At 38.2% G+C, this 576,716-nt stretch overlaps 5 protein-coding genes and 1 pseudogene across 8 annotated transcripts; 3 read left to right on the forward strand and 3 right to left on the reverse strand.

The window, feature by feature from the left end:
- KLF5 (Kruppel like factor 5) lies at positions 39,820-58,793 on the reverse strand. The gene is made up of 4 exons (XM_018056510.1): positions 58,433-58,793; positions 55,274-56,147; positions 54,203-54,262; positions 39,820-41,630 (listed from the first exon to the last, which is right to left on the reverse strand). Exons 1-4 carry the CDS (start codon positions 58,682-58,684, stop codon positions 41,452-41,454), a joined length of 1,365 nt encoding a protein of 454 aa, XP_017911999.1. The 5' UTR covers positions 58,685-58,793; the 3' UTR covers positions 39,820-41,451.
- On the reverse strand, positions 94,233-323,696 carry PIBF1 (progesterone immunomodulatory binding factor 1). Of its 2 annotated transcripts, XM_005687655.3 has the most exons (18): positions 323,459-323,696; positions 322,049-322,348; positions 307,136-307,236; positions 301,905-302,103; positions 296,578-296,697; positions 275,019-275,152; positions 271,065-271,173; positions 270,410-270,591; positions 269,100-269,225; positions 243,620-243,718; positions 193,801-193,966; positions 188,152-188,302; positions 179,946-180,036; positions 165,683-165,785; positions 135,142-135,272; positions 128,657-128,741; positions 106,737-106,910; positions 94,233-95,029 (listed from the first exon to the last, which is right to left on the reverse strand). In XM_005687655.3, exons 2-18 carry the CDS (start codon positions 322,298-322,300, stop codon positions 94,979-94,981), a joined length of 2,274 nt encoding a protein of 757 aa, XP_005687712.1. In that variant the 5' UTR covers positions 322,301-322,348; positions 323,459-323,696; the 3' UTR covers positions 94,233-94,978. The 2 variants fall into 2 exon arrangements, with proteins under 2 accessions (XP_005687712.1, XP_017912000.1); XM_018056511.1 differs by lacking the exons at positions 307,136-307,236; positions 323,459-323,696 and having other exon boundaries at positions 94,235-95,029; positions 322,049-322,138.
- LOC102179862 lies at positions 317,399-319,220 on the forward strand (annotated as a pseudogene).
- DIS3 (DIS3 homolog, exosome endoribonuclease and 3'-5' exoribonuclease) lies at positions 323,855-348,729 on the forward strand. 2 transcript variants are annotated; one of them, XM_018056513.1, is made up of 22 exons: positions 324,098-324,209; positions 324,480-324,546; positions 324,802-324,959; positions 327,189-327,382; positions 327,796-327,869; positions 331,756-331,923; positions 332,675-332,839; positions 334,019-334,132; positions 334,255-334,392; positions 334,954-335,100; positions 335,477-335,593; positions 335,851-335,952; positions 337,501-337,565; positions 337,654-337,738; positions 339,203-339,330; positions 342,149-342,235; positions 344,444-344,600; positions 346,111-346,325; positions 346,436-346,604; positions 346,738-346,896; positions 347,607-347,729; positions 348,384-348,729. In XM_018056513.1, the coding sequence occupies exons 3-22, from the start codon at positions 324,907-324,909 to the stop codon at positions 348,465-348,467; spliced, it is 2,544 nt and encodes an 847-aa protein (XP_017912002.1). In that variant the 5' UTR covers positions 324,098-324,209; positions 324,480-324,546; positions 324,802-324,906; the 3' UTR covers positions 348,468-348,729. The 2 variants fall into 2 exon arrangements, with proteins under 2 accessions (XP_017912001.1, XP_017912002.1); XM_018056512.1 differs by lacking the exon at positions 324,480-324,546 and having other exon boundaries at positions 323,855-324,209.
- BORA (bora, aurora kinase A activator) lies at positions 351,141-378,617 on the reverse strand. Of its 2 annotated transcripts, XM_018056514.1 has the most exons (13): positions 378,492-378,617; positions 377,860-378,001; positions 377,053-377,217; positions 375,201-375,307; positions 372,867-372,912; positions 369,319-369,400; positions 362,601-362,666; positions 361,791-361,847; positions 361,158-361,384; positions 360,124-360,256; positions 357,276-357,886; positions 353,100-353,231; positions 351,547-351,863 (listed from the first exon to the last, which is right to left on the reverse strand). In XM_018056514.1, the coding sequence occupies exons 3-13, from the start codon at positions 377,200-377,202 to the stop codon at positions 351,798-351,800; spliced, it is 1,677 nt and encodes a 558-aa protein (XP_017912003.1). In that variant the 5' UTR covers positions 377,203-377,217; positions 377,860-378,001; positions 378,492-378,617; the 3' UTR covers positions 351,547-351,797. The 2 variants fall into 2 exon arrangements, with proteins under 2 accessions (XP_005687708.2, XP_017912003.1); XM_005687651.3 differs by lacking the exon at positions 377,860-378,001 and having other exon boundaries at positions 351,141-351,863; positions 378,492-378,608.
- MZT1 (mitotic spindle organizing protein 1) lies at positions 378,792-393,458 on the forward strand. The gene is made up of 3 exons (XM_005687650.3): positions 378,792-378,978; positions 384,131-384,276; positions 391,662-393,458. The coding sequence occupies exons 1-3, from the start codon at positions 378,906-378,908 to the stop codon at positions 391,683-391,685; spliced, it is 243 nt and encodes an 80-aa protein (XP_005687707.1). The 5' UTR covers positions 378,792-378,905; the 3' UTR covers positions 391,686-393,458.

Here is a 576,716-nt window from a genome sequence, read left to right on the forward strand (position 1 = left end):
TCTCAGCCCTGCCCAAGACCTCCTGAATCAGAATCTGCATTTCAACAGTTCCTTGGGTGACCTGTATACACATTGAAGTTTGCACGACACTGCTCTGACAGGAGATTGAACTCTTTGCTTTGGAAAATTTTGAGGAAAAATCTAAGGAAATAGACATCAGGGATATTACCCCCCCCCACACACACACACACACAACAACAACAACAAAAAAACCAAGCAGACCATTTTGTGATGAAGCCCATAGTCAAAAAGCTCACCCACATGTGTAGTGTTTCCAGTCCCGCTTTTTAGTATCCAGTGTTAAATTGATCATCAAGGTGTGAGCAAAATCTCTACTGTGAGAAAGAACAAATAATCAGAAGAAACAAAGACTGGGCAGAAAAAATAAACAAAACACAGCCAAAGAAAGACTATTATCAATCTCCTCAGAGAAACAGGAGAATATACTACCTTCATGAAACAAGAGTAGAATAACTTATTTTTCAAAAGATAAACAGAACAAAGAGAGTCTAGAGAAATTAAATGTAACAGCAAAACCTGAAAAACTCAATTAAGGTTAGAAAATACAGTTGCAAAAAGATCCCCCAAAGAAGTAAAGCAAAAGACTAAAGGATGGAAAATGGAAAATGTTTTCAATTATAAAAGTTGGAGATCAATACACATTGTACTACATCCAAATAATAGGCATTCCAGAAAGAGAGAATAAAACAAATGGAGAGAAAGTAATCAAACAGTAATTCATAAAATTCCCAAACAATTGTGTTTCTAAATTGAAAAAAAAAAATTGAGCACCTAACATAATATATAAAAACAGAGCTATTGTAAGAGATATCCTCATGAAATTTCAGAAAAGTGGTATAAAGAGAAAATTCTGGAAGCATTGGGAGAAAATATATATGTAGTGAGACAGTTCAGTTCAGTCACTCAATAATGTCCAACTCTTTGCAACCCCACAGACTGCAGCACGCCAGAACTCCCTGTCCATCGACAACTCCCAGAGTTTATTCAAACTCATGTCCGTTGAGTCGGTGATGCCATCCAAGCATCTCATCCTCTGTTGTCCCCTTCTCTTCCTGCCCTCAATTTTTCCCAGCATCAGGGTCTTTTCAAATGAGCCAGGTCTTTACATCAGAAGGCCAAAGTATTGGATTTCAGCTTCAACATCAGTCCTTCCAATGAATATTCAGGACTTATTTGCTTGAGGATGGACTGGTTGGATCCCCTTGCATTCCAAGGGACTCTCAGGAGTCTTCTCCAACACCACAGTTCAAAAGCATCAATTCTTCGGTGGTCAGCCTTCTTCACAGTCCAACTCTTACATACATACATGACTACTGGAAAAACCATAGGCTTGGCTCGACGGACCTTTGTTGGCAAAGTAATGTCTCTCCTTTTAATATGCTAAGTTGGTCATGACTTTCCTTCTAAGGAGTAAGCATCTTTTAATTTCATGGCTGCAATCACCATCTCCAGTGATTTTGGAGCCCCCCATAATAAATTCTGCCACTGCTTCCACTGTTTCTCCATCTATTTGCCATGAAGTGATGGGACCAGATGCCATGATCTTAGTTTTCTGAACATTGAGCTTTAAGCCAACTTTTTCACTCTCCTCTTTCACTTTTATCAAGAGGCTCTTTAGTTCTTCACTTTCTGCCATAAGGGTGGTGTCATCTGCGTATCTGAAGTTATTGATATTTCTCCTGGCAATCTTGATTCTAGCTTGTGTTTCATCCAGCCAAGCATTTCTCATGATGTACTCTGCATATAAGTTAAATAAGAAGGGTGACAATATACAGCCTTGATGTACTCCTTTCCCTATTTGGAACAAGTCTGTTGTTCCATATCCAGATCCAACTGTTGCTTCCTGATCTGCATATAGGTTTCTCAAGAGGCAGGTCAGGTGGTCTGGTATTCCCATCTCTTTCAGAATTTTCCACAGTTTATTGTGATCCACATAGTCAAAGGCTTTGGCATACTCAATAAAGCAGAAATAGATGTTTTTCTGGAACTCTCTTGCTTTTTCAATGACCCAGCGGATGTTGGCAATTTGATCTCTGGTTCCTCTGCCTTTTCTAAAATCAGCTTGAACATCTGGAAATTCACTGTTCACATATTGTTGTAGCCTGGCTTGGAGAATTTTGAGCATTACTTTACTAGTGTGTGAGATGAGTGCAACTGTGCAGTAGTTTGAGCATTCCTTGGCATTGCCTTTCTTTGGGATTGGAATGAAAAGTGACATTTTCCAGTCTTGTGGCCACTGCTGAGTTTTCCAAAAATGTTAGCATATTGAGTGTGGCACTTTCACAGCATCATCTTCTAGGATTTGAATTAGCTTAGCTGGAATTCCATCACATCCACTAGCTTTGTTTGCAGTGATGCTTCCTAAGGCCCACTTGACTTCACATTCCAGGATGTCTGGTTCTAGGTGAGTGATCGCATCATCATGATTATCTTGGTCATGGAGATCTTTTTTGTACAGTTCTTCTGTGTATTCTTGCCACCTCTTTTTAATATCTTCTGCTTCTGTTAGGTCCATATATTCTGTCCTTTATTGAGTCCATCTTTGATTGAAATGTTCCCTTGGTATCCAATTTTCTTGAAGAGATCCCTAGTCTTTCCCATTCTATTGTTTTCCTCTATTTCTTTACACTGATCACTGAGGAAGGCTTTCTTATCTCTCTTTGCTATTCGTTGGAACTTTGCATTAGAATGGATATATCTTTCCTTTTCTCCTTTGCTTTTCGCGTATCTTCTTTTCACAGCTATTTGTAAGGCCTCCTCAGACAGCCATTTTGCTTTTTTTGCATTTCTTTTTCTTGGGGATGGTCTTGATCCCTGTCTCCTGTATAATAAGTCCCTCAGGCTCACATGCTGGAAGCATCAGGTAATGAAGATGGAGAAAGTGGGGAGTTGAGAAAAAAGAGGGCTTGACTAAAAGTCTGCACAAAGAGCATTGGACCCCAGACCCCTACCCTACTCTGTACCATCAGAGAACTACCCCCTGTCAACCCTCAAAAGATGTGAAAGCTTTATTTTCTGCCACAGAACCAGGCTTTCAATGTATGCTTTTTAAGCAGTAGCCATGGTGTAGGGCAGATATAGGTGGGTTTCCAAGGTGGCTCAGTGGGTAAAGAATCTTCCTGCAATTCAGGAGACGTGGGTTCGATCCCTGGGTCAGAAAGATCTCCTGGGGGAGAGCATGGCAATCCACTCTAGTAGTCTTGCCTGGAGAAACCCATGGACAGAGGATCCTGGTGGGCTACAGTCCATAGAGTTGCAAAAAGTCGGGCACAGCTAAAGTGAGTGTGCATGTGTGCATGCGCAGGGAAGAGATAAGATGCCAGATGGAAAAACGGGCATTAAATAAAACTGCATACAGAGCGATGTAATCCCAGGCCACCTCCCAGAAAAACTGCAAGCCCCTGTGAAAACCCTTACTCTCTTGGAGATAAGCTCTGGGGGACAGCAGGTAATGTGAGTTCCCTTCATATAGACTCAGGGGGCTTGAACCATGAACATTTCAGTGGTCACTGTGATGCCCCAACACTAGAGGCCCATGTCCAAAGTGTTTATAACTGTGTACACTACCCACTGGTGTCCCCATCCCCAAAAACATGACACACTATACTTCTTGACAAAGGAGGTGTGGCGATCCTGAACCAGGTTTTATTTTATTTAGAAAAAACAAATATGTTATTTCTTGTAACCAAATATTGTGATAGCCACAGCTGTTTTTTTCCAAGCAATTTCTTCGGCCACAAATGCCTTCAAACCTCACCTTCCTAGTAAAATCCTCATCTAAGCGCAGCCAGGTTACCCTCTTTCTCTAGTTTTCTCTTATTCTCTTCCATTGGGCAGAACTAATTACTCTTGCATTTTTATTCCCATAGCTCTTTATATTTACCTCCAAGACACACTTTGTTCTATGGTACTCTTGCCATTGCCTTAGTGTCTCTATCTTTTCTAGATTACAAACTCCTGGATGGGAAAATCAATGTCATATTCATCCTTGACATGCCAATAACTTCCATTTCTTGGATCTACGTCTAGTGTAAGAACCCACTGTCACTATCAAGGGACTACTCACCATCATCATGTAGTAGCTCCACAAAGTCTGAAGAGGTATTTATGTGTTGGAAAAATAACAGCACAGTATACTATAACTCTACACATATTTATTATTTCTGTCCAATAAAGACTATAAAACTTGCTTCAAACCATTAAATAATAAAACTCTAAAAAGAAAATCCAGAGAAAATTAGCAAGGAGGGTGGCCATTGGAGAAGCTGAAAAACCTTATATGCACAAGAAACACCCAGACTTTCTGAATTAAATATTGATTTTACAAGTGTAAGAGTGAAACCAGATTCTCCTAGAATATTTGACATGTGTGTGTGTGCTCAGTCATGTCTGACTCTTTGCGACTCCATGGACTGTAGCCCTCCAGGCTCCTCTGTCCATGGAATTTTCCAGGCAAGGATACTGGAACAGGTTGGCATTTCCTACTCCAGGAGATCTTCCCAACACAGGGATCAAACCTGCATCCTGCGTTGACAGGCAAATTCTTACCATGTGCCACCTACAAAGCGCCATTTGACATGTATCATTCCCTAATTCTATGAAATCTTAGTGGGATATTAGACAGATATTATGACCCATGAAGAAAAAACCCTAGTAACTGTGTTTGGGAAATCTTGAGGAAGTTGAAAAGTAGACTGATGATTTGAGAAATCTAAGAACACTGAAACTGAAGAGAGGTGTTTAAAATTACTTTTTTATTGAAAGCATTTATTGTTGAAAATTTGAAAAATATAAAATGTATAATGAAAATGATAAAGTGTCTGTAATCACCCTTGACCCCCAAAAAAGACTTTAGAAATATATTCACCCATCAGTTTCACTTTTGTACAGGAGGGGGAAAAAAACACCGCTCAGTCAACTTAGTGAACGTGTTAAAAAAATTTGGTACTTAATAAAAATAACCAGAATCCTGTCAGGATCATCGAGTTGCCACATCAGAGCAACATTTCTGAATAATAGGAGGAAGATGGACTTTTACAAGATCTTTATCAATATCTTGGAAAGTATGGGGTACATGCTGGTTGTCACAGTCAAGTGGGAAGGCACAAAAGAAGGGATCCGTAGGGCTCTCCTGTGGGCCTATACTCTATGCCTTGTTAGCGACAGAAGCTGTACTAGCTCTCCTTACCCCTTTCTGGGTCATAAAAGAGGCAAATGGAAACCATCTCACTGGATATTGCCACAATCTAGGGATTAGTTGGACCCTTCAGACAGCTCACAGTGAAGATGAGTTCATGGTCAAAAATTATAACTCCTGTATACGTATAGCTGGGTCCCTTTGCTGTCTGCCTGAAACTATCAAAACATTATTAATCAACTATACTCCAATATAAGATAAAAAGTTTAAAAAACAAGAAATATTCTAAAATTGACTTTGGTAATTGTTGCACATATCTATGAATATAGGAAAAAAACTTTGAATTGTACACTTAAGAGGGATAGTATGTAAACTATATCTCAATTAAGCTGTTTTAAAATAATAAAATAGTAATGATAGAATATGAAAAAAATTTTTAATAAATAAAATTTTTTAATTTTTGTAAAAAAAAAAAAAAAGGAAGTCAACTGCCATGAAAGAGATGCAACATGAAAGAAAGAATTACAGTTACTATATATAAAATGGAAAGGGTTCCCAGGTGATTAGATGGTTAGGACCAGGCGCTTTCACTGCTTAGGCCTGTGTTCCGTCCCTGGTTGGAGAACTAAGATCCTAAAAGCTGCAAGATGTAGCCAAAAAATAAAATGAAATAGATAAACAATAAGGACCTACTGTATAGCACAGAGAACTATATTCAGTATCTTGTAATAAGCTATAATGGAAAAAATCTGAAAAAGAATATATGTGTGTGTGTGTGTGTGTATACTTAACTGAGTCACTTTGCTGTACAACTGAAACATTCTAAATCAACTATATTTCAACTAAGAAAACTTACAGTACTGGAACTAGGAGCAATAGGACAATCTGAAAGGAACTGTGAATCTGTTTCAAATGTGTAAAAAGCTAAAGGAAAAATAGATTCCATAAAACGAGGACAGGACATTATTAAAAAAAAAATTCCATATTTGAAAATGAGCTACAAGATATACTAGAAAACATAGGGCTTCCCTGGTGGCCCAGTGATTACGAATCCACTTTGCAATGCAAAGTACACCAGTTCCTTCCCTGGTCTGGGAAGATCCCACATGCTGGGGAGCAGCAGCCCGCGTGCCAAAGCTACTGAGCCAACGCTGCAGCTTCTGAAGCTTGCATGCCTAGAGTCTGTGCTCTGCAACAAGAGAAGTCCCTGCAACAAAGAACAACCTCCGCTATCTGCAACCAGAGAAACCCCGTGCACAGCAATGAAGACCCTCCACAGCCAAAAAAATAAAAATAAATAAATTTTAAGAAAAAGAAAACATAGTCACTGGGATAAATTCAAGTTAAGTACTTAATTAAGCACCATTTTTGTGTGTAGGTCTCACGTTGCAATGAGGTACAAAGTTCAGTTGACAGACCTAGTGTTAAGCTTTAACGACTCTTTTGCAGAATCTTCCAACCTGGACTCTTCACTAGAGTTCCTTCTCATACAGTCTCATTTAAAAAAAAAATTGTCGAATGCTCCTACTATATGACAGCACTGAGATTGGTGGGACAGATAATAAAATTGAAGGGCAGTCTTTGCCCTTGAGGATTTACAATCCAGTAGAGAGTGATTTCTATGAGAGAGATACAAGAATAGAATATTGTCTAAATTATAAAAGCTGTGGTTGTAACAGGTACCATGTACTCAGCTTTACAAAACACCCACTTAATTGCATTCTCTAATCTTCACAGCAACTCAATAAGATTAATATTATCATCGTCAGCTCAGTTCAGTGGCTCAGTCATGTCCGACTCTTTGTGACCCCATGGACTGCAGCATGCCAGGCTTCCCTGTCCACCACCAACTCCTGGAGCTTACTCAAACTCATGTCCATCTCATCTGTGGTGCCATCCAACCATCTCAAGCTCTATTGTCCCCTTCTCCTACCACCTTCAATCTTCCCCAGCATCAGGGTCTTTTCCAAGGAGTCTGTTCTTCACATCAGGTGGCCAAAGTATTAGAGTTTCAGCTTCATCATCACTCTCATTTTATAAGGAGTAAATGGATCCTTAGAAAGCTATAGTATCTTTCTCAAAGTTAAACAGGTAGAAGATTTTAGAGTTAGAATTTCAACCCAAGCCCTCTGACCCCCAACATCCACCTTCTTTTTTAGTACACTTGACTTGTACTGATACAAAATGCTTTCAGGGGAAGGAGGAATGGTCTAGCCTCATAAAAGTGTATCTTCCTCTCAATTTGATCTCAGTTTTTTACATTCCACAATAAGACAATTACCACTTAAAGAACAATTTTTGATTCTGAAGTCAATGAATCTCAAGGTATGATTCAAACTTGCAAGGAATTTCAGGTAGACAGAATGAGAGGAAAAAACTAAATAATGCAAAAATATTATAAAATATATAAATATTTGTATGTGTAATATATCTTTTAAATGACAAGTAAAAGAGAAACAGTGAGGCCTCAAATAGAAAGAGAGCATGGAGAAGAGGGAAGGAGCTGGAAGAACCAGTCCTTAAAGAAAAGAAATCAAAGGAAAAATAAGGAAGATCGTTACAGGGGAGTTGACTCAAAGGGTTGGAAAATTCAGCCTATGAGTTTTCATAAGAGTGGCAGTTTTTCAATCCTGGCTGTTCCATTTTCCAACTGTTTGAAAGGTATTATTTCCTGTCCTCCAGACCTCAAGTGTCAATTTCTTCATCTTTTAAATGGGAATAAAAAAGTCTGATTCACAGGATTTTGTTGGAAGTAAATGAGAGCCTTTAAGTGACTTGCTCTCTGCCCTGCACATCTCCAGGAGGAGTCAACAAATGTCAGACATACACATGTCTATTATTCCACGTAGAGCTGAAAAAATTGAGGGAAATGTAATTATAGCCTTCTAGAATATGAAGGGTTTTGAAAGAAAAGATGATAACTGTTTTCAATGTTCACAGAAGAGATCACCCCCACTCTATCCCCCCAAAAAAGAATTTAAACTGATTGTGGCTATATCTGACAATGGCAGTATTGGAAGCCAGAATCCATTTCAGAGAGTTGGAAGTCAGTGGGGGCTATTGGCAGGGAGACGGGGGTCCATAAAAAGAGGAAAGATTTGTTATCTCTTTGGACGTATTCTGAAACCAGGAGTAGTCTCTTCTCGGACTAAGAGGATAGGATTCTGTAAATATATAAGCTGGTGTTTGCCAATAAAAATTTCCTCTTGTGTGGCCCTTTTTTATCCAATAATGATTTCCTGCTCTACACTGGCTGCCAAATGTACCCAAAATGTAATCAGTAGATTCGTAAGTCAAATTGCAAGCTTTAGAAATAATGGCTAATGCTCTGACCATTGGCAGTAGTATTTTAAAGCCAGCCAATGTTTAAGGGTCCTTGGGGCTTCAGACTCAGCTGTAGCTTTGTTTTAACCTTTTCCCCTTTCAACACCTCAGAAAAGATCAGGGAAAATCCTCTTTGCCAATCTTTTCTCATTAGAATTATTCTTAGTTTCATCTGGAGTCAAAATCAAATTTTATAATCCTCAGCTTCCAAGTTATCAACCAAATCTTCTGCCTGAAACCAAACTGTTGAACATTTTTCCTACCAGGAAAACCTACTTACCTCTCTTTACCACACTGAGAGCACCAGCTGCCCAGAAATGGCAATACGGAATCAGGGTAGACAGGCAGAATATGCCCTGGAGAGGCAAGGAAGGAAACAGCATCAGACACAGTAGTCACTGAACTCCCTCCCATAGCTCAGTTCTCTTTGTAGCTAATTTGCCTGTGAGCTAAATCTTCCCTCTTTGAATTCTTGGGTCCCTAAACCTAACTGGGCATCCTGAAGGCAGCCTCCCCTGTCTGCCCTCTTCCTACTTCCTGCTTCTCTTAACCCACAACCTAACTTGAGGCTCTCTCTGTTAACGATTGCAATCCACCTCCCACTTCCATTTTGATGGCCCCCTAGCCTTATGATCCTGGAGCTTGCCGTGGCTATGAAGGACGGTACCAAGGCAGCATTTTCCAAGCATTTTCTGCACTGTGCCACAGTGGGGACGTGCTCCTTAGACTAAATTCTCCTGCAGATTCACAATGTACAATAAGTAGCACAATAGAGGTTCTAAGACATCCTGCAGGAATAAAGAAGGGTAGGGGGTTAACTTTGTTTAACCCAGCATCTTCCTGTCTAGATTAGATGACTATTTTTTCATCAAAATGCCTACCTCTCCCATTTTAATTTCCTAAAGCTAAATAGTGTTTTAGGATTCATACTGGGTGCAAACACTGGCTCCAACTCATTCTGAGTCTGTGATTCTGGACAAGTTCTTTAGCTTCTCTCAACCACAGTTTCCGTATCAGGAAATCAATGCTAACATGAGTTAATATTAGTATCACCTTGGGTTTTTGTAAGACTAAGACACATTTCCAGCACATGCTAAGCTCTCATTAAAAGCTCTATTTTTAATTAATTCTTCTTGAATAATGCCTACCTCCCCCTGCAGGATTACTGTATCTGATTTCAGCCAGCCTCCCAGCTTTAAGTCTCTTTCCTGCTCCAGTGATTCCTGCAGATTGTTGCCAAAGAATTATTCTAAAGTACTGCTTTTTTCAGTTCCCTGAGTTCTGAAGTCTTTTTTTTTTTTTTTAATTTCTTTAGGGTGAATTAAATTAAGTCCAAACTCCTCTGCCTGCCTGTGAAAGTTCCTCATACCCTGGGAGCTTCCCCTACCCCCACACCCCGCCCTATGCAGCCCCACCCCATCCCACCCCCGCTTGCCACCAAAGTCCCAGGTTTCCTGGGAAGAGCAAAGAATCTCCCCATCAACCCTGTGTCTTAACACAGGCACCTGCTGTCCATACACACACTACATACACTGCTTCTGTGATTCTGGCCCTGGGGAAAACACTCCTTTAAATTCCCCTCTTGGTAAATTTTCCCTGAATTATGCTGGTCTATATTGGTGACTTCCTTCTCTCTACTTTCTGTGGTCTGTTCCACACAATTTGACCTTTAATTATATGCTGTCTTTCATGGTCCACTAATTGTTTCCTGTATCTTCATTTCATCTTCTCAAACAAGGTGTAAACAACTTGAGAGCAGGGACCGCATCGTACACTTTCCTTCTTAATAACCCCAGATGCACTTGAGTTAGGCACATCATTCTTCCCTGTCAAGTACCTGAAGTCAGCCTAACCAGACAGCCCAGGAGAGATCACAGGACTCGTCCGTAATTGGCACACACAACTGGAAAGACCTCCAGGTAACCTGGGCCACATTTCTATTTTTGTTCAACTGAATTTAACTGCTGTCTAAATATTCCCATGCTTCACCAAATTCTCAACGTATAGATGCAGGAGTTGAAAACATTGAGATTCCAAATTCCAAATCCCTTGTGATTTGTTTGTAAAAAGTGATGAGGGATGAGGCGTTTGACTATGCTGTCTTTAGGGAGCTGCTTTTCTGTCTTGAGAAGTTTATGCAAATGACGCAGGAGTTGGTGGGAGACTTAATTACTCTCTAGTGAAAACCCAGACTGCTTGTTACCATCTGTCTCTTCAAGGAGAGCCAGCAACCACACAGTAACCTTCTGTAAAGTTACAATCCCAGCGGTAAAGTACTCTGGGATCCTTGGATGAAAGAAAGCCTACAGGTCCAAGACACTATTATTATTGTCATAAAATAATGGAGCTTTGTATTTTATCAAAGGAGCTCAGAGTGGTTTGCAAACATTAACTAATTAATCCTCAAAAAAAAAAAAAAAAACACCCTATGAAATGAGTGGAAAGGAGATATTATTATCCCCATTATACAGACAGAGAGACTGAAACATGTCTAAATTCATTGATTTACCCAAAGTCATATGGAGAGCTGGAAATAGAACCCAGGTCTCCTGATGCCCAGCTTGAACAGACCACACTGCTTCTTGTGATGTATTAAAAAAAATTTTTTTAAGTATGATTTATGATGTGAAAATAAACCTTGGGAAAGTAAATGACATCTAACCTTTCAATAACTGTCATGTAATAAAACAGCAGACGTGGGAAAAACAACATCTTGAAGGAAAGATGTGTGGGTAGAAGAGTTTAATAAATACAATGCTTTCATCAAAACTTTCCAAAAGCAGTGAGTGACTCTTTAAGGAATCTGATATTTAATCATTGCTGTTGTAATGGTCTAAAACAAAGAGGTATAATCCACCAAGTTTTAAACAGGAACTAGTCTAACAAGTTCTATACTTTATTTTTGAACTCTATTTCCTTATTTTTTCAGTGTTCTCAAGAACATTTTCAACGTTTATCCATGTGATGCAAATGTCACATGGAAGATATAAATACTGCTCTTCAGATACCTCATATTCTTCCTGATTCAAAGTCGTAGTTTAATATTAATGCAATTCAGAAAATTGACAAGGAACAGTGTCTCCAAGGAAACGAGTGGAAGAGAGGGAGGGAGATATGAACCTGTGATTTGTTTAATAATTAGACCCTTTCCACATCATCTGTGAATACACCAATAGATAAAACACTCTCCCGTCCTACAGCAGAGACCCCCAGCAGATCCCCACCAGGCAAATCCTGACCAGATGACCCCAGGACAGTTTGCACTTCAGAAACTATATCCAAAGCCACCATGAGAAATTGAGGTCACTTTTTTGAAGCTGAGGCATTATACAACAGAATGTTCTTGCAACATCGTTCATTCATCTTCCATTCAAGAAGAAATATTCAGTCTTTCATTTTGATTTACCCATTATGCCCATATTTAGACCTTTCTCTGGTACTCATCACCCAACGCCTGAGTCCTTAAGAAGAGATATTATGAGGAGACAAAATGATGGCCAGTATGATCGAGAAGCCACACTGTTCACCGAAGACTAAAGATGAATACCTACAAACTTGAACCTCATTGCTCACCTATCAGATAGCCAAGGGCAATTGACCTAACTCTGTCATGCTTATGTTTCCATTTTAAAGAGAATCAAAACAATACTTTTACCAACAGCAAAAAAATGTTAGGCATTTGTGATCCTCACTCATTTTAAGTGCTTGAAAGTCTCCACAAAACAAAGGCTTTATGGAATGACTAAACAAAACAGAATAATCCTTTTTAAAAAACAGAAAAATATTCAGATAATTAGCATCAACAGATCCTTTATCACTGCTTGACAATTCATTGCTTGACAATTTTCCTCGTAACACACATTTTCCAGGCTACATGAAAAAAACTACTTATTTCTGAATTTTATACATTTAAATCTATAAAAAGGACTGACAGCAACTATTCCTTAAAATAATCAAAATTTTTAAATGATAACATTCCCCTTGGAAAACAAAATTGTTGTTACCATGGGTTGATCTGTGCTAATTCTTACTCTTCCCTGATTAAAAAAAAAAAAAGTAACTTATCAGGATTTAAGCATTTCTTCAAACTAAGCAACCTGTTGAACAACTTCTTAATGTGTCTATCAATCATCTGATGATAAGAAGAGTTTGCATTCATAATAGCTAGTTGCTAAAATAAATATGAGTTCCTATACCTAATTCAATCAACAATGGGACCTCAGAGGTCAGCAAAGAAATAATCAAACAGTTAGTATGAATAGGTTGTAATTTTTCTGATTAACAAATGTTCTCCTTGTCATATGATGTTAAGAGCTGCTCCAAGTGCTCGGGTAAATTTAGAATGTATGTATTTACTTTGGAGGGGTATGTGTGCACGCTCCCCATCAGAAACCCATGAGTCTATACGTTTTGCAAACATCGAGTTTTGCTTTCGGAAAACAACGCTTTAAATGGAATTTATGTTAAACAGGGCCACAATTCAAGGAATCTAACAAGAGATCAAATAAAATCTCATTTCTACTTTATTTTAAGTACATTCATACTTGACCCATCCAAGATTATCTTAGAGAGCAGTTCAGGTAATGAAACTCAATAATTTCATCTTCTTTTCCCAATCAGAATTATATTTTCCATGGAGGGAAAGATAGAAACTTGGATCCTGAGCCAGCCATTCCTGCAACCACTCTCCCAAATAGCCAATGTCAACTACAGAGTGAAGGGGTCACAGTGAAAATCTTGTCATCCATTGCCTTTATCACAACTTATAAGAGGACCAAACTGTGCTGTCTAGGTCTCTATTACTTCTTGTTCCTCTTCTCACCATTTTGAGAGGGATGGCAGCAGTAGTAAGTAGAATTCAGGTGCTAAATTCAACTCTTAAGGTACTTCCCTGGTGGTCCAGCGGCTGAGACCCTGTCCTCCCAATGCAGGAGGCCTCAGTTCGATCCCTGGTAAGGGAACTAGACCCCACAGAGCACAGCTAAAGTTTCTGTATGCCACAACAAAGATCCAGCACAGCCAAATGAATACATAAATAAATATTTTTTTAAACAATTGAACTGTTAGGCTGAAAATCTTGCCAGTGGGAGAGTGCAGTGACTTTTTAACAAAACAAAACATTAAGGAGGCAAACAAGAATGCAAACCAAATGTATCACCAATACAAACAACAAGTATCATCGAGAGAGAATGATTTTTTCTTTAGACTCTGCTTAGTTGTTCAGTCGTGTCTGGCTCTTTGTGACTCCGCAGACTGGGATTCCTCTGTCCACAGGGATTCTCCAGGCAAGAATACTGGAATGGATCACCATGCCCTTCTCCAGGAGAACTTCCCAACCCAGGGATCAAACCCAGCTCTCCCGAATTGCAAGTGGATTCTTTACTGTCTGAGCCACCAGGGAAGTTCTTAGTTTAGACACATGATTCTAAAATCTAAGGTCTTTAAACATCTAGCTAGCCGTTTTTGTTGTGTGTGTGTGGGTTTTTTTTTAAGCCATACTAATTTAACTTAGATTTTGAAGACTGAATGAAAGGAAAAAAGTGATTGGAATGAACAGGTTGGATGAGTGATGGATCTCATATACTGGTGCTTAAGGGTTCCTTATTGGTTGCTGTAGAGAAATCCAGAAGCACAGAGAATCTCATCTCAAAGCCATCAGCTCATTTCAAGCATGTTAAGAGTCATTGGGATTAGAGTCTTAGAAACAGAGAACTGAAAAATTTGTCACATGGCATTTTTAAAGGAAGCAACTGACACAAAATGACTGTTAAATACCTAACTATGAAAGCATAAATGTCATTAGACAAAGTCTTCTCTGGAAACTAAATTTTAATAGGTTTTTTAATGTCAGTTTTATTTCTTCATTACTCACACCCTTGGAGGGGTTCGCCTTTAAAAGGATTTGCTTAAACTTCCCCCTCAAAATCCAATTTGCAAATACACCTGCAACTGAATTTTCAGTATGTACCATCACAGGTGCTTTTCTTTGCATGCAACAGAGTCCCAGCTCACAAGTCTGCCCATGGCAATGAGGCCACACCACCGAGTCCAGGTGACAGATTCCCGCAGCACAGAAAGGGGTGCAAGAACTGACGCCATTATTCAGCAACTCAGGCTGAAAGTCCACTTGGAGTGAATTCTAAATTCTAGACCAGCACTCCAGTCATTGAAGTTTTGGGTCTGAGTGCTGAATAAGCAGAGTGAATTTAGATCACAAATTTTATTGAAAGAAATCTGTCCAGAAAGTACAAATGTTTTCCTGATTCTTAAGAAAAAGATGGGTTTAAATGAATATGGATTATGGAGTTCATGTTTTGTTTATTTCATAACAGAACAAAATTATGAACTCCAAGTCTGTGCATACCCACTCAAGGTTTTCACCTGTCAACAGCCATTTTGTGAATGCCTAGTGGGTGCTTGTCTTGCGTTAGGAGTATAAAGAAATAAAAAGGAAACACTAACTTTAGTTGTGAGGCCAAAATTATAAGATATCTATTAATAACTAAATCTGTGTAGCACAGATTCAGTCTAGTTGTTAAAAATGAAAACATACATAAAACAACTTAGGATTCCATTTCAACAAGAACCTTATTAATAATCTTGCACCATCTTTTAAATTCTTTATTATTTAAGTTGTATTTGAAGTTAGCATTAACTAACAATTATAGTAACACAGTAATTTTAAGATCAGATGTCATTCGGAGTAACTTTACTACTAACTATACGGATTTGATCATTAATTTTCAATTAAGCTAACAATTGTAACAGTAGATTATAAGAGTAAAACGTCTTCCCTGGTATATCTGAAATTTCCTGCAGCACTTCTGATTCGTGTGGTTCTTTTTTTTTTTTTTTCATGTGGTTCTTTATTAAAAGTTTAGGATACATTTCCCCCTTTGCTAATCAATAACATAATACTGAAATCAGTCTTGAATATACTTTGGAAGGACTGATGAAGCTGAAACTCCAATACTTTGGCCACCTGATGTGAAGAACTGACTCATTTGAAAAGATCCTGATGCTGGGAAAGATTGAAGGCGGGAGGAGAAGGGGACGATAGAGGTTGAGATGGTTGGATGGCATCACCGATGCTATGGACATAAGTTTGAGTAAGCTCCAGGAGTTGGTGATGGACAGGGAAGCCTGGTGTGCTGCAGTCCATGGGGTCGCAAAGAGTCGGACACGATTGAGTGACTGAACTGAACTGCAAATAATACAGTTTGAATGATTATTGTCCACTATACAGGTCAAAATTATACCACCTGATATTTTCTAATTACAGCCATTTCTATATTTGAAATATTTTTTCCTACTCAGACTCCAATTTAATTCCTCTTCCTTTGCCTGCACCTCCCTAACTCCACATTAATCTGGGGTACCTTCTATCTGTTTCTTCATTTTTCTGTACCTATCGAATCCATTCCTGAAACATCTTAAAATCTACACTCACACAGTTGCCGTTTTAATTTTTTTTTTTTAACTTTTTTACTTTGTCTTGGGGTATAGCTGATTAACAAAGTTGTGATAGATTCAGGTGAACAGCAAAGGGACTCAGCCATATATATACATGTATCCATTCTCCTCCAAACCCTCCTCTTATCTAGACTGCCATGTACATAGTGGCTATTTTATACCACAGCAGTAAATTAGCTTTGGTCTGCAGCACAGCAAAAGTTTTGTAATTATAGGAGAAGAGAGAGATGAGATGAAATATATTCATGCGTCACATCCCTAGAGAAAAATATAAAGAAGAAAAGCTGGCAGTTTAAAAAAGAGCAGGAAAGAGGAATGTGGGCTGTAGTATATTAGCATATTCTTACATCACTTGTAGTATCTGCCTCCATTGTCGGATTTATCACCCTCCATTGTAATATGTATCTGTCTGTCCCACTAGATTGAGAGCCCTTTGAGGGCAGGAACTCTGGCTAGTATCAGATCAGCCTCCTAGTAGATAACTAATAAATGTTTGGGGAGTGAGTAAATAAATTCCTTTCTGTTGGAAGGCGCTGACACATTGCTCCTGCGCAGACTTCTCCACCCACTCCACTCCTATACAATCCTATCTCACTTCATTTTCCAGTACGCAGCCCTCCAGGTCTTTCTCCCTTGAGCCTTTCCTCTGGACAGACACCTGATCTCTCCACTGGCAATGCTGGCGGCAGGAAGCCTCTGGTAAGGCTTGACCAGGGCCACTCGCCAGTGTGTGAATCGCTAATCTTGATGTCATTGCCTGTCCTTTGGATATCTAAGGCCGTCTTCAAAATATGCACGTCCCACTCAATGACCTTTAAGGTTCCTAGCAATTCTGGGATTGTGAAATAGAAGAATCACGGTCTGTTAGTCTTCATGGAAATTCCTGCTTCTAATAGAAATATAGTAGCGAGTTCTGGAACCTCTAGATTCCGTCTACCTGTTAATCTTGAAAAGCATGAAAGAAAACAGACTATAGATACAAAACTAGAAATGGAAACCTTTGAGAGCAGAGTCAAACCTAGACAGAGTCATTCCTCCCCTCCCCCAACCCCCACCGTGTCCTTTTCCCCAACCCCTTTGCCTACCTGAGAAGAGAGTTACACCGAGGGTTTCGACTACCTCTCTGAATATCACAATCACCTGGACACTTCAAATTCAGATCCCTCAGTGTCCTGTTGTCCTCAGCCACCTGCCGCTTCAAATTCTGAGTCAGTGACATTGAAATGGTATCAGGAATGTTGATGTTTAACTAGTTTCCCTGATCATGACATTCTTCCAGATAGAGGAACCAGGGACCTAGAAGGAAATTTACTAAGAAAGTCAAGACTTTACCTCCTCCAAGGACCCACAACCTGCCAGGAATGGTTTTCAAGCACCTCATTTAACTCTTGGCCACTGAATCAAAGTGGTTCTCAGCAGGGCAGTCGAAAGTGGGCAGAAAAAGACAAGGAGTTGAACTCAGCTGGAAAAGCTAATGGGCTTTCTTGGTTTAAAGAAATAAATATAATATTTGGTATGAGTTTCCCAGGTGCTTCATTGGTAAAGAATCCGCCTGCTAATGCAGGAGAAGCAGGAGACGCGGGTTCCCTCCCTGAGTCAGGAAGAGCTCCTGGAGGAGGAAATGGAAACCCACTCCAGTATTCTTGCTAGGAAAATTTCATGGACAAAAACTGGTGAGCTATAGTCCATGGGGTCTCAAAGAGTCAAACACGACTGAGCAAGAATACAGATTGGTAAAACAAATAGACCTAAAGAGGCTGTAGAAAGGGCACTATTAAAGCATCAGAAAGAAAGGTTTTGTTTGTCTGAATGGAGAAGACCAGAGAAGTTTTAAGAATGTGGAAATAGCGACAGAGTCATTAACCTAAACGTGGCAATATTGGGAGGATTTTTTTCTTTTTTTTCAACAAACAGGCATTGAACACCCATCTGCCAAGTTCTGTGCAAGATGCCAGGGATTCAAGGATCTCCCTGTGTGCTCTAGTCCCTGTCCTGAAGGAGCACAACAAAGTGAAAACCTCTAATAACAGCCACAGGAATTAACACTTGTTCATTGCAATCTCATTTCACAGAAAAACATGAATAATGGAGCACATGAAGAAAGAAAGTGAAAGACACTCAGTTGTGTCCAACTGCTTGCGACCCCCCATCTAGATCCCTAAACTTACCATCTAGATCCCTAAAGATCTAGCCTCAGTATTCCTTACTAATGTAGTCCCAGTATTCACGCATGCATTCATTCATTCATTTAAGGGGTATAAAATAAATGCAAATTCTTGCTACTTACTGAACTTTGAGAATGCGAAAGAGAAAATAAGACACAGCGTTTGCTGTGTCTTTAAATGTAAAAAATGGAAAAACATCTAAGTAACATAATCCCCATAATAAAATAATCATTTGATGATCATACGCCCAATGCAATGGGTGCTTAAAAAGATGGGCCAAGTCTGCCTGGTGGAGGAGATGGAGGATAATCTGGAAAGACTTCAGGGGAGGCATTTTAAGAGCTGAAACCAAAGAATGAAAGTAGAATTTTCCAGGTGGATAAGAAAGGAAAAGAAAAACTGCACATGTGAAGACCAGGATGGTGTTAGGGAATGCAGCAGTTTCTACCGGTTGGGGTTCAGTATTGCAGGTGATCCCGCAATGTGGGGAAATATAAGCCAGTATGACTAGGCAGTGGGCTTTCCAGGTGGCGCAGTGATAGGGAATCTGCCTGCAATGCAGGAGCCACAGGAGATGCAGGTTCAATCCCTGGGTCGGAAAGATCCCCTGGAGGAGGGCATGGCAACCCCCTCCAGTATTCTTGCCTGGAGAATCCCATGGACAGAGGAGCCTGGCGGGCAGAGTTGAACAGGATTGGAGTGACTTAGCATGCACGCACACATAACTAGGCAGTAAGTAAGAGACACAGCATGATGGTTCTGAAGTTTAGCTATCTCTCCTGTTGGTGGTAGGGAGACAGAAAACTTCATGCAGCGGAGTCACATGATCAGATTTAGAAATGTCGTCCATCACCCAGTAATGTGGAGAAGATCGGGGGGACCAAGTCCACCGAAAGATGAGGCCGACAGCAAGTTAGGGGCAGAACAAAGGGGCAGTAGTTCAAGCCGGAGCTGATGAGGGCTTCCCACATCATTCTAGTCAAACTAAACACCCTCTTGTTCCTCATTTAAAAACCACAGTTTCCTGTTGTATGGTTTTGTTCTTATATCCAAGAATGTTGCCATCCCCCAGCCCTGCCAATTCCACCCAGGCCGATTCAGCCCAAATGATATCTCTCCTGTGGGTTTTCCCTAAAACCCGGAAGGGAAATCTCTCCTGCTGTTCGAATGCCTACAACAATCAATATCTCTCCTAAGGCTCATGGCATTTTTTTCCCCTGTAGTATATATATTTCCTGATGCATGTGCAATGTGTCTCCGGGGACCACAAACTCACAGAAAAGGGAACAGAACTTGGGCATCAGACAGGCTGGGGTAAAGCTGACATCCACAACTAAATAGCTGACCTATGGGACTTTGGTTACCTCAAGGAGTTTTAGTTTCCATACCTATAAAGTGGGACAAGTATGACTTATTTTGCAAGATATTTTTGGAAAATAAGTGAAATAATCAATGTACATCACCTAGCATAGGAGTTGATCCTCAGCAGTCCCTTAGTAACTGAAAGTTAATATTTATTTATTATTTATTTTGACTGCACTGGTTTTAGTTGTGGCTTGTGGAATATTTAGTCCCAGTATGTGGGATCAGGTTCCCCAGCCAGGGATCAAACCCTGGTCCCCTGCATTGGGAGCACAGAACCTTAGCCCCTGCACCACAGGGGAAGTCCAATAACTGGTAGTTATTGATACTACAAATAGATTCATCATTTACTTGGTACTGTACCTGTGACTGATTTATCTTTGCCTCTGCCACATCATCATGCCCGATGCTTAATGTGAAGGCAGAATTTAGCATGTATATGATGAATAAATAATAGCAGCTAACATTTTAAACCCTAAGTGCTAGGCACTATTCTAATGGCTTTATGTAAATTGTCTCTTTGAATCCTCACAGTAACCTTATAAGGCAAATACTGCTATTATCTCCATTTTACACCTGAAAAGGTGTTGCTTCACCTCTTTCAGAGCTCAGCAGCTAACAAAAGGAGAGAATGACTCATGATTCACAGAGGTTTTTTCAGGGAAAATCTCACTCATTGGTGAGGTAGTTATGGCCAACATCACGTAATTGGAACTGCTAGAGAGAATCCATGTTCCGTAAATAATATATCAGTATTTGAAATTCACCTGAAGAATCTTCCATTGAGTTACCAGTGTTGAATGGATTTGAAATAGAGTCCTGAATTCTGAATAGTTCCGCTGTTCAATTAGGTGGTTGTTTTGAGATAAATTGTGTCCCTCCAAAATTCATATGCTGACGTCCTAACTCCCAGTACCTCAGACCATGACTATATTTGGAGACAAAGTCTAAAAAGATGTAATTAAGGTTAGCTGAAGTCATTCAGGTGACCCCCTAATCCAACATGATTCATGTTCTTATAAGATTAGGACACAGACTTACACAGACCCTGTGGCCAGAGCAGACACTGAATGAGAGAAAAATTTGTAAAGCATAAATCTGAGAAAAGATTTGCATTAGGCTGTATTAAGACCTCAACACAATAATAAGAAAACAGTATTTTTTTCTTCCAGTTTTATTGAGCTATAATTGACATACAGCATTGTAACCACCAAATGTCTTTCAACAAAGAGCGGACAATCAAACCATGTTTGAGCCACAAGATGATCTACTACTTGGCATTAAAAGGACTGAAGCATTCACTCTTATGCCACGTGACTGTATTTCAAATTCTATAATATATATATTAAAAATACTTAAAAGAAGCTGGACAAAAACTAGTATGTACAGTATGGTTTAGTTTATATAAAACTCTTAAAAATGCAAAGAGGGACTTCCCTGCTGGTCCAGTGGCTAAGATTCTGGGCTCCCAATGCAGGGGGTCTGGGTTTGATCCCTGGTCAGGGAACTAGATCCCACATGCCATAAGTAAGATCCCAGTACAGTCAAATAAATAAATAAAAATAAGTAAATATATATATATATATTTTTTAATGTGAAGAAGAATGTACTGACAGAAAACAAATCTATGATTGCCTGGGAGAGGGAAGGAGGCAGGAGGGGCAGAGACAAGAACTTTAATGGGGCATGAAAAGACTGGGTGATGGATATCTTCACTACTTTGATTTGGAGATGGTTTCAAAGATGTGTGTGTGTATATATATATATATATATATTTGAAAAGCATAAATTTGAGAAAGGACTTGCATTAGGCTATATTAAGGCTACATATATATGTGTGTGTGTGTGTGTGTGTGTGTGTCAACACTTCAAATTGTATGCTTTAAGTATGTGCAGTTTATTGTCTATCAGTTATACCTCAATGCTGCCGCTGCTGCTGCTAAGTCGCTTCACTCATGTCTGACTCTATGCGACCCCATAGACAGCAGCCCACCAGGCTCCCCTGTCCCTGGGATTCTCCAGGCAAGAACACTGGAGTGAGTTGCCATTTCCTTCTCCAGTGCATGAAATTGAAAAGTGAAAGTGAAGTCGCTCAGTTGTGTCCAACTCCTTGCGATCTCATGAACTGCAGCCTACCAGGCTCCTCCATCCATGGGATTTTCCAGGCAAGAGTACTGGAGTGGGTTGCCATTGCCTTCTCCATTACACCTCAGTAAAGCTGCTTAAAAGGATCAATCATATTAAAAGCAAGAGCTATGTGGGCCATTTCTTTGGTTGGCTTATCCAGAGAACAGTCTGGAATCAGTCTCAAAGGATAGTGTGGTAGAGGAAAGATAGAAAGATAGGTTTCTTGCACACTCTGTGTTTCATGGGTGTGGGGCCAAGACTGTGTGTAGGGGAAGCCCAAGGAATGACACTCCCGTGACCATTCACTAAAACACCCCAAGGTCCCTTCTGGCCTTCCTGTGTGTGGAATATGGGAGAGAGTTGAAGATTGTTGGCTCTACTCTCCAATAGCAAATTAAAATGATGATTTAACTTTTCTACCCTTGATTATTGATAAAGAGAACCATTTACTTAACGTTCTTCTTGTTGTTCAGTCGCTCAGTCATGTCCGACTGTTTGCGACCCTATGGACTACAGCACACCAGGCTTTCCTGTCCTTCACTATCTCCCGGAGTTTGCTCAAACTCATGTCTGTTGAATCGGTGATGCCATGCAACCATCTCATCCGTTGCCCCCTTCTCATCCTATCCTCAATTTTTCCCAGCATCAGGAGCTTTTCCAGTGAGTCAGCTCTTTGCATCAGGTGGTCAAAGTATTGTAGCTTCATTTTCAGCATCAGTCCTTCCAAGGAATATTCAGGGTTGATCTTAATAACCAGGATAGCCATGGTGGTGTGGTCATGTTCTTAGGAAGGTCTAAAGCAATGTAATCAAAATGGAGACAATGGAACTGCCACTAGTCTGTGATAATATCAACAAAAATATTGAGAATAAACACTCTGAAATTTGTATGACCATTTCACAAAGTAATATTTGTCACATCTAATATTAAAAAGTTTGAACTGGATCTTTTATACTTTGATTTTATTTTTCTTTTAAATATTTAATATTTTCTTGAAAATGGTTTTTTAAATTCATATTTCATTTCTCTTACTTTACCATATTTTTTAAAGTATCAATCTCACAATAGATTGGAAATTTGAAAAACTGTCCTTTATCACACATAATTTGAAAAGCATTGGTCTCCAGTCAGTTTCCTCTTCTCTGCTTCTAAAGAACCTCACACCCAAAATACACTCACAGGGAGAAAAAGATTAAAAACACTTTTGTGGAACTTTGTAAATTACATCATGAAAATAATTAATGACATGGAAAAATTGCCATAACACAAGTAGAAAACAAAGCAGATTACCGACGAGAATCGATGATATAACCCTTTAAGTTTGGAAATGGGTTTATGAATGGCAGGATGTGACAATGACTAGCATGGATACCATGTTATCTCTGAAGAATAAATAGTGCAACCATAGATATGTTTAGTTTCTTCTTTCAGCTTGATCATATTTCTACTATCAGCATGTCATATTTTGTAATGCAAAATTTAATGAAAGGTATCACCTATTTGGGGGGTGGGGGGATGATTATAGGCTTATTCTGGCAGGCTACAGCTCATGGAGTCGAAAAGAGTCAGACACTACTGACCAACTGATACTTTCACTTTTTTCAGGCTTATTGTTAGGAAGAATTGAGACGGTGTTTTGTTCTTTGCCCGTATTGTTCCGTTTAGTTTAGACTGTAAGATAATAATTAACTTTTCTATAAAGGAAATAAATAATCCCTTTTTTAAAATGAAGTTTAAGCTGTTTCAATTCCATGAAATTTTTTCATATTTTTTACAAATAACATAAACATTTGCATTTGAGCTTCCACTTCTGGATCATAAATAGTGGTCACTGTACACAGGCAAATTCTAAATAATTAAGTAGTATTGAATAATGAAAACAACAGAGAGGGTCTAAGTTTATGTGTGACAATGTTATCAGTCAAATTTCCATAATAACTATGGAAGTACTGTAGGCTGTGTGCACACATGATTTGAACATAACATTTATGTCTGAAATACAACTCTTCAATTGTTTCTTTCTAGAAAAAAAAAAAGGCAGAGAAAAGAAAACATCTAATTTTAATGTAACACTAAATCCAAAGGCAGTACAGCTGTTTGGTTTTGGTTGTTTAGTTCAGCTGTTTTATTCTGAGAAAAGCACAGCTGCCTTTTGATGTTGTCTGCTATTCAAGACCGTCCTTTAAGGCAGTGAAATGTATGAAGAGAGCTCAGAGACCACTGGTGGGTTCAACTTCCGCTCTTACCACAGTGCCATTTCTTGGTGTCGCTCTTCACATTTCAACATTGGCTAATGCAAGTTCCTTCCTTGTACCCTGCCTGTCCTCCCAGAATTCTGCAGCACTGATGGTGGAAGGGTCAACGAGGAATTTTTTTGTTTGTTTTTTGAAGGACAATTTTTGAGAACCTATTCAGATTTAAAATGACATATCTGGATGATGTTAAAGAATTATTCATTTTTGAGATGCTAAGATCATGTTGTGGTTATGTTTTTCTTAAATAATAATCAGCTTTTGATTCCACTTGTTTGACTTAGTATGACTAGAATGCTAGATTTCTAATTTAAAAAAAATAGGCAACAAGCAACAAAGGTCTACTGCATAGCACAGGGATCTATAGTCAACATCTCGTAATAAGCTATAATGGAAAATAATCTCAAAAATAATATATGTATAGCTGAATCATCTTGCTGTGCACCTGAAACACTGTAAATCAACTATACTTCTACAAAATATACATATTAAGAAAAAACACACACAAAAATCAACTTGAAGTGAGCATACTGAAATAGTTACAAATGAAATGATACAATGCCTGAAATTTGCTTTAAAATAATCTAAAGGCAATAATTCCCTGGCAGTCCAGTGTTTAGGACCTTGCACTTTCACTGCCAAGGGCATGGGTTCTGTTCCTGGGCGGGGAACTAATATTTCATGAGCCTGGAGTATGGCCAAAAAATAATAAGGAGAGAGAAAGCAAGGGAAAAAGTAAATTAAGAGTTTCTGAATTGATCATTGTGAAACCTAGATGAATGAGGAATGGATGTTCATTATACTTTTCTCTCTACTTTTATATTTATTTGCAAATTTCCTTGACAAAAGGCTTTAAATGGGATAAATTAAAGCAACACAAATGCTCGTGTTTGTGTTGTTTTTACTTGCCCTATTTAAATTAAATGACCCCTCCAATCCACATCTAGAGATCTGTCCTACAGAAACAATCATCCGGGGCACCCATTTATATAGAAAGATATTTTCCTACACATTGGTTAAAATAATAATTATTGGAACGCATGTTCATGTTCCACATGGGGAAATGGCTAAAATTCACTGTAATTCATTCCATTGTCTATTTTGATGACTAACAACCCCCACTTCCAGTTAGTTACTATGGGATGATGTGAAGTAAAAGTTTGGAGATGCTCTTTGTAAGGACCCTGAGTGGCATTCCAAGGAGGAAACCCCACTTGGGAATGGAAGTCTGGCAGCTCACAGAACGATTTGTTGCTCAGCACGTTGCCAAGGCCCTACAAGGGGAGCAAATTATCTGCTTGGAGATCTCCTGGAGAACTATGCCAGCAATCCTGATGACTCAGAGCAGGAGGCTGCTGACAAACCAGGGTGATGTCACCACTTCCTGCCTCAGGAAGTCTCTCGGAGGGGGAGGAGAGGCCTGTGGCAGGTAGACAAGATCAAAGGCCTGGGAACATCCCCACTTTCCTTTCTTCTTGTCTTCCCTTTAGGTATAATCTCAAGGAATGTACTTGTCCTTCTGTTTCAACAGTGGCTTGTGTTCTTTGGCTTGGATAGTTTGTTTAAGTCGGTGGACAAAACACTCCCTAAAGGCGCATCCAAGCTCTGGGGTCTGTTTCTGTATACAGCAGCTCTGGGCCACCGCGATTCCGCCTCAAGGCACGGTCAGTATCTCTAAGCAGATGAATCTACTTGCTTCCTCTTATCAGGACTCACCTACTATTCTTCATAGGCCAGGCACGCAGAACCCCAGAACCAACCCTTGCCCCACAGGAAGACTGAGAAGCCCTCTAGATGAACTGGAATTAACTTCAAGTCCAGTTTCCCTAATCCCTTGACTCTAATGAGCTGCCCTAAACTTAAGTCTCCTGACTCTTGAGACAGGTATGCTATTTCATAAAGAGTGAAGGAGTTGAAGTCAGAACACCCAGCTCAGTCTCTTAGCAGCTATGTTTCCATGAAGAAAAGCAAATCTCTTACTCTTCCTGAACATTATTTCCCTCATTTATTAGATCAGTGTAATAATAAGTTCATTATAGGATTATAGTAAGGTGCTCAGTTGCTCAGTCGTATCCGACCCTCTGCGATCCCATGGGCTGTATCCTCTATGCATGGAATTTTCTAGGCAAGAATACTGGAGTGAGTTGCCACCTCCTTCTCCAATAGTAGGACTTCCCTAGTGGCTCAGATGGTTAAGCGTCCGTCTACAATGCGGGAGACCCGGGTTCGATCCCTGGGTTGGGAAGATCCCCTGGAGAAGGAAATGGCAATCCACTCCAGTACTATTGCCTGGAAAATCCCTTGGACAGAGGAGCCTGGTAGGCTACAGTCCATGGAGTTGCAAAGAGTCGGACATGACTAAGCGACTTCACTTTCACTTTCTCCAATAGTAAGGGAGGTAATGTGTATAAAAAAAGACCCAAGACAGTATCATGGCACATATTATGTGTCGGTTATGTCTGACACACTCCCTGGTTATCAACACACTATTTGGTTGTGACCACCCAATTTATAAGATTAAGCCTGATACCTGACCCCAGGTTTATTTGAACTACCCCTTTTCAAAAATCAACCCTTCTCTGTTTCAACAATTCTGTTTTCCTGCTCACTGTTTAGTGTGTCTCTTTGATTCTCTCTTGCCTATAATCATGGCATGATGGGTATACCATATAAAGTACTTATAGAGATGGATTTCTAGGAAACAAACTGGTGCTTTTTTAAAAACGGAAGGCAGTGTCACTTTCTTCTTGGTTAGTACTCTGTCCAGGGAGACCTGAGACCAAGATGCTGGCTACCCATGTGGCCCACCTCTTCTTGGCCCAGCTCTTGCTGGTTGCTGACCACAGAAGTTTACCCAGGATGTAAACCTGTGATCGAGGGCTAGTTGTTATTGGGCTGGGATCAGAGTGTTAATAATGGCACAATGGGTAGATCCTTCCTTACTCTATATCTGTGTACTAAAGGAGCAATCCAAAGAAGTTTTTTTCAAAAATATGAATCAAACAACTCCAAAAATGAACTTACACCTTTAACCCTTAAGTGTGGGGGGTGGGGGGAGGTATGTATATAGCGTGTTAGTTCACTAATATTTGATGTAATAGTTGAACAGTAGGATTTAGGTCCACTATTTCTTTATTTGTTTTTTGTTTGTCCCTGCTGGGTTTTTTGTTGGGTTTGTTTTGTTTTGTTCTGTTTTTTGTCCTGTTTCTACTTTCCTGCCTTCTTTTTAGTTATTTCAAAAAAAAAAAAAAGTTTTTTTAGAACTCTATATTCATTTATCTCTTGGCTTTTTTCCTCCCCTTGGCTTCGAAATCACTGCAGATGGTGACTACAGCCTTGAAATTAAAAGACACTTGCTCCTTGGAAGGAAAGCTATGACAAACCTAGACAACATATTCAAAAGCAGAGACATCACTCTGCCAACAAAGGTCTGTATAATCAAAGCTACGATTTTTCCAGTAGTCATGTACAGATATGAAAGTTGAACCATAAAGAAGGCTGAGCACTGAAGAATTGCTGCTTTTGAATTGTGATGGCTAAGAACTCTTGAGAATCCCCTGGACTTCAAGGAGATCAAACCAGTCAATCCTAAAGGAAATCAGTCCTGAATATTCTTTGTAAGGACTGGTGCTGAAGCTGGAGCTCTAATACTTTGGCCACCTGATATGAAGAGCCAACTCATTGGAAAAGACTCTGATGTTGGGAAAGATTAAAGGCAGGAGGAATAGGGGCTGGCAGAAGATGAGATGGTTGGACAGCATCACTAACTCCATGGACATGAGTTTGAGCAAAGTCCAGGAGACAGTGAAGGACTAGAGAGCCTGGTATGTTGCAATCCATGGGGTAGCAGAGTTGGACATGACTTAGCAATGGAACAAAACACTGGCTTTTTTAAAGAATATTTATTTATGTATTTCTTTAATTGGCTGAACCAGGTCTTAGCTGTGGCAGGCAAACTCTTAGTTGAGGCATGTGCTATCTATTTTCCTGACCAGGAATCGAACTTGGGCCCACTGCATTGGGAGTACAGAGTCTTAACAACTGCACCACCAGGGAAGTTCTGGTTTTTATTTTTTTCTTTCTTTATTTTTGGTTCTTCTGGGTCCTCATTGCTGCACACAGACCTTGTGGCTAGTTGGTGGGGTGGTGGGGAGGGTTACTCTTTCTTGCGGTGCATGGGCTTCTTATTGCAGTGGGTTCCCTTGTTGCAGAACACACGCTGTAGGCTCATGGGCTTCAGTAGTCACAGCTCGGATGCTCAGTAATTGTGGCTCATGGGCTCTAGAGCACTGGCTCTGTCACTGTGGCACATGTGGCTTAGTTCCTCTGCAACATGTGGGAATTTCCCAGACCAGGGATCAGACTCATGACCCCTGCATCAGCAGGCAGATTCTCAACCACTAGACCATCAGGGAAGCTCCTAAATTGGCTTTTCAGTTATATCTCTGTATTTTCTTACTGGGTACTCAACGATTATAGTATACATCCTTAACTTTTCGCAATCTAGAGTTAATATTGTACTAGTTCATATAAAATGCAGAAACCTTGCAACCATATTAAGTCCATTTGCAACCTCCCTGCTTTTCCTATAGCTCAAATATACTACATCTATGTTCACATATATTACATCTAGCCCCACAAGACCATGTGATCATTTTTGCCTTAAATATTTATAACACGTAAAGAAATTAGCAGGAAAGCAATAACATTTGTTAAAACCTCTAAATATTTTTGTCATTTTGGTGTTAGTTCTAGAAGGCCTTGTAGGTCTTCATAGAACTGATGAATTTCTCCATTGATTCTTCAGCTTCTTCAACCATTTTTCTCAGTGGTTGAGGCATAGACTTGGATTACTGTGATGTGGAATGGTTTGCCTTCAAAACGAACCAAGATCATTCTGTCATTTTTGAGGATGCACCCAAGTACTGTATTTCAGGCTGTTTTCTTCTAAGGGATTCTTGCCAACAGTAGTCAATATAATGGTCATCTGAACTAAATTTACCCATTCCCAGCCACCTTAGTTCACTGATTCCTAATATGTCGATACTCAATATTTCCATTCCCTACTTGACCACATCCAATTTACCAAACTTGATTCAAGGACCTAACATTCCAGGTTCCTATGCAATATTGTTATTTATAGCATTGAACTTTACTTTCACCACCAGACACATCCACAACCGATCGACATTTCCACTTTGGCCCAGTCTCTTTATTCTTTCTGGAGCTATTAGTAATTGCCCTCCACTCTTCCCCAGTAGCATATTGGATACCTTCTGGCCTTGGAACTCATCTTCCAGTGTCATCTATTTTTTCCTTTTCATACTGTTCATGAGGTTCTCAAGGAAAGAATACTGGAGTGGGTTGTCATTTTCTTCTCCAGTAGGCCACATTTTGTCAGAATTCTTCACTATGACCCATCCATGTTGGGTGGCCCCATATGGCATGACTTAACAGCTTCATTGGGTTATGCAAGCCCCTTTGCCACAACAAAGCTGTGATCCACGAAGGGGATAGATACATTAAAGAAATTTAAAAAATATTTTTCCCTATGATAATTCAAGATTTACTGTCTTAACAGCTTTCATATATATAATGTAGAGCAGTGTTATTTATCATGCTGACACCCTTAGTACTTATTTATCTTATAACTAGAATTTATAAGATAACTTTTGATCACATTTATCCAATTTCTGCCCCACTCCTCCCACCCTGCCCCACTCAATACTCTAATTTTCTTGAAGGAAAATTGTCTTAGTAAGTTGCCTGGAAGATCTAAGCACTTTGTATCTAATATATCATAATATGAGCTCTTCTCATTAGCCCCAAGTAACTGGCTTTATTTTTTGTTTTTTTAGACAGTTTATCTGATGTTATTCCAAGATTATAAGCGGTTTAAAAAAAACAAACAAGACAAAACATTAAACAAACCTGTTTCACTTTTGGCTAAAACATTAGCATTGTTGGAAATTCATAACAATCACATTGTCAAGGGAAGAAACAACACATCTTTCAACAAATAAATATCTCACATTCTGATGCGGAAGACTTAAGACAAAAAGATCATCCTTGAAGTTCTATTGGCCATTTCTATTTTTTAATAATCTTCTTTTTTGGCAGATATTTTTACAATAACTGAAACAGCATTCAAGACACTCAGAATGTATCTTTGAAGACCCTACAGCTATAAATGTAGCCAATCAAAACTTCCATTTATATTTCTATAAAATTTATGAATTATTGTGGGGAGCTATTACAATGACAACCTTAATTTGGTTCTACAATCATATAAAACCTCTAGTTTTCCACTATCTTCTCTATGCCTGATAAAAGGTGAAACAGGAAAAGCAGCTGCAAACTTCTGGCTAATTCACCTGGAGTAGTGTAAGTGGGAGTGAAGTCAAAACCTAGAACCAATTAAAATTCAAGAGGAATTAGTAACATATTCACCAAAACTTATGTTTGCACAGCTTTTTTTCTTTTGACAGAAAATGACTGCTTTTGTTTGTACCATCTTTAAATCAATTTATTTTTTATTGAAGTATAGTTGATTTACAATGTTGTATTAGTTTCAGGTATACAGCAAAGTGATTCACACACACACATATGTTCTTTTTCAGATTTTTTTATATTATCAGTTCAGTTCAGTTCAGTCGCTCAGTCGTGTCCGACTCTTTGCGACCCCATGAATCGCAGCACGCCAGGCCTCCCTGTCCATCACCATCTCCTGGAGTTCACTCAGACTCACATCCATCGAGTCAGTGATGCCATGCAGCCATCACATCCTCTGTCGTCCCTTCCTCCTCCTGCCCCCAATCCCTCCCAGCATCAGAGTCTTTTCCAATGAGTCAACTCTTCACATGAGGTGGCCAAAGTACTGGAGTTTCAGCTTTAGCATCATTCCTTCCAAAGAAATCCCAGGGTTGATCTCCTTCAGAATGGACTGGTTGGATCTCCTTGCAGTCCAAGGGACTGTCAAGAGTCTTCTCCAACACCACAGTTCAAAAGCATCAATTCTTCGGTGCTCAACCTTCTTCACAGTCCAACTCTCACATCCATACATGACCACTGGAAAAACCATAGCCTTGACTAGATGGACCTTAGTCGGCAAAGTAATGTCTCTGCTTTTGAATATGCTCTCTAGGTTGGTCATAACTTTAGGTTATTACAAAATAATTGAGTATAGTTCCCTGTGCTATACAGTAGGTCCTTGCTGTTTATGTATTTTATATGTAATAGTGTGTATATGTTATGTTTTTGTACCATTTCTAAGACAAATATCACTGGAGAAATACAGAAATTATTATCCTCTGGTAAATAAATGCACATGGACCCTAGTTTTCCTCTTCAAACAAGTATCCTAAGGTTGAGACTAGATGGCCCTGCCTCCTTCACTCCCTACTCAGTCTTAGAAAATAAAACAAAGACAGGCTATCCCTCTAAGAATTTAGAGTATTAATTATCATGGTCTTATTTTTATGAAAGTCATCTCTTTATTTTATACCTTTAGGGTTCAAACAGTGTTTTGTTTTGCATTTTGTAGTTGCTGTTGCTGTTTTTGGCCACAAGGCATGCAGGATCTTGGTTCCCCAACCAGGGATCAAGCCAATATAGAGAATCCTACTAAGATTCATGGGGCTTCCAAGGTGGCTCAGTGGTAAAGAATCCACCTGCCAATGTAGGAGATGTGAGTTCTATCCCTGGGTGGCGAAGATCCCCTGGGGAATGAAATGGCAACCCACTCCAATATTCTTGCCTGGGAAATCCCATGAACAGAGGAGTCTGGCAGGCTACAGTCAGTCCATGGGGTTACAAAAGAGTCAGATTTGACTTAGTGATTAAACATATGTATATATATTTGTGTGTGTGTGTGTAAAACTGAATCACTTTGCTATATACCTGAAACACTGTGAATCAACTGTAGTTTGGGAATTCCCTGGCAGTCTAGTAGTTAGAACTTGGTGCTTTCTTGGCTGCGGCCCAAGCTGAATCCCTGGTTGGGGAACTAAGATCCTACAAGTCGTGCTGCATGGCCAAAAACAAAACCCACTGTAGTTCAGTTCTTTACAAAAGAAGAAATTAGTGTACTCAGCAAAGCAAGTTCAATTAAGTTCCAAAGACTTCAAAGGTGGCCTTAAATCTTATTATGTAGTAAAAGGATTTTTCAAAACAGTTGCTACTAGAACAAGGAACAATAGCTTTTTAATAATTTCTGATGAGATTTCATGACCACTCTCTACATTTTTAACTCAGATTTAAATCACTTTAATTTCCTTGGTCTAATGTACCTCAGATTTCTCTCATGTTTATGAGGTATTTTAACCTTTATGAGGTATTTTTACAGTTTCTTTATTTAGTCAACACATATTTATTGAGAACTGACTATGTCCTAATCCCAGTGTGGAAAATTCAGAAAACAGAAAAAATTATTTTTCCCTGTGGCATAGTTTATCAAGATAACAATATCTTCCTGTACAACTCTATAATTGTAGGCCCCAGTATTAGTACCTCAATGCAAATTGCCTTTAACTATTTTGCAATAAATAATCTCCAAATATTTGAATACATGCCTTCATCTAAGCCTACAGTTCTTTAATTTTCTTAGGTCTTTCAGTGACCTTCATGTGAGAAACAGAGCCTCCCCTCATCAAACTACCAAAGGTTGCTTCAGTTTCAGTGAAAAGACAGAATAAACCATTCAGAATTATCCAGTAGTTTCCAAAGGGCCATGGGTACACAGTTCATGTTTTATTCTGTACTTACTGTCCTCCTTAAAGCCCCTTCCTCCTTCTGCCCCTGTTAATTTTTATCAAAATTATCTGTGCTTGTTGTAGTAAAAATATAAATACTTCTACAAGGGTTTGTTTTTTTTTAATGAAACACCAATAATCCCACCTTACCTTTTCCTGCCATTACTTCATCCCTAAAGATACCCACATTCAACACATCCAATCTGCGATGTTTTCCTCCATTTTTCTACATAATATGTGTAAGTGACCATCTCTTTGGTGGCACAAATTTTCTTTTATGTGGAATTAATAATATGTGTGTATGTGTGTGTAAGTTTTTATGTGTTTAGTTTTCTGTATACAGATTTCTACTTCAGTTCAGTTCAGTTCAGTCACTCAGTCGTGTCCGACTCTTTGTGACCCCGTGAATCACAGCACCCACGGCCTCCCTGTCTATCACCAACTCCCGGAGTACACCCAAACCCATATCCATCCAGTCGGTGATGTCATCCAGCCATCTCATCCTCTGTTGTCCCCTTCTCCTCCTGCCCCCAATCCCTCCCAGCATCAGTATTTTCCAATGAGTCAACTCTTCACATGAGGTGGCCAAAGTATTTGAGTTTCAGCTTCAGCATCAGTCCTTACAATGAACACCCAGGACTGATCTCCTTTAGGATGGACTGGTTGGATCTCCTTGCAGTCCAAGGGACTCTCAAGAGTCTTCTCCAACACCACAGTTCAAAAGCATCAATTCTTCAGCACTCAGCTTTCTTCACAGTCCAACTCTCACATCCATACATGACCACTGGAAAAACCATAGCCTTAACTAGATGGACTTTTGTTGGCAGAGTAATATCTCTGCTTTTTAATATACTATCTAGGTTGGTCATAACTTTCCTTCCAAGGAGTAAACGTCTTTTAATTTCATGGCTGCAGTCACCATCTACTGTTATTTCAGAGCCCCCAAAAATAGTCTGACACTGCTTCCACTGTTTCTCCATCTATTTCCCATGAAGTGATGGGACTGGATGCCACGATCTTAGTTTTCTGAATATTGAGCTTTAGGCCAACTTTTTCGCTCTCCTCTTTCACTTTCATCAAGAGACTTTTTAGCTCCTCTTCACTTTCTACCATAAGGGTGGTGTCATCTGCATATCTGAGGTCATTGATATTTCTCCCAGCAATCCTGATTCCAGCTTGTGCTTCTTCCAGCCCAGCATTTCTCATGATGTACTCTGCATATAAGTTAAATAAGCAGGGTGACAATATACAGTCTTGATGTACTCCTTTTCCTATTTGGAACCAGTATGCTGTTCCATGTCCAGTTCTAACTGTTGCTTCCTGACCTGCATACAGATTTCTCAAGAGGCAGGTCAGGTGGTCTGGTATTCCTATCTCTCTCAGAATTTTCCACAGTTTATTGTGATCCACACAGTCAAAGGCTTTGGCACAGTCAATAAAGCAGAAATAGATGTTTTTCTGGAACTCTCTTGCTTTTTCCATGATCCAGCGGATGTTGGCAATTTGATCTCTGGTTCCTCTGCCTTTCCTAAAACCAGCTTGAACATCTGGAAGTTCCCAGTTCATATTTTGTTGAAGCCTGGCTTGGAGAATTTTGAGCATTACTTTACTAGTGTGTGAGATGAGTGCAATTGTGTGGTAGTTTGAGCATTCTTTGGCATTGCCTTTCTTTGGGAATGGAATGACAACTGACTTTTTCCAGTCCTGTGGCCACTGCTGAGTGTTCCAAATTTGCTGGCATATTGAATGCAGCATTTTCACAGCATCATCTTTCAGGATTTGAAATAGCTTAACTGGAATTCTATCACCTCCACTAGCTTTGTTGATAGTGATGCTTCCTAAGGCCCACTTGACTTCTCATTCCAGGATGTCTGGCTCTAGGTGAGTGATCACACCATCGTGATTATCTGGGTCATGAAGATCTTTTTTGTACAGTTCTTCTGTGTATTCTTGCCACCTCTTCTTAATACCTTCTGCTTCTGTTAGGTCCATACCATTTCTATCCCTTATTTAACCCATCTTTGCATGAAATCTTCCCTTGGTATCTCTAATTTTCTTGAAGAGATCTCTAGTCTTTCCCATTCTACTGTCTTCCTCGATTTCTTTGCACTGATCACTGAGGAAGGCTTTCTTATCTCTCCTTGCTCTTCTTTGGAACTCTGCATTCAAACAGGTATATCTTTCCTTTTTTCCTTTCCTTTTTGCTTCTCTTCTTTTCACAGCTCCTCCTCAGACAGCCATTTTGCTTTTTTGAATTTCTTTTTCTTGGCAATGGTCTTGATCCCTGTCTCCTGTACAATGTCACAAACCTCCGTCCATAGCTCATCAGGCACTCTATCAGATCTAGTTCCTTAAATCTATTTTTCACTTCCATTGTATAATCGTAAGGGATTTGATTTAGGTCATACCTGAATGGTCTAGTGGTTTTCCCTACTTTCTTCAATTTCAGTCTGAATTTGGCAATAAGGAGTTCATGATCTGACACACAGTCAGCTCCTGGTCTTATTTTTGCTGACTGTATAGAGCTTCTCCATCTTTGGCTGCAAAGAATATGATCAATCTGATTTCAGTGTTGACCATCTGGTGATGTCCATGTGTAGAGTCTTCTCTTGTGTTGTTGGAAAAAGGTGTTTGCTATGCCCAGTGGGTTCTCTTGGCAAAACTCTATTAGCCTTTGCCCTGCTTCATTCCATACTCCAAGGCCAAATTTGTCTATTTCTCCAGGTGTTTCTTGACTTCCTGCTTTTGCTTTCCAGTCCCCTATAATGAAAAGGTCATTTTTTGGGGTCATCTTTTTTCCCTATCTTACATGGTGGAAAGGAAATGGCAACCCACTCCAGTATTCCTGCCTTAGAGAATCCCAAGGACAGACAAGGCTGGCAGTTGTGGTTTGTGGGGTCGCAAATTGTCAGACATGACTGAGTGCACATCAAGTCCCTCAAGTATCTTACATAGTGTTTTATTTTTCCTTCAAGTTGTCTTCTCTTTTACATTAAATGTTTTCCTCAGCTATCTGGTTAACTCTTGGTTGTTTATTAGTAGTGAGGGAGCAAATGATCTGGTTGGGCCATATTGTTGGAGAACTTGGGAGTTTCAGTACATCTAGATCGTTCTTCCTGGGCTGGACGACTTTTCCAGCCTCCTGCCTGGAAGATAAAGGCTTGACTCCAGTATTCTAGGAATCAAATAAGGAAAGGGTTCCAGCAACAAACATGCATGCTTATTTAATTCTCCTACTTTCTATTTGGCACCTCTCCCCTCAACTGGACCTGTAGTCCACTGATTTAGAGATCCTCTGTCTTTACCCTCTCCAGAGAATTCTCCAGAGAATAAGCAGATAAATCGCCTAGCTGGTTATTTCCTATTCACAGTGTTGATGTTATAGCAGGAGTCGGGGGAGGGGAAGAAGTGAACTAGGTAATTAACAACTTCTTAGACAAACTTGTAACAAGTGCATATTGGCTCTGCTTTAGAACTATTTGAGACCACAGATTCCTGAGATCTTTGGGGATTTTTGTTGGGATTAGAATTAGGTTTGTTTCTAGTTTTCTCCACCACTACTTTAGGATTTAGCTTTTTCAGTTCTGCTCAGCTTGTTGCCTCATCTATCCAGCTTTTCCCAGCTATCACAAGCTTGTTAGTATTTCTATTTTCCTTTTTTACTCATAGGGTTATTCCTTAAAGGAAAAAAACTGTTCACTTTAGTGGGTTTTTTAAGGAAGTTGCAAAATCAGATGTGTCTAATCTACCATTTGTTTTTCCTAGAAGTCTGTATAGTGTCTTAGTTTCCTGTTCAAATGCTTTCAAATATACATCATCATTCAAATGTCTTTGTATCCCAAATAGCATTAAGCTTTTACATTTATGTTCAAGAATATTACCATTTCTATCACCCCAAATGCTTTCATGGGGTGGTAATCACTGAAAGTGGTAAGTAAAATAAAGATTGCTGGTTTACAAAGAAAAAAGGACACTCTGAGTTTCCCTGTAGCAAACTCTTCTAATTATACATAGCTCTCATGTGATTTATTATGCTTCTTTTTGCCTTCATTTTATATAAATACTAAATATAAATAATTGCCAGGTTTTGTCACTGATACCTCTGGTATGAGTAAAAAGGGTCGGGGAGTGAGGGTGGGGAGTATCTCCTATTGATTACTTTGAGACTACAGTAAAGAATCTAACCAAAGATGGAATTTGGTTAACTTCAAAGTAGAGACCAGATTTAGTAATGGAGAATAAAGCTCTGTTTTGTTATGTTACAGTCCACGAGTTAATCCAAGGAGCTCTGGTGGGCTTAGTTGCAGATAGGAAAAGGAATCTAGCTAGATTTTGAAGAAATTTTTATGTAGGCAGGCCAAGTCATGCTTATCTAAGGATTCTCTAATTGGATGCCATGAAGTGATGCATTTAACACAAGCTGCAACGTAAGAATGAAATAACATAATGAAGCAAAACAGAAAATGAGATAACTTGGGCAGGGGGTGGAAGGGAGAATGACAACTAACTGAAGATGGTTAAAACTCAGAGCATTACTAACTGATGTCAAGTAACATCATTATGTTCTGGCTAACTGGAATCTTGCGTCTTAATCAATTTTCATCTAGTTGGTGTAGCTTGTTTATCAAGAGACTGGTCAGAGTATATTTGAATGCAGCTATTTATTTAGTGGATATGCTAATGATCAGAAATTAAATTGTCTGCAGCTTTGGAAGTGTGTTAGGCACAACTGTCTAAAATAATTCTCTCTTTGAAAATTCACTCACAATGTTTGAAAATTCACAAGACATTACCTGTTTGCTCACCTTGTAATCAGTTTTAGTCCCACACCTCATCAAGAATCCAGCACCAACGCTACATCAACAGGGCAATGTGAAGGGGAAATCTGTTGAACATCAGACAGATTCAACCCCTTCAGGGCTTAAACCAATTCACACAGCACTGTAAAACTATTTTTGACATCTGCTTTATCAATCACTAAGAGCAGGAATACAAAAGCAATCTGAGAAGTGGTGTTTCTTCCAAGGAGTTGACAATCTGATGAGGAAAAACATACACGAAAAGAAGTTGGAAAATATTCAAACGCTGAAGTGTCATCATGTCTCCAAATGCAAAAGAGGTTCCACTGAGTGTGACCAAGAAAGACAGCATCTGAACTGTGCTCTGGCACACAAGGATGTGAACTGGTAGCTGGCAAGAGAAGAGAAAGGGCAGCTTTCTACAAAAGGGAGAAAAGGAGAATAAAGAAAGGGAGAGAGGGACTTCCCCGGTGGTCCAGCAGTTAAAACTGCGTGCTTCCAATGAACCAGGCGGTGGTTTGATTTCTGGTCGGAGAACTAAGACCCCAGATGCTGCCCAGTCCAAAAAAAAGAGACTAGAAACAGTTGTGATCTGTAATCTGGAGTAAATTGGTACTGAAGCGTGAGGAAGCCAAATACAATTAAGTGCTGGAACCAAAGCAAGCAGGATGTTTCTACCCACAAGAAAACTTAATTCTTACAATTATCAACTGAATACTTACCCATCTCTGATGCATCATTAGACATCTCTGTCTTTGCTTCAGAAACCTGGTAGCCTCACTTTCTATCTCAATTCTAGAAATAAACTTAAGCCAAAGAAATTATGTTTTTCACCCATGAAAGAGTGAGGTTCCGGCTGGGGAATGAACATGCCCTCTTCTTGAGCTAGCTGGGTTGAGTGACAGGGAGAATGAGGGGTCCAGTAATGAGGAAGGCTGGACGATGCCAAATTATGTAACTGCAATTTTACCTTATTTTCCCATCAGGATTTTTCCACTTCTTGAAAATATATGACAGTGATACTGAATTATTTTCCTTTACTCCAAACTTTATCCTCAACTTTCACTCTAACTTCTGCTCGAAACTTTATTCTAGAAGTTTGACTTATTGCAAATACAGAATTCCTATATACCCCACCCTCAGCTTCCTCTATTTCAAACTTTATTCAAATTGCCTCAGTTTTCCCCCATGTCCTTTCTCTGTTCCAGAATCCTTTTGTTTTGTCTCATTTACGTTTCTCTTGGCTGTGACAGCTTCTCAGTTTTCCTGTTTTCAAAACCTTAAGTTTTGACTACTGGTTGGATAGTTTGCAGGATGTCCGTCATATGGGACGTCCAATGTCTTTCTCATGCTTACACGGGGCTTACGGTGTTTTAGGAGGAAGACCACAGAGGCAAAGTCCCATTTTCATCACATCAAACCAAGAGTATATACTTTGAGAGCATCTGTTGACAAGGACCTTGATCACCAGCTGAGTGTCTGGCAGGTTTTTGTAACTGTAAAGTGACCCTCCCCTTCCCTCTTGGCTATATTGTACCCTTTGTAATATAGTCACTTTATGCAGCCTGAACTTATAGAGAGTTACATTCTACCAGAGACTGGATCTACAAAAACTGGAGATTTTTTCAGATCTTTTTCCTATTTTTTCAATCATTTATATTAGCACGGACTCATGGGTCCACGCTAATAAAAAAACAGGATTGGTTACAATTCAATCATGTTTTATATTGTTGCTCTGACATTCCTGCATCACTGTGGGAATTATGATTGCTCACAGTCTTAGGCTGTAAGATACTACAGGCTTATTTTGTACATCTACTCCCAGAATCAGCCATGTCTCCAAGGAGCCCCAGTTCTTTTCACTGGAGGTGGCACTAGAAGCCAAGGTGTAGGCTCCCAGGTGTATATTACTAGTGGTTAAAATCAGTTTTGTTCTTTTTTAAAAAGGAAAAAAAGTTAAAAACCCCTATTCTTGTTTTACCTCTGACCATACAACTAGGATATACAAGGAATTCTCTGACAGTCCAGTGGTTAGAACTCAGCTCTTCAACTGCTGGGGCCAGGGTTCAATCCCTGGTCAGGCAACTAAGCTCCCACAAGCCAAGAGGCACGACCAAAAAAAAAAAAAAATTTAAACTAGATATACAAGTTACCTCCAGTGTCTACAAGTAATGATTTTGAAAACATAAAATCAGTAATGTATTTGTGTACTGACCAGAATAGGGGAAAAGAAATCAACATTCATGAAGCATGCCTCCCTTTATACTTTTGATATTGTAAAAACAAATTCCTCTCTGCCATGGGAATTACTTTTTTATTAACTGTCTGCATTAAACAGACCCTTTTAAATAGTTACAAAAGGAATTTGCTCATTGTTTTTGCTATGGTAGGGGAAGAAGGCACAATGTGAATCTTTTAGGCACTTTTTATTTTCAAAAAAAAAATTGTCGTTTATATATATAAACATTTCATTCTCTCAAAAAATTCTACAACTATACAGCTGTTTGCTCCATTATTTGCATAGGAAATGACCACAATACAAAAATAAGAGGGAAAAAGAAGCAAAACAGCAACCAATTTATGCTTTTCCTGTAAGTATGTTTCCACGTATAAACATTTTGAAGCCTCTTACAAAATATTTACACCATTTGTCATCTATGTACACGTTTTTAAGAGAAACTTTTCTAACAAACAAAACTATAATTTATCAAGTTATGAAAATTTTCTAAAAAAATTTACTATATTACCACAAAATAAATAAAGATAAACAATATTTTAAAAACAAAATTAAATTTTCATCTCAATTAAGACCCCTTTTGGCATTTTGCTTATTTATTCTGCCCTTTGGTTAACAGCATCAGTGTCACATTACTATTTTATATTGCATATATGTAGCACTTACTTCCTTAAGTTTTCAACATGTCATTTATAATTAAAGGCAGACACTGAGTCAGTGTTAACAATAGATTAACTAAACTGCACTGTAATTTAGGTAAAATTACTGTGTCTCACTGTATATTACATGCAAAGTCCACATAAATTGGCATTTAACCAATTGTACTGCACAAGCAAACATCTCAGTATATGAAAACTGAATCATAAATTCAACGTTTCCGTATATGAAAACTGCATCATAAATTCAACATTCCCAAGTGAAAACTACGTATGTCTTTCTTTTCAAAAATGGTACTGTTTAGCTTATTGTAAGATGTTTTGACTTTTGAATATTCCATCTTTAAGCTCTTGAGTTCACAATTCATATAAAATGTAGCTTGTATTTAAAATAAACAATCCGATTTTAATCAGTGCATGAAATCTGCTTTTGAAGTTTATTTGAGTGATTTATTTCTACCTACCACAGAAATGAATTTGGTAAGGTTTTAAGAGGTATCTTACCACAAGTTCTAACTGTAAATGTATTCATGGTTATTTTCAAAAGAATTATTTATGATTTTTTTCCCCAAAAGAATCTTAGAAAACGTGTAATAAACTATAAAGCTGATTTGCATATTTACAAAATTTTGAATAGCAAATATAGGCAACTCATATAAAAAACAAAACAAAACAACACATTTGTTCAATGGCTATTTGTGAATTGCCAGGTATGCTGCGTACCTCTAGAGAATTATCTTGTATTGAAAAAAAAACTCCTCTGATGTCAAGCAAAATCTTGACACACAATCCAGCTGTCTTCTTGTGCCCAACGGACTTGTTTGCTAAACACTGTCACATTAAATGGTGGTGCTTTGGGAAGAACACTGCAAATACACCCTGCACGCCCAGCCCGCGCTGAGATGGGGCTACCTGTCTGAGATGACGGGTCAACCCAGCATACAGCAAGCATTCCAGATTCGGACAAGGACCAAACACTTTGGTATTAACACAATGTATTCCCTGTTTTCTCAAATATACAAAATATACATTTCCAGTTTTGCGTTTTCGTTTTCTTTTATATATATAGAATTAATTGTGTAGCTTAAAATTTTGCCAAGTGAGCGGTGTGGGGCAGGCGGCGGAGGATGCACGGGCGGCGCTGGCAGCTCAGTTCTGGTGCCTCTTCATGTGCAGCGCCAGGTGGTCGGAGCGCGAGAAGCTGCGGTTGCACACGCCGCACTGGAAGGGCTTGGCCCCTGTGTGCTTGCGGTAGTGGCGGGTCAGCTCGTCCGAGCGCGCGAACCTCCAGTCGCAGCCTTCCCAGGTGCATTTGTACGGCTTCTCACCTGCGCAACAGACCAAGAGGGGAAGGTGAGCGGGCAGTTGGCAACCCTGGACAAGCCAGGTAGTGTTGTCTGCCAAGGGGTTTCTTTCAAACTCAGGCTCTACGGAGGAAGGTGTGTGGATTCCTGACGAACTAGAAACTGCTCAGGGCATCTAGTGCAGAGAGTCACTGTTTTGCAGAATAGTCCTTAATTAAGTACTCTGTGTACTTTTGAAGAATGGAAAATGGAAATTTTACAGTGTGGGGGCAGAGGAGGATGATAAATTAGGAGTTTGGGTTTAACCCATACACGAAACTATAAAAAAGGTAACGAACAAGGATAGCACAAGGAACTGTACTCAATATTCTGCAATAACCTATAAGGGACAAGAAGCTGAAAAATAGATACACGTGTAAGTGAATCACTTTGCTATACACCTAAAACATTTGCTAAAACGAAATACTGCAAATCAACTGCACTTCAGTTTTTAAATTGTCTAAAAATTCTCTTTAAACAATTTTTAAAAATACATGTGCAGGATGAATCAGTGCTCATATTTTTATGAGCACTGAACTGTTCCTGCACATGTAAATCCATGAGATGACTAGATGAGCTTGAGCGGCTTTATTACTACTGTGCCAATATAATTTCTATACCAACCAACCCCAACTGAATTAGTGCAGGACTGATGGCTCTAAGGTGGCCCAGGGAGGAAGAAACTCAGGAGCTACAAGAAGGAGCTGCTCACATCACCAACTTAATGGACCACAACTGAGCCTTTACTGCAACAAAGTGGTCCTAAAAGTTTCTACACTAGCCTCTGTGAAATGCCCGCACATAAGCCAGTTCACTTAACACATGGCTTTCCAAAATGGACTAGCTCTTTGAAATTCCCTCCAGTGTGCATATATTCACATCTTCCCATTTTTCAGACTGAAGCAAAACAACTAGATAAAGATTAAAGCTGAATGGTGTTAAAGCTTTATGCATTTTAACAATTTCTCAAGCAGATCAGGAAGTCTGGTACCAATAACTTAACTGTGGTGTCATGCACATTTAATTTCCCTTTGCAATGCACTGCATCAGAAAGACTATCAAAATTCATTGCATCAATGACTTGTCAAATGCATATTATATGCCAGGGACTATCCTGAATGCTTAGGATAAAACAAAAATGCCTGAACTCATGGAACTTACATATATATCATTTATAAAAGCCTCTAATTCAATCTTCCTCTCTCTTCCCTTAAACAGTGAATTGACATCTGAGCCACCGCCCTACCCCTCTATCTGAGCCACTTCCCCACACCTCTGCAATCTGTATTCTTCTTAATGTTGTTTGTTCTTAAGGTTTGCTAGTTGCTGGTAACCTTTCAAAACTACTCAATACTGGCAGCCCAAAAGGATTCTGCCCACAATGACATGCAAAGAAACTCCCAGGTTTGCCAAAGGCCTTTGCTGTTCCTCATCACAGACCAGCTTCTGACTTCATGTAATTGCCCCACATCATTGTATATTTTTGATATATGAATAAAATTAATGTCACCTTTAAAAAAAATATGACTTATGATCCCTTCTCCAGGGAATCTTCCCAACCCAGATCTGCTGCCCTGCAAGAAGGTTCTTTACCATCTGAGCCACCAGGAAAACCCATACTATTTATAAGGCAGCCTTAATTCCCAGTTTTAGAATCAATTAATCCTATTTAAGATCGTGTATTCCTCTAAATAAACCCCCAGATCAAAGAATCTCTCACTAAGCAATCACTAGTAGTTCTTTTATTGATGCTTAACTTGGTTATAATTTTCTACGAATTTAAGATGAGAATTTGTGAGGTAAATTTGCATCTTAAAGTACCGCTGGCTTACTGATGAGGTTTTTTTTAATTGAAGGATAATTGCTTTACAGAATTTTGCTGTTTTCTGTCAAACCTCAACATGAATCAGCCATAGGTATACATATATCCCCTCCCTTTTGAATCTCCCTCCCAACTTCCTACCCATCCCACCCCTCCAGGCTGACACCAGAGCCCCTGTTTCAGTTTCCTGAGCCATACAGCAAATACCCATTGGCTATCTATTTTACATATGGTAGTGTTAAGTTTCCATGTTACTCTTTCCATACATCTCACCCTCTCCTCCCCTCTCCCCATGTCCATAAGTTTATTCTCAATGTATGTTTCTCCATTGCTGCCCTGTAAATACATTCTTTAGGCCCATTTTTCTAGATTCCCTATCTATGCGTTAGAATACGGTATTTATCTTTCTCTTCCTGATTCCACTCTGTATAACCGCTGAGTTTTATTTGAATAGCATTTGAAAACTCTGAATAGCCAAACTTCTAAATTCTTTAAAATGTTTACTTCTGCTGGAGAAAACCCAGCATTGCTTTGAACACTGGTTACTTAGTACCACAGTGAAATTCAACTACCTTTCTCTGCCTGATTTAACAGGATCATATTCAGGAAGTTCTAAGATTATTCAGCTGAGGCCAAATTTTAAAAGACATTGTCCACATCAACCGAGATTTCCGCAGCTTGTGGTTAATATATTTTTGCTGTCCTGATAACCACTGTGACTCCATAAGGGTCACATAATTCATAACATGACTCCACAACAAAACCCCATAAGGACAAACACAGAAGGCCCAGAGTAGCCCTCTGAATTTTGTACCAATTATTTCCCAGGGGGTTTCTCTTTCAACTCCTGGAGTGAGTATCCCTGAGCCACCCTTCCCTTCTCCCTCTCCTCTGGCTCCAAACCAACACACAAATAAATACTTTTTATGTTTTTAATTCCCTTTTTGGTTCCTATTGCTCCATTTTAAAAATGCACACCTCAACTTCCTGAAGTATTTCTCTTCCCCCTCTTAAGAGTAAATTCAAAGAATTTAAGCTAATACACTTAAACCTTTTAAGTAACCAGAAATAAACCACTTTTCTTTTGCTTATATTCAGTATGTTTAATACACAGAAATGTCTTAATGCCAGTAGTAAATGTAGCTATCACTCTTGTCGATGTAAATCAAACAGAAAAAGTTTTTTTGCACACCAAGTGTTTGTTCTTGTTCCCTGTGAAAAATAAATCACCAAAACAAACAGGTTGGCTAAATACTTCACTGTCATTTAACAGTGAAGAGAAAGTTATTTCTGATGTCTGAGGCAAGGGAAAAAAAAGTGCCTGATTTAAAAAGGAGTCATTCTAGTCTTTTGAATTGAATAATTAAATGGCAGGAGAACTGAATTTTCAAAGTTTATTTAAGAAACAAGGGACACTAGACTCTTTTTGTTCACTATTTTTATTGGCTAGGAAGCAATAAACTGCATCAGTATTTTTAAAAGTTTACTTTACTGATTGGTTGAAAAACGGTAGCCATGAAAGTTCCTAAAACAGTTGGGGTTTTGCTCTCAATTTATACGTATCTATAGAGCATTCAGCCAAGAATTCTACCAGTTTCTGGATGTTAGTCATGGGGCCGGAGCTTTACCACAGAAGGACGGACAACTGTTCCCCACTTGGGGCAGTTTGTACGGGATTTGTTCAAGTGTCAACACTGCTCAAGTAAAACATTGTAGAGGAAGCTGGTACCCAATTTCTGGCCAAATAAATAGCAGATTCAGGTCTTTCTTCCTCAGCCAGAAACACTATGCATAGTACTTCTGGGAAACCAAACTAACTTCCTTTAAGTTATTTCAACAGGATAGAGCTTTCAAAAGTTTAATTGGATTTTTACAGAATCTCCTTCCAATACCACCAATTTAAAATATTTAGTTAAGCTCTTTCAACATCAACTGTATTCTTAAGTTCTCATGCTGTTGTTAATGTGAAACTTTCCAAAGACAAGAAGAAAAAAAAAAGTGACAAATATGTACAGCACGAAAAACAAGCTTCGGCTTTATCTCAAAGTGGATATTTTCTCATCGTCTTATAAAATTACCAGGACTCTTTTACTAGAAATCCTTAATCCTTTTTTTAAAAAAAGAAACAATGGTTAAATATACATATTGTCCATACTGATGAAGTCAATTAATGTTAAGCAAAACCATTACCAGGAGAAAAAGGGAACAGGCAGAAGCAGACACTGAGCACGTACTCTGACTCAGGTGCTCGTATTTCATTTATCCTCAACAACTCCAAGAGTTAGAAGCAGAACAATGAGGTCGTGTTGGGAAGCCTGGCCTGCCACTTTTCCTCAATGTCCCAGTTATACCCTCCACTGGCAAACACTGATACAGGCTCTATATGAATGATGTAAGGAATACACAGATATTGTTCACATTTAAACATTCTAAAGCTGTGTGTCCAGGTCAGTTAACAACTAGCCTAATGGACTCAAACCAGGCCTTAAATCTCAGACTGTCTGAAGCATAGGACACATCCCAGCTAAGCCAGCCCCCAAGGACACCCACCTTTCAGGACGTGTGGACTTCTGACGGTGGTCCTGTTCTGGGACTGATAATCCCAGAATACCACCTAATGATGGCTCTCCTTTAACCCTAGGCTAAAGGAACCCTAGGCAAAAGGAGAAGGGGACGACAGAGGATGAGATGGTTGGATGGCATCACCGACTCAATGGACATGAGTTTGAGTAGGCTCTGGGAGTTGGTGATGGACAGGGAAGTCTGGCATGGTGCAGTCCATGGGGTGGCAAAGAGTCGGACATGACTGAGCAACTGAACTGAACTGAAAGGAACATCAGTGAGTTAGCAGAACATGTTTGCTAAGACTCTGAAAAGTCTTTAGTGATGAACTTAAAAATCAGCTATTTTTTTTTTTCTGTTGAATAGACTAAAAAATGACTTATGAATCTACCACACTAGAATGGGAAGTTTCTCTGCTTGGCTGAACATGTTCAATTGATTTACACTAAGGCCTTTTCCTAGAATGTTCTGCATAGATTCTTCTAACAAAAGAAAAGTATCATAGATGGAAATTATCTTATTTTAGGTAACCTTTTTGTTACAGCAAATTTGTATATCTGGTTTCCTTCCTGATGCTAAAACTAAATCCAGAATTATATTTGATAGAGGTCAAAAATCAGAATTAAAGTCAATGTTTAGTAAACGAGAGTAATATGTACTAACAATCACAACCTGTACCAGGTGACTTGCAAAATGCAACGAATAAGGCTTGGTCTCTGGCCTCAAATAGTTTAACATCCATATTCTATTCTGACTGTTAAAGTGAAATAAATTATTTCAATAGTCAATAGTGTGTTAGTCACTCAGTAGTGTCTGACTCTTTTGTGACCTCATGGCTCCTCTGTTCGTGGAATTCTTCAGGCAAGAATACTGGAGTGGATTCCCCTTCCCTTCTCCAAGGGATGTTCCCAACCCAGGGATGGAACCTGGGTCTTCTGCATTGCAGGCAGATTCTTTACCACCTGAGCCACCAGGGAATCCCCCCTTAAGCTTAATTCTTAGAATTTGGGTCCTTGATGCACAAAATGAACTCTTATTTCAGGTGGAAAATATTTTCATGCAATTCAATAATCATCAGATCTTTTCCCATCACTAGAGATTTAAGGAATTTAGATTCTAAAACAGTATGCTGCTGCTGCTAAGCCGCTTCAGTCCTGTCTGACTCTGCACGACCCTATATAGACGGCAGCCCACCAGGCTCCCCTATCCCTGGGATTCTCCAGGCAAGAACACTGGAGTGGGTTGCCACTGCCTTCTCCAATGCATGAAAGTGAAAAGTGAAAGAGAATTCGCTCAGTCGTGTCCGACTCTTTGTGTCCCCATAGATTGTAGCCTACCAGGCTCCTCTGTCCATGGGATTTTCCAGGCAAAAGTACTGGAGTGGGTTGCCATTGCCTTCTCCGTCTAAAACAGTATACATTCTAATGAAAGGTTTTAAAAAAGAAGCATTAATACCAAGATTAAAGAAACTCATAGGAAAATATCAGATATCTTTAAAAGCACATAAAGTAAGGTGATTTTGGCTCATTAGTTCATATTTTTATATATCTATATCAGTAATTTTCTATTAAAATTTTTTACTAAAGGTCACTGCAGTATATCTCCTATACTTGGGAACAAAAGGGCAGGCATTTCATTTCAAAGATTTTTATTGCTAGTATTTGCAAAGGTACCTAATGTACATCCTGGGCTTCCCTGGTGGCTGAGATGGTGAAGAACCTGCCTGCAATGCGGGAGATCTGGATACGATCCCTGGGTTGGGAAGATCCCCAGGAGAAGGGAATGGCAACCCACTCCAGTATTCTGGCCTGGAGAATTTCATGGACAGAGGAGCCTGGCAGGCTAGAGCCATGGGGTCGCAAAGAGCCGGACATGACTGAGTGACTTTCACTTCACTTCACCTAATGTTTACTTGATAGAGTATCCCTGTCAATAATGTGCTCAGTTTAAGGAAACGAATTAAAAGGCTATATTAAAAAATTCCCTTCTTTCTTCTTTTGTGCTTATCTTTAAAACATGACTCACCGGGTTCCTTCCAAAAAACCTATGAAGTATCCAAGAGAAATCATTACACTTCTCTGTATCCCCATCATTACTTAAATTTGATCTACATGATTGATCTGTACTGGCACAGATACTGCTGAATGAAGGCTTCAAACAACTGTATTCTGCCTCCTTAACTAGCCATAAAAGTTCTCAAACACAGAGACTGTCTTCTATTGCCATACCTCCTTATGCACCTTTGGTTAATCACAGTGTGTCCTGAGGCTGACCAGCTTGGGAATTTTCACTCATGAAAAGGCGTGAAGGTAAAAGAGACAGGAAGCCATCTAGTTAACCACGGCCTCACCTGTGGCAGGGTTTTGCCTGGTTCCTTCTGCCAAGGACCACTGAGTGTTATCTGACTAAACGTGCATTTAGGCGAGAATCGTACTTTTAAACTCTTCAGAAGGACATGTTCCGAATCAGTTTATTATCCATCCTGCAGTTGTACAAGGGTAAATCAACTCTATGTAAACAAGTTTTCTTTTCCAGGACTGGACTGGATTTGAGGAAAACCAAGGACTGTGGAGCCCCTCGTGCTGGTCAAAGATAGACACAGAGCAGGGGGGGAGCATGCCACCCCCAAGGTGGCAGTCTCTACCCCAGCAGGACCAATCTCTAGGCACCTAAGCACCTCCGCTACTTCTCCTAAGTGTCAGTCGCTCAGTTGTGTCTGACTCTTTTCGATCCTGGCCTGGAGCCCGCCAGGCTCCTCTGTCCAGGGAATTCTCCAGGCAAGAACACTGGAGCAGGTAGCCACTCCTTTCTCCAGGGGATCTTCTCAATCCAGGGATCCAACCAGAGTCTCCCGCGTTGCAGGCAGATTCTTTACCATCTGAGCCCCAAGGGTTCTGGACAAAAACATCCTCTATCATTGATAGTGTTAATGAAATACCAGTTCCTGAGTCTCCTGACAAAAATGACATTCAGATTCACTTTCTTGTAATAAGAACCCAAAATAAAATTTTTAAACAGTAAAGTCTCGGTGAAATATTTTACCTTTTTAGCCAAAACAGAAAAATCCTATATTTTCATTTTTCTAGTACTGAATGAGTCCTAATTATCCTTTCCTTAAATTTGCACTTAACGTGGTTATCTTTACCTGGAGATTCTTCCCAGCTCTAAACAGTGTGCATTTATAAAGTAGTCACAGGTATATTCTTCTGCCTGAATGTTTTTTAGAAAGTTACCTATGGGGCACTTCTAAAACAGCAACTCACCTTAATCCGAGTTGTAAGAGATTCTTGGATATAAATAATACAGGCTGACAGAATAGGAATGCTGCTACAGAGATACTTGCTAAACTAGGACATTACTTTGTTTCTAATCTTTCACCTGAAAAGATGTGGGTCATCAAGTAAACAACTACCACATTCTATAAAACTAACAATATCTGCCAAAGTAAAAACCTTTGGTGATTAAAATATTTTACTTTTAAAAACATTACCGCCCTCACTATCTTCACAGCTAATTGTTTCTATCTCGACTTCAGCAATTCTATTTAGTCCATTTACGAACTATCTTTTCCCCCTAATCTATAAAAACAACAAGGAAGAAGAGATTCTCTTTGGATTCTCGAAAAATCAGTCAAAAACGTTTGCTTAATCAAATTATACTTCTAAAAGTTCCATATACTTTATCATCTCAAAATAATATTTAATCAATTTCCTATGTAAATGTAAATGTTTTTCAGATGAAAGAGCAAGTCCCAGAAGCAAAGTTAAACCTTTCCCGTGAGTCATTAAAAAGAAATTGTTTCTAAGCTTCTATGCTCATAAATACCTTTTCAGGCATCTAAATGAGTGACTCTCTTATAGCTACTTTTTCTTTTTTTTATGTTAACTTGAACTTGTCAATATAGAAAAATAAATTTCAAAGCTGCAAACAAAAATAATTTAAGAATGTCTAACTGGTAACACGTAACAGGCTAAATGGGATATTTTTCCTGCCGTTTTCAAATATAAACTCAGAAAAATCAGTAGAGTACTAATTTCATCCTGCAAAATTTTTTCACCTCTACCAACATTGATCTCTAGATCCAAGCTGCATGATCTCCACTAAGGCTATATACATATATATGGAGACATATGTATGCACACACATATATAAAATCTTATTCTGATTTTAACTCTAAATCATTTTTTAAGGAAATGAATTCCTTTCTCTATTTTTTAAAATGTTTTACCGCTTCCCACAGTTTCACAAAAAAAGGAATAATTCATGTTCAGAACATTTTGAATGTTATCTATTTGTGGGGAAGTGCTGCAAATGAAAATACCTTTATTATCAACATGGCCAGTATTTTAAAACAAAAATCTATACCTAAGACATTCAATGGATAGTAAGTGTAGAGCAAAGAACTAAATAGGGATTTATACCTAGGGATTTTTTAGTACACAAACTGAAACTAAAATCAACTGAGCAATAAATCTCTAGCAGAGATTATGTGTTTTGAAGTACACACAGTACCATCTTAATATAAATGTCATTAGAAAAGTGTTCTACACGGGAAGTGAGGCAGCAGGTGGGAATTTAGCCCCTTTACAAGTAGTCTTGGGCTAGAAATCTTTCCAAGGCTTACTGCGAAATTCTTTCTTAAACAAGGAATCCCGAATACAGCTGTGAGATTCTAACAGGACAGTGCTTCACCCACAGTCCACTTCGTGTTATGTTATTTGTATGTTTCCATTTTCTTTTTGGGGGGTGTTTCCAATTGCCCTCTTGTCAATCGGTGGCAGTCATTCTGGGATCATGTAGTCCACATGCAGCAACCTGGGCAGAGTCTGGATCTAAGGGCTACTGACACTGACGCCCAGTGTGTGTGTGTGCTGCTCAGACTATGAACAACTGCTCACTTTCTGCCCTGCTCCAGGTAGCTGCCAAATGACCATAAAACCTTACCATACCCTCTTTCCCCGACTGCTGTACCATATACTCCAGGGCTAAGTGCACAGCCACACATGCGACTAAAACTACTGAGATTTCAAACATCGGTATTCAGAGTGCACTGTTTGCTTTTTCAGAACTCTTTCTTTAGAAAGTAAGTACTTTTTACTAAAGTGTAAACACAATTTTCAAAGAAATTTCCACACTCAATGTAAGAGCAGCGTTTCAACTCATGGGACTCAGGCATACCAAGAAACTAGCATCGGGTGATAAATGTTTTCAATCTCTTGCCAATGTGCTTTTAAAATGCTGTTAAAAGGACAAATATTTTTATTTGGAAATATACACCTCGTGACACTGTTGCCTAAGTAGCCATACTTATTTCTAATCAGAGGCGCGACATATATATATATATATATATGCTAGAAGTAACACAAACACTTCCACACAGGTAATAAGGATATCCCTATAGGCCAATAAGTACAATTTTTCCTCTAGAACAGAGGCAACATCAACTTCAGGTATTTTGTCTAACCACAGAGTTTTGTATTACTTTTGTACATTCTTTCTGAATAAAGAAATCAAAATGTATAAACTCAGAAAAACTTGAATGCTATGAGACTTCTAACCGCCATTTTCTACTCTTTCATCTCGAATTTTTAAAAAAACGTCTTGTTTGGGAAAGACTATGTCCTTATGTTCGGTTTATAAGTCAGGAAGCATTTGCAATCTAAAAATCCAGAATAAGCAATTAAACAGAACTCAGGCGTAGGTTGTTTTAATTGCTTAAAACATTTTAAAAACATAAGGCAACTTGACATTTTAAAGCAATTACAATTATTTTCTAAAGAAGTCCTAGGGTCCTGCACATTCTGCCTAAAGTGGCAATCATTAAAAAGTTTTTATATCAAAAATACAATATCAACATTCCCACATAAATTTTTTTTTAAGTCCTCTAAAACAAAAAGTTAATTACATTGAGAGAAGTTATTTAGAAATACCTGGGCCTTTAAAGGAAGAAGGAAAGGAAAAAAAACTTCGCCAGCTTCAGATACATTCACTAAAAAACGACAGGGTGGGGAGGATGCAATGAGAGCACACAGGTAATTTTCAAAGGCATTGTGTAGAAACTAAAAATGAGGAGAAAACAACCTCAATGCTCTATGATTACCCAAGAACGGGTTTAGCCAGATGAACAAGTCTGCCACAAACCCTCCTCGAGGCGTCTGAAAGGCTATCAAACAAAACTTTATTAAACTGGATTACGGGGTCTCACTCATCAGATGTCAATGGACACACATTTATGATCGGGTGGAAAAGCCGATACATGGGATTTAAACTAGGCCTACATCTTCTTTTTAGTTGGTTTTTATCTTTTTCAGTATAAGCATCGTTAAGACAACCCACTATTAAATTTCCCTGCCAGCAGGTCAAGTTCCAGAATCCCAGATATAAGCATTCTGAGCACTAAACCCTGCCAGGGGTTGCAAGGCCATTTAGATACGCCCTGACTACATCCCAGCAATAAGCAGTTGATTGCATCGATATATGGAATCATGCTCCTCCTTTATTAGGAGACTTTAACCTCAGGAGAAACATTGTTTCCTCCTTCCTATCTCCCATTTCAAGGACTTTCAAAGGAGAAAGGACAAGAGCTCAAAAGTTCTGAAGTTATTTCCTCTTCTCCTTAATCATTAATTCAAGTAAAAACCCATTTTCAATGTTTCTTCCTATATAATGTATATTCTATAAAAGGATACTTTAGTATTTCCATAGACTGTTTTCACGGTCTTGTCATTTGTATGCTGAAAACTGCAGACTGAGTTTACATGCTAATGGGTGTTTGTTTAAGTATAAATATAACTTCTACTTTGGGATTAGGAGATAGCCTTTTGTCTCTACCTAAAAACTTCAGGTTGAAACAACCCACTGATTTCACTGATAAATACAGGAGATGTCTTTTCTTTAAAAGCAATTTCTCAGAAAGCCCTGGAATCTACCACATTGTCGCCAACACTACTTAGATTTTAAGTAGTATTTATCACTGGGATATCAAGCAATACTTTCCAATGCGCATATGAAATGTCTGCAGCCATGTTCCTCTTTGAGCTCTATCTCAGCACTGACCTTTGTTCAAAGGCTTTTACTTTTTAATGCAGCAGTTAGAGATAACTACTTCATTTATCAAAACTCAATTTCCATAGTAACATCTAGCCTGGGGAGATTCAAGTCCTCACACTAATCCAGCAGCCCATTCAAAGGAACTGTTGAATACTTTGGTTTCCATAGCAATGATGGAATAAAACATTTTGCTAGGTCATTGCTTTTATTAGCAAACTTATTCTCTGAACTTTAGGTTAAAGCTGCATTTACGGAGAGGGAAAAAAAACACAATCACTTTGTATAGGTTCTTTCCTTCAGGCCTATCCTTTTAAGAAAATCACTAATGGTAACCACCCATAGTTTTAAAAATACTTCGGGTATTTGGAGATTTTTACAGCTTGCCACCATCTAATTTCGTCCTCAAATAAGTTCTGATATAAAGTTTTGAAATTAAAACGCATTTTAAAATGAGTGTATAGATCTGACAAAAGTTTTTATAAAATTATAGGTGCTAAACATTTTAAACACAGATGAGATATTAGCTGGAATAAAGTCTCTCCAATGTATAATATGGACTGGGGTAGAATGTAAAATAACTTAAACCACGACCCTAGTTTTGCCTGATTTTAGTATTTTTCAATTTCTAGCCCACCTTTCACCAGCAGGGAAAACAAGCTAAACACAGATATTTTAGGCTCAAGGTGAAATTAAGATAATTTATTAAGCAATTACGCTTTACCTGCTAAATGGAAAAGGCTTTAGTGTTTGATGTAGTTTTATAGAAGCCAACTGATTTGTTCTGGAGGGAGAAAATGAGTTACATTTTTTTCCTTCAAGATAGGAATAGCAATGCCATTAAAGTTTTAAAATCCATTAGTAAACATTGTTGTTTATGTTTGGGAGCAATTAATTCTATGTGAGGTGACAGGGCAAGGCCTTAATGAGGGAACATCAGCCTTCTGGAACCAAACTTTTTTCACTGAACTGAATTTTGAGCCAAGCCAGTGCTGAAAAAGGTAAGCCATTAAAAAATAAAAGTTGACAGAAGAAAGAAGAGATCAAACATGTGCTGGCTTTTAAAAGGATGAATACCACTTATACTATTTACACAACTCACAGAATTAACAAGAAAATTACATACCAGTATGAGTCCTCAGGTGAGCTTTTAAATGAGAAGACTTTGTATAAACTTTTGTGCAGCCTGAAATAAAGGAGAAGAACAGCGTGTCATTCTGGAGATCCTTTTGAAATCTTTACATCTGATGATTCAGTGTTTAAAATCGGGCTTTAAAGATGAAATCTCTCATGCAAGGAGATATTTGAAGCTTCAGTTTTAAGAGATGTTTTAAAGCATACTCCCCTATTACCTGATTAAAGGTATAAAGTGATTTGCTTTATGTTTCACTTTAGCAGAAAAGAGAGCAGACAATCAAGCCAAACTACAAATGGGAAATCTGTGTTTATACCAGTAGGTGCTTTATACTAGTAACACATACCTCAGTGATTTTAATGGCTCCAGAGCTGACAATGTTAAACCATTATCCAAGATGACTGCAATTTTCTGTACTCCCACATTTCTTGTTTTTTCATTTAGTATGTCATGTCATATCATGTACCACAGTCAATAAATTATACCCTGTATTAATCATAAACTAGCTTATGCCAGCAACTTCTAGATATATTCATCACCGTCATCAATTTATATTTTGGACCACATATCTCATTCAAGAAAGAGCATATGCTCACATACTATCAGAACCAACCTTGAAATCTATTCTATAGATGGTCTTGTCTTGCACCAACCCACTCTTCATTGCCACCCATTCTTTTCCCCTATATTACTTAAATAATTCCTTTCTAGGTTACTTAATTTAGAATTAAGAACTCCAATTTAGATTGCTACAGTAAACAAAGTAAGTGTAGCAAGACGCTCATGTATTTAACATTAAAAAGAAAAGAGTCCAGTAACTTTTTCTCCCATAATATTCCAAACTTTTTTTTTTTTTTACTATTATCAAATAAGCACAAAGTAACTAAACAGTTACTTGGGTAAGGCACTGGAGACTGGGATGTGACAAGAGCAGAGCAGGTGAATTTTTTTTAACTGTCAACCACTAGTCTCCCATGTACAGTTGGAATGTGAGGTGGAAAATGGCACGCACGAACACACTAAACACACACACTGATTCTTTAACCAGGTAGGATCACATACCTGGGTAATCGCAGTAGTGGATGCGCCGTTTCTCCAAATCGGGGTTACTCCTTCTATTGTATCTGACAGGCTGGATGTTTTGCGAAGTAACTGGCAGGGTGGCAGGTAAATTTGGATTATGAATTGCCAGTTTAGAAGCAATGGTAGCAGCATAGGATGGAGGTGGGGTTAAATTCTGAAGCATCTCTGCTTGTCTATCTGGACTTCCAGGCTCTGAGCTTGGTGGTGACGGGGGGAAGTAAGTGGCCTGCTGGGGAAGAAACTGACTTGGCATGGTGTATGTGCAAGGGGGCATGCTCTGGAATTGCTTCATGGCGGTCGGCGGGACGGCGGAGGTGTGAGTGTTAAGGCCTGCCATGGCGGCCGACATTGATACGTTAAGAGTGTCCATTACTGCTGTCTGGTTGGTAGAACTAGGCATATCTAGATCCGGTGTATTCAGGAGCTGGTACAGATGGCCCTGCTGGGGAGGGACAGAAAGATGAAGGTCTGGTGTAGGAAGTTCTTGTTTGATGAAAATATTGTTCACCTCTGGAGCTGCGGTCTGGTGGGAGCTGAATATGCTGGTGAACTCGGGGAGGGCCTGTGTTGGGGCCGGAGGAGGGGCTGTCGTCTCACTCTGGTGGCTGAAAATGGTAACAGGTTCTGTCTTGATGTGTGTTACACACGGTCTCTGGGATTTGTAGAGGCCAGTTCTCAGGTGAGTGATGTCAGGGAGGAAGACGTTCATGTTGATACTGTAAGGTAACCCTTCACTGTCAGTGAAGAACTGGTCTACGACTGAGGCACTGTCTCGTCTATACTTTTTATGTTCTGGAATTATAGAAACTGGAGGAAGCTGAGGTGTCAGGTACTTCTCCATTTCACATCTTGTCTAAAAAAGAAGAGATAGAAACATGTATAATCCGCCCAATTCATCATCTCGGGAAGAACAAACTGTGCTTACTAAAAATTCCCAACAATCTCTATGAAAAGTACCCAAGGCAAACTCTTAAGTGTTGCTTATAAACATATCAGGTTTGTCAACTGAGAAACAAATGGTTCACCAAAAACCTTATGAAACTGTGTATAACAAGTGTTTGGTAAAATCGCCCCCAGTCAACCCCAGACAAAAAGTGAAAGAGACAAATCAAGAAGAAAAAGGAAGCAAAGAGAAAAAATATTCCTTTCTGATGCAATAATAAAGTATACTTTATCATCACTCATATACAAGCAGGATTCTCTGCTCCATTACAACTGAAAATACAGTATTGTAATAAGGCCAAATTATCTCTATCTTATTCATGTCATATAGGTAAATCCAGTGGTTGAAAAGGGAAAAAAAAACCTCAGTAAACCTTTATGGTTAAAGTTAATATTGCAAAATTTCTTTGCTTGGGTAGATATTGCTGAAATAGCTAATATAAAACATATTCTTTGGCTATTTAAGTGCCTTTTCCAGTTTACAGTTCAATGGAAACTTAAATACAACGTTTTGAGCAAAACATAGTATCCACTGAGAGAACAAACCAACTTCTCCACCAGTTTGATCTAAATGTTGATTTTAATCAGCAGATTCTGTAATTGGTTAATATGATAATGAAATGTTCCTATTCATATCCCTATCTAAAACAGATCTTTAATTACCTAGGGGAAAACCATTCCTTTGGTAGAGTGGTGTTAAGGGGCCGTGGGTGGAGAGGCTGCCAGTAGCCAGCACAGTCATCAGCCAAACATTTATCGTGTCCTTCTCAGTGGGCCAACGCTACATTCCCCCTCACTCTGTAAAAAGCTCAGTCATCCCTTATCCTCCTGTGTCTTCTAAGCAGCAAACTGACAAATGCCCACATGGTTTTAAAATGGTGATTTTTCTTTAGGACATAATCCAGCTTGTAACCGGTCTCCTCAGTCTTTTGCAGCTATCATCTTCCCTAGTATAACACAAACTTCTAAAATTTTTAGCACTGAAAGGAAATTTCAACAGAAACACACACATACGAAACAACACCAACTAGATGCTCACAGAACTATTAACCGTGGCATTTAAAGAAGTGAATAACAGTCTTTTTTTCTTTTTTGCTACTACTTAATTTCAGCTATCAGATCCCGAATCATTTTGTGTGGATATAGATTCGGGTTTCCCGCAAAGATACTATTTAAAAATAAAATCGCGCTGATCTTGTGAGCCACATCTCTGATAAATGCCACTGCCCTTGCACAGCACGGTGACACTCGCAGACCCCCGGAGCAGGAGCTTGGTATAGCAAATACACAGTATACCAAGGGGGTATTAAATGAGGCGTCTTGAAATAAACCGAACTAAACCCTTTCGTGCGCTTTACTCCCATGGTGGTTAGTGGTTTCTGATTTTAGCTCTTCCAGCTGTTTGCATGTGGGTATGTTTCCAATTTTTTTTTTTCCCTGGGACAGGCTAAAAGTCCCGGGAAGTTTTTTCTGGGCTATATGACTCCCTGCGTGGGCGAAAGAAACAGGCGGTTGCTCTAATTCGGCTGCCGGGCAAGTGTAAAAGCCAACTGCCAGCTTTCAACGCGGCTCCGGGAGGAAATTTACGCGCAGATGAAGAAAACAACACCTCCCGGTCCTTTTTTTTCTTTCTTTTCTAAGGAAAAATAAGTGCTCCAACACCACCTTAGCTTTTCTAACTCCCGTTTCCCAAAGGAGCCCTACGATCGCGTCTAAAGCAGGTTGCTCCAAGCGATATTAAACTAGCACCCCGAGGGGCCTCCCTCCAGCACTCCCCCCCCAAACCCCAATTTGCGTTCCCACTGAATCCGGGACGCCGTGGATCGGGACAGCGGGTGACCTCCAAGGCCAGGGCAGCGGGAGGCGGCGGATTTAGGGGACACATGGAATTGAGGTCCGGCGTGAGGAACGAGCTTTCATCCCCCAAATGGTAGAAAAACAAGGTGCGCGTGAGCACCAGTTCCCTCCTGAACCTTTCCCGGACAGAGCAGCCAGGGCAGACTCCCCATAGATCCTCTCCTTCGGGTGCCCCCACCAGGCCAGGAGGGCAGGGCGGGGCTGCCCCCCAGCCCTGGGCCGCGGTGCGCCCCGACGCGCGCCCCAGCCTGGAGCGGCCCCTGTCGCCCGCGAGCCGCAGCGGCGGGACACGCCCGAGGCCCGGGAGGGAGGCGGAGGGAGGGGAGCGGCTCTTCCTACCTGGACCAGCTCCTCGGCGGGCAGCCGCGGGCCCGCGGCGGGCGGCGGCGCCGGCTGTGGCGGCGCGGGCTGCGCCTGCGGGTGGTGGTGCGGGTGCTTCAGCTCGTCGCCGGGGAAGAGCGCCGCGTCGCGGGCCGGGTTCGCGGCGCCCAGCACGGGCTTGAGCTGCGCGAACACGGGCTCGTCCTGCGGGGCCGGCGGCTGGGGCACGGGTCCCAGGCGGGCGCTCATGGTCAGCACCCGCGTAGCCATGGGCACTCGGGGGTGGGGGGTGGGGGGCGGTTCCGGGCGCGGGGCGCGAGTCGAGCGCGCTTCCCACCTCGCCCACGCTGCTCGGGTCGGCGAGCTTGGCTCCGGACTGACCCCTCAGCTCACAAGAAGGCGCGGTTTTCAAAGGCGCGCAAGAAAAGCCAAACTCTTCCGCTCCGCCACGCGTAAACGCCGACGTCCACCCGGCGACCACTTTCTCCCGCCCCGCCCCACCGCGCTCCCTAGCTCCCCGGAGTCCGCTCCCGCCACTGCCTGTCTCCGCGAGCGAGCTGCTAGCGCGCGTACCTGCCCCACGACTACTGACACTTGACGCCCGCCTCTATTTTACCCAACTCCGGGGAGGCGGGGCCAGCCGCCCAGACTGGCAGCGCTCCGACAAATCTCGGGGCCCCGAGGCTGGCCGGGCCTGAGCAGCTAACCTATGAAAAGGGAGAAGCTAGCTCAGAGCCCCGCCTCCGCCAGGCGGACCGCACCCCTTTCGGGCCACGAGCTTCGCGCGCAGGGCGGCCGCGCAGTTTGTACACAACCTCTCTGACAGATTGGGCTGGCGGAGACGGGGGCGGAGGGAAAAAGAGAAGCGAGTGGAATCTGGGGAAGAGAGGGAATTCGGGTGGAGACGTGGAGGGAGATCTCTTCGGACTGTTCTCTGCCAGGATTAGCGAGAAAAAGAGTTTTGCACGCCTTAGGTGTTGTGCAAGGACCTGAAACTCGCAAGTTGAAACCTGGAAGGCAGCTAGGTGGGGGCGCTAAGGTTTTGGAGTTTTGTTTAATGAGCGTGTATTTTTAAAAATACAAAATGTACTTTTCTTTAGCGCAAAACTAGGGGCGGTGTGATAAACATTTAAAAACAGCTCTTGTCTCTGTGTATCTTTAGCAGTGAATAAATCCCTTTAGCAAAGCAAATTTGAAATGCCCTGAATAAAAGGTTTAATGGCAGGTATTTTTTTTTAAGTCCTTGCATAAAAGCTTGTTTTTTTCCCTTGCAGTATTTAAATGGATAGGAGTTTTCACACACATTTCAACCTCGTACCTGGTATGGAGAAGAGGGAGATGGGACACATGAATTTTGAAGTTTTTAATATTTACACTGTTGACTCTAACCAAAGCATGCAATCTAATTTAAGCACCAACGATTAAATGAAATGTATTTAAATAGACATTACATCTTTACTTATTTTTGCTACCACTGTGTGTTCAAAAAGTGGAGTTTAATGTTTGCAAAACAGAAACGTAGCACATTTACCTTACACCGTTGCACCTACTCCTACGAAAAGACAATCAAAGAAAATCACAAACATTAGACACGCAGCAGCTCTGAAAACTGGAAATCCAAACTTATCGGAAAGTAAGAGCGAAAATATGTCACTGTCCATTTACTGTGTTATAGGGGGAAGGTGAATTTTGCCAGCAATCACCTAAGGAAACAACTTTCCTTAATCCTTAATATTCTTATACATGATTTTTATCTGGCTTATTGGGAAGCCATAACACTACACTGAAATAAAAATGCCTGGAATATTACTACATATGTACATATGTTGACAGCATACTATATACCATTAGACATTTTTACATCTTCATCACTTCACCGTAAAGCAGCTTTTACAAAAAAAAAAAAAAAAGTGTTCTTAGGAAAATGTTCTCCTCAAGGAGGGAATCTATCAAAAGATATGGATCTCTTTTCAGTGTGTAGATTTTAAAAATTAATATACACATAAAGTGTCATAGGTGTTTATTATTAGAAAACATAAAATTATGCTGTAAAATATGTTTTCTCCTTTTCACTCTGTTCTTATTAATGATTCATTTTTATAGCTGTGATCACTGTTTTCAGAGAATGGTTGATGACTACTTTCATGCTACCAAAGGATTATTTAATGTGTTTTGGCAAATTTTTTCCAAGCAAACAATCCTACACTATCTACCTTCATCTTTAAAAAGTTGCCCTGGGGGGGAGGGGAGGAAACTTGCCCTGATTTTCTCTAATACTGAATCCAATTAGGTAATTAAATAATTTAGAAACAGATTATAGAATTGTTATGGGATTTAATATAACTTAAAAAAAATTGAACCCTTAAAAGATTTTTAGTGGTTAATGCTACTAACATGATCAAATCTGTCATATAGATAACTCTTAATAGAACTTTTATATTCTTTTTAACTTTAAATCTAAATCTAACTTACATTTAATACGAGTTGGCATCTATTTATATTTTAATTTGCTTTTAAGCCTATCTAGACCTTTCCTTTTATCTCTCTCTGTTGTTGTTGTTGTTGTTTTTTACCAGAGTGTCAGTGGCCTGTTATTTCAGCCTAAGCTTTCACTGCAATAAGATCCAGTTATTTTACTGGAAATGTTTCTGTATTTCACACCATTTTTTGACGTATTTTCATTTACCAAAGTGTTTCCAATGGGGGGAAAAAAGCCTATTTGATAAACTTTTAATACAATGTATTTATAGTCCTTTAAATTTTTTTTCTCATTTCCAATTTTCTTAATGAATATAGATATGAACCTAGCTATGGTTGGGTTCAAAACATTTGTAACAGAAAAGCTGAATACAATCTTTTTTGCTCAAACACAGTAATATTTATTTAAATTTCATCTCTGACAGAAAGATTCATGAAATAGGGATGCCACTTTTAAGTAATGGTTTCTCTGAAATACCCAGCTCTGTAAGCTCACAGAAAATAACTAGCTTAGCACTGTACAATAGTACGGAAATTGGAAAGTAATCTTTTCAGAGACATTTGCTATGCGGTTCTGAACGTATAAAAGACATGTTCAACCAAGCTTACTTGCTGTTGCTGTGAACACAAATGATCTAGCAGCAAACCTGCTTCTTCGACTTAACCAAAAGGGTTAAAACTTGATAAATATTTTTCAAATGTTTCAGGTTCTGCATTGGCGTGAAGCCAGACAGTGTGAATGGACAGATCCTCAATTACTTTGAACTTTCTAGTTCTTTGCATTCTTTCCTGCTTAGTAGTGCTGTACCATTAGGGAAGATAGGAGAAAACAAAAAACAAATGTCAGGTTTCAAAAATCAATTAGTGGCCTGGCAGCGGTGGTTAACTGAACTGTTCCAAAACAGAGAATTCAGAGGGAAAGAAACAGAAAAAGTTGAGTAGTCAAGTTAGGTAGGAGGGTAAGCATAGAAGCAGTGTGCATGCTTAAGTCCTTAGTCACTGGGCAACACAGATTTAGTCTTAGAATAAACCCTAAGTGTCACTATCTTTACGGGAATAAATATGCCTGAATGTGTGGGGGTTGCGCAGGCAGTCAGCTGTGGGGGAGGGGGAGATTTGAAGGAGGCAGTGGGGGAAAAAATGGATAAATAGCTTCTGAATGATGAGATGAAAGAAATATGAAACTATCACTAGGGTAGTGTTCATAGGAAGACACAGCAAAAGAAATATCTGTATTCAGTTGTTTGGCCGAAACCTCAGGGAGAACTTGAAATTAAAAGATCTTATTTTTGACGACACTTTATTCACTTCGGAAACTTGATAGAAAACTGCATTTTGGTAAAATGAGTGAAATTTCTGAGTGATACTGAGCATGACACTGATACTGAGCATGATACAGAAAAAGCATGACAGTGAATAAAAATCTTTTTTTTTTTTTTTTGTAAGGGAGTAAATTCTCCTCTAGGGTAGGATTATTCAATTTAAAGTGACTTTTCTTGATAATCACTGACTGTCCGACAAGTATTAAAATATGTATCAGTAGAAACAAAAACATAATTATTGTCCTATATTTCACCATTTTTAATCTTTTCATTAATGGCAACTGCTTGAAACCACACATAAAAATTTTAAAAAAAGTCATTAAGAAAAGAACACAATAAACAGAAGATTCAAATGGGATTAGTCAAAATTCAAACCATTTTTACTCAAAAAACTAAGACACCTGAGAGAATATGTCTATTCCTTTTGTGATGAAACAATATGTAATTTAAATAAGATTATATATTTCTTTCTGTGTAAATTAGAGTGGTCTTAAGAAAAACACTTTATATTCTATTTTTTTTTTACTATCTGAATCCCAGTTCTTAAGAAATTTAATTTTATATTTAAAATTTGATTTAATGTGTTCTTCCTGAAATATTTCATAAAACTCTCAATGTGCACTTATTTCTAAATGTACTATAACTTATCCTATTTTTCAAACTCTATTAATAGAAAAAAAACAACAATATTTTACCTTTTGGGGGCACTGGGATTGCTTTTTCCACCTTGTGAGTATAATAAGCAGACAAATATAAACGCCTTGAACCAAGTTACAGGCCAGGCATACTGTAGCTTAAACTGCACAGTATTTGAATTCTGACTCTAAACATGATAGGAAAGGTCAAGAGAAAAGTCCTGAACTGAAGTAGTTACGCCAAACAATCTTTTAGAACATTAAGGAGGCCACATCACCAGCATCACAATGAGCGGGGTTTTGAGCCAATTGCAGTTCATGTGATGACAAAGCCCTAATGGTCCCAGGCTGTGAGGCACTCATAATGCATGCTCAAGTGAAACTGTGCACAGGGCATAAGGAAATACCCCTTTGGAGGTTCATTTGTAAATGAAATGTGTAAAAGGATGGTGCTAAGGCCAGTGCAGACTCTTTGTTCCTTCATGTCTATCCACTGGTGATGGTTAGGTACATTAGTGTAACTTCTGAAGAGCGCAGCTGGATAATAAGTTGAAGAAGGCTAAAATGTAAACAACCTTTAAAACAATAGATAAATCCCCCTCTAGGAAATATATTATACATTGGAAAGACCTCAGTTTGCCCAACTATAGGAGAGTAGTTCAATAGTATATCCATATAGTAGCTACTGTTCTGCTACCCAAAATCATATTATTAAAGGATATTTAGTCACATGGAAAAATACTCATGTAGGGTAAAAAAGAGTTAAGAGGTTTTTATAAACACACACCCAAAGATGAAACGAAAATACAACACATGTATGCATTTTGGTAGCTCTCATTGAATGGTGAAATGATGGGTAGTTTTACATTGCTTTATACTTTTGAATATTTTCTAGATTTTCCACACTTGCCATGTATTCCATTTGTAACTAGAATAAATGTTTTTAATAAAAACATACATAAATATTACCTCTATACCATTAAGTATTTATTGCAACTGGAGGTGAAGATTAAATGATTTTCCTTTTGAAACCACCAAATACTGCCACAACTTGTCAATACTCTGTGCTGGGAAAATATGTAAACTTTCTTAATCAAGCCAGTAGACTTTCAGGACTCACTACAGAATAAAGAAGCTGCAGAGAGATTAGAAGATTTGAAGTTGGAAAGGGACAACCTGGAGATGTTTTAAATATAAATATAAATTAATTCACTTTGCAAGAGATCAATAAGACTTCTACAATGATTTACACAGTCATTTTCGGTATCTCATTTTACCTTCTTGCTTTGTTTTCCCTTATTAAATTAACTACGTTATTTACAGTGTTTTGACAAAACTCTTAGTTTCTCAAAGTTCATATGCATCTTTGAAGAGATATTTTTGTGTTTTGCTTTGTTTGTTTGTTTGGTTGGTTGTGCCTCGGAATTTGTAGCATCTTAATTCCTGGACCAGGAATTGAACCCAGGGACACCACATTGAAAGCCACGAGTCCTAAACACTGGATTGTCAGGGAATTCCCGTTTTTTGTTTTAGCTTTTTAATTTCAAAATATAAAGATGATATAGAATGAAATAGTTTCCAATGGGATGTTTTTTACTATCTAATAGTCTTGTTTTCTCTATTGGCAAGTTATTCAAAAATAATTTCTAAACATACTTTCTGGGAACTAACAATTAAAGTCACAGGGAACCTGGTGGTGGTCTCAGAACTTGATATTTTAAACATTTTCTATGAATAATTCAATAGAGATCTGCTTTTAGAGTTAAGGGCCCACCACCCCCTGCTCCATCCTGCCATCATGATCTAGACTCATAAGTAAAACAAACACACACACAATCCTATTCTAAATCATCCAGCTTATCACTGGTGCCTGAAAACAGTTACTGAATACCCTTCATGTGCTGAGCACTGTTGTAGGCCTTGGAAATACAAACGTGGGTAAGACACAATCTTAGCATCATCCATAGGTAACCACCACCCCACCCCACCCCCACCATCCTCAAATATGTTTCATTGCTTCTCTCACTGAGTAAACTGGAGTCTAAACTCTTCAGTGTGGGACTTTGAGGTAACCCCAGCCAATATTCCCAGCCTGGAATTTCACTTTGCCCCCCTGCCTCTTCTCCCAGGAAACTTAGGCTCTAACCATAGGGATTCTTTGTCATTTCCCAAATGCCTACTGCTGTTCCCTCCAACTGTAATGCCTGTCTTTGACCACATATACCACAAATCACAAGCTCAGCTAAAACCCCACCTCTCATCCAAGGTCACTCCATGTGCTCCAGTAAAAACTACCCTCTCTTGGATTTCTTCTCTTTCCCATTAGGTTCGTATCTGCAGTAAAGCACCTCCTACCATCTGACTTGAATCCATCTCTCCTCTCAAGTGGCATGCCCCTATGCACAAGACACAGATGGTTTTGTCTTTGTGCCCCATATGATGTCTCTGAGCACAGAGTTCCACATCAAGGAGACCACCAGTGTTTGGTGAACTCAATTTTATTCTTATAAACATAAAAGGTAAAATCAAAAATAAAATTGTGGGACTTCCCCAGTGGTCCAGGGGTTAAGAATCCACCTGCCAGTGCAGGGGACATGGGTTTGATCCTTGGTCCAGGAAGATTGTATATGCCGCTGAACAACTAGCCCGTGCATCACAGCTGCTGAGCCTGCACACCTAGAGCTTGTGCTTCCCAACAAGAGAAGCCATGGCAAAGAGAAGCCACGTACTGCAACTAGAGATAGACCCCTCTTGCCATAATTAGACAAAGCCTGTGCACAACAATGAAGACCCAGCGCAGTCAACACCAAGCAAACAATCAACAACAGAAAGAATAAAAGGTTGATTGAATGCCATGTAAGAATGTGAAAGAAATGCGTTAGAAAAATCACCATCTTACAACTATCTTAGTTTTAATTGATTCATGCAAGAATTAAAGGAAGCTAAAATGATTGGGTGACATTCTTATAAGGAATAGGATATTTTATATAGCCTCAAAATATCTCCCCATAAATAAGGTATCAATTACAATGGGAAAACTGGCAACTTGACAAATGGAAAAACTTGGCAGACACTACCTTAAGCAGATGATCAAAATTCACATCTTTGTTAATGGGACAGACTGATATTGCGAAGTTTTGTTTCTGTTTTTGTTTTTGATGTGATAAACTGAAAAGGATGCACCATTGTTTGACTTGTTTTTATTGTGAAAAATACATCATCACAATCTAACCTTGAGGAAAGTCAAACAAACTCAAATTGATGAACTTTCTACAAACCACTGGCTACACTCCTGGAAAATGTAAATATGATGAAAGAATCATGAAAGACAAAAACTCAGCTATTGTTTCTTTATTACAGAATAAATAATCCTGATTTGATCTACAAGGGGGAATGGAAGGGAATTGTCACAATAAACCTTATTGGGATAATTGACAAAGTTTGAGTATGAACTGGACATAAAACTTTCACACACTTTGAAATTCTACTTTTAGGTATTCATTTCTCAGCATTACTTAAATGTTCACAAAGATAGACTTACCAGAATGTTTATTGCAGCATTGTTTGTAATAAACATTATTAGGGTAGGTTTGAGTATGGATGAACTTGATAGTGTAACTGTGGTTATGTAATGGAATGTCCTTGTTCTTAGAAGACACTAAGTAATATCCTAAATACTAATATATATGGATAAAGGCCCATGATGTTTGCAACTAATGGTTGAATTGTGTGTGCTCAGTCGCTCAGTCATGTCCAACTCTTTGAGACCCCATGGACTATAGCCCTTCTGGCTCCTGTCTGGGGAATTTTCGAGGCAAGAATACTGGAGCAGGTGGGCATTCCCTTCTCCAGGGGATCTTTCCAACCCAGGGATTGAACCTGTGTCTCTTGCATCTCCTGTATTGGCAGGTGGACTCTATACCACTGAGCCACCTGAGAAGCCTCAAATTTCATGTTCCATTCATCTTTGTTTCTTCAGCTCCAAGTTGAGTATTATATGAAAATGCATGTCTGAATGAAGAACATACAGACACACACACACACACACACACATACACACACACACACATACACTAAACACAAGGTCCTCCAGAGCTTTGAACTAAAATTTTGAACTTAAATTTTATATTTTAGTACAAAATGATGTGACACTAGGGATTTGCTTCAAAGTAACTCAGAGAAGATAAACATTATATGAAGGTATGAATGAAAAAGATTGGCCGTGAATTAATAATGGTTGAAGCTGAGTGATAAGTACATAAGAGGGTCATTCTCACTAATTTTGTATCCTTTGGAAATGTTCTACGATATAAAAAAAATTTTTTTAAGAAAATACAGTAGAACCAGTAGTAATAAGAATCACAATTTGACCAATCAATGAACTAGATTTTATTGTTGTGTAGTGTAGATTTGGTATTTTAATGTAGCATAGATTTGGTTTTTGAATTTAACTTTAAAAAACAAATAAATCCAAAAAACTTCTATAAAGCTATGGTCTCTCTTTAGTGTCTGAGAAGACATGTCTCAGTTTGTGTGAAATAAGGCCTGTCCTAGGGAATAAGTTAGACTTTTAGATGTATTTTTCAAATGCTAGACTATTTTTTATGTCAGCAGAGAATTTTGAGAAAATCAGGTCCTTAACATTGTTCTCAATTTATTATTGAGAGTTAGAACCTCAAGCACTATAAGCAGGTGTGACCTAAAGACAAATGGAACAAAAGACAAATTACACAAAAACAATGATTGAAGAAATGTACAGGGAAATGGCCCATAGTGTACATGATCTTGGGGAGAGGGGATAGAGTAAAGATTTTTCTATAAAATAGAATTGTTGAAACAACCAACAAATATTTATTAGATTCTCACTATGTGTTAGACACTGGGAGTTATGGCAAAAGCAAGGGACTGTCAGTTGGGTAGCTTCCCATCTCATTGAAGTTACAATGTATGTACATGAAATAACAAAATAACTTTATCTGTACCAGTGAAGAGTGAACAAGGAAGAGATAGGGATTGCTGTGGACTTTGATTCTTGATTGACCCTCAGGAAAAGACAAGTTCCTACAAAACTGCAGATAGTAGGAGAGAGGGGGAAATTTCAGGTAAGAACAGACGTAACATTTAGGATAAATCACAAACCAGGAAAACTGGTGAGAATAGTTAGCCCATGGATTCCTCACAACCAATTTCTATGTGATATATAAAGAATTTACATAATAAAGTCCAGAAGGAAGGCTAACCTAATGCAGAGTCTTGTGTATCAATGCGACCACAGAGGTAGAAGAAAACTGACCCCTCTACCTCAGCCCCCTATGGTAAGTGACTATCTGGGAGAAAACAGTTGCAAAGAGGATTCATATTCACAGTCATAAAAGAGATCTTTAAAAGAACCTATAAGACAGAGAGAATTCAGGGAAAATCAGGCAATGGTGGTAAGTAGGCAGTTCACAAAAGAAGATGTACAAGAGGCCAATAAATGTATGAAAAGTTTCTTAGCCCCACCACTCTCAGAGAAATGCAAATCAGACAGCAATGGGAAAACCATCTTTACTCAACTAATGTACGAAAATGAAAGTCAGAGAAGGGAAACTGGAAGGCTCATAATGTTAGCAAAAATATAACTTTGTATTGACTTGGTAAAAAGTCTACCTATACAGGGCACTCAAGAGCATTTATCAAAAGATAAAATTCTCACACAGGTTGAAATTCTACTTTTAGAAAGTCATTCCTCAAAATCCCTTATGTGTGCACAAAAGTAGACAGATGTACCAGAATGTATTGCAGTATTATTTGTGATAATGAAAAATTGGCAATCACCTAAATATCCAACAATAAGTAATTTTATAGTTAAGTAAATTTATTGAGAAGGCGTCCCAGGTAGCTCAGTAGTAAAGAATCCACCTGCCAAGCAGGAGACATGGGTTCAATCCCTGGGTCAGAAAGATCCCGTGGAGAAGGAAATGGCAACCCATTCCAGTATTCTTGCCTGGGAAATCCCATGGACAGAGAGACCTGGTGGCCTACAGTCCAATGGGTTGCAAAGAAACTCAGGGACTAAACAACAACAAATGATTGAGTAAATTCTACTTTATCTATATATTGTCCAGAAATTTTGACATGAAATGACCCTAAAGGCATGATAAATGAAAAAAAAAAAAGTCATTGGTTAATACATATTCCATCGTACCATTTATGTAATTAATTTATATGAAATATACATTGCCTATGACAGGACAGAGTGACTAACACTTTCATATTTTGAAATTGCTAACACATGATAATTAACAGTTTATCTCTGGAGAGAGAAGAGAGATTGGGGGTTGTGGATGGTAGGCAGGAAGGGAGATTGCTACCTAAGTCCCAAGAATAATTAAGCATTGACAGTTCCATGCAAAACATAATTTATTTCCATAAATGCCTATTACTAGAGAGATGAGCTGAGATTCATGGAATGTATCGATCTGAAAAGAAACAAAAAATTCATTTCTCCTAATAGAACCCTCTCAATTTTAGAAACCCATTATTCAACAAACATTTACAGAGTACCTACTATGGGACATGACCTGCACTAAAGAGCGCTAATGATTCAAAGGGACCAAAAGTGTTATTAAAAGTTAAGCACCAAATATCTTGAAAACCTAAAAGATAAAGCATTATCTGTGCCAGATAGTCAAGGAAGGCTTCCTGGAAGAAGAGATCTCTGAGAAGAGCATCAAAGAATTTGAACTCAGTTTTTTGACTCAAGTCCAGCAATCTCTACTCCACGACCTTCAGACATCTATGATAAGAAAGTAAGAGGTAAAGATAATCTCATATTTCTGGAGAGAAGTCATTTCTAGAAAGTGAGGCCTTGTGTCTACCCATTAAAATGTATATGTATGGAACTTGTGGGACTTCCCTTCTGGTTCAGTGGTTAAAACGTCGCCTTTCACCACAGCAGGTGCAGGTTCAGTCCCTGGTCATGGAGCCAAAGATCCCACATTTCGCCTGGCCAGAAAACCGAAATATAAAACAGAAGCTATATAATAATAATAATAATAATAATAATAATAAACTTAAAATGACTGAGTTTAGTTTCTCAAGATACTGCCTATGTACTGCAAGGTAGAGTGCCATTGGTGTTCGCTCTTGAAAGAAATCAGCACAGTCATCAGTAGAATGCTTGCTAGAGTCTTTTGCTAAGTCAATGTAGGGAATCTGATCCTTTTAATTTTCCTGCCCAGTTATTTTAGGCTGATTATATGCCTGGAAAATTTCTATCCTATCCCTCTCATTACAGATATTTGATTATGTATAATCACTTATTTTCCGGTAAAGCATTCTACTTTACACTTTTCCTTATTTATTTGATGACTTAGCTGAATGTGCTTAATTATATACCTCTAGCAATATGTCATCACTGGAGTTATATCGTGTTAATTTTTTAAGGAATTTATGAAAAATAAGATGGAAATAATAAACGCTGGTGCCACCTCAACCCTGAGACATTCGACATGCAAACATACTGGCCTTCCTGATATGTGGCAGCACTCGTGGTATATGACTATGGGACCGTAAGCCAAAGTTCAGTATGTTTAAGGAGACAAGGCACTTCTCAAGAGTTCTTTTTTTTTTGCAAAGATACAGCCATAATACTTTTTTTTTTTATGACAGCTTGGTAAATCTCTTAAAGAAAAGGGAGAGGTTTATGACAGAAATGGCGATAAAGCTTTAACTACGTGTGTGTGGTTAACTCTGTTTCAGCTATTCAAGTTAACTTCTACCTATATTTATGGGGTTGATTGCATAATATATGAAGCTTGCAGGAAGTGCCCGGAAGATAAGGTTACATAGACAAGTTATTTAAGTTTGAAAGTAAACCACAGCTCATGCTGGGAAACTAGTTTATAGCCCATTTTGTAACACAAGTGAATACGTCATTCATTTTCTTTCCATTTTTTTCCTTATCTCATAGTTAACATAAGGCGATTAATCATTGTTTGAATGTGCAGCACAGTAAGTTGACAAAAGAAAGCAGTTTGGGGGATTGATTAGCTGAAAAGTCAGTAAATTACATTTAAAAAGCGCTGATAAACATGTGATGATATTCAAACCACCTTGAGCAGATGGATGATTTGCACATATCATGATGTCCCTTTAGACAATGGTTTCCTTCACGAGCTTCGTCCAGTAATGAGACTCATTTCTGCCGACAAATATTACTTGATCAATAGACCTTGCATTTGCCACAAGCAATGACCTTTCAGAGTTAATGTATAACTGATTATTGTTCTTCCTCTGTAGTAGCCTACATTTTACAGTAGAGAAATAAACTGTGGACACTGTAAAACACTAAAACATGTCCAACGCTGTAGTATAACTTCAGAGTATTGTTGTTTGGCCCTGTACAAGGGTTACGACCCATTTGTACTGTGCCCACCTGCCATTTCAGTTCTTACTGGAGGGAAAAAAAACAAAATCCAAACCAAAAGCTCTCACACGGTGACAACAATGGTTTTGAATGGTGATGCATGTAGAAGAGAAACTACTCCATTCTCCTGAAAGGAAATTACCCTAAAATCTTTGTTGTGGAAAATGAAAACCAGTGACATGTTCCTCTTGTAATGCAGAATCGCCTGTCACCTAATTTCCCCATGGGAGAGGCAGTTCATTTTCATGTAAATAACTCATCCATTTAATAATTTGCTTCTCCCCAGGACTGACAACGGTCATCTTCCTATTTCTATTCATTGTCAAGAACAATCTAAAACAGCTCCATTATTTTCCCTGGGATAATTTGGACAGATTTAAACAATTTAAAAATAAAAAAAGGTATTCCCATATCTGAGGATTCTGTTTTTGAAATTAATGGAAGCAAAAGTTTGAAACGGCCTGGTATCTGTTTTTTCTTGATCTTGTGGAGGTTTTCAGTGACAAATGAATTAACCAGGGGAGGGAGGATCTTTGGGGGGGATGGGGACAGTCACACTCTATTGTGCAGAATGGCACCTCTGGAAGAGTTTAGATTAGGCTATGGAGGGAACAAAGCTAGGTACACTCTCCAGCTTCAGGTAAACAAGATTATTGTTCTCCATCCCTGCTGTTTGGAATGAATGCCATGCTGCAAAGCTAATTGCTGCCATAATTAAGAAAAAAAAAACCCCACACCCAAAACGACTGGGAATATGTTCACTGTGGTTTAAACCTCAGAGATATTTCCCCTCCAGTACAGGTGTGATGGGCTCTCTTCAAAGTTTTTATAATGATAAGTTTAAATGTCAGCACACTACTACCAAAAATGCTCTCAGGTTGGAAGGTGGCAATCTGGTGGGTGCTAAGTGTAAATGCTTAATGGTCGTTAGCCTTCTGGCCAGAGGCGAAAATCCCGTTTGGGGATTGAATAGAATGTGAGATAACAAATACAATCAATGGAAAGCTTCCCCATCTTCAAGTGGACCCCCTTGGCTCACAAGCTTTGCCCCACACCATTTCACAAAATACGCAACTTTCAAGCTACCTCCACAAAAGGAGATTTCACCCTGCTGTTGAGACATTCTTCCCCATATCTAACTAAATCACCCAATCTACAGTTTAGCAATCCCATTTCCTCACATCTTCAGCAACATCTAACTTTCTGTATTGACATTTGTGTTGTTACAACAAATATAACTAAGCTGAATACCACCAAATTACAATAGGAAGGCTTAAAATCTTTTTTTCTTCTTCTTGTCTCCCTACTGTACTCATATCCTCCAATTGGATTGTTTAGTTGGTTTCAAATTTTTAAACAAGATTTAGTATTAATCATTGTTTAGGTTGTGGATTCCAGAGTGCTGTTTCCAAGTGTAAAGTCTGGGGAAAACAGACTTCTGAGTTGCCGGCTGGATGAAGGTTAACAGGTTAGCAAGAACACTTCAGTTAAGGTTCTACCTCCTTCTGCGCTTTGTGGACGAACAAGGACATTTTTAAGATTTCAATCTTATTCTTCAATAAGATAATGCTTTTGACCTATTTGAACGTGAATGAAAATACGAATAATTATAGCTTTCTGGTGCTGGGTGTAAAAATAATCTTTCTGCTGTAATTAGATTTGAAGGGGAACTAGAAAAGACCTTCAATGAAATGCTGTTACGAATTCTCTCTACAACTCGGCTTGCCTGTAATTAAGGTGAATTTACAGATCTGATATTCCTTAAAAGAAGCATTAACATTACAAAGACCAATTATTCATGGTTAAACAAAGGAGATTCAGATTCCCTGATCAAAGCAGTAATCTCTTTTACAATTGTTATTTTTGAAGTATCTTCAAACAGAACAAACATACTTTGACTATGTAAACAGGTATAGCTGTGGGCTAATTTGCTGTTTTCAGGATCCCTTTTTCCCACAGGGCTCAGACTTAGCGAGGTCTCCTGTATCCATCCCCAACCTCAACTGGCTGATGCTGATGGAGGAAGACCTGTTCAAAAGGGAAAAAAAATTCCAAGTATGACTTTTACCATTTAAATAGTTGTAATGTAAAGTTCATCATCCATTTTTAATATAATCATGTCCATTTTCCAAAGTTGCTTGTTTTTGGAAATGTCAACGAGCTTTTTAAATGATCAAAGGCAGAAAAACAAAGACATGAAGCAAGTGAAAGAGTGCTGAATTGGATTTGATATAAATATGAATCTGAGTTTCCGTTTGGACCTTCTCTTGCTGTCAGGCCTGAGCAAATTTCCTAGAAACCCTAGACCTTTTTCTGCAAATGTAAAATCAGGATAACAGCTGGGAATTCCCTGGCGGTCTAGAGGTTAGGACTTGGCACTTGCACTGTGGTAGTTTAGGTTCAATCCCTGGTTGGGGAACTAAGATCTTGCAAGCCAAGTGGGCACAGCCCAATTTATATATATAAATTGCTCAGTCATGTCCAACTCTTTGTTACCCCATCCATAGACTGTAGCCCACCAGGCTCCTCTGCCCATGGAATTCTCCAGGCAAGAATACAAGTGAGTAGCCATTCCCTTCTTCAGGGGATCTTCCCAGTCTAGGTACTGAACCCAGGTTTCCTGCATTGCAGGCAGATTCTATACCATCTGAGCCACCAGGGAAGCCCATGTATATATATAAAATAACAGCACCATTTCTAAACTAGAAGGTTGGTGAAGACCAAGTTCAACCTTAGGACAGGAGGGCGCATTGGCCAAGTAAGAGGCATGTTCATATAAATAAAAATATGTTTTTAAACCTCACTGTATCTCTGGAGAAACATCCTTGGAGTCCCAAGGAGTAAAAAAGAAAAGAAATACTACGTTAACACCTATAACAGCTTCTGCAAATGTGTTTCAGGAAACTAGCCCTGTGCTTTATGAACATTAAATGGGTTTATTTTCTAAAGGGCTCCTCAGAAGCCTTTGGATCTCAAAGAGAATATCACTACTATGAAACTTATGTCCAACATTTGACAGCGACAGAAGAACGTCATTTGCCTGAGGCTAGTGGATTGCTCCTTTGAAAACTCTGAGAATTGTTGCTTTCTGATACATTACTGATTTGGTTGGGTAGGGAACATATAGATGCTCAAGTAAATCTAATTTTTGGTCTATACCATTTCGTACAAATGAACAATTAATAGCAGCAGAATGTCCTAACATGATTTACAGCATAAAGAGTTTGCAAAAATGTGCCACTTACTTTTACTTTTTGAGTCAATATATCTAACAGCTCCATCACTTCCAACTTCAGTGACTTTAGATAAGTTTTAACATTTCTCCAACTCTCAGCATTCTCATCTGTGAAACAAGAGAGGATATTTCCTGGGTAAGTTGTGGCCAAAGTAAAAAAACATAATTAGTGTAGTGAGTTTAATAAATGGTGGATTTAATTTTCTCATTCATTCAGAAATGTCTAAGTCAAAAGAGTGACCTTTCTTAGGGCACAGAGCAACCCAGGGAACATTGTTAGAAAGGAACCATAATTTTGGAAACCAGCATTATTTGAATTCACCCCTACCAAAACTCTGGAAGAGATTATTAGAGAAAAGATTTGTAAGAAGTAAAGGAATAATCACTAAGACCAATATTATTCCAATACAAACAATTTCGGCTAAACTAAGACAAATATTTCCTCCCAGTGGTGCAATTAGATTTGTAGCCAGAGGGGATGCCATAGGCATGGAAAAAAAATCTTAAGTTGTTCTTGTGGATAAGATGTGTATAGGTGAATCAGTCTACCATCTAGTAAGATTTATTTATAGATATTTGAAAAAACTGTTCCCAGAAAGTGATTGATTTCAACATAGAAGAAAATGTTTCCATTTATCACAGGGGTCTCAAATAACATTTTCATCAATGCTCTGGAGGAAGACCATACAAGATGCACACTGGGGGAAAAACACGATTATGTTGGATGGCAAAATCAGGAACCTTAAGTGTTCCAATAAGCCAGAAGGATAAGTGGAAATTAAAAAGGCGATACTTAATAGAGAAATAAAGACTTACGTTCTGAAACACTTGGGACTAAATTCCACCTCTCTCACTTATAAAAGTCTTGTGACTTAACTGCTCAGAATCTGTTTCCTCATCTCAAAAATGTAGATAATAACTACCACGTGGATCTGGGAGAAGTACATAATATAAAGGGCCATCCAAAGAGATGTTCTATGCAGATCCTGTCAAGTACTGTTGCTGGTGCTAGTTGTAGTAATGATAGAAATAGCAAAAGAAATTATGCAGAAAAAGCTTTAAGGGTTTTAACTGACTATAGGTTCAATATTAATAGTCTGATGAGACTGACAATTATTTTGGTGAGCTGTAAGTAGTTCAAGAATTGCTTTTTTAGGCATGGGGAAACTAGAATGCATTTATGTAAGGGTAGCAAAGTGGCGGAGAGTTGAGAAACCAAATTACATGAAAAGCAAATGGCCTTTGTGACATGCATTGGGTAAATTCTTTTAAAAAACAGCAAAACAAAACTACTTTATTGAGGTATGATTAACATACAAAAAGCTGTGTATATGTAATGTATACAGCTTGATGAGTTTGGAGGGTAAATTCCTTTTAAATATATCACTTCTTTTAAGCCTTTCTATAACTCATTAGGTAAGTATAATTATTCCAGTTTTAAGGATGAGGAACTAAGAGAGGATAAGTGATCACATATCTAACGAGAGGTGATGAAATATGAAACTAGAATAGGGATGTAGAAAATGGATTGCTTTTATTCATTGTTGCTCTGTGAGCAAATTAATGTGGATGAATGGGGTCAAAAGAATATTTGCTTGATGGACAGTCAACAAAATTACTCACATGTACACTTTAAAAATGTCTCTGTCCTAAAAGATAAAGAAAGATTGAGGAACTATTCTAGATTAGAGAAGATTTAGGAGATACAGCAACTGAATGCAATGAATGATTGGAGATTTTCCTTAGCATAAAAGGCACTCTTAGGACAATTGGTGAAATCTGAATAAGGTCTTTAGATTAGATAACAGTGCTGTATCAATGTTAATTTTCTGATTTTGATCATTGTCCTCTGTTTATGTAAAAGAATGTCCTTGTTCTTAGGAAATGCTCACTGAAACATTTGGCAGTAAAGGGAAATCATATCTTCAAAGTACTCTCTTAAGGTCCAGAACAGGAACAAAAAAATCGAGAGCCTAGAGAAAAGGACAAAGCAAATGTGATAAAATGTTAACATTTGAATAATTTGGGTAAAGGATCAAATTATTTGCAATATTCTTGCAACTTCTCTGTAAGCCTGTAATTATGTCCAACTAAAAAGTTTCAAAGAACTAAAAAATATGTAGGGCATTGGAAAAATTCAGATCTAAGAGGAAATATTCTGTAGAGAATTGGTAACATAGGACTGAAGGTAGAAGAGTTCAAAAAAAAAAAAAGGAGTCCAGGGATTATAAGGGGTGCACAGGAAGATTTGAAAGTCATGTGTAAGAACAGATGAGAGAGGCCAATTCCTTCCTTTCACTCAGAAAGACGTTTTTCATCATTTAGGACTTAAAAACTAATACAGTTGTATTAACTATTACAGCTACTGACACCTTGGTTTCCAAAGTGATGATAAAAATAAATGTTCAAATAGATTAGTCTTCACTCTTTTAAGAGGAACAAGTTCTGTGTGTTTGGACACCAGAAAGGTATCGCAGGGAAAGGATAAAAGACTTTTTATATGTATTCAAGATGAGTATACAAACCTCATTAAAAAAAAAATCTTTACTGTGTGGAGACTTGAGGAATTCAATAAACAGCATCTTTCTTGCCAGGCAGGGTCTAGATTAAGAAGGCAAAAACAGTGGATAGAGATTCTAAATGGCAACCCACTCCAGTATTCTTGCTGGGAAAATCCAGTGGACAGAGGAACCTGTTGAGGCCAAATCCATGGGGTCACAAAAAGTTGGGCACAAGTGAGCACTGCACTGCGGTTTTTTAATAAATGTTATACTGGAGGACACAGTTGAATGTGAAGGCCAAAGGGGCCTTAATCTTCCCACCCCCCTCCCCCCCCACCCTCCCCCCCCACCCCCCCCACCCCCCGCTGTGCCTTAGACACAACCTCTTAGTCACAAGGTGATGATTGTGACTTAGAACAAGAAAGGCAGGTAACTTTCCCTGGGATAGAAAATATAGTTCCTCCATAAGAAAAAAGAAAAAGTAGACAAAAACAATACAAGCACACTTCCTAAAAATCTACCAGTCAGATAGTCAGGAGGTGAAGCAAAGAGGAAGGAACATTTGGGAAAACTCTTCCTCATGGAAAATGTGGAATATGGGTGGGACAGAGGTACATTTATTTGCTGATCAAAGGAGGGTGGAGGAAAACAAGACAAAAAAGGGGCTCACACCTGAACACTGAGGTTTGACTTTATCAAAGGGGTTAGAGAGAGAAAGACACTTAGGCAGGACGTGGTAAGAGACACAGACTTAGAAATTCAATAACAGGAGTTGTAGCAATGCCTTTAGGGCCAATGGTTTCAATTTGGTGGTTTGGGGAAGAATCTAGAATGTAGGAGGTAAATGAGAGTGAAGGACACTCTCCTTTTCATTTTTTAACTTTGTCTTTTCCTCAAATGTTAGTGTTTGTGTTGCTGCTGCTGCTGCTAAGTTGCTTCAGTCGTGTCCGACTCTGTGCGACCCCATAGACGGCAGCCCACCAGGCTTCCCCGTCCCTGGGATTCTCCAGGCAAGAACACTGGAGTGGGTTGCCATTTCCTCCTCCAAAGCATAAAAGTGAAAAGTGAAAGTGAAGTCGCTCAGTCATGTCCGACTCTTCGCGACCCCATGGACTGCAGCCTACCAGGCACCTCCGTCCGTGGGATTTTCCAGGCAAGAGTACTGGAGTGGGGTGCCATTGCCTTCTCCGAGTATTTGTCTTGGGCCCTCTGCATTTCTCGCTCCTTATTCTTCCTGTATCATCTGCTCGCCCATGGATGGTGAAGAATACAAGTAGAATGGTATTAACCATGGAAAGGAAAAATATCTCTTCTTTTAAAAAGAGAGGAAAAAGATCCTAAGATACAGAGATGGAAAATGACCTTGTTTTCTGGGTAACGTGGGAGAAAGGGCTATCGAATTAGTTTTATTTTTTTCCCTGCTCTACATTGAATGCTTGTTTCACCCACATTGATTTGTTGAAATGGTTTCCCCAATGTGCTGGTAAATGGAGGTGGGGGTTCCTTGGGAGGTGATTTGGTCATGAGGGTGGAGCTATCATTAATGGAATTAATGCCTTTGTAAGAGAGACCCCAAGAGCTCCCAAATCCCTCCTGCCAGCTGAGTGCACAGCAGTAAGACGCATGAACAGAAAACGGGCCTCGGTCTACTGGCACCTTGATCTAGGACTTCATCGCCTCCAGAATTGAGAAATACATTCCGGGTGTTTATAAACCATTCAGTCTATATTTTGCTCTCTCTGATCTGCTCAGGCACTCAGTAGTGTCTGACTCTTTGTGGCCCTATGGACGGTATAGCTCGCCACGCTCCTCTGTCCATGGAATTTTCCAGGCAAGAATACTGGAGTGGGGTGGCATTTCCTATTAGTAGCCCAAGTGGACTAAGACAATTTCCAGCAAACATTCAATAATAATAAAAAACAGTCAGGAGGCAAGTACCATTTCCTCTTTCCTTCCTTTCTTCCTACCATTGAACAAAATTTCGAGGGGGAATTTTTCTGTGCCAGGCACTGTGCTAGGTGCTGGGGACACAGTAGTGTCAGATAAGATTATCTGCTTTCTTGGAATATATTCTATTTAGGAGGGACAGGCAATGAACAAACAAGAAAATAAAAATTTCAGATATTACACTAAAGAAAATAAAGCTAATGGAAAGCAGAATGGCAGGTGTGTGGTAGTATTATATGTGTGAGACAGGGCTAATCCCTAAATCTCAATTTTTAATAGGAATTTCAGGAATTATGTATCTATATATCGAGTAAGTTGTAAAATCCAAGTATTTAAGAAACAAATTCAAAACTATGAAGCCAAAGAAAACCATATCAGTATCTGTATAAATCTGCCAAAACCATATACTCCTGATTCTAGAAAGCAAAAATAAATAATTATTACTCAAAAACAAAAAGATTCATCAAAATAATTTTTCTAGGTTCCATATATATACATTAATATATTTGTTTTTCTCTTTCTGACTTAATTCACTCCGTATAACAGGCTCTAGGTTCATCCACCTCACTAGAACTGACACAAATTCATTCTTTTTTATGGTTGCGCAGTATTTCATTGTATGTATGTACCACATCTTTATCCATTCATCTGGCAATGGACATTTAGGTTGCTTTCATGGCCTGGTTATTATAAACAGTGCTGCTGTGAACAATGGGGTACATGTGTCTTTTTCAATTATGGTTTTCTTGGGGTATATGCTGAGTGGAGGGGTTGCTGGGAATAAATAGATTTATTCCCATTTTTTAAAGGAATATCCAAACTGTTTTCTATAATGGCTGTATCAGTTTACATTCACACCAACAGATAGGGGGATTCCCTTTTCTCCACATTCCCTCCAGCATTTATTGTTTGTAAAATTTTTTGATGATGGCCATTCTGACTGGGGGCTCCCCTGATAGCTCAATTGGTAAAAAATCTGCCTGCAATTCAGGAGACCCTGGTTCGATTCCTGGGTTGGGAAGACCACCTGGGGAAGGGATATGCTACCCACTCCGATATTCTTGGGCTTCTCTTGTGGCTCAGCTGGTGAAGAATCCGCCTGCAATGCGGGAGACCTGGGTTTGATCCCTGGGTTGGGAAGATCCTCTGGAGAAGGGAAAGGCTACCTATTACTGGCGTAAAGAATTCCATGGACTGTATAACCCATGGGGTCACAAAGAGTCAGACACAACTGAGCGACTTTCACTCACTCACTCATTCTGACTGGTTTGAGGTGATACCTCACTGTAGTTTTGATTTGCATTTCTCTCTTTGCAATCCCGTGGAGTGTAGCCCACCAGGCTCCTCTGTCCACGGGATTTTCCAGGCAAGAATACTGGAGTGCATTGCCATTCCTTTCTCTAGGGGATCTTCCCGACCCAGGGATTGAACCTGGATCTCCTGCATTGCGGGCAGATCCTTTACTGTCTGAGCCACCAGGGAAGCCCAATAATTAGTGATGTGGTACATCATTTATGGTGCAACACAGTAAGCACCATGAGTTTATTGGCCATCTGTGTGTCTTCTTTAGAGAAATGTCTGTTTAGGTCTTCTGCCCATTTTTTGATTGGGCTGTTTGTTTTCCTAATATTGAGCTATATGAGCTGCTTATATATTCTGGAGATTAATCTTTTGTCAGTTGTTTCATTTGTAAGTATTTTCTCCCATCCTGAGGATTGTCTTTTAATCTTGTTTATTGTTTCCTTCAGGAAAAGATTCTGATGCTGGGAAAGATTGAAGGCAGGAGAAGAAGGGGACGACAGAGGATAGCATCACTGTCCTGATGGACATGAGTTTGAGCAAGCTCTGGGGGTTGGTGATGGACAGGGAAGCCTGGCATGCTGCAGTCCCTGGGGTTGCAAAGAGTTGGACACGATTGAGCAACTGAACTGAACTGATTGTTTCCTTTGCTGTGCAAGAGCTTTTAATTTTAATTAGGTCCAGATATAGAAAATGGACTTGGGGACACAGTGGTGGAGAGAGAGAGTGGGACGAACCGAGAAAGCAGCACCAGATGTAAGATGGATAGCTGGTGAGAAGTTGCTGCGTACCACAGGGAACCGAGTCTGGCACTCTGTGATGATCTGAAGGGATGGGAAGGGAAGGGGAGGGAGATTAGAGAAGGAGGGGGCATATGTATAATTATGGCTGATTTGCATTGTTGTATGGCAGAAACCAACACAACATTGTAAAAATTTAAGAAAATGTATATTTCAGTTCAGTTCAGTTCAGTCGCTCCATCATGTCCAACTCTTTGCGACCCCATGAACTGCAGCATGCCAGGCCTCCCTGTCCCTCACCAACTCCTGGAGTCCACCCAAACCCATGTCCATCAAGTCAGTGATGCCATCCAACCATCTCATCCTCTGTCGTCCCCTTCTCCTCCTGCCCTCAATCTTTCCCAGCATCAGGGTCTTTTCAAATGAGTCAGCTCTTCGCATCAGGTGGCCAAAGTATTGGAGTTTCAGTTTCAAAGTATTTCGGTTTCAAGAGTCTTCTCCAACACCACAGGTCAAAAGCATCAGTTTTTTGGCACTCCGCTTTCTTTATAGTCCAACTCTCACATCCATACATGACTACTAGAAAAACCTTAGCCTTGACTAGATGGACTTTTGTTGGCAAAGTAATGTCTCTGCTTTTGAATATGCTGTCTAGCATATTTTGAATATGTCTTGAATATGTCATAACTTTCCTTCCAAGGAGTAAGCGTCTTTTAATTTCATGGCTGCAGTCACCATCTGCAGTGATCTTGGAGCCCAGAAAAATGAAGTCATCTACTGTTTCCACTGTTTTCCCATCTATCTGTCATGAAGTGATGGGACCAGATGCCATGATCTTTGTTTTCTGAACATTGAGCTTTAAGCCAACGTTTTTACTCTCCTCTTTCACTTTCATCAAGAGGCTCTTTAGTTCCTCTTCACTTTGCCATAAGGGTGGTGTCATCTGCATATCTGAAGTTATTAATATTTCTCCCTGCAATCTTGATCCCAGCTTGTGCTTCATCCAGCCCAGCATTTCTCATGATGTACTCTGCATATAAGTTCAATAAGCAGGGTGACAATATACAGCCTTGATGTACTCCTTTTCCTATTTGGAACCAGTCTGTTGTTCCATGTCCAGTTCTAACTGTTGCTTCCTGACCTGCATACAGGTTTCTCAAGAGGCAGGTCGGGTGGTCTGGTATTCCCATCTCTTTCAGAATTTTCCACAGTTTATTGTGATCCACACAGTCAAAGACTTTGGCATAGCCAATAAGGCAGAAATAGATGTTTTTCTGGAACTCTCTTGCTGTTTCGATGATCCAGCGGATGTTGGCAATTTGATCTCTGGTTCCTCTGCTTTTTCTAAAACCAGCTTGAACATCTGGAAGTTCATGGTTCACGTATTGCTGAAGCCTGGCTTGGAGTATTTTAAGCATTACTTTACTAGCGTGTGAGATGAGTGCAATTGTGCGGTAGTTTGAGCATTCTTTGGGATTGCCTTCCAGGGTATTAAAAAACAAAAAACAACTTTTCAGTCATAGAAACAATGGTTATTTGAAATATGTACGAACAAACTGTGATTCTAAGTTCAAATGCCACTTGAGTTTTGTCTTGGAAAATTCCAAACTAAAAATCTAAAACAGTTCTAAAAGAAAAAAAAAAAAAAAAAAACAGAAACCAATTCACCTGTCTGCGTAAATTTTTGCTGGAACAATCACATGCTAAATTTTATTTCACCTTTATTGAGACAAGAGGTACCTAAAGAGCCTGTGACTGAACATCCCACATTGACAAATAAATTGTGATATATTTGGCCATCTAATTTATTTTGATTAACTGGATGGACACACATGTGAATTCTACAGTTAATGAATATCTATACATATTTGTGGGCATTCAAGCCACTTAGCAGCTGTCTCTGCTTGTCCACAAATTCATTGATTGAACCATCCTCTATTGAGTATTCATCATGTGCAAGGCATTATTCTAAGCTCGGAGCACATCAGCAGAGGATAGTGAAAGTGAAAGTCACTAGGTTGTGTCCGAGTCTTTGCGATCGCATGGACTATAGAGTCCATGTAATTCTCCAGGCTAGAATACGGGAGTGGGTAGCCTTTCCCTTCTCCAGGGGATTTTCCCACCCCAGGGATCAAACTCCTCATTGCAGATGGACTCTTTACCAGCTGAGCCATAGGGAAGCCCTCAGCAGAAGATATACCCTCCTAAAGTTCTTTGTCTTCCTAAAGTTTGCCTTAGTGCTTAGTCGCTCAGTCCTGTCTGCCTCTTTGTGACCTCATGGACTGTAGCCTGCCAGGCTCCTCTGTCCATGGAATTTTCCAGGGAAGAACACTGGAGTGGGTTACCATTTCCTTCTCCAGTGCCTACTGTGTTTTATCCTTTAGTCACCAAAGGCAATAGGAATTAGAGAAATGTTTTCTATATTTGTTCTAGGTCCCTAGGGTCATAGCTTTGTTCTAGCTCCTGGTGAAAGTATTTTAAATAGATAACGTTAAACTACACTAAAAGAAAATAAAAGTGAGGTAACATTTTACAGAATACGTAGTGTGTCCCTGGAACTGTCTTAGTACCCAGGAATGATCTAGTCTAGGAATGATAATGATAATGATAATAACAGTAAATCAAGATGGTCATACCAAAAATAAATGGAAGGAAGTGAAAGTAAAAGAGGCAGATTTATGACTCTGTAGTATTACAAATAAGTGAGCAGAGTAATGAGAGAGAAGTCTTCAGCAGTTTAGAAAGTCTACACATATTTTAGAGCATAGTTTTGAATGTTAGTGACATTTTTGCTATATAACAACTTGCTTAATAAAGCACTTATAGATGGATTTAGGGAATTACATGTGCCATGAACTATGACTTCCCTGCTGGCTCAGATGGTAAAGTGTCTGCCTACAATGCAGGAGACCTGGGTTCAGTCCCTGGGTTGGGAAGATCTCCTGGAGAAGGAAATGGCAACCCACTCCAGTATTCTTGCCTGGAGAATCCCATGGACGGAAGAGCCTGGTAGGCTACAGTCCATGGGGTCACAAAGAATCAGACACAACTGAGTGACTTCACTTTATGAACTATGAAGGTTTAGGGAACAGGAATTAATTTTAGATTCTCAGTAAAAGTTTTAATTGTTCTACTGTTATTAAAGAGAGTGTAAAACATCATTAGCTATAGAAAATACATATTCAAGAAATACCTGATACAAAGTATCAAATCAAAGAAAATACAAAAAAAAAAGTTCATTATTCTGATTCATGTACCAATGTACTAATGAAGAGAAAGAAAAAAAGAAAGACAAAGAGGGAGAGGGAGTGAGGGGGAAAGGGCAGAGAAAGGAAGACTTAAGTATAGGGGGCTTCCCTGATGGTTTGGTGGTTAAGAATCCACTTAGCAAGGGATCCCTGGTCTGGGAAGATTCCACATGCCTCAGGGCAACCCATGTGCCGCAACTAAGACTGGCTGCAGTCAAATAAATAAGTAAAATAAAATAAATAATAAGCATACAGCCCTGGAGAACCTACTGTATAGCACGAGGAATTCTACTCCATGCTCTGTGGTGACCTAAATGGAAAGGAAATCGAAAAAGAGGGGATATATGTATATGGGCTGCTGATTCACTTCATTGTACAGAAGAAATTAACACAACTTTGTAAAGCAGCTATACTCCAATAAAATTTTTTAGAAAATCCCATGACAGTAGCAGTGCTGGAAACAAATGAAATACAACTTGTATAGCTCGGGTGGAGCACAAAGGTATTGTGTCACATAAGGATAAAACAGTCCTCTGGAGTGAAAGTAAAATCTAAATTAGAGCAGACATGTGCACAGTCACATAGAAGGCAGGTTCACGGGCTTCCAGAAAGGACTAGAAAGTAACTATTTTAAAAAATTAATTGTTTAATTGAAGGATAATTGCTTTACAGAATTTTGTTGCTTTCTGTCAAACCTCAACATGAATCAGCCATAGATATATATATCCCCTCCCTTTTGAAACTCCCTCCCATCTCCCTCCCCATGCCACCCCTCTAGGTTGATGGAGCCCGCTTGAGTTTCCTGAGCCAATTCCCGTTAGCTATCTATTTTACATATGGTAATGTAAGCTTCCATGTTACTCTCTCCATACATCTCACTCTCTCCTCCCTCTCCCCATGTCCAAAAGTCTATTCTCTATGTCTGTTTTTCCATTGCTGCCCTGTAATAAATTCCTCAGTATGATTTTTCTAGATTCCATATATATGCATTAGAATACGATATTTATCTCTTTCTGACTTATGTCACTCTGTAAAACAGGCTCTAGGTTCATCCATCTCATTAGAACTGACTCAAATACATTTCTTTTTATAGCTGAGTAATATTCCATTGTGTATATGTACCACTACTGCTTTGGTAACTATTAACAGAATGTAAATTACAGCGGTATAGGCAATGTGGTAAAGGCAGGGTGGGGTCAGGACCGTTAAATGAAAGTGAAAGTCGCTCAGTCGTGTCCGACTCCTTGCAACTCCATGAACTACAGAGTCCATGGAATTCTCCAGGCCAGAATACTGGAGTGGGTAGCCATTCCCTTCTGCAGAGGATCCTCCCAACCTAGGGATCGAACCCAGGTCTCCTGCACTGCAGGTGGATTCTTTACCAGCTGAGCCACCAGGGAAGCCCCAGGACTGCTAATCTAAACTCTATAAAATCAGAGTCTGGATGGCACTGCCTATTGTAGTTTTGTCTAGGGTAGTGGTTTTAAAGTTTTTTTTAAGAACTGCATTTTATATCATGATCTGAGTCCTCCCACGGTGTGGAGTGGCGCAGAAGACCTAGATCTAAAGGCTGAGGCATAATCCCCACAGACGGAAGAATGCAGTAGGAAACCATTGTAGCCAAGATCCTGAGGAAAAAGGGGCTGGGGCAGTTAAAGGAAATGCAAGAAGGCCACTGGATAATGTAGACAGGTGGCTCAGATAGTAAGGAATCTGCCTGCAAAGCAGAGATTGGAGTTCTGTCCCTGGGTTGGGAGTATCCCTTGGAGAAGACAGTGGCAACTCACTCCAGTATTCTTGCCTGGAGAATTCCATGGACAGAGGAGTTTGGCAGACTGTATGTAGTCCATGGGGTCGTAAAGAGTTGTACACAAATGAACGATTGATACTTGCTCAGAAGGAGCTTGGAAAGCAGGCATGGTTGATCACCCCACCTCGCACCCTCGTGGGCCAGGGCTATCTCTGTAGAGCCAGCTGGCACCTCAGTGGAGCACACACCCCTGACAATGCCACTTTGGTGGTTTGATGTCAGCCATGGTGGGGGGGGGGGTCTTTATTCCATTTCACTGCAAAAATCTGGGTTCCATGAAATCTGGGTCCTTTCTTCCGGGAGCTGGTTGCTAAATAATTATGAGTACACCCCTCACTACTGTAATGGGCACTTAAAAATTGATTTCTGTTTATTAGGTTGGTGCAAAAGTAATTGCAGTTTTTGTATTGTTGAACTTTGCCATGTGATACTGGAATATATTCTTAAACAAATGTGTTTGTCAAGTGGTCCTTAGGAAGCACCAATACGAACAAAGCTAGTGGAGGTGATGGAATTCCAGTGAGCTATTTCAAATCCCCAAACATGATGCTGTTAAAGTGCTACACTCAATATGCTAGCAAATTTGGAAAACTCAGCAGTGGTCACAGGACTGGAAAGTCAGTTTTCGTTCCAATCTCAAAGAAAGACAATGCCAAAGAATGCTCAAACTACTGCACAATTGCATTCATCTCACATGCTGGCAAAGTAATGCTCAAAATTCTCCAAGCCAGGCTTCAACAGTACGTAAATCGTGTTCAGCATGTTCAAGCTGGATTTAGAAAAGGCAGAGGAACCAGAGATCAAATTGCTAACATCCATTGGATCATCGATAAAGCAAGAGAGTTCCAGAAAAACATCTATTTCTGCTTTATGGACTATGCCAAAGCCTTTGACTGTGTGGACCACAACAAACTGTGGAAAATGCTGAAGAGATGGAAATAACAGACCAGCTGACCTGCCTCTTGAGAAACCTGTATGCAGCTCAAGAAGCAACAGTTAGAACTGGACATGGAACAACAGAATGGTTCCAAATAGGGAAAGGAGTACATCAAGGCTGTATATTGTCACCCTGCTTATTTAACTTATATGCAGAGTACATCATGCAAAATGCTGGGCTGGATGAAGCACAAGCTGGAATCAAGATTGCCGAGAGAAATATCAATAACCTCAGATATGCATATGACACCACCCTTATGCAGAATGTGAAGAAGAACTAGAGACCCCTGATGACAGTGAAAGAGGAGAGTGAAAAAGTTGGCTTAAAGCTCACCATTCAAAAAACTAAGATCATGGCATCTGGTCCCATCACTTTATGGAAATAAATGGCGAAACAATGGAAACAGTGAGACTTTATTTTGGGGGCTCCAAAATCCCTGCAGATGGTGACTGCAGCCATGAAATTAAAAGACGCTTGCTCCTTGGAAGAAAAGTTGTGACCAACTTAGACAGCATATTCAAAAGCAGAGACATTACTTTGCCAAGAAAGGTCCATCTAGTCAAAGCTATGGTTTTTCCAGTAGTTATGTATGGATGTGAGAGTTGGACGGTGAAGAAAGCTGAGTGCCAAAGAACTGATGCTTTTGAACTGTGGTGTTGGAGAAGACTCTTGAGAGTCCCTTGGACTGCAAGAAGATCCAACCAGTACATCCTAAAGGAGATCAGTCCTGGGTGTTCATTGGAAGGACTGATGCTGAAACTGAAACTCCAATATTTTGGCCACTTGATGCAAAGAGCTGACTCATTTGTAAAGACCCTGATGCTAGGAAAGATTGAAGGTGGGAGGAGAAGGGGAGGACAGAGGATGAGATGGTTTGATGGTATCACCGACTCAATGGACATGAGTTTGGATAAACTCCAGGAGTTGGTGATGGACAGGGAGGCCTGGTGTGCTGCGGTCCATGGGGTCACAAAGACTCAAATATGACTGAGTGACTGAACTGAACTGAATGTAAAAATACAATTAAAAGCTTTCACAAATATTTAGAATTCACGACAGTCCACTTCCCCCAACCCGTGCCCCTGCCCTTCATACTTGGCTTTACTTGGAAGTAAACTATAAGGATAAATTAACTAGAGGGTATTCAATGCATTTCCCTAAAATGGCAAAGCTGTTATTCAAATTTTTGGATCAGCTTCTAACATTTCTTCTGATTTACTGGGCTTATGTGTTGATTATTTAAAGGAAGAAATTTCAATTAATTTTTTCTCTGTTCTTAATCCACTTATTCCACATGCTAGGGAATTCAAGAAAATTAAAGAAAAAGTTGTACTTGTATTACAGTTTTTTCTGCTTGAAACTATTAGTTTTATGAAGCTGTCAGCAATAAAGGACATAACTGCTGTATTACAAACTGTGGAAATAAATAGTTTAAATATTAAAGCTTAAAACTTTACCCCCCTCCCCTAGATAGCATATTCAAAAGCAGAGATATTACTTTGCCAACAAAGGTCTGTCTAGTCAAGGCTATGGTTTTTCCAGTGGTCATGTATGGATGTGAGAGTTGGACTATAAAGAAAGCTAAGTGCCGAAGAATTGATGCTTTTGAACTGCGGTGTTGGAGAAGACTCTTGAGAGTCCCTTGGACTGCAAGGAGATCCAACCAGTCCATTCTAAAGGAGATTAGTCCTGGGTGCTCTTTGAAGGAATGATGCTGAAGCTGAAACTCCAGTACTTTGGCCACCTCATGCGAAGAGTTGACTCATTGGAAAAGATTCTGATGCTGGGAGGGATTTGGGGCAGGAGGAAAAGGGGATGACAGAGGATGAGATGGCTGGGATGGTATCACTGACTCGATAGGACGTGAGTTTGAGTGAACTCCGGGAGTTGGTGATGGACAGGGAGGCCTGGTGTGCTGCAATTCATGGGGTTGCAAAGAGTCGGGGACAACTGAGCAACTGAACTGAACTGAATACATAAGTATTTCTATTATTAGACGAGAAGAACTATTTTATATTGCATCTGGGTTCAGGACAGCCATCTTTGTTCTGTTCCATCCCGCTCTATTTGGAGTTAATATGTTAGATTCTAAACTGCTAAATACAGTTGAGAGTCATAGAATTAAATGTATTAGGTAGTGTTAGGTTTTTGAGTTAGAAAGTGTTCAATTATAAAAGTAGAAATGATGTATCAAAAGTTAATTTAAAATAAATTTATTAATATTTTTCTAAACTGTAGTTACTCTGAATATAAAGGAAACACAGAATACTTCTAGTAAAGGAACTAAAAGGACTGGCTTTTAAGACTGGGAGCAATAAAATACACTTTAATCTATTTAGAAGCATTTATCCTGATAATGCTAGCAAATAAGTCTTTTAGTTAAGGTAATTCTGAACTTCTAGTCTGTGAGAAGGCAATGGCAACCCACTCCAGTACTCTTGCCTGGAAAATCCCACGGACAGAGGAGCCTGGTAGGCTGTAGTCCAAGGGGTTGCTGAGGGTCAGACACGACTGAGCGACTTCACTTTCACTTTTCCTTTCATGCATTGGAGAAGGAAATGGCAACCCACTCCAGTGTTCTTGCTTGAAGAATCCCAGGGACAGGGGAGCCTGATGGGGTGACGTCTATGTGGTCGCACAGAGTCGGGCACAACTGAAATGACTTAGCAGCAGCAGCAGCAGCAGTCTGTGAAAACAGCATATAAAATACCTTTCTGCAAGTATGGTAAAAAATTTTAAAGTTATCATCAATATAGTAAAAAAATTTTAAATTTGCCAATGATGTACCATTTCATAATTAAAATTGCCAAGACTGCATTGAATGAAAAATAAAACTATTTTCTACCTCACGTGAAAGAAAAAATATTTTTACATGGGTTTAGGATAAAGTAAGGCTTATCTAGCTGATCATTTAAAATTTTTGATTTAAATTTATTGAAACATGTTAAACTATGCTCTCCTGGTGACTCAGATGGTAAAAAAAACTGTGTGTAATGCAAGAGACCCAGGTTCAATTCCTGGGTTGGGAAGATAACCTTGCAGAAGGGAATGGCTACTCACTCCAGTATTCTTGCCTGGAGAATTCCACGAACAAAAGAGCCTGGTGGACTACAGTTCATGGGGTTGCAGAATCAGACGTGACTGAGCAACTAACACATCCTATGTTCTCAGCTTATACTTCAACTGCAATTAGTTCCATTTTCTAAGTTCATATCTTATAATACCTTATATAGACTGTAGATTAAATAAAAAATTATAATATTAAAAAAAAGATCATTATTCTCTGTGGAGAGTGGTTTGGAGGAATAAGTAGATTTAAGGAGACTGGTTAGGAGACTGACACAATCTAGGGAAGAGGACATGAGGTTTGAACTCAAGTGGTAAGAGAAATTCACAAACAGGAAATGAAACAGAAAGTATAAAATCAAAGAAGTTGAAATCTTTAAAAAAAAATCTTAAATTAGAATTTGTTACACTGTTAGGAACTCATACTTTCTCCTTCTCTGTTAAAAAACACCGATGTCATAGCTCTAATGAAAAAGCCTAGAAATACTGAGGGTCTAGAAACAATGAACATCCCCAGTGCGCAGAATGATTCATTCTTCCTGGTGTCGCTAAGCCTGGTCTACTTGTTTTGCCTGCAGACTGTTAAGTTAATTCTGAAGCCTTGATTTGACTCAGGTTAAACTTGTTTTTCTGCAAGGATCCTGCATTGGTATTGTTTTATACTTCATGTTATATCATATCAAGAGTCACGTAAGTCAACATAATCCAAGGTTGACTGGAGCATTTAGGTGGTTATGTCCTGATATGAAGTTCTCCAATATCCTCCAATTGCTTTAGCATTCATTGGTGATTGATGCCTGAATCACTTCATCAGGGGTTACTCAGTGGTGATTTCCTAACTCTTTCTTCTTTTTAAACATCTTTATTGAGGTATGCTGCTGCTGCTGCTAATAACTGACATATAATAAACTGTACATTTAGAAAGATAGAATTTGATAAACACTTTTATATGTATATAACCATGAAACCACCACCATAATCAAGATAGTGAACATTTCCATCATCCCAAGATTTATTTTGTCCTTTTAAATATTTGGAAATTTTCATAATCAAAAGTTCTTTAAAAAGGAAACTAAGACGCAGATCATCTGGGTGTGGTGATTGAAGCTTGCGGACTAATAAGAAAAGGGTCTGGAATGACTCATAGGTGTGTAATACAAGCCACTCAATAGCCACTGATAGGAGCCATTAATTGAAAGTGGGAACACTGGAGAAGAAACTTGTTGAATTTAGTTTTGTATACGTCAAGTTTGAGGTTACAATGAGACACTCAAGTGGAGATGTCAAATGGGCAGGTCTTATTCTAAAAGGTAATACTTTGGGTGAGAGATATAAACTTGGGGAAACTGGCATATACCAACTGAAGCCAGAGAGCTGGCTTATTAAGAGAATAAGTACAGAACATAAAAAAGACTTAAGGGGGAAAAGACATTCTGAACAACTCTAATGTTTTATGATTTAGGTACAAGAGGAGCCAAGCGGGAAAATGATAAGTGTACAATATTGCAGCAGCAAGGGAAAACAGGGCAAGAACTCATCATCTGTGCTTATCCCAGTAAGTCACATTCTATATAATAGTTTCACTTTTCACTCACAACTGATACATTATGATTTGTAACCAGTGTAAGTGTGGGCAACTCTGTCATCTTTAATTCATTAACAGAATTAAGTTTCTGGGCCTGTAAGGCTGAGGACTGGACCATGGACTCAGTAAATCAACCAAAACAAACCATACCTTGGAGGACTCCTGAGAGCTGTCTGGCTGGTGAGCTTTGCCTGGTGACCACCTCCAAGCCGCAGGAAGGAATTCTTTGCAGCATTTACAGTACGAATTACTTTTTAAACTCTTTTGTTTTGCCTATCATCAGCTTCTCGGGTGGGTTTCCCAGGTGGCACTTGTGGTACAGAACCCGGCTGCCAATGCAAGAGACATGAGATATGGGTTCGATCCCTGGGTGGGCATGGCAACCCACTCCAGTATTCTTGCCTGGGAAATCCAATGGACAGAGCAGTTTGGCATGCTACAGCCCAGAGGGTCACAAAGAGTCGGACATGACTGAAGCGACTTAGCACGCATGCATGCTGCTTCTTAGCACCTTAAAATGAAAGGGAATCTGGCTCATTAACAAGTTCCATCTCCCCTAAAGGCGGGAATCTGAATTAAACCCCTGCTGATTATCCAACTCTGCCTGTACAATACAGTGACCCTGGGTCACTGTGTGATCTGGTGAGAGAAAGGGTTAATGGGTACAGAGTTTCAGATTGGAAAGAGGGAAAAGTTTGAGAGACCTACTGCACTGTGTAGAACCCTACAACTTAAAATGGCTAAATGGTAAATTTTATGTTATTTTCTGTAAATTTTATGTTTTTTACTGCAATTTAAAAAAAGGAGAAAGACAAAATTAAGGTCTGGAAGTTGAAAGAAAATGCAAGGGTTGTAGTGGTATTATGAAATGAACTAGGACAGAGTCTACGACACTAAAAAAAATCCCTCTAATTCACAATATATTAAAAAAAAGTTACATCACTATATCTCATCTGTGCCCAACTTATCAAATTAACATTTATAGCTTGAATTCAAGGCACAGTGCTAAATACTGCAAACCAAAAAAGCTTAAGAAACAGTTCTTGCCTTCAAGGAAATGAACAAGTAAACAATCATAAAATATGGCAAGCAGAATTAAGAGATATAGAGTACAGAGTACACAATACAGATTATTATGGTAGAAAAGATAGAACTTTCTGGAAGAAGTGGCACTTGAAATAGAAAATTCACAAATGTCATGCAAAAAGATTTCATACCACAATCTAATTCTGGATTTATTAGTGGTCCCTGGTGGCTCAGATGGCAAAGTGTCTGCCTGCAATGCGGGAGACCCGGGTTCGATTCCTGGGTTGGGAAGGTCCCCTGGAGAAGGAAATAGCAATTCACTCCAGCACTTTTGCCTGGAAAATCCCATGGACAGAGGAGCCTGACAGGCTATAGTCCTTGGGGTCGCAAAGAGTCGGACACGACTGAGCGACCTATGGCTATGGTATGGTAGGAAATGACAGAAAGAACTGTATTTTTTAAAGGAGTAATTCATATCTAGAAATGAAAGGAAGGGCAAAAGGGAAAAAACAGGGATTTGAAGGGAGAAAGATTTTTAAAATTTCTTCATCATTGTGTTTTCTATTTTTAAAATTAGCTCTAAATTTTCCTGCTTCTGTGTTTTTGCCCACATCATTACTTTAACTTGGACTATCAATCAGTAATCCTTTATATTAAAATATGTACATATAACAAATGGAGTTACACTGAACTAAATTATAAAATGCTTTCAGATAAATAACTAGAATTGAAAATAAAATAGACATTCTCTTCTAGCATTTTGGAAGGAAATAAATTATGTCTACATGTTTAGGTTTAATGAATTATAAAGGTATCTGGCTGGATGGCATCATCGACTCAATGGACATGGGTTTGGGTGAACTCCGGGAGTTGGTGATGGACAGGGAGGCCTGGCGTGCTGCAATTCATGGGTTACAAAGAGTCAGACACGACTTAGCGACTGAACTGAACTGAACTGAAAGATATCTGGAATCAGAATGTGTGCCTGAAGAGAGGCTAAACAAACAAAACTTTGTTGCAAAAAATCGTATTTCAGATGTATCCAAATGAAATAAAAGGGAAGCAGTAGATTAGGGCTTTTAGGCCAACAGTAGATTTACAAGTGTATGTTATTATCAAAGGCTTTTTCTGTTCTCTCACACTCAACTAATAGCTTATGAATGACACTTGTAAACTTTCAAAGAACACAGTGATCAGATAGATTCTTTTCTCATATCTACACGGATAATCACTGATAAAATGTGTATCAATGGTTCTTCACTAGGAGTTCAAGGGGACAGAGAGGGTTTTGATTGTCGTAACTGGGGGTGGGGTGGGTGGGAATGCCACTTTCATCTAGTGGTAGAGGCCAGCGGTGTTGATAAAACATTCCACAAAGCAAAGAACTGCCCCCTACTCCCATCCTGAACAAAAATTATCCAGCCTCTGTGTTAACGGCTGGAGAAGGAAATGGCAACCCACTCCAGCATTCTGGCCTGGAAAACCCCATGGACAGAGGAGCCTGGCAGGCTACAATCCATGGGGTTGCAAAGAGTCAGACACAACTGAGCGACTTCACTTTACTTTTACACTTTATGCCAACAGTAGTTAAGAAAATCTGATACATAAAAATATATTTCTTTTTCTTTCTCTTTCACTCCTCTTCTTTCTTCTAAATTGTAACTTTTGAATAAGAAATGGAACATATTTATGACAAGAAAAAGAGAAAATGCTATTTGGTCCATACTGCATCTGAATCAGCACTGTTTCAACCAAAGTAACAAGACACTTTCCACCAAATTTTTACTTGACCAATGGAATAACAGACTTTGTAAAGGATTGTATTGGTGAGCAGTGATATGAAATGTAAGAAAAAAACAGACTCCAAGAAAGAATCAGCAATTCATATACACTAACATGATCTCTGACTACCATTATCAGGCATTTGAAATGTTTTCTAGTATTCTTCACAAATGATTATTAATTTAAAAATTGTAAAGTGTCTTGGTATTTGTGTTATGACAATTCAAAATTTATGTGGTTAGGAAAATATTCACCAATAAAACAGCTAACCAAAATATTTATAAGCCACATGTTTAAAATGACTCAAAGAATTATGAAAGTTCCAAAATTTAAATCATAATAGAGTACACAATATTTATTTTTTAACAAAATAGATAAACCAAATATTTACATTTTATGTATTTTGATTATTATGATAAAATTTGTTAATTTAATGTTCAGTTAAAATAAGCTTCAAATTAGCTATTTAAAAAATGTCAGGTACATAATTAAGATAAACTTTCTGGTCATCAGAAAAAGAACTTCGGGAATCTGTCCAAAACACTAGGTCTTCATTTTTTGTATCTTAGACCACTCAGGTGCTTCTTTCTTGGTCTGTGAAAAAAATAAAAGAATAAAATAAAATTAAGTAAAATGCTTATAAGAAGGACAAGAGTACAAGAGAAGCAATTCAAAGAACAAAGCAACTATATACACTGGGAATTTTTCTGTAAAATTATAGTAAATAATTGCGTTCTATAATTCAGAAGGATACTTAAGGGCAAAGATTTTGTCTTTTGTCAGAAATAATCTCCCACTGGAATGTCTATTAAAAAAAATACACAGCTGTGTTTTCTGGCTTAAAGTCTGCATTTAACATATTCTACAAAGGTGAGCCGGAGAAGGCAATGGCACCCCACTCCAGTACTCTTGCCTGGAGAACCCCAGGGATGGGGGAGCCTGGTTGGCTGCCATCTATGGGGACGCACAGAGTCAGACACGACTGAAGCGACTTAGCAGCAGCAGCAGGAGCACAGAGGTGAGCATTTTATGAATTTATTCTATTTTTCAAAGAAAATTATTAAAAAAAAAAAAACCAACCAAGGCCACAGTTTCTTTTTAGTTGTCTTATCTATCTATATAGATACTCATTCACTCAGTAGTTACTTAGTGAAGAATTTCTAAATCTAAATCATTGTGCTTTGGGTATTCTGAATTGTTAAGTATAGGGTTGGCCAAAAAGTTTGTTCGTTTTGACTGTATGATGTTATGTTGACCAATCAGAGTACTTTTTGGGTTCACTGCTCAATCATTTCAGTCCCAAAGAGCCTGGCTATACAGAGTGGTAACAAAGGAGCAGGGAAGGTGGGCTGCAGTAAAACTCAGAAATCTATATAAGGTACTGATTCCAATAAAAACATCTTATTTTATGTAATAAATCACATATGCAGTTACTCCTTTCCCACTTATAGCTCCTTACAATTATGAAGAACCACATTCCTAAATACATAAAAATATATGTACACTGGCATATAGGTAGGTATGATAAATTATAATTTTCTTTCTCATATGCCATAGCTGAATGCACAAAATATTAGAAGTGACATCAATGGTCAGCTCCTCTTGACCATAGCCATGCCCTTGGCCACCTTCGGTTATCACCATATACATCAGTAGTCCCTCCACCTCCTTCCTCAGACCCCATATGTATGCTACAGATACTTTTACACAACACCTAAAGGCAACTAAAATTCAGTATGTCAAAAGGAACTCCCCCAATCCTTCATATTTTGTCTTGGCGAATGGTACCATATTTTGTTCAGTCATCTAAACCAAAAATGTTTGATTCTTCTTCATCTTAGCTTTCTTTTTTTTTTTTTTTCCCGCTTGCTGTCTTCATTCTAAACAGTCCTTAACATTTACATAAATATCTTTTACATTCCTTATTCTCTATCTTGACTCCAAAAGACCTTGGGCCTTTATTTCTGCTTCATTCCTGCAAGAATTTCCTAATTCTGATTTGACTATCTCTTCTGTTCATCACCCACAATCCTTCCAAGCTTATCTTTCTAAAATGCAAACCTGCATTAAAACACTTCAGTTGTTTTTCTTTAATAGAAAGTCCAAAGTCCTTAGTATTAAAGGTGAAAGAAGCCTTCAGGGTGAAACAGGGAAAAGCCAGGTTTTATCTTCCAAGAGAATTCAAAGGTGACGGGGGCTAACCAGATCCAAAAGAAACCGAAGTACAAACCAGAATGCTAGCTGACCTGCCAGAGGAGGAGCAGGTTCCACTCTGAGAAACTATGCTCTTCAGTAAGGCATGACATAAACTGGTTTTACCTGTGGCTCGAGGATAAAAAAATGTGAAAGCAAATTGTATAGCCCAAGAAAAAGGCATAGAATTTGCACATCTACATTTTCTCAATCAATGGATACTAAAAGCTCTTTTAGTATTATGTATGTGTGTGTGTATGTTTAGTTGCTGAGTTATGTCCGACCCTTTTGCGACCCCATGGACTGTAAGCCTGCCAGGCTCCTCTGCCCATGGTATTTCCCATGCAAGAAAACTGGAGTGGGTTGCAATTTCCTTCTCCAGGGGATCTTACTGAACCAGGAATCAAACCCACGTCTCCTGCATTTGCAGGTGAGCTCTTTACCACTGAGCCATCAGGGAAGCCTGTTATGCATGTACGGTTGTAGCTGTTCAGTCGCTAAGTCTTGTCTGACTCTTTGCAACCTTATGGACTGTAGCATGCCACGCTCCTGTGTCTTCCACTGTCCTCAGATTCATGCCCACTGAGTAAGCGATACTAACCAACCATCTTATCTTCTGCTGCCCTTTTCTCCTTTTGCCTTCAATCTTTCCCAGCATCAGGGTCTTTTCCAGAGTCAGCTCTTCATATCAGGTGGCCCAAGTATTGGAGTTTCAGCAACAGTCCTTCCAATATATACTCAGGGTTGATTTCCTTTAGGATTGACTGGTTTCATCTTCTTGCTGTCCAAGGGACTCTCAGGAATCTTCTCAAGCACCACAATTCGAAAAAATTAATTCTTCGGTGCCCAGCCTTCTTTATGGCTCACAATTATACACAACTACTGGTAGCTTTGACTATAAGGACATTTGTTGCAAAGTGATGTCTCTGCTTTTGAATATGCTGTCTAGGTTTGCCACAGCTTTCCTTCCAAGGAGCAACTGTCTTTTAATTTCATAGCTCCAGTCTCCATCCACAGTGATTTTGGACCCCAAGAAAAGAAAATCTGCCACTGCTTCCATTTTTTTCCCTTCTATTTGCCATGAAGTAACTTTGGCCACCTCATGCGAAGAGTTGACTCATTGGAAAAGACTCTGATGCTGGGAGGGATTGGGGGCAGGAGGAGAAGGGGACGACAGAGGATGAGATGGCTGGATGGCATCACAGACTCGATGGACGTGAGTCTGAGTGAACTCCGGGAGTTGGTGATGGACAGGGAGGCCTGGCGTGCTGTGATTCATGGGGTCGCAAAGAGTCAGACGCAACTGAGCGACTGAACTGAACTGAACAGATGACATGGCCGGCTGGTTTCCTGGGTTACATCTATTTTTCTCTTCTGAAACACAGAACTCTGATTTTATTATGAGAGTAATGAAAAACTACATTTATCAGCCTCTCGGCTTCCCAGGAAGTGCAGATAAGAATCCACCAGTGCAGGGGACACGGGTTCAGTCCCTGGTCTGGGACATTCCATATGTCGAGGAGCTACTGAACCTGTGCACCACAACAACTGAAGCCCGCATGCCTAGAGCCCGTGCTCCGAAACAAGAGAAGCCGCTGCAAGGAGAAGCCCGTACACTGCAACGAGAGAGCAATCTCCGATCTCCGAAACCAGACAGAGAAAAACAAACAAATAAAGCAGTGTGCACATGGCCACAAAAGGAAATAAATAAAAATGTTTTGAAAAAAGCAGAAACACTGAAAAAGGGTAGATTCCAGTGTGAGCTCCCTGGACTTTGCTGTTACAGAAAGTCACATATTTTATTAGATATTTTGTATTCTAAAATAGAAAAAAAAGAAGTAATAGGAACTCATTTCCTACATGTTTAATAGCAAAGCAAGTTCCCATCGGAATCTATTTTTACCTGGGTATACTGACTTAATATTAAGATAATGATGAGATTTAGCAAAACCCAGCTGCTCAAAACTCTTGAGCATTTGATTTTATTTCTTCCAAGTCTTAAGTGTCACCTTCTTGAGGAGGCCACCCCCTCTATTCCTCACTCCCCATCTTGTTTTATTTTTTCCTATAGCATTTGTTAATTTTCCAATTTCTCCACAATTTGTTTTTTGCTTGTCAATTTATAGTTTAATTTTCATAAAAGAATGTAAGCACTCATGGAAGATGGAAGGAGAAATTTTTATATCCTTATTACCTCTAACAGTACTTGGCATAAGGTAAGGGCTCAATAAACATTTTTTAAAATGAATGAATGATGTTAGGCTTAGCTAGGAGAGACACCTCTCAGTTCTAATTAAGTCTGGCTATGAATTCTCACGAGAGTTTATATTCAAGAGTTGCCCCTATGCAATGTGAAAGAAAATGACACCACAGTAATGCTATAATATGGCTCCAACTAATCAGGTAATATCACCATTTACAAGTAAGGCGGGCACTATTAATGATTCTAAGTAACACTGCCATTATTGAGTGGGAATGATAATAACCAGTAAGATATGGAAATAGCATATTCTGTGGTATGAACTCAAGGCACGCTCAGTCTTTCTACTGGTAAACTTCTGCCCTCAGTCACTGTCTGAAACTCAGGTTACCGGTGAATAACATTACGATAGAATAGGTCAACTTCTCATCTACATCAGTATCTATATCTAAACACTAGCAAAATTCAAACAAATTCCTTGGAGATAATAGTGATTCTGGAAAGCTGATTTCAGATCCTATGACACATGCATTCTCTGTTTTTAGATATTTTGTCAGTAAGGTACTATCCATTAGTGACAGCCCAAAGTTCCAGACACTGGAAGTTTCTAAGCTTTTACCAACTCCTGATTAGTACTGAGCAAACTACATTAAGATAGATCACTGACTGGCAAACTATGGTCCATGGTCTGTTTTTATATGGACTGCCTGCTAAGAATGGATTTAACATTTTTAAAGAAAGGTAAAAAGCAAAACAATATGCATGTGCCTCTTAAGGCCTAGAATATTTACTATCTTGCATTTTAAGGAAAAATTTGCCAACCCCTGATAGATGACTGTTAAATAAAGTGGGTACAAAAATTCAGATACAGAACTAACTGCTTTTTATTTTGGTAATTCCACTCTTTTACCTATTTAACAGTAATGTTTCTTTTATGTTACTATCTTGAAGTTGTTTAGCTCTTCTACCCATAAGATGGTATTTTAGGTAACAAATTTTGCTATGCCTCTTCAGTCATTAACAGAGTTAATCTTCTGAGGAGCATCTTTATTTTCTATTTCACAGTTAAAAAGAATTAAGATTCTCAGAGGTTCCATGATATGAAACCCTTTTGATAATATATTTTATATATAAACACATTAGACATATATTAGACATACAAACTCCTGAATTAATTAATTAACTTTTGGCTGCACTGGATCTTGGTTACCGCACATGGGTTTTTTTCTAGTTGCAGTGAATGGGGTCCCTTGTTCCAGAGCATGGGATCTAGAGACTGTGGGCTCAGTAGTTGTGACACACAGTTTTAGCTCCTCTGGTATGCGGAATCTTCCCAGATCAGGGATGGAACCTGTCTCCCCTGTACTGGCAGGCAGATTCTCACTGGACCACCGGGGAAGTCCTAGACATACAAACCACTTAGAGTGAACTTTTGTATAAATTTTTGCAGATAAATTTTAATCACTTAGTCGTGTCCGACTCTTTGCAACCTATGGGCTGTGTAGCCTGCCAGGTTCTTCTGTCCATGGAATTCTCTAGGCAAGAAAACTGGAGTAGGTGGCCATTCCCTTTTCCAGGGGATCTTAACTCAGGGCTTGGGGTTCTTCTTTACCATCTGAGCCAAAACACTGCTTTAATTTTCCGAGCTGGTTTAGGTTAATTATATTTGTAACTTTATAAAGAAACAGTACAAATTAGTGAAAACCTCCCATGATTAGTGGTGTTAGCAGGCCCTGAAGTAAACTGTATACCAGATCTAGGAAAGAGCTCAGGGGGCTGTGGTTAAAAACAAATGATGGGATTAACTGGAAACCAACCAGAAGTAATTTACTGTTTCAATGTGATTCGGGAGATAATAACTGATAAGATAGCTACTTTTGTATCATCCAGAAACAGACAACTAAAACATTAATATATAACTTGGGGATTATAACATTGAGAAGAATGCTGACTGATAAATGCAGACACAATACCCCTGGTAGATTATTCCTGGAATCTAGAAAGAGAGCTAGAAGTTAAGAATCTATTAATAATGTTCAGCCAGCACCACTTTTTTGAAGTAAAGAAATACTATGCTTGGTAGATATAATCACTGTATTTTGAAAACAAAGATACAAACTAGGAATCAAAGAAACAAATATTTACGAGTCCTCAAAGGCAGGGCTCAACTTAAATGAGTCTAGGAGAGCCGACCAGCTTTTCTACCAAGGAAGTGACTAAATGAGAAACTGCCCCAAATTGTGGAGTCCTCACAGCTCTACTTCCACGTGTACTAAAATGAATCGTTATTTCTAATTTAGCTCACAGCTACATTACATCAGAAAGGGGTTGCTATTACTATTCCTGAGAGCTGAAATTACAAAATTATTTTTAAAAATGTAAATAGACATAGCTAGATATCTTGAGGTCTGATTCTGAGCATGTTCTGATGAGACAAATCTAGATTCAACATGAAATAGTGAAACCAGAGCTTCCAAACAAGTGTGACAAGAAAGCATTAGAGGTATGATGAGCAACTGGCCCCTGAGCCTTTAGACATGGCTGGAGCTGCTTCAACCTACCAGCAAAGTTCATTTACCCTGGTGTGCCATAAAATATTTTGCTTATTCTGCACACATTAGACATAATAACTCCCCATTCCCCCTGCTTTCTGGTAACCACCATTCTAATAATTCCTGCCTCTTTGAATCAGACTACTCTATGTATACCTTATTGATGTGTATTTTTCTTTTGTCCTAAGAGAAAGCATTAAGTGGTGAAATGCCTAAAGCCTGGCATAAGAATGTAGTAGGAGAGGTATTAAGTCAGATTATTAAACATTCTCATTTTGAATAATGAAAAGGAGCAAATTAGAAAATGTTTCATGAATATTACACTCTCTGCTCTTAGAATTTCTTACTCATTAACCCTTATTGTCCTTGTCAAATCCTAGACATTCTTCAAGATCAACCTCAATGCTTTCTTTCCTGGTGCCCATCAACATCATATTATCTCTCTCTCTCTTTTTTTTTAAATTTTCATAATAAATTTGTATTTCCTTTAAAAGAGTCCACCCAATTTCACCTTTTACTATTTTCATTTGTTTTCTTATCCTTGATCTTGGAGGACAAGCATCTTTAAAGCTGACTTTTTTTTTAGTACTTACTTCAAACTTTTTAATGTATTTATTTTCATTTTATCTTTAAAATTATTCTTATTTTTTAGCTACACAAGAAGCATGTGGGATCTTAGTTCCCCAACCAGGGATCGAACCTGCACCCCCTGCGCTGGACCGAGAAGTCCAAAGTTGACTCTCTCTTCATGATCAGATGCTCTATAATGCTTAGGTCCTCCATAGAGTCAGCACACATTTGTTCAGCTTAACTTACTTGAACATGTTTGGCCTTCAGATGACTACACATAGCCTTCTAAACCACTTCTTGAGAATCAAGTGGTTTATATAATCATTTTTGTAAGAATTACATAAATGTAATTTACCCATTCAACATACACTAGCCAATGAGGTAACCAGTATAAGCCAAGACCGGGATGCTATCATGAACTCCCTGTAATTCAGACCCTTCAATTACGTGCTTGTGCTGCGTATTCTTACTATGTTCCCTATTCTATTTGGAGATTCAGGCTCTTTCTTTGTTTAATGCCTACAATCCCTGGTGGCTCAGTGGTAAAAGAATCCGCCTGCAATGCAGGAGACATGGGTTCGATCCTTCAGTCTGGAAGATTCCCCCGGAGAAGGAAATGGCTACCACTTCAGTATTCTTGCCTGGAGAATTCCATGGATAGAGGAGCCTGGTGGGCTACAGTCCCTGGGGTTGCAAAGAGTTGGACATGACTTAGCAACCAAACCACCACAATCTACCTGGAGACAAGACTATCAGTGGGGTTGCTAATATGTATTTAAAGAAAGTATTGACAAAATAATGACAATGATATGAATCCTGAATATAAAGGTATTTTGGGAAAGGAACAGACAACTAGCAAAAGACAGTTCCATGCTGCTCTGAAAGGAGAGGAGAGTTACTACAAAGAGGATTCAAATAGCTCTTGTTGTCTTCTAGGAAGGGGATAGGTAAAAATGGCTAGGACAGCTAAAAACCAAAGAGAAAGCAGATTATTGGTGGGAACAAACTGTGAGTTTCGGATGAAAGAGACTGAGTGGTGTTGCCTGATGCAGAAGCAGCACGTGGTCTTAGAAGCTGCTGCTTTCACTTTCCTTGTAGTTTATTTGTTGTTCAGTTGCTCAGTCGTGTCCGACTCTTTGTGACCCCATGTAGTTTATTTAGTTCAACGCTAAAATTCCCCACAGAGTTTAGAGTTTTAACAGCTAAGACGATAACTAAATTGGGGAGGCAAATAACTTTCTTTTTTTTAAGTCCTATGTTACCAAATATTTATTATCTGCTTTGATCATGTGCTATGTAAGGCAATGGGAACACAGCTTCCATCCTCAAAGCACTTACATTCTATGGTTCAGTTTAGTCTTTGTTGGTTCATCAAAAATGCCTGAATAATAACCCTGCCAACATGTGTGATTTCAACAGCCAAGAGTTTTCCTACAGAATACAACTTGTGGGAGACACTTCCCTGGTGGTCCAGAGGTTGAGAACTTCCTTCCAATGCAGGGGATGTGGGTTCCATCCCTGGTCAGAGAAACAGAGATCCCATGTATAGCAGAGCAACTAAGCCTATGTCCTCCAACTGAGCCCGGGTGCCTCACGGAGGCCCTGAGAGCTGCAAACTACAGAGCCCACCTGCTCTGCAGCCTACGAGCACAACTAGAGAGAAGCCTATTGCTGCCAGGAAAGATCCTGAGTGCTGATACTAAGACCTGACACAGCCAGCCAAAAAAAAGAAACAAACAAACAAAATACACCTTGTGGGGTTGTCTTCGTATGTAAATATCACATGAACACTGCAGGACATTTTTATGATTATAAACTTATGTGAAGAAAAATGTCTTAAGTTCTTATTCCTCCCTTCTCTCTTCTCTAACTCAGCTCTACGTTCACCCAGCAAGTGCAAGTGATAGTTGCTCAGTCATGTTTGACTATGTGACCCCATAGACTGTAGCCCACCAGGCTCCTCTGTTCATGGGATTTCCCAGGCAAGAATACTGGAGTGGGTTGCCCTTTCCTCCTCCAGGGGATCTTCCCAACCTAGGGATCAAACCTGGGTCTCCTGCATTGCAGGTGATTCTTTACCATTTGAACCACCAGGGAATCCACCTTTACCCTACTGCCCATTTAACAGGGGCTTTCTGTATATTTTCATATTTTCAGTGTATATATAAACACGTACCTATCCATCCCTCCATTATTGAATTTAATATTAGGGAAAAATACCAACAGCAAATAATTTCAGCCAAAGGATCTGGAAGTAAATTAGAAATGTTCCATTTTAGCTATAGAACCATAAAATTATGTAATGGTTAGATCTTACTTTCAAATATTAGCACCATAAATTCCTATTAACAAGATCAGAGAAAACATAAGAAAAGCATTGCTATGGAAAATTGAAAATACTCAGTAACTGTAGAAATTATGATGCTTTAAGATAATCATGGATGTTAGTAAAAAAGAAGTCCAGGCCTTTATCATGCAATCTCGCTCCTAATTTTATAGATAAGAACCAGTTCAGGGCATTTTAGTGACTCGCCCCAGGTGACCTGGTCAGTTCCCATTCCAAATTCTACATTATTAGCAACACAGTCTTGATTTGACTGGTTTATGGCATGAGCTCTCAGTTTTCATTAGGATGTAGCTGAGATTACACCTCTTTTGAAACATTTTCTCTAGTATATAAGAAAAAGATTATTGTAGAAAAAAAGAAAATATAGATAAGCATAAAGGAGGAAATAAAAACTACTCAATTAAGACTTTATATTTAAAATCTTAACTGTTTTCTCTTTGCAAAACCTTATGTTGACATCCTGGAGAAATCTGTTACTTCTGTACTGGTGACAGGATTTCAGGATATCAGAATCAGGTTACTTACCCAGCTAAAGTCAGACATGTAGGAGGTCAGGGTCAGAAAGAGTAGTTTGTTGCTTGAAACAGAGAAGGGTCAGAAAAGCAGACCAGAGCGTGTGATAGGCTTAAGGTATTTGGCTGTACCATGGGGTTTTCATCCGACGCTACATTTCCCATTAGCATCTATATATTCAGTCTGCTCTCTTCTTGTAGGCTATAATAACAGACACATCATAGTGTCTGCCATAATCTTAGCTGACTTTCTGAGGAGAACCTGCCTAGCCGTAGCCCTTCTGAATGAACAGCCCTAGGCAGCTTTCTTTGGTACCAGATGATCCCTGGTCATTAGTTAGGGCAGCCATTCAGTAGCTGGCTAGTAACCTTAACACGTCTTGCCACAAGAGGTATCCATCCCCCAATAAGGAGGAACTGTGCCGATTCAATTCTTGCCTTTGGAAAATACAGAGAGAACTAGTTAGAAGAGAGCAGATTAGGCAAAGGATGCAGAGAAACACGTCTCAAGACAAGGAACTGTGAGCAAGTGGATAAGGAGGTGGAAACCATGAGCGAGCAGACACTAAGAGAGAAACAGCGAGAAACCAAGGTACCACTAGAGGAGAAGATCCATGGACTCAGCCCTGGAAATCCACAGGGCTGCCTTGTTCCCAGGCTGGTCAATCTAGATTTCCTGTTTTCTCCATTCTGTTAGCTCAGTCTATTGCCACATAGATCCTTATGATAATTATCCCTTATTTCATTTAGATTGTAACTCTGTCATTTTTTTGAAAAAGGAGGTTGAACTATGTAATCACCAAGCAATCTCTCACATCTCATTGATCTTGAGTAGCATGTTCTGAATGTATAATGAAACAGCTTAGATCAGAAGTTCCCATACTTGACCGATTATTATAATCATCTAGGGAGTTGAAAAAAGTTTAAGATTCTGAGGACTCACTGACTCAGAATATCATACAGAAAATCTTTCTGGCTTTGAGTCTCTATGCTCAGATGGTAAAAATCATGCCTTTTCTGAGAAATTAAGGCATGGAGGGGTAACCGTGTTGAAGTAAAGTGAACTATTTAATAAAGTTACTCCTAGTTTGATTCTGTTAAATTCTCATTATTATTAAAACATCATTTTCAATATTTCATAATTTATTTTCTCTACTTTTAATCCAAATATTTCTAATTTCTTGTTTTGTTTTTTTTTTTTTAACTGCTTTCTCTGTACATACATTTTTACCTAATAATGCATTTCAGATTTTTGGTTTATGTTAATATGATTGGTTTTATACTTTACAAGAAACTCCTTACAGCAAAATATATTATTTTACAAATAAGAGGGGACAGGTGATATTTTACATCCCTTTTATTCTTATGTAAATTTATAAATGATGCAAACAGGGAATTCCCTGGCTGTCCAGTGGTTAGGACTCAGCGCTTTCACTCTTGAGGGCTGGAATTCAATCCCTGGTCAGGAACTAAGATCCTTTAAGCTGAGAGGCATGGCCAAAACAACAAACAAACAAACAACCCCCCCCCCACCCCCGCAACAAACTTCTTTTTGCTTATCTGCATTTTCTCTTTTATCTATAATAAACTTTCTTTTATATACAAGAGAAAATCTTTCAAAAGAGGTATGATCTCAGCTACATCCTAATGAAAACTGAGAGATCATGCTGTAAACCAGTCAAATCAAGAGTTTCTGATTCGTTTAAAATTTGTCCCTGGAGAATGGAAGGTGCTATATTAATGCTAATTACTGGGCAAGTTCAATATGCTAACTAGAAAAGGGACTAATACAGATCTTTCAAGGCCCTTTCGTAAAATGATTACAGTTAGTCTGAAACCAATATGAGTGAGAGGAAGGATATTTAAGTCAAATATATTTAGCGAAAACTAAAGACTAACATTCTAAATTAATTTTTGTTGTACTTACAAACAGTGTTGGTTTGGGTATAAATACATTGTCTTCAGGTTCTTTAGGCACATTCAAAGTCTTTGATTTCTGATTTTCTGTCACATTTTTGGATTCCATTTTAGTGAAAAGTAAGTTGTCCTCAGAACGCTTACTACGCATGTGAGTGATAATCTGTTTCATTGCTGCCAATTCCTGTTGATACATGAAAATAGAAGAGGAAGGCAAGTATGATTTTAGCAAGCAGAACTCATGATATTGATGTTAAAACATTTATTTTTATTCTTGAAGTAGAAAAAACATTGAAACAATACATTACATAAATGAGGAAAGTTGTGAAAATAACTACATATTAATGTTCAATAATGATGCACAAAAATCTCATAGTTGTTAATACTGTTAAAAGATAAATATATCATTCCAAAGGGGAAAGAGGGGGAGGGAGAAATAGGGAGTATGGGGTTAAGAGACACAACAATAGTATTATCCTGTTATACATAAAGGAGATCAGTAACAAGGACTTACTGTATAGCACAGAGAACTATATTCAATATCTTATAATAACCTATGATGGAAAATACTCTGAAAAAATATACATGTATAACTGGATCACTTTGCTGTACAACTGGAACAAACACAGTATTATAAATCAACTGTACTTCAAAAAAAATATTTTCCATAGCCTGCTGCTGCTGCTACGTCGCTTCAGTCGTGCCCGACTCTGTGTGACCTCAGAGACGGCAGCCCACCAGGCTCCCCTATCCCTGGGATTCTCCAGGCAAGAACACTGGAGTGGGTTGCCACTGCCTTCTCCAATGCATCAAAGTGAAAAGTGAAAATCAAGTCGCTCAGTCGTGTCCGACTCCTAGCGACCCCATGGACTACAGCCTACCAGGCTCCTCCGTCCATGGGATTTGCCAGGCAAGAGTACTGGAGTGGGGTGCCATTGCCTTCTCCAATTCCATAGTCTAGTGTTTCCCAAATTTTTCAGCACATTGGAATCACCTGTTGAGCTTAAAAAAAAAAAGACCCTGATGCCTGTGTTTCACTCTCAGAGACTGAGAGATAATTGAACCGGGGTGTAGCCTTTGCTCTGAAATTTTTAAAGATCCCCAGGTGATTTTAACAGATTTGGGAGTCATGGGCATAGCTACGTCCCCCTGTAGCTTTTCTACACATACTTGATAAACAGATTATTTAGGCACTTAACTTTTTCTCTTCTACCTCTTAAACTATCCTACCAGCCTTTTTTGAAATCTTGCATGAAGATGCAAAGGAAAAAGTCTGAAAATTTTTTTCTTGTCTATTAATCAGCAGTTCAAACAATAAGTTTAATATAGCTTCAGGATTTCTTTAACTATGTTATTCCCGGACTAAAAGACAGAAAAGAAATTTATGGTTACCAAAAGGGAAAGTGGGGGGAGGGATAAATCAGGAATTTGGGATTAACAGATACAGACTGCTATATATAAAACAGATCAACATCAAGAACCAACTTGTATAGCACAGGGAATCAGAATCACTCTGCCCTACACCTGAAACATCGTAAACCGACTATACTTCAGTAAAGACACAACAAAACATAATACTCACTCTTCTACAAACAAAAACCTGAGTAGGTCTATCAGTCATTGTTTGAACTAAGGATTAGTTAAGCTGAACTTGAAAAACCCAGATCAAAAATTTTCCTCATTCTCTCTTCTACGTCTGTTTTGTTGTTTCTTTTCCCCATAGTCAAACCTTTAGCACTGCACACTAACTAGTGGATATTTATGCTTCATTAATAAATTGATTTGATCAAACACAAGTATATGGAGAGAGGGCAGACTAAACTTTTCTTTACCTTATTCTCTGTAGAACAGTGGTTGGCTTTGTTGGAGGTAATTTTCTCCTATGATTTTATTTCATCTTCGTGCCAAGACACAAAAGTTACAGCGATAGAAAATGTTCTGCTTCCTTCTACTAATCTGTTTATAGACCTCAGCTCTGTGTCAGAGCAAGTTCCTACAGGCCTTTTTTTTTTTTCTGGCTGTCATTAGTTCTATTTAGAACCATCTAGCTTGAGTGGGTATTTTAAAACAGAGCTGTTGAGTTTAAGCCACAGAGCCTTAATAACTCACAGGGCCAAGAGAGAAGCTAGAAGAAACGATGCCAGAATCCTCTTTTCTGCAGGAATGGGGCTGGCTTGGCTAATGCACATGAGGATGTGTCTACCTTCAGAAACTGCCAGTCTGATATACTATTTAAAAAATTATTTATTTGGCTGTGTCCTGTCTTAGTTGCTCTGCAGCATGTGAGATCTTAGTTCTCTGACCAAGGATTGATCCCTTGTCCCCTGCATTGCAAGGTGGATTCTTAACCACTGAACCATCAGGGAAGTCCCTGCTATCTGAGCCTTTTGAGGACTCATTGCTTTTGAGACTATGCTACTTCATTCATATGCTTCCCTATGGTGGTGTGTGTACCACTGATTTAATGTAAAACATGTCTGCTGTTACGGAAGATTTCAGCTCCTGTTCTAGTTACCATGCAGTAAATAGAAGTGAGAGGGGAGATAATGGTCTCTCAGCCTATCAAAGGAACATTTTTTATCTGAAAGAAACTTTTTACTAGTCACACCTTTTATACCTTGGCATGGAGATAAAATATTAAGAAAAAAATTTCCTCCAGTACAATCTAACACTATTCTATAGACAAAAAGGGTCCAGGGAATCATAGCTTCTGAGGGGAGGGAAGGGGGAGACGGTGAGGATAAGGAGGGAGAAAACAAAGGGGATGAGGGGGTACCAGGCAGAGGGCTTTGGCTCCTGAGAGTCCAAGAGGAAGTCATGCTTTTGTTTCTCTTTGGCCTCACCTGCTGCTCATATAGGAACAGTTACAGGTAACAGATCACTTCTGATGCTGGTCAGGAGACAGAAGGGAAATTCACAGGTTTTTACTTTTAGACGAGGACAACCCCAACGGAGGGTGCTGTCACAGTACTACTGCTGTTCATCTGATAGTGCTAACATTAAATGTTAGCACAGCTTCTGAAATCTAAGTAAAGAACACTGAAAAAACAACAGAATTCTGCAAAATTCCTATTAGGATAATACACAGCTACAATGGACACCAAAATAAGATGCAGTTTTATTATGTTTTCATACAGATGATCTCTTTTATATCAATGGTAAATTTGAACAAAGAAAATTCCACTTAACATCAAATAGTATTGACACCACCACTGGAGACTGAGCACACAGAAAGCCAGGCACAGGTAGTGGAAATATTTCAGTACTCGGTTAGAAGTCAAAGACTCCCCTACTCTGGACAGGATTATTAACTGTGTAAACTTAGGAAATCTACTCTGATTCAATAAGCTTCAGCTTCCAAACTGATCAAGTGTATGCTTGTCTCACCTTTTTGGATCTTTGCCAGTCTCATATGTGTTTGGGTATGTTTATTTTGCATGTCTTCTATTGTGAGGGTGGGCAGTTTTCCTGAGTCTAAGGGTATCACCAACTCAATGGATATGAGTTTGACCCAACTCTGGGAGATGGTGAAGGACAGGGAAGCCTGGCAGGCTGCAGCCCATAGGGTCGCAAAGAGTACAACACGACTGAGGCGACTTAGCACACACACATAGGTAATTAACAAACAGTGTTGTAATAGTTTCAGGTGAAAGCGAAGGGACTCAGCCGCCATATATATACATGCATCCATCTCCCCCCAGACACCCCTCCCATCCAGGCTGCCACACAACGCTGAGCAGAGTTCCACGTGCTATACAGTAGGTCTTTGTTGGTTATCCATTTTAGATTAGCAACCTTGACTTTCTTACAGTGATCTCTCCCCTTCTTCTTAAAGAGTTTCTGCCTTTTTTCTCCTCATTGATGGAAATGCCTTTTTTTCCATATTACCTAAGATTATCTAGCTTCTTAATCATACTGTTTGCTGGAATCAATTTTGTACTGACTGATCTTAAGACTGATGCAAAATTGTTACTCTGAAATTTCCTTTTATTGTACATCTTGGCAGGTTCCATTATTTCTTGTTCTCTCTCTCTTTTTGTCATTTGATGGCAAACAATCTAGTAATTTCATGAGGGGGTGCTCTGGTAAAGTACTCGTCCTCAGAACTCTGCTGGTATTACTTCTCTGTTTTCTAAAGTCAAATTTCTGGGAACTATGATGCCAAGCTAATGCTGATTTCTTTGTAAGTATTTTCTTTCTCTCAGAACTGTCAATATTGTTTACCTTTTCCTGGTAAATTTCTGTCTTTTTACCTTTTTCAAAGTTTTAGGAGAGTTTGTTCACTTTTCCTGACATCCTTCTACTGGCATTTTAACTTACTTACAGTAACTTCATGATTTTGATTTCAGCAATTTTTGAAAACACCAGAAACTTTTTCTATATACTGCTTATTTTCTATAAATACTAATTTCTCAAATCTTTCTGAAGAAACTAATTACAAAACCTTGCAGGTTCTTTTCTGTCATAGAATTTTTTTGTTTTCTCTGGAGAAGAGTCAGTCCCTCTGTTTATTGTGCCTTTTTTTTTTTTCTCTTGTGCTATTAATTTTCTTCCAGTTTCTGTCAGCCTTTGGTTGTGTGTCCCAATTTATGAATGAAGAAACAGACTAAATGTTTTCTTTTTGCTGCTATGGGCCATTCGTCTGAATGAGATAGCTGGGTATGTGGACAAGAAAATCTGTCAAGCAGGTTTCACTCTAGGGTCCTCAGATGGAAAGTAGGCTCTCTTATCCAAAATTACAAAATGTAGAATATCTTATTCAGGGACCCTTATTTTTGGCAGTCCTAGTCAATTCCTGGCAATGCTCCATTAATTTAGAAAGTCATTTGTCAAAATATTTCTTTTAATTTCTGCTTTTTAAAAATCATAGAATCATTACTCATTCATTTTAAAATTCAAGTACAGCAAAAGTACCATGCCTCAATTCTCTTTTCCTTATACCACTTGTTTGAGACCTTTAAACGTTCTTCTGTAACAGTCTGACTGATAATAATATTGATTAGTTCTGATACGTTTTCTAGTGATCTACAAAAACCTAATAGGATATATCTTATAATTCTAGTATATCAAATACATAAGAAAATTACCGTAACTTCAGGAATGAAGGAACCATTCATTAAAATGAACAAATGTAGAACTGCATCCAATTATATGATTGTAACTTAAGATAAAATAAAAATAAAACAAAACAATAAAAACCACATTGCAGTACTCTACTCCTCAAAGTGGAAGAGTTAAGGACATTCTTATGAAGCTTCCAGATGATGATGATATTGAAGATGATGACTGTAGAAACACTCTATAAAAGAGATAAACTACTCTCTTGAATGTGAATGCACATATCCTGGTCATTTAGTATAAACTATTTGCATAGAGGGTGGCATATTAAAAGAGCTCCACTGCAGAGCAGCTGCTTAAGAGTATTGCACGGTTGATGCCAATAAATGGCTGAATGTTGTAAACTCTGCAAAGATGTTGGCAAGGGGACACATAGATGGCATTTCTTGATGAAAATAGCTCTAAGAAGTATAATGCAAACATGTGCTCCACTGGAGGTTACACTGAAGTGCTCTTCAGAGGAATAACAATGTATCTGGCAGTCAAGTCAGCATTCTGTGCATCCTTCTTACCTGAGCTAACCCGAGGTAAAAACCAACCTGGTTTTAAACCAAAACAGAACAGTTTGAAATGCAGTACATGGATGCAAACTCAAAAATGACAGAATGATCTCTGTTCGTTTCCAAGGCAAACAATTCAATATCATGGTAATCCAAGTCTATGCCCCGACCAGTAATGCTGAAGAAGCTGAAGTTGAACGGTTCTGTGAAGACCTACAAGACCTTTTAGGACTAACACCCAAAAATGATGTCTTTTCGTTATAGGGGACTGACATGCAAAAAGTAGGAAGTCAAGAAACACCTGGAGTAACAGGCAAATTTGGCCTTGGAGTACAGAATGAAGCAGGGCAAAGGCTAATAGAATTTTGCCAAGAGAGCGCACTGGTCATAGCAAACACCTTCTTCCAACAACACAAGAGAACACTCTACACATGGACATCACCAGATGGTCAATACCGAAATCAGATTGATTATATTCTTCACAGCCAAAGATGGAAAAGCTCTATACAGTCAGCAAAAATAAGACCGGGAGCTGACTGTGGCTCAGATCATGAACTCCTTATTGCCAAATACAGACTGAAATTGAAGAAAGTAGGCAAAACCACTAGACCATTCAGGTATGACCTAAATCAAATCCCTTACGACTATACAGTGGAAGTGAGAAAAAGATTTAAGGGACTAGATCTGATGGACAAAGTGCCTGATGAACTATGGACAGAGTCTCATGACACTGTACAGGAGACAGGGATCAAGACCATCCCCATGAAGAAGAAATGCAAAAAAGCGAAATGGCTGTCTGAGGAGGTCTGACAAATAGCTGTGAAAAGAAGTGAAAAGCAAAGGAGAAAAGGAAAGATATATCCATTTGAATGCAGAGTTCCAAAGAATAGCAAAGAGAGATAAGAAAGCCTTCCTCAGTGATCATTGCAAATAAATAGAGGAATACAATAGAATGGGAAAGACTAGAGAGCTCTTCAAGAAAATTAGAGATACCAAAGGAATATTTCATGCAAAGATGGGCACAAAAAAGGACAGAAATGGTATGGACCTAAAAGAAGCAGAAGATATTAAGAAGAGGTGGCAAGAATACACAGAAGAACTATACAAAAAAGATCTTCATGACCCAGATAATCAAGATGGTGTGATCACTCACCTAGAGCCAGAAAACCTCGGCCTTAGGAAGCATCACTATGAACAAAGCTAGTGGAGGTGATGGAATTCCACTTGAGCTATTTCAAATCCTAAAAGTTGATGCTGTGAAAGTGCTGCACTCAATATGCCAGCAAATTTGGAAAACTCAGCAGTGGCCACAGGATTGGTCAGTTTTCATTCCATCCCAAAGAAAGGGAATACCAAAGAATGCTCAAACTACCGCACAATTGCACTCATCTCACATGCTAGTAAAGTAATGCTCAAAGTTCTCCAAGACAGGCTTCAGCAATACGTGAACTGTGAACTTCCTGATATTCAAGCTGGTTTTAGAAAAGGCAGAGGAATCAGAGATCAAATTGCCAACATCCACTGGATCATCAAAAAAGCAAGAGAATTCCAGAAAAATATTTATTTCTGTTTTATTGACTATGCCAAAGCTTTGACTGTGTGGATCACAATAAACTGTGGAAAATTCTGAAAGAGATGGGAATACCAGATCACCAGACCTGCTTCTTAAGAAACCTGTATGAAGGTCAGGAGGCAAGTTAGAACTGGACATGGAACAACAGACTGGTTCCAAATCGGGAAAGGAATATGTCAAGGCTGTATATTATCACTCTGCTTATTTAACTTATATGCATAACACATTATGACAAACACTGGTTGGAGGAAGCACAAGCTGGAATCAAGATTGCTGGGAGAAATATCAATAACCTTAGATATGCAGATGATACCACCCTTATGGCAGAAAGTGAAGAACTAAAGAGCCTCTTGATGAAAGTGAAAGAGGACAGTGAAAAGGTTGGCTTAAAACTCAATATTCAGAAGACTAAGATTATGGCATCAGGTCCCATCACTGCATGGCAAATAGATGGGGAAACAGTGGAAACAGTGTCAGTCTTTATTTTTTGGGCTCCAAAATCACTGCAGATGGTGACTGCAGCCATGAAATTAAAAGACACTTGCTCCTTGGAAGAAAAGTTATGACCAACCCTGACAGCATATTGAAAAGCAGAGACATTACTTTGCCAACAAAGTCCGTCTAGTCAAGGCTATGGTTTTTCCAGTAGTCATGGATGTGACAGCAGGACTATAAAGAAAGCTGAGCGCTGAAGAACTGATGCTTTTGAACTGTGGTGTTGGAGAAGAGTCTTGAGTCCCTTGGACTGCAAGGAGATCCAACCAGTCCATCTTAAAGGAAATCAGTCCTGAATATTCATTGGAAGGACTGACGTTGAAGATGAAACTCCAACACTTTGGCCACTGATACAAAGAACTGACTCAGCTGAAAAGATTCTGATGCTGGGAAAGATTGAGGGCAGGAGTGAAGGGGAGGACAGAGGATGAGATGGTTGGATGGCATCACTGACTCAATGGACATGAGTTTGAGTAAACTCTGGGAGTTGATAATGGATAGGGTAGCCTGGCGTGCTGCAGTCCATTGGGTGGCAAAGAGTTGGACATGACTGAGCAACTGAACTGAACTGAACTGAACTGAACTGTTCTAAACCTAGTACATATCTATACTGGAGGTTTAAACTACATCTGAAAGAGCATTTAAACATTTTATTTTGGAAACTTTTAGTCCCCATTTTCTACTGCTCAACTTTAACCATTATCAACATTTTGGCAATAAATAGTTTTTTCTTAAAAACAGCTTTATTGAGATATAATTCTCTTGCCAATAATAGTCATCCATTTAAAGTATAAAATGAAAAAAAATTTTTTTTCATCACTTCAGAAGGAAACCTGAGTCCTTTAGGAATCACTCCACTATCTCACCCTGCCCTCAATTTACCAGCCACAAGCAACCACTAATTGACTTTCTATTTCGGTGGATTTCTTTGTTCAAGGCATTTCAAATGAATGGAACATGTGTATCCATTGTGACCAGCTTCTTTCACTTAGCATGGTGTTTTCAAGGTGCATGATGTTATATATCTACTAGTAATTCATTTATTTTTATGACTGAGTAATATTTCATTGTACAGCTATCCCACATTTTGTTTAATCCATTCATCAGCTGGTGGACATTTGGGTTGTTTACACATTTTGGTTGCTGTGAATAATGCTGTTAACATCTAACATTCATGTACAAGTTTCTGTGTAGACATGTTTTCATTTCTCGAGTAAAAAACCAGTTGTGGAATTGCTGGGCCATATGGTAACTCCATGTTTAATCACCTGAGGAACTGCCATAATGTTCTGTCAACACTGTTTTTATCTACTTCCTTTCCAGTTATTTTGAAATATTTGAAAGCAGATTTCAGACCTCAGATCATTTCACTTGTAAATATTTCAGTAGAGATTTTTATCAGATAAGGACTAAAAAAAATATATCATTATCACATCTAACAAAATAGTTTAAAAGAAAATGCAAAATTATTATAAAGTTATCTATTGATACTCTGTGTCCAAAGATAATTTAAAATCATCATCAAAGCAGATTTTTAGCACATCTCAATGTATGATTCAAAAAGTTTATTATTATTGGAGTGTAATTGTTTTACAACGTTGTGTTAGCTTCTGCTGTATAATGTGAATCAGTGTGTATGTAAGTATGCATATATATCCCCTCCCTTTTGAGCCTCCCTCCCACCCTGCCCCCAATCCCACTCCTCTAAGTCTTCATAGAACACGGAGCTGAGCTCCCTCTGTTACATAGCAGCTTCCCACAAGCTATCCATTTTACACATGGTACTGTATATATGTCAATGCTACTCTCTCAATTCACTCAATATATAACTTTTGAAGAAGGTAAAATATACCTTGAATGCTAATACTGCTACACTCTAAAGAATAGACAAAACAGATTTTTGCCTGGCAAATTAATATTCATGTAGTATTTACTATGTTCCAGGCTTTGCACTATGTATTTTATACAAAAATCTAATCTTCAGGATTTCCCTGGTAGTCAGTGGGTAAGACTCTGTGTTCCCAATTCAGGGGGCCTGGGTTTGATCCCTGGTCAGGGAACTAGATCTTGCATGCTGCAACTAAAGCTCACTGCTGCCAGTAAAGATCCTGCATACCAAACAAAGATCAAAGAACCCATGTGCTGCAACTAAGACCCAGCACACACCCAATAAATAGAAAAAAAAAAATTTAATCCTCTGATAAATACCAAGAGGTAGATATTACTGCAATTTTCAAGACAAACTGAGGTTTAGAAGATTTTAGGAAATACAGCCAAAGTCATTAGCTATTAAGAAATGAAATCAGGATTCAAATGAATTCAAAGCAATTCAAATTAGAATTCAAATGAATTCATTATTTACACAATAATGCAGATGCTCTCTATCAAGGCCTCTGACAGTCACAATTTCAGGTTTGGAAGGGACCTTCAAGTTATTTAACCTCTATACAAAACAAAACAAAGCAACAATAGCAACCACACAAAGCAAACCAAACATGTCTCCATATAATGTCTACCCTTAGGTTTTAATTCCAGCCTTTGGAGAGATGTATCACAAGTCTATTTCTGCCTCTTTCACATGCCTACTTCGAATTTCTTGTATCTCTCTAAATCTTTTCTACCCTGTTGTTGTTCAGTTGCTCAGTAGTGACCGACTTTTTGTGGTCCCATGGACTGCAGCACGCCAGGCTTCCCTGTCCTTCACTATCTCCTGGAGTTTGCTCAAACTCATATCCATTGAGTCAATGATGCCCATCCAACCATCTGTCCATCTGCCCATCTGTCATCCCCTTCTCCTGCCCTCAAACTTTCCCAGCATCAGGGTCTTTTCCCATAAGGTGGCTCTTCACATCAGGTGGCCAAAGTATTGGAGCTTCAGTTTTCTTCTCTAAACACCCCCAAATCCATTAATCTCTCTTGGCTGAATGGAATTCTTTTATCATCTTGATTCTTTTCCTCTGATTACCTCCTGGTAAGTATTCAAAGTTTTAAGTCTAGAACAGAATGAAGTCCTGGCCAGAACAGAGAAGAATAAGGCTTATCTACTCCTTATTCTAATGCATTTCAGATGATAAATATTTCTGGAGTCATACTCTTATCTACCATGGAAAGCTTAGTGAGAGCTCAAGGATTTAGTAAATGAGACACAATTGTGCTGTCATAGCCTAGGGGACATAACTAATCACTAACAACATTCTTTCCTGAACTTGGATATAATCTTAAGGTCATCCTCAACAGTGAGGCAGGTAGAGTTCTAGCATTATTACACACTGAAGTAGGCTACTGCTACTGATGACTGAAAACAGAAGTGTGGGAACCTCAATTCTGTTCTGATTGGTTTGTGCAGATGCCTTCATCGATCTGATTACCAAATTTCACCTTGGACTTTTAACGGCCTTGCCTCTGGTATACTTGTCGTCTTGTACCTGGCTTTTCCTTCTGTACCAGTATTCATCTAGCTGTTGTCTTTCTGGCTTTTATTATTTCAGTATAATCTGGTAGGTTTTGATGTAAATTCTTGTTGATTTCCATCATTAATTTCAGACTCCAGGCTCTTTGAGACTCTTCGGTGTTTGGAGTGTGACTCATTAGTGCCCGAACTTCTCCATGTTATATTCCCAGTCTTCCTTCAGTGTCAGCGACTTGATACAGGATATAGATGTCCTAAGTTTAAATTAAAATACTGCCAAAGAAGACCATAATCATCTCATTTCACTGTTAATGTTCTCTCCTGGCCAACACATATTTCCAGAGACTTATTTTAATAGCTTTGCAGTTTGTTTTGTGTGTGTCCTTATACCCAAGAATTGTTTAGTTTGTTATAAACAGCTGCTAGCCTAAGAGTCATAAAAACACAGGGTTAGAAATGATAGCAAGAGGTCATTCACTTGTTCCTTACTGATAAAAAAAGGTCAGAGAAGTGTACTTACTATTTAAAAGGAAACATACCAAACTTCTAAAATGTAGTGGGAAAAATACACATTTCATTCTTTAAAAAAAACAAAACAAAACAAACCTAAAATGGGAAAATGAAAGGTCTATGTGATACATAATAGATGTGAAAGTATGATGCAAAAGCTGTTAAAAGGGCATATGTACACAAATAAGGTATTTCTATGATGAGATAGAATGTTTCACCCAAGACAGAATTTTACCTGCAGGACACAACAGGGGTATTTGTAATTTTAAACCTGATGATGAAAAGATTAAAAAAGAAGCCAAGGTACTTAAGAAAATCAAAATAATCTGACCTAGTTCCGTTAAGTTTAGTGCAAGTCCACATAAACATGGAGGTCTACAGAGTATAACCTTAAACAAAAACTGTGTGTCTTTAGGCAATTCAAAATTGAGGAGAGGAAACATTCAGTTGCTGCTTCTGTCAAGTGGGTATAAGGCCGTCACAGGGCTCTTTGGATATTTTAGTTATAACATAATTGGGCTGAAAACAATTAAAATATTTTGGTAGGAAGAAGTTATATTATTACACTTTTACATAGTAGGTTTAGTTTAGTCATACTTCAAGTCTATTTAAATCCAACACTTGCAATGAGTATTTTTTGCAATATTTTACTCTCTGTATTTCCTCAGACTTAAATTCACATACCCTTGTGTGGAAAAAATAAGCATTTTCAAATTTTATAGGGAAAATATGACTTATACTATATACGTTTTAGCTTTCCACTACAATAATTACCTTTAAAACACTCTTTTACATCTAGGAAATCAAAAACAAATTTGAACTTGAAGAGCACACTATGATGAGAAGTGTATCAATCTGAGAAATAATTACATCTTCATTTAAAGAAAAATTAACTTACCCACACAGTATTTTTTTAAGTCATGATGACTGTTCTGACTGTAAAATTTAACTACATAGGTGTCTAAGAAAAACATGTAAAAAGGTATTCTTAAGGAAATTTCAAAATAGTTAAGTATGAACCAAAAAGAATGACACACATATAGAAATATGTAATTTGTTTGAGCCCTTTATGAAGTGGATTGCCTCAGGGGCACTTGTGATGCCGAAACGTCCCTGAAACTTTCCGAGAAATCACAAAGAACATAGGAGTTAGTCCTGGAACATAAACATACCATAAAAGAATGATAATTATACCGTGACTTCATTTTGCAGAAACCTGGCTAACTGCAGGGTTTTTTTTTTTTTTTTTTTTAAGTGACACACATCACAGTAAGAGGCAAGTTATCTGGAACCGTGGGAGTTAGGCCAACATTCAGGCAAGTGTGAGGCCTTGCACATTCTAGGCACTTACTAAGAAGTGGTTGGTTAAGTTCTGGTTAAATACTAACTGAAATGCTTGTGGACCTTGAGAGAGATTATTGACAGAAGCACTGGGTGAAAGGGTAGAAGAAGCTCGTTTTATTTTTTTTAATTTTATTTATTTTTGGCTGTGCTTGGTCTTCATTGGTGCTGGTGGGCTTTCTCTAGTTGTGGCTCACGGGGGCTCCTCTCTAGTGGTGGTAGACGGGCTTCTCATGTTGTGGAGCACAAGCTCTAGGGCATTTGGGCTCAGCAGTTGTGGCGCAAGGGCCCAGCTGCTCCACGGTACATGGAATCTTAACACACCACGCATCTTCGAACCCACATCCTCTGTCCTGACAGCCATATTCCTAACCACTGGCCCACCAGGGAAGTCTGAAGTTCAGGTTTTAGAAACAGATGTATTATATTCCACAAATATATATGTATGAGGGGGGAGCACGTGAATATATTAAAGGTTGGTTTCTAAAGCCCTCAATTTGACAGCTTCTAGCGAAATTATTCCTGGAGAAGGGAAAGGCTACCCACTCCGGTATTCTGGCCTGGAGAATTCCATGGACTATAGTCCATGGGGTTGCAAAGATTTGGACATGACCGAGTGACTTTCACTCACATTTACTCAGTGAAATTATTATTGAAGACTGAAAAAGATTACAGTTTAACAAACATTTAATTGAATACTTGGACATGAGTGTGTGTATGTTCAGTTGCGCAGTCATGCCTGACTCTTTGCGACCCCATGCACTACAGCCCACCAGGCTCCCCTGTCCATGGAATTCTCCAGGCAAGGATACTGGGATGGGTGGCCATTTCCTCCTCCAGGGGATCTTCTCCACCCAGGGACTGAACCCATATCTTCTGCACTGGCAGGAAGATTCTTTACCACTGAGCCACTGAATCTGGGAAGCCCAACTGAATACTTACTATGTGCTAAATACTGTGCTAAAGGCTAATACACAAAGAAAAACTAGGTGCTTCATTGGCAAGACACATGTGTAATTACGATCTATGCTGCTGCTAAGTTGCTTCAGTCGTGTCCGACTCTGTGCAACCCCATAGACGGCAGCCCACCAGGCTCCCCCGTCCCTGGGATTCCCCAGGCAAGAATACTGGAGTGGGTTGCCATTTCCTTCTCCAATGCATGAAAGTGAAAAGTGAAAGTGAAGTCGCTCAGTCGTGTCCGACTCTTAGCGACCCCATGGACTGCAGCCCACCAGGCTCCTCCATCCATGGGATTTTCCAGGCAAGAGTACTGGAGTGGGGTGCCATTGCCTTCTCCGATGATATATAGTGGTAGGAATATTAATACAAATATTTCTAAAGTTGTGGGAAAGAGATTTTAAAAAACTTAAGTTTTTCTTTACTGAGTTATGAAGGGCTTCAAAGAATAGATAACATTTGAATTGATTCTTGAAAAGGAAGGAAAAGAGGGAAAGGACCTACATTTACTGAATTACTGTCATATGTCAGAAAAGTACTACATTGTTTAATTCTCATACAATTCTGAGTTTAGAGGGGTTAAATTATTGTCTTAATCCACAGTTACTAAGTAGCAGAGCTATCTTGTCTGTTCGATTGCTATATTTTTCCACAGTATTTCAAAATATGTGACGTAAAGAATATAAAGGTAATTCCAGCCTTACAAGTTAACGAGAGCTGAACATACACATTTGTAATTCTGGATCAGACCAACTGCCTACCTTCTCCATGCTTGCACCTAGCATGCTGAGTGTAAGCTGCTAGAGAAAAATTACACAGAATGGTACCACAATGAACATATGACATCTCACCTTGGCAATTATTTGTTATGTCTGTAATACACATCACTCATTTATTATACAGCTATTTAAAACCTGTATTTTTCTCAAAATTCTGATCCTAGGACTTCCATGGTGGTCTGGTGATTAAGACTCCGTGCTTGTACTGCAGGGGGAAAGGGTCTGATCCCTGTTTGGGGAACTAAGATCCCACATACCGCTGCTCGGTATGGCTAAGAAAAAATCAACAGGGACTTCCCTGGTGGTACAGTGGATAGGAATCTGCCTGATAATGCAGGGGACACAGGTCTGACCCCTGGCCTGGGAAGATTCCACATGTTGTGGAACAACTAAAGCGCGTGTGCCACAACTAGCGAGCCTCCAAGTTGCAGCTACTGAAGCCCGTTTACCCAGAGCCTGTACTCTGCAACAAGAGAAGCCATCACAATGAGAAGCCTGCATACCACAATGAAGAAAAGCCCCTGCTCATTGCAACTAGAGAAAGTCTGCATGCAGGAAAGAAGACCCAGTACCGTCAAAAATAAATAAAATAAAAAACCAAATTCTGATCCTATCACCTGTCTTGCCATTAGAAAACTGCCATTAAATGGGAACTTCCTAATTTCTTGCCACTAAACCTACTAAGTTACTTTTAACATAATTTTTATTTCTCCTTTTCAAAATGGAAAAGGTGCCCCCTCCTATATAAAGTTAAATCCCATCATTTCATCCTGGATCTCTTCCTTTCCCAGCACTTTTGCTCAATTGATCATCCTCTTTTGAACTTTCAGTGTCTCCCTCTGTTTGGCTCCTTCTATCACCAGTTAGGCTGGATACTCTCCAACTCAGGAAGGTAAAAGCCCTTGATCTCATGCTCCCTCCCTGACCACCTTATATTCTCTTAAACAGTTGTTGTTCAGTCATTAAATCATGTCCAACTCTTTGCAAATCCATAGACTGCAGCATGCCAGGCTCCTTGAGTTTGCTCTATCTCCTGGAATTTGCTCAAATTCATGTCCATTGAGTTGGTGATGCTACCTAACCATCTCATCTTTTGCCATCCCCTTGTCCTTTTGATTTCAATCTTTCCCAGTCTTGGAGTCTTTTCCAATGAGCTGGCTCTCTGCATCATGTGGCCAAATTGCTCCAGTAGCTGAAGGGACTTACAAGAGTCTTTTCCAGTAGCACAATTCGAAAATATCAATTCTTCGGCACTTGGCCTTCTTTATGGTCCAACTCTCATATCTGTACATGATTACTGGAACAACCCCAGCTTTGACTATACAGACCTTTGTTGGCAAAATGATGTCTCTACTTTTGAACATGCTGTCTAGGTTTGTCATAGCTTTTCTTCCAAAGAGCAAGCATCTTTTAATTTCATGGCCACAATCTTTATTCAGAGGGTTGTCTATTTTTTCTATTATTATTTTTCAACTTCTATGCATTTACCAGTTCAGTGAAATCTGCCTTTTAGCACCACTGACACTGCTTTTTGTTTTAGCATTTTTTAAAATCCAAATGACACTTTCTTTTTTATCTTTGTTTGACCTGGCCCTTTGGCAGCTGAAGCCACTGCTGCCAACCTACTCCCTACTGAATGGTTCTGGCTTTAGGGATCCACTCTCCCTGATGTGCCTGCCATTTCTCTGATCACTCCTCACTCTATTGTGAGCTTTTTTTGCTCTGCCTATTCTAAACTATTAGTACTCATCAAGACTCTGTCCTAGGCCCCTCTCTGTTCTCACTCTATACACCTTCACTAGTTCTTTCTATCTGCTTCTGTGTACATACCATGTTTATGCTTTGACTCTCAAATCTCTAGCTCTTCCTTGGACTCCAGAACCTACATTTCAAACTCTCTACTGAATATATCCACTTAGATATTTTCTTGAGTTCTTTCCCAAACTTATTCATCCTATGGCCTTCGTAGCATCACCATAAACCCAGGACACAAGCCAAAACCCCAGGCATCAATTCTCATTCCTTCTCTCATCATTCCCTAAATCCAATCAATCACCGAGCCCCGAGATTCTGCATTCTAAATAGTTTTCAAATTGGTTCATTTTCGTTGAACACCAATATCACCAGTTGAAGCTCATGATAGCAACTATTGCTCAATAAAACACTGAAAAGTTTCTTAAAAGGAGCTCTTACCACTGTCCCTAACACAGTTAGAATTTAAAGAATTTAAAAAAGAGCTTTTACATCCATTTCTTAAAATTATGCTCAGTATTTTACTAGATATTTAGCTGATTAAAGATATTTTTCCTGCTCTTGAAAGCTTAGATTCTAAGGACATATAATGAAATAAGAAAAGTCACTCTAAGGAATCATGTTTCTTATACTCAAAACTGAATGTTGAATTTGAAGCCCTGATACTGTTAACTAAAAGTGAGATCATGTTAGTTGGTCTTTTCCTTTATATTTTTAGAAACCTAATTATTTAAGATTTATATATTATATTTTTATACATAAAAGGTCTTAGTATAAATGGAGGCATTGAAGGGTAAAAAAGATTTCATTCCACTTGAAAGATAAAGAAAAAGCTACTTTGAAGCATCAAAAGTGAAAGAAAAGAAAAAGATTACAACACCTGGAAAGATATTTAGCTCTGAGTTTTCTGTCAACTAAGACAAAAAGGAAACACATTAAATTACACAGTTCTCATTTTCTGGGAAAAAAAAAAAAAGCATATAGCTTCATCTACAGCGGCAAAAATTTTCTGGAACTCACGCAAACAATAATTCATCATGAGATTTTTGTCTAAATGAGACTAAGAAGGATCATAAGCTTCTGTTTCAGAAAAATAAAAAAGTTTTAACAGTAAGTATGTAAGCATGGTTGGGTTACTTAACCATGAGTTACTCAGCATCAGTTTCATCTGTAAAAGTAGGGACAATGATACTTATCTCAGGGGACAGCAGCAAACACTAAATTATATAATATAAATGGAAGCACTTAGTAGGTCCCTAAAGTTTCACAAAACAAAGAGAAATGGCACCAGATTTTGTTCTGATCTTCTATAAAGGCAGAGATCATGACATTAAATTGTGTCTTTTTTTTTTTTTTTTAATAAGATTGATTGATTTTTGGCTGTTCTGGGTCATCACTGCTGTGGGTGGGTTTTCTCCAGTTGTGGGGAGTGGGGGCTAGTCTTCACTGTGACGATCAGGCTTCTCTTACTGCAGAGTACCGGCTCTAGGGTGCAGGGGCTTTTGTAGTTGCAGCACATGGGCTCAGTAGTTGAGGTTCACAGGCTCTAAAGCATAGGCTCAGTAGGGCTTCCCTGGCAGCGCAGTGGACAAGAATTTGCCAGCAACACAGGAGACGCAGGTTTGATCCCCAAGTCAGGAAGATCCCCTAGAGGAAGAAATGGCAATCCACTCCAGCGTTTTTGCCTGGGAAATCCCATGAACAAAGAGGCCTGGTGGGCTACAGTCCTTGGGGTCACAAAGAGTTAGACACAACTGAATGACTAAACAACAATCCTTTCTTAACATTTTTTATTAGGTTAATACACTTTCTCTAAAGAAAAGATGAGAATAAAAGTCACCCAATACACTTTCCAAATACACACAATGGTTTGTGAATGTATCAATTCTAAAAATTTATAGAATAAGAGACCACTATTGATTTTATCCTTCCTGGAAATTCTTAAGACCACAACTGAACTACTAATGTGAATGAGGTTTTAAGCTGACGTTTTGAGCTAAGACCAGTACAGAAAAGAAAAACCCTGCCTCACCTATCCTAGCATTGTCAGCCCAGGACTATCCCACTCATTTTCTTTTTTTCATGTAACACATATTTGATAACTATGTAAATGAGGTGGGGATCTTATTTCGTATTATTACCATACACACACAGTCTTGCCAGAACTAAGTAACATCCCTTATAAAATTAAAGCAAGACCTGCCCAATGCAAAAAAGAATATGAAACACTTTAAATGTTCATTTGGTCTCTTTATGAATCACTTATTTAAACTGAGAAAATTTGCCTGATTGAATCAATGACTCATGCTAGATCATTTTCACAGGGTCCTAACAAGAGTGAGGCAAGCTCTCAGCTGCCAGCCCTGCACTGGGCATGCCCCTCAGGGGGCACCTCCACTATTTTGTGCCCTCAGTGACTGTTTGCCCTCCCCTTAGTCTCAGTCCAGATTTTCACTTTCAATAAATTTGACTTATTTATCAGAGTTATTCTTATTCAACTGTTATCTACTGGGTGTTCTGGGCACGTCACCCTCAGAGTCATAAAATGAATAAATCAATCTTGCAGATTCTGTTTCATCAGGTAGATGTTCAAAGGAAAGTTCAAGCATATTCCTAGGTTACAGGCTATTTTCTTTCCATAGAAGGCTTCTGCATTTGCATTTGGGTGTGCATACATTACAAGGGTTTCCCAGGTAATGCAGTGGTAGAGAATCTGCCTGCCAATTTGGGAGATACAAGAGATGTGGGTTTGAACCCTGGGTTGGGAAGGGTCCCTGGAGTAAGAAATGGCAATCCATTCCAGTACTCTTGCCTGGAAAATCCCGTGGACAGAGGAGCCAGGGGAGACACAGTCCACAGGGTTGCAAAGAGTCACACATGACTGAGCATGCATGCTGTACACGTGATGCAAGTTGGTGCTAAACTGTTTCTTTCTTTCTTCTTCTTTTTTTTTTTTTTTTTTTGGCCAGGAGGCTTGTGGGATCTTAGTTCCAGGACTTCAGATCAAACTCAGGCCCCTGGCAATGAACATGTGGAGTCCTAAACACTGGACCATCAGGGAATTCCTTAAACCATTTCTTAGAAAAGATCACAAGCTTATATTAGATTTGTTTCATTAAACTTGAATTTTTATTTTGCTTTGGGGAGAAAGAAAAGCTACTTTTCTTTGACTGTTTGGCATAAAGAAAAGTCATAATGTTGGATTATTTGTATACCAAAATGAAGAAATCTCAAATGCATGCAAATTAACTGATAATTATTTAATTAGATGTGTATCCTTACAAACTTCATTGATGCCATGCGGTAGCTGTCAACTTAATTCACCTTGCTAGTATTTAATTTTTATGTTAAGACAAATTTTCCTTTAAACCTACTCAAGTATCAACCCACTATTAAAACTTAGAGCTTTTATTTGGACTCATGAATAATGTGATTCCAAGTGTGACATACAAAATATATAAATGAAGGCTTTCATATATTTTTCAGAGTTGAGCATAATTCTCTAAATTCAAATGAGACTTGCCATTCTAAATACATTATCTATTATGCAGCTTTTTTGGGAAAAAAAAAAAAAAAGCTTTTGGTATGACTTAATGGACCTCTGTAGCTACTACTTCTTAAATATTCAGTTTTAAAAACTTTTGTTATGATACATATACTGAATAAATCTGGCTTCCACAGTGAGGCAACAACTATTTGAAATCAGAATCCTAGGACACAAGTAATAGTAGATAAGGCCTGGAATGCTGAAAGTCGGAAAAAAGAATAAGTATCTTCAAAAATTTCTCTACTCTGTAACTTGTTGTCAGGTCCACTTATCTACCTAAAAATCATCTCTAAAATCTAGCCCAGGGACACTTTCTTATCCTTTTCACCCATCACATAAAATACACCTTTAAGAGAACTCACTCCAAAGGCCATTTCTAAGATAAAGACTATCTCCCAATTCCCTTGACGTTATTTCTAGGATATGTATCTTTAAGTTGTTTCTAGGAATATTCCTTGCTTCATCTCTCTCAATAATTTCCTTCCAACAATTTCTTCCCAAATACCTGATATATCTTTTCCAGCCTAGGAAGCAATGTCTTCAGGATACTTATAAACCAATGATCTGCTTTGAGCATTTCTTTCTCTGTTAGGACTGCAAAACGGTAAAAACGTGGCTAAGACAAGGCAGTGATAGTACAGTGGAAAAAATTTATGGATTAAAAAACTAAGCTTAATGATACCAACTGTTGGTGAGAATGCAGAGCCACTGGAACTGGCACTTGTTGCTGGTGGGAATGCAAAAGACATAGTCACTTTGGAAAATAGTCTGGCAGTTTCTTACAATGTTAAGCATACACTTTCCACATGACCCAGAAATCCTGCTCCTGATATTTACCAAGAGAAAAGGAAAATTTTATTTACATAAAAACATATACACAACAGTGTACAGCAGCTTTATTTTTAAGTGTTCCCAAATGGAAATGACGCAAATGACCTTTAACTGCAAACGGATTAACAAACTGTGGTATATCCATACAAGGGAACACTACTCAGCAATAAAAAGGACAAAATTACTAATATTTATAACAACATGAATGAATCTTTTTATGGCAACTGAACAAACCCAGATCGAAAAGACCAATAATTTTATTATTGTTGTTATTATTTCCTTTTTTGGCTGTACTACTTGGCTTGTGGGATCTTAGTTCCCTGATCAGGAACGGAACTTGTCTCATTGTCAGTGAAAGCGCAGAGTCCTATCCCACTGGACTGCCAGGAAAATTCCCTGATAATTTTATTTATTTGACATTCTGTGAAAGGATAATACCTTTTGTTGGAAAAGGCAAAACTACAGGGATAGAAAACAGATCACTGGTTGCTCAGACTGGAGTTGGGGAAAAGGGTTCAAGAGGGAATTTTCTGTGATGATGAAACTATCTTATATACTGCTTGTGGTGATGGTTACAAAACTGTGCGCATTAACAAAATTAACAGAACTGTATGCTAGAAAGGGTGAATTTTATTGTATATTATATCTCAATAAATCTGACTTTAAAAATGAGGAAGAAAACTGAGGTTATCCCAGTGACCATCTGGCTCTAGGCAAACCCCCTAAAACTCATTTACTTCTTTTATAAAATAGGGATTGTATTAAGTCTAAAAGATTTTTCATGAGAAAGAAATTAAAGAAAACTTATGGCTTTTAAAGTTCAACACAAATATTGTACACTAGGCACTGGCTACAGAATGATAAACAAGACAAAGAGGTACACTAAAGAAATTTACAGTCTAGAGGGAGAAAGGTGTAACACAGATGATTATTAAATAACATGGATATTCAATGACAGAGATATGAATAAGGCAATAAGGGGCCATAAAGAATTAGGAATTCCAGGAATAAGAATTAACTCATAATGAATATGGGCAACTGGGATCCAATAATCTCAACCCAATTTGATTCTGAAAAAGCCTAAAGTGTTAAAAAGTAAGACAAAATGGAAAAAGTACCTCACGATGATTTAGAAGTTGTTCCAAATCTAATGCCATTTGATCCTTCATTTGCTGCAAAGCTGACTTTTCTTTATTTAAATTGCTAGGGGGAAAAAAATACACCAAGTTTAAAAAAACTGTCATGCTAGTACAAATTTAACAAATAAGAAATTATAGAAGATTAAAGACAAATTTGATGATTTGAATTGAAGAAAAATTAAATTTATAGTTCATAAAGATATCAGATCAGTGACTACAATGTTTGATTCAATCATTGGCCTACCTATTTTATAAGAATAATTTTTCAATCTGACAATGTGACTGAGACATTTTCATAGAATACTTTGCTGCCTAGTGGGGGCATACAACTAGTGTTTTTTCAAAGATGACTGGTTACTCCTGAAATGTAGAAAGATGAAGTGGGACTTATATAAAAGGTAAAAAGAAAGTACATATGGCACCATATTAAAATTTGAGACACTGAAAGTCAAATTATAACATTTATCCTTAAAACTGAAAGTATATTTTATAATTTGAAAGTGAAAGAAAGTGAAAGTGACCCCATGGACTGTAGCCTACCAGGCTTCTCAGTCCATGGGATTTTCCAGGCAAGAGTACTGGAGTGGGTTGCCATTTCCTTCTCCAGGGGATCTTCCTGACCCAGGGATTGAACCCAGGTTTCCCGCATTGTAGGCAGATGCTTTACCCTCTGAGCCACCAGGGAAGCCACATACTAAATTACCAGGTATATAACTGAGATAAATTAATTAGATATTTGATCTATAGTAAACTCAGGAAAACAATTTTTGCCTCCATATTCTTAGTTCAGTCTTTAATTTCTAAGTCTGCATTGTGGATTTTTCTTTGAAATGACCTATTTTCTGATAGGAAAGGGTGACAAGCCTAATCGTAAGGACATATTATTATTTGAAAAGATAAATATCTGAGGCTTATCTTACACTGTCTGGAGTTTTATTATTCAACATATAAGAATTAATTAGAACCATTAAATATCCTTTGAAAGCCATTGGGGTGAGTCTATTCAGACAGTACTGCAACCAGGATTAAGAAAAGCAGCAATGAATTGAAGAAGCACAATTCCTTGAATGTCAAAACAGAATCTGAGACGGTAAAGTTAATGAGAACTGTTTGCTGAACAGGTAGGATGTTTTAAGTTATACTTTAAGAAAATGGAAAGCTACCAATTTTTAAAATATTAGGGGGAGTTTTTTTTTTAAACTCAAGGAATAGCAGTAGGTGTTCTGGGAGAACTGTTAATTCCAAGGACTTGAGAACAGAGAAATTCAAATTCTCTTCCTAGTAACAGAACTTCCCCAAGGAAGCATCAGAGTGTGTCCTCTGAGACGAAAGACTAGATGCAATTCTGACTTCCATTTCCAACTGCGCCAGATTCAACTGTGTAGTATAATGCACCACAAATACCACCCCACTGAACCTCAGTATTCACATCTATTAAAGTGGAAATGATGCTCATGTATGTCAAAGGGACATGTGAATTATCTAATGAATGATTATATAAAACCATGAACACAAACCTCTACATAAATGCTATACTGTGTAACTGATTTAGATAAGAGTCATAAGAGGAAAATGGTAATTAAATGTCAATAAAGGTAAGCACCTCAACAGGAAAACAAACAGACTTTTGTATTTAGGCGCCAGAGATCCTACTGAGCCGAGGAGTTGAAAAAAACTAGATACAAAGGAAATCGAGTGCCGTGTTCTGCTTGAGTCCCCCCAAAAATGGTAAAGGATCAGGTGTTTCTGTAACTTTAAAATTCTATCTTTAGCTAAGAAGACAAAATATTTTTCAAAATGAAAATAAATACGAAGAGGAATTTTCAAAGAACAGATGTGTTCATATACATACTCATATACATTTACATATTCATATACATGTACCCCGCCAACACAGAATGTAGACATGTACTCCATGTAGTACACACATGGGCGTGCATACAAAGACATAAAGACAGGCTCTCAAATATCAACAGGCCCATAAGTAAAGTACAGTGTAATAGGAATGGAACGTTGATGTAATCAAAGGATTTGGACCGAATAATTCATTAGAAATGCTTCATATGTAGTGCCTAATTTTTTTAGAATAAAGTAAATATTTCATACTTAAGTAACAAAAATAACCATATAGTATGGAATAAAAGGCAAGTGGATAAACTGGCTTACAAAGCAACTCTGCGACACGCTGGCTCCACAGACGTGTAGTTGCTCAGTCGTGTCTGCTGCTTTTGTGATTGCAGTCTGCCAGGTTCCTCTGTCCATGGGATTTTCCAGCCAAGAATGCTAGAGTGGGTTGCCATTTCCTTCTCCAGGGGATCTTCTTGACCCAGGGATTGAACCTGGGTCTCCTGCCTTGGCAGGTGGATTCTTTACCACTGAGTCATCAGGGAAGCCCCTTGGGTGTATAATCTCAGTCTTAGCCTTGTCTTTCTTAAATCACAATGGAGACCACTTTCAACACATGGGTCTCTAAAAGTGAATATGATGATTACTATATTCTGTGTTCTTCCACACACAGTAATTACTCAATGGAAGTTTAATCTCCATAGGACATTTCATAACAGTGGAAACTTACCCTTAAAAATACAAAGCTTCTATGCGTGACTCATAAAGCAACTACAAAACAAATCTCCTTATAAGCACATCTACGGTGAATGGTATATTACACCCATAATTGTTCAATTCACTGTTAATTATTACTCAGAAATTCATGTTTATGGCTCTCTTTCACCTGCTGTATGAAAACATATTCCTGATATACTGTTCCTTCACTTCCTGGATCAATATACTCTGGCTTAGTCTTATAAGCCTAAGTAGTCTTCTCCTTCTAAATGACTAGTTAACAAAAAATGGAAACTGACAACAGAAAAAGAAAATTTATGCTAATTATTCTCTTTCCATGCTTCCTTCAGTCCTGACCTATAGATCAAACCTATATAACTCAGACTATCTTGTGGATTGATGGATTGTTAAAAAGACTACATTTAGAACAGATTATTTCTTTAATGACAGTGAATAGTGATATCTCAAGTGTTAGCTATTAACATGTTTATCACAGTCTCATTTTAGTGCATATTTACTCTAACCTTTCTAGGCACTGAATAAATTGTATCAATAGCTAAACTGGCAAGTTGTGGGTGTGACATAGTGATACTGCCTTATTTTGTAGAAAAATGATAAAATTATATTTAGTTCTTTAAAGAAGGTTATATTGTATAAGCTAGAGAAATATTTACAAATTAATCAGTTTATGTAAATATTCTTTACAATTAAAATCCGCACCCAGCAAAAACAAACAGGAATTTTCAAAGAACATGATCACTTAGTCATCTTTTTGGATGGGTCATCGAATGTTTAAAGTTCGAATTAATGAAGTACAAGAGGAAGGGAGGTAACATTTACTGAGTTTCTCTTGTGTGCCAGAAGCTTTTGCTTTTTATATGCTACTTCATTTAATTTTCACAATTACCCTTTGATGTTCACATTAAAATCTATATTTTTACAGATACATTTACCATGAGAAAAAAAAACAGGCTGATACGTACTTGAAGCCCAGGATAATTCTACTCTATTTGAAATGCCACTGGCTCAGAGTCAGGGTGATGGTAGGCAGAATGTGACCCAACCTGCTGTGTCTGACTTGTTGACTGGCCTGTGTATTGTATGGCATCTTTTCATCCATGACATCAGGGTACATCTACAGCATCTTGAAAGCCATAATTAAAATGCTGAAAGCACCGTAACTCTTCACATTAGAAGATAATTGCTTCAATGAAGAGCAAGACTTCATATCCTGTGAAATATCAGTTCAGAGTCTACTAAAATAATATATAATAAATTTATGAAACACAGACAGCTTTAAAGGTCTCAGATGTTTAGCACATAAAATTTTTTTTGTTTGTTTAATTCCATAATTGGCATAGTTCTTATGATTACTTACTGTTGGTGTTATTAAGGGAGTCCTAATTTTTGTCATGGAGAAAGAAATGGCAATCCACTCCAGTATTCTTGCCTGGGAAATCTCACGGACAGAGGAGCCTGGTGGGCTACAGTCCATAGGGTGGCAAAACAGTCGGACATGACTTAGCAACTAAACAAATTTTTGTCAAGATTCAGCATATTTTGAGAAATGTTATTTCTCATTTTAAAGATATTTTCAACATAAAAATGTTAAAAATAAGACAATACTAATAATATCAAACATTAATTGAGCATTTTAAAGTGTAGGAACAGTGCTATATATGTTACAAAGGTTATATCATTTAGTGCACAGGTTAACCATGTGAATTAGGCGCTCTTGGTGCCACTCTCATTTCACAGATAAGAAAACTGGCTATAGTGTCCAGTACTAAAGCCATTAGCTAGCCAAAATTGGCAATGAAAATTAGCATTAATTTAATTCAAATAAAATTAAAAATTTAGTTCCTCAGTAACATTTACCATATGCTCAATCGCCACGTGTAGCTGGTGGCTAACATACTGGACACTGCAGAAAGGTAATATTTTATCATGACAGGAAGTTGTACTGGATGAAGTTCAGAGACTTTAATTGATTTGCTCTAATTCAAAACTAAGGACGGAGCTGGATTTGCCCTTGTCCTCCCTTTTAAAATCTGTTTTTTGAAAAGTAACTTTATTATGAAATATTTCAGGAGAGAAAATTTAATAAGCCCCCATGTATCTGTCACATAGTTTCAGTGATTATCAACTCATGAAAAGCTCTCATTTTAACTACTATTCTGCATTATTTTTTGGTTTTTTTTTGCTTCTCTTAATTATATTAGTTAATAAAAAATAAGCTCTTATTCAGATTAGAACATAGGGAGGCAGTATAACATAAAGGTGAAGATTATGGAATTAGAAAGCAGACAGATCTGGATTCAAATTTTGGCCCTATCACAAAACTAATATGTTCTTAGATGACAAATGGCTAATTTTCTCCAGGGGTGAATTTGTTCATCATTATAATTTTCTCCTATAGCTGGCTATATTTTTCTCTATAATAAACATTTTTAGCTATCCTAATTCTTAGTAAAATAAACATTCAAACAAATTTACTTGAAGGTAATTCTGAAAGAGGCAAGTTTCCCACAGGGCTTTTTATATATCCCTGCTCCAAAGTTACAAAGGTAAAATAAAACTCTATACAAAATTTCAAATATAACAAATTTCTATAATATGTAAAGAAAAAATTCCTTTGGGGCTCTTTCCTCCATTTCCCTAGGATAATCAAGTGTCCAGTGAATGATAAGACCTAATTTCTACTGCTCCCAATAGCTATTTATAGAACGGTTTAGTTAATTCATTGAATTAATTTAATAATGCTGGTTATGAATATTTTAAATATTTAACTGTTATCTATGTTGACATTTAAAACATCAATGTGATTTAAAATTATTACATTATTGAAAAATTACGATCAAGAATAAAATTCTAGGCCAATTTTTTGGTGGGGTAGAAAAGAGAGGAAAAGATTATTCTGATTCATCAAAAACAACATTCACACTTTTGAGTTAGTTATCAGAGAGCTCCACTGGTGCAAACAGTTAGCATGCGGTCCTTATATGCAGTCAACTATCAGTAGTTTTATATTTTTGGTTATATATCTTGGGTAACCTAAATTTAATGGCTATCTTCTCTAATAACTATATTTTTAAATAAACTACCTTTTCTAATTACTTAATTTAAGAACTTTCTTTCTCATCTAATTCTTTGCTTATACTTTTTTAAATTGGTTAATAATTTATCTAATTACTTATTCTAAATAATTTTAAAATCTAATGATAATTAAGCCAACTAACGAAGCATCCATGAGTTAAAACACCTTTCTTTACATAGCATCATTATTCTACTGTAATTTAAAAAGATTAAAATGATCTCATGAGATGAACAGGTAAAGAATCTGAGTAATTATTCAGTGGAGCAAGTCTTTTGATAAGGTGTCATGTAAGAAACTAATTTCAACTAAGGATGTGAAAGGAATTTATTTACATTGAGGTAATTTATGGTTTACTTCATGTAAAAGGTCAGAGGCAGAAAAGCCTAAATTCCTTGGCAAAGTCAACAGGAATCTAAGTAAATGTGTACATTTTATCTGTTTAAAAAGTCTCTCTGACTCCACAAGTGGCCCATCCCACTAAAGAATTCTAGGGAACAAGGACAGCACAGGTTGGCTGTTGTGTGCCCTGGGGTTGGGGGAGTGCTTTGTTAATCAGTGTAGCACTGCTACTTCCAGGCTAAGACTTCTGATTTACCAGGTGGAATGTGAATACCTTAATGGGATATGATTTAGCTTTTCTAAGAGAAATCGAACACATCACATTTAAGATCACCTTCGTCATGTACATTTTTTCTTACCAATTTCCCACCTCAGCTACAGCAGTATTATGCTCACAATGCCTTCATTATCCAAATAAATAATAATAATATTTTATTACTCAAATACAAGATTTGTAGATGGTTACCTGACATCTTTTTCGAGTTCGGTAATACACTTCTTCAGGGAATCAATCTTAGAATCTCTCTGACGCACTGATTCAATGAGATACCTGTAAGGTTGTTGAGTCTGGTTTAACAGAGAATTGGCCCTGTCAAGCTAAAGAAAAAAAAAAAGGTTTCATTAAAATCTAGACAATTTTATAAGAAACTGAAACTGTTCAAAATGCTCTAGCACAGACATCAGCTCTCCCTTACATGAATTACTCTGAAAAGCTCTTCCTTTGTAAATCTGAAGGTTTTAAAAATGACTAACCAACATAACTATTCTTTAAAATAAAAATAAAGACCATGTAAATAGGAAAGAAAAATTTTAAATAAAATATTAAGTCTTACCAATTTGGGGAATGAGTCACCTAAATTTTCTTACTGTTTGTTGGTCTGAGACAACATGTGATATAAAATTTATCTTTTAATGAATATCCATTAGCTAAAATGAAAATCATTTATTTGAACTTTATTTCTGTTCAAAATAATATAGTGAAAATGTTAGTCGCTCAGTCATGTCCAACTCTTTGCGACTGCATTGATTGTAGCCTGCCAGTTCCTATGTCAATGGAATTCTCCAGGAAAGAATATGGGAGTGGGGTTATCATTCCCTTCTACAGGGGATCTTCCCAACCCAGGGATTGAACCTGGGTCTCCTGCATTTCAGGCAGGTTCTTTACAATCTGAGCCACCAGGAAGCCCCAAAATAACATAATCACTTATAATTCAGTAATTTTTCATGCTTTCATATTCCTTGTCATCTTTACTTACGTACCTAAACCACTATGTATAATTTGTGCACCTAAATAACTATATTATGGCAGAAAGTGAAGAACTAAAGAGCCTCTTGATGAAGGTGAAAGAAGAGAGTGAAAAAGCTGGCTTAAAGCTCAACATTCAGAAAACTAAGATCATGGTATTCGGTCTCATCACTTCATGGCAAATAGATGGCGAAACTGAAAACAGTGGCTGACTTTATATTTCTGGGCTCCAAAATCACTGCAGATGGTGACTGCAGCCATGAAATTAAAAGATGCATACTCCTTGGAAGGAAAGTTATGACCAACCTAGACAGCATATTAAAAAGCAGAGACATTACTTTGCCAACAAAGGTCCATCTAGTCAAGGCTATTATTGTTTTTCCAGTAGTCATGTATGGATGTGAGAGTTGGAGTATAAAGAAAGCTGAGCACAGAAGAACTGATGTTTTTGAACTATAGTGTTGGAGAAGACTCTTGAGAGTCCCTTGGACGGCAAAGAGATCCAACCAGTCCATCCTAAAGGAGATCAGTCCTGGGTATTCATTGGAAGGACTGATGTTGAAGCTGAAACTCCAATACTTTGGCCACCTGATGCGAAGAGCTGACTCATTTGAAAAGACCCTAATGCTGGGAAAGAATGAGAGTAGGAGGAGAAGGGGATGACAGAGGATGAGATGGTTGGATGGCATCACAGACTCAATGGACGTGGGTTTGGTGAACTCCAGGAGTTGGTGATGGACAGGGAGGCCTGGTGTGCTGTGGTTCATGGGTCTGCAAAGAGTCGGACACGACTGAGCGACTGAACTGAACTTAAATGTATTTTAAATAATCATGTTTAAAATGTAAACATAAAATTTATGATTTTGTGCATTTTACAGTGTACAATTCAATGGCATTAAGTACATTCACAACAGGTAAGCATCACTGGTATCTATTTGTAGAACATTTTCATCAACCCAAACAGAAACTCTATATAGATTAAGTAAAAACACTCCCCTTAACTCCCTAGTTTCCAGAAACCCTTTGCTTTCTATATGAATTTTCCCATTTTAGATACCTCATATAAGTGGAATCATATGATATTTGTCACGTTGCATCTGTTTAATTCATTTAATTCTAATGTATTCAAGGTTTATCTATGTTGTACCATATTCCTTTTTATGGCTAAATAATATTCCATTGTATGTTTAGAGCATATTTTGTTTATTCATTCATCTGCTGGTGGATACTTGCATTGTTTCCACTTTTTGACTATTGTGACTAATGTTGTGGTATACAAATATTTGTTTGAGTCCCTGTTTTCAATTCCTTTGGTTATCTACCTAGGAATGGAGTGGAAATGCTAGGTCATATGGTAATTCTATATTTAACTTTTTGAGGTACAGCCAACTGTTTTTCAAAGTGACTGCATCATTTTACATTCCTAACAGCAATGGACTTGGTTCTAATTTCTCCACATCCTCTCCAACACAGTTATTTTATGTATTATTGGCCATTTGTATATCCTCTTTAGAGAAATGTCTATTCACATCTTTTGCCCATATTTTATTAGGCTTTTTTTTTGCTGTTGAGTCATATGAGCTCTTTGTATATTCTGGATATTAAATCCTTAATTAGCTACATGAATTGCAAATATTTTCTCCTATTTTGTAGGCTGTCTTTTCACCATCTTGATACTGACCTTTGATCACAAAAGTTTTTAATTTTGATGACGTATAATGATACCTATTTTTGTTGTTGTTGTTGTACATTCTTTTGGTGTCATTTTAAAGAAACCACTGCCGATTCCAAGGTCATAGATATTCTCCTATGTTTTCTTCTATGAGTTTTATACCTTTATTTTTGAAATTTAACATATTTGATTCATTTTCAGTTAATTTTTATATGCAGCATAAGACATGGGTCCAATTTCAATCTTTTACATGTAGATATCCAATTTTACCAGTACCGTTTGTTGAAAGGACTGTATTTTCTCCATTGAGTGGTCCTGGCATCCTTAAGTAAAAAACTATATATGTGAGATTTACTTCTGGGCTCTCAACTCTATTCCATCAGTCTTGTATGCCTGTCCTCATGCCAGCATAACACTCTTTTGATTACTGTAACTTCACAATAAGTTTTAAAATCTAAAGTATGAGTCTTTCTACCTTTGTTTTTCAATTTCAAGACTGTTTTGGCTATTCGAGGTCACTTGAAATTCCACATGAATTTTTAAATGGGCTTTTCTGTTTCTTCAAAACATACCTATGGGATTTTGATAGGGACTGCTCTGAATCTGTCAGTCATTTTGAGCAGTACTGTTATCTTAACAATATTAAGTCTTCTACGTACAGATAGCTAACAGGTAGATGAAAAGATGCTCAACATCACCAATCACTGGAGAAATGTAAATCAAAATCACAGTAAGTTATCACTTTATACCTATCAGAATGGCTATAATCAAAAGGACCACAAATAACAAATGTTGGCAAGATGTGGAGAAAAGAGAACCCTTGAACACTGTTGGTGGGAATATAAATTGGTGCAGACACTATGGAAAACAGTATGGCGTTTCTTCGAAAAACTAAAAATAGAATATCAGATGATCAAGCAAGCCTACTCCCCTAAACATATTATTTATTTTAGCACTGCAATTTTTTTTGGTTCTCCTCTCCTGTGGAAAAGATGGAGATACATGCACCCCAATACTCATAGCAGAAGTTACTTAAAAAGCCAAGATATAGAAGCAAGTCCATCAACAGATGAATGGATCAAGATGATGTGGTGGCTTTGCAGGCGGCCTGCTGGTAAAGAGCCACCTGCCAATGCAGAAGACATGGGCTCGATCTCTGGGGTTGGGAAGATGCCGTGGAGTAGGAAATGGCACCCCACTCCAGTAGTCTTGCCTGGGAAATCTCATGGACAGAGAAGCCTGGCAGGCTACAGTCCATGGGGCACCAAAGGCGTCGAATAGGACTTAGCGGCTAAACAATAACTACACACACACACTCACACACACACAAATGGAATATTACTCAGTCATGAAAAATGAAATCCTGCCATTTGCAACATTGATGGAACTTGGAGGGTATTATGCTTAGTGAAGTAAGTCAGACAGAAAGACAAATACTATAATGTTATCACTTATCTGTGGAATCTAAAGAATACAACAAACTAGTAAATATAACAAAAAAAGAAACAGACTCACAGAGATAGAAAACAAACTAGTGGTTTATCTGTGGGGAGAGGGAAGAGAGGCTAAGGGAGGATAGCGGTAGGGGAGGAACAAACTAGTATGTATAAAAGAAGTAAGTGGGAATTCCCTGGCAGTCCAGAGGTTATGCCTCTGCACTCTTATTACCAAGGGCCCAGGTTCAGTCCCTGGTCAGGTTACTAAGATCTCACAAGCCATGCAGCATGGCTAAAAAGAAAGAAAGAAAAAAAAAGCTACAAGGATATATTGTACAGAACAGGGAATATAGTCAATATTGTACAATAACTATAGATGGAGTATAATCTTTAAAAACTGTGAATCACTATGTTCTATATCTCAAACTTATACAATGTTATAATTCAACAATACTTCAATTAAAAAAAAATGAAAACAAAAAACAACCAAGCCAACCAACCAAACCCACAAAAAGCAATCTTAAATCCTCTATTAGCCATAGATATCTTCTTTAACTTCTTTCAGGAATGTTTCGTAGTTTCCAGTGTACATGTCTTTCTCCCCTTTGATCAAATTTATTCCTAAGTATTTTATTTTATAAATAAAATATTTTAGTTCCTTTTCAGAGTGTTCAAAGTTAGTGTACTGTGTAAAATTTTGTATCATCCCTTTTCACTTTATCTTCTATCATAATCATTCTCCCAGGATGTTGGAAGACCTTAATTCATATTTTTAATGGTTATAAAACTATCTAGTAAGCCAATGAGTCACAATTTAATTATATTGTTTATACTAGCAAACATTTAGGCTGTCATCAATTTTTGACTAGTATAAATAATGCTAAAACAAATGATTTTATACTGTAGATAAAATTTTTCCTTAACACTTTATTTAAAAAATTTTTTCCATAACAGAAGCACCAATATTAAAGGGGTACAACTATGTAATGTTTTTGATATATAAGACCAGAGATCTTTCTAAAGGATTTTATCATTTATGTAATCAACCAACCTTAGTTTTTTTTTTTATTTCTTTGTGTTTACTCTTCTTCTCCTAAGCAAACATAAAATGTATGCTAGAACAGGACTAAACAGCACTGTCAGTATGAGGAAGCCACTACTTTGGTACAAAATAAGTTCTTGAAAAAGCAATTATAAAGCTGGATATGTAAAAACTAAACAATTAGAAAAAAAGCGGTGGATATCTATTATTATAAGGAAGAGGGGGTCAGGAAGGGAGTATTTTATTATGCAGAACAAAAAATTATAAAATTCCTACTTTATCACCTTAAATGTTCTTTGACAATAAAATTCTAGCTTTTTATATGAACATTTTTTTTCCTTTTTTCTTTATAAATCCTAACAAGTTTAACTGAGGCTGAAGATTTGCTGCTTTTCTAGGACAAGAAATGATTTATATTTCCCTCTCAAATAAACTACATTTACAAGATCTATACCTTTTTTTTTGAATTAAGATTGAAACATATCATTTATTGTAGCACTGCACTTTTTTTGGTTCTCCTCTCATAGGGGAAAAAAAAATAATGAGTGACTAGCAGCCTCAAAGTTGAAGGTGTGGAGAACAGCAGGGTGTGGACAGAGGACGGTAGAGAGGAAGGTACAAAGAATCAAGGGCAGAAACATTCATAGTGAAAATGACCAACCATGAGGTTCAGATGGGTGAGGAAGACAGTGAAGCCAAGAGGTGGCTGACTAACTCTTACAGGCTATCAGCATACAGTTTGAGGACCACTTTATAAAAGTTATGTAAATGATTCACCTAAATTATACTGGACATTTTTGTTAAGGTTATATTAACTGTCACCTAGGAAAAAAATTCCTCAAAGAACAGGATATGAATAGTGAAAGAAAAGAAGACTTTTTTTTTTGGACACAATTCATTACAGTGAAAGTGGATCCATAAAGAAAAAAAATACCATGAATATTTTCTATAGTTTGTGTTTTAGAGCCCTTTTCCCTTGCTTTGGTAATCATTCTTTAAAATCTATTACTATGTCACTGGAATCTTATTATTCTGCTAAGTTATTTTATGAACATTCAAATATGCAGCTGGACAAAAATAAAACTAACTTCTACTTACCTGTATAACCAGTTTCACCAGTCAATTAAATCAAACAATTGCCTTGACTTTGTTTTCACAGAACTGACCCTAACTGAATAAACTGAACTGACAAGTTGTTTTGTGTTTCCAAGTGCAGAACAGTCGGGGGTGGAGAGTAGGGGTGGGCGGGACATGGGAGAACTAAGGGCATTTACAGAAAAAAAAGTGTAACAGCAGTCATTAACCTTAATTATTTTACTTTGTTTTTTCTCATTACAGCAATTACATATATTAGGTTTTAGTATTATAAACAAAACTGAGGACCACAAACCTTACTTCCAAAATGTATCTCTACTAGGCAACCAACAAACTTCTTTCTCTCTAGGTAGTAAAACTTGCATAAGGCTGTAAATTTTAAGAATGTTTCTTTATAAGCTTTTAAATCCCCTAGATGAAAACTGATGTTAATCTCTATTTTTGAAATTAAGGTAACAACAGAATTTAATTTCTCCAATACAGTTTTAAAACAATCTTTTGTAACTATAATTATTTGTATTCAAAAAGTTTCACAATCACTCACTTTGCCTATGTTAGTAATCTTTTCCTTATAGGAAAGCCTTAGTAATTGGTGACTCAGGAATCACGTACATAACGAATGACTCAGGACTAAACTCACGATACAACATTTTATAGAATTGTTATTTCTCTTTTGTTTCAATAAACTGTACATATGATTCAGAGAAAAGCAACACGTGATTATAATATAATTATATATGTTCTCTTAAACTTAAAAGACTTAAGAAGGTGACTACACTTTGTTACCTTTTTCCCAAACAGGGATTGATTTCCTTATAGAATTTATTTTCAAAGGAACTCCTAGAAATGGAACTCTTTCTTACCAGGGACAAAATGCATTCTGTTGAATGGAATGCAACATTGAGTTGCTTTCTGTGTATAAAATACATACATGAGATACTTTCTTGTCGTGGTAATTAGCTGTGCTGAGAAACCCACATATCCTGTTGTCTGATCTTTCTGACTATGCCATGGAATGGAAATGCCTATTTGAGGTTCAACAGGGGGCAATACTTTCGTTGTATACTTCTGTGTCCTCAGTCCAAAGCGGTGGTTCTCATATCTATCTAATCATCAGAACCACTGCGGGAAATGTTTAAAAAACTGATTTCTGGGTCCTGCCCCAATTCTAATGAATCTAAATTTCTCAGGGTTGGGCCTTAGATTCTGATGATTAGTCAAATTTGGAAAGCACAGCTCTTGTAATTTTTGAATTTATTACAGGTCACTCCATCCAACTATTTTAGTAGGGTTAAGAGTACTGCACATAAACTATCTTATATGCTGAATTTACTATTCTCCCCACTAAAACTAGCTTCTTCTCCTGTGCCCCATATAGTTAATGACATCACCCCCTACAACAGGGGTAATATTAATATTTAATGGATACAATTCAACCAATTAGGATGCTAGCCTTTGCACTGGGGCAGGATCCTGGAGAAACTCTGTGGTTCCAGGTGTTACTTTTTTGTTGCTGAAAAGTGGGGAGGTCCAGAAGATCTGAGGAGAGGCACCAGGACAGACAGCACCATAGTGGTAGAATGACACTTGTGGGCTGAGGGCAACAGCTGCTTACAGGTGTTTCTCCGAACATTATTTTAATAACCAAAGTAAGCATGATTATCAGCCCTGCTCTGGTCCTGAGTATGGTCCAGAAGTATGGTCCACAGAATAAGGAGAAATTCATGAGAGTAGGATGTTAAAATATTTGGAATTAATCAGCTTGGAAGCGATGACTGAGGTCACAGGAGTAGATAGGGCTGCAGAGGATTATTTTTTTCAAAGTGTGGCCCTGAATCACTTTTATTAGAGTCATAAGAATGCAGATTGTTAAAAATGCAGACTCCTGGGCCTCATTCTAGACCTACCTAATTATAATCTTTGAGGGGAGGATCTAGAAACCTATATTTTCAACAAAAATCTTTGGTGATTTTTATGCTCACTAACATTTGAGAATCATTACTGAGGTGTAAGAACATGAAAGGGACACCTACATTTCAGGTCTGGAAGAAGAAGATATCAGTTACGAAGACTAAAGAGCTATATGAGGGAAAATGGTGCTGTAAAGCAAAGTGAGGACAGAATTTCATTAATGTCTAGAACATCTATAATGTCATTCCACTGAAAGAGTAAGGGACTGAGAAGAAAATACTGACAATTAGGAAGTCATTGGTGATCACTGAGGGAAGGGCAGAGCTGAAGAAAGGTTGAGAGAGAGCAGAAGGAACGAAGAAGAGAGAGAGGGGTTAAGTTTTAAAAGTTATTTACATTAACACACACAAACTGCGCCTGAGTGCATGCCCGGACGTGCACACACACACACACGGACACACACAAAGCTCATTTTTTTGGAGAGAGATCACAGAAGAAAAGAGTAAGTGAACATACTAAAAAATCCCTGGGTGAACATATTAAAAAATCCCTGGGTGAAAAAGACTCAAGGAAAATAAATTTAGATGATCTAACTGTAATAAGGAAAGCTATATAATGGAATGGATGGTTTGCAAGAGTGGAAGTCGCCTTCAGTAAAGATAAAGGGAAACAGGATAGATATAGAAAAATAAAAAATACTGGGCCACAGGTATGTGAACCCTGTTGATGTACAACAACAGGAATTTGTTCCACTTGCAAGCAGCAAAAGTAACATTTCCACAAGAAATTTTCAGTACATTAAAACTGTATTGAAGAATTTTCTCTCCTCTCCTCCCTTTCATTATATATTCATGGAGTAACTATCTGATTATAAGATATTAGGCTAAAGGTGGGAATGTCAAGGAAAGCGTGATAGATGAATCTGGCAACAAAGCCTTGGAGAGTGGTCAGTGAATGTAGTGTTCAGATGACTGATAAGGTCCCAGGCTGTGTTAGGAGGCCACGTGGAGCCAAGGGGCTTGACAGATTGGAAATGCAAAGAGTTTATGAGTACAAATAAAGCACAGATGTGGTGGAAATGAAAAGACTGGGAGGGTGGGAAGAACTGGGAAAGCTGGAAGGGCCTGTGATTAGCGTTAGAGAACGGAATTCTCAAGTTCAAGTGCTTTAAGTTTCTTTCCCCCTCAAAGCTACCCCTGAGAAATTCATCTGAATGTGGTTCACTTGTACAACAATGCTGACAGCGGAGGAGGGATTTACAATGTGATTTGTAATAGCTCTTGAAAGAAAAAATTATAGCCATTTATGAATTTATAAAGGCACACTAGTAAGGGAAAGACTTTAAACAGTTATAATATCTGTTTGATATGTAAACAGGATATAATTTATAAATAAGTCACTGTTTTCCCTTACTTCAGTGGTGGCTGGCATTTGGCATGTGCACGCACACACACACACACTCTCACACACATACTCATATGATCTGGTATTGTGAGCCTTTAAAAAGATGGATTAAAGAATAAATTCTAGTATATTGTCCTGGATCCATGTGATTGAATTTTTTTCCAGGATGAACTATAACAAAGACATCTTGGTTTAAGCCCTTGGCAAATTTAGACACAGAGATGTACTACAATTAAAGTTAATGTTTTGTTCATGTAGTGAATCAGCCCTTCACAGGGTAAATATGTTTATTAGTATTAAAATGTTAATTTCTATATAATTCTGTGTTGGAACATCAAAAAATAATGACAATAATAATAATAATTTATACATGTTAAAGGCAATTTCTGGTATTGTTCTGACTGTCATGTAACACCCATGAACACCACTTGTTGTTCCAACAACTTTTTAAGTCTTTATGAAAATGTCACCCATCAACAGTTATCCCTCATGTCCAGTTACACTACATATTGTGCATCCATAAAATATGTAACACTAACTTCACAAGGGGTGACACACCAACATGAAATGCACACAGACACACAGAAAACTCCGTCTCTCCCAAATTCTTTAACATTACCCAAAAGTAAGTTCTGTTAATTTTTCTCTAGACAATATTACTTTCCAGGGGGTATTTTTCTGCTATCAACAAAAATAGCTTTAAGGACTGACAAATCGCACAAGTGACAAAAGGTGGCCACGATACCCTCACAGGAAGTAAGTCACTGACATCTTCCCCACTCCTTCCTTTCCTCTTCTCCTATCTTTTCTCTGTGGTTCTCAGATTTCATTCTCTTTCATGTTCGTTTTCTTTTCTTTCTTCCTTTTCACTTTTTAAAGACTTTTGTTAAAGCACTTTGAGGTTCGGCAAAATTAAGCAAAAGTACAGAGAGTCCCAGGTACTCTGCCTGCCCCCAACCCCACAGCCATCAATTGTTACAATTAATGAACCTACACTGACACATCATGATCACTCAAAGTCCACAGCTTAAACCACCAAGGGTTCACTCTTGGTGATGTATATTCTACAGGTTTTGACAAATGTACGTTTGTCCCACAGGGGACTGTCTCCAGGATCCCCCACGGATGCTCATGTCCAAGGATGCTCAAGTTCCTTACAGAAAATATGATGGCACAGTCTTTGCACATAACCTACACATATCCTCTAGTACACTTTAAAATATATCTAGATTACTTATAATACCTAATATGATTATATTATATAATTATATATGCAATTATATTATGGAAATAGTTGCTAGTGTCAGCAAATTCAAGTTCTGCTCTTCAGAACTTCCTGGATTTTATTTTACCAAGTATTTTTCATCCACAGTTGGTTGATTCAATCCATGAATGTGGAATCTGTGGATATGGAGGACTGACTGTAATCCCATGTATCCACTGTTTACATCATAAAGAATAGTTTCACTACCCTAATAACCCATGCAGTTCTGTCTGTTCATCCCTTCTAATCCCTGGCAACCACTGATCTTTTTACTGTCTTCATAAATTTCCCCTTTTCCAGAGTGTCATACATTTGGAAACATAGTATGATAGTATGTAGTCTTTTCAGGCTGTCTTTGCTTTAAAACTTACTTTTTCTTCCCTTGCTTTTGTTTTTGTTCCTCACCCCACCCCGCTCCCACCCCCACCATATTAAACGTTACAAAATATAATTTGTCTTAAAAACTAAAAGTAATCCACTCTGATCATATTTCAACTACGTGGAACTTCATATATTACAAATAAGGACACTGAGACACAGAAGGGTTAAACAACTGATCCAACTTTATACAGCTAGTAAATTACCAAAAATGAGGTTTTAACCCAGTGAGTCTGGCTCTGGTATGTGTTTTGCCAGTATTTATTATTACTTCTTAATAACGAAAAGAAAGCAATATGTCAGACGAGCCGAGAATGTGGACAGATAAGAATTCCTTTTCCTTCAGTTCAGTTCAGTTCAGTTGCTCAGTCGTGTCTGACTCTTTGCGACCCCATGAATCGCAGCACGCCAGGCCTCCCTGTCCCAGAGTTCACTCAGACTCACGTCCATCGAGTCAGTGATGCCATCCACCCATCTCATCCTCTGTCATCCCCTTCTTCTCCTGCCCCCAATCCCTCCCAGCATCAGAGTCTTTTCCAATGAGTCAACTCTTCGCATGAGGTGGCCAAAGCACTGGAGCTTCAGCTTTAGCATCATTCCCTCCAAAGAAATCCCAGGGCTGATCTCCTTCAGAATGGACTGGTTGGATCTCTTTGCAGTCTAAGGGACTCTCAAGAGTCTTATCCAACACCACAATTCAAAAGCATCAATTCTCCGGCGCTCAGCCTTCTTCACAGTCCAACTCTCACATTCATACATGACCACAGGAAAAACCATAGCCTTGACTAGACGGACCTTAGTCGGCAAAGTAATATCTCTGCTTTTGAATATTCTATCTAGGTTGATCATAACTTTTCTTCCAAGGAGTAAGCGTCTTTTAATTTCAGGGCTGCAGTCACCATCTGCAGTGATTCTGGAGCCCAAAATAATAAAGTCTGACACTATTTCCACTGTTTCCCCATCTATTTCCCATGAAGTGATGGGACCAGATACCATGATCTTCGTTTTTTGAATGTTGAGCTTTAAGCCAACTTTTTCACTCTCCTCTCTCACTTTCATTAAGAGGCTTTTTAGTTCCTCTTCACTTTCTGCCATAAGGGTGGTGTTATCTGCATATCTGAGGTCATTGATATTTCTCCCAGCAATCTTGATTCCAGCTTGTGTTTCTTCCAGTCCAGCATTTCTCATGATGTACTCTGCAGATAAGTTAAATAAGCAGGGTGACAGTATACAGCCTTGACGGACTCCTTTTCCTATTTGGAACCAGTCTGTTCCATGTCCAGTTCTAACTGTTGCTTCCTGACCTGCATACAGATTTCTCAAGAGGCAGGTCAGGTGGTCTGGTATTCCCATCTCTCTCAGAACTTTCCAGTTTATTGTGATCCACACAGTCAAAGGCTTTGGCATAGTCAATAAAGCAGACAAAGATGTTTTTCTGGAACTCTCTTGTTTTTTCCAAGATCCAGTGGATGTTGGCAATTTGATCTCTGGTTCCTCTGCCTTTTCTAAAACCAGCTTGAACATCAGGGAGTTCATGGTTCACATACTGCTGAAGCCTGGCTTGGAGAATTTTGAACATTACTTTGCTTGCATGTGAGATGAGTGCAATTGTGCGGTAGTTTGAGCATTCTTTGGCATTGCCTTTCTTTGGGATTGGAATGAAAACTGACCTTTTCCAGTCCTGTGGCCACTGCTGAGTTTTCCAAATTTACTGGCATATTGAGTGCAGCACTTTCATAGCATCATCTTTCAGGATTTGAAACAGCTCAACTGGAATTCCACCACCTCCACTAGCTTTGATCGTAGTGATGCTTTCTAAGGCCCACTTGACTTCACATTCCAGGATGTCTGGCTCTAGATTAGTGATCACACCATCGTGATTATCCGGGTCATGAAGACTTTTTTTGTATAGTTCTTCCGTGTATTCTTGCCACCTCTTCTTAATATCTTCTGCTTCTGTTACGTCCATACCATTTCTGTCCTCTATCGAGCCCATCTTCACACGAAATGTTCCCTTGGTATCTCTAATATTCTTGAAGAGATCGCTAGTCTTTCCCATTCTGTTCTTTTCCTCTATTTCTTTGCACTGACTGCTGAAGAAGGCTTTCTTATCTCTTCTCGCTATTCTTTGGAACTCTGCATTCAGATACTTATATGTTTCCTTTTCTCCTTTGCTTTTCACTTCTCTTCTTTTCACAGCTATTTGTAAGGCCTCCCTAGACAGCCATTTTGCTTTTTTCCATTTCTTTTCCATGGGGATGGTCTTGATCCCTGTCTCCTGTATAATGTCACGAACCTCATTCTATAGTTCATCAGGCACTCTATCTATCACCTTACTTTCCCCCAAATAAAGAATGTGGCTAGAAGCATGGATGCATAGGCACACATACAAGCAGTGAAGAAATGTGACCAATTTACCACAAAGAAATCTGCTTCACTGCCATTCTCCCATGCTAAAAACATCTGATTGCTTCTCCCTGGGCACTGATGTTGACGTGGGACTTAAGAGGCCCTGTGGTGGTTTCCCTGCTGCTTTGGCCACTTTCAGAAGATACATGAGAACCATGGCACTCATTTTATGTCTTCTGTGTGCCCATGTGTAACTATAGGCAGTCATAATCACTATCCTCTTCCCTGCTTTACTTTCCATTATACAACTTGAGTATATCTTTTACTTGCAAAATATTCTTGTTTCTCCCCTCAGCAGAACGAAAGCTCCAAAGGGCAAGGGCAGGAATTTTTGTCTGTCTTCTCCACTGATTATTCCCAGGGCTTAGAGCAATGCCTGGCACACAGTTGGCATTTAATACATATTTGCTGGCAGACAATTTCATATCAATACTATCTAACACTTGACAAAGTCATTTACTAAAATAGCTTATGTCTTATGCTTGGTTGAATGGCATGGAATAGATTAAAACATTTTATAATAAATTACCTTTATAGATTTTTCTAACATAGTCCTTTCTGTTGTGAAGAGTCATAAGGAAACATTTTTTTTTGGGTGAAAAGTAACATAGTTTCTATAATGGAAAATCCTGCTATTTGTTGGGAGTTTGTCAGGAATAATACCTGCAATTTAGTAATAAAAATGTTAAAACATGGATATGAGGCCTTTGAAAAACTCAATAAAGTTTAAAACAAGATTTATTTTAAGAAAGGAATCACCCTGGAATTAGAGGGCTGCCTTTTTGGGAAGATAAAGGCTTGATAAAGAAGGTAAATAATGGGGTTCTCTGATCCACAGTCATGTATATGTATTCTAAATAATCTGGAGGCAAAGTTACAGACTGAAATTACTCACATCTGTAAATGGTACTAATTCCAACCAATGGCAGAAACCACAGTGAATCTGTTCAAGACTGTTCAAGGGGTAATGCTGAAAAAATGGAAAAAACTGACTGAAAAGGGCCAGAACAAAAATACAGAAAAGTATGACAACTGCTTCACCATTACACTATTAATTCAAAATGATAGAGAGATTAGATTAGCATTGCTCCTGAAGATGGTAGATACATACAACTGGGAAGCTTACACACTTTTATATTACAGTCATACCAGATGACTCCCTATTTCTCTAACATGCTTTACTCATTTTTACTTCTTCATCTTTCCTTTCTTTTTAACCCCGAAACTGATTTCTCAGGAAGGCTGACTTAAGAAGAAAAAATGTGTTACATGCCTGTCCAGATGAGTGTTTTCACATTGTGGGTTGCAAACAGTATTAAAAGAAAAAAGAAACAGAACAGAATAGCAACTAACAGAATGTGGTAAGGGTATTCGCTGTGTTGGGAAAATCATTTTAGATACACACACACCTATATATTCACACACACACAAGCAAATATACATACATATGTACATACTGGGATGATATTAAGATACACTTCTTACTATAGGTCACGGTCAAAAAAAGGTAACAGTTATTTGTCCATGTGGTAGCTATATCTTTAATTTAAAAGGATCAAGTTTATATTCAAATCCGTCAAAACCCAAATCTGTTGCAGGTCAACTTTGGAGCCAGTTTACTGACAGTTTGATCACTTGGTGAAAAGTGATCTTTTTAGATCAGATCTTTTAGGTCTGAGGAGCGGAGGGATCACATGTTACAGTTTGCAGTATGTTACTAAGACAAATACCATATTCACCAGGAAGCTGAGTGAACTGGACAGACTTTGCATCTGAGTCATTTTTCTGATTCTTTCATTCTTCTCTGATATTGCTAGCCATTATTATTATTTATTCTCAAAATAATTTTTATTTTATAAAAGTATCTACTTAAAATTTCTAATAAAGACTATGTTATTGGTGCTGTTAATTATCTTATTTATATTATTGCTATTTAACTCTTTTCTATACAATGATTCAACAAATTAGTTGAATTTTTATTAGCAATTCATATTCTCTAAACATAAAAATTCTGGTTATTCTGAAGTTTTTATTAGTTTTAAAACATGCAGTTTTGCAAACTGCTCCTAAAATGCTATGTCTGTATACAATTAAATATACTTTTTCAATTAAGAGCAGCTTACTACTCTTTAGAACTGCAGTTTTCATACCATACATCTCTTCATAGAAATTACTTATATTATCATTAAAAAATCTTATTATATTGTGTTAAAATTCATTCAGATAGTTCATTTTGAATATTTTCATACAGGCAAAATAAGCACAATGAACTCCAATGATGCAACTACTATTTCTTTTAAAACATGCTATCTTTATTAATAAAATATTTATTTCATCAATACTATGGCCAAGAGAAAAATACATGATATGAAGGATAAAAACCAAACAAACACCTAAACTGTCAGCATTTACAGAGTGATTTAACAGGTCAGTGTACTAGGTGCTTATCTCAGATTGGGTTATCTCTAATTCTTAGGGCAAATATGGATATAGTATTATTACTCCTACCTTACGCATCAAAAAATTGAGGTTTAAATAACTTGCCTAGAGACAGATTAACTCAGTCTGTCCCATCCGAAAGCCCATGGTTTTCATAATCTAATGGCAAATGAATATAGCAGCATATGATTTAAATGCTACAGACATGTAAGATGTTCTTACCTTTATGATACCTTTTTATTACTCAGCTCTTAGTTTTATAGCCATTTCACCCTAAAATAAAACAAGGCAAAAGAAAAAACTCCACAGTGTTTTTAATAAAGGTTGATGATTCTATTGATGCAACTGGAGCATTTTTTTTCATGGTGGTGGTGGGTAGAGATGATATATATACTCATCTCTTGTTCAGTATATAACAAAAAGCATACTTTGTCCCATCAAAACTGGAAACTAATCCTTCAACAAATATTTATTTATTACCTACTAGAAATAAGAACTGTACTAAATGGTGGAAATACCCAGACCAATAAAAACACATACATAAAGCTTACAGACAGCCAGGTCACTAATTATATGGACATGTGGGTGTGTGCACATATATAGGTATATATATATACACATATGAGAGAGAGAGAGGTATATATGGCATGATGGGGATATGTAAGCCACTTTTACCTGGGGTTCAGAAGAGGCTTAGAAGAATAGGTGATACTTGAAACTGATCTTGAAAGACAAGTATCTGTGATGTAGACAAGGGTATGCTGGGCAGATTAGAATGTGCGAAAGCATGGTGACATAAAATAGCATTGAATGCTTGGAGAATTACAAGAAAGCACAAGCAGTTATGTATGGGGGGAGCATAGTGGGGTGTGTGTGTGTGTGTGTGTGTGTTGTGTAATGTAAGAGGAAATTGGGTAGGCAGGCAAGGCTCGGATAATGGACACTTTTATATATCATTATTCTTAGGAAACAGACAGCTCTGACTGTGGAAGAAAGAAAAACAGATTTATATTTAGAAACAGCACTCTGGCAACAAGGCAGAAGGCTTAAAGAATAGAAAGGAAGGTGAAGCAGATGCTTACTAAAATAATTCAGATGAGAGATAAGAGATTGTACTAAGTCAGTGCCACTGAAGCAGGACACTTAGTAGAGAGATGTTCAGAGATGGGGTGAACTGAGTAGGGAAGACTTGGTATTTGCTGAATTCTCCTTCTGTACTGTTTGAATTATGATTATATATATTTCCACATATACAACTGGCTTACTAAAAAAGGCCTACACCAAAAAGACTACTTCATGCTGAAGCCATAAAACAAGACGAGGTAAGATGCCCATCTTAGTAAGAAGAAGAACTCTGGGGTTTGTTGACATTGATGGAACACAGAAACAAAAGGAAATGGAGGAGACTTCAAAGCAGGAGGGTAACAAAGTGGATGTAGTGGGAGCAAAGGACACATTATTTGGTGGGGGAGGTGGATGTAAGCAAGGACGTGGGGAGAGAAAGAGAACATAAGACAAGGATGACAAACAGGTTAAACTGGACTGAATTGGGTTTCTATGGCCATGCTAAAGAACTGACCATGCTAAAGAATCTGGACATTTTCTGGGAAGAAATGGACATTTTAAAACAGGAAATAATGATCTACAGCCTGGAGGAGAGTTTTGGGTGGATGAAAGACTTTTGATGGACTGATGAATTAAACTGTATTTGAGAGAACATATGTATACCTGTGGCTTATTCGTGTTGATGTATGGCAGAGGCCAACATAATATTGTAAAGCAATTATCCTCCAATTAAAAAATAGGAGAGAGAGGAAAAAAAAGAAGTGGTATATACATACAATGGAATACTACTCAGCCATAAAAAGAACATTTTGCCACGTCCAACAACATGGATGGATTTAGAGGCTATTTATGCTAAGTGAAATAAGTCAGAGAAAGACAAATACTATATGTCATCACTTGTATGTGGCAACCAAAAAATAAAACAAACTAATGAATATAACAAAAAGAAAACAGACTCGTAGATACTGAGAACAAAGTAATGGTTACCAGCAGGGAGAGGGACAGGGAGAGTAGGGATTAGCAGGTACAAACAATTATGTAAAAAGTAAGTAAGCCACGAGGAGATACTGTAAAATACAGGGTATATAGCCAATATATTATTAACCATAAATGGAACAAACCTTTAAAAACTGTGAAAAAATTGTAAGCGACATAGTACTTCATCCAAATGTTTACTTTCTAAGCTTTGCATTTCTACTGGTGAAATAAAACCACTGGTCTTTATGGAAGAATTTTAAGTATCAACAAACTTTCCCAAGCAAAGGGATTCAATAAATCATACTAGTTTTCATCTTTTCTATGAAACTGGGACACATCTTAGAATCGCTATCGGCCCTGCTTGCACATCAACAAATCTGGTCTTAGTTGTTTACATTGTAGTTTCAATTGAGTTCTGGATAACCCTTCATTAGTTGAGTTTTAACTGCCATAAAAATGTCTTCAGAAAGATGATAATGTGATTCACCACTAAAAGTTTGTGTTAGAAGAAAAGCGCAGAAACAGAATTGTATATGATAAAAATCATTGTCTAAAGAATGTTTGTCTAAAATTAGAAGAAAAATTGAAGTGATAATAAAGCACTGTATCACACTTTAACTGGCAGTATCATCTACTTTTGACTTTTTGCATGCATGTTCAGTTGCTCTCCCATGGACTGTTTGGAACCCCATGGCCTGCAGTCCTCCAAGCTCCTCTGTCCATGGAAGTTTTCAGGCAAGAATACTGGAATGGGTTGCCATTTCCTCTCTGGGGGATATTCTTGACTCAGGGATTGAACTCATTTCTCCTGCATTGCAGGCAGATTCTTTACCACTGAGCCACCTGGGAAGCCCTTTGACTCTTCAGTGATACAAAAAATAGTGGAACTTTTTTTTTTCCCTTTCATATTAGTGGAGTCTTAGAAATATGGTGGGAAATGTTGACTGTGTAGTTTTAGGGCTGGGGTTGGCATGTGAATCTCCTCCTTTAAAATGCTGAGGTGGGGCTGTAGGAGTCGCGTGTATATAGACTCCTTCCTAGAGCCCGGGCTCCACCAGAATGCTGGTGGAACAACCCTCCCAATTTCTCAAGTCAGGTACTCAGAGGACAGAGGCAAATGTTCTTCTCACATGCTGCTGCTAAGTCATTTCAGTCGTGTCCGACTCTGTGCGACCCCATAGATGGATGGCAGCCCACCAGGCTCCCCCGTCCCTGGGATTCTCCAGGCAAGAATACTGGAGTGGGTTGCCATTTCCTTCTCCAATTCAAGAAAGTGAAAAGTGAAAGTGAAGTTGCTCATTCATGTCCGACTCTTCATGACCCCATGGACTGCAGCCTACCAGGCTCCTCCGTCCGTGGGATTTTCCAGGCAAGAGTACTGGAGTGGGGTGCCATTGCCTTCTCCATCTTCTGATATAGATACATTTATTATGTTTGTGGCAATCATGTTTCCTAAGGTCACTGGTAGAAACTAAAACATACTGGCAAACATTACAAAGACTCCATCAAGTAAAAACTCCTTCTGCCACATAATTTTTCCTTATCTGGGCAGACATTAGACACCTTCCCTATTTCCTTTTCTCAGTATTAATGCTTCAAAATCCCACATTCCATTTGTAGATGCTTTGAATTTTTCCTATAGCAAATCCCTTTTCTGATATTCTGTAACACTTCCATATTTCTTTAATACACTTGTTCTTGGTAAAGAAATGGAGGCAGCGAGGAAGAAAGGGGGAGAGAAAGAGAGACAGGGGGTATCACATACACACAGTAAGTAATTCAAAGTTCAGAGAGGGAGTATTAACTGGAAGATCTCTTCCATCCATCCTGGAACCTCAGTGCCTTTTCCACAATAATAACCAACATCAATGACATCTTTTGGTATGCATCATTCCAAATGTCTCCATGCATGTATCATAAGCATACTGAAGCATGTGTGTATGGGTCTTCATGTACACATATGTACACACTAGGCAATGAAATTTTGGGTACAAAGAATACTGCTGGAATGTAATCTTTGTTTATAGATATATTTAAAAGATAGGATTTTGCTACTTATCTTTATAATCTTTATAAAGCTACCTATGTTTGGTGGATGGGTTAGGTTAATGATCTATCTAATGGGTCAACATTTTCTTCATACCTATTATGAGTTAGAAAATATACAGATGACCAAATCTAGGCTTTTAAAAAATCTTATATGAGTTGAAATGAATCCAAACAATTGACAAATGCATGCAGTAACAATTAGTTGTTCCTCACTTCTACTCCCAGTCCCAGTGGTAAGGACTGCTTGATGTTAGAGAGACAAACACGGGGGGTCCTGCAGGCTCACATCCTCTAACACTGATAGGAACAGTATCTGAACAGGCTGATAGGAGCAGTAACTCTCCCTCTTCCACTGGGACAGCCACTGAGATATTCCCTACCTTCTTTTTTAAAATTTATTATTTGGCTGCACCACGTCTCAGCTGCAGCATGCAGGGTCTTTAGTTGCAGCATGTGAACTCTTAGTTGTGGCACTTGGGATCTAGTTCCCCTACCAGGGATCGAACCCCAGGCCCCCTGCATTGGGAATCTTAGCCACTGGACCATAAAGGAAGTCCTTCCTATTATCCTCTTTCACTTTAAATGTGCAGAGTGTTTTGGGATCTCTATTAGAGGCCTATCTGCGGTGCATCCAGACCTTCCATGCTAGGTCTAAGCTCACTTATCTGTGGGAAGAGAACTTGGATGGTGGTATAAACTCTGTTAATTCTCTGATTTTAAGTTTACCCAAATAAAGTTTATTTTATATTCATAATGAAAATCACTACAGACAGTGACTGCAGTCATGAAATTAAAAGATGCTTGCTCCTTGGATGAAAAACTATGACAAACCTAGACAGCATATTTAAAAGCAGAGACATCACTTTGTCAACAAAGGTCTGTATACTCAAAGCTATGGCTTTTCTAGTAGTTATGTATGGATGTGCGAGTTGGACCATAAAGAAGCTTGAGTGCCGAAGCACTGATGCTTTCGAACTCTGATGTTGGAGAACACTCTTGAGAGTACCTTGGACAGCAAAAAGATCAAACCAGTCAATCCTTAAGGAAATCAACCCTGAATATTCATTGGAAAGACTGATGCTGAAGCTGAAGCTCCAATACTTTGGCCGCCTGATGCAAGGAACTGACTCACTGGAAAAGACCCTGGTGCTCGGAAAGACTCATGGCAAGAGGAGAAGGGTGTGGCAGAGGATGAGATGGTTGGAATGCATCACTGACTCAGTGGACATGAGTTTGAACAAACTCCGAGACATGGTAAAGGACGGGGAAACCTGGCATGCTGTAGTTCAAGGGGTTGTAGTCGGATGTAACTTAGCAACAGAACAACCACAACAAGAATGCATGCATACTGGTATTTGTGTGCCTTTGGCATGACAGTTGTATATCTTCTAAACTTTTTCTCTAGGCTTTAACAGAAATACAACCCCACCCTTTACACACACACACACACACACACACACACAAATCCAAATAGAGGAACACAATACATAATATTCTGCAATCTTCCTTTAAAAAATTTATCAAGACTGTATGAGTGTCTCATACATATAGATCTGCTTTATTCTACCTATGCATCTTGCAATCTCTCTGAAATCTAGCAACCTAAAGTTCTGTACAAATTACCTGGATTTCATCAAGTGCCTCCTAGGTACAAAATTCCAGGCAACTAAATCTTGCCATTTGGTCACTTGAGATTGCGCATGTTCTTTTCAAAGTCAGTTTTCCAAAATTAAGTTAGCTATAACAGATAAATATGCAGGTGCTTACAAGAGAAAACAAGGCCTTAGTGAATGAGGCTGTACACACTAAGAAGGCAAGACCATGTGCCTCTTTTGTTCATTAGTGGTTGAATAAAGTAGGTGTTTGATAAATATTTACTGAATGACTACAAAGAACAAGAATCAGGGTTTAAGGTGGTGAATGAAGACCAGTTCTTGAGGGTGGTAATGTGGCATGCTTTATCGTTTAGCCTAGATTTTCTACTGTTTAATAACATCAACACTTGTAACGAACTTGGTGGTTTCTTGGGAATTAGGTGGGCATATACACACACACACACACACACACAAAGGAAACCAACTAACTTTTTTCTCTTTTGCCCTGGACCAGCTAATGAAGTAATGGTCTGAAGACACTGGGCATCAAGCAGTGAAGGATGTCAAGGATCCCTGAGACACAGGAAACAAAGTGAGCCCAGTCCTACAAGTGCCCCATTTTCCTGCACAGAGAGAGTCCGTAGGGAGGACGAACCAAGGCAGAGTCTGCTAAACTCCCTGAGTCAAGGAGCTGCTGCTAGAAAAAGAACTTAAGGTGGTTACAGTTCACCTGGCAGACTAATGAATAAAAGAGAGCTGTGCAGACAGTGAACACTAAAGTCTGCACATTCACTTGAGCACTGAACAGTGCATGTGCGTAAAGAAAACCACCAGTGACTGAGACAGGATCACTGAAAAGATAAAAGGACCAATCTCTGAAGATCACATAGGCCCGGAATACTACTATTCCCAATAGCCAAAACAAGGAATCTACTAATTCACAAAATATAGGGTATAATACTCAACTGGCTTCCCATGTGGTGCAGTGTTAAAGAATCTGCCTGCCAATGTAGAAGATGTGGGTTCAATCCCTGGGTTGGGAAGATCCCCTGGAGGAGGAAATAGTAACCCAGTCCAGTATTCTTGCCTGGAGAATCCCATGGACAGAGGAGGCTGGCGGGCTACAGTCCATGGTGTTGCAAAGAATCAGATATGACTGAGCACACATAAACAGTTTGTACTCAAAAGACTTTGGTCTCATCAGTGGGGGAAAAATTAGCCTTAAGATGAACCCTTCTTTGCTTTTGTAAAAGCTTAACAGCAAAACTTGAAAGAATCAAACATTTTCCAAGAAACATAATTATGTTTCTGAGAAAAAAATCTTACAGAAACTTAAAGACATTCCAAAATATTTAGCTAGCTGTAAGATAAAATTCACAATGTCTGCATCCAGTAAAAAATTAGTAGGCATGCAGAGAAGCAGGACAATATGATATATAATGAAATCAATCAATCAATAAATGATACAATAACAGAATTACTAGATAATGGTATCTTATTCAGTAATTATTTAAACTGTATTTCATATGCCCAAGAAATTAAATCTTGGAAAAAAAAAAAAGCTTAAATAAAAAGCTGGAAGATACAAAAAAAGATCCAAACTGAACTTCTACAAATGAAAACCACAACAGGTGAAATGAAAAACAGTGGACTGGATTAACAGCAGATTACATATTAGAGAAGAAAATATTACTGCACTTGAAGACTTAGTAAGATAAACTATTCAAAAGGAAAGGTCAAAAAAAAGTAAGAAAGAAAGAACAGAACATCATTTGTCTATTGTAGGACAACCTCAAGCAGGCAAATATATGTGCAATAGAGTCTCCAAAGAGAAGAGAGAGAAAAGGATAGAAAAAAAAATTGGGGGAAATAATGGATGAAACATTTCTAAACTTGATGATCATATTACATAGAAGCTTCCCTTGTGGCTCAGCTGGTAAAGAATATGCCTGTAATGTGGGAAACTTGGATTCGATCCCTGGGTTGAGAAGATCCCCTGGAGAAGGGAAAGGCTACCCACTCCAGTATTCTAGCCTGGAGAATTAAGTCCATGGGGTTGCAAAGAGGTGGACATGACTGAGTGACTTTCACTCCCTATTCACTCACTCACTCATTACATAGAAAAGAAGTCTGAAAAAACCCAAGCACAGGAAACATGAACAACAGCAAGTCACATCATGGTCAAATTGGTTAAACCTAGTGAAAAGAAAATCTTAAAGTCACCAGAAAATAAGACATATTTCCTACACAGGAACAATGATAAAGACGACAGAGCATTTCTTGGCGAAAACAATACAAACTAGAAGAGAGTGGAGCAACATCTTTCACTGAATATGAGAGTACTGAATATGAGACAGCAAAAAAGTCAACCTTGAATTCTTACCTAGGGAAAATATCTTTCAAAAACAAAGATAAAAACAAACACAAACAAAACAAATATGAACCCAGCAATTCTACTCTTTGGTGTATACTAAAAAAAAAAAAATTCAAATAGATAGCTAAATGTAGGGTGCCTATCCTCAAATGTTCACAGTAGCATTATTTATAGTCAAAAGATGGAAATGACCCAAACGCCATTAATGGATGAATGGAAAAACAAAATGTGACATATCTGGAAATTTGTTAATTAGCTTAGATGTAGTAACCATTTCATTATGTTTATACATATCATGTTGTATATATTAAACATATATAATTTAAATTAAAAAATAATTAAAAAGCACAATGAAAAACATAAATAAAAATTCAAGCTGTAAAACTTCCAAAGGTGAAGCACAAAAAACATAAGACAGATAACTTGAACTTCATCAAAATTATAAACTTTTGTGATTGAAGGAACTAACGAGAAAGCAAAAGACAACCAACAGAATGAGAGAAAATACTGGTAAATCATATAGCTAAAAGAATTTAATATCAAATACATAAAGAACATTTATAACTCAACAACAAAAAGACAAACAACTCAATTTAAAAATAGGCAAGGGCTTTCAGTAGACATTTCTCCAAAGCTCATTTTAGTTCAGTCGCTCAGTCATGTCCGACTCTTTGTGACCCCATGAACTGCAGCACGCTAGGCTTCACTGTTCATCACCAACTCCTGGAGCTTACTCAAACTCATGTCCACTGAGTCAGTGATGCCATCCAACCCCCTCATCCTCTGTCATCCCCTTTTCCTTCTGCCTTCAATCTTTCCCAGCATCAGGGTCTTTTCTAATGAGTCAGTTCTTCGCATCGCCAAAGTATTGAAGATTCAGCTTCAGCATCAATCCTTCCAACGAATATTTAGGACTGATTTCCTTTATGATGGACTGGTTGGATCTCCCTGCAGTCCAAGGGACTCTCCCAGAATCTTCTCCACCACCACAGTTTGAAAGCATCAATTCTTCAGTGCTCACTTTCTTTATAGTCTGACTCTCACATCCATACATGACTACTGGAGAAACCATAGCTTTGACTGGATGGACCTGTCAGCAAAGTAATAACTCTACTTTTTAATATGCTGTCTAGGTTGGTCATAGTTTTTCTTCCAAGGAGCAAGCATCTTTTAATTTCATGGCTGGAGTCACCATCTACAGTGATTCTGGGAGCCCCCCCAAAATATTCTCTCACTGTTTCCCCATCTATTTGCCATGAAGTGATGGGACCAGATGCCATGATCTTAGTTTTCTGAATGTTGAGTTTTAAGCCAACTTTTTCACTCTCCTCTTTCACTTTAGTTCTACTTCACTTTCCACCATAAGGGTGGTGTCATCTGCATATCTGAGGTTTTTGATATTTCTCCCAGCAATCTTCATTCCAGCTTGTGCTTCATCCAGTCCAGCATTTCTCATGATGTACTCTGCATATAAGTTAAATAATCAGGGTGACAATATACAGCCTCGATGTACTCCTTTCCCAATTTGGAATCAGTCTGTTGTTTCATGTCCAATTCTAACTGTTGCTTCTTGACCTGCATACAGATTTCTCAGGAGGCAGATAAGGTGGTCTGGTATTCCCATCTCTTGAAGAATTTTCCACAGTTTGTTGTGATCCACACAGTCAAAGGCTTTGACATACTCAATAAAGCTCAAATAGAAGTTTTTCTGGAACTCTCTTGCTTTTTTGATGATCCAGCAGATGTTGGCAATTTGACCTCTGGTTCCTCTGCCTTTTCTAAATCCAGCTTGAACATCTGGAAGTTCACTGTTCTTGTACTGTTGAAGCCTGGCTTGGAGAATTTTGAGCATTATGTTGCTTGCATGTGAGATGAGTGCAGTTATGTGGTAGTTTGAACATTCTTTGGCATTGCCTTTCTTTTGGGATTGGAATGAAAATTGATGTTTTCCAGTCCTGTGGCCACTGCTGAGTTTTCCAAATTTGCTGGCATATTGAGTGCAGCACTTTAACAGTGTCATCTTTTAGGATTTGAAATAGCTCCACTGGAATTCCACATGTCCACTAGCTTTGTTCGTAGTGATGCTTCCTACGGTCCACTTGACTTCACATTCCAGGATGTCTGACTCTAGGTGAGTGATCACACCATCATGGCTATTTGGGTCATGAAGATCTTTTTTGTATAGTTCTTCTGTGTATTTTTGCCACCTCTTCTTAATATCTTCTGCTTCTGTTAGGTCCATACCATTTTTGTAGTTTATTGTGCCCATCTTTGCATGAAATGTTCCCCTGGTATCTCTAATTTTCTTGAAGATATCACTAGTCTTTCCCATGCTATTGTTTTCCTCTATTTCTGTGCATTTCTCAATTTCTGAATATTGGGAAAGGCTTTTACTCTCCTTGCTATTCTTTGGAACTCTGCATTCAAATGGGTATATCTTGTATTTCTGCAAAAATGATATACCAATGGCCAATAAACATACAAAATAATGCTTAACATCATTAATTATAAGGTTAATATAAATTGAAATCACAATGAGACACCATTTCACACTCACTAAGATGGCTAGAATTTAAAAAAACCTAGAAAACAGAAAATATGCATTGGTGAGAATGTGAGAAACTGGAACCCTGAACATTACTGATGGGGATATAAACGGTGCAGTTGCTGTGAAAAACAGTTCCATGGTTCCTCAAAAAGTTAACAGAATTACCATGTGACCCCAGTAATTCCACTCTTAGGTATGTACTCATAACTGAAAATATGTGTTCAAACAAACAAAAATGTACGTGAATGCTCAGTGCTGTTTACAATAGGCAAATGATGGAAATGATAAATGTCCACCACTGGTGAACAGATAAACAAAATGTGAAATATTTGTACAATGGAATATTACTTAGTCATAAAAAAATTTAGTACTGATGGTGCAACATATTAATATATGAACCTTGAAAACATTATGCTGAGAGAAGTCAGACACACAAAGGCACATTTTGCATGATTCCATTAATATGAAGTATGTAGAACAGGCCTATAGAGACAGAAAGCACATTAGTGGTTTCCAGGGGCTGGAGGGAAGGAAGACTGAGGAGTAAGTGCTTAGTGCATTCAGCGTTTCTCTCTGGGTGATGTGAATGTTCTGTAAGTAAATAGTGGTGATGATTGTACATTACAAACATAACAAAAACTATTGAACTGTACAATTTAAAATGTTTAAAACAGTGAATTTTATGTTATGTGAATTTTACTCCAATAAAAAAAGAAAAGGGCTTCCCTGATAGCTCAGCTGGTAAAGAATCTGCCTGCAGTGCAGGAGACCCCGGTTCTATTCCTGGGTCAGGGAGATCCGCTGGGGAAGGGATAAGGCTATGTACTCCAGTATTCTTGGGCTTCCCTTGTTTTTCAGCTGGTAAAGAATCTGCCTGCAATGTGGGAGACCTGGGTTTGATCCCTGAGTTGGGAAGATCCCCTGGAGAAGGGAAAGGCTACCCAGTGAACCCTTCTAGTTTATTTGGCTGTAGTTGCATAATGGAGAAATATGTTTTAGTCTTTACTCTTGTTAGGAATAGACAGTCAGAAATGTTAAAAAAAAAAAAAAGAAAGAAAGAAAGAAAGAAAGACCAAAAAACCCAAACAACAAAAAGGTAAAATAACATTTTGTAACATACAGAAGTGAAAATAATTTATCTCCAGTGGACCTACTTTATAAATATTGTTAAAAGAAGTATATCAACCAGAAGCAATATGATGCCAGATGGAAATTTGGATTTACACAAAGGAATAAGAACACCTTTGCTGAAAATCAGTTAAAAATCTACGTGTGAGTCTGTCCCTGGACTCTCTGTTCCAGTTATCCCTGTCTTTATGTCACTTCCACATCATCTTCATTACTGTAGCTTTATAATGTCTTGAAAGTAGATGGTACTGGTCCTCCAGTTCTGTTCAGGTTCAAAGCTTTTTGGCTCTTCTGTGTCGTTTCCACACAAACATTAAAAAAGGATCATAAATTTAAACTATGAAAGATCTACAGGACTACACAGACAAAAACACTCTAACCATGAGTTAGGCAAAGGTATTTTAGATATAACATATCAAACACAGTCTAAAAGAGAGTGAACTGAAAAAATGGACAAGATTAAAAAACTTTTGCTTTTCGAAGAACAACACTAAGAAATGAAAAGACAGGCCACAGAGTGGGAGAAAATATGTGGAAACCATATAGCTGATAAGAGACTTGTATCTAGAATACACAAATAATTCTCAAAATTCACTAGTAAGAAAACAATCTGATATAATGGGCAAAAAATTTGAACAGACACTTCTCCCAGTAAGACAAACAAATAGCAAAGATGAATCATTATGAAAATGCAAACTAAAATCACTATGAGAATGGGGTAAACTTAAAAAGACTGACCATATCAAATCATTGCAAGGATGTAGAGGAACTAGAACTTTAATATGCTGTTAGTGGGAAAAGTAGATAGTATGAACATTTGGAAAACAGTTCGGCAGTTTCTTAAAACATTAGACACCTACCACACAATCCAGCTATTCCATTCCCAGGCATTTACCCCAGAGAAACAGAAACATATGTTTATATAAAGACTTGTACATGGACGTTCATATTAGCTTTATTTATAATAGGTAAAAACCAGAAATAACCTAAGTATCAAGAAGTGAATGGATGAACAACTGTGGTAAATTCATACAATGGAATGTTCCTCAGCAATGTAAAAGGAATGGACTATGGACAAATCTTGAAATAATTATGCAGAATGAAAGAAGACAGACAAAAAAAATAGTGTGTGCATATTATATATATATATATAAGGCAACTGGGAGTTGCTCATGTATATATATTCAATTTACATAAAAGTCTAGGAAATGCAAACTAGTCTACAGTGACATAAGGCAAATCAGTGGTGGCTTAGGGACAAGGATGGGGGTGGGGAGGGCTGGGACAGCGATTCCCAAGGGACACAAGGAAACATTGGCAGCGACACATGTGTTCACTGTCTTTGTTTTGGTGATGATTTCATGGTTATGCATGTCAGTTATATTGTACAGATTAAATCTGTGCAGATTAGTTTACATCAATTATGACTCAATAAAGCTGCTATAAAAGGAGTATCTGTTTTCATTTTGAATATTTTTTTAGCACTTTGATTTAGACAATTCATTTATGTATAAATCTCAGTATAATTTGAATAACATAGAAATTAATGCTAAATTTAAATATTAGTCAGTTGATTTTTATCTCTGTATTAATTCTCAGAAATTCCTACGTGGTTTAAATATATAAATTACTCAAAAGAATACAGATTCTGAGAGACTTTCCCTCCTGTTTTTTCAACATCTATCATGAATAGTATACTGGTATAGAAGCAATCTAATATTATCACCTTTCAGCTAATTAGTTTATGGAATTCTTTTTCAATTTAAGAAAATTTTTCTAAGGCAGGAAAAAGTAAAATCCATGGAATATATCAAATTCTAATACTTTTTTCAATTGCAAGGGAAAAAGTATATACTACAGTCAGTAGAAACCTTTTTAGGGTTACTGATTCTCTATAAGTCTTATGAAAGAATTTCAAATACACACAAAAGTACAGAACTGAATACTGAATCTATATGTACCCATCACCAAGCTTCAATCATTATCAATATTTTGAGATTCTTGTATTATCTACTGAGCTCCTCTCTTACATTTTTATGGAACATGAATTCCAGGCATCATAATACACATCACATCACATCATACCATATCATATCATATCACATCATATCATATCACAAATACTTTGAGCATAAAGATCCTCCTAATGCTGTAGTATTAAAAGCACATTACAAAGAAGGCACTATGTAGACAAATATCAGCAGGTCTGTAGGCAAACAAATGCAGAATATATGGTACATATTAATAGTTTTTAATATACTCATTTAAAAGTCCCTTTATTATAAGACCTAAAATACTAACATAGAAAAATTCATTATGCTGAAACTCAGGAAGTAAAGGGAATGCTACGAAGGTGGTATCTTTGGTTTGAATTGTTTTATTACTTGAATTTCAGAAGCATAGAAAATTGGAATTAGATATTGATTAAATAAGAAGATTGGAAGTACTATGTAAAATGTATATATTGTCTTTAAATGATACAGTAAAATGCTAAGCAAAAGAAATATAAATTTGAGTTTTTAAAAAGTAAGTATAATTTGGGAACTATCATATATCAAAGACTGTGAGGGGTTATAGTGTATACCAGTCAAGTGTGTTTAATAGATAAGTCATTTTTCATCAAGGAAGTAAAAAAAAAAAAATTTATTTGGAAAATGAGGCTTTAGTTTAAAACTTAAAATGCCACCAAAATTTGCTAAACTTGCTTTGCCAGTGTATATTTACAGAAATCAAAGCTTTGTCTGTCTAGCCTGCATTTATATTTAGTCTGGGTATTTAATCTCTTTTTTTGATCTTAGTTTTTACCATACACTTTAAGTTGCTTTATTCAGTTAGTTTTCATAGACTATAAAATCATTTTGTACTAGCAAACAGCTTATTTTGAAACTGCTCAGAAAATACACAAAGGAGTAATAAGGAATTACAATCAACACTGTGATTCTTTATATGTGTTTCACTTGTTTAGGTTATTTACCTCTTGTGAAAGCTGTGTTACTTGGTTCTTTTGATGGTCCAGGTCTTTTAAAACCAACGAGTTTTGTTTCTCTAACTGAAGCACTCTTCTTGCCAAGTGGACACTAGGAGAATGGAATAAGAAAATCAATGTGTACAAAAGAGGACTACTACCTCAAACATTAAAAATGTGCCTGTGTGCTTGAAAATTGACCGTCTCCTAATAATACTTAAATATTAACAGAAAAATAAAGTCAAGTAATATTCTCAGGTGTCAGCAGTAGAAGACCAACATCCCAACAACTCAGAATTTTGAAAGCAACATAAAAAATCTTCATGATAATGCAACTGTGATATGTTGATTATCACAGTAATAGTTTCTAGCCGTTGCTATAAAAGTGGAGAGTTACATTGTAATATCTGCTTGAAAAGACCACAAGAAAGCAATTTACAGCTTTTCTCCATTTTTTATAAAAATTTCCCTTTTACAAACAAATAAGGCAATTAGTTGAAACAATAATAACCTTGCACTTTGAAAAGCATCAGTGTTTTCCTCAGACAACATAATGTATTTCATAACAAAAAACACAACTAAAAAGATTTTTTATTGAAAATAGAGATGGAAAACATGTAGGAAAAGTAGAGACAGATGTCTAATAGTAAAGGTAAAGATTCTGTACTAAAAGAAATCACTAAAAGATCACACTGTGATCACCACATCACAACTTATTTACTGAGTGTAATCTTCAGTATTTATAATCACATTAAATGAAAAATGTCCCAATTCTACTTTTAAGACACAATGGGAAAAAAAATAAAAGGCTCAGTTATAAAATCATTTTTCCTAACCATTGGGACACAATGCTTTAAAAACTGCTAAAAATGCTGAAAAGGCTTGTTCTGTAATTCCAGAAACTTAAAAATTTAATATTTATTACATTTTCATAGTCCATAAACTTAGTCCATTAATCCTAGAATCTCAAGATCTGCACAAATTGAGAAGACAGGATGTTCTACAATGACAGGAAGAAAAATATTTTCATTCTAACTCAAATTATAGGACAGAAATAATTCCACTGTATTTTAAATACTTCCTAACATACACCCGGGAGAAATATCAATAACCTCAGATATGCAGATGACACCACCTTTATGGCAGAAAGTGAAGAGGAACTAAAAAGCCTCTTGATGAAAGTGAAAGTCGAGAGTGAAAAAACTGGCTTAAAGCTCAACATTCAGAAAACGAAGATCATGGCATCTGGTCCCATCACTTCATGGGAAATAGATGGGGAAACAGTGGAAAGTGTCAGACTTTATTTTTGGGGCTCCAAAATCACTGCAGATGGTGACTATAGCCATGAAATTGAGACGCTTATTCCTTGGAAGAAATGTTATGACCAACCTAGACAGCATATTCAAAAGCAGAGACATTACTTTGCCAACAAAGGTCCGTCTAGTCAAGGCTATAGTTTTTCCAGTGGTCATGTATGGATGTGAGAGTTGGACTGTGAAGAAAGCTGAGCGCCGAAGAATTGCTACTTTTGAACTGTGGTGTTGGAGAAGACTCTTGAGTCCCTTGGACTGCAAGAAGATCCAACCAGTCAATTCTGAAGGAGATCAGCCCTGGGATTTCTTTGGAGGGAATGATGCTAAAGCTGAAACTCCAGTACTTTGGCCACCTCATGCGAAGAGTTGACTCATTGGAAAAGACTCTGATGCTGGGAGGGATTGGGGGCAGGAGGAGAAGGGGACGACAGAGGATAAGATGGCTGGATGGCATCACCAACTCGATGGACGTGAGTCTGAGTAAACTCCGGGAGTTGGTGATGGACAGGGAGGCCTGGTGTGCTGCGATTCATGGGGTTGCAAAGAGTTGGGCACGACTGAGCGACTGAACTGAACTGAACATCAGAAAGAGGAATTCATACAAAACTCTGGAAAAAATTGATAAATATCACCCTATATACCTATTTCTAAGAACCCGTTATTTGAAATGATGAGTTCTTTTGTTATACAGTGAACTGGGTAGCTCACTTAGGTATGCTCATATCTGAGTTTCTATCCTTGTGACACCTAAGATTTTGCCTTAATAACCAATTGAAGTTAGAGATAGAAAACACACAGTCTTTCGGTGCCTGATAATCATTTTTTACAAAAAAACAGCTTTATCAACATGAAATTTTCTTGATATGTAATTTACAATACCATAAATCCCATCGATTTAAACTTTACAATTCAATAGGTTTTAGTATATATAGAGTTGTACAACTATCACTATAATTTAGTTTTAGAATATTTTCATTACTCCTCCCCCTCAAAAAAAATTTATACCCATTAGCATTACTCTCTTTCCTCCCTGTTTAGTCTGAGGGAGTCACTCATTTACTTTCTTCCTTTATTGATTTTTAAGGTATTTGCAGTTTAGTTAAGTTCAGTCGCTCAGTCATGTCCGACTCTTTGCAACCCTATGCATTGCAGCATGCCAGGCTTCCTTGTCCATCACCAACTCCCGGAGCTTACTCAAACTCATGTCCATCGAGTCAGTGATGCCACCCAACCATCTCATCCTCTGTTGACCCCTTCTCCCCCTGCCCTCAATCTTTCCCAGCATCAGGATCTTTTCCAAAGAATCACTTCTTCACATCAAGTGGCCACAGTATTGGAATTTCAGCTTCAGCATCAGTCCTTCCAATGAATATTCAGGACTGATTTCCTTTAGGATGAACTGGTTGGATTTCCTTGCAGTCCAAGGGACTCTCCAGAGTCTTCTCCAACAAACACAGTTCAAAAGCGTCTTTAGTGCTCAGTTTTCTTTATAAGTCCAACTCTCACATCCATAACATGACTACTGGAAAAACCATAGCTTTGGCTAGACGGACCTTTGTCAGCAAAGTAATGTCTCTGCTTCTTAATATGCTGTCTAGGTTTGTCATAGCTTTTCTTCTAAGGAGCAAGCATCTTTTAATTTCATGGCTGGAGTCACCACCTGCAGTGATTTTGGAGCCTCCCAAAACAAAGTCTCTCACTGTTTCCATTGCTTCCCCATCTGTTTGCCATAAAGTGATGGGACTGGATGCTATCATCTTAGTTTTCTGAAATATTGAGTTTTAAGCCAGCTTTTTCACTCTCCTCTTTCACTCTCATCAAGAGGCTCTTTAGTTCTTCTTCACTTTCTGCCGTAAGGGTGGTGTCATGTTACTGATATTTCTCCCTGCAATCTTGATTTCAGCTTGTGCTTCTTCCAGCCCGGCATTTCACAAGATATACTATGCATATAAGTTAAATAGTCAGGGTGACAATATACAGCCTTGACGTAAACCTTTCCCAATCTGGAACCAGTCTGTTGTTCCATGTCCAATTCTAACCGTTCTTGGCCTGGATACAGATTTTTCAGGAGGCAGGTAAGGTGGTCTGGTATTCCCTACTCTTTAAGAATTTTTCTCAGTTTGTTGTTTATGGCTACCATATACTCAATCCCCCAATGTAAAATATATCAAGTTCTCTAAAATCTGGCTTTAAAATAAGATAGAGATCTTCTTCAAATAAAAAAAGTTTTAATGATAATTTTATGTTATGTTTACATTTTAAATCTATTGATTCATCTTTGCCAACATCAGTATTACATATCATTAGCTGTGTCTTTTCATTAGGTTAATTTAAAAACTTTGCAGTTATCTTCATTCATACTTTCATTCTCTTTTTCTCATCCTCCATACATGTTAAAATTAACTCTTATCTTTCTGTCTCCAACTGAACTCAGTATTAGGGTCTTTTTTGACATGGCAATTTCTTAATAAATGTATGTTGGTTGTACGGATCATATTTGTATAGTGTTCAGTATAAAGAATACAATCAAACACTATTATATAGAAACAGTTATTGATGAGATTAAATGAAATAAAGAATGCACAAAAATAATGAGATGCAAAGGTCACCCCCTTACTAACATTTTCAAGCAGTTAATGACTTGAAGAGATCAAGTTTAATAATATTAAACAGCTCATTTGGTTTGGGTGCTTTTTGTTTTGTTTGGGAATTGCCTAATGCTCTTATGCAGATATGGTGTGATACCACTTATCAACGTAAAATACCACATAACACAAACCACTGAATTCAAGAAATTCTTGGTATGCTGGTGCTTAAGCCCTAACACCAAAGCTATCACTACTTTGAATTTCCCTGCTTTTGGTTGGAGGATTCTGAGGGAGAAAAATCTACTCTAAATAGAAGGAAGGTATCTTACAATTTCTTGAAATTCCCCAGAAATGTGTTCTACAGTATTTCAATGGATATTTCATAGCACTATTTGATTGAGAAAACTTTTCTAAGAACTGATGCTGATGGGAACAACTGTGACTATTACTATGAATGCTAGTATTGTTGTTTATGACCAATATTTAGAAAATGAAAGCCACTATGGTACAATTGGTCTACAACTGACCCACTAATCATGCTTTAAAAATTCACTTCCAAGTCAGTAGTAAGGACAGCAGAATACATCTTCTCATAGATTACTAGAAATCACATTACAGTTCTCAAATTGCCCTTAAGAGTCCTTGTTCTAGGGAAAAAAGAAAAAGAATATAGTATCAAGAATAAAAAAATACTATGAGATACTTTTTCTTCAAAAAATAAAATATTTAAGCACACAGAACACTCAGGAGAAACAATAAATAAAAATTTTCATCATAATACTTGCAGTTAAACTTTTTAAAAATGATAAAAAGAAAATTAGCAATTATTTCCCTCTGGATCATGACTATCAATGACTGCAGAAAAGCAAGCTGAGTTGGAAGAAACATATTCATTAATTAATAAAATAATCATGAACATTCTCTTTTAACAAACATTTATTAAAAACCTATCATCTATACAGGTACTAGGATTTCACAATTTCTTCCTGGAGGAGCTAACTGAAGAAGATGGGCAAGTAAAAAAAAATTATAGTAGTACATTAAATAATATAAAAGGCCACACTGAAGAATGAAAATTAACTAATGCAGTGACAAAGCAGAGAAACTGCATTCTGGGTAGAGGGAAAAACAGAAGTGAAGAATGATCTGCTGGAGAAAATTGAAAGCAGTATGGATTGGAGCTTCCCAAGTAGCTCAGCAGTAAAGAATCTGTTGCCATACATGAGAGGCAAGAGAAGCAAGTTTGATCCCCGGGTTGGGAAGATCCCCTGGAAGAGGGCATGGCAACCCACTCCAGTATTCTTGCCAGAAAAATATCATAGACAGAGGAGCTTGGCAGGCTACAGTCCATGAGGTCACAAAGAGATGGACATGACTGGAGCGAGTGAGCATGCATATAAGACACTTTTCATGTGACAGTGTGTGCATACAACATATATATGTACATATAAATATATAAATATGTGAGTGACAAAGAGTTGGACACGATTCAGCAACTAAAGACACACACATACACACAGACATATAATATTCCTGAGTACACGCTCAGTTTTTTCCCCCTAATAGGGATTCATAGGAAAAGTTTGGAGACTACTGTTTTAGGCCAGTTTTGTCCAACAGAATATAATACAAGCTACACATGCAATTTAAATTTTCTATTAGCCACATTAAAAAGGTATAAAGCCCTTACTTCATGATATCAAAAATTATCTCAAAGTGGATCAAAGATTTATATGAAAGGGTTAAAAGTATAAATTCTTAGAAGAAAACACAGAAGAAAATCTTCATGAACTTGGATCTGGGAAAAGACCCTTAGATATGGCACCAAAAGTACAAATGACAAAAGACGCAAACTGGACTGAATTAAAATTAAAAAGTTTTGCGCTTCAAAAGACACCATCAAGAAAGTGAAAAGAGGGACTTCCTTGGTGGTCCAGTGGTGAAGAATCCGCCTGCCAATGCAGATGACATGGTTTCAATCCCTGGTCCAAGAAGATCCCACATGTCATGGAGCAAATAAGCCCACATGCTACTACTACTGAAGCCTGCGAGCTCTAGGGCCTGTGTTGCACAACACAGAAGCCACCGCAATGAGAAGCCCATGCACCACGGTGAAGAGTAGCCCCCATTTGCTGCAACTAGAGAAAGTCCATGCATAGCAACAAAGAGCCTGAGCAGCCAAAAGTAAATAAGTTAAAAAAACACAAAGAGTAAGTGAAAAGGTAACCCACAGAACTGGCAAAGAAGATTTCAAAATACATATCTGGTAAGGGACTGAACTGTGGTGTTGGAGAAGACTCTTGAGTCCCTTGGACTGCAAGGAGATCCAAACTAGTCAATTCTAAAGGAGATCAGTCCTGGATGTTCTTTGGAAGGAATGATGCTAAAGCTGAAATTCCAGTACTTTGGCCACCTCATGCGAAGAGCTGACTCATTGGAAAAGACTCTGATGCTGGGAGGGATTGGGGGCAGGAGGAGAAGGGGACGACAGAGGATGAGGTGGCTGGATGGCATCACTGACTCGATGGACGGATGTGAGTTTGAGTGAACTCTGGGAGATGGTGATGGACAGGGAGGGCTGGTGTGCTGTGATTCATGGGGTCGCAAAGAGTCGGACATGACTGAGCGACTGAACTGAACTGAAGGCACTTGGAGATACCAAGGGAAGATTTCATGCAAAGGTAGGCACAATAAAGGGCAGAAATGTAATGGACCTAACAGAAGCACAAGATATTAAGAAGAGGTGGCAAGAATACACAAAAGAACTGTACAAAAAAGATCTTCATAACTCAGATAATCACGATGGTGTGATCACTCACCTAGAGCCAGACATCCTGGTACATGAAGTCAAGTGGGCCTTAGGAATCATCACTACAAGCAAAACTAGTGGAGGTGATGAAATTCCAGTTGACTATTTCAAATCCTAAAAGATAATGCTGTGAAAGTGCTGTGATCAATATGCCAGCAAATTTGGAAAACTCGGCAGTGGCCACAGGACTGGAAAAGGTCAGTTTTCATTCCAATCTCAAAGAAAGGCAATGCCAAAGAATGTTCAAACTACTGCACAATTGCACTCATCTCACATGCAAGCAAAGTAATGCTCAAAATTCTCCAAGCTAGGCTTCAATAGTATGTGAACCAAGAACATCCAGATGTTCAAGCCAGATTTAGAAAAGGCAGAAGAAAGAAAGAAAGAAGAAAGAAAGTGAAGTAGCTTAGTTGTGTCTGACTCTTTGCGAGCCCATGGACTGTCTTCTCCATCCATGGGATTTTCCAGGCAAGAATACTGGAGTGGGTTGCATTTCCTTCTCCAGGGGATCTTCCCAACCCAGGGATCGAGCCCAGGTCTCCCACATTGCAGGCAGATGCTTTACCCTCTGAGCCACCTGGGAAGCCCCAGAAAAGGCAGAGGAACCAGAGATCATATTGCCAACATCCACTGGATTACAGAAAAAGCAAAGGAATTCCAGAAAAACCTCTACTTCTGCTTCATTGACTATGCTAAAGCCTTTGACCGTATGGATCAGAACAAACTGTGCAAAATTCTTAAAAAGATGGCAATATTAGACCACCTTACCTTGCTCCTGAGAAACCTGTAAGCAGGTCAAGAAGCAACAGTTAGAACTGGACACGGAATAATAGACTGACTTCAAATTGGGAAAGGAGTACATCAAGGCTGTATATTGTCACCCTGCTAATTTAACTTAAACGCAGAGTACATCATGTGAAATGTCAGGCTGGAAGAAGTATAAGCTGGAATCAAGATTGCAGGGAGATATATCAATAACCTCAGATATGCAGATGACACCATCCTTATGGCAAAAAGTGAAGAGGAACTAAAGAACCTCTTGATGAGAGTGAAAAAGCTGGCTTAAAACTCAACATTCAAAAAATTAAGATCATGGCATTTGGTCCCATCACTTCATGGCCAATAGATGGGGAAACAATGGAAACAGAGAGAGACTTCATTTCCTTGGGCTCCAAAATCACTGCAGATGGTAACCCAAGCCATGAAATTAAAAGATGCTTGCTCCTTGGATGAAAAGCCATGAGCAACCTAGATAACATATTAAAAAGAAGAGACATTACTTTGCTGACAAAGGTCCGTCTATCCAAAGCTATGGGTTTTCCAGTAGTCATGTATGGATGTGAGAGTTGGACTACAAAGAAAGCTGAGGGCCAAAGAATTGATGCTTTTGAATTCTGGTGTTGGAGTAGACTCCTGAGACTCCCTTGGACTGCAAGGAGATCAGACTAGTCAATGATAAAGGAAATCAGTCCTGAATATTCATTGGAAGGACTGATTCTGAAGCTCCAATACTTTGGCTACCTGATATGAAGAGCTGACTCATTGGAAAAGACCCTGATGAAGGCAGGAGGAGAAGGGGATGACAGAGAATGAGATGGTTGGATGGCATCACTGACTTGACGGACATGAGTTTGAGCAGCCTCCGAGAGTTGGTGATGGACAGGGAAGTCTGGAGCCCTGTAGTCCATGCTGTTGCATAGAGTCGGTCCCTTAACTATATTATGTTGAGTTATGTTCCTTCTATGCCTACTCTCTGCAGAGGTTTTTTAAAATTAGAAATGGGTGTTGAATTTTGTTGAAAGCTTTCTCTTCATCAGTTGAGATGATCATATGGTTTTCTCTTTTCATTTGTTAATATGGTGCATCACATTGATTAATTTGTATATATTAAAGAGTCCTTGCATCCCTGGATAAAGTCCACTTGATCATGATATATGATCTTTTTAATGTGTTGTTAGATTCTGTTTGCTAGAGCGTTGTTGTGGACTTTTGCATGTATGTTCACCAGTGATATTGGCCTGTAACTGTCTTTTTGCGGTATCTTCATCTGATTTTGGTATCAGGGTGATGGTGGCCTCACAAAATGAGTTTGGGAGTTCTCCTTCCTCTGAAATTTTCTGGAAGACTTTGAGGATAAGTGGTAGCTCTTCCCTAAACTTTTGGCTGAATTCACCTGTGACTGCTTTTATATTTCAACCTCCTAAATATTTAAATGTGGCATGTTGCTGTGCTGAATAGTTTGATGTTACGGGTATATTCTTTTAGAAATCTGGGATATTAGAAGTCAGAAGAAAGGACGTGATTTTAGCTTAACTGAAATTCAAGGCAAGACAAATGAACAATTGCTCAACTATGCTGAGTTTATGTCTCCTTAACTACAATGCACATACAATGAAAACAAGTCTTTATAGTGAGTTCTTTATAATGAGTAACCAGGGATACTGTCAGGAAAAATGACTCCTGCTAAAGTTTGGTTGGTAGGCTATTTATTTATTTAGTACTGAACTCAAGAAAGCACTGCTTTTATAGGCTCTTTGTTGGGATACTACAGTAGGTACAGCATTCAATTCTTTGTAATTACTTAATTGCCATGTGATTTTTTTTTTACCTGCACCAAGATTAAATTTGACATGAACTAGAAACTAATACCACCAGAGTATAGTTTTATATTTAAATTTTAAACTAAATTTTTACCTGTTATATGGTAAAATTAATTCCCATGGGTTATCTCTTAGCTTTCTTCAGCACCTCATGACTCCATATAAAAGTTACCATTTTGGATTTGTCAATGGAAGTCAGCACTTCTGATTATCACACACGATTTCATAGAAGCATAGCCCAGCCAAAGTGAACATGGTTGACCCTTGCTCATATCTGAGTTATCAAAGCACAGTGGGGGACTGATACTCTGTCTTGAGTCCTTCAATACTGGATACTTCACTCAGTATTAACAAAATTTAAATACTAACTGTATATACTCAGGTACCTGCTAATTAGTTACATAGACTGAAATAACATTTGGGTTTTTGATCTTCTTCAGTTTTAGAAGGTCAGAGTTCTGTCTCTATTAGCATGGCATGAAGAAATGGTTCAAAAAAAGGGCATACAGGCCAGAATGATTTCAGCTTCAGAGAGCATCAGGTTGCTCCCTGCACTGCCCACTTTCTTGGCAGTTACAGGGACTAAATAAATAGTGGTTTATTCTGATTACCTATAGTTGTATGTCTTTTTCTAGTTTTTCTGTAGGGTTAAACTTTCAAGTTGATTAGCAGTAGCTTTTTAAAGGACTATTCCTAAAACCAACCCAAATGAAATAAGCACAACTTTTCTCTAAGGACAAAAATGAGAACTCACATATATGAGAATAAAGGAGAGGAAAACAAAATTACTTTATGCTCAAAAGTCTGCTAGAGAAAAATAAAAGCTCCCCCTGTGTTATCTTTTCCTTTATTATAAAGATTAGTCTACTGTGAAAGTTTCAACTTAAAGCTCTTTATAAAACTAGACAGAAACTAAAACAAAGGTCAGTAGTATGCAGTAAATCTTGCAATTTGAAAGGTTTAAAAATCCTCAGAAAAGTCTCCACATTCAGGTCTGCCAAAACAAACAGAGATGCACACACTAGGACCACGTTAGTGCCTGGGTGTTGCCCATTTAGTATTACAAGTTAAAGAGCATAACCAAAACATGTAACCAGAAAATCTTGTTTGCTATTTTCAAAACAATCATGACCGAAACAAAAACATTACTTCAGATTTTCAAGTTTAGTCAAGTCAAGAAGAGCTTATTTTATTTTAATCTGCTTTAATTGTCTAAGCCCTTTTAACTTTCCATGACTTTGGCCCAGAAAGCTTAATACAATATTTAGTTATTGCTCATATCTCTCTTGAAAATTCAAACTGGGAGCACCCTTATTTAACAATTGTAATGCGTTTAGGATACATTTCTGGAATTTATTTTTCAAACTAATTTTGAAAAGTTAGTTTTGTTACTTCTTTATGGGAAACTGGCATTATGGTCTATGTCTTAAGAAACTGAGTTATATCAAAGAATGTGAATCTCAAAACTAGTTTCATGTTCAGGGGTTGTTTCTACTAATTACTTCAAGAGGGTCTCATTACAATAAAACAAAATCGTTTTAAAGGAAAATTCAAATTATGCCTCACCAGCATTTTTGGAACACTGGCCTTATCTCTAAAATCAATGCTTTGATCAATTTATTTTAAGGAACATTAACTAACATAACAAACTTCACTTGAACACCTACTCAATGCCAGGCATTCACTGTGATGAACTTCGCATCCATTTTCTCATTTTAATTTCATAATATGCCTTAAGTGGCAATAGGCAACTAGTGAAAATTTTCAGTGACTGTCGATTTACTAATGGCAATATGGCACTCAAAAACAGAAGGCCTACAAACTAAAGTTTGAATAACCATTAAAATTTATCTATTTGAAGAATATCCAATGATATAAGAAAATGTTCAGGGTAAAATTAGAAGACAAAAAGTTAAACTTCTAAGTTACATACAATAATACCATAAATATGTAGAAAAATATATCTATCTGTATACATTTTTGAATGGTTATCTTTGGATAGCAGGATTACTGGTAATTTTACCAATTTTCTAAAATAAACACATATTATTTTTATAATCAGAAACCCCCTCCAATTAAGTGCTACCCTGAAATACCTGAATTGGTTGTTGAATATTTGTTGTTGTTAAGTGCCTAAGTTGTGTCTGACTCTTTTGCAACCCCTTGGAATGTGGCTTGCCAGGCTCCTCTGTTCATGGGATTTCCCAGGCAAGAACACTGAAGAGGGTTGCCACTTCCTTCTCCAGAGAATCTTCCCTACCCAGGGATTGAACTTGCGTCTCCTGCTTTGTTAGACGGATTCTTTACCATTGAGCCACCAGGGAATTGGTTGTTGAATATATGAGATTTCAAATCAAACACTGTATGAATGGGGTATATTGCATACCAGATGTGAAAAAAGCTCCTTTGAAATTTCAATACACTTTGTTATGGGCTGATGTATAATGGCAACTTTGTTATGTAAATATTTCATGGGCCATTCTGTTATTTTATAAGTCACCTTAAGCTTCCATTGTTTTAATTTTAAATGTGATAAATTAAATATAAATTTTCTAGAAGATTATATTGCTTTCATCTTTTTTCTTTTTGAATTGGAGGATAATTGCTTACAATGTTGTATTGGTTTCTGCCATACAACAATCTTAAATAAATTAAACCTAAAGTACAAAGCCATTTACTTCTTTACAAATATCCATCAGGAAATCAAATAAGGACTTTGCAAACTTCAGAAATGCATCAGATCCTCAAAAGGGGTTTTCTTTGCCACGGGTCAACTTTGTGCGTACAGTAGGTACTCAATAAAAGTTGTTGAATGAATGGAAAAAGGAATGCATAAATGTCCTCTTTGGCTATCCAGACTTACTTTCCCTTCACTCCATTTAGATGACCTGAGAAGCACTTCCTCAAAATAACCCTCTGGTTCATCATGAGAAGAATGCCTGGCACCAGCTGGTAGGAGGTATTAATAGCATGCCCATTAGGCACTTGTTCAAGGCACATAGATAGCTCAGTGATAAAATCTTTAGAAATATTTGAACAGACAGTTAAGATTATGCAGAACATGAATCAGTTGTGGTTCCTTATATTTTCAGTCTAAATATTAAGAAATTAACATCTGTTTTGGAAATTCCAAAAAAAATATTAAGGTTAATAGTAATAATTGCTTTCAATTTTAGAATAACTCAGTATTTGGGGCTACCAAAAGAAACCTTACAAGAGAAAATTTCTTTTTTCTTGTGAACAAGATGCATTTGAAGGAATTGGATGCTAAAATTATGGACTTTTTCCTTCAAATTTCAATTTTTAGCATTTTACCAATCATTTGCCACTGATTAAAAAAAAGTTGCTTGCCCATAAAATCACTTTTCTATTTTCCCCTTGGCAATATAATCCTCAAATACAGAAATACCCTGAAAATGACAAATTATCCTAGGTCATCCTTAGTGAACTCGGAGGGACTTGGGGAAGAATGTGAATGGAATGGGATTACACCCAATTTTTCAAATAATACATAATTTAGAAATACTTGCATCTTCACTAAACAGAATTAACCATGCCAGCTACAATTTGTTATCTAGTAGTCAACTATCCTTGATCTATTTAGTGTAACTAGTAGGAAATACAAGTTCTAAGCATCTTTTTGTTACCTCTCATAAAATGACCTATATCTATAAAGACATGTTATCTTCTGAGCCAAAGCTTCTATAAAATTGTTAGAGTTAAGATTAATTATTTTTCTTACTTAGTATGTAATGTCTCTAAATGTTTAAATCAATTCATATAAAAACAACAGATAAATAAACAGCTTTGAATCCTCAAATACTTAGATGAAGAGACAATTCTGCTAGCTATCTCACACCATGCTGGGTAGAGACAATGGAGAATAAACAAGAATAAGATGTACTTGCTGACCTTGAGGATCTTTCCATCTGGCTGGGGAAGCAATATGGAAATGAGAGCTAGCAAGATAAAGACAAATGCTTGTTGTGTGGTTACATGGAAAATAGATGTTTATAGGCAGGGAGATATACTACCATCATTTTGGGTAGACAGACAAATAAGGCTGGAGAAGCAGAGCTACATGGAAGGGCTCAGAAGTCTGACAGAAACATTTAGATTTGTTATGGTAGCAAATGGGACTCTTTTTGCAAAGCAGGATGAATTAAGGTGGGAGAAAGGAGTTAGGTCAACTAGAAAACCAATTAATATAGGTACAATTTTCTCTTGGCATACTTTAAATAAATAGTATTTTATAAAATAACTGGTGGATCTTCTAAAAATTTTCTTGGTCTTCATAAAGTCTGTTATATTTTCAGTCACAATATATCTGCTGGGCTTTCCTGATGGCTCAGCAGTAAAAGAATCTTCCTGCAATGTAGGAGTCATAGGAGCCACAGTTTTGATCCCTGGGTCGGGAAGATCCCCTGGAGGAAGAAATGGCAACTCATTCCAGTATTCCTGCCTGGAAAATCCCATGGAAAGAGGATCCTGGTGGGCTATAGTCAACGGGGTCACAGAGAGTCAGACTCGACTGAGTGACCAGTGCATACATGCTAGCTCTCTCTCTCTCTCTCTCTCTCTCTCTCAATCTTTTTCTCTCTCTCTTTGAAGTATAAGTCAAGGAATGTAACACAGGCGAATATGAAACAAGGGAAAAAAGGAAACACAATTCATTAATTTTAACCTGAAAAAATTTAAATGCTGCCATTATCAGCATTTAAATGATGCCATTATTCAATGGAATCCAATTCGAGGAAAATTCTAATGTACACTTACAGTCTACTTAAAAATACATGAAAGGCATGATTATTACTATGTTATGTTTCATGAACAATGTAATATTTATGCATAAGAAGAAATACAGTAACTTTATTTGTCACTCCATTTAGTACATTATCAAAAAGCAGAATGTCATTACATTTAGCTTGACTAGATAAGTAAACAAATATATATTGATCCTACCTTTGCTTTAGTCGTCTTTTGGCTGTTGTGGGAACATTAGCACCATAGCCATAGGAAAAAAGAACCCTTTCGGCTTCAACTTCATCTTCAACTGGAAAATAATAAGTATATGCTGTGAAATTCTTTCTTCTTAAAAAGCATGGCAGAAATGAAAATAAAAGAGGTCATAATAATGAATTAGTGAATATAAGAACACATATGCATAATCTCAAACAGGCCATTTGTAAATAGCAGCATATTTCATTAAGTGTCTGCTTGCTTGGAGTTGTCCCATTTATTGCTTCAAAGTGTAAGGGACTGCATCATATGACACATTAAGTTGTCTTGTTATAAAACACAATAATACAGACTGTTTATTCTGAGATTCAAAGGCTTTTTGCATGAAATGTTTGTTACGTAATTATAAAAAAGTAAAGATAACCTCAATCTCATCACTTCTTGATAAAAGAAATGACTATTTTTAATTAGAAAAGATGTTCATTATTTTATCAGAAGATAGTTATCTAACTTGTTATCAAGTTATCCTAACTTGCAATAATGAAATTATGCATTTATGTAGGCTACTCTGTAAAGAAAACATATAGTCTAAGAACCTATTGATGACTTCTTTTTAATTACAAAAAATTTAGCAACAACCTTTACTTCTAAATTTTGTTATTGTCACACACTCCCCAGAAGAAATTTTAACCAACAGGTTAACATTTTATGGGTAAAAAGTTTAAATGCAATGATGATTTTACTGGAAGTTGAGATGAAAAAACATTTAATCAAAGGCCATAAAAACTGAAGGTTTATAGCTCAATTTAAAGCAGTCAATGACATATAACAATTTTTATAACATTATTCATTGATAACCATTATTTTAATGTTCAAAAGAGAAACCTACTTTCAGAAGTATTTCAAGTTTAAAACAAAGCCACAGATTTTACATTAGTAAGGAAGTTACTTGCAGGCCTATCACTGTAGTATGCCTTTTTGTTGTTTGATTCTGCTGTGGTACAGTAAACATTTTAGGAATATTTGTAAGTGTTTTCCTTCAATTTTGACTCTATTTTTGACACTGAACCAAGATCAGTTTTCAGAGGTCAGATTGTTAATTATGAGGGACATGTGGAAGTGAGGGATGCGTGGTGCCATGAGCAGTCGTGTTATCAGCTATCACTGCTCAGATCCAAGTTGACTTCACTTCATCTCTATCAGAGCTAGAGCTGGCATTAGACACCCATCTGACTCTTGTCTGTCTTACATCATTCTAAGTTCAGAAGAGAGAGGAGTAAATTTAGCTAACATCTCAAAAACTCATCAGATACGGATGGACAACTTAAATTTGAGTTTAATACTTGGTTAGTAACTTATGGTATAATTATTCTAGTGATGATTTAATTAAAGAAGCAATATACTATACAACATGGTAAATGGTATTAAAGACATATGAATGTGTCTTAGAAGCACAACTAATATCTGAGTACTACCACTTTCCCCATGCTACAGGCATAAAGAAGGTATGGGGAGAATGACATTTACATAGAAGTTGCCGGAAGGAACTGTAATGTGTAAAGGCACAGAGCTGAAAAGTTTTAGTATTAATAATTGTGAGGAAAGTGGCTACAGTTAGTCTGAAAAACAATGGTAGTAGTCTTGTTTGCTAGGCTAAAGAGCCTGGATTTTATTCTAAGACAACAAGATAACAAAAAGTTAAAAGTGATTAAAACAGGTAAGTGACATGACCAATAGATTTTGGTTGTTAACTCTGATTTTATATAGGAAAAAAATTCCAGTAATGAGAAAACAGAACTCCTCACAAGTTACAGGTACTATTATTAACTGGATTTAGGAAAGGAATGAAAACGAGAATTCCATACAGACCTGTGGAATGACTAGCCTAAAGACACTAACTGAAATTGTGGAAAGAGATAAGATTATCTAGAAAATAGGTAAGTAAGAGTTAAAGAGGATGAGGGGAAAAAATCCCCAGGAACTAGAAACAGATAGAAGAAGAGCTAATAAAAATAATGGAGAAGAAACAATCAAAAGTGATTTAAGAAGCAAGAGAAGAGTTTTGAAAAATGTGACAAATGCTGAGCAGAGGTTACAAGTAGAAGGAGGATGGAGAAGAGGTCCCTCAATTGACAATCAGAAATCTGATATTTACAAAAAATTTATTTACTTTCTGGACAATACCTATACTTTTAACAACTTGATAAGACCTTTGAAAACAAAACTCCTCAAATACTTAATATTATGTGTGGGCTTAGTTGCTTCAGTTGTGTCTGACTCTCTGCGACCCTATGGACCAGGGCCTGCCAGGCTCCTCTGTCCATGGTATTCTCCAGGCAAGAATACTGGAGTGGGTTGCCATTTCCTTCTCCAAAGTAATATTACACTTAATTACAAAAAGCAATTCAAGCATAAACAGGATACTGCAATTTGCCATGGTTTGTTACTGTTCAGTTAGTCATATCTGACTCTCTGACCCCATGGACTGAAGCACACCAGGCTTCTTGGTCCTTCACCATCTCCTGGAGTTTGCTCAAACTCACGTGCATAGAGTCGATGATGCCATCCAACTATTTCATCTTCTGTTGTCCCCTTCTCTTCCTGCCCTCAATCTTTCCCAGCATCAGTCTTTTCCAGTGAGTCAGCTCTTCGCATCAGGTGGCCAAAGTATTGGAGTTTCAGCTTCAACATCAGTCCTTCCAATGAACTTTCAGGGCTGATTTCCTTTAGAACTGACTGGTTTGATCTCTTTGCTGTCCAAGGGACTCTCAAGAGTCTTCTCTAGCACCACAGTTCGAAAGCTTCAATTTTTCAGTGCTCAGCCTTCTTTATGGTACAACTCTAACATCTAAACACGACTACTGGAAAAACCATACATATGACTATATGGACTTTGGTCAGCAAAGTGATGTTTCTGTTTTTTAATACACTGTCTGAAACTCCAATCTTTGGCCACCTGACGTGAACAGCTAACTCATTGGAAAAGACCCTGATGCTGGGAAAGACTGAAGGCAGAAGGAGAAGAGGGTGACAGAGGATGAGATGGTTGGATGGCATCACCAATTCAACGGACACAAACTTGGGCAAACCTTGGGAGATGGGAGGGACAGCGAAACCTGGCATGCTGCAGTTCATGGGGTCACAAAGAGTTGGACATGACTTGGCAACTGAACAACAACTAGGTTTGTCATAGCTTTTCTTCCAAGGATCACGCTTCTTTTAGTTTCAGAGCTAGTCACCATCTGCAGTGATTTTGGAGCCAAAGAAAATAAACTGTTACTGTTTCCATTTGTTTCCCCATCTATTTGCCATGAAGTGATGGGAATGTATGCCATGATCTTACTTTTTTGAATGTTGAGTTATAAGCCAGCTTTTTCACTCCTCTTGTACCTTGATTAAGGAGGCTCTTTAGTTCCTCTTCACTTTCTCCCATGAAGATGGTATGATCTGCATATCTGAGGTTGTTGCTATTTCTCCTGGCAATCTTGATTCCATCTAGCGCTTCATCCAGCCCAGCACTGTGCATAATGTACATTCTGCATATAAGTTAAATAAGCAGGTTGTACAGCTTTGACATACTCCTTTCTCAATTTTGAACCAGTCCATTGTTCCATGTCTGATTCTAAGTGTTGCTTCTTGACCTGCATACAGGTTTCTCAGGTGGTGATACCCATCTCTTTAGGAATTTTCCACATTTAGTTGTGATCCACAGTCAAAGGCTTTAGTGTAATCAATGAAGCAGAAGTAAATGTTTTTCTGGAATTCTCCTGCTTTTTTCTATGATCCAGGGTATGCTGGCAATTTGATCTATGGTTCCTTTCCCATTTCTAAATCCAGCCTGTACATCTGGATGTTTTTGGTTCATGTACTACTGAAGCCTGGCTTGATGGATTTTGAGCATTACCTTGCTAGCCTGTGAAATGAGCAAAACTGCACAGTAGTTTGAACATTCTCTGGCATTGCCTTTCTTTAGGATTGGAATGAAAACTGACCTTTTCCAGTCTTGTGGCCACTGCTGAGTTTTCCAAATTTCCTGGCATATTGAGTGCAGCACTTCAAAAGCATTATCTTTTAGGATGTGAAATAGCTCAGATGGAATTCCATCACCTCCATTAGCTGCTTGTAGTGAGGATTACTAAAGCCCACTTGACTTCACACTCCAGGATGTCTCGCTTGAAATTTGTGACCACATCATCATGGTTATCTGGTTGTTGAGACTTTTTGTCATGGTTACACCTTAATAAATAAAGTCTAAGCATCTTGTGTCAGCTGAAATGAGACGAATTAGACAACAATCCTTTGACTGTACACACTATGGTACTAAAAAAGAATGTTTTGCCCTTACATCTCACAAATTTCATTTTTCAGTAAGTATTCATTAAACAAGGATAGGAATATTCTAATTTCCAGTGTAAATGGATAGAAAAGAACCTAGTTTACTGGTCTTCCAAGTACAAATAAATCTAGTTTAACAAAGATATGGTTTATAACAAAATTAATAATGTGTTAGTTTTCTTACTGTTTTATAACCTTGCTGTCAAACAATTACATTACTGTACTGTATGTCTCTCATAACTGAAGAAACTGCATGTTAGTGTATCATCACAGGTAAGTAGCTTTTTAAAAGGTGTAACAATGTTTCCAATACTGTAATGTAAATATGACTGTAATACTGTATGTCACAAAAATTTTATAGTGATTCAGTCATTAGTGTATAGGCTAGGCTACCCTGAAACAATCATATCAGTTACATTGGGCTGTGATAAAGCAATATTGCTGCTTCTTTTTTATCCACGCATGAATTTTTATACCTGTAAATAAATGTGAATTTTTTTCTTCACATTATATCTTCATTTATTTTTAATAATATGAATTTTTACTGATGTATAGTTGATTTACAATGTTGTGTTTGTGATGTATAGCAAAGTGAATATATATATATTCCTTTTCATATTATTTTCCATTACGGTTTATTGCAAGGTACTAAATATAGTTCCCTGTGCTAGAAAGTAGGTTTATCTATTTTATCTACTTTTCATATAGTAGTTTGTATTTCCTAATCCTAAACTCCTCTAATTAATTCTCCTACCTCCTTCTTCCCCTTTGGTAACCATAAGTTCGTTTGCTATGTCTGTGAGTTTATTTCTGTTTTGTAACTAAGTTCATTTATGCCATACTTTAGATTCTACATATAAATGATATTATTATGATATTTGTCTTTCTCTTTCACTTAGTATGATAACCTCTAGGTCCATCTATCTTTTCATTTTGGATATCTAGCATTAGCAATACATATAACATCTACAGTGGTTTGTATCATTTAAAACAATATTGATGTAGATGCATGCATGCTAAGTTGCTTCAGTTGTGTCCAACTCTTTGCGACCCCCTAACTGTAGCCTGCCAGGCTCCTCTGTTCAAGGAATTCTTCAGGCAAGAATACTGGAGTAGGTTACCATTCCCTTCTCCAGGGGATCTTCCTAACACAGGGATCGAACCCGTGTCTCTTATGTCTCACTGCATTGGCAGGTAGGTTCTTTACTGCTAGCACCACATGGGAAGATGATGTAAACCTACAGTATTAACAGATACAGTGAAGTACTGTAAATATATTTTTTCTTATGACTTTCTTAACATTTTCTATGGATCTTCAAATCCTCTCTTCAACTTCTGTTTTCATCATCACATAACTTTCTTACAAGGACCCTTGAGATAGGCCCATCTGGATAATCTTATGTCAAGACTTTTGTGAATATTTTCTCTGAGTCATTTTCTTAATATGGATACCATTGCTTTGCCAGATATAAGACTATGATTACTTCTACTCTGCAACTTAGTTCATTTTTTAAAAATGTCTTCTAAAAGAGCAGAGGTTTTTAATATTGATGAAATCAACTTAGTAAAGCTTTATTTTATTATAGTTCCTTTCAAGAACCTATCTAGGAAATTTTGAGCTGTATCAAGTTGCAAAAAAATCATGTTTTCCAAACATCTATAGTTTTACTTATTACTTGCAAGTTTTATCTTAAGTTAGTATTAGTGTATGGTATGAAATAAGGTTGAGGTTCACTTTCAAAAATATGTCTAATTTTTTTAGCACCATGTATGGAACTTTCCTTTCTCCAGTTGAATGGTTTGCTGTCTTTATTAAAAATCAAATAATCCAGAAAGTGTGGGTCTATTTATTAGTTCTCTAATTTACTTTGTTGCTGTATCTGTCTTTCTTTATGCCAGTAGTATGCTAGCTTGACACAATAGCTTTATATTAAGTCTTGAAGTCAGTCTGTGTAGGCCTTCCAACTGTGTTCCTCCCCCCGACCTGCTCACATTATTTGGGTTGTTCTAGTGTGCGTATGCTCTTTGTCTTTGGGAAAGCAACTAAGAATGAAATTGCTGGATAACTGGATAGGTTGTTTGGTTTTATAAGAAAGTCTTCCTCACAAACATTGAGAATAGTCGGTCTTGCTAATTTCAGGCATTCTGGTAGGTGTGTCATGCTATTATTAAAAGTAGACTTTGAATTTTCACATAAACGGAATACTAAAATGTTAAAAAAGGAACTGTGATTGGAACAACACTGAATTAATAGAATTCATGATTTTATCTTTAGATATTTTAGAGAGTCTTCTTAATTTTTCCTAGCAATGATTTGTATTTTGTACTGTTAAATTTATTCCTATATATTTTGTGTTTTTTGATACTATTGTGAACGAAATTGCTTTTAAAATTTCGATTTCCAATTGTTTACTTCTAGTATATTTTCATGTAATTATCATAGCCTGTTAAATTTACTTATCAGTGTCAATGATTGCTTTGTAATCTGAAAATATAGTCTTTCCTCTTCATTTCCGACCTTTGTAAATTTTTTCCTATCGTCCATTAAAGCTCAAATATGTTTGATAGAAGTTATGAAAATTTCTTGCCTGGTTCCAGAAGGCAATCCTCTAGAAATCCTTGCCTGGTTCTCTCCCTTAAAGGGAAAGCAATTGATATTTCATCATTAGTTACATTAGCTGTATATTTTTTATAGGTATCTCTTATCAGATTGAGGAAGTTTTCTTTTATTACTTATTTATTTAAACAGAGGGACATCTGCAAAGTTACAGAGATAAAAAAGAGTATAGAACTTTCAAAATAAGGTGATATGATAAGAGTGGCAAGGCATGAAAAAGTACAAAGATAAATGAGTCTAATCATAAAAAGACATGCTAAGGAATTTGACCTTAGGCTGATTTATGTTTATAGGGGCATTAAAGCAGGTGTATGGTATGGTCAAATCTATATTTTATAGAGGTTACTCAGATGCCATGAAGAAACTGAGGATAAATTTGGAAACTATTGTAGTTATCAGACACTGACCTTAGAAATTAAAAAAAGGCAATTACAGAAATGAAAAAAAGTTTTTTCTTAAATTGGGCTACCAACATAACACAGTCTTCATAAGAAAAGGTACCCCAGATAGAGTCAACCTCAACTTCAGCTGAAGATTAAACCTACTTTTATAAGAATAATACTATCATTTCTGACTTTTGAATAGAAATAATGTACTGTGGCAAACATCTCAGGCAATGGTGAAATGTTAATTTGAAATATTCTCTTGGAGTCAAGGACAACACAGGAAGATGGCAAATAAGAGAGGAATAAAGAAGTAGAAATTAAAGGTCAAAGTCTATAACACAGGGTGTGCAATGAATTTCTATCTGTCCTTCAAGACTCATTCAAATGTTATCTCCCCTCTTTGGGATTCCTCACCTCGAACAAGGAATTAACTCATGATCTCTTCTGTACTTACCAAGATCTGCCTCTCTTTTGCTAATAGCACTTTAATTATCTGTTGACATGTTTGTCTCTCCCAGCAGAATAGACTAGGAATACCTATAAGCAAGAATTACTGCATGAACTCTACACCCTAGATCCTGGCATATGTAATCACTTTATCGCTGAATGAGTGAAATGAAGCAGTAAAACAAATAAATAAATGAAAAGATAAAATCTATCATAGTTAGACAAATATATATTTTTTGCTCTCAAATCACTAGAATTAAGGTTAATTATTTTTTAAAATACAAAGTATTCTTTCAAAGAAAGTCACAAGTAATATTTTAAAGAAATATAGCAAAGCAGTTTTAGAAACAGTATCAGGTTCCTTGTGCTGTCAGAAGAAAAAGCTGTGTCTGCATTGGGGGTGTGTGTGTTGGGGGAGACTTACTTTCTGCAGTCTGCATTATTATTTCATCAAGCTCTTTTTCCAGTTTCTCATAAGTGTCTAGCCTTGCCTTATGTTCAGAGTTCTGTGCTTGAAGTTCAGTAATGCGTTTTTCAGAAGAGGCTTGGAGACTATAAAATTCTTTAGTTAGAACCTAGAAGTGGAAAAAAAAATGGCAAAGGCAGAATTAAATTGGTTGGCAGTCAAGACGAAAACATGAAGCAAAAAATATTTTTTAATAATTTAGATATGAAGAGAAAGCTCAATGAAGATGACCGAAGAGGTAAAATACATTCGTTCCTAAGGAAAATAATTTGTTTTGAACTGAAAATTATGAAGCACCTTTTTATATAAATTGAAAAAAATGTAAAACTTAGGAATAGTTGTAGGAGTAACATTGGCATTTGCTTGTTAGAATTCAAAAAATGCAATAATGCTATACTCCTCACCTAGGTGGAGATTATTTATCTAGTGATCACAGATATTTGAGAAAGACTTGCAAAGCTGTGTGTAAAAATTACATACTCGTAATGAGTCCTTCAGTTTTCTACCACAGACTGTTTCATTTACCCAGACCATGGTTTTAGTTAAGATTTTTGGTTTGCTGAACAATCATGAATTCAAAGCAGCAAACCAAAATGTAAATGTGAAGTGCTACTTGGAACAGTACCAGAAATTGCCTTTGTATAGAAAGAAAGGATAACAAATTTATTAAAAAGACATATAAAAGACATGGAAATTGGATTTATTTTAAGTAGAAGAAAAAAGCCTATATTTTCCTATGGTAACTTACTGAAGAAATCACTAGGGTGACAATAATGAATTCACCAAGAAGGAGACATTTCTAGTGACAAAGGAATGTTTTAACGCTTACATTAAATTGCAACTATCTAGAAAGTTTACCTACTAGTACAGACTAAATTATGGGGTGGTATTATACTTACTTCTTCACACAGCATAAGGAATGCAGTATTTCCTGAGAAGCAATTGAATATTATGGTAAGAATATGGTTTGGAGCCAGAAAGATTTGGATTTCAATCCTGGCTTTGACACTTACTCGTTGTGATCTTAGGTAATTATTCTTTCTAGGCCTACCTCGGTGTGTTGTGGGAAGCATTAAATGAGAGGATAAATTCACAGTGTTTAGCAGAGTGACTAGAATACAGTAAAAGTGCTGAAAAATACTATTACACACTGCAGGAAATACAAGTACGAATACTCTGTATTAAATGGCTCATAAAGATGAGATGTGCTGCTTTGCTGCTGCTGCTGTTAAGCTGCTTCAGTCATGGCCGACTCTGTGCGACCCCATGGACGGCAGCCCACCAGGCTCCTCCGTCCCTGGGACTCTACAGGCAAGAATACTGGAGTGGGATGCCATTTCCTTCTCTAGATATACTGCTTTAATTATCCCGAATTCTCTATTATTAAGCAATTTTGAAGAAAAGTTATTTTCTCTAATGACATAAAGTTTACCTTAACAAATGTATGTGACTGCTTCCTGCAATAGGGAGAAAGAAGATATGGAAGATTTATTTACAGCTTTTAACAAGCAGAAATTTTGATTTAATTTAATCTATTTCATCTCATTTTCTTAAATTACTTCCATCAAAACTCTCTCCCAACTCCAAATAAACTAACAATCACCCCCTACCCTCTAAATACATTCCTTTGGAAGATGGAAAAAGAGTAACACGGGAGTTATATTTGTAGGATGATTTGTAGTATTCTTGATTGGATCAGAAAAAGAAAATTCCTGTTGTAGCATTAATTCTTGCTGGTTGGAAATGCTTTCTAGAGAATTTACTATAACAAAATCACTGCACAGTGAAACAATCTGGGGTTTTCAGAGAGTTCACTAAGTTGGGATGTAATTCATTAAGAATCTGGTCGCTGGTGACACATTAATGCCTTTGTCAGTAGAAAGGCTCAGTAAGGACAGTGTTAAATGGTGGTTCTCACAGCAGGGCTGATAACCTTTCATCTGTATCTCACTTTCCCAACAAAACTACGAAAGAAAAACTGCAGAAATGGATATCTGAAGAGACAAAGAACTAAAATGCTGGAGACGACATATTTCATAAAATACTATTTTAAGAGGAGACTGAAAGGTAGTATTAAATTGAAAGATACAATTTAAAATTCTCATTCATGATAGAAAGAAGACAGGGCCAGAAACTTTTGACTTGGGGTACCTTTCAATACCTCTGGTACACCACGGTAGAGAATTCTCTTTTATCATGGGTTTGTCTAAGTGGCTGATGTGAATAAATTTATTACAGTTTCTGAAAAGCCACTGAAGAACATGATTACTAGACCTATGGAAGGCTATTACATTAAAGATTCTTTAGGGAAAAACCAACCTATGAACATCTGAGTTTAATCATGAATGCAAAAAATAGGTCAACTGCTTTTAAGAATCCATTAAATATCAAGCTCTCACAGTGGATATTTCCTTCCCTTAAATAACAGAATTATAATACAAAGTTATAAAATTATATAGATAACATACATAAAGTGAATGAAAACACAAAATTATAGGTCAATAATTGCTCTAAGACAAAAATATAAAGTCAGTGTTTTCTTAAGTAAAACTTGCCATTTATTTCCTTGCGGCTGTGCTAGGTCTTGTAGCTACGTGAGGGCTTTCTCTAGTTGTGGTGAGTGGGGGCTACTCTCTAGTTGCTGTGTGTGGGCTTCTTATTGCAGTTATTTCTTTTGTTGCAGAGCACAGGCTCCAGGTGCACGTGGGCTCAGTAGCTGTGGAACGGGCTTAGCTGCCTCACAGAATGTGGGATCTTCCTGAACCAGGGAGCGAACATGTGTTCTCTGCATTGGCAGGTGGATTCTTAACCACTTGAACCACCAAGAAAGTTCTAAAGCCAGTTTTTGGAAAGCATTTGGAAACTGATAAGGAAAAAAATAAAACAGACTGTCCCTAAGGCATAAATCAATGAGAATATTGGGTAAAAGCCATCAAAAAGTACATAATTATAGTAATCTTTACCCTTCACAACATTATTTCTCTCTGACTTCATTATAAATGGGGCGTGCCTGGTAGCTCAACTGGTAAAGAATCTGCCTGCAATGCAGGAGGCGCAGTTCAATTCCTGGGTCGGGAAGACCCCCAGAGAAGATATAGGTTACCCACTCTAGTATTCTTGGGCTTCCCTGGTGGCTCAGATGGTAAAGAATCCACCTACAATGTGAGAGACCTGGGTTTGATCCCTGGGTTGGGAAGATCCCCTGAGGGCATGGCAATCCACGCTAGTATTCTTGCCTGGAGAATCCCCATTGACAGAGGAGCCTGGTGGGCTACGGCTCATGCGGTTGCAGAGTCAGAAACGACTGATTGACTAAGCATAGCGCAGCATCACACCATTCATTCACTCATTAAATATTTATTGAGCATCCACTATGAGTGAGGTGCTGTGTTAGGCACTGATAACAATAGTAAGTAAATAGTCCCTGTCCTCTCAAAGATCCTAGTTTAACAGAGGAGAAACTGTAAAGAAATTCCCCTAACACCTCAGTTTTATCAACCCAAGTTTTTACAATCATAGTATTTTTCACAAAGGTGTTTCTCCATGTAAGGCCTCTACAGAGAGCTCAATAATTACTAGTCACCTGCATCCACAGACTAAGTGGGTAGCTCTATGGAAAACTGGTTTTCATATTTTAAGTTGCAACCTTTAGGAGGTCATGAAATCAGTTTTGACTACAACCAGCTAAAAACAATAAAACAGAAGGGTTAAAACATCAGCGCTGTGTGTTGTAAAGTATTGGTTAATGAAATGTTGGTTTCAGTATGCAGATAGGGCAAGTGGCTTTCTACTTTCCTAAATATAACCCCTCACTCCCCCCAAACACATCCGTAAGCACAGCCATCTGATGTGGAAAGAAAAAGAAATGGCTAGGAATTACAATACTTAAACCATAAAAAATTTGCAGATGACGAACACCAAAGCAGAGCTAATCTAATCTAAAATGTGTGGGAGAGTCGCCTGTAGCAGATTGTGACTGCAGCAGTTTCCCAAAGAAGGTACCTGAAAAAGTTTTAAATGCAGAACACTGGTTTATTCAGAAGTAGGTATCATCTATAATTTTTACTCATGTTTCTTTAAATATGTGCTATTTAATTAACACTGTCTTTATGTTTTTCCCTAAGGCTTTATTTTCTGTCAGACTCTTTATTTTGTTGTTATTATTATTTTTTAAATATTTATTTATTTATTTTGGTTGCCCTGGGTCTTAGTTGGGGCACGTGGGATCTTTGACGCACCATGCAGATCTTTCACTGCGGTGCACGGACTCTCTAGCTGTGTTGCATGGGCTCCAGTGCGCAAGGACTAGAGAGCTGTGGTGTGTGGGCTTAGTTGCTCCGTGGTAGGTGGTACCTTAGTTCTCCAACCAGGGATATAACACGTGTCCCCCTTGAACTCTGAGGTGGACTCTTAACCACTGGATGACCAGGGAAGTTCCTTTTGTTTTGTTAATCTTATCAGAGTACTTTTCCAAAATGTAGTCTCTGCAAGTTTATTGTAATGAATATTTACATCATCAATTAATCATGCTAATGATATTATTAAGCTTCCCTGGTGGCTCAGATGGTAAAGAGTCTGCCTGCAGTGTGAGAGACCTGCGTTCGATCGCTGGGTCAAGAAGATCCCCTGGAGAAGGAAATGGCAACCCACTCCAGTATTCTTGCCTGGAAAATTTCATGGATGGAGGAGCCTGGCGAGCTACAGTACATGGGGTTGCAAAGAGTTGGATATGACTGAGGGACTTCACTTTATATGATATTATTGTGTCTTTCATTCAGCATTTTAAAGAAGCATTTCCTTGATTCTAACATATTGAAGAACATGATTGCACATAATCATACAATGTATGAATACAGCAAAATTTATCATTTTAACATACTAATCAAAAACTGTTTAATTATCTATTGTTGGACATTTTAAGACACTTCCAGTTTTTATGATAATAAATAATGCTGTGATATACACAAAGAACATAAAATCTTACTTGTTCTCAACAAGCACCTCATTGTTCCTTTAACTAAAATTACTGGATCAATTTTTTAAGGACTTTAACACAAATTACCATATCATTCTCTAGAAGGGATGGTCCATTTTCTACTTAAATGAGATTTCCCATTTAAGGGGACTTCTGCCAACACTTTAAAAACAACAAACAGACCTATGGCAATTTGCATTTCTTTTCTTAGAGGCTGTCCATTACTTCTTTCCACCTTTTTATCTAAAAGAGGAAGATACATTCTCTTGATAAGAGATCTTTAAAAATTAAAGACACGGCTCCTTCTCATACATAACACAAATATTATTTATAAAGCTCAATATGATATATGGACTTCCCTGGTGGTCCAGTGGTTAACAATCTGCCTGCCAATGGAGGGGACACGGGTTCAATCCCTGGTCCAGGGAGAGTCCACATGCCGTGGGGCAACTGTGCACCACAGCTACTGAGCCCAAGTGCCACAATGGCCTCAGTTCGCCCCAACTAGAAGAAAGCCAGTGTGCAGCAACAGACACCAAGCACAACCAAAATTAAATGAAAAAGAAAACAGACCTTATGCTTACAGAGCTGACATTCTGTGTTAATTTTAAAACAAAAGCTTGTATATGTACCTCCAATTTTTTCTGGTATTTTTCACATTCCAACTGACACTGTGTGAGATTTCTTGCAGTCTCCTCTTGTAGAAGTTGAGCACGCTCACTTTCAAAAGATTTTATTTTACTTTGATGGAGAAATTCTGTTACTTTGCTTTCTGCACTAAGTTGTAGTTCTCTGTACCTGAAAAAAGAAAACAATTATGACACAATAAAGGAATCTCAATTTATAGAAACATAAGCAGTACTTCTACCTGTTCAATATCCCTATATTATCATTCAGTTAATAACTTTTATTCATTCAGCCAAGCTTTTGTAAATAATTTAGATGGTCGTGTGTATGGAAATATGCTAAGTCCGGGGAAACAAAACATACTGATTAAACTTCCTTTACTGCTCTCTTATTTTCATTCTTCCCATTCCAAAATAGTTATTACCTATTATTATTATTTTGCAAGATAAGACATTTAAAATAAAAATGGTAAGAGCAAGGTTCAGTTATTACTTAAAATGACTTAATTTCCATATATTTCATAGGCTTTCTTAAATCTATAGCATTGTTTCCAACCTTGCTATTTCATTCTGTCTAAATAATATTAAATGGAGAAGAATGGCATGAAATATATGCATTAACTTGCAATTCTTGAGACATATATAAAATACATTTTAAAGCTGGTAAATATATATTTGATTTTTATAAGAAAACATAATGTACATATTACAAAGATAAATATATAACAATAAGCAGTCTATTACAACACAGATAAGAAACATTCTCTTCATTCCATAGGTATAACTAGTAATAAAAACATTTCCATTTAACATATAAATCACTGCATACTGTAGATCTGAAAATGCTTCAAGTTGACTATGTTCTAACAAAAAGCAAAACAAAGACAGAGTATGCCTTTTCAGGGAGTTATTATGAACCCAATATAATGCTAGATGGTCCTAAAATTCGATTTTTTCAAATATTTATTGAGCTAGTCACCATGCCAGGCAAATATGTATACAGTAGAAGACAATTTTTTTTCCCCTTTGAAGAACTTATGTTTTGGGAGTTCCCTCGTGGTCTAGTGGTTAGGATTCAGCATTTTCATTGCCAGGGCCGGTCTTCAGTCCCTGGTCCAGGAACTGAGACCCTGGTTGGGGAACTGAGATGCCACAAGCTGCGTGGTGTGCCAAAAAAAAAAAAAAAAAAAGAACTTAGTTTTCTGGGGAAGAGATGCAAATAAATATGAAAATTCAATAGAACAAGATAAGCGCTTCAATAAGGTAAACCCTAGGTTTGATGGGTACATACAAGAAGAAGAATTAACTCTTTGTGTAGATGTGTGTTTGAGTACACAGCAGAAAGAAGTCCAAGGTGGAAGTTCTTAGAAGTAGAAACAAGAGTACATGCAGGCCAGAGAAACAGAGAGTAGTCTGTTTTACCCATGGCATCTCATTTAATCCCACAACTCTATTAGGTATTTTGCAGATGAGAAACCAGAGGTTCAGAGATTAATTCATTTCTTTAAGGGGAAGAAGTTCCTGGTAGATTTCAGAGGGGGTCTCAAATCCAGCTATGTTTGACTCCATAGTAATGATCTTTCCACTATTACATAAGAATCTTAGCTGATATTTCTGAAGTCAGATAAACTTTCAAATGTGTTTTAAAGGAAGTCGCTTCACTCTTGTGACAAGAACATTTAAAATATAATCAGAGAAGACAGGCATTAGATTCTTGCTACAGGCTACTTCACTCTTGGTACTCTTGAATCTTTCTTTATTTTCAAGTTATGTTACATTCAGAGTGGTGGAAGCTCCATTCAGGCTTATTGGTACACATCACTTAATACACACCAAGGCTTTAAGGTGAATGTCAGCTTGTGTGTTTAACTTTTTGGGAAGTCCAGGCATTAATTATATACGTATATAAAAGAATAGCTAGGTCATATGGTCACTCAGGTTTTAAGCTTTTTGAGGAACTGACAAACTGCTTTCAGTGTGGTTGCACATTCTCACCAGCAATTACGAGGGTGGTAAGTCCTTCATATTCTTATCAAAACTTACCATTGTCTCTTTGATTATAGCCATCATCACGGATATGAAGCAGCAAAACAATTACTTTAGTCAAAAATTTATTAATTAAACAACTTACTGACATGAAAATGCCCTGAATTCCCTGGGGTAAATAGTCATATAAAATATAAATGCATAAAACATGTGAAATCCATACCTATTTGTATGCTAAACTATGGGGCATACTAGACCTTATTATTGAAATAAATACTAAGTCATTTGGAATGTGATATTTATTTTTAAAAGAGTTTGTTCTGAAAAAATTAAAATGCAAAGTTTGCCTTTTTACGATCCAGGACATTGTCAGTAATTCTGAGGTCAACTTCAAACAGGAAATGAAAGACTTAGCTTTTAGATTACACCTGCTCTTCTTATTCATTATGTGGCATTTGAAAGTTTCTTTTAGCACTATTCACCTTCCCATTTTACTACACAGTTAAGTACAATAGTGATTACTTAAAAATTTGAGGATATTAAGTTTAATAAAATGCCACTTACATGAACCAAATGATAATCCTAAAGGATTCATCTATTCTCATGTCATTTACACAGTAAAGGAAAATCTGCCTCAAATCATTATGCCTTTGTAATAATAGTTATTATTTTAACTTAAGTCGAACTGTGAAAACACTTTAGAAACATTAGCGCTGCAAAGGCAGTTTCAGTGTGAGGAAGAGATGGCGACCAGGGTACAGGCTGACAATTCAGCTAACTTCCTCCTATTTGTTTTGCTAATATAACCTGTCACATTTTACGCAGTTGACTCAGACTTCTCATCTTCTTCTCTTAATGTGAAACTTTTATTTGAATGAAGGCAATATTATTCATATGTTCGCAAGTTTATGTTTGACATTCTAATTCAGCGTAGTAACCTTAAGAGGTCACATTTCTTACAAAGTTTATCAGCATCTCCAGCTATAGTCACCCCAGGTCCCTAGTTTGACTAGATTAGTCTTTACATTAGCTGGGTTTTTAGTTTGCATAAGACTTACTCATAAATCACACACTACTTTAAGAATAGTACTATGAAGACCTAGAATGAACTGTTTGCTCTTAAGGAATAGTCACTGCAACATACTTTAAGCTGGACAAACAAGGAGAATTTCACCTGTGAAAAGGTGAAAATGAGCAGTTAGACAGGGAACAACAGAGTTAACCCATAAGAAATGCTTTCAGCTACAGTGAATAAACCCCAAGCAGCACTGCATATTTTGCAATGCTGAGAAATAACTGCAGGAGAGACATCAAGATAGAATTCTGTCTTCAGAAACAGGAGAGCTCATTGGAACAAAAGCACTAGATAAAACACTAAATAACAACAGATCTGTATAACAATATTTACATCAGCAGGCTTTACATATATACTATGGTGAAAGTTTGCTCATTATACTCTGATGTATTAAGCCAAGCAATGTATTTCTATCTCCCATTTCTATCAACAAAGTTATCACGGGTAAGAAGGTCAAAAGTGAAAATGGTAGTCACTCGATCATGTCCAACTCTGCCCTCTGTCCATGGAATTCTCCAGGCAAGAATACTGGAGTGGGTAGCCGTTCCGTTCTCCAGGGGATTTTCCTGATCCAGGGATCAAACCCAGTCTTCCACATGGCAGGCAGATTCTTTACTGTCTGAGCCACCAGGGAGGCCCAAGAAAGTCAAAGACTGCTATAATTATTAATCTAGTTTTTACTCCAATGAGTAACAGCAGCTGATCTTTGAATTTTTATCCACATAATGTTCATGGCTTCCCAAATATTAAAAGTGGGTGTGGGACTTCTCTGGCAGTCATTGGTTAAGACTTCATGCTTCCACTGCGGGGGCATCGGTTTGATCCCTGGTCAGGGAACTAAGATCTCACATATCCAGTGGTAAGGTTCCTGTAGTTACCAGGATCGACAGGTGGTCCTTCCATTAAGAAATCCTGAGAGCTGGTCTAATTTAGAATGAAGGCAGTGAAGCAGCTGAGGCAAGGCACATACAAGGAAGACTGGTAAAAAAAGCTAAGCAAAGTCATAGGATTTCCAGTTATAGGCAAGTGTTCAGGGAGAGATTTTTAGTAGCTGGGCATCAGTTAAATCAAGTTTTGAGAGGAACTCTGGGTCAATACAGAGAAAATACTTGTGGGGTTTATAAGAATACACGGGAGCAGGAAGTCATGGTTGAACCACTAAATCCTCTGTGTGGGGAGGAGAAATTAATTCTAAACTCCACAAATAAATGGAGCACAGGCTGCTGATGAACTTTCTACATGTGAAAAAACAAAAATAAAACCAAAAAAAGAATAGTGCTCAGAAACAGAGACGGGCCTGAAACTTCAGATAGGGATTACACTGTGGGAAACTGGATTAGCCAGGGACAGAAGCTGTCATCTCTGATTACTAAGAATGAATTTTGTTTACACGGGTGGGACATCAATCTCTTTTCACTCTGGTGTTTTAGGTCCCTCCTCCTTATTCTTTCAACAGGCTTCACTGAGTTGATGTTCAGTTTCCTTTGAAGTATTCATTTTGGTTGAGCTGATAACTAATCTGTACCTTTACTTTCTATGCCTCCTATGGGGATAAAACTCATTTCCATTCTGTTTAGAGAGAATTTTGGTTGTGCTTCTAGACCAGTTCCACTTGTAATACTAGCCTTGAACCACATGCTGAAAATGCTCTGGATGAGTCATTGACAGTTAACCAAGCCTTCCGAATCATTCTGCTAATTAAGAATTGAGGAAAAACACAAACACAAGAACCTGTTCATTTGGATTTTCTGCTTCTGTGAACTGAGAAAAAGCTAATTATCTTAGGTTAAAGATACTAAACCATTGATTTTTCAATTATCCCTAAAGGTTTTCTTGCTCTCAATAATATCTATCTGTATATCTATATTTATAGATCTGTATCTAATCTTGTATTAACTAGTATTATTTGTTGTTGGTGTTCAGTCACTAAGTTTCACCCGACTCTTTGTCACCCTGTGGACTGCAGCATGCCAAGCTTCCCTGTACTTCACTATCTCCCAGACTCTGTGCAAACTCATTTCCATTGAGTCACTGATGCCATCCAACCATCCTGTCCTCTGACGTCCCCTTCTCCTCCTGCCCTCAATCTTTCCCAGCATCAGGGTCTTTTCCAATGAGTTGGCTCTTCATATCAGGTGAACAAAGTATTGGAGCTTCAGCATCAGTCCTTCCAAGGATATGCATTTAAATATGTAGTATTATATCAATTACATATTTAAAGCATGAGTATGGAGTAAGCTTTTTATTTTCTCTTTCAAATAGGCTGTTTTATATAGGGTTAACTTTCTATTAACCAGAATATTTCCTTTTGTGTGTGTGTGAGTGTGTGTGTGGGTGTGGGCAGGCCACATGGCATGCAGGATCTTAGTTCCCTGACCAGGGACTGAACCTATGCCCCTGCAATGGAAGCATGGAGTTTTAACCACTGGACCACCAGGGAGGTCCCAACCAGAATATTTCATTCCACAACATTTAATTCATTTAAAAATATTTACTGTGTATTTAAGTGTGTCAGGTTCTATTAGGATACCAGAGAAGCACAAATTGCATTACTACTCTAAGAAGCTCACATTATAATGATGCGAGGAAGGCAAACAAATGTAAAGTGATATGGTAATAAATTATAATAATAATAATAGAGTAGGGGAAATATGCAGATGTCAGTGATGGTGTTATTTTAAAGGGGCTGGGCGGAGAAGGTGGTATTTGAGCAAAGACATGTATGCCAGAGTTTACCAAAACCTGTATTTCAGAACAAAAGTAAGTGATTAATTAAAAAATATATATACTGGCCATGCATCATATTCAAGACTTTAAAAGAATAAAGACTTTTTCTTTTTAAAGAAGAGATACAATGTCAAACACATGAAGACAATAGAAGTCTTTCACAATGATTTGAAACTTGGTATCTTAAACCAGTAGTGAAAATTACCTACTCAAACCATATTAATGTATTTACTAGACAGTCTCAGCTATACAAATTGTAAATAAAACAAAGAGAATTAAATTTTTAACAAATGCACCAGTGACATCAGGATAAGTGCTACTACTTCATAGGGCTGGGAATAGACACTTATGTAAATGAACAATTTGATCACTGTTTAAGAAATACTTTGGATTTACTTTTATTCTGAGATGATCTATAAGCCACATGAGAAATGTCTTCTCATCATTTATTCAAAATGGCTTTACAATTTTTGTGTTGATTATACAAATAATAGATTTATCATAGAATTTTAGCAAATATGGAAAACGGAAAAAAATGTCAATCATAAGCTTATAATGATAACTGTTTATATTTTCATATTGCTCCTTCTTCTCTGCACAAGTAAATATTTTCAAGGGTTTAATTTTTTTTAATTAATTTTTTTATTGAAGGATAATTGCTTTATAGAATTTTGTTGTTTTGCTATCAAACCTCAACATGAATCAGCCATAGGCATATATATATCCCCTCCCTTTTGAAACTCCCTCCCATCTCCCTCCCCAACCCACCCCTCTAGGTTGATACAGAGCCCCTGTTTGAGTTTCCTGATCCATACAGCAAATTCCCATTGGCTACCTATTTTACATATGGTAATGTAAATTTCCATGTTACCCTCTCCAAGCATCTCGCCCTCTCCTCCAATCTCCCCATGCTCATAAGTCTATTCTCTATGTCTGTTTCTCCATGGCTGCCCTGTAAATGAGTTCTTCAGTACCATTCATCCAGATTCCACATTTTTGTGTTAGAATACAATATTTATCTTTCTCTTTCTAACTCACGTCACTCTGTATAATAAGCTCTAGGTTCACCCACCTCATCAGAACTGTCACAAATGTGTTCCTTTTTATGGCTGAGTAATATTCCATTGTGTATATGTACCACTACTTTTTTACCCATTCATCTCCCGATGGACATCTAGGTTGCTTCCATGTTCTAGCTATTGTAAACAGTGCTGAAACAAACAATGGGATACATGTATCTTTTTCAATTTTGGTTTCCTCAGGGTATATGCCTAGGAGTTGGACTGCTGAGTCATATGGTGGTTTTATTCCTAGATTTTTTAAAAAGAATCTCCATACTGTCTTTCATAGTGGCTTTATCAATTTACATTCCCACCAACAGTGTAAGAGCAGTTCCTTTTCTCCACACCATCTCCAGCATTTATTGTTTGTAGACTTTTTGATGATGGCCATTCTGACTGGTGTGAGGTGATACTTCATTGTACTTTTGATTTGCATTTCTCTAATAATGAGTGATGTTGAGCATCTTTTCATGTGTTTGTTAGCTACCTGTATGTCTTCTTTAGAGAAATGTCTGTTTAGGGATTTTTCTCACTTTTTGATTGGGTTGTTTTTCTGGCATTGAGTTGTATGAGCTGCTTGTATATTTTGGTAATTAATCCTTTGTCAGTTGTTTCATTTGCTATTATTTCTCCCATTCTGAGGGTTGTCTTTTCAACTTGCTTATAGTTTCCTTTGCTGTGCAAAAACTTTTAAGTTTAATCAGGTCCTACTTGCTTACTTTCGTTTTTATTTCTGTTACTCTAGGAGGTGGGTCAGAGGATCTTGCTTTGATTTATGTCAAAGTGTTTTGCCTATGTTTTCCTCTAAGAGTTTTATAGTTTCTGGTATTACATTTAGGTCTGTAATGCATCTTGAGTTTATCTTTGTGTATGGTGTTAGGAAGTGTTCTAATTTCATTCTTTTGCATGTAGCTGTCCAATTTTCCAAGCACCATTTATTGAAGAGGCTGTTTTTTCCCTATTGTGTATTCTTGCCTCCTTTGTCAAAGATTAAGGTATCTGTAAGTGCATGGGTTTATTTCTGGGCTTTCCATCTTGTTCCGTTGGTCTAAATTTCTGTTTTGGTGCCAGGAACATACTGTCCTGATGACTGTAGCTTTGTAGTATAATCTGAAATCAGGAAGGTTGATTCTTCCAGCTCCATTCTTCTTTCTTAGGACTACTTTGGCTATTTGGGGTCTTTTGTGTTTCCATATGAATTGTGAAATTTTTGTTCTAGTTCTGTGAAAAATGCCACTGGTAACTTGATAGGGATTGCATTGAAACTGAATATTGTGTTTGGTAGTATAGTCATTTTCACAATATTGTTGTAAAAATGCCAGAAAAACAAACAACCCAATCAAAAAGTGGAAAAAAGACCTAAACAGACATTCCTCCATTGTTCCTACCCAGGAACATGGAATATCTCTCCATCTATTTATGACATCATTGATTTCTTTCATTAGTGTCTTATAATTTTCTGTGTACAGTTCTTTTGTAGCCTTAGGTAAGTTTATTCCTAGATATTTAATTCTTTTTGCTGTAATGGTGAATGGGATTCCTTAATTTCTCTTTCTGATTTTTCATTGTTAGTATATAAAAATACAAGTGATTTCTGTGTATTGATTTTGTATCCTGCAACATTGCTAAATTCACTGATTAGCTCTACTAAGTTTTTGCTACTATCTTTAGGGCTTTCTATGTACAGTATTGTGTCATCTGCTAAGAGCTGTACTTCTTTTCCGATCTGGATTCCTTTTATTTCTTTTTCTTCTCTGATTGTTATATTAGGACTTCCAAAACTATGTTGAATAATAGTGGTGAAACTAGACATCCTTGTCTTGTTCCTGATCTTACGAGAAATGCTTTCAGTTTTTCATCATTGAGAATAATGTTTGCTGTAGTCTTATCCTATATGGCTTTTACTATGTTGAGGTAGGCTATGCCCAGTTTTTGAAGAGTTTTCATCATAAATGAGTGCTGAATTTTGTCAAAGGCTTTTTCTGTATCTATTGAGATTATCATACGGTTTTTGTCTTTCAATTTGTTAATATGGTGTATCACACTGATTGATTTGTGTATATTGAAGAATCCTTGCATTTCTGGAATAAACCCAACTTGATTATGGTGTCTGAGCTTTTTGGTGTGTTCCTGAATTCTGTTTGCTAAATTTTGTTAAGGATTTTTGCATCTATGTTCATCAGTGATATTGGCCTGTAGTTTTCTTTTTTTGTGTCTGGTTTTGGAATCAGGGTGATGGTGGCCTCATAGAATGAGTTTGGACATATTCCTTCATCTGCAATTTTTTGAAAGAGTTTTAGAAGGGTAGGCTTTAGCTCTTCTCTAAATGTTTGATAAAATTCTTTTGTGAAGCCATCTAGTCCTGGGCTTTTGTTTTTTGGAGATTTTTGATCACAGCTTCAATTTCACTGCTTGTAATTGGGTTGTTCATAATTTCTATTTCTTCTTGGTTCAGTCTCGGAAGACTGAACTTTTCTAAGAATCTGTCAATTTCTTCAGGTTATCCACTTTATTTCCATATAACTGTTCAGAAAAGTCTCTTAAATTCCTCTGCACTTCTGCATTGTCTTTTGTAACCTCTCCTTTTTATTTCTAATTTTGTTGATTTGATTCTTCTTTCTTTTTTTCTTGATGAATCTGAATTTTGCTTATCTCCTCAAAGAACCAGCTTTTAGTTTTATTAATCTTTACTATTGTTTCCTTCATTTCTTTTTCTTTTATTTCTGTTTGGATCTTTATGATTTCTTTCCTTCTACTAATTTTTTTTTTTTTTTGTTCTTCTTTTCCCAGTTGTTTTAGGTGCAAAGTTAGATTGTCTATTTGATGTTTTTCGTGTTTCTTGAGGTAGGATTGTACTGCTATAAACTTCCCTCTTATAATTGCTTTTGCTGCATCTCATAGGTTTTGAGTTCTCATGTTTTCATTGTCATTTGTTTCTAAAAATTTTTTGATTCCCCTTTTGATTTCTTCAGTAACTGGTTGGTTATTTAGAAACGTGTTGTTTAATCTCCATGTGTTTGTGTTTCTTACAGTTTTTTTCTTGCAATTGATATCTAGTCTCATGGTGTTGTGGTAGGAGAAGATGCTTGATATGATTTCAATTTTCTTAAATTTACTGAGGTTTGATATATGACCCAAGAATTGGCCTATTCTGGAGAATGTCACATGTGCGCTTGAGAAGAAGGTGTAGTCTTCTGCATTTGGATGGAATGGCCTGAAGATAACAATGAGATCCATCTCATCTAATGTATCATTTAAGATTTGTGTTTCCTTACTAATTTTCTGTTTTGATGATCTGTCCATTGGTGTAAGTAGGGTGTTAAAGTCTCCTACTATTATTGTGTTACTGTCAATTTCTCCTTTTATGTCTGTTAGTGTTTATCTTATGTGTTGAGGTGCTCCTTACGTTAGGTGCATAGATATTTACAATCATTATGTCTTCCTCTTGAATTGATCCCTTGATCATTATGTAGTGTCCTTCCTTATTATCACTTGTAATCTTTATTTTAAGGTCTATTTTTTCTGATATGAGGGTTGCTAGTCCAGCTTTCTTTTGCTTCCCATTTGCATGGAATATATTTTTCCATCCTCTCATTTTCAGTCTGTGTGTCTTGAGGTCTGAAGTGGGTTTCTTGTAGACAGCATATATATGGGTCTTATTTTTGTGTCCATTTAGCCAGTCTATCTTCTCATTGAAGCATTTATCCATTTACATTTAAAGTAATTACTGATATATATGTTCCTATTGCCATTTTAATTGTTTAGGGTTGATTTTGTAGATCATTTTTCTTCTCTTGTATTTCTTGACTACATAAGTCCTTTTAACATTTGTTGTAAAGCTGGTTTGGTGGTACTGAATTCTCTTAACTTTTGCTTGTCTTAAAAGCTTTTTATTTCTCCATCAATTTTGAATGGGATCCTTGCTGGGTACAATAATCTTGGCTGTAGGTTTTTCCCTTTCTGTACTTTAAATATACCTTGCCATTCCCTTCTGGCCTGCAGAGTTTCTGCTGAAAGATCAGCTGTTAAGCATATGGGGCTTCCCATGTATGTTACTTGTTGCTTTTCCCTTGCTGCTCTTAAGTCTTTCTTTGTGTTTAGTCTGTTAGTTTGATTAGTGTGTGTCCTGGTGTGTTTCTCCTTGGGTTTATCCTGCATGGGACTCTGTGCCTCTTGGACTTGACTATTTCCTTTTCCATGTTGGGGAAATTTTCAACTATAATCTCTTCAAAAACTTTCTCATACCCTTTTTTTTTTTTTCTCTTCTTCTTGGACTTCTTCAGATCTATAATTCGAATGTTGGTGTGTTTAATATCGTCCCAGAGGTCTCTGAGATTATCCTCAGTTCTTTTCATTCTTTTTACTTTATTCTGCTCTTCATAAGCTATTTCCAACATTTTATCTTTCAGCTCACTGATTCATTTTTCTGCTTCAGATATTCTGGTATTGATTCCTTCTAGAGTATTTTTAATTCCAGTAACTGTGTTGTTTATCTCTGTATGTTTATTCTTTAATTCTTCTAGATCTTTGTTAATTGATTCTTGCATTTTCCCCATTTTGTTTTCAAGGTTTTTGATCATCTTTACTATCATTATTCTGAATTCTTTTCAGGTGGTTTGCCTATTTGCTCTTCATTTATTTGGACTTCTGTGTTTCTAGTTTGTTTCTTCATTTGTGTAGTATTTCTCTGCCTTTTCATTATTTTTTTTTACCTCATTTGAGGTCTCCTTTTCCCAGGCTTCAAGGTTGAATTCTTTCTTCCTTTCAGTTTCTGTCCTCCTAAGGTTGGTCCAGTGGTTTGTGTAAGCTTTGTACAGGGTGAGATTTTTGTGCTTTTTGTTTGTTTGTTTTTCCTCCGATGGGCAAGGCTGAGTGAGGTGGTAATACTGTCTGCTGGTGATTGGGTTTGTATTTTTGTTTTGTTTGTTGCTTAGATGAGGTGTCCTGTACAGGGCGCTACTGGTGGTTGGGTGATGTGGATCTTGTATTCAGGTGGTTTCCGTTGTGTGAGTTCTCACTATTTGAAACTCCCTAGGGTTAGTTCTCTGGTAGTCTAGGGTCTTGGAGTCAGGATCCCACTCCAAAGGCTCAGGGCTTGATCTCTGGTCAGGAACGAAGATTCCACAAGTGGTTTGTTATGGCGTTAAGTGAGATTAAAACAAATATCGAAAAACGAGAAAACAAAGATGAACCCCAGACAAATGGCAGTTACAAAATCAGGCAAATAATAATTAAAATAATGGAATATACACATATACACCCATGAGCAAAGTCAAAACAGTCCAACAAAAATAAATTAAAGTAGATTGACCTGGCAAATAAAGGAAATAAAGAATTATATTTATCAGTTAAGAACAAAACTAAAACACAAACTGGAAGATTTTAATTCTGTATCACATCCAGTCTTAGGGAAAGACTTCAAATATTAGAAGTAAACATTTGCTTGCTCAGTTGCTTCAGTCATGTCCAATTCTCTGCGACCCCATGGATTATAGCCCACCAGGCTCCTCAGTCCATGTGATTTTTCAGGCAAGATTACTGGAGTGGGTTGCCATTTCCTTCTCCAAGGGATCTTCCTGATCCAGGGATTGAATCCACATCTCTTTAAGTCTCTTGCATTGGTAGACGGGTTCTTTACCACCAGTGCCACCTGGGAAGCCCCAAGTAAAGACTAAAGACCTCCTATTTACCACTCTTCTGTGCATCTTCTTTGGGTTTTCTTTTTTCTTTTTAAGCAATACATGTACACAGAAGGATATATCAATCTACTTTTATTATTTTTTTTAATGGCAGCATGTCACATACACTCTGTAAACTATTTTTCATCTAAGAATATGGGGATCTTTCCATGCCTCTACCTCATTCTTTCCATTTTCTATGTAGCAGATCACAATGTGGACATAATCATTTAATTAATTACCAAATTCATTTATTTTGTACTAAACTTATGACCATTTAGATTATTTCCAATTTTTTTTATTATACAGAGTGCTTCAAAGATGATTTTAAATAATGCCTCCAGTTCATGAGTGAATGTTTCTCTAAGAAAGATCATGAAGTGGAACTGCTGAGTCAAAGGATTTTAAAGTTTAAGAGATACTGCCCTCCAAAGTGGCAGTATCAATTAAAAATGGTCCCACAGGTGTATGAAATACGGTTTCTCACCAATTTTTTATCTTATCATATATGTACATTCTATATGTAAATCACACCCTCATATCGAATTTGCTATCCTTTCCCCCCTCAATAGAATGTAAAATTCTTCCTATGCTATTAAATCCCCCTTTTAAGTGTTATTTTTATTGGCCCCATAATTTTCCATTCTTAATTATTCCTTGATTGTCAAGATATTTAGCCCTTCCCCAATTTCTCACTTCATTTTTTATACTAATAGTAGTGCCCAGTTTATTCACCCACCCAAAGCAATGAGTTTTACTCTAAGTATGATTTTCCAAAAACAAATACATCTTTGAAGGAAGAAAGCTCTTACAATTAAAGGCTACTCTAAGGATTGTGCTAAAAAGTAACTATACTTTTATATACTTTTAACTATACTAACTATACTGAGCGATGACTGAACAATTGGGAAAAGCATTGTATGAGCCCCAAAAGTGCTTACTTTGTGGAGGATATAATCATTCAGATCCATACATTCTATTGTGTTTGTTTAAAAAATACAAGCTTGATTCATTACTTACATACATATTTAGACATGTATTATAAATATAGCCAAAATCACATAAGAACATGAAAAGTGTGCATCCTGGTGAAATGGTATTATTGTAGGTAACAGTATCTGGGAGATGTGAAAGGTTGGAAAAAAAGTTGTTTTTACATTATGTGGTTTGAATCAAAAGTAATTTTTAAAGGCAACTAAAAAATGTTTGATATGAGCAATTTAAAAAATGTAAACTTAAGCACCCTCCATTTAAATAATTATGGCTGACATATATTTTACTTCTCAAAATTGAAGTGTTTATTTATTAGCCAAATAAGGGATGAAGTACATTATATCAGTTTAGTTTTAATATTCTGAAAACACTTGAAAGATCTCTGAAGCCAGAAATAAGCACTCTTGCTGTACCAGACCCAATCTCCAATTTCTAATTTGTTATTTAAAAAAGGAAACAGAGGCTTCCCTGGCTGCTCAGTGTTAAAGAATCCACCCGCCAATGCTGGAGACAAGGGTTTGATCCCTGGTCTGGTAAGATCCCACATGCCATGGAGCAACTAAGTCCATGTGCCACAACTACTGAGCCTGTGCTCTAGAACCTGGGAACCACAACTATTGAGGCCACATGCTGCAACGGCTGAAGCCCTGGAGTCTGTGCTCTGCGACAATAGAAGCCACTGCAACAAGAACCTACACACTGCAAGAGAGCAGCCCCCACTCTCTGCAAGCAGAGAAAAGCCAGGCAGCAACAAAGACCCAGCACAGCCAAAAATAAATAAATGAGTAAAATTACTAAAAAAAAAAAAAAAAAAAAGCAAACGGGCTTCCCTGGTGGTACAGTGGGTAAGAATCCACCTGCCAATGCAGGGGACATGGGCTTTGGTCGGGAAAGATTCCACATGCCATTGAACAACTAGGCCCGTGAGCCACAACTACTGAGCCCACATTCTAGAGCCTGCGAGCTACAACTACTGAGCCTGTGTGTGGCAACTACTGAAGCCTGTGTGCCTTGCACACCCCAGTGCAACCAAAAATATATTTAAAGAGCAAACAAAGAAAACCCAAAATTTTATGTAGTTTTATATATTCCAAATTAATGTACATTTATATACACATTTATATTTATACATATTGATATCACAACTTATAAGTGAATTTTCAAAGGAGATTTGTCAAATGTCTACAGGTTTTTCTTTATAAATAACATCATATCACTACATGTTTAATATTTAAATATATAGTTATACTCTTCAATTATATCAATATATATATATCAGTTGGAAAGGTGAGTATACCAAAATCTTGTGTTATTCAGATTACATACCAACTAGCTACCCTGTAATATACCGATCCAGAGGGAAGTGTCTGTTTTCTAATTGAGAATTGCTGTTTGTAAAGGAAAGAAATCTACTGATAGGACCATGTTGCCCATGTGAAAGTTCTAAAGGTCAAAAACATGCTTAGAACCATGAATATATCTGAAATTGCTTTCTTTTCATTGACATTAAAATGAAAAATATAATTTTAGAGATTTTACTTTTATACATTACTGCTACCTATTGTTCTACTAACTGTTCTCTTTCATTCTTTTGTGTTCTCAATATTATAAAATTTTAAAATATATACTTAGACACTGAATCCAAACTATTTTCAGCGAAAATCAGAAGAGTAGTTTAAAGATACACATATTATGTTACAGAGAAACAGAACTCTAGTAACTCTGGTCATTTCAAGTGTGAAATTTTCTAAACTGAAAAAGAAAAAAAAGCAGGTAGTAAAAACTTACAAAACAACTATCAGTATTACAACAATGATTATTATAGGACATGAGAAAGGAATTTAAAAGGCGTTTGGGTATTTGTCCAAATGTTTCTGCCATTAAGATGATTTTTTCAACAAGTCCACGTCTCAGCTGTAATACTACATCTGTCATTTTTGGCTTACAAGCTAATTCTTCAATGAATGTGAGAGAGCTTCTTTTGCTGAGTTAAAAACGCTGAGTATGTTTAACAACTGTACCATGGATTTATAAGAATTTCAAGCATGCATTAAGAGTAATTCAATGCATCTATCATATCATGATCAAATAAAATATGTAATGTCATTAATAAACAATATGTAGTAATATTTGGCCATCTATAAAGGCAAAAAATTGGTACCAGGTATGTGAAGATAGATAAAACTAAGTACTTAAGTGAAACAAATATAACGAAAGGAATGCTGCCTTAAAATAACTCAAAGCATGCATGAGATAAAATTAGAGTAAAATATTTTATAACAGTATTTGAATGTGTAGCTGTTTTCTCTTTTGTGGCAACATGACAACACTTAAAATTCAACTTCAATCATCCTCTGAACTAAGAGTATTTATTACATCAGTGCATTGGAGTACTCAAAACTATTTCATGCTGCTTTCAATATAGGCTTTTTAATGTAGTGTGAAGCTACATTAAAGAAAAATAATCAGAACATTAAAAAGTCAAATCTAAAAATAGTTATATAGTTTGTTTTATGTATTTTCCTCTCAATTTTGTTGTGAGCCTAAAACTCCTTTAAAAATATGATGTCTTAAAAATAAAAAGTCTTAAGAAAAAACACTTTTGGGGTGAGCTTTTATGAAGAACAGTGTCAGGTATGAACAGTAGCAGAATGTAGGCTAATCATGGTTTTGCCCCATTTTCCCCCAAGATATAGAGCAAAGAATGGAAATCAACTTATTACAGCTAACACACAAAGTACTGTATAAGGCAAAATGGAAAATAAAGGTCATTTATTTAGACAAACTTCCTATTAACAGGCAAAATCTACAACTTAACTTATATAAACGTGTTTTGAAAATAGGTTAAAGGAGCCAACCATCAGCATTGCCTCTGGAACCTGTAAGAATTCAGATGCCATGGCTCCATCTCTGAGGACAGACTTGGGACTGTTGAGTTTAAGCTGACTAAACGAGCAAATATACGTGAAAAGCATACAACAGTGCCTTGTACGATTAAAATACAAGTTATTCTAGTTATTCAAGTTTAATGTATCTCTGTATTCTTAGGATCTAGTCTATCAGGTGATATGTAATAAGCTCTTAATGACTCTTTAATATGAGTCTGAATAAACAGACTCATATTAACCATTTTAGGTGTTACAAAACTGAAATTAAGTAGGTCCAAGCCAGGATAGAAAACACCAAAGTATCATAAACGAATCTGATGAGTGACAATCTTTCCTGAAATATGACAAAACGAGTGAATTAACATGACTATTTCCAGGTTTGGATGTCAGTTTAAGATAAAAACAAATTACAGGAAGTGAAGGGACAAAAACAAAACAAAACAAAACAAAATGATAGGATAGGTATGAATGAGCTACAAGAAAGATGAAAGTTTCTAAAAACGTAGTTTACCTAATGACTAAGGTGGTAGATGGAGACGTGACAACATTCAAAAAATATTTTAAAAACAGAAATGCAAATGGAGCAAAGTTTGTGTGATATGATAGCATACAGCATGATACATGTAGGTTCTATAATGATTAAAATTGTTGCAAAATGGACACAAGGTTTAAAAAATACAAGTGCAACTCATTAGCCTACCCACAAGAATGTCTATCATGAGGGCATGTAAAACAGACATGAAGAAGAAAAACAAAACACAATAATGAGAAGAACGAAATCACTCTGTTATATCTACTTTCTCCTCTCTAAAGTTCTCTCCTTAGACTTAGTGGACTAAATAATTGCTTACCAGTTTTCCTATACAATACTACCTCAGGATTTTCAAACAAGTGGATATACAATAAAATATCATGCCTGTTAGCATAGAAGAATCATGCTATGATTCTTCTATGGCTGTCTGTCAAATACTTATAAAATTTCAGAAAATCTCTGCATACTGAGGTATTTATTTAAGTGTCTACTTATGGCTAATAAACACATCAGGATGAAAGTGTAATAATAAAGTATTTAATATAATCAAAGAAAATAAGTATTAATTGAATGAAAAAAAAAACATTTAAAAATCTCACATTAGTACTATGAAGAAATGCTTTCTCTCCTTAAATATTTCCTGGAGCCCCATCACCTCTCTCCCTACACTTTTCCTGTACCCTTCCAGCCCAGGAAGTGTTTAAGTTCCTTCTCATGAGGCTGGGGGAAAAGTGTGAAAATGTTAGTTGCTCAGTTGTGTCCAGCTCTTTGTGATCCCATGGACTATAGCCTGCCAGGCTCCTCTGTCCACGGATTCTCCAGGAAGGAATACTCGAGTGGGTAACCATTTCCTTCTCCAGAGGATCTTCCCAATCCAGGGATTGAACCCAGGTCTCCTATACTGCAGGCAGATTCTTTACTGTCTGAGCCACCAGGAAAGCCCCAGGCTGGAAGAAGGTTGGCACTTTTATTAGATTCCGTTGCTTCTTCCTTTTTTCTTACTTGTTGCTGTAACCAAGACCCAAAGCCTCTACTTTCTAATATTAGGGTAGAAGGAGGCTTGTGATCAAAAGTCAGAGATGAGGGACCTCCCTGGTGGTGCAGTGCCTAAGACTCTGCACTCCCAATGCAGGGGGCCCAGGTTCAATCCCTGATCAGGGAACTAGACCCCACACACCACAACAAGAGTTCACATGCCACAACTGAGCTCGCATGCCACAACTAAAAAGAGCCTACATATCACAACTAAGACCTGACACAGCCAAATAAATACAGACTTAACAAATCAGTCAGAGATGAACCCTAAAGGATTTTACTGTAAGAAAACTTGAACTGGCACGACTCCTGTCAGCATGTGTACAGACCACTACAAAGGAACAAAGCTCAATAATTTAGTGCCTTATGTTTGTATTTGCTATCCATGTATACATATATTTTTCACTTAATCATCTCTAAAACTAACAGAGCTGTGGATTACTCTCTTGTTAGAGATTAAGAAACTGAGACTTGAAAAAGTTAATAACTTGCCCAAGTCAGTAACAAAGCTGGAAATTGCACCCAGATCTGCCTCAAATTTCTGGGCTCTTCTCTTAGAACATCCTGTGTCCAAGAGAGAAAAAAATTCAAATGAAAGTAAGTATGTACCAAAAAGACATACTCAAACTCTAGCAACTTACTGTTGGCAGGTTAGTGTGGACAGACATGACTATAGAAAGAAGACTGCAGAGACAAAGTTGAAAGAGAAGATAAAACAGGCTAGGGCTATTCATGGAAAGAATCAAACACACAGTGGTTCCTCATGGGCAGAGTAAACCTGGGTTTAGGTGTGGAGTTTAAGGAAGCTCGGGTCATTAAAGGTATTATGGATGTCCTAGAAGGCAGGCTTCTCTGGTGGCTCAGACAGTAAAGCGTCTGCCTACAATGTGGGAGACCTGGGTTTGATCCCTGGGTTGGGAAGATTCTCTGGAGAAGGAAATGGCAACCCACTCCAGTACTCTTGTCTGGAAAATCCCATGGACGGAGGAGCCTTGTAGGCTACGGTCTATGGGGTTGCAAAGAGTCGGACATGACTGAGCGACTTCACTTTCACTTTCTTTCTAGAAGGAAGTCTAGAGAGAAAAGTTACTTCTCTTGCTTTAGACAAAGTTGGTTCCCTGCCCACCATCACCTATAGTACAGGTGTGAATGTAAGATGAGGCCTTTCCCTCAAAAACCATCCTGAAGGCAAAGGGTCACTTTTTCTTTGAGTTTTTATAATATCCTTTTCATTGAAAATTCTCTAAATAACGTTACTTTGAAATGTAAAACACTGTGTAGGAAGGGCACACTGGCTTGTAAAGACCATAATCAACGCAAATTTTGATGCTGATACTGTCTTCTTGAAGAAATCAATAAATATAGAGGCAAAGACATTTAACACATTTAATAATTATTTCTGGGATGCTGCCTTACAACCAAAGCAGATGTCAAAAATTATTTTACAAATGAAACATAATCAATCACGTGGTGGAGATCACAAACACACCAAAAGAACAAATGGAAAAAAAAAAAAAACCTTTTGGAAAGGGTACTGTGGCAAAAGATGAAAATTTGGCAACAGTATCATCTAAGGATTCCAAAAATGAAAAAATACAAAAAGCAGTGCAGATGATATTTTGGAAAACCATTTTAATTGATTCAAAAAGTATCTCAAATGATACTGAAGGTTCATGTGATGAGACTAAAGTACTCTTTTATAAACTGCAATTTTAAATATTTACATATAATTAAATTAAGCAAGGATTCTAAAGCTAGATTGCAATGGATCCACAACTGCCCCTTACTACCTATGTCTCAGTTTCCATAGTTATAAAATGTTAATAATTATAGTTATTTCATCATGTTATGAGGATTAAGTGAGCTTATACCAGAAAAATGCTTAAAATTGTGGCGGTATAGTAAATACAAAGTATTTGTTGAATGAAATTAAATACTCAAAATCGCCAACCCTTTTTCTAAAACCAAACAAAAAAAGGCCTCTCATGGATAAAATGATAGGTGACCTTACATGCTTTCCTGGCCAACAAATTGCAGTTTTCAATCTGGCCTACGTGTTGAACTATGTTTCAAATGAACCATAAAATATTCTAATTACTTGAAATACAGAAATTTTGCAAGCATAGAACTTGTGTTTTTGTTTGTTTCCAGTTAGTAGAATGTGAATATCTTATCCGTGTCAAGACACAGAACTATATCTTCAAAGTCAAATAATTTTTCATTAGCCCAGCTAAAGAGATGCATTGGGAAGAGCACCCTGATATCCATAAAGAAATCTACAAATGGTAACCTGCCTACTCAGATATGGAAATGGCTGCAAAGAAGATGGATAATGACCACTGCTACTTGTGGGAGCTACTGAAAAGCTAGCCTAAATGCTTGAGATGAGGAATCAGCAAATTTCTTCTGTAAAGGTCTAGAAGCAAAACACTTGGGCTTTGTGCAGCTGTAGCCTGAAGGAAGCCATAGATGATCCATAAGGAAATGACTGTAGCTGTGTTCCAATAACACTTTATTTATGGACACTAACATTTGAATTTCATATGTCATGACATAGTCTTCTGATTTTTTTCTAATAATTAAAGAATATAAAAATCCATGTTTAGCTTGCAGGCTGTACTAAAACAGATGGCAGGCTAGATTTGCTTTGGCTCTGATTTGAATTAAGAGTAGCTCTGGAACACTAGGGACAACATGCTAACCAGGTTTATGACCTAACTCTTACTGATGCTTGGAATAAATGTATCCATATCTATTAGACTATTCTATTTTCTATACTGAGTGTTCCCCCAAAATGCTGTCTTTTATTAAGACCTTGGGTCATTTAGAGCCTTCTTCACTCTCCTTTGATGACTCCTTCTTTGCTAAGATCAGTTACCTATCCAGCAAAGGTTTCTTTCAATTCTCTCCTCTCTACCCTAAACCTCTTTATACCCTAATTTTCTTTCTTTTCAATGCTTCTATCTCTGAAAATGTTCCTTTTCAGGTTCAAAGGATCATAGTTCTCCAATTGACCCTCTTGATACCAAAACACTTTGACTTCCTCAATTATCACTTGATTACATTTTCAAACTTTCTCTGTCATAGTCTCCTCTGCTTACAAACCTGCTAAGCTCTCTTGCGTCCTAAAAATTTTTACAAAGCTCAACTTTTTTCTTAACTCTGTCAGCTCTTTAAACTAATGACCCTTCTTTCCTATTTGTTTATAGTGCTGGTTTGCATCATCACAATTTAGCCTCTTACTAGTTTTCACTCCTACAAGTCATCTGAAAATAGAGATCTTAAAATTCCTGTAATTTTTTGTCTGATTCTCCCACCCCTGCCATAAAAGTAAAGAAATAAATTTGAATATTGGCATACCACCCATTGGCTATACTTTTTTTAATCACCTTAAAAAAAAGAATTAGCTTGGGACTTTCCAGGTGGTCTAGTGGCTAATACTCCATGATCCCAATGCAAGGGACCTGGGTTCAATCCCTGGTCAGGTAACTATTAATAGATCCCACATGCCTGAAGATCCCCACATGTCACAACTAAGACCTAGAGCAGCCAAATCAATTTTAAGTATAAAAGTCTATGAGTTTTGACAAATGTTCACAATCATGCAACCAGGACCACAATCCAACCACATTATCATCAAACCGCCAAATTCCCTGTGCTACTTTGAAGTCAGTTCCTTCAACCTACCTCTGGCTGTTGGTGACTGATCATCAGTCATTAGTTCTGCCTTTTCGAGAATGTTTCATATATGAAGTCAAATAGTACTCAGCCTTTTCTAACTGCCTTCTTTCATTCAACATACTACGTTTTAAAAAGATTTACCAATGGAGTTGCGTGTTGAGTAGCTGGTTCTTTTCTTGCTGGGTAGTTTTTCAGAGAATTAATATATCAAAATTTGCTCATTCATTGACTATCTGATGCATATTTGGGCTGTTTTCAGTTTCGGACCATTATGAATAAAGCTGCTATAAACATTTATATTCAGGCCCTTTGTGGACACCCATTTTTATTTCTCTTGGGTAAATAACCAGAAGTAGGACTGCTGAACCATACAGTAAGTTAATGCTCAACTTTATAGGAAACTGCCAAACTGTTCCCCAAAGTGACTGTACCACTCCACGTTCACACCAGCAATGTGTAGACAGTCCAGCTAATCCACAGTCTTGCCAACATCTGGTATTATTTGTGTTTTAAAGTCTAGCCCTTCTAGATTGTAGTATTCTGGTTGTTGTGGTATCTAATTGTGGTTTTAGTTTTCATTTTCCTGATGAGTGATGATATTGAGCATCTTTTCTTTTGCTTATTGGTTATTTGCATTTCTCCTTTCATGAAATGTCTATTCAAACCTTGGCCACTTTTTTTTAAGTGTAAAGTTCATATTCTTAATTAAGTTGTAAGTATTCTGGGTACAAGTTCTTTATTAGATAAGTTCTGGGCAAATGTTTTCTCCAACTCTGTGATTTGCCTGACTTTTCCTTTTTTATCAGAAGAGCAAAAATTTCCTTTTTCATGAAGTCCAGTTTAACAACTGTTTTCTTTACGGTTCACACTCTTTGTGTCCTATTTACATGTTCTTTGACTAACCTAAGGTTAATAAGATTTTTCTGTATTTGTGAGTGTGTGTGTGTGTCTGTTTGTCCTTATATTTAGATCTATGAGTGCTGCTGAACCATAAAGAAAACAGTTGTTAAACTGCACTTCATGAAAAAGGAAATTTTTGCTCTTCTGATAAAAAAGGAAAAGGCAGACAAATCACAGAGTTGGAGAAAACATCTGCCCCAAATGTATCTAATACAAATTAATTTTTATACTTTGAGGTAAGGGTTGTGGTTTAGTTTTTTGCACATGGATATCAAAATGTATACTAGCATGTTGCTGAAAAGATTATATAATTCTTTATTGAATTATACTGGCACTTTCACATTAAAAAATTAATTTGGATATTCTGGGTCCTGTAAATTTCTATGTAAATTTTAGCTTAGCTTCTCATTTCCAACTAAATACCTGCTGAGTTTTTCATCACAATTGCACTGAATCTATCAATCACTTTGATGACAACTGACACGTTAGCAATATTCAGCATTCCAATCTAGGAATGTGATGTATCTATTTATTTAGGTCTGCCTTACTTTTTCTCAGCAATATTTACTAATTTTCAGTGTCATGTACTTGCTTCATACTTTGTTAATTTTATCCTTAAGTATTTAGTATTTTTGATGCTGTTACAAACAGTAAGTACTAAAAGCCTTTTAATTTTCAAAAATTTCAACTACTTATCACTAGTATACAGAGAGATAATCAACTTATTTTCATCACGACACTGTGTTCTGTAATCTTGCTAGAGATTAGTTTAATAGCTTGCTTGTAGACTTCAGCTATCATACTTTAAAACAATCTACTTCAGCCTTAATTTCCTCACTTAAAAAATAGCCATTTGTGAGAAATAATAAAAATCGAGAAAAAAAATCAAAGAAGAAAAAAAAACCTCTCAAAACATTTGACAGAGTATCTAATTCACAGAAAGTATTTAGCACTCATTAAATCTCTTCTCAAATTTCACAGTTCTTACTACAAGATTCAGCAATGTTGACATGTCCCCAATTTTTATCTTGCAGTCCTAATCTTTCTCCCAGGCTTGAGATCCTTATTCCCATTTACCATATTTTTATTATGTCAATGGTGTGTTAGAGCTTCAAGTACAAGTCCTAAATCAGTATCATAACCCTCATTCATCCGTGAATCACTTCTGCTTTCACAAAGTCTTATGAAATTACTGTCAACTTCACTACCCCGAATTTTGTAGAAATCACTGATAAGTGCCCCCAAACACACAAACCTAGTTAGTTACTGAATCTTTACTAATCACAGTAACTATTGTTTAATGTTGGTTATGTGGCAAACTCTATGCCAAACACCAATTTAGTCTTCACAACAATTCTATGATTAAGTTACTATTATTGTCATTTTATACATGAGGAAACAGGCACAGAGGTTAAACATCTTTCCTTAAGTCATGTACTCAGTAATGATGGAGCAAGTATCACAACCCGGGCAATCTACATCTGGAAATAGTAATCTGAAACATAAATTATATTGTCTCTAATATGTGCAGACCATAGGATCCACTTGTTTGTGGAGATAGTGGGATTGAGTGCTGTTAAGATGACATTTGGGAAGATCCAAGAAATATTTAATGATCCATTAAAATAAGCACCCTCAGCATGATGTTCCTAAAAAAACAGGTGCAAAGAGGCCAGGAGCAAATGGGAAACAGAATCACGACTGTGTTATTCAGCTGGGCTCAGGAGTGAAAACTGCAATTTAGAAGTCTCTGGTAGATGGGAATGGAGAATGTGATCAGCTTAAGAGAGGTCATTAAGCCCCAGTCCCATCTTAACTCTGGATGGGGCTCCTGGAGACTAAATACATCAGTGCGTGTGTATAAATTGCCAAAGATTAACAAGTGCAAGTGATCTCCAACCCTGTTTTTCTAGTCACAGGGAAAGAGGAAATGGAAGAGCAACCTGTCTTCATGATTGTGAGAGATTAGAGACCAGAAACGAGAAAGATGACCAGAACCATCTTGGAACAGGAGCCAAACATATTAAGAATTTCTTTCCTCTGGGAAAGGAAGTGTGATGAGTAGAGAACAGGGTAGAGAATCTCCACAAGTCACCAGCCCCTAGCTGTATTTCTAAAACCAATTTTCCCATCTATTCCCTTGGGCTATCACACCAATTGAGGCCATGGTTATCTGTTACTTGAGTGTCAGATGCTCCTATTCATCATATCCTGAATTATTCTGAAATATATATATATATATTTCTCTGAATATACATTCAGTTCAGTTCAGTTGCTCAGTTGTGTCCGACTCTTTGTGACCCCCATGAACCGTAGCACACCAGGCCTCCCCATCCATCACCAGCTCCTGGAGTCCACCCAAACCCATGTCCATCGAGTCAGCCATCCAACCATCTCATCCTCTGTCGTCCCCTTCTCTTCCTGCCCTCAATCTTTCCCAGCATCAGGGTCTTTTCAAATGAGTCAGCTCTTCTTATCAGGTGGCCAAAGTATTGGAGTTTCAGCTTCAACATCAGTCCTTCCAATGAACACCCAGGACTGATCTCCTTTAGGATGGACTGGTTGGATCTCCTTGCAGTCCAAGGGACTCTCAAGAGTCTTCTGCAACACCACAGCTCAAAAGCATCAATTCTTTGGTGCTCAGCTTTCTTTATAGTTCAACTCTCACATCCATACACGACCATTGGAAAAACCATAGCCTTGACTAGATGGACCTTTGTTGGCAAAGTAATGTCTCTGCTTTTTAATATGCTGTCTAGGTTGGTCATAATTTTCCTTCCAAGGAGTAAGCATCTTTTAATTTCATGGCTTATTACCAAGTTAATGATCTAAAATGATTCTCATCGCATTACCCCTCACAACTCACTGAAGTGAATATAAGCTCTTTGTTTTCTATTTCAGGGCTACCAGAATATGAAACTATCTATCTCCTCTGCCTAACTGTACATATGCCAAATCAGTTGACTGAATTATCTGTTACTTCCGGATAATCTTTTAATTGTCTTCCTTCTACATTTAGGAAGGTTTATAAAGTTTTGGGAATGCCCTTCTCTCAGATTGGTGTATCACAATTCAAACTTCAGATGCTTGTTTCTCATACGTCCTTCTCTAAAAGATCATTCCCTATACTACTTTAAAATAAACAGGGATATTCATAGACCAGTAGAGATCCTTGAGATACAGAACATTTTGCTTTAAAATATAAATATGTATATACAGTTATTCTTTTAGCTCTTTGGAAACAGAAATCATATCTTAAATTTTTTCATCTACAGTGTTACGCACAAAGGTTCAAGGACTATTGAGTTGGACACTTTCTAGTCCATTGAAAGAAAAATTTAGGGAGAGATTTTACCTCTCTATTATTCTTGTCATAGTCCACACTTCACCCAAGAGAAATCTGAGTACAACATACATACATACATTCTCCTCTGAAAGCATAGGGAGAGAGAGATTTCTCTTCTGCTTCCTGAGGTTCACAGAAAAGTACAGGGTTCATAATGTTGGCTCACATTTAAAATAAAAAGAAATAAGGTAAGCAATGGTACACATTTGAAATTGACAGGAAGGAAGCCTTAGATTCATTCAGATAATAAAGAATTGAGGGAAGCAGAGAACATTTCATAAAATTGTGCAGTGGATACTTAATTCTCACAGAGAAGAGGCAGTCATGACAATATCCAGTATATTCTCCCCTGGTGGCTCACTGGTAAAGAATCCGCCTGCCAATGTAGGAGACGTAGGTTCGATCTGTGGGTCGGGAACATCCCCTGGAGGAGGAAATGGCAGCCGACTCCAGTATTCTTGCCTGGAGAATCCCACGGACAGAGGAGTCTGTCAGGCTACAGTCCAAGAGGTCGCAAAGAGTCAGACACAGCTTAGCGACTAAACAACAATATTCCATGATACAGGAAAATGAGTTTAGCTGTATGGAGTTTTACTTTGGGTACACAATTATGTATGTACAAATTTATAACATTCATCAGATAGTATCAGCAATTAAAAATTAGAAGTGTTTATAAACTGCATCATTTTTATAAATAAAATTCATAAAAAGAAAAACGAACTTTTTCATAGTCTAGTCAAATGAACGCCAAGAATTACAACTGCTAAACTTTTTATTGAAAGCTTATAGAAAGTGTGAGGCATTAATTTAACATTGCTCTAGTGCTCTCTACCGTCAAAGACATATGTACGGTGTAAGAAGGCATAAACTTCAGCTGTGTCTTGTTGTTGTTGTTCAGTCTCAGTCATGTCCAATTCTTTGTGACCCTATGGACTGCAGAATGACAGATTTCCCTGTCCTTCACTGCCTCCCAGAGTTTGTTCTAACTCATGTCCATTGAATCGGTGATGCCATCCAATCATCTCATCCTCTGTTGCACCCTTGTTCTCTTGCTCTCAATCTTTCTCAGCTTCAAGGTCTTTTCCAACGAGTCAGCTTTTCATATCGATCAGGTGGTCAAAGTATTGGAATTTCAGCTTCAGCATCAGTTCTTTCAATAAATATTTAGGATTGATTTCCATTATAATTGACTGGTTGGATCTCCCTGGTGTCCAAGGGACTCTCAAGAGTCTTCTCTAGCACCACAGTTCAAACGCATCAATTCTTTGGTGCTCAGCTTTCTTTACAGCCCAACTCTCACATTTGTACATGGCTATTGGAAAAACCATAGCTTTGATTATATGGACCTTTGCTGGCAAAGTGATGTCTTTTCTTTTTAATACACTGTCTAGGTTGGTCACAGCTTTTTCTCCAAGGAGCAAGCATCCTTTAATTTCATGGCTGCAGTCACTGATTTAGTGATTTTGGAGCCCAAGAAAATAAAGTGTCACTGTTTCCATTTTTTCCCCATCTATTTGCCATGAAGTGATGCGACTGGATACCACGATCTTTCTTTTTTGAATGTTGAGTTTTAAGCCAGTTTTTTTCACTCTCCTCTTTCACCTTCATCAAGAAGTTCTTTAGTTCCTCTTTTCTTTCTGCCATTAGAGTGGTATCATCTGCATATCCGAGGTTATTAACATTTCTCCCGGAAATCTTGATTCCAGCTTGTGATTCATCCAGACCAGCATTTTGCATGATGTACTCTACATATAAATTAAATTAATGTGCCACAGGGTGACACACTCCTTTCCCAATTCTGAACCAGTCCGTTGTTCCATGTCCAGTTCTAACTTGCTTCTTGACCTGCATACTGCTTTTGCAGGAGGCAGTTAAGGTGGTCTGGTACTCTCATCTTTAAGAATTTTCCAGTTTTTTGTGTATACTTTAATTTGTAAAGGTAGTTCTGCTTAAAATTTGTGGGACAAAAGCTAGTACATAAGCCTGTAGAAAGGCTACTAGAGCTTACAATTTCTTATAAGTGTAATGCTTAATATTTAAGCATGATAAGAGAGCTGAGCAAGAGGTGGTTTCTATCATGATAAGAGGCATTATTTGCTATTGGATAACACATAATTGTACAGTAGCTAGTGACATGGAAAACTGGCTAAAAAATTGTTATCTTTAGAAGCACTCAGTTCATGGTTTTAATTTTCAAAAATTAGAGACCAGCATTTTAGTTAAAGAACTTGATTTTGGACCTCAAGTGCTATTACTTTGAGGTCCAAAAAAAAAAAGAAAATCTATGCTTACTATACACAAATGGTTGGATTTCATAACACATTTTCCATTTAAACATCTGTTGACTTATTTCTGGATCAAATGCACAGTTTAACTAATGGCAAAAGATGAGAAATGAATAAGAATAGACATGTCTTGTGGTACCAACATACAGAACATTCCATTCTCATAAATGACAGGCTATTAACCATACTGTGATTTTCCTCTAAACTACTTTAAAAAAACTATTTCAAAGCTAACATTTCATTGTCATTTACAGGAATATGAATTCCTCTACAGGTTTACATGTGGACAGTCTATCTGACCTGAATGATCTGGGTGCACCCTTGCCTGGAGGCTGGGAGATGTATTCTTTTGGTCATTTTCCATCTCTGCGATTTTGGACAAAAAGTATGTTAGAAATGATAGGCATCATTACATTTGGAGCATCTATGAATATTCTTGCTAACAGAAATTCATATTTGGGGTTCCAGTGAATTAAAGGAAAACATCTGAAATCTAATAATAGATATGTGGATGTCAGTTAAGTTTCGCTGTTTGAAGATCTATTAACTCATTTTCTACTTTTGACAAATGTACAGATTAGACTTCTAACTTGTAAAATAAAAACATATTGCCTTTAAGTTAAAAAAAAAACCCATTAAAAAAACATGGATATATTACTGGGCTGGCTAAAAAGTTTTTCCTGTAAGATGTTATGGCAAAATCCAAACAAACTTTTTGGCCAACACAATGTTTTGAAACTCTCAAATAATGCAAGGGAAATCCCAATAATATGAATTACTAATGATTAAAATAAATGGTAAGTTGAGGAAAGGGACCTCCTTCATCCAAGAGTTTTATAACAGTCAAGGTTATCCATCTGCATGAAATAGTTTTTCCAGATCTAGTCAGAGACTGCTTCAACCCTTTGTCTTTATTGTGCTGAACAGAGAATACACAATTAAAGTTTAAAAGTCAACTAACTGGATGGTGAGAATAAATAATAATAGTTAACATTTATTGAGAATTTAAACTGTAAAATAAATATCATTTAATTCTGTGATGCACAGAATTATATAATATATAGTTATGTTTCTTCCTTCATTTACAGTAAAACCCTTTAACAGATAAAAGGAATTGAGAATATCTTCACATCTGGTAACAATGATTTCTGGAATTTCTTCATACTAGTAACAATGATTTCTACAGAAGGAGAAACTAAATGATCACGTATCCAGCATATGACTTAGAAATAAACAGGTTACACATACATTTATTAAAACCAGGAAGGGCTAAAAGTTTGCTGAATGAAAAAAATGAGTATAACAAAAATAAAACATGGAAGTCATTATATTATTAAAAGATCTTACTTATTGAATCTTAAGTATAATAAAGCAAAAAGTATTCGCTATATAGAAGAAAGCAATTATATGGTCTAAATGAAGTTAATATAGCTTAGCTTAAAGCTGTTTTTCCACACTATGTTAAAAACATCCAATTCTGTTTCTTTAACTCAGAATGTACCTGCCATGATGTTCTTAAAAATATATTATTAGAAGTAGGATGTCTTTTAGTTCAGAATAAATATACATCACACATCATATGGTACAGAGGCTAGAATCTATAAGGTGTCATTTAAGATCGAGTAATTTGCTAAATGTCACATTAGTAGGTTGAAAAGATAATCCAACTTTATACTAATTCAAATGACTTAAAAGGCATATTGAATGGGTTGAATGGTGGGCTGTCCCCAAAATGTATGTCCATGTTCCAATATTACCTTACATGGAAAAAGGGTTTTTGCAGATCTGATTAAGCAAATATCCTGAGAGGAAGAGCCTGCCTTGGGTTATTTGGGTGGGCCCTAAATGCAATCACACATACCCTTATAAAACACATACAGAGGAAAAGGTGATATGAAGACTGGCAGAGACTAGAGAAGATGCGGCCATAAGCCAAGGAAAGCAAGGAATGCCTGGAGCCCCAGAAGATGGAAGAAGCAAGGAATGGCGTGTCCCTGGAGCTTGTGGAGAGAGCATGGCCTTACAGACACCTTGGTTTCAGACTTCTAGCCTCCAGACTGAGAGAATAAATTTCTGCTGTTTTAAGTCACAAAGTTTGGGATAATTTATTACGGCAACCACAGGAAGTTAATACAGTATCATTGTGAATTTTGTTATTGTTTTTAACATGCATACTGGAGAGCAAAAATGTACATACTGATGCTGTTTAACATCACACACGTTGTGCTTCATATTCTTAGTGATGGAATGACACAATTCTGTGGCAGAACGAACACCAGGACAGGAACAAAGAGAACACATGTCTACTTCTAATGCTGCTCCTAGTAACAGTATAACTCAGGACAAGTCATATAACCATTTAGGATTCTTTCCTCATCTGCTAAATGAGTAGACTGTTTTCAATAACTAAGTTTTTCCCAGCTCTAAACTTTAGGCAACCTTTAAAGTTCCCCAAAGGAATAAAAGTGGAGAGTAAACATTTTTATGATAAAAATAAAGATATTAAAATTGTAACACTGGACAGTTTGATCAACTGAAATCTGCCAGTAGACTGTAAGATTCACAGGATTGCACAAATTTATAAACAGGAATTATTAAATATTCATCATATGTGAAATTCTCCATAAAATATTAACTTTTACAAACATTCATGTAACACCAGTTATATGTCCAGAAATGTGTCAGGCTCCATGTAATATAATAGAAAAAAAGTCTGAATGGTTTATAGAAACTGAACTACTACCTATTATATGGCCATTAAAAAAGTTAATACACTTAAAACACTTAAACAGTGCTAGGCATAGTAAGAGATCAATAAATATTAACTTTATTACCTAAAATAAATCTCATTTTTTCTTGAGTGCCTTCTATCAATAAGAAGAACCTTATAGCGCTTTAAGATAATATTAGGAGGGTTATGCAGTAACAAAATTTTTAAAAGCTTAACTATCTGATTTTTATTCATGACAACCATTTTTATTCCTTCAAAACATAACACTTCCAATCAATTCTGTTTCCTTTTTACTGAAAGAACTTTTCATAATGACTGCAGTACTGAAGTATAATTTAGAAGCAGTCTCTAAAACTGGAAGTAACGTTCATCTAAATATGCCTGCCAAGTTTAAAAATGTATTAGGAGTTAAATTGAAACATGTTGAAAATGACTCATTGTGGACCAGAATATACACTGTAGGAAATAAGAGCTCATTTACAAGTGGGAGAAATACACTCACACTTCATCTGTGGTAATTCTCTGGACTTTCCTTCCAGTAAACATCATATTTTAAAATAATTGTGGAAAATATCTTACTTTTAACTGAAGTTTTTATGAGTTGATTTAGTCAGCTGGCATTCCAACTTTTTACACGTATCTTTTTTTGGACACAGATATATTTACCAAATGTAAATCTATGAAAATATCCCCCTAAGCAACAGAGCAGCAGCCTATAAAGAAAGCTATATAAACGCACGTGTGTGCGCACACACACACACACCCACCCACACATACCCCTCTCTCTGATTCAATTCATATACATAATGACTGACCAACTACGACTCTGGATTTCTAAGAAAGCATCTTGAAAAATGTGCAGATATGTGATGATGTGTTTTCTTTCATTTACAAACACACATTATTGATAAGTCACCAGAAGAGAATGTGCTTTGAGTTCTTTTTCTAGTAACACTTACATATTTGTACTGATTCTACCTACTCTCTCTACTTGGGACCAAAAATTACAATTTGTGAGTCAGCTGGATAGATTTAGAAAAGATGATAGAACCCCCTCATCCTCCTCCACTCACCTCCACAAAAAAATAAAATAAAAGGTCTGCAAGATGAATGGATCTGAAACCTTGATCTTACTATCACCATATTCTCACTAAGCTAATTAACGAGCTACATACTGAACTATATCTTTGATCATGACTTAATGTGGCCTTAAGCTAGATTCAGTGAAAAAGTGCGCACTTTCCCTGTGGCAAATGTGATGCCTAAGTATTCTGGAGCATCTCTTCATTTTTATATATTGTCACGACAGAGGGATTCTCAAGGCCCTGAATTATTATTTTAAAACAGTTTTAATAAATGAATTATTCCAGAATAGTTTTAGATCTTAGGTTATTTTTCACTTAAAAACAAAATCTTTTGCATCTCTTTTGTTATGGCTGTGCTGGATCCTCGGGACGGCTCGAGGGCTTTCTTTAATTGCAGCGCATCGGCCTCTCCTGTTGTGTCCCCTTTTCCTCCTGCCCCCAATCCTTCCCAGCATCAGAGTCTTTTCCAATGAGTCAACTCTTCGCATGAGGTGGCCAAAGTACTGGAGTTTCAGCTTTAGCCTCATTCCTTCCAAAGAAATCCCAGGGCTGATCTCCTTCAGAATGGACTGGTTGGATCTCCTTGCAGTCCAAGGGACTCTCAAGAGTCTTCTCCAACATCACAGTTCAAAAGCATGGGCTCTAGAGCCTGCAGACAGTAGCCGGGTGCATGGCTCTAGAGCACACAGGCTTGGCTGCCCCACAGCATATGGAATCTTAGTTTCCTGACCAGGGAATGAATCTGTGTCCCCTGTCTTGTAAGGTAGATTCTTAATCACTGGATCACAATCACAGTCCCTATTTTTCCTCTTTAAATATCGGGAGTTACTTATTGTGAAAAGAATATAGTTTAATTTTTGACCCAAACTGTATTTCATTTCCTATATAATAGAGGGTCCATCACACTTAAAATTGCCAGAAAAGACACATTCAGTTGTCTGTCATCTTAAGAATTTATATTTTCCATTTTATGCTTCTTTGATGTTTGCTTTGTTATCTATTTATTGTTATAAAGTCTATGCTTTCTTTTTCTTTTCCCTTCTCCTCTGGCAATATGCAAGTATATTGTCTGTTTTCAGTTTAATTAATGTTTTCTTTCATAACTAATATGTTTAAATATATATTTGTTGATAATGCTATTGATTCTTATGAAGTTTGAGGAAATTATAATTATACAATATTATATATATTATATACACACTATTTTCCTCTCACCATCAATTCTCTAATTTTAGTCGCAAGTCACTATTTTTGCCTTTACTTATGTTAAATTATTATTTTTATGCTGTAGTTTCCCCTTAACTATTATGATTATAATGTGTTTTGAAACCAGAATGACAACAGTCATTATGATTTAATTTTACATTAAGTGTTCACTGCCAGTTCTTTTACACCTTAACATCTCAATGCATGAGTTCTTTGATTCTTCGGCTGTGGTGACATGCTTTAAAAGAGGCTTCAGTCGTGTTCGACTCTTTTGTGACCCCATGGACTGCAGCCCACCAGGTTCCTCTGTCCATGGAATTTTCTGACAAGAATATTGGAGTGGGTTGCCATTTTCTTCTCCAGGGGATCTTCCTGACTCAGGGATTGAACCTGAGTCTCCCATGTCTCCTGCACTGAAGGAGATCCTTTACCCTCTGAGCCATCGGGGAAGTGCAGGTTACACTTTTAAGTAGGTTTTTTTAAGGAGGGCCACATGGGTAACAGGTTTCCTGAGTCCTCATAGGACCAGTGACTTTTCATCACTCAGGATGCAAAAATGTCACCCCTCACATAGTTTCACATCCTTGAATCACACTCTCATTTTATCTCTCTCAAATAATTGCTCAGTTCAGTTCAGTTGCTCAGTCGTGTCCGACTCTGCGACCCCATGAATCGCAGCATGCCTGGCCTCCTGGTCCACCACTAACTCCTGGAGTTCACTCAGATTCACGTCCATCAAGTCCGTGATGCCATCCAGCCATCTCACCTTCTGTCGTCCCCTTTTCCTCCTGCCCCCAATCCCTCCCAGCATCAGAGTCTTTTCCAATGAGTCAACTCTTTGCATGAGGTGGCCAAAGTACTGGAGTTCCAGCTTCAGCATCATTCCCTCCAAAGAAATCCCAGGGCTGATCTCCTTCAGAATGGACTCTTTGGCTCTCCTTTCAGTCCAAGGGACTCTCAGGAGTCTTCTCCAACACCACAGATCAAAAGCAGCAATTCTTCGGTGCTCAGCCTTCTTCACAGTCCAACTCTCACATCCATACATGACCACTGGAAAAACCATAGCCTTGACTAGATGGACCTTTGTTGACAAAATAATGTCTCTGCTTTTGAATATACTGTTGAAGTTGGTCATAACTTTCTTCCAAGGAGCAAGCGTCTTTCAATTTCATGGCTGCAGTCACCATCTGCAGTGATTTTGGAGCCCAAAAAATAAAGTCTGACACTGTTTCCATTGTTTCCCCATCTATTTCCCATGAAGCGATGGGACCAGATGCCATGATCTTCGTTTTCTGAATGTTGAGCTTTAAGTCAATTTTTCACTCTCCCCTTTCACTTTCATTGAGAGGCTTTTGAGTTCCTCTTCACTTTCTGCCATAAGGGTGGTGTCATCTGCATATCTGAGGTTATTGATATTTCTCCCGGCAATCTTGATTCCAGCTTGTGCTTCTTCCAGCCCAGCATTTCTCATGATGTACTCTGCATAGAAGTTAAATAAGCAGGGTGACAATATACAGCCTTGATATACTCCTTTTCCTATTTGGAACCAGTCTATTGTTCCATGTCCAGTTCTAACTGTTGCTTCCTGACCTGCACACAGGTTTCTCAAGAGGCAGGTCAGGTGGTCTGCTATTCCCATCTCTTGCAGAATTCTCCACAGTTTATTGTGATCCACACAGTCAAAGGCTTTGGCATAGTCAATAAGGCAGAAATAGATGTTTTTCTGGAATTCTCTTGCTTTTTCCATGATCCAGCGAATGTTGGCAATTTGATCTCTGGTTCCTCTGCCTTTTCTAAAACCAGCTTGAACATCAGGGAGTTCACAGTTCACGTATTGCTGAAGCCTGGCTTGGAACATTTTGAGCGTTACTTTACTAGTGTGTGAGATGAGTGCAATTGTGCGGTAGTTTGAGCATTCTTTGGCATTGCCTTTCTTTGGGATTGGAATGAAACTGACCTTTTCCAGTCCTGTGGCCACTGCGGAGTTTTCCAAATTTGCTGGCATATTGAGTGTAGCACTTTCACAGCATCATCTTTCAGGATTTGAAATAGTTCAACTGGAATTCCATCACCTCTACTAGCTTTGTTCGTAGTGAGGCTTTAGTGAACGTCGACATTCTAGGAATCAGTGAACTAAAATGGACTGGAATGGGTGAATTTAACTCAGATGACCATTATATCTACTACTGTGGGCAGGAATCCCTCAGAAGAAATGGAGTAGCCATCATGGTCAACAAACGAGTCCGAAATGCAGTACTTGGATGCAATCTCAAAAACGACAGAATGATCTCTGTTTCCAAGGCAAACCATTCAATATCACAGTAATCCAAGTCTATCCCCCAACCAGTAATGCTGAAGAAACTGAAGTTGAATGGTTCTATGAAGACCTACAAGACCTTTTAGAACTAACACCCCAAAAAGGTGTCCTTTTCATTATAGGGGACTGGAATGTAAAAGTAGGAAGTCAAGAGACACCTGGAGCAACAAGCAAGTTTGGCCTTGGAATATGGAATGAAGCAGGGCAAAGACTAATAGAGTTTTGCCAAGAAAATGCACTGGTCATAGCAAACACCCTCTTCCAACAACACAAGAGAAGACTCTACACATGGACATCACCAGATGGTCAACACTGAAATCAGACTGATGATATTCTTTGCAGCCAAAGATGGAGAAGCTCTATACAGTCAACAAAAACAAGACCAGGAGCTGACTGTGGTCAGATCATGAACTCCTTATTGCCAAAGTCAGACTGAAATTGAAGAAAGTAGGCAAAACCACTAGACCATTTAGGTATGACCTCAATCAAATCCCTTATGATCATACAGTGGACGTGAGAAACAGATTTAAGGGACTAGATCTGATAGATAGAGTGCCTGATGAACTATGGACAGAGCTTTGTGACATTGCACAGGAGACAGGGATCAAGACCATCCTCATGGAGAAGAAATGCAAAAAAGCAAAATGGCTGTCTGGGGAGGCCTTACAAATAGCTGAGAAAAGAAGAGAGGTGAAAAATCAAAGGAGAAAAGGAAAGATATAAGCATCTGAATGCAGAGTTCCAAAGAATAGCAAGAAGAGATAAGAAAGCCTTTCTCAGCGATCAAGGCAAAGAAATAGAGGAAAACAATGGAATGGGAAAGACTAGAGATCTCTTCAAGAAAATTAGAGATACCAAGGGAACATTTCATGCAAAGATGGGCTCGATAAAGGACAGTAATGGTATGGACCTAATAGAAGCAGAAGATGTTAAGAAGAGGTGGCAAGAATACACAGAAGAACTGTACAAAGAAGATCTTCATGACCAAGATAATCAGGACGGTGTGATCACTCACCTAGAGCCAGACATCCTGGAATGTGAAGTCAAGTGGGCCTTAGAAAGCATCACTACAAATAATTGCTACCTTCTAAAAATTACTTTCTTTACTGCTTATTTACATGCATTCTGATTTACACCATAAGAATAAATTCTGCTGAGACAGAGACCTTTTGTTAAATCTTCAATTCCACTGTCAAGAAGTGCTTGCTTAAAACAAATGGTTAATAAATATTGTCAGGAACTTCCCTGGTGGTCCAGTAGCTAAGACTCTGACCTCCAATGCAGGGGACTCGGGTTTGACCCTTGGTAAGGGAGCTGGATCCCACACTGCCACCACTAGGACTCTCCATGCCACAACTGAGGATCCCATATGCTGCAACTAAGACTTGGGGTTGCCAAAGCAATCAACTAATCAATCAATATATTAAAAAAATTATACTGCTAAACAAATAAAGTATAAAATTATGGAAAGAGAAAATTAAGCTCAACCAGTATTTTGTTCCTTAGCAAATGACTTACTTATCCAGTCCAGATACTTCTAATAATGTTCCTTTAAGTTATATTTAACAACTTCACTTGGATGTACTGCACTGTTCTTCCTGTTCTCTCCACACCACCCAGAATGTGGTGAATTCTGCTAAACTGCAGATCCCTATCTCAGAAAGAATTTTCTTCTACTATATCTCTAAATATTTTTTCCTCTTCCATTTTGCTTTCTTATCCTGATACACTAACTTTCTCTTTTTAAAAAATTCTTCTTGATAATTCTCTGAACGTGGATATATTTTGTCTGTTCTCTATGTCTAATATCACTTCACTAAATGTTTGGATGACTTTTTCTCTTTCTGTTTTTGTTTTTGTATTAGTCTGTTTCTGATTTAGAAACCTTCCTTTTCAAATTATCAATTCAATGTTCTGGATTACCCTCCCTCCTTTTCCTATCTTCACTTTTTTCTTTAATTCCTTTCTAAGTTTTGTGCATCATCAGTTCAGTAGAGTTCAGTCGCTCAGTTGTGTCCAACTCTTTGTGATCCCACAAACTGCAGCATGCCAGGCTACCCTGTCAATTACAAACTCAAAGAGCTTACGCAAACTCATCTCCATGGAGTTGGTGATGCCATCCAATCATCTCATCCTCTGTCGTCCCCTTCTCTTCTTGGCTTCAATCTTTCCCAGCATCAGGGTCTTTTCAAAAGTCAGCTCTTCGCATCAGGTGGCCAAAGTGTTGGAGTTTCAGCTTCAACATCAGTCCTTTCAATGGATATTCAGGACTGATTTCCTTTAGGATGGACTGGTTGGATATCCTTACAGTCCAAGGGACTCTCAAGACTCTTCTCTACCACCACAGTTCAAAAGCAGCAATTCTTCGGCTCTCAGCTTTCTTTATAGTCCAACTCTCACATCCATACATGACTACTGGAAAAACCATAGCCTTGACTAGATGGACCTTTGCTGGCAAAGTAATGTCTCTGCTTTTTAATATGCTGTCTAGGTTGGTCATAACTTTCCTTCCAAGGAGCAAGGGTCTTTTAATCTCATGGTTGCAGCCACCATCTGCAATCCATCTGATTTTGGAGCCTCAAAAAATAAAGTCTGTCACTGTTTTCATTGTTTCCCCATCTATTTGCCATGAAGTGATAGGACTGGATGCCATGATCTTAGTTTTCTGAATATTGAGCTTTAAGCCAAATTATTCACTCTCCTCTTGCACTTTCATCAAGAGGCTCTTTAGTTTTTCTTCACTTTCTGCCATAAGGCTGGTGTCATCTGCATATCTGAGGTTATTGATATTTCTCCTGGCAAACTTGATTCCAATTTGTGGTTCATTCACCCCAGCATTTCTCACGATGTACTCTGCATATAAGTTAAATAAGCAGGGTGACAATTTACAGCCTTGAGATACGCCTTATTCAATTTGGAACCAGTCTATTGTTTCATGTCCAGTTCTAACTGTTGCTTCTTGACCTGCATACAGATTTCTCAGGGGTAGGTAAGGTGGTCTGGTAATCCCATCTCTTTAAGAATCTTCCACAGTTTCTTGTGATCCACACAGTGAAAGGCTTTGGCATAGTCAATAAAGCAGAAATAGATGTTTTTCTGGAACTCTCTTGCTTTTTTGATGATCCAACGGATGTCAGCAATTTGATCTCTGGTTCCTCTGCCTTTTCTAAAACTAGCTTGAACATCTGAAAGTTCACGGTTCACATACTCTAGAAGCCTGGCTTGGAGAATTTTGAGCATTACTGTGCTAGCCTGTGAGATGAGTGCAACTGTGCAGTAGTTTGAACATTGTTTCGCACTGCCTCTCTTTGGGACTAGAATGAAAACAGACCTTTCCAGTCCTGTGGCCACTGCTAAGTTTTCCAAATTTGCTGGCATATTGAGTACAACACTTTAGCAGCAGCATCTTTTAGGATTTGAAATAGTTCAACTGGAATTCCACTGCCTTCACTAGCTTTGCTTGTAGTAATGCTTCCTAAGGCCCTCTTGACTTCACATTCCAGGATGTCTGGCTTTAGGTGAGTGATCATATAATCGTGGTTATCTGGGTCATAAAGATCTTTTTTGTATAGTTCTTCGATGTATTCTTACCACCTCAATATCTTCTGCTTCTATTAGGTCCACATGATTTCTGTCCTTTATTGAGCCCATCTTTGCATGAAATGTTCCCTTGGTATCTCTAATTTTCTTGAAGAGATCTCTAGTCTTTCCCATTCTATTGTCTTCCTTTATTTCTGTGCATTGATCACTGAGGAAGGCTTTCTTATCTCTCCTTGCTATTCTTTGGAATTCTGCATTCAAATGGGTGTATCTTTCCTTTTCTCCTTTGCTTTTTCTCCTTTTCTTTCCTTTTCTCAGCTATTTGTAAGGTTTCCTCAGACAACCATTTTGCATTTTTGAATTTCCTTTTCTTGGGGACGGTCTTGATCCCTGTCTCCTGTACAATGGCATGTACCTCCATTAATAGTTCTTCAGACACTCTATCAGATCTAATCCCTTGAATCTACTTGTCACTTCTACTGTATAATTGTTAGAGATTTGATTTACATCATACCTAAATTGTCTAGTGGTTTTCCCTACTTTCTTTATGTCTGAATTTGGCAATAAGGAGTTCATGATCTGACCACAGTCAGCCCCTGGTCTTGTTTTTGCTGACAGTATAGAGCTTTTCCATCTTTGGCTGCAAAGAATATAATCAGTCTGATTTCAGTGTGGACCATCTGGTGATGTCCATGTGTAGAGTCTTCTCTTGTGTTGTTGGAAGAGGATGTTTGCTATGACCAGTGCGTTCTCTTGGCAAAACTGTGTTAGCCTTTGACCTGCTTCGTTTTGTACTCCAAGGCCAAATTTGCCTGTTATTCCAGGTATCTCCTGACTTCCTACTTTTGCATTCCAGGCCCCTATAATGAAAAGGACATCTTTTTTGTGTGTTAGTTCTAGAAGGTCTCGTAGGTCTTCAAAGAACTGTTCAACTTCAGTTTCTTCAGCATTACTGGTCAGGGCATAGACTTGGATTACTGAGATATTGAATGGTTTGCCTTGGAAATGATCAGAGATCATTCTGTCATTTTTGAGATTGTATCCAAGTTAAAAAAAAAAAAAGCTTATATTTTCTTTGAGATTACTGGTTAATTAAGGCACCAAGAAGGGCACAGTGATAGATGCTGTTGCAGTGTTTCCCAAATATGTATTTGAGGAATGAATAGCTCAGGATTATTTGGGGAGCTTTGTAGGAAATCCAAATTCCTGGGGACCCTCTACCAAGTAGAGGGAGGCAAAAAAAAAAAGTCTTCCCCAAAAACCCAAAAGTATCTCTCCAGGTAACTGAAATTCATCTAGATTTGGGAATTGCTGATACAGTAAAATCAAGTCTGGGGCACTCTTTCCAGCATTCAAACTGCCTTCATGATGGAAAGAGTCAAAATGAACATGGTAAGCTCTGATCAGTTGAAATTGATAAATATTTGTTGAGAATTCCTTATATCAAAGACACTGAATAGAGGCCTTATCTTACTAGAGAGGCAAAGATATCGAAGAGAAAAACCTCTGACCTCAAAAAAAACCCCCAACACTTCAGAGGGAAAGATTTGCAAATTAAACACAATTATAATGCTAGGAAATAGCAGAGATGTCAATATTTCTGACAGGAACTTAAGACATGCATGGAAGACAAGATCAGTGATTTCAGTCTCACCTCATGAATGTGCCTCTACCTGACAGGTGAAAGGTAAGATACATGAGAAAGGGAAAGAAAAGGTCATTCTTAGCAAAGAACACATATAAAAGGGTGAGCCAGGAAGCACCACACTCTTGCAGAATGTGAAAAGATCAACTAGTCCTGAGTATAAGGGGAGAATCAAAAGAAAGATCTGCAACAGCGAAGACAGGCAGGAAGTCTGTGAATGACTTTAAATGCTAAGTTGTGGGCAGTCTGGATGCCATTCTTCTGAATGACATGATCAGAGCTCTCAGTTTTAGAACATTATTCTTGAAGAATGAGTGATGAAAATAGGACTAAACTGAAAGTGGCAAGATGGTTCAGAGGCTATTATAAATAGTTCGGGCAAGAGAAAAGAAAGCTTTGACTAAAGCAGCGGCACCTGGGTTTAAGAGGAGGGACATGATTAGATATATTTAGAAATTAGAAATAACATGACATTTGTTTAGTTTAAGTGTTCAGAGAGGCCCTTCTGGACTATCTTATCATGATATACCTTGCCTGATCCATTATTCCTCCTCTAATCTAGTTCAGAGTAGTCATCAAAACACATAATTATAATAATTATGGATCTGTTTGGTTATTTTCCGTCTCCCTCAATTGACTCTCAGTAGGGGCAGTCTCCCTTCATGGATTTGTTTATGTACATCAACTTCTGGCACAGCAAATGGCACATGGTAGTTGTCAACAAACACTTCTTGGTTGAATAAAGGGAAGAGGAGTGAGAGGAAAAAAAAAAGGAGATGTGAACCACCAGCTCTCTTGTTCAAGTGCCTGGGCAAATAATGACATTAGTCAGAATGCAGAACTACGGGAGGAGAAACAGGTCTGGGCAAGAGGACTGACTGAGGGGGAAAGATGGAGCAATCAATTAAGAGGCTACTGTACACAATTACAACATGACACCAGTCAAGAAGTAACGAGAAGCTGACCCAGGATGATGGCAGCAGGAATGCAGAGGATTATACAGATATGATAGGGGGTTTAGAAGCTATGAAATTTAGCAAGATTACACAGAGGAACAAGGGGAAAGGATTATTATTCTGGAAGGTCAAACAGAAATAAATGACCTAAGAATGCTAGTATAGTTTATTGATGTGAGGTCAGCTAAAGCCACTTTTTGTTCTGGGATGGGTGAATGTGGGTGGAAGCTGAGTTTGTTTCAGAAATACTGAGTTTAAAGGTCCAGAAAAACATCGAGGTAAAAATGTCAATCACGTAGCTGGAAGTACAGTTTACAAAACATAAGGAAAGATACGGTTTGAGTTTAAAAGCACTTTTGGTCATTCCCTAAAGTGACAGTTAAAAGCTGAGCAGAAGAGATTCCAGAAAGAAGAGACATATATATGTATATGATCCAACATATCAATAAAAATAATCAAAAGTCATTAAAACAAAATGGAAAAGAAAACAAATGAACTGTTTCAGATTAAAGGAGACTAAGAGGCATGATAACTAAAAGTAGAGCATAATTTTGGATGGGATGTTGGGCCAGACAAAAAACTGTTATAAAAGGACATTATTGGGACAATGACAAAAATGGATACCAGTGTTATTATCAATGTTATCCTGAATTTGACAAATGTCCTGTGGTTGTGTAAGAGAATATTCTTATTCCTAGAAAATAAACTGTGAAGATGTAAAAGTATATGATGCATTAAACTATGCAGGACAGAAAAAATAATGCGTGGGGGAAGAAGGGAGAGAAAGAGGAGAGAGAGAGAGAATAAGAATAATAGAACAAATGTAGTTAAATGCTAGAAAGGGGAGGATCTAGATAAAAGACCTAAAGGAGTTCTTTGCATCATTCTTGTAGCTTTTGTGCACAAATGAAATTTGAAATAAGTTAAAAAAGAATAAGGACTAAGATAGAATGCTAAAGCCCAGTTTTGATTTGATAACATCAACAGTGAATTGATCCTCTGAGAGTGATATCCACTGAAAGTTATTCTGGCTTGAGGAGAGAAGAGGTTTATGCTGCCAGGAATGGAAACAGCTTTCTCTATATCAATTGTTCCATTTACACAATAAGATATGCTGATAACTCTAGTCTATTACTGTATAAAGATGTTCTGTCCCACGGACTAACAATACTGGCATCCATCATTAATTTTCCTAATATAGCTTTTTTTGTTGTTGTTTTTTGGCTGCAGAAGCCATCTAGTCCTCTGAGAAAAAACAGACTGACAGAAAACAGTATCTAATTGTTTTGTGCATGTGTGTGTTTTGACTTGCTGCATGAAAATACTAAAGATGTATTCTTTTGAGGAGGAGAATAGGTATATCACTTTAGAACCTGTAGTACCCTTTAAGCCCAATTATAAGCAACAAACTATCCATGACTGGCTACAGGACCCCCTGGGCCATTGTTTCTGGTGGGACAAGGAATTTCAGATCAGACCAATACCTTATAAAGAAAAAGAAAGATAGATGAGAGGTGGATAAAACAAAATCCATACACTGTGATCCAAATATGGGTTTTTCTTATCAGTTCTTTTCAAAGCCTTGTGTCTTGACCAAGAAGGAAGAAATAATTTTCATCTCAGCAATAAACTTCTTAATGCTTTCATGTACATGACATTATATACTACTAATTCCAAAGCCTTTACTAGGAAAGAAATAGAGTCACTTGTGGTAACTTAGGATGTGATGAAACCAGTTTAGAATATCCTATACAAGTGGCCAAATATATGTCAGATGGAACAGCAGCTTAAAAACTGAAAGAAAATTTGAGAACATGGAGCTTGACTGTTTCAATATAAATGAAACAAACCAATGGGCAAACAGAACATTTCAAAAAATAAGAGAAATCAAGTAATAAAACATAATCTTATAAACTTTGAAAAATCATCAGAGTAGCTTACAATTCATTGAGTTAGACAAGGCTGTGGTCCTAGTGTGATTAGATTGACAGTTTTCTGTGAGTATGGTCTCAGTGTGTCTGCCCTCTGATGTCCTCTTGCAACACCTACCATCTTACTTGGGTTTCTCTTACCTTGGCGTGGGGTATCTCTTCACGGCTGCGCCAGCAAAGCACAGCAGCTGTTATCAATAACCTCAGATATGCAGATGACACCACCCTTATGGCAGAAAGTGAAGAGGAGCTAAAAAGCCTCTTGATGAAAGTGAAAGAGGAGAGTGAAAAAGCTGGCTTAAAGCTCAACATTCAGAAAACAATCATGGCATCTGGTCCCATCACTTCATGGGAAATAGATGGGGAAACAGTGGAAACAGTGTCAGACTTTATTTTTTTGGGCTCCAAAATCACTGCAGATGGTGACTGCAGCCATGAAATTAAAATACGCTTACTCCTTGGAAGAAAAGTTATGACCAACCTAGATAGTATATTCAAAAGCAGAGACATTACTTTGCTGACTAAGGTCTGTCTAGTCAAGGATATGGTTTTTCTTGTGGTCATGTATGGATGTGAGAGTTGGACTGTGAAGAAGGCTGAGCGCCAAAGAATTGATGCTTTTGAACTGTGGTATTGGAGAAGACTCTTGCGGGTCCCTTGGACTGCAAGGAGATCCAACCAGTCCATTCTGAAGGAGATCAACCTTGGGATTTCTTTGGAAGGAATGATGCTGAAGCTGAAGCTCCAGTACTTTGGCCACCTCATGCAAAGAGTTGACTCATTGGAAAAGACTCTGATGCTGGGAGAGATTGGGGGCAGGAGGAGAAGGGGACGACCGAGGATGAGATGGCTGGATGGCATCACGGACTCGATGGATGTGAGTCTGAGTGAACTCCAGGAGATGGTGATGGACAGGGAGGCCTGGCGTGCTGCGATTCATGGGGTCGCAAAGAGTTGGACACAACTGAACTGAACTGAGCTTACAATTAAAGAGAGTACTTCGCACATTTTCAAAGAAAAAATAAAATACTAAAAATTATTTAAGAAGCATGAATTTATTGCATATTCTTTCTTTCATAGAGAAGTATGTCAAAAGAGTAATTTATTATGGGATTAAGAATCAAGAATTTCTGCATTCAAATAACAACTATGATGTGAACTAAACGTTATGTAACCAGGAAAACTAAGGATAATATGAATGAAATTACCACAGAATTTATTAAGTAAACAAAGTTTAAACACAGTATAAATAATTTTATTTCAAATTTCAACATCCTTTATCCCATCTCAAATGACAAAAAGACATTTATGGGCCTATTGAAGGAGCAAGGCAAGATTAAAAAACAAAGAAACAAAGATAAAACAATATAAGAATACGACAAAAGGTAGAATAAAGCCATGTCAAAACTGTTCTACTCTTGGGGATAAAGCACTGAATGGAAATTTAGGACAGCTGGCTGCTATATCAAGCTTTAAATTAGCCCAATATAACGTATGACTCTCTTAATCTACTCACTAGATCTCCTATTCCCTCTTATCTTCTGTCTTCTACAAGTGGAAAATCAGGACAAAATTCTACTATCACCATAGAAGTTGTAGGGATTGAAATCATAATGTCAAGTAATATTCACTTAACAATATCTACAAACTGAAAAAAAAATTCCAAAGACATCAAATCATAGCTAAAAAAAATCAAAATAACTATAACTGGAAAAGACTTTTAAAATTAACTCTGGAGAAGGCAACGGCAACCCACTCCAGTACTCGTGCCTGGAAAATCCCATGAACAGAGGAGCCTGGTAGGCTGCAGCCCATGGGGTCGCTAAGAGTCGGACACGACTGAGCGACTTCACTTTCACTTTTCGCTTTCATTCATTGGAGAAGGCAATATCAACCCACTCCAGTGTTCTTGCCTGGAGAATCCCAGGGACGAGGGAGCCTGGTGGGCTGCCGTCTATGGGATCACACAGAGTCGGACACAACCGAAGCAACTTGGCAGCAGCAGCTGGATTATAAACTTAAACTAAGATTCAAACACAGGCCTCTCCTGCAGGATCCCACAGATGTAACAGTGTATTCAAATTTACTGTGTTCACACTAATTGAGTTTAAAAATTTCCCCTTGGGGCAGAAAGAGTCCTCAGAGTGCTTATAGAGATTCAAAGCAACAGAAGGAGAGGTAATAACTATTCCTGCTCATGAAAGCTGGGCATTTGTTACTTATTAAATAAATTATGGAATTTGAATTGGGACATATAGAGGTCTTTTCTATGCCTGAGAAAAGCCCGATTTGTTTTTGTAGAAAATTAAAGTCTTGAGCAAAAAGCCTTTTTCATTCATGTTTGAAAGTGGCATACCACTTCCTTACATTTCTCTTTATAATAACACAGGTTGTTTAATCATTAAATGAAGCATTTGATAAAGTAAAACTTTCAACAAAAATGAAAAAGTTGTGATTAGTTATCCTTGACAGGAAAATTGTGTATAGACATGTCTCAGGCTTTACTTAAGCACGATTCAGGGAAATCGCAGTGCATGTAAATGAAACACATTTGTTTATTCTGATTTTGACACAAAGGAAGCCAGAGTAAAAACTCAACCTCTGAAAAATAAAACAAATATTTTTCCTAGGGTTTCAATATACACAAAACATATACACGATATTTCCAAAATATTCCTAGGCCAACTATACTCAAAAGAATTTCAGTGGATATTTAAATATATACAGAGAGAGTATCTTTTTCAAATATTGTGTTAAACAATAGGTTTTTATTTAAAAAAAAAAACAAACAGGAAAAGTGAACTACAGAGATTTTAAGATACAAAAATTGCTTGGGTTCACCATTCCTTTTACATGGTAACTTAATCAGTGTATTAACTCTTTCGAACTTGTTGTTACAGATAATTTCAGGATTAAAATGGACTTCAGGGACTTTCCTGGAGGTCCAGTGGTTAAGAATCTGCCCTGCAATGCAGGGGACATGGGTTTGATCCCTGGTCAATAAACTAAGATCCCACATGTTTCTGAGCAACTAAGTCTGTACGCCACAACTACAGAGTCCATGTGCCTCAGTGAAAAATCCTGCATGTGCCAAAACTAAGACCTGATGCAGCCAAATAACTAAATAAATACTTAAAAAAGGAGAGACTTTATAAATGCATCAAGCTACCCACTTGATACTTCAGTCCTTATAAACACAATCCTACCAAATGCTTAGCCAGCTGATGCCTGCACTTTTCTGCTGATGGAGAACATACTCGATGCCAAGGCATTTTGAAAAGCCCTATCAGAAAGCGTGGGCTTTCCTGGTAGCTCGGTTGGTAAAGAAACCGCCTGCAATGCAGGAGACCCTGGTTTGATTCCAGAGTCGGGAAGATTCGCTAGAGAAGGGATAGGCTGCCCATTCCAGGATTCTTGGGCTTCCATGGTGGCTCAGCTGGTAAAGAATCCGCCTGCAATGTGGGAGACCTGGGTTTGATCCCTGGGTTGGGATGGTCCCCTGGAGAAGGGAAAGGCTACCTACTCCAGTATTCTGGCCTGGAGAATTCCAGGACTGTATAGTCTATGGGGTCACAAAAAGTCGGACATGACTGAGAGACTCACTTTCACTTTCATCAGAAAGCTTATCTTTACTCTTTTTGTAATGTCTACTCAGTTGTTCTAATTCTACTACTTTAGACCTTACCAAGCGAGAAAAGTACCCTTCAACTATTTGTAGACAGTTATAATCTGGGCACTAACAGGATGTTTTCTAATCTGAGTAGGTTTGGTCAATTTCCTCTTAAGACCTTTGGTTTAGAGCTTGGGTGCCCAGAACCACCCAATGGATCACATTCTAGATATAACTTCTATTACCATAGAATAGTATCTCCATATGAAAACCTTCAAAGTTGTCCTTGTATTTTAATTCTAAGCTGATACAGAAATATTAATATCTCCTTTTCTATATTTTTTTATTTTTTAAATTATGAAAGTATGATAACACATTTACAGGAGACCTGGAAAATTATGAACAAGGTTCATGAAGAACAAGGTTACATACAGTCCCACTATTTAATATCTCCTTTTAATACACTTTCATTTTATTGAGCTTTGCACATGCTGACTTTTTTTTTTCCTCTTACAAACTGAAGGTTTGTGGCACCAAGCAAGTTCACCAGTGCCATTTTTCCAGTATCTGCTCACTTGCATATCAGTGTCACATTTTGGAGATTTCTCATAATATTTTAAACTTATTATATTTATTATAGTGATCTGGGATCAGTGATTTTTGATGTTACTACTGTAATTGTTTGGGGGCTTTAGAAATCTTGCCTATATAAGATAAACTATTTATAATATTCTCTGAACTATCTTCCTATTATTAACTTAGTACTACATTCATCACTCATTCTTCCAGGGTAATTATTCTAGAACTGGGAACTCTGATCATGTTATTCAACAGAATGGCATACAGACTGTACAGCTTAGTACTTAAAGTCATTTACAGACTCTCTTATCTTCTCAGGCTCTCTCCCCCTCCTTGGGCCTCCCTATTCCCTGAGAAACAACAATACTGAAATTACCCCTACGATGGCCTCCAAAGTGTTCAAGTGAAAGGAAGAGGCACACATTTCTCATTTTACATCAAAAGCTAGAAATGATTAAGCTTAGAGGCACACTGAAAGTTGCTATAGGTTGAAAGTTGATATAGGCTGAAAGTTAGGCCTCTTGCGCTGAAGAGTTAGCCAAGCTGTGGATGTAAAGGAAAAGTTCTTGGAAGGAAATTAAAACTGTGTCTCCAGTGAAGACAAAAATGATAAGAAAGTAAAACAGCCTTACTGCTGATGTGAAGCAAGTTTTAGTAGTCTAGTCAGATGATCAAACCAGCCAGCCACCATGTTCCCTTAAGCCAAAGCCTAATACAGAGCAAGGTCTTAAGTCTCTTCAATTTTTGGAAAGCTAAGAGAGGTAAGGAAGCTGCAGAAGAAAAGTCTGAAGCTTGAAGAGGTTGGTTCATGGGATCATGAAATTTAAGGAAAGAAGTCATCTCCATAACATAAAAGTGCAAGGCAAACCAGCAAGTGATGATGTAAAAGCTGTAGCAAGTTATCCAGATGATCTAGCTAAGATAATTAATGAAAGTGGCTACGCTAAACATAGATTATAAATGTAGATGGAATATCTTTCTATTGGAAGAAGATGCCACCTATGACTTTCATAGCCAGAGAGGAGAACTCAATGCCTAGTTTCAAAGTTTCGAAGAACAATCTGACTCTCTTGTTAGGGGCTAATGAAGCTGGCGACTTTAAGGTGATGCCAATGCTCATTTACTGTTCTGAAAATCCTAGGTGGCCTAAGAATTGTGCTACATCTACTCGACTTGTGCTCTATAAGGGGAACAGCAGAGTCTGGATGACCCTGTTCTGTTTATAACATGGCTAACTGAATATTTTAAACCCACTGCTGAGACTGACTGCTAAAAAAAAAAACCCTTTTCAAAAGATTACTACTCAATGACAATGTATTTAGTTAACCAACAGTTCTAAGGATGGATGCACAATGACATGAATGCTGCTTTCATGTCTGCTAACACATAACATAATTGATTCTATAGTCCATGGGTCAAGGAGTTATTTCAACTTCCATGTCTTTCATGGTAAAAATAATCATCTGCTGATGATTAGCAATTTCACTCTTAGCTATTTATACGAGAGAAATAGAAACATATACCCACAAAAGACGTGTATACCAACATTCATAGCAGCTTTCCTCATAGTAGCACCAAACTGGGAGAAAAACAAACATCCACTGAGAGGTGAATGAATAAACAAACTGAATATTCATGCCCAGCAAGTTAAGAAATGAACTACTGGTATAACATAAAATGGAGGAAAACATACAATGTTGAGTGAAAGAACTGAGACACAAAAGGGTATACACTGCACAATTCCATGTCTTTTTCATCCATGAAGAACAAAACTAAACTATGGTGAGAGAAATCACAAAGTGTTCACCTCTTGATGGGTGGTGGCTGAGACTGACCAAAGGGACATAAGGAAACTCCTTAGGGTGACTATGCTGTTCTCTGTCTTGTTTCAATATGTACCATTATCACATATGTAAATTATTACATGTACATAATACTTAAATGAAAACTAAACTTCTATTAAAAAGATATATTCTAAAAGAAAGAGTAACGGGAACAAAAATCAAAGTTTCAATGTCTCTGTTTTCAGGATGCTTACCTGTCTAAGAGCTGATCGTGTTTTTCTAGAGCATTCTTTTCAGCCATCACCGCTCGGTCCTTTTCAGCCACAGCATTATCCCTTGCTTCTCGGAGGTTTCTAAAATTTAAATATATATTTCAGGTATTCCAAACACACAGTATCCATCTTTTCAAGACTCATAAATGGGTTTGCTTGGAGTCGGACTAACTGATAAATCTTAGGGATGCCCCAGGGGTTGGGTGATCTACAGTGCATGTAATGTGAATACGCCTGGCTGGGTGAGTTTCTCTAGCAGCACACAGCAGCATCGGTACAAACATGCTCTAATCTTTAAGTGTCATGCTACCTTTCATCACAATTTTTCTCAACATGGCTGAAGGCAGGCTGGCTGGTTTGTATATATAGCAACTCATTTAACCCTGCCATAATGTAATGAGGTAGGTATAACTACCAAGATATTAAACACAAGAAAGCTGAGGTTTTGAGAAGTTAATAAATATAAAATACAATTTCATAGTGAGAGATATAGATATAGAGATACAATATAGAGATCAAAAAAATCCAAATGGAAATCAAGTTTGGGATAAAAACTTCATTTTTGGATAAAAAATCCAAATGGAAACGAAGCAGAGAACTGATGAACTAATGGATCCTGGGTCTCACTTGGAGAGGAAAGGAAGAGAACAGAGAAGGACTGAGATTAGAAGGCAAGGGACAAAGGACTTGAAGTCCTGATAAGATAACCCACAGATTACGAGGAAGTGGTTGTGCAGGGAGGATGGAAGACCAGAGACTGCTGTCAAAGAATGGTGATTCAGAGGTAGAGTACTGCCTTCAGCCTTGGAATTTTAGTTCATAAAATGGAGGGTGTGACATGAGAATAGCAATGAAGCAGAGCTGAGATGAATGTCAATGTTCATGCAGGGCTCAAGGAAGTATGAGGCCACAGTGTTAGTCATTCACTTACAGTGCTGACGACAGCAGGAAGTGAAATTGACAGAAAGATACACACAGTGACAGTTAAGGGGAATGTCCAAAAGGTGAAAGATAACAACAGTGAAAAATTAGGAGTGATACAGCCAGATCAGATCAGTCACTTCAGTTGCTCACTCGTGTCTGACTCGGAGACCCCACTGACTGCAGCACACCAGGCTGTCGTTCTATCACCAACTACGGAGCCTACTCACACTCATGTCCATTGAGTCAGTGATGCCATCCAACCATCTCATCCTCTGTTGCCCCCTATTCCTCCCACCTTCAATTTTTTCCAGCATCAGAGTCTTTTCAAATGAGTCACTTCTTCGCATCAGGTAGCCAAAATATGGGAGTTTCAGCTTCAACATTAGTCCTTCCAATGAATATTCAGGACTGATTTCCTTTAGGATGGACTGGTTGGATCTCCTTGCAGTCCAAAGGACTCTCAAGAGTCTTCTCCAACACCACAGTTCAAAAGCATCAATTCTTTGGTGCTCAGCTTTCTTTATAGTCCAACTCTCACATCCATACATGACTACTGGAAAAACCATAGCTTTGACTAGACGGACCTTTGTTGGCAAAGTAATGTCTCTGTTTTTTAATATGCTGTCTAGGTTGGTCATAACTTTCCTTCCAAGTAGCAAGGGTCTTTTAATTTCATGGCTGTAAATCACCATCTGCAGTGATTTTGGAGCCCCCCAAATAAAATCTGCCACTGTTTTCACTGTTTCACCATCTATTGGCCATGAAGTGAAGGGACCAGATGGCATGATTTTTGTTTTCTGAATGTTGAGCTTTAAGCCAACTTTTTCACTCTCCTCTTTCAATTTCAAGAGGCTCTTTAGTTCTTCTTCACTTTCTGCCATAAGGGTGGTGTCATCTGCATATCTGAGGTTATTGATATTTCTCCCTGCAAACTAGATTCCAGCCTGTGCTTCATCCAGCCCAGTGTTTCTCATGATGTACTCTGTGTATAAGTTAAATAAGCAGGGTGACAATATACAGCCTTGACGTACTCTTTTTCCTATTTGGAACCAGTCTGTTGTTCCATGTCCAGTTCTGACCTGCATACAGGATTCTCCGGAGGCAGATAATCATCTTTTAGGATCTGAAATAGCTCAACTGGAGTTCCATCACCTCCACTAGCTCTGTTCGTAGTGATGCTTTCTAAGGCCCACTTGACTTCACATTCCAGGATGTCCGGCTCTAGGTAAGTGATCACAGCATCGTGATTATCTGGGTTGTGACGATCTTTTTGTACAGTTCTTCTCTGTATACTTGCCTCCTCTTCTTAATATCTTCTGCTTCTGTTAGGTCCACATGATTTCTGTCCTTTATTGAGCCCATCTTTATGAAATGTTCCCTTGGTATCTGTAATTTTCTTGAAGAGATCTCTAGTCTTTCCCATTCCATTGTTTTCCTCTATTTCTTTGCACTGATCACTGAGGAAAGCTTTCTGATCTCTCCTTGCTATTTTTGGAACTCTGCATTCAAATGGGTATAACTTTTTTTTCTCTTTTGCTTTTTGTTTCTCTTCTTTTCACAGCTATTTGTAAGGCCTCCTCAGACAGCCATTTTGCTTTTTTGCATTTCTTTTTCTCGGGGATGGTCTTGATCCCTGTCTTCTGTACAACGTCACGAACCTCCGTCTATAGTTCATCACTCACTCTATCAGATCTAGTTTCTTAAATCTATTTCTCACTTCCACCGTATAATCATAAGGGATTTGATTTAGGTCATACCTGAATGGTCTAGTGGTTTTGCCTACTTTCTTCAATTTCAGTCTGAATTTGGCAATAAGGAGTTCATGATCTGACACACAGTCAGCTCCTGGTCTTTTTTTTGTGGACTGTATAGAGCTTCTCCATCTTTGGCTGCAAAGAATATAATCAATCTGATTTCAGTGTTCACCATATGATGATATTCATGTATAGAGTCTTCTCTTGTGTTGTTGGAAGAGGGTGTTTGCTATGACCACTGTGTTCTCTTGGCAAAACCCTATTAGCCTTTGACTTGCTTTATTCTGTACATCAAGGCCAAATTTGCCTGTTATTCCAGGTGTTTCCTGACTTCCTACTTTTGCATTCCAGTCCCCTATAATGAAAAGGAGATCTTTTTTGGGTGTTAGTTCTAAGAGGTCTCGTAGGTCTTCATAGAACGTTCAGCTTCTTCAGCCTTACTGTTCAGGGCATAGACTTGGATTACTGTGATATTGAATGGTTTGCCTTGAAAACGAACAGAGATCATTCTGTCATTTTCAAGATTGCATCCAAGTATTGCATTTTGGACTCTTTTGTTGACCATGATGGCTACTCCATTTCTTCTAAGGGATTCTTGCCCACAGTAGTAGATATAATGGTCATCTGAGTTAAATTCACCCATTCAGTCCATTTTAGTTTGCTGATTCCTAAAATGTCAATGTTCACTCTTGTCATCTCTTGTTTGACCACTTCCAATTTGCTTTGATTCATGAACCTAACATTCCAGGTTCCTATGCAATATGGCTCTTTACAGCATTGGATCTTGCTTCCATCACCAGGCACATCTACAACTGGGTATTGTTTTTGCTTTGGCTCTGTCTCTTCATTCTTTCTGGAGTTCTTTCTCTACTGATCTCCAGTAGCATATTGGGCACCTACCGACACAGGGAGTTCATCTTTCAGTGTCCTATCTTTTTACCTTTTTCATACTGTTCATGAACAGTATGAAGGGTATACAGCCAGATAGGGGCCTTCAAAAATCAAATCCTATTTGGTTTTTTATCATAGTAGAAGTTTGGATCAAGAAAAATACCAACAGTAAGTTTCTTTAGGAGTCATTAAATTTTTCTTTAAAATCCTCTTCTCTAACAGAGGTATAACATTAATAAATTTGGAGTATAATGTAAATGATTGTGTTCACTTAATCCCTACAAATCCTTGGTGTTATATTTTCTAATCTACTTTATGGTCAAGTAAATTATTTAGAGGGCTTAAATACCTGGGTCCAAGTAACGGAGTTTCAGTGTTAAATCCATAATTTGAGCTCAGCTGTGTTTCACTCCAAAGTGAGTATTGTTTACATTATATCAACCTATCTCCCATAAAGAACAGGACTGGATATTAGAAGTTGGTTTTTATTACTGATGCAGAATGTCAGTAGGGAGTCATGAAAACTCACACAATTTGAATAAATCTATCTAATAACTATTAGAAATGTTTAGTGGTCATACTTGTTGTGCCAGTGGCTTGATGTCATCTTTTGCACAGTGATGCTAACAAGAGATTCAAAATTTAGAGAGTGTCAACCAATAGAGATTAATCACTAAAATAGCTTATGAGCCAGAAATAAAATAATTAAAAAAAAAAAACTGGAGTATAGACAACTCTTACTAAATAGAAAATAACTTCGGCATACTGTTATCTAAGTAGAGGTACCTTTTAAAATATACATCAAAAACGGCATGTCATTATTTTCTGGTATCATCCTGATTGCAAAGACCTTCAAAAATATTCTATTATTATCAATTTAACTGAGATATGAAATTTTTAATTTTATAGATAGAATGATATCCTCAGAATTTATTAAACACACATTTTTCATCACTAAATGAACTACATATTTAGTTATTCTGTCATTATGAGATTTATATTATATGATTCAGTTCAGTTCAGTTGCTCAGTCGTGTCCGACTCTTTGCAACCCCATGAATTGCAGCATGCCAGGCCTCCCTGTCCATCACCAACTCCCGGAGTCTACCCAAACCCATGTCCATTAAGTCAGTGATGCCATCCAGCCATCTCATCCTCTGTCGTCTCCTTCTCCTCCTGCCACCAATCCTTCGAGCATTAGAGTCTTTTCCAATGAGTCAACTCTTCACATGAGGTGGCCAAAGTATTGGAGTTTCAGCTTTAGCATCAGTCCCACCAATGAACACCCAGGACCGATCTCCTTTAGGATGGACTGGTTGGATCTCCTTGCAGTCCAAGGGACTCTCAAGAGTCTTCTCCAACACTCTAGTTCAAAAGCATCAATTCTTCAGCATTCAGCTTTCTTCACAGTCCAACTTTCACATCCATACATGACCACTGGAAAAACCATAGCCTTGACTAGATGGACCTTTGTTGGCAAAGTAATGTCTCTGCTTTTCAATATGCTATCTAGGTTGGTCATAACTTTCCTTCCAAGAAGTGAGCGTCTCTTAATTTCATGGCTGCAAGCACCATCTGCAGTGATTTTGGAGCCCCCCAAAATAAAGTCTGACACTGTTTCTACTGTTTCCCCATCTATTTCCCACGAAGTGATGGGACCAGATGCCATGATCTTCGTTTTCTGAATGTTGAGCTTTAAGCCAGCTTTTTCACTCTCCTTTCACTTTCATCAAGAGGCTTTTGAGTTCCTTTTCACTTTCTGCCATAAGGCTGGTGTCATCTGCATATCTGAGATTACTGATATTTCTCCCAGCAATCTTCATTCCAGCTTGTGCTTCATCTAGCCCAGTGTTTCTCATGATGTACTCTGTATAGAAGTTAAATAAGCAGGGTGACAATATACAGCCTTGATGTACTCCTTTTCCTATTTGAAACCAGTCTGTTGTTCCATGTCTAGTTCTAACTGGTGCTTCCTGACCTACATACAGGTTTCTTAAGAGACAGGTCAGATGGTCTGGTATTCCTATCTCTTGCAGAATTTTCCACAGTTTATTGTGATCCACACAGTCAAAGGCTTTGGCATAGTCAATAAAGCAGAAATAGATGTTTTTCTGGAACTCTCTTGCTTTTTCTATGATCCAGCAAATGTTGGCAATTTGATCTCTGGTTCCTCTGTCTTTTCTAAAACCAGCTTGAACATCTGGAATTTCATGGTACACGTATTGCTTAAGCCTGGCTTGGGGAATTTTGAGCATTACTTTACTAGCATGTGAAATGAGTGCAACTGTGTGGTAGTTTGAGCATTCTTTGGCATTGCCTTTCTTTGGGATTGGAATGAAAACTGACCTTTTCCAGTCCTGTGGCCACTGCTGAGCTTTCCAAATTTGCTGGCATATTGAGTGCAGCACTTTCACAGCATCATCTTTCAGGATTAGAAGTAGCTCAACTGGAATTCTATCACTCTACTAGCTTTGTTCGTAGTGATCCTTTCTAAGGACCACTTGATTTCCCATTCCAGGATGTCTGGCTGTAGGTAAGTGATCACAGCATCGTGATTATCTGGGTTGTGAAGATCTTTTTGTACAGTTCTTCTCTGTATACTTGCCTCCTCTTCTTAATATCTTCTGCTTCTGTTAGGTCCACATGATTTCTGTCCTTTATTGAGCCCATCTTTGCATGAAATGTTCCCTTGGTATCTGTAATCTTCTTGAAGAGATCTCTAGTCTTTCCCATTCCATTGTTTTCCTCTATTTCTTTGCACTGATCACTGAGGAAAGCCTTCTGATCTCTCCTTGCTATTTTTGGAACTCTGCATTCAAATGGGTATAACTTTTTTTTCTCTTTTGCTTTTTGTTTCTCTTCTTTTCACAGCTATTTGTAAGGCCTCCTCAGACAGCCATTTTGCTTTTTTGCATTTCTTTTTCTCGGGGATGGTCTTGATCCCTGTCTTCTGTACAACGTCACGAACCTCCGTCTATAGTTCATCACTCACTCTATCAGATCTAGTTTCTTAAATCTATTTCTCACTTCCACCGTATAATCATAAGGGATTTGATTTAGGTCATACCTGAATGGTCTAGTGGTTTTGCCTACTTTCTTCAATTTCAGTCTGAATTTGGCAATAAGGAGTTCATGATCTGACCCAGAGTCAGCTCCCAGTGTTTTTTTTGTGGACTGTATAGAGCTTCTCCATCTTTGGCTGCAAAGAATATAATCAGTCTGATTTCGGTGTTGACCATCTGGTGATGTCCATGTGCAGAGTCTTCTCTTGTGTTGTTGGAAGAGGGTGTTTGCTATGACCAGTGGGTTCTCTTGGCAAAACTCTATTAGCCTTTGCCCTGCTTCATTCTGTACTCCAAGGCCAAATTACATGATTATCTCAATGCAAATAAATGTTAAATCAAAAACAATTCTTAGAAAAATTGTGAATATATTATATACTTGTTTATATGAACCATGATGTTTCAGACTCCAGCTGGTTTGACAAAACACCAGAAAGACTGATTCCTGACACAGCTAAACCGTAATCCAAAACTGGTTGCAATTTTCATTTCTCAAATACTATATAGTTTTTTTTTCCCTAGAAGTTATTTCAGTTGCAAAATTCCAAGGAGACACATTTAGAGTACTAGTTAATCATAATAAAAGCTTAGTTGGTAGGTAGAAAAGCTCCAGTCTCTAACTATATTTCCTTTACTGCAGAAATGGGCATTAGAAATAAAAGCAAACATAATAATTAGATTTACCATAATGATCACTTGAAATGTATAGAAATATGGAATCATTATGGGCTTCCCTGGTGGCTTAGACCATAAAGAATTTGCCTGAGATGCAGGAGACTGAGGGTCGATCTCCGGGTGGGGAAGATCTCCTGGAGAAGGGAATGGCAATCCACTCCAGGATTCTTGCCTGGAGAATCTCATGGATAGAGGAGCCTGGCAAGCTATAGCATACATGGTTGCAAAGAGTTGGATATGACCGAGCAACTAAGCATGCATGCATGCATGGAATCCCTATGCTGTGTAACAGGGACTAACATAGTACTGTAGGTCATTATACCACAGAAACAAACAAGCAAACAAACTTACAGGAAAAAAAGATCAGGCTACGTGAGTTGGGGCAGGGAGAGTGGTAGGAGGAGGGGGAATTGGATGAAAGTGGCCAAAAGGTACAAACTTCCAGTTATAAGGTAAATAAGTACTAGCAATGTGCCTGTATGCTAAGTCGCTTCAGTCATGTCTGACTCTTTGAGATCCCATGGACTGTAATCTGCCAGGCTCCTCTGTCCATGGGATTCTCCAGGCAGGAGCACTGGAGTGCATTGCCATGCCCTTCTCCAGGGGATCTTCCCAACCCAGGGATCAAATCTGTATCTCTGTAATGTACAACATGATAAATATAATTAGCACTGTTGTACGTTATATATGAAAGTTAAGAGAATAAATCCTAAGAGTTCTCATCAGTTCAGTTCAGTTCAGTTGCTCAGTTGTGTTTGACTCTTTGCAACCTCATGGACTGCAGTACATCAGGCTTTCCTGTCCATCACCAACTCCTGGAGCTTACTCAAACTCATGTCCATTGAGTCGGTGATGCCATTTCTTTAGTTTTGTATCTATGTGAAATGATGGGTGTTCACTTAACTTTATGTGGTCATCTCTTCATGATGTATAAAAGTCAAATCATTATGCTGTATACCTTAACCTTATACAGTGCTGTGTCGATTATATCTCAATAAAACTGGAAGAGAAAGAAAGAGAGAAAGGAGGGAGGGAGGGAGAGGAGGGAGGTAGAAAGAAAGAGAAAGAAATAAACCCCAAATAAACTAATATTAGGGCTTATGAGAGTAAGTGTGATTAGAAGGTACCAGTGCATTCACTATGCCACAGTCTGTATCATCCAGCTAACTATCATTGAAGTGAAGTGAAGTGAAAGTCACTCAGTTGTGGCAGACTCTTCGCGGCCCCATGGACTACACGGTCCATGGAATTCTCCAGGCCAGAATACTGGAATGGGTAGCTGTTCCCTTCTCCAGGGGATCTTCCCAACCCGGGGATCGAACCCAGCTCTCTCTCATTGCAGGAGGATTCTTTACCAGCTGAGCCACCAGGGAAACTATCATTAGTGCTATATTAATGCGTAAACAAGTTCTATGGCCACAAAGAAGAGGAGCTGTTTATTTTTAAGCAGAGGAACAGATGAGTGAATGAAAGACATATAAGTTGGCCCTTGAAGGACCAATAAATAAAGTTTACTCAAATAAAGAAAAATGAAATGAATGGGAGAAAGTGCTAGAAACTCAAGTTTCTACCAACAAGACTTCCCACAGGTGCCTGCTGGTAAGATTTCTGTATAAACCGGTCTTATCAGGTACCACGCCTTCCTTATCCTGCCACAACCTGCATACTTCAGTAAGAAATAGCACAATCCCTTTAAACATAAAGATCAGAGATACTTCCTTTAATATTATGAATTGACATTTAATGTTTCAGTCCGAGAGAGAAACTGTGCAATTCTTCCACTGACAATAACAGAACCAGTAAACACAGAGTGCTCATGCTGTGCTAGGAACTCTGTCAGGCACTGTACATATATTAATAATAACTCATCGAACCTTCATAACAACCCCACAAAGTATAGGCTGTATCATCATCTCCATAATACAAAGGACAAGACTGAAACACAGAGCAGTTAAGTATTTGCCTACAACTGTCACATGGTAAATAAACTCTGGAGCCCAAATGTGAACCCAAACCAAATGGTGCTCGGGTCCATGCTCTTCATCACACGAGGCCGCCTCTCTGAAGAGTACCCTTGTCTCACAGAGATCCTCTCTTTGGGAAATTCTGTCATTGTGAGATTTATATTATATGATTATCTCCTAATGCAAATAGATGTTAAGCCAAAAACAATTCTTAGAAGAATTGTGACTATATTATACATTTGTGTTTATGGTCCATGTTCTTGCAAACTCAAGCTAGTCTGATAAAACACGAGATGGATTGATTCCTGTCACAGCTAAGACCGTAACTGTCATGTAACTAGTAAGCCATCCACTTGAAAATGTTAAATGTATTAGAAAATGTAAAATAAATATAATTACAGAACAAATAGCAGGAACTCAAATGTTCTTCAAAAGACAAACTTGAAAAATTAAGAGCATGAACAAGCTAATGGAGTTAAAATTTTCAAAGTTCAAACTGAGTATATATAATCAAATATAATAACAGAGAAAGATGTTGGAAGGTGGCCAACATTATAGCAAATGTTTTAAATTATACAAATTCAAATATTTCATCCTTAGAAATGCTTTTTAGAAAGCTAGCATTTGATTCCTAAACTGTTTTTCTTAACTGATTCCTAAACTGTTTTTCTTAACTGATTCCTAAAGTGTAATTCTTTCACGTTGCTTCCTACTAACTCCATCTTCCATACACATATGCTTATCTCTTCCCATCATTCTATATTTGCATGTGGGAGGTCGATTAAGAGGAAAGGTAGTAGAAAAGGGAAAAGAAATTTTATCAATTCCATGTAAAATGCAAAAAAAAAGGGAGTATCCTAGTATTATCATTGACATTGACATTGAAGTCGCTCAGTCGTGTCAACTCTTTGTGACCCCATGGACTGTAGCCTGCCAGGCTCCTCTGTCCATGGAATTTTTCAGGCAAGAGTACTGGAGTGGGTTGCCATTTCCTTCTCCAAGTATTATCATTAGTGTCCAAATAATACACATTTCAACTTAGGTGCTTTTTGAATGAAAGAAGGTGCTGTTAATAATTATGCCAGGGACTTCCCTGATGGTCCAGTGGTTAAGAATCTGCCTGCCAATGTATGGGATGTGTGTTCGATCCCTGGTTAAGGAACTAAGATCCCATATGCCACAGAGCAACTAAGTCCATGTGCCGCAACAACTGTGTCTGCATGCTCTAGAATCTGAGCACCATAACAAAAGAAGCCTGGACACCACAGTGAAGACTCAGCATAGCCAAAAACAAACAAACAAAAAATATGATTATGCCAGAGAAATAGGCATAAACCAGGACTTCTATGGAAAAACAACTGGAAGATATCACTTAAATTATAACACTCAAACAATAAACTTTAAGAGTTAAGTTCTTAACTATTTCTCCAAGAAAAGAGTTTAACTGTTACAACAAAATAGATGTATTTCATATGCAACCTAGTGTATTTGTGCAGAGATGACTTTGAACATGTAAGTTTATCCAAAAGTATGGGCTTTTGTGGCATCTATGGCTCAGTGGTAAAGAACCCTCCTGCCAGTGCAAGAGACATGGGTTTGATCCCTGGTCTGGGAAGATTTCCTGGAGAAGGAAATGGCAACCCACTTGGGAGTTCTTTTTTTTTTAATTATTATTTTTAATTGGAAGATAATTGCTTTACAATACTGTGTTGGTTTCTGCCACACATCAAAATGAATCGGCCATAGGCATACATATGTCGCCTCCCTCTTGAATCTCTCTCCCACTCCCAACCCCATCCTGCCCTTCACTTGGGGAGCACTCCAGCAGTCTTGCCTGGGAAATCCCATGGACAAAGGAGCCTGGCAGGCTATAGACCATGAGGCTGGAAAAGAGCTGGACATGACTTAATGACTGAACAACAATAATAATCTCACAACTGAAACCCGCAAACCTCAGTACAAAACATACAATAACATTAGAGTTCTGTACAGGAAGGAATGTATTTTCTTACTTTTTTAGCAGCAAGATATATTTGATACAATTTCATGGTATCAATAGGCCAAACCGAAATACATACTTGGAAAGTGGTAAGAAGAATGTGACAAGAAAGAGAAAAACTTTAGGAACTTTTAAAATTCTAATAAGAAAAAATTAGAATTTGACAATGCCAAGAGCACGTGTTAGTCTGAATAAACATCGCAAATGCCTCAGAACTTGAAACTGACCAAGGATACATAGCAAAAGAAACATGGTCATCAGAAGAGTTCAGCAAGCGCGACTAAGCAACCCATTCTCCTCTTTCTGTATCCAAATAAAAATATTTTTGTTTAATAAAAATGAACATATTTTTTCTAGTTGGGACAAAAAAGGGACTGAAAGCGGCTGTTTATAGGACAAGTTTACTTATTAGAAAAGCATCTGAATTAATCTCTACCTTCAGATTCTTCCTCCAGGACAAAACATACAACTGCTCATTTGCATTTATTTCTAAGATGGCATGAAATAAAAGAATTCTAAGTGGATTATCTGCTATTATACAATCAATGACTGATAACCTGTCCTTTAATTAACATAGATAGTTGACAAGTGAATAGACAGGACATGAAAAAAAGGAACAAAGTAGAAATTTTATATAACATACTTTCTTGGGGGAAGCTAGGCATTCTAAGAGTGGAAACTTACTGAGATTACTGTCAAATGAACAAGCTAGACTTTTCTTCCCTTTATGTCAGTTGGTTCCCAAGTAGAGTTTTTTCATTTTATAGGTGCGAAAACTTCAGCCAAAAGTAGATAAATGATCTTTTAAAATTATAAAAAAGGTAAGTACCAAAATGCAAAACACTTGTTCCATTAATGTGTTGAGGTTTAACAAGTAGCTGATGGAATAAAATGGAATACATTAAAATGAAACTAGGTGACTCTGGCGGACGGTTAACTGAGTGACTATAAACGTCAATTACCAAGCTAGGTCCGGATTAAATCCATCTTATAAATCTTGTACAGGTTTTCATTTCATCTAAACCCATAGTCTGATTTCTCTAAAGTAGGAATAAATAATTTTTTCGCTAAACAAGTATTTATTTCACACTTACTATAAATCAGACATTAGCACAGGGGAGTATAACACTGAACAACAGATGAAAGTCCTTACTCATATGGAGATTACATTATAGTAGGAAAGAAACCAAACATATGCCAGTAGGTCCTAAGTCCTTGGAGAGAAATTAAGCAGAGAAGGGGCTAACGAGTGTGGGTGAGCGAGTACAGGAGAAGAGGGGGCTTTCATAGTTTTAAACAGACTCATCAGGAAAAATGGAGAGCAAGTGACATCTGAAGGTGTGGAGAAAGCGAGGAGATAGGGCTCCAGGACATCCAGAAATGGTGGTTAAGCAGTGGGAACTGTACATACAAAGGAGGTGGCAAACATGCCTAACAGTCAGAGGAAGAGGAGGCAAGGTGATTAAGCAAGTGTCTAGAAGACAGGCTGTGAAAGAAAGGTGGGGATACTAGGCATAGATCATGTAGTTATCACAGGCCATATTAATCGCTTATAATTTCATTTTTAATCATTTAAACTTTGATGCGGTAAGATGGAATGCCTTTTTACCTGAGCAGAGGAGTGATCCAATTTGACCTACTGTTTAACAGGAACACAGAAGGAAGATGGGGGACCACTTAAGGGGCTCTTGCAGTAATCAGAACAAGAGATAATGGTACCTTAAACTGAGGCTATATCTGTGAGATGATAAAAGATCAATAAATTATGAAGACACAATCAAAAGGATCTTAGAATGACTAAAACATGGAAAATAAGAAAGATTTTGAAAAGGACCTCAAGGTTTTGGTCTGAGTGAGAAGACCAGAGTTGTCTTTAATTGCATTGGGTCAGACTGGGGCAAGGAGAAGGAGATGGCACCCCACTCCAGTACTCCTGCGTGGAAAATCCCACGGACGGAGGAGCCTGGTAGGCTGCAGTCCATGGGGTCGCGAAGAGTCGGACACGACTGAGCGACTTGACTTTCACTTTTCCTTTCGTGCATTGGAGAAGGAAATGGCAACCCACTCCAGTATTCTTGCCTGCAGAATCCCAGGGACAGGGGAGCCTGGTGGGCTACCATCTATGGGGTCGCACAGAGTCGGACACGACTGATGCGACTTAGCAGCAGCAGCAGCAGCAGACTGAGGCAGAGCTAGGTTGGAGGGACAGAAGTTTGCTTCTAGACACGTTAAATTAAAGACGTTTACTAGATAACCAAATGGAAATGCCATGGAGGCAGCTGCAAAAGATGTCAAGGAGATGGGGAAGTCACAGTGCAGGATTCTGGAAGGCAGTTAGACTATGTTTCCAGGAAGAGGGAGTGATCAACTGTATTCAATATTGCTGTGGTCAAGCAAGATAAGAACTAAGAACCCGACCACTACTCTTTGGGCAACATGGTCTCTGGGGGTTTTGGAAAGAGTAGCTTTGTTAGATTGGTATGGGGCAGGGGCAAAGCTTGGTAGTGGACTTTTAAAATGGGGTAAAGAATGAGTAGTCATGTACGGATGTGAGAGTAGGACAATGAAAAAGGCTGAGTGTCTAAGAATTGATGCTTTTGAACTGTGGTGCTGGGGAAGACTCTTGAGAGTCCCTTGGACTGCAAGGAGATCAAACCAGTTAATCCTAAAGGAAATCAACCCTGAATATTCACTAGAAGTACTGATGCTTAAGCTGAAGCTCCAATACTTTGGCCACCTGAGGTGAAGAGCCAACTCACTGGAAAAGACCCTGATGCTGGGAAAGACTGAAGGCAGGAGGAGAAGGAGATGACAGAGGATGAGATGGCTGGCATCACTGATATGAATTTGAACAAACTCTGGGAGATGGCGAAGGACAGGAAAGCCTGGCGCGCTGTAGTCCATGGGGTCTCAAAGAGTTGGACACAACTGACTGACAACAATAACAACAAAGAATGAGCATATAAACTCTCTACAGGAATCTGGCCACAAAGCAGAGCAACGAAATGGGGGTAGTGGTTAGAAATGGGGGGATGAGAGTGGGAAGTGGAGATACAGAGGTTTTTATTTAAAGATAGGAGAAACAATATGCGTATACATGGGAAAAGGGGGAAAACTGAAGTATAGGAGGCAGAAGGGAGAACTACTGGAGTGTGCCCTTGAGCAGCAGAGAGGGGACAGGCTCTAGTTACAGGTGCAGAGCCTAGGACTCAGGAGAGGAGTCTCAGAGAGGCAGGCCCTGTCAAAAAACACCATTTTATAGAAAGATAAAGGTCTCTTCTCTAAGTTTCAAAATTACAAATGCTTTTATACAGTTCTCATAATTCACACTCAGCCTTCAAGTGTGAAGTAGGGTTTGTGTGCGTATGTGCATGCTAAGTCTCTTTAGTCATGTCCAACTCTTTGAGATCCTATGGACTGTAGCCCACCAGGCTCCTCTGTCCATGGGGATTCTCTAGGCAAGAATACTGGAGTGAATTGCCATGCCCTTCTCCAGGGGATCTTCCTGAACCATGGATCAAACTCCCATCTCTTAAGTCTCCTGCATTGGCAGGCAGATTCTTTATCACTAGCGCCACCCGCAAAGCCTTCAAGATTTGCAAATTCTCTGAAAAGGCTGAGATTCTTTTCCAAAAACATTACCACAAAAATTAGTTTCAGTAAGAAATTTTTTGTCAATTTGCATAGCCTTGGCCAGTAAGATGGGAATCTTCATCACATTATAGAGTGAGAGGTATCTAGTTTCACCAGTTAAAACATCTACAATTACAGAAAAATCACAACCTCTCAGTGTCTCAGTTTCTACATTTGTAAAATGGAGATACTAATACCTACAACCTCATAAAATGCCCCAATTAATTCTCTCTACAATGTATGTGATACATCTATTTATGGATACTCAATAAATAGTAGCTACAGTTAGTATGTAACCTAAATATGAAAATCTAGGGGAGGGAAGAGATAGGTGTATGAGATTAAAAGACACAGACTATTATGTATAAAATAAATAAGCATAAGAATGTATTGTACAGCACAGTGAACTATAGCCATGCTTTTGTAATTACTTTGTATTAAGTATGCTCTATTAAAAAGGCTGAATTACTATGCTGTACACCAGAAGCTAATATAATACTACAAGTCAATTACACTTAATAAAACATTTTTAAAATATGAAGGTATTCATTTAGAGAATGACAATTAGGGCAATGCTTCCCAAGATTTTTAATTGTAAAAAAAATAAAACTATAATATTTATAAGTGTACCTTGGGGAAAACAGAGAAAACTGCTACAGAAGCTTCAGCAGCTTAAGATCCCTTCTTGCCACAGGGTCTTTCCTGAGGGCTGAGGGGAATTGTATCTGGGGCACAGTAGAGAAAATTCCTAGTTATAAATTATGTGATCTTATTGTTGAAAGACATTGAAAAAGACACAAACAAGAGGAGAGATGTTCTGTGCTCATGGATTGGAAGAATTAACATTGTCAAAATGGCTTATTACCTAAAGCAGTCTAAAGTTCAAGGTAATCCATATCAAAACCCCAAAGATATTTTTTCACAGAAACAGAACAAAACTATCTAAAAATCACAGACCCACAAAAGATCTCGAATAGCTAAAGCAGTCCTGAGAAAAAGCAACACAACTGCAGGCATCACACATTCTGCCTTCAATGTATATACAAAGCCACGGTAATCAAAAGAGAATGGTACTGGCAGAAAAACAGATACATGGATCAATGTGACAAAACAGAGTGCCCAGAAATAAACCGACACAAGTGGAATGACAGAGGAGCAAAGAACATACAGTAGAGAAAGGACTGCCTCCTCAATAAATGGTGTTGTGAAAACTGGGCAGCCACATGCAAAAATACTATTTCACATCATATACAAAATTTATTCAAAATGGATTAAAAATCTCAATGTAAGACCTGAAACCATAAAACCCTTCAAAGAAAACATAAGCAGTATGTTCTTTGACATCAATCTTAGCAATATTTTTCTAGATATGTCTTTTCAGGCAAGGGAAACAAGGCAAAAATTAACAAATAGATAACAGTAAATTAATAACCTGCACAGTGAAGAAAATCATCAGTAACACAACAATGATCCTACTGAATGGGAGAAGATGTCTGTAAATGATACACACAATAAGCAATTAATATACAAAATAGATAAAGAACTCATACAACTCAACAACAAAAAACAACCCAATTGAAAATGGGCAGAAGAGCTTAATGGTCATTTTTCAAAGGAAGACATACAGGTGCTCAATAGGTACATGAAAAGATGTTCAAAATCACCAATTAGAAAAATGCAAATCAAAATCACAATAAGCTATTACCTTACACCTGACAAGAACAACTATCATCAAAAAGACAAGAAATAACAAGTGTTGAAGAGGATGTGGAGAAAAGGGACCCCTTAATCACTGTTGGTGGGAATGTAAATTGGTGTAGCAACTATGGAAGACAGTATGAAGATTCCTAAAAAATTAAGAATAGAACTCCCATATGATCCAGTTATCTCACTTTTGGATATATAGTCTAAGAACAAGAAAACACTAATCTGAACACACACACACACAATGGAATAGCACTCAGTAATAAAAAAGAGATGAAATCTTGCCATTTGCAATAACATGGATGGACCTTGAGGTTATTATGCCATATGAAGTATGTCAGAAGGAGAAAGACAAATATTGTATGATCTAACTCATAGGTGGACTATAAAAAACTAGTAAATAAATAAAAACAAAGTAAATGAACAAACCAAACCAAACAAAAACAAACATGAACATACAGAGAACAGTGTGGTGGTTACTAGAGGAGAAAGGGAAGGGAAGGGCAAAATGGGTAAAAGTGACCAACTGTATGGTAATGTCAAATGTCAAATGCTATCACAATAATAACAAAATAAATAATAAAATTAAACTTGTTTTAATGAACAACAGACAAACAATATGATCTTAGAGAAGGTACTTTGGAGCTTGATCAGAGCTGTCATATCAGTAAGACGTCAGGAATTAATTGTTATCTTCCTTTCTCAATTTTGTCTATAACCTTGAGTTAATGGCCGTATCTAACTATTCACCTCTCTGAGACTAGGCAAGCAGAAGAGCTGAGTCATTCTTGTTCACTTCCTGCCAATCACCAGATTTTGTCAATTCTACTATAAATATTCTTTCAACTTTTATTTTCTCTTTCCATTTTTCATATTCATTTAAATTTTGCAACTGTCTCCTTACCAGTCTTCCTGCCTTTATGTCCTTTACAATCATAATCCATCTCACACTGCAACTGTGGTTACAAAAAACGAATATATCATGTCACTCTTTTACTATAAAATCTCCTAAAATAACCTGACAACAGAACATTTAAAAATTTGACCCTACTCTTCAACCAGCCTCCCTCACCATCCTATGAACTAAACAGTGCAGGCAAATCTAAGGTTTTGCACAACCCAAACTCTCACTGCTTCTTACCTGGAACACCCTAAACACCTTGAAAATTCTTAAATGTTATCAATTAAGCAGTGAACGCCTGTGGTAATCACCTACCGGGCATAAAGAAAATAATTTACAATAAAAAATAGCTAATAATAAAACTCCATTTACAATTATTTGAGAAGCTATCTGTAAAGCCACATTCTTTCAGAATAGTCTAACTGCAAAGACACTATGAATATGGTTAAGTGTTTTCATAAAAGAACTTTAAAAATATACAGGGCATCCCTGGCAGTCCAGTGGTTTAAGACTCCGTGCTCAAGACTCCATGTTCCCATTGCAGGGAGCATGAGTTCAATCCCTGCTGGGAAGATCCCCTTGTCATGTGGCATGCTCCCCCGCCGCCCTCCCCGCCCACCCCACATACAGATATCTGTTAAGATATGAGTGAAAGAAGTATGCTTGTTTAAGCACTAATGAGGGCATACACTTCTCAAATCATGAATGAAATCCCTGTACACTAGCTGCAATTCACCTATTGTAATGTGTTATGTATACTCAACTAACTTTTGTAAATAAACAGATTCAAGATTCAAAGGTGCTTAATATCACTCTGAGATTCTACACAAAACTTAAGTTTTTTATTTCTTTAAATTTCTTCTTGAGTACTTTGGAAATGATAAGTTGTGGTCAAGATGGTTTTCAGTGATATGGTGGGAAAATAAAATCACTAAAGCAATACTAATTGTGACACTTAAAAGCATAATTTTGATTTCCTTTTCCCTACTGCCTTCCCCCTTTTAAATAACTATAGAGCAATTTGCATTTTCATATTTTTCTGTGCAGAAAAAAGAGTATAATGAGCATCTCTCACAAATTCTTCTTTACTCTTTTTTATTACTATGCGTATAGCTCTTTCTGTGGTTATAATAATGAGACTATAATAATGAACCAGTTTTACGTTCTGGAAAAACTTAATCAGCTGAATTTATCTCCTCTTATTTCACCATCTCACAATATTAATCAACAAAAGTCAGCCATTTGCAGAAATTTAGACTGAAACAAATGGCATGCAGACCCTCTATGCTTTCAGTTCAGTTCAGTTCAGTCGCTCAGTCGTGTCCAACTCTTTGCAACACCATGAATCGCAGCACGCCAGGCCTCCCTGTCCATCACCATCTCCCAGAGTTCACTCAGACTCACGTCCATCGAGTCCATTATGCCATCCAGCCGTCTCATCCTCGGTCATCCCGTTCTTCTCCTGCCCCAATCCCTCCCAGCATCAAAGTCTTTTCCAATGAGTCAACTCTCTGCATGAGGTGGCCAAAGTACTGGAGTTTCACCTCTATGCTTATATTGTCTTATTTAACGAAAATGGTTAAATGCCATGGAAATCAATACTTAAGAATAATTATATATTTTGTAATACTGTCTTTTAGTGACGATAAACAATTCCAGGGCTTCCCTGGTGGCTCAGATGGTGAAGAACTTGCCGGCAATGCAGGAGAACTGGGTTTGATCCTTGGGTTGGGAAGATCCCCTGGAGAAGGGAATGGCTACCTACTCCAGTATTCTTGCTTAGAGAATCTCATGGACAGAGGAGTCTGGTGGGCTACAGACCATGGGGTTGCAAACGGTCGAACATTACTTGGCAACTGAGCACACAGGCACGCCAACAATTCTATGATGTTACCAGTTTTCTTTTATATAATGCTCATTTTACTTAAATTGTCAACATAATGGATAAAAGAAAGTTTTTAAGCATTTCTCATAAATAAAAGGTACCTAAATACCATTTATATACAGCTTTATAATTTATAATATGCTTTTTACATATTTTATCTCATTTAGAACTTACAGATCACCCTCTGAAATATACTTGCTCATTTTATAAAACAAAAAATTAAACTTCAGTGATATTAAGTGACATATTCACTCAGCTAATAAAGTTGTGCAGCCAGAATTTGTCTCATTCCAAATCTCTCTCACACTATACTCCCTGTTCAGGGAATAATGCTTTTCTTCCAAATGTACAAGAGGGTCCTACTAAGTAAGAAGTCTTTTACATAATAAATCTCACCACCAGAGTGAGTTTCGCTCATTATTTCACACAGCTCCCAAATATCATTTTAAAGAAGAAAAAAGTCCAGAAAAAGACAAGAAACCTAACTCCTAGACTGAGCTAAAGCATGCATACACATTATAATTCCAAATAAAGTATTTTTGGTTCAGTTCAGTCGCTCAGTCGTGTCCGACTCTTTGTGAACCCATGAACTGCAGCACACCAGGCCTCCCTGTCTATCACCAACTCCTGGAGTCCTCCAAAACCCATGTCCATTGAGTTGGTGATGCCATCCAACCATCTTATCCTCTGTCATCCCCTTCTCCTCCTGCCCTCAATTTTTCCCGGCATCAGGGTCTTTTCAAATGAGTCAGCTCTTCACATCAGATGGCCAAAGTATTGGAGTTTTAGATGTACCCAAATACGTAAGTTCTCTTTTTGCTTATCTCAGCCATTTCTTAAGTCATTCTCTCTTATTTTTTCTTCCTTTTGCCTCTCAACTCCTTAACTTCACAAACTACTGGTATGATTGACTGCAGAGGCAGATCAAGATTGGAGGGAATGATTTCCATCTTTTTTTCACATCTAAAATGAGAAAATAAAAGGCACTCTTTCTCTTTATTAAAGTAGCAAAGTTCCTTCATTAAATCTCAATCCTTCAGTATCTATTTTTTTCCCCCATTATGGTTCATTGTTGTTGCTATTTAGTCACTCAGTTGTGTCCAATTCTTTTGTGACTCCATGGACTGGAGTCTGCCAGGCTCCACTGTCCATGGAATTTTTCAGGCAAGAATACTAGAGAGGGTTGCCATTTCCTTCTCCAGGCGATCTTCCCAACTCAAGAATCAAACTCACATTTCCTGCACTGGCAGGTTGATTCTTTACCAGTGAACCATCAGGGAAGCCCATTATGGTTTATTACAGGATACTGAATCTAGCACCCTGTAATATACAGTAGGATCTTGTTTCTTTTATAGAGTAGTTTGTATCTGTTAATCCTAAATTCCTAATTTATCCCTGCTCCCCTTTGGTAACCCTAAGTTTGTTTTCTATGTCTGTGAGAATCTTTCTGTATTGTAAACAAGTTCATTTGCATTATATTTTAGACTCTACATATACCTGATGTCATATAGTATTCATCTTTGTCTGTCTACCTTACTTCACGTAATATGATAATCTTTAGGTCCATCCATGATACTGCAATATGGGGGCACTGTTTCATTCTTTTTTTATGGTTGAGTACTACTTCATTGTAGAACTGCTATGAACACGTGGGTACACATATCTTTTTCAATTATAGAGTTTTCTCCAGATATATGCCCAGGAGTAGGAATGCTGAATCATATAGAAACTATTTTTAGATTTTAAAGGAATCTCCATTCTGTTTTCCATAGTGGGTGCAACCAATTTACATTCCCACCAACAATGTAGAAGGTTCCCTTTTCTTCACACCCTCTCCATCATTTTTGTTATTTTTAGACTTTTTAATGATGGCCATTCTGACTGGCAATGGCACCCCACTTCACTACTCTTGCCTGGAAAAATCCCAGGGACGGAGGAGCCTGGTAGGCTGCAGTCCATGGGGTCTCGAAGAGTTGGATACGACTGAGTGACTTCACTTTCACTTTTCACTTTCATGCATTGGAGAAGGCAATGGCAACCCACTCCAGTGTTCTTGCCTGGAGAATCCCAGGGATGGTGGAGCCTAGTGGGCTGCCATCTATGGGGTCACACAGAGTCAGACACGACTGAAGCGACTTAACAGCAGCAGCAGCATTCTGACTGGTGTGAAGTGACACTTCACTGTAGTTCTGATTTGCATTTCTCTAATGATTAGACATGTTGAGCATCTTTTCATGTGTCTATTGGCCATCTGTGTGTCTTCTTTGGATAAATATCTATTTAGGTCTTCTGCTCATTATTTGATTGGGTTGTTTGCTTTTTTGTTATTGGGTTATATGAACTATTTGTATATTTCGGAAATGAAGCCTTTGTTATATTGTATGCAAATATTTCCTCCCATTCTATATGCCATTTTTTTCATTTTGTTTATGGTTTCCTTCGTTATGCACAAGTTTACATGTTTGATTAGGTCCATTTGTTTATTTTTGCTTTTATGTCTATTGACTTGAGAGACTGATTGCTATGACATATGTTAGAGAATATTTTGCATATTTCTCTTGAAGGGGTTTTACGGTGTCATGATTTATATTTAAGTCTTTAAAAAGGCACTCTCTTATAATATCCCCCACTGCACAGAAAACAAACTAAAAGCAAATCATATTTCTCTAATCTTACTTAACTTTCTCCTAAAAATGCTTATTGCCCAAGAGACAAGGAGACTAAGTACATTTATGCAAGTGTAAGTACTTTTCCCATTTTAATTCATATTGTAACAGCACACTTTGATGAAGTACAAGTAATCAACATAAACATCTAAGTCCAGAGCAAGTAATCAATTTGCTCAGGCACAAAAACACCTAAATGAGTACTCTTGTGTTTTCTGGATCTCATGTTTCATAACAAGGAACACTAAAACCCTTTCCTTAATTATTTTAAGTTTCAAAGGAAATAATTTACAATTTATTTTTACTTTGTGAAAGACAAGTGGGATGTAAGCTCTAACTACAGTTAAATCCTGCCACCAGAATGAGGAAACTGGGATTCAAAAGAATTCAGCCACATAAAACACAGGATTAGATTATTGTGAGGTTAATAAAATGATACAGGTGAGTCTGTATCACAGCTGGCTGGGGGCCCAGGCTGCAGTCTGGCTCCACCTGGTGGCAACCATCCACCCTAGATTCACTATCATGCACTCATCCTGGTGGCTGGCTGGAGTTTCTAGGGTCATAGCCCCAAACCCAGGAACTCCCTGACTAGGTGGCATCCACTTTGATGTGGCTATGGAGTCAGAACATAGGGGAAAAGGAAACCTGCTCAATTTCCCTGCTTCCAGAAATGGTTCCATCATCTGTTTCCCAACCTACTGCTACCAATCATTTTAGAGAGGAGGGACTAGTTTACACCAATTTGTAAATACATGTAAATTTGTACATACAATTTGTAAATTACATTTGTAATTTGTAAATACAAATTGCAAATACATGAGCTGTATTTTAAAGGACTTTAGAAAAAAAAATCACTGCCACCAATAACAATAACAACAACAAAAACTAAAAAATCAGTACATTCTCAAAATGACTACATACTAAGGTTTATGTGGGTATGTGCACTATTTGGAAGTAATCATGCATGTTTATCATAGAAACAATCCCATAAATTTTAAGATTTTTACGTTGACCAATAAAAGCTTTATAAAATCCATAACAGAACTGAGTCACAGGACTAAAAGCACTTATTTGTAAAAGAGAACAGTAGCATTACTTATCGGAGAAGGCAATGGCACCCCACTCCAGTACTCTTGCCTGGAAAATCCCATGGATGGAGGAGCCTGGTAGGCTGCAGTCCATGGGGTCACTAAGAGCCGGACACGACTGTGCGACTTCATTTTCACTTTTCACTTTCATGCATTGGAGAAGGAAATGGCACCCCACTCCAGTGTTCTTGCCTGGAGAATCCCAGGGACGGGGGAGCCTGGTGGGCTGCCGTCTATGGGGTCGCACAGAGTCGGACACGACTGATGCGACTTACCAGCAGCAGCATTACCTATGCCACAAGTGGCTTCCCTGGTGGCTCAGAGGGTAAAGCGTCTGCCTGCAGTGTGGGAGACCTGGGTTCAATCCCTGCATCGGGAAGATCCCCTGGAGAAGGAAATGGCAACCCACTCCAGTACTCTTGCCTGGAAAATTCCATGGACAGAGGAGCCTGGTAGGATATATATAGTCCATGGGGTCTCGAAGAGTCAGACATGACTGAGCAACTTCACTTTCACTTTCTGGGTCTTTTAAGATTTAGACCGTATACAGTCAATTTTTCTATTTACGCATGTCACAGACACTTAATGAAACTAAACTAAATTTGTCATGTTTTTCAGGTAAAGCCATGTATTTTTCTGATGCTTTAAAGACTGCCTCACTGTCCCCACAGTTGCCCAATCAAGAACCTAGTGACATCCTTCTCACTCCCCAGTCCAATCTAGTCACCGAATCCTCCTGTCTATCCAGTTAGCTTAGTGCTACCTCCTGAGCATTTTTCCCAGTCTGGCCCAACCCTCCCCATCTCTGCTGCTACTACTGTAGTTCCATCATTACTTCCCACCTTGGTAAGGGAAGCAATCTCTAAAAGAGGCCTCTTTGTCTACAGCTTTATACACCCTCAGTCTTCCTCCACATCACAGAATGGATTTTTATATAAAGTCAGATCATATCATGCATAGTCTCAAAATCTTTTAACTGTTTACGATGTTAGACAATGGCTCAAATGCATAATTAGGACCCATTTCCCTCTTCTGCTTCATTTCTTACAACTCACTGCTTCTCACTCTGTGGGCTAACCATACTGAATTATTTGCAGTTTGTTCCAAAAACTTCATTTTGACTTGTCTCCAGGGTATGCATTAGTGCCCCTAATTTCCTTCCCTTCCATAACTGACAGTCTTATTCTTAGTCACCATGCAGATGTTAGCATACGCATTTCTTCCTCTATGCAGCCTTCCCCAATTCCTCCCAGGGCTCAGTTAGATACACCTTGAGTCTATGTGGTCTCATTCTGAGTATCCTGCCGTTTGCTCTAATATCATCATACTTTTGCTCACTGTTCCTTTATTTCTCCATTAGACTGCCGGCTTTGTGAAGGCAAAGCCTATGTATCTATGGCTCATGACATGTATCAGTACATGGTTAGTAAATATTTGCTAAATAAATAAATTTATTGTTCTGAGAGTTCAAGTGTAAACTTCTCTAATATCAACCACAGTCTGATTTAAAGACTTGCTTATTGGCAAAGATCAAATACATTCAAGTCAGTGTTAATAAACTAGTATGACAATTAAGTTAATTTCCAAATAAATTTCCCTCTAGATGTCAACTTTGAAAAGCCATATGAATCATGATAGTATATAAAAATAACTGCTATTGAAATAAGTAGCATTTATTTTTCCCTTAATACTGCTAATCACTAAGGAAACCTGATATATTCTGATCTAAAAGTAACTACATGAAAAAAACCTATCCTTCTTTAAGATTATCTAAAAATATGATTTCTTTTAGGTCCAGCAGCTAAACAAGGCATAAGCAATATTTCTTTTTTTTTTTTAATTTCTTTTTTTAAAATTTTTTAAAATTTTTTAAATTTTTTTAATTTAAAAATCTTTAATTCTTACATGCATTCCCAAACATTTCTTATTATTATTCCAGTCTTTGAAATTTCCTGGAGAAATCACTGGCATGTTATAGGAAGAACTAGTATCTCTTAGTTCTAATTTCCTTTTCATTTCTGTCCTTAATCTGGAACTAACATAAAGGCAAAAGGACAAGTTAATAGGGTAATAAAAAGATAATAGGAATAACAGAATAAAGAGGCCTAATGTCTGACAAACCCTGTTGTAAGCTAGTTATCAAAGGCCTGAGAACTTTAATATTCCATTATACTTAGATTTAGATTTATGACAAACTTTCTCTAACATATTAAAAAAGACATTACATTGTGAACTAAAGTTTAATTTCAATAAAACTATAAGCTTCAAACGCCAATAAAATATCACAGAAATGTCCTACTTTTCTTTTTTTACCTGTTTTCCCGTTCATACATTTCCCTAGAGGCACTTCGGAGTTGATCGATTTCTTGATTAGTTTTCAATTTGATCTGTTCCAGTTCATCACGTAGTTTGTTTTCATATTCTGTTTTATAACGGTCTCTGAAAGGAGTCAAAAGGAATATCCATTATTATTATATTTTTTTTTGGTAAAAGAAATAGGTGATTGCCCTTCATGTAAGATTTTAATACCTTACATCAAATATGCTCTACATACAATGTTCCTTAAAAAAACAGTATTAGATATAAAGTTTTATAATTCCTAAAAATACTATTTCAAAGTAGTTCCATCTAAGATTTCCTTTTAAACATATTGCCCCAAAAGCTTAATTACTATAAAAAATGTTAGTTCATGTTGGGTAATTATTCATCTTCAAAAATATTTTACTAATAGTTTTTAATGCATATGGCCAAAGACTTTTAAACCAATGCATTGTGGAATACACTTCATTTAGAAATAATAATCTGATGTGGTGCATATTAGGGGACAATCTTATTAAAAAAAAAGACCCTCGTGGACTCTTGACAAAAACTTTCCTTCTAAGCACAACAACCACAGCCACTGTGATCTCTTAGCAAAGTCACAAAGCATTACATAGGGTATTAGCAGAAGCACAAACTGATGAAAAATACCACAAGCTGAGAAAAATGTTACGAATATATGAAGTCTTAAAGGATAAAATTCAGAATTTTAGTTTTTGAAATGCTCACAAAAATGCTGATAAAATAAATACCTTCTGAAGAGATATATATGAGGCATATAAACATATGGTGTCTCAGATGGTAAAGAATCTGTCCGCAATGCAGGAGTCCTGGGTTCTATCTCTGGGTCAGGAAGATCCCCTGGAGTAGGAAATGGCAACCTACTCCTGGATTCTTGCTGAGAAATCCCATGGACAAAGGAGCCTGGCAGTCTACAGTCCATGGGGCTACAAAGAGTTGGACATGACTGAGCAACTAACATTAAATATATAAAAGTATATAAATACTTTCTTAAAACACTTATATAGAGATTTAAGTCACTGGGAGCTAAAAAGATTATATCATTTAAAAAAATTAATAAAAACAGTAACAGTGTAGATATCCCTACCTAAAAAAAAAGGCTTTTGGAAAAAACAAAATGTCTTCAGAAAAAAATCAGTTAGAATATGAGTATCTTGTGAAGAAACAAAAACAATTATCTTAACATTATCCTATAAACCTTATTTGTCCCCAAAGCCAGGAGTTCCCTCAAAGAAGATGGTTTGATTTACATCTATTTATATGGAAAATCATGTAAATCTTGCCTGGATGTTACGTATTTTTCATACATCTCTTCTCTAGCCTTTTTAGTTTCTTCAAGTTGAGCTTGAAGTCTTTCAAGACGATCCTCTTCGTGGGCACAGCGAACACTAAGCTCCATGTTTTGGCGGTTGAGATATTCTTTATCCTTTTGCAGTAAAGTAACAGTCTGCTGTAAGGTGGCTACCTATACACAGGCAGAGACAGAGTGTCCAGAGCAATGTCATCTTACTTTTCAAGGTTTACTGAATTATTTCTTTCATTTGTGCTTGTGCTCAACACATAAAGAGGCTAATTCTTATCATGAAAATTTCCATCCAAACAGGAACTAAAAAGTCCCTTCTTTCCAGCAACTACATCAAAAAAGAAACAATTTCCCTCTCACAATTCTTGCCCTGGGCTATGTCCACAATCACTGTACAATAAAAAACAAGTGACTCGGGACTTCCCTGGTGGTCCAGTGGTTAAAGAATCCACCCTGCAATGCAGGGATGTAGGGTCAATCCCTGGTCAGGGAACTAAGACTCCACATGCAACGGAACAAAGATCTCACAAGACCATGACACAATAAAGACCCTGCGTGCCTCAGTGAAGACCCAGTGCACCCAAACAAATGAATATGAAAAACAAACAAACAAACAAGTGACTCTATAAGCTTACCTCTTTCGATAATTCACTTCTTTCTTTAGCTTGAGTTATGTGAGAGGCTTCAAGTACTTCATATTTTCTCCTTAAGTCAGTTGCTTCCTGTTCAAGTGCATCACGCTCACTATAAAATTCAAATACATTTTCTTTTATTAAACTAGAAATCAAGTACATATGTAAATTCTATATCTCTTTTTATAACAAGCATTTTAAAAGGGTTGATTATATTTCAGGAAACTGAACAGGGATACTTCAGTGTCATTCTGTGAACAATAAAGTATCTGCTTTTCAAATTTAGGAGACTCTGTTTGAGATCTTGCTCAGATGAATATAAATTTATTATCTGTAAAAAATAAATATGTAAGCTACACTGACAAAAGTAAACAATAAAACTTTTAAAGGTATACTCTGGTGTCTTTTCACTAATCATCTTCAATCTAATCTGGAAGTCAAAACTTTTAAAGAATTTAAACATGGCTCTAGGCTTTCAGTTGTTAGGCTCAAAAGCCCTTCACTCATTACTCAGATTGTGTTGCTGATACACAGGCAGGCATTCTTGTGACAGCTTCATTCACAAATTGTTCATGATTACCCAGAGATTCTAATTTCCATTCTTAGATGAGCTCTTTCCCCAACACAGCAAAACTAAGAATTGGACCAAACCTACAAACAGGTATCTTAAAAAATGAGCAGAGAAACAGATTTACTATTTCTTAACTTTTCTTCTATAGTCAGAATCAGTTTCTTTGCCCTTTATTTCAGCTACTCTCCTGGTGTTTCCACGGGAGAGCTATTAAAAATTGTTTTTCTTTTCATTAGATTTTCAATAACTCATTCAGAAAGATGACTTCTAAGATTTCTTCTGCTTAACAAAATAGCATATTTATACTTGAGCAAAGCACAAGTTAAAAAATAACAATCACCCATAAACCTACTAACTAAAGATGACTATCAGTATTAACACTCTGGTTCATGTTAACTGTTTTATGTCTTTACATACAATGTTTTTATTCTCACAAGGTAATGACTTTTGCTATGATTTTTTAGTGTAAAAAAGAAAGATGGGCATATGCATTTTGCTTCTTAAAATTAAATGTGTTTGACTCATCCATGTATACACTAGGGGCTTCCCAGGTGGCGCCAGTGGTAAAGAACCCGCCTGCCAATGCAGGAGATATAAAGAGATGTGGGTTTGATCCCTGGGTTGGGAAGATCTCCTGGAGAAGGAAATGGCAACCCACTCCAGTATTCTTGCCTGAAGAATCCCATGGACAGAAGAGCCTGGTGGGTTACAGTTCATGGGGTTGCAGAGAGTTGCACACAAATGAAGCGATTGAGCGAGCAAATATATACATTCAGATCTAATTTAATTATTTTAATTGTTACACAGAATTACATTATAGAAATAAATTATAATCTATTTTCTTTTTCTTAATATAACCTGCTCTCCATGCTGCTGTCAAAAAGCATTTGAATTCTTTCTAATAATGATGCAGCTAATTACAATATACCTGTTCTCTTCTGTACATTTGTGAGAATTTATCAAGGACATTAAAGTGATTTTTTCTCCCAGTTTATATTTTTGTGATCAGACCAATTTTTAAAACTCCATTCGTTCTACTGAGTAAACCAAAGGATTCTCAGCTTGAGCCACCCTTGCCTGGTTGTTTTCTTGTTCCATTTCTAGCACATGATGATGTTTATTATAGTTTTATTTCTTAGATTCTCATTGTAGAAAACATATATATATATATATATATATATGTATATGAAGATGATAAAATGAGACACCTCCCCACCCCACTCCCTGCTTTCATCACTCACCATAAAGAACTATCAACTCATGGCTCATCTTGGTTCATTTACCCATCCTTTCATGGCCACTCTGGATTATTTTGATGAGTATGCCTTTTAGTTTTCTCCTTTCATATTTTACCTATTGTTGCTATAGATTTATAGTGGCAGAAAGTGAAAGTTGTTCAGTCGTGCCTGACTCTTTGTGGCCCCACAGACAGTACAGTCCATGGAATTCTCCAGCCTGAATACTGGAGTGGGTAGCCTTTCCCTTCTCCAGGAGATCTTCCCAACCCACAGATTGAACCCAGGTCTCCCACACTGCAGCCGGATTCTTCACAAGCTGAGCCACAAGGGAAGCCCTGAGAGATCATCAAAACACCAACTCAAAGTATCATCTTATCATCACAATCTACTTCATTTTGCAATGATTCTTTTGAAATCTAGCTCTATTTGAGAACCCAATCGTATAGCTGTCATGGATTTCAAGCTCTAATAATCACTACATTTTGATATAAAAATACATACATAGTAACACACACTGCATGCCAGTCATGCCGGGAGTAGGAGTACCAACGTCATATTCCCAAATCCTTGCAAATTTACTTACGGTGTTTTACAGTTTATAAAGCATTCCTTCATTTAACACTCACTCACTGAGTGACTACAATGATTTAAGAATTGTTTTAGGTACAAGTAGACACAGCAGTGAACAATTACAATAATCTCTATATATGTGTATATATGCACACATATATACTTTCATAAAAATTATTCAATCTTCTAAATTTATACAGTGTAGTTATTGTATTAGCACCACCTCACAAATGACAAAACTTAAGTTCAGAATAATTAGAGATTTCCTAAGGGCATATAGCTAAGTAGTGGTTCATTAGTCTATTCCAACAAAAGGAAAATTATATGCTATAGCTGTTCAGCAGCAACACAATGGGAAACATATCCTCAGAAAGTACCATTTTTTTGAAAGTGTATGTGCCTTTTGTTGAAAAGAAATAGCTGAAAACACTTTAGATAAAACTGCAAAGTACTTAAACTCACTCCATAAAATAAAAATAGTCAAGTAAGAGTTCAAAAATATTTATACACATAGGATTTCCCTGGGTTCCTATCACATTTAAAAAGGCAAAAGCAACTTCTAAATAAAATAAAAACAACTGATATAAAAAGACAATCTAAACTCACCAAGCTGCCAAAACTACATGCTTTTATACAATAAAGAATAAGGTATATGTCAAGAGAATAAGAAGACATGGCAAGACTGGGAGAAAATATTTGCCAAAGATGTATCTGATAAAGGACTATTATCCAAAATATACAAAGAACTCTTAAAACTTACAGTAAGAAAACAAACAACCCAATTAAAATATAAGCCAAAGACTTTAACAGACACCTCACCAAAGGAGATATACAGATGGTAACTAAGTACATGAAAAGATGTTCCATAGCACCTGTCATCAGAGAAATGCAAATTAAAGCAATGAGATATGAGCACACACCTATTAGAATGTAAAATCCAGAACACTGATAATGAATACCGGCAAGGGTGTGGAGCAACAGGAACTCTCACTCACTGCTGGTGAAAATGCAAAATGGTACAGATACTTTGGGACAGACACTTGGCTGGTTTCTTACAAAATTAAACATACTCTTACCATATGAGTATGTTTACACTCTTTGGTATTTACCCAGAGGAGTTGAAAATTTATGTCCATATAAAAATTGGCACATGAATTTGTATAGCAGCCTTATTCCTAACTGCCAAAACCTGGAAGCAACTAAGATGTCCCTCAGCAGGTGAATGAATAAGTAAACTGTGGTACATCTTGATAGTGGAATATTATTCATCATTAAATGGAATATTATTATTCAATGAGTACTATTCAATAGAATACTATTCATTATTCAAATGATCTATCAAGCCATGAAGAGATATGGAGGAAACTTAAATGTATATAACTAAGTCAAAGAAGCCAATCTGAAAAGGTTCTGTGTGGCATGGTTCCAACTATATGACATTTTAGAAAAGAAAAAACTATGGAAACAGAAAAAAAGAGAGCTATAAAGTAGCATTAATGATGTTGATGGTAAGAATTCAAGTGACTCTGATGCATGCTAAAAAAGAGAACAAGTAACACAGACATCTTAACTACTTACCTCTTAACTTTATCATAGTTCTCTTGACGGTAGTCACCTTGCTGAATTAACTGTTTTGTGTCTGCTAATTCTAAGGCCAAACGTTGACATCTAATTTGAAGCTCAGAGTAGTTTCTGCGATCTTCCTCATAAGTCTATAGGTCAAAAACAGTAACAAACCATTCAAACTAAACATATTTGACCAAATTCTGTATTGAATGCTTTTGTTGAACTGTATCTTTGTAATTTTAAAAAATTCTCAATTTTTCTATTTAGTAATTTTTCCTTACTCAAAGGCCGGTAATCTTAAACTCACTGAGTAGTCTATAAGTTCATTTGTTTAAAACTTGAACCAATACAATATTGTAAAGCAATCAACCTCCAATTAAAATAAATAAATTTATATTAAAAAAAATTGAACTCTGTTTTTCATAGAAAAATAGGACAACTATGCTTTGGTGAATAGCATAACACATAAAATGACTACAAATGCTAATGACATTTTCAACATTTATTGAGTTACTATTAGATGCTAAAGACACAGAAATGAATGAAACACTGCCCCTGTTCTTGAAGAGTTCACAATGACAGGCAAAGAGCCACATGAATATCAAACATTCACAATGAAAAATAGTTACTGAAAAGATTAACCATGCAGTTTCAGTTGTGGTATTCAGCAAAAAAGGAGTTTTGTAGTGCCTGGAACACATTTCTACATTGAGCTTCCTCGTACTCATCAAACGAGTAGAAAGGGATTGCAGACATGTGGAAGAGGAGCAGAAGTACAAGCCTTAAATGCACACTTGGCCCTGCTTCCTACGAGCCTCATTTCTCACCATTTCTCACATTCACAGTTCACCTTAATAAAGATCTGAGGTTCTCCGAACACACTGCTTCCTCTAACCTGTTCTCACTGCCTGAAGAGCTGAATACTATCAATACTCCCTTTAGAGTACTGATCTTAGTGTATTATCAAATTAGTTTTTTCACACCAGAGTGTAAACATCTTAAGGGCAGGGACTTTATCTTGTTCGCCATTGGATCTCCATTACTTTATACAGGACTTGGTATACAGTAAGAATGAAATAAATACAATAAATTAATGAAGAAAAACATGAATATGGAAATGGGGAGGAGAAGCAGGACATAGGGATGGAGTTTCTACTTCTTCTGACTGAACTCAGCAGATCTTGCAAGTGATCATCAGCTCTACCCCCAGAATCTGTCACGTGAAATACATCCTGTCCCAAGTCATTCTTTTTTAAGGAGCTGACGAGCTCAGTGCGGTCACATGCAGGTCACAGACTGACTCAACTATTTCTAAGTGACTGGTCCTGGGCTAGATACTGTAGATACAAAGATGACTAAGACAGTGTTTATGTCCCTTTTAAACTATTAGGCCTGACTGTGAAACGTTAGCTCCAAATTTCTATCAGATGGCTATATGAAAAATGCAATCACGGAAAAATGATACTGGGTGTGTTCTGTGTTGGTAATACTATTCTGCACTGACGTTCTCCATGGGGATGAAATGTTACTAAGAGTTATTTATTAGCACATCAAAGCTGAGGAGACTCTCATCTCCCCCAAAGAATCACCACACATACCATTTCAGATCTATGTCCCAGAAGATGCTGTAGTTTCCGGTTCTTACCTTTCTAAGCATTACTAATCATCTGTTTTGGGGGAGAACGTATAGTGTTATGATTAGGACAGAGATCTCCAGAATTCACCTGCCTAGAACTAAATTACCTGCAGCAGCTCTTGGAGGGGGTTTACCTCTCAGGACGTCAATGCTCTTATCTACCTCATTGGCCCACGGAGCTGCTGTGCAGATTATATCAAGGGACACATGTAAAGCGCTTATAAAAATGCCTAACACATAGTAAACGACCATGAACTATACATTAATATCATAGCAATGCTCTTTCTTTGCTTTGGCTACCAGAGAGATTCTAGCCAAACTGATAGCTCAACTGCACAAAGGCCGAGACAGAATGCTGAGGAAGATAAACATTTAAAGGGTGAGGGAAGGACAGAGTCGAAGGAACCCGAGGGAATATTCACAGAAGCAGAGTGTGAGCCTGGGGTGTGCGGCAGGGACAACCAAACAACTGCTTTAAGGAGGCGAGGCTGTCAGGGCTATCAATGACTACTGGGGACAAAACCCACAAACAACACATTAGGGCTTCAGGGATGGGAACAGAAGACAGACTGCCAGGGGCTAAAGCAAATGTATGTAAGCAAAGGACTCAATATGACCTTTTTGGCGCCATTAATAGTAAACCTACATTCTTTCATTTAATATTTAACTCTATGACCGGGCATATTATTAATATTATCCTCATCTCATTTTTATGGTTGAAGAAAGTAGGCTTGGAGAGGATAAGAACCTCAGAGCTCACGAACAGTATGGTAAAGACTCCAACTGAAATCTGTCAAACACCAGAGCAGAAGGCAATTCTCTCTTCAGTTTAAAAGTAGAGAAAGTAGAGTAGTTAGACAAGAAAATAGGGATACATGAAAGGTTCCAAGAATGGGATACCTTGAGAATGTCTAAATATGGATATGAAAGAATAGAAAAAGAGGTACTGATACTGGAGAAAACAGGCATGGTGAGGGTTGGGGGGTAAAGCCCCTGAGAAGGCTCCATTTTCTCTGTGAAGACTAGTCTTCAGCCCAGCAGGCATGCTCATCAAGGCAGGCTTTGCTCCAGCTGACAAGAGTATTTAAAACGCATTTGGATGTCTTCAGGTAGCTCCTATCAATTCCCAGCAAGCCACAGAACCACTTCTTACCCTACTGGTTCACAGATTTTATATCATCTCTTGGTTTCTGGAGGCATATAATTTTCTATTCTTTGAAAGCAAGCCTCTTGCCACCACAAACAGTAGGAACAAACAAAACAGAAACAGTACAGATGTAAACAGGTTTGTGGCAAGAAACTGACAGTTCTCATCTGAAGATTTCCATTTTCTCTGTGGAATGAAACACCAACTCATTTGCTGAGAGAGAGAGAGGAGGAAAGCTGAGAGCTAGAGATATGAAGTGTTGAATGCCTAAAGTAACTGCTGTGAGAAAGGAGAAAACTAGAAAAAAAATTGAATTACGGCACAATTATGCGGGCCCATTCAAAGTCGGTAACAATAAACTTATAGCTGTGTTACTGCCTCTGTGATTTTCTTTAGTAGTGCTCAGGTGGAAAAATCAGGAGTTGAGATTCTGTCAGGCAGTTTCAATAAAAAGACAGGGAGGAAGCAGAGAACACCGACAAGAGAAAGAACACCAACAAGAGAAAGAACACCAAAAAGAGAAAGAAAACCAACAAGAGAAAGAAAACTTTAAGGCTAAGGCTGCTGCTGCTGCTAAGTTACTTCAGTCGTGTCCGACTCTGTGCGACCCTGTGGACTGCAGCCTACCAGGCTCCTCCGTCCATGGGATTTTCCTGGCAAGAGTACTGGAGTGGGTTGCCATTGCCTTCTCCTAAGGCTAAGGCTAAAGATAGTCAAAGCTATGATTTTTCCAGTAGTCACGTGCAGATGTGAGAGTTGGACCATAAAGAAGGCTGGCACCAAAGAATTGATGCTTTTGAATTGCGGTGTTGGAGAAGACTTTTGAGAGTCCCTTTGAGATTACCTTGGACTACAAGGAGATCAAATCAGTCAATCCTAAAGGAAATCTGTCCTGAATATTCACTGGAAGACCTGATGCTGAAGCTTCAACACTTTGGCCACTGGATGCGAAGAGCTGACTCTTTGGAAAAGACCCTGATGCTGGGAAAGCTAGAAGGCAGGAAGAGAAGGGGACGACAGAGCAAGATGTTGGATGGCATCACCAACACAATGGACATGAGTTTGAGCAAGTTTCGGGAGATGGTGAAGGACAGGGAAGCCTGGCATGCTGCAGTCCATGGGGTCGCAAAGAGTTGGCCATGACTGAGCAACTGAACAACAGCAAAAATTGGAAAAGAAGAAGCAAAACAGGATATTAAATTGACTGAATTCAAAGAAGTAAAAAACTTAATTTTTTCAAACGTAAAAAAGAAAACAAAATTTCGAATCACCAACTCTTTCTAGCAGAAAATGTCTAAATAAAAAGTAAACAGGTTTGGTTAACAGCCAAGTCTCAGTGTCCTTTTTCAATAAAGGAAAAAAAAAAAAAAAAACCCAAAAAACTGCACAGGGATATCAAGGACAAACCAAGTCACTGAGAAGATTTCAGTTTGCAGGTCTCCTCTGTATCTAGAATGGAACTGATTTTGATTGCTGGGCTTAATGTCATTTTTTTCCATCTCCTAAGTTATTCATAATAGGAAATAATACAAGGCTACCACTAGCCTGAAAATAAGTCTGTTATTGTAGCTGCATGTTCCTTGCCTTGTCTATAACCCTCGGTTTTCTACACACCCACTCTGAAGCTCCTTGAAGTCCTGTTGGATCTCTGGTTATACCCAGGAACCTCACACAGTAGTTACACTGGAAATGCCTGCAGAGTCAACTAACGCTGATATAAAGGGACTATGCAGCACTAGCATTTAAGACAACAAGCTCAAAATGTAGAAAAAGCGACTTTAACAATTAAGGATTAATAAATGGATTTTCCAACTGAAACGAAAATTATCATCTGAAAAAAAACCCCCTCAGTTCAAACAATGATATTAATGCAATGTATATAAACCCATATTTTCTCAAAGATTTTGAGAAAAGGTGCGTGAAAGGAGCTTCCATTTCTTAGTCTGGATGGTGGTTAACCATGTATTCTTTGTGTAAAATGTCAGTTATAATTTCTTTATTAAAGAAAAATTTTTTAAAGCTTTAAAAAAGTAAAGCAAGAGACTTCAACCAAGAAAACGTTAACTGGGGAGGAGTTCTGCAGGGATGCTGGTCTTAGGAATGGAAAGGGAGACATGTACGTGAGCGTCACAGCGGAAGGGAAGAGGGCAGAGAGCAATGGAAGAAACACTGTTTTTCACTCTATGTGTTTCTCTGCTGTTCGATATAAAAACAAAAAAAAATTATGTTACATGGTGTTTTGGCAAAGTTATCAACTATTAGACCTTTAAATAAAGTCTTTATTTCCAAACAACAGCAGCTGAGCAGGACACAATTACAGAATTTCAGAGATGAAAGAAACACGAGATAACACGAGAAATAAGAATCTTCTTATTTCCAAGATAAGAACACTAAGGCCTGAAGGGGTTAAGTGTTTTTGTCCCGGATTCCAGACTGAGCAGAGATAGGGCTAGAATTCAGGTTCTTGAATTCATAAATAGTTCATTCCTTTCTTAACTTCAAGTTCCTGATTTTTACAGATTCTATCCGTGGAACCTATAAAACGACTGACTGGAAGTTAATATTATCTACTGCCCAAATCCAGGCTGTTAAAAAAAAAAAAAACAACTTTAACTGCAAATTTTACAGGTTAAAATATGGCACAGGCATAATTCATAGTTAACTTTAGATTCCCTTCCTTGAAAATAATTACTACAATTATTCCTTAAAACATATTATAAAAATCATAACAAGATAACATTGAATAAATGTTTTCCACAAAAATAAAAATGTATTCAAAGATTCAATTAAATAGGCATATTTTAAACAATTAGCAGCTGCATAAACCCAAAGGCAATTACTTTAGATACAATTTCTAAGCATCATTTAAATCTTTTGTCTCTCACACCACAGATACTGAGAAAAGAATGGTAACCTACAAGTCAAAATAAATCTTCAATAAATGAAGTGATCTCTTGCCTGGGGAGAAATAGAGCAGCTAAGAGAAGTAGAAATGAAATTAGCTATTCTGAGAACATGAGAATTCACTCCTCAGAACTCTTACAAGTTTCACATTGCCTATAACCTACTCCCAGCAAGTAAATATTGAAAAGAACAAGAAACCTAATTAATCTTTGATTGTTAAAGACTGTTCCTTTAAGAGACAACCATCTGTTTGCTGCCAGAGACTACTACTTGTTGTTAAGATCCTCAAGAAACACAATCTTTTTCAAAAAAATTTAGACTTCTTCTTTAAAGTGTTGGGGGGGGGGGGAGTGGGAAGACAAAACTGAATATAAAAAGTAAGCTAAAAAGAACATGAAAATTTCAATATATGACATGATAATTTTCAATATCTTTTCAATAAATATAAGGTCAAACAAAAGTTTAAGCTTTTTTAAAGGGAAAACTTGGGGCTTCCATGGGAGTTCACTGGTAAAGAATCTGCCTGCCAATACAGGAAACCCAAGATATGTGGGTTTGATACCTGGGTCGGGAAGATACCCTGTAGTAGGAAATGGCAAACCACTCCAGTATTCTTGCCTGGAAAATTCCATAAACATAGGAGCCTGGCAGGCTACAGTCCATGGAGTCACTAAGAATTATTTACATAAATTTTTTTTGTGCACATTTAAACTGTGGAAGTATTTAAAATAACTATGACAATTTACTAGTAAAGCAAAGGTGACTTTCTTTTACCATTAATAAGTCACCTGTTGTTGCACCATACATCCTTACTTGCTCAGACATAACTGAGCAACTGATATATACTGTGGAACTATCCTACATACTAGTTAAAGAGAAGGAAATTTCATATTTTTAATCTCTTTCCTCCCTCTCTTCTGTTTGATATACCATCTGCATCCTCAGGTGACTCACCTTATATAACATGCATTTTTCCTTCTTCTTCTCCATATTCGTATACTCATGAAAACACCACAAATGGGAAGATAGGTTCCTTGGGTAAATCCTAAAATAACTGATATTCTCCAATTCTCCCTTGTCAACGACTACAGAAAATTCCAGGGTGCACTGTATATTGTTTATGTAACCATTTTCTTGTTGTTTTATTGACTAGAATTTATTGTTTCCTGTCCCTCCTTTCCCCTTCCAGCACCTGCTGCAGGAAACCTCCCTGTGCACAGTCTTACATGTTAGTATTTTACTCCACGGGACAAGGTTCGAGTGCCACTGGACTGTTGCGCTGAAGAGTGCTTCTTTTTCATTTTAACTGATGTTGCCAGATGTCTTTCCAAGAGACTACAGCAGTTCACTTTTCCACCAGCAGTGTTTGTATCTTTTCTCTTATACCTACATAGATATCAGACCTTTTCCATTTTTGCCAACCTGAGTTCTCATTGTTATTTTAATTGTATAATATTTCCCAAAATGCTAGTTAGTTTGAGCACCTGGACATCTGGATCTGTACTTTCTGTGAAATATCTATTTATAGTCTTTCTCCATTTTTCTATTGGGTTGTGTTTTTCATGTTAATTTCTAAGAGCTTTAAGCAGTACTGATACTAACTTTGGATCATCTACATTCCAATTTTTGTACCAAATGTGTTCTTTAAATATTAAACTTTGCCTGTGGCTTCCTTTTTGCTTTTTTCTCTTAAAGCTTTTTGTTTCTCTGTCTTGGCTAAGACTACTCCAACCTCTAGAAGAACACTGTCCAATAGAACTTTCTGCAATGATGACAATGTTCTACATCTGTACCACTCACTAGGCTAGTCACTAACCACCTGTGGCTAGTAAAACTGAGAACATGAATTTTAATTAAATGGCCTCAAGTGGCCGTGACCACTATGTTGGACAACTCAGTCCAAAACTTAGCTACTCATAGTTCAGTCCATGAAGGGGCACAGGCTGGGAGGCATCCTAACAATGAACAGTCTCAGGCCCCGACCCAGAACTACTCTGTCAGTTTTCACTTTAACAGGATCCCCAGGTGACTTGTATTTACATTAGAGTTTGAGAAGTACTGCTAATAATCATATAAATTAGGAATTTTTGAGACTCTTCTGTGCCCTGGACTCCACTGGCAATCTGGTGAGAATTGTGAATCCCTTTGGAGACTGAAGTTTCTAAAATCAAAAATTAAAATAATGCAGAAATACAAAGGAAACAAATTATAGCTGACCCTTGAATAACTAACAGGTTTGAACTGTGCAGGTCCACTTACACGACGATATTTTTCAATAATAAATACTACAGTACTACACGATTTGTGGTTGGTTGAATCCATAAACACAGAATTGCTTAACTCTGTGTCCAAACACAGGTAGGGAGGGCTCACTAGAAGGTCTATGCAGATTTTCAACTGTGCAGAGGGTCAGCACCCCATGTCATTCAAGTATTAGATGCATACTGCAGTACAACTACTGAAATATTTTTTAAAGTTATACATGTTCTTTTGAAAAATTGAGTCTTTTTATCGTCTTTTTTAAAAAAGACTTTTTGGCTGTGTGGGGTTTTGTTGCTGCACTTAGGCTTTCCCTAGTTGCAGTGAGTGGGAGGTAATGTTCACTGCGGTGTATGGGCTTCTCTGTTGCAGAACACCAGGGCTTCAGTTGTCGCAGCTCACAACCTCTAGAGCGTGGATTCAGGCATTGTACCTCCCAGGCTGAGCTGCTCTGTGGCACTTAGAATCTTAATCAAACCAGAGTCCCTTGCACTGCAAGGCAGATTCTTAACCACTGGATCACTGGGGAAGCCCGACATATGACCTTTTTCCCCTTACTGCATTAAGATAAGATCTCATGAGGAGTTTAACAACTACGCTAGGGTTGGAATAGTGATGAGCCTAATCTCTAAAGATACTTGTGGTAACTACACTGTGATAGGAAAATACCTGAATTCTAATGCTGACAGAGCTCTAGGCAGGGACAAACCTACTGTGGCATTTATAACTAAAGCTCTAAATTTCGATGAGAAGTGAAAATAATGTTTTTCCCATTCCACCTAGAGGCACGTGGACCCTGAGCTAAGAATTGGCATGATTGTTGAAGTAATGGCCTAGGTTTCCTTTGAAAAATTTTAATCCAACTAGAATTAATACATGTATATAGTATAAAATGTGACAATCAACTTTTCTTTTAACAGGTGAGTATTATCCACTTGTGCTAGGACCCTTATACTAAAAAATATTCTTTCTCAACTGAATTGAAATATGGCTATTGCGGTAAATCAGTTCAGTTCAGTCACTCAGTCGTATCTGACTCTTTGCAACCCCATGGACTGCAGCACGCTAGGCTTCCCGGTCCATTACCAACTCTGGGAGCTTACTCAAACTCATGTTCATCAAGTCGGTGATGCCATCCAACCACCTCATCCTGTCGTCCCCTTTTCCTTTTGCCTTCAATCTTTCCCAGCATCAGGGTCTTTTCCAATGAGTTAGTTCTTCGCATCAGGTGGCCAAAGTATTGGAGTTTCAGCTTCAGCATCAGTCCTTCCAATGAATATTCAGGACTGATCTCCTTTAGGATGGACTGGTTAGATCTCCTTGCAGTCCAGGGGACTCTCAAGAGTCTGCAACACCACTGTTCAAAAGCATCAATTCTTTGGCACTCAGCTTTCTTTACAAGACAACTCTTACATCCATACAGGACTATTGGAAAAACCATAGCTTTGACTAGACAGACGTTTGTTGCCAAATATTGTAGTAAATAATTAGATCTATTTCTATATTTTGTTCTACTGATATCTGTTTCTATGTCAATATTACATTTAGTTTTGAAGTATAAAGTGGGATCTTGGTAGGAGTAGCATCTCAACGTCCCCTGCCTTTCACATTTTTTCCACGACATTTTTCTTGGCAATTCCAGAACACTTACTTTTTCATATAAGCTAAAATCATTTATCCAAGCCCAATCCTTGGACAGAATTATCTGTCTTCCACCAAAAAAAATCAAACGCAGAAAATCAGAAAATTCTTGGGATACAGAATAACTGAATTTAATTAATACATTAATATGGGAAAAAAATGCCACTTTTATTACTTTTTCGCCTAAGACATGGTCCTTCCAGATTCAACAATACAATTTAATAGTCCTCTTCATATAAGCCAACTATCTGCATCATGAGTTAATTATTTTCCCCCAAGTCCATCTCTACCAGTTATTTCTCTAAACCTAAACAAATGCTATTGATCACTTACACATTTCTGCATTAAATTTAGGTGGTTTCTAACAGAAAAAAAATTTAATCTCCTTTCGAAAGTTTACATGGAGAGTTTTTCCTTCTTAGTGCATCTGCTAGGGCCCTCCAAGACCACGTTAGATAATAATGAACAACCCAAGTCTGTGTCTAGTTACTGATTTTTACAGAAAAAGTTCTATAGTTTTGCCATTTAGGATAAAGTATTTTGCTAACATTTTTTTAAAGTAAATACTTAGTCTCCTTGTTAGGAATGTTCACTGAATTTTATCATCTTTTCTCATTTAATGACACAATTAAATAGTTATTCTTCTATAACTTGCTGATGCAACAGTTTATCCTTTCTGTCCTAAAATATACTGTATTAGACATAAAGCACTATTCTTTTGATAAAATGCTAGAATTCATTTTTGAGCATTTAGAATTTCTGCAACTTTAGTCGTAAGTAAAAATGGCTGATGGATTTGTTTTGTACTATCTTTCTCAGAGCTTTCCATCTTTTTCAGCACTAGTTTGGTATAGTTTAATTATGGGCCTCCTGGCTGACAGAATGGTAAAGAATCCATCTGCCAGTGCAGGAGATGTGAGTTCGATCCCTGGGTAGGCAAGATCCCCTGGAGAAGGAAATGGCAACCCACTCCAGTACTCTTGCCTGGGAAATCCTATGGACAGAGGAGCCTGGCAGGCTGTAGTCCATGGGGTTGCAAACAGTCAGATACAACTTAGCGACTAAACGACAACTGTTTAATCAACTGGAATCAGCTATCCTTATAGAAATCAACTGACCCTACCAGGGCAATATATTCGTGAACCTGGAGCGCGTGCCCTGAGTCACTTCAGTCGTGTCCATCTCTTCATGATCCTATAGACTGTAGCCTGCCAGGCTTCTCTACAGGATTCTCAGGCAAGAACACTGCAGTGGGTTGCCAAGCCTTTCTCCAGGGGTTCTTCCTGACGCAGGGATTGAATCTGCATCTTTTACGTCTCCTGCACTGACAGGCAGGTTCCTTACTGCCAGTGCCACCTGGGAAGTCTGGCGAATCTGGTAACTTCATTAATCATATACCTTTACTTACTGTTTCCCTTGAAAAGAGATCAAACCAGTCAATCCTAAAGGAAATCAACCCTGAATATTCATTGGAAGGACAGATGCTGAAGCTGAAGATCCAACTTTGGCCACCTGATGCAAAGAGCCGACTCATTGGAAAAGTCCCTGATGCTGGCAAAGACTGAGGGCAGGAGGAGAAGTGGGCAACAGAAGATGAGATGGTTGGATGGCATCAGTGACTCAATGGATATGAGTTTGAGCAACCTCAGGGAGATGGTGAAGGAAGGGGAAGCCTGGCGTGCTGTAATCCATGGGGTCGCAAGGCATCAGACACGACTAGTGACTGAAGAATTCACTGTGTAATACCTCTGCGGTAATTCTTCTCTTCAAGTTCTCCACTTTTACTTAGTGTGGTAATCTACATTTTGTTGGGACGTTTCTTTCAGTTTTTAAGACTGTCACCACAGAGCTACATGCAATATTAATTAATGTCTAATAATCGCAAACTCCTTATTTTACTGTTCTTTTTTCTTTCTAAAATTGACTACTATATGCTTTTATTTTTCATCCTTCTCTTTAATTATAAAGGTAATTTAAGGCTACAGATTTTCCTCTGGCACAGCTTTAAATAAGTCTAAAAGATTTTGATGTAAAATGTTCTTGTTTTCATATTTTTACTTACTCTATGATTTAAAAAGTGTTTTTCTTGTTTATTACTTTTGACCTAAAAAAAAGTTTCTTAATTTCCAAATTTATTTATAGTCCCCTTTAAATGACCACTACTGAATTAAAATAAAAATAGGAACTATTAAATCTGTCCTTAACATTTAAATCTTTTACTATGTAGCCAAGTATATACATGATAGTTTTGCAAACTTTTCATTGAATTAAATTAATTAATTAATTTACTGGCCACCCTGTGTAGCTTATGGGATCTTAGATCCCCTAGGAGGAATTAAATCTTAAGCACTGGACAGCCAGGGAATTCCCTTCATTGACATTAAAAAAAAAAAAAAGGATTATCCCCTGGCCAAGGAATTTTAAACTCTATTATAACAACTAAATAAAAATTATTGATTGCCTCATTTCTTCTAGCCCTGACTCATTTTTATGTCTATAAGATATATTCAATTCAGAAGGAAGTACATTATAAACTTTCCTATCATTATTATACTTTCATTAATTTCTCCTTGTTTTTCTAAAACTCCTCTCTTTAATTATGTTTCCTGATTGTTGTTGTTTAGTTGTAAGTCTGTCTGACTCTTTGCAACCCTATGAACTGCAGTACTCCAGGCTTTCCTGTCCTTTACTATCCCATAGGATTTGCTCAAACTCATGTCCATTGAGTCAATGATGGCATCCAACCATCTCATCCTCTGATACAGAGAAGTTTATAGCCAAAGTATTGGATCTTTAGCATCAATATTAGTCCTTCCAATGAATATTCAGGGCTGATTTCCTTCAGGATTGACTGGTTTGATCTGCTTGCAGTCCAAGGGACTCTCAAGAGTCTTCTCCAGCAACATAGTTCAAAAGCATCAATTCTTTGGTGCTAACCTTCTTTATGGTCCAGCTCTCACATCCATACATGACTACTGGAAAAACTATGGCTTTGACTATACAGACATTTGTCGGCAAAGGGATGAGACGTCTCTGCTCTTTAATATCTTGTCTAGGTTTGCCATAGCTTTCCTTCCAAGGAGCAAGCACCTTTTAATTTCATGGCTGCAGTCACTGTCCACAGTGATTTTGGAGCCCAAGAAAATAAAATCTGTCACTGCTTCCACTTTTTCCCCTTCTATTTGCCATGAAATGCGGGGATTGGATGCCATGATCTTAGGTTTTTGAATGCTGAGTTTTAAGCCAGCTTTTTCATTCTCCTCTTTCAACCCTCATCAAGAGGCCCTTTAGGTTCTCTTTACTTTCTGCTATTAAGTGGTATTATCTGCATATTTGAAGTTGTTGATATTTCTCCCAGCAATCTTGATTCCAGTTTGTGAGTCATCCAGCCTGGGTGACATTTCTCATGAAATATCCTGTATATAAGTTAAACAAGCAGAGTGACAATAGTCAGGCTTATTGTACTCCTTTCCCAATTTTGAACCAGTCCATTGTTCCATATTCTAATTGCTGCTTCTTGACCTACATACAGGTTTCTTAGAAGATAGGTAAGGTGGTTTGATATTCCCATGTCTTTAAGAATTTTCCAAAATTTGTTATGATCTACACAGTTAAACAGTGGAAACAGTGTCAGACTTTATTTTGGGGGGCTCCGAAATCACTGTAGATGGTGATTGCAGCCATGAAATTAAAAGATGCTTACTCCTTGGAAGGAAAGTTATAACCAATCTAGACAGCATATTAAAATGCAGAAACATTACTTTGCCAACAAAGGTCCATCTAGTCAAGGCTATGGTTTTTCCAGTAGTCATGTATGGATGTAAGAGTTGGACTGTGAAGAAAGCTGAGCGCCGAAGAACTGATGCTTGTGAACTGCAGTGTTGGAGAAGACTCTTGGGAGTCCCTTGGACTGCAAGAAGATCCAACCAGTTCATCCTAAAGGAGATCAGTCCTGGGTGTTCATTGGAAGGACTGATGCTGAGGCTGAAACTCCAATACTTTGGCCACCTGACGCGAAGAGTTGACTCACTGGAAAAGACCCTAATGCTGGGAAGGATTGGGGGCAGGAGGAAAAGGGGACAACAGAGGATGAGGACAACAGAGGATGGCATCACCGACTCGATAAGATATGGGTTTGGGTAGACTCTGGGAGCTGGTGATGGACAGGGAGGTCTGGCATGCTGCGATTCATGGGGTTGCAGAGAGTTGGACACGACTGAGCGACTGAACTGAACTGAATGAATTTGTCAGATACTCTAAAATAATTAAAACTGATGAGTACCATCATAGCATGTATCTAACAAGGGAATTTTAAATTCATCTTTGGGCAGGATAAAACAGAAACTTCAGAAAACAAACAGTTAAAGTAATCCCTGAAATGAAAAAAAACCTGAATCACAAGTATGTATCATTAATGAAATGCTTCATTTTCATTCAAATAAAGACAGGATTATTCAGGTATGAATACTTAAGATGAGCCTCAAGGTAATCTTGCAGCAGTTTTCTCAACAAATGTAACTATGTTTCCTAAACAAGGAAGTTCTCTTGAACAAAACACTTTTGCTTCCTAGTTACCAAAGCTCTCGTAAGAGAAAAATATTGCATAATTTCCTTATGAAACTTTGGGCTTCCCTGGTGGTTCAGTGGTAAAGAATCTGACTGCCAATGCAGGAGATGTGGGTTCGATCCCTGGTCTGGGAAGATCCCCTGGAGAAGGAAATGGCAACCCACTCCAGTATTCTTGCCTGGGAAATCCCATGGACAGACGAACCTGGAGGGCTATGGTCCATGGGATAACTAGAGATTCAGACACAAGTTTGGGACTAAACAATAACATGAAACTTAATGTCATTGCACACAGACTCATTAATGCCTTATTAGTATTAACATTTATTTCTTTTGAAATGAAAGAAGCATGCTGAAAATAACTCTACAATAGCATAACAGCTGCAAATAGCTTAACTACATGCACTAGACCAGAATTCTGACCTGTCACAAAAAGATTTCATAAATAGAAAATAAAAGTACAGCACTTATGAGAACACTAAGTACTATACACAAGTTCACATACGTAACAGCTCAAAATATGCTATAATTAGACTATGTTACTGACCCTTAAAGACTCTAAACTTGAAGTAAAAGATGAGCCTTATTTTCCCATGTTAGTATCTACAATAGATATTATTTCCAAATAACTAAAGATGTAGAAAAAATTAATGAAAGAAAATTCAAGAAATCTACTAAAAGGTCAAAAAATCAGCTTCTATTACATTTCTAAATCAGTTTTTCACCTCATATATGCCACCAGGTAGCAGAATATATGAATAAAAGTATAACTAACTGTGTACTTGTGGGGCTTTAACATCTTTGAATGTGTCTGTTAGGTATAATTATGATATCAGGGTTAATAACTGAGACACCTTTGATCTGGCATATTATGCCAGAAGTGTGTTTCTTAAAATTCTATCTCCCAGTTATAGATTGACTTAATTTTATTAGGAAGACATAGTATTTGATTGGTTTAAGGAAACAGATATGAAATAAGAAATATAAAGGAAAATAAGGTAACACAGTAAAGCTTTGGCAATGACAGTATTTTTTGAGCAGCCCAAAACTGATTACAGAAATCAATGGATATATGCTGCCACCATGTGGTCAACAAAATTAAGATCATTTTGGAAAAGACAAACTTAATCCCACAGTCTTAGTAGAGTGGAAAGTTTGTTTCCTTAACTCCCGGTTATAAAACTCAGAGACATAACTAAAAAATATCTTAATACACATGGGACTGTCATGATCCTGCCACTTTTGAGGCATTTATGTTTGTCAACTGTTGCCTCCTCTTTTAAGTTTCTATTAATTTACTACTTGTTTTATGTTCTATTTTTTAAAGGTCAAAAAATCACATTCTACTACATTTCTTATTGTTTCTCATCTCGTATCTGTGGGTTTTTCAAGCAGTCATGTATGGATGTGAGAGTTTCTTTATAGAAAGCTGAGTGCCGAAGAACTGATGCTTTTGAAGTGCAGTGTTGGAGAAGCCTCTTGAGAGTCCCTTGGACTGTAAGATCCAACCAGTGAATCTTAGAGGAGATCAGTCCTGAATATTCACTGGAAAGACTGATGCTGAAGCTGAAACTCCAACACTTTTGCCACCTGATGTGAAGAACTGACTCATTGGAAAAGACCCTGATGCTGGGAAACATTGAAGATGGGAGGAGAAAGGGACAACAGAGGATGAGATGGTTGGATGGCGTCACCAACTCAATGGACACGAGCTTGAGGAAGCTCTGGGTGTTGGTGATGGACAGGGAAGCCTCGCGGGCTGCAGTCCGTGGGGTCACAAAGAGTCGGACACAATTGAGTGACTGAACTGAACTGTTCTATGAAATAATACTACCTTCTTGTATTTGTCCTGAGTTTATCCTCTTGCAAGTCAATCCTCATCTTATGTGATTTCATGATTTTGTGATTTCTATGAACTTCAATTACATTTTCCCCAGCTGTTGGGGTTCATTTGACCCATCTTAATCTCTGTATGTCCTCAGATACTAAACTCAGTTGCCCAAACACCAGAGTTTAGTTTCTAAACTCTGAACTTTATAGCTATATAAGGAATTCAATAATTATTTATAAATAAGATGTGCAAACAACCAAAGTCACAATGTCCAAAACTGTACATTTTGTTCAAGGTCTAGTGATATATTTTATTTTACTTTTAATATTTCCCCTAATAATGCCTATGAGAAACCTAGATAGCATATTAAAAAGCAAAGACATCACTTTGTCAAGAAAAGTCTGTATAGTTAAAGCTACGGTTTTTCCAGTAGTCATGTGCAAATGTGAGAGTTGGACCATAAAGAAGGCTAAGTGCCGAAGAATTGATGTTTTCGAATTGTGGTACTTTCCTTTGGACTGCAAGGAAATCAAACTAGTCAATCCTAAAGGAGATCAACCCTGGATATTCATTGGAAGGACTGATACTGAAGCTGAAGCTCTAGTACTTCAACCACCTGATGCAAAGAGCTGTCTCAATGGAAAAGACCTGATGCTGGGAAAGACTGCAAAAGGAGAAGAGGGTGGCAGATGATAAGATGGTTAGACAGCATCACAGACTCAATGGACGTGAATGTGAGCAAACTCCGGGAGACAGTGAAGGACAGGGAAGCCTGGTGTGCTGCAGTCCATGGGTCACAAAGAGCTGGACACTACTTAGCGACGGGACAACAACAAATAATGCCTCATGAGTCATCACCCCTGTCAGTACAAAGTTAAAAATGTCGAGGGAAAGACTCTAACAAAGCCAAGGTTCTTTTAGAGAAAACAGTGGGTTTCAAAGCCAAATATTTCACATGCACAGAATCTATTTTCTTTTTCTTCACTTGTGTTTTAGACAAAATTGTAAGGTGGTTCCATTTCTGGTGATGAATCTATGAGTTCCCATCTGACCAACCCTACTGGCAATACAATCTCAAATTCTGGCAAAATAAAATACAACCACCTGAACGCACAAGAAAGTGACCCAAATCAGGCAGATTCTGGAGGGATATAATCTATAAGAGGAAGAATGGAACAGCACTGGGTAAATTTCCTGGTGTCTCTTTAAAAAAAAAAAAAAAAAGCCTTTTAGCTGGAAGGCAGAGCTACCACGTGCCAAGTAAGATGACAGATGTATAAGAGAAAATCCTTCATCTTTTTAGCTTGAAGAACCAGAAAACAGAGTATGGGTAACTCATATGCTCTAAAGTGAGGAGGGAATTCTAGAGACAGAGAAGGGGAACTCTATTCTGTGGATAATCTCTGACAAATATCTGGCTGACCTCTGAACAGCATATATGTAGGACAGACCCAAGCAGTCCTACTTAAGCCAAAAAAAAAACCTCAACTGAAATTTCACGTGCTGCCCAAGAGACATAGTATACAGCTTGAGCATAAATCAGTTAAATTCCTGCTACAACAAAAACATCAGTAACTGTTAAAATGCAGTCTATCCAACATAGCAGTTGTACTGTTAAGATCTACATTTACTCTATGATTTAAATAAACAATTTAAAAAGTTACTTGACCTTTGAAGAAACAGGAAAATGTGACCCATTCTTAAAAGAAAAGATAATCAACAAAAACCAACTCTGAGGTGACCCAGATTTTGGAATTGGCACAGAAAGATTTTCAAGTAGAGGTTTTAACTATTCTCAGTGGTATAAAGGAAAATATGCTCATAATGAAAAAACAAATACCAGAGCAATAAAAACAATAATAAACAACAAATAGAAATCTAGAAGTAAAAAGTATCACTCTTAAATTTTACCTAAGAAAAAACAAAAATGTATGTCCATACAAAGCCAATGTTCAAAAGTCTGGGGCAGCTTCACTTATAATGGGTTCAAAGTGGAAATAACTCAAATACCCATCAAGGGAGAATGAATATATCCATACAATTAAATATTCCCCAACAATATAAAGGAACTACTGATACATAAAAAAAAAATCTGGCAATTTCTAATAAAATAAATATTACTGGTGGATGGACAGATTAAGGTAAGCATAAATTATCAGGCAGAAATTAGGTGTTCCCTGTAAATTTTTTTCTAGCTATCTATAGCTTGAAAACTTTCATAATAAAACAGAAAAAAATTATACTCTCTAGGGCTGCTAATCAATTTTGAATGTGCTAATTTTGGGATCATAAGCTGTGAGATGTATAAAAGAAAACACATAGGTTATAATATTTACTTGTCTTCTGAGATGGTCCTCCAATTTGCCTTACTGGTAACAGTATTCTACCCCTCAAAAACTTTGCTGTCTGTAAATCTGATAGTTTACTTTGTGCTTCCTTTCTAATATGTTTACTGTTTGTTTCCCTGCCCTCCTTTTAAAATATAATTTTCACAAGGCTGGAGATCTTTGTTTTATTCACTGAGGTACCCCACATACCTATAACAATGCTTGGCACGTAACAGATGTATAGTGAATATTTATTGAGTGAATTTTATTCTCATAATAATGACCATGTAAATGAGGGAAGAGTTACATATTCTCATCTGTATTTTTATCATGGGAACTGAAGGGAAGGGTAGAGAAGACTAAGTTCTTTATCCAAGATCATCACACCATCATCAAACTGCAGAGGTGAAACTTAAACTAGTATCTCTGAATTCCCCAAATATCAAAGCAGCAAATAATTTAACAAACCACCTCAAAAAATAAACCTCCACAAAATAGTGTCAAACAAAATTTCTTTTAACATTAAATATTAACATTGATTCACTATAGCCTTATTTAAAAAAGGTCCTTGCTGGTTTGACTTTCATTTAAAATATTCAGTCTAGGGACTTCCTTGGTGGTCCAATGGTTAAGGCTCTGCACTTCCACTGCAGAGGGCTCAGGTTCGATTCCTGGTGAGGAAACTAAATCCCACTAAGATCCTACATGGCATAGCCAACAAATAAATAAAAAACATAAATAAAATAAAAATATTCATTCTATGTTTTCCTTGTGTTGGGTAAGCTGGGTAAGGCCCTTCACAGAGCAGAAAATCTAACTTTAAGGGTGGTTTCAATACAAAAGTAATTCCATTATGTTTAAACCATATTCTCTGAGTTTCTAAGACCTTTTATTATAGAGATAAGGCATTATTTAACTGTTTTTTCCTGAATGTGATTCAATTTTCCCTTTATAGTATGAAATTCAGAAAGAGTTTTAAGATATAGGATTATATTTTTAGCTGAAAGGTGGTAAAACTTTAAGAAGCAAACTTATAAACGGAAAGGTTCAGTGATGGTTAATTTTTTATGTCAACTTGGTTAGACCATGGTACCCAAATATTTTGTCAAACATTATATTAGATGTTTCTGTGAAGACATTTTTTAAGCTGAGATTAACATTTAAACCAGTAGACTGTGAGGACAGCAGTTTACGTCCCATATGGGCCTCATCCAATCAGTTAAGGCCTTAGTAAAACTGAGACTGAATAAGAAGGAATTTTGTCAGCAGACAGTCTTTGGACTCAAACTGCAACCTTCTCCTGAATTTCCAGGCTGCCAGCTTACGCTGTTAAGATTTTGGACTCGTCAAGCCTCTACAGGGGCTTCCCAGGTGGTGCTAGCGGTAAAGAACCCACCTGCCAATGCAGGAGATGTAAAAGACGTAGGTTTGATCCCTGGGTCTAGAAGATCCCCTGGAGGAGGGCGTGGCAACCAACTCCAGTACCCCTGCCTGGAGAATCCCATGGACATAGGAGCCTGGTGGGCTGCAGTCCATAGGAGTGCAGAGTTGGACACGACTGAAGCGATTTAGCATACACGCACATAAGTTTGCACATAGTTTGCTACAACTATGTGAGCAAATTTCTTAAAATATATCTCTATCTATAAATATTTATTTATCCTGTTGGTTTTGTTTTTTCTGGAGAACCCGAACATGTTCACAAACAAAACTGCTTCTGTGTTTAAGAATTATCAGTGCACTAAAAACACTCAGGGACCCTATGAATGAAACCAGTGTTAATCATCTATGCTTTCATGTCAATAAAACACTAAAGGTATTAGTAAGGTTGAAACAAACTAAAATCTGGGATAATGCCATTACTGACCCTGGAGAGTAGAGAGACTTGCTTTACCATACAGTAAAAATATGATAATTTTAGAGATTCAGGACTTTTTTTTGGGGGGGGGTCGAAGAGTCCTTTGTTCAGGAGAAATCACTTGTAGAATCCGCAAATGTCAAAAGTGATTTAAAACAGAGGTGGTTTGATAGAAACGAGGCTAGAAAGCTCTTCCAGACTCCCTCTAAAATACAAGAAGTCCTTGATGGATGCTGAGGTACCATAAAGTGCGGCAGAACCAAGTCTGAAAACGCGTCTGCCTTGTCCCTGACAAACCCTGTGCCACCGCCGCCACCACCACCCTGGCCATTTAACAGAGACAAGGGAAAGTAAATGACTTGCCCAAGGCTGCAAAATTAGTTAGAAGACAAACGGAGACCTTAGAACTTTGTCCTTTATTATTGTGACTCTGGATGCAAATTTTTTTTTTTAATTAAGAGCTATCTTTCTAAATGTGCACAACAATGCGGTAGGTTAGCAGCAGAAAAAAACCGCCACAATGGACACCTGTAGGGCTCTGTGGCATCACTCCTGATGACTTCAGTGCTCCTACCAGAAGAAGGAAGCTGAGCCTTCATTTGCCTGCAACAGTGGCTCTATACTAACAACAGAAGTAGATTCCATCCAGCACTAATAGCGCCGCAAATCAGAGCATCAAAATATAAATTAAATTACAACACTTTATTTCCGGAAAGTAGATCTTTGGTAAAAGTTGCCCTTGAAGTAGGACACAAAATAGCTATTTATATGCAACTTTACTAAAAATCACATTTTTACTTTGAAACGGAAGTGTGGGCACTTCAATGAAATGAATGGAAAAATAAGATTATTTTCTCCATTTGACAGAGCAGGAAACACTGAATGACTTGTTCAAGGTCATACAAAAAATGAGCGTCAAGATCTCATCTAAGGTATAACTTCACCTTACTAGAATTTGAACTCTGGAAGGGCAGACACTTGTATTCACCCCTGTCAGCACCTGGCATGGCATCAGGCCTCACAGGGATGGATGCTATTATCAGAGCACGTACTCTGAACAGGCATTAGGGGAAGTAACTGTATTAACAGACTAAATGACTAATAAATGGACCAGCTCCCTTTCATATCATCCACAGGGTGGATCTGTAATGAAGAATTCAGAATGAAATGAATTACAAGAACAAAACACTCAGCTGGGGATTACAGGTCAGTATCATGGATGTACCCTATCAATCTTTAAGATGGCTATTTGCAGTCTCATCTCCTTCCCACTACTTATGAAGAATCACAGCAGTCAGCATGCTCAAGTCCCATTTTTCTACCACTGACTTTTATATTCCTTATCACAAATCTTAAGACCTCCTTGGAGTCTCTTACCACCAGGGATCAAAATTAGACAAACCTCAGTCAGTTGTTTCAGTTGACCTTTGTTTGCACTTAATTCTTCTGCCAGGTCATTCTTTTTCACTTGTAGTTCAGAGATTTCCCTTCTCAATGGATTCACTAGTTCATAGAACCGAATCTTACAAAAAAAAAAAAAATCAACAGTCAGTCGTGCAATGCAAATTACAATGAAAATTTGCTAATTAATAGTACTCTCAATTATCAGTAGTATAAATAAAAGTATTAAGGTAATAAAGAAAAGTGTTAAGGGGTTTCAGACTATATGCCTATATGCTAAATTTTGTTTGTTCAAAACTAAAACAAGGTGGCCTTTAATTGGCCCTGACTTCTCCACTAATACTTTGAGTTCAATTTAGTCCCTTTAAGGCCCAGATTATCTGTAAGTCCCTGGCCCTGACACAGTCTCTCTTTCCTCTCTTCTATCAATACTCTACTTCCTCCTTACTTCTCACCTACTGCTACAGCTAATTCTACACTATCAGCTTATTTCCTGAACACATCAAGTGTTCAGAAGTTTTGCTCTTGCTATTTCCTCTGATAGGAAAGCAAGCTCTCCCCCATATGTAAATATATGGCTCATGCTTTCACTCCCTTCAGGCCTCTGATCAGATATGACCTTATCAGTAAAACCTTCCCTGACTCCCCTGAGATATATATATATATTTGGCCAGGCTACACTGTTTGAGGGATTTTAGTTCCTCAATCAGGGATTGAACCCAGGCCTGTGGCAGTGACAGCATGGAGTCCTAACACTAGACTGCAGGGAATTCCCTCGCCTGACCTGATTTAATACAGTACCTTCAGTGACAGCAGTTCCTATTTTCACTCTGCTCTTTTCTCCATACCATTTATGACAAACATGCTACTTGGTTTAGTTTGCCGTGTGTGTTAATCCACAGGAATGTAATCTCTGGGAAGACAGGAAGATTTGTGTTGTCTGTGCACTGCTCTGTCCCCAGTGCCTAAATATACATATGAAAAGCCTTGGAGAAGGAAATGGCAACCCACTCCAGTATTCTTGCCTAGAGAATCCCATGGAGAGAGGAGCTCTGTGGGCTATAGTCCACGGGGTTGCAGAGTCAGAAATGACTTAGCGACTAAACCACTACTACCATCCTAGGCGCGGGGTGAAGCTCTACTTATACTACCAATGCCGTGTAAGGGATAAATAATCAGGAGGTATCCTTCATGTCACTACTCCCAATCAGTTCAGATTTCTGTTTCCACTCTCAAGTCTCTCCCTAACTTAGTAAAGTGTTCCATCTGACAAGTTTCTACAAAACTAAGCTATCCGCAAGTTAGGAGAAGGCAAGTAGTGACTAATTATTGTATAGTCATACAATCTGAAACTCCTTAATGTATTGCTGTAGGAGTGCCACATTTGGTAAGAGGCCAGTACTAAAGCTAGCACTTAACACAATAAATCTGTGTATAATTAACTAATTAGGACAATACTGTCTGAAAACAAAAGATAAGACAAAGAACACCAGAGAACAAAAACATGTATGACTGCCACTAATGGAATACTTTCCAGCTATGCTGAATAAAGAGCCTCAATGACAGCAGTTGAGATACATCAGTGGTTCTGGACAGTACTGGAGGCAGAAAAATTTATGCTTGAGCTATCTAAATAAAAAGCTGGACGAACAAAACAGTACTCCATTTTATAGGAAATTATTAATCTAGAAACCTTACCCAGTGAGAACCAAGAGAGGCAATCACCACTCCAGCAAAAATAAAAGATAATATTTATTATGTGTTTACTAAGTTCTGAGCACTGTTAAGCTTTCTACGTACATATTCACACTTAATCGTCACAATTACCTCAACAGAAAAGTGCTGTTAATTTATTATTATTTTTTTACGTGAAGTAGTTGATTTATAACATTGTTAGTTTCAGATGTACAGTAAGATGATTCAGTTATATACACACACACACATATATATATACACTCTTTCTCAGATTCTTTTTCATCATAGATTATTATAAGATATTGAGTAAAGACACTGTTATTATTATTAAGCCTTTTACAGATGAAAAATTTCAGGCATCTTAGGGTGAAATGAATTCTGTGTATCACAAACTTGCAGTGTGTGTGGGATGTGTGTTCTTGGGACTTGTAGGCCACTGCTGCCACTCTGAGACACTTTTAGGAAATCCAAGAGATCAAAACTATTTGCCTAGTTCAGTTCAGTCATGTCCAACTCCTTGCGACCCCATGAACCGCAGCACGCGAGACATTCCTGTCCATCACCAACTCCTGGAGTCCACCCAAACCCATGTCCATTGAGTTGGTGATCCCATTCAACCATCTGATCCTGTCGTCCCCTTCTCCTCCTGACCTCCATCTTTCCCAGCATCACAGTCTTTTCAAATGAGTCAGCTCTTTGCATCAGTTGGACAAAGTACTGGAGCTTCAGCTTCAACATCAGGCCTTCCAATGAACAGCCAGGACTGATCTCCGTTAGGATGGACTGATTGGATCTCCTTGCAGTCCAAGGGACTCTCAAGAAACTTCTCCAACGACACAGTTCAAAAGCATCAATTCTTTGGTGCTCAGCTTTCTTCACAGTCCAACTTTCACATCCATACATGACCACTGGAAAAACCACAGCCTTGACTAGACAGATCTTTGTTGGCAAAGTAATGTCTCTGCTTTTTAATATGCTGTCTAGGTTGGTCATAACTTTCCTTCCAAAGAGTAAGGGTCTTTTAATTTCATGGCTGCAGTCACCATCTGCAGTGATTTTGGAGCCCCTCAAAATAAAGACTGCCACTGTTTCCACTGTTTCCCCATCTATTTCCCATGAAATGAAGAGACCAGATGCCATGATCTTAGTTTTCTGAATGTTGAGCTTTAAGCCAACTTTTTCACTCTCCTCTTTCACTTTCATCAAGAGGCTTTTGAGTTCCTCTTCACTTTCTGCCATAAGGGTGTTGTCATCTGTATATCTGAGGATACTGTTATTTCTCCCTGCAATCTTCATTCCAGCTTGTGCTTCATCCAGCCCAGCGTTTCTCATGATGTACTCTGCGTATAAGTTAAATAGCAGGGTGACAATATACAGCCTTGATGTACTCCTTTTCCTATCTGGAACCAGTCTGTTGTTCCATGTCCAGTTTTAATTGTTGCTTCCTGACCTGCATACAGGTTTCTCAAGACATAGGTCAGATGGTCTGGTATTTCCATCTCTTTCAGAATTTTTCACAGTTTATTGTGATCTACACAGTCAAAGGCTTTGGCATAGTCAATAAAGCAGAAATAGATGTTTTTCTGGAATTCTCTTGCTTTTCCTATGATCCAGCGAATGTTGGCAATTTGATTTCTGGTTCCTCTGTCTTTTCGAAAACCAGCTTGAACATCTGGAAGTTCACGATACACGTATTGCTGAAGCCTGGCCTGGAGAATTTTGAACATTACTTTACTAGCGTGTGAGATGAGTGCAATTGTGTAGTAGTCTGAACATTCTTTGGCATTGTCTTTCTTTGGGATTGGAATGAAAACTGACCTTTTCCAGTCCTGTGGCCACTGCTGAGTTTTCCAAATTTGCTGGCATATTGAATGTAGCACTTTCACAGCATCATCTTCAGGATTAGAAGTAGCTCAACTGGAATTCCATCACCTCCACTAGCTCTGTTTGTAGTGATGCTTCCTAAGGCCCATTTGACTTCACATTCCAGGACGTCTGGCTCTAGCTGAGTGATCACACTATCGTGATTATCTGGGTCATGAAGATCTTTTTTTGTACAGTACTTTGTGTATACTTGCCACCTCTTCGTAATATCTTCTGCTTCTGTTAGGTCCATACCATTTCTGTCCTTTATTGAGCCCATCTTTGCATGAAATGTTCCGTTGGTATCTGTAATTTTTCTGAAGAGATCTCTAGTCTTTACCATTCTATTGTTTTCCTCTATTTCTTTGCATTGATCGCTGAGCAAGGCTTTTTTAGTCTCTCCTTGCCATTCTTTGGAACTCTGCATTCAGATGGGAATATCTTTCCTTTTCTCCTTTGCTTTTCTGTTCTCTTCTTTTCACAGCTATTTGTAAGGCCTCCTCAGACAGCCATTTTGCTTTTTTGCATTTCTTTTCCGTGGGGATGGTCTTGATCCCTGTCTTCTGTACAATTTAACGAACCTCCGTCTATAGTACATCAGGCACTCTATCAGATCTAGTCCCTTTAATCTATTTCTCACTTCCATTGTAAAATCAAAAGGGATTTGATTTAAGTCCTACCTGAATGGTCTAGTGGTTTTACCTACTTTCTTCAATTTCAATCTGAATTTGGCAATAAGGAGTTCATGATCTGAGCCACAGTTAGCTCCTGGTCTTTTTTTTTGCTGACTGTATAGAGCTTCTCCATCTTTGGCTGCAAAGAATATAATCAGTCTGATTTCGGTGTTGACCATCTGGTGATGTCCATGTGCAGAGTCTTCTCTTGTGTTGTTGGAAGAGGGTGTTTGCTATGACCAGTGGGTTCTCTTGGCAAAACTCTATTAGCCTTTGCCCTGCTTCATTCTGTACACCAAGGCCAAATTATATGATTATCTCAATGCAAATAAATGTTAAATCAAAAACAATTCTTAGAAAAATTGTGAATATATTATATACTTGTTTTTATGACCCACGCTCTTTCAGACTCTGGCTGGTTTGACAAAACACCAGAAAGATTGATTCCTGCCACAGCTAAACCATAATCCAAAACTGTCTGCAATTTTCATTTCTCAAATACTAGTTTTTTTTTTTCCTAGAAGTTATTTCAGTTGCAAAATTCCAAGTAGATACATTTACAGTACTAATTAATCCATTATTAACAGACACAGTTCACAGAAACAAAAGCTCCTCAATAATTTTTAGAGTGTCAATGATACTGATACTAAAAATATTTGAGACCACTGCCATAGATCAATCCCATGTACATACCCATGTAACCAACACCACAGTTTAGAACTTGACCTACATAGATCCATAAGCATCTCCCTCAAGCTATCCCTTCATAATCACACCACTCCCCTCTCCTCTGCTGTCCCTAACCCCTGGCAACCACTGTCATCTCTATAAACATTACAAACCACCAGAGTTCATGATAAAATAATTCATTTCTATGGATCTTCCAGCCATTAACCCCATTTATTTGCTTGACTTCAGAGCTCAATGGTCAATACACTTTAAAATTTGGTCATCTGAACACCATTTCACTACCTTCAGATCAGAGCCATAAATTAATGTATCACTTGGGTACTTGAAAAATTATGGCTATTACGGAAACGGCAAATTTTAGTCTGAAAACACAGTTTTTTTGTTTTTTATGATACAAGACACTTACTGATACATATTCAGGAATAGAAAGCTGATCTTCAGGAAAACTTTTTAGCTTCATATATTGCTCTTCTGTCAACTCAAAGTCACGCAGGTTTCGACGAATATCTCCAGCTTTCTCTCTTAGCTGAAGATTTGTCTCTTCTAGTTGTTTCTGTCTCAGTAAAATCGTTTCCATTTCTTGTTTCATTAGTTCTTGATATTTTCTATAATATCACAGAATGTATGGTAAGGTTAAAAAAATCACGGAGACATAATTTCTGAAAGTTCCTATTTTATAGTAACATCAAATTAAATGAGAAACAGCAATATTTTTGGCTCTAGCTAAATGCTTACTTAACCAGTTAAACACGAAATGACAAAGTTATACTAATTGCTAAGTGTGCAGCAAAAAAAATTATTAAATAGAAAATGTTAATAACTTTTAAAATTCAAATTATAAAATTATACATTTCCTCTGCTTAAGGTGTAAATCTGATATATCTGCTTTAGACCCTACTCACTGAAGTAATTTTCATTGTCTTTATCCAGGTAATTTAAGATGGTAACACAGAACCACCATAATGTCAATACAGACAATGAGGTAATGAAAACAGTAATTGGCACCTTTCTCAAGGAATACATGTAGTAGACATGGTTAGTTGCCTACTGGAAAATTTTGAGCAGTAAGAGACCATATGAATCCCCCCCACCATTGTACCCCATCAACATACAAACACTATTTGTCCTATCTTAAAACAAATGAACAAAAAAGCCCCCACAATTTTTGACCCCATTTCACTGCCCATTTTGTTCTCAAAAGTTTTCTATATGCACTCTCTCCATCGCCTTTCCTCTCAAACAAAGGCTAATAAAGTTTTCACGCTTCCAGCAAAATTTCCAGGTAACTGAAAAATCCAGATTGTTAATAATCAATTCTCATTTCTTTTTATCTCTATCAATAGCACTCGAGACATCTGCCCTCTCCTTCTTTCATCTGGTTTCCCAGATACGATATTATTTTCCTCTTCATTTTTCTCCTGTTTTATTGGCGACACTTTCCCAGTCTTTTTATCTTGTTTATCTTAATGTTGGGATTACTTGGTCCTCTCCTCTTGTCTATGTTCACTCCCTTGGGGAAGTCATCCAGTCTTGTGAATTAAATACTGTCTGTATCCTAATGGCTCCTAGATTTATCTCTCTAGATCAGACTTCTCATATATATCCACATGGATGTCTAATACAATAACTCTAACCTAACGTTCCAAACTAAACTCTCGCTCTTCACTCACAAACCTAGTCATTATGTTTTCACCATCTTAGTTGACAGCAATTCCATCCTTTGATTTATTCAGGCCAAGGATTGGTACAATCCTTGATTCCTCTTTCTCTCCTAAACCCCATACTGAATCCATTAGGATATCCTACTGGCTTTACTTTTAAAATATATTCAGAATCCAACCTCTTTTTACCACTATCAAGAGGATTACAGCAATAGTCTCCTAACTGCCCTCCCTACTTCATTTAATTTGATCAGTGTCTAAAGAACTAGAATAGAAGCCCTATTACCCAGTAGAGTGGTTTTCAAAGTGTTACCCACAAGCCAGTAGCAGCACTCACATCATCTGGGAAATTGGAAGAAAGGCAAATTCTCAGGGCCCAACCCAAGTCAGAAACCCAGAGTGTGTCCAACAGTCTTTTCCCACAAGCCCTCCAGGTGGCTCTGATGCATGGTCAAATTTGAGAACCACACTCATCTAATGTGATAGTGGCTGATAACTGGTCAGATAATTTTTTAACATATCAGTTAAATAGTAAAATCTCATAAATGGAAAAGATGCCTCCTTTTACATTTACCTCTAATTAAAATATAGAAATAAACATTCATCTGAAACATTTTGCCCTCAGGGTCTAGGTTTTTTGTCATGTTGGAGATGTGCCTTGTTTTTCTGTAAATCATTTCTCACAATTTCCAAGTTCAATTTCTTTACAATGGCAGGAAGCCTTTTAAAAAGATACTTGAGAAAAAAATCTGAGCATATTTTTTATAGATTTGATTTCTGCACCAATCTCTAAACATTTCTTGCTTACACTTATTTGATGATCTTTTAGTCACTCACTTTTATTGAATCATTCCAAAGAATTCATTATAACTTGCAAAGAAATGTATATGCCTTTGTATTCATTTTAAAATATAATTTTAATTAAGTTATAGAAGTATAGTAAGCACAGTTGGCATAGGTATATTTGAGAAAAATACAAGGAACTTTGGATAAGCACACAACTGAGCTGGAGAAAGTAGGCAGGCAAACAGAAGGTACTTCAGCCCAAAAGAATCCAAAGGACCACCGAATATATCAATACTTTCTATAAAGCAAATGAAGAAAGGTTAAGACAGCTGGTTCAGTACAGTTCAGTCACTCAGTCATGTCCAACTCTTTGCAACCCCATGGACTGCAGCACGCCAGGCTTCCCTGTCCGTCACCAACCCCCGGAACTTGATCCAAACTGATGTCCATCGAGTTGGTAATGCCATCCAACCATCTCATCCCGTCATCCCCTTCTCCTGCCTTCAATGTTTCCCAGCATCAGGGTCCTTTCCAATGAGTCAATTCTTTGCATCAAGTGGCCAAAGTATTGGAGTTTCAGTTTCAGCATTAGTTCTTCCAGTGAATATTCAGGACTGATTTCCTTCAGGATGGACTGGGGGTTGGATCTCCTTACAGTCCAAGGGACTCTCAAGAGTATTCTCCAATACCACAGTTCAAAAGCATCAATTCTTTGGCACTCAGCTTTCTTTATAGTCCAACTCTCATCCATACATGACTACTGGAAAAACCATAGCTTTGTCTAGAAGGACCTTTGTCAGCAAACTAATGTCTCTGCTTTTTAATATTCTGTCTAGGTTGGTCACAGCTTCTCTTCCAAGGAGCAAATGTCTTTTAATTTGATGGTTGCAGTCACTGTCCACAGTGATTTTGGAGCCCAAGAAAATAGAGTCTCTCACTGTTTCCATTGTTTCCTCATCTGCCAATGAAGCGATAGGACCAAATGCCATGATCTTAGTGTTCTGAATCTTGAGTTTTAAGCCAGCTTTTTCACTCTCTTCTTTCACTTTCATCAAGAGGCTCTTCAGTTCCTCTTTCTCCCATAAGGGTGGTGTCATCTGCATATTTGAGGTTATTGATATTTTTCCCGGCAATCTTGATTCCTGCTTGTGCTTCACCCAGCCCAGCACTTCTCATGACGTACTCTGCATATAAGTTAAATAAGCAGGGTGACAATACACAGCCTTGATGTACTCCTTTTCCTATTTGGAACTAGTCTGTTGTTCCATGTCCAGTTCTAACTGTTGCTTCCTGACCTGCATACAGGTTTCTCAAGAGGCAGGTTTGGTGGTCTAGTATTCCCATCTCTTGCAGAATTTTCCAGTTTCTTGTGATCCACAGTCAAAGGTTTTGGCATAGTCAATAAAGCAGATGTTTTTTTCTGGAACTCTCTTGCTTTTTTGATGATCCAGCAGGTGTTGGCAATGTGATCTCTGGTTCCTCTGCCTTTTCTAAAACCAGCTTGAACATCTGGAAGTTCACAGTTCACATACTACTGAAGCCTGGCTTGGAGAATTTTGAGCATTATTTTGCTAGCAAGTGAGATGAGTGCAATTGTGTGGTAGTTTGAATATTCTTTGGCATTGCCCTTCTTTGGGACTAGAATGAAAACTGACCATTTCCGGTCCTGTGGCCACTGCTGTGTTTACTAAATTTGCTGGCATATTGAGTGCAGCATTTCAAACGCATCATCTTTTAGGATTTGAAATAGTTCAACTGGAGTTCCATCACCTCCACTAGCTTTGTTCGTAGTAATGCTTCCTAAGGCCCACTAGACTTTGCATTCCAGGATGTTTGGCTTTAGGTGAGTGATCACACCATCGTGGTTATCTGGGGAAGATATTTTTGTATAGTTCTGTTTATTCTTGCCACCTTTTCTTAATATCTTCTGCTTCTGTTAGGTCCATACCATTTCTGTCCTTTATTGAGCCCATCTTTGCATGAAGTGTTCCTTGGTATCTGTAATTTTCTTGAAGAGATCTCTAGTTTTTCGCATTCTGTTGTTTTCCTCTATTTCTTTGCATTGATCACTGAGGAACGCTTTCTTATCTCTCCTTGCTATTCTTTGGAACTCTCCATTCAAATGGGTATATCTTTCCTTTTCCCCTCTGCCTTCAATTTCTCTTCTAGAGTTCAAAATGCAGTTCTTGGGTGCATTCTCAAAAACGACAGAATGATCTGTTTGTTTCCAAGGCAAACCATTCAATATCACAGTAATCCAAGTCTGTGCCCCAACCAGTAATGCTGAAGAAGCTGAATGGTTCTTTTAACACCTACAAGACTTTCTAGAACACTCAAAAAAGATGTCCTTTTCATCATAGAGATCTGGAATGCAAAAGTAGGAAGCCAAGAGATATCTGGAGTTAACAGGCAAGTTTGGCCTTGGAGTACAAAATGAAGCAGGGCAAAGGTTACCAGAGTTTTGCCAAGAGAATGCACTGGTCATAGCAAACAGCCTGTTTCAACAATGCAAGAGAAGACTCTACACTTGGACATCACCAGATGGTCAATACCGAAATCAGATTGATTATATTCTTTGCAGTCAAAGATGGAGAAGATCTACACAATTAGCAAAAACAAGACCAGGAGCTGACTGTGGCTCAGATCATGAACTCCTTATTGCCAAATTCAGACATAAATTGAAGAAAGTGGGGAAAACCACTAGACCATTCAGATATGACCTAAATCAAATCCCTTATGATTATACAGTGAAAGTGACAAATAGATTCAAGGGACTAGATCTGATAAATAGACTGCCTAAAGAACTATGGACAGAGGTTCATGACATTGTACAGGAGGCAGTGATCAAGACCAACCCTAAGAAGATGAAATTCAAAAAGGCAAAAGGGTTATCTGAGGAGGTCTTACAAACAGCTGAGAAAAAAAGACAGGAAGTTAAGTGGTGATAAGTTTAGAGTGCTTCCATTTTCATGTATGGTTCAGTTATATCTGCAATATGTATTGAATGAATATCAAATTCTGGCTTTTTGTATTTTTGTGTATTATATCAAGTAGTTTTTTCTTAGTCTGGATGCAAAAATGATTACTGTCTTCAAGATTTCTCTATTTTAGCTTAGAATCACATGCATGAATAGGTAATGACATTATTTTTAATTGCTAAATAGATATTGTTGATTTTTAAAACTTTTACCTGGCATCTTTTTGTTGGAAAGTCAATTGGTTGTCTAATCTCAGGGCTAGTACCTGCTTCTGGTGAAGTGCATCATTAAGTTTCTCCTCCAATTCTTCAATCTTAATCAAGACAAAAAGGTAAATAACAAGGTCAATTTGCAAATATAATAAAACCTTCTGTTTGTTCATACAAATGGTTATTAAACTATGCTCTGAATCTGCTGCCTCATTAATCATTTTTTACCAGGCTGTCATTGGGATTATTTTTCCCTTAATCTAATCTCACTGAGGCCAGGGCCGGCGGACGGGAGGAGCAACCAGAGGAGCGGTGGCTGCGCAGGCACAGGAGGGCCTAGAGGAGCTATCCCACGTTGAAGGTCAGGAACGGCGGTGGTAAGGAGATACCCCTCGTCCAAGGTAAGGAGCAGCGGCTGTGCTTTGCTAGAGCAGCCGTGAAGAGATACCCCACGCCCAAGTAAGATGGCAGATGTTGCAAGAGGGCATCAGAGGGCAGACACACTGAAACCATACTCACAGAAAACTAGTCAATCTAATCACACTAGGACCACAGCCTTGTCTAACTCAGTGAAACCAAGCCACGCCTGTGGGGCAACCCAAGACGGGTGGGTCATGGTGGAGACATCTGACAGAATGTGGTTCACTGGAGAAGGGAATGGCAAGCCACTTCAGTATTCTTGCCTTGAGAACCCCATGAACAGTATGAAAAGGCAAAATGATAGGATACCAAAAGAGGAACTCCCCAGGTCATTAGGTGCCTGATATGCTACTGGAGATCAGTGGAGAAATAACTCCAGAAAGAATGAAGAGATGGAGCCAAAGCAAAACCATACCCAGTTGTGGATGCGACTGGTGATAGAAGCAAGATCCGATGCTGTAAAGAGCAATATTGCATAGGAACCTGGAATGTCAGGTCCATGAATTAAGGCAAATTGGAAGTGGTCAAACAAGAGATGACAAGGGTGAACGTCAACATTCTAGGAATCAGCGAACTAAAATGGACTGGAATGGGTGAATTTAACTCAGATGACCATTATATCTACTACTGCAAGCAGGAATCCCTCAGAAGAAATGGAGTAGCCATCATGGTCAACAAACGAGTCTGAAATGCAGTACTTGGATGCAATCTCAAAAACGACAGAATGATCTCTGTTCATCTCCAAGGCAAACCATTCAATATCAAAGTTATCCAAGTCTATGCCCCAACCAGTAACGCTGAAGAAACTGAAGTTGAATGGTTCTATGAAGACCTACAAGACCTTTTAGAACTGACACCCAAAAAAGACGTCCTTTTCATTATAGGGGACTGGAATGCAAAAGTAGGAAGTCAAGAAACACCTGGAGTAACAGGCAAATTTGGCCTTGGAATGCAGAATGAAGCAGGGCAAAGGCTAATAGAGTTTTGCCAAGAAAATGCACTGGTCATAGCTAACACCCTCTTCCAACAACACAAGAGAAGACTCTACACATGGACATCACCAGATGGTCAACACCGAAATCAGATTGATTATATTCTTTGCAGCCAAAGATGGAGACGCTCTATACAGTCAACAAAAACAAGACCAGGACCTGACTGTGGCTCAGATCATGAACTCCTTATTACCAAATTCAGACTCAAATAGAAGAAAGTAGGGAAAACTGCTAAACCATTCAGGTATGACCTAAATCAAATCACTCATTATGATTATACAGTAGAAGTGAGAAATAGATTTAAGGGCCTAGATCTGATAGAGTGCCTGATGAACTATGGAATGAGGTTTGTGACACTGTACAGGAGACAGGGATCAAGACCATCCCCATGGAAAAGAAATGAAAAATAGCAAAATAGCTATCTGGGGAGGCCTTACAAATAGCTGTGAAAAGAAGAGTATAGAAAAGCAAAGGAGAAAAGGAAAGATATAAGCATCTGAATGCAGAGTTCCAAAGAATAGCAAGAAGGGATAAGAAAGCCTTCTTCAGCGATCATGCAAAGAAATAGAGGAAAACAATAGAATGGGAAAGACTAGAGATCTCTTCAAGAAAATTAGAGATACCAAGGGAACACTTCATGCAAAGATGGGCTCGATAAAGGACAGAAATGGTATGGACCTAAGAGAAGCAGAAGATATTAAGAAGAGATGGCAAGAATACACGGAAGAACTGTACAAAAAAGATCTTCATGATGATGTGATCACTAATCTAGAGCCAGACATCTTGGAATGTGAAGTCAAGTGGGCCTTAGAAAGCATCACTATGAACAAAGCTAGTGGAGGTGATGGAATTCCAGTGGAGCTGTTTCAAATCCTGAAAGATGATGCTGTGAAAGTGCTGCACTCAATATGCCAGCAAATTTGGAAAACTCATCAGTGGCCACAGGACTGGAAAAGGTCAGTTTTCATTCCAATCCCAAAGAAAGGCAATGCCAAAGAATGCTCAAACTACTGCACAATTGCACTTCTCACATGCTAGTAAAGTAATGCTCAAAATTCTCCAAGCCAGGCTTCAGCAATACGTGAACCGTGAACTCCCTGATGTTCAAGCTGGTTTTAGAAAAGGCAGAGGAACCAGAGATCAAATTGCCAACATCCGCTGGATCTTGGAAAAAGCAAAAGAGTTCCAGAGAAACATCTATTTCTGCTTTATTGACTATGCCAAAGCCTTTGACTGTATGGATCACAAGAAACTGTGGAAAATTCTGAGACAGATGGGAATACCAGACCACCTGACCTGCCTCTTGAGAAATCTGTGTGCAGGTCAGGAAGCAACAGTTAGAACTGGACATGGAACAGCATACTGGTTCCAAATAGGAAAAGGAGTACGTCAAGGCTGTATATTGTCACCCTGCTTATTTAACTTACATGCAGAGTATATCATGAGAAACGCTAGACTGGAAGAAACACAAGCTGGAATCAAGATTGCTGGGAGAAATATCAATAACCTCAGGTATGCAGATGACACCACCCTTATGGCAGAAAGTGAAGAGGAACTAAAAAGCCTCTTGATGAAAGTGAAAGAGGAGAGTGAAAAAGTTGGCTTAAAGCTCAACATTCAGAAAACAAAGATCAAGGCATCCAGTCCCATCACTTCATGGGAAATAGATGGGGAAACAGTGGAAACAGTGTCAGACTTTATTATTTTGGGCTCCAAAATCACTGCAGATGGTGACTGCAGCCATGAAATTTAAAGACGCTTACTCCTTGGAAGAAAAGTTATGACCAACCTAGATAGTATATTCAAAAGCAGAGACATTACTTTCCCTACTAAGGTCCCTCTAGTCAAGGCTATGGTTTTTCCTGTGCTCATGTATGGATGTGAGAGTTGGACTGTGAAGAAGGCTGAGCGCCGAAGAATTGATGCTTTTGAACTGTGGTGTTGGAGAAGACTTCTGAGAGTCCCTTGGACTGCAAGGAGATCCAACCAGTCCATTCTGAAGGAGATCAATCCTGGGATTTCTTCGGAAGGAACAATGCTAAAGCTGAAGCTCCAGTACTTTGGCCACCTCATGCGAAGAGTTGACTCATTGGAAAAGACTCTGATGCTGGGAGGGATTGGGGGCAGGAGGAGAAGGGGACGACAGAGGATGAGGTGGCTGGATGGCATCACGGACTCGATGGATGTGAGTCTGAGTGAACTCCGGGAGATGGTGATGGACAGGGAGGCCTGCTGTGCTGTGATTCATGGGGTCGCAAAGAGTTGGACACGACTGAGCGACTGAACTGAACTGAATCTCACTGAAAAACTCTTTGACAACTGGGGTTTATATGCTGGTGCCTTGCCCAGATAATTTTTTCCTGGCCAGACTCCGCATATATTGTAGATCCATATATCTGTCTGAAACATGTCTTCAACTGACTACTACATGGGTGATGCTACAAATGTCTAAAATGAACCTAGTCACCCACCTCACCTAATCTTATATTCTTTGCATCTCCTTGATCTCCAGAGCAAAAAAATTTCAGTCACATTTGATACATCTCTCCCATTGCTTATTCTGATCAAAAATCACTGTTTTTTTATTGTTGAGTTTATTGTATAAAAAGGTGTCACAACTATACCATCCTCTTTAACACCCACTGACAAATCTTCAGTTAGATCCCTGTCATATCTTACCTAGATTATGACAGTGGTTTCCTACTCTTTCCCCGCCTTCAGTTTTGTGAATCTCCAAAACTATCTTCCTTTACCTTATCTTTTAAAAATGCTATCAAAAGTGTATTTCCCCAGTGTTAAATCCTTCAGCGGATCCTCACTGTCTTCAGAATAAATTCCAAAGTTCATGGCATTCTCACTACTCTTTTTTTCTTTTTAAAGTTACTTATTATTTATTTACTTTTGGCTGCGCTGGGTCTTCGTTGCTGCATGTGGGCTTTCTCTAGTTGTGGACAGCAGGGGCTACTGTTCACTGTGGTGTGTGGGCTTCTGGCTATGGTGGCTTCTCTTGTTGTGGAGCACGGGCTCTAGGGCGTAAAGGTCTTCAGTAGTTGGGCTCAGTAGTCCTGGCTCTTGGGGCTTAGTTGCTCCATGGTATGTGGGATCCTGCACCAGGGACCGAACCTGTATCTCCTTCATTGGCAGGTGGACTCTCATCCATTATACCACTAGCAAAGTCCCTCTACTACTCCTTCTTGATCTGGCCCTTGCCAACCATGCCTGTTGTCACTAGCTTAAAAGAAAACTCTATTCTAGCCAAAATAAATGCTTGCCATTCCTCAAACATGTTATGTTCTCTCTTAAGTCTCCATACACTTGAGCTGACTCTTAGTCCATTTAAAAAATTCTTTACTCTCTCCCTTTCAACCCAGGCAATTCTTGTTCACCATTTAAAATATGCAGATTAACATAAGTCAATCCTTAATAAAACTTTCATATGGTTTTTGTCCCACACTATTCCAATAACAATACTTGTTCAGGTTATGAATCCCCTCCATAATGCCCAGTCCAATGGTTATTTCTGCATATTTATCTTACATGATAGCATGATTTGGCAGAGTGGACCACTCCATCCTCTTTCATCTTATGTGATACTCCTCTTGGTTTCCTTCCTCAACTCACAGGACCCTCTTAAGCTTCTCAAGTTCCTATGATGGATTTTTTCCTCTACCCTATTTCTAATGTTTGACTACCCCTTGACTTGGTTTGGGGTCCTCTACTTTCCCCAGGTAATGTCATCCAATAACAAAGTTTTATGTGGTACTTACATGCATACAACACAGGAGACCTGGGTTCAATCCCTGTCAGGAAGATCTCCTGGAGAAGGGAATGGCACCCCACTCCAGTATTCTTGCCTAGAGAATCCTATGGACAGAGAAGCCTCGAAGCTGCAGTCCCAGGGGTCACAAAGAGTCACTGAGCAACTAACACTGTCACATGCTGATGTATATTACATACAAACACACACACACACAGACACATCTACCCACCCCCAGTCATGGACTTTCCTCTAAAGTCAAAGTGACAATTTCATCTGGGAGTCTAATTGGCATTTAAAGTTTAATGTGTTCAAAACAGAACTTATATTTTACCTCCTACATCAATTTTCTTCCAGCCTTCTATTTCTCAATAAATGGCTCCAGGAGATGAAGCCAAAAACTTGGAGTCTTACACAAAGCAATTATCTAGCACTGTCTTCCTCTTCTACCTTACCTACTTTTGGTCTATTGCTTCAGTGACATTTTGAAAACAGAAATCAGGACATATAAGTACAATTGCCTAAACTCTTCAAATGGCTTCTCTAACACACAGTTGAAAGCAAGGGTTAACATATCAAACTGACGGGCCAAATCCTGCCCATGTCCTGTTCCTATATAGCCCACAAGCTAGGAACAGGTTTTACATTTATAAAGTTGTTAAAAGCCAAAAGAAAAGAAGAAGGAAGAATATGTAATACACCATATGCAAGCTGGAAAGCCTAAAATATTTACTGTCTTGCCCAGGCCTTTACAGAGAAAATTTGCTGACTTCCTATCTAAAGCAGAAAATTCCCATTGCTAAGCAATGCTGTATCACATGACCCTGAAGACAGCTTATTTAATTGTTGTTTGATGTTGTCTCTCACTTAAATGTGATCTCCATAAAAAAGGGACTCTTGTCATATTCATTGCTGTATTCCCAGTCACATGTCTCAATAAATGTCTTAAATCAACAAATGATGACCACATTCCTCATAATTACCATTCTGCAAATCAAGAAGACTGTTACCGTAAGGACTGAAACTTCTGCTTTTTTCAGGGTGGGAACTTTAACAAGTTCAACAGACTTCTAGATTTAAGTCCCTCGACTCAGAGACAGTCAAGCTAGGGAGATACCCTCCAGCACTTCCCAGGCAATGAGGAACCCAGGCACCAGTAGTGAGAGATAAACAAAAAGAGATTTTAGCATTTAAAAACTGACAGGCTAGAAGAGTGAGGAGGAGAGGAATAAGGAAGTAGAGCAAGCAAGGAGAGCTAGACAGCAATAAACGTACATAAAAGTGCACGGAACAGTCCTCTAGGATCAGGAAGCCTGGCCTCAGCAACTCCCCTTCCAGGGCTCTCAGTTAGCAAGCAGCTGAGCGGGGAATGGGAATCAATGCTTGGGAAGTATCCTGCGAATAATCTGCTTGGGTTTTTAGAGACGGAGAAATCAAAGCAACATGAGTCCTAGTAATAAACTATACCATTAGTTTTGAAAAGTATTAAAAAGCAGAGACAGCACTTTGCTGACAAAGGTCCATCTAGTCAAAGCTATGGTCTCTCCAGTAGTCACGTACGGATGTGAGACTTGGACCATAAAAAAGGCTGGGTGCAGAAGAATTGATGCTTTTGAACTTGGTGTCGGAGAAAACTCTTGAGAGTGCCTTGGATAGCAATGAGATCAAACCAGCCAATCTTAAAGAAAATCAACCCTGAATATTCATTGCATGGACGAATGAATGCTAAAGCTCCAATACTTTGGCTACCGGATTCGAAAAGCTGACTCACTGGAAAAGACCCTGATGCTGGGAAAGACTGAGGGCAGGAGGAGAAGCAGGTGACAGGGGATGAGATGGTTGGATGGCATCACCAATTCAATGGACATGGGTTTGAGCAAACTCTGGAGGATAGTGAAAGACAGGGAAGCCTGGCGTGCTGCAGTCCATGGGGTCACAAAGAGTTAGACACAACTGGGCAACTGAACAACAACATATCACTAGTAATTTGCTGTAATAAACATAAGCACTATATTGTTCCCATATTGGTGTGGAGAGATGTTAGATTATACAGATTCACTTATTTCTGAACTAAGAAAGATCTTGAAGAGAGGAAAAAACTGTTTTTTGTCTCTGTTTCTCAGGTAACTCTGATTTTTATTAGCAGCAACATGTCCAGTTAAAAATATACACTTCCCAGCTTCCCTCTCTTGGCACCTAGGTGTAGTCATGCTATATAGTCCTAGCCAATCAAGGTCACCAGCCTGAGCTCTAGGAAAGCTCTTTAAAGAACAAATTCATTTGGCATATGCTGCATTTTTCCATCACCCTTCTCCTTATTTCTGCCTAGAACATGGACACAACAGCGGAGGCAGATCAGCCATCTGTGATTTTGAGGTGAAAAACATATGCTATTTTTATAGCCACCAGAAGACTAAAAGGAGCCTGGGTTTCTAATGATATCAACGGTAAATACCAGGTCTAAGTCGCCTATATTCAGAATTCTGTTATACCAGAGAAACAAAATCCTTATCCTGCTTAAGCTATAGTTTCCACACTTTTGTGACTGGCAAACAATGTTTTTCAAAATTCTCATACTAACAACTGAACACTGGACAGCTGGTTCAATCTTTTTCCGTAGAAGAAATACCTATAATATTCAAGACACTTGATCATTCAGGTCTACTTGAAAGCTTCTGTGACAGGAACCTCAATAACTTAAAATCAGGCCATTTAAATGTTAATAGCAACAAATTAAATTCAGCAAAAACCTACCCTCCCTGTGATTTGCAACCATTTTCATGGCACTACAGTTCATGCAGGAAAATTCATTTTTTTCAGTGCTGAACATGACATTTTCACCTTCATATACAGGATGTTCAATGCATCGGTAAACTCTGGAGAATAAATGAGTGGCAAAAAATACTATTCCTTCATCAATCCCAGACTCACATATCTTCACACTTTTCATCTCTGAAGCCAGAATGCATCTCACAAACTACAGCACATAACAGTTTAATTTGGCAGTGTTTAACCTTAGTAGTACACGTAATAGCTCATTTTATAATCCAGGTGTCCTGGATTTGACGAATTACAGATTAATTCTTCTGCCTTATAATACTTCTTCCCATGCATGCATGCTAAGTCGCTTCAGTCATGTCTGACTCTTTGCAGCCCTATGGACTATAACCCGCCAGGCTCTCCCATCCATGGGGATTCTCACTTCTTCCCATATTTGACAGCAAATATATTGGCAGAAAGTGAAGAGGAACTAAAAAGCCTCTTGATGAAAGTGAAAGAGGACAGTGAAAAAGTTGGCTTAAAGCCCAACATTCAGAAAACGAAGATCATGGCATCTGGTCCCATCATTTCATGGGAAGTAGATGGGGAAACAGTAGAAACAGTGTCAGACTTTATTATTTTGGGCTCCAAAATCACTGCAGATGGTGATTGCAGCCATGAAATTAAAAGACCCTTACTCTTTGGAAGGAAAGTTATGACCAACCTAGATAGCATATTGAAAAGCAGAGACATTACTTTGCCAACAAAGGTCCATCTAGTCAAGGCTATGGTTTTTCCAGTGGTCATGTATGGATGTGAGAGTTGGACTGTGAAGAAAGCTGAGTGCTGAAGAATTGATGCTTTTGAACTGTGGTGGTGGAGAAGACTCTTGAGAGTCCCTTGGACTGCAAGGAGATCCAACCAGTCCATCCTAATGGAGATCAGTCCTGAGTGTTCATTGGAAGGACTGATGCTGAAGCTGAAACTCCAATACTTTGGCCACCTCATGCAAAGAGTTGATTCACTGGAAAAAACCCTAATGCTGGGAAGGATTGGGGGCAGGAGGAGAAGGGGACAACCGAGGATGAGATGGCTGGATGGCATCACCAACTCAATGGACATGAGTTTGAGTGAACTCCAGGAGTTGGTGATGGACAGGGAGGCCTGGCATGCTGCAATTCATGGGGTCGCAAAGAGTCAGACACGACTGAACTGAACTGAACTGAACTGAACTGAACTGAACTGAAGGGGTCTCCAAGCAGGACAACTCTAGTGCTTGTATACAAAAAAACACAGGAATGTAGAGTAGCCAGCTATCCTGGAGACGAATCTGGAAATACACTTAAATGAAGTAGACATGTACCCTGCAGCCAGAAATTCCACTCCTGAGTATATGTGTCAATGTGCTCACTCACTCAGTCATGGCCAGCTCTTTGCAATCCCATGGACCGTAGCCTGCCAGGCTCCTCTGCCCATGGAGTTTTCCAGGCAAGAATACTGGAGTGGGTTACCATTTCCTTCTCCAATATATATCTCAAATCAGGTCTGGAAGAGAAATATCTAAAGAAGGCCACACCACATGTGGTGGCAAAGGTTTGGAGGCAACCTGTGGGCCTATCACTGTGGGAGGGGGTGAACAGATGGGTAGACACCAGAACTGTGTGGCTGCTGGAAGCAAAGGACTACATGTACATGTAGCAACATGAAGGATTTTAAAAACTGCACTGAGTTGAAAGGAAAAACTATAAAAGAAATAAAATCTAAAACAAAACATGCAGTTTAGATTTATGTAAAGGAAAAAATAAGAAAAATACTAATTTTCAAGATAAATGTTTATAATAATAACTACAATTGGAGTCCAACCTTCAAAAATTATGACATGGCCCCCTGTTGGTCCAGTGGTTAAGAATCCACCTGCCAATGCAGGGTACACAGGTTCGATCCCTGGTCTGGAAAGATCCCACATGCTATGGGACAACTAAGCCTGTGCGCCACAACCACTGAGCCCATGCTCTGTAACACTGAAACCTGCACGCCCTAGAGCCCATGCTCTGCAACAAGGGAAGCCACCACAATGAGAAGCTCATGCGCTGCAACTAGAGAGTAGTCCCCATTAGCCACAACTAGAGAAACCATGTGAGCAGTTTAAAGATTCAGCACAGCTGAATTTATGTATTAATTTAAATTAATTGATTGATTGATTTTATTTATAAATCAATAAATAACTTGAAAAATAAAAATTGTGAAACACTATGTTGTACACTTGAAACATGTAATACTATAAATCAATTATACCTCAATAAAAAAATTTTTTTTAAAGAATAAATGTTGAGAATGCAGTCTCTGGCTCTGTATTTTGGGAATTGGACAGAAAATGGAAACTGAAAGTGGAAATAAAGAAAAGGCAATGGAAGAAAGCATAGAAAAGAAAAAAGAAGTAAAAAAAAGAAATGGTCTAAAGTTAAACAGGTGCTTGCAGATATTATGAAGCAAGTGGACTTCTGGTTTGGAGATGCAAATCTCCACAAGGATAGATTTCTTCAAGAGCAGATAGAAAAATCTAGAGATGGATATGTTGATATATCACTTCTTGTGTCATTCAACAAAATGAAAAAATTGACCACGGATGGAAAGTTAATAGCCAGAGCACTAAAAAGTTCTGCTGTTGTAGAGTTGGATTTAGAAGGCACCAGAATCAGGAGGAAAAAGCCACTGGGTGAAAGACCAAAGGATGAGGATGAGCGGACTGTGTATGTGGAACTACTTCCCAAGGATGTTAACCACAGCTGGATTGAGAGAGTATTTGGGAAATGTAGCAATGTTGTTTATATAAGTATACTACATTATAAGTCTACTGGGGACTCAAAGGGATTTGCCTTCGTGGAATTTGAAACAAAAGAACAAGCTGCAAAAGCTATTGAGTTTCTTAATAACCCACCAGAGGAAGCACCAAGAAAACCTGGTGTAGTTCCCAAGACAGTGAAAAACAAGCCCATTCCTGCTCTCACAGTAACTGAAGAAAAGAAAAAGAAAAAGAAGAAGAAAGGCCGAACAAAGAAAGACGACAATATCCAGACCAAGGAGTCAAATATGGACGCGAGCAACCAAAGTGTCTGTTAAGAAAAGATCAAGGACCACATCTGAGAGCTCTGAAGTAGAGGTTACTGAACCCCAAAAGCAACCCACAAAGAAAAAGAAAAAACGAGAAAAAAACTGAAGTATCCAGCTTACCTTTAGTCAAAGCAGGGAAGAGGAAAAGAAGCAGCTCTGAAGATGCAGACTGCCTCACTCCCAAAACGAAGGTTACGAAAGTGTCTCAGAAAGACAACATTAAAAAAGAAGCTCCAAAAGTTTGTAAAGAAAGCAAAGAATTAGAAGTCTCTACGGAAGAGGAAAAAGGATACTGAAGATATAAAGGACGGATCCCTACCGAAAGCAAAAAGAAAGCATAAGAAAAAACATAAAGAGAGGCATAAAATGGGAGAAGAGGTTATTCCATTACGAGTACTATCAAAAACAGAATGGTTGGATTTGAAGAAAGAGTATTTAGCACTGCAAAAAGCCAGCATGGCTTCTTCAAAAAAAAAAAACAATATCCCAGATAAAATCACAATCAGAAATGGAAACAAATGGAGTACCTACTAATTCCAGAACGAAAAATGAAAAAACAGTGAAGAGTGTGGTCCTCAGGAGAAAGTTAATGCAGCAGGACCACAGTTTGTGAGTGGTGTGATTGTGAAGATCATTAACACCGAGCCTTTACCTGGCAGGAAACAAGTCAAAGGTACTTTGGCAGCAATCTCAGAAGTTGTTTATGTTGATTTGCTGGAAGGAGATACAGAATGCCATGCTAGATTTAAAACTCCTGAGGATGCTCAAGCAGTAGTAACTGCACATTCGGAAATCAAAAAGAAACACTGCTGGAAATTAGAGATTCTTTCTGGTGATCATGAACAGAGGTATTGGCCGAAGATTTTGGTAGATAGGCAGGCCAAACTTAATCAACCTCATGAAAAGAAAAGTACCAGGTCTTACTGAGAAGTTAATCACCAAAGCTGCAAAGATTAGACTCGAAAAGACTCAACAAGCAAGTCAACACATTAGATTTTCTGAATATGACTGAAAAAAATTTTTGTTTACCTCTTCAGATTTCACTGGATACTAGAACTATACTTAGGAATATTTCTTTTTTTATGGTGGTAATGCATAATGTTTTTCTAAAACCTACATTTAATTAAATAGTTGTTCTTTAATTTGTAAATACGACTCTTCCTGGAGACAGTTACATTGTTTACCACAGTTTTTCTGTAAACCTTGTGTTTGTTGAAATTATATGACACAAATCAACCTCAAAGTGATTTAGAAAATAAATGTGTTTGAAATTATCAAAAAAAAAAAAAAAAAAAGAACAAATGTTAAAAGATAAAGGCAAACATAAAGAGGAGGAGGAAGGGAAATGCATTACAGGAATAAAAGAATAAACATACAAAATAAGAAGTTATCTTGCAAGGGTCAATGATGATTATGTATCATAAACTCAGGAATATGACTAATTTAATCTTCTACATTTTCAGCCCAACCAGAAAACCACCACAATAAAAAATTATATAAAGCACCATGGGATACAATGTAATAATAATAATATAGTGTTAAGCAAGTATAACTACCCCTATTACTTATTGTACAAGGGTCAGACATGACTGAGCACACACTCCATCACAGCCATCTAAGAGTTTATGTGCATTGATTAATCTTCCTAACCACTCCATGAAGTACAAAACATGATTATTATTTTACAGGAAATCAGGGAACAAAAAACTTAAGGAATCTGTCCAAGGTAAATGTAAGGGCTAGGATTTAAACTCAAACTGTGTGTATCTAGGACTGTAGCTCTAATTTGCTATACTTGGAAGCATCTCAAGAGTAAACCACTATTCCAGTAACGTAAACATTACATTTTAAAAAGAGAAACCATTGACAACTGAGCACAATGCAAGGTGAAAATGAGCAATTTAAAAAGTAGCCAAATAAAATGTAATTTTGTATGTGGTACACAGCTGAATACCATAGAATACTTAAGGCTTCCCTGGTGGTCCAGTGGTTAACAATCCTTTTTGGAAAGCAAAGGACACCAGTTTGATTTCTGGTCTATGAAGATCCCTCATGCAACGGGGCAACTGAGCTCCTGTGCGACAATTAGTGAGCCAGCCCCCTGGCCACAACTACTGAAGCCTGTGCACCCCAGAGTTCGTGCTCTGCTACAAGAGAAGCCACCGCAATGAGAAGTCCTCGCACCACAACTAGAGAGTGGCCCCCTACTCGTCGCACACAGCAAGAGACACCCCAGCACAACCAAAAAATAAATAAATATTTTAAAAAACAGATTATTTGTTGACTGCCTGGGTCAAAGAATGGAGACCTACCTTGGGGTTCTTCAATTAGTTCCAGTGAAGGAGATCTTAGGGGTAGAGATACATAAGCCAGTATCACCATGGGAATCCATTTGAGGAGTTAAAATATGACTCAAGGAAAAGAAATGGGAAACCACTGGATTCAATGATAAAATATCAAGTGACCTAGTCTTGGTAGGTGACACCACAGAGAACCTAAAAGGAAGTCTTAGGAGACTTACTTGGATGGAATACAGGCTTTAGCTTTCCTGGTGTTAATCCCACCTGGCTCCATCACTTCTTTGTGAATGGCTTTGGTAAGGTATTAACCAGTTGTGGTTCCATTTTTTCAAGAGCAAATGGGGTTCAGTTACTCATATAAGAAACAGCCAAGCATATGCTAGGTGCCAGAGACAGTTCTAAGCATTGAAGCTACAACAGGGACTACAAAGATGTCCCCTGTTCCTGTGCTCAGGAATCTTACACTCTATTAAGAGACAAATACCCAACAAACAAGGCAAGTAATCCTATGAACATGTATAAAAGGCACAAAAAATAAACAGGGTGAAAACAATGAGATTATTTTAGTCAATAACCACAACAATAACTAATACTTACTGTGTACTTAATGAAATACCCATCTAACTTATTCTATTGGTTCACTTAATTTGATGGGTCAGAGAAGATGCTCTAAAAGCACCTGCACCTCAAACAGTTGTATGGCTCAAATGAGATAACACATGAAAAGCTCACAGAGCAGAGCCTGGCACAGAATAGGCACTCAATAAACATTAACTATTAGTGTTTTTTTAAAAATGTACCTAAACGATTTCTTTACATCATCAAGACCTTGGGGTTTAGGACATTTCATTTTCCTAGAGAGGTGTGGTCAAGAGATTTTTCTAGCAGCATGATCCCTATATATAGGCAAGAACTACCTAAGACTGACTTAACAGAGAAAAGATAAGACATAACTGAAACCAAATGGGAGGGGAGGAGGTAGGTAGAGCTGGAAGTCAAGAGCAAAGATGGAGGGTTTACCATCTTCCATATCTCTTCTCTGTGGAAAGAGAAGACTTTCTCAGAAGACAGAGTAGTAAGATTTAAGCAGTGTCTCCTATCTTTCTGAAATCCCTGTAAATTTTTTTATCACTAGTGACAACTTTACCAGGTCTTACATAAAATACTCTAACTATTAAAAAAACCACAAAAGGCAGAAAAACAAGGACTGAGGCATTCCTTCTTATTTGGCAGATAATTATTAAAGCTACGGTAACTGAATTTGTTATACTTGGTACTATGACACAGGAACTATCAAATAGCAGGGTATAAAAGAAACCAAATCTCCACGGTAGAGGATTAAACAGATTCAATAATGTAATAATAATCTTGATTCTTCCTACCCAGCTAGTCATATCAGAGCTAATTCTCAGTGAAGCAGAAAAACAACTTGGCTAGAAAAAAACCACCGATAATTATTTTCTCAAAATGTTAAAAGTATCAAGTTCTGATTATATATTCATAAGTTTAATTCTTATTTATCTGCAGTTTGAAGACAACAAAGCACACTGATAACAAAATTTACATATGATCTTACCTTTGTAAGATAATCAACCTTCAAATTATCGATCATCATATTTTTCTGTGATAGTTCTATTTTCAGTAACTGAATATTATGAAGCAGTTCTTTCCGTTCAATTAGCTGCCTGGTGATTTTGATCTTGCCATCCTGCTCTTCTGATGAGGAAATATCATCTGTAGGAATTGTTGTTTCTAAACTAATATCTTCAGATTCCAGGGAGCTAGAGATGTTCATTTTTTTTGATGCCTTGCTGACTTTTCTAGACATTTTAAATTATTACGGGTCACTTTTCGTTTCCAACTCTATTTCAATTTTCTGTAGATTAAAAAATATTGATTTAAATATATTCAAACATTCTTTGTGGAAAGCAGAAAGTTTATCAAAGATATACTAAGGATTCCCTAAGAAATTATTAGGCAAATGGGAGGACCCCCAAATCTAGGACAGATTGGTTAAATTACTGCTCAAATCAAACATATTAAATCAAACTCATTAAGTCCTATTATGAACCCCACTTTTGATAAGTGAAAACTCAGTTCCTGGGGGCAGGTCTCTTACTTGGGTGTAAAGAAAAAGATAAACAATAAAGACTTAAATCGGTAGTATCCAAGAATGCTACTCATAAACGTAACACATGTTATAAGATAAAGAAGTTACTTCTGAGCTGGTTAGGGAAAGGTTACACAGAGGGAGGATTTAGAATCTTGAGGGATTTGGAGAGGAGTAATAAAAAATGAAAAGCATGCAGGTATGAAGGTATAAAGGTGATGAAACTGTAAAACAACCTCAGGAGATAATGGTAGTCAGGATGGGCCAAGCCTATGTGAAAATGAGTAGTGACTCCTCACCCCACCACCTCACCCCCACAGAAATACACAGAAGACTAGTCCTTTATGCATAATCAAGACTGTGGAGGTCCTTGAATATTTCAATATATTCTAAATTTATTCTACAGGTAATGCTGCATCACTGAAGTTTTTTGAAAATGGGAAGCTGAGATAAAACACATTTTTATAAACTTGCAGATAGCAAAATTAAACAAGATGGTAAAAGAAAAATTCCTCAGTCTAAAACTCTACCCTTTCACACAAATTTCAGCAACTACCTGCTTTTAATTCTGCACAATATAATAAATTACTTATGGTACTGAAGATACTAGTTGTTTGTTTTTTTTTTTTTTAACTGAAGGATTAGGAAAAAATGTGTATAGGAGAATCCTGAGAACTCTGGATGGATTGGCTTCCCTCATTTTTAAAGGGACAGCGGTAGGTAAGGAAAGGCGAATCAAAGACAGGTAACATCACCGGGATTACAAAGGGTGAGGGACTGGCACTGCCCACACGTGTTACGTGAAGGATAAAACCCGAATTTGGCAGCATCAGAGGATTCCTACACCAATGCGAAAACAGAGTAGCCTCGAGCTACCTGGAAAGCTTCAATTACTCCACGCTGAAGACTCGAGCAGTTGCCTCTTAGAGGAGCTGGAAGTGTCTCCAGAGGGCAGCTTGGGTTGCAGCCCCTCAACAAGGAATCACAGGTGGGAGACGGTTAGCACCGGTAACCAAGACAACCATTTCCGCGCCGGGAGGACAGAGGAAACAGATTCCTGGCTGATGCCCACGCTGCCGGAACTCAGCGCTCCCGGGTCCACCCGGGCGCGGGAAGCAATGAATGCTGGGAGCTGGAGTCCAGAGGTGGCCTCGCCCATTTCATGGACGGAAAGGGCTCTGGGCTCCGCCCATCTGCCCGCTTTCGCCCAATCCTCACAGACCTTAGAAGGCCAGTCAACGGCAGTCTCGAAGTTTTTCCGCAAGAGGGGTACACTAATATCCCGGAGGAGGAAGGAGCTAACTTCTGGTTAAAGTGCGGTTGTGCAACAGGGCCCGAGCGTGACACTTTCCGCCGGAAGAGCACTAAAGCGGGTCGGGATTCCGAGCAGGGAGGCGAGATGCTCAAGTCCAAGACTTTCTTGAAAAAGACGCGCGCGGGTGGCGTGATGAAGATAGTGCGCGAGCACTACCTGCGGGATGACATAGGCTGCGGTGCGTCGGGGTGCGCGGCGTGCGGCGGAGCGCACGAGGGACCTGTCCTCGAGCTGCAACCCCTGGACCGGGCCAGCAGCCTCTGCCCGCAGCCACACTACTTGCTGCCGGACACCAACGTGCTGCTCCACCAGGTGCGCCGGTAGGCGGGCGGAGCCGCGGCACCGCTGTCCCACCAGAAGAAAGGGAGGCGGGGACACTGAGACCCTAGGAGGAGCGTCTTGGGCAGCATTACGTACTCAGGGAGAGCCAACCCCACCGGGACCCATGCCTCCTGCCCCCAGGCCGAGGTTCTTTTTCCTTGTACTGTTTTTTTTTTTAACCTTTACTTTTTTTGGGTTCTTGGAGTTATAAGAATTTTAGATCCGTCAACTTTCTAACTCCTGCTGTCTCTTCTGCCTTAGATTTTAATGTCTGGAGGCCGGGGACCTGGGCTTCTGTGGCCTCCTGCCTGCGACCCTCAGGCAGCTTGTAAGTCCCTACGAGCGAAAACCATGTGGGCCAACGTATTTCTTTATTAATGACTAATTCGTCAAAGTTTTGTAACTAGTTTGTTTACACGTGTTCTTTAATCGACCTGCAGGGTTTTCTGCTGCAAAATAGCTCCTTAGTTTAATGTACAGGTAGTTTGAAAAAAAAAAAAAAACCGGCAGAGTTTTAGGTTCAACAGAAGCAATTTATGAATGAACACGGGAAAAAATAACTATTTATTTATTTACTTAAAAGATTGATGTCCTTGAGGACCCTGCCATCAGGAATGTCATCGTGCTACAAACAGTTCTCCAAGAAGTGAGAAATAGGAGTGCTCCGGTATACAAACGAATCCGAGATATGACTAATAACCAAGAGAAGCATTTCTACACATTTACTAACGAACACCATAGGTAGGGGGGAAAATTACCTCAGTTATCAAGAAACTAGAGTTAGCTAAATTGGGGGGTGAAAGTTCCTGGCTGTCATCTGTGACATTGTTGGAAGATACACTGTTAAGTTTCATACTTCTGGGAGTAATGTTTGATTCTTACAGTTTACAGACCTTGCTAAGGTCACATAGGCATCGATTGGGTCAAAGCCAGAACCAAAGTCTCCTGATTCCTAGAATGTGGTAGGTGCTTTAATTTCCAAAATGTGTTCATTTTGAGTTGGTTTTAGCATGAGTTGAGCAGTAGGATTTTGGAAGATGAGATTTGCCTAGGTTTTTGATATACCATATTATATGAATAACCAACATAAGTTAATTAAATATAGGAGTTTATGAAAGAGAGCTTTAAAAATATAAAGCAGGTATATTCTTAATGGGCTCTTAAAAGTTACACTAATACCTTATAACTGATCACACTGAAGACAGTAAGGTTAAGAAATATAATTCATTTCAGATTTAAGATGTTTGTTTCAACTTAATGTGTGTTCTTAGAAAATATGTTATTGTCTGTTTATTACATTGGGCTTCCTGGGTGGTTCAGTGGTCAAGAATCCGCCTGCCAATGCAGGAGATGTGAGTTCCATCCATGGGTTAGGAAGATCCCTTGGAGGAGGAAATGACAACCTGCTCCAGTATTTTGCCTGAAAAATCCCATGGACAGAGGAACCTGGCAGGCCAGTCCATGAGGTTGCAAAGAGTCAGACATGACTGATGGACTGAACATGCGTTTCTTGTATTACATAAATAATTTATAACAAATCCAGTTTACTTTTATTAATCAGGATTTCTCAATGTTGCCATTATTGACATATTGGACTGGGTAATTTTTTGATATGGAAAGGCTGTGTGAGGCACTGGAGGGTGATTAGCAGCATTCCTGGCCTATACTCACTAGATGCCAGTAGCAAACACCCCCCCCCACCCCACCCCCCACCAATCCCCTGAGCTGTAACAACCCAGAATGTCTTCAGATGTTGTGACATGTCCTCCAGGGGGGAGGATATCAGGGGCAATATCACCCCAGATATTGAGAATTGTTGGATTAGACAGTGGATTGGATAATGAAATCCCATGGGCATATACAACTTTAAAAATGTTTAATATCTCAAATTTCTCTTGCTTATTCTTATATCCCACACTTAAATATTATTTATGTAAAGAATATCAGTTAAGCACTTCAAGACTTCTTGTTTCTATCTCCTCCTTAAAATCCAAAAACAGGAACTGTTTTTCAGCACTCAGAGACCTAGTTTCTGTAGAGCATGACCATCAGATTTTTAATCCAAAGTTAACACTTTTGTTGGCTTAAGTGCAGTGAATAGAGCTTAGCAGTTCTGGAGTTGACAGGAAGAATTAGGACACTCAGGCATGCTAAAACCAATTCAGAAATTTATGACCATGTCTTTGATAATTCTGAAAGCATAAGCAGGTATGTTTATATTAAAGCAGGTTTGTTTATATTTATTATAAAACTCTAAAATTGAAGCCTTAACCTTTAAGAAGTAGGTAGAAGTTATTGTGCTGAATTTTGTAATTGTTCTTAAATTTGGCTTTGAAGAACAGATTTAAAGAAATAAGTATACTGACATTTGATAGCGCAGAGTTGGTGGACTTAGAAGGAATATGCAGTCATATCTGGGTCTTGTCTTTCATTCTCTTGCTGGCCCTTGTCATGTATTGTGAGTTTATCATGCATAATTTACAGGCATCATGTATTTAATAACTACATTAATCATATGATCACAAGTCATCTAATCATACAATTGGTAGCTTTTAGGAATTTCTGTTAATCTACAGTTTGAATGAAGTCTCATTATCAGACTTGTAAAATATTAGTATAGTTTTTTTTTTTTTCAACAAACTGTGACTTTTTAAAATGTCCCAACCTATAGTATAAGTTCGGATCTTGAGTTTTTCTTTTGGTGAGATGAATTTGTTTTAGCCTTTTTATTATTCCATTAATAATATGATTTTTTTCTTTCCAAGCAAATTGTTGTTATAAAAACATCACTATTTTACCTTATTTATTTTCTCTGTGAGGTATAAATGTGAACACATTGAGGGGAAAAGATGTACTATTGACTCTAAGTTCAGTGATCATTAAGCATTTATGTCCAAAGACTTTATGTGTGCTTGATTCTGTTGATTTCCATTTCTTATCTTTCTCTTTTCCCCTTTTCATTGCACTTAGAGAAACTTATGTAGAACAATTACAGGGAGAAAATTCTAATGACAGGAATGATAGAGCCATCCGAGTAGCTGCAAAATGGTACAATGAACATTTGAAGGATATGTCAGCAGAGAATCAGCTGCAAGTTATCTTGATAACCAATGACAGGAAAAACAAAGAGAAAGCCATAGAAGAAGGGATACCAGCGTTCACTTGTAAGTCTCCATGTATCCAGACTGTTAGTTCATGTTTGCAAATGCATGCAAAAATTATCATCAGGCCCATGGTCAGATGTTCATTTGACCATTTGGTATTTTCATGGTCGTATATAGCTTAATGTGATATTTTTGTATTTTTTTTTTTTTCAACATTGCTAAGCTAAGTGAGTTGTGCCACCAGTGGCTGTTAATTTCCCTGTCAACATTTGGAATGGGCTTAGCAATAAAAGTTCATAGAGACACTCGATCCACTGCCTCTTGGGCTTGACTACCTCAGCAGAGAGGGTCCCTCCCCCGCCAAAAAAATTGACATGTGTACTGTCACAAATAAGATAACCCATGTTCTTCTGAATCTAAGGGGGATAAAAAACACATTTAAATTTATCAAGAACAAAAAACTTATTTTTCAGGTGAAGAATATATAAAAAGCCTAACTGCTAACCCTGAACTCATAGATCGTCTTGCTTGTTTGGCTGAAGAAGGGGTATGTTTGAGTTTGCTTTACTTTGTTTTTGAGAAGTGAAAGATTAACATAGCCACTTTGGGATGTTAAGCTTATAATTACCAGATTTAGAAATTGGAATATCAGTGGGCAAGCTGGAATTGAAATAGGAGTTCGGTGATAAACAACACAAATGGCTGCAATAGGCTTTTGATCAAAATGCCATCCCTAAAGTCTTGACTTCTACAATACCACTGTTCACTGATCCTCAGCAACCCAAGTAGGGCCTGGCACAAGGTGGCACTGTTTGTGTGATTAATCAGTGAAGGAACTCATGGCTGGCTTGTGATAAGGAGTAGGTATTTGGCAAACAAACAGGTGGTGGGCACTGGAGAGAGGGTATCCAGCTGTAGTGTTAATTCCATAGGAGGAGGGAGGGCTCATGAGAAGTAGGACAGGAGGGGAAGGGGCCAGATAGTGAGGACTCAGGAATTTATTTTGTTAGTAGTTTTTAAACTATCATATAAAGGTCTCTCTAGAGTCCCTTGGACTGCAAGGAGATCCAACCAGTCCATTCTGAAGGAGATCAACCCTGGGATTTCTTTGGAAGGAATGTTGCTAAAGCTGAAGCTCCAGTACTTTGGCCACCTCATGCGAAGAGTTGACTCATTGGAAAAGACTGATGCTGGGAGGGATTGGGGGCAGGAGGAGAAGGGGACAACAGAGGATGAGATGGCTAGATGGTATCACTGACTCGATGGACGCGAGTCTGAGTGAACTCCGGGAGTTGGTGATGAACCGGGAGGCCTGGCGTGCTGTGATTCATGGGGTCGCAAAGAGTCGGACACGACTGAGCGACTGAACTGAACTGAAAGGGCTGTTACTAAGAGAAGTTAGCACATAGGATTCTGGGCTCCCTACTTTATACTCTTAGGCTGAACACATTAAAGGTTGATAAGAGTGTGGCTAGGAGGAATGGAGAACAATCAGAAATGTTACTTATTTGGAAAACCACTCTAATCTCCATTTATAAGATGATACGTTGTATCTCAGCAAGATTAGAGGCAGAGGCAGGAGTAGGGGGTCACTGCAATAGTGGATGTGAGAGGGAATCCTTAACCTTGTTTCCTTGAATGTGAAGTGTGTTTGGCAATAACCATGTCATAGCATTGTTAGGGTTGGATGGTGATAATGTTCAGTCGCTAAGTCGTGTCCAACTCTTTATGACTCCATGGACTACAGCACTTTAGGCTCCTCTGTCCTTCACTATCTCCCAGAGTTTGCTCAGGTAATAGTAGTGTTAATAAAATTCTTATCTCAGTGCCTGGCACATAATTATGGTAAATGTAAATGGTAGATACTGTTAGGTTTTATATAATAGTATATTATATGTGCATCCAATCTTTACAGCGTTTTTTTCTCTTCCTGTTTTCAACCAGCTACTTCACAAAACTAAATAGAAGTGAAAAAATAAAAGCTGGACTTTATTTTTAGAATACAGGTAATAGGATTATCCTATCTAATATATATGCACTAGTTGCATGCAACTGTTTAAATTTAATTCAGTTTACAATTCAGTTTCCCAGTTGTGTTGTTCACCTTTCAAGTGTCCAAGAGCCCCTTGTGCCTAGTGACTACCATATTAGAGATCACAAGAACACTTCCTTTATCACAGAGTTGATTTGGGTAGCACTAAATGAGGTGGATAGGTCTAAATGAAGAAACAGGAAGTAATCCAACATTGATAATTCACAGTATTTGACTGTGTACTATGACAGAGTAGAGTAAATGTAGGATATAGTGAAACTGCAGTCAGTTCTATTATAGTACGTGTGTGTGTTCCCCAAAGTCACTGTGCCATGTAAAATTTTATATAATGAAAACTACAGAGCTTGGGCTTCCTTGATGGCTCAGATGGTAAAGCGTCTGCCTATAAGCAGGAGATCCAGGTTCGATCCCTGGGTCAGGAAGAGCCCCTGGAGAAGGAAATAGCAACCCACTCCAGTACTCTTGCCTGGAAAATCCCATGGACCGAGGAGCCTGGTAGGCTGCAGTCCATGGGGGTCGCAAAGAATCGGACACGACTGAGTAACTTCATTTTCACTTTCACTTTCACAGAGCTTAAGGGAAAATGTGATTAGGGACACACACAGAAACTTCCTGACGCAGTGGAAAGAGGGTTATCTCAATTTGAACAGAAAGTTGTTAAACCAGATGAAGATGGTGTGGCTAATAAAACATGGTAATCTGAAGTAACCATTAGGTGTTTGAGGCGTGTGTGTGTGTGTGTGTGTGTGTGTGTGTGTGTGTGTGTGTGTTTTGTGGATTCAGCTTGGTTCAGCTGGATGCAGTTCTCTGCTCTCACCTGGTAGTTTTCTAATTTACCAGTTGCATTGGAACACATTTGTGTTTTCAGAACAAGCATGATAGGAGAGCTAACCATACTTAGCCAAGGCATCTAACCCAGATTTGAAATGTCAAGGCTTCTTGATAAAATTGTATCTAAGTTGAGATGGGAAGGATGTTAAAGCAAATTCCTTTGAGACAGAGACATTTTAGCTGTGTTGTATGTTAAAGGAGTTAATGACTAGGGGAAGAGCATTTCACGTGGAAGGAATAGCAAGTTAAAAGGCTCTGAGGTTAGAATAAGTTGACATTGAGAAATCCCTAAAAGTGTGGATGGGATGTGAGCAATGGAGAAAAATGTTAGGAATGAAGTCAGAAATGTAGGCAGGGACCAGATCATGTAAGGATGTAGTAAGTCATGGAGAAAATCTGGATTTTAGTCCATGAGTACTGGACAGCTATTGAGCAGAATAATATACCTATTTCCCTGTTCTAAGGAGGATAGGTTAGAAGCAGGGGCCTCCACTTAGATGGATATTTTAGTATCCCTGGGAGACAAGACAGAAAATTGGATCATGGTAGCAGAAGTTAAGGTAGTGAGAAGTCAGATGTTGTGTGTATTTCATTGATATAAATATTTTGTTGATTTTAGGATTTGGTGATAGATGGGACTGTGAGGGTACAATTAGTTTTAATAGGCCATATCATTAATCTGTTTAATAGGTCATGTCCATGGTAGGTTTAATAAGTCCATATTTATTTTCAATAGTTCATGTTTATATGATGGTGAGGATGTTATAGTACAGGGGTGAATTTGATTCCAGAGAGAGAATAACAAAGTTCTTGAGTAGAGGTGAGGAAGTGGTGGATAGATGCTCATAGGTGAGCAGATTCAGCATGGAGCGAGTCTCTATTGATTGCTTCCGATTCTCATTGTGGAGGTGGAGGTCCCTTATCTGAGAATGAGGAAGGAAGACAAGGAACTTGGAGAGTTAAGCAGAAGAGAAAGTATAAAATGATCTTCTTAGAAGATGGGAAATTTAGGAAGTGTAGACATCTAAAGGAGCCAAGCAGTTAGGTTATCGGATGTTGGAGGTCTCAGAGGATCCTGGAAGGTATTGCAGTGGATCTACAGTAGGTCCCAGGCTACCTCTGTCTAACTGCCTTAGCTGTTTAAAATAATCTAAGTAAAAATAGCTTTTCTTGTGCTTTCCAGAACCACAGTCTTCTCATACATTTGAGGTTTCCTATTACCCTTTATATACTTCTGCCCGCTCACTTGTTCACATAGCTACACACCTTCATTCGAGAAGGCCTGGACGGGGTTGGAGGGGTACATAGAGTTTTTTCTTCGGTGGCTGATACCAAAATGTAATGAAATGGAAATGTTTGTGTATGTTGCCTTAAGAATAAAAAGCATTTTTTTTTCTTACTGTGCTATGTTCTTTTAAATTCATAAGAGTTGTATATACTGTAACGTGGGTGGTTGTTTTAAATAATACCTGATAGTGATAATAGTTGTATGTGGAGCATACCGAAGACTCACATACCAACTGTATCTCTTGGTTTGCTTATTTCACAGAATGAAATAGAAAGTGGAAAAACAATATTTTCAGAGCATCTTCCGTTAAGTAAGCTACAACAGGGCATCAAATCTGGCACATACCTTCAAGGGACATTTCGAGCTAGCAGGGAAAATTACTTAGAAGCTACAGTATGGGTCCATGGCGATGACGAAGACAATAAAGAGGCAAGTGTGTACATGAGTTCGTTTCACACTAAAATATTTTCTGTTCGTTTTTTTCTTTCATAAGTGTTTCAGATTTTTGTACAAGAATTTAAATTTGCTTTACCCTCCTAGTTTGTGAGCTTGAAGTAAGTTATGTGAGAGGCCACAGGTAATAGAATTAATCATTTTTTCAGGAAACTGCTTATTGAGGAACAGAACTTTCTATTAACCCCTTTTAAGAGAATACAAATATAATCAATCAAAAACAAACCCTGCTATGGTGCCTCTATTTTCTGCATTATGATCTATTATGGGAAGTACCATTTACCTAGTGTATAATTGCTCCAGAGGGCTTCCCACACTTTAAAGCAAACAGCAGTCATGTTGGGGTGCTGACTATTTGCCAAGTACTTGTCTTAGTGCTTTGAATGCTGCATTTCATTTAATTTTCAACTCTGCCTATAAAAGTAGGCACTCTTTTGTTTTACCAGTCAGGACCCTGAGATTTAGAGAGATTAAAAGTTCTGGTATTAATGTAAGAGTTATGTGGAACACATGAACACAACTCGTATTTTCTGACATTGTTTTTTCTATTTGATACTGAGAAATTTAGAGGGCAAAGCAAAGGGACACTATAAAGGAAGAAAAAATATAAAGGAAGGGAAATAGACATAGAGACATCAGAATCTATCTCAACTTCTTTAGGGCAACCTTCCCATTATTATACAGCCTTTGAAAATATCTGGGCATGTGTTCTTTGCTATTCACGCAGATAATCTTACAAGGACTGAAAAATTTAAACCGAGCTATTCATGAAGATATTGTGGCTGTGGAGCTTCTTCCCAAGCATCAGTGGGTAGCACCGTCTTCTGTGGTTTTACAAGATGAAGGTCAAAATGAAGATGATATAGAGAAGGAAGAGGAGAGAGAACGCATTGTATGAAACCAAACAGGTTTTATTTTTTGTCTGTGTAGCTTTGATTAATTTGTTAATGTATTAGCTTCGGAGAAAATTAAATGAAACAATTTTGGAGAAAGTTAAATGAAACAGGTTTCATTGCTTTCAGATTTATGGAATAAAATTATAGTTCTATAGTTTTAATGTATGTCATATACATATTTGATTTCTTTTCCTCTAAGTTAGTCTTTTAAATTAATGTCTTACTTTGCTCAAATAAACAGGTTGAAATACAAAATACAAAAAGACTTAACTTGAGTATGAAACTTGAACTCTGACATTCAGTTATATGATCTAGCTGAATTAAGTTTAAGTAAATAAAATTTTCTTTTTTTTTCTTTTACAGATTTAAAATTTTCCAAAATGCTTTTATGCAATGTTTAAAATCCCCTCAGCATAATAGATGTACTTCTAGGCCCTTAAAAATAGGTCTGTTTAATAATTCCTTCTCTGTTACCATATTTATTATGATGAGAATCCTTTCTGTTGTTTTTTATGACCTAAAGTCTACCTGATAGGTATTTTTCCATTTTAGAATTACAAGAATGATACAAATAGTTGGAATTCACAGAACATTAGTAGTTCTTCTCTTTGTGTGAATTATAATCACTGCTTTGGAGTCTTACTATAACATTATCTTTACAAGGTCCAGGCCATAGGAGAGTATTAGAGGTGAAATACCATAGGGTTCTTTTGCTATTTCTAGTAAGAACTATTATTTATTTGGGTTTATATTTTGAATAAGACAAGCATTTAAAGATACATCTATTTTTTTAAAATAAATTAATAAGTATCACTCTGCTCATTACTGGAAACTACTGAAATCCTATTAATTACCAGACCTGTGCATGAGCGTGTGTGTCTGTATATGTCAGTAAAGCCTCACATTAAAACTGAAGAGTTGGGTTCTCACATATTTATTCAGTTTTCTCTTTTTGGGTTTTTTTTTTTGGTAGTGCTTTATTATAGAACTATTTTTGTGGTTTTGTTTGGCATGCTCTTGCTAGAATCTTGAAGCATCAAAATTCCATAGTTTTATGTCATAATTTACTGCCTGAAAAAGTATTAGTATCTGTGTTCTAATTTTGAAGGGAAATTGTCTCATTACCCTTACAGGACAGATAACGGAAGGTTTTTACTTTTATTTTTACATCTCAGCTTAAGACTGCTGTAAATGAAAAAATGTTGAAGCCTACAGGTAGAGTTGTTGGGATAATAAAAAGGAATTGGAGACCATATTGTGGCATGCTTTCCAAGTCTGATATTAAGGAGGTGAGTAAAGAGCATGTTGCTATGTAATGGAAAATGATGTACATTGAACAAAATTTAGAGCCCTCACCTTGCCCCCATCCCCAGCCTTTTGTGTGTAAATTCTTTTTCCTAATGTTCTCTAGTCAAGAAGACATCTCTTTACTCCTGCTGATAAGAGAATCCCTAGAATTCGGATAGAAACCAGACAGGCCTCTACATTAGAAGGACGGAGAATTATTGTTGCTGTTGATGGTTGGCCAAGAAATTCCAGATATCCAAATGTAAGCTTGAAATAATAATTTTATGTTAGACTATTTAACTAAAACTTTAGGAATAAAGTTGCTTCTTTTACTAAAAATAGAATCTGTCTTTATATAAAATGCATGCTGAAATTTAGGAGTATTAAGTAGTACATCCAATCTGAAAATTAATCCTAGGAAATTCCAATGTAAATCACTTGGTTAATTTTACTCAGACTTCCTAACAAGTAATTTTTGGTGACAGTGACTACAAAATTAGTGTTTGAGACCTAAGTAGATTCTAGTAAACAAATTTTGAAGCTAGGATATTTGAAGCAACTTTTAAACTTGAGAGATAATAGGAACTAAAGAGACCTTGTTTTGTGAGAACTGAACTCTCAGAAAGTCTCCACCATAAATCACTTGAGAAGTCTTGTCATTTTTAGCTTTAATTTACCTAATGATCATTTTTAAGAATTGTGGAGAAAATTTAGAAATACTAAAGTGGTAATGGAAAACGTTCAACCATTTCGTGTGATAATAGAATTTAAGTTAATAAACAGCTGTAAAATACACCGGTCTTATAATACTCTTTGGTTTTAGGGACACTTTGTGAAAAATTTAGGTGAAGTTGGAGACAAAGAGACTGAAACAGAAGTTTTGTTACTTGAGCATGATGTTCCCCATCAGGCTTTCTCACAGGCTGTTCTTAGCTTTCTACCAAAGATGCCCTGGAGCATCACTGAGAAGGTATGTTGAAAAGAATTCCTAGTGAGTTTATGGATTACTGTATCTGAGCTACTAGTTTTATTTGGTTTCTGTATGTGTCTTTTAAAAACCATGTAGAAACCTTATCCCCCTCCTCCATTGCATTTAGTTTGCTACAGAATGCTTAGGTTATCACGAAAATCATTTAGTTTACTAAAAGACAGACTTTTCTAGGTAAAAAGTGGCTAATATCACATTTTCCAAAGGCAAGGGCTTCACAAATTATAAATCATGAAGTGTTGTTATCACTGAGAATATAAAGCTGCTTTTTACTATAATTGTCATTGATTTTATAGAGCTGTGTTACATCTGTACCACCAAAATTGTTTTCTAGTTTTCAATAATATGGCATTTTTAGGACATGAAAAACCGAGAAGACCTGAGACATCTGTGCGTCTGTAGTGTGGACCCCCCAGGATGTACTGATATAGATGATGCTCTCCATTGTAGAGAACTTGAAAATGGAAATTTGGAGGTATTTGTAATTACGATGACATTCTATTCAAAAATAGTTCTGGTCTTGAATTAATTTTCTTTTGACCCATTGTAGAATTTGTGAATTATTCATGTCAGGTAGAATCTGTTGTAGCTGCAGAGACTCATGGGCATGAAAAAGCTGAAATGGTAACTGTGACTGGTGTCTTTTCCTTTTAGCTGAATTTCTTCTCATTAGAATTCCTTTGGTACATTTACCCAGTTAAGCATGTTGACCTCCTTTTTATCTTTTTTAAGGTTGGTGTTCATATTGCTGATGTTAGCCATTTTATTAGGCCAGGAAATGCTTTGGATCAAGAGTCAGCTAGAAGGGGAACAACTGTATATCTTTGTGAAAAGGTAAATGTGTTAAAGTTGGAATTTTGATACATCTTTTCTGTCATCTGTTTTATTCTTAATAAAGTCATCTGAGGTGTTTCCTGAGGAAGGGAGAGCCTCAGTATTTAGCGAAATATGAGTAATCACTTTGTTAATTGTATAGTTTGTCATAATCATGGGCACTTTTGGATTCTGAAACAGTGTGGAATAGTATATGAATTAGCTAAAGGACATACATAGAATAAGGCGACCTTCAGTTCAATTCAGTCATTCAGTTGTGTCCGACTCTCTGTGACCCCATGAATCGCAGCACGCCAGGCCTCCCTGTCCATCACTAACTCCCGGAGTTCACTCAGACTCACATCCATCGAGTCAGTGATGCCATCCAGCCATCTCATCCTCTGTCGTCCCCTTCTCCTCCTGCCCCCAATCCCTCCCAGCATCAGAGTCTTTTTTCAGTGAGTCAACTCTTCGCATGAGGTGGCCAGAGTACTGGAGTTTCAGCTTTAGCATCATTCCTTCCAAAGAAATCCCAGGGCTGATCTCCTTCAGAAAGGCGACCTTAAATCAGTGAAAATATTGCAGTGTTTTTTGTTACTTAGCCAAATAACAAGTAGATGCAGTTGATATGAGTTGTGAAGTGTCAACTTGTCTTTGAGTAATTAATATATTTTCCATTTTTTTATATATAGTTAAGTCATGAGTCTGTTCTGTCACAATTACTATTTCTTCTTCATAAGTGTGCTCCCAGAAACTTACAGAGAAAAATTGTGAGAGTAGAAGGGAAAGTCAGGCTTAATTAACTGTCAGAGTTCTTTTGTGTACCTTTTTTCCATAAGAATTCATTGTTTCTCTTTTTTAAGGATGTTGAAAACACCATGCAGTTTGTGTGAAGCATTGGAGGAGGGTCCCGTTGTAGAGTTATTAGGGCTTGTGTCTGCTATCTAGTACAAACATTTTGTACAGAGCAGAGATTTCAAACTTTCAGGGCACAGCTAGGTGGGGAGTGTAGAGAACTTACCACTGACATGAAATCCAGTTTTCTTCCATTGCTTGTTTTTTCTTCAAGCCACTCAGTCATGTCCGACTCTTTGCAACCCCACGGGCTATACAGTCCATGGAATTATCTAGGCCAGAATACTGGAGTGGGTAGCCTTTCCCTTCTCCAGGGGATCTTTCCAACCCAGGGATTGAATCCAGGTCTCCCATGTTGCAGGCGGATTCTTTACCAGCTGAGCCACCAGGGAAGCCCAAGAATACTGGTGGGTAGCCTATCCCTTCTCCAGGGGATCTTCCCAACCCAGGAATTGAACCAGGGTCTCCTGCATTGCAGGCGGATTCTTTACCAACTGAGCTATCAGGAGAGCCTGTTGCTTCCCTCTTGTAAAAATTGTGTGTAGCTACTTCTCTAGAAATAGACTTGTTTTTTTAATTTCACATTGTCTCAATTCTATTTATAGAGGGCTTCCCCCACCCCGCTTAGAACATCAATGTTATTTGAGAATAGAACCTCAAATAAATGTATGGATATAGCTCAGTAAGCTGCTACTCTTATTTTATCTGTTTCAGAGGATTGACATGGTTCCAGAGTTGCTTAGCTCTAACTTATGTTCCCTGAGATCTAACGTTGACAGGTATTTATGCACACTTCTTCATAAAAACATAGTATTTACTACTTTAATTGATTCCCATTAACAAATACTGTCTTACTTTTGTCCATAGGTTGGCATTTTCATGTATTTGGGAAATGACTCACAATGCTGAAATCTTAAAAACGAGGTTTACCAAAAGTGTCATTAATTCTAAGGTTGGTTTCATGTTTAATATTTCATGTTGCACATCTTTTTTACTTTTAATAGTGTTCTAGATTGTTTTTTGAAAGTTAGGTGTATTAAAAAGAAGTTTTCCCCCAGTATTGCCACTAAATCTTGTTGTTTTCAGTTATCTGCTTAATTTTTGATGTTATCTAGAAATGAGGTTATGTGGCAGTTTTTTCTGTCATCAGAAACTTAGAAAGCCTGTATGCTTAGGTGACCAAGTAAATTCTTTTAGCCCTAATGTAGGAACTCCAGTATTTGAAGTTATCCCAATTTATAACTGGTTAGTATTTTAAAAGATGGTGTATAAACCATCTTCTTGCTCCTCACATTTTTCACGGAAATGATATAAGCCACAGTTGAATTCTAGTAGAACTAGTCTGAAATTGATGTTCAAAAAGAATGGAGCCAGATTACATTTCTCACTCCTTTTCTTCTTTTGTATCTTTCATCCGATTTCCTTATGTTCTCATTTTGTTCTGAATCTTCCTCTGATGTCTGCAAAACCCTCTTTTTCCAGTGATCTATTTTCCAAGTTTACCTTCTTTTTCTCTCCCTTTAACATCTTTCTTTTCTGATTAGCTAGTGGTTGGAAATAAAGCTTAGTGTGAAACTGACAAGGAGTCATGTGTGAATGATTTAAATTTTCCTAGATTTGTATTTTTAAATAAGGTGAGTTTATAATTCTCCCAAAGTTGGTTAGTGTAGCAAAATTTTATATGAAAAAAACTTAGTAAACATGTAACATAAAACATTTTTAGACAAGGAACTCTTAGCTCCTAGTAGATAAGTTGGTTCTCCCAAGAATCTATCCTGATCTGCATCGCCTAACTCTTTTTTACTATTCCTGATTTTCACTCATAAAACTATATTTTAAAAAAAGGCTAAAAAATGGCATTTTTCCATGAGGAGGGAAATATAGGAGCAGAGCAGAAAGCTGTTTGTTTATTTAGATTGTACTGGAAATTAATCTTTTCTACTATGATTTTCTAATTCTTAGATTAAATACTTAATTTGGGGTATTTAGTAGATTTTCTATAAAACACGATGTCTCAATTCTTATGGTTTTATTATTTGCTGTGTGTAAGGAAGTACTGGTCATCTGGAAATGATTTCACTTTACAGTCATTATCAAAGAATAATCTAACCTTCCTTTTATTTTAACTTTTCCTAAGTATTTATGCATTAAAAGAATAATGAAATAAATGAGAATTTAACAATTCTACCATTTAATTTTGTTTTAATGTAAGTTTGCTTATGTTGTGTAATGCATCAGATAAGAGTTAATGAACCAGAAATCATCAGTGTGGAATATAAATATTGTAACTAGGAATCTCTTTTGTTATTGATTTTAGGTTTTCTGAAGTCATGGATATTTTAGAGTGGAAACATAAATTTTCAGAAGTAAACCAGATTTTCAAGCGTTTGTATTAATGTATGGTTTCCTTTTTTAGGCTTCGCTTACATATGCTGAAGCTCAGATGAGAATTGATTCAGCAGCCATGAACGATAATATTACTACTAGTCTCCGTGGACTAAATAAACTAGCTAAAATTTTGAAAAAAAGAAGAATTGAAAAAGGGTACATTTCAAAAATATTAAGATTTCTTTTACTTCTCCTGTCCTGCTGTTAATGATAACTTGTGAACTCTTTATGAAGTGTTTATCTTGGTCAATGATGAATTATTTAATAGACTGAGTAGGGACTCTTAAATAGATACATTCTATTTCTTCTAGCTACCTATTTAAATATTAGCGACTTGATTCTGGACTGATGTTTGTTCAGGAGTTCTGTTATGTTGAAGACCTTGATATGTCTGAATTAAAGATCTTGAAGAAATTTTTGGAAGGGAAGATCTTCTTGAGACTTTTCTATGGCTTGTTCCTGATTTTAACTAGAAATGAATTTCAAGACTGAACGTATTTTTCTCAGATGTTTCAATAAAGATAAATGAAGTCCTTGCACTTAGAGTTGGAAGAGATTTTTAGAGCATGTTTAATCCATCATCTTCAGTTTTTAAATGATTAGGGGTTACATTGAAGCAGTCTTCCCAAAGATCTGATCACTAGTGGCAGATTCACATCTTTTAGCTGTTATCTCATGGCATTTGCCTGACTGCAAAGGAGTTTTAAGGAATATCCACATACCCAAATCTGTTGAAGTAGTCAGAAGAAATTTGATTCTTGAAAAACAATCAACTGTCAGAGTAAAGCAAGTACTTGAGCCTTTCATATGTTGGTCTCTGGATGCCCATGCCCATCCAAAGTGGAATCACAAGTGGTTACTGAAAGTGGTTTTGTTGGGTAGTGCAAACTCTAGATCTCTGCTGTTTTCATAAGATGTGCCTATTAAAGCAAAAATTAAAGATTAAAAATTCAGTTCCTGAGTGACACTAGCCATATTCTAAGTGCTTAGGAGCCACATGGTAGGCTGGTGGCTACCATATTGGATAGGGTGGATTGAGACCATTTTCATCCCTGCAGGACGTTCCATTGACAGTGGTGTTCTAGGTATTTATGCTGAGCCACCCCTACCTAACTCTACTCATATTTCAGTTTTCTGGGAATTTTCTTATGATCCAAAATACTAAACTTGAAACTGATTTGAAAAGAAATTGAAAGGATAATTTGGATGCAGTAAAACCCAGTGAAAACTTTATTGCTCAAATTTGTCATTAAGACGTAAATAAGATGACTATAATTAGATTTCTTTTGTAACGCAAAACAACACATTTTTCATCATATTCATTTATTGAAGGTTTACAGTATGCCAGGTATCAGAAGTTTTCTTGTAAAAGCAAAGTGAATAAAACCAATTGAAACTATTTTGACAGTTTTAAAATAAGAGATGTCGATTTGTATCTATAATGTAGATTGTGATTAGGACAGAAAAGCTATTTATTTAATTTGAAAAACACTCTACTTCTAGTTTTGAAAGTAGATACTCATCTAGTGGTAAAACCTATCATTGAGTCTTCTCAGTCTTAGGGTGAATAGAGAAAGCAATCAGTTAAAAAAAATGGTTATCTTTCACCTTCTTAAAGGATATGTTTTATCTTAAATTATATCTGTCATATGTCTGTCTTAAAGGATAAGAGTTATGTTTTAAATGTTCTGTGAAGAAATAATGATCAAAATATGATTAGTGTACCTTGCTCTTTAGGTCAAGCTGTATTAATTAACACGTTAATTGCAGTGTAGAACCTTGTTGTATTGCTCAAGTTATTTGTCATGGAAAGAAAGGCATATTTGTCAGATTCCCTCTCTAGTATTCCTTCTATAGTTCTTGCAGTAAAGGTGAGTCAAGGAAAAAAGGATTTGGAATCCCACTTGCCCCAAAATCATCTTTTCCCCTTCTTTGTGATTGTCCGAAGTTACCCAGCCTCAATAAAATTCTTAGTTTCTGGTTGATTTGGAACTGACTGGATGCAGATAGGTTCATGATGTGTAGAACCACATTATGCTTGCCTTGTGGGAAGAAGAACTTGCCAAATCTTTAAAGGAGCTGTGCATGTAAAGCACTTAGCCTGGTATGTTATCTGACACGTAGTACTGAGATACTAATAGCCATCAGTATCAGTAACGTGAGTTGTGGTTTATCAGTCTCCTCATTGGCTGGTTGAGTGTATGTGGAAGATACTTTTGAACTGAGGATCTTTTGGTGCTACTCATTTGCCCAGGGAAGCTTCCCTTTTGCCTCTTTCCACCATCCCTCACCCTTCCTATAGTAAATAAAATATAACTGATTGTGTTCTTTATGAAACTTATCAAACCCTCTTATTTTGGGTACAGAAGACATTCTTTATCCTGAGAAACACAGGGACTCATTTTGTTGTATTGCTGTTGTCCTGCCTTTTAAAATTGATTTTAGAACTATAAACTATTAGACCATCTGTGAAAATATAAAGGAACATAAAAGTTAGCAGGTGGTTATAAAGCTTTCAAAAGAAAAACTGTCACATACTTGATTTAATCATTTCTGTTTTATTTTTTTTTTCTTTTCTTTTTATTTTTTATTTTTTATTTTTTTTAATTTTAAAATCTTTAATTCTTACATGCGTTCCCAAACATGAACCCCCCTCCCACCTCCCTTCCCATAACATCTCTCTGGGTCATCCCCATGCACCAGCCCCAAGCATGCTGTATCCTGCATCAGACATAGACTGGCGATTCGATTCTTACATAATAGTATACATGTTAGAATGCCATTCTCCCAAATCATCCCACCCTCTCCCTCTCCCTCTGAGTCCAAAAGTCCGTTATACACATCTGTGTCTTTTTTGCTGTCTTGCATACAGGGTCGTCATTGCCATCTTTCTAACATTTTTGTTTTAAGAGTAACTTCCAGAGTTATATCTGTTACTGCTCACATAACTGATTCACCGCCTTATTTTATTTAGGGCTTTGACTCTTTCTTCTCCAGAAGTTCGATTCCACATGGACAGTGAAACTCATGATCCTATAGATCTGCAGACCAAGGAACTCAGGTAGGCAATTTTTTTTTGATGAGTAGTTGATAAGATTATTTTAATATAATATCTAGTGTATATATTAATAAAACATTTGTACCCCCAAATATGTATTTTAGTGGAGTCATGATTTCTGTAGAGAAAAATAAATATGATTTTACTTTCTAGTCTCATCTAAAATTCAAATACCTTATTTGTATTATAAAAGAAAACTTGCCAGCTTCATTTGTTTTAATGTGTGGTGTATTAGAACTTGACTAGTAATAGTTATTGTAAGTAAAAGAGGATTACCCTCATTAATTTCTTAAGTATTTAATAGAGAATAATAGGGAATATACTGTGATAGGACAGACCTAGGCCAAAACCCTGGAATCTGAAGTCACACTGCCTCAATTTGGATCCCATTTCTGCCAATGACTCCAGACAAATTATTTGACCTCTTTACACTTTGATTTATTTTTAAGTAAAATAGAATTGGTAGTGGTACACACTCATAGGGTGTTGTGAAGAATAGTCAGAGGTTAAGCCTTGTTATTGTTTTATTGATTTGGGCTAAGGTTTAGGAGGCAAGGGCTTCTCTGGTGGCTCAAATGGTAAAGAATCTGCCTGCAATGCAGGAGACCTGGGTTCGATCCCTGAGGCAAGGCTGATTTTGATTAAGTCAGAGTTAGGCCTCTTTCCATACCTCTTATATAAGGTGATTCTGAAATTAAGCATGCATTTACACTTTTCTAGCAGATGACCAAGGATTAAAAACGGGATTATACTCGAGTTTGTTAGTTAGGACCAGTATGTGCTTTACAGCTTTAGAGCTACAATTTAAAAATACCTTTGAGTGAACTATGCAAATAAGTCTAATGTTAGTAGGAACAGTACACCCACTACCAAGGGCTCTTTTGAGGAAAATCTTGAATCTTGTTTTACCAAAGCAGAACATCAACCATTTCTTCTTACCAAGAATAAAAACCACATTTCTAAGATTGTCCCCATAGTTTTAAAGACATGTTTGGAGGTCTTCCTAATTAAAAAAAGAAAAAAAATTAACATACTTCAGGAGTCTTGTCAAGAAGTTATGTTGTTAAAGAAGGAAACATGAGTGACAGATTAATAATGCATGTTCAGTAACTTGGGAGAAAGCACTATTAAACAGAACACAGGGGCTTACCTGGTGATCTAGTGGTTAAGAATCTGCCTGCCAGTTCTGGGGGCATGGGTTTGATCCCTGGTCTGGGAAGAAGATTCCACATGCCTTGGATAAACTAAGCCCATGTTCCACAACTGCTGAAGCCTGCTCACCCTAGAGCCCATACTCTGCAATAAGAGAAAACACCACAACAAGAAGTGTGTGCACCACAAAAAAAAGTAACCCCCGCTCACTGCAACTAGAGAAAACCTGCTCACAGCAATGAAGACCCAGTGCAGCCAAGCAAATAAATAAAATTATTAAAAACAAAAAAAAGATCACTTACTAATATTTTGTATACACAAATCATTTACTGTGTTTGATGAAAAACAGTATCAAATTAGTTAAGAGTTTTGAAGTCAAGTCATAATGGGCCCAGATCCTGTTACACTAGTAATTCTGACCTTTAGTGAGAGATTTATGTTACACATCTTTAGTTTTCTTATCTATAAAATAGGACTAGTACCTATATTCATATGTATATACATATATGTATATGTATGTATATACATGCACACATACCACAATGAAAACAGCACTTATAGCACAATGCCTGGGACATGATAAGCACCCAAAATAACTATTTTAAATATCTTTTCATTTGTGGAATTTATTGGTGAAAATTTCAAATTTTTTTAAGCCAATATTGATATGACCTAAATAGCTTTTAATTCTTAGAAAACTGTATTTCTGTAGATACAGAATTAAATAAAAATCTCCTTAGACTCAGTGTAAAAAGGTGAAAATGCTTATGATTTAGGTTTTACATGTTACTAGAGTTAGTAAAGCTTCTGTTTTTTAATGCTGCTTGTAAAATACCCTTTAGCATAAGATTTACTCATGCAGTAGGTGAATTGTAAGAGATTGTTAGCATAGTAACTGAAAAATGAAAGGGATGTTTAATTCTTAAAAATACTCATGTGTATATACACATGAATGTTTGCATAGGAATTTTCATTATGTCATTAACAGAAAAGATAACTTGTGAATGATATGTAGAAGTCTCATTCTTTTTCCTTATTTAATGTCTTTTCATTTGGCAGAGAAACAAATTCCATGGTGGAAGAATTTATGTTACTTGCCAATATCTCTGTTGCAAAAAAAATTCATGAAGAATTTTCTGAGCATGCTCTGCTTCGAAAACATCCTGCTCCTCCTCCATCAAATTACGAAATTCTTGTTAAGGCAGCTAAATCCAAGGTATGGTTCCACAGCTAGAAACATTGTCTGTATTCATGTTGTGATGTAGTGTTTGCACTGAATAATCTATAGTCACAGTTCCATAAAAGTTTTGTTTCCTCATGCAAAAATGTGCCAGTAATTCTTTTCATTAAAGAAGTCATCTAACTTGGGTATGGTCATCTCTTCACACAGTGAAATCATTTGCCCTATACTAAAGCCAGATATTCCAGGCTACGTTATTTATAATATCCTGAACATATTAAACTTTTCCATGTCTCTGTGCTTTTACACATTTTCTTCATGCTTGTGTTACTTCATGTCTCCTCTGAACTACTGACCTTTTAAGACTCAGTTGTTTTTTTTTTTCCTCTTTATCTTCAACTCGCTTCAGTCCTCTTTCACATCCCTAAGGAAGAAGTCCATTTTTGCAAACATGGAAAAAAAGAAGAAGCATAAAAAGGGGAACCCATTTTCTCAGCCCCTTATACCCTCTGCCTCTGGTTAGTAGACTTTTATTTAGACATGATTACCCCTGCTTTGGGGGTGACTATGGCTTACATTGGTTTTCTTTGGATCACTTGCTCAGGCCACATCTTTCCTGTCCAGAAGAGAGAGAAGAAAGGGTGTTGGATCTCAGAGCATTATTCTAACAGGAGGATGCTGGTTTCTCATTTTTCAGACCTGTATGGTGGGCCGGCTCTTACTATATCCATCAACATTATCAGCTTCTCTTCTCCTCCAAGGCTTACTCTGTAAATTGGAGACTTTTCTCTTATTGTCCTGTTTCTTTCTGTGACCTAGGTAGAGGAAGGAAGGTTTATGTATTTTTGCCTCATCTTGCAAAGTAGAATAGGCAGTTAACTGCTGTATCATCGTGTTGAGCTGTAGTCACCAATACTCTGGCCTTTACTTCTTCATTGAATGAAGGAAAAGGATCCGTAGAGAAAATCCCAACATGTGGAAATGGAACCAGATCTGCTTTGACATTTCTCCAAACCAACAAAGATTAGGCGAGAACAGCTGGACTTTGAGAGGCAGCACTACTGCCCCCACTATTCGTTCCCCCTTGAAACTTCTTGAGAATGTTGGTACTTCAGCACCTTCAAATGAATTCAGAAAAATTTAAGGTTTGATATTACACAAAACCACTATGACTTTTACTAAATTTATTTTCAGTTCTCCTAGGTAAGGCTAAAAGGCATAAATACTTATTACCTGGTCAAAAGACACCATACTTTTCTAGCCTGATCAGTTACATTTTGTAATGATTTTTAAATGTTTAATTTGATCCCTTTTCCCTATTCTTTGGGCTTCTCTGGTGACTCATATGGTAAAGAATCTGCCTGCAATGCAGGACCAGGTTTGATCCGTGGGTCAGAAAGATCCTGTGGAGAAGGGAATGACTACCCACTCCAGTATTCTTGCTGGAGAATTCCATGGACAGAGGAACCTGGCAGGCTACAGTCCATGGGGTCCCAAAGACTTGGACACGACCAAGGGACTAACAGTTTTCTCTGTTTATTCACAGAATTTGGAAATTAAAACTGATACAGCCAAGGCTTTAGCTGACTCTTTGGACCGGGCAGATTCACCTATTTTCCCATATCTAAACACCCTGTTAAGAATATTAGCAACTCGCTGTATGATGCAAGCTGTGTACTTCTGCTCTGGAATGGACAATGATTTTCATCACTATGGCTTAGCGTCCCCAATATATACACATTTTACTTCACCCATCCGAAGGTACATTTTCTCCTTAACAAATGAGAGATAGAAAATACTTTATTTCAAATTGTAAAAGGATATTTAAATGCTGACATGGCACGATGCTTGTTTTTTCTTCATGTGTCTAGATACGCAGACATCATTGTTCATCGGTTGTTGGCCGTGGCTATCGGAGCTGACTGTACTTATCCAGAGTTGACCGACAAACACAAGCTTGCAGATTTATGTAAAAATCTCAATTTCCGGCACAAAATGGCTCAGTACGCTCAGCGTGCCTCTGTGGCTTTTCATACCCAGGTATTTGCCTTCTGTCACTAATGTTAGCAGAAATGAAGTTTTGTTCACTTTTAATTTGATTGCATAATTTTTTTTTTGTTAACTTCAAAATACTTTAAGGTAATCCTTAATAAGGTGGTCTGCTCTTTTACAGTTATTTTTCAAAAGCAAAGGAATAGTAAGTGAAGAAGCTTATATTCTATTTGTAAGGAAGAATGCTATTGTGGTATTAATTCCAAAGTATGGTTTAGAAGGTACAGTGTTTTTTGAAGAAAAGGACAAACCAAAGCCACGGCTTATATATGATGATGAGGTACAGTATTTCTGATGTTTTTTTGGGGGGGGTTTTCTTTTGGTGGGAGTGGGAACGCTTTGTCTTCAGTAGGTTGCAAGTGGTACCTCTAACTGGTAAAATTATTTTTGTACCCTACAGAATTTTATGCCTACTAAGCTTAGCGTTTTACTCACAATTTCTCACCTCAGTATATGTTCTCATATACAAAAGTTATTAATTTCTTTCTACTCTATAAAGTTTTCCCTTCTAAGGAAAACTTGAATTATACTTTGTTCCTGGTGAACAGATGGATTAAAGTCAAGGAATAAATGGCTGGTGATAGCTCCAAGAAGGGAATTTTATCATCCAGTTCCCAGTGTGTTTTACCTGACACACTCCCTACTTCCCTGACCTTAGTAGAAATACAAAACAAATCTGCCCAATTACCTGTGTGCTCCTGTACAAGACCAACAATTTGCTAGTTAAAGGGTTGAGAAGCCTGTGATTAATGAATAATATATTGGTACCACAGAGTGAAAGGGAGAAGTTTGCACATAAATAGGTCATTTGTATGTGAGGGTGTTAGATTAGTGGTTTTGGTTATGTTGAACACCTTGATGCTTATTAAATATTGAGGTTATTTTTAAACTTAAACATTTAAATTAATTTAAAAGATAAATTATAAAGAATGAGAACCAAGCTTCAAGTGGAAAAAAGCAGTTAAAAATAGTAAAATGTGTTTTGTTTAGATACCATCACTTAAAATAGAAGACACAGTATTTCATGTATTTGATAAAGTTAAAGTGAAAATCATGTTAGACTCATCCAATCTTCAGCATCAGAAAATCCGAATGTCCCTGGTAGAACCACAGGTAAGACCAGACTTACGCTGTTCATGTTGTTGTGGAATAAACAGTACATGTTTTGTGATAGAGAGTGATACAGTCCTGGGTTACTTCTGTTTAGTATAGAATCTTCAAAGTAGTGTGCAGGACAGGTAATCTACAGAGGAAATCCTATTTTATCACTGATTTCCGTAGGCCGCAGGAACTCAGGCATCTGGGCTGCTTCTGAGTTCCTTGGTTCCACAAATGGAATCCTGAGATCTGCCTAGTTCTTTTTACCAGTTTTGAAATCGGCACTTTTGAAAAGCAGTTTAAAGTGTGACTCACCCTAAGACATTGGACCTTAACCTTGGTTCTGCTCCCAACACACCTGAGGCCTCTAATGCTGACAGTGGCTCTCAGTAGAGAAACTGAGTATGTTATGGCTAAACACACCCTTTCCAAATGACAGGCGTCTGTCTGTTGAGATCATGTCTGCCTGTTACATTCTGAACCACTATTCCTTTGCGTGTGATATACATACATAGGTACATTGTGTGGAAAACTGTTTCCCCTTCCCCCCACCATCCCTCCATCTTTTTGAACTTCAGAGTGTCAGTGAAGAAGAGGAAGATTGGATTGAGGTTTCTTAATGATGTTACGCTTTTACTCACCTGTTTCTCCCATTTTGCTTTACTTTAGATACCGGGAATAAGCGTTTCTGCTGATACTTCAAACATGGACATTAATGAACCAGAGAGAAAGAAGAAGAAGCTTCAAAAATAGCTACAGTCAACAACAACAAAAAACTTCAAGGATTGGTTTCCTTTAAAACAAAAAGAATCTTGAGAGAACACTTGTAAACCTAAGAAGTGTGTGATATAGTTTGTTACTTCCAAGTACATTTTAATAATTTTTAAAATTTGCATTTTTATTGAACCGTTGACTGTGTCTGTCCCATCATACTGCTTCCTTCCAGGATTAAAGAACTATTTATGCAGAAAAACTCAATTGAATAACCATCACTTATATAGTGACAGGACAGCAACTGAGGGATCTGTGAAGATCACTGAAAGGGAGCACTTATCTGCTCACTGAAGAGGAGAGGAGATTTGCATAATTTGATTATCTACTATTGACAGAAAAAAACTAATTTTCCTATGGTGAAAATATAACATTTTTAGAAGCAAGGAACAATCTAAGTCTTGAAAGCTGTCACTGTATGGGATGGCAGTTTTTAGAATTCAAGACAATGAAGTCAAGAGCTGTCAGGGAATTCAACATTTAATTTCCTCTGCCATCTTTAATTTATCTCATTTTAGGGCACCCCAGGTGGCATGGTAGTCAAGAATCTGCCTGCCAGTGCAGGAGACTCAAGAGACGTGGGTTCAGTCCCCGGGTTGGAAAGATCCCCTGGAGGAGGAAATGGCAACCCATGCCAGTTTTCTTGCCTGGAAAATCCCATGGACAGAGGAGCCTGGTGGGCTACAGTCAGTGGGGCGGGGGTTGGAGGGGAAGGGTCACAATGAGTTGAACATGACTGAGAAACTTGTACACACATGGCCACAACTTACATTGTATTCCTTTACTATTAAAAACCTGCATTTTATTAGTGGTCCGTAAACAGATGTGACTGTTTGGGAAATTGTTGAAGGAAGGTGAAGTAGAATATTTTGATCTGACTGGGAAAATAGTTATTTTTTTAAATACCAGATAAGTGTGATCATCATCCTTGACCTTCAGCTCAGATATCTCTCTGAAAATAACACATTAGGGTTCAAAGAAAGCTTAGCGATGGCACTTTAAATGTCACAGCATGTTAACTTATAAAAAGGGAGTAATTAATGGCTTTTAAATCGCATGTATATGTATCAGATTATGTAGGGAAGGAGGGGTTATATGAGGTGTTGACTGAAGTGTTGCTGTTTGGTGTGCCAGTGACAACTGCTTTGTCAACCACAAGGATTATTAATGATAGAATCAGTATTTTCAAAAATATTTTGGGATACGGATACCCTAAAACATTTTACGTTGCTCATTCAATTTCCGAAGTACTGACAGTGTACCAGGCTTGTCACCAGTCAAGCAAACGATCTCTGCCTTGAAGGAGCTTGGAGGGCACTGAGTGAAACTAGCACACACACCAGCAGGTGTAGTGAGTAGGAGCAATTACAAGATGTACTGTCATCCAGGCACTCAGTAATTGGAAATACATTACTGACCCAGGGATTTCTGCAGAAACGACCGCCTGTGGCCAGCAGTATTTTATGTAAGTGAATATTGAAACATTGCAGGTACCAAAAGATGTATTAATATATCTCTGGTCAATAAGTTGATAAAATGGTTGTTCCCATTTCCTGGGACTGAGGAAAACATCCATACAGTGCGGCAGAACTTGCTTCCGTCAGAGGAAAAGCCACGAGTGAACTAAGCCCTAGAGTGCCTGCCAGTCAGCAAGCCTTGTCCATAGAGGCCAGTCGTGTCAGCCTCCACCAGCCAGGGGGTTTGTGTCACTCCACCCTTCTGCTCTTGCAGAGAAAGCAGCCATGGGCTGCTTTCTGTTGATGTAAACAAATGAGCATGGCTACCTTCCAACCTTATTTACACATGGGGAAATTTAAATTTCATAATTTTCATGTGTTTAACAAAATTGATTTCCATGCCCAACCGTTCAAAGATTCTTTGCCCATGGGCAATGGTCTCCCTATGGTTGAGGAAAAGGGAGGTTTCAGGTTAAAACAAGGCTACACTGACCTCATATATCTCTCTCCAGATTTCTTCTCTTGTGCCTCTTTTACATGGAAGGCCTAATTCAGGCTCTAGTCCCTATTGAGTAGCTCAAAATGACCAAAAACCTTATTTCACCCTTGAAGCCTTTTCCTTGATAATCTAAGATGCTTCAAATGCCATTTCTTACGGTAACAACATAAATATTTCATTTAAAAGGCCCTGTTGGATAAAGACTATTATCCCCATGTAACAAACAGGTGAGAGGTTGATAGTTTTATGGCCTATTTCGGGTAATAAGTGACAAGGAGGGACTTGAATTCAAGTTATAATCACAACTACATTTTTTCTTGCCTTGTGCTATTAAAAAAGCACAACCAAGTCCTACTCCTGGGATCTAGAATTCCTCTTATGTACGATTGTTTTAAAGTTTCCATGACCCCCTGGAGAAGGGAATGGCAGCCCACTTCAGTATTCTTGCTTGGGAAATCACATTGACGGGAGCCTGGCAGGCTACAGTCCGTGTGGTTGCAAAGAGTCAGACAGGACTGAGCAACACACATTAATTCCTGTGACTGAGGACTCGGCTTCCTAACGCACTAATCAGCAATGGAACTAGTGGCTGGTGGCTTTAATGGTTAGTGTACTGAGGGGAGGATAAGGCAGGTACACAGCAAGAAATAAGCCTTGCAGGCTGGCAGGAACTTTACAAGGTGCACAAAAGGGAGCATGTGACACGATGAGAGGATGTCTTTATTTCCTAGGGCTACATGTGAATTATTATTCCTTAAATGAGACATTTTTTAAAAGGTGATTTGTAAAATCTGAGTATACATTCTCCAAAAGTAAAGAATATTTCCCCTAAAATTATATACCCATTCTACTCTGAACCTGAATACAAAGTTCGTAAGTTCCCTTCTTAATATTTACTCCTTTCACAAAGGTTACAAATTTGAATTCATCTGTATATTCACATACTTTTATGTAAAATAAAACGTAGCACCTTCACAGTTCCTCATCTTCCCAGACTAATGCTAAATTAGTACTGTCAGTAAGGCTCACTAAGAAGCAGTTCATTGACCCTGTAGGACTGAAGCAAAGGTATCACTCAAGTTTTCATTAAACACATCACTCCATGTCAATATAAAAATATTTATTGATAATAAAATGAACCTGTACTGAAGTAACTTGTTGAAAGTTCCAGGAGCTTTTCTGTTGTCTCTGTGTCACTGAATTAAGCCCTTGATTTTTCACATTAAGGAGGGAAAGAAAAAAGCTCAGCATGTTAGTTGAAGCAGTTTTTCCCCAATCATGATCACATTATTGATCCCATGCATAAAAAATACGAGGAGCTGTCCAGTGATAGTCTTTGGTTCTGAGAGAGGTATCCTAAGGACTGCTGCATTGAGGCAGGTTTGAAGTTTTCAACCAACACCTTTGCATTGAGTGGTCTTGCTGTGAAAAAAGAAATACCTTATTTTCAGTTTAAACAGTACCATTTAAGGATACAATTATTATGTGAACTGTCTTTAAAACCTAGATGCAAATTTCCTTATGCACTCTAGAGGGATAGTGAAGACATATTTTGTTACAAATCAGTGTTCTGTATCATAAAAGTACTTCCTGTATCTTAATGCTTGTTTGCTCTTAAGTGGACAACTAGTATCCCACCCCTCATGACAAATGGAGGAAAGGTAAAATAGTGTAGCCTGCATATTAAACTGGCATACAAAAATCAGATTCTCCTGATTAGTGCCTAAAGTTATAATGAATTCTTCAAATATGAATACAGTTGTCCCTCAGTATTGATAGGGAATTGGTTCTAGGACTGCCCCCCCCAAGATACCGCAATCTGTGGATAGTCAAGTTCCTTATATGAAATGGCATAGCACTGATATTTATATATAAACATCCTCTCATATATTTTAAATCATCTCTAATCTACTTATAATACCTAATACAGTATAAATACTATGTAAATAGTGGCAAATACAATATAAGTTCCATGTAAATAGTTGGCACATGGCAAATTCAAGTTTTGCTTTTGGAACTTTCTGGAGTTTTTTCCCCTTGAATAATTTCGATCTGAGGTTGGCTGCATTAATGGATGTGGAACTGGCAGATAATACGGAGGGTCTCCTAGTATATAGTCATAGCTGTCCTCTCTGGAGGTTCAGTGAATGTCCATGTCAACCAGTGTACTTTTGCATAAATACTCAGCTTTTTAGATACATATATCTTACCTCTGAAGGCTCGGATTTTAAGAGTCCTTACCTTTGCCTGTTCTTAATTGATGTGTAATCTCTCAGTTGTACTATTTCCCTCTCTAATAATCAAAACTCTTTATATTTAGCTTTGAGACAATATTAGGCAAAAAGGTCTACCTCCCTCCTATTTGACACCCTCTCCTCCTATTGCCCTGTAGCTTAAAGGAACTGATTTCAGCCCCATTTCCAAAGTAGCATTAGCTCCCCCACCCCGCCAACCCCAAGCTCTTATGCTCCCTCATAGCAGAAGAGAGGAAAATGAAGTGGTCTGAAGCACTTTCTCCTGCTGTTAAATGAAGACAGGATGAGGCATAAAGATGATAGTGGAGTTTTAAGCAAAATGGGGAAAAGAAACAGGCTGACAATAGTCACATTTAGTAAAATACTACAACCGTTTCAAACTTGCTCTATGTTTTTTCCATACCTTTGTATTAAAAACTCGAGATTTATTCTCGACTTCCAAGGTTTGTGCATCACTTTCTTTGCAGTAACTTTCTGCTCCAACGGTATCCATAATATTGCTCCCACAATTCTGTGTATTATAGCCACTATCCATCTGCCAGGAATGAGGAGAGACAAAAACCACCACAGGTAACACCACAAACTAATTCACTTAACCACAAAATATATTTTCAGAAACTTTTATGTTTAAGTAAATTTATTTTAGAATATTTATATAAAATGTTAAATATATATATATATGATATGGCTTATATAATGAAATGTAAAGACCATTTTAAAAAATTAAATCACTTTATATATATCATTCACAACTGAACACTACAAGTAATATTTAATATTGATTATATTGAATTTTAAAAGCAATATATAAACATAGAAAGTAGTTCTACATAGAACTGTTTGTTCTTCAAAGTAGTTACTACAATTCCTTCTAATAAAATACATCTTGTAATTTTCTTTAAAATCAGTGAACAAGGCGCCAAGAACATACTTTTCTGTTACTTTGTGCTCACATCCGGTGGATGAAAATAAAAATTACAATCAACTTCTTGCAATTTATTTACTAAGCTTGTCTCTAAAAGCTTACTTGCATCTCTAAATAAAATTTACCTAAAAAAGGCATGCTACCTTTATGAGGATTCAAAACAACACACATTTTTAAAAGATGTCCTATACTCTAAACTATTGTTGAAATAAAAAATCTTACCTTCATAATAATACCATGTTTATATAATAGTTCTAGATGTTAGCTCAAGTTTTCATTTTAATTAAAACTGTAGCAGTCTACAACACACTCTTACAGCCCAAAAGAGCAAAAGAAAAAAAGGGACTCTAGCAAACTTTAATTTTGGTACAAATAGGACAAGTATTTTGTGAAGGCCTAAAAAAGTACCAGACCCCATATGGTACTCAGTGTAATATCATTCTCATTTTCTCCTTGCAATACCCTATTAACTGCACAGATAAGGAGACTGAGGCTCGGGAAAGATAACTGTCATAGTGTTGGGATGAGGTCAGGAAGAGTTGAGGGCCCCCTGCCTCTGTCCAATCACTGCACAGACTGCACTTAACCGCACAGTGCTGAGCGCCAAACAACACAACCCACAAGGCAGTCATCTTGCACTTAACCCCCTGATATGCCAACTATGATCAGCTAAGAGAAAACTACATTTGCCCCAATCACCAACATCAGAATAGCCTAGAAAGTCCATTCTATCATCATCTTAAGAAAAATGTCTCCAGTTTTCAGGGATGGATGCATGTTCACTCCTGGGAGTCACATTCTATCTGAACAAAACCCTTGTGATGTAGGGAGGATGGTACACAGGGCGTCTGCCCCACTCTTAGGAAGGAAAGGATTCACAGGTGCCCAAAAGGTAACATGGTGGCTGACCCCCTCCCCTGCCCCTCACCAGCTCCCATCTAAGCCACTACTAATGTCAGTGCATACTGTGTGCCAACTAGACAACAGAGGTCACCTCACCACTCCCCACAGGCCTCAGGGGAGGCAACACAGTATTTCAAACTCTGGAAAGCCAATGTGACTGAAACAGAGAAGGAAGAGAAACAAAATAAAGCTGGAGAGTAAAGCCAAGGCCAGACCACGCAATGCTTTGCCAGCCATGCTACAGATTTCTGAATTAATGCCAAGGACAAAACAAGCAACAATAACAAAAAAAAGCTTAGAAACTCAAGATACAGAAATAAAAACTCAATAGAAGGGTTATTATATAAACTTGAGCAAATTTCCCCAAAATTAGAACAAAAGGGAGTTAAAAACAAAAAACAGTGAAAAGATTTGTTTAGAGACTCAAAAGGACTTCTGAAGAGAACAGTGAAAAGATTTGTTTAAATTAGAGAATCAAAAGGACTTCTGAAGAGAACAGTGGAAATCGAGGATAACATTCAAGAAAAGATCCAAGAAGTGAAGGGCAAGAGTTTACAAATCATAAGGAACTGAGTGCCCAGTGTAACTGATGAAAAGGAACCCACACCAAAGAATCACTGCAATTTCAGGACCCTTTACTCCAGAAAGGGGTAAAATGAGACCAGTGCAAAACGGTGAAGCACTCAAATGGTTTCAGATCTTTCACCAGCAACATTGAGAATAGAATCAATGAAACAACGCCGTCAAAGTCTGAAGGGCAATTATTTCCAAATTCTCAAATGTGACAGAATAAAGATAAATCCAGCAAAAGTGTGTTATCTTGAAAAATGGACGTTTCCCCAGAAAGCTACTGGAAAATGTGTTCCAGTCAAGCGAGAAGCAAGCCTGGAAAGAGAATGGGGCACAGAACATGGGAGAGGTTGAGGAAATTCTCAGGATGAAGGGGTACTCCAGGAATACAGCTGGGTACCATGCCTGGAGGCCAACCTGTCACAATAAAGCAAGTCAAAAGACCCTGGAAAGGTGACCATTTTTGAATATCAGGAGCTACCTTTGTGGTTGGAAGTAAAGAATGTATGAAAATATTTTTAAACTACAAAATTTTCTGCTAACAGATAAAGGCCAAAAGGTAAAACTGAAACTGACAGGTAGATACGACAGACAGAAAGAACTATGTGAAGGAGACTTGTAAATGGGGAGAGAAGTCCTCTAAGATAGGCTGGGACATCCCTGCAGGTACTCAGGGAGACAGCGCATGGCAATTTAGCAGTAAGACAGCCTCCCAATGGGTGGTTGGACTGGATGATTAATTTGTATGTCTATGGAAGTACTTTCTAGTGCTTCCATAAGAATTCTGAAAGAAAGGAAGAAAAAAAGAGAGCAAAAAAGTTAATGATACTTTTAAGACTAAGTTTGACCTGATGTGCTTCTCTATTTAGGAACCAAATTTAGAAGCTGGAATATGTAAAGGTGATTCTTGTGTATTTTCTGAGCAATGATCCTAGAAGTTATGATAGACAATAGAGGCATAAAATATGAGCAAAGGAGTATATGTAATTTGGAGTCATTTAAAAATCTCTCCATGAGTTTCAAACTTTATCATGTCAAAACTGACAGCACTATAACATTATAGAGTTGTGAGGATTAGATAGATTAGTATAAAAAGGTTGGAAGTGTGTCTGGCACAGTGGAAGACTGTGTCTTAACTATTACTACGGATCAGTATTAACTTAAAGAATATGGACTTTAGAGCCAGACTGCCAGGATTTGAATCTTGGCTTGACCACTTACTAATAACTAGAAAGGCAATTTACTGATCCTCTCTGATCCTCACTTTCCTCATCTGTAAAATGGGGACAACAGTACATATATTTCATAGAATTATTATGAAGGTAAAACAAAGTAACACATGTAAAGTACTTGAAATAATGCCTGGTATATTTTAAGAGCTACAGAAGTGTCAGACATTGTTACTATGAAATGGGAGGTAGAACCGCCTTTCTGACTATTTTAAAGTTCTTTCAAAACTCCCAACTCAAAGAATATGGCAATTAATGAAACAAATGTCTTTCTGAAAGGAAGCTGCTAACTGTGAACTGCATTTGTCAAATGAATCAAGCCTTCTTGATATTTGATACTACAAAATTGGAAATGTATGATTAAATGAAAAATGGTGGTTATGAATCACGTTTTTTAAAAGCACAAAAAAAACACATAAAATTATTCTCAACTATGTCTTCTCCCTAAATCATATAAAAGAAAAACCAAAACTATTGTATTTTTAGCATACAAAGCTACACCACAAACTGAATTCCTTTGGAACTAGCTCCACAGGAAAGAAAGGTGAATCCTGAGAAGTTGCCAGACTCTAGCAGCTTTCTGCTTTTTTCGTACTCCAAAGAATTATCAGTGAATATGATTATAAAATATGCATCACCAGGCCAAAGAAAACAACCCTCTTGATGTCATCTAGTGCTGATTCAAAAAACAATATATAATGCTGTAGGTTTCACATTTAACCTATTTCTCTCTCTCTGTCTCTCTCTTTTTTCGGCCATGACCCAGGAAATGTCCAATCTTAGTTGGTGGCCAGGGATCAAACCCACGCCACCTACAGTAGAAGCCAGGAGTCTTAATCATGGGAAGGCTAGGTCCCAAACCCATTTTCTTTCTTACAATAATCTTATAAAGAAAAGGCTAGAGAACACCAAGGGAGCAAGGAAAGGACTCCAGAACATTCAGACACCTTACCTGAATGTTACTGCTTTCACAGGGAAGGACACTGCTTTCTGCGAGAGGTGACAAGCACATGTGAGAGCTTTCAATACTGAAAGCGATCCCGCTCACGGAATCTGCCGCGGGTAAATTCCCATTATGAACTGGCTCCTTAATCCAGGTGGTCTCATCGGCTATCTCGATGGGATCGACCATATCCACAGTGTTATTCTCCTTCTCACTCTCCACATCCTGCAGCAGTTCCAGTTCTTTCTCAGAAGCTCCGGACTGGCTCTGGGTAATAGACATGGCGGTCACCACCAAGTGCGCGCCGCGCGGAGACGCGTCACCGCCCAACTGCGGCAGGTGGGCGCCAGCCGTGCCCGTGGCTGGGGAGGAGGCGTCTGTGGAAGGAACAGCTGCCTGGTCTTCTTCATCTTCGCTACGAGCCTCAAGAGTAAAAGGGACCCGAATCAGCGAGGTCCGATACTGGGCACCTCCTCTGCACATCTCCAGTCTCATAGGAGACCAGTTTTTAATTGGTGAGCAGCCATCTATGTAAGGACTTCTGATATATGGATTGGTAATCCCATTACAATTGGTCCTAGATGAAGCATCAGGAGAATGAAAAGCAAACTTCCTTCGTTCTAAAAGATAGGGAGGGGAAAAAAATAGATGGGGAAGGAGAAATCACCTCATGAGAAATGGAAAAGCCATTATTAAATGGTCATCATCACAGTCCACGACAGCAAAACCGGATGTCTCTTAACAATGGTGGTGTTTCCTAAAGTGAAATTTTGGTGTCAAAAATAACAGCACAAACAAATGTGTATCCATAGGCAGGGCGAGGCTCTTCAAACTCTGGTGTTTTCCCTTTTGTAGTTAAACAAAATATTTTATTCCCTGAAAATCATTTCCTGACAAACATATTGTTACAGCAATGCTGTTCAAATCCAAGATATAGAACAAACCAGCTGACAGCTGCAAAATAACCTGGTAAATGAAACATGTAATAATCTGTCCTTAGGTAAAATACCAGCCATGCTTGCGTGCTAAATTGCTTGAGCGCTAAGTCACTTCAGTCGTGTTGACCCTGTGCAACTCTATCCATGGTAGCCCGCCAGGCTCCTCTGTCCATGCAGATTCTCCAGGCAAGAATACTGGAGTGGGTTGCCATGCCCTCCTCCAGGGGATCTTCCCAACCCAGGGATTGAACTTGTGTCTCTTATGTCTCCTGCGTTGGCAGACGGGTTCTTTACCACTAGCACCACCTGGGAAGCCCCAGGTGGGCGCTGTAAGCAATATTAAAAGGCAAACAAAAGACTGCACAACAATGTCTGCAAAAATAAAGAGCTTAACGATAGTAAATGAAATTATAAAAATGTCTTAAAAGTTAATAGTTTTTTACAACACTTCATTAGCTTAATAAAAACAAAAGTGTAAAAAATGGGCAAAGCACATAAACAATCCTCCCATTGGTAAATGAACTCATGAAGTGTTTGGCCACACAAATAATAAAGAGTAGGGAAATTAAAGCAATGAGCGGCCATTTGTTGAACAAAAATTCTGATGTCTGAACTAATAATTCCTTCACCTTCCCAACAAATGACCAGTAAACATTTGGAAAGAATTCTACATTGTAATAAATTAAAGAAGCAGAAATTAATACAGTAAGAGACCTTTGTGTAATGCACCAAATCAACAAACATCATAAAGAATCAAACAATAAAAAAAATCAAAAAGAACACTGGGAAGACCAATGTTGCTAGATGGGGGAAAATAACTTCCTCACACACCACTGATGAAAATTTTAACTGGTGCAACTTCTTAGGAAGAAAATTTGACAAAATTCCGCAAGAGCTTAGAAATAGTCATCCTTGCTCACCAAATAATTCTACTTCTGAGATTTTAACCTAAAGAAATAAATATATACAATACATTGTATATACAAGGAAAAATTAGAAATAATCTAAATGTTTACCAATGATTAAAAACAAAGGTACATCCATGAAATGGACTATCATACAGTGATTCAAAATCATGGTTTCAAACAATAATAAATGACTTGGACGACTTACGAATACTTATAATAAAATGCTTTGTGAAAAAAGCAGGATATGGAACTATGTGTGTGTGTTCATATATAAGTGGAGATATATATACACATATACACATGTACATATATAAGGAGAAGACTAACAAAAATAGTTTTCAGTTTTCTAACTGTATTTATCATGAATAGATTTTTGTAAATTGTGAATGATTTTTAACAAGTGCTGTAATTTTTTAAAAAAGAAACTGATATAGTATAAAGAGAAATATGTAAATCCCCCCATACGATACTCACCTAAAAACCTTACGCAAACAAATACACTTTTACAAAATATAAATATCTGACTGTGCGTGCGTGCCAAGTCACTTGAGTTGTGTCCAACTCTTTGCGACCCTATGGACTATAGCCTGTCAGGCTCCTCTGTCCTTCAATCTCTTATGTCTCCTGCACTGACAGATGGGATCTTTACCACCAGCACTGCCTGAGAAGCCCGAATATCTGATTACCAAAGTCTGAATTACAGTGGAGGGCATTCCAAAACCAACTTATCTCTACAACTGCCATCTTTCTTTGATTCTGCTTGTAAGATATTTGATATAAATAGTGCTAGTCAAATTACCTGTATCTGACATGAGAGCAAAACCTTGTGGAGAATTTCAGTCTTTGAAAGTAAATTGTTCCTTTTGTTAAAAAAAACCCCAGGTTTCTAAATTTCAAAAGGGTTAGCAGTCATTTGGAGCTCTATAGTTAGAACAAGCTAAAATAAGCCTCTGTAATAATAAACACTGATAATATAAAAATTTTAATTGGGCATTTTATTATAAGACATACCTGAGAGTGGTGTCTTTCCTATTTGAAACGCAACTGGTGAGAAAGTGGGTGAAGAAAATGGTGAAGGATTGGTGATGCTTCCCAAACTGTATCTTTTTGCACTATCCTGAATAGGGCTAGAAGAAAACTGCCCCTGTGATAAAATTAAATAAACAAAATTATAGGGATCTCCTCCTTAGCTTTGTTACACCAAGTGCTACTTGTCTTTATTTTCAAAACACATTTATAAGCTGAGTTGTATAGTTTGGTTAGCCCTCAGAGAGCAAGATGCCACCTTTGCTTTGTGGCAAAAGGCAAGACACCAAAAGGCAGACCCATAGACACAGAAAATAAGCTTATGGTTACCAAAGGGGAAGGTGGGGAGGGATAAACAAGGAGCTTGGGATGAACACACACACACTACTATATATAAAATAGTCAATCAACAAGGACCTACTGTACAGCACAGGGAACTATACTCGATATTTCGTAATAACTTACATGGGAAAAGAATCTGAAAAAAATAGATACATATGTATGTATAACTGAATCACTTTGCTGTACACTTGAAACTAACACAACAATGTAAGTCAACTATACTTTAATAAGAAGAAAAAAGGTAAAAAAAAAAAAGAAAGACACCAAAAGGCAAGGCATCTTGTGAGGATAGTTAAGAAGACTTCCAAAATTTTGAAACATAATATACGAGACAGATAAAAATACACCATATTTACACAAACCATTATACTAAGTAGCAGTTTATGAAAAAAATTAAGTTACTCCACTACTACCAAACTAGGTGTGTTATGCTGAAAATCTTCCATAATTCAGTAAATATCTTATACTGAAATTTCTTGAGACTCATTTACCGCTAAATACACAGTTGGAGTGTGACCAAAACCATTCTATACCTAATGACAAAATGTGAACTGGGCTAACCCGCATGAAATAGAAAACCCAACAGACAATGAATCATTCCTCTTGAGAGCAACAGGAACTTCTAGGTCCAAGATGCCTACAGCCAACCAACCAGTCACTGTTAATCCACTTCTTACCGAACTCGGGGTCTGCACAGGGCTCCTACACTGCACAGGAGATAACTCTATTGAATAAAAAACCTCAAGTGACGTCTGGGCACCACTACGAGGACTTCTGGGAGAAGCTGGAGGTAAGGAGTCAGAGATACTTCCGTTGCCATCTAAAAAGAGCTTTCTTCTGAGGGATGAAGAACTGAGGTTTCCAGGAGACTGATCTGCAAATTCATCAGCTCTAAAATAGTCACCTACATTTAATATTAATGGAATAAAAGGCAGAGCTAGTCATTCAGAAGAGCAGTTATATTTTAATTGTCTGATTAAAAAAAAAAGTTTGTATTAGGTTTGAATTTTTTTTCAAAAAGAGGGCAAAAGTTTAACTGTATAGATGCTGTTTGAAATCCTTTTTTGAGTGTTTCCTTATTAGTATGGGTAGTATCACTAAGATGTGTCTGTGAATAGTTTATGTCTATAGTTAAGTTCATTATGACAAAAAGGCTAATTCAGGCCTGATTAAAGAAAAATTAGAAATTCCAGGATGGCTTCCTCACCTCTTTAAAAAGAGGTATTGCCACAGATCCCCATTTACAAAGAAGCATTAAAACAAAATCTTTTATTTAAGTTATTAAAGGTTTAAACAAATACAATACTTACCTAATATCTTTTCTAAATTAAAATCCACAGGAAGAGACAGCAATGTCTGGCAAGCAGCTGGAAGCAAGCAGATAAATACATACAAACACGGTTAAATCAAGGCAAGCATCTAACATGCAGCTCAGTACGGGTTTCCCAATCAACTGTCTCCCCATGATGCTCCAGCCAAACTTGGTCATTTCCTTTATGCATCCCATTCCACACCATCTTCCCATAGACAGGTTCCCTCACTTTCTAACATTGATATAAACCCATAAATGCTAAAAGTTAACTCCTGGTTGTGCTGTTGGCACAAGAATTTAAAAAGCAGCCGGCTTAAATGTGGGGACAGATTTCCCAATATTAACAAAGTTTCACAAGAATGCCTTCCAAAACCAAAAATCAATCCACAGGCTTTGCACCACAACATAACACACTATTGCCGTTTCTCAAACATGGCCAGATAGATCTATTAATATTCCCTGGTGGCTCAAACGGTAAAGCGTCTGCCTGCAATGCGGGAGACCTGGGTTCGACTCCTGGGTCGGGAAGATCCCCTGGAGAAGGAAATGGCAATCCACTCCAGCACTCCTGCCTGGAAAATCCCATGGACGGAGGAGCCTGATAGGCTACAGTCCCTGGGGTCACAAAGAGTTGCACGCGACTGAACAATTTCATTTTCACTTTCACAAGGTCAGTTTTCATAAAGCTCAATTATAAAAAGCAAACAATTTCAATTCCAGAGTGAAATATTATCACATGAACTGAATTTAATATTAAATGTTGCATTAGTATAGAACATATTTCTTTTCCAGTTTATACCATACTCACCATTGCTTTTTTCAGAATGGATGGTCAGCTTTCTTCCAACCGGAGATTCATTATTTGTGTTGATACCTATAAAACACTCTAAGTGAAAAATCTTAAATTTTCTATTCATTTACTATAGGGTTACTTTTTCCATATCAAAAAAATAAATTGTGGGAACTTTTATTTTACATTTAAAAAACAAATGCTTGCATATATAAATATAAAATTTGACAAGCTTCTGTTAAATTTATTTATTTTCCAATTTGGGGGAGCGCTAGGATAAGAACATTAAGACTGGAGCGCTAGGACTGGAAAAGGTCAGTTTTCATTCCAATCCCAAAGAAAGGCAATGCCAAAGAATGCTCAAACTACTGCACAATTTCACTCATCTCACACGCTAGTAAAGTAATGCTTAAAATTCTCCAAGCCAGGCTTCAGCAATATGTGAACCGTGAACTTCCAATGTTCAAGCTGGTTTTAGAAAAGGCAAAGACCAGAGATCAAATTGCCAACATCCACTGGATCATCGAAAAAGCAAGAGAGTTCCAGAAAAACATCTATTTCTGCTTTATTGACTATGCCAAAGCCTTTGACTGTGTGGATCACAATAAACTATGGAAAATTCTGAAAAAGATGGGAATACCAGACCACCTGACCTGCCTCTTGAGAAATCTGTATGCAGGAAAGGAAGCAACAGTTAGAACTGGACATGGAACAACAGACTGGTCCCAGATAGGAAAAGGAGTGCATCAAGGCTGTATATTGTCACCCTGCTTATTTAACTTCTATGCAGAGTACATCATGAGAAACCCTGGGCTGGAAGAAGCACAAGCTGGAATCAAGATTGCAGGGAGAAATCTCAATAACCTCAGATATGCATATGACACCACCCTTATGGCAGAAAGTGAAGAACTAAAGAACATCTTGATGAAAGTGAAAGAGGAGAGTGAAAATGTTGGCTTAAAGCTCAACATTCAGAAAACTAAGATCACGGCATCTGGTCCCATCACTTCATGGCAAATAGATGGGGAAACAGTGGAAACAGTGGCTGACTTCATTTTTCTGGGCTCCAAAATCACTGCAGATGGTGACTGCAGCCATGAAATTAAAAGACACTTACTCCTTGGAAGGAAAGTTATGACGAACCTAGACAGCATATTAAAAAGCAGAGACATTACTTTGTCAACAAAGGTCCGTCTAGTCAAGGCTTTGGTTTTTCCAGTGGTCATGTATGGATGTGAGGGTTGGACTATAAAGAAAGCTGAGCTCCAAAGAATTGATGCTTTTGCACTGTGGTGTTGGAGAAGACTCTTGAGAGTCCCTTGGACTGCAAGGAGATCTAACCAGTCCATTCTAGAGATCAGTCCTGGTATTCATTGGAAGGACTGATGCTGAAGCTGAAATTCCAATACTTTGGCCACCTGATGCGAAGAGCTGACTCATCTGAAAAGACCCTGATGCTGGGGAAGATTAAGGGGAGGAGGAGAAGGGGACAAAAGAGGATGAGATGGTTGGATGGCATCACTGATTCAATGGACTTGGGTTTGGGTGGACTTCGGGAGATGGTGATGGACAGGGAGGCCTGGCGTGCTGCAGTCCATGGGGTCGCAAAGAGCAGGACATGACTGAGCGACTGAACTGAACTGAGGATAAGAATACTGGAGGTGTTTGCCATTCCATTCTCCAGGGGATCTTTCCAGCCCAGGGACTGAACCCAGGTCTGCAGGCAGATTCTTTACCATTTGACCCACCAGGGAATCCCCACAAGGCTAAAACTCAAAGATTACCATAGCAAGTAAGGAAGCATCAAAAGATCCTTTTTAAGGGGAGCAGGGTTGGTCTCTATGTCAACCTTAAAACGCTAGGGACACATGTTAGCTAATGTCAATGTCCTCAAGCAGATCCTCAGCGGCTAGATGCTTTTTCACAATAGGTATGGACAGGACATTCCTGGTGAGCCAGTGATTAAGAATCTGCTTGCCAAGGTAGGGAATACCAGTTCAACTTCTGGTCCAGGATGATTCCACAAACTGTGGGGCAACTAAGCCTGTGCAGCACAACTAATGAGCCTGTGCTCCAGAGCCTGTGAGCCACAACCACTTGAGCCTACAAGCCCTAGAGCCTGCGCTTAGAGAAGCCACCACAATGAGAAGCCCTCACACAGCAACTAGAGAACAACCCCTGCTTCCTGCAACCAGAGGAAGTCCACGCACAGCAACAAAGACCCAGAGCTGCCATAAATAAATATTTTTTAATGGGTATAAATTATTGGAATTAAAATGCCAGGCCATTTTGACAGAAACTGCAATTTGATCAGTAAAACTGCACTCAGTCTTTTTCCTCCCCTCAAGACAGGAGTCACAGATATGGGTACACATAATTTTTTTTTTTTTAATATATAAGGTAATGACTAGTATTAAGCTTCTTAAATTGAAAAAATCACCAGATAGTAAATAAATGGGTGAATGAGTGAGTGGGTGGATAATTTAAAATCTCTCATTAAATGTCTACTATCAGAATGGTAAAAGATAAAATAAATAAAATTCTAGATTCAAATGCCTTCTTTGCTATAGGCAGTGTGACCTTCTATAAGGCAAATGTAATAAAGGTGCTTTGCTGCAAAAACCCTATAACATCCTTGGTCCTTAGGCTGGAGTTCAAACACCTTAAGGAGCTTCCCTGGTAGCTCAGAGGGTAAAGAAACTGCCTACAATGTGGAAGACCCAGGTTCAGTCCTTGGATTGGGGAGGGCTCCTGGAGACCTTCTCTTGGGGAAGGGAATGGCTCCCTATTCCAGTATTCTTGCCTAGAAAATCCCATGGACAGAGGAGCTTGGCAGGCTACCATCCACAGCTCTCAGAGAAGAGTTGGACACAACTAAGTGACTAACACTTTCATACTTTTTCACCAAACATCTTAATAGTGTATATAAAGCCCTTCCAAACCTAGCAGTTTTCCTCCAACCAAACATTTCAGTAACATAAAAAACAAAACAGGCTCTCTTTCTTGACTCTGCTGCTGCTGCTAAGTCACTTCAGTCGTGTCCAACTCTGTGCGACGCCATAGACGGCAGCCCACGAGGCTCCCCCGTCTCTGGGATTCTCCAGGCAAGAACACTGGAGTGGGTTGCCATTTCCTTCTCCAATGCATGAAAGTGAAAAGTGAAAGTGAAGTCGCTCAGTCATGTCCGACCCTCAGCGACCCCATGGACTGCAGCCTTCCAGGCTCCTCTGTCCATGGGATTTTCCAGGCAAGAGTACTGGAGTGGGGTTCCACTGCCTTCTCCTTCTTGACTCTAGGTATTTCTAAAACTCTTTCCTGACTCTTCTTCCCAATTCCCCGACTGTGGCATTATCACAACACTGTTCAACTGTATAGCAATTGTCTCCTCAGTTGTTTCCTCTAAAAGGACTCCATAACTTTAAGACCACAATCAAACGAGGAAACATACATGGATTTGATTACAACAAAATAAGAATTCCTACACGACCAAAGACATCAAAACAAAAGTAACACATGTGAAAGGAGATGACATGTGAAATGTTTAGAACTAATGTAACTACTAATGTAACTACACAAAAAATCTTAGCAATTAAATGGAAAAAGAAAAAGACAACTCCAATAAGAATGATTTATAAATAGGGATTTTACAAAAGGAAATTAAAAAGCTGTGAGCATATGAGAAATGAAAATTAAAACAATCATTTAGAATGTCAAACAAACCACTGTTGTTGTTGTTAAGTCATGTCTCTTCTGTTATACCGTGGACTGTAGCCTGCCAAGCTCCTCTGTCCATGTGATTTTCAGGCAAGAATCCTGGAGTGGGTTGTCATTTCCTTTTCCAGCAACCCAGGGATCAAACACATCTCCTGGGTCTCATGCACTGGCAGGTGGATTCTTTACCACTGAGCCACCAGGGAAGCCCCAACACATTAGAATGGCACAAATCTGAAAGCCAAGCGTTGGCAGGGATGTAGAGACACAGGAGTCCTAAACACTGCGGGTGGGCATGCAGGGTGTGTGGTCATTCTGGAGAGCACTCTAGCTCTGCACAATCAAATCAGATAAACACACTGTCTTTAGCTCAGAAATTCTCAGCCTGTGTATACTTTTCTAAGAAATTCTCATTTAAGTCCATAAATAAAACAACAAGTACACTCCTTGAAGCACCCTGCTACATAAATATTAGTAATAGTAAAGGCTGACAGCATAAAGTCCACATGTACAAACAGAATCATTTTCCCCCGTGACTCACAATTTCCTTTATTATTCTTTAGGTAAATAACACTGAGCACTAACCACGTGCTAAGTATGTGGTCTTGGAGGTATCATCTCATTTAATCTTCCCAACAACCATCATTTCATAGGTAAGGAGAGTGAGGCACAGAACAGCTAAGTAACTCACGTAAAGTCACACAGCTACTAAACTATACTGCTATATAGCACAGCTCAAACTCAGACAGTATTACTCTAGAGAAAGGGTCAGCAAATGATTGCCCATGAGCCAAATCCGTCTTGTTGCCTTTTTTTGTAAATAAAGTTTTACTGGAACACATCCACACTCATTCATTATGTATCATCAGTGTTGCTCTCACGGTACAGTAGAACTGAGTGGTTGTAGTAGAAACAGTATGGTCTGCAAAGCCTAGAATATTTAATAATTGATCCTTTACAGAGGTTGCCATCCTCTATTCTAAGGTCACATTTTCCAGGAGAGCTTTTTCTGGGATGATGGAAAAGTTCTGTATCTGGGGCCAACACGGTCGCCACTAGGTGTGGCTACTGGGCACCTGAAATGTGAATGTATGACCAGGAAACCAAACTTCAAATTTTAGTTCATTCAAATTTAAATAGCCATATGTGGCTAATAGCTACTATATGTCAAGAACTATGAAGGGTCTGACAAGTTAGCATGTCAACATTCCACGGACACTGGCTGAAGACATAAGGCTTCGGGTCAAAGACAAAGGACTTCACTATTCTCACCATAGCAGGCAGCATGAGCTTCATGTTCACATCAGTTCTCTTTGACCATTAATCCTAAGTGATACGAAACAGTCCTGGCGGATACAGCACACACAGGGGGTCCGTGTCCCCACCAAGGAACCCTGAGCTTAGAAAATCCCATTCTTATAAGCTGCAACCCAACCTTCTCCAGAGGGAAACAGTACCACTATTATATCAAATATCAACACAAACCTCCTTCTGCTCCAGAAGGATGCTCTATCTCTATTCTCCAAGGATGTTCACAATACAAACATCCTTGAAAAGATAGTTTGGAACAAAACCTGTCCGTGCCACCCTTCATGAGACGTATAGAAATGAGAGACCTACAGAGAACTGAACTGTCTTCCAACACCATCTTGGATAGCAAAGCTCCCCTGATCAGCCACAACACTCTGTCATCATGGGCTTGATGACCATACCAAAGAGGCTATATGTGGTATTTCTAGCATTTTCCTGATTCAAATCACTTTAAAACAGGATACTTTAAGTATAAAATGATGTTTAAAAATAAGATCACATAAGAAGGTTGATTCACCTGTTCAAAAATCCAACATTTAAAAATTGGGAGCAGGGAACCTAGTATCTATGAAGATGTTACCTTGGATACAGAATTTCAGAACTGGGAGGGATGTCAATATACAACCATCTTGTTTAAATCCTTGATTTTAGAAATAAAAACTGAGGCCAAAAGGCACTGAAAAAGTTGATCAAGATCACTCCTTCCGGTTTATAATACAGAAGGTCTACAACCCAGGTCTCCACTGGCTATTGCACGCCACCTTTACTTTGAAATGAATCTGAACGAAGTACAGAATCTGAACTGAAAAATGCTTCGCTTTAAAGCCAGGTTCTGACACCTTATTTCTGTAACTGGACAGGTGCTCTAGCCTTTTGAAAACTAGGTTTTCTCACTTATAAAATGAGGTCAATAACAGCACCTCTTTCATACAAGCTGTTGCAAGAATGCTGAAAGCGCTGAACACTGGGCACATGAAAAGTGACTGACCCATCTTTCCAATATTGTTGTGTCTTGATAAAGAACAGGACAAACATTCCCTCTTATACTGTGTCCTATTAATGGGTGCTATTCTGAAGAGTAGCAATTCCACTGAAATAAGGGATGTGTATATAAAAACAATATTTGAACACTGCTCACAACTGAGAGGACAGTGAGAGCAAATATAAGCTAACCATTTGCTGGAAGTAGAAAAACATTTGAAAGGTTGTTGGCTTGACCTTCAATTTTGTTATTAACTTTGCAGATAATTGGCTGTATTACACCACCCCAGAGGTCATATAAATGCCCATTCCTCCTCTACTACTATAAGAAACCAGCAAACTAGCAAAAAACAAAGCAATTTAAGGATTTTCATTAAAAAAAAATTAACTTTCAAAATCACTGCAAAAATCATTAACAACTCAGATCTATATCCAATACTATTTCTGCACCTATGGGTCTCTATAACCATCATTATAACTTGATATTCACAATAATCATGAAGAAAAAAATTAAATTCAGAAGAGAATGGCTAAAAAAAAAAAGAATTTTGTAAATTTTAGTCAAGTTTTGAATCCTTACTTTTAAATAGTTAAACCTGGTATCCCAGAAACTTAATTTTATAGCAAGCTTCCTACCAAAGCAGATAAACTGATACTTCACTATATATGTTGTTTTACATTCACTGCTTTCTATTTTTATGAGTTTTATTCATACAATTTTTAATACACTCACATTTACTGGAATGATACTCTGAAAGCTGTTTCCCTTCATGATCAGTCCAAGGAGACGGTACGATGACATCCTTAGTGAAAAACTAGGAGAATTAAAAGTCCTTCAATTAGGCATATGAAATAGGAAATGGTAGTTGTGCTAAATAACCATCAAACATGCTACACACTGACTTTATAGTTACATTTTAAAATTTAATACTTAAAGCTCAAGTGAGCAAAGGTGAAATGGAAGAAATTTGAAGTATATATAAAGAGAAAGTTTAAAACTTCAAATCAACCCCTTACATTTGAAATTTGCAAATTAAGCTAAAGGTATTATTCACAAAGAAAATATCTTTCATTTCTCCCCAAACTTTTTTGGAGGGAAGGATGAGGTTGACAAAAGGGAGGATGAAGAGGGAAGGAAGAAAGGCAGACAGACATATATGTGTAAACCAAGAGGAGATGTGCTGGAGCTACCTTGTCCTGACTCTCAAAATCTGATTATTAACTTTTCAGGAATCCTGTGGATCAGTTGTCAAACAAAGCCAACATTAAAATTATGTAAGCTTAAATAAATATTAAAAAATAAAATAAAAACCCAAATCATCCCTTGCGAATTATTTTACTACATGTAACAATATCTATGCTCCTGAGGGTATTTACAGAGAGTCTCCTACATATGAATGAGTTCTGTTTCAAAAAAAGTTCGCAGGTCCAATTTGTTCATAAATCCAACAAAGTTAGCCTAGGTACCCAGCTAACATAGTCATCTATATAGTATTGCGTTGTCATAGATGTATAATACTTTTCACACAAATAACACAGAAAAAGCAAATAAAAAAATTAAGAAAACATTTTGAATCTTATAGGATAGTACAGCTGGCATACAGGAGCTGACATCAAGTGAAAAGACAAGAAGAGCTACTGGCTGGAGGAGGGAGAGGAGGTGGGAGAGGGTAGAGCTGGAGGATCATCAGCAACAGGAGACGGAGGGCACGCTGCACTTTCACTCACGCCTGACGCTGATGGCACGGGTTCTGGTTTGCAACTTGAAGGTTCGAATACAGGGACTTACTGTCTTTTGTATTTGTGTGGTAGAATGCCTGCATATAATGGTGTACCACATACATTTCTTTTCCCATTCAGCAATGTCGTAATCAAAAGTGGAGAGAGAGCATTTGGATAAACGCTGTATTACTGTATTAGGCTTAATTCACTTTATATTGGAATAAAAGAGGAAAGACATTTATACCAACACTCTAATACAGTAAGTAGTACAGTATTTTGCCCTCCCAACTCTACGTTTTGAAGGTAACACAAAACATTTTCTTTATATTTTGCAATACTTATGACAAAAAACTAATTTCCTGACTAAACTACCAATGAACACATAAAGAAAAGATGTTTAAAAAATGGAGATGGGGAGCAGAGATACAGTTCCCCTAAAAAAAAAAGGAATACAAAAGACTCATAAACTCATGAAGCAAAGCATAAGTTCACTCAAAACGAAAGAGATGGAAATCCAATAACAAGATAAAAATTTTAAAGTAGTAAGAATAGCATTATTTAAGCAGTTTGCTGACAGCAAGTATTGCAGATATGAGAATACAGGCAGTATCGTAACATGGCCAGGAGAACAAATTGGTACAACCTTTAGGGAAGGCAATATGGCAAAATATAGAATTGATGCTTTTGAACTGTGGTGTTGGAGAAGACTCTTGGGAATCCCTTGGACTGCAAGGAGATCCAACCAGTCCATCCTAAAGGAGATCAGCCCTGGGTGTTCTTTGAAAGGAATGATGCTAAAGCTGAAACTCCAGTACTTTGGCCACCTCATGTGAAGAGTTGACTCATTGGAAAAGAGTCTGATGCTGGGAGGGATTGGGGGCAGGAGGAGAAGGGGAAGACAGAGGATGAGATGACTGGATGGCATCACTGACTCAATGGACGTGAGTTTGAGTGAACTCCGGGAGTTGGTGATGGACAGGGAGGCCTGGCGTGCTGCAATTCATGGCGTCGCAAAGAGTTGGACAAGACTGAGCGACTGAACTGAACTGATACCAAAACTGAAAACACAAACCCTCTGATTTAGCGAGTCCATAAAGATATATGTACAAGTGTGTTCATTGCAGAAAAACACTGAACACAACCTACACATCTGTCAACGGGGCTGGATTTGATTATGGTACATTCATACAATGGAATACTATGCTATTTACTAAAAATCACTATGTGCTGATAATCAAAAATAAAATCTAAGCGATTATTAAGCAGAAAAAGAAAGAGGCAATAGAGTATCAGAATGATGATCCTATTTATGTGCAATTATTTAAAGGACATGAACTATTATATACACAAAATGAATCTGAGAGTATACTTAAGAAATGTTAATAGCAATTACTTTCAAGGAGTAGGACAGGGAATGAGAGGCTCTTTGTTTTAATTTTATGTTTTTATTTTTGCAGTTTGGATTTTTCTGTTTTTACTATGTGCATGTATTTACTGTATGTCACATATATAAACATGAATTGAATTTGCTACTGATACATTAACTTCTGCTATATTAGCCATAGTCTTCACTCTGAATTAGTTTTCTTAAGTTTTTTCTTAAATTTCCCTTTAAAATTAAGTTGAGAATTTGAAAGAGGAAGCATATTTCCCAAAATGTTGGGAAATGGGGAAGAGTCTGAGAATATTCAACTGGAGAGGAATCAGGTGACTGGATTAGAATGAAAATGTTGAAATTATTAGATAGATTAACAAGTAGATAATATTTAGCAGGAGTAAAGCTTATGAAACTGTTTCCTAAGAAACAGGCTATATCTGAAATGTGGGGCTCACTGAATCTCTGAACATGCCATAGCTCAAGTCTTTCGGGGTGTAGAAGAATCAAGCATAGCTAAAGAATAGAAGAGGGCAGAGGAAGACTAGTAAGGGGAAAAGGAAGGACAAAAAACGCTGTCACGGCCTGAAGACTTCCTGAAAAATAACTAAGACAGACAGCCTTTACACTCTAAAGGATTTTAGCAAAAAAAGGAAAGCAAAAAGTGAAATGCTTAGTTTATTAGCTTTATAAAAACACAAAAACTATCTTGTGATATACTTTTTCTATTTAACAGTATACTATATTTCATGAAATATATTCAGTGTCTTAAAAATTCAAAGAATTAACAGGAACAAAAGATAAAACCATTCCTGAGGCCAGGCACGATTTTCAAGGCTTGAAAATATCCAGCTTTCTCTACTCCCACTTGAAACAATGGTCCGTGTTCATCAAAGGCACAAGAAGACAAACTATGCTAGGTCCTGAGAAGGAAGAGATGAATTTTGACCAGAAAAGAACTCAGTCTTGGGGGAGAAAAGCATTAAACCGATTATTGCAATGAAAGACGCTGGATCAGCTCAAAAACACTAGTCTTAGGGGAGCTCCGAGGGATACTGGGAAGGGACAGGCTTGGGGAAGCTGAGACAGGAAAGAATGTGAAGGAAGTCTTCCTCTCTTAGAGGTGCTGTGCACGCAGAATTGATGCTTAACTGGCTTCACCATCAGTAATAGTTTCAAGTTACCTCTTCAATGGCTTTTTGTCTTTTGTCTTCCACATCTTTATCTATTCTACGCAGAGATAAAAAAGAAAAATAACCATACCATTACTTCAGCAGACTGAACATTTAAAATAATAACCTTTCAAAGAAATAGTTTTCTTCCACGTTAGAAACTGGCAAATGTTAAGCTCATTTTAAAAGAAAAATTGGGATCTTATCACATTTTGTAAATGACAGTATTTGGAGAGTCAGCCTTGTGCTATTAGCCTTACCTGCCCCCCCGTTTCCATTCACAGTTTGAATGGAATATTTTCTAGTAAAAGGCTTACATGGATACAATTTTTAAATTACTATTAACAACAGAAATAAAATAATTTGAATAAACTGTGCCCTTTAATCACAATTTAAGAAGTATGTCATGCCACAGAAATCTAAAAACTGTCCAAATTCCTTTTCTTCTATTACAGCAAGCTTATCATAGTTGTAGTTCTGGAATCAATTCTTACTCTTGACATAAATGAAAAAAAGACTATCATCCTTACAGTTCTAAATAAATTGGCAAAATTATTAATTCTGAAATTAAATATCAACACTATAAAATTTGCAATATAAAACTTGTCCAAACGAATTTTTTCCCACTTTGATAGAATATGCAATTACAGAACCACAAATTTATTACTTATAGATTTAATATTGTTAGGTCTCAAGGACAAGGCATATCCTTGCCAAGGACTCAGCAGTTAGCCTTGAAGGACCACTTCCCTAATCTTTCCCAGAGAAAGTATTTGCTATCATGAATAACTATGTAAGACACCTTTTTCTCTCTAAATTTTTTTAATCTAATTTGTACCTTAACAAAGCTTATAATAATGTTCAGCTCAGTCGCTCAGTCGTGTCCGACTCTTTGCGACCCCATGACTTGCAGCACACCAGGCCTCCCTGTCCATCACCAACTCCAGGAGTTCACTCAAACTCATGTCCATCGAGTTGGTGATGCCATCTAGCCATCTCATCCTCTTTCGTCCCCTTCTCCTCCTGCCCCCAATGTACATGTATTAAAAATTAAAATCAAGTGGATTTATAAATAAAGGAATTGTGAGAAAATAGACTACAGTTAGAATCCACATATCTCCATTTGAACAGCCATTATGAGACTTCTAACTCAGTGCTCTTCCTCTTATTGTGGACATCATCGAGATCTCAGTGCATAAAAACTGTGTACAATATTAGTAAGGTCTGATCTAGCAATACTGAATTCAGAAACCTACTGCTGCTTCATCAGAGGACTTCAACAACCTGGGATATGCAGGTGATGGCTGGAAGCAGTGAAAATCAGTTTGGCCAAATATTGTAGAGTTGGATGACAGGAGGGTCTGAGAAGTCATACCGGGCAGGGTGTCGTAACCAGTACACCAGCATAACACATACACTGTTCAGTATGACTGGTGCGCCCTGAACGGACCCTTGGCGGGCAAGGAAGGGAAGGACTCTCGGGACTGTTCATCTCCAATATGGACAGACTCATTTCTTTACACCAGGATACCCTGCATTTCTCATTTTTTAGAGAACTGCAGTTCTCATATGTAGCATGGCATGAAAAAGGTGGGAAGCTCTGAAACAGGGAACTTGGGTTAGTGAGGAAGAGGCACTGGAAGCCTGTGCTTATTTCTAAGAATGAATCAACATGTTTTAAGGGTATACTCACTATCCTTGGTAGAAACCATAACCATTTACCGAATTACATGAGTTAAATTAAAATCAGCATCTTTTCCCCTCTTCTGTGTTACAGGTCTATTTACTGAAATACACCAAGAGTCTTTTCATAAACCTGCTCAGGTAACACCTGGTTTACTAGTATAGAAATGTTGTTTCACAACTTGTTGAGTCTAAAGGGCAGGAATAACTTCCTGTACCGCTTCAGTGTCCCCTACAGTGCTCAATAAATTTCTCTTGGCTGTTCACGTTTCAACATACTGAAGAGAGGAGGCAAAATAAGACATATGGTTTGCGTACCACAAAAAATTCATCTCATTTGTGACACATTTGCTTTTTGATATACTTTTCACTTTCCCTATCACAGGTATCATCTAGTGTTAAGTAAAATCCTTTTACACTCTATCCCCATTCTAGTCCCTTTCTTTAGCACTTTGGATGAGCATTAATTACAAGGGGATGGTCATCAAGCTACCAAATCAAGAGAAGAAGGGGTACAACAGCAGGACAAATATTTGCAAGAGCATCTCAACGCGTGTACATCTTTGTGTGATTAAATTCTAAAATTAAAGGGAAAAGAATTATTCATTACCTTGGACTGATACCACATGTTATTACACTTAAGAGCAAGAAAGGAAAACTTACCGAGAACGACTTAGGTATAAAGCTTGACGATGAATGTCCTCTGGGTCTATTTCTACAGGATTTATTACAGCTAGTTGATCAATAGACCATCTAAATTCCCCTGGAGTCTTAACAAAAGAAAGTGATCTTATGAGCAAAAGCATATAACAGTGCATCAAAATGCTAACTTCAAATGTCAGCTTCAAAAACAATGTGAATGGTTATAATATAAAAATATCTTACAGATATTTGACTTTATCACTAAATTAAAAGGCAAATGGTAAGCAGATCACACTAAATCAACTGACTTGACATTCCATCTGGGTGACTGCTGAAATTACATAATAATAGAAAAATCACAGCATATTAAAGGTATAGAAATTCCACAAATAATTCTCATCAGTGATGCAAAACACCCAAATAAAACTAAAAATCTCTTAGAGTTATCAAAAGCCTTTATTTTCACCAGGAATGAATTGAAATTATACAAAGTCCTAACTACAAAAATATCTGCAAAAGCTCATAAAATACGCAATAAATAATTATGAGTGGTAACCAGTGCTGCTTTTCTGTAGTCAACTATCCAATAAACCAAAAGTTTATTTTTGTAACTCTACAATTAGAATTTGTAAACCAAACCAAATTCTAATTGGTAAATTCGGAATATATTTTTGAAAAATCAGGCTTAAAAATCCAAGATGTCTGTCATGCATTCTTGCTTTGAGGATTAAGTTGCAGTCATTTTGTTATTTTTATTAAGATTAACTAAAATTGAATACCATTCAATTTAAAATCATGAGGTCACATAATGACTCAATATAAAGTGTATAACTGTAAAACTTTCCTCTAGTGCATAACTAGCTGCATGTAGATATGCACGTGTAGCTAGCATCAAAAGCCACACAGTTTGCAGTTTTCTAGATAATTTGCTAAATCAGAAGATCAGACTTCAAAAGAACTTCTCCACTGTAGTCAATAACAGTAAAAAGAAGCTAAAGAGAGGAAGTCTTCCCTAATATGTTAAAGAGACTATTTCCCTCCATATCAGCCTTCTGTTATAGCACATAACATACTCTCTTGAGGTTGCCAGTTTAGCCTTGTCTATCTCATTAGAGTACAGGCTGACTTGTTTTCAAACAATCTGCAAGCTAAGAATGGGTGACAAAAATCCAAAACCATATTAGCATTTCACATGTGAAGATTATAAATGAAATTCAAATTTCAGTGTCCATAAATAAAGCTCTACTGCAACACAGCCACATTTACTGTTAATATACTACCAATGGCTGCTTCTATAATACAAGGCAGAGGTGAGTAATTGTAACAGCAACCAGATAATCTGCAAAGCCTAAAATATTTACTATCTGGCCCTTAACAGAAAAAGTTTGCTGACCCCTGGTACAGAGTACAAGCTCTCTGAGAATTAGTGTTTTATGACTCTGACTTGTTCAAGACGTAACCTCTGTAGGAAAGAACTGTACCTGACACATACCATTCAAATAAAATTTGCTGAATACCTGAAAATAATTAGACGAAATAGTTTCTTCCCTATTATGGTATTAGTACTTAGACCATCAACATAGTAACTAGCGGCACCCACAGCTGTGAGAAACATGCTAACTAATGAATAAAAAAGAAATGCTAACTAAAAAAAAGCAAGTTGAAAGCTAAGAGTGGGTGGCAAAAATCCAAAAGAATATTAGTATAGCTAGTATACATAATATTAGTATAACTAGCTAAGTCATTTTTAGTCCAATCACCATATTATAAAAACCAATAACCATTAGAATTAAAAAGTGCACTCCAGTTTACCACTTGTAAAGAAAGACTGACATTTAAAGTTATTCGGAAAAAGTAGTTGAGACTAACTTACTGGTAATTTTGTCGATTTAAAAACAGGACTGGAGACAGTTTGTTCATGGAGATTAGAATAATCACCAGGACTTTCAAAAGGATTTAAAATAGGAATCCTTCCTGGAGTTTCAGGTGTTATTTGCATTTTTGATTCTTTGACATCTCCCATAGCACAGAGGAAAAACTAAAAAGAAATCATAAGTATATATAATAAAAGTACAAAGTTCCACAGACATTCATTTTGACAACTAAAGTGTATTCAACAAAGGTTGTTGTTTAGTATCCAGGTGGAGTCCAACTTTTTGCGACCCCATGGAGTATAGCCCACCAGGCTCCTCTGTTCATGGGATTCCCCAGGCAAGAATGCTGGAGTAGGTTGCCATTTCCTTCTCCAGGGGATCTCCCCCATCTAGGGATCGAATGCACGACCCTTGCCATTGGCAAGCGGATTCTTTACTGCTGAACCACCAGGGAAGCCCCAACCAAGCATACATTTCACAAAAAGAATTAACTCAAAACTTAAGCTCCTGGGGCTTTTTTGTAGTTTACACAAGTGTGATGCTCTAAATAATCTTGAAAGCTAGAAGGGTAGGTAAAGTATTAGTGACAGAATTTTGCAGGAGAATTAACAAGCTCAGATAAGTCAACTGGTTTGTAAGTAGCACTCAACCGAATGTGAATGAGGTGAGTTCCCCCTTCGGGACAACTAAACGTTCTAATAGGCACAAAACCTTTTCCTGCTAAAGAACAGTGGACCTACAGCTTTTTATTATCTCAAGTCTGTAAACAAACACTTTGTACGTAATTCCAACAGCCCAGCAATTACCCAGCAAACTGCAGTTACTAAACAGTTATTTATAGCATCACCAACTCAATGGACACGAGTTTGAGCAAACTCCAGGAGATGATGAAAGACAGGGAAGCCTGGCGTGCTGCAGTCCACGGGGGTCCCAAAGGGTCGGAAAAGCCTGAGCGACAGAACAACAGTAGCAAATAAGGGACGAGGAAAACTCTGGTCCCTTTGTACATAGGTGCCTGTCTTGCACTTTAGCCCCCATCAGAAAAGAAATGACTGATTAGGGCTACGAAATTAACCGCTTTGGGTTGCCTCTTCTCAAACACCCTTAGCCTTTGGCTAAGACCCCCACCCTCTCACGATGGAAGCGAGACTACATTATTTCCCGTTAAGGTGAGGGGCAGTACAACTAGAGAAAAGAACCCACTCCATGGAAGGCTGATGTGTAGCTAGCCTCCTCGGATGACAGGCAAAGGAGAACACTGACGCCAGTGTCATTCCCATCCCTACTCGATCACTCTTCTCTGGGGCCCCCTCTTCCACACCCACTCCCCGGTAGCTCTCATTCATTCCCAGGCGAGCGTGCAGCTGGTTCAGAGCCGGGCAAAGGGAGTTCTCCAACTCGAGACAGGAGGAAAGGCCAGGAATCACAAAGAACATACCTAGTTGTGTATATAAAAAGGAAGCCCCCCCAAAGCGACTCCAGGGCGCTCCCGACGGTGCCGGGTAAGCTCCCACGACAGGGACAGACTCTTTAACTCCCCGCTTCCGCGCTGTCTCAGGCCAACCAGCGCACGGGCCTTGTGCGCGACTGGCCAATGACGTCGTACCGCTGTCCGCGAACCAGCCAATCGCAGCGAGGCCGCGTAGTAAATTCGAATGGAAACTCCTCGCTTCGCGTTCTGCCCAGAGTATCGCGGCTCCAAATTCAAATCAACGCAGCCTCACGCTGGCGAACAGCGCGAGAGGCGGAGCCTGCCGGCGTGAGCCCGGAACGCGCGGTGTGATTGCCCAGGAGAAAGGAAGGCGCTCCAGTTCCGGGTCAGGCCCTTCGCCCGCCTCCCTCGGCCTCCGCCATGGCTAGCAGCAGTGGCGCCGGGTCGGCGGCAGCGGCAGCGAATCTGAATGCGGTGAGGGAGACCATGGACAGTGAGTGCCCGTTTCGCCCCCTTTACCTTGCCTCTGTTCCCCAGAGCCAAGGCCCTGGGGCGGGGCTGGGCCCACGAGGACTTCAGGTCCACCTCCTGCCCCGCTCGGCATCTTTGGAGATGCTTCTAAGGGACCCTCCAGAGCTGATGGCCCCATCCTTTGAGAGTCGTCTCTCCGTTCCTGCGTAGTTTGTCGCGCGCACGGCGTTGCGGTCTCACGTCAGCCCGGCGCGCGCCTGGTCCCTCCCGCAACGGACCCCGCGCGCCGCCTGTTTCCCGCCTCGAGGGCTTTCTCCCAAGTGCTCATTTCGCGCCCTCTCCCGTGCCCAGTCCCCGCGACCTTCCTCGCGCGAGCTCATGCCACGCCTGGTCCCCGCGCCGGTTCCCCCGCATCCCTTCTCCTGCGCCGGCCTCGCGCGCCTTGCCCACCCCGCGCGCCGCATCCAGTGAGGGGAGCGCCTCCGAAGCGCCCCAGACTGTGAGCTCCTTGCAGACAGTGGCTTCCTGTGTTTGATCACCGCTGCATCCCTCCTTGTACCTTGCGCTGCAGCGGGAGCATGTTAAATACCTACCCCTTGAAGAAACAAGTTGTGCTTTAATCAGAGTTGCCCCCGTTTAGTCCTGGAGCCGGTGATGCCGGTGTCCGGAGACCGTGGGCGTAATGTTTACCTGTTTTGCAGCAGGGAGCACGCAGGTAAAAACTGCCCGCAAGTAATAGAGGAAAAAAGTGTCTTGGAGTTATCCTCTCTCTCCTTTCTTTATATTGCCGGCTCTGCCACTTTATAGCCCTGGTGTAGGCTTGGACAAGTCATTTAAACATCTTTGAGCCTGCTTTTTTTTTTTTTTTACCCTAGTGAAACAAGACTGCTACCTCGTGCTGTGTGAGTGCTAAGTCGCTTCAGTTATGTCCGACTCTTTGCGACCCAATGGACTGTAGCCCGCCAGGCTCATCTGTCCATGGGATTCTTCGCTCAAGAATACTGGAGTGGCTTGGGTTGCCAGGCCCTCTTTCAGGGGATCTTTTCAACCAGGGATGAACCCAGGTCTCCTGCATTGCAGGCAGATTGTTTACCGTCTGAGCCACCAGGGAAGCCCCCTACTACCTCCTAGGATTATTGTAAATATTTAAATAAGATAACCTGATAAAGGTATCTCGAAGGTGACCATTAACAGGTAGTTCTTGCACTGTTTTTGTGTATAAACATCGTTCCACGACCCCTTTTGTTGTCCCCATTTTATTTGCCTGCATCTGTATATGTGTGTTTGATAGATGTTAAATTTTGCTTTTTTGCGTTTTCCAAGGGATACCCACATGAACTGCTGTCTCTTTCAAACCATGAAATTCTCATTAAGCAGTGTCAGTCTTCATGTCCTATCTCTGGCTCTTTCACTGTAGGCTCCACTTCCTATTAGAGCTCCTTCTTTATGAGGACTTGTGATAAAGCTTATGACTTTCTTTGCACTCGCTGCTGCTTCACTTTTCAAAGAATTTTTTTTTTAATTAAGAGTCTTTGCTTCTAATTTTTTACTCAGTGTCTGCTTTTGTCTTTTTCTGAAAAATGGAATTTTGTTAATACCATATTCAGCCTATTTTCCCATCCTTCTTGAAATAGCAGAACTTATTAGTTTTATTTTGTAAGTGGATTTGTGTACATAGAAACTAGTGTACACCATTATTGTCTTACATCTTTGCTTGGAAGCCAGTGTGGTTTCTGAACAGTATGAAGTGTATTTGAGGCCTGACTTCTAGTCAGTTTTCTTATATTAACTGTTCCTTATTATATGGGCACAGGATTCCATTTGAATAGAAAGCCCGCATTTTCTCTCTGATGAAACTACTGATACAGAAATGAGAACTGATCGTTTTTAATTGGCTGCATCATCAAGGTTTTCACAGACAGAACTGCAGATTATAGTGTTAGAATATGAAAAAGTGAAGAAAGACCAGATTATTTTTTCTCAACCAACACTGGCGGAGAGAGAGTGCAAAGTAGAGAACACTGCTCCTCTATACACAGTGTGTCCCCAAATCAGAAGGTAAAAAGGAAGGCCCCAGGTTGGCAGTGTATCAACATCTGTTAAGTGTGGCAGTTAGGTCCTGTCGTGTCCATTGGAACTAGCTGCTATCACGCCATGCATGCATGATCAATCACTCAGGCATGTCCGACTCTTCGCCATTCCATGAACTGTAGCCTTGTAGGCTTGTCTATCCGTGGGATTTCCCAGGCAAGAATAATGAAGTGGGTTGCTATTTCCTCCAAGGGATCTTCCCAACCCAGGGATCAAACTGACATCTGAATCATAATTGAGTCCAAAACAGTCAGTCAAAATGTGTAGTTTTGCAAAGTTAATGAAATATTTTCCAGGCTGTCTCTAATGATTGAGGCACAAAGGGAAACATAGGGACACTTTCACTGTTAAGAATTGACCACACACTCAACTGAAAAAGTCCTCAATGCAGTCCTTTAATAATCCCACCTTTCTCCACTCTCATTGCCAGAAATAGAACTTTAACTTGCCCAAGGGACTGGGCTGACCTACATAAGCACCAGTATTTTTTGAAATTCTGTTAATATGGCGTGTCCATGTATTTAAATCTATCCATGAGACCCAAACTGAAGTGTTCAAAACTTTTTAACTCTGACAGTGCTGCTTCAAGATCTAGTATATTTCTCCTTATCCTCTTCCTCCTCCCTCCCATCAGTATTAAGAGTCAGCTAAGTGATTTAATCTTTTAATTAATGTCAGATGATTTGCAAGGATTATAAAATTGAACTATGAACATTTGTAATTTTATTGTGAAAATGAAAGCAGTTTGATAAAGATACTTTAGACAGGGGAGGAAGTGCTGGGCTTTGTTATTTATCTGCACAGAACACTGAAAGAAGCCTGATTGATCCTGGCCAGATTTAGTATAGGGTCTGTTGCATAAGGGGCTTCCCTGGTGGCTCAGTGGTAAAGAATCTACCTGCCAATGCAGGAGACATGGGTTCGATCCCTGGGTCAGGAAGATCCCTGGAGAAGGAAATGGCAACCCACTCCAGTATTCTTGCCTGGGAAATCCCATGGACAGAGGAGCCTGGCGGGCTACAGTCCATGGGGTTGCAAAAGAGTAAGACATGACTTAGCCTTCGCGACAGTAACAACAAATTATGTTTTTGGCAATGGTGATTAAAATTTACTTCTTCCCTACTTGAGGCTTCAGTGTAATACAGTTGTTGCTCAGTATTTGCCGGGAAATTGGGTTCAAAGCACCCTCACCCACCCACCCATACCACAATCTGTGGGTGCTCAAGTCTGTCATATAAAATGGCTAAGTGTTTGCATATAACCCACATTCATCCTCTTGTATAGGGGCTTCTCAGGGGACTGAGTGGTAAAGAATCTGCCTGCCAATAATTTTTTTTCCCAAATATTTTCAATACACAGTTGACTTGTATCAAGTTGTAAACTAGCAAAAGAAGTGAAGAGAGTACACAGTGTGCAAGGCAGTGTTGGTGAAGCAAACATAGCCCATGCTCCCACCATCAATCCCCTTGCTTTCTCATGTGAGGTCTCCCCTACCTCTCTCCTTCACTAAGCTTCTTCAGTTCTTCACTCATCTCAGATTTGACCTTTTGTATTAATCTCTCCTGTCCATGCCACCTACCAGTCTCTGCATAATTGCAATAACTTATCTGGACTCCTTCTCCCCAGGTCTTTCACTGGGAAGAACTTGGTAAATGAGACTGAAAGGCTCATGTAAAGGCAGTGTAATTATGGTTGTGAAATGTGAGATGAGCCAGACAGGAGAATATACTAAGGCCCTATTGAAGATTTGAGAACTCTTGGAAGCTACTACATTTAAAACAGGAATATGACAAGATCAGATTTTTTTTTTTTTTTTTTTTTTTTTGAGATTTTGCCTTCAAGGCTGTAGTGCAGTGGCAGGATGGGAGTAACTGAGGCAAAACCCAGCAGATACCTTGAGTTGAACAGGAGTTTAGGGTCCAGGGAGACCAAGGCAGGCAGAGTTTTTAAGACAGAGTACCTAAGAGGAAAGAGCCTGCACCTAGAGAGAATTCTGGAGGTCCATGGAATGTTCTCCCTCAGGTATTCAGCATGGCATTGATCAGTGTGCAAGGAAAGTACCCCAAAAAGATACCAAAGGATCAAACTGTTTCTAGATAACTATATCTCATGACAAAGCTTGAGAATATGTATAGAAATACAAAACTGTCGAACACCCAGCACAGTAAAATTCACAATGTCTGGCATCCAGTCAGAAATTATTAGGTATGCAAAAACAGAAGAATGTGACCGATGATAAGAAAATTTTAATCTGTTAAAACTGATCCTCAGTTGATACAGATGTTAGGATTAGCAGGTGAAAACATTAGAACGGTACTCCATGTGTTCAGGTTAAGTATAGGAATGGAAGAGAGGTTTTTTTTTTTTTAAACAAATTGAACTTCTCAAGATGAAAATGAATATGAAGTATGAAAAAGTGGAACAGGCCCATATCACAAAAATCATGAATATTATGAAAGTTTTCAAAAGGACTTAGACTGAAATTAAAGGTGGCTTAGTATTGTTCATTTGTCTGTTCATCCCAAAATAAAGTGTTATTTTCATACAGCTCATATCAAAATCCAAATGGTATATTACTGACTAAGCAGTTCCACTTCTAGGAATTTATTCTGATAAAATTAAGTTCCTGTGTACAGATATTTGTCATGGTATTATTTTCATCAGGGAAACAGGAGACCCACATAACAAAATAGAGCAGTTAAGTAATATATGTTATTTCCTTAAAATGGAATATTACATGAATGATTACATTGTAAGAGAATGCTAAAAAGTGGGAAAATGTTTGGAATAATCTGGACTATGATATGTAAATTTTAGATAGATACTAAATGAGTAGTAGAATATAAACCAAGATATAGAAAAGTTATGTGGAGGGAGGTTGTAATTTATTTGTAAGTTTCTAGAGCTAAGTAAGGGCAGTATTACATGCCGGTTTTCCAGTATTACATCCCGGTTTCCAAATCTAGGAATGCTGTGCTGTTCTTTGGTGTTATGCAATATTATATGAATTAAAAACAGGTATTCACGTGCATTTTTTAAATGTTATAAGATTTCATTCTTAAAATTTTCTTGTCTTTTTCCAGTCCTACTTGAGATTTCAAGAATTTTGAATACTGGATTAGATATGGAAACTCTGTCTATATGTGTGCGGCTTTGTGAACAAGGAATTAACCCAGAAGCTTTATCATCAGTTATTAAGGAACTTCGCAAGGCCACAGAAGCCTTAAAGGTAGAGATTCATATGTTCACTCACTCTGAATGAAAATGCTTTGGTTTAGAAAATAATTAATGCTGAAATTTTATGTGAATAATTCTAAACAAGGTTAAACTAACATCTGTCATCAGGAGAAATTCTGAAGGCCAGGATCTCAGTAGTGTATGTTCAGATCACAAAATACTCTATCCGAACCATGTTGTCTTTTTGTAAAAGTCTCTGATTATGTTTAGAATTCTGCTTGTGTTGGGGGTGATATTGTTTCTGCCCCCCCCCCCCCCAAAAGATATGCTTAAGTGTGCAACACCTGTGAATATACCATGCTTGGAAATAGTGTATCTGTAGGTATAATCAAATTGCCATGAGATCATAATGGGTTAATGACCAGTGTCCTTATAAAGACAAGAGAAATTTGGACACAGATATACAAAGCACATACCCTGTGAGGACACAGAGGGGATGCTCTGTGATGACAGAGACAGAGATTGGAGTGATGGCGTTTACAAGACAAAGAAGGCCAAGGATTGTTGGCAGCCACCAGAAGGTAAGAGGCAAGGAAGGATACTCTGCTAGAGCCTTCAGAGGACTTCTGCCTCCAGAACTATTAGAGAATAATTTTCTGTTGTAAGCTACCCAATTGATGGTACATGTTTATGGCAACCCTAGAAATCTAATTTAGGTTTACTATTGGAAAGTGGAGTGCTGCTGTAAGAAATACATAAAAATGTGGATGTGACTTTGGAATTGGGTAATAGATAGAGGTTGGAAAGTTTTAGGGTGCTTGATAGTAAAAGCCTGGATGGCCTTAAAGACTTGATAGAATGATAGACATTAAAGGTGATTCTAGTGAGAGCTCAGAACGAAAAGAGCATCAGTCATCTCAGAGAATATGTCTATCATTATGAATAGAATCTTGTTAGAAATATGAACGTGAAAGGTGCCTCTCTGAGGTCTCAGACAGAAATGAACAACCTCGGGTGTTGGACCCTGGAGGAAAGGCCATCCTCGGTATAAAGAGCACTCAGCTGAATTATATTCTGCTGTTGGAAGGAAAATAAAACTTGTAAGCAATGACTTGGGTATTTAGCTAAGGAAATTTCCAAAGCATGGAAAGTAGGGCCTGGTTTCTCCTTGCTGCTTATGGTAAAATGTAAGGGGAATAGGAAATTGAGGAAGGAATAAGTAAAAAGAAACCAGCACTCACTTTGGGAAGCTCTCGGCCTACCCAGATAGATCTCTGGAAAGAAGGCTGAGAGTGTAGCTAGATAACCTTTTGGTGAAGAGATTAGGTTGTGTGATTCAGATGCAGTGAACATCTCAGTACAAAATCAGGCTAGGTTGAACTTAAAGGGATGAAGAAAGGCTGTCATACTTCTGGGGTTCTGTAGGCGGCTGATGGAGCTGTTAGTGTGTGCACATCCTTGAAGGAAAGGGAAGAGTAGCCCAGAGGCCAAGAACAGCTGAGGCCAGTTGGGCTGTGTTGCCAGCGTGGACCCAGAGGACCACCTTTTTTCAAATTCGCATCAACCACCTTTTAATTGCTGAGATTGCAAACAGTAAAGGTGTTGTGTTCCCTTTCTTGTTTGCACACACTCCTATTTAAAATCTCACATGATGTTATTTCCATATTTATGTAACGCTCATATTGAGTGTTAAACTCATTAAACTCATATGAACATTTTGGAGAAGGCAATGGCACCCCACTCCAGTACTCTTGCCTGGAAAATCCCAAGGGCAGAAGAGCCTGGTAGGCTGCAGTCCATGGGGTCGCGAAGAGTCAGACACGACGGAGTGACTTCACTTTCCTTTTCAGTTTCATACTTTAGAAAAGGAAATGGCAGCCCACTCCAGTGTTCTTGCCTGGAGAATCCCAGGGACGGCGGAGCCTGTTGGGCTACCGTCTGTGGGTTCGCAGAGTCAGACATGACTGAAGCGACTTAGCAGCAGCAGCATATGAACACTTAAGTTAGTCCTTCTTAAAACTTGGCCAAGGATGAAGTAACTTATCCTCTACCCTTTTGTCTTTCCTTTGAGGAGACATGCAGTTTACCCATCTCAGATTAAGTTACTCTCTGATAAGTTCAAATAATCTGGGTCATTGGTTTTGTGCTTTTTAAAACCTTTTTTTTTTTTGATTAAATCTAACACCAAAAGGTAAACAAGGCACATTTACAGAGGAAAAATGTATCATAAGTACAGTTCTCATTGTCAGCACCCTAGAAGTTCCCTTATGCTCTCCTATCACTAACCTCTCTTTCCTGCTCCCCATTCCAGTAACTACTGTCCTAATTTTTATGATAGAGACTTTAACATTTTCACTGACTAAGCATGGATCTCTAAACACCAGTTTAATTTTGTAAAAAAATTTTTAACTTGCTGTGAGATTTTACAGCACAGTTTCTTTTTTCCACTGAGTTCTTTCATCTGACATTGTTTTTGTGAGGTTCATTTCTGTTGTATGCAGCTGTAGTGCATTCCTTTTCACTGTAATAATCATGTTTCGTACAAATGTAGTACTTTTATTTATCCTTCCTACTATGAATGGGTATTAGGTTGCTCCCTGTCCAGAGCTATCATGAACATGCTGCTCTGAGCTTAGTTGTCTATGTCTTCTGATACATGTATGTGGGCATTTCTGTTGAGTGTGTATCTAGAACTAGAATTGCTGAATCATAGCTTCTGTGTATCTTCAACTTGAGGAATTAAGGCCAGACTTTACTACAGTGGTTATATGAATTTGTATTCCCACCAGCAGCAAATGAATTTCCCTTGCTTCTCATCTTTCTCTATACTTATTATTGTGAGTGTTCTTTAATTTTAGTCATTCTGGTAAGTGTGTTTGGACTTCTTGTGTATTAGCATTTCTGTGAGTACCAGTGAGATCAAATGAATTTGGGGTGGGGGGGTGGCATTTTCTCTTGTGAAATATCTTTTCATGTAGTTTGCCCATTTTTCTGGGTTATCTGTTCTATTCTTCTTTATGGGTAGTCTTTGCTTAAATATTTTGGAAATGAACTTTTGTCAGATATACATGTAAGGCTTCTAATCAGAATTTTTAAGTAATTATGAAAACTATTCAAATTTTATATTTCTTTTTTAAATGTATTTTTAATTGGAGGATAATTTCTTTACAGTTGTGTAATAAACACAATTTACAATTGTGTAGGCTGGTTGGATGGCATCACCAACTCAATGGACATGGGTTTGGGTAAACTCCGGGAGTTGACGATGGACAGGGAGGCCTGGCGTGCTGCGGTTCATGAGATCACCAAGAGTCGGAGATAACTGAGCGACTGAACTGAGGCTTCTGCCATACAAAGCTCGAATCAACCACAAATACACACAAGTCCCCTTCCTCTTGAACCACCCACCCACCTCCCATCCCATCACAGAGCACCAAGTTAAGCTCCCTGTGTTGTCCAGCAACTTATATTTCTTTTTTTAACTCGATAACTGTTGCTTTCATATGAGAAAAAGAAAAATAACTACATAATACAGTAAGAATAGCTAGTATTTACTCTGCTTTTGCTAAACTCTGCACTGAGGACTCTTGCTGCATTGTTTCCTTTATAGTCAGTACACGGATGTTTACTGTGACCACTAGTAAGAGTATACCCCTAAGGAAACTGAAGCTTTGGTGCTAACTCACTTCTCCCAAGACTTTCAGTTCAGTGGTTGAGCTAGGATTTGAGCTCAGACCTTCTGACGTCAGGGTTGTTAACTGCTAAGTTTCTGCCTATAGTAAGTTCTAAAAAATATCTGAGCCTGCTATTTAAAAAAGCAGGAAATGATTAGAACCAAACCAGTGGACTGGAGCCCAAGTACCTTCCCTGGCTTAATACTGTCTCATAACCCTGTTTTTAAAAATAACAGGTATCATAGCCTTTTATTAGTAAATTTCTGAAATTTCAGTGGAAGAGGATTTACTTAATATACATATTCCACAACCACAAAAATTTTTATTCAGCTATGCTGGAGTTTGAAAGAGAATAAGAAGGCAGAATAGCAAGAGATTTTTGTATTAATGCAGATTGACTGATGTGAAGGAACTGGAGACAAGAAACCTAGCTGGACAGGTAGGGGGCAGATAGCATAGCTTCTTAGAATAAAAACCAAGGTATTAGGAGATTCAGAAGTGCCTGTTTAACATAACTTTTTCAGCTTTGATGTACTGGTTATTCCACATCCAGTGGATTTTAATGAACTCTGAAGGCAAAGTCAATGCAGTAACTCCCCTACATAGCAAACTTTCAAGTTGTGAACGTCAGGTGTGAGTGGAATTGCAGCTTGCCCTCTGCCTCCTATTGCTGACCATCTCGCACATCCTCTCCCTCACCATTAGTAACTCTTCTTGCCTGTCCACTCAATGCCATTCCCTATATGCCAGCCATTGTCTTGTACTTTGCACGGTACCGCACTGTTAGATTCAAAATGTTTCTTTATTTTTTGTGTCTGTTTTTTATATGTTATGTGTGTGAAAAGTATTATAAACCTAAAATACAGTTATACAGTTATAATAATACTATTAAAACCTATAGTACAGTACCATATTGTGTCGGTTAGGTACCTAGGCTAACTTTGTTGGACTTATGAACAAATTGGACACTCTCAGAAAAGAAATCATTTGCATGTAGGGGACTTACTACAATTAAGTTGAACGAAAATCAGAAAGTGTTGCCCATTTGAATGGAAAGTCAGTCTCATACACACACAAAGCCTCTTAAAACACATTTCTCCCATAATCTAAAATTGGTATACCTGACTCTTTCTAAAACCAGGTAGGGGAAGAGATCGTGAAAAGTTTCCAGTAAAGAAGAAATGTTCATTAGAACTTTTTCTTGAAAGTAATGTTTGAAATCTATTTAAGTTGTATAAAAGTAATACATGTTGGTAATTTTTAAATATTTAGATCAGAAAATACAAAGAAGGAAACAAAAATCATTCAAGATCACCAGTAGATAACCCCTGATAATATTTGGTTAACATCATCCTAGCTGGTCTCATGCTACTTTGAAAATAAAAATATTATAGTTAATCTCATTGAATTAAAAATGAATAAACTTCCTCAGGTTGATTCTCTGCAGATCAAAGTCTGTTCTCTCCTAACTGCTCCTGCTGGGTCTGGGTTGGGAGCTGGTTGGTTCAGAACTGCACTCAGCCGCACCTGTCTTCTCTTGACCGCCTTACCCTGCTCCAGCCTTACTGCCTTAATATGCATAGGTTCTCTCTTGTGTGTGGTTGCTGCTCATGAATTTTTTTCTGCATATTTTTTGTTTATTTCTCTTAGTGTGATAAAGAGAGTAAGGAGAAACTCTTCTTGCTGCATTGTATTATCTTTACCTAGAAATCCTAGTGATTAGAATTTAATTATATGGTACTCATCTGTTTTAGACCATGTACAATATAAATCACAGATGTGATGAAATGTTGCAAGGAATTGTTGATCTGAAACATAGTTTTTTCTTCTGTTCTTAAATATGAAGAAAATTATAATAATTTTGCTAATTATTTTGTTTTTCTCTTTCAAATCTTTTAGATTTGTATATAGGTGTTGTATTTTATATGTATGCATAAATATGTGTGTGCGTATATTATAGTAAAAGCAGCTAGTTGTGTGTCAACCAGATAGATAAATTTCTTAACAGTGGTAGACACATTGCCTTGTGTTTATTTGCCACAGCATAAGTAGGATTGTTAATCACGTGTATTTATTTTAAAAACAAGACTTTATTTTTATGAATGTTACTTTCATCAACACTGAATTTTTGTGTTGTCTCCTCAATGCTAGTATTTATGTGTTGGCAGTCATTTATAGATTCTGATTTCAGAAATTGTGGGCAAAACTCATTTTCCCATATTTTCTACTTTCTTGCCATGGTACCTTGAATTATACACTATCGGTGACTTCAAACGCACTAAGCCTTGTGTTTTCTTTTGAAGCTGTCCTGTACTACGAGATACCTCAGAGTGTGTGATGTATCTCCTCACTGCAGCATGAGGACACTGGCACTATAGAATTTGTAGTTGGCAGAGAAATGAGGGATGAAGTAAGTCCCATGTCCCCATCCATTTTCAAAGGAGGGAATAAACTTGGGCAATGGAAAGTTTGGAGAGAAGACCTTGGATGTGGGTTTTCCCCAGAACCGCTGTGTATACACTTTTGGAGTCCTTAATGACTGTCTGGAAACTGTTTGAGTTTCTAGGATGCCATTGCTGTCTTCCTTTCAACTGGAAAGTAGTTCTGCACCCATTTAACATGAATGCTCTACAAGGTTGACGGCTTGCCTAATTCAAATTAAAAGACATGTTGCCTTCTATCTTGAAGGGGAACCTCTAAAATTAGTATGAAAATGGGATCAGGTTCTAATTCTTGTGAATAGTAAACCCAAGAAAAGAAAGATGAACAACCATTATATAGCAAAACATGGGAGGTTCTGTTGACAAGAATGTTTCATACTCAGTTACCTACAACTTTCCAAGTATCTTAAGGAATTTCCTTGAAGGACCTCTGAACTGAATATTAAAAAACAAGTTTTAATTAGGAGGTTGAAATGTAAATGAATTGAGTTTACCATGTACTTTTATTTAAATTCAGCATTTCCATATTTGGCCTTGAGAAATTGCCTATTTAAATCCTATCTTTTAGAAATGCGTATAAAATAATTTTCTGATGAATGATAATGGTGTCTGGAAATTTCTACAGAGTAATCAGGGAAAGGGTAATGGATGCTGGTTTAGGTAAAGCTGTATTGGCCACGAATTCATTATTCCTCTTTTGCCTTTTTTTTTCCTTTGCGTTACAGCATAACAGATCTTTTTCATTCTTAATTCCCTTTTTGCACTGTAATGAAACATACAGAAACAAACAAAGACTGTGGATGAGGACTTCTATAAGTTAATTTTTCAAGTAGTGCTTGTTATATTTTTACATTAACTGTTATTTAAGATTATGTCACAATTTGGACTTCCCATGTGGTGCAGTGGTAAAAACTTCACCTGCCAATGCAGGAGACTCAAGAGACGCAGGTTCAGTCCCTGGGTTGAGAAGATCCCCTGGAATGGGAAGTGGCAACCCACTCCAGTACTCTTGCCTGGAAAATTCCATGGACAGAGGAGCTTGGAGGGCTGCAGTCCGTGGGCTCACAAAAAGTTGGACACAACTGAGTGACTGAGCACAAACACAATAATTTTCTACTGTTAGCCTAGCAGTCAGTCCAAATGGTAGTTCTAATAATGTCCTGCAAAAAGTGAAAGCTTCTGCATCGTGCTGATAAAAGTGCTTTGCTATATGTGGGGGAAGAGTTGTTTGTTAATGACAGTGCAATATTGACAAATTTATTTCCATGGTGTTTCCCCCCCACCATGATTTTGTTTTACTGAATCATACTTTCTTGTTCTAGGCTGCTGAAAATATGACAAGCTGACTTTCTAAAGAAATCCTGATGAGCTATGTCAAGCTGTGTAAGAAGATTGAAGATTGCGTTGTAGTCAAGAACATACAATGAAATCACTGCATGTAGCAATGTGGAAACATTGTCCTTTTTAAAAGAATTATAAAACCATAGCTTTATAAATCAGTGGAAAGTGGCTTACAGAGAAAACTATCAGTTGTGTTTACATCACATCTTTTTTTTTTTCTTTAACCGCTCTAATGCTTTGGCATTGCTGTGTTCATATTTATGTATTCCTAACTTATAGCTCTGATAGCTTTAATTTTCTAAGCAGTCTGTCCATCAGATGTGCACATCTGCTGTGCCTGGGTGAACTATAGTGGAACCCATCAGTAGTAATGTTGTAGTTAAGACTTGTTGACATTTCCATTATAAACTTAAATTTTGAATTGTTTATGCAAAATAACTGTGGATTTATGTTGTATTAGACTGAAAGTTGACAGAATTTCCGCTACCATGTGTGGATTTTTGATTTAGATTCATTATGCATATCAGAATCTTGTTTTTTGTAAGAACATGGAAAACGTGTTGTCAATGTGCTCTTTAACAAAGAATATTTTCTTTTTTTAAACATGAAGTTGAGTGGCAGTTAATAGTGTGACCCAGATCATATTGATTGAAAAGTAAAACTTTCAGAAAACTTAGATTTTAAAGGTAATGACAGTGCTTAGCTTAGTATTATTTGTCATTTGATTCATTTAAATTTAGGGAAGATATTAATTGAGAATGTTTTTCTAAGTTTTTAATTCATAATGAAACAATTCCAACATGAAAAGTCTTTTTACTTTTGTTAAGTAAAAATAATTTGAGTGCTTACTTAATAAAATACCTTGAATGGTTATCTAGTAAATCACCAAACAGGTGGTGACATTCAATAAATGTTACTAGTTTCTGAAGGAATAAAGATTTCCATCATTAAACAAAAAATAATCACATTTTCTGCATCAGGAATTCTGAATATGCCTTTCTAAGATCATTTTTGTGTGTCGTTATTTTTTACCCTGTAAGTTTTAACTGATTGAAGTGATGGTTCAAAATAAAGTTTAGAAAATTTAGGATAATATGGTTTCTGTTCCTCTGACAGAATCTCCATGAACTATTTTTTCCCAAGACTACTACAAATTGAATCTGATTTTTTAAGATTGTGTTAGCTTTCCAGTTAAATGATAGTACAAGCAAATACTCTGGTAGCATATTTTGTTCTTCAGACAAACTAAAGTGATTTTAATAAGGCTTAATAATATTTAATGGCAACCTTCTGTTCTATTTTAAAAATCTGGTCTTTTGACCACATTGACTTTTAAATGGTGCCATCTTTACCAAGTACACTGAATGTCTGTTATAGGGAGAACAGTTTGGGAGACAATAAAGGTTTTGATTATAAGTCATCTATATGATTAAAAAACATTGCAAACACCGCATGTTGTTACTTATATAAAATCAGAAAGAAAACACTCTTGTCAAGCTCCAAAATTTGTATATACTTTTAGGTCATAAGAGTTAATAGTTTTATTTATAACTTTGTAGATTATGTTATTTATGTATGAAACAAAGCAGGAAAATATATTGAGAAGGAGTTCTGTTTACAGAGGACTTTAATGTGTTACATTTCTTAAATGTAAACATGTATTTTCAATGCATACTTAAGTAATACTTAAGAAAACCAAACAAAGTAATCATACAGTTGCATTGTTGCGCATGTTGTCAGTGTCCGAAATAAAACCATTTTGGTGAAATCAGCCTGTACTTCTGATTTAAAGTATGTTTCTGTGAATTCAGCTTGTGTTTCTATAAGTATTTGGTAAATATTTAGATGCTTTTTTTGGAGAAGGACATGGCAACCCACTCCATTATTCCTGCCTGGAGAACCTGTGGACAGAGGAGCCTGGTGGGCTGCTCTCCATAGGGTCGAATAGAGTTGGACACGACTGAAGCGACTTAGCGTGAGCGTGGGATCTCTGTTAGGAAACTTTGGGCTGAATTGTGTTTCCCTAAATCCTGTGTTGAAACAGTAACCTCCAGTTACTCTGCTGCTAAGTCGCTTCAGTCGTGTCCGACTCTGTGCGACCCCATAGACGGCAGCCCACCAGGCTCCCCCGTCCCTGGGATTCTCCAGGCAAGAACACTGGAGTGGGTTGCCATTTCCTTCTCCAATGCATGAAAGTGAAAAGTGGAAATGAAGTCGCTCAGTCGTGTCCAACTCTTAGTGACCCCATGGACTACAGCCCACCAGGCTCCTCCGTCCACAGGATTTTCCAGGCAAGAGTGCTGGAGTGGGGTTCCATTGCCTTCTCCGCCAGTTACTCTAGAGTGTGATTATATTTAGGGTAAGGGCCTTGAAAGAGGTCAGTAAGTTAAACATGGGTCTTCAGGGTGAGAACTAACCCAAGCTGACTGCTCTCCGGTACGGACACACACCAGGGTTGCATGTGCCCAGAAAAAAAACCCTGTGGGGATACATCAAGCAGGTGGCCGTCTACCAGCCAAGGAAAGGGGCTTAAGACAACCAACCACCCAACAACTTTATCTTGAACTTCCAACCTTCAAAACTGTGAGGAAATAGTACTTTTTTATGGCAACTGTAACAAGACTAATAAAGGAACAAATATAAAGCACCTGTTATCAACAAACCATTATAGTCAATCTAAAGCAAAGCTAAACTGGAAAGATAAGCTTTTTTTTTTTTAAGCAAAGCCTTGATGGCTGTCTTATCCCATATTGGTGAAGAGGAGCCCTATGTTTAGTCCTGCTTAGGAACTCAGCTGAAAATAGCCAGCCATCTGAGAAACCTGAATCCGAAAGAATAGTTTTGGTTGGTGATAGTTCCCAGTACATGGTCCCTGTGGTTTTAAAGACTGGTACGGTTTAATATTATTTCAATTAAAAGGAATCTTTGGGAAGGGGCTTTTATGAGATAGAACTGTGTATTTCACTAGTACTGAGACCCATATAAAGGAATAGAAATTGTTGAACCATTTACATGCAGGCAGCTTGAGTCAAGTGGACAGTATTGCTGAGAAACCAAGATGGTAACCCACTGGATTAGGACCTCGCAGAATAAAATAGATGAATAAAAGTGCTTTGATATTTACCAGTGGAAACTATATTTTACACAAACCATCCAAATGGAGTTGGATTTTATTTGCATAACAAAAGTAGAAGGTGGGTTTGCCTTTCTAAAGACTTCATCATTTGAATCACTGCTGTGCTTAGTCACTCAGTCGTGTCTGACTCTTGTGACCCTATGGATGGTAGCCCGCCAGGCTCCTCTGTCCATGGGGATTCTCCAGGCAAGAATACTGGAGTGGGTTGCCATGCCTTGCTCCAGGGGATCTTCCCAACCCAGGCCTACCTACCGCATTGCAAGTGGATTCTTCAATGTCTGAGCCACCAGGGAAGCCCAAGAATACTGGAGTGGGTAGCCATTCCCTTCTCCAAGGGATCTTGCCGACCCAGGAATCTAACTGGGGTCTCCTGCATTGCCAGTGGATTCTTTACTAGTTGAGCTACCAGGGAAGCCTGAAACATTTAAAAGTGTAAAATAATTTCTATATGTATTTCCCTGATGGCTCAGATGGTAAACAATCTGCCTGCAGCGCAGGAGATTCGGGTTCAATCCCTGAGTCGGGAAGATCTCCTGGAATAGGAAATAGCAACCCACTCCAGTACTCTTGCCTAGAAAATTCCATGGACATAGTCTGCTGGGCTACAGTCCAGAGGATCAAGAAGAGTCCAACACGCTGAGTGACTAACATGTTTCAAAAAGCAGATACTATTTTTACATAAATTGCTCAGATGAGGAAATCATTGAGATAAAGAACAGGAGAGAACAGTATTTGTAAGCCAGGGGAGAATGCAGGTAGTCTAAAAAAAGATCTTATTTGTACATTTTTGGTGTAAACTAGTTAGCTGGTAATCTTAAGTAAGCTGAGTATAAAGATATCAAAAGCTTGAGTTTCCAGAAAACCGTGAGCCCCCTCCATCAGCGCATCCACCTTGCTGAGGTCAGGTCCACACCACTTTCCTCATGGGGATGTCTTACTTGGGATACATTGATAAGTCAAACTACACGAAGTTTCTATGAAATTTTAAATTTAAGGAAAGTCCTAATACTTGTACAAAGAGAAAGCAAATGCTAAGCAATAGAGTGTCAGAAAAGAACCTAGTGTGGTGTGTAGGCACAGAAGGTGAATCTATAGAAGTGGTGACCAGCCATGAAATTAAAAGATGCTTACTCCTTGGGAAAAAAGTTATGATCAACCTAGATAGCATATTGAAAAGCAGAGACATTACTTTGCCAACAAGGATCTGTTTAGTCAAGGCTATGGTTTTTCCAGTGGTCATGTATGATGCGAGAGTTGGACTGTGAAGAAAGCTGAGTGCCAAAGAATTGATGCTTTTGAACTGTGGTGTTGGAGAAGACTCTTGAGAGTCTCTTGGACTGCAAGGAGATCCAACCAGTCCATTCTGAAGGAGATCAGCTCTGGGATTTCTTTGGAAGTAATGATGCTAAAGCTGAAACTCCAGTACTTTGGCCACCTCATGCGAAGAGTTGACTCATTGGAAAAGACTCTGTTGCTGGGAGAGATTGGGGGCAGGAGGAGAAGGGGACGACCGAGGATGAGATGGCTGGATGGCATCACCGACTCGACGGACGTGAGTCTGAGTGAACTCCGGGAGATGGTGATGGACAGGGAGGCCTGGCATGCTGCGATTCATGGGGTCGCAAAGAGTCAGACATGACTGAGTGACTGACTGAACTGAAGGTTATTCTTACTGAAATGGAAAGTTATATTTAGGCGGGGTGGGAGTGGGCTAGAAAGACAGGATGAACCAAATTATGAACATCCCTGAATTTACATCCCTGAACAACTTCCATCTTCATTCCATAGGCATCAGAGAAAGGAAGAGACAGGATGAACTGTTAAGGAATTGGCAAGTGAAGTTCAGGATGAGACCAGAAGCAGGCTCTGGTTAGGAGGCTGTGACAGCTGACAGTAACACAGGCCTAAGGCTCAAGTTGGTAGATTCAAGAGACAATAAAGGAAGACATGAAATGTAGTGGCACGTTAGGAGGAATATAGAAAAGAAACTAAAGGAACTGAATTCCCCCCATCACCCACCCAGGGATCAAACCCTTGCCCACTGCAGTGGAAGTGCAGAGTTTTAACCACTGGATGACCAGGGAATTCCCAGTGACTTGAGTTTTTAACCTGAGCAGCAAAGATGATTTATCAATAAATGAAAATCAGGGAATCTAATTTTTCCAGAAAAATGAGTTTTATTTTAGGAATATTGTATTGAACATATGTATGAAATCTCATCCTTGCCTACCTCCCAATCCCCATACTGATACCTTTTGTTTCCTATAGTGTTTATCACTCTAATGCAATTTACTTAATTATAATATTTACTGACTACTCTCTGTCTTCTACCTGAAGAAGCTCCACAAGGGCAGGGATCTGCGGGGTTCTGTTCAGTGATATATCTCAAGCATCTTGAACTGGTCCATAGTAAGTGCTCAATAAACATGTTAGCTGAGAGCATTGGTAGACTCGGCACCCAAGAAACAATATCCACCATGCGCTTGAAAAATAATAACTAACACACATGGAGAACCTGTTCCATATAAAGCATTGTTTGATGCTTGACTTGTCTCAAATTGTTACTGTAGGAGATTGCATCATCCCATCATTGCAGGTAGGGGCTTTCCAGATGGCACTAGTTGTAAAGAACCCGCCTGCCACTGCAGGAGACCTAAGAGACACAGGTTCAATCCCTGGGTCGGGAAGATCCCCTGGAGGGAATGACAACCCACTCCAGTATTCTTGTCTGGAGAATCACCATGGACAGAGGAGCTTGGTGGGTTACAGTACATGGAATCGTAAAAGTTGGACACAACTTAGTGACTAAACCACCATGACCACATCATCGCAGGTAGGGAAATTAAGGCAAAAATGGTAAAGAAATAGCTTCATTGGGAAAGTGGCAGGGCCAGGATTCCAACCCAGCTGAACTGACTGTAGAGCCCACACACCATGTGCCTCTCACTATCCATCACCATCTTGGGTGAAAAGACAACACGGGAGGAGCTGAAAGAGGCTGGAAATCAGATGCCTGATAGTTTTAGCTGAAACAGGAAGCAGATGCTGAGAATGTAACAAAAGACCATTGAAAAAGGAGAGTTCCAGAAAAAACATCTATTTCCGCTTTATTGACTATGCCAAAGCCTTTGACAGTGTGGATCACAATAAACTGTGGAAAATTCTGAAAGAAATGGGAATACCAGACCACCTGACCTGCCTCTTGAGAAGCCTATATGCAGGTCAGGAAGCAACAGTGAGAACTGGACATGGAACAACAGACTGGTTCCAAATAGGAAAAGGAGTACGTCAAGGCTGTATATTGTCACCCTGCTTCTTTAACTTACATGCAGAGTACATCATGAGAAACACTGGGCTGGAAGAAGCACAAGCTGGAATCAAGATTGCTAGGAGAAATATCAATAACCTCAGGTATGCAGATGACACTACCCTTATGGCAGAAAGTGAAGAGGAACTAAAAAGCCTCTTGATGAAAGTGAATGAGGAGAGTGAAAAAGTTGGCTTAAAGCTCAACATTCGGAAAACAAAGATCATGGCATCTGGTCCCATCACTTCATGGGAAATAGACGGGGAAACAGTGGAAACAGTGTCAGACTTTACTTTTTGGGGCTCCAAAATCACTGCAGATGGTGACTGCAGCCATGAAATTAAAAGACACTTACTCCTTGGAAGGAAAGTTATGATTAACCTAGATAGCATATTGAAAAGCAGAGACATTACTTTGCCAACAAAGGTCCGTCTAGTCAAGGCTATGGTTTTTCCAGTGGTCACGTATGGATGTGAGAGTTGGACTGTGAGGGAAACTGAGTGGTGAAGAATTGATGCTTTTGAACTGTGGTGTTGGAGAAGACTCTTGAGAGTCCCTTGGACTGCAAGGAGATTCAACCAGTCCATCCTAAAGGAGATCAGTCCTGGATGTTCTTTGGAAGGAATGATGCTAAAGCTGAAACTCTAATACTTTGGCCACCTCATGCAAAGAGTTGACTCATTGGAAAAGACTCTGATGCTGGGAGGGATTGGGGGCAGGAGGAGAAGGGGACGACATAGGAGGAGATGGCTGGATGGCATCACTGACTCGACGGACGTGAGTTTGAGTGAACTCCAGGAGTTGGTGATGGACAGGGAGGCTTGGCGTGCTGCAATTCATGGGGTCTCAAAGAGTCGGACACAACTGAGTGACTGAATTGAACTGTACTGAATGATAGTTGCTTACCCTCTCCAGGGATCTTTTCCTAACCAGCATGTTATTGATGATGCTAATGGGCTTGTGAACTTTTGTGACATCTTTGCAGGTCTACATTATTGCCTTTCAATGACAGGTTAAAAACATTCATTTTTTTCAGCAATACTGTCCTTGGAAATCCCATTTTTAACAATAACAACAACAAACATCTCTTAGTATATTTACTATTGAGCTTATATACACCAGGTATTTTAAGTGTGTAAAAAAAAAGAAAAGGTACATTTGACAGCCCTAAATAGAAGCCTCAGGAAGTCTGCTGCTGCTAAGTCACTTCAGTCGTGTCCAACTCTGTGCCACCCCATAGACGGCAGCCCACCAGCCTCCCTCGTCCCTGGGATTCTCCAGGCAAGAACACTGGAGTGGGTTCTCCTTTCCTTCTCCAATGCATGAAAGTGAAAAGTGAAAGTGAAGTCGCTCAGTCTCTTAACTAATAATGCTTTGTCTGTTAGAACAGAAAACTGGGGTCTCTTGTGGGTCCCCAGGAACTGAATAGAAATTCTGGTGTGTTACATCAGAAGGGATCACATTATCACCTCCAGCTACTGAAAACCACAGCTCGCCAGATGCACACTTGTAAAGTTACATCCAACCCTTTGAAGAGATTGTTCTGGTAATTCTGTTTTCGAGAGCGAATGTTAGAAAACTATTTCACATGTTAAATATTTTAGACAATCTACTTGCTCCCCTACCAGTAAAAGTCCTTTTTTTTGTAACAGTTACAGCTTATACTTGAATATGCTTATCGATATATGTTGAAATACCTAAATAAACTAATGTACATTTTTTAAAAACAAATGTGAAATATCTAATTCTCACTGAAGCTGAAAATCCCAGTTGTAGAAATAATTTAAATACCACCCAGTTCTATTTCACACCGTTTAGCACCAGAAGAAAACTGAAATTATGTGACTGCTCCAGAAGGAAACAATTTCTGTTTTCTTTCATTCTAGCTTGTATGTGTAGTCAAAAGATGTCTGAAGCCCCACCAAGAAAACAACAGTGGAAACTGACCTTGTGGGGAGATCATTGTATGTTTTAAAAGGTAAATGATCCAACAAGGATAAATGGTATAGCACAGGGAACTACATTCAATTTGTTGTGATAACCTATCTATAATGGAAACGAATCTGAAAAATAATACATATATATCTATATCTGTATATATATAAAACTGAACTACTTTGTACACCTGAAACAATGTAAATCAACTATTCTTCAATTTTTTTGAAAAAAGGTAAATGATCATGTTTCAGCAGTTCAGTAAACTGGTATGTTATGGACACAATTACACCTCTTTTGGCCTGTTATTGTTTTTGTTCAGTTACTAAGTTATGTCCAACTCTTTGTGAGCCTGTGGACTGCAGCACATCAGGCTTCCCTGTCCTTCACAATCTCCCAGATTTTGGTCAAATTCATGTCCATTGAGTTGGCAATGCCATCTCATCCTCTCCCTCTACTCGTTTTGCCTTCAATCTTTCCCAGCGTCAGAGTCTTTTCCAACGAGTTGGCTCTTGGCATCAGGTGGCCAAAATATTGGCGCTTCAGCATCCATCCTTTCAATAAATATTAGGGGTTGATTTCCTTTAGAATTGACAGGTTTGATTTCCTTGCAGTCCAACAGACTTAAAACTCTCAACGGACATTCTTTTCCAGCACCACAATTCAAAAGCATCAGTTCTTCAGTGCTCACCTTTCTTTATGGTCCAACTCTCACGTCAATACATGACTACTGGAAAAATTATAGCTTTGACTAAATGGACCTTTGTCATCAAAGTGATGCCTCTGCTTTTTAATATGCTGTCTAGGTTTGTCACAGCTTTCCTTCCATGGAGCAAGCATCTTTTAATTTCATGGCTGCAATCATCATCAGCAATAATTTTGGAACCCAAGAAGATAAAATTTGTCACTGCTTCCACTTTTTCCTCTTCTATTTGCCATGAAGTAATGAGACCAGATGCTATGATCTTAGTTTTTTGAATGTTGAGTTTTAAGCCAGCTGAAAAGCCAGTGAAAATACTTTCCTGTTTCACCCTCATCAAGAGACCCTTTAGTTCCTCTTCATTTTCTGCCATTAGAGTGGCATCATCTGCATATCTGAGGTTAGTGATCTTTCTCCTGGCAATCTTGATTCCAGCTTGTGATTCATCCAGTCTGGCATTTGGAATGATGTACTCTGCATATAAGTTAAATAAGCAGAGTGACAATACATAGCCTTGACGTACTCCTTTCCTAGTTTTGAACCAGTTTTTTGTTTCATGTCTAGTTCTAATTGTTGCTTCTTGACCTACATATGGGTTTATCAGGAGACAGGTAAGGTGGTCTGGTATTCCCATCTCTAAGAATTTTCCACACTTTGTTGTGATCCACACAGTCAAAGGCTCTAGTGTAGTCCATGAAGCAGAAGTAGATGGTTTTTTGGAATTCCTTTGCTTTCTCTATGATCCAATGAATATTGGCAATTTGATTTTTGGTTCTTCTGCTTTTTCTAAATCCAGATTGTACATCTGGAAGTTCTCAGTTCACATACTGCTGAGGCCTAACTTGAAGGATTTTGAGCATAACCTTACTAGTATGAGAAAAGAGTGTAACTGTATGGTAGTTTGAACATTCTTTGGCATTCCCTTTTTTTGCAATCAGAATGAAAACTGACCTTTTCCAGTCCTGTGGCTGCTGCTGTTTCCCAAACTTGCTGACATATTGAATGCAGCACTTCAACAGCCTCTTCTTTTAGGATTTAAATAGCTCAGCTGGAATTCTATCACCTCCACTAGCTTTGTTCATAGTGATGCTTCCTATGGCCAACTCGACTTCACACTCTAAGATGTCTGGCTCTAGGTGAGTGACCACACCATCATGGTTATCTGCGTCATTAAGACTCTCTGGGCCTAAATGAATTTCAATTGTATCATGTTAGTTTTAGCCTAGAATCCACAAAGCAAGGCTCCCAAAGTCTAGATTTCCTAGGGAAGGAATTCCCAAGATCAGTGCCATCCATAGCCTTTTAGGAACTGGGTCACACAGCAGGAGGTAAGTGGTAGGTGACTGAGTGAAGCTTCATCTGTAATTACAGCCACTCCCCATTGCTCACATTTCTGCCTGAGCTCCGCCTCCTGTCAGATCAGCAGCAACGTAACAAACATAATGCGCCATCTGTCTGGAAAAATTGGCTGAGAAAACCAATCCCCAGCACCAAAAATTTGGGGATTGCTGTCCTAGGGCATCTTCATGATTTTCACCACATGTATACACCACTGAGCTGTTATTTATAACCTTTTTTCTTTAAGTAGCCTAGCTTAAAATAATCTACATATGTTGACCTTTAAAATAAAGATTTACATGACTACAAAAAGGAAAAGCAGCCTCATTTGCCCTAGCTAGAAAGCAGCTATAAAAATAACTATAATGAAAAAGAAACATAAACTTACATCTTAGTTGGGTATTGTCCTTAAAAGCAATGGTACTGAGACCTAATCTTTCTGTGAAAGAAAAGAAGATAAACAAGTCTTAGGGACAGAGAACTGAGTTATTAAAAGATGAAAAGAGTTGAAAAAATGTTCTTCACTATGGCACATATTGCATTTGAAACGTACTCTCCCATGTACCACCCCCTTTGACACCCATCCTACAGTTTGGAAAGCCGCTATCCTAGGTAATCCCCAAGATTCCTTTCAGCTCTAATCATAGTTTATCAGAAAGCTCAAGCTTTGGGGTTAGACAGGCATGAGTTCCATGTGCATTATTCAACCTTCGGTTTCCTTATCTATAGGATAAGGATTATAATGTACAGTTCACAGTGTTATGAAGATTAAGTGGGCATACGTAAAACCCATAGCATACCATCTGGCACATCATAGGAGTTTCATAAAAATTAATCTTCATGTTACAGTTTACATTAATTGGACTTGTCTAGCAGTCCATGGGGTCGTGAAGAGTTAGACTCGACTAAGCGACTTCACTTTCACTTTTCACTTTCATGCATCGGAGAAGGAAATGGCAACCCATTCCAGTGTTCTTGCCTGGAGAATCCCAGGGACGGTGGAGCCTGGTGGGCTGCCGTCTGTGGGGTCACACAGAGTTGGACACGACTGACACGACTTAGCAGCAGCAGCAGCAGCAGCAACCTAATTTCAGGAGCTGTTACTGAGTCCTACTTGCCACAGGACAGGCCAATAAGTTGAGAGAAAAGGTGTTGGAACCAGGAATAACAACTTTATTCAAAAAGTCAACAGACCAAGAAGATGGTAGACTAATATCCTAGAGAACCACCTTACCCAAATCAGAATTTGGCTTCTTTCGCACTAACAAGGTGGTTTCCCAGGTGGCGATAGTGGTAAACAATCCACCTGCCAATGCAGGAGGTGCAGATGTGGGTTCAATCTCTGGGTCTGGAAGACTCCCTGGAGTAGGAAACGGAACCCACTCCAGTATTCTTGCCTGGAGAATCCCATGGACAGAGGAGCCTGGTGAAATCCACAGGGCTGCCAAGAATCAGACAGGACCTAGTGTCGCATAATAACAGGGTAGTGCGTGTGGTTAGTTGTTGCAAACTTCTTGATCTCAGGTCATGATATTCCTGTAAACCTCCAACAAGATAAGTGTTATGCTCTGTCCTGCAACTTTTTATCTCTGTACGGAATGGGAAAATGTTATACCTTTAAAGGTCAGAGCCTTGAGAATGGGCTGTTCTGTGTAGGTAACATTCAAGCCATAGGTAACATTCTTGTCTGTGTGTGTTTAGTCGCTTAGATATGTCCAGCTTTTTGCAACACTTTGGACTGTACATTCTTCCCTGGAAGCAAAATCAATAGAATACAAGGGTTACAGTAAAAGATACAGATATTATACAGATATTATATGGAGTCAGATTTGTTCTTCTGTATTACAGAGTGGCTCAGTGTTTCTGAATACACAAATTCAAAGTGCATTTTTTTCCTCACCAATGGAGTCAGACCTAATGTTTTTATAAACTCCTGCTTCTATATACTCTTTTTTTGGAAACATAGACAAAATGTATTTGTATGTAAACATATACTGTGTTTGCATAGCAAGGAAAATCAAGGATTAATAGGTAGATAAATTTTAGTGCAAAGACTTGCATAGCTAATTAGTGAAAGAAGCCCATGAGGATGAGAATGTGTTGGGAGAAAGTTTATGAATAATGCTTAAATCTCTATTTTCAACATAAAAAGAGCTCAATGTTCAGTTGCTTCTGAAAAAGCCAGTGGGAATATCAGTGATCTTTGTTCCTGGTGAACACTGACAATCATCAAGTAAAACAGGAGCACATAGCTGGCTAGATAGGAGCTTCCCTGGAAGTCTACTAATAGAAAATTGTCGGGGAGAGGGAGGTCTGTAAGGTTTCATTTCAGCCATGGATAAACAGTTCCTGCTTTTACTTATCTTTACCTGATAGAAATGGAAAGAGCCAGGTTCAGAAAGAGTGAGAGAAAAGCATTTTGTGTGGAACAAAGACAAAAGTCCTTCCATTTCACAAAAATGGCACTCTGTAACCTGTTCTTACCTTCAAATGCTATTGCTCAAAGACCTTGGAGTTCTGTAGCCTTAGGAAAAACTGGTGTGGACTTGACCTTTCAAGGTAGCAGCCAGGAGCATGACTTAGAAAGGAAGAGAGCTGTTGTGATGGATTATTATGACTTCTACACTGTCACTTTCATCAGTTCGGAGAGGTTTTAGAATGTGTGTTGGGATTTAGCAGTAAATCTGGTTAACAAGGGAGTCTCTAGGGAAAACAATGTGTGGAAAAGAGAAGATGCTTTCACACCTGGGATTTCTCAGCTCTTTTCTGTTCTCCTTTCCAGCATTTTATGCCAAGATTTCTTGTTTTCCCTCACAAACTCAAGTCAGAGCAAAAGAATTCAAACTAGGATGTTACTGATAATGTATCTATCTCCCCTCTCTGGGGAAAGCCAAGTGCTAGCAAAAGCATTCAGCTAGCTGCCAGCTAGCTGTACAAGGCAGTAGGGGAGGGGATGAGACTGGCGCATGGAGAATTTTAAGGTCCTTTGAATCATTTGACAGCTAGACCCAACACTCTCTGAAGCCATCTAATGTAAGACCAACTCAGTGTCAGCTGAAGTTCATCTCATGATCCACGAGTAATAGAAACTGAAGATGAAATGCTGCTCCCTTTGGCTTGGCTTGCATACCCTTGTCTTAGCTTCTCATTTCAAATGTAATTCACTTCTCCTCTTGGTTAGCCCCCATCACTCAGCTGTCAAACAGCACGTGCCATCTCTCACAATCTAGCCCCTTGGGTAGCTTCTTGACAAATAACTGAAATCTAGTCTGCTTCACTTTGGAAACAAAATAAGAAAAAACTGTTGTTACCATTGTTCTTCCAGAAAAGTCAACTGGAAATGGTTTTTCATATGCTATTCTATATAGAGCAGGCTTAACATTGTGGTTACATTATCAAGACCCATTCCACTCCCAAATAGGGATGGTCTTTAAAACTCTCTTTTTTTCTCTCAAAATTATTATTTTATTACTATTAAATAGTTCAGGCATAAATATGGTCTGCGTGCATATATGCTCAGTTGCTAAGTCATGTCTGATTCTTTGTGACCCCATGGTTTGGAAACCGCCAGGCTCCTCTGTCCTTGGGATTTTCCAGGCAAGAATCCTGGAGCTGGTTTCCATTTCCTACTCCAGGGAATCTTCCCAACTTGGGGATCGATCCCACATCTCCTGCATCTCCTGAGTTGGCAGGCAGATTCTTTATCACTGAGCCACCTGGGAAGCCCATATATGGTCTGCTGCTGCAGCTAAGTCGCTTCAGTCCTGTCCGACTCTGTGCGACCCCATAGACGGCAGCCCACCAGGCTCCCCCATGCCTGGGATTCTCCAGGCAAGAATACTGGAGTGGGTTGCCATTTCCTTCTCCAGTATATATGGTCTATGATATGACAAATAATTGTTTGTCCTTTCCATCAATAAAGAAAGAAATTTTAACAATTCCCTTTTCTCCTAAATCAAGTCCTAATTTAAGATTGTCCAATGATTCAATAATCTGATCATCCTTGCATTGAACATCTTGTTCATAGTATCTCCAATATTCTCACACTTCTCTCTCCCTCCATATATAGATGAACACTGACACCAACTTATGAAAAATTAATCCCTTGTTTCCTGAAGGCCATCTCACCCCAATGGGATCCCCACTCTTGATCCTGGAATTCTAGCACCTGTTACTAAACATAGCATAACATGTAGTGAATGTTCAATAAACATTTGTTAAATGAACGATTTAACAGTCATACATATGTGTTGATAACATTCACATGAAATCTTCCTGCTGTGATTGTTAGTATCCTTCTTTCAACATCATCCTGAAAAGCCACTGTTGACTGGTGTATGCTCTCATTGAACTCTTGACATTTGTCTGTTCTTATTTTATGTTAATGCTGCTAGTCTGTCTCAAATTCCCTGGCTTCCTGGTCAGATGACATTGCCATAAAATTTTGGGGTATACCTTTAAGGAGTTTAGTTGATGACAGCAAGATAATTCTATTCTTTCAGTTTCTCTGTGTAGTAGAAGGTAAACTTTAAGAGGGCAGGCATGGTATCTAGCCAGGTGCTTGAAACACGGTAGATGAGCAATAAAAATTTTGCAGATTTACTGGTTAAAGGCCTTTCTTTCTCCCTTTCTTAATGTCAGGGCAGTGTACAGAGTCTCAACCTATACATACTTGGAGAAAATGGAAAAGAACTAACAGTTTGGTACCTGTTATGTGTCAGTTACCAGGCTGGATGTTACATGTAATCACACATAACCTCGTGTCATTTTTACAACAATCTTGTGAAGTAGGTATTATTCCAAATCCGCTACTGCTGCTAAGTCACTTCAGTCGTGTCCGACTCTGTGCGACCCCACAGACGGCAGCCTGCCAGGCTCCCCTGTCCCTGGGGTTCTCCAGGCAAGAACACTGGAGTGGGTTGCCATTTCCTTCTCTGATGCATGAAAGTGAAAAGTGAAAGTGAAGTCGCTCAGTCGTGTTCAATTTTCGCGACCCCATGGACTGCAGGCTACCAGGCTCCTCCGTCCATGGGATTTTCCAAGCAAGAGTACTGGAGTGGGATGCCATCACCTTCTCTGATTCCAGTTCTAGATGTAGAGAAACTAAGGCCTGGAGATGTCTGTCATCAAATAAATATGTGCACATGAAATTCTTTGTTCTCCCAAAATATTTATTCTCTTCCTATTACTTGATCAAATTACAGCTGACCTTCAAGAATCAATTTAAGAATGTTGAAAAAACATTCTCCATGGTTCTCTTGTGTTTCTGTCCATTTTCTGAGGAAAGGCATTGACAGCTTTTGCTCTGGGCCATTTTTTCAAGGATGTTTGTACAGCAAAAAGCCTTGGGACACAAAGATAGAATATCCTGAGAGAAAACAGATTTGTTTTCTAACCAGGAAGGTAGGGATAATGTGCCCTCCAGACAAAGACTGAACAGGTTTGCTAGCTGGCTCTTTGTAGAAGATTGAGGTTTCCTTAGCTCAGGGCCCATCAGCTGTGATGCAAACCCATGGAGTGTACAGCATCCTCCTTTAACACCTCCTTGGGCCATAGAGGATAAAGAGAACCAGTATAGAGGCAAAGCTCCTGCTGCCAGCTGTGCTCAGAGTAACAGAGGCCGTTGCCTCTGACCCAAGAGTTCTGTGTCTCTGGCAGCATCTATAAAAATGTGGCAGACTAACTTTTCACTTTGCAAATAGGCTAACATCTCAAACTTTCCACAGTTCTTGACAAAGACCTTCTTCCTTTGGGAAGAGGTCTTATCTAACCACTCCAGCTTACAGTGATATCTCCAAAATACATTTGGCAGGAAACCAACCTGCTGAGTAATGTGTTGTGAACATTTTTATTACCTCACACTTGATTATGCTCTCCTAGAGGACAGACAGCACTTGTGCTTCTTAATGAGTGTTTCGCATTTTTCCTGAGCATAGAAAATGGCTCTTATTTTATTAATTGTAATCCATTAAAATGTATTAAATGTCTATTAACTGTAGGACATGACGGTCAGAATATTTAGGTAGTTACTTCCCTAAGTAACTTCCCTAAGTTAATTTCAGGGAAGTAACTTACTTCAAGGATGCATCAGCTCCTTGAAGATGGACATAGTATCTAATACTTCTTTTTTATCCATTATACTTCTTTGTGTTTCTTGTTCTTTCATTCAACAGATATTTATTGACCATCTTCTAGGGAAGATCCCCTGGAGAAGGCAATGTCTACCTACTCCAGTATTCTTGCCTGGAGAATTCCATGGACAGAGGAGCCTGGTAGGCTACAGTTCATGGGGCTGCAAAGAGTTGGACACGACTGAGCAATTAACACACATCTTCTAGGTGCAAGTGGTTCATAGGTTTCTGAGTATACAAATGAATGAGAGCTCCCCTACCTTCAAGGATCTCGTGGAAACAGATCATCATACAGTGCAAGGAGGAAGTTCAGTGACAGAAGAAAATATAGATTATTTTGGCAACATGGTGAAGACCCATTCAATGGGGCACTGGGAGATGGCTGTTCAATTTCCTGTTTTCTTTTTTTTTCTCAGAAGCATTTAGTGCTTGTGTGTGTGCTAAGTCACTTCAGTTGTGTCTGGCTCTTTGCAGCACTATGGACTGCAGTCCACAAGGCTCTTCTGTCCTTGGGATTCTCCAGGCAAGAATACTGGAGTGGGTTGTCCTGCCCTCCTCCAGGGGATCTTCCTGACTTAGGGATCAAACCTGTGTCTCTTATGTCTCCTGTACTGGCAGGTGGGATTTTACCACTATTTTAGCCCCTGGGAAGCCCTATATAGTGCTTAGTAAATACTAAAAAAAAATTGTTGGTGGGTGGACCAATAATTCAAACTGAATAATTTGGTCAAACCCTTTCCTGAAACTTAAAATAACCCATCTAAGACATGGCTGGCCTACATAAACATCATTATCAGCAGTCTCCAGTTCCTATTTAAAAAGATACACATAACAAGTATGTTCAAGTAAATGAACAAACATTTGACACCTGGAATAGCCTTAAGGGCTAGGAATATGCACAAGCCATGCTCTCTGTCCTCAAGACGTTCACAGTCAAGTGAGATAGACACACACACACACACACACACACACACACACATACATCTTACATTTGGCACAATGACGTTAAGCATTGAAAAGATACTGAAGATATATTAGACTGTGGATGTTCAGTCTGCTGGGGACTAAGAGAGTTTCTTGCAAAGGATGGTATCTGAACTGGTATTTAAAGGGAGACAAGGCTTTCTGTAGGCAGAGCATAGAAAGTAAGGCAGTCCAAGAAAAAGCTGGAGCATATGCATATTCTTTAAAATAAGCAACATCAAAAAGTCTACAAATAATACATGCTGGAGAGGATGTAGAGAAAAGTAAACCCCCCTACACTGTTGCTGGGAATGGAAACTGGTGCATACACTATGGAGAACAGTATGAATGTTCCTTAAAAAACTGAAAATAGAACTACCATATGATCTAGCAATATAATGATCTAGCAACTCCTGGGCATATATCTGGAAAAGATGAACACTCTAATTCAAGAACATACATGCACCCCTAATGTTCGTAGCAGCACCATTTACAATAGCCAAGACATGGGAACAACCTAAATGTCTGTTCACAGGTGAATAGACAAAGAGGTGGAATGTACATATGAAATGGAGTACTACTCAGCCACAGAAAAGGATGAAATCTTGGCACTTGCAGCAGCATGGAGGGACTTAGAGGACATCCTGTTAAATGAAAGAAATCAGACAGAGAAAGACAATTACTTTATGATATCACTTTTTTGGTGGAACGTAAAAATTACAACAAACTCGTGAAGATAACAAAAGAGTAGACTCACAGATATACAGTACAAACTACTGGTTACAAGTGGGAAGAAGAAGTGGGGGCGGCAATACTGGGGTAGGAAATTAAGAGGTTATGTGTAAAATAAGCTACAAGATATATTGTATCACATGGGGACTGTAGCCAATATTTTATCATAACTATAAATGGAGTATAACCTTTAAAAGTTGTGAATTGCTATACTGTACACATATAACATACAGCATTATACATCAACTATTGTTCTTTTTTCACTAAATTGTGTCTGACTCTTTTGTGATCCCATGGACTGTAGCCCACCAGGCTCCTTCGTTCGTGGGATTTCCCAGGCAAGAATATTGGAGTGAGTTGTCATTTCCTTCTCCAGGGGATCTTCCTGACCCAAGGATTGAACCCATGCTTTGGAAGGAAAATTCTTTACCACACTACAGAAGCTCTTACATCAACTATACTTCAATTAAAAAAGAAAATAAAATTTTAAAAACATAATATACTAAGAAAGGAAATTTTGTTCAGTGCTGTTTCATTGTGTTCTTTTGTTCTTGTTGTTCTTTTTATTTTGCTGTTTTTTTGTTTTGTTTTGTTCAGTGCCTTTTACATATACTTATTAAGTATCTGCTGGGGCAAATATAATATGTTCAAAAAGAGATACAGATACAGTCCTAGTTCAGAATGCAATGGAGAGAACGATAATCTAATCTAAAATATTAAATTCCAACGAAGCGCTAAGCCAGGAGGGTTTTTAATGCCATCCTTCATTAGTTACGGGATTCAGCGAATGATGTCATCTGATCTGTAAGGAGGAGGGTCAGTCTTGGCAGCTGTGTGAAGGATGGTCCAGAGGGCTGAGCGATGGAGTCAGGAAGAGCAGGATGGAAGCTTCTGTGACCATCCAGGGACAAATGGGAAGGCTTCTAAACCAGATGAAAAGAGGAACAAAGATATGAGACACATTGTGATGATATAATACACAGAATTTGATGATTTATTCAATGAGAGAGGTGGCTATGAAAATGAAGCTAAGCCATCTATTCTGAGTGACAGAGAGGATGATGCTAGTGGTATAATAGAGAACATTCACCAAATAAGATATCTTTGAGAATAACTCAAAGGTCTTTGTACTAACTAACCAATCTCTATCACCTTTTTTTCATTTAACTTTTATTTTGTCAACTTTTTTCAGATATAGAATTATATATTTTTAAGGCAGGGGAAGTAAACATTTAGGACTTCTCAGGTGTGGCTCAGCTGGTAAAGAATCCACCTGCAATGTGCAGAGACTTCTGTTCAGTCCCTGTGTTGGAAAGATCACCTGGAGAAGGGAAAGGCTTCCCACTCCAGTATTGTGGCCTGGAGACTGTATAGTCCATGGGGTCATAAGAGTTGGACACGACTAAGCCACTTTCACTTTCAGGAAATTCTTACCAGTGACTTTTCAGTCTTCAGAACCATTAGTGGATCATGAAATCAATTAAAAATATTATTTAAAAAATACCAAAAAGTGAAACAGAATAAAACACAGCAGAATGTGAAATATCACAGTGATCACTCATTTAAAGGTTATTACTTGTGGAAAATTTGTCTTCTTTTTTACGTACACACACTGAGTTGCAATGTCAAATATGCATCTTAGCGTGAGTTGTAGTTTAAAAATGCTTGATAGCCACTGATCTAGACAGTGCTCAACAAACCATCTCTCTAGTCTAAACTTTCTCCTTCAGTTTATAGGACTAGAGCAGCGAGACATGAACAGAAAGGAATGGAAAGGTGAGAGGCATCTTTCATCACTTTGACAATGAACAATGATCCAATTACATAATATAGTGGGTGCTAGTTCCTTGTTCAGAATCCATGGCTTCTGTGATTTTTATAGAAAGTCCAAAGCACCCCTTACATTTTCGTCTGTAGTCCCTTTGGCAATATGAAGAATGTTTAGGATTACCCACATTTGTTCCACCTGCAGATCAAACCAGAACCAGGGAGAGAACACATTCTTTTCTTCTCTTGAGATTTCAAATAAGCCCTTGTTTTATAATTTGAGACAATAGAATTAAAACTGTAAATTGTGACCCCTCATGGATTTCATTTTTTCCACTAGATGGCAGAAAAAGCACTTGTAATGGAAATTATATTGTCATCTCTTTAATCAGTTCTGTAGACTTCTTTTTAATAAAGGGAGATATATTTCATTTTAGTTTGAATAGTTGAATATGATTATAAGACAACTGATTATTTTGCAACTAATTTAATCATATTAAGCTTAAAATTAAAGAGAAAACTTTAAATTAGTTTGTGGTTATATATGTACATATATGTCCACGCAACTCAATTAAGATATACAAGATGGAATTTCATTGGCTTTTGCATACAGCCAAGCTCTTTTAATACTAATTTTTATTTTTTTATCTTTTTTAAACCTTTATTTTATTAAAGATAGTATTTATATACACTTTTAAACTTGTACAGAAACTTTTAAAATGTACTTGGATATAATTAGATATACTTGGATATCATTGAACTATATTTAATTATGATACATTGAAGATAATCATAGTAATATTATTAAAAATGTTGATGATACATTCATGGCTATAAACTCAAAATATTGTTTTAATAAAGAGAATTAAAATGATATGATCTAGGTAAACGTGGCACAAAAGTTAAGCATGGTGTATCTTTTTCTCTCTATGTTAATAATTTCAGTGTGGCTCTTATTTTTTTACTCTGATTTCATGTGTCATGTTACCATCTATCAATAATAATACTTCAGGGGTATTTGTCATCAGAACACTTTGCAAAGCTGTACCCTTGTTCTGGTTCACCTACCATGAAAGAAAAAATTATTCTATCGACCTGGAAATAGCAAAATGATTAAGAAGTGAGTTCTACAAAATGCTTTGGGAAACACAGACATCATTTGCAAATGTAATAACAAATTAGAAAATAAAACTGGTTCAAAGAAACTTTTGTCTGTTTCAGTCATTGTTTTTGCTACTGTTTATCTCACAACTGGTTCTCAAAAAGTTGAAGATTGGGGACCGTCAGCAAACGAGGAGAAAAAAAGAGAGGATGGAAAATGGGATGTGATGGAAAGAAGTCAGGTCACTGGTGTAATCCACAAACGGTTGGCTGAGTGCTTGTTCTCAGTCAAGCAGCGGGGTGGGGATGGAAACGTGGCTTCTTCGCTCAAAATGAGAGAAGTAATAGAAGAGGGGCGATGTTAGGTGAGCAATGGGAAGAAATAAAAGAATTGATGAGATAATGGAACAGTTGCCATGGTGTCGTTAAGCTACCTCACCTTTCTCTGCCTTTGCTGAGTGCCTCTTTCCTGTGTTTAGTCGCTGAGTGGTGTCTGACTCTTTCTGACCCCATGGACTGTAGCCTGCCAGGTTCCTCGGTCCATGGGATTTTTCAGGCAAAAATGCTGCAGTGGGTAGCCGTTTCCTCCTCTGGGGGATCTTGCCGACCCAGGGATCAAACAGGTGTCTCCCTTGTCTCCTGTATTGCAGGCAAATTCTTTACCAGATGAGCCACTGGAGAAGCCCACCTCTTTACTAAACAAAAATGAAAGGGAAATCGGAGGCTGCTGCTAAGGCTCATGGTCTTCAGGAGCCTCAGCAGGGTCTTTAGGTAGAAGGAGAGGGCCAAAGGTGGGAACCACATCAGGCAGTGTCTCCTCCTCACTCACCCACCCCAGTAACTTGCTTCTGTGCAAGGTAAGTGATACCCAGTCTCTAATGTAGAAAATCCCATAATGTGCTGTGTATGGCAAAGACCTTGTTTTGAGTCAAAGCGGGTAACCAACTTTCTGAGACTCAGCAACTCCCATGGTGCAGTAAGTTAGTCTCTGCTGCTGCTGCTGCTGCTAAGTCGCTTCAGTCATGTCCAACTCTGTGCGACCCCATAGACGGCAGCCCACCAGGCTCCCCCATCCTTGGGATTCTCCAGGCAAGAACAGTGGAGTGGGTTGCCATTTCCTTCTCCAATGCATGAAAGTGAAAAGTGAAAGTGAAGTCGCTCAGTCTTGTCTGACTCTTAGAGACCCCATGGACTGCAGCCTACCAGGCTCCTCCATCCATGGGATTTTCCAGGCAAGAGTACTGGAGTGGTTGCCATTGCCTTCTCCGTAGTTAGTCTCTAGGACAGTGCAATTTTGGAATAAATTGTCTCCCTTAGTCTATTGAACAGAAGACTATTTTTATGTCTGTTTCTTTATAAAGCCAACTGTGGGTTAAAAACAAAATTAATTTGAGAATAAAAGCAAATTGGATTTGGAGTCCTTATTTTTTTATTTTTCTAAAAATTATGTATTTCTTTTAATTTGGGAGCACTGAGATCTAGTTTCCTGGCCAAGAATTGGACCTGGGCCCCCTGCATTGGGAGCACCAAGCTGTACCCATTGAACAACTAGGAAGTCCCTGGTCCTTATTTCTTAATGAAGAAAACTTACGTTAGATTTTTAGGAGTATTCCCTTATAGAACCAAATTTTAATAAGTCCCACCTGGCCCAAATCCAGGCATCATGGGTCCTGCCACCTGCTGCATATGGGACCCTGCCCAGTCACAGGACATCTCTGGGCCCAAGTTTCTGAAATTATATATCATCCAGAATTATACTTTCTGCTCTAACACTCTCTGCATGAGAAGAATAAGAATGGTAAACAGTTCACTCTTTCACTGAAACAAACCAAAAAGAACTGGGTCCAAGGTCCCAGTGCCAACCTCTGACCCCAAATACCCCAACTTTTTAGTTCTTTACCTCCCCTCATGCTCTCCAATTAAAGAAGTAGAAATCTGGGCTTTCTCCATAAACTCTTTCTCATGTTCTGCTCACCAGGGGAGCCCTATCACTGCAAATGTCCCTGTAAATCTACAACCCAAGCTGTAGAGTAACTTCTATGGGCTTAAAGCTGTATGAATGGCTCTGATGCTGACCCCACTCTGAGGAGACTCTGTCCCCAAAATGTTGGGTGGTGTTTGTTTTTCTGCTGAAACCCAGGAAGATTGTGGAGTGGGAGCACTCAGAGCCCACAGCCCTGTAGATCTCCATTCAGACATCTCTAATGGGCTCAGCACGGTGACAGCTGTGACGAATACCATGGCAATTTCCCAGATAAGATTGTATCCAAGTAGGGGCTACATTTCCTTCAGAGTCGCAGAGGCCATTATTATTCTTTAGAGAGGAATTCTGAGGAGGAAATAGCTGATTTAAATGCCTGCTGTCAGTTGCCAAAGAAATTGTTACAAAATACTGCTGTAATGATGTGGAAAACTGCCCATTGCGTTGGATTCCACCTTTTTTTCTGCTCCTCCCATTCATCATCGGATTTCCCTCTTAGCCAACCGGGTGCGTGCAGACTGGTACTCTAAAAGCTTCATAAGTTGGAGTTTCAATTCTGGGTCCTTTGGCATTTCACATTATGGCTGCTCAACCATTTCTCACGACCTCTCAAGCTCTCATGAGGTCTTCTAAGAAACTATGTATAGCCTAGAAATATGCACCCAGCCTACATATTAAATTTTATTCATTCAGCAAGTACTCATAGAATACCCATTATTTTTTTCCACATGTAAAAGTGAAAGTGTTAGTCACTCAGTCATGTCCGACCCTTTACAACCCCATGGACTGTAGCCCCCTCAGGCTCCTCTGTCCATGGAATTCTCCAGGCAAGAATACCGGAGTGGGTAGTCATTCCCTTCTCCAGGGGATCTTCCCAAACCAGGGATTGAACCCTCATCTCCTGCTTCCCTGGTGAGTCAAATGTTAAAGAATCTGCCTGCAATGCAGAATACATGGGTTCAATCCCTGGGGATCAGGTAGATCCCCTGGAGAAGGGAATGGCTACCCACTCCAGTGTTCTTGTCTGGAGAGTTCCATGGACAGAGGAGCCTGATGGGCTACAATTCAAAGGGTCATAAAAAGTTGGACATAACTGAGGGACTAACACTTCCACATATGAGAACGCAGCATAAGGTAGTAGTTCCAGTCAGTTTCCAGAGTCAAATTGCTTAGATTCTAAATCTGGTTCCACCATGATTACTAGCTGTGTGACCTTGTTATGTCATAGTTATTTGACCTAGGACAAATTACCTAAGGTTACACATCAATATGAAAGGCCCAATAGTAGTATCTACCTCATAGGGTTGAAATGAGGATTAAATCAATCCGTACTTGTCAGGGACTAAAAATAATAATAATAGCTCAAAATAAGTGTTCATTAATATACTCATTACCTCTATAAAGAAGATAACATATTACCTTTAGGGAATTTACAATCTAAGGTCTAAGAGAAGACAGGTACAAGAGTAACATAAAACAAGACAGAGTTCATCTTAGAGTGATCTGCAAAAACCTGGAACAAAAAAGCCACTTGAAGCAAAGTAAGAAACAGATGTCAAGAACAGACCTATGGACAGGGGGGGAGGGGAGGAGGGAGCGGGTGAGGTGTATGAAGAGAGTAACATGGAAACTTACAATACCAGCCATTTCCTTCTCCAATGCATGAAAGTGAAAAGTGAAAGTGAAGTTGCTCAGTCGTGTCCGACTCCTAGCGACCCTATGGACTGCAGCCTACCAGGCTCCTCCGACCATGGGATTTTCCAGCCAAGAGTACTGGAGTGGGTTGCCATTGCCTTCTCCTGTAAAGTAGACAGCCAATGGGAATTTGCTGTGTGACTCAGGGAAATCAAACAAGGGCTCTGTGACAATCTAGAAGGATGGGATGGGGAGGGAGATGGGAGGGAGGTTTGGGAGGGAGGGGATATGGGTGAATCTATGGCTGATTCTTGTTGATGTTTGACAGAAAACAACAAAATTCCATAAAACAATTATCCTTCAATTAAAAAATAAATTAATTTTAAAAAGAAACAGTAAAAGTGGACAAATTCAGACTTAAATTGAAGAAAGTAGGGAAAACCACTGGACCATTCAGATATGACCTAAATCAAATTCCTTATGATTATATGGTGGAAGTGAGAAATAGATTTAAGGGACTAGATCTGATAGATAGAGTGCCTGATGAACTATGTACGAAAGTTCGTGACATTGTACAGGAGACAGTGATCAAGACCATCCCCATGGAAAAGAAATGCAAAAAAGCAAAATGGCTGTTTGGGGAGGCCTTACAAATAGCTGTGAAAAGAAGAGAATAGAAAAGCAAAGGAGAAAAGGAAAGATATAAGCATCTGAATGCAGAGTTCCACAGAATAGCAAGGAGAGATAAGAAAGCCTTCCTCAGTGATCAATGCAAAGAAATAGAGGAAAACAACAGAATGGGAAAGATGAGATCTCTTCAAGAAAATTAAAGATACCAAGGGAACATTTCATGCAAAGATGGGCTCGATAAAGGACAGAAATGGTATGGATCTAACAGAAGCAGAAGCTATTAAGAAGAGATGGCAAGAATACACGGAAGAACTGTACAAAAAAGATCTTCAAGATCAACATAATCATGATGGTGTGATCACTCACCTAGAGCCAGACATCCTGGAATGTGAAGTCAAGTGGGCCTTAGAAAGCATCACTATGAACAAAGCTAGTGGAGGTGATGGAATTCCAGTGGAGCTATTTCAAATCCTGAAAGATGATGCTGTGAAAGTGCTACACTCAATATGCCAGCAAATTTGGAAACCTCAGCAGTGGCCACAGGACTGGAAAAGGTCAGTTTTCATTCCAATCCCAAAGAAAGGCAAATGCCAAAGAATGCTCAAACTACTGCACAATTACACTCATCTCACACACTAGTAAAGTAATGCTCAAAATTCTCCAAGCCAGGCTTCAGCAATACATGAACCATGAACTTCCAGATGTTCAAGCTGGTTTTAGAAAAGGCAGAGGAACCAGAGATCAAATTGCCAACATCCACTGGATCATGGAAAAAGCAAGAGAGTTCCAGAAAAACATCTATTTCTGCCTTATTGACTATGGCAAAGCCTTTGACCGTGTGGATCAAAAAAAAATTGTGGAAAATTCTAAAGGAGATGGGAATATCAGAACACCTGACCTGCCTCTTGAGAAATCTATATGCAGGTCAGGAAGCAAGAGTTAGAATTGGACATGGAACAACAGACTGGTTCCAAATAGGAAAAGGAGTACGTCAAGGCTGTATATTGTCACCCTGCTTATTTAACTTCTATGCAGAGTACATCATGAGAAACCCTGGGCTGGAAGAAGCAAAAGCTGGAATCAAGATTGCTGGGAGAAATATCAATAACCTGAGATGTGCAGATGACACCACCCTTATGGCAGAAAGTGAAGAGGAACTAAAAAGCCTCTTGATGAAAGTGAAAGAAGAGAGCGAAAAAGTTGTCTTAAAACTCAACATTCAGAAAACAAAGATCATGGCATCTGGTCTCATCACTTCATGGTAAATAGATGGGGAAGCAGTGGAAACAGTGTCAGACTTTATTTTTTTGGGCTCCAAAATCACTGCAGATGGTGACTGCAGCCATGAAATTAAAAGACACTTACTCCTTAGAAGGAAAGTTATGACCGACCTAGACAGCATATTGAAAAGCAGAGACATGACTTTGCCAACAAAGGTCCTTCTAGTCAAGGCTATGATTTTCCAGTGCTCATGTATGGATTTGAGAGTTGGACTGTGAAGAAAGCTGATTGGTGAAGAATTGATGCTTTTGAACTGTGGTGTTGGAGAAGACTCTTGAGAGTCTTGGACTGCAAGGAGATCCAGCCAGTCCATTCTAAAGGAGATCAGTCTTGGGTGTTCATTGGAAGGACTGATGCTAAAGCTGAAACTCCAGTACTTTGTCCACCTGATGTCAAGAGTTGACTCATTGGAAAGGAGTCTGATGCTGGGAGGAGTTGGGGGCAGGAGGAGAAGGGGACGACAGAGGATGAGATGGCTGGATGACATCACCGACTGGATGGACATGAGTTTGGGTGAACTCCGGGAGTTGGTGATGGACAGGGAGGCCTGGCATGCTGCAATTCATGGGGTCGCAGAGGGTCAGACACGATTGAGCGACTGAACTGAACTGAAAGGCGGACAAGTTTGGTGACATAGAAATTCAAACTTTCAGACAAACACAAATATACCATAAAAATCCACAGGCAACAAAACAAATGAAAAAATACTTACAACACCTTCAGTTGACAAAGGATAAATATCCTGCATGTAGGGCAAGTGGGAGGAGGATGTACACATGTGAAACCTTTAAGAGAGGAATTTCAGAACCTCAGAGGAAGATGCTGGTTGCAAATTAAAGTGTTTGAATTAAATTTGACTGAAAAGAAAGTGTCATTAAAGTTTTCTAGAAACAGAACTGTTCCTAAGGAAGATTAACACAACAGCAACAGGTCGGGTTATTTGGAGAAGAAAGGCCAGTTAGGATGCTGGCAAGATCAGCTGAAAGGTGATCATCCCCTGGAACTCCAAGGCAGGGACGATCATGAACATTTTCTCGGGACAATAAGTGCTTGCTGATGACCGAGGTTTCCTGAGGTTTCAGAGCCCACATAATTGGAAAAATGGTGATTAATGAAGACAAGGAAGACGGACACAGAAACGGGGTTCGGGGGAAGGTGATGGATTTGTTTCTAACGTTCCGTAAGGGTAAGACATCAGCTTTAAAATTAGAGAAAGAGAGGCTTACATCTGGTTGGCAATGCAAGTTTAGAGCTTGCATAAGGAGGATGGAAACCAAGAGATACAGTATTAGCTGAGGCCTGGGCCATAGACAGGATCGCAGAGTATTTCACTTGGGTAGGAGGAAGGCCTTAGGACCACAGTGGGAGAGGCTATTGAATACAGATTCCTAGACTCCATTCATTCTTACTCAATCGGAATGTGAGGATAACATTAAGGAGTCTATATTTTTAACAAGTTGTCAACATTTATCTAACAAACATTAAATTTTGTTTTTGTTTTTGTTTTTGTTTCACCAAATTGTGGGATCTTCGTTCCCTGACCAGGGATTGAAACTGTGCCCCTTATATTAGAAGCGCAGAGTCTTCATTTTCTTGTAACATATATTTAAAACATTTATTTTTAATTGGAGGATAATTGCTCTACAATGTTGTGTTAGTTTCTGCTGTACAACAACATGAATCAGCTATATATATATTTATATATATATATATGCTCTCCCTCTTGAGCCTTCTTCCCAGCACCCTCCATCCCACCCATCTAGGTCATCACAGAGCACTGAGCTGAGTTCCTTTAGTTATAAAGCTGGGAAGCTTGGAGTCTTAACCACGGGACCAGCAGGGAAGTCCCAACATTAAAGTTTAAGACCCTATGCTTCAGGAGGTAAGGAATGATGAGAAAAAAATCAAGTTGGCAAAAAGGTAGCAAGTAAGTCTGGGCGATATAATTAAGGAAGAAGGAACTCACAAGGAGTGAGTCTCAAACCTTTAACTGGATCATAGAAAAAGTGGGAAAATACTTCAGTTTGTATATTAGGAAACAGTCAAAGCCCTTCCTTCTCCACTAGGGTGAAGGAGTGAAAGGGTGGAGAGGAAGTGGAGTTGGCTGAAGACACCATTATCCTGAAATTCAACATCAGAAGAAAGAATAAGGGAACGTGTTGGCTTGTGGTTGTAACAAAATGAAGGATGTGACTTGTACTTAAGAGTGGGTGGTGCCTTTTTATGCTTGCAAAAGAAGAGGATCCAGTAGAAAGGTATGAGCAGATCTGGAAGAAAGAGAAGGAGCTGTGGGTACAGCAAGGTCACAGGAAAAGAAGGAAGGGCTAGCCTTCAAAAAGAGAAGGGACATTTCCATCTTTCCTCTTGTTTCAAACGAAGGAAAAATATCCGCATGGAAGGCAGAGAACTTGGAGGAATTCAAGCTGATGTCCCTGATATGGAAGTAAACTGGGAAAACAGTTTAGAGGTGGGAATATGAGGGCCCTAGAGGGGGTAAATCACTAGAGGCATTCTTACCACTGGTAGAGGATGGTCTTAATGGTCTTAACAGATGTGTGGCCTTTTAGGAGGGATGCTGAGGGTGTTGGTTTACTTTTTATCTTTTCTTTCCTTCAGGTGGCCTTGATTATAATCATTACCTGCTCATTCACCCTAGAAATGTGCAGCCACAGGCTGGACCTCTGGTGCCCAGGGTCAGTGATCTGCAGGTGTGCACTGACCAGATGCTCTTGGGCTTTCATCCTCTGTTCTTCCCCTTTCACAATCCTAAAACTGCTGGAGCTCTAGCTGAGGAGACTACTTCCCCCTAATGCTGATTTTGCTTATGAGTTCAAAGGTGAAATCCTGACCAGCGGAGTTGGCTACTGGGGTGGTGTCAAGCCACAGTCATCAGCAATGGATTTGTGGTGCCTTAGGCTCTCAATGTGGACGACTATGCAACATTACTTTTCAAATCTCAATTTACCCCCTTGGTAGTTAAATAAGAACTGATTCTAAGGGTTTTTGGATACAAAGTTTAATAAACACTGTAGGTGAAATAACTCATGAAGATATTAGCTATACTTGCAGAAGTGCAGTACTAATTAAAAATCATGATGTACATTTTAAAATCCCATTCAAAAATGATGTAAAGATTTTCATTGAGATTAGCAAAACAGTCTCCCTTTTGTGCTGTTAGTACATTGCTTTTGCAAACTGGACCAAATCAAGGGACTGGCATAGCTGCATCGCTTCTGGAAACTAGGAGAGAATCTGTTCCCCTGCCTTTTGAAGCTTTAAGAGGCCACTCGTATTCCTAGGCTTGTAGCCTCTTCCTCTGTCTTCAGAGGGTATCATTCCAGTCTCTGTTTCTGCTATCACATCACTTTTTTTTTCTGATTCTGGCTCTTGCTGTGTCTCTCTTATAAGGAATTGTGATTATGTTGGGCCCACTGGAATTAGCCAGGATAAATCCTCCATCTCAGATCCTTAACTTGTTCACACCTGCAAAGTTCTTTTTGTCATGAAAAATGAATATTCACAGGTTCCCAGGATAAAGACATGGATATATTCCAGAGAGCTATTATTCCATCTACCACAATGGCTTAGGTAAACATGAGAACATAGCCTGTGCTACAAGTGACCTGTGTCAACACTCTGCACCCCAGACCTCCCTCTCCTTCCCCTGGGACACCTTGAACCAGAGTCATGGCATAGGACATCTCTTATATGGTCTGAGAATGGTGTGGCTATCAGTCTGTGCATTAACTCAGTAGTAAAGATACATTTTTTCCTGATCAAAATAAAGATAAAAAGAAGTTCTATTTTTTATTCCCTCGCACCACTTGATCATCTAGAGCAGCTCCTGGAATACAGTCATCCCGCTTTAATGATCAGTGAGTATGATGGTTATTTTCATGTGTCAACTTAGCCAGGTTAATGGTGTCCATTGTTTGGTCAAATGTCAGTCTAGATACTGATGATAAGGTATTTTTTAAATGTGATTAACATTTAAATCAGTGAATGTTGAGTAAGGCAGATTATCCTCCATTATGTAAATGGGTCTTACCCAATTGGTTGAAGCCCTTAAGAGAAAAGACTAAGGTCCCTGGAAGATGAAGGAATTCTATTTCCAGACTGTCCTTCACTAAAACCTTCAACATCAACTCCTGCTGAAATTTCCAGCCTGGTGGCCTGCCCTTAGGATTTCAGACTTCTCAGCTTCCACATTGTGAGCCAATTCCTTAAAATCAATCAATATGTCCTCTATCTATCTATTGATATGTTTATATAGATGTGGAAACAATGGAAACAATGACAGACTTTATATTCTTGGGCTCCAAAATCACTGCAGATGGTGACTCCGGCCATGAAATTAAAAGACACTTGCTCCTTGGAAGAAAAGTTATGACCAACCTAGACAACATATTAAAAAGCAGAGACATTGCTTTGCCAACGAAGGTCTGTCTAGTCAAGGCTATGGTTTTTCCAGTAGTCATGTATGGATGTGAGAGTTGGACTATAAAGAAAGCTGAGCGCTGAAGAATTGATGCTTTTGAACTGTGGTGTTGTAGAAGACTCTTGAGAGTCCTTTGGACAGAAAGGAGATCAAACGGTCAGTTCTAAAGGAAATCAGTCCTGAATATTCATCGAAAGGACTGATGCTGAAGCTGAAGCTCCAATACTTTGGCTACCTGATGCAAAGAACTGATTCATTAGAAAAGATCCTGATGCTGGGAAAGATTGAAGGCAGGAGGAAAAGGAGATGACAGAGGATGAGATGGTTGGATGGCATCACCGACTCAATGGGCATGAGTTTGAGCAAACTCCAGGAGATGGTGAAGGACTAGGGAAGCCTGGCGTGCTGCAGTCTGTGGGGTCGCAAAGAACTGAACTGAGTGAAATGATATCTATATCTGTAACCTATAAGACTACAATGTGTCTGCTATATATATATAAGATGAAATAAATTTAAAAATAACTACAAAATAAATGTTATCAATTCAAAGGATGTATACACACACATACATACATACATATACATTCTATAGATGTTGTTTCTCTGGAGAATCCTGAATAATACAAGTTAGAGAAGCATTTTCAGCCTGTAGGAGGGCATGATATTAGGCACTGCAGTAAATCTCAGGTTAAGAATAATAATATATTTAGAATTCCAAAGTAAAATAAAATCTAGTCTCACTTATACTTACCCTAAAGTAGTTCTACCTTTTAGCAAGCGAATCTGAAATATGGGTTAAGTGGTAAGTATTGCTAGAGAGGCCTCAAATCTGGCAAGAATGATCTCAAATATCATAGGTGTTGGGAGTGAAAGATCTAGGAGGTTTTCTAATTTATCTCTCTCTATGGACCAACCTAGATAGTGTGTTCAAAAGCAGAGACATTACTTTGCCAACAAAGGACTGTCTAGTCAAGGCTATGGTTTTTCCTGTGGTCATGTATGGATGTGAGACTTGGACTGTGAAGAAGGCAGAGTACTGAAGAATTGATGCTTTTGAACTGTGGTGTTGGAGAAGACTCTTGAGAGTCCCTTGGACTGCAAGGAGATCCAACCAGTCCATTCTGAAGGAAATCAGCCCTGGGATTTCTTTGGAAAGAATGATGCTAAAGCTGAAACTCCAGTACTTTGGCCACCTCATGCGAAGAGTTGACTCATTGGAAAAGACTCTGATGCTGGGAGGGATTGGGGGCAGGAGGAGAAGGGGCCAACAGAGAATGAGATGGCTGGATGGCATCACTGACTTGATGGACCTGAGTCTGAGTGAACTCTGGGAGTTGGTGATGGACAGGGAGGCCTGGCGTGCTGCAGTTCATGGGGTCACAAAGAGTCGGACACGACTGAGAGACTGAACTGAACTGAACTGATGGTTTTATTGGCTTTAAAATATTAGGAATTTTCTATCAAGTTTTATTTCAAATATTGTTGATGCTATGCTATGCTAAGTCATTTCAGTTGTATCCGACTCTGTGCGACCCCATAGATGGCAGCCCACCAGGGTCCCCCGTCCCTGGGATTCTCCACGCAAGAACACTGGAGTGGGTTGCCATTTCCTTCTCCAATGCATGAAAGTGAAAAGTGAAAGTGAATTCGCTCAGTCATGTCCAACCCTCAGCGACCCCATGGACTGCAGCCTACCAGTATCCTCCGTCCATGGGATTTTCCAGGCAAGAGTACTGGAGTGGGGTGCCATTTATCAGGGTTATAAATACCATATTTTCTTTCATATGATTGTTTTATAACAATTAAATAATTAAATTCTAAAAGCCCTGGTATTAAGAAAAGAGAAACCATGGCTCACTGACTTCTGGAATTGAATTAGATAATCACAGTAACATCACATCGTTTCAAGGAAGAAAGCAAGAAGAATGACATTTGAAATCATAGGAAGAGTATGAAAAGGTATAATATAATTTCTTGGCTTGGAATTTTGCCAAAAGACAATTGCTAATAATTTTTGCCATAAAAAGTGCCAAGGATGCTCTTTAACGAAAACCACTATTGTGAATTTTTGGGTTTCCATCTCATCAGAAAGTGATATTGCTATCAAAACGAATCCACTTATATTTGAACATTTATGAAATACTGACTCATAAGTGGTTTTCTGGATCCTTGCAATCAGTAGAAATATGGATAGATGTATTCTTTAATCTTTTAAAATGAAAGATGAAGGAAATATATATAAAACAGACACTTCAGGATTTTTCTGGAGCAGTTTGATTTCTTTTCACTGGCACATATATTGGTTCTATCTTCTCTGCACTATCCAGAGGTGAGAATTGGGGCAGGAGGGTAAAAGAGGAGGTGTGGGTTTGGGGACTGAGCATAAGGAGGAAGAGGAACTAGGTCTCATAGATTATCTCCTTCCCTTAAGTACTTTTAAGTCCCACAGCTTCCCTATGCATTATCTTAGCTTCCTTTCCTGTTTCCTTCCTAAATTCTTCAGCCTGTAATCCTCAGACTTTGGAGCCGTATATCTTGTGCTCCTTTTACTAGTCTATCGCTTCACAGATAGGCAATGTTGAGTAAGAAGTGAGCTCCAGTGTTGGTACCTACAGATATGGATGTGAATCCTACTGCTGCAACTTAACATCTACACTCTCTCAATAATGCTGCACAACAAATGTCTTGGCATGGAACAGATCGCTCACAGTTCTGGAGGCTGAGAACTGTAAGATCAGTCAGCTCCTAGTAAAGGCCCTTTTCCTGGTTTTAAGTCAACGCCTGTTTACTCTCTCACACGGCAGAGGGAGAGGTGATCTCACTCATGTTTCTTCCTGTTGCTGTTCAACTCTTTTTGACCCCATCCCATGGACTGCAGCACTCCAGGCTTCCCTGTCCTTCATTAGCTCCTGGATTTTGCTCAGATTCATGTCCATTGAGTCGATGATGCCATCCAACCATCTCACCCTCTGTCATCCTCTTTCCTTTAATCTTTCCCAGCATCAGGATCTTTCCCAATGAGTTGACTCTTCACATCAGGTGGCCAAGTATTGGAGTTTCGGTGTCAGCATCAGTCCTTCCAATGAATATTCAGGGTTGATTGCCTTTAGGTTTGACTGGTTTGATCTCCTTGCTGTCTGAGGGACTCTCAAAAATCTTCTCCAGCAGCACAGTTTGAAAGCATCAGTTCTTTGGTACTCAGCCTTCTCATTCAAATCTCACATCTGTATGTGACTACTGGAAAACTATAGCTTTGACTATATGGACCTTTGTTGGCAAAGTGATGTCTCTGCTTTTTAATATGCTGTCTAGGTTTGTTATAGCTTTCTTTCCAAGTAGCTTGCATCTTTTAATTTTGTAGCTACAGTCAAGGTCTGCAGTGATTTGGGGGCCCAAGAAAATAAAATCTGTCACCGTGTCCACTTTTCCCCCATCTATTTGCCATGAAGTGATGGGACTGGATGCCATGATTTTAGTTTTTTGAATGCTGAGTTTTAAGTCAGCCTTTTTACTCTCCTGTTTCACACTCATCAAGAGGCTCTTTAGTTCTTCTTCGCTTTCTGCCATTGGAGTGGTATCATCTGCATATCTGAGGTTGTTGATATTTCTCTGAGCAATCTTGATTCCAGCTTTTGATTCATCCAGCCTGGCATTTCACATGATGCACTCTGCATATAAGTTAAATAAATAGGGTGACAGTCTACAGCTTTGACATACTCTGTTCCCAATTTTGAACCAGTCAATTGTTTCATGTCTGGTTCTAACGGTTGCTTCTTGACCTTCATTCAGGTTCACAAGGGCTTCACTCTCATGACCTAATTACCTCCCAAAGGCCCCAACTCCAAATACCATCACGTTGGAAATTAAACTTCAACATACAAATGTGGAGCAGGGGGACACAAACATTCATTCAGTCCATAGCAACAAAATATTTTCAGACTTAGTAGCATAAAACAGCAACTGGTTCTCTTGCTCACAGATCTGCAAGTCAGTGGCTGGGCTAGGTTCTAGGCTATAAGCTACAGGTTTAACTGAAGCTTACACTACCCGTCTTGATTCTTCTAGGATTAACAGCTTCCTGGAGCAGGGGTTCTGCCCTGTGTATTCATTACGTGACCCAGGCTGAAGGGTGGCACCCATCTGGATCATCTTTTCTCATGGAAGATGGCCAGGATGCAAGAAACAAGCCAAACCCATGAAGCACATTTAAGATCTCTGCTCACTTCATGTCTGTTAACATTCCATAAATCCAGTAAATCCAATATCATGACATGGTCAAAGTCTATATCAGAAATGCAGGGAAGTCTACTCTTCACAGAGTGGGAAGGAGAGAGATTATTTGCTGATCAATAATTTGAAACTCTCTATCTGTGGTTGAATAAATAGTTTGCCCTCAATCAGTCCCTCACTGTCAATACTTTGGCCACCTGATGCAAAGAGCTGACTCATCAGAAAAGACTCTCATGCTGGGAAAGACTGAGGGCAGGAGGAGAAGGGGGTAACAGAGGATGAGATGGTTGGATGGCCTTGTCAACTCAGTGGACATGAGTTTGAGCAAACTATGGGAGATAGTGAAGGATAGGGAAGCCTGGAGTGCTACAGTCCATGAGGTTGCAAAGAGTTGGACATGACTGAGCGACTGAATAACAACAATCAGTCCAAATGTTCTCATGTCTTATATAGAGATGATAATAACAGGGTTATTGGGGAAAAGATATAATCTACAAAGAAAATGACACCATTGAAGGAACATAAATAGCATTCAAGAAATGTTACTGTCATTGTTGTTCAGTTGCTAAGTCATGTCCAACTCTTTGTGAACCCATGAACTGCAGCGCTGTGTGGGTCACAATAAACTGTGGAAAATTCTGAAAGCAATGGGAATACCAGACCACCTGACCTGCCTCTTGAGAAATCTGTATGCAGGCCAGGAAGCAACAATTAGAACTGGACATGGAACAACAGACTGGTTCCAAATAGGAAAAGGAGTACTTCAAGGCTGTATATTGTCACCCTGCTTATTTAACTTTTATGCAGAGTACATCATGAGAAATGCTGAGCTGGAAGAAACACAAACTGGAATCAAGATTGCCAGGAGAAATATCAATAACCTCAGATATGCAGATGACACCACCCTTATGGCAAAAAGTGAAGAGGAACTGAATAGCCTCTTGATGAAAGTGAAAGAGGAGAGTGAAAATGTTGGCTTAAAGCTCAACATTCAGAAAACGAAGATCATGGCATCTGGTCCCATCACTTCATGGGAAATAGATGGGGAAACAGTGGAAACAGTGTCAGACTTTAGTTTTTCGGGCTCCAAAATCACTGCGGATGGTGACTGGAGCCATGAAATTAAAAGATGCTTACTCCTTGGAAGGAAGGTTATGACCAGCCTAGATAGCATATTGAAAAGCAGAGACATTACTTTGTCAACAAAGGTCTGTCTAGTCAAGGCTATGGTTTTTCCAGTGGTCACGTATGAATGTGAGAGCTGGACTGTGAAGAAAGCTGAGTGCCAAAGAATTGATGCTTTTGAACTATGGTGTTAGGAAAGACTCTTGAGAGTCCCTTGGACTGCAAGGAGATCCAACCAGTCCATTCTAAAGGAGATCAGTCCTGGGTGTTCTTTGGAAGGAATGATGCTAAAGCTGAAACTCCAGTACTTTGGCCACCTCCTGCGAAGAGTTGACTCGTTGGAAAAGAGTCTGATGCTGGAAGGGATTGGGGGCAGGAGGAGAAGGGGACGACAGAGGATGAGATGGCTGGATGGCATCACTGACTCAATGGATGTGAATTTGAGTGAACTCCAGGAGTTGGTGATGGACAGGGAGGCCTGGCGTGCTGCGATTCATGGGGTCACAAAGTGTCGGACATGACTGAGCGACTGAACTGAACAGAACTGAACTGAACTGCAGCACATCAGGCTTCCCTGTCCTTCATATCTCCCTGAGTTTGCTCAAACTCATGACCATTGAGTTGGTGATGCCATCCAACCATCTCATCCTCTGTCGCCCCCTTCTCTTCTTGCTCTAAATCTTTCCCAGCATCAGGGTCTTTTCCAATGTGTCAGCTTTTCACATCAGGTGGCCAAAATATTGGCGCTTCAACACCAGTCCTTCCAATGAATATTCAGGACTGATTTCCTTCAGGATTGACTGATTTTATCTCCTTGCTGTCCAAAGGACTCTCAAGAGTCTTCTCCAGCACCACAGTTTGAAAGCATCAATTCTTTGGTGCTCAGCCTCCTTTACGGTCCAGCTCTCACATCCATACATGACTACTTGGAAAACCATAGCTCTGACTACACAGACTTTTGTTGGCAAAGTGATGTCTCTGATTTTTAATATGCTGTCTAGCTTTGTGATAACTTTTCTTCCAAGGTGTAAGCATCTTTTAATTTCGTGGCTACAGTCACTATTTGCATTAACTTTGCACCCCAAGAAAATGAAATCTGACACTGTTTCCACTTTTTTTCCTATATATTTAAACTTTTTTAGAATGTGTACAGGGAAGTAAGAAAGTTGCAAGAGCTAAGTGATATGAGAACTGGAGAGAAAATTAAAGCTTCACATCAAAGGCGGTAAGATTAATTTAAATTCTAAATTCTTAAAAAAGGTATAAGGAGTGGATTGTTTGTGTTTATTTAAATAGTCAGTTTCCAGTTATGGTCACCCATGTTATTGTGAGTTATTACACATTTGCTTCTATTGTTATGCTATGTGTGAGAACAGTATGTAAATCATGTTATGTCAAATGATAGATAAAATGTAGCCAAAACCGAACATTTTGCTCATTAGGCAATTTGGCAAATGTATACTTGAAGTAATAACTGTGTAACATGGGGAAATAACAGTAATTAAAACAAAAATATAAACTATAATGTATATGTTTAACTAAGCAATCTTTTCTAGAATGCATGTGTGGTTTGCAGAAATCCTACATCTTCAGTTCAGTTTAGTTGCTCAGTCGTGTCCGACTCTTGTGACCCCATGAATCACAGCATGCCAGGCCTCCCTGTCCATCACCAACTCCTCAAACTCACATCCATCGATTCAGTGATGCCATCCAGCCATCTCATCCTCTGTCGTCCCCTTCTCCTCCTGCCTCCAATCCCTCCCAGCATCAGACTCTTTTCCAATGAGTCAACTCTTCGCAGGAGGTGGCCAAAGTACTGGAGCTTCACCTTTAGCATCATTCCTTCCAATGAACATCCAGGACTGATCTCCTTTAGGATGGTTGGATCTCCTTGCAGTCCAAGGGACTCTCAAGAGTCTTCTCCAACAGTTCAAAAGCATCAATTCTTCAGCACTCAGCTTTCTTCACAGTCCAGCTCTCACATCCATACATGACCACTGGAAAAACCATAGCCTTGACTAGATGGACCTTTGTTGGCAAAGTAATGTCTTTGCTTTTCAATATGCTATCTAGGTTGGTCATAACTTTCTTTCTAAGGAGTAAGTGTCTTTTAATTTCATGGCTGCAGTCACCATCTGCAGTGATTTTGGAGCCCAAAAGATAAAGTCTGACACTGTTTCCACTGTTTCCCCATCTATTTCCCATGAAGCAATGGGACCAGATGCCATGATCTTCATTTTCTGAATATTGAGCTTTAGGCCAACTGTTTCACTCTCCTCTTTCACTTTCATCAAGAGGCGCTTTAGTTCCTCTTCACTTTAAATACATATTTTAAATGGCAACCAACTCCAATATTCTGCCTGGAGAATTCCATGGGCAGAGGAGCCTGGTGGGCTACAGCCCACGGAGTGGCAAAAGATTTTACCACAAGTTAACAACTATACACAATGGAGTACTATAAAGTAAAAAAAGAAAAAAAAAAGAAGAATAATTTTTTGCCATTTGGAGCAGCTCAGGTGAACTTGTCCCTTGTGGTTCAGTCAATAAAGAGTCCACCTGCAGTGCAAGAGACCAGGGTTTAGTCCCTGCATTGGGAAGATCCCTTGGAGGAGGGCATGGCAACCCACTACAGTATTCTTGCCTTAAGAATCCCCATGAACATAGGAGCCTGGTGGGCTGCAGTCCTTGAGGTCAGAAAGAGTCAGACACGACTGAATGACTACACACATGGGTGAACTTGGAGGACATGATGCTAAGTGAAATAAGTTAGAGAAAAACAAAAACTACCTGGTATCACTCATATGTGGAATCTAAAAAATACAACAAACGTGTGAATGTAAAAGAAGCAGACTCACAGATATAGAGAACAAACTAGTCGTTTGCAGCTTAGGGGTACAAAGCTGCAGTTTTCATTTGGGAAAATGCAAATTTCAATTGCATTTGGGAAAATGCAAATTTTCCCATTGTACAACATGGGAAATATAGCCAATATTTTGTAATAGCTGTAAATGGAGTATAACCTTTAGAAATTGTACAAAATTTTTTAAATTAAAAAAATACAAATTTTTTTAATATTTGAGAAAAGATTTGACTATTTTGACTAAATTGTTTTTCTGAGATTTTAAAGAATACCAGAGACTCTCAATTTAAACTCATAATCAAAGTCACTAGCTTGCTTAGAGCTGATTCAATTATTTCTAACAGTCTGAATTAGATCACAGCACAGTTGACATGGTTGATCACTGCATAGCTTCATCATGGAGGCAAAAACTATACTGGGTCCACTTCACTTTGGCTGATACACTTGCTGTATGTAGATATGGCTTTAGTCTTGACATTGAATCTCCCAGTTCTCCAATAATACTTCCTTCCATCTGATACAACCAAGTTTAAAAGCTAAGCATTCCTTAGTTCTATTGAGCTAGCAAATCGTCTCTTTGAGTGGCTTTTAACTTCACAGCCCTGATTTCCATAATTGGAATATAGTGGCATTTGCTTATCTCTAATTCTAAGACCAGGTCCTTCCATTAATATGCTGAATGACCTAAAGCTATTTTAGCAGCACTAAGAGGAATAACTTTCATATTTCCATAAGCAGGACTCACAGAAGGTCCACCTAGCAGGTGAGGAGAGAACTTACCCAGAACACCCAGCTTTCTTTCTGTAATTAGGTGTTCTCCTTCCTCAGTTCCAATGCTCACATAACCTAGGGTGTCAGTGGAAGACAGATCCCCCCTCTGCAAAAGTGAGCTTTGGACTGCAAGCAGATCCAACCAGTCCATTCTGAAGGAGATCAACCCTGGGATTTCTTTGGAGGGAATGATGCTGAAGCTGAAACTCCTGTACTTTGGACACCTCATGCGAAGAGTTGACTCATTGGAAAAGACTCTGATGCTGGGAGAGATTGGGGGCAGGAGGAGAAGGGGACGACCCAGGATGAGATGGCTTGATGGCATCACTGACTCGATGGATGTGAGTCTGAGTGAACTCCGGGAGATGGTGATGGACAGGGAGGCCTGGTGTGCTGAGATTCAGGGGGTCACAAAGAGTCGGACACGACTGAGTGACTGAACTGAACTGAACTGAACTGAGGTTTCCATTCCTCTATTTGATCAATGTCTGTTCATCTGCCTGGTTCTAAGCTTGCATTCCTTAAAGACAAAGAAGGCAAAAGTTACTGTAACTGGGTATCAGCTGTTTCCCGGGCAGCAGTTTTGCTCTGACAATGTCAATTTCATTCTCTATTCAACTTATCTGGATATTGCAGAATCCATGAGTCTTCTTCTTTTTTTTTTATAGTTGAGGTAATTATTATTATTATTATTATTTACTTTACAATATTGTATCTGTTTTGCCATACATCAACCTGAATCTGCCACGGGTGTACATGTGTTCCTTCTTCTTTACAGCCTGGATCAGAACTGGCCCTTAGCACCCGTTTCTGGCATCTTTTTCTCTGGATCACCTATTAGCTCCACTTTATAGGTGAAAAGGATCTGGATACACTCAGTTCCAACTCAAAACAAAGCATGGAGAACAAGAAAGGTCTGAGGAATCCATCTTTCTATCTCCTTGAGATTCCCGCTTTCCTTCACTCAGATAGCCAGGATTTATTGAGTCCCTCTTATGAAAGTCATGACACATGGTACTGCAGATAGAAAGGTGAGTAGAACATTGTCCCTATTCTCAGGAGCTCAGAAAAGATCAGCAAACAAGACATTCCAATTCAGTGCACAACTGCTATAATGGAGGAAACGCATGCTAGTTTGGAGGGATCTGGAAAGTTGTTTTCTGGAACCAGGGATTTCTAAATAAGACCCAAAGCCCATATATATGTGTGTGTGTGTGTGTATATATATATATATATATATATATAGATAGATAGATAGAGAGAGAGAGAGAGAGAGAGAGAGAGAGAGAGAGAGAGCTTTGGTTTGAAAAATGTGTCCAGGCAGAGGAAACTGCAGGTGCAAAAGCCCAGACCCTTTATCACTTCCATGCTGCGCTGTATGTCCTTCTGGTCTGTCAAGGTTCTTTCCTAAAAGGTCTGAGAAAAATGGAGGAGACGAAAGCATGACAAACAGTACTCTGCCCAGGACACGTCAGCTTGTGATCACGGAGTGTGTGTGTGTTCAGCTGTGTCCGACTCTTCATGACCCCGTGGACTGTAGCCCGCCAGTTTCCTTTATCCGTGGAATTTTCCAGGCAAGATACTGGAGTGGGTTGTCATTTCCTCCTCCAGGGGATCGTCCCCACTCAAGGATCGAAACGGTGTCTCCTGAGTCTTCTGCACTGGCAGGGCAGATCCTCTACCTTTAGGGGCAACTGGGAAGCCCGTGATGTAAGGAGACAAAGTGCCAAACCAGAAGTTTATCGAAATCTCTCTCCTTTCTCTTCCATTCATAACCCTATTTTAAGACTTGTTGCCAAGAGAAAACATGCTGCTCCCCACCCCCCCTGCCCCAACCTCTTATGCAAACCTACCTTTTAACAAAGATCAAAAGCAATTCTTCAGGGACCTTTTGGTACTTCCTTTTGACATCTTAAAAATTATAATGCTAGCAGCAGATAAGTCAGTAAATTACATCTAAAAATCATTGCATATGCTACTGTGGGCTTCCCAGTTGGTGCTAGTGGTAAAGAACCCGCCTGTCAATGCAGGAGAGATGAGACGTGGCTTCAATCCCTGGGTGGTGAAGATCCTCTAGAGGAGGTCATGGCAACCCACTCCAGTATTCTTGCCTGGAGAATGCCATGGACAGAGGAGCCTGGTGGGCTGCAGTCCATATACAGGGTCACAAAGAATCTGACATGACAGAAGTGACTTACCACATACACACACACACACACGTGCTATTGTACCGGCAATCTGGAGTCTTTTCTTGCAACTGAAACCCTTGGAGTCTTGGATCTTTAGCCTTCTTCAAGCATCAGAAGGAAGAGTTCTCCTACATCCTTTGTTGGAGCCTTGTTGCCCTCACAGCCCCCCTCATCTTCTCCATGACCCCTTGGTGCTCCCCAATGTGTCTGTTGACACCCACTTTGTAACTTGCTCCCTAGAACTTAGAGGGGCTCAGGGAGTGCAGAGCTCGAAAGTACCATACAATCTCAACCACATCATTGACAAAAGGGACATTTATAGGTTTCCCTGGATTCTTATTCTCCAAGGGCAATACCATTTATTTGAGGCAATGCATTCTAATTTGTACACAAACTTTTGGAAAACTGCTCTGTTCTCAAGTTCAATATGCTTATGTTGAACTTCCTCATAAGTCATATGTACAGAATAACTATACTAATGTATAGTTACACTATAATAATGTCTCACAAATACTTAGAGACTACTCTGTGCAAGGTATTAATAATATTTTAAGAGTTTGTGGGTATTAAATCATTTAATCCTTATGAAAATCTTATTAGGTTTATACTATTATAATCCCTCCCACATTATGAATGAGGAAGTTGATGCAGAGAAATAAAATGATTTGCCTAAGGTAACTGTCTGTGTTGGGATTGAAACCCAAGCATTCTGAATCAAAATCTATGCTTTTAAGCACCACACTGAAACTCTTGTCAGAAAAGCCATTAAAGACAATTTTAAAGAGTAGTATCTTGATAAAATATTATGTTGATAAAAACACCAAGTAAAAAGAATAACCTCCAATAGACCCAGAGAGGATTACATATTAACTGTTTTTTAAAATCTTTGGAAAGATGAAGACTTCTGTTTCTGTGTTATTATGGCCCTAATAATAATCACTAATAATATGGTAAATTTCTTGCTGTAGTCAAAATGATTAAAAAGTCTCTCCTGAATGGTTTATGCATATATATCACTTATGACTTACTAGATGTTCATTCATCTTAATTTGATGTGGAGTAATGGAAACTGCTTGCTAAAAATATTATCCATCTAACTCTTACAAAACTGTTACACAAAATATTTGCATAAGATGTATTTCAACTGGTATCAGTTCAGTTCAGTTCAGTCGCTCAGTTGTGTCCGACTCTTTGCGACCTCATGAACCACAGCACGCCAGCCTCCCTGTCCATCACCAACTCACAGAGTCCACCCAAACCCATGTCTGTTGAGTCAGTGATGCCTTCCAATCATCTCATCATCTGTCGGCCCCTTCTCCTCATGCCCTCAATCTTTCCCACCATCAGGGTCTTTTCAAATGAGTCAGCTCTTCGCATCAGGTGACCAAAGTACTGGAGTTTCAACTTCAACATCAGGCCTTCCAGTGAAAACCCAGGACTGATCTCCTTTAGGATGTACTGGTTGGATCTCCTTGCAGTCCAAGGGACTCTCAAGAGTCTTCTCCAACTCCACAGTTCAAAAGCATAAATTCTTTGGCACTCAGCCTTTTTTTGTAGTCCAACTCTCACATCTATACACGACCACTGGAGAAACCATAGCCTTGACTAAACCGACCTTTGTTGACAAAGTAATGTGTCTGCTTTTTAACATGCTGTCTAGGTTGGTCATAACTTTTCTTCCAAGGAGTAAGCGTCTTTTAATTTTATGGCTGCAATCACCATCTGCAGTGATTTTGGAGCCCCCAAAAGTAAAGTCAGCCACTGTTTCCCCATCTATTTGCCATTAAGTGATGGGACCGGATGCCATGATCTTAGTTTTCTCAACTGGTATAGAATTTTTTAAAAATCCTGTGTAAAGTGTACAATTCTCATCCATCCCTTGCTTCTTCACCCTTCCAATATACACTGCGCTTATTTCTTCATCTGTAAAGTAGAGATAATAATGGCAACATTATTACTCTGTGAAGGATACATGGCAGCAGGAGCATGTAAGTGGTTTATAAACCATAAAGCATTATTCGACTCTGGCTTATCTTAGTCCTAAGCTTGAAAATAGTCTTTGTTTTTGATATTTGAAAATAATCTTCCTCAAACTGAACTGAAGTGAAAACATATTCATGATTTTCAATATCTGACAATATCTAAAGCTTTTGCATTGGTTGATTTCATTACAGGTATAAGTAACAGAGACATGCTTAAGTTCCACCAGGTTTTAGGCTCTTGTTTTAAAGGTACACGGAGAAGGAGGAGAACAACCCTGCGGATGTTGCAAAGTCATTCAGGACTCAGCAGTGGTCTTGATCATCCAGTCACAGCCCCAGTGACTTGCTGGTTCATGGGCCTAGTGGATGTTCCCTGGGCAATGGATTCATCTTGCCTCCTCTTCTAGGGTTAATCATTTTGTTGAGGCAACAACACTCTGCTTCACTTTTGCAGCAACTAATTAATCAACTGGCTGGCTCTTTTCTCCATCTCATGGTTTCCTATGCATAGTGGGCACTATCTCAGACTTCTCCTTGCAGCCTTTCCTCTGGTCTCTGCATTTCCCTCTCTCAAAAACTGAGAATGGGCTAAGTGATGAATTGGTTGGGTAGCTAACTGGGGTACCAATCTTTAAGGGTTACTATTAGCATCATATTTATTTCTTGAATAAATCATAAGTGTGGTACCTGTTAATTCATTTTTCACAAGAATTATCTCATGTAACTAGTGAAATATTTTGCTCTGAGAGGAGAGTGAATCTGCCTGCCAATTCAGGAGACTCAGGAAATGTGGGTTCAATCTCTGGGTCAGGAAGATCCCCTGGAGGAGGAAATGGCAACCCACTACAGTATTTTTGCCTGGAGAATTCCATGGACAGAGGAGGCTGGCAGTCTACAGTCCATGGGGTCACAAAGGATTGGATACAGCTGGAAGAAGATAGTGTCACTTTTGTGTAAAGTAAAACACCAAAACCAGCAAAAACTCTCCTCTTCAGTGCTGGACTGTCTCTTCAGCACTTGTGTTTTTGCAACACAAGTGGCAGGTTCTAAGATGCAACTACAGGGTGAGCCAACGATCCCTGGGGACACCTAAGTGAGTCATAAGAAATTATTTAATAGGTTCAGTTCTGGATCAAGAAATTCTGCTGGAGAAGGGATAGCCTTCTCCAGCATTCTCGGGCTTCCCTGGTGACTCAGATGGTTAAGAATCTGCCTGCAATGTGGGAGACCTGGTTTGGATCCCTGGGTTGGGAAGATCCCCTGGAGAAGGGAACGGGTACCCGCTCCAGTATTCTGGCCTGGAGTATTCCATGGACTGTATAGTCCATGGGGTCTCAAAGAGTTGGAGATGACTGAGCAACTTTCATACACACAGGCTCAGTTCTGATGAATTCTGATGAATCAGTTGAAATTGGGATGTCAACTAAAGCATGGCATAGTGCCATTTACCAGGAAGTAGTTCTTTTTAAAAAACACTTTAAATTGAAAACCTTTATTGCCTCTAGGAAACTGATTCAAAATGTTGCCAGAAAAAAACTGAAGAACAAGAACAGTGGACAAGCAGAAAATGGTTTGCAGACAGGAAACCTAATGAAATGAGAATTAAAAGGCAGAAATTGACTGTTATCCTTACATTAATTCTGGGTTTAAAAAAAAATCACCCCCCCTTCTTTAACTTGATATGTGAAAGTGAAAGTGGAGTGCAGTCTACCAGGCTCCTTTATCCATGGAATTTTCCAGGCAAGAATGGGTTGCCATTTCCTCCTGCAAGGGATCTTCCAACTCAGGAATTGAATCTATGTCTTTTGAGTCTCCTGCATTGGCAGGTGGATTCTTTACCACTGGTGCCACCTGGGAAGCCTGTTCTGTGTTAGAATCACCCAGACCAAATGCTCCAAGATTTCTAATCCACAGAAACGGTGAGACAATAGGTGTCTGTTATTTTCAGCTCCAGTGTTTTGGGGCTAATTTGGATTTCCTTGGGCTTCCCTGGTGGCTCAGATGGTAAAGAATCCACCTACACTGTGGGAGACCTGGGTTTGATCCCTGGGTTGGGAAGATCCCCTGGAGAAGGGAAAGGCCACTCACTCCAGTATTCTTGCCTGGAGAATTCCATGGACTATATATATAGTCCATGGGCTGCAAAGAGTCAGACACAACTGAGCGACTTTCACTTTCACTTTTGGGCTTCCCTGGTGGCTCAGATGGTAAAGAATCTGCCTACAATGCAGAGACTTGAGTTCAATCCCTGGGCTGGAAAGATCCCCTGGAGAAGGGACTTGCTACCCTCTCCAGTATTCTTACCTGAAGAATTCCATGGATAGAAGAGTCTGGTGGGTTACCTTCCACAGGGTCACAAAGAATCTAGCTTGCCTGAGCACACACACATTGTTAAGGATAGGAAAGATCAAGAAAACAAAAAAAAGTAGAAAAGATTTGCCCATTTATTTTTCTTAAGACTTCATATCTTCAAATTTTAAAAGAACACTTAAAAGATTCCATTGCAATGCCTAGTTAATACTTACATGAATGGTCTCAATGCCAACTTAAGTCAGAACGATTTGAACATCACTACTTGGTATAGAAAGATGTTTATGAAAATTTTGTAACAATAAATTCAAAATAAAGGTTAAAAGGTTAAGTTTATAACTTAAAACATATTTATGTGTTAATTTCGGAGAAGGCAATGGCAATCCACTCCAGTACTCTTGCCTGGAAAATCCCATGGACCGAGGAGCCTGGTAGGCTGTAGTCCATGCGGTCACGAAGAGTCAGACACTTACTGAGCGACTTCACTTTCACTTTTCACTTTCATGCATTGGAGAAGGAAATGGCAACCCACTCCAGTGTTCTTGCCTGAAGAATCCCGGGGATGGTGGAGCCTGGTGGGCTGCCATCTGTGGGGTTGCACAGAGTCGAACTCGACTAAAGTGACTTAGCAGTAGCAGCAGCATGTGTTAATTTATCTTCTTCTGTGACTCTTGTGACCTAATAAGCACTACAATCTTTTTTTTTTTTTTTTTTTTACTATTTGGAATATAATTTATGTTTTAAAGTATTTTAACAGCTCTTGATTACTGCTATGATTCTATTGAAACTTGGTCAGCAAAATTCCATGGAATAAATATAGTACCCTGCTTCCTGTCCCCAAATACAATTGCAATGAAGATGTTATGAAATATGACCTGCTTAATGAAGACATGTTTAGGAATGCATTTTCTGGGAATGCACAGTTTTGGAAAATAAGAGTCACTTATGTTGAATATAATTTGGTATTTCCTTGGAAAATCAGGCCATTGCTTCAAACATCGCTGTTTTTGAGTTCCTTCTTCCATTTGTTCTTTCTTCCTCCTCATTGCTAGAAGTTTTTATTCTCTACATCTAAAATAAATTAGTTTCATTAAATAATTACAAATTTCACCCCTTCACAACCTCATTTTGTGCTTATGGAAGAAAAAATGAATTAAGCAAAAGCATAAAATAAAGCACTATAGAAATTAAATAACCCCACCCTTAAAAGTAACATTTGTTAACATTTTTTACTTCTTTCTTGATAAATGCCTGCATGGATACATGTGCGTATATACAGAAACACACACACACATTCACAATCCTTTCTTTTTTTTTTTTTTTAAAGAAAGATCTTACTTTGTACCTTCCTTTTTCCTTTTAAATATTTGATCGGTATACTATTAAGTTTCATCTGTGTCAGTGCAAATGTCTCTATTTTTAAAAGTTGCTCATGTACTCTATTGCAAAAATTGAGATAATATGGAAATATGTACTGTAGAAAGTAAATATATTCTCTGTTCCTTCACTATAATCCTAGTCCCCAGAGTAAACTGCTTATATTTTGCCAAAAATGTCTAATCTAAATGTTTAATCAAGATTGCAGACTTAGCTTCTAGTTACAGAAAACACAGGGGAGGAGAGATGGAACAGTCAAATAACAAGTTGATCAGAAGTATATCCTGGATCTAAGGATATTCTTTATTTTTTATATCTTTTTGGCCACGTTGCATGGCATGTGGGATCTTAGTTCTCTAACCAGAGATTGAACCGTCACCCCCTGCATTGGAAATGTGGAGTCTTGACCACTGGACTCCCAGGGAAGTGTTGAGGTGGGACTTTCTCATCCATAAGTGGCTCAGATCTCTTCAACCCGTGTCAGAGAAACAAAGGGAGATCACTCTAGATGGAAGGAAATCGAACCTGCATAATCATAATGCCAGTTCCCAGAGAAGATCATAGTTACTGGATTGGTGTGTAGTCTTCCAGGCCTGCTTAGGCATATGTAACCCCTCTCCTACCTCATTTTTATAAAATCCTAATTTTGATCATTCTCTGCATACTGTTCTGTAAACTGCTTCCCTCTTAGTTCTCATTAAACAATAGATTTGGGGATGTTTTTATTTATCTGTTTCTGAACTCTTTTATGTTTTATTTATTCTATGTTTTATTTATCTGTTGCTGAACTCTGGGCTGGATAAAGCACAAGCTGGAATCAAAATTGCTGGGAGAAATATCAATAACCTCAGATATGCAGATGACACCACACTTTAGGCAGAAAGCGAAGAAGAACTAAAGAGCCTCTTGATGAAAGTGAAAGAACAGAGTGAGAAAGTTGTCTTTAGGCTCAACATTCAGAAAACTAAGATCATGGCATCTGGTCCCATCACTTCATGGGAAATAAATGGGAAGACAGTGGAAACAGTGACAGACTATTTTTTTGGGCTCCAAAATCACTGCAGATGGTGACTGTAGCCATGAAATTAAAAGACACTTGCTCCTTGGAAGGAAAGTTATGACCAACCTAGATAGCATATATAAAAGCAGAGACATAACTCTGACAACAAAGGTCCGTCTAGTCAAGGCTATGGTTTTTCCAGTGGTCATATATGGATGTGAGAGTTGGACTGTGAAGAAAGCTGAGCACTGAAGAATTGATGCTTTTGAACTGTGGTGTTGGAGAAAACTCTTGAGAGTCCCTTGGACTGCAAGGAGATCCGACCAGTCCATTCTAAAGGGGATCAGTCCTGAGTTTTCATTGGAAGGACTGATGCTGAAGCTGAAACTCCAACACTTTGGCCACCAGATGCAAAGAACCGACTCCTTGGAAAAGACCCTGATGCTGAGAAGGATTGAAGGCAGGAGGAGAAGGGGCCGACAGATGATGAGATGGTTGGATGGCATCACTGACTCAATGGACATGAGTTTGAGTATACTCCAGGAGTTGGCGATGGACAGGGAGGCCTGGCATACTGCAGTCCATGGGTCTCAAAGAGTCAGACATGACTGAGTGACTGAACTGAACTGAACTGTTTTAATGACTGCTTATTATTTCTTTGTGTGTATTGTGACTTTTTCACCAATATAGTTGTTTCTCATTTTTCTGTATTTTAAATTAAATGCAATGTCTGACTGTATCTTTTGAAACGTTTTTTACGGGATAAATTACTAAAAATAGAACTGCTAGATCAAAGAAGAGTGATTTTTTAGAGCTTTGTAACCATATTTATTTCTTCTGAACTATGTTTATTCTTATTTCACTTATTTTGTCTTTCATGTAGGTTGCAAAATTTTCTCCCAGATTGTAATTTTGTAATTTGTCTTATTCATTTGCTAAGGATGTCTTTTGCCAAACAAAATGTTTATGTTTTGATGTAGTAACATCAACAACTCTCTCTCTTTTTTTGGTTTCTGAGTTGTGTGTTAATAATATTCCCTTATAATTTGAGAATTTAATTGGTATAGATCCATTTTGATTCTTAACATTGTATCTGCTTTTTCCTTATTTTTCTTGAATAGACTTGTTAAGGAATTGTCTTTCTTTTCTAAACATCAGTTTATAGATGAAGCTATCAATTTCAAAGTTTTTTTTTTATTTATTAATTTCTAAACTTAAGTCCTTAATTTCATTTTATATTATAAGAGATATTTTTGCTTTTCTTTTAACTTCTTTAGCTAAGTGTTTATTTAATATAAGTTCTTCTTTTCTTTTCTTGAATGATATAAACATCCAGGAGTATCACTTTCTTTTGAAAAATCTTTGAAGATATCTCATGAGTTTTGACTCATGTTGTTCTCATAATATCTTATTTGGGGCAAAATTTACTTAAGAAGTGTTTTAAAATTTCCAACATGTTGAGTGTTTATGTAAATTTTGTTACTCATTTCTAATTTTTTATTGTGTTTTTACCAGGTAATGTACATGAACATTTTTCTGTTTTTATTACTTCACAGAGGTTTACTTCATTGTCTAATTCATGAATAATTTTTATAAAGTGCAGTGAGAAATTGAAAAGTTTACTTTTTGTTTTTAGAGTATATTGATGTTATATAGTAACTTTTTTTAGTTGAAGATAATTGACACTATTATATTAAATAACAATTCATTACTTACAATATTTAAAGTCTCAATTTTTTTAGATCATAGTAGACTTTGAGTGAATAGAAAATTTCAAAAATAATTTGAATAAACATAAACATTATCATTCTGTATAATAGAAAATGCCAGAAGTAACTTCTTCTTAATTATATTTTAATCAAAAATATGGTTTATGAAAATACAATTTATAAATGAATTTATGATTCATAAATTTATAATCATGTAGATTTCATATGGATTTTAGGATTTTGAAATCTATGAATTTAGGGATTGTTTTGCTGTCTTTACAAATTTCTAATTGAGAATGTTTCTAACCCAGTTCCAAAAGTATGCCACATAACTAAGTAAAAATTCATCTTTTCTTGTATCTGTAGATAATCCTGATTGTCCTCTGTTGGTTTCCATGTCTTTCACTGCACTCAGCATGTCCTAAATATTTGGTGGGTTGAAAAAGTAAATTTGTAAAGGATGCATACTGATGTGGTTGTGGTGAAATATTCTAAAAGGACATGTTGACTTTGTTTTCATTTTTACTATGATTTCTCCCCTTATCACTAAGTGTCTCAAGAGGAATTGAATTTAAAGTGTTTTGTACTTTAAAATGTTAGTGGATGTCACTGAGTACTTAGAGTCTCTCTGAAAGTTTATCACCTTCCATGATAAATGAAAATGAAAAACAAAATGTGAAGACGCATTATTAAGAACCAGCATTTATTTCAAAATGAGCATTATCTTAAAGCTCTGGAAATGGTGTAAATCAAAATTGAAGAAACTAATGTACAAGGGTTAGTATCATCTGAATACCTATCTTCTATAACCACCTTGAGACACTGGAAGTTTCTTAAATGTTTCCAAATGGTTGACTTAGAGTCTTTAAATAAAAAGGAAATCACTAGTCTAAACAATGATCTAAAACTATGTAGGCTTTGTAATGGAAACAGCACTAAAACTCAATTTGCTTTTTCTGGATTTTTTCCCAGTTTTATTTTGTGTGAGAGGAAATAACATTTTCTCAAGACTAACAAAACTATTTTTTTTTTTTTGCTAACAAAAATAATAATTATAAATAAGTGTCAGACCAGTCTGTTGATTTACAAATCTTGTTGGATGGAAAACATGTGGATTCCTCTAAAGCTAACTTTGTATCTCAGATACATTTATATTCGTAAAACTTTTTTACTGATAAATTCCTTCAGAGAGCTCATATATTATAATGTTTCAGCTTATAAAGATAATTTCAGTTTAGTTCTACTGTATTAAACTTCCCCCTTAAAATTCTGATTTGTCTCTTGAAGTGGAAAAATAGAAGCCCTGTGTTTCTCTCCCCAGATAAAAATTATGAAACCAGCTTATTTTCCTGGACGTTTTTTTTCCTCTAAAATATCTCATTAAGAATAATAAGAGAAAAATTAGAAATTAAACCAAATTAAAAATCATCCATGCACAAAGAAACAGAACAAAAAAAATCCTCCCCTAACTACCTAATCGTTCAATCAACATTCCAAGTTAAATTAAGTATGTTACAGGAAAAAGAATGTGGGGAAATATGCTTTGAAAATGTATAAAATGATACTGAAAAGTTTAAAGATGAAGTAAAATGAAAACCAACAGTTTAAAACTATTGATTTTGTCTCTGAATGTTGTAAATAAACAGTTATATAACTGTGTTTTTCTAGCCCTGTCTCCTTTCCTCTGATCTTTGAAGTGTGTCGCTCTTCCATTTTGCCATTCAACAGTCTGACATGCAAAAGCTTTGTTCAGACAGTTTAATTTAATCACTGCCACTGGTTCAACAAGATGATAAAATCCCCTATGCTGTACAACAGCCAACATCCAGCTCACTGTTATCTGATACTGTTTGAAGCTTCTCTCATGAATGCATGCTGATAACACAAGAACTCCAAACATGTCATAAACAATATATTAATGCCTCAGTTGGAATTCCATTAGAATAAGAAGTATATGAAGTTTAGGGCATTCAAGTGGGCCAATGTAATAAAATGTAATTTGGACTAATCTTCCCAAAGAATGTCCTGTGTTTGAAGCTGACAGTCTCCTATCACATGCAAAAGTAATTGCTTGTTGACTGCGCTGCAGACTTTTGAATCATGGCCTTTGTACTTCAAGCACCTTCCAGGTGTCTCAGCTAGAAGACAATCTGTCTCTTTGTTTCAATGGAAAGACATATAAACTATAAATAATAAAACAAGCGGTGGGTATTTTAATGAATATTGCTCATCTAGATTGGAATTTGTGGAAATATGAGACAGGAGTCGTTTAAAGTCAAAACACAACAGAACACTTATTCTTTGAAGTGTTCGTTTATGATCACATCCCTAAGTTTTACTAACTTAAAATATATGAAAATACTGCCAATATTTATGTATGAAAGGATTGCTCAATTTAGAAAATGCAAAACTGTTGGAGGAAAGATGAAGCAATAGTTTGGCATTAAATAAAGCATCTATGAAATGTGTTTTTTCCTTTTAATATTAAAAATATTAAAACACGTTTATAGTGCTTACCATGTTCAAGCATGAACTGTCTTATTTATTAAAACTCTTAAAGGACCACAACAACATTTTAAAAAGAATTATTTATTTATTTTACAGATAAAGAAAAGAGAGGCTGAGTAATTTGCTAAATCCTAGAGCTACTGGTAGAAAAGGAATGTAAATTCAGGCAGTCTGTTTCAGAATCTGTTTTCTAACAATTATGATTCTATAGCACTCAGGAAGGGCCAGGATTATGAAACAGAAAGAAGCTATTTTAAAATTTTATTTTGTGACTCTGGAAAGTTGGAGATGTCAGATTCACACTGCTGCAAGCGTGATCTAATATGTAAATATAATCATGTTAATTCCATGTATAAATCTTGTCAGTGATTCCCCACTTGCTGGCACTCTTTGCAGAGGATGGAAAGATCTTCTACAACTCTAATTTTACCTTCTCATGTACATTTATCTCATGTGCTCTTAACACTCTAGTGACACTGACTATTTGCAGTCATTGGAATGACTATTTTTCTCATTTTCATGAACCTTACATTTATTGAACACACAAAAAATAAACATTTATTATGTAATAGGTAATGTATCTAGGGATACATCAATTAAGAGAACATGGGGCTTGCATTCCAGTGAAGAAAGACCAACCAGCAATGAGCATCATAAATAAGTATAGTATGTTAGCAGGTGGTGAGTTTTATGGGGAAAAGGTTAGGACAAGGTAAGGCAATTGAGGACTTCCCTGGTGGCTCAACAGTAAAGAATCCACCTGTAATGAAGAAGACTTGCAAGAGATGCAGGTTCGATCCCGGGTTGGGAAGATCCCCTGGAAAAGGGAATGGTAACTCACTCCAGTATCTTGCCTGGGAAAGGCAGCCCACCAGGCTCCTCTGGGACATCCCCATGGACAGAGTGGACGCTGGAGCACTGCAGTGTGCATGGGGTCACAGAGAGTTGAAAATGACTGAGCAATTCAACAAGGGGAACTGAGAATGTGAGGTGGTAGTTTGGGAGGAAAGGCGAGATGCCATTTCATATAGAGTGTTTCAGGCAGGTGGCATTTGAGTAAGACCTGCAGAAGGTATGAGAATTAGCCACTTGGAGACGTGGAAGAAAAGAGCTTCAGCACAAGGAACAGCAGTGCAAAAACCCTAACATAGAAATCTGCCTGTCCTGTTCTAAAAGCAGCAAGGGGATTAGTGAGGCTGGGGAGGGGTAAGGAATAGAAGAGTGAGGAGAGGTAAGAGAGAAGAGTGCTGGGAAAGGGAGTGAGAGAGACTGAGGGGCTAACTTGTGAAGGCCTTTCAGACCATTGTAAGACCTTAGTTTTACTCTGAATGGATTGGGAGGTCATTGCAGAGGACTACTATGATTTGATTTACATTTTAAAACGATAGTGATGGATGCTGTGTTGAGAATGGACTACAGATGGTGGCCAATTTAGAAGCAGCAAGACTAGATAGGAGTCTATTGCAGGCGAGAGATGATGATAGCTGGGAACAGCAACGATGGTGAAATGTTGACAGACTGTGGATATATTAATATTTTGAAAGCAGAGACAGCAGTCTTTCCTAATGGGTTGGATAGAGATATGAGAGAAAGAGAGGAGTCAAAAATGACTCTAAGTTTTCTGTTCCGAGCAACTGGAAAGATGGAGTTGCTATTGTTTGACACAGGGACAGCTCCCGGCACAGCAGATCTGGGGAAAAATGGGGGTTTAGTTTGGGATGTTTTGAGTTCAGTTTTGCACATTCTGAAACACTCTTTCTAATTTTTGTTGTCTTGCAAGACTTGGTCTTTTAAGAATGATCTAGGGCTTTCCTTGATCATTATCCCCTTACCTGAATAACTTGCTTTCTTCTGGACCCAGTAGCATTCTATATAAATCTCTATTAAGCCCTTTCCACCTTATTATACTTGATGGACATTGCCTGTTCCCTAGACTGTGATTCCTAGTAGCCTATATAAGTTTTTGTTTAGATGTGTGCTTTTCATTTCTCTTGGGCAGATATCTAGGATTAGGATGGCTGCATCATATGGCATTTTAAGAAACTGTCAGACTGTTTTCCAAAGTAAAGGTACCAATTTACATTCCCATCAGTACTGTGGGCTTTCCACGTGGCTCAGTTGTAAAAGAATATGCCTTTCAATGCAGGAGATGCAGATTCGATCCTGCATTGGGAAGATCCATTGGAGGAGGAAAAGGCAACCTACTCCAGTATTCTTGCCTGGAAAATCCCATCTACAGAAGGGCCTGGCTATAGTCCATGGGGTTGCAGAGTCAAACATGACTGAGCGACTAAGCACACAGTAAATAGCAGCAGTATATGAAATTCCAGTTACCCTATATTCTTGTCAATGCATGCCAAGCTTAGCTTTTAAAAGTTTAAAAATTTACAGATTCTAACAGGTATGTAGTAGTATCTCATCGCAGCTTCTGTCTGCATTTCCCTAATGACTAATGTTTAGCATTTTTTGATGAGTTCATTTGCGATCAGTATTGCAGTCTCCTCTAGTGAAATGTCTGTTCAAATCTTTTGTTCATTTAAAAAATTAAGTTGTTTTATTATTGTTCTAAGAGTTCTTTATATGTTATAGATATGCAAGTTCTTCATCAACTATATACCTTGCAAATTTTTCTTCAGATCTATGATTTGTCTTTTCCTTCACTTAAGACTTTTTAAAGAGCAGATTTTGCTTCTGATAAAGTCCATTTTTTTTTTCTTATAAATCATGTTTTGGGTGTTACATCTAAGAAATCTTTGTCTAACCCAAAGTCACAAAGAATTTTTTGCTCCTAAATTTTTCTTTGGAAATTTTATAGTTTTAGTTTTCACATTTAGGTCTATGATTCATTTTGAGTAACATATTTTGTATGGCAAAAAGATTTATTAATCTGGATAACTAATTTAGTAATTTGAATTTTCCCTTTCATCTCTGAGACCCAGTAAGGCAAGAAGGGGTAGGACATTCTTATTTTTAAGCCCTAGTGTTACATAGTTGAGCCAAAATTTTTTTTTCCCCAATAGATGACCTTTTACCTAAGTTACCATCCTGTTTAACATTCCGGTTCTGTATACATCATGACCAAACTCACACTGTGGTCAAACAATATTTTCTCCAAAGAAAGCATGCCTCAGAGGAATTCTCATCGCCCATGGCACTCCTGGGTTATAAAGTCTTGGATTAAATGGTACCTTAGCTCTCACTGTAAAGTATCTGCCTCTGCCAAAATGGATTGTAAGTGCCTTGAAAGAGTTAAGGTGCATTTTCAAGAGTTTAAATGATGGCTAGGAAATAACCAGGGAGACTCAAACATAAATTTATTTTCTTAAGTTACACTGCTTGTATTTTCTCCTGCAAATTTAATTGGTGTACTGTGCAAACACAGGTCTTTAGTTCATTGCTTTCTCATAATGAATACATAGGAAAACTGGATTGGATGCAAAATAATTCTTCCTTGCTCTAAATTTTTCCTTGAATCTAAGACTTTACCTAGCTCTCTCACTGCTCAGCTATTCTTTTCCCTTACTAGCATCACTTGAGTATAAGAAAACAACTTTAGTGTTACTAATTTCAACAATTTTGAGTAATAAAATTACTATGTGTGTTTGTTGCTCAGTCATGTCTGACTCTTGGTGACCCCATGGACTGTAGCCTGCCAGGCTCCTCTGTCCATGGAATTCTCCAGGGAAGAATTGCCATTCCCTTCTCCAGTAGATTTTCCTGACCCAGGGATGGAACTCGGGTCTCCTGCATTGCAGGCAGATTCTTTACCAACTGAGCCACTAAGGAAGTATTACACATAAAATCATTCTAATGCTGCTGTTTTGCATATTTTTAGCTTCCTTGGACTTTATTGGCAACACCATTACTCTATTACATTCTTAGTGAACAAAACAAACTACCTAATGTATGTGGCTTCGGTTTTCTGAAATTTGTATCATCAGTTATAAAAACACTTTTTGGGAAAAATTTCAAGAGATTGATTCCTTCACTTTCTATCTTAGGAAAGTGACCCCCCCTCAAAAAAAATCAATCACAATTGTTTTACAGATATGCCTACTATGCACTAAGTTCTTGCTTCCTCTTTTAACAAAATTTATCCATCCATTAAGTCATAGACAAGTTAACAAAAATGAATTGTCATTTGCATTATTTTATTAGTGTCATATGAGATTATAGCATATTATTGACTTCAATAATACTTTACTCAAGGAGGAACAGTTTAACATGCACAAATCAAGATCAATATTGGATATACATTAATTTTTCCAAAAATGCTGCAAGGCAATTTTTCTCTACAGATCTCCTGTTGTTATTTATAGTTCGATACAAAATTATCATTGTGGCCAAATGATAGTTTAGCTAAGCTTTAATTATAAAAAATGGATTGCTATCTGCATTATTACTTTGCATCTCAGATGTATTTACCTACAATTTAATTCATTTGCTCACCTTTTCCAAAAATAAGTCTGGAGAATATGAAGTGTTTTTTGCTGACTCAATTTATTTTAATATCATTAAAATTTTTTTCACTAGAGATTTCTAGAAGTTCAGGGGTTGTTACTTTTTGCTTTCTGTGGATATATAAGACTATTGATACATTCTAAAAGATGGTCAATTGTGTGATATGAACAATCATTACGAGCTCTTAGGGTATTTAAATCATTCTCAGAAGACTGTACTTTAAATATAGAGATCCTAACATTCCCAAATCACATTTTAGGTTTAACAATGCTATGCAACTCAATGTTCTATTAATTAATTAGTTCCTATGTCACAGATATCAAGTGCTCTCAAGAGACTAGGTGCTTGTGATATTGTTTTTGCTGTTAATGTTGAAAATACGAGAACAGGTTAACTCAAGCTAATGTAGCATAAACATTCTTTAAAATTCCTTTGTGTGTCTTACCTTGCTTAAGTAACCATTTTCCCTTTTAAGGGGCCTACTTTCATCTTTATCGCAGATGTGTTCTTTAATCCTGCTTGAATAATAATATTTTAAAATATTCTTTTCTCTTTAACTCATTTCCTCTTATCAATTTGAAGTTTCTGAATCTTATTTAAAGTCTTCTCACATTTCTAATTACAAACACTTTTTTTTTTACTGAAGTAAAATTGACATACATTGTGTTAGTTTAGGGCTTCTCTGGTGGCAGTGGTAAAGAATTTGCCTGCCAACGCAGCAGATGTGGGTTACATGCCTGAGTCAGGAAGATCCGCTGGAGAAGGAAATGGCAACACACTCTAGTATTCTTGCCTGGGAAATCCCATGCACAGAGGATCCTGGTGGGCTACAATTCATGGTGTTTCAAAAGAGTCAGATACAACTTAGTTACTTAACAACAACAAATGCTAGTTTCAAGTATACAACAATGATTTTATATTGTATATATTGTAAAGTGATTTCCACAATAAGCCTAGTTAACATTTGTCACTACACATAAGTACACAGAACTATTAAGATTACTACTCTCTTCGAAACTTGCAAATATGCAATATAGTTTACTAACTATAGTCACCATGCTGTGACATTATATCTCCATGATTTATTTATTCTATAATTGGAAGTTTTTAAGTTTTGACTCATTTCCACCCATTTTACCCACTTCATCCTCACCTCTAACAACCACTAATCTATTCTCTTATCTATGAGCTTGATTTAACATATTCTTTCTTAATTGAAAAATAAGTTCTCAAAGGGTAGAGACCACTTTTTATTCTAATTAAAAAAATTTTATTGAGGTATGGTTGACATACAGAAAACTGTACATATTTAACTTATATAGCTTGCTGAGTTTTCAGTTCAGTTTAGTTGATCAGTCATGTCCGACTCTTTGCGACCCCATGGATTGCAGCATGCCGGGCTTCCCTGTCCATCACCAACTCCTGGAGCCTACTCAAACTCATGTCCATCACGTCAGTGATACCCATCCAACCATCTCATCTTCTGTCATCCCCTTCTCCTCCTGCCTTCAATCTTTCCCAGAATCAGGGTCTTTTCCAAGGAGTTGGTTCTTCGCATCAGGTAACCAAAGTATTGGAGATTCAGCTTCAGCATCAGTCCTTCCAATGAACATTCAGGACTGATTTCCTTTAGGATGGACTGCGTTGGATCTCCTTGCAGTCCAAGGGACTCTCAAGAGTCTTCTCTAACACCGCAGTTCAAAAGCATCAATTCTTTGGCACTCAGCTTTCTTTATAGTTCATCTCTCATATCCATACATGACTACTGGAAAAACCATAGCTTTGACTAGACGGACCTTTGTTGTTAAAGTATTGTCTCTGTTTTTTAATATGCTGTCTAGGCTGGTCATAGCTTTTCTTTCAAGGAGCAAGCATCTTTTAATTTCATGGCTGCAATTACCAACTGCAGTGATTTTGGAGCTTCCCAAAATAAAGTCTGTCATTGTTTCCATTGTTTCCCCATCTATTTGCCATGAATTGATGGTGCCGGATGCTATGATCTTAGTTTTCTGAATGTTGAGTTTTAAGCCAACTTTTTCACTCTCCTCTTTCACTTTCATCAAGAGGCTCTTCAATTCCTCTTCACTTTCTGCCATAAGGGTGGTGTCATCTGCATATCTGAGGCTATTGATATTTCTCCCAGTAATCTTGATTCCAGCTTGTGCTTCATCCAGCCCAGCATTTTGCATGATGTAGCCTGCATATATGTTAAATAAGCAAGGTGACAATATACAGCTTTGATGCACTCCTTTCCCAATTTGGAACCAGTCTGTTGTTCCATGTCCAGTTCTAACTGTTGCTTCTTGACCTGCCTGCACACAGATTTCTCAGGAGGCAGGTAAGGTGGTCAGGTATTCCTATTCCCATAGTTTGTTGTAAGCCACACAGTCAAAGGCTTTGGCATAGTCAATAAAGCCCAAGTAGATGTTTTACTGGAACTCACTTGCCTTTTCAATGATCCAGGGGATGTTGACAATTTGAACTCTGGTTCTTCTGCCTTTTCTAAACTCTGGTTCTTCTGCCTTTTCTAAATCCAGCTTGAACATCTGGAAGTTCATGGTTTACATTCTGTTAAAGCCTGGCTTGGAGAATTTTGAGCATTACTTTCCTAGCTTGTGAGATGAGTGCCCTTGTGTGGTAGGTTGAGCATTCTTTGGCATTGCCTTTCTTTGGGATTGGAATGAAAACTGACCTTTTCCAGTCCTGTGGCCACTGCTGCGTTTTCCAGATTTGCTGGCATATTGAGTGCAGCACTTTCACAGCATCATCTTTTAGTATTTGAAATAGCTCAACTAGAATTCCATCATTTCCACTAGCTTCGTTCATAATATTGTGGAGTTTAAAAGAATGGGTTTAAAAGTTCGTAATGATGCTGAGTTTAGAAGTGTGAAATCACCACATCAACTGCATAAACATATCCATCACATCTAAAGTTTCTTCCTACCCTTTACTTTTGTGGTAAAAATACGAATGCTAAACATAATATCTACCTTCTAAGCAAATGTTTTAAGGATACACTATGGTGTTGTTAACTCTAGGCACTGTGATGTACATAGACCCCTAGAACTTCCTCACCTTCCAAAGCTTGTACCTTTGTACCAACACCTACCCGTTCCTCTTCATGCCTCCAATTGTTGGTAACCACCATTCTACTCTCTTTCATGAGTTTGACTAGTTCAGATACCTCATGTAAGTGGACTCATAGTATTTGTCCTATGTCTGGCTTTTTCACTTAGCATTATGTCCTCCAGATTCATCTGTTTCTGCAAATGACAAGATTTTCTCCTTTATTATAATATTATGTTTTATTATATGTGCATGTTAATACTCCAGTATATGTAAATAACATAGTTTCTTTTTTATCCATTCATTCTCAATGAACCTTTGAGTTGCTTCCCTGTGTCTTGGCTATTGCGAATAGTGCTACAAAGAACATGGCAATGTTCATGATATGTATCTTTAAGATCCTGATTTCAATTCCTTTGGCTATATAACCAGCAGTGAGATCAATGGATCATAAGCTTGTTGTTGTTCAGTCGCTCAGTCAAGTCCAAATCTTTGTGACCCCATGGACTGAAAAATTGTGGTTCTTTTTTCAATTTTTTGAGGAATATTCATAATGTTTTCCATAGTAGCCAAATCACGTTACATTTCCACTAACAGTGTATTTGTTTGTATTTGTTCATCACTATGTTCTGTCTGACTCTTTGTGACCCCAGAGACTGCAGCACACCAGGATTACTTGTTTTTCACTGACTTCCAGATTTAGGTCAAAGTCATGTCCATTAAATCAATGATGCTATCTAAGTATCTCATCCTTTGCTGCCCCCATCTTCTTTTGCCTTCAGTCTTTCCCAGCATCAGGGTCTTTTCCAGTAAGTCAGCTCTTTGCATCAGATGGCCAAAGTATTGGAGTTCAGCTTCAGCATCAGTCCTTCCAATGAATATTCAGGGTTGATTTCCTTTAGGACTGATTGATTTAATCTTCTTGCTGTCCAAGGGACTCTCAAGAGTCTTCTCCAGCACCCCATTTCAAAAATATCAATTCTTTGGCACTCAGCCTTCTGCATAGTCCAAATCTCACATCCACGCATTACTACTGGAAAAATCATACTTTTAACTATATGGACCTTTATCAACAAAGTGGTGTCTCTGCTTTTTTGTCATAGCTTTCCTTTCAAGCAGCAAGCATCTTTTAATTTCTTTGCTGTAATCATCATCCGCAGTGATTTTGGAGCCCCAAGAAAATAAAATCTGTCACTACTTCCACTTTTTCCTCTTCTAATTGCCATGAGGTAATGGGACTGGATGCCACGATCTTAGCGTTTGAATGCTGAGTATCAAGCCAGCTTTTTCACTCACATCTTTCACCCTCACCAGGAGGGTTTTTAGTTCCTCTTTGCTTTCTATCATTAGAGTGGTATTATCTGCATATCTGAGGTTATTGATATGTTGATAGTCCCAGCAATCTTGATTCCAGCTTATGAGTCAGTCAGCCTGGCATTTAGCATGTTGTTACTCTGCACATGGTGTACTCTGTTTATTCCAGCACAAGCTGGAATCAAGATTGCTGGGAGAAATATCAATAACCTCAGATATGCAGATGACACCACACTATGGCAGAAAGTGAAGAAGAACTAAAAAGCCTGTTGATGACAGTGAAAGAGGATAGTGAAAAAGTTGGCTTAAAGCTCAACATTCAGAGAACAAAGATCATGGCATCTGATCCCATCACTTCATGGCAAATAGAGGGGGAAACAGTGGAAACAGTGGCTGAGTTTTTTGGGGTTTCAAAATCACTGCAGATTGTGACTGCAGCCATGAAATAAAAAGACGCTTGCTCCTTGGAAGAAAAGTTATGACCAACCTAGATAGCATAATAAAAAGCAGAGAAATTACTTTGCCAACAAAGGTCTGTCTAGTCAAGGCTATGTTTTTTCCAGTGGTCATGTATGGATGTGAGAGTTGGACTATAAAGAAAGCTGAGCACCAAAGAATTGATGCTTTTGAACTGTGGTGTTAGAGAAGACTCTCGAGAGTCCCTTGAACTGCAAAGAGATCCAACCAGTCCATCGTAAAGGAAATCAGTCCTGGATGTTCATTGGAAGGACTGATGTTGAAGCTGAAACTCCAATGCTTTGGCCACCTCATACAAAGAACTGACTCCTTGGAAAAGACCCCTGATTCTGGGAAAGATTGAAGGCAGGAGGAGAAGGGGATGACAGAGGATGAGATGGTTGGATTGCATCACCGACTCAATGGACATGAGTGTGAGTAAACTCCGGGAGTTGGTGATAGACAGGGAGGCTTGTGGTGCTGCAGTCCATGGGGTAGCAAAGAGTCGGAGACGACTGAGCAACTGAACTGAACTGAACTCTGCACGTTTCCCAATTGGCTTAGTGGTAAACAATCAAACAATCCACCTGCCAATACAAGAGCCACAGTAGATGTGGGTTCGATCCCTGGTCTGGGGAGATCACCTAGAGGAGAAAATGGCAACCCACTCCTGTATTCTTGCCTGGAAAACTCCATGGACAGAAGAACCTAGTGGGTTACAGTCCATGGGATTACAAAGAGTGGGGCATGACTGAACCACTCAGCCTACACACACACCGCCCCCCCCCCCCACACACTCTTTGCATGTAAGCTAAATAAGCAAAGTGACAATATACAGCCTTGACATACTTCTTTCCCAATTTTGAACTAGTCAGCTGTTCCATGTCCAGTTCTAACTGTTGCTTCTTGACCCACATACAGGTTTCTCAGGAGACAGGTAAGATAGTCTGGTATTCCCATCTCTTTAAGAATTTTCCACAGTTTGTTGTGATCCACATGGTTAAATGCTTTAGTGCAGTCAATGAAGCAGAAGTAGATGTTTTCCTTTGCTTTCTCCATGTTCCAATGAATGTTATAAGCTTATGTCAAGCCATAAAGAATACATTTATATGTTAATGCAAACCACAAAAGTAGTATTCTGCCATATCATGCATCTCTTTTATTTAATGGTAATATTTAGGCTAACACAGTGATAAGGTATATAAGGGTCTCCTTTTCTCCACATCTTCACCAACACTGTTAATTTCTTGTCTTTTTGATAATAGGCACTATGAAAGGTATGAAGTCATAGCTTATTGTGGTTTTGATTTGGATTCCTCTGATGGTTATTAATGTTGAGCACCTTTTCATGTACCTATGTATCTATTCAGATTCTATGTTTTTAAGTTGGTTTATTACTATTATTATTTTGCCATTGAGTTGCAGAAGTTCCTTATATATTTTGGATATTAACTCTTTATCAGATATATGGTTTGCAAATATTTTCTCCCATTCTGTAGGTTGCCTTTTTATTTTGTTTATTGCTTTCTTTGCTGTGCAGAAACTTTTTAATGGACAAATTCCATTTGTCTATTTTTCCTCTTGCTGCCTATGCTTTTCAAGAAATAATTGTCAAGGCCAATGTCAAGATAACACAAAGTTTCTCTGTGCTTTCTTCTAGGAGTTTAATAATTTCAGATCTTGCATTTAAGTCTTTTATCAATTTTGACAATTTTGAATTGACTTTTGAGTATGGTGTAAGATAAGGGATTTCACGCTTTTGCATGTGGATGTCCAGTTCTCCCAACACCATTTATTTAAGAGATCATCTTTTTCTTATTGTTTATTCTTGACACTTTTGTTGAAGATCTGTTGGTCATACATGTGAGGGTATATTTCTGGATCTACTGGTCTATGTGTGTATTTTTACACTAGTACCATATTATTTTGATTACTGTAGTCTTATAATGTATTTTGAAATCAGGACATCTGATTTTCTTTTTGCTCAGAATTCCTTTAGCTATTCAGCATCTTTTGCAGTCCTCTATGAATTTTAGAATTGGTTTTTTTCTGTTTCTGTAAAACATGATATTGTATTTTGATAGAGATTGCACTGAATCTGTAGATTGTTTTGGGTAATATGAACATTTGAACAATTATTAATTTTTCTAATTCATGAACATGAGATGTTTTTCTATTTAGTTGTATCTTTTAAGATTTCTTTCATTATTACTCTTTCATATTTTTCAGTGTACAAGCTTTTACATCTTTGGCAAAATCCAGACAAAAGCACCATAAAAAAAAAATTATAGGCCAGTATCCTTAATGAACACAGATGCCAAAATATTAGTGAACAGAATTCAATAGCACATTAAAGGATCATAAATCATGACCAAGAGGGTTTATTCTTGGGATACATGGATGGTTCAACACAAAAAATCAATGTGATACACCATGTTAATAAAATGAAATATAAAAATCATATGATCATATCAGTTGATGTAGAAAAAACATTCAAAAGACTTCAACAACCTTTCATGATAAAAGTTCTCAATAAGTTAGATCCTAAAGAAACTTACCTCAATATAGCAAAGGTCAATATGAAAAGCTCACAATGAATTTCATACTCAGTAGTGAAAACTAAAAGTATTCCTGTAAAATTTAAAACAAGATAAGAATGCATGCGCTTGTCACTTCTATTTAATATAGTACTGGAAATCTTGAGCAAGTTAGGCAAGGAAAAGAAGTAAAAATGTGTTAGTTGCTCAGTCATGTGAACTCTTTGTGACCCCAAGGACTATAGCCTGCCAGGCTCCTCTGTTTATGGAATTCTCCAGGCAAGAATACTGGAGTGGATAGTCATTCCCTTCTCCAGGGCATCTTTCCAAACCAGGGATTGACCCTGGGTCTCCTGCATTGCAGGCAAATTCTTTATTGTCTGAGCCCCAGGGAAGCCAAATTGGAAATGACTAAGTAAAATTATCTCTCTTTGCATATGGCATGATCTTTTATGTAGAAAACCATGAAGACTCCACAGAAAGATATTTAGAACAGATAAAGAAATTTGATAAAGTTATAAGATGCAAGATCAACATACAAAACTCAGTTGCATCTCTAAACATTAAAAATGAACTATCAAAATCAAGAAATCCCATTTACAATGGCATTTAAAAAATAAAATACCTATAAATAAATTTTTATATCATCTAAGTCTCACATACACTAAAAGTGAAAGTGAAAGTTAAAGTCGCTCAGTTGTGTCTGACTCTTTGCGACCCCATGGACTGTATAGTCCATAGAATTCTTGAGGCCAGAATACTGGAGTGGGTAACTTTTCCTTCCTCCAGGGGATCTTCCCAGCCCAGGGATCAAACCCAGGTCTTCTGCACTAACTGCTCAACAAATACTTGCTGAAGAATAATTTTTTTCATTTCTTTTTTAAAAAAATACTTCATGTCAGTTTCTTAGTCTTAAGTCATTTTCTCCTGTTTCTGTATGTTTGTCTTCTTTCAGGGACACATAATGGGAAAGAACACTGTGATAGAGTCTAGGTAATAAGCTCTGTTATGAAATATCTCACTTGATTTAGTTGAGCAGAAAATCTCTTGAAATTTACTGATTACTTCTTTAACTATTACCAGGGTGACCACAGTCCCAGATTTTGTCTTCTCCTCATGTCCTATTAGTCAGCATCTCATCTCACTCTCATCTTAACTGTAATTCTCAGAGATGTTTTTGCAACATTTGACACTCCTGCCCATACTTTCTATCTTCTTGTTTTTCATAATTCTGCTCTCCCCAGGGTGATCATCTCTTCCTTGCCTACTCTTTTCTTCTTCTTTTTTTGCCTCTTTCTTAATGTCCACCTTCTACCAGTGATCTTTTCTCTTTTGGACATTTGTCCACATCTCATGGTTTTAAGGCACTCCTTTCTGAGTACTGAGAAATGCATATGTCCAAGTGATGACTCTTCTGAAATCCTGTCTGCTGGGCATCTCCCCTGGACTGTTCCTACCTCACAGAGTGGAACATGTCCAGATGTGAAAGTCATTGTTCCCATTGAGATTTATTTATTCTGCTGTTACGTTTCCTACTATTGATGAACAAAGCCATCAATAGTCCCCAAATCAATAAGAGATGAAACTGTGAGTGTTCTCTGACGATATCGTGAGAGTTATAAGTCCTGTAGCTTCCATTTCCGTATAATCTCCTGAATTTGTCTCTCATTTTGTTCCTTTTAAATCCTTATTATCTATCAGCTAGAAGTATTGCTCTGCAGGCTTGGGCCTTAGAAAGCATCACTACGAACGAGCTGTTTCAAATCCTGGAAGATGATGCTGTGAAAGTGCTGCACTCAATATGCCAGCAAATTTGGAAAACTCAGCAGTGGCCACAGGACTGGAAAAGGTCAGTTTTCATTCCAATTCCAAAGAAAGGCAATGCCAAAGAATGCTCAAACTACCGCACAATTGCACTCATCTCACACACTAGTAAAGTAATGCTCAAAATTCTCCAAGCCAGGCTTCAGCAATATATGAACCGTGAATTCCCTGATGTTCAGGCTGGTTTTAGAAAAGGCAGAGGAACCAGAGATCAACTTGCCAACATCCACTGGATCATGGAAAAAGCAACAGAATTCCAGAAAAACATCTATTTCTGCTTTATTGACTATGCCAAAGCCTTTGACTGTGTGGATCAAAATAAACTGTGGAAAATTCTGCAAGAGATGGGAATACCAGACCACCTGACCTGCCTCTTGAGAAATCTGTATGCAGGTCAGGAAGCAACAGTTAGAACTGGACATGGAACAACAGACTGGTTCCAAATAGGAAAAGGAGTACGTCAAGGCTGTATATTGTCACCCTGCTTATTTAACTTATCTGCAGAGTACATCATGAGAAATGCTGGACTGGAAGAAACACAAGCTGGAATCAAGATTGCCAGGAGAAATATCAATAACCTCAGATATGCAGAGGACACCACCCTCATGGCAGAAAGTGAAGAGGAGCTAAACAGCCTCTTGATGAAAGTGAAAGAGGAGAGCGAAAAAGTTGGCTTAAACCTCAACATTCAGAAAACGAAGATCTTGGCATCTGGTCCCATCACTTCATGGGAAATAGATGGGGAAACAGTGGAAACAGTGTCAGACTTTATTTTTTGGGGCTCCAAAATCACTGCAGATGGTGACTGCAGCCATGAAATTAAAAGACGTTTACTCCTTGGAAGAAAAGTTATGACCAACCTAGATAGTATATTCAAAAGCAGAGACATTACTTTGCCGACTAAGGTCCGTCTAGTCAAGGCTATGGTTTTTCCAGTGGTCATGTATGGATGTGAGAGTTGGACTGTGAAGAAGGCTGAGCGCCGAAGAATTGATGCTTTTGAACTGTGGTGTTGGAGAAGACTCTTGAGAGTCCCTTGGACTGCAAGGAGATCCAACCAGTCCATTCTGAAGGAGATCAACCCTGGGACTTCTTTGGAAGGAATGATGCTAAAGCTGAAGCTCCAGTACTTTGGCCACCTCATGCGAAGAGTTGACTAATTGGAAAAGACTCTGATGCTGGGAGGGATTGGGAGCAGGAGGAGAAAGGGCTACTGAGGATGAGATGGCTGGATGGCATCACGGACTCGATGGACGTGAGTCTGAGTGAACTCTAGGAGATGGTGATGGACAGGGAGGCCTGGTGTGCTGTGATTCATGGGGTCGCAAAGAGTCGGACACGACTGAGCGACTGAACTGAACTGAGAAGTATTGCTATATCCTCAAAATGTTTGGGCTTAGACCTCTCTCTTCTCCCTGTTAGACACCATTGCCAGAAAATATCTTCCTGAAACCTTCACTGATTTCTCAAATCCTGAAGAATCTTATTTCACATCTTAGCTTGTTACTCAAGACCTCATGAAAGGGTTTCAAAGAAAATCTCCTCTTGCTTCCCAGTGCTCCTCAGCAGACACTCCATTCACCATCTGAATTCAGAATTCGGAAAGCCATCTGAACTGCTTTCTGTTTCTTCAGTAGGTCTCATGTTTCTCTCCTCTACCCTTTGCCCTCATTTATATTTGCATTTCCTTTATTATCACTTGTTGAAATTCTTCTCCGATTTCAAGTTCCAACTCAAATTCTATGTGTTCCACAGAGTAGAAATCCTGTCTCCCTCTTCCAGTTGCATTTAGCTGTTATGTGTGTGCTTGGTTGTGTCTGACTCTGTGACCTCCTGGACTGTAGCCTGCCAGGCTGCTTTGCCAATGGAATATTCCAGGCAAGAATACTGGAGGGGTTTCCACTTCCTACTCCAGGGATCTTCCCAACCCAGGGATCACCTCTTGTGTCTCCTGCATTGGCAGGCGAATTCTTTACCACTAGTGCCACCTGGCAAGCCTATTTAGCTATAGTCTGTATCTTTATCGTATGTCCACTTTCCTGTCTTATATTCCAGTTATTTTTTCTCCTGCTGGATTATAAGGTCTTTGAGGACAAATCAGAGGCAGTACTGCCTCTGATCAGTGAACTGCCATAGACAAGTGATCAACAAAGTAATGAACTTGATCATGAGGTCTTGGTCCTTTTGAATCTCTCTATACAAATTATCAAGTCAATCAGTTAGTGAAAGGCATAGGCACAACAATATTGAGGGAGGATTGAAAAAGAAGTCACTTTACAAACCTAGATTTTCACACCCAGATTGAAGGATGGGGTAGTTGATTAACAATACTACATTTTGCCAAGGCATCATAGACCCACAATCAGGGTGTAGTGCAATGTGTGAGAACTTTTCATTGCCCCATAATACTCTCACAGCCCCAACATAGGTTACTTTTCTTTAAATTTAAATTTTAAATTTTTATTTTACTTGCAGGCTAATTACTTTACAATATTGTGGTGGTTTTTGCCATACATTGACATGAATCAGCAGTGGGTGTACATGTGTCCCCCATCCTGAACCCTACCGCCCTCCCCATCCCATCCTTCAGGATTGTCCCAGTGCACCAACTTTGAGTGGCCCTGTTTCATGCATCGAACTTGGATTGGTGATCTATTTCACATATGGTAATAACGTTTCAATGCTATTCTCTCAAATCATCCCACCCTTGCTTTCTCCCACAGAGTCCAAAAGTCTATTCCTATATCTGTGTCTCTTTTGCTGTCTTGCATATAGGGTCATTGTTACCATCTTTCTAAATTCCATATATATGTGTTAATATACTGTCTTGTTTTTCTTTCTGACTTACTTCACTCTGCGTAATAAGCTCCAGTTTCATCCACCTCATTAGAACTGATTCAAATATGTTCTTTTTAGTAGCTGAGTAATATTCCATTGTATATATGTACCACCGCTTTCTTATCCATTTGTCTGCTGATGGACATCTAGGTTACTTCCATGTCCTAGCTACTGTAAACAGTGCTGCGATGAACATTGGAGTACACGTGTCTCTTTCAATTCTGGTTTCCTCAGTGTGAAAATCCAGCAGTGAGAGTGCTGGGTTGTATGGCAGTTCTCCTTCGCTTTTCACTTCTCTTCTTTTCACAGCTATTTGTAAGGCCTCCCCAGACAGCCATTTTACTTTTTTGTATTTCTTTTCCATGGGGATGGTCTTGATCCCTGTCTCCTGTACAATATCACGAACTTCAGTCCATAGTTCATCAGGCACTCTATCTATCAGATCTAGTCCCTTAAATCTATTTCTCACTTCCATACGTGAACCGTGAACTTCCAGATATTCAAGCTAGTTTTAGAAAAGGCAGAGGAACCAGAAATCAAATTGCCAACATCCGCTGGATCATGGAAAAAGCAAGAGTTCCAGAAAAACTTCTATTTCTGCTTTATTGACTATGTCAAAGCCTTTGACTGTGTGGATCACAAGAAACTGTGGAAAATTCTGCGAGAGATGAGAATACCAGACCACCTGACCTGCCTCTTGAGAAACTGTATGCAGGTCAGGAAGCAACAGTTAGAACTGGACATGGAACAACAGACTGGTTCCAAATAGGAAAAAGAGTACGTCAAGGCTATATATTGTCACCCTGCTTATTTAACTTCTATGCAGAGTACATCATGAGATATGGTGAGCTGGGAGAAGCACAAGCTGGAATCAAGATTGCCAGGAGAAATATCAATAATCTCAGATATGAAGATGACACCACCCTTATGGCAGAAAGTGTAGAGGAACTAAAAAGCCTCTTGATGAAAGTGAAAGAGGAGAGTGAAAAAGTTGTCCTAAAGCTCAACATTCAGAAAATGGCATCCAGTCCCATCACTTCATGGGAAATAGATGGGGAAACAGTGGAAACAGTGTCAGATTTATTTTTTTTGGGGTGGGGGCTCCAAAATCACTGCAGATGGTGATTGCAGCCATGAAATCGAAAGACGCTTACTTCTTGGAAAGAAAGTTATGACCAACCTAGATAGCATATTGAAAAGCAGAGACATTACTTTGCCAACAAAGGTCCGTCTAGTCAAGGCTATGGTTTTTCTAGTAGTCATGTATGGATGTGAGAGTTGGAATGTGAAGAAAGCTGAGCATTGAAGAATTGATGCTTTTGAACTGTGGTGTTGGAGAAGACTCTTGAGAGTCCGTTGGACTGCAAGGAGATCCAACCAGTCCATTCTGAAGGAGATCAATCCTGGGTGTTCTTTGGAAGGAATGATGCTAAAGCTGAAACTCCAGTACTTTGGCCACGTGATGCGAAGAGCTGACTCACTGGAAAAGACTCTGATGCTGGGAGGGATTGGGGGCAGGAGGAGAAGGGGACGACAGAGGATGAGATGCCTGGATGGTATCACCGACTCCATGGATGTGAGTTTGAGTGAACTCCAGGAGTTGGTGATGGACAGGGAGGCCTAGCGTGCTGCAATTCATTGGGTCACAGAGTCAGACACGACTGAGTGACTGACCTGAACTTATGACAGTTCTATTTCCAGTTTTTAAAGGAACCTCCTCACTGTTCTCCATAGTGGCTGTGCTAGTTTGCATTCCGACCAACAATGTAAAAGGATTCCTTTTTCTCCGCACCCTCTCCAGCGTTTACTGTTTGTAGACTCTTTGATAGCAGCCATTTTGACCAGCATGAGATGCTACCTCATTGTGGTTTTAATTTGCATTTCTCTGATAATGAGTGATGTTGAGCATCTTTTCATGTGTTTGTTAGCCATCTGTGTGTCTTTTTTGGAGAAATATCTGTTTAGGTCTTTGGCCCATATTTTGATTGGGTCATTTATTTTTCTGGTTTTGAGCTACATGAGCTCCTTGTATATTTTTGAGATTAATTCTTTGTCAGTTGCTTCATCTGTTATTATTTTCTCTCATTCTGAAGGCTGTCTTTTCACCTTGCTTATAGTTTCCTTCGTTGTGCAAAAACTTTCAAGTTTAATTGGGTCCCATTTGTTTATTTCTGCTTTTATTTCCATTACCCTGGGAGGTAGGTCATAGAGGATCCTGCTGTGATTTATGCCAGAGAGTGTTCTGCCTATGTTTTCCTCTAGGAGTTTTATAGTTTCTGGTCTTATATTTAGATCTTTAATCCATTTTGAGTTTATTTTTGTGTGTGGTGTTAGAAAGTGTTCTAGTTTCATCCTTTTATAGGTGGTTGACCAGTTTTCCCAGCACCACTTGTTAAAGAGATTGTCTTTTCTCCATTGTATATTCTTGCCTCCTTTGTCAAAGATAAGGTGTCCATAGGTGAGTGGATTTATCTCTGGGCTTTCTATTTTGTTCCATTGATCTATGTTTCTGTCTTTGTGCCATTATCATACTGTCTTGATGACTGTAGCTTTGTAGTATAATCTGAAGTCAGGCAAGTTGATTCTTCCAGTTCCATTCTTCTTTATCAATCTTGATTTGGCTATTTGATTTTTTTTTGTATTTCCATACTAATTGTGAAATTATTTGTTCTAATTCTGTGAAAAATACCGTTGGTAGCTTGAAAGGGATTGCATTGAATCTATAGATTGCTTTGGGTAGTACACTCATTTTCACTATATTGATTCTTCCAATCTATGAACATGGTATATATTCTCCATCTATTAGTGTCCTCTTTGATTTCTTTCATCAGTGTTTTATAGTTTTCTATATACAGGTCTTTTGTTTCTTTAGGTAGATTTATTCCTAAGTATTTTATTCTTTTTGTTGCAATGGTGAATGGAATTGTTTCCTTGATTTCTCATTCTGTTTTCTCATTGTTAGTGTATAGGAATGCAAGGGATTTCTTTCTTTTCTTTTTTTTTCAGGTTTTAAAGGGGAATTTCTGTGTATTAATATTATATCCTAAAACTTTACTATAGTCATTGATTAACTCTAGTTATTTTCTTGTGGAGTCTTTAGGGTTTTCTATGTAGAGGATCATGTCATCTGCAAACAGTGAGAGTTTTACTTCTTCTTTTCCAATCTGGATTCCTTCTACTTCTTTTTCTTCTCTGACTTCTGTGCCTAAAACTTCCAAAACTATTTTGAATAGTAGTGGTGAGAGTGAGCATCCTTGTCTTGTTCCTGACTTTAGGGGAAATGCTTTCAATTTTTCTCCACTGAGAATAATGTTTGTTGTGGGTTTATCACGTATGGCTTTTATTACCAACATAGATTACTTTTATTCCTCTCATTCTTATTAGTTTATTCAGAAATATAGGTATCAACACATAAAACATCAGCTCCTTCAAAATACTCTGCTATCAGATGACTTCGAGTTTGAAAGCAGTCTTCATCTTTTGTTTTCACTAACTGTGTGACCTTAAATAAGTTCCTTAATCTCAAAGGACCTCAGTTTCCTCATGTGTCAATTGGAAATAATACAAATAACCTCACAGAGTTGATGTGAGGAATGCATGAGCTATTTTATGTAAAACAGAGATTGTCACATATAATGAGTTTAATACTTTTTAACCATTATTATTATTGTATGCTCAGGTTACTTTTGAACCCTTTAGGAAACTACAAGAGAAAAAAGATAGACTGGAAACGTACATTTTAAGGTTAAATCTGAAAATTTAAGTTTTGAAATAAAAAGTTTAGGAGAAAATAGCACTTTCACTGTGGAGGTTTAATTTTCTATAATATATATCTGCTCATACATATAAGAGAGAAATAAATAATGAATTAAGAAATAGAATATGAATGGGGTCACATAACTCACAAATTGAATCTTTCATTAGGAAGTTATTAAGAAGGGACAAAATGTCCTTCATTCAAAAATAAAAGGTTAATCATTTGGAGGACCACATTTTTAATAGTGGTAAAATGCGAAGAGCAAATCCTACATCATTCCTTCATTCTCTCAAAAACATTTGTTGAGTACTTACTGTATGCCAGACACTTAGCTAAGTGGTGCAGTAAGAGGCCCTCAAGCACATTTTGGGAATGGAACAGAGAGAGAGATTGAGAGAAAGACCAGTGGTTAAGGCACCACGTAGGCATTCACATAGCAATGTGAGAAGAGAGGATGCCAAGGCTGATGAATGGAAAGAAAGAGGAGTAAACTGGACAAATAGAATGAGAAAATGTCTTTCAAGATGAGGGAATAAGATGCTAAGCATGTGTTGACCTAACAATAGCTGGGTTTTGGGGTATATGTGGGAAAAACAAGAAAAGAATGAGATTAAGGCAGTGTGCACAACAAGGGATTTTTAACTTGAATGGGGACTAAGAGGCATAGTGGTGAAGTGTACAAGTCTGGAATCCAACTGTCCAACTATGACAGGTTCTCATGCTGGTTTTAGCCCTTAAAAGTGAAAACTGAAAGTGTTAGTCACTCAGTTGTGTCCGACTGTTTGCGATCCCATGGACTGTAGCCCACCAAGCTTCTGTGTGTGGCCATTCCTTTCCCCAGGAATCCTCCCAACCCAGTGATCAAACCCTGGGTCTTCTGTATTGCAAGACAATTCTTTACCATCTAAGTCACCAGGGTAGTTCTATCCCTTACTGCCTGTATATATATGTATGCTGGCTACCTAACTCAAGCCTTAGTTTCCTCATTTGTAAAAGGGACATAATAATAATGGCTACCACCTAGGTCTTTTGTGAGAACTGGATGGAATAATCTCTGTAGAAAATGCTTAAGTGCCTAGCAAAAAGGAAGTTCTCAATAAACATTAGTTATTATTATTATAAGAGGTAGATTTGCAGAGTACAAGCAAAATGTAGGATGTATTCTGCCAGATTTGTGCCAGGAAATGCTTTATTATAAAGTGTGTTACTCACTCAGTAATGTCCCAACTGTTCGCGACCTCATGGACTATAGCCCCCAGGCTCCTCCGTCCATGGGATTCTCCAGGCAAGAATACTGGAGTGGGTTGCCATTTCCTTCTCCAGGTAATCTTCCCAACCCAGGGATTGAACCTGGGCCTCCTGCCCTACAGACAGACTCTTTACCATCTGAGCAAGGGATCTATGAATTACTGATGCTTTATTATAGGAATTTGTCAAAGCAGAGAAGGGGAAGGAGAGGTTTGGCCATCAAGTCAGAGGGAGCAAGAGACAGCATTGATGTGTGAAAAGTTGGGAGTGTTCATGGAAAGATGAGGAGTTGTCTGTGGTGAGCATAGGGTTCCCTAGTGGCTCAGCTGGTAAAGAATCCACCTGCCAATGCAGGAGACACAGGAGACATGGGTTCAATCCCTAGGCTGGGAAGATCCCCTGGAGAAGGGAATGGCCACCCACTTCAGTATTCTTGCCTGAGAAATCCCATGGACAGAAGAGCCTAGTGGGCTACAGTCCATGGGGTCCCAAAGAGTCGGACACAACTGAGCACACGCACATACACACTGCGGTGAACACAAGGAAGGTGAGGTAACAAATGAGATGGAGAGGTCAGCTGTAGGGTGCTTTCTTGCAGGTGAATAGCCTGCTTAATTTTGTGTTTCAGAAAGATAACCTAGTTGGCATTTGGGAGAACTGATGCTTAGAGTAGAAGTCTGAAGGCAGGGAGACCTATGAGGAGGCTACGCTAATTGTCTAAGATTAAGAGAAAGCCAGGCTAAGCAGCCACTGGGGGGAAGATGAGTTTTTATTCATCTTTTCAGACAGTGCTTAAATGTTTTCTTCTCTGGGAAGCCTCACCTGATTTATGGAAAGTAAGAGCTCTCATTTCATACCTCCACTGTACCAACTTCTGTTACTGCATCTAGTCTCACTGGGTTCAAACAATTTGTCAGATTTTATGTCTCATTCACAAAAATGTAAGCTTCTATCTTATTTATTTTTGTACTCTTGGTGCTTAGAACATGGCATAGTTTGGTGGAATAGTAATAATATGGTAGTTATAGGCTAAATGCACGTAAAAAATGATTTGATGTGGTGAGGAGATAAGAGGTAGAGATTGAGGATGGCTTTGAGTTTTCTAGCTTACAAGAAAGGGTGCTGTCAAGACTGGGAGATTGGGATATGACGTATATACACTGCTATGTTTAAAACAGATAACTAATGAGAACTTACTGTATAGTGCAGGGGAGAAAAATAGAAGGTACAATCTTTTTGTAGGACATATAGTAAGGTAAACCTAAAAATGCAGTCTAATATATATTGTGTGCTAAGTCACTTTAGTCATATTCAACTCTATGCAATCTTATGGGCTGCAGCCTCCCAGGCTTCTCTGTCTGTGGGATTCTCTAGGCAAGAATACTGGAGTGGGTAGCCATTTCCTTCTCCAGGGAATCTTCCTGACCCAGGTATTGAACCCTGGTCTCTTACATCTACCTGCATTGGGAGGTGGGTTCTTTACCACTAGAACCACATGGAAACCCCCAGTATATTTTAGGTGAGACAAATACTGTTTGATTCCACTCACATGAGGTACCTAGAATACTGAAATTCCTAGAGTCAGTATGTACATTGGTAGATGCCAGGGGCCGGGGGGTGGGGTGGAGAGGAGAATGGGGACTTAGTGTTTAATGGGGACAGAGTTTCAGTTTAGGAAGGTGAAAATTTGAGGAAACGGATGTCGCTGAGAGTTGTACAACATTGTGAATGTACTTAGTGCTGCTGAGCTGTACTGTCAAATATGATGAATATAGTATTTATATTATGTGATTTCACTACAATAAACAACATTAAAATAAAAGATAGGTTAGGCTTTGCTGCAGTAACAAATAAATCCTGAAATATTAGTGACTGAACACGACAAGGTTTATTTCTTCCTCTTGCAAGTTACGATGCAGGTCAGGTGATGCTCCAGAGTAGCTCCTCTCTGCTCAGCGACCCCAGGATGCAGGGCTCTTCCATTCTGTGCCTCTGCCATCTCAACCATGGCTTCTAAGCAGGGATGACAGCTTGGGGGTCTCACACTTGATCATATTGCTTACAAGTGGAAGTAATGCAGGTGTCTTCATTCTATCACACTTATAATTTTAAAATCCAGTGACACACCAAGCAGGAGACATATAACTAGGTCCTAAAAACCCAAAAATCTATATTTAAGACCTACTGAAAGATTAAAATATGATTTTTAGAGAATACTGCCTCTTTGGAAAGTTTGTTTTGCAAAAAGTTAGATTTGCTTATACTTTCTTAACTTACTGCATCTCTCTTTTTAAAATTAGCAATGTTTGATACTTCGAAAAATATTTTTAATATTTGTAAAGCTGACAATGGTCTTTTCCTTCCCTCTGCTCACTCAGATTTCCATTCATGTACCTCAGATGCTTCTCTCTTTAGGTAGATTTCTCTCTCTCTCTCTCTTTTTTTTTTTTTTTGTGTTTCAGGCAGAATTTTTGCTTATTAGCTCTTGGCTGTAATGGATTAAGTGTTGTGAATTTTATGTTGTTCATCTGTAGAGTAATAGATAGGTAAATAATATTCAAAGGCCAGAAAGTGCAGAAATCATTTGGCAATTTAGTAAAAATTTACTAATTTAGGATATGTGAGAGAAAGGCAAATCCGTCTTAAAGAATAGTCTTCACACAGGATATTCTAGCTGAACTGCAGTTTTAATATCTTACAGACACAGTACTTATAATAAACTAAGCTACAAATGGATAATACATGAATCATGGAAGTTTAAGAAACAATTACAATTTGTAGTCTTTAATGCACTATATAGTAATATATCAAAAATATGTCTTTCAATAATTCTAAAGCACACTAAAATTATTGTAAATTTGTGAGCTTTTGGTTTAAAATATGTAGTGCTGAAGAATATAGAGAAATAAATTATTTTATAATTTTCACTGAATTAGACTCACATGCTTCGAATTAGAAACATCACAGATTACAATGAAGCAGACATTTTCATTATATTTGATCATTCTTTTGGTTATATTCAGGATATTAAGTTGTGACTCATTTCAAGAAATCCAAGGTCTAGTCCCTTTCATATTAAAATACTTTTGAAATAAGAAAGATACTTTTTATTAAAACAAACAGATGAATCATGAATATCATATATAGCACAGGTATTTTATTTCAACCTTTTGGAGTATACCATTGATGACTCCTTAAAGCAGCACAAGGATATCTGGAATAGCTATTCAATATCACACTTTTTCCATTCTCTTCTATAAACACAAGCATTTTTGTGTGCAATTTTCAAAGTGCAGTATCAACACATGGAAACTGGAACTTTGAGTCCTCTAGGAAATTAACCAACAAAAGAACAACGTCTACACATACAAAATAACATATAATGTTCAGGCACTACTCAAGATCATTTAAGCTAAGCATATCACTCCAAACTCTAATCTGAAAGCCACGAATTGGCTTCTTACATTGACTGAACTCATCCATATTACTCTGTTCTCCTCTTTATCCCAAATCACCACTGTGGCTGCCTTTTAAAAGCCACAGTGACTTTCACTAATTTTTCAACATTCTTGGAAGACTAAGATGAGCCATAAAAAAATTGAAGGTTTCAGTGTTTGTTACCAAAATGGCAAATTTGTATGGTTGACCCTAAATACTAGAAATTAGCAAAAGAGGAGTGAATTTGTTGTCTCTACTAGATTCAAGACTGTACCTTGATGCAAAATTCCCTAAAAGTAAAGCCAAGGGAAATTTCTATCCATGATGTTAATGGAACAGACAACAATATTGGTTCTGTAGATTGGCCAAGACAACACCACAATTAGAGCTGTAAATGGCGTAGGACATTAAGGAAGCAAGGAGGAATGTGTAGTCACCCTTAATACTTCATGTTTACTAATAGTAATCTGGTGCCCTCCCCAATATTCATACTGAATTCAGGGAGGAGGGAACTGTCAAGTGTGCTCCCTCCTTGGTTCCTGGAAAGCGAGTGTGTGTTAATCAGCTGTGGGCGGGGTGGGTACTAGAGAGAACCTCTTCTGGCCTGTGGGAACTCATCTAGAAAGTGAGCCCTGGCAGTTCCAGCCTGATTCCTTTTAATGTCACAGTTCATTTGCAGAACCATAACTGGAATCAAGAATTAAAAAGCCTTGTATAAAAGTCAGTAACATTAAACCTTTAAGACTCATGTTTCATGTGTCATAAAAAGTCTATGAAAGGATTTTATATTCTGTACAGTGTTTTAGCACTTTCAATCACTTTTTTTTCAACATAACTTTTGTGAACACTTTTATAGCCTCTAAATGAAAAACTAAACTATGTGTCATTCAAAAAAAAAAAAAAACCTTTTATGGATCACAGAATTTAATAAAAGTTCTGTACCATAACAAGCACCTGATAAACCTTTATTAAAATTCATTAAAAATACTGAAAAATATTTTAACAGAAATTAGACCTCACATTTTGGTAAACATGGCAAATCACTCCTCAAGAAACCTACTTGCTTATCACAAATGCAGATTCTTTAGTGGGGAAAGAGTGAATTTCAGGAATAAATAATCTGCTTTTCACCATTAGGAAAATATGTGTTTGTTTCAGTTGGAATAATCCTTTTAGCTTCCTGTCTGCAAAAATTTTCAATAGTTATGATCTATGCAGGACTTGACTATATACAAATAAAAATAAAAACAATGGAAAATATTTCTGAAAATATATAATATATAACCTGGTATTTCCTTATATATTATAATCACATTGAGGCATTGTCTTATTTGCAGTTCTCAAGGCCAGAGAGTAGATAAGACAAGAATTTTCTCATATATTTAGGAATTCAAACTATTAGATACATTTTCTTTATATTATTTTCTGGGTTTTTATAATAATTTTATAATGGCTGCCTAATATTTCACACTGCTCTATTGCCTCCATTTCCATTTTGTAAATAATACTGTAACAAAAATACTCATATCTATGTGTTTTTCTTATATTTATTTTTGCCTTAGAATATTATTATGAATAATTTTATTGGATCAAATTGCATGAACTTTTAAAAAATCTTATATAATACATTGCTAAATTGCTTTTTAGAAGGTTTGAACAAATTAAAATTGCTCCCTTCACTTTTCATAAACTAATTTAAAAATATTTTGACCAAAATAAGAGATTCTCATGTAAACATTTGAGATTTCATGTAAAATGTAGCATATAAAATAATACTTCATTTCTTTAAAAGCATTTTTTTTGACATACAAAAAGCTGTATATGTTTAATGTATACACTTGAGTTTGGGGATAAGCATATATTCATCAAGCCATCAGCACAATCTAGGCCATAAATGGATTCATCATACTCAAAAGTTCCCTCTTATCTTCTTATCTATTATTATTCTTCTTTGTGATAAGATATACCATTTTATTATTTGTATAGGATCATGTGTATATACAGGCACAAATGCACTGGTGGATCAGGGTGCATATTTTTATTTTATGTATCTATATGCCTGTTTATACATATGAATACTGGACTGGATAGCCATTCTGTTCTCCAGGGGATCTTCCTGACCCATGAATCAAACCCAGATTTCCTGAATTGTAGGCAGATTCTTTACCATCTGAGCCATCAGGGAAGTCTATTTATACATATAAATATATAAAATAAAATACTCAAGAGTCTAGAAATCATAAAGATATATATATATATATGTTGTTACTGTTTTTGCTCTTCAGTTCCTAAGTCACGTTTGACTCTTTGTCACCTCATGGACTGTAGCCTGCCAAGTCTGTCTGTTCTTCGCTATCTCCCAGAGTTTGCTCAAATTCATGTCTGTTGAGTCAGTGATGCTACCTAATCATCTCATCCTCTGCTGCCGCCTTCTTTTGCCTATTGTGTGTGTGTGTGTGCTTAGTTGTTTAATAGTTTTCAACTCTTTGTGACCTTGTGGACTGTAGCCCACTGGGCTTCTCTGTCCATGGGATTTTCCAGGTAAGAATACTGAAGTGGGTTGCCATTTCCTCCTCCAGAGGATCTTCTTGACCCAAGGATTGAACCCAAAGCTCCATCACTGGCAGACAGATTCTTTACAAATGGGTCACCTGGGAAGCCCCCTATATCTATTATATATTCATATAGATAAATAGATAAAGATACTCACACATGCACAAAGGAAAACACAGAAGTTTTTAGGGGAAGATTGTTTGTTACTCTGAAGTGCCAAAATTTTCAGAGTGTGTGTATGTGTTTCTTTAGATTTGAAGACAGAGTGGTACTTGATACTACATGCTAAGTTGCTCTAGTCTAGTCTGACTCTGTGAGATCCCATGGACTACAGCCCACCAGGTTCCTTTGTCCATGGGATTCTCCAGGCAAGAATACTGGAGTCAGTTGCCATGCCTTTCTTCAGGGAATCTTCCCAACCCAGGGACTGAACAAGCATCTCTTATGTCTTCTGCATTGGCAGGCAGGTTCTTTACCACTAGCGTCACCTGGGGAGCCCTTGAAGTCTAGTTGATACTAGACCTCAGCCATTCTAGCCCCTCAAAATGATCCACTGCAACACCCCAAATGAAGCAGTCAAGTAGCCTTTATTTGTACACAGGCCTTTCTTGTGGATCTCTGTTTATGAGGCTTATCATTCCAGGCAAAAACATGTTTGTCAAAGTTTCCCAGAACCTCTAGAGAAGCAGGGTTCTTGAGTGCCTATGTTGAAATTTTGGTCTCTACTTTGTAGTCTGAATAGCATACTGGCAATGAGGGCTGGCCTTCTGAACCTCAATATGATTCAAGAGAATGATGTGTAAGTGAAAGCAGGGGTACCTCTCCATCTCAGAATAGGAGAGAATTGACACAGCTGTGGTTTTACTTAGCAGATGGTAGTGGAAACATCACATTTCTTAGATGTTGGCTAAGTTTCCTGGACCTTTGTACAAGATTAAAGATTTCTGTTAGTGCTTATATTCATAACTTTGTTGGTTTTTTTTATGTCACTTTATACTAATATCTTTTTCAGCAGCCTTTAATATACTCTCATAACACCTTTTAATATCAGCATGGCATGTATCAAGAAAAAAAAAAAAGACCTGAAAAAGAGGCAATATAGGATGATTCACCTAGTTTCCTAGTTTTAAAAAATGTCATAACTTTTGGGTGGATTATTTGTAGAGAAAACACTCAAGGTTCACAGTGATTTCAGGTAGCATAAGTCTAACCTATTTCAGTATTATGTTCTAAGTTTCAGTGTTAATGTCTGTTGTCCTGACAGCAGCCATAATTTACACTTTTAATTATGCTTTTTTCAGGTGTAAACTCATATTGTTTCTTTACAGTAATGAAGTCACTAGGCAGCAATGTCATTGTCATAAAATGATGGGACGTAATAAGACCATGATTGGAAAAAATCATAGGCAGAAAATGATAGCATATTTAAAGGTGAATGGGAAAAAATTCTGTAGGTAAATAAAAACAGCACAAGAAGATGTGAAGGTAAGATATGCGTATGATTCAACCTTTCAAATATTATATTTTATTTCTATATATTGAAATGTCTGTTTTTTTTTTTTGCTTTCTGTTGAAATTGTAACATCAAAAGCCTGGGCTAACTTCTGACCAAGCCCAAGTTCTCAGCTACCAAACACAGATAGCTCAATCTCATTTTTAAACATCCCCAGAAAAGCAGATTGTATGATCTTTCTTGGTAAGTCACTTACAAACTTATTTGTAAGATATGCTCTCTTGAGCCCAGAATACTCTTGCTGTACTTTTTCTTAGCTTCCCCCACCCCCACCCCCAGCTTTTCTTGAATTACTTAACAATTCCTGCCAACTTTACCTCCCAAATACCTTTCCAATCTCCCACCTCTTTTCCATTCTGCTTTTTCAAAATTCCATCCAATTTCATTCTTCACACCACCACAAAAGAAGCCTTTCTAAAATGGAACCTTTACCATTTACTGTTTTGCTTAAAATGCTCTGAAAACCTTACTTTTAAATAAAATTTAAGCACCTCAATATAGCATGGAAGCTTTTCATAACCAGGCCCCTATATGTCTAGCTACTTAATATTTCACTGGAAAATAAATTTTTTTACTTTTTATTTTTCATTATATAAATAATAGCAGTTGACATTTGCTGACCACTAACACAGAGGAGCCTGCAGGCTACAGTCCATAGGGGTCACAAAAGTGCTGGATACGAGTTAGTCACTAAACAACAACAATAACATATACCTGGTACCCTGCTAAACAATTTGACCTCTTCCTGGGCTTCCCTTTAGTATCACAAGTTGTTATGACCTCCAAAATAAAACGAAACTGAGTTGACTGTTTTTTTTTTTTTTTTTTTTTTTTTTTTTTTTTTTTTTTAGCAATATGTCTTATCTATCGACTCTCTTTCAAGCACCAGGGATAAAATAGGGAACAACCAAAATAAAACTCCCACCTTGATGGAGTTTACATTCTGCTTTTGTTTCCAGTCCAACAAATTAGGAAATTATTGGTCTGCAAAGGAACATGAAGCTTTTTTCCTGAGGGAGAGTGCACAATAAGGAAAATGAATTTTCAGTGAAGGGATGGGAGTGGGGGCTGGGGAGGGTAATGGGTGGAAGGAAAGGGAAAAGAAGAATCATTGTGGTTCAATGATTCCATAATTTTCCATCTGGAAAAGGCTTAATCTGAAAAAGTCTATGGAGTTAGAGAAGCTGTAATTCCCACTTCAACCTTCAGGCCCATGTATATTTCATGTTCACTTTACATGGAATTATGTACAACAGCCTGAACTCCAAAGATCTCTTGAGCCTCCCTGCTCAGTGTCACTCTGTTCTTATGTCCATCAAAACAAGCATCACACACTGCTATCACCCAAAGTTCCTCAGCCTATGTGCACTAACCCTCATTAGGTAAGAATAATATTAATTCAACCCTAAATCCTTGTAACCCCAAGCACAGGCTCACCAGCATCCTGAAGAGTCTCTTTGTCTGACATCTGCTTACATATGGTGATCTCCCATCTGGCCTCACAAATGTCTGTGACTCCACAACTCTTGTGATAATTGTCTGTGGTCCTGCCACACCCCTTGGAGAGGCAAAGTACTGTTCCCTGGTAGCACTACCTTCAGTCGGTCAGTTCAACTGCCCAGGCATGTCCAACTCTTTGAGACCCCATGGACTGTAGCAGGCTTCACTGTCCATCACCAACTCCTAGAGCTTACTCAAACTCATGTCCATTTAGTTGGTGATGCCATCCAACCATCTCATCCCCTGTCATCCCCTTATCCTCCTGCCTTCTATCTTTCCCAGAATCAGTCATTTCTTTGAATCAGGTGGCCAAAGCATTGGAGCTTTAGCTTCAGCATCAGCCATTCCAATGAATATTCAGGACTGATTTCATTCAGGATTGACTGGTTTGATCTTGCAGTTCAAGGGGCTCTGAAGAGTTTTGTCCAGCACCACAGTTCAAAAGTATCAATTCTTCGGTACTCAGCTTTCTTTATACTCCAACTCTCACATCCATACACGACTACTGGAAAAACCATACTTTGATTATATGGACTTTTGTTGGTAAAGTAATGTCTCTGCTTTTTAATATGCTGTCTATGTTGGTCATAGCTTTTCTTCCAAGGAGCAAGCGTCTTTTAATTTCATGGCTGCAGTCACCAACCGCAGTGATCTGGGAGCCCAAGAAAATAAAGTCTGTCATTGTTTCCATTGTTTCCCCATGTATTTGCCATGAAGTGATGGGGACAGATGCGATGATCTTAGTTTTTTCAATGCTGAGTTTTAAGCCAGCTTTTTCACTCTCCTCTTTCATTTTCATCAAGAGGCTCTTTAGTTCCTCTTCATTTTCTGCCATAAGGGTGGTGTCGTCTGCGTATCTGAGGTTATCGATATATCTCCTGGCAATCTTGATTCCAGCTTGTGCTTCATCCAGCTTAGCATTTCTCATGATGTACTCTGTGTATATATTAAATAAGCAGGGTGACAATACACTGCCTTGAAGTACTCCTTTCCCAATTTGTAACCAAACCATTGTTATATGCCTGGTTCTAACTGTTGCTTCCTGACCTGCATAGAGGTTTCTCAAGAGGCAGGTAAGAATTTTCTGTTATTCCCATCTCTTAAAGAATTTTCCACAGTTTGTTTTGATCTACATAGTCAATCACAGTCTTTGAAGTAATCAGTAAAGCAGAAGTAGATGTTTTTGTGGAATTCTCTTGCTTTTTCTGTGAGCCAATGGATATTGGCAATTTGATCTCTGGTTCTTCTGCCTTTTCTAAATCCAGCTTGAATCTGGAAGTTCATGGTTCACATACTATTGAACACTGGCTTGGAGAATTTTGAGCAGGCGTCCCTGGTGGTTCAGATTATAAAGACTCTGCCTGTAATGCAGGAGACCTGACTTGATCCCTGGGTTGGGAAGATGCCCTCGAGAAAGGAACAGCAATCCACTTCAGTATTCTTGCCTGGAGAATTCCATGGACAGAGGAGTCTGGCAAGCTACAGTTCATGGGGTCGCAAAGAATTGGACACAACTAAGTGACTAACACTTTCACTTTCGCTAGCCTGTGAGATGAGTGCAATTGTGTGGTAGTTTGAACATTCTTTGTCATTGCTCTTTGGGATTGGAATGAAAACTGACCTTTTCCAGTCCTGTGGCCACTACTGAGTTTTCCAAATTTGCTGGTATATTGACTGTAGCACTTTCACAGCATCATCTTTTAGGGCTTGAAATAGCGCAGCTGGAATTCCATCACTTCCACTAGCTTTGTTCATAGTGAAGCTTCCTAAATCCCACTTGACTTCACATTCCAGAATGTCTGGCTCTATGTGAGTGATCACACCATCGTGATTATTTGGGTCATGAAGATATTTTTTTGTATAGTTCTTCTGTGTATTCTTACCATCTCATCTGAATATTTCCTGCTTCTGTTAGGTCCATACCATTTCTGTCCTTTACTGTATTCGTCTTTGCATGAAATGTTCCCTTGGTATCTCTAATTTTTTTGAAGAGATCTCTAGTCTTTCACATTCTATTTTTCTCCTCTATTTCTTTGCATTGATCACTGAGGGATGCTTTCTTATCTCTCTCTGCTGTTCTTTGGAACTCTGCATTCAAATGGCTATATCTTTCCTTTTCTCCTTTGCCCTTAGCTTCTCTTCTTTTCTCAGCTATTTGCAAGGCCTCCTCAGATAACCATTTTGCCTTTCTGTGTTTCTTTTTCTTGGGGATGGTCTTGATCATTGCCTCCTGTACAATGTCATGAACCTCCATCCATGGTTCTTCAGGCACTCTGTCTATCAGATCTAATCTCTTGAATGTATTTGTCACTTCCACTGTATAATCATAAGGGATTTGATTTAGGTTATGCCTGAATGGGCTGGTGGTTTTCCCTACTTTCTTCAATTTAAGTCTGAACTTGGCAATAAGGAGTTCATGATCTGAGCCACAGTCAGCTCCTGGCCTTGTTTTTGCTGACTGTATCAAGCTTCTCCAGCTTTGGCTGCAAAGAATATAATCAATCTGATTTCGGTATTGACCATCTGGTGATGTCCATGTGTAGAGTCTTCTCCTATGTTGTTGGAAGAGGATGTTTACTATGCCCAGTGCATTCTCTTGGCAAAACTCTGTTAGCCTTTGCCTTGCTTCATTCTGTACTCCAAGGCCAAATTTGCCTGTTACTCCAGGCATCTTTTGACTTCCTACTTTTGCATTCCAGTCCCCTGTGATGAAAAGGACATCTTCCCTACCCAAGCTGTAAATCCTTGAAGGATAAAAGTGGTGAAGAGGGTCCTTGAAGCCCTCATCAAAAGGAAGCTGAAGCCAGGCTTCACCGCTCCATTTTCTTTTCTTTTTTTTTTTTTTTGGTTGAGTGGTTGCTCCATTTTCAATACATGCTTTCCTATTGACCAAGGCAGCATGGTTGATGTTCCTGAAGATCACAGAATGTCTTATGAAGAAATGTTTTTCTGCTTTTAGGTGCAGCATAGGACACAGGATAAGATATTAGACTCCTGGCTGTCCTTTCCAACTCCTATCCCACCCACAATCCCTCTTGGCCAAGCTTCGCTGCCCTTCCAAGCTAAACCCTAAGGCTGATTGTCCAGCCTGCTTCCTGGTCTGCTTGTCCCCCCACTGAACACCTTTGCTTAGATGGGTCAAAATCCTTGTGTGGACTCAAGGCACCAGCCTATCTACCACTGTGACTTTTCTCTCAGCTTGCCTATTTCTCTTGATAGATTGGAAACTCCTGAGGGAAGAGAAGTATGTGCTCCTTTCTAGAACCCCAAATCCTACTGTAGCTGTGCCCCTTAGTTCTCTCCTCTTTCTATTTTTTTCCTTCTTCTCATTTGTTTACTCAGTTGTTGCTGTTCGGTTACTAAGTCATGCCCAACTCTTCGCTACCCCATGGACTGCAACAGGCCAGGCTCCTCTGCCCTCCACTGTCTCTCAGAGTTTGCTCAAACTCATGTCCATTGAGTCAGTGATGCTATCTAACCATCTCATCCTCTGCCATCCTCTTCTCCTTCGGCCTTTAATCTTTCCCAGCATCAAGGTCTCTTCCAATGAGTTGGCTCTTCACATCAGGTGGCCAAAGTGTTGGAGCTTCAGCTTCAGCATCAGTCCTTCCCATGAATATTCGGGGTTGATTTCCTTTGAGATTGACTAGTTTGATTTCCTTGCAGTCCAAGGGACTCTTAAGAGTCTTCTCCTGCATCATAATTCAGAGATGATGGTTAATTTTATGTATCAACTTGGTTAAATCATTGTACCCAAATATTTGGTCAAGTGTCAGTGCAGATGTTACTGTGAAAGTATGTTTTTTTTTTTTTCAGATGAGATTAACATTTAAATCAGAAGACTTTGAGTAATGCAGATTACCCTTCATTTTGTTGGGTGGTCCTTGTCCAATCAGTTGAAGACCTTAAGAAAAAAAGAATGCGATTCTCCAAGAAAGAAGGAATTCTGCCTCCAGATGGTCTTCAGACTCAAGCTCAACATTATAGCTTCCCTGGGTCTTTGCCTGTTGGCCAGCCCATTGAATTATGACTTGCCAGTTTCCACACTTATGAGAGCCAATTTTTAAAAATTAAATCTCTCTCTATATACACACACATTCTGTTGGTTCTGTTTCTTTGGAAAACCTTGAGTAGTAAATACACCAAACTACTTTCCATGACCTACTTCTGATAAAAGTCAGGACTATGAAAAGTCAAGCTTCCACGTCTATTCCTTTTTTCTTCTCTCCCCATCCATCTCTTTTCCCCTTTCAGCATTTGCAGAAGTTTTTGGACCTCAAGTATTAACTTGAGATGACTAATTTTTATCCTGAACAAAATACTTGTTTCCTGTGAGAAGACAGTACAAGAATTAAAGAGTCACAAGGAGGCAGCACAGTACAGGATTTAGAGTACATATCTTGGCTCCAGCCTTCTTGGATTTGAATCCTGGCTCCTGTGTACGAATGTAAGACCTGGGGTGAATTATCTAACTCCTTTGTTTCTCAGTTTCCTCATCTGTAAAAGGAGATAATAATCATTTCTATCTCATAGAGAGTTAATAGTTGCAAAGCACTTAAAGGCCTGAAACGTGGTGACTGTGAGCTACACATGTTGGTGATATGAATAGCAACTTTATAGTCCCCATTACAAAGCTGTTTGAAGGGCTTCCTTGGTGGCTCTGAGAGTAAAGAACCTACCTGTAATGCAGGAGACCTGGGTTCCATCTCTGAGTCAGGAAGATGCCCAGAGAAGGGAATGGCAACCCACTCCTGTATTCTTTCCTGGAGACTTTTATGGACAGAGGAGCCTGGTGGGCTACAGTCCTTGAGGCCACAAAGAATTGGACATATCTTAGTGACTAACACTTTCAACAAGCTATTTAACTATGGCTGAGGACCAAGCTGGATCTGATAAATAGCTGCCTATCATTTTCTGGTATGAAAATATTCCCAGACAATAGAAAAGAACAAAGCTGTTTATTTATCTTTCTTTTCTGACTGTAAGTATCATATATTTTTACCTGTAAAGAGTATATAAATACAGAGACATAAGGAAGAAATGAAAATATCTGTGCCTGGATCAAGGACTGGCAAACTGTCAGGGTCAGACGGTCAATATTTATTGTTGTAGGTTACGTGGTCTCTGTGGTGACCACCCAGCTCTGTTGTCTTATTACAAAGGTAGCAACATGAATGGGCAGGGCTGTGTTTAAGAAAACTTGAAAAAGAAAGAGAGAAAAAAAACAAGCCTTGGGTCAGATTTGCCACTTTGGGCCATAGTTTGCTAACCTGCTTTATCACAGGCTATAAATTATAACATGACGCATTACTGAACTTGTTTTCTGTCTTTCTCTATGAATACTGATGTTTAGATCATCGTAAATATAAGTTGTAGTGCTCCCTTTCACTGGATATTTCTATTGTCTGGATATTTCTATTGTAAATAACTGATAAAGAATTTAGGCAGAGATCTGGTTTTGTGAAAAGTGACAGTTGCTCAGTCGTGTCCAACTCCATGACCGCCAGGCTCCTCTGTCCATGGGATTCTCCAGGCAAGGATACTGGAGTAGGTAGCCATTCCCTTCTCCACAGAATCTTCCCGACCCGGGGATTGAACTCCGGTCTCCTGCCTTGCAGGCAGATTCTTTACCATCTGAGCCACTAGGGAAGCCCATATTTGGTTTTGACTTCTGCTTGTTTCCCTAGGATAAATGAGACAGACCAATGTGAGTTCCTTCAGAGAAAACTCAGAGCCAGGACAGGAAGGGGAAAGCCAAGGTGAGTACTTACGGGAATAAGCATAGTGGGCTTAGTGCTCCCCCCTCCCCCCAACTCCCCTATTGCTCAGAGGCTTTCAAGGGGCTAGTTCTGTCCTGCCTATTGCAGCACCAGGGCCCAGCTATTTGTCAACTCTGAAGATGGTTCCCGAGGGCCTGGGCATCCTATGCAGGGTAACAGCATCTCACTGGCTGAGATGGGTGGGTTCTCCAATACAGGGGTATTCAGGTGGTGGGTCTGCCTCTTGGTCACCACAGCAGAGAGCAGACTTGGAGGAGTGTTCCCCCACCCCTGTCACTGGCAGTAAACCAATCTGATGGCATGGAGCCAAGTCTAGGTAAGATTTAGAGGTCAACCATGCCTGGGGTTCCTCTCTTAATAATCCTCTCTTCTTTCTGGTCTTTGCTCAAATGCCACCTTCTCAGGGAAGCTACCTTGACCATTCTACTTAAAATAGCCACACACCTCTGCTCCTTTCCTTCTCCATCACTCTTACCAAGATTTGACATGCTGACTATTTAATCATTTGCTTGCTTATTGTTTATCTCCTGCACCAGAATATCAGTTCTAAGAAAGCAGGGGTATTTTTGTGTTTGCTTACTGTTAGCCCCAAACCAAACATTCGATAAACATTTGTTGAATGAGTGAATGAACGGGTCATACTGCCAAATTGTTTACCAAATTCTTACTCTCCGGAAGTATTTTCCAGAAAGCTAAGGAAATTTACACTTCCACCAGTAGAGGATGAACATGCACTTTTTATAACACCTTCATGACCATTGTGTGTCAATGGCCTAAAATTTTGTTTTAGTCAATTTACCTAAATTGCTTTTCTTTGATTACTGTGCATTTCTTTTCTTTAAATTATTTCTTTACATCCTCTTCCCACTTTGAACAAATTACTTAAAACCCAGAAAGTTTCATTCTAGAGTTCCTTAGTCCCTTCAGTTTGTCTAAGGAGTTCTAGGTTTGACTCACAGGGAGCAAGAACACAGGTGTTCAGCTGCTTGTTCATTCTCCCCAGCCTAGAAAGTCCATTTTATATCTGGCTATAAAGGTTATGAATATTTTGATTAACTTTATGTATATATATTAAAAAGGGTGGGATTTGGGCAGTTTTCCAGAAATTTCAAGTACTAAAACTACACTGGGTTCAATTCTTTTTTATAGGGTACCTCTTAATGATCTAGACAAAATTTCCACTTCACTTTTTAACTATTGACTGATACCATATATACATGTGAACAGGACCATAGAATAGGTCCTATTTTCAACCGTACAATAGGTTGAAAAAAATAAAAGTGGTGTTTCAGGTGATCACAGTGTTTCAGTAAGCATATGCAGTTTTAAAACATGAATCCTATTTAAATTAATCAACCTTTCAATTATTTCTCAAATAGAGTCTCAATTCCTATTGAAAATTCACCAGATTAGTGGTAGTGGTGAGGTATATGAAATAACCACTTTGTGTATGTATGTATATATATATGTGTATGTGTGTGTGTATGGATTTTAAAATAATGTTTATTTATATATATGTATTTTTTTTGCAAAGGTTTGTAATTTATTTAGCTGCATCAGGTCTTAGTCATGGCATGCTGGATCTTTGTTGCATCATTCAGGATCTTTCACTGCCCATGGGCTTAGTTTTTCCTTGGCATGTGGGATCTTGGTTCCCCAACCAGGAATGGAATCCATGTCCCCTGCATTGCAAGGCAGATTCTTAACCATTGGACTGCCAGGGAAGTCCCATCAATGTATATTTCTAAGGGCATGCCTTCAACAGTGTTACAAATACATATCAGAGACCTACCTGGAGTCACACTAGAAATTCTAAAGATGAATATTTCTGCTTATATGTGCATTTCACTGTACCTTAAGTCAATAAAATACACTATTTGAGTATAGGGACATGGGATGGGTGGGAATGAGAGCAAGTATTCATGTGGGTTTGCACTTTAAAAAGAATCTCTAAAGTCTGCCCTTTCAGTGAGCAAATCTCTTTTCCTTCCCTTGCTAAGAGATATGTTCTTATAATAGAGACTTGTAATTGAAGCTTGCAAATAGCATTATAAAAGAAATAAATATTTTAATTTTAATAGCAACTATAAAATTTCGATAACTCAAGAAGCTATACATTTTTATAATAGACCACTCACTCATCCATACTTAAATTTCCATGCTTGTTGAGTTTTTCCTTAAAGATAATCAAATAAGGCTCTTTGCCTATAAATTATACATTTATCCTGTAACTAATTAAAACGATTTGATCATATATCCTAGAATGTTAGTTGTTTCTTTCTCCTCATTCTTTTAACACATCAGGAGATGATTTCAGTCAAGCACTAATGTGTTTTTCTTTGTTTAACCACAAAATATTCATTTGGAAAGCTATTTCTAACCTGAGAATTATTTTTAAAGTGACTTGTACACATGCCAGTTTTTTTGCATGTTTTGACAAATGACACATTTCCTTTGGTGCTTCCTTGTGGGTAGCAGCGTGTGAGGATGTGGTGTTGGAAAAATTTATTACAGTTATTTTGTAGTTGATATTAAAGAATGTGATGTATTATACCAGGTGTCTGACCTTTAAAGATCTTAGGACCTAATTCATTACAACATAAAATTTACATATTATTCAACTTTGCTGCAGATCTTTTATGAACAAGTCATGGTGTGTATGTATATCAGGATGGAGAGGAAAAAGTCAAAGCTCGTGCCAGGAACTGAGGTTTGAACCCCAAGCCTGGTGCTTCTGTTCATTTACGAGAGAGTGAGTTTACCACCTAATGGGTGAAATTAAATTAGGGAAGAAAAGGCAGGGAGGCCGAAGAGGACATTTTGTGAAATGGGGAAGCACATCGTTTTAGTTTCCTAACCTGGTCTGCCCTAATCTGCGGTGCAATGGAAGAGAGGTGCAAGAGAGGCTGAGGAAAGACTGCCCTAACAAAGTATCTTTGGATAGTTAAGTCTGTGATTTAGCTGAAAAAATAATACTTCCACAATGATTTTTCATGTCTGATATAAAAATACAAAATAAGAAGTTAAAATAAAAAGTTGTTGTGGAATACCTAAGGGAGAAATTAAATGTATTTAAATTGTGTATAGAGTTTTTAAAAGCACAAAAGTTTGTTGCCTGTTAAATTAGATCTCATTGCTCTTAAAAGATTATGTGCTTTTGGAAATCAGATAATATTATTCTAATTCTTTTAAATAGATTTACTATTTCCTTTTCAATAGCTGCTAGAAAAACCTTATTCTCCTTTGGGTTTTAGATAAGAGAAATATTTATTAAATTAGAAAGTCCTACTTTAAATAAACACATATATCTACACAATGGCAGTGGGAATATTCATTTGTAAGGTCCTTTTCCGCTATGGTTTCATATTACTCAAAGATCCACAAAGCTCTGATTGATAATAATATCTTTCTTGAGGAGACCACGATAGTATGACAGAAAAATAAGTCTAAATCCATCTTTTTATAGAGGCTATAAAATAATTTGAGTTAATGCTAATGGATATTAATATCAATATAGTCCAAACACTATTTAAAGATTGTTTGCTATCAAAGATAATGTTTCCTTATTCTGCAGTTTAATTAGCAAGGAGGAAGCATTGTATCTGAAATACTGATTTTCTAATTCAGCTTGCTGGAAGGTATAGAATATGATTGAAGGTTTTCTATTTTTATTTTTCTAATTTTAAATAAACGTGTGGCGGCAATGGAAACAGGACAAAATTTTAAAAGCCTGAATTATCACAAGAGTGAGTCGCTTCCAGCAAATGCAGACCAATCACCAGAATGGCACACTAAGAGGAAGCGCTGTGTGTTCACAGTAGAGGGCGCTGTCTTCTAGTTCTACCTCAAGCTAAAAGAGAAGGTCACTCAGTCTATTGATAAATCACACTGCCGTGATTCCTAACTGACAGCTCAAACTAACATCAAGCTGGATGAGGGAGAACAAAAGGCCATCAAGCAGCCATTTTCTTGACACTTTTATTCAATCACCAGCAGATTGCTTACGACAGCAATAGCAGCTGTTTTGTCTTCATCTTTCCACATTTGATAAAAGGTGTCAACTCAAATTTTTGTAAATAATTCACTTACCCCTACTGCACACACCAGCACTGTTCAGCATATGTATTTTGTGTGAGCTGATCACTGAGGCAGGTCAGAGCTCAATGACATCCGCTGAAGGTCATCTGTGAGCTAAAAGGAAGTCTCGATAAAGCTATACAGTTCCTCAAGGTCAGAGATAAGAACTACGGGTAGGTATTCGTGATGGGAACAAAAGGTTAAACAATAGGGAGAAAAAGTATGAAAATGCTTCCTTTAATATACGAGTGCTTTTCTTTGTTTAAGAAACCTCATTGCTAGTTCCTTGGTCAATTATCAATGGAGGGTATTTGTAAAGCCACCTAAGAGATTAAACATCTAAATTGTTCTTTCAAAAGTTTGAAAAAAAAATTATTTGTAGCATGCTATTCATCATGACTGTACGGCAGCCAGCGCTGCAATTCGTTTCTATGTTCTTTTTAAAAGAATCATAAAAAGAGTGTCAAAAATTAATACAGTTAGATAGAATTTCATTTATCTAGTTCATTTAAAATTCTACCCTGAAATGCATTTAGGCTTGAGAGCCGAGAAAAAAATAGAGAAAGAAGGTGTTTTATATCATAAGAGCTTCATTTGCTTTAAGGGCTTAGAGAAACTAATAGAGAAATCCTTGAATTATTGCAATAAGATACTCTATCTGGTGTTGGCAGTAGCTAAAAGTGCTGAGATTAAAAATGATACATCCTTCAATGCTGGGTTGTTTTTTCAGTTACATTACTCACAAAATAAATCTAAACAACAAATAGTCACTATTTGGTTTATATTTTCTAATAGGAAAGTCCATGTGCTTTTGAGATCCTGTCTTAGCTCCAACTGCAGGGGGATTTATTACCTGTAATTGATGTGCACAGAGATCAAAGAGCAGCTTCCTTACATTTGCTCCTATTCTTTCTCCCTCAGAAATCGGGGGGGCAATAACTTACTATTTCATTGGAATAAGTGTAAAAGAGTGAGTGAACCTGGATAAGGTACTGCCACAGTAATCCAGGGCATTAAAAACATTTAAAGAATCCAAATGAGTAATCCAATTTCTGATGGAAAGTTAATTCCCAAGAAGAATTAATATTTTCCCATTGATAAAGTAGGGGACAAACTAAGATTTGGAAGAACGTTTTAATCTTCTGAATTTACAAGTGCAATGTTACTTTCTCGTGTTCTCTCTCTCGGTTATTATACATTGGCATCTTCTGTCACTGAAAATACGTCATTAAATGTTAACTCGTCTTACGTATATTCCTTATCTTCCTAACTGGATTGTGGGAAGGCAAGGGCAAGAGCCAGTTTTTAATAATCATGCAACACTGATACTTTTATATTTTCATAAAGCATAAAAAGTACTTGCAAATCTTATTTGATCTTCATAATAATCTCATGAGGGGTCAGGTCAGAGATATGATAGACAAGGAAACTCAGGTCCAGAGACACACAAGATAACCATACACGTATGTTAGTGGAGGCAGTACTTGACACAAGGTTTTCCAGAAGGCACTCCAGTGCTCTTTCCCATAATCTCAATATATAGAGAGAATCAAAGAGACTCCTAGCAAGGGGTCCCAAGATGGAGCAGAGTGCTGGCACATCGCAGATGTTGAATACACTGCTAAATAAATAAACGGTAACCGTGTATATTTAGCCCAGAGATACGTTACAAGGCATTCAAAAGTGTTTGCTATTTTTATTGATAACAATGATTTGGGCAGTAGATCAATTCCAGAGTAAATATGTCTTGAGGACAAGAAAACGAAAAGTGTAATGTTTTTGGTCTGGAGGAGCTTTCATACTAGGCAGGGGCTGGATGTGTTTTCATGATGAAGAGTTAAGTTCCTTGATGGTAAAATGTGGATAATAGTCACTGTTTTATTATTTCATCAGATTGCTGTGAGGATCAAAAGAGACGGTGATGTGAAAGCGTTTTGTGAGCTGTGAAGTGCCATATATACAGGTGAACTGCTTTGTTGTGAGGAAGCCAGTGCCTGATTACTGCCAGGTGAGGGCGATATGAAGGTGAGAGGAAGCTCTTCCGGGAGGAATGTGGGAAATACTAGAAGCTTGATGGAAGACAAAAAATGGCATTTCAAGAAAGCTGGGAGATGTAAACCCAAAGCCAGAGGTGGAAAAGAATAAGACATGTTTAAAGGAGAATGAGTTGCCTGATAGAAGTGTTTATAGAAGGGAGTAAAAAGATTTCTGTTTGGGAAGATAGGTTAGGGTGTAATGAGGGCACTTTGCAGTTTTGGTACCAGCTGAGGAAATGTGATCGCAAATGGAAATATGTGGCTTATTGTGAGGGTGGTGATTGCTTTCCATTTGATTAATTGTATATGAGGAAATCAGAGAAGACTTTAAGGGAGCTAAACAAATTCTTCAAGAGAAAAATGACTTTCATGCACCCAGGGAATGTGTAAATATTGGGAGAGGAAAGGTTCTTCAGACAGTGCATAATAATAACAATGTCTTACCTTACTGGGTACATGCTATATGTCTCATATTATTCTAAGTAAATTGCATAAATTAACTCATGTAATCTTCATAACTGGAGAAACTGTTACTATTTAGCAGCTAACTGTGACTTTAAAAGTTTATCCAGGTCACATCACCAGGAAACTGGAGAGCAGAACTCAACCTCAGGAGATATGGCCTCAGAGTCTGGCTCCCATGCTTTTGTGGTTGTGATACATTGTCAAGGTCAAAAACACATAAAATGTAGTGATATTAGGTGTGTTCACTTTGTGAGAGTTGATTTATGCAATTTATGTATGTATCTGATACTTAAGGTAGTGCTACAGTTAAAAAATATTCTGTATATCTAAAGAAGGAAAGAGTAGAAAGACATATACAAAATGTTAATCTGATTATTTTTGATTATGAGGAATAGGAATAATTTCAATTTTCTGATTTTAGTTGTCTCTGTTTTCTAGATGTTTGACAATTATACTGTAAACTTTTTGCAAGAAGAAATACTGTTTTAAGCAAACAAGGAAAATTTCTGGTGAGGAGGAAATGAAACTAGTATTGATTTAACAATAACTGTGAGTGGTATCATATTTATTATTTATCTAGTTCTCAAAATAACTATTTGAAGAGATTGGTACTATTTGTTGCCATTTAAGCATAAAGTGAATTTCAGAGAGATAAATAAGCCCGCATCACACACAGCATTCAGCACTCAACCAAAAGACACAGGATTTGAATCTAGGACTGATTCTAAAACCTAGTTAAAAACAAAGGTGAGAATTCAAACATGGAGAAAACAAATTCTAGATGGTAAGTTCTAATATGTTGTAGTAAGACAATTAATCACCTTGAAAAATTGCTAAACCAAAAGAAAGCAAAAAGTAAAGATTTTACATTATACAAAGGCCAATATAGTTGAAGTTTAAAATACAGGCTGCTGCTGCTGCTGCTGCTAAGTCACTTCAGTCGTGTCCAACTCTGTGCGACCCCATAGACGGCAGCCCACCAGGCTCCCCCGTCCCTGGGATTCTCCAGGCAAGAACACTGGAGTGGGTTGTCATTTCCTTCTCCAATGCATGAAAGTGAAAAGAGAAAGTGAAGTCAAAAAACAGGTTATGGATTCTTTAATAGAACTAATTGGGAAGAGGCGATAGCTTAATTTTTTGACTCATCATTGATGTTTTCCCTAAACAGAGTTGAATAAATAATCAAATTTTGTGCATGACCCTGGGGAATTTGATTCAAAGATATTATTAATTTTTATTCTATATAAAGATTTTTGGTTCGATTTTGATTTCATTTTATTTTGTTTTTCCCTGTAACCATGTTAACATCCCTCCCCCCGCCCCCCTCCCCCCCAGCCTTTCTTAATAGCAACAACGCCCATTTTTTTTCTGGACATTTTGTAGTAACTATATTGGACATGAAGCAATTGTGTGACTGCCCAATTTGAAAGAACTAAAATGACCAAAGCAGTTAAAGATTTGAAGTGTTTTCTGCAGAGCTGGGCAGAGAAGTGAAGAAAGGGACAATGGATTCTGATGAGTATAATAAGAAGGGGAAAACATTAAGTTTTCCAGTTTTAAAACAGACAAAACCACAAACTCAGTATGTGACCTTGGCCAAATTATTTGAACTCTTTCTTCTGTGAACCAAGCGTAAGGTGGTATGAAAAAGATGTTCCCTGGGCCACAAAAATTCTGTATTTGACTTGAGGTGCTTTGGCTGAATAAATTATGTCTTTATTAGTTCAGTCTGGGGCAAAAAGATGAAACTCAGTTCTCTGCAAAAGACGTTTTAAAGGTTCATTCTGTCTTTCCTCCTACAACTTTTCTCATTTACCCAGGTGAACACTTCACAGTTTATTGCTGACTGCTTAGGAACTTGGGTAGCTGGTAATAATAATAATAATAAACATGGATTTTTTTTCTTTCAGTAGAAAAAAGTGCAGAAGGGGAAAACCTGTTTTTTTTTTTTAAACAAATTTCATCATATTCTTCCATGTAGTTGTATAGATGTGGCTTTACATTTTCTGTTTTTATATATCCTGGTATTTATTGTTTTCTTATTTGTATCAGTGACATGACTGGTTCTGGGAAAATACAGGGCTAATTCAAGAAAATATAACTTACAAGGTTGATGTTAACTCTGAGAAAATTCCAGAATGTGTGGCTAAACAAATTGTTTTTGAGTAATTGAAAAGCAAATGGTTTTTGGTACTTCTTAGAACTCAACAAATTAATAAAATGTATGAGAGTCTCCCAAGATATTCAAATATTCCCACCTTAATAAAGGTGAGCCTTTACTCATCACCCTACTTAGAACTGTAACATTTTGTACACTCCACCCTGCTTCATTTTTCTTCTTAGCACTTTCTGTCGTCTGAGGTACTATTTTATTACATATTTTGTGCTTTCCTCTAGAATGTAAACTCCACTAAGAAAGGTGTTCCCCTTTCCCCAACATTGTTCTCTTAGCAGCTGTATTCTCAGCATCTAGGACAGTTCATACTACATACTAGGTGCTGAAAGCAGAAATATCTCTGTGAAGATATTGAAATACAGACTGAATGATAATACTGTTATTTGGATTGAATGATCAGTGTCCTAAAGACGATCTCAAGAAAGGTCCTGGGTGCACTAAGTACTTTATAGCTCTGATTATTCTCATGAAAGGCTGTTGAAAATACAAAAGGCAGGCTGAGAAAAACTTTCTGATAAACCTAAACAAGAACTGCTATACAATGACATAACCAACTTTGACTTGATTTTTGAGGGGCTTAAAATGCTGAACTCAAGCAAGAAAGTTAAAGCATAATAGAAAAAATATATAATCTCATTTATTGAGTTGAAAGAGTTGTATAGCAGAGAATAATTTTTTTAACTTTCCAAGACCACAGTTGTTTTCTCTTCTGTATTAGAGGGACCTGACTAGATGTTACTTCTCTTCTAGGTACTGAGATTTCTTGATGTTCCAAAGCTAAGGAATGGGCAGTGGAATAGAAGGCATGGCAGTAAACAGCAGACAGAGGAAGGACAGAGGTAGCAGTTATGAGAGTGCCAAAAAGGGGCCAATAAGACACAGGCCGATAGTGGTTGAAGGGAGGGCTAAGTTGGAGCTGTGGGTGGAGGAAGTAGAAAAGGAAGAGGAAGAGAAGATATCCTTGCCCTCATCTCTGTGCTCTTGCAACATTTTCTCCTCTCTCTCATTTCTGCTTTGATAGGAACACTCATTGTCTTTGGGGAATGAAGCAAAACAAAACAAAACAAAAACCTTCCAAGTCTTTTTAAAAAGTTTTATTTCTTAAAGTATAGTTGATTTACAATGTTGTGTTAATTTCCGCTTTACAGCAAAGTGATTCCATTATACTATGTGCTGAGCTGTGCTTAGTCGCTCAGTTGTGTCCGATTGCAACCCATGGACTGTAGCCCGTCAGGCTCCTCTGTCCATGGGGATTCTCCAGGCAAGCATACTAGAGTGGGTTGCCATGCCCTCCTCCAGGGGATCTTCCCAACCCAGGGATAGAGCCCAGGTCTTCCATATTGCAGGTGGATTCTTTACCATCTGATACATTCTTTTGCATATTCTTTTCCATTGTGGTTTATTATAGGATATTGAATGTAATTATCTGTGCACTATAGTAGGACCTTGTTGCTTATTCATTCTATGTATAAGAGTTTGCATCTGCTAATCCCAAACTCCCAATCCATCCCTCCTCTGGCAACCACAAGGGCTTCCCTGGTGGCTCAGAGGTTAAAGCATCTGCCTGCAATGCAGGAGACCTGGGTTTGATCCCTGGGTCTGGAAGATCCCCTGGAGAAGGAAATGGCAACCCACTCCAGTATTCTTGCCTGGAGAATCCCATGGATGAAGGAGCCTGGTGGGCTACAGTCCACAGGGTCACAAAGAGTCGGACACGACTGAACGACTTCACTTCACTTCTGGCAACCACAAGTCTGATCTTTATGTCTGTGAGTCTGTTTCTGTTTCATGGGTAAGTTCATTGGTGTTATATTTTAGATTCCACATATAAGTGAGATCGCATGATGGTGTTCTTTACTAGGACTCCTGGCAATGGGGGTGAGCAGAGGATGAAATCCACAGGTTATCCTGCCTGGAAGTCCCATCAAGGAGCCCCTGCAGCCCTGCTTTGAGGGTTTAAGATTCTGTAACATTTAAGTATGGAAAACAATATTAAACTTGCTGTCGATAAAACCCACTATTCTTTTCAAAGAGGGGAAATAGACTCAATGAGGAAAACATGTGGGATGCAATAGGCTTTGGTTGAAATTCTTTTTCATAACTGCTACCGTTTCTCAGTGAAGTGTGTGTGTGCTCAGTAGCTCAGTCATGTTCAACTCTTTACAATCCCATGGATTGTAGCCCACCAGACTCCCTTGTCTATGGGCTTTTCCAGGCAAGGATACTGGGGTGGGTTGCCATGTCCTCCTCCAGGGGATCTTCCTGACCCAGGAACTGAACTGGAGCCTCCTGCATTTCCTTCACTGCAGGTAGATTCTTTTACCTCTGAGCCACGGGGGAAGGCCGAGAAGAGGAGAAATATCATTGGCCTTTAAGTCAGGAGACTTAGATTCTAGGCCCTGCATTGACTTTAACTAGTTGTGTGGTCTTAGACAAGTCACGTAATCTCCTGGATTCTGTTTCCTAATCTGTAAAATGAGAATGTCAGGCTATGCAATATTTAGGATCTCTTCCTGCTTTAAAATTCATTTGGTATGATTTTAGGTCACAGGGAGTATTTGCATCACAATGGCAGTTGACCAGTTTATCTTTGGGACAATTATACTGCTTTGGAGAGTTGTTCTTTATCATTGAAGGAAAGTCTTGGTGATTCAAATTTTCTCAGAAATTGAATGCAAAGTTTCTAATGGTTGCTAACACAATATTCAATAATACTCTATCATTTCCCTTTCTTTATTCCTAAATTAATGATTCTTTGACAAAATTTAACTGTTTTATTTTTAGTTCAGATTAGAAAAGTCTGGTGTTTTTTTTTGGAAAATGTAAGAAAAATTCAGACCCATTCATTGGTACTTGTAATCCCATCAGTTGCTCTGGTTGTTTATGCATTTTGCCACCAGATAGCAGAATTACTCTTAAAATCTTTTTATGACTTAGATGGGTTTACTTTTTGAAGATTCTTTGATAGAGAAGTGTGGGAGAAGAAATCCTCTTTGCTTTTCTCTGAGGCTAATTGATAGTAGAGAAAAAAGCCTTCTTGAGTGAATCCATTTAAAAATGCTGGCCAAAATGTAATCAGGAAAAAAAGGCTTGAGTGGGCTTTATCCTGAAAAATAAAGTTAACAGTTATATATAAAAATATGTTCAATTGCTCTTATATTTTAACCAAATTTAGCTTTTATTTTAACTATGTACCAAAAAATGAATCACGTTTTTTTGGGAGGAGGGGGACAGAATCTATTTTGTGTTTTGTTGGTTCAGCTCCACCTCCTGGAGGAAGAGCTCATTTCTTGGCTTATTTGCAGAGTATAATAATCAAAAATTATTTTTGTAAAATTATTCAAGGACTTTGTCAGTGTTCACATAGGCATCCCTTAATTCTTTGATATTTGAATCTATCTCTTTAGAAACACGTGGAGTCATTATACTTGTTGAAATTTCTGTTTTTCAATTGTTGACTGGTTTAACTCTACAGTTGCTTTGCAGATGCTATGAAAAGTCTTATGACAGTATGTCCCTTGACTTCATGGAATTCTGGAGTTTAGGTAAGATTTGCAGTTTTGTTTTGCTGTTTACAAAAGCATGTTAATCTGAAATGTGGGTATAGACATTAGTGTTTTGGGAAAAAGAATTGATTTTTTAGGAGAAGCTTTATTTAAGCTGTATAAACAATTGACCTGAAATCTGTTTGTGCATGTGTGTGCGTATATATACTCTATAAGAAAATATACAGGCTTTCAATATATGTTTGTTTAATATTTTAAAAACATTTTCAAATTCAATTTTGTTTCCATTTATTAAAAGCATACAAAACCCTTATCAGTAAAATTAAGCCCAAACTCAGTGCCTTAAAACAGCAATCATTAGTTCTCATGGATATGCAGATTGCCTGGATATTAGGTGGTATACAGTGAGTGGAGGTAGGAGGGAATTTTGAATGAGGATTAGTTTTTTTTTTTAAGATTAGTTATTGTGCTGGGTCTTTATTGCTGCATGCAGGCTTTTTCTAGTTGCAGTGAGCAGGGGCTATTCTTTGCAGTGCACCGGCTTCTCATTGCAGTGGCTTCTTGGTGCATAAGCGTCAGTAGTTTCAATGCATAGACTCAGCAGTTGTGGCAAATAGGCTTTTTAGTTGCTCCTCGGCATTAGGTATCTTCCTGGATCAAGGATTGAATCCGTGACCCCTGCATTGGCAGACCGATTCTCAACCACTAGATCACCAGGGAAGCCTGAGGATTAGTCTTGTAAGTGGTCAGTTCAACAGGGATTTATTTTTTCTGGTGTGATATATTTACTTTCTATGAAGCAAACTTCTATACTGTCTGGATTCTAATCCTGGTTCTGTTCCATGCTGATTGTGTTATCTTGGATAATTTATGTATCTTTCAATGCCTTCATTGCTTCATCTGTTCAGTGGGGATAATAATAAGACTCGTTTCACTGTTTTTTCATGAGGACTGAATGAGGTAAGCAACCTATTACATATAGGGTGTTAACAAAATGTTAGAGTTATTGTTGTAAAGAGAAAAAGTTCTCTTACTCTGATTAAAAGGCTAATGAGCTGGGTAAAGAGGGAGGGAAAAAGCATAGAGTTGGAGAAAGAGGTAAGGTTTGAATCTATCTCTTGTATTCCTATTATATAAATCAAAAAAGTTAATAGAATGTTTTACTTTAATAAATACATTAAAATTTTGTTAATATATATATATTTTAATGATGATTAATGGAGTTTCCCTGATGCTCAGATGCAAAGAATCTGCCTGCAATGCAGGAGACCCAGGCTTGATCCCTGGGTCAGGAAGAGACCCTGGAGAAAGGAATGACTATCCACAGCACTATTCTTGCCTGGAGAATTCCATGGACAGAGGAGCCTGGTGAGCGCAGGCCATGGTGTCACAAGAGTTGGACATCGAGTTGAGGTACTTCAAATCCCAAAAGATGATACGATTAAAGTGTTGCACTCAGTTCAGTTCAGTTCAGTTCAGTTGCTCAGTCATGTCTGACTCTTTGTGACATCATGGACTGCAGCATGCCAGGCCTCCCTGTCCATTGTTGATTCCTGGAGTTTACTCAAACTCATGTCCATTGAGTTGGTGATGCCATCCAAACATATCATCCTCTGTCGTCCCCTTCTCCTCCTGCCTTCAATCTTGCCCAGCTTCAGGGTCTTTTCAAATGAGTCATCAGGTGGCTAAAGTATTGATGTTTCAGCTTCAACATCAGTCCTTCCAATGAATATTCAGGACTGATTTCCTTTAGGATGGACTGGTTGGATCTCTTTGCAGTCCAAGGGACTCTCAAGAGTCTTCTCCAACACCACAGTTCAAAAGCATCAATTCTTCAATGCTCAGCTTTCTTTATAGTCCAACTCACATCCATTCATGACTACTGAAAAAACCATAGCTTTGACTAGATGGACCTTTGTTGGCAAAGTAATGTCTCTGCTTTTTAATATGCTGTCTAGGTTGGTCATCACTTTTCTTCCAAGGAGTAAGCGTCTTTTAATTTCACGGCTGCAGTCACCATCTGCAGTGATTTTGGAGCCCCCCAAAATAAAGCCTGTCACTGTTTCCACTGTTTCCCCATCTATTTCCCATGAAGTGATGGGACCAGATGTCATGATCTTAATTTTCTGAATGTTGAGTTTAAGCCAACTTTTTCACTCTCTTCTTTCACTTTCATCAAGAGGCTCTTTAGTTCTTCTTCACTTTCTGCCATAAGGGTGGTGTCATCTGCGTATCTGAGGTTATTGATATTTCTCCTGGCAATAGGGATTTCAGCTTGTGCTTCATCCAGCTCAGCGTTTCTCATGATGTACTCCATATATAAGTTAAATAAGCAGGGTGACAATACATAGCCTAAATGCACTGCTTTCCTTATTTGGAACCAGTGTGTTGTCCCATGTCCAGTTTTAACTGTTGCTTCCTGGCCTGCATACAGATTTTTCAAGAGGCAGGTCGAGTGGTCTGTTAATATCATCTCTTTAAGAATCTTCCACAGTTTGTTGTGATCCACACAGTCAAAGGCTTAGGCATAGGCGATAAAGCAGAAATATATGTCTTTCTGGAACTCTCTTGCTTTTTCAATGATCCAACGGATGTTAGCAATTTGATTTCTGGTTCCTCTGCCTTTTTTAAAACCAGCTTGAACAACTGTAAGTTCACAGTTCATGTATTGCTGAAGCCTGACTTGGAGAATTTTGAGCATTATTTTACTAGCGTGTGAGATGAGTGCAATTGTGCAGTAGTTTGAGCATTCTTTGGCATTGCCTTTCTTTGGGATTGAAATAAAAACTGTCCTCTTCCAGTCCTGTGGCCACTGTTGCGTTTTCCAGATTTGTTGGCATATTGAGCGCAGCACTTTCACAGTATCATCTTTCAGGATTTGAAATAGCTCAACTGGAATTCCATCACCTCCACTAACTTGGTTCGTAGTGATGCTTCCTAAGGCCCACTTGACTTCACATTCCAGGATGTCTAGGCGAGTGATCACACCATTGTGATTATCTGGGTCCTGTAGATCTTTTTTGTATAGTTCTTCTGTGCATTCTTGCCACCTCTTGTTAATATCTTCTGCTTCTGTTAGGTCCATAACATTTCTGTCCTTTATTGTGCCCATCTTTGCATGAAATGTTCCAGTGGTATCTCTAATTTTCTTAAAGAGATCTCTATACTTTCCCATTCTGTTGGTTTCCTCTATTTCTTTGCATTGATTGCTGAGGAAGCCTTTCTTATCTTTCCTTGCTAATTTTTGGAACTCTGCATTCAAATGGGTATATCTTTCCTTTTTCTCCTTTGCCTTTCACTTCTCTTCTATTCACAGCTATTTGTAAGGCCTCCTCAGACAACCATTTTGCCTTTTTGCATTTCTTTTTCTTGGGGATGGTCTTGATCCCTGCCTCCTGTACAATGTCACAAACCTCCATCCATGGTTCTTCAGGCATTCTGTCTATCAGATCTAATCTCTTGAATCTATTTGTCACTTCTATGGTATAATCGTAAGGGATTTGATTTAGGTCATACTTGAATGGTCTAGCACTCAATCTGCCAGCAAATTTGGAAAATTCCGCAGTGGCCACAGGACTGGACAAGGTCAGTTTTCATTCCAATCCCAATGAAGGGCAATGCCAAAGATTGTTCAAACAACTGCACAGTTGCACTCATCTCAGATGCTTACAAATTGATGCTCAAAATCCTTCAAGTGAGGCTTCAACAGTACGTGAACCAAGAGCTTCCAGATGTTCAAGCTGGTTTTAGAAAAGGCAGAGGAACCAGAGGTCAGATTGTTATTTGTTGGATCATAGAAAAAGCAGGAGAATTTCAGGAAAACCTTTACTTCTGCTTCATTAACTATGCTAACGCCATTGATTTTGTGATCACAACAAACTGGAAACTTAAAGAGATGGGAATACCAGAAAAATTTTACTTGCCTCCTGAGAAACCTGTAGGCAGGTCAAGAAGCAACAGTTAGAACTGGACATGGAACAATGGACTGGTTCCAAATTGGGGAAGGAGTTTGTCAAGGCTGTATATTGTCACCTGCTTATTTAACTTCTATACAGTGTATATTATGCGAAATGCCAGGCTGGATAAATCACACGCTGAAATCAAAACTGCTGGGAGAAATGTCAATAACCTCAGATATGCAGATGTCACTATCCTTATGGCAGAAAGTGAAAAGGAATTAAAAAGTCTCTTGGTGAAGGTGAAAGAGGAGAGTGAAAAATTTGGCTTAGAACTCAACATTCAAAAATGAAGATCATGGCATCTGGTCCCATCACTTCATGGCAACTCATGGCAAGTAGATGGAGAAACAATGGAAACAGTGACAGGCTTTATTTTCTTGGGCTCTGAAATTACTGTAAACGGTGATTAAAACTATAAAACTAAAAGACACTTGCTTCTTGGAAGAAAAGACATGATGAACCCACCTGTGCTGTTCTTGGTTGCTCAGGCATGTCTGAGTCTTTGAGACCCCATGGACTGTAGCCCATCAGGCTCCTCTGTCCATGGGGATTCTCCAGGCAAGAATAGTGGAGTGGGTTGCTATGCCCACCTCAAGGGGATCTTCCAATCCAGGGGTTGAACCCAGGTCTCTCGCAATGAAGGCAGATTCTTGTTCAATCCCTAGGTCAGGAGGATTGCCCTGGAGAAGGGAACGCTGCCCACTCCAGTATTCTTGCCTAGAGAATTCCATGGACAGAGGAGCCTGGTGGGCTACAGTCTAACAAACCTAGGTAGCATATTAAAAAGCAGAGACAGTACTTATATGGTCAAAGTTATGGTTTTTCCAGTAGTCATGTACAGATGTGAGAGCTGGGCCATATAAAAGGCTGAGTGCAGAAGAACTGATGCCTTCAAACTGTGGTGCTGGAAAAGACTCTGGAGAGTCTCTTGGACAGAAAAGAGATCCAACCAGTCCATCCTAAAGTCCTGAATATTCATTGGAAGGACTGATGCTGAAGCTGAAACTCCAATACTTTGGCCACCTGATGCGAAGAGCCGACTCAATGGAAAAGATCCTGATGCTGGGAAAGATTGAAGGCAGGAAGAGAAGGGGATGACTGAGGATGAGATGGTTGGATGGCATCACTGACTCGATGGACATGAGTTTGAGCAGACTCCAGGAGATGGTGAAGGACAGGGAAGCCTGGCGTGCTGCAGTCCATGGGGTCTCAAAGAGTCAGATATGACTGAGTGACTGAACAACAATAATAATTAATAATATAAATATGTTGCATATTCATTAAATACAGTGCCATTTACTGTGTGCCAGACTCTTTCCAAGAACTTAACAAATATTAATTCATTTAATTCTCCTATCACCCCTAAGAGATAGGTATGATTATTGTCTCCATTTTATAGATGAGGAAATCTAAGCACAGGCCTGAGAGGCTGTATAACATTCCCAAAGAGTGAGTGACAGAGCTGTGATTCAAATGCACATGAGTCTGGCTGAAGAATTTGTGGTATTAAGGCTGTAGGGCTTGTCTGTCACAGGGAGCAGCATCTTAGATGGTCCAAAATATATTTGACTTATGGATTTTGAGTTTAAAGACTTGGCTTTCTGAAACTGGAGGTTTGAAGCGGTTCTATATTCTCTGTTCATTTTGTCCTGTGTACTCCCCTCCATGCAGCTTATTCCAGGGTGGAAAAGTGATTCCATGAGCATCAGCTGCAAGCTGCTGGTGGCTCACTTTGTACACATGTGGAGCCTTCTCCAGGCTCACTGACTTTTCAGTCTCCTTTATATGAGGTTGAGAATCTGTATCACCATATTGAGTTGTTTTTGCTCTTCAGTAATATGATTTTTATTGCTAACTGAAAGAATATACATGCTATGTGCCAAGATGCTTCAGTTGTGCACAACTCTTTGTGACCCTATGAACTGAAGCCCGCTGGGCTCCTCTGTCCATGGGATTCTCCAGGTAAGAATACTGGAGTGGGTTGCCATGCCTTCCTCCAGGGGATCTTCCTGACCCAGGCATCGAAACTGCATCTCTTATGTCTTTTTCATTGGAAGCTGGGTTCTTTACCACTAGCACCACCCGGGAAGCCCTGAAAAAATATGGGATGAGTGAAAACAACCTGGGTTCTACATCTAAGTCTACTCTGTACATCTAACTACTCTGTAGGTCTACTCTGTACATCTCTACTCTCTACATCTAACTCTACTCTTGGAGAAGACTCTTGAGAGTTCCTTGGACTGCAAGGACATCCAACCAGTTCATCCTAAAGGAAATCAATCCTGGGTGTTCATTGGAAGGACTGATACTGAAGCTGAAACTCCAATACTTTGGCCACCTGATGTGAAGAACTGACTCATTTGAAAAGACCCTGATGCGGGGAAAGATTAAAGGTGGGAGAAGAATGGGACGACAGAGGATGATATGTTTGGATGGCATCACCGACTCAATGGACATGAGTTGAGTAAACGCTGGGAGTTGGTGATGGACAGAGAGGCTCAGTGTGCTGCCGTCCATGGGGTCACAAAGAGTCGGACACAACTGAGCAACTGAGCTGAACTGAACTACTCTGCACAAAGAAGAACATACCATGCTAATAAATCTACCATACAAAAATTACATGCACACAAGGCAAAGGATGCTGTTTATAAATCTAACTGAATTAAGCTTCACTTTGGTACCTTTCAGGGGTGATAGTTCAGAGACGAGGAGTATACATATCTGAAATGCTATCCTATGGGTCAGAATTGCAGGTGATTGCCCATTTGAGTTCAAAGATGATGACTTATAATAAACTTAGCTGAAATTCTGAAATAGCCACTTAAGACTGCAAATTGTCACAGGTGGGCTGGTTGATATGTGCAGCGATGCTCAGTATTCGGAATTACGTATTTTTATTTGGTTTTGTTTACATCTCAGCTGAAGCAGCTTTCTTTGATTCAACCAAGATAGGGTGGTTTTTATTAAAAATTTAACACATATCTCATAGCAATATTTACTTTAATGTGGTAAATCAAGGAATTCTTCTTTTTTTGAATGAGATATGTTGGTAAGATAAACTCAGTGCTATAAGATAAATATTAACTTTATAATGAAAACTGCAGAAAGCCTCATCTGGCAGGCCCCTTGTATCTGTATTTCACTCAGGAGATGGAAGTTGTGCATACTTCTTGCTCTACCTTGTGTGAGAGCATGGGAGGCAATGGTTTAGATTTTAATCCTTAATTATCTATCCTAGCTCTCTTTATAGTGCCATCTCATCCTGTGCTGGTCAGCTTCTAATTTTAAAAACATTGAATATGTTTACTCATGCAAAAGATGAGCTGATTCGAGAGTTATAAAAGTACAACTAGGCACTTTTGCCTGCAGTAATCCATGGAGGAAATGCAAACTTAGTAGGCCAAACTCATGGGTAAAAAAGGAGATTTTTGAAAGTTTTGAAGTTAAAAAGAAATCTAGGAACTCTGATGAACATGACCTAAAACATTTCCAATTAGAAAATGTTTGAGTGGAGTTCAAAGGACACTTGTGATCATTTTGATAAAGTTACTGTTCTAGAAAGAACTGAGATATACTACTTTTCGCCACGGTGATTGTCCATGTATGGGTACCTTCATGCAGTGGCACCAGTCATGAATCCTGTAAGTGACCTATTAATAACAGAGATATGAATGAAATGTGCTGCCTAGAAAATGAGGTTGCCTGGCTCTCATAAAATACCATTTTCTTTTCATAATTTACGGGATGTGTTGTCCAAGGAGATGAAGTATTTCATGTTGGTCAGTTTGGGCTCTGCAGAGGCCTGCTACTATGTGGGATATTTTTAATGGTTGACTGATAAAACATGGTTTCCTGCAACTCAGCCCTTTTTTGATTACAAACATCAAGGCTACAAATACAATTTCTTACTTGGTTTCTTTCTTGAGTAGTTGCAAAGACTATAAGTTAAATAAAGAGACCAAATGATACATTTTTATTGCATGCTATTTAACCTGTGAGAAATTCAGAATTTTACATGGTCCTTGTTCTCAAGAGGCTGATAGTCTCAGAAGCAAAAGATTAATTCCCTGTAAAAGCTATGTTAATCAACCAATTGCATTAATTTTTAAAAATGTTGAACTGGTTGTGATTTATTACACCAGTTCTTTTCTTAAAATTGAAGTATACATTGATTTACAATGTTGTGTTGATTTCATGTGTATAGCAAAGTGTGTGTGTGTGTATGTGTCTGTGTATGGAATCTAAAAAAAGATACAAATGAACTTACAAAACAGAAACAGACTCACAGATGCATGGAAAACAAATTTATGGTTACCAAAGGGGCAGGGTGGAGGTGGGATAAATCAACAGTTTGAAATTAACAAGTACACACTATTATACATTTAAAAATACATAAAAGACAACAAGGACCTACTGTATAGTAAAGGCAACTATATCCAATATTTTGTAATAACCTGTAATGGGAAAGAATCTGAGAAACAATTCCATCAATTTTTATATAGTTAATGCCCATAGGGAATCATACTCAGAATAAATGCATTTCTAATCTTTCCTCAAAACTCATGCATGTTGAGTTACTAGCAGTAAACAAGGGGTGCAAAGAGTGGATCTGAAATACTTTAGCTCATCCAGTGTGTACAATAGATGGTAGAAAGTTTACATCTTTAAACTTGAAAGTTTCCATCTTCTGTGTACGTTCAAAGCAGAAGAGAGCGCTCAGACTACATCCATTCTTAGAGGTAAAGTGCTTCACAAAGTGAGTCGTATAATCAAGTTTGTAAATAATTTGTGTAAAAGAATGTTATAAAAATTTCATTTGATTTCCTACATGTGCATAATCTTGTTCTCTTTCTGATACCTACCACATCCTCTCTGTCCAGGCTCTTTGCTTTTCCTTTTTAAGACAAGGCTAATATTAACAACACTTTTTTTGCATTCCCATTCCAAGCCTATGAGTAAGTGTTATGACAAGAATAGCTGGGATCTCAGTCAGACTAAGACGGGGAGGACACATGTGAGTATAGGGTGTGTTCTCACTGTGTTAGTACTGGATTTCCGGTGCGGACAGGACGTGAGGAGATTTGAACCCACTTTTAAGGCTACAGAGTAGTGGCTGTGACAGGGCACACACGTGCTGATGTGGATAACCATCCTGCTGCAAATCATCCTTTATTTTATAAAGAAAGGTTTCTATTTCTCTTTTCCATACCATACCCCAGTTCTTTTTGGGAAAAACCTATTTGTCATTTTGTAGGTTAAAAAAAAAATAGCAGGGTCCAATATCAGCAGGTTCAAATGGTTCCAATAGAAGATAATACAGTGTCTAAGCTGCAGACGGACAGAATTTTACCCCTCATCTCTGCACCTCCCTTGCTATGTGACCTTGAGCAAGTCTCTTAATCTGGAAAAGCCTTATTTTTCACACTTGTAAAATGGGGTGGGGTAAAACATATACTTCCTCATAGAACTGTTGGGAATATCAGATTATTAATAATGCATAGATATTTGTGCCTAGCATGTAATAAACACACAGAGATGTCCAATATAAATGATGTCTAAGTGATGTCTGCTGCTGCTGCTGCTGCTGCTGCTGCTAAGTCGCTTCAGTTGTGTCCGACTCTGTGCGACCCTATAGATGGCAGCCCACCAGGCTCCCCCGTTCCTGGGATTAGGACACTTCTTATTTATTACTTCAATTTCTGAGTCTAGCTCCGTTCATGTTTGTACTAGGCACTCAGTAATGTTTGTTCAATTAGAAAACAGCCAGGTTGAAGCCTATGATTATGGTAAATGCCCATCAAATACTTACTGCATGAGCGAGTGGTTCTTGTCCCAGATCAAATGGCCCAGAGAACCACCTGGGAGTTACTCATCGCAGAGTTAACTCTGAGAATTCTAGCCTGCGGGAGTTCCACTTCAAACAGGGATTCTCATGAAAAGCAAATCAAAAGTGAATTTGAAGGAGAAGCAAAATACATTATTTCTTATTAGGTCTGCTGTTTGATTTTCATTAGGCATCCTGCCTGATTCTTATTAGAACAGCCCTGATTTCTTTTAGGTCTTGGTCATTTAGGGTCAGTGCTCATGTGCTATATAATGATGTCATTATTTGCCTTTATTACATACATGATGTAGGCAATGATTCAGGGTTTATTCCAGAAAATAATCCTAAGCACCTAATGCTGATTGGTTTAATGATACAAAAACTAATTTGGAAAGAATGGAAGGTTTCCTAGGGCACAGCTGATGATGTGAATGTGAAAAGACTTCATTTCCCACATTTAAAGAATGGAAACAACATGCAATTATGTGTTCTTCGATGAGGTGTTTTCTTTGAAATGGTAGAACTTGGAAACTCTCCATATGAGAAAGGTGGAAAAATTTAAGTCATTGTGCTGAGGTCAGTTTTCATTTTTTATTTCCTTTATTCTTGTTATATTTATTCTTGGCTAAAAACATATGCTTTCTCATTTTTTCTCTTTCTTTTAATATGAAAACCTAATGGGGAGACTGATGAGATTGGCCGAGACTATGAAATTAAAATGAACTTTGTAATTTTGTTTATCAGCTTGGGGTCAATGACATAGAAATTTTGTAAGTTATAAATGTAAATATGAGCATGAATTCCATGTGTTGAATTCATTCATGCAGAAGGCAGGCCCATTCCCACTCCCTGTCATAGCCCACCTCCTACCAGTTAACAATTAGCCAGTTAAATAAGCCACCTTGGGGTTCTTCGTGTCAGTTCTGCTTGGCACCCTGAGGTGCTAATCCAAGCTCTTTAAGAGAGATTTGTGCTTGGATCTGATACTTATGATGCATTAAGACAGGTGAGAAACTGGGCCTTTTGCTTTTTAAAAATTCTTTTCCTTAGGAAGGGATGGACTAGGAGAGTTGAGAGAGTGATCACAGTCACTCACCATAGACATTTTAAGTACTAACTTCACTGATCTGAGTTTTTAAACTGGCCTTCGTTAGGTGAGTAAATGACCACTATTTCTGTTATTTGATTTTTGAAATTGCCCTTATCTCACAATGCCTGATTTCTATCTGCCCACTTGGGATTTCTCTGATCGCTCAGACAGTAAAGAATCTGCCTGAAATGCAGGACACCTGGGTTCGATCCCTGGATCAGGAAGATCCCCTGGAGAAGGAAATGGTTACCTCCTCTGGTGTTCTTGCCTGGAGAATTCCAAGGACAGAGGAGCCTGGTGGGCTACAGTCCACGGGGTCCCAGAGTCAGTCGCAATGAACAACTAACACTCACTTTCTATCCACCCACTTACCAGCTGTTTGCAGTTACATACTCTTGTCTATTTTACTGGGTGTTGTTTTATTATCACCATTTCTTTGGTTTTACCAATTTCTTGAATTTTTTCCCCCATGGCTGTTTTCCCCATTAAGGTTATTTTTATGCCTGGAGGAGGAGATTATAAATATGATAGCTAAACATAAGGAGTTCAGTTTCTCCTGTTCACTATTTTCCTTCTCTGAAGAGGCCCTGTCAACATCTCTCCTGTCATTTATCAGACAGCAAAATGGCCTGTTTCCAAACTTGATAAATTCCCTTCTCGTTGGACTTTAAGCTTGGTATTCTGTTACCTAATATCTCTAATATCTCTATTTGTTGTCAAAAGGAGGTCTTCCCAATTTGTATATTTGTTTTTCAGTGTTTGGGGACAGAAAGGGAGCAACGCGAGCCCAAGAAAGAGAAAAGAGGACAGGATCAAGGGAGGTGAGTTCAAGCTTTGACCTTGCTGGTTTGTTGAATGCCCTTGGGCCAGTCCTGACCACTCTCAGCTTATAGTCCTGACATGTAAAATAAGTGGCTTAAAATGGAACTTCCAAGGTCATTTCTAGTGGAGACTGGATCATTTCCTCATCTATGAAATGATCATACCATTAACACCTGCCTTGTAGAGTATAGACTTGGTATTAAATCAGATTTTTTGTGTGTATGTTTTACATGGTCTCTGTCATTGAGTAGGAGCTCAGAAAGTCAGTAACAGTAAACCCTGCAATAGCACTAATTAGATACATTCCTCTGTCCAGCCCTGTTCTCAACTAAAGTTTCTTTTTCTTCTGTGGGACATTGTGAGCTAAGAGAAAGTAATTTGGAGGGAAGAGAGTTCTCAGGGTGGTCACCAAGAAGCTAGGTCTCTGGGTCCTCAGTATTCTTATAGCCCATTCACCTTGGATCAGATCATCAAAATGAAGCTGGAGTCCTGAAACCAGTGTCACCTGTCTTGGGAGTTCCAACCAGTTGGAGTACGTAGAATCGATGTGTAAAACAAGGTGGTCAACCCCTCCTAGACAGCAGCGAACAGCAGCTAGCATGAAGTCAGATTTGAATTATGTGACCAAAGCCTACAACAGCCCCTTTAGTTGTGCAGGCTCATCCAAGTTACCTGGCTCATTTTGCAAGAACAAGACCCTGCATTTTATACATTTCCAGTTTTTAGACCCCATTCATGATATTTAGTTCATTTGTGGGTGAAGTACATCTGTTAACAGAGAGAGCTTTACATAGTCTACAAATCCAAGGCCCTAAGTATAGACAACCTTTCTTACAGTTTCATGCCTCATTTCTTCGATTTAGAATCATTCAAGGCTATTTTGGTTCCAAGCAATAGAAGTCTAACTCAAACTAGCTTAAACCTCAACGAAGATTTATTAGCTCAAATATTTGAAAAGTCAGGCCTAGTTGCATCCAGGTATTCAAAAGTCAGTTAGGACTTGCTCTTTTCCTCTCATTCTCTGTCACATCTCTCGTCAAAACTTTTCTATTCTCTGTTAAAGTCTCAGACAGTTTCTTGCCTTGTGGTGGCATAAGTAAACCCAGCCCTTCATTCTACCAGCTTTAAATCTGGCAGATATAGAACCTTTCTTCCATAATTGTTTCTGACTATGCTGACTACGGTCACATAATTTTTCCCCACCCAATTGGTTTGTCCAGCTGGATGGAAGATATTGAATAATCCAGTGATTGTCCCACGACTGGTTTGGGGTCAGCCCTATATGAACCAAATGGGTTAAGGCAGAGACAGCCTGGTATTCCCAAAGAAAACAGGATTCCTTTACCACAGTCCTCTGCTGGACAGGTGAAACAATGGAAACCATCACAGATCTCTTTCCTGGAATTTGGCGCTTAAAATAAGAAACGGACTCACAGACACAGAAAACAAACTTATGGTTACCAAAGGGAAGAGGTAGTAGGGGGATAAATTGGGAGTTTGGGACTGACATATACATGTTACTATATTTAAAATAGAAAAGCAACAAAGATCTACTGTATAGAACAGGGAACTCTGCCATATTTTCTATAATAATCTAAATGGGAAAAGAATTTGAAAAAGAATAGATACATATATATGTATAACTGAATCACTCTGCTGTACACCTAAAAATAATGCAACATTGTGAATCAACTATAGACCAATATAAAATACAAATTAAAAAAATAGAGAAAGCTAAAACATAAAAATTTAAAAAATGAAAGAAAAATACTTTAAACTGTTCAGCTGAATATTTAGAATAAATCTTAATAGTTTCTACGCTGACTGCCCCGCAGATGTCAGCCTTTAAAGTGGTAACTAGAAACATGGAAACATGCTAGTTGTATAATGACAGGTAGAAAAATATGAAACACAAATTTTATGTTCAAATCGTCACAGTTACACAGATCAAGTCTGGAAGGGAAGTTTAAAATATGAAAATAGTTATTTCAGTATGAAAATGTTTAGTGTTTTCTCTTAAAAAAATACCTTTACTTAAGAAGTTTCTGAAAAGAAACAAGAAAGCAAAGTGAATGAATGAAAGTTGACCTCATTAGATAGAACGTGTGCAGTTTGTCTCGACATCATGACAATTGCCTTTAGCCTATTTGTAGTAGCTTCGAGAGAGAGTCCTGTGTCCTTCATAGCATAGTGCCTGGGTCAAGCATTCCACTTTCTCACTGAAGACTAGCCCTGCACTCACTGATTTTATATATTACCAAGATATTACACTTTTATTCAATCTTACTAGATATTAATCCTTCACATTTTCTCACCTTGATATCCTTCACTTTAATTTCTGCTTTCTCCATAGCATAGAATTAAATAATCCAATCTCTCCCCCTATCTTCACTTCAGGGTTCTACCAGTCAGTTATGAGATCAGGGACTGGTGGGGATAGGATCAGAATGGCACCCAAGCAATACAACCAGCTTCCTGAGTTCTCTGCAATTTTCCATTCTGACTTAAGAATCTCGAAACTTGAGGGATTTCCTGGATCCAGTACTTAAAAATCTTCCTTCCAATGCATGGGATGTGGGTTCAGTTCCTGGTTGGGGAACTAAGATCCCACATGACATAGGGCAACTAAATTCACATGCTGCAACTAAAGAGCCTGTGAGCCACAGCTACAGAAAGCCTATGCACCTCAACAAAGACCCAGGGCAGCCAAAAGAAAATAAAAGAAACTTGAAACTTGGAACCCTGCCTATCAGTATTCTTTGATCACTTGCCTATTTATTTTTATTTTGGGTTTCTGATATTCTCCATTTTAAAGAAAGGACAAGTCAACTGACTTAATGAGTAAGACATTCCAGTATACAGAAATTAAATCTCTAGGATTTTTTTCTTTACTTTCAAAGTAATTTTTTGATCTATGCTTTTTCTTTCTGTTCTGAGTATATTGTTATTACTTATGGATGAATTCTCATAATTTGTTGTTATTTGCTGTTTCTATATTATGAAAGTGAAAGTGTTAGTCACTCAGTCATGTCCAACTCTTTGTGATCCTATGGACTATAGCTCCCTAGGCTCCTCTGTCCGTGGGGATTCTCCAGACAAGAATACTGGAATGGGTTGCCATTTAACCCTCCAGGGGATTTTCCTGACCCAGGGATCAAACTTCGTCTCCTGCATTGTAGGCAGATTCTTTATCTTCTGAGCCACCAGAGATAATCTATATTATAATCTTCCTATTGAATCTTAGTATTGTTTACCCATCATTACTCTCATGAATTCCTCTGGACCTTCATCTATCCTCAAAATCTATCTTTGAGTGTATAGGTGTTACTTTGCTATTTAAAAACTGGGCCCCACTACTTTCCCAGGTGTCTGACTGTAACCTGGTCACTTATTGAACTGAGTATTTGTTTTCTCAGCAGTAAAAATGGGGATGATTATGTCTACTTTTCTTGATTGTAGAGGATATTGAGTGAAAAATATTAGATTGATAAGAGGAAACTGACTATATTTGACCTACAAAAGTGGTCATTTCAGGTGTCTAGTATTTATAAAGTCTAAGCACAGTACAGTAGGTCCTGGTTCCATAGATAGTGTTTATCACAGTGATGGGGTAGAGGGCACAGAAAGTTTAGGAAAATAAGAGGTCTGGTTTGCAGTTCTGATACACGAAGCCTCTGTATCATTCAATCCAAGTTAAATGGAAGAGTTTGCCCTGGCTCTGGGCCAGACTGAGGCAACATCCAATGGTAAGCAACTCTTAGCAAGTTGGAGGGGAATGGTGGACCCGGTGAAGAGAAAAGATACATGCAACCTTGGATGAAAACCTTGAGTGGTAGATGAGAGCCTCCAATGAGATACAACTAATCATACCTAAAGCCACAGAGTTCTCTAAAATATTCTCACTCCAGCAATATCAGGTGTTTTAGGGTCCATCTATGGTATTTATATGAGAACACAAGGAGATGTTAAACAAAGTTCTTGTCCTAAAAAGTTTCATTAGATTAAAATAAAATGGAAATGGCAAATGAAATACAATTAGTAACTCTGTGTGGTTCAGAGAGAAAGTCTGTGCTTCCATGTTGAGCATTTGTAAACAGAAAGACTGAAACCTCTTCAATGTTAACATGTCAGCATCAAGGTGGACATGTGAGCTGTCCAGCATGAGATGAAGAATGGACACTCTTCTGTCATTTAATACAGTGATGAGTGTCAATGATTAAAAGCTAGAGGTAAGAGTTATGATGACAAGATTGAGTAAAACCATGTAAGCAATCAGTACTGATAATCTTAGTTACAGAGATATATTTGGATATAGGCTCAGCCACACAGGAGAAAAAGGGATGGATGGTGGACATGGAGGAGGAACGGAGGTGATGCAAACCAAAAAAAATCCCTTTTCTTACCACCTTTCTTATCCACAAGCTTTCTCAAGGGAAGTCTTTAAAAATGGAAGAAGAGGAATCCAAAGAAAAATATCCTCTTTCTCTCTCTTAAACCTTTGGTTTGCCTCCTTCCATTCAGTAAAGAACTTTTTCACCAGTGCTTCATCTGATCCATACAACAATCCAAAAATAGAGACTTAATGAGAGTCTTGATTTCATGTGACAGTTGAAGTAACTAAGCCTCAGCAAAATTCAGTGATTTCCCTGAGGTTGATCTTAGATTGTAAGTTGGGTTTTCCATCCCCCAATATGTTTTTGTTTTCACTAAGGCATTTTATTCTCATGCATTATTTGATGTTGAACTAGTCTTTTTGCTACATAACAAAAAGTATAATATAGTATACTTGACTATACTATATATAGGAGAAGGCAATGGCAAGCCACTGCAATACTCCTGCCTAGAAAATCCCAGGGACAGAGGAGCCTGGTAGGCTGTAGTGCATGGGGTCGCTATGAGTCATACACGACTGGGCGACTTCACTTTCACTTTTCATTTTCATGCATTGGAGGAGGAAATGGCAACCCACCCACTCCAGTGTTCTTGCCTGGAGAATCCCAGGGATGGGGAAGCCTGGTGGGCTGCCATCTATGGGGCTTCACAGAGTTGGACACGACTGAGGTGACTTAGCAGCAGCAGCAGCAGGCTATACTATACACATCTAGTATAATGTCTATTATTAAACATTAATAGATATTTGCTAGTAATGTATATTCAAAGGAAATTTGGAATCTGGGCAGTGGAGCAGTATTGGATCAGAAATCAAACAATATATATCTAATTAATTCAATGAATATTTGATTAATATTTGGCACTTGCATTTTCATTACAATGTAATTAATTAGAATTTCTAGATAAACAACTTCATGCAGTTGCTGTGAGAATTAAATGTGATAATGTATGTGAAAGTGTCTACCACAGTGACTGGCAGTTAGGAGAGACTCAATTAGTTGAAAATGAATCTTATCAAGACTCATTTTCATGAAAATTTCTTTGAGGTAAAACTTTATTCTTTGGTAAGGAATGAACAATGGAGAAGAACCATAAAATGCTACAAATAATAACTAACTTCTGAAAAGCAAAGCTCAGAGTTTCAGTTTGGAATCTCTCCCTGCATATCTTGTCATCATCTCAAAATTGCTACCTCAAAAAAGCAATTTCTAATCCTCCCATGTGAAATATCAATAACCTCAGATATGCAGATGACACCACCCTTACGGAAGAAAGTGAAGAAAAACTAAAGAGCCTCTTGATGAAAGTGAAAGAGGAAAGGGAAAAAGTTGGCTTAAAGCTCAACATTCAGAAAACTAAGATCATGGCATCTGGTCCCATCACTTCATGGCAAATAGATGATGAAACAGTGGCAGACTATTTTTGGGCTCCAAAATCACTGCAGATGGTGACTACAGCCATGAAACTAAAAGACACTTGCTCCTTGCAAGAAAAGTTATGACCAACCTAGACAGCATATTAAAAAGCAGAGATAGTACTTTGCCAACAAAGCTCCATGTAGTCAAGGCTATGGTTTTTCCAGTAGCCATGTATGGCTGTGAGAGTTGGACTATAAAGAAAGCTGATTGTTGAAGAGATGATTCTTTTGAACTATGGTGTTAGAGAAGACCCTTGAGAGTCCCTTGGACTGCAAGGAGATCCAACCAGTCCATCCTAAAGGAAATCAGTCCTGAATATTCATCAGAAGGACTGATGTTGAAGCTGAAGCTCTAATGCTTTGGCCACCTGATGAGAAGAACTGCCTTGTTTGAAAAGACCCTGATGCTGGGAAAGATTGAAGGCAGGAGGAGAAGGGGACGACAGAGGATGAGATGGTTAGATGGCATCACTGACTCAATGGACATGAGTTTGAGCAAACTCCAGGAGTTGGTGATGGACAAGGAGGCCTGGTGTGCTGCAGTCCATAGGAACACAAATAGTCAGACAAGACTGAGTGACTGAACTGAACTGAATCCTCCCGTGTACGGTTTCTTCTCATTCTTTTCTTCTTCTAACAGAGTCAATCAGGTTTCAAGTCATGAATTCTGTCTTCCTTTCAAATATCAGTGGCCAAATTCTTTTAAATTCTCCTCCGAAAGATTCCATTTCAGTTATCTTCCCTCCGTTTCTTCTACTACTGATCTCTCCAGGTTTTTGTCAGCTCATAAGTGAATTACTCCCTCTGCAAAAGTCTCTATCTTCTTGATCTTTCTTGTCCATGTTGGAGAATTTCTTGGACCAATTTTCCTAAATTCCCACTTTTATTATAATAATCTTGTGATTAAGAAATTTCCAGCCTTCTGAAACTATTATATATAGAAAGGGTAAACATGAAGGTCCTATTGTGTAGCACAAGGAACTATATTCAATATCCTGGATAAACCACAGGGGAAAAGAGAAAAAAAAAATTCTGGCTTCTCAGTATCTCATGCACCAAGTCTAATATCCTGTTGGTTTTCAATTACTTTTATAATCTGATCTCTTCCAATTCTTCTAAACACAATATCAAGTCACATATCATCTAGAAGTTTGAAAATCCAGCCTTACATTTGGTTTCTTTTTTTCCTTTCTCTTCTGTGTTTATTATCAATTAATTAATGCTGTTCTAAACTATTTAAGTGGAGGAGGGCATGGCAACCTACTCCAGTATTCTTGCCTGGAGAATTCCATGGACAGAGAAGCCTGGCAGGCTACAAATCCTAGGGTGACACAAAGTTGGACATAACTGAAGTGACTTAGCATGAATGCATGCTATTTAGGAACTGCTTCTACTTTCCTGGCTTTATTAAAACATAATTGACAAATAAATATTGTATGTATTTAAGATGTATAACTTAGTACCTTGGTAATGAAATAATGACCACAATCCGGTGAATTAAAGCATTCATTATCTCATATAGTTACCATTTTCTTTTCTTTTTCTGGATAAGAATACATAATATTGATATTTAGAACTCCGCCCATGGCAAAGGTCATGAGGAAAGAGGCTTGGCATACGCAAAGGCGTGATCAAGCCTCAGGAAACCCCCTGTTCCTGAGCATCTAACCCCAAGACCAGAGTCTGTTTTATGCTCTCACCTACACCTCTGACTTTACGGGGGGCTCTCCCCCATAACCGTTTCTCTTGGAGAAGGAGTAAACGCGCAGCTCCAAGGCAATAAAAATTCTTGGGCGTGACAAGAGTGTTTCAGCTTAAGGACTCCTCTGAAGGTTATCTAGCTCACCTGTATAGGTTCGTCCGGCCACATGTGATTGTTTACAGCCTCCCAATCTGAGAGGCATGAGATGTTTTAGACTTACTAAAGGCAAAATCTTTTGGAGAGTTAGAAATTATTAGTATAATGGGTTGGTTAGGAATTATATTGGTGAAGGGTTTTTCATTTGTTGTGTCAATAATTGCTGCTAATTCCCTGCTCTGGGTGGGACAAGGGTGTCTCAGGTCAAACCTCTCTGCTGACAGACTAGCTTGTGTGACAGGATTATCCATACTCCTGCCACATGATTGTTTACTACCTCTCAACCATAAACAGCACAGAGAATTTTGGAGTATTTTGAGAGTCTTAATTAGCATAGGGCTTTTTCTTCTCGTGGAGTCAATGATTGCCACCAGGCCTCCATATCCTTAGGCACCTGGGAATATATTAATCAATGTATTTGGAATATAGCAAAGGAAATACAGTCGTTTTTGATGTTAGCAACACTAGACTTTTTGAGTTAATGGATTTTCTCTTTTATAATAGATCACTGTGCTTTGTTATAAATCACTGTGTCCTTGCTATGTAAAAATGTAACTTTATCATATCTTAAGACTAAATAGACCTTAAGGGGAGCATTGGTGAAAGGATTTTCATTTGTTGGGCTGATGTTTGCTGCTAAATCTCCATGTTCCCTACCCTTATAATGAATATAACTAACATATAGGAGAAATAAGTATTAACCTTTAAGACTAATCATCTTAACCTTGGGTTAAATAAATTCCTTTCTTGATTGTAACTCACTACACCCTCACCCTATAGGAATGCAACTTTATTTGGAGGGTGGTGCCTCGTTTAAGAAAAAACACACTTGGAAAAAATAAGTTTTTTTGGTTATCAGAAAGAAAGGATCATAAAATGTCAGCAGGTCTCACTCATGGCCAGAAGATGATGTACCTTTTTTATACATTTATGTGAAGCACCTGATTTTGATAAAGGTCGGGACTGCTGACTCCCGCGTGACTCTGTATTCATCCCTATGTGTAACAAAAGGTATATAAGCAAACCCCAAAATAAAGAAATGGGATCAGTTTCCAGAAAGACTGATTCCCCCATGTCGCTTCTTTCTTGCTCCCGTTTTTCTGGCTGAATTCCCATCTGGAGCATGGATGCTATTCCACGTAATCCAAGTTATTCAGCCTCTTTTTCTCCACTAATCTTCCTACTACACTATCCATTTCTAATCTCTCTATATCCGTGATTAAATATGTATTTTTCCAAAGACACCGACTCCGTCCCCACCTTCGAATCACCCTGGATCCACCGGGGCTGGACCCCGGCAGATTTCAATATTTGTTTTTAATATACTCACCTTGCTCTAGGTAGATCTCCAGAATTTACTCATCTTGTGCATCTGAATGTTTGTACTTTTTGACCAGCGTCTCCCCATTTCTCCCTCCCCACGACCCTCAGCAACCAGAATTCTGCTGTCTGCTTCAATGAGTTTAAATACTTTAGATTTCAAATGTGAGGGAGATAATACGATATTTGTCTGTGTCTGGCTTATTTAATTATGAAAGTGTGTAACTTACTCAGTCATGTCTAACTTTTTGATTCCATGGACTGTAGCCTGCCAGGCTTTTCTGACCATGGAATTCTCCAGGCAAGGATGCTGGAGTGGGTTGCCATTCCCTTCTTCAAGGGATCTTCCTGACCCAGGGATCGAACCTGGATCTCTTGCATTATAGGCAGATTCTTTACCATCTGAACCACCAGGGAAGCCCATATTTAATTACACATCAGTATAATATTCTCCTGGAGAAGGAAATGGCAACCCACTCCAGTGTTCTTGCCTGGAGAATCCCAGGGACAGAGGAGCCTGGTGGGCTTCCGTCTATGGGGTCACACAGAGTCGGACACGACTGACGTGACTTAGCAGCATAATGTTCTCCACGGAGAAGGCGATGGCACCCCACTCCAGTACTCTTGCTTGGAAAATCCTATGGACGGAGGAGCCTGGTAGGCTGCAGTCCATGGGGTCGCAAAGAGTCAGACACAACTGAGCGACTTCACTTTCACTTTTCAGTTTTCATGCATTGGAGAAGGAAATGGCAACCCACTCCAGTGTTCTTGCCTGGAGAATCCCAGGGATGGGGGAGCCTGGTGGGCTGCCGTCTATGGGGTTGCATAGAGTCGGACACGACTGAAGTGACTTAGCAGCAGCAGCAGCAGCAGTATAATGTTCTCCAAGTTGATCCATCTTGTTGCAAATGGCAAGATTTCCTACTTTTTAAAGGCTGAATAGTATTCCACTGTGTATTACAGTTTCTTTATCTTTTCATTTGTTGACAGACACTTATGTTGTTTTTGTTTCTTGACTACTGTGAATAATGTTGCAGTGAACATGGGAATGCAGATATCTCTTTGAGATATTGATTTATTTCCTTGAAATAAATTCCTGGAAGGGGTATTGCTGGATGATATACTAGTTATGTTTTCAATTTTTAAGGAGCTCCTTTACTGTTTTCCATAATTGCTCTAACCAATTCACATTTCCACCAATGTGTACAGGGTTCCCTTTTTTCCACATCATTATCAACACATTGTCTTTTGTCTTTTTGATAATAGTCACGACAATCACTTCTTTTATTTGTTTGCTTTCTATCTCAGTTCTTAGTTACCATTAAGATAAGAGTTCCTATGCTGTACTTATGTGCTTCTAACAGAATCTAAACTAATTCTAAAAATATTGTAGTAGCTCAATAGATATTTATTGAATTGAAATGGATTGAAGTAGAATCTACCCATGTAATTTTGTTTTAAGGTATTTATAAAAGACTTGCAAAGAGCTGTCATCAGATGGAGGCAAAAAAACTGCTTGTCACATAATTTGCATATAATTTTAAATTATGACCTTATATGACTTAAACTTTTTTAAGCTTTCCAGTTTGTGTGTGTGTGCTTTAATTGAAATATATTCTGAATAATATCAATGCATTAGCAATTGTGTAAGTTTTATGGTTAGGGGAAATATACAATCTTTTGAGAATTAGAGATACCTCAAGGGCATAATTTTATATAAATATGTTTTGGGTTTAAAATGAGAAAAGAATGCTAATATTCACCAATATTTTAAAAGAAATGTTTCCCAAATAATCAAAGATCCTGTGATGTTGGGAGCCAGGTAAGTTTTGCCATAAGCTGTGTAGAAACCTTATCATGGTATGATTTTTTGGTTAAATTTCTGTCATTGGTCCTTTTCATGAATATTTATTTAAATCTCAATGGAAATCATTGCTCATCTGCAAGGGAGTTAACAATACTTAATAGCCTCTTCTGATTTGATTGATGTTTTTGTCATTTTCCTTGAAGTAAATAGGTTCCATTAGCATACCAAATATGTTATCTGTCCTTTTACCTCTACAGGCACTTAACTGACCACTCACTTAGGCTTTAAATATCCCACCTAGGATTTTGTTGTCAGTTCAGGGTCAATGTTTCTAGGGAGAAAAGGAAAGAGCTTTATTTAACTACTGAGTAGTTCAAAAATGTAGGGAAAATAGTTTTCTTGGTAATAAAATCCAGTCCAGTTAGATCAGTTATTTACCCTACCATCAAAGTGTGTAAAATATAAAACGAGTTGAGATCATTGAAATCAGTGTGTATTGAGCAAAAAAATTAAAAAAATACTGGGGATGGTTGAGAATGTGGTTAAAACATTCAATAGTCTTGAATAAAAGAGATAAAAGCAATTCTTGAAAATAAGGCATGGCATCTGGAGATCAATAAATCTGAGCAACAGACCAATTCATACATATTCTCTCAGAGAGTAAATGAATCCCAGAGAGACATGTGTGGAGTTGTGGTTACCTTTTCAAACCACTAGCAGCCAGGGTTAATTAAAGGGTCTGAGTGGACTGGAAGAGGTCACTCTTGGGACACTCCTAATTTTCCTAAGGTACTTGGGTACTGTTCAGATGTGCTCATGGTCAGTGAGAAACCCGAAGTGCTCTACACCCAGAAATTCACTCCTCCCAGCACAAATTCCTTTTTGATTAAATTTCATGGAGACTCTGAGTATATTTGCTCTAATCACGTATAACAGTCCATGAACACAGAGATCAAGACGGGAATGTGTGATGGGAAATCAGGGGCAGACCAAGTGGCCCAATACAGCCCTGGTAGAATGAATGGGCTTTGGAAGAATCTGATGCTTTCAGGTGTGGAGAAACAACTAAGTTCACTTGTTTGACCAATTGTTTACAAAAATGTTCCTTAATGATGCCATTTTTTAAAGCAACTTTATTAATAATAGCAAAAATGTTAAAAAAAAAAAACACAATCCAAATGTCCATCAACAGGAAAGTGGATAAATTGTGGGTTAGTCATGCAATGTAATACTACTTAGCATAAAAAGGGGGAAACTCCTTATCTCATAGTCATGTAATGAGAGAAAGAATATAAACTATAAGATTCTGTTTACATTAAATAATAAAACTGAGAAAACTAGACCCCAGTATTTAGCAAAGTGTCCTTGGGTCATAAAATTATACAGGAATACAAGGAACTAATTAACACAAACTGCAGGAGAGTGGTTACCTTTAAGGAAGGTCAAGTGAGTAAAAGTCACTCAGTCATGTTCAACTCTTTGTGACCCCAGGGCCTATACAGTCCATGGAATTTTCCAGGCCAGAATACTGGAGTGGTGAGTCTTTTCCTTCTCCAGGGGATCTTTCCAACCCAGAGATTGAACCAAGGTCTCCTGCATTGCAGGTGGATTCTTTACCAGCTGAGCTATCAGGGAAGCCCAGGGAAGGTCAGGGATTATTTATTTGAAGGGGCACAAAAGGAGGTCCTGGGATTCCAACAGTGTCCTTTTTTTTTCTCGTTAATTTTTATTTTTACTTTATTTTACTTTACAATACTGTATTGGTTTTGCCATACATTGACATGAATCCACCACGGGTGTACATGCGTTCCCAAACATGAACCCCCCTCCCACCTCCCTCCCCACAACATCCCTCTGGGTCATCCCTGTGCACCAGCCCCAACCATGCTGTATCCTGCATTGGACATAGACTGGTGATTCGATTCTTACATGATAGTGTACATGTTTCAATGCCATTCTCCCAAATCATCCCACCCTCTCCCTCTCCCTCTGAGTCCAAAAGTCCGCTATACACATCTGTGTCTTTTTTGCTGTCTTGCATACAGGGTCGTCATTGCCATCTTTCTAAATTCCATATATATGTGTTAGTATACTGTATTGGTGTTTTTCTTTCTGGCTTACTTCACTCTGTATAATCAGCTTCAGTTTCATCCATCTCATCAGAACTGATTCAAATGTATTTTTAATGGCTGAGTAATACTCCATTGTGTATATGTACCACAGCTTTCTTATCCATTCATCTGCTGATGGACATCTAGGTTTTTTTTTTTTCTTAATGTATATATTTTAGTGAAATATAGTTAACTTGCAATATTTAGGTGAACCACAAGTTGATTCATATACATATGTGTATACATTCATATACATACAGAATGTAGTCCACTGGAGAAGGGAATGGCAAACCACTTCTGTATCTTGCTTTGAGAACCACATGAACAGTATGAAAAGGCAAAAAGATAGGACACTGAAAGATGAATGCCCTAGGTCATAGGTACCCAATATGCTACTGGAGATCAGTGGAGAAATAACTCCAAAAAGAATGAAGGGATGGAGCCAAAGCAAAAACAACACCTAGTTGTGGATATGACTGGTGATAGAAGCAAGGTCTGATGCTATAAACAGCAATATTGCATAGGAACCTGGGATGTTAGGTCCATGAATTAAGGCAAATTGGAAGTGGTCAAACAGGAGATGGCAAGAGTGAACGTTGACATTCTAGGAATCAGCTAACTAAGATGAACTAGAATGGGTGAATTTAACTCAGATGACCATTATATCTACTACTGTGGGCAGGAATCCCTAGAAGAAATGGAGTAGCCATCATGGTCAACAAAAGAATCTGAAATGCAGTACTTGGATGCAGTCTCAAGAACGACAGAATGATCTCTTCTTTTCCAAGGCAAACCATTCAATATCACAGTAATCCAAGTCTATGCCTTGACCAGTAACACTGAAGAAGCTGAAGTTGAATCGTTCTATGAAGACCTACAGGACCTTTTAAAACTAACACCCCAAAAAGATGTCCTTTTCATTATAGGGGACTGGAATGCAAAAGTAGGAAGTCATGAAACACCTGGAGTAACAGGCAAATTTGGCCTTGGAGAACAGAATGAAGCAGGACAAAGGCTAATAGAGTTTTGCCAAGAGAAAGCACTGGTCATAGCAAACACCCTCTTCCAACAACACAAGAGAAGTCTCTACACATGGACATCACCAGATGGTCAACACAGAACAAATTGATTATATTCTTTGCACAGAACATATGCAAAGATAGAGAAGCTGGATACAGACAGCAAAAACAAGACCAGGAGCTGACTGTAGTTCAGATCATGAACTCCTTATTGCCAAATTCAGACTGAAATTGAAGAAAGTGGAGAAAACCACTAGACCATTCAGGTATGACCTAAATCAAATCCCTTATGATTATACAGTGGAAATATATTTAAGGGACTAGAGAAATATATTTAAGGGACTAGATCTGATAGACAGAGTGCCTGATGAACTATGGACGGAGGTTCGTGACATTATTCAGGAGACAGGGATCAAGACCATCCCCATGGAAAGGAAATGTGAAAAAGCAAAATGGCTGTCTGGGGAGGCCTTACAAATAGCTGTGAAAAGAAGAGAAGCAAAAAGCAAAGGAGAAAAGGAAATATATACCCATTTGAATGCATAGTTCCAAAGAATAGCAAGGAGAGATAAAAAAGCCTTCCTCAGCAATCTATGCAAAGAAATAGAGGAAACCAATAGAATGGGAAAGACTAGAGATCTCTTCAAGAAAATTAAAGATACCAAGGGAACATTTCAGGCAAAGATGGGCTCAATAAAGGACAGAAATGGTATGGACCTAAGAGAAGCAGAAGATATTAAGAAGAGGTGGCAAGAATACACAGAAGAACTATATGAAAAATATCTTCATGACCCAGATAATCATGATGGTGTGATCACTCACCTAGAGCCAGACATCCAGGAATGTGAATTCAAGCGGGCCTTAGAAAGCATCACTGTGAACAAAGCTAGTGGAGGTGATGGAATTCCAGTTGAGCTATTTCAAATCCTAAAAGATGATGCTGTGAAAGTGCTGCACTCAGTATGCCAGCAAATTTGGAAACCTCAGCAGTGGCCACAGGACTGGAAAAGGTCAGTTTTCATTCCAATCCCAAAGAAAGGCAATGCCAATGAATGCTCAAACTACTGCACAATTGCACTCATCTCACATGCTAGTAAAGTAATGCTCAAAATCCTCCAAGCCAGGCTTCAGCAATACGTGAACTGCGAACTTCCAGATGTCTAAGCTGGTTTTAGAAAAGTCAGAGGAACCAGAAATCAAATTGCCAACATTTGCTGAATCACTGGAAAACCAAGAGAGTTCCAGAAAGACATCTATTTCTGCTTTATTGACTATACCAAAGCCTTTGACTGTGTGGATCACAATAAACTGTGGAAAATTCTGAAAGAGATGGGAATAACAGACCACCTGACTTGCCTCTTGAGAAACCTATATGCAGGTCAGGAAGCAACAGTTAGAACTGGACATGGAACAACAGACTGGTTCCAAATAGGAAAAGGAGTATGTCAAGGCTGTATATTGTCACCCTGCTTATTTAACTTATATGCAGAGTACATCATGAGATATGGTGAAATGGAAGAAGCACAAGCTGGAATCAAGATTGCCGGGAGAAATATCAATAACCTCAGATATACAGTTGACACCATCCTTATGGCAGAAAGTGAAGAATAACTAAAGTGCCTCTTGATGAAAGTGAAAGAGGAGAGTGGAAAAGTTGGCTTAAACTCAACATTCAGAAAACTAAAGATTACGGCATCCAGTCCCATTGCTTCATGGGAAATAGATGGGGAAACAGTGGAAACAGAGTCAGACTTTATATTTTTGGGCTCCAAAATCACTGCAGAATGTGACTGGAGCCATGAAATTAAAAGACACTGAGTACTTGGAAGGAAAGTTATGACCAACCTAAACAGCATATTAAAAAGCAGAGACGTTACTTTGCCAACAAAGATCCGTATAGTCAAGGCTATGGTTTTTCCAGTAGTCATGTATGGATGTCAGAGTTGGACTATAAAGAAGGCTGAGCACTGAAGAATTGATGCTTTTGAACTGTGGTGTTGGAGAAGACTCTTGAGAGTCCCTTGGACTGCAAGGAGATCCAACCAGCTCATCCTAAAGGAGATCAGTCCTAGGTGTGAAACTCCAATACTTTGGCCACCTGATGTGAACTGACTCATTTGAAAATATTGTGATGCTGGGATAGATTGAGGGCAGGAGCAGAAGGGGCCGACAGATGATGAGATGATTGGATGGCATCACTGACTCGATGGACGTGAGTTTGGGTAAACTCCGGGGATTGGTGATGGACAGGGAGGCCTGGCATCTGCAGTTCATGGGGTTGCAAAGAGTCATACACGACTGAATGACTGAACTGGGCTGAACTGATACATACACATACACTTGAGTCATTAAATTATACAGGAATGCATATAAAGCATATAATGTGCATATAATGTTCATATAATGTGTATATACACATACATATATGTGTATATGTTTTTATAGATATACACATATATTATTTTTCAGAGAATTTTCCATTATAGTTTATTGCAAGATATTGACTATAGTTCCCTGTGCTATAGAGTAAACGTTTGTTGCTTGTTGCATGTCTCTGTTTTTAAATCTAGCATTCTATTCATACTAAGTCAAACAAGTGAAATCAGAATGTCATAAATGTTTTAGTTAGGCAAAAATTTGTAAGCTTTCTAATATATATATATATACTGTATATATACACAAAAGCTTTTCTTCTACACTTAATTAAGGCTTGAGAAGAACAAAAACAAGAAGAGAGGTGGAAATTGGAAAACATAAATTAAGTGAAATGGAAACACTGAATATGAAATAGAAAAAGTGAAACAAACTAGATGAAAGTAAAATATCATCATATAGTCCAGTTGTTTTCAGCGTGGCTGCTCATTAGAAACATATCTGGAGCTTTGGTGAAAAAAAGCAATACCTGGGCATTTGTGATGCCAGGCTTTTAAAATGCCCCTAGGGAATTGATTTAAGTTTTTAATCATAGAGAAATGGAATGGTATGTAGAACAAATAACTCTGTGCTTCAAGTAGTAAGCCTTTGACTCCCAGTTCTGACACTTTAATGTAGATACTCTCTGAGTTTATTTCTTTTCTCAGGGAAAGAAAAGAGTTGTGAGAACAATTCAGTGAGATAATAATGTAGAATGTGAAAACACTTTACAAAGGATAAATTTTCAATCAGGTAAAGTGTACTGTTGAGATCACTTTCTGGTTTCAAGATGGACTTGCTCCTACCTAGGGTACTGCACTAACAAACCGAATCTTAGATGACTTTCTGCCACTTAAATGATCCCCTGGACCAGACATGCTGTCTGCAGTCAGCCGATCCCCCAGAGGTGGAGCCAACTCTGGGCTCTGCACTTACTTCCTTGTTACTTCTAATCTTAAACAAGATCGACTATGTGGTCCCAGCCAGTTAGGTACTTTCTATTTTTTCTCTCTGTTCTTTATTTTTTTTATCCTGTACAAGCTTCCTGACTTCTATCTCATTTTGCAGTTCTTCAAGTGGAGCTTGTCTGTTTCATAAAGTGTTAAATAGAGTTTGTATCACTGAAATTGTCTTCTTTAATCATGTGTTAACACACCTATTTCAAACAACTCTTTGTTTTGAAATAACAATAATTTCAGATTTGTAGAAAACGTGCATAAATTAATACAACACTTTCAGATGCTTCCACCCTGATCCTCAAATGTTACCATTCTACTACATTTTCTTAGTCTTTCCCTTTCTTCTGCCTCTGTTGCTCTCTTTTTGTTTCTTTCTTAAAAAACTTTTTTGTCTTATTTATTTGGTTGTGCTGGGTCTTAGCTGTGGCATGTAGGATCTAGTTCCCTGACCAGAGTTCAAACCTGGGCCCCCTGCATTGGGATCTTGGCGTCTCAGCTACTGGACCACCAAGGAAGTCCCTCTTTCTCTATTTACTTTGATTTTTTTCAGAACCATTTGAGAATAAATTGTGGGGGTAATTCCTTGTTCCCCCTAACTGCTTCAGTATGTGTTTTCTAAAAATGAGGACATTTTCTTTCATAATCACAGTATACAATAAGGAATTAACAGTTAATATAGTACCATTATCCAATTTACAGAGCTATTCAGATCTTACCAGTTGCTTTCTAATATCTGAGATTTACTTCTATCAAAAGGTCAACAATTTTAAAAATATGCACCAGAACACATCTGATTCCTAGGAGTCAGAGAAAATGGAAAGGAAAAATAATAAAAACAAAGTATGGTAGTTTTACTTTCTGAATAAAAGTTCTTTCTCTTTATTAAAAAAACATTCCTTCTGAAAATACTGTGTCCATCTTTCCATAAATTGTCATCTCTGGAGAAGTGATGACTATTTACCCATTAGTTCATTCCTCATGAATTCAGTAAAATTCAGAGAATTTATTGAATTGCCACTATATGCCCAATACTTTGCTTACATAGTAGGAAAACTGAAATATGGTTTATGCTCTTTTCAATATGGATAAATAATTGACTCAATAACACATGAAGAGGAGAGAGGAAAAGACAAAACAAAGTCTCTCCTTCACATGATTTTAGATACAAAAGGGAAAATATAATTTCATGAGTTGTGTTGCCAAGGCTTGGGACATAGGTGAAGGACTCTTTGTTTGCCTGGCTTAAGAAAAACATATTCTTAAGTCCCATAAATCCAGAGATGTAGTATTAACTCATTTTCTATTTCTCTATTATTGGGAATCATGTGCTTATTTGAATCAATAGATTCAGATTTTTAATTTTTGAAATTTGAATACATATTTTTTTAAAGGTTATAGCATAAGAAACATAGAATGGAAAATTTTCTATAAAATCTCACATTCTTCTTTATTGTTGAAACTAAGATAATCATTTGTTCTAATTAGATTTCCTTAGTCCCTATATTTATTTAGATAGAATATAATAGAAAAGGAGAAATATACAAAATAATTTTGAGATATATGCATTTCCAGTAGATACATATGGTGGGAAATAGGATATTCTAATGCAGTCATTTTTTACAATGACTTAGCAAGACATATATATACGCTAAAATAAATACTGAAGTACAAAAAGCACTAAAACCAAATTCAATTAACTTCTTAATGCTGATGGTGGATGATTTTACATTTTTTGTAATAGTAGACAAGGGATTATATAAAAATAGGCATCTTTATCAGATCTGAGAGACAAATGATTATCTTTCAAGGATGAAGTTTATTTCCACCGGGAACAGGGTCTGTAAGAGCAATGGTACACAGCAAGTCACACACACATGAACAGTGCAGTGAATAAATAAAAAGGAAATATCCAGATATCATTTAAGCCTAGAATACTGCATTAGATATTAGGTACCTCAGAACCAATAATTTGAAGAAAAATTGGAGCAAGGCCAGGAGAAAGCAATTGCAATGATTAAGAGAAGGAAGGGATTAATTTATAAGAAAAGATTTAAGTAGACAAATATATAGCTAGGCAAGTAATGACTACATGGTATATTATAAGATTCTACAAATATTTGCAAGTTAAAGAGATAGGAGTAGAATTATTTAAAATGATATAAAAGAATAAGTTACCAGGAGTAATTTAGTCAGAAGAACTCTTTGACATTGAAAATCATTAGTTTTTGGAAAACTCTTCTAATAGGAAGTTAAAGGTACTTATTCTTTCTGAAGATTTGAAATGAGGTGGGAAATGATTTTTGATTGTGAGTAGTGGTTTTATGGTAAGTGGGAAGACTGATCAAATCATTCGACTCCATCCTTCTTCATGAACAAAGGCATCAAAGATACTAAATCTAAGATTGGTTAACATAGTGTCTGCCAATTACTCAAGAGCTCGTGTTAATTGCTAATGCCCAATAACACTTTTAAATAATGCTACATAATTAAACTCCCCATTATATGCAACTTCAACAAATTATTTTTATTTGAGGGGTAATAATTGGTTTGAGGCTTCATATTTTCATTGCAACCAGAGCCTATCAGTGTTGGGCAACCATTATGACCTCATAGACACTTATTAAGTAGAAAGCCATATTTACTTTGCAAGCACGGTGTTTATATTAGAGTTGATTCCAGAAAAAAAAAATTGAGATGTTTACTTGTTCCGCTTCTGATCTCGAAGATTTGTTTACCTGTATAAAAAGACGTTTCCACTGCTTCATGCCCCACCAAGCTGGCTGTCAAATAAAAAGGTCTATTTGAGCTATTCTATCAATTCAGTTCCTATTTTTGTCTTGGTTTAGACCCTTTTCACTTCCCAGGAGTTCAGTGCAAGAGCTCACAGTTTTCTACTACTCCTCTACCTTGCTGCCAGAGACACCTTTCTAATGCAAATATGACAGTGTCCTGTTGACACACAAATACTCCGTGGATCACAGTTACCTACAGGATTATGCTTAAACCATTATTCAGGTCCTTCCAGGATCTGTTCTCGATTTACTTTTTTCAGCCTCATCTCTAGTTCCCTCCTGGGTTTCAGGTCCCAGAGCCTGCACAATCTTTCTCACGCCACCTCTGCTCATGCTGACCTTTTTGCCTAAATCCTTCTCACCCTCCATAGTTCCACTCAGATCCATTCAATAGAAACTTTGTATGAGCATAGTTTTTCAACTTTTTGCATTTCTGGTAGCATTTATGTTGCTTACATGACTCAAATTAGTTTTGTGTCTCCTTTTCCCCTGATGTTACATTTTTTTGAGAATAAAATTGGGATCTTATTCACCACCACACTCCTGAACATGTGGCCTTATACATTGTAGGTTCCTAATACATTTTTATGGAATGACAGAATGCTCACCATCTTCCTGTGGAAGAGATCCCAGAAATGAGGACAAAACAGGTGAGTTTTTCCAACTATATTGGATTCTTCTAAACTGTTTAATAGGGTAAGGTACAATACACAATTATTTTTAGGTTTCTTTGGCAGTTTTAAGATGGGACTCAATTTAAGCAACATAAACGTGTAAGAGTCTATGACACACTTTGTCCAATATTCTGACTCTTGAGCTGCGTGCTTTTCTTTTCAGCCATTATCTCCACCAGATGTATTATACAATTATTTAATCAGTTATGAGTTCTTTTCTATCCTTGCATTCTGGACTGTGAGCATCATGGAAGTAGTGTTTCCTTTTTGTTCATTTTTTATCCCCACTGCTTTCAGCAATGCTTGACAAAGAGCCAGTGTTTAAGTACTTTTGAAAAAGTAAATGGTCTTACATTGTATCATTTATGTTATTAAAAGAGCTACTTTTTTTTGTTACTGTCAAGTTTTGGACCATTACATTTAACGTTTTATAAAGCACAAAGCTTTGAGTCATCCAGAAAACTCACACTGATTCCTCACAATTTTTATTTTTATGGAGGAAGTGGTTGACCACTATCCATGAATGCTAAATTAGTTATTAATAATGGCAGTCTTGTGGAACAGAAAAATGTTAAATATTTATTTATAAGGCCTTAGAATTTTTACCAAAAATGGTATAAACATGAAATCCAACTCAGCTTCCCCAATAATTCTTTGACTTTGGGGATAAAAATGAATCTAATTTGACATTATTTTTGGCACATCATTGTACATCATTTGTTTTTCATCATCCTTGTTCTTTTCACTGTCATTGAAAAAGCTGTTCCAATTCCTTTTGGAACTAGAATCTCCTGCCAGTAGAATTTTTAAGAGGACTTACACATTTTAAAAGCTGGGCTTCAGGAGGAAAAGTCAAATGTATACCTGCCTTAAATTGTATGGGATAATCATAGAGCCTTTGATCTAAGGTTGGCAACTTGCCCCAGACACTGTGTTCACTATCCACGCGTGTACATATGGATTTTGTTAAAGGACTCTTAAAGTGAATATATTCTACTATCTCCCTTAAAAAATTAAGTCAACACTTTTTCTGTCTTTTCTCTTTTTAGGATATGAACATCTAAGTACTTATGAAAGTGAGAGTCAGTCAGTTGTGTCTGACTCTTGCAACCCCATGAACTTGTAGCCCACCAGGCTCTTTTGTTCATGGAATTCTCCAGGCAAGAATACTAGAGTGGGTTGCCATTCTCTTCTCCAGGAGATTTTCCCAACTCAAGGATTGAACCCAGGTCTCTCACATTGCAGGCAGATTCTTTACTGTCTGAGCCATTATCAACAAATTTTGCATTGCATTTGCAATGAAGTGAGATGGAAATCATAGTTAATATAGAAGTGAGTAGTGACATAATTTTTGTGTTTAAAAATTTTTCCTGAGATGTTTAAGGCATTATTGTTTGTCCTCTTACTATCAGGAGGGAATGCTTGATTTCCTTTAAAGAGACACCTTAATTTCTTGCTTTATTACCACTAACTCTCTCTGTGTGAATGTGTGTGTATGTATGTGTATGTATTGTCTTGTTTTCCTTTATTGTCTATTGATAATTTGGGGCTTTGATATACTAAAGTTTCTCCAAATAGAAGATGGAAATTTTTTTTTGGACTTTGAGGATTTATACAAATATCAAAGCTTTGTTAGGGTTAAAATCGGGTATTTTTAGTGAAAGTTGCTCAATCAAGTCCAACTCTTTGCAATCTCATGGAATTCTCCAGGGCAGAATACTGGAGTGGGTAGTCTTTCCTTTCTCCAGAGGATCTTCCCAACCTAGGGATTGAACCCAGGTCTCCCGCATTGCAGGCTAATGCTTTACCAGCTGAGCCACAAGAGAAGCCCAAGAATACTGGAGTGGGTAGCCTATCTCTTCTCCAGTGGATCTGCCCAACCCAGCAATCAAAGTGGAGTTTCCTGCATTGCAGGTGGATTCTCTACCAAGGGCGCTATGAGGGAAGCCTGAAAATCAGGTATGCTGCTGCTGCTGCTTCTGCTAAGTTGCTTCTGCTAAGTGTCCGACTCTGTCCAACCCCATAGACGGCAGCCCACCAGGCTGCCCTGTCTCTGGGATTCTCCAGGCAAGAACACTGGAGTGGGTTGTCATTTCCTTCTCCAATGCATGAAAGTGAAAAGTGAAAGTGAAGTCGCTCAGTCGTATCCGACTCTTCGAGACCCCATGGACTGCAGCCTACCAGGCTCCTCTGTCCATGGGATTTTCCAGGCAAGAGTACTGGAGTGGGTTGCCATTGCCTTCTCTGGAAAATCAGGTATAGTAATGCCTAATTGAGGAGGAGAGTTTTGATTTTCTTTTAAAACAATGAAGCATTAATTTTGACCATTTTATAGATTTACTAATTAAAAATGCCAAATTCAGGAAGCACACTTTACAGATAAAATTAGATTACAATCATTAGCATGACTCTCTACCTGCTAATTTACAGATAAAAGAATGCCAAAGTTAAGACAAATCTGAGGCATATCATTAAGAAGAGATTGGAACATGAGATATGAAAAAAAGGAGAGATTGGAAAGAATTTTGAATTCATAAAAGCACAAGTTCTACACCTAGCTTTGCTACAGGTTTTCTCTGATCTTGGCAAGTCACTAGCTCCATTTGTCTTAGGGTTCTCATCTGTAAAATTGTAGTCATTAGACTTGACACTGCCTTTCTTGAAAGGAGATGTTATGAGGATGGATAAGATAAGGCATTTTGGTAAAATGCTTTGATGTCCTGAGAAGAAAGGTGTTACATAAATATGGAGTATTATCTCACATGAAAAATAGCTGCAGAATTTTAAATATAGATACTAAGACGCACAATCAACTCCTAATCTATATTTTTACTCAAAGTGGAAAATTTCTTACTAAAAGAAGAGATGTTCACAATTTGATGAGCAAATATATCATCACCTCTTACTCTTATTTTGTGAGATACCAAGGGAACATTTCATGCAAAGATGGGCTCAATAAAGGACAGAAATTGCAGGGACCTAACAGAAGCAGAAGATATTAAGAAGAGGTGGCAAGAATACACAGAAGAACTGTACAAAAAGATCTTCATGACCAAGATAATCATGATGGTGTGATCACTCACCTAGAGCCAGACATCCTGGAATGTGAAGTCAAATGGGCCTTAGAAAGCATCACTACAAACAAAGCTAGTGGAGGTGATGGAATTCCAGTTGAGCTATTTCAAATCCTGAAAGATGATGCTGTGAAAGTGCTGCACTCAATATGCCAGCAAATTTGGAAAACTCAACAGTGGCCACAGGACTGGAAAAGGTCAGTTTTCATTCCAATCCCAAAGAAAAGCAATGCCAAAGAAAGCTCAAACTACTGCACAATTGCATTCATCTCACACGCTAGGAAAGTAATGCTTAAAATTCTCCAAGCCAGGCTTCAGTAATACGTGAACTGTGATCTTCCAGATGTTCAAGCTGGTTTTAGAAAAAGCAGAGGAACCAGAGATCAAATTGCCAACATCTGCTGGATCATAGAAAAAGCAAGAGAGTTCCAGAAAAACATCTATTTCTGCTTCATTGACTATACCAAAGCCTTTGACTGTGTGGATCACAATAAATTGTGGAAAATTCTGAAAGAAATGGGAATATCAGATCACCTGATCTGCCTCTTGAGAAACCTGTATGCAGGTCAGGAAGCAACAGTTAGAACTGGACATGGAACAACAGACTGGTTCCAAATAGGAAAAGGAGTACGTCAAGGCTGTATATTGTCACCCTATTTATTTAACTTTTATGCAGAGTACATCATGAGAAACGCTGGGCTGGAAGAAACACAAGCTGGAATCAAGATTGCCGGGAGAAATATCAATAACCTCAGATATGCATATGACAACACCCTTAATGGAGAAAGTGAAGATGAACTAAAGCGCCTCTTCATGAAAGTGAAAGAGGAGAGTGAAAAAACTGGCTTAAAGCTCAACATTCAGAAAACTAAGATCATGGCATCCGGTCCCATCACTTCATGGCAAATAAATGGGGAAACAGTGGAAACAGTGGCTGACTTTATTTTTCTGGGCTCCAAAATCACTGCAGATGGTGACTGCAGCCATGAAATTAAAAGACGCTTATCCCTTGGAAGGAAAGTTATGACCAAGACAAGCATATTAGAAAGCAGAGACATTACTTTGCCAACAAAGGTCCATCTAGTCAAAGCTATGGTTTTTCTGGTGGTCATGTATGGATGTGAGAGTTGGATGGTGAAGAAAGCTGAGTGCCGAATAATTAATGCTTTTGACAGTAGTGTTGGAGAAGACTCTTGAAAGTCCCTTGGACTGCAAGGAGATCCAACCAGTCCATCCTAAAGGAGATCAGTCCTGGGTGTTCATTGGAAGGACTGATGCTGAAGGTGAAACTCCAATACTTTGGCCACCTCATGCGAAGAACTGACTCATTTGAAAAGACCCTGATGCTGGGAAAGATTGAGGGCAGGAGGAGAATGGGACGACAGAGGATGAGATGGTTGCATGGCATCACTGACTCAATGGACGTGGGTTTGAGTGAACTCTGGGAGTTGTTGATGGACAGGGAGGCCTGGTGTGCTGTAGTCCATGGGGTTGCAAAGAGTCAGACATGACTGAGCAACTGAACTGAACTGACTGAACACATTTTTAAAACTTAACTAGTTATCAAACTTCCTATCACTCCTTCATGTTCTTCCCACTGGGAACTTTGGAGTCATCTTCAGTTCTTTTCTCTTTCTTGACCCCTTAATCCTTATCACTTTGTGTTGGTACTCTTCGTTAACTCTCTGTTTCTTTCTCTTTCTATCCCAGTGTACCTCTAGGAAGTTATAGTGACTAACAGATCATGTCCGGGAGCCAGGTCACTTGAATTCAAATTCCAGATCCTTCATGTACTCTGCAAATTGGGTATCTTATTTAACCACCTGTGGCCTTAATTTCATCATCTATAAAATGGACATAATGATGATACTTATCTAAAGAGGTTGTAGAAGGAAATAAGTAAGCTAATACATGTAAAGTTGCCTCTAACCATGCCTGGCACATAGTAGGGTGCTTTTCAGATGGCTCGGTGATAAAAGAACTGCCTGCAAATGCAGGCTGCATGGGTTTGATCCCTGAGTTTGGAAGATCCCCTGGAGGAAGAAATGGGAACCCACTCCAGTCTTCTTGCCTGGATAATCTCGTGGACAGAGTCTCCTGGAGGGCTACAGTCCATGGAGTCTCAGAGAGCTGGATATGACTGAATGACTGAACACACAAGCACAGCACATAGTGAGTTCTCAATTAAATTTAGCTGCTTTTATTAAAAAGACAATCATCTTGCAATCATCTTGTATTCATTTATTATTCTTTACCCTTATTAAGGCAATAGCCTTCCAATAGTTGATTTTTACAACACAATTGAATTTTCTCTTTAAACTTATTCCTTTTCCAATTTTTTTTTGTTTTCTTTGACATTCTAAATAAGATGGTACTTAAAATGAATATGAAAATTAAGTATATGTCCATACATACGGTTGTTGTTCAGTTGCTCAGTGTTGTCAGACTCTCTGCAACGCCACGGATTGTAGCACCATACATTTTAGTTTTATACAAATCCAGAGATGTTGCTAGCGAAGTGAACAGAAGAGGTGAAGTTGTTTCTTCAGATCTGTGGTCTTCTATGTTTCTTCTTGGCTTTCATCCTTTGAAATGTCCTAACTTTCATGTTCTGTGTACTCTTCAATAAAGTAAGTTTGTTCTGAGCTTTCACCATATTCCGTGCACTTTTCTAGGCTGAAAGATGCAGAAATTAATAAAGCCCTTGAATTTTCTTTCTCTCAGAACTCACTATTTAATGACTGTGATCCTTCATGATAATAGTATACAGAGGTTTTAAAGATATAAACCAAGGAAAAATAAACACTTTCTGTAAAGGGTCAGACAGAAAATATTTTAGGGTTTATGGCCCACACATGGCCCTTACTGTATACTCTCTCTTTTTAACCCTTTACAATCTTTTTAAAATGTAAAAATGATTCTTAGCACAAGATCCTTTTTCAATTTTGTGTTGAATCCTCCCCAAGCTCCCAAGTGATCATCTTCTAGTTCTTAACCTTGTTGCTCAGTCACTCAGTCATTTCCTACTCTTTGCGATGCCATGGACTGCAGCTTGCTAGTGTTTCCTCTCCACCAACTCCCAGAGCTTGCTCAAACTCACGTCCATTGAATCAGTGATGCCATCCAACCAGTTCATCCTCTGTCTCCCTCTTCTTCTCTTGCCTTCAATCTTTCCCAGCATCAATGTCTTTTCCAGTGAGTCGGCTCTTTGCTTCAGGTGGCCAAAGAACTGGAACTTCAGTTTCAGCATCAGTCCTTCCAATGAATATTCAGGACTGATTTCTTTTAGAATTGACTGGTTTGATCTCTTTGCAGTCCAAGGGACTCTCAGAGTTTTCTCCAACACCACACTTCAAAAGCATCATTGGTGCTCAGCCTTCTTTATGGTCCAACTCTTACATCCTTACATAATACTGGAGAAACCATAGCTCTGACTAGATGGACCTTTGTTGGTAAAGTGGTGTCTCTGGTTTTTATTAATGCTGTATATTTGTCTTAGCTTTTCTTCTAAGGAGCAAGTGTGTTTTAATTTCATGGCTACAGTCTCCATCTGCAGTGATTTTGGAGCCCAAGAAAATAAAGTCTGCTACTGTTTCCATCGTTTCTCCCTCTATTTGCCATGAAGTGATGAGACCAAATGGGACCAGCTGATCTGTTTTTTGAATGTTGAGTTTTAAGCCAGCTTTTTCACTCTCCTCTTTCACCTTCATGAAGAGACACTTTAGTTCCTCTTCACTTTCTATCATTAGGGAGGTGTCATCTGCACATCTGAAGTTACTAATGTTTCTCCCAACGATTTTGATTCCACCTTGTAACTGACCCAACACAGCATTTCTCATACTCTGCATATAAGTTAAATAAGCAAGGTGATGATATATAGCCATGATGTACTCCTTTCCCAATTTGGAACCAGTTCCTTGTTCCATGTCTGGTTCTAACTCTTGCTTCTTTGTTTCTCAGGAGGCAGGTAAGGTGGTCTGAGATTCTCATCTCTTGAAGAATTTTCCACAGTTTGTTGTGATCCACAGAATCAAAAGCTTTAGTGTAGTCAATGAAACAGAAGTAGATGTTTTTCTGGAATTTCCTTGCTTTTTCTGTGATCCAATGGATGTTGAAAATTTGATCTCTGATTCCTCTGCTTCTTCTAAATTCAGCTTGTACATATGAAGTTCTTGGTTCACTCATCGTTGAAGCCTAGCTTGAAGGATTTTGAGCATTACTTTGCTAGCATGTGAAATGAGTATAATTGTGTAGTAGTTTGAACATTCCTTGGCATTGCCCTTCTTTGGGATTGGAATGAAAACTGACCTTTTCCAGTCCTGTGGCCACTGCTGAGTTTTCCAAATTTGCTGGCACATTGAGTGCAGTACTTGAAATCAAACTGCTAACATTTCTCAAGAACCACTTGCATTCACCCAAACTATCTACCCTTATTGCCAATAATGCAGTTTGGTGTGATCCTTCAGGCAAGTTTATATCCCTATCATTTTTCACCATTGTATCCTCTGTTTCCACTCTGAGCTCCTCCATTTATTTTTGAAAAAATATGCCCACCCTTTTCCTGCTGCACATCTCTGCTTCTCTATGGAGCCTTTTCCAGTAATTCCCTCCTTCTTTTGACCTATCTAATCACCAACAATATTAACACATCAGCACATTCAGTTCAGTTCAGTTCAGTCGCTCAGCCCTATCTGACTCTTTGCAACCCCGTGTTCAGTTCAGTTCAGTCGCTCAGCTGTATCTGACTCTTTGCAACCCCGTGGACCACAGCACGCCAGGCTTCCCTGTCCATCAACTCCCAGAGCTTGCTCAAACTCACGTCCATCGATTCGGTGATGCCATCCAACCATCTCATCCTCTGTCATCCCCTTCTCCTCCTGCCTTCAATCTATCCCAGCATCAGGGTCTCTTTTCCAATGAGTCAGTTCTTCACACCAGATGGCCAAAATATTGGAGTTTCAGTCCTTCCAATGAATATTCAGGACTGATTTCCTTTAGAATGGACTGATTGGATGTCCTTCCAGTCCAAGGGACTCTCAAGAGTTTTCTCCAACACCGCAATTCAAAAATATCAATTCTTTGGTGTTCAGCTTTCTTTGCATTCTTTGTTTTTTTTTTTTACATTCTTTATATTCTTCACATTTACATCCTTTAATTTCTTTACATTCTTTACATCAGCACATTGTGTAGATCATTACTGTTCAACTGAACTTGATTATGCACTGGATGTGTTTGCATTTTTATGTACAGTGTAACTTTATATTGCTTTTTAAATCAGGGTGAGGCATTCATTGTCTATACCAATGTGAGGAGTCTGAAGACCTTTTTTCCTTTGCTGCGAGCACTGTAAATTAGACAGAAATGGGTCTGGTACATGTAGAGTTCTCTGACAGGCTTCTGAAATTATCCTTTGTTGATTTTGCAGTTCCAAAGTGCATGCCTCCTCTGACTTCCTGTTTAGACTCTTAGGTCCCCAATTTTTTCATGAATTTCAGTGTCTGCTCTTTTTCTTCTCAACTCTTCCTCTCAAAACTTTAATAAAATGTATTAATTTGGGCTTAACTGGTGGTTCAGTAGTAAAAGGATCCTTCCAGAAAATGCAGGATACGTGGGTTCAGTCCCTGGGTTGCGAAGATCCCCTGGAGAAGGAAATAATCCACTTCAGTATTCTTGCTGGGAGAATCCCAGGACAGAGGAGCCTGGTGAGCTGCAGTCCTTAGTCCATGGAGTCACAAAGAGTTGGACACGACTGAGTTATTGAGCATACAGACATTCTATTAATTAATGCTGTGTGTTTGTGCATGTATGTGAGTATAGAATGGGATGGTAGGGGAGGGAGGTTGGCATCTGTCAAAATTGTATAGGAGGGAAACAGTATATCTAGAAACAGGTTTCTTAGAGGCAGAATTAAGCATAAGACTGGAAAGTTATTTCTCTAGAAAATAATACAAAAATCTCTAAGAGGGTTTCAGACTTCGATAGATCCAGGTTTTGGATTTGAGCCAATTTATTTACATCTTAAGGGACAAGTTGACCCCACCTCATATCTGGGTTAGACACATAATGTTATAAATTAATAAAGATAATTTTTATTGGATACATTTGCAATTTTCATTATTTAGAGTTACAGATTATCTTCAGTAGAATACTATGGAATGTTTTTAGAATACTAGGCCCATCTCCTGGTTTACCAAAAGAATCCCTGGGGTTGTGTATAGAAATTTTTGTGCACATTATAGTTTAAGAACTGCTACCTTTGAAGCATGTCTCCTATTTTGTGTATATTTCCTCTTTAGACTATGGGTGTCTTGAGAGCCATAATATTTTATATTTTTGCAAAATTTATGGGATTTCTATTTAATTTGTAAGTCCCTTGGCAGCCATCCCATCATAAATGCTCAATAAATATTGTTAAAATGAAATGGAATTATGACAAATGTATTTGCCAATTTACACACCTCCAGAAAATCTCACAAAATATCAGAAAAAATATATATATAACTATGAAAATGCATGCTCTCTTTGTTCTCTTCTTTTGAGGTCTCTGAGCACCAGTGCATTAAACAACAGTTGAAGTATGGTGGGAATTGACAAAGCTATTATCTTATAAGGCAAATATAGTATCCTTCCAAACATCCAAATTGTGGCCAATTGATAAGTCTTCTGATCATGTCAAATGACCTTTGCCCCAGGCATGGTGGTAAAACTGTGAGAAGAGTAAAACTTCACAGATCTTTTGGTCCAATAATAGTTGCTAGTGACTCTACACTTCAGACCCATAAGGCCAGCTTCCTTCTTGTTCTTCAGTTGCAAAGTCGTGTCCAGCTCTTTGCAAATCCACGGACTTCAGCATGCCAGGCTTCCCTGTCCTTCACTATCTCCTGGAGACAGCTCAAACTCATGTCCATTGAGTCGGTGATGCCGTCTAACCATCTCATCCTCTGCTGCCCTCTTCTTTTGTCTTCAATCTTTCCCAGCATCAGGGTCTTTTCCAATGAATTGGCTTATTGCATCAGGTGGCCAAAGTATTGAAGCTTCATCTTCAATATCAATCTTTTCTATGACTATTCACAGTTGATTTCCTTTAGGATTGATTTGTTTGATCTCTTTACAATCGAAGGGATTCTTAAGAGTCTTCTCCAGCACCACAATTCAAACACATCGATTCTTGGGCACTCAGCCTTCTTTATATCTTCTTTAATTTCTAGTAAGCATCTGAAACTCAACCTTCCCCCCCTGCTCAGATCAATGTCCTTGGAGTCATTTTCAGTTCCTTTTCCTCTTTTGGACTATATCTTCCACATGAGCAAATATTTTGGTGTTGCTTTCAAAATATGCTTATAGAACCCAATCACTTTTAAATTTTTTTATCCCTGGTCCAAGTCACCATCATCTTTGGCCCAGATCATTGTATTAGCCTTCTAACTGGTCTTTCTACTTCCACATTTGTCTCTTTTGGTCTGTTCTCAACCCAACCACCCCTGAGAGAAACATTTACAAGATTATGTCATTACCTGGTTCAAAACTCAGTGCTTTCCATTTCACTCAAAGCTGAAGTTCTTATAAGAAAAATCAGTTTTATTTCAGCAACATAGCCAGTTTTATTTTAGCAACATAATATAACCATATTAGAAGGAAAAAATGATGAATTTAAACATCAAATACTACTTAACCTTTTAAAATTAGTTTTTACTATGGGCATTTACAAATAGCTGTGAAAAGAGGAGAAGTGAAAAGCAAAGGAAAGGAAAGATATAAGCATCTGAATGCAGAGTTCCAAAGAATAGCAAGAAGAGATAAGAAACCCTTCCTCAGTGATCAATGCAAAGAAATTGAGGAAAACAACAGAATTGGAAAGACTAGAGATCTCTACAAGAAAATTAGAGATACCAAGGGAACATTTCAGGCAAAGATGGGCTCAATAAAGGACAGAAATGGTATGGACCTAACAGAAGCAGAAGCAGAAGATATTAAGAAGAGGTGGCAAGAATACGCAGAAAAACTGTACAAAAAGATTTTCAGGACCGAGATAATCATGATGGTGTGATCACTCACCTAGAGCCAGATATCCTGGGATGTGAAGTCAAGTGGGCCTTAGAAAGCATCACTACAAACAAAGCTAGTGGAGGTGATGGAATTCCAGTCGAGCCATTTCAAATTCTGAAAGATGATGCTGTGAAAGTGAGGCACTCAATATGCCAGCAAATTTGGAAAACTCAGCAGTGGCCACAGGACTGGAAAAGGTCAGTTTTCATTCCAATCCCAAAGAAAGGCAATGCCAAAGAAAGCTCAAACTACCGCACAATTGTACCCATCTCACACGCTAGTAAAGTAATGCTCAAAATTCTCCAAGCCAGGCTTCAGCTATAAGTGAACTTCCAGATGTCCAAGCTGGTTTTAGAAAAGGCAGAGGAACCAGAGATCAAATTACCAACATCTGCTGGATCATGGAAAAACAAGAGAGTTCCAGAAAAACATCTATTTCTGCTTTATTGCCTATGCCAAAGCCTTTGACTGTGTGGTCACAAGAAACTGTGGAAAATTCTGAAAGAGATGGGAATACCAAACCACCTGACCTGCCTCTTGAGAAATCTGTATGCATGTCAGGAAGCAAGAGTTAGAACTGGACATGGAACAACAGACTGGTTCCAAATAGGAAAATGAGTACGTCAAGGCTGTATATTGTCACACTGCTTATTTAACGTATATACAGAATACATCATGAGAAACGCTGGGCTGGAAGAAGCACAAGCTGGAATCAAGATTGCCGGGAGAAATATCAATAACCTCAGATATGCAGATGACACCATGCTTATGACAGAAAGTGAAGAGGAACTAAAAAGCCTCTTGATGAGAGTGAAAGAGGAGAGTGAAAAAGTTGGCTTAAAGCTCAACATTCGGAAAACAAAGATCATGGCATCTGGTCCCATCACTTCATGGGAAATAGTGTCAGACTTAATTTTTTTGGGCTCCAAAATCACTGCAGATGATGACTGCAGCCATGAAATTAAAAGATGCTTACCCCTTGGAAAGAAAGTTATGACCAACCTAGATAGCATATTGAAAAGCAGAGACATTACTTTGCCAACAAAGGTCCGTCTAGTCAAGGCTATGGTTTTTCCAGTGGTCATGTATGGATGTGAGAGTTGGACTGTGAAGAAACCTGAGTGCTGAAGATTGATGCTTTTGAACTGTGGTGTTGGAGAAGACTCTTGAGAGGCCCTTGGACTGCAAGGAGATCCAATCTGTCCATCCTAAAGGAGATCAGTCCTGGGTGTTCTTTGGAAGGAATGATGCTAAAACTGAAACTCCAGTACTTTGGCCACCTCATGCAAAGAGTTGACTCATTGGAAAAGACTCTGATGCTGGGAGGGACTGGGGGCAGTAGGAGAAAGGGACGACAGAGGATGAGATGGCTGGTTGGCATCACCAACTCGGATGTGAGTTTGAGTGAACTCCACTCAAGGGAGTTGGTAATAGACAGGGTGGCCTGGCATGCTGCAATTCATGGGGTTGCAAAGAGTTGGACACGACTGCGTGACTGAGCTGAACTGAACTGATGGGCATTTAAAAAAAGAATTTCTCACCATAAATATGCTTTTGTTACACTTTATCCATTAATATTTATTAAAATATTTACCAAACATAGTCTTTATGTATTAGTGTTTATTTATTAAGTGAAGTTTAAAGTTGCTCAGTCGTGACCGACTCTGTGACTGCATGGATTATACAGCCCATGGAATTCTCTAGGCCAGAATACTGGAGTGGGTAGCCTTTCCCTTCTCCAGGAGATCTTCCCAACCCAGGGATTGAACCGAAGTCTCCTGCATGGCAGGCAGATTCTTTACCAGCTGAGCCACAAGGGAAACCCAAGATTACTGGGGTGGGTAGCTTATCACTTCTCCAGCAGATCTTCCCAACCCAGGAATTGAACTGGGATCTCCTGCATTGCAGGCAGATTCTTTACCAACTGAGCTATCAGGGCAGCCCCAGTTATTAAGGAGGGCTCAGTATTTGACCAAGCACTGGGAATATCCAAGAGTGGGTGGAAGACAAGGTTTATTGCAGACCACTGGGAAAGCTGGGTAGAGCTGGGACAGCTAACCATTGGAATTACAGAAAATTTTTTACTTCCTTTAGTTTATTTACTGCTAGAAATTATAATCTTTGCTGACTTTTTCTTTAGAAAGAAATGTTTTATTACTCTTTTAGTTTTGTTTTAAATATTTATTCTTTCCTTAGTGTATTGCCTTTCTAACTTGTTATGATTGTAATGTAGGTCATCTTTGGAGAAGATGAGTGCAGGAATTGAAATTTGAACATTGTCTTCATAATTTTTACATCACTTTGCAATTACACTCCGAAAGAACAATGTGAATCCAACAATGAAAAGAAAGTCCACCAATTTCAACATAGTGGATATTTGAAACCAAATAGAAAAAGTAAGTTTTATTCTTCTAAAAAAATTAACATCTATGTCAGTTGAGAGTGCCAAATCTCAACCATTAGATCACCAATGAAACTGAGACAGCGTTATAGAGATAAAACTAAAACTAAATCCTTAGCCTACTTGGAAATGGTTATTACAGATTTGTCACACTTTTATATTTTAATATGTGATAATATGAAATGATATTAAATGACTAATAACCAAATACTTTACAAATATTGGCACTTTTTATTTAACAATGAGAAAATCTGTGATTTCTTAAATTTGCCAATACTTAAAAGAAAGTAAACCCAGAATTGTAGGAAATACAGTTTTTACATCTTTTTAAAAAAAAATCTAAAAGTCTCTCTGGGTCCTGATAGCCTATAGAAAATGTTACGCTACTGTATGCCTTTCAAGGATAAGAGGAAGTACTGTAGCCAGCCAGGCAGCCTTCACTATATTAGTGCTATGGCTGTATAGTCATATTTTTTAGTATGTTATTTTCTTTTCAAAGGAAAAACTGGAAAGCGGTACTTAGGCTAAAATATAATCCTATCAATTTTACATAAAATATTGATAAGAAATAAAAATTTAGCATCTCTGGTGTGAATTCACTAGACGGCATAAAATACAAATATATAGATTAAGGAAAGTTAGCATAATCCTTTTATGAGAACTAAAATCAATTACATGTCAGCTTTGTAGTATTATAAATGTATTTAGTCAGCATAGAATTTTTCCAGCAGTGTTTCCTGCAGATTGAAATTGACTAACCAGATGTTAAATATTAAATAGAACTAATCAAAGCATGGTTCAAGAGGCTTTAAAAACAATGATCAAAGGGAGCTATTTATTACCTGATTCATGTTATTGCTGAAATATTGGTTCTGTGATTTTATATTTAAACTTAGTTTTTTCAAGATCCTGTTTTCTAGCTTTACATGAACAATAATTAATGTTAATAAATTAACTCATAAACTATGTAATTGGATCATTGTGCATAATCATGGTTGGAAACTTGACCAAGAAATTTAAAGCTCAATTCATAGAAATAAAACCTTAGTGGGATATTTAGTACATATATAAACTTTAGCAATAGCATAAGTATTGAAAAAAACTAGAATTCATTTGGTCCATGGCTATACAAACACACACACACACAAATTAAAACAAAAACGTGAACAGCAAGAGATTTCTTGGAACAATCATCTGCTCAGGCCTTTTACTTTCATGAAAGCAGTTATTCAACTTTTAAAAATATATAAATAATGATTTTGGGGGAAGATTTCCAGAAAAGGCATTTTATAGCCACTCATAAACTTATCTCATTATACTCCATTGTGCCAACATCTTTGCTTATGTTTAGCAATAACTTTTCATAAGAGTTTATTTGAGCTTATTTTTCTCTTAGTACATATTTGGGAAAGCAGAGCTGATAGACTTTTCAGTACCTGATATTATTTATTTTACTATTATCACAATATTTTCTATGATTTAAGAAAACATCTTTCAAAATGTAAAGATTATGATAATCAATGAAATTCATGCTATTCACACATCATTAAATATATTTTACTAACATATAAAGGTTTTTTTTTAGTATTTTGTGTCGAAAGAAAAAAGAGAGAAATGAGGTCACAGTACTGAAACTATTCAGAATCAGTACAACCTTCTTCATAAATTTTCTTGCTCTACCAAGTTGTTTTTGAGACAATTTTCGGTGATTTGCTGTAAATTAATCATATTCTGTTAATAATCATTTTTAAGCAGTTATTATTACAAATTTTCAAGGAAAAAAATCTGTTTTGATGTAGGTGACATTGATTCTTCTGCAGAAATAACATTTGCAGATGCTCTGCCTTGATTATGTTGTTTCGTTATACTTTTAAAAGCAAATCAAGACAATTTATTCACTGGAGAGAACGGGATATATTCATATACCCCAGCTATGCATGTCTATCATTAAATTTCATTAATACATTGTCTTAAAATGGCCCTTTCAACAGATACAAAACCTACTGTTCATATCCCATACTTACACGTCCCTTTGGCTTTCCTCCTCAGTTTTATTGAGATACAGTTGACAAAGAACAGTGTATTAGCTTTAGATTTACAACACAATGATTTGATATATGTATATATTGCAAAATGATCACCACTTTAGTTAACATCCATAACCTCTCATAGTTACCATTTATTTTTATGATGAGAACTTTTAAGATTTATTCTCTAAACTTTCAAACATACACCTCAGTAGTGTTAACTGTAGTTGCCATGCTGAACGTTATATCCCCAAACTTATTTTTCTTGTTATTGAAAGTTTGTACCTTCTGACCGTCTGCATCCATTTTGCCCACCCTCTACCTTCCACCTCTGAAAACCACCAATCTGTCCTCTGTATGGGCTTACCTGGTAGCTCAGCTGGTAAAGAATCCAACTGCAATGCAGAAGACCCTGGTTTGATTCCTGTCCTCTGTATGGGGGCTTCCCAGGTGGTGCTAGTGGTAAAGGACCTGCCTGCCAACGCAGGAGATATAGGAGATGCGGGTTCGATCCCAGGGTAATGAAGATCCGCTGGAAGAGGGCATGGCAACTCACTTCAGTATTCTTGCTTGGAGAATCCCATGGACAGAGGAGCCTGGTGGGCTACAGTCCATGGAGTTGCAGAGAGCTGGACACAACTGAAGGACTTAGCATGCAGGCACATGTCCTCTGTATCTATGAGTTTGGTGTTTACAGTCCACATGTACATGATATCATAAAGCATTTGTCATTCTCTGCCTGACTTACTTCATTTAGCATAACATTCTCAAGGCATATTGTCACAAATGGCAGAATTTCCTTCTTTTTTAATGACTGAATAATATATTATCATGTATATATATATATATCTCACATTTTCTTTAGCTATTACTCATCCATTGATGGTCATTTAAGTTGTTCCCTTTTCTTGGCCATTATAAATAAAGCTTCAATAAACATGGAGCTTCAATAAACATGCACTATCTATTTGAAATAGTGATTTCATTTCCTTTGGATAAATATCCAGAAGTGGGATTGCTGGAGCATGTGGTAGTTCTACTTTTAATTTTTTGAGGAATCTCCATACTGTTTGCTAGAGTGCTTGCATCAATTACATTCCTACCAACAATGTACAAGTGTCTTCCCCCCCCCCCATTCTTATCAATACTGTTATTAATATCTCTTGTCTTTTTGATTATAGTTATTCTAGCAAGTGTGAGATGATGTCTCATTGTGATTTCGATTTGCATTTCCCTGATGGCTAGTGATCTTGAGCACTCTCAATAATTTAGGTTATATGATTATGCGTTAGTTTTTATTCTCTTGTTGTTTCATTTATTTTAGTTTCCAAACCAGTATGAATGTTGTTGAACAAAAATTTTTCGAAGGCCTTAAATTTGTATACATACTTTTTATGTAAACATACATAAATGCATATGTACATCATTATGGGATCCTGATCTATTGAACTTTATCTGATACTAGTTAGCCACTAGTCGCATCAACCACTTGCGATTATCAGACTGAGCTATGCCTCCTTGGACTTCCTTGCCTGTGTTTTTTGTTCTTATAGACACTTCTCTTGCTTCTTTGCTTGGTTAGATGGGGAAACAGTGGAAACAGTGTCAGGCTTTATTATTTTGGGCCTCCAAAATCGCTGCAGATGGTGACTGCAGCCATGAAATTAAAAGATGCTTACTCCTTGGAAGAAAAGTTATGATCAACCTAGAGAGCATATTGAAAACCAGAGACATTACTTTGCCAACAAGGTCCGTCTAGTCAAGGCTATGGTTTTTCCAGTGGTCATGTATGGGTGTGAGAGTTGGACTGTGAAGAAAGCTGAGTGCCGAAGAATTGATGCTTTTGAACTGTGGTGTTGGAGAAGACTCTTGAGAGTCCCTTGGACTGCAAGGAGATCCAACCAGTCCATTCTGCAGGAGATCAGCCCTGGGATTTCTAAATGCTGCTAAATGATGCTAAAGCTGAAACTCCAGTACTTTGGCCACCTCATGTGAAGAGTTGACTCATTGGAAAAGATGCTGATGCTGGGAGGGACTGGGGGCAGGAGGAGAAGGGGATGACAGAGGATGAGATGGCTGGATGGCATCACTGACTTGATGGACGTGAGTCTGAGTGAACTCCGGGAGTTGGAGATGGACAGGCAGGCCTGGTGTGCTGCGATTCATGGGGTTGCAAAGAGTCGGACATGACTGAGCGACTGAACTGAACTGCATTGAACTGAGACACTCTTCTCTTGCTTCTTTGCCTGGTTAACACAGTCTCATCCTTCAAAATGTCTGAGCTTCCCTTGGAAGTTGCCTCTGATTCACACATCCGGGTCAATTCCTTTCCTGGGGGCTCCCAAGTCATTTTTAAGATTACACTATTTTGTTTTTCTGTGTTTGTAGTCTGAGGGCTTCCCTTGTAGCTCAGTCAGTAAAGAATCTGCCTGCAATGCAAGAGACCCAGGTTTGATTCCTGTGTTGGGAAGATTCCCCTGGAGAAGGAAATTGCAATCCATTCCAGTATTCTTGCCTGGAAAATCCCATGGCAGGCTACAGTCCATGGGGTCTCAAGAGTCAGACATGACTTAGTGACTAAACCACCACCCAGCCTAATGACTTTGTAAAAATAGGAATTCAGCATATTTTGGATTACCTTGAACAAGTTCCTTAACCTCTTTTGTATATGTCAGTTTCCTCATCTATAAAATAGGGATAAAAATAGATCTGACTTTTTGTGAGAATTAAATGAAATAACAGTCTGGTTTACCCAATCTCTTGGCATGTGATAAGAATTGCATGAATATTAGCTAGTCATGACTCTTGCGTGAATTAAGTTATCTCAACTTCTCATGAATCTCATTTTTTTCATTTTACACCACCTCTTGATGCAAAATTTCAGAGTTCAGGCTCTGCTGTGGGAAGAACTTTCATTTGTCTTAAATGCACTTCTCCAAGTTTTGAACTCCCTCATTTTAGCCTTCTAATAATTTAAAAAATTACTTGGATAATAATTCCACTCATTATGTATCTAAAATATTTCAAATTTTAAATAAACATTTCATTATGCATTTCCCTTCCTTCTTATTGTTCAGTATATTTTAAATGATTTTTAATTCAGCAAGCAAATCAATAGATCTTTACTTATTGATCTCTCATAGATGTCACAATACTATGATGAATACACAAACATAAGAGAGAGACTTACAGTCTAATTGGGGATAATAATACTAATGTATGCACAAAATTGGAGCTTTCCTGGTGACTCAGTGGTAAAGAATCATCTGCCAATGCGGGAGACCTGAGTTCAATCCCTGGGTCAGGAAGATCCCCTGCAGAAGGAAATGGCAACCCACTCCAGTATTTTTGCCTGGGAAATCCCATGGAGAGAGGAGACTGGTGGGCTATAGTTCATGAGGTCACAAAAGAGTCAGAGATGACTCAACAACAACAGCAATTCACAAAATTAGCAAATAAGCAATGTTTGTGTGTTATGTACTTTACTGTAGTATTTTTGAATAGGACAGAAGAGATATATAAATGAAAGCTGAAATAATTATGAATGGTTACATGAAGAAGGCAATATGTTAGCTGGATGTTATAAGATCTGAATAGGTATAGCAGGGAGTAGAAAATGCAAAGGGATTTTCTTTTCTTTGCAAAGTGTCAAAGGGATTAATAAGGGTAAAAGCCAGGGTGCAGAAAGAGGTTTCAAGAAGAGGGTAAAAATTATCTTTGCTTCACAAATATATAAAAATAACACTATCTCTAAGCTTATTTAATATTACAATCTACAGTTATTAGAGAATATTTTTATAAAAAGGGAAATTTGACCTCCAAAAAAGAGTTTTAAAGCAGAAATCATTGCTTAAATGAAGCTATATATCCTTTAACATTTGTAAGTTTTGCTTACATAATACTGGGCACAAAATGGTAAATAGGAGCATCCCTCAAACACTGTAGCAAGAGCAGTAAAGAGAGTGTGGGGTACATCCACATCTCTACAAATGACCTAGTTTTGTTCTTTTTGTGTAATTTTCCTTTGTATCTATGTACCACATCATTTTTATCCATTCACCTGTTTACAGACATCTAGGTTGTTTCTATGTCTTGGCTATTGTAAAAAGTGCTGCTATAAACATTGGGGTGCATGTGTCTTTTTGAATTATGGTTTTCTTAATGCACTGTGGTGTCCTAAATGGAAGGGAAACCCAAAAGGAAGGGGGTATATGTATATGTACGGCTAATTCACTTTGTTGTGCAGTAGAAGCTAACACAACATTGTAAAACAACTACACTCCAATAAAACTTAACTAAAAACAGAGAGAGTGTGGGGTGGTGGGAAGGTATTTTATATTGGAATACTTCATGGTATCTACATTTCTTCATTGCCCACTGTGCCCACTGTGGGCACGGTGCCCACAGACCCCCCTCCCTTTTTTTTCCAGTTTGGATACTAGTTAGGAGTCCTGCTAAAAGGACATTAAAATTGCCTTCTTTGCTTCACCATTACATTCAGGTGAAGACTACAGAAGGCACAGGTGGACTCACAAGGGCTCAGATAGTCTTGAGAACACAAAGGTGATGAGTACAAAGGGTTTGGCAAAGCCTGTTTGGAAAATTTGTCATTTAAAACCTGAACACTGAGAAAGGAAACAGAAGTGAAAGAGTAATTGTTCTGACATTGTCATGACACAACCTCGTGGATGACAATAGGGGGACCAAAACAGCATGGACATAAAGACCATCAGTAGAACTAAAAGAACACAAGGTCTCAAATCTGGATCAGACATAAGTGGGCATATTTTATTATCCATTTGGATAAGAAATTTTAACAGGTCTCTAGTGAGGAGATATTTTAAGTATGGTCAGAATTTCACTTTATACGATTTATTAGTTATGTGCATAAAATTATGCTTTAGTTAACTGTACAATTACATACCTATATAAAATTTTATTTTTAAGTATTGTTTTCATTTTTAGTGTCTTCATGAAGTTATCTCAGGTTAAAAAGAATCATTTCAGACTCTTCATATGATTTATTTTCAAATATTGGGTTTTATTTCATAAAGATTACAAAAGGGTTTTTGTTTTTTGAGAATGACAATGATGCCTACTGAATATTCTCTGATTGTTATAATTAAGATTCTTTTGCCCAGAGCAGGGAAAATAGGGTAAATGAAACCACTTATAATGTTACTTTAGAAAGACTCTCTCTGAATATGCTACACATTACGTAAGGAATCTAGGTTTTCTGAGTGGCAGTTTTTTATATAGTAGATTTTGTGTGCTTAACAGATTAACTGCTTCTTATGTTATTCTTTCTCCCAGGATTCAGGAAAGAAAATGACATAATAGGTTTTTTTTCCCTGGGATCACAGTAAACCTCCTCAGTCAAACTCAGTTGCTCCTTGGGAGGTAAAGAGCGAACTAACCTATGTTTCTACAAGTTAGAAAATCATTTACATTTATTACCTTTGCACGCTGAGGCCCCAAAGCCTCAGAGCTATGATTCTCCAAATCACTGCATTCTAAGCTTGACTGATTGGTTTAAAAGCTTGTGAGAGATTTATAATGATTTCACTGTGTAAGCCAATGATTTTATATTTAAGACAGGAGACCACTTATAAATGACAGAAAACTTTAGATTCTCTTTAGAGTCAGCAGGTGACCAACTGTTTTCATAGGTTTAGATAAAAAGAGCATTTCCTTTGCATTGCTTGAATTCTAAATTTATAACACACACATATTATAACATATAATATTATTAATTTTTTTATTTGCATGTGCTCTCAGTCATGTCTGACTCTTTGCAACCCTGTGGACTGTAGCCTGCCAGGCTCCTTTGTCCATGGAATTTTCCAGGCAAGAATACTGGAGTGGGTTGCCTTTTACAAGTATTATAATGTTAGCTCCTAATTTATAGTGTTACCTTTGGATAATTTAACTATATTAATATCTATGTATATTCACTATAAGAACTTTAACAATTCCATTGGTTTGAATCTTTTCATATTTACTCATAAACTTGGATTACTTCCCCAAATTTCAGATTTGTTATTTAAATAGCAGATATTGATATACATTAAGTTTGAAATATTAACTATGCTTAATTCATTGTGCTATTTGACAATAACATGTAGTGAAAGTGAAAGTAAAAGTCGCTCAGTCGTGTCCGACTCTGTGGGTCCAGGGAATTCTCTAGGCCAGCATACTGGAGTGGGTAGCCTTTCCCTTCTCCAGGGCATCTTTCCAACCCAGGGATGGAACCCAGTTTTCCTGCATTGCAGGCGGATTCTTTACCAGCTCAGCCACAAGGGAAGCCCAAGAATACTGGAGTGGGTAGCCTATTCTTTCTCTGGCGGGTCTTCCTGACCCAGGAATCGAACCGGGGTCTCCTACATTGCAAGCAGATTCTTTACCAACTGAACTATCAGGGAAGCCCAACATGTAATAGCATGGTCTTTTGCTATTTAAAAGTTCATATAAATAAACTGCCTTTATATATGGTCTTAGTAGAGACCAAACAATATTGATGGAGTACACGTTTAACAAATATAAAACTTTATATGATGCTTTATCTTCTTTGATTAGAATGTAAGATTTGTGAAAAAGATCAAATATTTACATTAGGATGTTATCAAGAGTAATAAAGTTATTAAGGGTAATTAACGAAGACTGCAGAAATATCTCTTTTATCAACACTCTAAGAGTCTCTGTCAACCAGTGTGTTTCCTTCCCACCAGCAATGCCAAAGGCTCAACTGGATTGAAAGCAACATTCATGAGGGTGCAGTTTTTAGTGTTTTTATTAGAAGAAATTAGGTCAAGGTATCGCTCTGGTCTGCCTCATTAACCACAATTCAAGCCACCTTGTTCTCTCTGCGTCTCTACAACCAAGTTCCTCTAGCTTATCTCCTGTTCTCTGGTTCCGTTCATTCCTCTCATCATCCTTCTGCCTGAGATAGAACTGGCTTTCTACTGCTGTCTTCTTCCCCAGGCTCCTGCCTATCAGATCAGATCTCTCCACATGGCCTGATACTGCTCTGTTGTATCTTGAAAAAATGCCCCAGAATTACGCCAAGTCCAGTTTAGTATTTAAGAGCACAGCCCTTACACTCAGATCCACCTTCTGGTCTCCCTTCTTTCATCTGTTAGCTGTATTCCTTTAGTTACTTAACCTCTCTGAGCCTCAGTTTTCTTGTTTGTAAAAGAGGCAAATAATATTTTTCTAAGATGGTTTGTGATGAAGACTGAAAAAAAGCTAATTCATGAAAAGTGCCCAGCACCATTCTTGGCACAGTGAAGTCTCTCAGTCGTATCCGACTCTTTTGTCATATCCGGTTCCCCCATCCATGGAATTTTCCAGGCAAGAACACTGGAGTGGGTTTCCATTTCCTTTTTCCAGGGGATCTTTGTGAAAGTTTTAATTACCCAGTCATGTCTGACTCTTTGTGACCCCAAGGACTATAGTCCACCAGGCTCCTCTGTCCCTGGAGTTCTCTAGGCAAGAATACAGCAGTGGGTAGCCATCTCTTCTCCAGAGGATCTTCCCTGCTTAGGGATGGAACCCGCATCTCCTGCATTATAGGCTGATTCCTTACCTTCTGAGCTACCAGAGAAGTCCAAGTAAATCAGTACTATTATTATTAAGTTTATTCCAATAAATTTAAGTTATTAGATTAAGATTAAATTATTATTAAATTAAAATTAAATTGCATTAACTTGTTACCCTAATAGAATAGCCTCCTCCCATAAAAAGTAATTTCTCTAGAATCTCTTTATAAGAGGCATGCATGTGTGCTAAATGGCTTTAGTCAAGTCTGACTCTTTGTGACCCTATCCACCAGGCTCCTCTGTCCATGGGATTCTTCAGGCAAGAATATTGGAATGGGTTGCCATGTACTCTTCCAGGGGATCTTCTCTACCCAAGGATTGAACCTGCGTCTCTTATATCTTCTGCGCTGGCAGCCATGTTCTTCACCACTAGTGTCACCTGGGAAGCCCCCTTTATAATAGGGACCACTCTTAAATTTCTATAGTCCCTGTTTCTTGAAGTGCTTAGTCTCCCCTTACTAGAGTTCAAATATATCCATCTGTGTACATAAATAACGTGAAAGATAGTCACAGGCTTTGCTTAAAGTTCACAAATACAATGCCAGTGGATTTTTACTGAGCTACTAATGTATCTTATTTAAGAAATCAGTGAGGTGAATCCTTCTTGGTTAACTCACATTGTCTTTTAGGAGCTTCCAAACACCCCTTTAGCCACTTGCTATAGAGTCTTACCTAGATTTGTTGTCAAGGTCTTGGCCTGGCATTTGCAGAATCTACTCTTCCTTTTTGTTAATTGTGACTCATCTCCCTCCTTCCCCACCCATCTCTGTTCTTTGAACATTCCCTTTTCTATTCTCTCTGATTATTATTTAAAGATTGCTGTCAATGGCTGGGAAACCCCTGTTGCAAGATCTCTCAATAATAGACTATAATTTGTTTAGACCAGGAAATTGAACTTGGCAGAACAGTAAGTTGCTCTCTTCAATTGCTCTCCTATTCTTAGGATTTGCTTTTTTATTACCATCATTAATCGGTAAGCTAATTACTTCCACATCTCCTATTCTTTCCCATCCACTTCTTACCCAGTTCCGTGTTGACCATCCCTTTCTTCCATGCTCCAGCAAATGTGAAATTTTGTGTGCCGCATCTGTTATTGGAGGGGCTTGCTTACGTTATGAATGTAGTTTATTTGGTTGCCCTGTGACCCTGTGATGGACTCCACAAAAGTTATGATTTCTGTATATTTACCTGGATTTTCTCATTGTTAGGGCAATGATGTGCTCTGAGGCTCTCTGCCTCATAAGTGGAAGAGAAACTTCTCCTCATTCCACATTTCTAAATCCTTTGGAACACCTTTGGCGTAAGCAATCTAGAAAGACTACTTTCTTGAAGATTTTCATGAGTTTTCTATTGGTGCATTAGTCAGCCTTGCTTCTGTAACAAATAACCCCAAATTAGCAGTCACTTAAATAACTATTTTTAATGCACATAACATATGGTTTGTTGTGGGTTGATTGGTGCTCCTCTGGCTTACTTTTCTCAGATTTATTGGGCTATCTGTCTATCGCTACTTGTCTCTCCATGTCTCAGAACCCAGGGGAAGAGACAGCCTCAGTTTGGGATGTGGCAAAAGGAAATGATAAGAATACTCATGAAACTCACTATGTCTCTAAAAGTATTTGCAAAGATGTTACAGAGACTGCCTACACTCACATTTTATTTTCCATTTACATCCAAGGGAGAATATCTACTCCTTTCACTAGAGGCTTGGGCAAGTCACACACCAAGGAATAGGAATATACAGTCTTCTTTCAGGTAAGGGGAGGTGGGGGTAAATAATTATGAAGCAGAATACAGCCTACTCAATAGCCTGATTAAAATATATTTTCTTTTCTCACATTTGCCTCGCCTGCAATATTTGAATTTGCTTACTTGCACAATTTTATTGGTTGGAAAGATTTTGTCTTCAGGAAATTGTTTTAAACCACAAGAAAATATATAATTTTACATAATAAGAAGCCAAGAGGAGGTAGAATCTAGACAGCATGTTAGAGCTGTGAACTGTTCTCTTCTCCCTCCAATTTGAGTTGGCTTTGTTCTTGTATTAGCTTCACTCATGGGTGCAAAATGGCTGCCAAAGGTAGCTGTTACTCCATGATGCCTTGGGCATGTCTAGAACACCTCATTATTCAGAAATATAAATTCTTCCCTTCAATATGATCGGACAAAGATGGGAAGTGTGTACTCCCTGGACTAATGTCAATTTCCAGGGGGAGTATACTAGCCTTTAATCATCTGGGGTAGAACTGATATTGTGGAGTCAATCACAATGTTCATTAAAGCTATCTTGATCTTACATTTTCCTAGGGTTCTCTGTTTCTTTCCTCTGTGTGTAAACACACACATATAGAAACACACTATTCAGAGTCTCCTCTTTTTTACACTATGTTCACACTCAAGGGGCAAAGAATCATGTAAGAGTGTGAGTAGTAGGAGGTCGGGGCAATTGGGGTCCATGTTAGAATTTGTATGCTATAGTTCTCAACCTGCAAGTTTGAAAATTAAGTATATGAAGATTTCTGAAAGGTGCCTGATTCTTGGAAAAGTTTCTATAAAGGGGCAGGATTATAGTCTCACCTAATAGTTGTGAGGGCACTCTTAAGAATGTACATATATGTGTGTGTGTGTGTGTGTATATATATATATATATATATATATTTTTTTTTTTTTTCCTGTGCTGGTTCTTTGTTGCTGCATGGGTTTCTCTCTGAGTTGTCGCAAGTGGAGGGTATTCTCTAGTGGTACATGAGCTTCTCATTGTGGTGGCTTCTCTTGTGGAGCATGGGCTGTAGGGAGTGTGGACTTCAGTAGTTGTGGCTCTCAGGCTCTAGAAAGTGAAAGCAAAAGTGAAGTCGCTCAGTCGTGTCCAACTTTTAGGGACCCCATGGACTGTAGCCTACCACACTCCTCCATCCATGGGATTTTCCAGGCAAGAGTACTGGAGTGAGTTGCCATTTCTTTCTCCAGAGGATCTTCCTGAACCAGGGATAGAACCCGGATCTCCCGCACTGTAGGCAGACGCTTTACCATCTGAGCCACCAGGGAAGCTCCCAGACTCTAGAGCACAGGCTCAATAATGTGGTGCACGGAGTTAGTTGCTCCTCGGAATGTGGGATCTTCCCAGATTCAGGGTCAAACCTGTGTCTAGTGAGTTGGCAGGTGGATTCTTTACCACTGAGCCACCTGGGAAGCCCAAGAATGTATATTTTTGTATAGATCTAATAGCTGTTGTAACTACTACCTTGGTATGCAGTTATTTGTGTATATATTTAACTTTAGTAAGGATTATGTTTTTAGAAGGCAGAGACAAATCCTTTTATATTCAGGAAGTGCTGGATACCTAGTATGATGCCTTGCTCAGAGAGATAATGTTATTTTCTCCCTGGGCTCTCATCAGTTTAGTTAAGTCGTGTTCAAATCTTTGCGACCCCATAGACTGCAGCACACCAGGCTTCCCTGTCCATCATCAGCTTCCCATGGTCTCTTGTATATCTGTATTACAGCTATATCTGTATCAAATTATGTTACAACTTGTTGTATAAACTGTTTTCTTACAAAGATGGAGTGTTCCTTGAGGGGGAAAAAAGACTCTGAGCCTTTTTCTTTTTTATTCTTCCCCTCCTTCCTGGCTCCCCACTCCTCCACCAATTTCCTCTTGAGAAACACCAAGTACAGTGCTTGGCTTATACTGTATGCTCAAGAGATGATAGCATTGTGAATGGGCTTCCCCTGGTAGCTCAGCTGGTAAAGAATCCAGTGGCAATGCAGGAGACCTGAGTTCGATTCCTGGGTTAGGAAGATCCCATGGAGAAAGGCCTGGTAACCCACTCCAGTATTCTTGCCTGGAGAATCCCCATGGCCAGAAGAGCCTGGTGGACCACAGTCCACGGGGCCTGAAAGAGTTGGACAAGATTGAGTGAATAAACACACACGGTGAGTGTATAAGAAATTCTTATTCAGAAGCAAATTTATAAAGAAATTTTAGGAGGTAGTATCTACCACTAAAATCATATGGAATCATACAAAAAAAGTTTAAAAAGGTGTAATCCCCCCCAATTTTTTCTTAAAAGTTTCTAAAATAAATCAATTGATTTTTGAAAATAAGTGGATAGCAGAGTACAAAAGGAACCATGGTCCACTAAAACTATAGAACTGAGATTATGGTTCCCTTCTGATCCATGAAATTGCTGAAGCCTCTTCAAAGAAAAACAGGCATGTTTAGTATCTGTTGCTGTTTATTATTGTGTTGCATTTGATATTTTGAAAATCTGACATAATCTACCTCATTAGGATTGCTGTAGGGATCAAAAGAGGTATTATGTAGAAAGTACTTAGCACAGTTAATTTCACAGCAATTTCAATTTTGGATTCTTTAAATGTTGTTGAGTAATTTGCCAGCCTTAGGTGTAAGTGTAAAGGAGAATCTCTATGAATTCTTTTTCCAGGAAGTCTGATATCTGGCACTTGAAATGCAAGAGGAATTTGAATCAGTGTATTACTTCTGTGAGTTAAATATCAATTTTGAATTTTTATTATGATTATGAGAATAAAAGAATCAACGGCCTTACTGGGGTTGAGTATTTTTTGGTGAGAGTTAGGTAAGGAAAAGGGTGGGCTATTTCCTCCTGAAATCTTGCCTTGTTGCTAGCTGCCTGTTGATAGGTTTCCAGGTAACCTCTAGTGACTCGAGTGACTAGCTCTTAGCTTAGTATACACGAAGTGTTTAATAAAAGCCAACGGATTTGTTTAATAAAATTGGCCCCAGGTTCAGGATTCTTCGACAGATAGTGAACTTTCCATTGTAGACGCCACAAATTATTGTCTGTATCTCCAGGTCTCAGCAGAGTCCAAGCTTCACAAGGGTTGAAAAGGAATGTCTCAGCTGACAGGAAATGTCTCATTTCCTATTTTCAAAGAATATTATTTACAGTTTGCTGGTTTGAGCAAGTGTTTGTACCTTGTCTATCATGTTCGGTGGATGAAGTGAGGGCCGCATGTTGACTCCATTTCATCCTGGACACTCCCTTCCATCCTGGACACTCCCTTCATGAGCCCTGTGGTCTGATTTCATCTTTTACAGTTCTGCTGACCTGTTCTCTCCCCACTATTTTTAATGTTACAAAGTATGTATAGCATCACATTTACCATTTACATTTAAAACATTTGAATGTGTACAATTCAATGTACCTAATGGCTTTAAGTACTATGTAGTGCAACCATCAACACCATCCATCTCCAGGATGTTTTCATCAATCCCAAACAGAACTCTGAACTCATTAAACATCCCCATTCTCCTCCCCCCACTCCCTATTCCCCACCTCACCCTCCCCTCCAGAGCTTGGCATTCTCTATCCTACTTTCTGTCACTGTGAATTTGCCCTTTCTAGGTGTTTAATGTAAGTGGGATCATACAATATTTATTTTAATGGACAAATGTATCTGAGTTATTTTGGTTAGTATAATGTTCTCGGTGTTCATTTACATTGTAGCAAGGGTCAGAATTTCACTCCTTTCTGAGGCTGAATATTATGCCATTGTATGTATATATGTACATTTTGTTTATTGGTTCCTCTGTCAATGGATATTTGTTAGGGGAACCACTGACCAAAATTGCCCACCCTGGCCAGGCATCATAGTAACCATTTGCATGAGTTATCTTACATAGGAGGTCCTGGTAAGAAACTCGGAACGATTATAACTGGCTACCACCAACTGGAAGAATTTGGGAAAGGTCAAAAGGAAAGAGAAGATTCCAGTCCATTTGTTCTACCAACTTCCCAGAATCCTATTTGGCTGGAATCCCTCTTGGTTGAGTGTTGCACACACCACCAGGAAGGACTCTGTGTCAGAATGATTGGCCAAAGAACCCGGAAACCAACTCATAATCGTAAAACCTGAGTGCAGAGCAGTCCTCCTGGCTTCCCTTACCCTCCTGAACCCCGCCCAAGTGTCCCTTCCCAATAAAGCCTCTTGCTTTGTCAGTGAGTGTGTCCTTGGACAATTCATTTCCGAGTGTTAGACAAGAGCCCACTCTTCAGTTCTGGAAGGGGCTCCCTCTTCATGTAACACATTTGTGTTGCTTCCACATTTGGCTACTGTGAATAATGTTGCTCTGAACACTGGTGCACAAATATTTGTGCTAATCACTGCTTTCAATTCTTCTGAGCACATACCCAGTAATGGAATCATTAGATTGCGTGTTAAGTGTACATTTATCTATTTTCCATAACAGCCACAGCATTTTATGTTCCTCCCAGCAATGCACAAGTGTTTCATTTTCTCCACACTCTCTCTGATACTTGTCCTTCCCTTCCCTTCCCTTCCCTTTTCTACTCCTTCTCCCTCTTTCCTTCCCCTTCCCCTCCTCTTTCTCCTTCTTCTTCATCATCTTTTAAAATTTTTTTAATAATAGCCATTCCAGTGAATGTGAAGTAATATCTTATTGTGGTTTTGATTTGCATTTCCCTTAATGATTACTCATCTTGAACATCTTTTCATGTGCTTATTGGCCATCTGTATATCTTTTTAGCTAACTTGCTATTAAATCCACTAACTAGCACTTCTTAGATTCAGTGATGTCTCTCAGCTGCTTACCTCCTTGAATTTATTGCTATTTATTTTTTCATTAGTGCTTTTTCCTTGACTCAGTATCATCTCTCAGTGCTTTGACTCTGCAGGTACCGCAATCTCCTCAACAATTACTCTTTGTCTGTATCTTCTTTGTTCTCTTTACTAGATGTGAGTGACCAAAACTCAGGGTCTGATGATTCTACTCCTGGGACCGCTTTCTCACTGTATTTTTTAAGACAATCTTTCAAGTTCTCAAGTTCTGGTCAAATACCTTCAGCTGTCTCTAATATATTTGTTTCTGGTTACTTCCAGTTGACTTCCAGTAACTTCCAGCACTGTTACTGTTAATTCCAGCTCAATATATACAGTTGACCCCCAAACAACACCGGGGGTTAGGGGCACTAACCCTTTGGAACTGAAAATCCATGTATAACTTATAATCATCTCCCCGTATCCATGGTTTCGCATTATCAGATTCAGCAACCATGGATTATTTAGTATTTATTATTTATTTAGTATTAGTATTTATTTAGTATTTACTATTTATTTAGTATTTATTTCCTGTGAAGGACAGGGAAGCCTGGTATGCTGCAGTCCTTGGGGTCGCGGAGAGCTGGACAAGTCTGAAAGACTGAATGACAACAACACTGGAAAAAAAAATCTGTGTGTAAGTGGAATAAACCCATATTGTTCAGGGGTCAACTGTATGCCACTTATATTGTCATTCTGGTATCACCAACTCATTCTCAGTTTCTATCACTGTCCTGGTTTTGACCTTTGTGTACTTTTGGTTTTATCTTTATTTCCTCCATCTTTATCATCCATATCAACAAGTTTCCACTCTGTTTTATCCTTCCTTCACAGTTTAAAACTTTATTCTGAGTTGATGTAAGCTAAAACATTCCCGTGATTGGTGGCCATACTTTCTGTTTAATGATTTAGTGTTTGTGAAAGAATTCATTAAACCCGAGGTAAGATGTGCGATTGTGTTGTTTAGCACCATGCCCTGCACACAAGAAGCAGTCAGTAAATACTTGCTGAATGATTTGAGTTCTCTCTGACTATTGCACATTAGTCAGCATACAAGTCTATAGTTATTTATTGTTAAAATTTCATCCTAACATATATTCTGTTTAGGAGGAGAAAAGAGTATAGATTTTAGAAGAAATGCAAGGAATATTCAACTAAGTTTTCCTAGAATGTATCACATAATAATGCCTTAAAAATGTAAATTATATTCTGTGCTTTTAAAAATGTTATACTTAAAAGGTTTTAAAAATTTAAAATGGGTCTAGTCTTGCTTACATTTGTTATCAGATATAAGTGATTAATAATTCCATGTTCACTGAATTCTTGATTTGTTTCCTGTGTCAGAGATTTGAGACTATTAAGAGGCGATTAGGGAGGATATCCTTGAAGTCTCCTTCACACCAAGAATCTCCCTTTTTTTTGGTTCACTTAACTTAATGTGGGAGTTGCTTGTGATATTTTCTACATTTCACCTTCTGAGGTTATGGGCCCCATTCATATGCCATATCTCCCTCTCAGATGAGTAAGTATGACTTTTATGAATTTTTCTTCACTTGTAGAATTTAATTTACATGAATAATTAGTAAAGGACCAAGTGAAATTCCTCTCTCCCTGCACAAACAATCTTGTTAAGAAAATCAACTGCAAACTTTTTCCGTTAATATTTTTTTCTTTGCACCTTTAAATTTATTGCTTGTTGCAAAGAAGCGAAATAAAAAGAAATATAGGGTACTACAACATACGGCTCTTTTGCATATTGATATCTGAATAATTACCTTAGGACATATTGAGTTATAATATGAAATACTATTCCCTTGGGACATTATCTTAAAATATTTTACTTACTTAGCATATAGTTCAATATTTTAGAATTATAAAGAGTATAGTTGTTCACCGATATGGAGTGTGCTGGCAGAAACAAAAAAATTAGAAGGACCTAAAAGCAAAAGGGAATTGTTCTTGGAATGTCAGAGTATTTAGATGCTGTAGCAATATAGTTTGGGCTTCCCTGGTGGCTCAGTGGCAAAGAATTCACCTGTAGTGCAAGAGTCAGAGGAGACCAGGGTTTGATCCTTGGGTTGGGAAGATCCCTGGAGGAGGAAATGCAATCCACTCCAGTATTCTTGTCTGGAGAATTCCATGGACAGAGAAAGCTGGCAGGCTACAGTCCATAGGGTTGCGAAGAGTCAGACACAACTGAAGCGCCTGAGCACACAATATGGTTGGTCAATTATAATAGAGAAGGCGGCAGTGAGTCTGTATAGATAGTTAATATGTGCATATTTTCCATTTAAAGTGTGTTTCACATGGGATTCTGTTTGATACCCACACCTGTAAGTCTATCTTTCAAAATCCCATTTACATACAACCAGAAGTCAGTATTTTTTTTTTTCAACAATACAAAGGCTTGAAAGAGATGTCAAAGAAACAGTGTCTGAAAACTAAGAACTACAGTGTTCCTACTGTGAGTCAATGGCCTGCTGGGAATTGAACACAACAGAGCACGGCTGTGCAGTGCAGGCTGACGTGGCTGTGATGTGACACTTTGGGTGCCTGCTTCTTAGAACATGCTCCAAGCAGTCTAGTTTGCTGTCGTTCAGTTTCTAAGTCGTGTCTGACTCTTTTGCAACTTCATGGGCTGTCCACGGGATTTTCCAGGCAAGAACACTGGAGTGGATTGTCATTTCTTTCTCCAGGAGATCTTCCTGATCCAGGAATCGGACCTGTGGCTCCTGCTACGTTTCTGCGTGGCAGGCAGGTTCTTTACCACTGGGACTGTTTAGGTGGCTGGAGTACACAGACTAGGTAGCTTATATGTGTACTAAGTTGCTTCAGTCATGTCTGACTCTTTATGAACCTATGGACTGTAGTCCGCCAGGCTCCTCTGTCCATGGGATTTTCTGGGCAAGAATACTGGAGTGGATTGCCATTGGGTAGCTTATAACAGAAATTTATTGCTCACAGCCTCACAGTTCTGGAAGCTGGAAGTCCAAGATCAAGACATCAGCATGGTCATATGCTCTTAAAAGCTTTTTTATTTTTCTGGCTCATAATTAGTGCCTTCTTGCTGCGTCCTCACATGGTGGAAGCGGGTGGGAAGCTCCCTGGAGCCACTTTTATAAAAGCATGAATCCAACTGATGAAGGCTCCACCCTCATGGCTTAAACACCTCCCAATGTCCCATCTCCTGATACCATCACAATGGCTATTAGGGTCTAATATGAATTTTGTGGGATACAAACCTTCAGATCATAGCAGGTTATGTGTTCCCTAATAAGCCTAGACCAGAGGAAAGCCCACCAATGTCAGGAATACCGTGGCAAAGCTGAACATACTGGAGCATTGCATTTTGCCATTCCATGGGCTGTGTGACTGTCACCACGTTCTTTAAACTCTCAACTCCCAGTTTCCTCACCTGTAAAGTTAATTGCATGAAATAAATGAGATCATGCAAGGAAAGTGCCCTTTTATTTCCTGGGGTTATTACTATTATTGTTGTTTCTATAATGAGACCGGATTTTTACATTCATAAAAAATAATTACTGCCAGTCAGCTATTAATAATCATAATATGCAGCATGAATTCCACATGAAAGGGTAAAATGAAAACAAACCTTTATTTTACATCTGAGGTCATGAAGTGTGTTTGCTTTTAAAGTTGTTTTTGATGTGGCTTCTTCAAGGTTTAGGAAATTAAAAATGATCATACATATTTGTTTAAATAATTTTCGTCATATGGCTGTTTTGTAACCAAGGATGTATTTGGTTCACCTTGTTTATCATAAAATTGGTCAATTTCTATTTTTAGTGCTCTGAAATAGTTATTTCTCAGTTTCTGCTGTTTGAGAAAAAATATTATTATCCTAATTTTACAGATGAGACAACCCATATGCAGGTTACACAATGGGATAGATTGTGGGTTTAGTGGCAAAGCAAAAATGAAGTTGAGTTACTTTCTTCCCTGGATCTTGCCAGCTTCACTACTTTTTGTACTGCTGTTGGAAAAAGAACATGAGGAAATTTGTAGCAATGAGAACTAAATTATGGATATTTAGCATGTCTTATACCAACCGACCAAAACCTGAGTTGACTTCTACTTTATCAAATCATTTTACAAAGTGCGTATATTTCTCATCTATTAGTGCTTCAGCCAATGCCTTCTAAATTTCAACAGTAAGATGGCCAAAGGAAATGTAAGTTGCCATGTATTAAAAATCAATTGAAATAACATTTCAACCTTCAGATGCAGCAAATTCTCTGAGAAAATTAAATGCAATTCAAATGATAGCAGTGATCAGTCATGGGCTATTCTAATCAATTAAATGTGTGATTCTTAAGGCTTGCCAAGTTAGACTTTGCTATCTGGATGGCCCCTTCTCTGACCTTTCTTCTCTTTTCTATACCTCATTTCTTAGTTACCTGTTTCTTTCCTGCCTTAGTTCCTCTTGTCACAAAGGGAATGTACCCCCAGTTAATTTACACTTAGATTACTAAACGTTCTTGTACAAGACCAGGTAATACTAGACTCAAAGAAGCAAGTCTCTAACAAGGAGATTTCGGGCACTGTGGTATTTGGGTAGGAAAAATATTTTGCTAATGGCAGAGTCTTTAGCTCCACCTCAGATCATATCCACTTTCTCTCTAGGGCTGTTTCTGCTCTTACCTGTTTCCGGGTAGGTGTATATACCTGTGATTCTGTAGAAATGCGAGTTGGTCAACCAGGAGAAGTCCTGGTTAGCTGTTGTTTCAGAAAGATGACTGAGTGTTAAGTCAGGCAGAGTAGATGATGATGAAATTTGCCTATATGAGGTGGAGAGGGCTTGATGGAGGGTAGAGATGGATGGAAGGCCATGCCTGTCAGAATGTAATAAGAAGAGAAGTGTGAAAATGGGTGATAAGTTCAGGGCTTGTTCAAAGCCTGCTATGTGATGATCTATGGGGAGATACATAGTAATGACTGATTGAAATCAGACTGTGAAGGATTTGAGGGTCATTGCTAGGAGTTTGACCTTGAGCCTGTAAGCAGTAGGGCTGTGGAATTTCTCAATCTGTACCCCCTATAGCCACTGGATATCCTCACAGGAGGTAGTCACCACCCAAGGACTGCAGAAAAATCATAGTATTTGAAGTCAGAATTCTTGGGTCAAACCTTTTAAAGACTGTATGGTCTTGGGCAAATTACTGAAGCACAGAACTGGGGAACTAGTTCCCCTGCTTTATAAAACAGTGCTGTATGTTGGAGTACAAGCCGGTTAAATAGAGTGTGACAGGTACACTAGGGCTAGACTCGGAATATCCCTCCACTAGGGTGGGACACAAGCAGAGCACAGGTGCTGGAGGAAGGCTCCCTAGTTGGGAGACTAGAAGATCCAGCGGCAGGTGCAAATCCAAATGTCATCTCCTCTGTAAAAAAAACAAAAAAAATCTCAAAATCAGTTATTTGCAGCCACATCTCAGATTCTGCAGTTTGTTCTGTGTGCCTTTATTATAACATTGATTGTCTTATGCTAGCATTAAATATATGAATATTGTATTTTTGAAATGCTCTTTTGGTTGGAGGTAATAAAACCATAGAGGGTAGTGTTAGGAGAAAAGGCAATTTAAAGTCTACTGAGGTGAAGAGAGAAGGGAGTCAGGGTCCCCAAGAGTTGGAAATGTACTCGAGCTCAGGTAGTGACTTGAAATAAGTAATAAAAAGTTATCAGAAATCCAGGCACCATTTTCATTGTCAGCTTCATTTGTCTTGTTCTACAGACCAGCTTCTCTTCTTCCCTGTCTCCTACTGAGATACATGGTGACTGAAAATTGACAAGTTGCAATTCTAATCACCTACAGAGATGAACTGGTGTTCCCTGAATCTCAGTTTCAAATTCTCTGGAGAAACGCATCTGGTGGTTCATTCTTGGCTTACTTGTCTCTCCTATCCAATCCACTATGTCCAGAGGAATGGAGTCATGTGACTCTGGTCTGTCTGTAGACACCCACCCTTTGAGTGGGAACAGCTCTCTGGGCAGGGACAATCAGTTCTGGGGCGGGACAGACACTTCAGAGGGTTTCCACGACATCGATTTTCTGCTTCTTCAAGGCTACAGACCATGTTTCATTGATGTTGTTGTCACTAGTACTTTGCATACTATTTTGCCCATACCTAATAAGCATTGATATCTCACTGCCTTGCACGTTGTGAGCTTCCCTGATGGCTCAGCAGTAAGGAATCCACTTGTAATGCAGGAGATGCAGGAGAGGTGGATTCCCTGGGTCAGGAAGATCCCCTGGAGTAGGAAATGGCAACCCACTCCAGTATTCTTGCCTGGAAAAATCCTACGGACAGAGGACCCTGGTGGGCTAAAGTCCATGGGGTCACAAAGAGTCATGACACAATGCACACACTAATAAGAATTGATACATTTTTGGTAAATAAGTAAAATCACTCCTTGCTAAGATCAGAATTCCTCCTAAAATAGTAATATTTGCAGAATTTTATATTTTCAAGAGACTTTTGTAATCAGCTTATGACATCATCCCAATAATCTTGTGAGTGATTAGATATTTTGTTATCATGTAAGTAATGATCATAAACATGACAGTGTCTAAGATTATGGAGAAGTTCAATTCTATAACGAGTGAATATTGTGATCAAATAATCAGAGATATCCTGATTTTCATTTAAAAGTAGATTGAGAACTTCTTCCTCCTATTCACCTGAACTTAACATGCATGGATTTAGTTACTGCTCATGACAAATTGGTCACATTTGGACTATCCATTAATAAAAGTAGAAAGTTTATGATACAGGCAGTTGTCTAAATGATTACAATTATCTTTGAACAAAAGTTTTGTTTTATTTTGGTTAGTTTGGTTTCTTCAGTAGAGAGAGGAGCAATAGAACTTTCTGAGTAATTAATTTATTGAACTTTTCATTTTATTTATGGAATGCTAACTTCAAGTAGTAAATAATAAATAAAATATATTTTGTGATTTTTAGACACAGTTTTGGAAAAATTATTTTAAAAAGCATGCCACCCACATATACTTCATGTTTGAAGATAATTTATAATCAAGTTATAAAGTCCTAAAAATAGGCAAAATGTTGTAGTAAGAGGTATATACTAATATTATTTGTTAGTTGACTACTGATTATCTTATGAAGAAGAAAAGATTAAACAACCCTCTCATAATAATAATTAGACAAAGGTTTACCGAAGTCCAGTCTTTAGGAGCTTCTGTGGGGTAAAGATAGTAAAGGTTAAAGTAAAGTGCAAATATTTAAAAGATATTTTGACATTTTCCCCAGGAAAGAAGATAATAGCTATAAAGTAGAAAACAAATAAATGATGATAAAACAATCATTTGTTTATCCTGATCACTTGTTTGCTTTTAGTAATTTTTAAGAGATTTATGAGTCTCATCTTTGTACTTCAGCGACAAGTAGATTCATTATGATCATTAGTTTCCTGCGGCGTTGTTATATCAGGTATATTTTCATCAGGACTGCTGGTGAAATTATCAACCATAATATTAAGATTAGAATAAACAAGAGATTCTTTCCTTATCCAATCAATTCACATTTTCATTTCATTAAAGTGTAAGATGGCACTGTTAGTAAATTGCTATTTAGACTATTACCAGTCTGTGTTAATAGTCTTAATTTATCAACATTTATTTTAACCTTTGCTATAAAGCCTTGCAAATAAAGCTGATCATTATTAATTTTTAGGTAAAAACAAAACTAATATTTTGTGCCTGAGTTATTTTATCACAGTCTGTTTCTAGCAGAAGATTACATTCTTGAAATGATTTTCTCCTATGTGTGTGTCTTCTTTATAAGTCCAACCTGTTTTCTTACATATTTGTATGTATATACAAATATGGATATAACTTTTAAATAAACACTCTGATAAAGTGTTGTGCTATATAATGAAGTATAATTCTGGAAGGAATCTGGGCTTTAAATATAGAAGACCTAGGTTTGAATACTGGACCTGCTCGTTACAAATAAATACGTTTGGATAATTTAACCTCTAAGCTCAAGGCTATGGTTTTTCCAGTACTCATGTATGGATGTGAGAGTTGGACTGTGAAGAAGGCTGAGCGCCAAAGAGTTGATGCTTTTGAACTGTGGTGTTGGAGAAGACTCTTGAGAGTCCCTTGGACTGCAAGGAGATCCAACCAGTCCATTCTGAAGGAGATCAACCCTGGGATTTCTTTGGAAGGAATGATGCTAAAGCTGAAACTCCAGTACTCTGGCCACCTCATGCGAAGAGTTGACTCATTGGAAAAGACTCTGATGCTGGGAGGGATTGGGGGCAAGAGAAGGGGACGACAGAGGATGAGATGGCTGGATGGCATCATTGACTCGACGGATGTGAGTCTGAGTGAACTCCGGGAGTTGGTAATGGACAGGAAGGCCTGGCGTGCTGCGATTCATGGGGTCACAAAGAGTCAGACATGACTGAGAGACTGAACTGAACTGAACTGAAGCTTCACTCTCCTCATCTGTACAATGGAATAACAATACCTATCTTGTAGGTGCTCTAGAAATGGCCACACTGGTTATGTAAATTACAATTTAAATACAGTGGCTAAAGGGAATAAAAATTTTTTGCCATGTGATTTTTTGAAGTATAGTTGATTTACAATATTATATTAGTTTTAGGTAAACAACATAGTGATTCAATATTTTTTAGATTATATGCCATTTAAAGTTATTGCAAATAATGGCTATATATCCCCGTGCTGTACAGTATATCTTTGTTGGTACTGTGCTGTTTTGAGGTCAATCAGACATTTCTTTACATGTGAATAATTCAGTGCAAAACAGGTTCTTATTTTTTTGCAGAATTAGCATGACACCATCATTATGCCACCCTGGTACATTAGTTCAAAAGCATAAAATTGAAATGTTAAGTTTTTGTAACATAATTTTAATTATGAATCTCCATTTTAGCTTACACTTACCTATGAAAAATCAAAGGTGACTTGTCATACAGCATTTTCTTTAGTCCATTGTTAGCACAGACTAAACACAGTATCAAATATTTTATGGAGAGATAAATGAATACATAAGGATGTGGGTGGCAGAGTCTTAATGTAGGTACTGGATCCATCTGGTGAAATATTTCATCCAAACCTTCCTTGGAAGTCATTAAGCTCCATAGGGAGAGGGGCTTTCTAGCCAAAATGATTAATTAGTGTCCTGTGAAGCCTAAATCTGTTTTACTGTTTCTCTGGGCTTCCTCCCACAATTTTACTCCTGTTTTCTGATTGGTCGGTGGTTGCAGTTGCAGTCGGTCTTACTTTAGGAGTTAAGTACTTATGTTCATGAGACAGGTATCTCAGATAAAAGCCTTAAATGCCTTAACAAGGAAGGTCCCTTCAGTGAATCACAGCTCCTTTCTCTTTTCAGACAGGTTGATGTTTTAAATTGATCCTGTAGCTTGGCATTGGAACATAGGCTAGGAAATCAGGCATAATAGTATAAGCAAACTGTTAATTTCTAATTATATATTTTCCTTTACAACTATTTTGATTATAAATATATGTGGAAGGCATTCAGGAGATTTTTTTCATTAAAAAAATTATTGAGTCTACTACATGTCAGACCTCAAGCTAGACTCTGAAAATGATAATCCTTAAAGGTAGTAAAGATACAGACAAACACACACATAGCATGATAAACAGTTTTGGATATCACAAGAGAGAAGCAGATAAAGTACTCTGTGAGTACATGGACAAATGGTGTACAATAAACAATGCCAAGCATGTGGTTAAGGCATTCAATACAATTTTGTTCATTTCCTTTCCTTTCACTAGTTGGAAAGATTACTTTTTGTATATTATAGGTGTGTGATTGTGTATGTGAGTGTATATGCATACTTATGAAATGTATGAAATATATTTCATACATACATACTGGATGTGGGTATAAGAAGATGGTGGGTAAAAGATATTCCAGATGAAAAGCATAGTATATGTTAAGAAATCGGAGGCTGGAAATTGCATAAGGGAAAAATCTGCTTGTTTAGTTTCTTGGAGCATAGGATTTGTGATGAGGAGTTGTGAAGAATAATATTAGAAGGAAGTTTAAGGATTGTGATTGTGTTAAGGTGAGTGTTCCCTGGATTACCTGACAATAGTGTCCATTCTGGCAGTATTTGTAAGTCAGCACATCTGAAAAAAATAAGCTCCCATGTGAATTAAGTGAGGGTTTATATATTAAACAAATACTATTTCTAATTTTTGTTTGCCCAAAATTCAGAGTATCATGACTGGTGAAAACCAAAGAAGAATTTAACAAGCTTGATGTCAGCATTACTGGACAATTACTTCTGAGACTTGGGCATTGACCAATGCATCAGCCAGGATAAGTTATGTTATGTGGGAATAATGCTGAATCTCTGTGGCTCATTCCACCACGGTTTCTTTCTCACACAATGTATTCTGTCTTTAAAGAACTGACATAACATTCCAGAATGCTTTGGTGGTCCAACTCTTCCCTATTTAAATATTCTCCCATGGCTTCCAGGGCAGGGAAAAAGTAGGTGTGTGTGCGCAGTTGTGTCTGACTCTTCCCCACCCCAAGGACTGTAGCCTAGCAGGCTCCTCTGTCCATGGGATTTTCCTGGCAAGAATACTGGAGTGGGTTGCCATTTCCTCCTCTGAGTAAGCTGGACAATAAAGAACTCCAGCAAGTAACTGTTTCCCCGTGGCACATGTTACACGTGATTTCCACTTACACAATTTCACTGGCTATAGCAGGTCATTTGGTGCTGCCTATATTTTCTTCATATTGTCTACTTCTGGAAAGTATAGATTTTATTTCATTCATGTTATGTTTCCCCAATGCCTGGCATTCAATAAATGGTTTTCATTTTATTTTTCTTTAAACTCTTTTATTAAACAAATACTTCATGAAGAATAGAGTATTAATACAGAGGTGAATGAAATGGAAAGTGAAAATGTACCTTCTCAGAATGTTTCAAGAATGAATGGATGAAAGATATATTTTAAGCTCGTTGTTGCTGCTGCTGCTAAGTCGCTTCAGTCATGTCCAACTCTGTGCGACCCCATAGACGGCAGCCCACCAGGCTCCACCGTCCCTGGGATTCTCCATGCAAGAACACTGGAGTGGGTTGCCATTTCCTTCTCCAATGCATGAGAGGGAAAAGTGAAAGGGAAGTTGCTCAGTCGTGCCCAACTCATCGCGACCCCATGGACTGCAGCCTACCAGGCTCCTCTGTCCATGGGACTTTCCAGGCAAGAGTACTGGAGTGGGTTGCCATTGCCTTCTCCTTTTAAGCTCGTTAGTACAGCATATAAGATCTCTTATCAGTTGAACCTAATTTATCCTTTCAGTCCATTTTCCAACATTTACCCACATGGATTATTTTCTGTTAAACACATTCCCAAATATTACAATACATTCTTCCACACCAGTGAGTGTTTTCTTGTTGTTTTCCTTCTTTTCTTCTATTGTGATCAAATAAAAATAACAAAATTTACTATCTTAACCATTGTAAGTGTATAGCTTGCTGTTTATTTTACCTGGAATTTTCAATCACTTTTCTACACTGGTTAAACTTCCTTTGCGAAGCTTTAAAAACTCTTCTTGACAGTCCTAACCCCCTCCATGCTCCTGTAACACCTTGTATGGAATTGTCTTATCTGTCTCTTCTCTAAGCCTATGGGTTCCTCAAAGGCAGGGAGGGTCTGATACACCCCAAATACCCACTACCAATACAGGGACTGTGCAAAGAAAGTGCTTCATCAGCTGTTCCAACACTCCCTTGTATCCTTGATATTTGTTTCTGTTTAATTCTTTCCATCAGCCTGGAATCAAGGTTGCTGGGAAAATACCGCAGATATGCAGATGATACCACCCTAATGGCAGAAAGTGAAGAGGAACTAAGGAGCCTCTTGAAGAAGGTGAAAGAGCAGAGTGAATACACTGGCTTAAAAACTCAACATTCAAAAAACTAAGCTCATGACATCCGGTCCCATCACATCATGGCAAATAGATGGGGAAAAATGGAAACAGTTGACAGAATTTATTTTTTTGGGCTTCAAAATCACTGTGGACATTGATTAAAGCCATGAAATTAAAAGACGCTTGCTCCTTGGAAGAAAAACTATGACAACCCTAAACTTAAACAAACAGCCTATTAAAAAGCAGAGACATTATTTTCCCAACAAAATCTGTTTAGTTAAAGGTATAGTTTTTGCAGTAGTCAGGTACAGATGTGGGAGTTGGGCCATAAAACAGGCTGAGCACCGAAGCACTGATGCTTTCTAACTGTGGTGTTGGAGAAGACTATTGACAGTCCCTTGGAGCAAGGAGAACAAGCCAGTTAGTCCTAAAGGAAATCAACCCTGAATATTCATTGGAAGGTCTGAAGCTAAAGGTTCAATACTTCGGCCATCTAATGCAAAGAGCTGACTCATTGGAAAAGTCCTTGATGCTGGGAAAGATTGATGGCAGGAAAAGGGGGTGGCAAAGGATGAGATGGTTGGATGGCATCATCGACTCAATAGACATGAATTTGAGCAAACTCCAGGAGATAGTGAAAGACAGAGAAGCCTGGCATACTGCAGTCCATGGGGTTGCAAAGAGTCGGACATGACTGAGCGACTGAACAGCAATAACAATCTTTCTCTGTACACACCCCATACTCACCTGTTCTCCTAAAGTCCTCACCTGATCCTCTGGACACAGTCTTAGCCCTCTCCTCTGCCTCGTCTTCAAATGTCTTGAGAAAGAATTGCCCACCCTTGCTGTTCCTACTTTCTCACTTCTCTTTCAATTTTTGATATTCAAGTTTTGATAGACTTCTACTTGGTGTATACTTTCAGAACTTTCCAGAAATGATCTACAAGATCGGGCAAAGGATCTAAATCCCAAACCCAACTGCAGTGTTTCCAGTTCTTATTTTTAAATAACGCTTCTGATATATTTTAAAAAGTTGAATTAAAGTAATACTTGCTTGTGGTACAACTGTACCTCACCCTCTTCCTCACCCTTTCCCCCATTCCCATCTCAACTCCTTTTCCCCAAATAGGACTTACTTACAATTTTTCAACAGTTTCATCTAGTGGTAGCTTCTGCATCTAAAGCTGTTATGAGTAGACTGATATTTCTTGTTGTGTAATTAAAAATATAATCAACTAAGCTTCTCCAGGACATAGGAATATGTTCCATTTTCCAATTTCTCTTTCTATTTCTTTTCAAAATAGTTATACTTCTGCTTATTGTTCCATTCACAGCAGTTATTCCTTAACCCTGCTTTGTAATATATTATCATTCTCTTAGTTTCCCTTCCACTTCCCAACTCCTGACATAGACGCTTTTGCTGTGGCACGTTGTGTGTAAAGGACATATTTATGTATGTCTCCTTGTACACATGTGAGAATTCTCTGGATAGATATGTTAATATATATAATTTCTAGGTTTTGTTTGTATGAACATCAGGTGGCACAGTGGTAAAGAACCTGCCAGCAATGCAGGAGACCCAGGTTTGATCCCTGGGTTGGTAAGATTCCCTGGAGAAGAAAATGGCAACCCACTCCAGCATTCTTGCCTGGAAAATTGCATGGAGAGAGGAGCCTGGTGGGACAGTTTATGGGGTAACAAAGAGTCAGACATGACTGAATGACAGAGCACACATGACTATTTTCAACTTTAGTTAGTGGTTAAATTAGTTGTTGGACCACTAAATTTAAATGATTTTTATTTTAAATATTATTTAAATTAGTTGTTGGATCAGTTTTCACTTCCAAAAGCAGAATAAGTATTTTCATTTTTTATCCTCACTATTACTAGTATTATCAGACCATTTTTTTTAAGCAGAAGGAAGGATTTATTACTTGCAGCAAGTAAGTAAAACACCAGAGATCTTTCCCAAAGCAATGTCTCTCCAAACAGCAAAATTAAGGAAGTTTTAAGCTAAGGATAAACGCATATTCATCTATCAGACTTTAAGTTTTGCCAAAACATGTGTGTAATAGAATCACATTGTCACAATTAATTTTCTATTATTCTCTAATTTGTGGAAATACTTTGTCAAGTTTTTCTCCTTTCCCATTATCTTTTATCCTGTATTTTTACATTAAATTTTTTTACCATCATTTTTATGATGGCTTAAGAAGTTGAAGTTAACATGCACATTAAATTTGTCACGTTGCTTACTTTTATTTCATTGCATTTCAATTTCATTGCATTGCAATGTCAGCTCTCAAGATGCACAGAAGTGTGTTACTAAGGACTACGTGTCCATGGTATACTCACATCTATTTCATCCTTATATTGGACCTACTCTGATCCAAAAACATTGAGATGTTCCCATGTGTGTGCTTTGCTCTGCTGCTATTTTCTCCTTTATAATTTCAAAGTGCTGCATTTCATATTTTTCTAAAATTTTTCAGATCAATATACTCATCAATCTTCAATTCTCCCTGAAATTTTAGGAGGTAGGGAAATCAAAAGCAGAAACTATCTCTACTTTCACAAAGATCACTCATCATTATGAATGACTTCCAAACCCACTGGCTTTTTCTTAGTTTCATCATTTCTGACCTCTTCACAGTATTTGACAGTGTTTACTATTTTATCCTTAAAATTCTTTCATCTCTTGTCTTTTATATGACACAATAAACTTGGACAAATTACATACTGATCCATTTATTTCTTAATGTGTCAAGTGTCTCCTGCATGTCAAGAGAGTATGTTGATTTAGATAAAGTAATAATATATTTTTTCTAATAGTCCAGTATCCTTTTGATTTGCTGATTTGTTAAATTGGATAGAGATGGAGCAAAACATTTTTCTGAGCTATACAAAAAATTTGTATGTAAATTTCAGGCTTAGTTTTCAAAGTAATTCCCTTAATTTTCAACATTTGATTAAATGCCAGGATTTAAGTTGATTAAGGTCCAGTTTGAGGAAAATATTGCTGGCAAGTTATGACAAGAAGAAATAACATCCAAATGTAATATGCTGAGTTGGTAAAAAAAAAAAAAATCCAGAACAAATAAACAAAGAGAAACTTAAAAGTTTATATGAAATCTGGAATAAACAGAGAGAAACTTAAGGTTTATGTGAAATCTGGAAATAACAAACACATATGAACTATTTGCAACTGTACCTAATATTTAGAGGACTTGACTCAGTTAAATAATAGCTCTACTGCCTACACTCAGCCTCAGTTTTAAATGATTTGGGGGAGTTTGATAGTGAGAAGGGGGAATACTTATGGTATAGAAAACTGATTACGTGCACAGTGGCAAAGATACTTCATGGCAACCCACTCCATATTCTTGCCTGGAGAATCCCAGAGACAAAGGAGCCTGGTGGGCTACGGTCCACAGGGTCGCAAAGAGGTGGACGTGACTGAAGTGAATTAGCATGCATATGCACAAAGATACTTCCAGGCAGCATTCAAAACAGAGCAGAAGGAATTTGCCCTTGAGAGACACAAGTAGTCACAGTTTCTCCAGGTGCCACTCTACGGATGTGTGAGGTTCACCACTGATACTATTAATGCAAATAACAGCATTTTTGAGGGAAGTGAAATTGATAAACAGTATGAAACTGAGACATGAAAAATCCACTCCTTAAAGACTGAACCCAGAATAATACAGAGTCGTATTATTGTGACAAAGTGGACTTGATTAGGACTGTGGACTTAAAATGGTGTGATTACAAAACAGGCAAAGTCAAGCCAAAAAGAAGATTCACACGACACTTCCAAAACCTTCTGGAGGTCCAGTAGAACTTTCTAGCCTTCTGTTCCACTTCTACCCTTTTATGCTTCATCGCTCTGACCAAACTAGACAGTAAAACTTGTAGCTTTACTATTGCTGTAAAGTTCTGAAATTTTTAGATTCCCCTTTCTGTTAAATTTATTACCATATTAATGTTTATATATCTTTAGAATTGTGGAAAATTGTAGTTTCTGCCTTTGTTATTCTTCTGGGTGATAATTTGTCTTTGTTTGCTAACTCTTCCTCTTGAATTTCAAGAATTAGTTACTTATTCATTACTATCATTGACATTTCCTGGGCTTTCATTTGTTTCTCTACCACTGACTGTTTCCTCAATTTCATTATTATCAAACAGCCCTTCTCTGATAGACTGCTGTTCCCCATCTTCATATTGATTAATTTCATTTTCACATGCATCATTCTGATTTCCAACATCTTCAGAGCCGTCTTCAGAAGATGAGTCATTTGCAAAGACAGATTTTCATTAGTGGAGCCATCCTCGGAGTCAGAATGTGATGGTCTGTTCGCAGGAATATTGTTTGCTCCTCTGTGCCTTTCATTATCTCTTGGAAGGGATGTGCCTGATGTAGTTGCTTAGTCATTATCCAAGTAATTAAAATCAAATGTACTTATTTTGTAGATTAAACAAGAACATTCTTTATTATGATTGTTTGCAATTGAAGCTTCAGGGACATTTTAGGCTAGATATTACATTAAATATTATTTTCCATTTAAATTAAACCATTTAATCAGAAATTCTGAAAAGCAAGATATGTAAGCTAATGCTTTGTATGTGAAAATCACGAAGAGGCAATTCTTCATGTAATATTCTTTTGTGAAGTTAATACGCAACAAAGTTTAAGAGGTTATCAACACCGATTATGGATTCCAGTCACTAACGTAGATAGTGTTGTGTGTGTCTAAGTTTCCAAATAGTTTATAAACTGTTTAGAACTGGGTTCCTTTAAAATTTTTAATGATTTTTTTCCCCCTTTCCCCCCCATTGTTACAAGTAAGGACATTTTGGATAATTAACTGATTACAATTTCTATGTAAAAGTGTGCAATCTGATAATTAAGTTAGCACTGGAAAGAAAGAAGAGAAATTATCTTGTGTACCCCAAAGCTATGAAGTCTATGTGATCAAAGTGTGTGTCTGTTTCTCATGTTAGATGATCGAAGGGTTTGCTGACTGGGAGCTCTGGGGTCATATAAAAATGTAGTTTGAGAGTGAGGAAAGTTTAAGGGTCTGGAGGAGAAAGCCTAAGGAACCTGCGCTCCATGGATAGTGTGTGGAGGGGCTTGTCCTTATTGAAAGTGGGTTGGCAAGTATCATAGCTGAAGAAGTTAAGAGCCAGAAGAAGGAAGAGTGTGGATTTTTCACATAGAGGTCTTGAGGCAGTGAACCCCATTGGCTGGGCTATAAGGATTCTGGCTTCTTGAGGTAAACCAGGATGAAAGTGAAAAGAAAGTGAAAGTGAAGTCGCTCAGTTGTGTCCGACTCTTTGCGACCCCATGCATTGTAGCCTACCAGGCTCCTCCATCCAGGGGATTTTCCAGGCAAGAGTACTGGAATGGGGTGCCATTTCCTTCTCCAGGGGATCTTCCCTACCCAGGGATCGAACCCGGGTCTTCCGCATTGTAGGCAGATGCTTTTACCGTCTGAGCCACGATAAAAGAGGACAAACAGGGAGTTAAGAAAGTGTGAGACTTCACTAGAATCAGCATAAAAAGCAAACACTGCAGAAATATAGTTACCTCTCTCACACGGCAAAGGTTAGGCCAAGAGTCCTTCGGGTCTGCTAGCTACACAGAAGGAAGGTAGAGTTGTTTCAGAGGAACTGCTGCAAGGTACCACTGTGAGGAATTGTAGTCTTGGGACAACTCAGAGCAAGGCAGCAGCAGGCCTAGCGAGGGGAAGGGGGTGCTGTGATTCTCCACTTTCAGCCCCGGGGATACCAGAAGCCACATTGCCCTAGGAGCTGTGAGGAAGGAAGTTTCAGTTAGGCTTTGAAAAGTCTTTAGTAGAGGGGGATACTGTAGATACATGAGGAATTAGCCCATCAGTGGTGTATCCAACTGGGTGTCTTAGTTAGAATACTGGAACAAGAAAGCCATGGACTGGATGACTTAAACAACAAATATTTATTTTCCATAGACCTGAAGGCTGGAAATCTGAGATCAGGGAACCAGAATGATCCACTTCAAGCGAGGGCTCTCTTCCTGGCTTGCAAGCAACCACTTCGTGCTATGTCCACACGCGACAGAGAGAAAAAGAGTAAGCTTTCTCTGTCTCTTCTTAAAAAGGTAGTAGTCCCATCATGAAAGCCCATCTCCAAATACCATCAAGTTGTGGATTAGGGTTTCTGCATATGAATGTTGAAGGGACACACACATTTGGTCCATTGCACTAATGCAGGCTTTCCCAGTGGCTCAGTGGTAAAGAATCTGCTTGCAATGCAGGAGACACAGGAGATGCGGGTTTGATCTCTGGATTAGAAAGAGCCCCTAGAGATGGGCATGGCAACCTACTCCAGTATTCTTGCTGAGAAAATGCCATGGACAGAGGAGTCTGGCGGGCTACAGTCCATATGGTCGCAAAGTGTCAGACACGACTGAAGCAAATGAGCACACTCATGCACTAGGTGATGCTGTCCTTTGGAAGGTGTTGTTTAATGAGTTTTTGTAGCTGAAGGGAAAACAAATGTACTCTCTTTTTTGTCCTGAGGCAGATAGATACTCAGTGGACCCTATTTCTAGAGCCTGACTTGACCATACTACCTCTGAAAGGTTGGGCCTGGTCCCCACACCATAGTGGTGGGGGATGGATTCAGACACTGGCCAGGTCTAGTGCTGACTCAAGTAACAAAAACCCATGTTAAATTGAGATAATGGTGATTTGGAGGCCCTATTGGATATTTTTGCCTCCTTCTTGACTTATCTGTTGAATTTGGGTTTACTCAGAAGAACAATTTATAATTTCTTTTGATTTTTTTAACTAATTAATTTTTTCAGTTAATTTCTTTTTGTAATATTTACTAGCTTTATCCCTTCAGTCCTTCTGTGCATGTATGTGTGTACAACATAAAGTATATTTTAACTCACAGTTAAAAGTGCAAATTTTTAGTGGAACTATACTGTCTAGGGTTTTGTCATAAGATTTTAAGAGAATCTCTTCAACCTACAGTTCTATTGTGTATACCATACAGCTCAGGTCATGTAGAGTGAGTTCCTTATTCTAATAAAAGATAAAAACAAAACAAATATATTTAGTTGTTACTGACATTGATATGATATTTTCCCTCTTCTTTAAGCAAATTAAATTTATTGAAAGAATAATTTATGAGTGATCACTGTAGGAGAAATGAATTGCCTTACTGTGATTCTATTATTAATAAGAAAAATGAAGTTGACAAAACAAAAGACTGTATCTGAGGTCTGCACAGAAACTACAAAACCCAGACATCTACTTAAAATAAACAACCAGCTGATAGGTTCTAAATGATCATAATTTGGGCATATAGAAAGGAAAATGCAAGGCACATTATAAAAATGAAAATCATTTTTACATGATTAGATGCTGCTACAAATATCGTTTTCTTATCCCATTCTCAATCATCTGACTTTTTGATAAAATTTAGAACATTCATCGTGGTAAAATACCACCTCCTGATTTTTAAAAGTCACACAGAACCAATAGTGAAGTACTGGCTTAATCACCCATCCCTCCTCACCATCTATTTAAGGCTGTGTTCTTTGTTTCAAGGTCCTGTTGAAATAAAACAGAATGAAATTAGTGACCTTCATACCGACTTCCCTAACCAGCTTCTGGCAACCGACCCAGCCATCAGTCTGTCAATAGCTTGTGCAGTTTCAGATTTCATTCGCAAAAAGAAAAAAGAAAACACTCAGTTCCTTGTCATAAACATCGTATTTCAATTGTTTCTTTTAAAAAAGCTAATTACATTTACACATGTTATATACTAATACAGACTTATTTTGTTGGTAAGCTTTCTGCAGAAGTAGAGCTTAATTGGAAATATTTTATATGAGGCATATGGAGAAAGCTGCATTAGTGAAGCAAAATATTTATAATTCTTCCCTGTTTGGTTTAGATTTGTCAATCTTTTCCCTTCTTTACATAAAACAACATCTTGCGTACAAACTGTTTAAAAGTTGGAACGGTGGCATTCCAAATGGAGTAAGACACAGAGAACTATAGTTAAATTGAGGAAGGAAAATGTAAGTAAAGGTGAAAAATGCTGTCATCTAAGATTTGGATGTCTGGGAAGAGTTTCAAGGTCTTAAAAGATGAAGAATTGCTAGTTCTTGTGAATAAAAACAGAGAAGGGCACACAGCTCAATCTTTATCTTTTAATCTTTGTCCTAAATTTAAACTAGTTTGTTTAATAGCTTATTTCATCTTTTTTTTCCATCTTGATGTTCCTATCTTTTCACTAAGAACTTTAAAAAAAATCCCATCTTTCTGTTTTTCCTTGCTTCATGTATTTATTTCCCTGCCTGTCTTCGAGTGGCACATTGAAAATTTTGTCCTTTTTAAAGATACCCTCAGTTGTTTCTGTAGAATATTGCAGAAATTCTTGACATTCTGCCCCACAGAAGTCTTCTGCAGAATCATAAGCTATTTAGTTTCAGCTGTACCAGCAAATAATGCCTTCTTTTCGGTAGTGGATTTTCTATTAGTGAATTCCTCGGGGTGTGACACATTTCCTCCGAGTCAGATTTCCTGAAGTCACAAACATTTTATTATTTCCTTTATTCTTTCATGACTTTGCATTTCAACCCCTGTAATATTTATGATCCCTGGATCCTAGATGTTTCCTCCTGTGACCTTAAAATTACTTCTCATCCAGGCTAAAATTCTTGTGTTTGGTCCAGAATGGCCTCACTTGGCTATGGTTCTGTGCCTTTGAATATCCGTTACATCAAGGGTTAAAATTTTAGTCTTAAGGAAAAAAATCCATCTCCAGGATTATTTCTAATATTTTATATTTTTAATGCAATACTTGAGGGGATTGTTGAGCTTTTTTAGATTTGATGTAAAGGAAATATTGTGTTTGGTACAGCATGATAGGAGAAACAACTCAACATGTTTTTCAAAAAAGCAGTTACTACTGTGTCTTTGAGGGAATTTCTTCTGTATTTCAGACAAGCTAACGTAGTTACTGTTTTGAGAGGCAGGCTGAGGATAGGTAGAGGTGGCTTATACCTATTTTCTAGACTTCTACGGTCTGTTGTGTGCATTGGTCTTATTTTCTTCCCCAATGTGCTCTCGAAGTTGGAACAATCTGTCATTTAAAACACGCTACCCCTATAAAGCATTGTCTCATAATATTTTAAATATTTTCTCTAAAAGTTGATACTTTCAAAAATATTTT

Source organism: Capra hircus, chromosome 12 (assembly GCF_001704415.2).
Source record: "Capra hircus breed San Clemente chromosome 12, ASM170441v1, whole genome shotgun sequence".
In the NCBI taxonomy this organism is placed as follows: Eukaryota; Metazoa; Chordata; class Mammalia; order Artiodactyla; family Bovidae; genus Capra; species Capra hircus.

What these genes read in the sequence shown, in the direction of transcription:
- KLF5 (XM_018056510.1), bottom strand. Translation starts at nt 58,684, where the DNA reads ATGGCTACGCGGGTGCTGACCATGAGCGCCCGCCTGGGACCCGTGCCC. An exon ending in CCACTACTGCGATTACCCAG is followed by an intron (nt 54,263 to 55,273) that starts GTATGTGATCCT and finishes CCTTTATTTCAG; the next exon opens with GCTGCACAAAAGTTTATACA. An exon ending in TCACCTGAGGACTCATACTG is followed by an intron (nt 41,631 to 54,202) that starts GTATGTAATTTT and finishes TCTGTTGCGCAG; the next exon opens with GTGAGAAGCCGTACAAATGC.
- PIBF1 (XM_005687655.3), bottom strand. Translation starts at nt 322,300, where the DNA reads ATGTCTAGAAAAGTCAGCAAGGCATCAAAAAAAATGAACATCTCTAGC. An exon ending in AATACCAGAAAAAATTGGAG is followed by an intron (nt 188,303 to 193,800) that starts GTACATATACAA and finishes TTCCACTTCTAG; the next exon opens with GTTCTAACTAAAGAATTTTA. An exon ending in TACCCAAACCAACACTGTTT is followed by an intron (nt 95,030 to 106,736) that starts GTAAGTACAACA and finishes TTTTTTTCACAG; the next exon opens with ACCAAGAAAGAAGCACCTGA.
- DIS3 (XM_018056512.1), top strand. Translation starts at nt 323,982, where the DNA reads ATGCTCAAGTCCAAGACTTTCTTGAAAAAGACGCGCGCGGGTGGCGTG. An exon ending in CTGAGATCTAACGTTGACAG is followed by an intron (nt 337,566 to 337,653) that starts GTATTTATGCAC and finishes TTTTGTCCATAG; the next exon opens with GTTGGCATTTTCATGTATTT. An exon ending in CTGTGGCTTTTCATACCCAG is followed by an intron (nt 346,605 to 346,737) that starts GTATTTGCCTTC and finishes GCTCTTTTACAG; the next exon opens with TTATTTTTCAAAAGCAAAGG.
- BORA (XM_005687651.3), bottom strand. Translation starts at nt 377,202, where the DNA reads ATGGGAGATGTCAAAGAATCAAAAATGCAAATAACACCTGAAACTCCA. An exon ending in TTATACCTAAGTCGTTCTCG is followed by an intron (nt 372,913 to 375,200) that starts GTAAGTTTTCCT and finishes ATCTCTGCGTAG; the next exon opens with AATAGATAAAGATGTGGAAG. An exon ending in AGAGTATCATTCCAGTAAAT is followed by an intron (nt 362,667 to 369,318) that starts GTGAGTGTATTA and finishes AGTGTTTTATAG; the next exon opens with GTATCAACACAAATAATGAA.
- MZT1 (XM_005687650.3), top strand. Translation starts at nt 378,906, where the DNA reads ATGGCTAGCAGCAGTGGCGCCGGGTCGGCGGCAGCGGCAGCGAATCTG. An exon ending in GGTGAGGGAGACCATGGACA is followed by an intron (nt 378,979 to 384,130) that starts GTGAGTGCCCGT and finishes GTCTTTTTCCAG; the next exon opens with TCCTACTTGAGATTTCAAGA. An exon ending in AGGCCACAGAAGCCTTAAAG is followed by an intron (nt 384,277 to 391,661) that starts GTAGAGATTCAT and finishes TTCTTGTTCTAG; the next exon opens with GCTGCTGAAAATATGACAAG.